This window comes from Tetrao urogallus (genome assembly GCF_951394365.1).
Source record: "Tetrao urogallus genome assembly, chromosome: 7".
Classification (NCBI taxonomy): Eukaryota; Metazoa; Chordata; class Aves; order Galliformes; family Phasianidae; genus Tetrao; species Tetrao urogallus.
Window position 1 is genome coordinate 15,616,009 of NC_136820.1, and position 576,716 is coordinate 16,192,724.

The following is a 576,716-nucleotide window of genomic DNA, read 5'->3' on the forward strand; positions in this document are numbered from 1 at the left end:
TGCTTAGGAGTAATTATAATACTTATTTGAATAACCTTAGTTTATACTATACTTACAAGAGGATATTATATGGAACAAGAATGGCTTAGATGTTCAAACTGTATGTAATTAACTGATTTTGAATGCTACCTTGAGATGAAGGTTTGATGATCCCTGTGTTTGATATGTAAACATCCTATTGTTTATGTTATGTTGTTGGGAAAGAAATAATAAGAGACAGCATATGAATTTTTGGCTGATACTAGACTTTGTGTTTCACCACTTTTTGAAGTAATCTTGTTTTTTGAATGTGTTACTTGCAGCAAAATATTCTATTAATACATGGAAAAATTCTAGACCTGCTGGGAATTTAGGGATCTGAAAATGACACTGGAACTTGGCTGATCAAGAAGCATGGAGTAAAATTTTGGCTGTTAGATGGAACAGATTTTAGAGGACCTTGGAGACATGTTTGGGCTTTGAAAAACTAGTGGCCTTTCTCAAGAAGAGAATTAGTTGAACCTTTGCTTTTGGAGACCAAGAGAAGGAAAAAAATCTAAATATTCTACTACATGCTGAAAAGATTCAGCCTATACTGAAAGATTTAGAACAGAAAATTTGTGTCAAGTAGAAATAACAAAAACTGATAATTAAAAGGAAGTTGAGTGTTTTTTCTTGTGTAATTCAGTTCAAAGTCATGGATCAAGAGAGGCATCTGATCAATAAAGTCTTGCCCTGTTTAACTATAGTAGAATGACTTGATTAACATCTGAGCCAATTTCCCCACGGTACCTCAGACTTGGAGTAGGCAGAAAAGGAGTTGAGTCTCCAGACTGATTTAATGCATAGCAAAAATGAGTAGCAAGAAATGGAAGGAGAAATGTGGAACAGTTACATCAAAAAGCTTAATACAGTGAAACAAGCAAGTATAATCTACTTCTAAATGTTGAGAAAATTTTCAACAATGGGTTTGCTTAAAGGATATATTGAAATTGTAGGAGATATGTACCTAACCTACTTGTGCAAACTGCACTTAGGTGCCTTGCTGTCTTTGCATATCTGAGGAAGATTGAACTTGTGTCAGGTCCCTAAGTGTGTTAATATGACTTAATGACCCTGACCAACCTCATATGGAACTTTGGAACTCATTTGGAACACCCTGTCTACTGCTCAGAAGTATGAAGGTCAGCCCTTGCATCTTTTGCCCTTTGCTCTGGTCTACCTTGGAGAAGTGCTGGCCTGTAGAATAGTCACAGCCAGTTCTTTGCTTGTCTATAGACAAACTTGATCAAAACCCCAGTCTGTAGACATACTTCCTGACTTTATCTTAGACTGTTTTATCTTGGACCTCCTCACCTCCATGGAGTCGCATTATGATCTGGACTCTTGCTTGTCCACCACCTCAGGGTGTGCCTTTGGGAAGCTGAGGGTGATGGGTTAGACCCTGCTGGCCTCTCTGGGGATCACCAGCCACTACTGTCTCAATTTCCATTAGAAAGCAGACCTACTCTTATTACTTCCTCATGGCTTCTGGGTTTACTTATTTATTTCTATCGCCTCTCCCCTCCTGTTTTTTTTTCTTGTTGTGATAAAGTAAATCGTATTCTGAAGACTTCTGTTTCTGTCCACTGGCTTCACAGAAATGCCTAAATTGGATCTGATTCCTAACCTGTAATCAAAAAATTAGTGTTAAATGAGCAAAAGCACACCCATAGTAAATTTAGAATTCCCTTTCATCTCTGGAATTAAACATATATATATATTTTTAACCTAATTCCTACTTCCTTGAGCTTGGCTGTTTCAAAGATTCTCTTGCAGGTCTCCTCCATTATAGATCTCCATATCTCCATTAGCCATTCCCTAAAGACCAGATATAATCCTTTCATCTCTCATGTGTAGTTATTACCGCCTGCTGTAATGAATCAGCAAAGCTTTAGCAGCTTTAGATAGATATCTACGTAATCTCTTCTTGGGCTGGTCAGCAGAATCTCACTACAAACCTGTACAGTGATTCTTTACATTTATCACATAAGCATTCAAGTACTTAGGATTTTACTAATGGGAATACCCTGGAGAGAAGATAATAAGCTTCTAGAAAGACAAATATTAATCTTTGGTGTTATGAATTTTGTTGAAAGTGTTTAAAATTGTGTGTCTGTATATTTTGCAGGTTGAGCATGTTTGGCTATTAACATTAGTTGAAGAGCACAGTAAATTAAGTAGGTCTTATGCAAGGCAAATTTCAGTAGGAGTTAATTATGGATAAGCAAGGAATAGACAAAGTATGAAATAATGAATCTCCACATCACAAAGTTGATGAGAGCTTTGTCATTGATTTCACAGTGGGCTAGATTTCACGAAAGTCCTTACTGAGTGGAAGAAGGGAATTTTTCCTAATGGATAAACTAGTTTCGTGTTAACAACTGTTTGATGAAATAATTTTAATCATTATGAAACGAGCATGTGAAAATTTAGATATGTATGCAGATAATTCAAAAATACAAAGTAAATAAAATGACTAAGTTAATTACTTACTTTGAATTGTTGTTTTTTCTACTTTGCCACTAACTGCTGGCAACAGTAGTTAGCATCACTAGTTTGTTCTGACTGGAAAAGTTAACCAGTGATACAGGGATTTGGGAACTGTTAGGTCACAGCCTGAATTGGTGATTGAGCACCTGATGAAAGGGCATAGCCAGCCCAAGGAGCACAGATGGAAGCAATTCACCTGTGCAACCCGAAAGGGTGGACGCTGGTTCCACCTTTTTCAAACCTCATTTAGGGGCTGGCAGCCACAAGGGCAGTGCTTGTACTTGGAGATTACTTCCTTTGGAGCACTTGGTGAGCTTAATTCTCAAAAAGAGGTAAGCAATTCCTTCTTTTTTTTACTGTACTGTGACTGCTAAATTTTTGGGGTGATCTGAAAATGGTTTAAGGTAACTATATCTGGTGTTGCCAGTCCTTACATAGTAGTTTGCCATTAGTTCAGCAAAATCTACTGCCAAAAACTGCTCATGATGCTATTAAAACAAATAAAGAGAGAGAAGAATGAATATACTAAGTTTAGTATTTGTAAGTGGAATATCCATTAGAGTGCCTGCTACTTTAGAAGAATCTGTAGTTTTTGTAATGATGCTTTTCATTCTAAGTGATAGTTTCAAACAAATGCAAAGAACAGAAAGTCTTAAGGTTGAGTTGTTGCAAAGTTGACTGTGAAGCACGCTCCATTAATATTCCCTGTTTCTATTGCATAAGAGAATTTTTCCATGGTGTTTTGGGGTTTTGTGTCTCTTCATTTTTGGTGAGTTTAAGACATTTGGTTCTGGCAAAGTGAGAACTTGAGAGAATGCTATAAGGAAGGCACACTGCATGAACTAGGCAGCAAAGGGACTTCCTCTCTCTCTTGTGTGGAGAGATCCTAGCCTTACCTCTATGGAATTAAACAGGTTTTTGTGCATTACTTGATTGCTGGATGTTATACTGAGTTTAACAAAACCTTGAGGTTTCTTAAACATGACTCCTAACTGAGGTTGGGGTTCTGTGCTTGTGGTTATTGGTGACTGTATCTAGTATGGTCACATCCAGGGATGAATCAAAATCAAATGAACGTGGGTGTTTACACACATAAACTATAGTCTAGTTGGGATTTATTTTCCAGTTTCTAACAAAAAAAACATATGTTCTATTCCACCAGAGGAAGTTGGTTGGATGCTGTGGTGGGAAAATTAGTTCCAGGCATCACCTGTAGCAGTATTTACATTTGCTAGATAAATAAAACCCACATTACCTTCCAAATAAAAATCATTATCATATATATATATATATATGTATGTATGTATGTATGTATGTATGTATATAGTGAGTTCCTATTATGATTGCTCAGACTCTTGCGTTTGGAGTGTACGTGCTGTGAAGTGCCCTGCAGGTGAATGGTGGTGGCTTTGTGCTAATGCAGGGCAGGATCGATGTGTGGGACAGTCGTATCTCCGCTGTATCTAGTCACTTTTGAAACTACCGCTGTCATTCAACATCCTCCCTGCAAGGCATTCCTTGTACTTAAAAATCATTTGTACTGGTTGTTTCACCCTGTGGGTCTTCCTTGAGCAATTTAATTCATAAAATAAACAAAACTTACTGTAGCTTCTTAAAATTTTCAGAACTGCTTTCCTACCTTTTAGCTAGTCATATTTCTTTTATGTTCTACATTCATGTCCATACAATGGGGAACAGTACAATTGTGAAGGCTGGAGGGCAGTCAGAAGAATTTTTTTAATGCAATTTAAAAAAAATGTTTGCAGTTCATATTCCCAAATAAAAGGTCTTAGTTTATTTTATTTTTAATATTAAAAACAGTTCATAATGCTTAGGTAGGTGCTAGTGTCTGGCATAATCCAACTTGTGATGTCATAATTACATGATAATTTTTACATCATTTATTTGTAATGACTACTTAGGAATGATGTTAAGTAATAAAACCATACCAGTGCCAGAATGTGAAAAGATGTCTGAAGTATCTCCCCTCGTGAATTTAAAATGGATTCCTTATTTATTTTTTTCCTGGATTGCTGGGAAAGAAAAATAATAAAGTTCAGTGTGAAGAAAAGCAAGTTCTGGGATTGAGCAATCTGTGTTTGTCCTATTTCACAAGCAGAGCAATGCCAGATGGACCCATTTTTTTTTTTCTGCCAGCTGTAGCTCCCTTGATTATTCTGTCAAACAGAAAGCCAGCAAACATTAGATGTAATAGTAATAATGGGAGATGATAGTGCATAACTGGATTGTACTTTTGCTGCTGAATTGCTATTGATTTTAGAGAATGTAAAATCTCATTGTGAGACAGCCATCTCTAGCTCTTGGGTAAGCTCTGCCACCTTGCTTGCAAGAAGCAGGGCAGTACCTTGCAAATGGCTCTCTTTTTTTTTTTCCAAGAAGATGCATTGTACGAAGCAGAATTGCATGCTATGAGCCTGGCTGCTGTCGTTTGTCTCTCTGAAAATTAGTTCTTTTCTTATGGAAATCATTAAAGAGCATTACACTGACTTGAGTTGTACAGAGCTGAGTTACTGGTGATCACTGAAGATGGCTTTGTATTGTGTGATGCTGTAGTAACTAATTATGTGGCAACAGACAAATAAGATACGTGTGGAACCCAATGAAACTGGGAATTGCTTGAGTCTGAAACGCATTTTAAAAGTAGTTGGGCTGTAATGCACATAATTACATGTTTAATATGATTATTTTATTACCTTTTTCCTGTAGATTTTTTTTTTCCAAGGGAGTTATATCCTGCTTTCTTTATCTTGATTTGCATGTGAAGAAGGAACTTAAGAGATTATTTTTGTCTATGTTTTTCTTTTGTTCCCTTATATATGTATAATTTTAGAGGAAAAATAAAAATTTTATTTCATTATTTGCTGATGAGGTACAGCATATTTACTGTTATACAGCTATTATAGAATATCTGTAGTGTTCAGTTGCAGCAAATAATATTAGTAAATTTGGATTTTGTTATGGCTTTGTTCTTTCAAAGTTCACAGAAAAAAGGAGATGTTATATTTAGTTTAACTTTTATATCACTGTATAAAAGAAATGTATGCAGTTGTAAATTATATGTCTCTTTGTCTCCCTCTTACCAGTCGATCTTTCATTTAAGTCACTGTTTTTTGGATAGCCTATAAGCATCTCACAAGCATATTCATGTTCTTCATTATTGAGAGAATATTTGTTTTCAGGCTGTATTAACACAAATTGTTTCTCTGTGTAGTGTACATATCTACATAATTATGGAAACGTCACAAATAATTCTGCAGTGTGTAGCTTTCATTTTCTTCTATACTGATATCAAACAGCAGTGTAATTATGGGGAACAATATGCAGTGATATCTTTAACTTGCAGAGACAAGATGTCACATCTAATACAGTGTATGTGTAATAGGGTAATATAGCCTGACAGCAGTAAGTTCAGACTGCACACTCAGGTATACATTGGCATGCTGGAGCAAAGGAGGATATAGAGTTCAGAAAGCAGCACTCTCATGAAATACATAAAACTAGAAGTATAAAAATCATACTCTTCTTTCCTTTTCTATAATAAACTTCTGATGGCTTAATTTTTTTTTGTCAGGCTTTCTTGCTGCATTATTATTGGAAAGCATTATAAGAGAAAGCACAGCACTGATATTTAAAACATAGGTTTCTTTCTTTCCTCCTTTTTTTTTTTTTTTTCTTAATTGCTTTCTTGATTTCTCTCTAATTTATGTAATTCAATACCACATTGTGTTGACTATATGTATAGTGCCACACCTTATCTCTACTTGTGTTGTGTATATTGCACTTCATGTAATAAAAAGTGGATCTGTTCCAGGTTTAATTTTCCTTATCACAACAAAAAACAAAGATGGCTGATCTGAGTTCAAGATATGGCTTGGACCACTTTCAGAAAAATAACGTGCGATAAGGCTGAGCTGCTGTCTCTGGCAGAGTTCAGGAACTCAGTTATAGGTTTAAAGGGTTTCTGCTCCTGTGAAGATTTTAAGGATGCCAAGGCTGAAATAATCGGTTGTACTGCTGTTAGCAGAAATGAATGGGGGGATATGTGAATCAAATATTTACTAGGGTAAGGAAACCATAACAAACTGGCTGGCTGAGGAGTCCTTACATTGGTTCAGTGCAGTGGCAGTTGGACTCCCTGTACTTGAGTACAAACTTCATGCAATTAAACTTGATTAGATATATGGAGGATGAGTCATTTTTAAACAATATGTATAATTTGTTAAGGGTGAAAATGTGTCTGATTTTTTTTCAGACAGTGATATCTCTTAAATACCTTATCATTCAAATATTTTTCTTTTGTATCTCATGTTTCCAGTCTAGGTAGACAGTTCTGGCAAAATGGGAAAGGCATCCCAAGTGAGACTGCTAACAGTATTTTGGGAGTCTTAGCAAATGAAAGGCTCTGTGTGTGAAGGCATTTCAGTAATAAACATTGGCACAAAGGGAGCAAGGGAGTAATTTTTACACATTAAAAAGTGTATGTGCCAGCACTTGATAGCAGAGTCCAACTCCACTGCTAGTAAATTGTTCTTCCTTACTAGAAAAGAAACATGATCTGCACTGAGAGCTTTATAGATCCTACATACCACCTGAGGCAGGAATTCCAAATTTTTACCAGGCAGGAGCAAATAATAAGAGTTTATTTAGGGGGGGAATAAAGTTCCGCAGTCCAGTTTCTTGTCTGAACAGCAGTGTTATTGCTTTTCTTTCTGAGTCCTCTCAGAAACAGAAACTCACTCTTTAAATGGTGACATAAGTACTCCTGGAATTGGATCTTGAAACAGATTCTCATTGCCAAGCTTAGTAATGGGTGTAGCTGGAAGAGTATATGGGATCTGGATGTATGGCTAAGGCACTGTCCAGACAGTTCTGGGATGACTCTTCCATGTGTCAGTGTTGACTTTGGCTGGAGGCGTTACTTCCTGGAGCACTCAGATGTGAGTTTTCATTTTAGTGTTGTGGACGCTGACCTTTTAATTGGTGTAGTCCTATGTCTCTCAGAAGTAGCTACTTTCAAAAGTTCCATTTTGGACCATGCAGCAGTGATTCATGGGCTGCATTTCTGGAACTCTGCTCTGAAAATACTGTTTCTGCCAGAAAAATAGAATGGCTTGGGTTGAAGGGGACTCTAAAGATCATCCAGTTTCAACCCTGCTACCATATGTAGAGCTGCCAGCCACTAGATCAGGCTGTCCAGGATCCTATCCAACCCAGCTTTCGGTGCCTCCAGGGATGGGGCATCTGCAACTTCTTTGGGCAGGATGTTCTGGTGCCTCACCAACTTAGGAAGAAATCTTTTACTCATAACATCTAACCTAAATCTCTTCTCAGTTCAAAAATGTTCGCCAGAAGATGTCGCTTTCCAGAAAACTCATCTGTAAGTAATTGCTGTATCTGAGGCCACTTGTAAACAAGACTGTTTCTGGAAGTCTTTCTTGGTATATACTTACTTTCTCATTGTGTTATCTTGGCTGCTTTCCCTCCTCCTTGATTTGTCACTTGAGAATCCACATGAAATGAAGAATGCAGCACATTCAAAGGCAAGTTCCAGGAACTAAAGTGTTGCAGCTGTTCTGTAACTGAACATAATAGAAACTGAAGATACAGTTTCTATTGCTTTTACTGATGAAGGATGAAAGACATTTAAAACAGTCATTGGTGGCAATTGTGGTAGAGGATACCACCACATAGCAATGCAAGAAGGGGGTATGATGCTCTTGAGAGCTGAAAGCCTCATGGCTTTTATCAGTGTGAGCAAACATATCTTTCCACAAGACTGGATGAGCTAGCTTGAGGTCTACAACGTAAAGACCACTTTCTGGACAGTTAAGCAAGTATTTTAACTAAATGAAGGCTTCTGGGCTGTATAGAACAGCAGAATCCTCTATGGTTTTGCTGCTGAAAGATATGCCAACTTGTAAACTCCGCAATGGTCTGTGATTCAAAATGGTTCTTTCATGGAACATTTAATATACTGCTCTCTTGGAAAGAGGTATGTTATCACTTTTACATAAAGATTAACAGAATTCATAGAAATCTTTCCCTATACACCAATTAGGCACTGCAGCAGGGTACAGTTTGGAGAAATGGGAAATGGAACAAATTTTTTTAGTGGAGTTGCTGTTTGTCATGAGCTTTGATGGTTGTGATTCTGGCAGCATTTGAAAGATGGAATGTTGATGCACCTTTTATTCATTTGCATGTAGCTGTTTATAAAGCAAAATGGCTCCCCTTACTACTATACTTAAGTCGTCTTTCACCTGTCATGCAATTGGTTTACAGACAGCAGTCCACATCTGAGAATGTCCTTTTTGTGCCTTGTCTTTGAGCAGGCAGGACATGAAAACTCTCACATCATGGTAGTTGAGCAGCCAAACATCTTTAGATGCTTTCAGGAGAATGGATCTAACTGTGCCTTGGATTTCACAACAAATATGAAATGTGCAGGAGAGGCTCTTGTTCTGTTCCTCATATACACTGATTAGAAAGGAATCTGTTGGAGGTTAAGAAAAGGAAAATGAGCCCAGTTTATGACAGGTCAGGCTGGAAAGGACTTGAGTTGACATCTGTCAAATTTAAAGAACAAACCAGGCAAAAATGAGTGCAGTTTGTGTTTAAGGACTCATAATGTTAGCTTCTTTCTTTTTTATTTTTGCATTTGTTTTTTAATTGATTACAATTATTTTGTTTTACTAATTGAACATAGTGAGTTTATTTAGGAAAATAAACTGGAAATCTGATGTCTTTACTGCATCAGGCTTGACATCTACTTCAGAGATATCCCTGTTGCAGATTGGCTTCTTAGGGTCTGACTTAGGGTAATGTTACAGCTCCTGTCTGAGCTAGAACTGCTGTGTGTCAGAAGATCAGTGTATAATAGTGAAAATCTGCAGCCTGGAATAATCCAATCTGACGCAGGCAATTTAAACCTATGTTATAATCCGTATGCTGGGATTTTATTCCTTGCTAAACATGCTGCTTCTCTCACGTGAGAATGTAGAAGTGCTTATAATGCCAATTAAAATTCTTGTTTGAAAGGACAACTCACTTGGATACTTAATCTTGTGTTGTTTTTTTTGTTTGTTTTTGTTTGTTTTTTTGTTTGTTTTTTCAACCTTTCTCCAAAATGAGAAGATCTATTTAAGTAGGTAGGAATATATTGATAACAGCACATTGTATGATAACATAACCAGAGAACCAACTCGTGAAATTACTTTACAAGGCTGATGTCTTTATGGTGGCCAGTCTTAATTTTCTGACTTGAGAAATAAGCTCTCTTTCAGTACTCTTTGCTGAAACACTGTCGTTGACCCTGCAAGTTTCTCCTAAGCTAGCACCAGCATAGGGTGATATCCTTGCTCTTGGTAGCAAACATAGATTTGCCTTTTACTCAGCAGAAATTTCAAATCTTTAGCCCATCTCTTATTCCCGAACACTTGCAAAAAGAGCCAGTAAAGTGACAACATGCAGGGAAGAAGTCCAAACATGAAAAATGTTCTTGGATGCAAATACTAACATGGCAGAAAATGATAGTCTTCTGCAGCTCAGTTTTCTCCTTCTCTGCACTTTCTTCTTTCTTTTTAAGTGTCTCATTTACTTTCTTCAGCTCATTGACAATGAGCTTAAAATGACACCTCAGAAAGGTCAGTTGGCTACAAACTGAAGACAGTTGGAGAGAAGAATTTATGACTGGGGACAGATATAAAGATGTATTAAAAGATGAGGAGCTTTTTCTTTAGCAGTTGTACCTTATGCTTGAAAGGGTCATAATGGCATTGCTGCTTTGCTCTTATATAAAGTGTTTTGTCATAAGATCTCAAAAGATTTTATGGGATGAGTTTAGTATAATCTTTTCCTTTGCAAGGATGGAACAGGAGGAAAGTCGGGGGAGGGCATTTACAAAATCCACTACATGCTCTCCAATTTAGGCTGGTATGGGTCTCCAGCAAATGATACACTGTTACCTAGACCTCATCGTGCAGCTGTACCACCTACAAGATCATAGTGCTGCCAGAAATTATGCAAGAGAAAGTATAAGTGCTACTGTTAAAACTACTGAGGCTGACTGGTCACCACACTACAATTCAAGTATCTGGGATGTTAATGGTTATCTGGAATTGTAACTGTTTAGTTGTTTAGAGTCTCCCCTGTAAATTAATGGATGAGAAGAGACACTTCTAGCATACAGTTCAGCTGACTGTTTTTTAGGCATTCCTCTTAATATCATTAACTAAAAAAGATAAGTGTTCAAATACTTCCTGTCCCAAAAGAAAGCACTTTGTATAATTTACAGCCAGACTGAGAAGTTTTGATTTTTAGATCTGTTGATTTCTGGGTGAAGACTCTAGTGAATAGAGTTCTGAAGTAATTATGATTTTAATGAAGTTTCCCTAACTGTTGTGCTTAGTGTTGGACTGCAGGTGGTTTTTATGTAGGGGGCATGCTGTGAGTTATGTTAAACAATTAGATCCTACAGAGACCGAGGTGGGGGAGTAATGTTTTTGTCTAATGTTTTGACCACAACAGATAAATATTCAGGTCCCTGAAGAGTCATGGTGTTTTGAGTGTAAGCAATTTTATCAAACTGTCTCAGAGACTGTACAGTCCATGATGTAGTTGCCTATGCAATTAAGTAGCTTCAGGAATGTGGCTCTTTTGATTGCCTGAGAGACAGGGGATTACCAAAAGTCCTGTTTTCTTTGTCGAAAGGAGTTCAAGACTTAAATTAACTTGCACTATATGACATCAAAAAGACTTGTCTGGAAATGGTGATGGCAAATTTAATACTGATAATAAGAAATACGGTGTTGAGTACACCATACATGCTTCTTCACAATAGATACAACCACTGAACTAACATGACTGTCTCAACACTTGTTGCACACCAAATGTTAAGGGGAATTAGATGGGCAATACTACGGACTGGCTTCCTTCAGTTGGCAAGATTTAGTGAAAAGCTACTGCTGGAATATTTCTGGAAGCTGGAGGGAACTGAAGAACTATCTCATACAGGAAAGCTACTCCTCAAAAGTGCCTCCTTTTTTCTCCTATAGAACAGAGGTTTTCGATCATTATCAGCAATGAGGAACATATAGAAAAAGAACTGGCTCAAGTTTATACAGTCCTATTCAGGTAGCCTAAAGGTGTATTGCTTGAAACCTAGCGTAATAAATGCTATTTTCCTTTCAATAACTTTTTTGCATTACATTAAGGTTGTTATTTTTTTTTTAAACAGCCTGCACAGTGTCCTAAGCAAACTTCTAAAATTTGAAATCTTACATGTATTTGCAGAAGAAGCAGGTGCCAAAGAAATGATAGTTGTAGTGCTGCCACCAATTTCAGTGGCACAGAAGACATGGTCTTTAAGAGTCAAGCCAGACTTGCAAGTGCTCCATGTTCTTGGGGAATATTCCTTATTGCAAAACATAACTTCTTTCTTAGACTTTAGGCAAAGAGGTGTCTTGACAAGTTACTACTCTTGGGTGCTGGTCTCATTAGAGCTTTGAGGAAAAACCCTACTTAAACATGGGGAGAGTTGTGTGGTTCTAAGTGAATATTTTGTAGAGAATGACTAAGCTGTGTCATGGCCAATCCCACTCTTGGAAACTGCAAAACTTTTGCTAAAGTGAGGAATTCAACAGCTCCCTAGGTTCTCTCTCCCCTTTTATTCAAGGCTCTTTGATGTATTTATATATATATATGACTTTGGGGAAGATCACATGGCTATGACATGGAGTATCCTAACTTTTGGAATAGTTATTAATCCAGTGAATAACAAACTCACTTTCAAAAGGAGCCAAGGGAGTATATGGCAGTACATTAAATGCATAACGTTTTTCTGAGTTATTCTGAATGACATACATCAATGTGAAAACTTTTTTTTTTTAATATTTCTGCTATAACTTTCTGGTTTCTTTCTGTGATTTTCTGTAAGTGATTTCAGCTAAGGCTGTACACATTTTTAATAATATGCTATGAATATTTTCTTTCTCTCTGTTCTTCAGACTGAACAATGCTTTTGTGGGCTTCCCTGGAGCTTCAGCAATATCATTCTCTTGTTTTTGCTGCTCCATCTCAGCTGTAAATTACACTTTCTAGCTGTAGGCTGAGTTGTTCTTGTCTTCCTGCTAGGAGTCTGACTTCTTCTAGATAATTTAATAACTTTTCCATTGGAAACAGTTTATCAGTTTCTTAAGCATGGTTATATTTTATTGGCCTTATTGTCTGTATCACTATTCAATGAGTATGGTACAATGCCTTCCCAATAGATTTTCTATGCCTCCTTTGTGCACAGATCTTTCAGCAGTTTGAGTGTTTTCTTGCTGGTTTTATTTTGTTTGGGCTGATGGGTTTTATCCTGCCATTTGACTGGCAAATTGCAATGTCATCTCCGTTGCTATTCTCTAATCTTATTATTGATTTGGTTGTCATCTCCTCACAGGGCTTTGAGTATTTTCTAAATATTAGTCTTGAAATTCTTCCAGTCTTGTTTTCTTGCTAGTTTTCTCATGTGGATGCAAAGTAATTTTTTCCTCAGGGTTTACTGAATCTAAAGGTCTCTAGCCACACATACATATTTATTACCTAAGCCCTATGGTGTCAGAGACAACTTGATTGGTTGTGACAGGGTGATGTCAGTAGTCTCACTGCTCTGCTGCTGTAGCTAACGAATAAATGGATGCTGAGATAGGTACATAAAGGACAGTCGCAACCTAAGATAGGCTTCAGTGCTATACAGTGGCACGCAGTGTGAGCATGCTTGTGACAGTTGGTCCCTGTGTACACTTAAACATGGTGTTACAGATCCACCTTAAAATTGACTGGGGGTGTCCTCCACCCCCAAAAAAGAAGGACTAGTTTCCATGTAGTGAAAACAGAAATAGTATTCAAGCAAACAAAATCTTACCCAGCACTGAAATGTAATATCATAATCCTGAAGATTTTGTATATCTGCATTTCCCACCAGGAAAGCTGAAGGACATGCACAGATACTTCTTATGTTCTCTGAAACCCTTAGCAGAATTGTTTGAAATGTGTAGTGCATCAGATAAGGTTTGTATAGACCTGCAGTTCAAATGTTCTAGACTAAATTTTCATCATTCCTGTCCAGGTTCTGTCTGCTACCAATGTCCTCAAATTGTTATTTTGTGAATATCTCCATGGAAGAGGAAAGGATAAGTCACAGGGGGGAGGAATGCAGTGTGTAGGGTAGGTCACTAAATTTCCTGCAAGCTGATATGAGTCTTAGCTGGGTGTGCTCTTTGTGCAGGGAGTTTATTATTATAAGCTATGCTTTGTATGTTGATGTTGAAGCTTTAACAGAGTTCAGTGTTGTATATGGAAGAGCAGAAGAGCAGTTTGCAGGATGGAGTATCCATAAATTACTGTCTTTTCAGGACTTTCATGTTAGCTAATAAACAAACGAAACTTCTCTGAGCAGTTTCTCTCCTGGGCTGACATATTGTTGTGATTTTATAAGCCTTTGCATTTCTTGATCCTCATTTAAGTTTCTAAACACCTCACTTTAATTTGTTCATGTAACCATCCTAGAAAATAAAGTTTCTGAGAAGACTTTAATAGCTTCTCTAAGCAGCCTGTGAGAAGACAGGGATAGAATTTAGGGTTTCAGAGTCTTGGCACCAGCACCACTACTGTTACTATTCCAGTTGTGTGGGAGGCCCCTGGAGATTTGTTTTATCTGTCTTTCAGGCACTTGAACATGAGCTTGACCTTGTGCAGAGACACTATTTCAAGATGTCTTTTAGACTTTCCATTGCTGGCAGCCAGGTGTTTCACAACTGGAAGCTGCCACTGGCCCTTCCTCTAGATAGGCTACATAGTATCTTTTGACTTCTCCCCTTCCTTATCTTACGTGGATTTCACTTTCTCTATATACAGTGTTATTTCTATGAGAATATAATCTATCGTATTAGTGAAATTATCCTTGTCTTTTGTGTCTGCAAAGTAAACAAAATAAAACCAAAAAGCTTAATAGCCAGGATCTCCCTGAACAATTTTGTGGGAAATAACATTTTTCAGAGAGCCTGGAATGGTATTAGTACAAGCTGGAGGATGTAGGGCACAGCCCTGCCAAAAAGGACTTGGAGGTACTGGTGGATGGCAAGCTGGACATGAGCCAGCAATGTGCCTTGCAGCCCAGAAATTCAACCATATCTTGAGCTGCATTGAAGGAAGTGTGGCCAGCAGGTCAAGGGAGGTGATCCTGCCCCCCCTACTCTGCACTGGTAAGGCCTCTCCTGGAGCACTGCATCCAGATGTGGAATTTTCAGTATGGGAGAAATATTAACCTGTTGGAACATGTCCAGAAGGCCACAGAAATTATCCCAGGCATGGAGCTCCTCTCCAGGAAGGACAAACTGAAAGAACTGGAGCTGTTCTGCCTGGAGAAGAGAAGGCTCTGGGGATACCTGTATGCAGCCTTTCAGTATCTAAAGGGAGTTATAAGAAAGAAGGGGAAATACATATTTTTATAGCAGAATCTATTGTGATAGCACAAGGGAAAAGGGTTTGTAATTATTCTCTATCCTAGATTGATTGGACTTAAAGAAGAAGGGTTTTTACAGTAAGGGTGATAGGGCAGAGGAAAATGTTGCCTGGAGAATTGGTGGAAGAACCATGCCTGTATAGACACTGTGCACTTTTTATCATGGGCCAGCTGGATTCCAAAAAAAAAAATCTCTGGTAATAGAAGAAAATCACCAGGGATTTCCTGAAGTCACAACTTAGAAGGTTTCAGTATACATTTAGGGTGAAGGCTTTCGTATTGTTTTTAAACTGTCTACTCATCTGTGCACCCGTGGAGCAATGTAGTCTCCCGTGGTTTTATCTCTATTGTGCACTGCAAGTCAAAGGATCAGGAAAAAGAAGATACTTGTATCCTGTTCTTATTTTAGCATCCAATTTATTTCTTGATTTGTTCTTCTTTGTTTGTTTGTTTTTGTAGTTTATATGGTTATATCTCCAGTGCTTGGTTTGCTTGTCTGTAAAATACAAGATAACCCCTCTATGAAGCTTGTTTGGCAGTAGATAGGATAGTACTTGCAAAGTGATATCACTGAAGTGTGGTGGATGTAAATTAGGAAATAGCTTTCCAAAACTGACTGGTGTGTGTCCAAAGGACTTGTATAGGAGATGTTTACAGCAGTACTGATGAGTCGGGGCTTCTTGTTATATAGAGGTTTTGACTTATTTTTCTGCAGCTCTTTCCTCCAGTATTGTATTTGCAAGATTTTGACTCACTATTAGTACTCTGTCCAGATTTCTATAACAAATAACTTACATACAAGCATGAAAGGCCTGCTTTAAGAAAGGCAACAAATATAAAATCTTTTATGATATGTTATTCACTACATGTATCTTAAACTTAAGCATGGTATAGATAGCCTGTTTATATTGCTTTGCGATTTCTATCCTTGTTTTAATATTTTATGTTGTGCTAACAATTGCACCCAGCCCTAATAAATGTTTTATAAAAATAAAAATTTTTTAAGGGCACTCGGGATAAAATATAAGGGGGTTGTAAGATGACATTTATGCTGCATTTTTTTCTATTTCTTGTAAGAATTGTTATTTTTAGTTCTAAGAATACATTTCCAAAGCCCTATTAGGTTTGAAATAATTTAGTGTGTTAAATTCAAATACGAAATTTCTTTGACGTGAAAGAGTGAGAAGTTTAGAGAAGAGAGAGCATTCCTAACAAATATAAGTACTGAAACATTTTAGAATGCAGTAAGTAAATTCTTTTAACCTTACTAGTGCAGATTCAAGAACACAAAAACTACTTATATGCTGCCTTGACTGAATGCTTTACACAGGACAGCTTTGAAATATAACTTTCTGAGAGTTTAGGTGATTTATTAAGTGATTTTCATTCAGAGTGGTGAAAAACTTTCTGTATCCAAACCTTGGCATTGTAAGAAGGTCTTTCTTGACACTTCCTGTTGTCTCAGTGTGTTCCTGAAATATTAAAAAGAGCTTGCCTTGTACAACAAGAATATTGCAGTCTTATTTGCGTAGACCTTAAAGATTCATTTTTGATTAATCATTTACTGTGTTAATAAAAAACACAGCCTGTAGTCATAGGTATATTCACTATATGCTATATTCTTAAAATAAATATCTATGTATTATATATAACATGAAGCAAATCTTGGTCTCTATGAAAACTCTCTCTCTCTCTAAGGCTCCCAACTGAAACCGAGCATGAAGATTAGTACTTCTTCATAAGTGGAAGATTGTCCAAGTTACCCATTAAATTTCAAATGAAGTGCAGGTTCAGAAATGGGAGGCATTGTCTGGACACTTCTCGGAGGATAGAGCAAAAACTTCTGTCAGGTGATGCAGGACTTCATTAGTGATTAGAATTTCCTATTGAAAAACTGCTGTAGAAGGTAGATTTTAAGGCATGTGGGTCCATGGCAGATTCAAGCAGGAGGGAAATTTGAAGAGTGCTAGTTGCTAGTCCCACTTGATCACACCCTAAGGACTGGCTGTTCTCATGCATGCCCTTGTGTCTAATATTCTCCAATGGTAGCCCAGCATTGGGAATGTTTTTACACATCTCTGTTGGTATCATAGGAAAAGTTCCAATATTGCCAAATAGACTTGTTAGAATATATTGACTTTTTTTTTTTTTTTTTAACCACAACTAACATTTCTAGTTTCAGTTTCTAATCAAGACTTGGATTTGGGTTTTAAGTGTTGTTTGAGTTGCTTGCATTCGAAATTGCTTGTATGTTGATAGAAGTAGCCTGATTTGTAGTGTGGTTTCCAGCCACGTTTTCTCTCTTATGTCTTTCTAGTTTTTGAGAAATTCAGTATTTTGTCTTCCACTTAACTGTATGAGAAGGATTATCAAGGTTTCAGATTTCTACATGGGAGCTCTGGATTTCAAATCTTGTACCATGGTCAAAAAAAAAAAAAAAAGACAAATCTTTCTAACCCTCTTGCCTTCATTTCAGCTTCTGCTCTCAAGAATTGGAAAGGTACAGTACTTGACTCTGTGTATGAAATATACAAATATGAATATAATAATTTACATATTCTTTAATACGGGTGAGTGAGGTGTAAAAATGAGTATTCTATTGCATTTTTCTGTAACAGAGTTCACCAATTTACAAAGGAAGAGGACAGTTTAAAACTTGCATGCTTTAGTTACCTTTCTCTAATCTCCTCATAATTTTACTGTGTGTGTGTGTATTAATACTTCATTGCATCTTGCTAAGATGCTGAAAATTTAGCTTGGCATGAGATGCATGAACTGTATTATTAATATCCCATTATTTTATGGTTATACAAGAGCAGATTTGAATTGTCGCTTTAAATCAGACCATAAGTCAAAATGAAAATTTTAATAGGCTGCCCAGATCTGTATCTGCACTGAATTAAACAGTAATTTGGCAGTCTCTTCTGCTAAATGTAGTGAGATAGCTAGTTAGTGTGATATGCCCAGGCAAATATATTGTGTTGCAATGATAGAGACAATTCCCTGAGGTGATTGTACTGGCAGTTGAGTTGATTTTTTTTGATACACGAATTCAGTGTGCTCTTTAAACTGAAGAAAAAAAGTGTTAGAGAAGCTTGTAACTAGGCTGTTAATATTCAACCCAATTCCTAGAATTACTTTATCACTCAAGGTACTCTTTCAGTATTCTTGTGATTCTTCATAGTCTATAAAAATGCTTTTACTGCAGAATATATCTAATTATAAACTAAATCTAAACTGTATACTTCTGATCAAAACACTTAATATCTGTACATAACTCCATATACGTTATAGGCAATAGACCCCGACTGTGGAGCTTATAAAGACATCCAAACCCTGTTACTTGCACTGCTGTCTTTGATAACCAAACATGTTTCCATATACTTCACTATCAGCACTTCTGTACATCCAGAAGGCATCTGCCATGCCTGCACTGAAATAGTGAGCATGCTTACTATGCATGTGGTATAGTGCACAGCACTCAAGTGAACAATGTCCAAATGAGATTCACCTGACTCGTAATACAGAATCACACCAGATTCTGCACGTCCAGGATTTTGGAGACTAAGAGCCTGCAACGTTTTGGAGATGCCCTTTTTATTTCAAGTGTTTTATGTAACATTCATATTTTAAATCTATCTTCTAAAAGGAAAAAAATATTTATGAATTACCAATGAAGAGACCGTGTTACTTATATTTCTAATTATATTAAAGCATTTATTTTGATGTTACTAAAATAAAAAAATACTACCACTGGTCTTCCATGAACTGCTAAAAGAGGCTCTCTACCACTTCTCTACACCCTTTAGTAGCTATTTATAAAGTCTAATTATTGACAGATGAAAATAGAAGGTAAGAAGGAAATAGTTTTTTTTTTTTTATAACTATAAGCCAGTGGGATAACAGTTATAAGAACTAAGTACTTTTTGCTCAATATTTTTGTTTTATTGACTTAAAAACATATGCAGTATGACTCTAAAAGTTCCTGTTTAAAACTATGTTCAATGCACATTTTAATTAGTATTTTAAATCAGAAGTGCAAATCTGCCAATAATATTAAGGAGTTTCTTTAATTCCGTTGACTAGCTGTGCTTTCACACAAAATTACTTCAAATTTTCCAAATTTGCTCACTGCTACAGACTTGCTGTCATATTAGGACAACAGCAAGGCAAGAAAAAATTATCATTAAAGAGTTTCCTATTAAAAAGAGAAACAGAAGCAGCCAGATGGTTTTACTTCTGTAGTCTCAGGATCTCTGTTTTGGACTTAAACAGCCTTTATTTTGCTGTAGTGTAATATCATAATTACTCAAAAATGAACGTTGGCTTAATTTAAGGTGAAAATCTTCAATGATATTGTCGAACACAGTAATTGCATTTCATGGTGACAGTGATGTCACTGTTTTTAACTGCCTTTGAGATTGTGTTTGAAGGTCTCTTCTTTTGAGCAAAAAGCACTTCTTGCTAATACTTCTGTACGTTACCATCGTTCCATAATTTGTTCTCTACAAAATGGAGACCTTTGTGTCCCACTTCAAGGTAGTGGTCATCCATAAAGCCGTTTGGCTTTTAAACATAATTTAGACTCCTTCACCCATGGTAACAGTGAGTCGCATTCCCGCATTTCATTCTTGAGGACTTTTCCCTGTTGACAAACTTCTCCAGAAGACTACATTAAAAAAGAAAGGACAAAAGAACAAAAAGAGCACCCTCCCCTTGCACAGTAATTGAACTCATTTACCTCCAGCTATGTCTCTCCCTATACCCGTAGATGAGGCAGGGTGATAGATCATTTGTGTAGCTGTTTCTCTGTCCCTAAAATGCTGTTCTTTAAATTCTGGCCAAGGATCTCCATGCAACAGCATTGCTTTACTGTAGCCCCAAGGGACAGAGAGAAGATACAGCCACAGAGGTCAGCTGGAGCACAGGGGCCTCATGTAGCTGGAGCTCTTTCAGGTAACCTGGAGAGGCTCATGACAAGAAAATCAGTGTCTCTTACTTAGCTTGACAGGATTATTTTGAAGAGTGTATTTCTGATCTTACTAATTAAATTTGGTTCAATTGGAAGGTAGCAGTTACGCAGGCAAGTTCAAATGAGAAACACTGTTAGAGTGGAAAGACAATCAAGATTTGGTAGATTTTCGTGTAAACCAAGTACTCTTTAAGTTTTATAATGCTAAAGATCTGGATTAGTAGAGGAGGAAAGCTGCTAGCCTGATAACAAGTAGAAAATGTACTTATAATCTGGTGTGTAGTCATGATACCAGTGAGTGTACTCAATAAGAATTCAGTGTCTGTGAGGAATGCCAGTGTGTTCCTTTCCTATTAAATAAAACTTTAAAGAAATCACTATTTTTCTTCTGGTGGTACCCTGGCTATTAAATACATTTAATTTATTTATAGCTCTGATAGTGTGTTAGAAGATGTGTAAATAATCTATTGACTGCTGTGCATTTTAGCTTATCTCATATATTTTGCCTAGGGGTGGGGTATTTTAAATATTTAAATGTTTTTTCTTAATAAGATATGCTTTTTCATAAGTTGCATTTTAAGTATTAGGGTATATTATTTTGAACATCTAGATCTAATTCCTAGCAATGAAAATCAAATGCTCATACGTATCTGAAGTATTCAGTACAGAACACTGGGTTTTTTATGAGTTCACTTACTCATAATCAAACAGTTCTGATCACCCTTTTTTAACTGCAAATATAAGAAATATGAATGCATGTACATAAGCAACAGAGGAAGTTTTCTTAAGAGTGCTTGCATATAATTTGTCAATGTAGTGGAAAATCAAATTTAGTCTATTTATAATAAATTGAGCTGACATTCCCCAAACGAAGCTTATTGCTCAAGAGTGGCAAAATGCTGGCTGTGTTACTGAATTCAGTGCTGACTCATTACAAGAATGGCTTGGTGCCCATTGCCAATTTTCATCTGCAAAGAGCCTTCAGAATCTGTTCCTTTACTTGGAATCACCACTTGTTTGGCCTGAGTGTATTGAGTACATTTGTCTTGCTTCCTTATCTTTTCTTGGCGTGATTAAAGTTTCTTCCCCCTTCATGCACAAGGGGGACAGTTCATATGCAAAGTTAATGTTAGTTAAGTTGTGATTATTTTTTTTTCTTTTTTCCCTTCTTCTACCCTGTTTCTCCTTGGAGATCCAGAGCTGAATTTTTAATGGCTCCAGGGCATGTCACATTGCAACCTTACATTCAGATCCCCAGTACTGAAGACTCAGTCCTATTTGAGCAAATGTCATGTATAAAAACTACAAAGCCATCTCCAAGATTGCATTAGGCATGTAAACTGTAAAAAGCCACTATATGAATCTGCTTTTGACATACATTAGCTGAAAGATCATCTTGGTGATTTAGCTACAGGACTACAGACAGCTTTTCCTCACTCTGTTTTAATGGTGTGCTGTTTTTCTGCAGAAAAGCTATCTAAGGACAGTGTTTGCAAAAACTGTTTTATTTGCCTGTTGTTTGTTTTTTTCATTATGAGTCAGCAGTGCTTTCTATTTCTGAAAAATGAGGCTCAATTCAATGCAAATTTCAATTAAAAAATATTGGCCACAGTTGAATTACTGGCTTTTCTTGTTGGGTCTCAGAGTTCAGATTTCTAACTGCTTAACATGAATGAGAAAGATACTTCATTCATTCATTTTGTGGTAGATTTTAGAATGCTTGTGATGCCACCAGCTTGTTGGGATGCATTGAAGATCTTTGAGGATCTCTACAAATTTCAGTGTTTTTATACTTCAGCCATTGTGGTTTAGTCATGAGTCCTTCCTAAAGTTAACTGACTTTATTACTAAAAAGCATGTCAGAAGACAGAACTTTGTTTATAGCTTCCATACCAGTGAGAAAACAAAAAGTGTAGCAAATGCACAGAAGTGGGCAAGCTTTTTTTTCCAGTTAGGATTTCAGGGAGACATTCTGTGTGGTATTTCTGGTAGACAATTTTAATGTGGCATGATATGGCATTGCAGAACATAACTTTAAATAGCTGTGGTGAATGACATGATAAATTTTAAATGACTTCTTCATAATTCAATTTCTTAGTGTGGGGTATAATTTTCTTCAATATGCATGTTGTTCATATGTACTAATTGTTTCAAGGAACTATAATTTTCTTTATGAACTGAATAACAAGTAAGTAAAAATTAGTGTTTAGAATTCTGTCCGTACTCCTCATCTACTATCAGTTAGATTGTGTTATTCTCACTTTCTGAATGAATGTGCATTGCTCTGTATTGCTTTTTCTCTTCTACTTCTTCCGGAGACCTCACATAGTAAATCCACACTTATATTCTCCTTTTGATGTGCTGCCTTATTGCCTTTGTGGTCTCTGGTAAAGAATTTAGGAAGTAAGGTCATCCTGTGAGAGACCATGTCCTACAACACGTAAAATAGTATGAGCCAGATATGATTTATTGGGTATAAGGTGCTCTAAAACTTCTGTGAGTGGGTCATATTTTCTCTTGTATAGAATTTTGGAAATCTTTCTCACTTGCAGTGTAAAGCATGATCCTGTACTAAGCCTGCTGTGCTATATAATTTACTGCTATGTATGGATGTAATTAACTGAAGTTCCTTGCAGAAATACTTACCCTGAGCAGTTGTACTAATGCCCATAAAATGAACATATGCCCTTGTATATCTTGTTTTCTATGGGATTAAAAGACATTGAATGGTTGAGACTGAATATTTCAGAAATCTGTTGAACAAGACTTGAACTTCTTTACAATGTTGATATGTACATGTGCATGTTAAATTACAGCAACTTTAGTAATATATGATTATATTATGTGATTATGATTATAATATATAATTTTTTTTTGCTTTATTTTCTTATTCATTTCTCACAATCCAATGACTTTGTCTTCAGAACACTGCCTCTTCAGGAGCTCTCCTGAAATGATTCTTGAAATATCATTCTTTGTAAATATTGTGTTTGTGATCACAGGCCCCTGTTTCTGAGAAAGATCTTTTTTGCACAGACTCATTGAAATCCTAAGAGGAAAGAACTCAAGAAGAGTTGGTTACAATCACTCTCTCCATTGTGTAATCAGTGCTGATGTTAATTCAAGTTAAAATTCAAATGAACACTTGCAGAAACGTTCTCCTATCTTGCACATCTTATATAAATATGAGATGCATGTTATTTATATACATGATGTAAATAGCATCAGACTCTTGGCTCTTTTAAAATGGCTTGAAGAAATGGAGTAATAGCTTCAGCTGATGAGGCACTGCAACATGTAATTTACTATGAGCCCCATCACTTTTGAATGTGTTAGATTGTTTGATGTATTACTGAAAATTTAACTCCATTTGAAATTCTCTGCTTGCAAGCAAGTAATGAGAACAGTTGCAATAAAAAAAAGGGTGGGGAAAAGAGGTGGAATGAATGTTTGTCAGAATAGCCATGTTATAAGCATTCTTGTAAGAGTATTTGGATAATCTAGAACTGTCCTCTTTTTGTGTTTTGAGTATTTTGTGTTTTGACCTTTGCTATACATTTCTAGAGGGATGTGCCTTTGTATTTTGTATTACTGTTGAACTAATAAAACTGCTCAGCTATATGGAGAGTTAGAATGTTGTCTTTTTTTCTTTGCTCCTACCATTGGATATCCACTGTGCAGTTATCCTTTAAATATTCTCTATTGATACTCCAAATTCTTGGGAGCGGGGAGATAGCTTGCACAGGGAAGGATGAGTCTCTACTGCTTCTCTATTTTTTTTTTTTTTCCAGGGATTAAAGAGGGAAAACTGGACTGAGTACTTTGAACTAATCTCTACGGGAGCCAATCTCATTTCTGTGATCACAGAGAGAGGAAGAGAATGAGTCTACTGTGTTGACTGCTTTCTTTTATCCCCTCTTATCACTTTGTTGAACAAAGTCACTACTGTTAAGTTACTCCTTTGATAACAATGTGAGGACGATATCAAGAGTTGGTTTGGGGGAGTGTTAGGATTGAGTGTGGTTTTTTGCTGGGGAGTTCTTTGAAGGATGTAGAGATGGGCAATAGTGAGATGCTACAGCCTATGGCAAGACTGGCAAAAATACCGTTGATTTCAGGAGCAATAGCATTTCTCCAGCAGCCCGGCAGTTGCTTGCAGTTATTTCACAACCTTATTTCCATTTGTTTAGTTTGTTCTTATTGCCTCTAACTGATATGAAGCTCCATTTGTTCCTCCATGCTACATTGTTGTAAATAATCTGGAAAAGCTAACAGATTTTACACTACTGTGCTAATTCATTTCATGCTGTTATCATGAGCAACAACTACGGCAAAAACCCATAAAGGAACATTTGAAAAGAAATGAACACAAAGGAAGGTTCAGAGATAAAATTTTAAAGGGAGCTTGAAGAAAAAATGATTTCCCTTTCAATACCTCATTGATAGGCTGTTAACAACCTAGCAATGCATAGCAGAAGTATGGTTTTGTGAAGGATTACAGCTCTTCTTTTGTTTTAACTTTATTTGTGGAACAAAACTAAGAATGGTAAGGGATAATCCCAAAGGGAATACAAGTCTCTTTTTTTTTTTTTTTTTTTTTCCCTGAAAATAAACAAAGCCTCAAAGCATATGTTGATTACAGACTAAGCAGTTGTTTTGCTTCAGTATAAGATTAAATATTTTCATTTTCAGTCTTATTTAACAGTGTTAAAGTAGGTGGAATGTCAAAGCAAAGCATGTGAAGAGAACTGTGTACTACATAAAAGCTTGTTTGTTGCCAGCTACAAAGAAGATAAGTTCCAACCAAAGTCTAAAGAACTTGACTTTTCTAGCAAACGTGGTTTAGTGTGATTGAGCAGAAACAGAATACTTACTTTCTACACATGCTCAAGATCTGCAGAGTTAAAATATTTTAACATTTTTGTGTAAAAGATTTTAAAATGGTGTTCTTTAAACTCTGAAAATTACATTAAGGCTTTAAGAGCATTTTATTGAGGCAAAAAGAGTCTTGAAATATTTTTGAGGTCTACTGAGGGTATTGTAAATATTTCTTGTCCGTTATCTATGCTAATGGAAGAATAAAGAGAAGAAGCAATGCATGTTCTATGTAGAATAGCATCTGGATTGAACTTTTTTCTTCTAAATGCAACCCAGTCAAACACAATTCTACCAATCTGAAAGAGGTTTCAATCTCATTAAGAAACTGAATGAATAGTGATGAGCAAAATGAGTGCATGCATATCAATAAGACTTATGTACTAAGGTGTTTTTTTTGGTTTTTTTTTTGTTTTTTTTTGTTTTTTTTCTGGAGAAAAGTATGTCTGATGTCAGCAAGGGCCTGCTGTGGAAATGTACAAGCAATATAGAAACAGGCCAGAGGCAAAATCAGATGGGATAAGTAGTGACTAAAGTGTGCGTGTGTTTTTGCTTTTGGAAATGGTAGCTTGATTGGAACTAGATGCTTGCAGGGAAGGACTTGAGTGGGGAAAACTGCATCCAGATTGAAGCAGTTAGTGAAATACAGTTGTAGAGACCTTGATGATGCATCCTGGACTATTTTGGGAGAAATAGCAAGATTTAGGTCTGATATGGATGGATGAATCCAGGGATTATTCATAGATCTTGTTTAAAATAGAATTGGAATGTGCCCACTCTTTTTCTGTAACATATCACAAAGTGTGAAGGCAATCTACATTTTTCAGAACAACTGAAGCCAAAATCAAACATCTTGGTTATGCAAATTATGTTGAAGGTTGAAGTGTTTTTGCATTTAGTGTTATTTGCCTTTGTTCATAGTAGTTCAGCAAACAGCTTTTTGATTTTTAAAGAATCAGTTTTTAAAAATATTGTTAATGTTTGTTTTACTTACGTATAAAGAACTGAAAGTTTTTGCGGATAATCCTTTCCATATGGATTCAGATTTTACTTTTAATGCTCTGTTCGAGACACCTTTAGAAGGAATTGTGACATATAGGTGAACGTCTTCATAAGAATATACATGCTCTAAGTTACCTGAAACCCTCTCCCCTTATGCATAAAATAGAAAGAAAAGATTAAGTTAGATATCAGCTGTGTATGTTAAGGTAGCCTGGAATCTGAATGCAAAAGGAGATTTCCAAACATTTTCTAAAGGCTCAAGCTATAGATGAATGAACTTTTTTTACTAAAATAAGTGTTATTAGACAAATTTTCTGTTGATTTTTGCAGTCTGTATGTATTTGTGTAAATGAATACATACATATATAAGCATGTACATAACACACATGATTGTTTAATGAATGGACTAGTACATGAAGTATACAAGTAAGACACATTTATTTACCATGATCTTTATTAAGCCTTCCTATTCTAAGGAAAATGCTAAATAGGTCACAGTATAAAAATAGTATAGGGCAACCTATGGACTAGATTCTGTGCTCAGAATCCTACCTTACTCAATTAATTTCAGTAGTTTAAACTAGATTAAACTGTGTTGTTGATGAGCATGTATCTACTGTGGACAAGATATTAATTCCTCCAAAGTCTTAACAGCAAGGAATAGTCTTTATCTGGCAAAACATTAAGTAGAAGGGAGCATCTATTTTCTTTTATTCCAGCTGCAGATTCTAGACTGAATCCTATACTGCAAGAGTGTCTGACAGTTCAGATCAACTAATGCCAAGTCTCATAAAGGCATACACAAGATACTTCAGCTTTCCTCTTCTGGGTAAGCTCCTTGCAGAGCTTGAGCTACCCACCATTCCATGAATGATATTTAGCCACCATACTTTCATGAGGGTACAGGCACACGTTCCTGCTGCTCTATGATATGTAAATCTGTACACAAGGCAGCAGAGGTGTTTGTGAACCGTTGAAGAAGTGAGTGATGGAACACTTCAAATTCTATATGCCTTGTTTTTTACTTTTGTTTTGAGGGTCCATGGAAGTTAGCAAGGAACTTGGTTATGTAGTATACGAAATAAAAGTAGGCAAGGAATCAAACTGATAAACAATGGTAGAAGCTGGATGGTTACAGCCAGAGGGTTGTAGTCAATGAATCTATGTACAGGTAGAAGCTGGTCATGAGCGGTATCCTCCAGGGTCCCTCTTGGGACCAATACTCTTCAACATCTTTATCAAAGGCATAGATAGTGGAATTGAGTGTACCTTCAGCAAGTTTGCTGATTACACGAAGTGAAGTGGTGCATCTGACACGACAGAAGGAAGGGATGTCGTCCAGAGGGGCCTCGACAGGCTTGAAAAGTGGACCCATATGATCGGAATGAGGTTCAACAAGTTCAAGTGCAATGTGTTGCACTTGAGTTGGAGCAACTTCCATATGGAATGAAATGGAGAAGAACATCTTGAGAGCATGCCTGTAGAGGATTTGAGAATCCTAGAGGATGAAGAGCTGAGCATGTCAACAGTGTGCACTTGCAGCCCAGAAGGCTAACAGTATCCCAGGCTGCACCAAAAGAAGAGCAGCCAGAAGGGTGAGAGAGGGGATTGCACCCTTTGTGAGGCCCCATTCAGAGTACTGTGTCCAGATCTGGGGACAACAGCACAAGAAAGACATGAAGATATTGGAGTGGATACAGAAGAGGGCCATGAAGATGATCAAAGGACTGGGGCAACTCTCTTATAAGGAAAGGTTGAGGGAGCAGAGCTTCTCCAGTTTAGAGAAGAGGAGGCTTAGAGGAGACCTCACTGAAGCCTTCCTGTACTTGAAAGCTTATACGCAGGAGGATTTTTGCATGGGCAGATAGTGATAGGACAAGGGGGAATGGCTTTAAATTAAAAGGAGGAGTGTTTTAAGTTAAATGCTAGTCAGAAATTCTTTATTCAGAGGGTGGTGAGGCATTGGAACAGGTTGTCCAGGGAAGCTGTGGATGCCCCATCCCTGTGGGTGTTTAAGGCAAGGTTTGATGGGGCCTTGGGCAGCCTGATCTATGGAGGATTGGAACTGAATCATCCTTATGGTCCCTTTCAAGCCAAGCCATTCTATTGTCATGTTAACATTCTATTCAAGTGATTCTATGAAGTTATTCGTTTCTTCAGTGTAAAGGCTGATGTGCTTCAAGTACTCCTTGTCCACATTAGGTAGCTATGTCCTGGAGCATAACTCTTCAAGAGCACTTACTTGTTAATTACATTGTACTAGATTTTTGCCAATAAATAAATTAAAAAAAAAAAAAAAATAATAAAAAAAATCCTTTATAACTCACTTGGTTTGGGACAGCTGAAGCAAAATTTTCTCCCATATTTTTCCAAAGTGTTATCTATTATTTTGAAAACTTTTCTCCTTGGTAAAGCAAGATATTCAAGACTTATATGTTTAGTGTGCCTTTAGATTAGGAAAATAAGTTCTCTATCAGATTAATCTAATTTCCTTGAAAACCTGCCTGGCTATGAAAATCCTTGGGGGCAGCATTTGCTTTTCCTTCACTGGACACAAACATTGTCTGTTGCAGGACGCTTTCACCATGCTTCATCACCATTGCCCATGTGTTTGTCATCAGAAAACTTTCAATCTTAATTTTATGTGACATCACAGAATTTGATTTGACTTTATTGGCATGTAACAGTTAAGAATCAAGTGTATCTCACAACTAGTAAGGTATGTATTGTTGAGGAACCCCTGTCAGTAGTAACATTAATGCAAATATGTAACTTCAAATGAACTGTAAAACCTTCCCGTTACTAATTCTAGAGCTCATGAGGAGGCAGTGAAGGCAGTAAGAGGATGCATTTCAAACTATGCAAAGCATTCTGAATATGTCTAAGAAAAGAAGCAAAATTATCATTACATAAAAAATGCCCAAATGTCTGAGAGATTTTTATGATGGGGAGGAATGCAGAAGAATGTAATAGTTAAAATAAGTTTCTTTTATTTTATGATTAGAAAATCCTCCCTGGTGTCTGCCTTCATTTATCCCTTTATTCTCTTAGTGTGTGTTTTAATGGGCTCTTTGTTGCTGCAATGCTGGTTGATTGAAATTCTCAATTTGTAGGTCTCCTTGAACATATTTATTCAGGGGATGGGACTTGCACAGAACAATGCACTTGTATGAGGCAATCCCATCACATCAGCCTTTATTATCATCTGTCTAACTGGGATACATGTCAGTGACTGCTGTAGTTCCCCTGCACCTACAAAAGAGCTTTGATTACTGTGTGCTGATCCTTGATACAGCACTGGCCTTAGCTTCACCATGATGTCTGAATTAGATGAGCATCCAAAATGCCACAACTGCAACTCTTTTCCACCAATACAATGGACAGCTCTGAGTACAGAAGATGAGATCTTTCTTCACATGAGTATGCAATACAACTGTTTGTACTTCTTTTCTCTCTCTTTTTTTTTTTTTTAAACATTGAAAACCTTGGTTTTCCATTTCAAGTTCCTGACTTTATGCATGTGATACAGCTTACTGCACTGGTCTTTTACCAAATAGGATGCAGTGTCCAGATCAGTTTCCTATTTTCTACAGCTGGATGATGTGTCTATCTGTTTCTCTCTATGCCTTTTTGTGTGTCTTTAAATCTATCACAAGTAATTTTTCTTATGTGAAAACTAATTAACATGTTGGGAGCAGATTGCCTGCATTGTCTTGATATTTTTTGAAGCAACCAGATGCTGTAATTACTCTGCAGTTATTTTTGCCTGTAGGTTGTCAGAGAGCACTCCCTGTCACTTTAACTAAGAACATAAAGTTCATTTAAATAGTGAAAGGTAAGACAAATTTGTTTAGGAGTCTTTGAATGTAATAGGAAGAAGGATCTGTTTTGAGGGCACAAAACCAAAAACAACAAAAACTTAATTCCTTAATTAGTGCCAGAATAGGTAAATCCTTTCCTTCTTAGTGTTGTTGTTCTTTGCTTTAAATTCTCTTATGTTTCATTGTATTCCATTTATTTAATTTTTTCATATGTGGACTGGTTCTCAGTGTTAGTTTGCTGCAAAATAGGTCTTGATCTTCAATAATTAAATTCCTGATGAAACTTGTATTTATTGGTCCTTGTTCTCTATACCACTGTCTACCTTAATTAGATTGTTAGTGATGCCTCATTTCTTCTGATATTTCCCAACAAGCTGAACAAACTGGGTTGCTGTTAAGAAATAAGATGCTTACTGTTAATTTCTCTTTAGAAGCAATAAAAGTTCTCTCAAATCAGCTTAAAAAGGATCAGTATGCAGGAGAAAAACAGAAACAAATCATCAAAACATGAAGCCATCTATAAGGAGTCAGTTAAATCAGTAGGCTCTTCTTCTAGCCACTGCCAGTTATTTTTTCCCAAGATAGATTTACTTTGAGTATGTCATCCTGACAGTATTTTTATTATTCCTATACACTGTAGTCTCTGTAGTGCAACACACCACCTGTTTGACAAGAAAAAAGATAAGACTTTTATCAGAGTTTTTCTGACAGCCATGCACATTGCTTCATAGAATGACAGAAAAGATCTACTAGGTCATCACGCTTTAATCATCAGTCTTGGCTATTGCAAGTTAGAAATACATAAGGGCAAATTTTCTGATGAGAGAGACTGAAGAAACATAAGTAAGAGAATTCAGTGGAACATGTCATCAGTTAAAACACTAGATATGTGCAATAAAAGTGCTTGATTTGAGGATGGTACTCACTTCAAATCCAATAACAAGATTGTAGTCTTAATTCATGTAAAGTTAGTGTTCATTAAATGATATTTCCTTACGCCTTTTTGTCTCATCATTGCCTGTGACTATTCAAATTAGTTTTTTTCCTGTTTGGGCAAGTTATTTTCAGTTGCATAGTGATAGATAGAGTAATCTTCTGTCTTAACTTTCAGCTCTGCATGCAGTACGTTCCATAGCTGTGACTGAACTTGTAAAATACAAAGCTATTTTCTGCAAAGTATGGCTTCTCTTCCCCCCCCCCCACTACACTTTCACTATTTCTGGTGGATCAGTAATAAATAACAGTATCAGTGACCTTTGAGTACTGTGTAAAATGTTACTGTCAGGGAAACATGTAAAAAATGCATATTTTTTTTATCCTTTCTCTGAAACTGGGAAAACGTGCACCATTACTGTAACACAGGAAACAATGAAACAGGCAAATTGGCAAGCAGAGCCAACTCTGAGTTCATTAGCAATCCAGGTGTGAATATCAGGAAGATATATGTGCCAGCTGAAAAAGATCCCATGCCTTGTTTTGTGTAATTGTTTTTTGTTTTTTAAGACTTGAAATGAAGAGCTAAAAACTTATTTGTTTCCTTTATAGTCAGACTTTTCTCAGATGAGTAGCATCTCAGTACCCATGATATACTGGGAGTGTTAAAGGGATAGTGGGAAAGCAGTTCCAAGAGCAGCCTCCACTACGGAGGTCGGTTAAGATAATTCAAAGGGTTTCTGTTTGTTTGTTTGTAATTGTTGATGAACTCATCTGGTTTCTACACCAGAGCTGTGGTTGCCAGACTACATTAGTGGTCTGTAAACTAAACACCTGATGCTAAAGGTATCAGTGCTAAGTTAGAGAAGATGGTAATGTAAGATTTGATAACATACATTAATAGCTGATGGTACACAAAACAGCATGCTTATTGCTGTGCATGGGGGGAAAAAGTGGGGCAGAGTAATAATGCAGCAGAAAAGAATAGTCGAGGACAGAGCAGCCCATGGAAGCAGCTAGAATGAAGAATCAACTGGGAAATGTGAGAAAGCATCAGAAACCAGGGCTGAAAAGCTGGAGAGATGTGGAAAAAATGACCAGAATAAGTGCAGATTTTTCAGGCAAAGGAAATTATCCAGTTAAGACAGGAATGATGAGAGGAGCCAGAGGCAAAGACCATAAACAGTTTGAGTAGTCTGTGTTGCCAAGATACTTCTTGCCAGGTCTCAGTACAGTTGTACAAAATGGTAATTAGAAAGAAAAGGACTTACATCCCAGCTTTGGTCTTGTCTGTTACTTACTCATGCTGAGTCATCATACAGCTCATTTTATCTCCTGAACTAGCACAAGCTTAAAAGTCACTAAAAGGCTGTATGGGTTCAATTTGATGGTATCATGTGATATCAATAAGCAAAAACACAACCCTATAGAGCATTTTTATGTGCTTCAGTTTCATTAAAATTTTGATTTTTATTTTTTTTTTTTATTTTTTTTTTTTATTATTTTTTTACCATGAAAAAGGCAGGATATGCCATCTAGAAAGCAGTCAGCTGGACACCCTGAATATCCCCAGATACAAAATACTCTGACCTGCTGCTAAGGACCTGAGCAGGAATGGTGGATACAAATAGAAGTGTTTGAAATCTGCCTCAGTCCCAAGGAAGCTCTATAGGAATCTTTCAGTGTTTATAAAGAAGTTTTGTTGAATTGGCAATCATCAGAGAACAGTAATCAGCCTCCCATCCTCTAAAACCACAGATTAACATTAGAAGCAATTCTGCATTCTACTGGGTTTAAGTTGGTATCAGTCAAAATGCTGATGGACTTCAATTAATTAGTGCTATTGCTGGCAGCCAGCACTGACTGAAGTGGAAATCCAAACTACTGTAATGTATTGCTGGAGAGTGTTCTGAGGACGATGAGATTATTTGTCTTCTGCTTTACTGACAATCTAGTTGAGTGCAATTTGATCAGTTTGAATGGTACCTCGCTCACGATAAAAATCCAGTATTTCTTATAAAACACAGTGCTCTGAGTGGTGACTGCCCTGTATCTTATTCACAGTATTGTATGAATTTCAGAGGTTGAGATGACTGTTCTGAATGAACAAAATAAAAATGCTCTTATCTAATATTTATACTGTGAAAGGCAGATAGATGAATGACCATCACTCATAGAGCATAGCTTATTTCCCTGTTGAGAAAACAGGATAGCATGGGAAACCTTGTATTGCATTGCTTTTTCCCGTATTGCTTTCTTGCCTTCTTTTTTATCATTACTGATTTTATTTTATTTTTTTTTTAATCAGTACTTCAGCAATCACACATATGTGCATAACTGTATGTTTATAAGTATATATGCATTTAAAAAGGGTAGTATGCCTTGGTAGAAGTTATTGCTGAACTACAAGGAAATATTTCATAAAGTAATTAATCTTTCTGGTGGTTTAGAAATTAAAAACTAAAAAAGGGATTGAGGAAAGTAGACAGACTAGATTTCTTTGTTAGTCCATTATCTTTCTAACAAGGCAGTAGCTAGAAATTCTAGTTTGCTGGGACTTAAACATTTTTAATAGAGGTAAAAGAAGTACTTTGTTTCTTTACCAATTTTTTTCAATGTCTGAAGACTGCTGTGATACATATGCAATCACAAGAACTACCAAATGTCAACAGGAGAAACAAGATAATCATTGTGCTTTTTTGCAGAGCTGTTGTGCTCTGTCCTTCATGTGCCACAGCTAGCAGTCACAGCTATGCATATTCCCATTATGTTTTCAGCAGGGTTTAGAAAATAAACTACAAAATGTAAGAAAAGAAATGTTCACTTTGAGATTCCTCACTTACAATCCATTTGATATAGTGTCAGTGATAACTACCAATGAATTTCCCTCTGCATTTCAGTTGAATATAATATATATTTCTCTTTTATCCAGTATGAAGCTGTTGCTGTTGCTAGACAGTTGTAAATAACTACTTTGGTCCATATGGGATGCAACTGTCTTGACTGGTGGGTAAAGGGCTTGTTATATAAAGCAAATTTGATCCCACTGGTGTTGAAAGATATCAGTGTCAAATGTGGGTCAGAAATTTCTAAAAGAAAAATTGAGGGAGACCTGAAACCTTCTAGTGGCTTTCCAGTACAAAAGTAGGCCTACAAAAAAGCTGGAGAGGAGCTCTTTATCAAGGAGTGCAGTGACAGAAGGAGGGCTAATGTCTTTCAAGTAAAAGACTGTAGATTTAGATTAGACATTAGGAAGAAATTCTTCACTATGAGGGTGATGAATCATTGGAACAGGTTACCCAGAGAAGTTACAGATGTCCCGTCCCCAGAAGTGTTCAAGATCAGGTTGGACAACTCTTTGGAAATGCTGATCTAGTGGGAGATGTCCCTGCACGTAACTGGGGTCGGAACTAGGTAGTCTTCCAGGTCCCTTCCAACCCAAATTATTCTACAATTCTATGCTTGGTTCCAATCTGTAATTTCCTTTTTGTCCTTTTCTCCAATGAGCATGGGGTCTTCAGTACCTCAGATGCCATGATCCTCGGTGATCTCTAAAAAGAGATGTTATGTGCTGTATTGAAGCACTGCAGACTTTCCTATGATGGACTGTACGCCATCACTGACCTAACAGTGGGCTTATAGAATAGGGCTGTAATTCTGGAGTGCAGATTACCACGTATCACATTGTCTGAAATGGTGACTTTTTGCCTATGAACATCCACCACCTGCCTCTTCTCTGTGCTGTGCATTTTTTGTTTTTTAAAGTGGTCTATGGAAAAGTTAGTATATCTGTCATCTTGTTCTCAGTGAGATTTGTATCTTGTCTTTCAGCATTCTCTTCAGTAATGTAGTTCACATTTTATGGTTTTGATTCTCTCATATTGTAGATTTAGTTTTATTTTTCTGTAGATTTTCCCTGGAGCCAAAACAGAAGGAAGGGGAAATCTCCACTGTAAGAGTCTTATATTTATGAGGTTTATGATGACAAGGAAAAGGAAGGTCCTTAAAAAATAGCTCCATTTGTTTTTAAACTTTTGTACACATTTTAAAATTACATGTGGAACACAGTTTTGTGCCTGTAAAATAAACTAAAGATATCTTGTGATGTTGTTTTTAATAAAGCAGGTGGCTCATCTTTCAAAATCCCATTTTAGCCAGGCTGTGATTTTCAATGAAACCTGACATGTTCATTTTTGCCAGACTTAGCCCCCAAGGCTTGCTGAAAGTCATTTGAAAAAACCTTCTTAATAGATCAGTTTTCTTTGCTGAAGCTGTAGCATCTCCTGTATTTATAGAGATTTGATTCCTTTGAATCTGTATTAGCTGAGTAGCAAGCTAACTCCAGTGACATATTTAACGAAGTAGGCTAGTTATACAACATTAAAGAACTATATATCCTGGAAAATATTTAGTGAGCTCCTCTATATATTGACAACTATATCTTCATTTTTTCATGTATTGTAGAGATTAATCCTCAGGAATTTATTGGCATAATTGATGACAGCTGGGTAATTGGAGCCAGACTTGCAAATATGTTAATTATTGTTGCAAATGATAGAGAGCACTGGGACTTATCCAGATCTTGTTTGAATCCATTGACTTCTCTGAGCTTGTAGAAGATTTTGTATGTTAATTGCATGATTTTTTTTCAAAAAAGCCTTCCAGTCTCTTGTTCCACATTTTATTAAAAAAAAAAAAAAAAAAAAACAAAAAAAAAAAAAAAAAAAAAAAACAAAAAAAACAGCAAACCAACAAAACAACAGCAGTCTGCTAGCTGCTCATAAAGATACTCTGCGTAACAGAGTGGATAATCAGTCTTGTTTTCTGAATAAGCTGGGCTGTTTACTTATAACAGTGTGAGCAGAATAACAATGACATAAGAAATGAGAGATGTTTCTTTTGTAGTCTTGCTTCTACAGAATAAGAAAAGGAAACTTTTCTTTCCGCCCCGCTATGTTTTTTATTATCAAAAATGTACGTGCATCTTTCTTTGTTCTTACCATCCTCAATATCATTTTTGTAAGTTTAATGTTTTTAAACACTATACCAGCTTGTGGCATACCCATCTCACTACAGACTTCTTAAAAATTCCATGAATTAAGTTGGAACTTGTATCTCTTCCCTATGCGCTGCTCAAACAGAAGTTTGCACTTTGAATATAGCACTGGTGTCTGCAGATCGCTTTCCCTGCATCATTTCATGTTGAAGGTACAATTTGAAAGGATGAGAAGAGAGACAGCACACACAACCTTAGCTCCGTACAGGATGACAGTCCCAGCTCTCATGTTAAATGTGGCACCTGGGATTGTCCTCAAACACTTAGTACTGCTGAAGTGAATCTTTTATGTATCCTAGATGATGAGTGGGAGACAGCAATTTGCTGATGTTCTCCCAGTCAACTTGCTACTTGTAAGAGATGCTTACCAAGCCAGAAGATGAGTATTGATTGATCCTGTGAATAGCTTCCTCAATAAGAACTGGTCTCAATAAAAGATGCTCGGATGTTTGAAGTTTCATATATTTTCCACAGAGAGAAAACAACATTCATTTTTCAGACACCAGTGTCTGAGTTTCACATCACAGGAGAAGACTGAGGACTTCCCACTTACATGACTCACGTGCTCCCACATCAAGAATAGATCTAGAAAACAGTGAAGGTGCCTATTATCTGAATTTAAGCATCTCTAAATAAATAAAACAGCACTAAATGGAGTGGTATATTCAGGTATGTGACATAAGGAGAGAATATAACATGAGGAACAGAAAGGTAGAAAAAATTTGGAAATTTTATTCTGAAGGAAAAATGAAACTGCATCTTTCCACTTGCTTGAATTTACAACTCACTTGTGTATCCAACATAGAAAAAAAATTTAAAAGTAGCACTGTTTCTGCATCTGTCTTCTGAATTTCCTCCTTTCACACCTAAGAATATATACCGAGTGCAGTGTACTTTTAGTATTTTCCTGCATATTAGAATAATCATCATAATTGATTTGGTAACTCCCTCTTAAAAACTTTAATGTGAATACTATTCTTTCTCTGACCATAACAGAACATTGAAAATTAATCTGAGTTGAGTTATTTTTGGTATGTTAGCATTGCAAGAGAGGGCCTACCTTACATAAGGCATACCTCATGTTCTTGGGAGTTTTGAAATGAAGAGGTAAAAGATGATGGAGCTAGTATGCTAGTTGAAGGTGAAACTATTTTGTAGTAAAATGTCAGTATAATGACAAAATAATTTGTTCTTGCATAAATGAACTGTTTGCCACAAAGTTATTTAGCCTGTGCTTTGTTGTTTGCTCTGCAAATGGTTGTTGGCTTTTCTTTCCAATATACAAAGGTTATTTGTTTTGATATTTCAGCTCTCCACGATGAACAACCCATACAAGGTATGCATTTGAACTAGCAGAGATCACAGCTAGACAACTTTCTTTTTTCTTTTTTTTCTCTTTCTTTACATTATGTGCCAGCATTTTAATAAAACAATAGATTCTCCTTTTTCTTGTTGGTTTTAAAGGTAGTGCTTAAAAACCTTCCATATGTAGAGTTGTAAATTATGAAGAAAGACCCTTCCTACTATATGTATATTTCATAGTATATCTAAGAACCCTGTACTCAAAACCTGTGAAGCCACACCAATACAGTGTTCAGTTCTTGGCTCCCCAAGAATTACAGAATTACCAGAGACGGGGCTCTGATGAGTCCTGTCTCCTCTGCCATAACTGATCAGATGTCTTTGGTATCAGAAGATGTTTCAAATGATGTCAGATGCTTATGCGTAGGAAACTGAATTGATGGAAAAATGACTGTTTAGAAATGAAGCCTCACTGGCCATCTGACATCATTGGAACCTTGCAGATTTTTACTGTTTTTTCACCCTCTAATTTCTTGGGGCATGTAAGTCTACCTAGCTAAAAATCCTGGCATTTTACACAGTTTGCTTTATACTATTCTGCTCTTCATCCAAAATAGTTTTGAACAGGATAAAGACACAGGGCTATTGAAGGTAGATGTGGATTTACCAGAAAGAGAAGGAGCTACAGCATTGTCCCTTTTGGGGAGACAGAGAGTACACTTTGCCCTTTATTTGGGGCTTCTCTGCTGCTCCCAAATCCAAACTTCATCTTGATCTACATCTTTACTTATGTTTATCTTTCTGATCACCCCATGTGCTGTCAGACACCTACAAATTGCTATTTCTTTATTTATTTTGTTTTACACTAATTGCACAAGGAAATGCTGTTCTTATGTCAGGCTCTTAGCTGATTATAGGTCCTGTTTACTCACAGAAAGGTAATTTACTGCCTGCAGGGCACAACTCAGACATACGCAGGCTTCCTGGGTAGCTAAATGGATCATTCCATTCCAGTGCTCATTCACTTACTGGCCTCTCTCAGATTGCTTGCAAAAGCACTTATCCTGCAAATGCTTACTCATGTAAGTAATAATACTCTAATTAGAAAGTAAGTGGGGTTTGGAGACATTAGGATTTTTTAAGTGAGTAAGCACTTGCAGGGCAAAACCCAAGGGCACCAGAAAAGATGATAATTTTCTGCATAGTACATTGTCTATTTTTATCTTTAAGTCTGGATCTTTACATAACCTTCTATGAAACTGTTTGAGATCTTTCCTAGACTAGCCAGGAAATCCAATGGACAGACATTCTTATGCTTCAAAGCATTTTCTAATGACTCCCTTTTCAAATGAAATGGAACATTAGCCTGAATTATAGCTGTGATATGTTTCTAAGTTCCTTTCTAAGCACTAAATTATACCATTTCAGTGACTGTCCTTTCTTCTGTCCCTCTGAATCTTAGTTCAAGCTTATCAAATAACTACTGTAACAGAAGTTGAGATCCAGGTTCATTACTTATCCTTTTAAAATTAGATTGTTTGCAAATTTCTTCCCAACTCATAATGACTCTCATGTGAACGTACTTTTTCATCTGCAAGGATGAAATAGTAGGGAATGGAGATGTGTCCGTGCAGGGGTAGTTTGCCACAAAGACTGAAAAATAGTCATCAAAGCATTACTTTCAGTTATTCTGTATGTGGAGAACTGAGCTACCCAGCCAGGCATTAACTGGTATGTATATGCTTGACTTGCTGCTGCTGCCATTGCCACTCTTTTTAATAGTACTCTGATTGCCTTTAAAAGCACATCCCTTGCAAGTATGCGTTCTTATCTCCAACTGTTACTGTGATATTAGTCTTCAGCTATTTTATTCCATCTGCAGTTTGTAAAGACTCTCTTAACTCAAACTCCAGAAACACTGAAGAAAAGGGTGATGTTTTGCCAGACCATATGTTCTTAAATGGTATATTTTATGCAGCTGATAATAAATATTTTAAGATATAGTAGCAAAAAAAAAGCACAAATGAACCTAATATAAGCAGGCATATTTCCAGTGATTTCAGCACTTACATTAGAGATGAATTTAACTGTCTGTTTACAGTTAGGCTTGAGCATGGTATTCAAATTGTGTAGTGGCATTGACATTTGGTGTTGGGTTGGGATCTAGAGTAAAAGAGATTTTTTCAACTCTGCTCAGATTCAGAATTTCTTCACTTTGTTTCCAGTTTTATTGCTTTGCGGAAGCATTAAAACACTGATATAAAATGTTCACTAAAGTTTAAATGTCTTGCCCAGCATATGATGCTTTTCCTACATCAACAGCTTATTAAAGACGTTGTTCACCCACAAATATTTTAATCCTCTTAATGAAAGATACAAACCTCTTGTACGTTCACTATTCTACATAAAAATACAACTATAGGCTATAAAATATATATCCCATTAACTCACAATGTGTAATGCAAGAGTTAATCTACAAGTCAACAAAGCTTTTAGTTCTGCCTACTTCATATGCCAGGGAAACATAAGTTATAGATTACCTCAGATAGTAAAAGCAGCAATGTTTCCATTATACTTGCGAAAAAAACCCTGTACTGGAGTTTATCTAAGGCTTGGTGAGAAGAGAAGAGATAGCTTGGAATGCCAGGCTCATAGTTCATCCTATTGTGCCAACACTTGCTTTCACTCCCTCTAGAAAGGCTCTTTCTGGGCTCTCTGCTTTCTCTTTTCTTACATGAAAAACTTGTGATTAATATTGACAGAGCCTACATTTTCAAAAATTTATTTTGATATTATTTCTTTACTAGGTATATTTATTTCCTTTATTTCCTATCCAGCTTCTACTCTGCCCTTTGCTCTATTTTTTTTTATGGCTATCAGAGATAAGAGATGGCTATTCTTGGCATTTTGTTTTTTAAAATTATTCCATATTAAATGGGATAATGTGTTAAAATGTCGTAAGCAGGCAAACAACTCATTGATCAAAGGATGTATATTAATGAATAGAGAAGAATTTACAGCATATCTGTCATTTTAAAAGCATAGAAGATATTTCAGAATCACAAAATCTATTAGTGATTTCTTAAAAAAAAAATATATATATATATATATTTTCACCCTAGATTCTTAAAGAAGAGAGATTATGAACACACCACACAACACACCACACAACTGGTGATTGATCGTCATTTGGTAAGCTATGATCATCCTCCGTTGTCTGTGTAACATTTATGTTTCTTGTCTGATTGCAGAGCTTATGTCTATGCGTTAGTCTATGCCAAGTCATTTTGTGATACCAGGAATTTTAATAATGGAATTATGAAAGGTTTCTGGAAATAGAGATTGTCCTTAATATTACAGCCCTATCTTTGTTCTTCTCCAGCACCGATTAGGGGATCCATAGAAACAGTTTTGATTTAATTCTGTCATTGATGTAGAATTGAACAGGGTTATTAAGGAAATAGCTTGCTGATATCTGTATACAGAAAGTACTTCCAGAGGAGCTAAAAATTGTTAATGCTACTCACAACAGTAGCTAACTATTACTTCTTTAACTAATCAAAAACTTTGATGAACTTTCACTATGTTTAGAGATATATAAATATTATCACAATTTGGTTTATTGAACAATGAAATACAGGGAAGTTTCCGTTTCTTAAATTTTCTTTATTCACACTGGGATTCCTGTGTGCCTCCAAAACCATGCTGCTTGGAGCACTGGGCTGAAAAGACTTGTATTTGAAAAGAGAAATGTGAAAAGAAAAATAAATAAGAAAACCAAGGTAGAGATGAGCTGAGTAGTACTCAGAAAATGCAAAATTTTTCAGAAAGATAAAAAAACCCTGAAACATGTCAGTTGCAGTCGGTACTAGCAATATTAATCCAGGGTCTTTGGTTATGCAGACATAAGAAATGAAATCTTGGTCCTTGCTTGGTGAGTCACAAAAATCCTATTGACACTGGTAGGGACATTTCACTCAATGTCTTTCTGATGCAAATGTGATATAAAAACCAACCAACTTACATCGCACCCAGTGGGAGTTCTACCACTGCTATCACTGGCAACAGCACTGGAATTTTTGCCTTTGGGCCATGAGTCTGAAATCAATGAGATTTCAGCTTTAAATTAGGCCATGTATTCCATACTCAGTCCTAGAGCAAATTTGCTACTATATAGGTTTGTGGGGTTTTTCTTTGATTTTATGACTACAGCAGGGTCAGATCCATACCTTGACACAATAGTGAAACAATCAGTTTGTAGTGTGCACATTAAGACATGCATAGATCTTGTCTTAAGGATTTCATCAGTCTGAACTCAGTTTGCCTGTGATGTAATTTGCTTTGGTCTCAGGGAAATGAAGATAGAGACAGACCTGGACAATTTTTTTTTTTTTTTTTTTTTTTTTTTTTACGTAAGAGAAGAAGTAGGATTTTCTAAGTTAAGAAAAATTCAAAGAATTTGCTTGATAAGGGTTTTCAAATTTACTTTGAAAATATTAAACTAACACAGATTTGTATTCTGTAGCCAGAACTGAAGTTAACAAAGTTGAACATGTTGTTTTCTGTCTAAAATATTGAAATAAAAATGCTAGGGGCCCATCTTTTAACATAGATGTAATTTATCTAAGCATAATAGTCTTGTTTTGAAGTGAAAACTTCAGTGTTATTGAGCTTTTATTCAAAGGAGAATATAGCCTAAAGGGTGTGCATCATACATCATTTCAAAAGCCCTAGCAGAATTTCTCACTGAGCGCCTTACAAATTATGCTCATTCTATTTAGAATACATAAATGGAAAAGTACAAAAAGGTTAGTATCTAAAGAAATTGCCAGCATTTCAAATTATTTTTTTGTGAATGTGTATATATGTGCACAGTCATTGTGACATTCAGCAGCATATTTTTATACAATGGAAATTTCATATATATTCATTTATCTAGTCATAAGATGACTATTCTTTACAGAAGTAGGTAGCGTTTTAGTATTTCCACTTTACTTTCAGTGTACTAATTTTCATTACCATGTATGCATTATCAAGTACTTCAGTTGTGTAGTTTGGCATAGTATATTAAAAGTATCATATTTTATCACTGCTGTGATAAAATTCCAATTCCAGCCTTTTTCTAGTCCATACATTGCTATGCTGTGTCTCACACTGCTTACTGCTACTGGTTAGTGTGTGTGAAAGCCAGCTCAGCTCAGTTGTAGCTCATCTACATACACAGGGTATTTAAAACAAGTAGAAAAGTACCCAAACCATATAGAATCTCATTTTCTGTTGAAATAAGCCACTTCCAATATATGCCTTCTATATTCTGCAGCAAAATTATGATTTGCAGAAGGATATCTGTACCAACTTCACTGTGCAATGTACTGTATATCAAAAACACGCTTGTGACGTATAGATCTTATATAAGCCTATAAACACTACATCATGTATATTTCTCTAAATCTATTCATGAAAAGATTATTTGTCTCTGCTAAAATATCATATAGCAGTCTTTTCTTTGATGAAAAGTCCTTTGGCTTAAAGGTAATAGCAGAGTTAGCTGAGCCAAGGCTAAACAGAATTACCTTTCCAACAGAAAAAATAACATATAGCCATACTTAAGTAAAGGTTTGCTACCCAACAGTGGAGGAGAATTTATAAATTACAAATTTTATCTAGGTTATTTCACTACCTTCCAGTGTATGTTATCTCACGAATCCCAAGAGATGTGGCAGGCAAAGTAAATAAATGCTTGGGCAATTGAAAGTGTTAGTAAAAATCCGCAGTTGTGAGCTCCTATGACTCTATGGAAAACACGAGAAGCAACCCTACTTTGCAACTTAAATGTGTACTCCTGGATGCCTTGTGTGTGTTCTATGCAAACGTTTAAACCTCAAAAAAACTGTCATATAGCTCTTGGGTGTGCGTGAACATGGCAGAATGTGGTAGTGGAGTGTATTTGTACCACATAGCTGAAAAGATGAAGCAGTCTTGTATTTGGCTAAGATGGGAGCTTGATCGTTCTAAGTCAGGTGTCAGAAGATATCAATTTCTGCAGAGACATTAGGTTGTGTCAATGGAAGATGAAGACAAACTTTATTCTAGGGGAAACTGTGGGCATTGCTACTATTTCCCGGGCTGGAAAGTGCACAGTTGGTTGTAAGACAAGTGCAGTAAAAAATGCCTTATCTGCCCAAGGGAAATTTATGGAGAAATGTGTTAATGTAATGAGATTCATCTGTAATTGACATATCAAAGATAAATGTCAACTTATCTATTTGTTAATGGATCTATTAAAAGCTTTGTTTGTACTCTGTCTTCTCTTTTTTTCCTTGAATGCTTATACACAGATGGATTGTGCAAATAAATACTTTATTAAATGTAGGTCTGAGAGCCAATGGACGCTTTGAGTCCAGAATAATGTCAATTAACCCAATTTAATTGCTTTCTTGATCCAACTCTTATTTTTTATTTCAACTTTTTTTTTTTTTTTTTTTTTTTTTTTTAATATAAGACATAAGGGGCAGCCAGTAATTCTATGACTGAATTACTTTATACATCTTATTTTATTAACAAAAATACAATGTGTGCTCTCAAAATGGCACAGTACCATGGAATATAAAACACATAAAACTTGGTTAGAATGAGTCACTGAAGCCAAACAGTCAGGAACAGCCTAAGGTTTCCAAGCTCAAGTGAGCTGGTGAGGGGAGAAATAATCCAAAAAATCCTATTAAATTAAAATGATTTTGCTTAGGGTAAGTTACCAGAAACATTTTTCCTGCTGCTAAAAACCTACATTTCATTATCAGTAATTTGCAGATACTTGGCTTTTGTAGGACTACTGATTTATTTTGCTTCAAGTTGCAGCATATACACTTAGTTTTGTCACTTTGACACAAAAAACACTTCGGTTAGACAGAGCTCTAGAGTACATAATAAGGAACTGGGTTTTCTCCACAACTCTTTAACACAGCAATGATTAATTTGTAATTAGATATAACATATGCAGTAAAAATGATCCGTTTAATTTTGGGGAAAACAAAATGTTACTTCCATCGACCAGGAACCAAGTGCTGGAAGCTGCCACCAACTGGATCTTTTGTTACTTGGTGACTAAGAATAACAGATTGAATCTTCAATTTGTTCTTGCAAGATCTTCTCAACAGATGAAAGATCCAGCAGTTTCAAAAGATGCATCTAATCCAATTATTTTGAGAGCTATGTTATTAGTTTGTGATTTGAAAGAAATCCTGTGCAATATTCTCACAAGTTTCAAGCTGTTATATATATTATATTTCAGTACCCAGAATTGTGACTTTTTCTCACTCACATATATCTCATTGCCTTTTGCAGGTGTATGTGATATTTTAAGCAATTGGATGAAACCCTGTACATGGAGTTGCAGGATGAGGTAGAGGATTGATCATGTGATGCTATATTCCACTGTATATGGAGAACTGATTTTTAATTTTTCCCCCAGGATGAAAAGTAGAAGCCATACTTTAAACAATAGTTGCCAAATTTTAGTATGAATCTGTGAAAATTTTAGGACCCAAACCATTATTTATCTGTTCTTTCAGGGTCTTAAATACTCCTAAGTAATGAAGAGAATTTAAATTGCCAAAAATGAAAGGTGAAATGCTTTGTCATGGAGGCTTTTTCTGGTTGTTGTTTTTTTTTTTTTCTTTTTTTTCTTTTTTTTTTTTTCATTTCAACTTTGTGAGATCTTCAACAGCTTCCAATAAATCCATATCATTTGAACACTTTCAATATCTGTGAAGATCCAGCATTTTCCATTAGGCAAATAGAAGCCTCCTCTACTGAAAAACTGTGATTTATTTAGCACTATATCTCCAATGCCTCTCTCTAAAGATTTGTTTAATTATTCAGTTCATCAGAAAAACGTTAAAATAATAGCTTAAAGAAACATAAATCCTCACTTGGTTTTCCCATGCTCATTGAAGTTAATGGGACTACATGCTTAAGCATATGCTCTATGTCTTTCCTTTATATTTTGCAGGTCAGAAAGGCAGGGGGATAATATTTAACCAAGGAAGTGAGTTCTATTTCAAACTTCCACTGCAATATTATGTCTAATATTGAAGGAAATTGTTTAAAAACTGTTGGCACTAAATCTGCATTAAGCATAATTTCTAAGCCACAGAATAGTCTGTAAAATTTTTTGGCACATTAAACTCAGAGTATGAAAACTTAAGGGACTGTTCCCGCAAATCCCTTGCCTGCAGGAATAAGTACTTGGAGGGCTGAACTGAAAATCCTGAAATTCTTCTGAGTTTTCATTGGAAGGCAGGCAAAATAAAGAACTTAGAGAGCAGGCACTCAGGTTTTCACATGGTTCATACCTAAACAGCTCAGACTCAGACCCAGTTAGTACCTCTGTTTAAATCCCCTGAGTAAAACAGTTTAGCAGTAACTTCTAGATGGATGTCTAATGAGCCATAAAGAAGTGGCTGCCACATAAATGTAGCTTGAGCCACTATTTTTAGTTTAATTTCAAATTAAAATAAGACTGAAAAAGTAACTTCCCCCCTTCAGATGGTAGCCTCGTGGATGAAGTGCTTGTTTAGAAATTGACAAATCCTAATCCTAGTCCCTTTTCTGCTGTTTCAGAATTAAATCAGTATTTCTTTCAGGAGTGGCCAGTAGCTATTGGCCCTATAGACTCTTCTGGGGAAAGAACATTTTTGTGGTATTCTATCTTGCAAGTATTACAAGACATACAAATATGTTACATAGTCAACATATTTATGTTATAGAAGGAATAAGAGACAGCATTACTTCAATTCTTGTGGGAATTTTTCATTCTGCTCTCTGAAGTATTCCTATATTTTAATTTTAGCAATGTCTAGATGGCTTTGTGGACTGCTAGTTTTTCTGATTCTCAAAGAACTCCTTGGTATCTACCTCTGAGACTGATCTTCCCATAGACACGTAACATTACATTATTGATTCTCTTTCAGGAATGAAATACTTCAAATTTAGACTTTTTATTTCCCAGTTTTAGGTGATTATGATGATAGATTTGTGTTATTAGATTTCATTCTTTGTTTTCAAGTCACGTTTTTCATTCACAGACACAAGAATGGAAATCAAATGAGGTATTATGAGCTTTGATCCAAACTGAGCTTCTCTGTCTTCCTTTGATGTTTGGATATAGAAAATATGAATCCACTAAAAGCATGGGAGCTACCCAATATTTCATGTAGTGGGTTTAGCCTATTTTTACTAGGCTTTTTATATTACCTAAGATTTCAACCAGTTGTTATACAGAAAATATAATTATAGTAAAAATGTTAAGAAAGTTCTTTTTTCTGAAGCAATGATAGTCATCATTAAATTGAATTCTAGTGTTTGGAAGCACTTTTGGTGTTCTTCCATCTTATCAGAACAAATAACACTTCTAGTTAGGCATTATTCTGCATCCGCATTTCACACAATATTTACTACAATCAGTCTCAATCAACATTTAAGATGAAAAGTTTTCAGAACAGAATTCAGTATTTTTGGAACTTTAATCTAATGAAGACCTAAACTTAATATTGGATATCTAAAATGTTTTTGAAAATCTGGGTCCTGGAAGTCCTAGTCCATAGTCCATTGACTTTATTGGCTGTAGAGGTTCACACCTCTACATAATCTTATTTTCCAATGCACATGAGGTAACTGTAGAGCAAAACAAGAAGAAACATTTTATAAAATGCTTCCTTTTGAGTGAATGAATACTTAATATTGATGATTAAATATAATGAGAGGGCTTGACTGTAGTGCCAGATGCACCTAAGAATGACAAGGTTGCTGCATTGTTCTAATGAACTGATGTGCTGTTTATTATTCAAGCACTTTGTCTCTTACAGCAGCTCTGTACAGAGTGATTTGAGAAGTGAAGGAGGACTCTAAGTACATAGACTTGAATACCAATATTTATCTCATGTTTTTGTGCAGCTGTACCCAAATTTGTATTGAGTTTGAGTTCTGAAAACAAATGGATAGCCTTGTATTCAGAAATAAAATCTCCTGTGTGTGCTTTACATCTTCGGCTTTGGCAACTTTCTGCTGAAATCATTACTTCACTTTTCATTCCTTTACTGTATTTTGAAGTCTGGAGTAACCTTACATTATCTTTTCTGCTACTAAAACAAACTCACACCACAGGTATCCTGTGAGATATCACCATATCAAGAATAACTGCCTTACAAGTTTTAATTACCTGATTATTGATAGGAATCATTGCATTTTTTTTAATATTACCATTAAATGACTAATAACTGAAAGGGAGATGAAATATCAAGTATGTAAAAACAAATTTTACCCATATAGAGAATGTTCCTGAGAGGTAGAAGATTCCTGAAGAAGAATCCTGAAAAATCCAACATACTTATGCAGAAAAATAAGAAGTGGAAATAGACTTTGCAGAGATAGATCTGGAGCAGTTGTGTGTGGTTTAGTTTGACTATAGCTATGGGAGAAAAAAATAGAAAGACAGGTATCATTATTAACAGCTCTGTTTGTTTTGTCAATTTTAGAAGCTTCCAGACTGCGTATCTCTTACACAGTAACATGTTCATATCCATATTCTGTGTATGTAGAGCTGTGAGTATTAAAGCTTGGCTTGAAAAATCAGTATTGGAACCTCAAGAAACATATTAAATTGTATTTTTATCTCTAGTCTATAGGAATGGCAGAGTCTGGTTGTAACAAGCCTAAATAACATTGCTGCTTTCCCGTGGTCAGCAACGCAGATCACTTCTGAGAGTGTTATGTTATGTAGTTCAGCTCTGCATTGGGTAATGAAGAAGCTACTTTTTGTTTCCTATCCCCGTTGCCCACACAGGCCACAAACACTGTTTTCCTTTTCCCTGTTCCTGCAGTTCTATAGCAATGCTTAACCACCAAGACTGAAAGATCACATACATATGGCTGAAATGCAGCCATCAGAATGGTGTCTAGTTGTACAGCCCCACTGCTGCAAATGCAGCAGCGGTGAAGAAGTGCTGACAGCAGATGTGACATGCTGATGCTGACAGATGTGGGATGTGACAATGAGCCAGGCAACAATCACCCTGCATGCATTGTTACTGAACGTTTCTTCCGTCTGTTTCTCACTCCAGCAGGACATTATGTTTCTGTTCTCTGTAATAGCAGAAGAGTTTTCATAAGGAAAAAGGACACATTGCTTTGCTGCTTGCTAACGTCTCAACTCTCTCAGTCACAGGCCAAAGGAGCAAAACTGCAAAAAATTCTGTTATTCAGTGTAAATGGGTTTCAAAGGGGTTAAGCACTGTGGGCCATTGAATTGTCATAATTCTCTCAAAGGAGGAAGGAGTGAGATAAGTGTGTGAAGCAGTAATACTGCAGTAAACCACAAACACACCAGTGTTCTCTGCAAGGAGGTGCCTCATCTGTGGCAATCTGCTAGAATTTAGCCACTGACTCTGGCCATCCCCTTGGCTCTCAGCAATCCCTGAACTCTCTATAGATACAAAAATAAAAGGAATAGAGATTAAAAACTGAACAGAAGTGATTCCTGTAGAGACCAGGAAGACACCACAGAAACTTCAGGGAGGATGAAGACAATTTAGGATTTAAAGAAATTTTGTTATATGGTGACTAGGAACCAGCCAAAGGAAAAAGAACTCATGTTAATGATCAGGGATTTCCTGTACACCTAATTCCAGAGGAATTTCCTTATTTTGTTTCAGGCAGCTTTGGTTTCATATTCTTCACTGATTTATATAGACACACCGAGAATTATTTCATAAAATCATACCAGAGTGGTTGTTAGGTACTTGTTTATATTCACTTTGAATACAAATGTAATACTTCTGCCAATAATGAGATGTTTGTTGACGTTGAAGAAAGAAAAAAAAAATAAAGAAGCAGACAAAATTATGTAATTTGGAGACATATAATTAACAATTGCAACCATATCTTACTCCTCATAGCTTCACACCAGTGCATTTTATCAATAACATCTAGGGCAACAGTTTTTGACAAAAAGCCAAAGAAAAATCATATAACGCAGTTGTAGAGGATTTAATAGGTGATTAGATCTCTGTAACTGTATGAGTTCAACTACATTACTGTGCTAGTGAGTAAGAATGTTGCATAGCTTGTATCTGATGGGCTTTTAGTGGCTACAGTTAGGGCCCGATCCCAGCTGCCATCTTGTATCCCAACTCCACTGGAACAGAGAGCCCCGACTTACAAAACAAAACAAATAAACCGTCTGCAGCCAGTGGTACCATGGAGCCTGCGTGAGGGTTTCAGCATGCTGCTGCAGCCTACCTTGTGCCGGAGGGCCGCTACAGATGTAGCAGCTGTTGGCAGAGAAATGCACAGCCAGGGGAGGTAATAGCTCGTTCAGTGCGCTCCTTTTGCAGCCCCTGGCAATAGGTTTTCTGCAGCTTCCTGTAGAGCTGCAAATAGAAATGAAGGCTGTGTCTGACTTGCTGAACCCTGAAGAAGGTGATGGGTGGAAATGAACTTGCAGGTTCTTTTTTGCAGAGTGAATTCCTGCCGCAGTATTTTATTCTAGCTGAGGTATAAAACTTACATTTCTGTTCACAAGTGTAAAAACGGAATTTTTGATCTAAATTCTATCACTTGAGCCATGTTAAATTGATTTTAATTTATATTACTACTGATTTTTTAATATAAATCACAGCAAATTAATCTTTGACACAGTAACAGGGAAGCAAATTTAACAGAGATTGACTTGAACTAAGAAAGATCAGTAACTAGCACAGGAAGCAACCTGGTTTGCAGATCACACAAAACATGTAAAAAATATTGTTTGCTAAGGGATTCAGAAGCTTCAAGGAAAATCTACTTAGTTTTGAAAGAGAGAAGGAGAAAGGAAGAACTGCTTGAACTTTCTCATCGCAGCTATTTTGTTCTTATTTCCTGTGGCTGGAGTAATAATAAACCGAATGTAGCCCTTTGTGACTGACCTTCTAATTCTTCTTTCAAAAATCCCTGTGCATGCATTTGCTCTATATTTATCTAAAATCCCATTTCTCTAAGATATTCAAAGCAGAAGCTCTGGTAAATACCTGAGAGCAGCATGCCCTCTTGGGATCCCCGCTCATGCAAATCCTAAAGGCAGTGTGTCTTTTGATTCAGCTCTTGAGCAGCACTTCATTTCATCAGGGACTATGAGGCACCCATTCAATAACTTCACAATTTTGAAAACTAGAATTTCTTTTACGCTAGTTTTGGTTTCTGTCATCAGAACTTACCTGACCAGAAAGAACAGTTAATCCTCTTTATACCTGTTTTTACAACAATTACTTCATTCAGAAACCTCCTCGTTTATCTATGAGCTAACAAATGGTGGTGAACTTCTGTCCCTCAGCAACATCTCAGCACCAGGACTGGGATTCAAGTAGTTCCCTCTGATCAGATTTTGAGTACAGTTTGGATAAAATGGACTTTTGACATTCAACGTAATAGGATCATGTCAAACTTCCAGAATAGTAACTGAAATGCTCAAAAGTCAAAGCTGTCTTCTATGGGCTTTTGAAATATCCACATCTATGTGAATTATCAGTTCTGCCTCTACCCAGTACCCTGGACTTCTGGGGCAGACCCTTGCTTTCTTTTCACTGGATCAAACTCTGTGTGATATGAAAATGTAGGTGCAGCAGATTTGAATTTTCTGTCCTCTCCATTGGAAATGCATCCCTTTGCTCTCCTAGCAGAAAAACAAGTTTCCCGCTCTTGGGCATAATAACTGAAGGAACAGACACAAAGGCACAGAGAACAGAAATGTTGCTTCTGTGCATCATTATCTCCCAGTTACATTTTCTTTTCCGTAGTTTTTAGGAGTAGGAGAAGAAGGAAGATTCTGGGAAGTCTAGTGTAATTTGAATTTTGCAAATATATAGCCTAAAAATTAAACTTTGTAGATAAAAAAGTTACTATTTCTGCTTTATTGAGAATAGAATTATAGTGGCTGCATTTTCAGTCAAACTTTCAGTATTACACCCTGACTCTGTTATACATTCCCTTTTATGATGGGTATCTTACCCTCTAAACCCACCTGCAGCTTCATGAAGCAGTTATGAGCACAGGATGTGTGGGATACGACTTGATTGAGATTGGGCTTGAAGCCGTCTTCAAACAGCCAGAGCCAGTAGTGGCTCTCATGCTTTGGAGCTGGTGTGGATCATGGCTGCCTTTGCTGGACTTGATGCCAGGGTGTGCACTGCTGCTCTGTGCATGTAAAAGATTCAAGACTCAGGAGGATTGTACTGAGCAACATACAGTTGTGGTTGCACACTGCTGTCCCCAAGGCAAAAGATATTATAGCCTGGTCCTTGCTCTATGTCTTGCCTTCCTAGAATCATAGAATGTGGGTTGTAAGGAACCTCAAGGATCACCAAGCTCCAGCCCACTGCCATAGGCAGGGTTGCCAACCATCAGATCAAATATTGGATCAGATTGCCCAGGGTCCCATCCGACCTGGACTTAAAAACCTCTAGGAATGGGACAATTGCAATGTCTCTGGGCAACCTGTTTCAACTTGTCTCTGCTTTCTCAGTAAAAAACTTCCCCCTGACATCCAATCTAAATCTCCTTTTCTTTAGTTTAAAACCATCCTCCCTGGTCCTATCACTATCTACTGTGTGAAAAGTTGATCCTCCTCATGTTTATGCCTATCCCTATCTACTGGTGTGAAAAGTTGATCCTCCTCATGTTTATGAACTCCATCCTTGGGCAGATACCAAAGCTAATGACTGCCTTTCTGATTTCTGCAGCATGGGGACGAGGAGAAGAGAGCAAGCACACAGGCTGATCCATAGCAATGCCTTATTCCAGCACTGGCACTAAGGTGTGGAGAGTGACTGCAAGCAGGTAAGTTAGCCCAGCAAATTGCTGCCTGTGGTTATTCCTCTTTCTATCAGGATTGTATAAAATCACCAGCATATAACCTGGAGGCACCTCCTGGAAGGGCATAGATTCCCTACAGATGTGAAGCAGTGCTTTATGAGCAATTGGTATCATTATAGGAACTGCTTTTCTGCCCCATCTAGCTCTTCTCTGTTTGGATGCATAAGGAGAACATACTTATCTTCAGTACAAAAAGGCAGCAAGAAGGAATTCTTGTTAATGGCAAACTTATAAGCATGTTGCCAGCAAGTTTGGGGCTGGAAGATGAGCTGGGGCAGAACTGTGGTGGGTTTCCCAGGTTAGAGCTGGGTTGCTACTGCTGACCAAGGTGACACCTTACTGCTCTCAGATATGGGGTCATGGCCTCAGACTGAAAGAAGATGCAAGAGATACTTGCTATTCTCCTTCCCAAAGGAAACAAATGGAGTAATTTCAGCAATGAGAAACAGCACCGTAGGGAACTCTTCCATATTATTCTTAGATGAAACAACAAATGGCTCAGCAGAAAAGTGAGCATGGTAATACTCCTTTTTGTGAAGGTCTGTGCAAGCCAGCTCAATGTAAGCAATGTTTAGAATATGTGTTCAAATCTCCAGTCTGTTTAATGCATCTTTGCAACGAATACATTTAACAGAGAGGTATGGCATCCAAACACTTTTTTCACCAGTGGGAAAACAAACCCACGTTAATACAAAGAAATGGTTGTACATCTTCAACAAAATGGTTGTACATCTTCAACAGTAGATGAGCTGGGAACACAAGGACAAACAAACATTAGCATGCAATTTATGATGCTACCCTCGGGGACTGAAAGTATGAGCCATAGAGGTATCATACAACATTTCAGTATTATCATTTTATGATTTCTGTACCTTTCCCTTTCAACAGATGCTGCTGCTTATGTTCTCTATTGTGCCTTTAGTTGCCTATGATGAATAAGTGTGACAGTCGTTTAAATCACAGCTGCTACACTGTGCAGTATTTAAGAAGGCCTTTGTGATTTTCATGTTTCCGTGATAAAAATAAATTAATAAGGAAAGTTATTAAATGTTGAACACGGAAAAAAAAAATGGTCTTCCAGGAAGGGACTGTGAATATCTTTTGTTTGTTTGTTTGTTTTTCATTTGTGGAAGTTTCTGCAAAAAAAAATCTCTGCACAAAACCCAAAAACTGGATGATCTTTAAGGTCCTTTCCAACCCAAATCATTCTGTGATTCTGTGATTCTAAATGTAAGCAGGTCGGGGTTTTTTATTTCTTCTACTTATTAAACCCGTTCTGGAATACTAATTCTGCTTCCAACTACTGTGGAGTTTTTCAAATTACTTCTGTGTTTTATATGCTATATATATTTTATATCATGTTAGAAGAGTACTCTCTACAGAATATTTTATACCCCATTCTTAATTTGCATCTTATCGCTGTAGGAGTTTCACACTCTTTGTGTAAGGAGATGTATTTTCTTCTGTTTTTCTCTCCCCCTCCCCTGTGTAAATACATTTATAGAAGTACATCTAACAAAAGATATTTGCTGTAAAAACCACCCTGATGTTCAGCAGCAGTGAGACAATGCCCACTTGTGTAATCATTATCAATAATAACAGAAACTGAATCAAGTGATAGAAATATATTTGATTAAAATCAATTGTTTGGGGAGTGTATTTATTCCAGAGCCTTCAGACAGAGAAGAATAGCAGTTTTCTAAATGTGATATTATGAGGGCAAGCAAATGAGTTATTACTTGTGTTACAACACAACAGAACTGAGCAAGAACAGCCTTATGAGAAGGAGTAAGCACTCATATCCAGTCATTTATTCTGTTACATTCATCACCACAGGCTGCATGTGTACACATCAGGTCAAGGTCAGCGTTCCTTGCTCGCATGAATCACTCTTGGCACTGATGGAAACCTCTGTATTGCAGTGTGCACTTGCTCTGACTTTGACCCATGTCAGGGCTGTAGCCTGCAGGTGGGGCAGAGGGCAAGAAGGGCAGCTGGTGGGCATAAGGCAGACAGTTTAACTTCAGGCTGGAGGACAAAACCGTGTTCTTACCGCGTAGACTATGGCTCCTTTACACTTTGGCTGGTGGAGTTGCAAAGCTGAAGAGGAGGTCTCTATTTTTTCAGTTTTTAATAGTGATTTAATTTGATTGAGTCTCCAAAGAATAAATTTTAAGTTACAATACTGATGAATCATAGAATCATAAAATGGCTGGGGTAGAAAAAGACCTCAAAGATCAGCTATTTTCAACCCCTCTGCCACAGGCAGGGTTGCTAACCACTAGACCAGGCTATCAGAATCCTTGTTGTTTTTCTCCATAAGCTTCTTATGGGGGGTTGGACTCGATGATCTCTGGAGGTCCCTTCCAACCCCTACAATTCTGTCATTCTGTGATTCTTGACGTTAGGGGAGCAAAGATGAGATACAGGATGGAGGCTCTTCTCTTTCCAATAGAAGAATCAGTGCAAATCCCGCATGCCAGCTCTCTGCCTTTCAAAGCATCCCTACAGACAGAGTGCCATGCCTCATGGGGTGATGATGACATATAGGTATGTGTGAATGAAAAATCAAAAAGTGGCTGTGGAATACCTTTCTGTATTCTGTAGCAGTAGCTGCAATAACTTGACACATGGGTGGATTTATTAGCAAGATTGCAAGCATGAGTTGCACGCATCATTTGTACTTATGGAACTCTGCACTGCACTGCCAGACCCTCGGGACTTAAAGCAGCATTCTAAACTACTTTTTCTTGCCTGTAAAATTGTTAATATTTCAACACTGTGCCCGCAACTTTTGAATCATTTCGACTGACTGTGAGAACAGAGAGCACTGTGCCCCCGCACTGCGCTCAGCCCCTTATGGAAGGGCCGCGAGTGCCTCGTCGGGGTGAGGGGAGGGTGATTCCCTCCGGAATCCCCGGAACCGAGGAGTTGCACGCGGGGCGGGAGGCTGCCGCCTCATCCCACATAGGCGTGTGGGAGGTGGGAATCTCAGGTTGAGTTACTCATCGTGCCGGAGTCGAGAGAGTGCGGAACCAGTGATTTTGATGGCAGGAGGTAACGTACACATGTTTTTCGGGGAAGGTGCTGTGGGAGGACTGCCGGCGGGCAGAGCTGGGGAGGTGGGGGTGGGTTGCGATGAGCGCCGTCATTCCCAAAGCCTGGAAAGCCGCCCAGCCCCGGCAGCCCCGCCGCCCCCGCGGGCGGAGCGGGGCGGGGGGCGCGGGCGGCGCTGCCCCTAGCCGCTGCCTGACGCCGGGCCGGGGGAGGCGGGACCGCTGGCCCCGCGCTGCTCCGGCCCCGCGCTGCTCCCGCCCCGCTCCGCCGCGTCCCGCGCCCCATCTCCGCCCCGCGCTGTCCCCGCCGGGCCCGGCGCTGCGCGGGGCCGCCCCGCCCGCGGCATGGCCGGCGCGCTGGGCAGAGGGGCGGCGTGCTGGCGGATGCGGAGCGGCAGGAAGGAGAAGGCGCCGGGCGGCAAGCCCCGGCAGCAGCACGGTAAGGGTCTCTGCGGGGCGGGATGGGAGCGTCTGGCAGGGGACTCGCGCTGCCCGCTGGTGGCGTTCAGGACGGGGGCTGCTGCTCCTCCTGCCTCGCCGCGGTGCGAGGGCAGCGAGCGCCCCGAACTCCACGACGCGTCCCGGGCTCGGCGGGCGTTGGGGGGTGAGGAACGCTGTTTGCGTGCGTTTCCACATGTCGCTGTGACAGCGGCTTCTTTAATTGTTGCGGAAGGCGCTTTCAGGCTGCCAAGCGGTAGCGAACCTGGGAAGAGTCCTAGAAATCTTTCTTGGCATGCCCGTGTTTTGTCTTAATGCTCGGGAGGCGCTGTGAAAAACACTTGCCCTGCCTGCTCCCGTCCCCCGTCAGTTCCTCGGAGAGTGAGATGCTCATCGCCGGGTCTGAGCAGCACCGACATAGCTCTCCCGACCCTGAAAGGCTGTGCCCGCCGTGCTGGCCGTTACACTACCGCAGGAACTTCGTGCCCTTCGCAACGCGCACGGCTCCGCCAGGAGCGCTGCGGGGAGCGCGGAGTCCCGGCGCCTGGAGGTGACACCGTCGGAGCAGAGCTGGTGCGAAGACGAACCCCGGGGTGTCCATGGGGGCCGCCCAGCGCCGGGAGTTGCCGAACTGCTCCTCTTTCAAAAAGAAACAGTCTAAAAGTCCGAGCAGAGGTTTTGTCGGTGGGTATCACCAGAACTCTGAAGGAAATGACTGTGCAGGAGAGGAGGTGCTATCCAGCTAGGGAATAAAAATAGCGGCCTGTGGTTGTAAATCTTTATGCTGCTCTTTCTGAGCGTAGTGGGGAATCACAAAAAGAAAAGAGTTGGTGGCACCTCTGAGAGCCGTTATCGTGGGTACTGCAGAGACTGAAACGTGATGTCCTGGAGCCAACGGGAGCTCTGGCACTGAGCTGGGGAGAGCCGGAGTGCACCCTGCAAACAGAGCGGTGCAGGCATTAGGCCAAATGGAAACTCTTCCTACCAGAAACTTTGCCTTCATAGCTAAGTTCTAGCAGATGGTGTGCTGTCCTGATGAGAACATCAAAGTAGCTGTACTGTAAATTAGTTTGGTTGGGGAGATTTGTAAGTCAGTTCTGATTCAGAGTAACAAAAAGGTGTGGTGTGCTTTAGTCTGTTGCTTTGTTAAAGTGTTTTTGTAAAGTATCATAAATTCTCATTGAAGTAATGACTGTAACACCGTGGAATGCAAAATGACTCTGAAGCACGTGTATTTTGCATCCTAGTTATTTTTGGAAAGTATTTAAGGATAATCGCTCTTTCTGCTGTTCTATCTTTGCAAGGTAGACTTTTTTGAAGGATCATTTGCTATCTGTTAAGAGCTGCACATGTAAGGTAGAAACAAAACTAGCCTGTATGTCCTTACTGCTGACTGTGTGTACAGCAGTGAGATCTTTTGGAGAAGCGAAGGCAGGGAAGTGAAGTATTACTTTGATATGGTTCTTAAAATTTCAAAGTTTTAGAAATGCTTTATTTTCCAAGAATGGATTCCAGGCATTTATTTATTTATTTGCATATTATTTATTTATCAGGTAATAATAGAACACTTTGCATTGGAGTGGAAAATTTACTTAATGTTTAAGCTGAAGATTGGAGGAGTTGTAGGATATACCCAAAAGTAAAACTATGGTATGTGAGCTGTAAGCAGTTTTAACTGTGTCCTGTCATTCATTCTTACATGTACGCAATTATCAGAATGACCAAGAAATATTCATATTTTTGTGACAGAACAGGGAGGCAGCAGGAATATGAAATAATTCAATTTCTAGGGGAGGGGGATGTGGGGGGAAAGCTGTTCTTTCCTGTTCTTTTTGCTGCAAAACTCATTTCAGTTGGCTGCCAACCCGCATTGGTAAAATGTGGCATAGCTCTGTGGATCTCAACGATGCTGTTATGGTTGACACGAACTGAAGACCAAGCACAACATTTCAGTGTATTAAGATTAGGGTTAAGGATTAAGATATGTTTACTCAGTCATCACCTAGAGCTGGCTGGCTGCTTCAGACACACTGAGCTGTGAACATACGAGCAAGCCTGCCTTTGACTGCATCGAGTTACAAGTATTAACCAGCTCTGATGTTCTTCTCACCTTTGGTGAGAGTAAATATAGCTGTTGATTTATTTTGATGTAGAGCTATTTGAGATCAAGTGTGCTTATTGAATGCTTTACTAATTACAACTTTATCTTAGCAGTTGCAAGTAAATCAATGCTTTTTCATGATCAAATCATAAATTTACAGCATCGTGACCTGAGACTTTTCTGTACTTTTTAAAAACACAAAATACAAACATGAAATTTTCTTTATGATTGCATGTACAGAATATCTTGTTTTACGTGGTATGACACTATGGAAAATGCAAAGCAATGTAAAGTAGGACTTGTCTAGACAGCAAAAAAAAAAAAAAAAAAAAGTCAACACAAAAAGTTCAAGATCATGGTAAGATGACATACATTAGTGATCTTGTAAAAAGCCTGTTTTAAAATTATTTGGTGTTTGATTAACAATAGCCTCTTACCTGTAAAATCTCCCAAGAGCTTGAAAACCCAGATGGATGGCTACAGCCAGAGTTCTACAGATCCTCTCTAAGCAGAAGATGTTAAATAGTAGCATAGTGAAAACCACAGTTTACATTAAATAGTGTTTTTCTGTACTACTCAACAAAACTTTGATATGTATTGGGTGTCTCATCCCTTGAAGAGAAGGTATGGAAGTCTTGTGACTAAAAACTGTGAAAGAGAAAGGTGTCTACATTATCTGACACCACCAAAAATAACTGCTGAGAAGCAAGCAATACTTTACATACATATTTAAAGCTATGTGAAAGTTCTGTAGTAAGCCAGTAGTTCTGCGTCCTTAGTACTAAAACAATTACGACAGCGAAAAGTAAATAAATAGTGCTGAATGTGTGTGTACGACTATGCGTATAGTGAGGTCTTAGACAGCAATTACTTCATAAAAGATATATTTTTAATTGCTAACAACATGTGCCAAGTCTAGGGAATGGAAGTTTTCTGTGTTTAAATCAGCACAACATGATCATTTGGTGTTGTGCCAATATGTTCAATCATGCCCAGGTAGGCTCAGTAAAAAAATGTGATCTGTATTAAAACAAAACCATTTTTTACCCACCTGTTTCATCTAGTTGTTGCCTTAACCTATCTAGAGTTGTCACAAAACAAGTCATAAACTGTTGTTGCCCCTTATGTTTGGTGTCATTTCCTTCTGAGAGTGACAGAAATGTTGTAGCGAGGTAAGAATCATAGAATGGCTTAGGTTGGAAACGACCTTAAAGTTCAGCCAGTTTTAACCCCCTTGCCATAAGCAGGGCTGCCACGCACTAGATCAGGCTGCCCAAGGCCACATCCAACCTGGCCTTGAATGTCTCCAGCATATTATTGCTCTAGAGAACTAGACTTCTCTGTGTTGAACCAGTGAAAGATAGGGAGGATGAAGGTACAAGAGGAAGAAAGCTACAAGTCATGGTTTCTCCAATGGATGTCCTTGGATATATACACATATGCTAACAGCTTCTGATTGTGACTGCACTGGACAGGACTAATTCTACAATTGATAGCAGAGAAATGAGTCTTACAAGCTTTCCAATTTCAGGTGGTCTTATTTTCACATATTTTTCCTGAAATATTCACAACGTGCTGTCAGCTTTCTTCTTTCTTCCTTCTCTGTCTCCTGGGAAATAATGTTCTTGGTTGTATTCAGGCAGTCATAACCAAATGTTCTGTTGTGCTGGAGGCGTAGCTCTCTACACTTTGCTTTTTGCCTGTGGCTTATTGTAGTATTTGTAAAAGTAAATGTCTGAAATTCATGTAGGCGTTATATGCCTGCTTAACATAACAGAAGTTCTTAAATCAAGTAAGCCTGTTTTTTTGTGCCTAGCTGGAAAAATCTGCAGGTAAACTTTAAATTTTAAACCATTTTTACTCACATATTCATAAAATATGAACATTGACATTTATTTCTGTTTGGATCTACTAACACTCAGATGCCATAGCTGCTTCTGGAATCTTGTTACATTAGTCAGGGAGCATGTAAAGATTCTGCAAGACCGTGAAGCAGATCCTCCTGGAAACTATGCTGAGGCACCTAGAAAATAAAGAAGTGGTTGGTGACAAGCAAAACTACACTAAGGGCAAATTCTATCTGACAAATATGGGGGCCTTCAACAGGGTTGCAGGATTGGCAGATGAGGGAAGAGCAAATGACATAATCCACCTGGACTTGTGCAAAGCATTTGACAGTATCCCGTATAATGTTCTTGTCCTACATGACATTCTTCTCTCTAAGCTGGAAAGACATGAATTTGATGGATGGACCACTTGGTGGATAAGTAATTGGCTGGATGATTGCACTCAAAAGATCTGATGTCCAGTGCTGAGTGGGACTGGCGGGACTGATACTATCTAACAGCTTTGTCATCAACATGGACAGTAGGCTTGAGTGCACTTTCATCAGTTTTGCAGATGACACTAAGCTGTATGGTGTGGTCAACATGCTGGAAGGAAGGGATCCCATCCAGAGGGTCCTTGACAAACTTGAAAGGTGAGCTTGTATGAACCTTAGGAATTCAACAAGGACAAGTGCAAGGTTTTGCATCTGTGTCAGGGACATTCCAAACACAAATACCAGCCGGGTGGAAAATGGAATTAAGAACATCCCCAAGGAAGATGACTTGAATGTGTTGTCTGATGGGAAGAGACTTTTTACAAGGGCATGTAATGATATGACAAGGGGTAATATCATTAGATTTAAAGAGAATAGATTCAGATCTGATTTAGGGAGGAAATTCTTTACTGTGAGGGTGTGAAGCAATAGAACAGATTACCCAGGGAAGCTGTGGATGTCTCCATCCCTGAGAATGTTCAAGGCCAGGTTGGATTGGGCTTTGGGCAACCTGATCTAGTGGGAGGTGTCCCTGCCCACAGCAGGGCATTTGCAACTAGGTGGTCTTTAAGGCTCCTTCCAACCCAAAATATTCAATGCAATGTTTTTTTCCATTGTTTGTTTTCCTTTTCTTCAATGAAGCTTGGGGTCCTCAGTAACTCAAATGCCATATTTTGATACTTGAAAAATATTTTTGCTTCTGCAGTATTTTTCAAATTAGTTCACTCTGACATTGTATTAAAAAAAAAAAAAAGAAAGAGGCAATATTCTTCTTGCCAGAAATGTGCATGATAAAATCTGTAAATACCTGTTACGTGACTGTATGTACCATTTTTTCCCCTTATTCGTGGAAGAATTTGTTTATGATGCTAATAAAACCTTAACACTGCAACTTATACAATTATAAATAAGAAACCATAACTACAAAGCCATAGATTATTCAAAATCTGAGCTTACAATAGAATGACAAGCTTGCTGTCTAGAATCTAGAGGAGTGAAAATACAATTTTATGATGATCATTTAAGTCTGATTTTTGTGCAGAAAATATAGTTAAGAAACCCAAGACTTCCTCTCCATCCATAACTAGTTTTTCTTTTTTTTTTTTTTTTTTTTCCTGAGCTCTCTTTAAAGAAGATTTGGAGAGTTTTAATCAGACAGAGGTCACAAATCACTTTACTGGGAAATACGAAGTGTGCTTTAAAATGGGAAAGAAATCACTCACGTGATAATTTGAATCTCATAGTTTAAATTGTGAGCTAGATGAAATGATTACTCTGACAGAACTATAGAATCTATCTCGTTTTAGTACATTCTGAAGTATTTCATATTTTGAGTAACCCTGGCTCAGGGGCATTTTATACTCACATCTGGAAGTTTCCAGTCTTAGTCCTCAGTTTAGTGTCTCTGCCTTTGTCTTTCCATTTAGCTTTGCCATATTATAACAATGAATCATCTTGTCCGTTAACTAAAGTTGGAATGTCTGTTTATGCACTGAATTTGTTTCATTACCTTGCCATAATGATTGGAACCATAGCAACTCCCGACTGCTTTCCCATATGTATTTGGGCTGGACTTGACCCAGTGCTGTTCTGAGCAGCAGCAGGATAAGCCATCACAAAACCTGGAATATCTTTATTCTCCTAGGATTCCACTTCTTTCTCATGAAACTCCAAGGTAGCATTTTCATATTCTGTCTCCTTATATGTGAAATTGCAGTATTTCCATTCATACAAAATCATAGCAGAGCTGTAATACATATACATATATGACATCTCTTGCCACAGGAGTGGACTTGCAGGTAGCACTGTGGCTGCTACTGCAGTAGAGTACTTTGCAAATAAATGCCCTTTTATTAAAAAAGTATTCAACTGGTTGTACCTTAACTCATTTTATAGAATGTAATCTTAATGCTGTGTTGTGGTTGTTTATATTATTCTCATTATTTCCATGAAAAAAGTTGTAAATACTGAAGCATGTGCTTAGTAAATGAAACTTACATAATTTGTAAAATGTAAGGGGTTCTATTTGAGATGGTTTTGGGATTTTGTCATGTGTGCTGTCTGTTTGTTGATGCTGTACTCCTAAGTAGTATTGAAAAGCAGAAAAAAGGAAGAGAAATTAGTGAGCAGAACCTTCTCCTGAGGACAGATTAAAGCAGAACTGTTAGCTTGTGATAATGAGCCCAAGAGCCTGTGGAAAAAAGTGAGGAAAAAAAGACTTGTTATTGTCAATGACTGCATTGAGCTTGGCTCTATAAACCATTCCAGTATTTAGATCAATTCTTACTGCTCTGAAACTCTGAAACTAGAGCTGTCTAAACAGCTGGCATTTGTAGTGAGGGGGAGGAATAGGAAGCTGAGAACAGATTCTCCTCTCCAGAGGCTGGATTGAGAAAAGTCACATGAAGTATATTGGGCTTCTTCACCAATTTCTAAAGGCTGGATGTTGTGTTGAGGGACATGGTTTAGTGGAAGCTATTGGGAATAGGTGAACGGTTGGACTGGATGATCTTTTAGGTCTTTTCCAATGTTGGTGATTCTATGATTCTATGATTCTATGATTCTTCTTTATGGCTGGTAGTTGCTGTTGCTTCATGTGAGAGGTTGTAGTTGTTGCTGGCCAAAAAATGGGCATGAGAATAATTATTTGGAGGCAATTGAGAGGAGGTTGTGTGATCTGAAGCTGTATTCAGAAAGATCAAGGCATCCTTGTGATGCATTCACATCAACCAGGATCACAGAACAGATAGATGGCTGTGCCGGGCAGAATCTTTCCAGGCTTCTGCATTATTTCTGAGCATAAGACGTCCCGGTAATCTGGAGTTGGCTTCATTAATATATGGTTTATTACCAAGCTTGAGTTAAAGGGTATTGGAATGCAATTTTTTTAAATTTCAATTTTAATTTTCTTTTCAAGTTAGAGGGTATGCATTTTTGGCCTCCTAGCTATTTTGCATTTCAAGAGACACTTAGAAAATCCATTTTAGAGCTGGATGAAAGTGATCTTTAGAGCACAATAAATGCTTTAGGGAAACACGGTCTTTCCCTTTTTCAGTCTGGATGACGTTGGAGTTCTGTAGGTTCTCTATGCCATTCTGCTCCCAGGTATTGATTTCAGTTAACATTGAAGTAGCCCGAGGGGCTGGTCAGTTGTTTATGGTAACAGTACAGCTGGATGCAGCCTCAATTGCTCCAGACCTTTGGCTTACCAAGATAAGTTCAAACAAAGCAAAAAAGAACTTATCAGTGCTTTTAGTAATAGTGCAATAGGAATCTGATTATTGTCCACTGAGATATAGTGACTGTATGATCACAATAGGAGCATGTTTTGGGTTTTATTCTGAATAGTTTTTGTTTTCTTTCCTAGTCTCTAGACTGAGATTAATCTCACTTCAGTCACTTGACTTTTTCATTTTTTACTTTACAAATATGAAGGCAGGAAAAGAATTACCCTGCAGAAACCGTGGCCACCAGAGTGAGTTTCTGATCTTTGAATGACTTGAGCTTGTGGGATGTGGCCACTTGCTGTATGCTACATAGCAGTTGGTGACCTTGTTTTCTGGATTTTTTTTTTTTTTTTTTTAATTTTGCGTATTGTTCTGAGGGCTGACACAGATAAATGATTTTAACAGAAGTGGTGACTAAATGACACCTGATAAATTTTCAGAGTTCTTAATAACTCTCAGCAATTCTATTGCAGGAAAAGATAAATCTGAAGATGAACTCTGAAGTGTAGATGGCTTTTTTGCTGTATCTTATTCCTGTAGCACCACAAAGTTGATTTGGTGGTAGATGTACACTTTTAATCATCGTCTGAAAAGAGGAATGTTGCAAAACTCTTTACTGGTATGATGTCACAATGCTGTGCAGCTTTTTTTTTTTTTTATCAAGTTAAAATTTTTGCATCCATTTTACTCTGATTCTACTCAGAGTATCGACTGGAAACTGATGAATGCATAGGGTAATTCAAATCGGAAGTACACTAGTGAAGTTTCAGGGTCAACCATGGCATCAGAACAAGTTGCTCAGGGCTTTCTCCAGTCTTGAAAACATCTAAGGAAGAAGAATGTACAGAATCTGACATTTGTTACTTTTTTCACAAGCCCAAATTCAAAATCAAGTCTGGAAACTGTAAAAGAGGGAGTTGTACGTGGTAGCTATGTGTTTGTAGAAATTGGGCCAAGAGGAAGTGGTGCTAAAAAGATACTATAGCTGATCTGAAGCATAATTTGCAAAACGTAATAGAAACTGGCTTGTTCTGGGATGCTTCAGAAAGGATGGAAAACAATAAATTTGCTTATATGCTTTCTGCATAAGAACAACAGTAGCTATTCTTAAGCTTGCAGTCCCATGCTAGAGTACACCTAGAAACACATTAACTTTTTCATAAATACAGAGGAGTGTGCCAGTTATCTGGCCTTGAGGCATTCCATTGCATAAATAAGAATTGCAGGTAAAATTCTGTGACAAGAAAGGTCTTGACAGTTTGAGTAATTGAAGTGTCGCTGTGCAGTTACAGCACAGAAGTCCTTGGTCATTAAGGAAAGAGCCTGAAACTTAATGCTCTGCTACATTGTTTTTGTGGTTGCTTTGTTTTGTTTTGTTTTGTTTTTGACAGGAACAGAGGTTTCAGTTTCTACACTGCTCAGTTTTTCTTCATCTCTTCCTTAAATATGTTGAAAATTGGTCCTGAATGCATTTGGTTTGATTTAAAGCTTCAGGTTCAATATTCATTTTCATCTTTTATTCTCTTCTAGAGTAAGATAACCAATTTCTGATGTGTGCAGCTTTCTTCAGCAATGTTAAAGAAAAAGAACTAGTGTTGTATCTAATTAAGTATTGTCTAACTGCATTCCTGCACTGTCCTCTGTAACCAACGCCATTTCTTGGATTCTGTTAGTAGAAGTCCTGTGTGAGTCTTGGTCCTAGGCTTACTGGTGTTTACCCACAAATCTGTGGAAGTCCAGTGTATTCCTGAATCATCACACTTTCTGGCCCAAATCAGATTATAAATAAATGAATAAATAATTCATGAATCAAACATCCTGTATTTCAATGTTCTGACTGCACTTATTGTACTCTCACGCCAAGATTAAGAAAGATGTAGCCTGATGGCGACCCTAGAGCGCAGTGCTCATTGAGTACCTCTGAATATCAGGAATCTTTCACAGGCTTTTTGGAGCCTGCTTCTGGTTTCTTTTATGAGGATCTAGGAACATGATGGTTCACAGAGTGGACCACCAATGACCACCTGTCCCAGGAGACATTCAAGGTCAGGCTGGACGAGGCTGTAAGCAACCCCATGTAGCGTAGGCATCCCTGTTCATTTGGACTAGGTGACCTTTAAAGGTCCCTTTCAACTTGAACATTTTTATGATTCTGTTGAATTTAAGTTGGTAGTTCTCTTCCCCAGCTTTGGGGAAGCCCCCTGCACAGGGGCTCCATGTGCTACTTTGCCTGCTGTATTTGGTGGCTTTATCCAACTATGTCTGACTTGATGAGTCTGCTTAAAGAATTGCAGCTCCACTTCATCTTAATGTTCCACTATTTTCTTTCACCAGCCAGTGAATTTCAGTTCCCAATGGCACTGTCATGCAGCAGTCTGCATGTAATGATGATGACTTTGTGGGAATGCATTTTCTTGGAATAGGAAGTATTATTTTTTTCTTTCCACTGAAATATTTTCTATTTTCTGGTGTTAACAGTCATTGTCTTGCTTGTTTAAATAACTGAATTTATAAGGATAATGTAACTAATTAGTTAACACTGCTGTAGCTATGTATAGGTTATGTTGCACTATGGGCACTCACGAAGCACTTATGTTGAAAGATTGTTTAGAGAATAACTTTTTATGCCTAACAAGATTTTAAAATGATATGATTGAATTCTAAGGCCATTAAAGTCTCATTTTTATTTTTTTTCCTCCTGTTTGCGTTAATGTTTTTATTTGACACCTGATTTTAACATTATCCCACTGCTCTTTGTGTATTTTTGTTTTTAACATGCAGCTAAGTACATGTTACAGTTCAGTAGTTCAGTACAGTTTTGATTTGATTCAGAAACCTTTGTGGCTTTCCTTGGACCTTGACATTCAATTAACTTGGAATTACATCTTGACCTGCACTAAACTGTGTTCCAGGAAAAAAATAATCAAATGTGGAAGGTATATGTGCCTTTCTAGTTTCTTTGATTTGTCATCTGCTCTAATGCTCTTCATACATGGATGTTAAGAGTACAAGGAGCCTACATGCCTACATGCTTCCAGTAGTGCTTCAGGTGTCAATGTTAGGGGCAAGGTTTGAAACTAATTCACTTAATATCAATCATTTCTGTTTTTCCTAATGTAGGCCAAAATTAAGGATTGTTTCTGCCACCAAGGTTGTGAAAATTGGACAGTGTCTGCCTCTGTGGTGCAAATGCCAAGGCAGATTTCTTCTATTTCTAATATGTAACACGTTTCTTGAGAATTAGCACCTGTACTTGAACAGTTGTATTTTTAAGTGTGTGTATGTTAGAGAAGATGTATATGAAACTAATCCTTGTAGCAGGAGGAATTAGGATGAACTAATAGCTTTTTCTGGAATCTATGTTCTCTAGTCATAACTCATTCTGAGTCTGGAATCTGGCATAGAGAAACATACTGTGTGCAGGATAATGTTAAGCATTTTTGTGGTTGGAGTACAGCGACAGTCTATGCTACCACAGTTTGTTGTTTGCATGTTTCTGCTGCAGAAGATAGCAATTGCAGCAGGCACTACTGAAGAGTACAGTTAGGACTCTGCTGCCATCTGTGCTAGCACTGTCTGTTCATGCTTTATGCTTGTTTCCATATGTATACTTAAGCACTTTATCTCCAAAGCTATTATATTAACATATCTGAAACAGTTGTGATAATGAAAGTCGATAGAAAACAGTCGTTTATGAGTTAATGTGCTTGCTTCCAATGTACATACTGTATTTTTTTAATATCTACTACTACTTTAAGCAGGTTTAGTGAGATGCCGCTCTTCATTCCAATTTGTAACCCATCCCTTTTGGCTTTGTACATCATAATCACCTCCACAGCAACCACTGTGATGCCATAAACAGAGGGTTTGACTTCAGGAGAAGAATTTAGGCCATAAAAGCAGAAATACTCGTAAAAGAAAAGGTGGGAGGATGGGAAGGATGTGGAAAGTGATTATTCTGACTTTTCATGTGGTGATTTTTTTTCCAAAATATATCTTTAATGATAGCTGAAAGAAAAGAAATTATTTGAAAATGTCAGTGAATCCTCCATTTTAGACAGTATAATTGGGGAAAAAAAAGTATAAGCAGTAGAGTTTTATTCTGCATATTATTTCTTTTTCTCTCTTTTCCATTCCTTAAAAAAAAAAATTAAAAAAAATCATCACTTTAGTAAATCCACAGTGGGAGGATAGTCTTCCTGCTGTACTTTTCCTAGGATGCACCAAGAGAAATTACATTTGCAGTTCATGGAGAATGAAATTAAACTTGCTTAGTCCCAATGATCCACTACTCCTACACACAGCATGTTTCTGGGAGAGTCACTTGCACGCTGTCAGAAGCAGTGTCCTGAATGCGCTTGGCGCTTGGTCTTTCTCTTGTTTGTGAAAGAAACAGGTACAGATTTGGGTTCATGTAACTCCCAAATTAGCATTAGGTACTGCATGGGGTGCCTGTGTGTGTCAACCTCTTCTCTAAGAGGTTGCCCCTGTAGGGAGGGGAGACTTAGGAAGCATCACTTTGTTTGCTTATAGAAGTGGAGATGACTTGTTGCTCTGTGATGTATTTACAGGTGTTTAGAAAGGTTTTACAGAGCATCAGGCAATTGAAGGACACCCATTCCTAGCTTGCATCACTTTATGTTCAAAATATATCAGCATGATAAATAGTAAAGTTGGTAAAAAGTATCTGGTGAAATAAATCACATTGTGGCAACTGAAAAAGAAGAATGCCATTTATTTTGTTTAGTTAAGTGATGGTAGGAAAGACAAATTTGGAGGAAAAAAAAGTAAGCGAACAAAAAAGCACTCTAGCTCTTCAGTTGTATATCTGATATAGATTATGTATACAAACATCCTTTTCCAGTTTTTCTTGCTGCTTGTAGAGCTGGCATGGTCACTTCTTCCTTTTTGAGCTGTGGCTTCTCTAAAGACTGTAGATAAGTGCTCAATGGACTGTAGTGTTCGTGCAATGTCTTAAGTACATAACAGAACATGCAGCAACAATAACTTCCTTTTCTTCTGGAATAAAAATTGATGCCTAAATTGCACATGAAGAAAAAAATCTCTAGAATGAACAGGAAAAAAAAACCAAAAAAACCCCAAAAAAACAAAAACGAAACAAAAAAAACAAAACAAAAACAGAAAAAAAAACAAAAAAAAACAACCAACAAGGATTAGCAAGGATCTCAGTTTAATATAATGCTGATCTTGTGCTCCACAAATCCTGTTAACAGGAGAAGATGCCCACTATATATAAAAAGGTTAGCACTTGCTGTTCAACAATTCCAGCAGCTTTCATTTGCATTTCAAAGCCAGAGTGAGAATGAGAACTCTCATATCTTTAATTCCAATAGTCTGTCAATCTGCTGTTTCTGTAAAACTGACACAATTTGGGCAGTTCTCATCAATTTCATTTGTTGCATATACTCAGATGAGCTTTTAATCTCCTGCCTGCTGATCCCTGGTTTATAATCAGATTTGACAGAGATAGGATGGCTGTAATTATCTTGATGTGAAAGTCAAGATAGAACTGTCATTTCTCTCCTTATTCCTCTGCTGAGGTAAAATTTTATTTGATAAGTGTGAATAACTAAAGCTTAAAACTGCCTAGTTTCAGGCTGTTTCAGGTGCATCTCTCACAAGTAAGGCTTTTTTTTTTTTTTTTTTTTTTCTCCTGGAAAAGACAAGAACTTTTGCAAGAACCTTCCTTGCTTATTTGTTGACCTACTTCTAAACGTTTTGGAAAGCAGTTTTATGTCAACTTGATTAATCATTTTCTTTTCCCAAAGGCTGATAACATCCTAATTTCAAGGAAGACCTTGAGTAATGGATATCTGCGGTGTGAATCCTCGTTCTGATTCCTGAATAAGGCCATTCCTCAATGACTATAGTGCTGTCAATAAAAACTCTATAGTTTAATGAATGAAAATATGTGTAGTAGCTATGTTTATCAGAAGTCTATTCATGATTTTTTTCACTGTTTTGTATACATGATATTTTAACTGTGTAACTTCTAAATCACTTTTGCTTTCCAAAAAAATGGAAAAATCTTTGTTTTTTAAGGCATCCTCTGGATAATTTTAAGACTCAAAAATTGTGCTACATATATCACAAATATTCAAAAAGGCTGTGGTCATATACAAACTTAAGTATGTGCCTAGGTTACATTAAGTTAATCTGAGACTATTAATTAAGCAGTTATGTCCAAATGGTAAAATATTATAATTCCTTTTCCATTTAATAAAGGTGTTTTTTTTTGTTTTTTTTTTTTTTTTTTTGTGACTCTTGAAAGCATTTGTATTGTCATGTCTCTTTCATCTTTACATTTGAATTCTGATGCTACTTCACCTTAACCTGTTTGCCACAAATCCTTCTGTTATGAATAATGGGGAGAAAAATCCAAGCTTCACTGTGAAAGGCAAGAATTTATATGTAGTGTTTAATCTCCTGCGTCTTCTTTCTTGGATGTGGCATTCTGTCATGTGCCTATTCAGATTTTCTCTGGCATACTAAGGATTTCTGTACTTACATAAATTATCTGCTATTAAAATATAGTCCTAAAGCTGATTTTCTTAACAAAATTCTTTTTTTTTTTTTTTCATGTGCATATCATAGCACCATAATTTTTATTTTTGTTTTCTCTGCTTTCTGTTGTGTTCCTATAACTTCAGGAAAATATAGATCATAGGAACATTGTAAACTTTATTGGTAAAACTACATAGAAGAAGAAGAAGAATTCTAAATAATCCATCTCCCCAGCTATGCCAATCAAAACCAAACTTGAATCGTATGATATAAATACAAGTGCTAGTAATGACTGACGTCTTCTGAAGCTGCTGATTGGCATGTGAGTAGATGTCCTTTTCTGGTTCTAAAAACGTGATCTAGAGAGCTCTACAGAAATTGCTAGTAGAAAGGGAGAATCTGATCTGTGAGGTGATTGCAGACTGCACGAGGAAGTGACAGTCTACATTACTGCTTTCCTCATGTGGGAGGTTAGTGCTGGTGGACCAGTAGCTGTGGCAGACTTACTTCAAAATCGTGCCCTGAATGGGAACAATTCACTGCCCCAGTACTGAGTCTTTTATGCTCAAAAAAGGTAATAATCCTTTTCTTATGTGTCAAGCCCTGATTGTTACATTCTTCTTCCCTTTGGGTTATCACTGTAATTACTGAACTTTGAGAAAGATACTGAAAAGTTTCTTGCAGTAAATAAGTGTTAAGATTTCCTTATTAATGCTACTTTTCCATTTTGCAAGCTTTTCAGCTTGAGAACATATTAATTTTATATGCCTTGACAGCCAACTTGCGTGAAGTAGGAGTAGAACAACACATATGGTGCTTATTGAAGGTGAATACTTGGACTGAACTGCTCCTGTGAGTATACAGTAATGTCCAACTGACAATGAGCCAAAAGAGAACCTTCTGCTAGGAGGGAATTGCAGCGTATCTGACCATAATCATGGAATCACAGGAGTTTGAAGAGACCTCTGGGGATCATGCAGTCCAACACCCTTACTAAAGCACATTCCCTAGGACAGGTTACACAGGAAAGTGTCCAGGTGGTTACTGAGTATTTCCAGAGAAGATAACTTCACAGCTTCTCTAGGCAGCCTGTTCCAGTATTTTGTTACTCTAAAGTACAGAAAATTTTCCTCATGTTCAGATGGAAATTCTTGCATTCCAGTTTGTGTGCCTGTTGCCCCTTGCTGTGTCACTGGGCACCACTGAAAATAGCCTGGATCTATCCACTTGGTTCCTGCCCATTAGATATTTATAAGCATTGGTAAGATCCCTCCTCAGTCTCCTCTTCTCCAGGCTGAAGATTTCCAGGTCTCTCTGCCTTTCCTCATGGAGATGCTCCAGAACCCTCTTCATCTTTGTGGCTCTCTGCTGGACTCTCTAGAACTTTTCTATCTTTCTTGCAATTGGGGAGCCCAGAACTCTACACACAAGAGCAGAGTAGAGGTGGAGGATCACCTCCCTCAACCTGCTGGCCCAGCTCTTTTTAATGAACCCCAGAATACCATTGGCCTTGGTCAAAAGGACATAGGCTGGCTCATGGCCAGCTTGTTGTCCCCCAGGACGTGCAGATCCTTCTCTACAGAGAAAATAACTGACCTCCAACTGGTCAGCCCCTAACCTGCACAGAGATACATATGTTTATTCCTCTTCTGGTGCAGGACTCTATGCATGCCCAGTGGAACGTCATCAGGTTCCTCCCTGCTCAACTCTCCAGCCTGCCCAGGTCTTGCTAAATAGCAGCACAAACTTACGGTGCTTCAGACACCTCTCCCAGCTTTGTATTATCAGGAAACTTTCTGAGGGTGCACTCCATCCATTCATTCAGGTTACTGATGAAGATGATGAATGAGACCAGTCTCAGTATAACCCCTTGGGGACACCAGTAGGTACAGGCCACCAACTAGACTGTGCCAATGATTATAACCCTCTGAGCTGTGCCAGTCATCCAAAAAGGACAAAGTTAAAATGGTTTTCAACAAATGAGATTGAGTTGCAAATTGTTTAATGTTCAGGCCAAAGTGATGACCACCATTCCTTGTGAATTTGCCTTTCATTGTCTTTGAATTTGAAATTTTACAATTTCAGGTGAAAAATGGTAAAGACTGTGTAAACTAAATTGAATTGCCTTAGGTTTCTGGGACATTTTTGCTGTGGAAAAGACTATGCAGAACTCCGTGCTAGGGGATGTAGCCTGAGTTTTTTGACCAGTTAAATGTGCCTTTCTGGCAGTGAGTCATGAGCTGGATTTTATACATTAAACATGTAGGAATATGTAGGCAATCTCTGCAGAATGGCTGTCTGCATTTGGGAAAATGGAATAGGTACCAAGGGATTTCCTTAGTGAAGTTTGTAGGTTTTTGAGTGTAGGGAGTATGCATACATTGAGGAAAGGTAGCATTTGACCAAATGTGCATGCATACATTTTGACAGTTTGCAAAATTGCTCATCAGTATGAGTCATGTTTAAACAATTTAATTTTACAAATGTTGAATATTTTTTAATTACAAAATATGAAATAATACAGCATCAATAAGGAGGGCTATAGCAATGAATGTGATTAAGACAGAGACAAAACAGTAGGGGAAGGTTTGATTTTCAGATAAGCAAAGTTTTACTTCAAGTTGAAGGGCATTCTATAGCTGAGTCTGCATGAAATTGAGCACAGTGAATTTAAAAGGAGATGAGAAGAAGATGAAATATTTAACTGGTGAAAGAAAGCAGGGGAAGGGGTCAACAATAACCATCAATCCAGTTCAACAGCTGAAAGAACTATTTGACAAATGTCCTAATGACAGACGGAGTAAAGCAGTAGAGAGATGCTGTTTTAATTTTCCCTTTATTGAAACCAAGAAACAAATGAGAATCCTGACTTCTAGTACCTGTGATCTGCTATGGAAACTCTAAATAGAAATATGATTCTCCAAATAGAAATATGATTGATTTGTGAGATATATAATTCAAACTTGTTACAAGTTTGTGTATGGCATTTATCTAATTTATATTTATTTGGAGGAAAACAGTGAGGGCACCTTTACCTTTCCAAGGTAAAGATCAAATAATTAGTTGAGTTATTAAAATAACGATATGAGCTATCTCTTACAGACGGATCTATTAGGGGACATAAAATTTTAGATATGCAGCCAGTTGACACAAAACTAGTAATAAGTGGACAGGGAGTCCTTTCTCTCATCAAAGACAAGGACAAAAGGATATAGCAACTGATCAGTCCAAGCTGAAAGGTGAAAGGTTTTTTTTCTTTCCCATCCCTTCCTTCCTTCCTTCCTGCCTTCCTTCCTTCCTTCACTCCCTCCCTCTGTGTCTGTGAATACAAGAATATGATTCTAGCATAATGTTTGCTAAGCAGGCATGAAAACTTTTTGTTATTTCTTAGAAGATACCAGTAAATAAGAATGTCTTTGGAGCTAGCCTGGCTTTTGGGATGCTTCAGAGGAAATTGGAACAGGCACTAAGAGAGCTCTTAGATGTTGAATTGTTGCTGGTCATGTTCATGTTGCAAGAAAAGGGAAACCCAGTGAAGAGGCAGTAAGGCACAGTAATATCAGACTGCAGTAGATCTTTGGGAATGCCAGACAGCACATGTGTCTAAACCAAAGGAAAAAAAGATAAGGTAGCATTTGTGGTAGTGAAATGACAGTACAGCATAGCCATGGTTGGGAAACCAAAGAAAGATCAAAGAGAATCTCAAGGGAATTAGTAGTTCTGACACTTTGAGGAAACAGAACTATGTTAGCTACACTGTGATACTTCAGGTGATTCTCTTAGACTCTGGTGTGAATATTACACACTGTAGTGTCTGTTAGCATCCTGTGTCTCCAAAGAGCATTGTGAAACTGGTAGCGGGCTACCTATGATATCAATGGGCAGTATTTAAAAGATCAGTTCTGTAAGTGACAGTGTAGCTACTCACACTACTTGAAAGCTGGATGTTAGCACAGCATGGGGACTGGCAGTTGGTTAGAGGAACTGATTTATTTTTCTGCCTGCCTTAGCCTTTTGCAGTTCACGCCACTGCTTTACAATTCACGACACATGGAAGTAATCAAGTGGAACAAAGATAATCAGCTGCTAGCAGTCAGCCACATGCCTCCCCTGAAAGCAGCTTCTGCACTTTGCAGGCGTGTAAAGTACCTCTGCCTCTGGGACAGCAGTGGAGAAGGAAGAAGTTGCCAACAGCTGTCAGGAGAGGGAGATGTTATTAAACCTTCTTGAGTCTTGTGTATGGGCCTTCTAGAACCATGTCCTTAACCTGTTTCTTTCAACTTTGGCTCCTATTTGCCTGCTTAGCCCAAATTCCTGTTCTCTTCTTCATTGTGTTAATCTCTGTCACTCCTCTGGCTATGGTATGCATTATATTCCTTTCTTAACCATGTGAATTTCAACTCTTTATTTAAAAGAAAAATCACCCTGCAAAAAAATAATAATAAAAGAGACCAATTAAGCAATTGTCTCCCATTGTTACTCCTCATTCCAATTTTTCATAGCTATGTCCTCACTCTTAGTTCTGCTTTTCCTGGTTTCAAGCCTGAGTTTCCTTCTATGGCAGTTCCAGGCTCCTTAATACTGTACTTTTCAGGTGTGCTATTTTTTTTTTAATACCTCTGTCTACAGAGTTATTAACATCCAGTGATTTTTTTCCAGGTTCATGGGCAAACTATAGATTTTCTTAGCATAATTCTTTCCAAAGGCTTTAGCCCTGTTTCAAGGGCTAAATAATATCTGAGACAGACATTGAACAATGTAAAGCATAATTGCAATTAAATTTTGGCAAAGTTCTAAGCAACTGCAAATGGGATCTTCCTGTGAAGGCCTTGCAGTAAATCTGATGGAGTGAATGGGCATTTATAGTCTTCAGGCAGCACGAATTTGCTGCCTGTTCTATGTCAGAGTTTATTTAAGGTCCAGGCTAAAGTGTAGACTTGCCTATGAAGAGTTTGAAAGCTATTTGTGTGGATCAGGTTGCATTCACTATGCAGTTTTGTTTTATTTGCATTTACAAAGCAGATGATGATCAAAGCAATAGCTTGGGTTAGAATAACTTACAAAGTTTGGAGCAGGTGGAAACAAAACTGAAAATACGCAAGATGAGCCTGGCCAGGATTATGGCAACCTTGGCTGGTATTCGCTATTTCTCAAAAGGGTTGAATGGAGACTTGATGAAACTGCAGAATAAGATACTCTTAGGAAGTAAAGTGTCCAATTTTTCTGCTAGTTCATGAAGGTATTGGAGAGGGAATGGGGATGAATGATTGAGAAGCAAATACAGGACAGGCAACTAGAAGGTCAGTTCACTTGTGCTGCTTCAGATATACAGCACTGTGTGTATAATGATGACTCCTGGACCATTAGGCAGTGTTTATGTTTTATTTTTCTTTCCTAGATTTTTTTGCAAATAACTGTCTTTTGAAGGTGTACCTCAATGTAACATGCTGATGTTCTGTGGAGTTGAGTCTGTGACTTTGCTACCTACTCATTCTGTCAAGAGCGTGTCAGTAATTGCACAAGCACAGTGTGAGCAAAGGCTTTGTGATCATCCATGTGCAAGTAATATGAGATAGTAATGTCATTCAGGTACCATTTGGGAGGATGAAAACCTTCACAGTTTATTGATGTTTTTATGGAGATTTTTATTGAAACTATGGTTCTGTATCTTTAAAAAGTTCCACATAACATAGCCATTATGGAGAGAATTCTTAAAAAGTTGCTGAGGATTTGTGGCATCTCTGAAAAGGAAGGAGAACAGATGGATGGGGTTTGATCTCTAGAGTAAAAGCCAGCATAAAGCCAAGAAAGAAGGTAGGCAGAGATAGGTACCTGGAAAAAGAAAGATCATGAAGTGGGACAAACACAGAAATAAGCACCTCTTTAGGAGAGGGTTGTCTTGATAGTGAAGATCCCCAGAAAACCAAACACTTTGCTTTGAGATGAGGTCAGGCTGCCAGTTAGAGACCACAGAATGCTCACAGATGTCCTGCAACATTTTACCAGATAGGAAATAGAGGATGGTTTCTGCCCCTTAACTTCATGATTTATTAACTTAGCTACACTGTATGAGAAGTTACAACTTCAGCTGCATTGTTGTTTTAAATTTTCTTGTTTACATCCAATTAAGATTTTTTTAATGTGAAAAAGTTCTCTCTGACATCCAGCTTCCTCCTAACAACATCCCTTCCTAATAATTTCCTTGTACAAAGACAAAATAGCCATCTTCTTACTTACTGGAAGGAATCATTTTTCTATCCTCTAGCTTCCAACAGAGAACATATGATGCAATGCTGACCCAGATTCACCTGCCATCTGGACACCCCTCCACAAACACCCTTTTTGGTTGTTTGTAGCATCCATAAAATAAATTCAACCCCTTGCCTCCAATCCTTGAATTAAAAGGGATTTCAGATATATTCAGGCATGAATTACAGAAACAGCTCTCGCTCATAACGTCCAGCCTTGTCACTTCCAGTTTGCATTTAGTTTTACTGGTTAGTTCTCTTTCAGTGGAGTGAGCTGAATTTTCACAGGCTGGCCGAGATGAACCCAACAGTGCTCTCTGTTCCTTCATGTTAGTGTATGGTATTTAGCTAGGCTGTGATGTGCGGAAGACCAGGATTTCCTTTCTCTTGGCTCAAGTTTACAGAATAGGCTAATGAATACTCTCAGTGTTTAAACACAACTGGAAAACATAAGCAGGTGGCTGTTGTCTCTGTGAGATCAGCTATGGGAACAGACTCACAAAAAAACACCATTTAGCAGCATATCAATAGGAATGGAATACCACAAAGTTAAGAAAGAGCTCTCATGTTGATGGACGGAAGTAAAAATTGTTTCAAATGAAGGCATTTTCTCTGTGAGGTTTAAGCTGTGTTTTCAATGATGGTAACAGATTTAGAATGTTAATTTGACCAGTAGACTCCTTTCTGCTGATCAGCCTCTAAGTATTGTCAACAGATGAAGTTGGTCTTAGAAAATTTTGGAAGATAACCTTTTTTGATTCTTAGTTCTCTTGTTCTCATAAATGTTTCATAGATCATAAAACATAATAAATCAGCATAACAGTGAAGAATACAAGCTACTTAACTGCATTAATGATGGCCAATAATGGGCTGTACATTGGAATGGTACTACTTTGCAAGAACTTGAGATTACCAGTGGAGTGCCATGCAAAAGTAAGTCCTAAGGCTCAGCATTTCATTTGAGTGCCACAGTGCTGGGTGATAAAGGCTTTCTGTTGTTGCAGGCTGTCTTGAAAATTGTACAATAATCTGATTTTGAAGAAGTATATATTGTAAGAAAAAAGCAAAATGTTTTGTGGACGTATATAACCTGTGTACCTGGATTTCTCACATGCATTTTGTACTCCTTTTGGTTTTTTTTTGCCACATACCTGAGATGTATATGTACACATATAAATTTTCAAGTTAAAAATATCCTTTTAATTATTAATGAACATATGGTAACAGCTTCTTCAAAAGCTGATAAATCTGAAGCATCTATGAATTAGAATTAGGTCACTGAACAGAAAGCAAGAAATTAAATTCATCATTTCTTGAAATGAAACTTGATTTGAACCTTAAGGTAAATCTCCCACCTTTAGCAATTACCAGGCTTTCTTGGGCTCATAAGTTAGTAATTTCTGTATTTTCCTTTCCTATTCTAAATGGCACAGTTCATATGTTTATGACATAGAAGAATACACATTTAATATATGAGAACATCTGAAATGATGTAAAGATTCTGTGATTCGTGCCTGAAGTCATTAAAATGTTTATGCTTCCAGAGTAGGGCAACAGTATGTACCTAATTCTGGTCCATCTGGGGAAATGTATTTTGATGAACTTTCTGTCAGTGTTATTTAGCTCAAAATTGTATAAGAGAACAACCTAACTGGGTGTTGCTGCTATCTGTTTGAATTTACTCAGGCTGTTAAATATATACTGCTGTAATTACACCAGTGGTGCTCTGTATAAGTGCTGAAACAAAAAGGCTAAAACCTGTTATTTTTCTCTTTAGTACGAAGCTCTAAGTCACCTTGGAATTGTAGTGTGTTGTAGGCAAAATTATCCAGACTAGGACATCTTAGCTGAATTTAATTTTTAATCAACCAGCAGACACTTCTGATCATGGATTTGGGTGTTGATGAGAAAACCAAGTCGACACCTTTCTCTAGCCTCAATTTAAGCCTTCTATGTGGGCCGGGCCACTGTGGCTGATGGAAATACTCAGTGGTGGGTGGTTTCTGCTGTTTCTGCAGCACTGCAGCCCCCTGCTACTGAAACCGTGCGGTTTGTGCCCACTGTGCAGCTATTTTGAAGTTTTCCTCAGCAAAACCAGTGCAAAAACAAACAGACAGACAACAAAAACAAACAGGCTAGAGTCTGAATTTTGAGTACTGAATTTTGGCTTGTCTCTCTTGTGTATGTATGGCCTACAATAATCACATGGTGTCTGTAATCTGAGATTTAAGCAAGGGTGCATTCATCAGAGTCTTCTATTAGAGAAATTGTCCAGGGTATATTTTATTCAAAATGGGCTAGCAGCTTTATATAAGCTCAAAAAATATCTTTTTTCAAAGCACACTGAAAATCAGTAGACCAAATATTTTTTAAAAAGAGTTTTGTGTTTCTATATAAAACAATCTTGAGAATCAAGGAGAAAAGGAGAGGCTCTTCCATGCTGCAATTTATGATGTGGACAGAGGTAATTTTGGTGTAATGCTTTGTTACTTTTTGGAAAATTAGGTTTCATTAAAATCAGCATTCAGCTAAGAATATCAGAGCTGTCATTCACATTAATAGATCACTAGGCATGAAAATGTGAGAAAGATACTTAGGGACACGGTTTAGTGGGCAACATTGGTGGTAAGTGAACAGATGGATTGGATGATCCTGGAGATCTTTCCCAACCTTAATGGTTCTATGATTCTATAAAAGATTGTAGATGCATGGCCTGCATGTTTATAGCTTCTGTGAAATTAATATCATAGTTTTTGATTTGAGAATATAAAAATATTTCATTTAGTTGGTGTATGGGAACTGTTGAGTCAGGGTTTGAACCACTGATTGATCACCTGAGGGAAGGACTGAGTCAGCCATGGGAGCACAGGTGAAGGTGATTCAGCTGTGTGACTGGAAGGAGTGGAGCCTGGCTGCACCTCTCCTAGACCCCATTTAAGGGCTGACTGTGGCTGGGGGAAGGGTCTCTTTAGGGAGCTCCCTCCTTTTGGAATTTTCTACTGTGAGCCTAGGTCACGGGTGAGCATTTCATTTTTGATTGTCTCTTTCCACCATGATAATCTTTGTAACTATCAGCCTGTAAAATACCATCCTAACCGCGCTACTCTTCTAACTGTGCATTTGTTAGTTGTACAGTTGAAGAAGTGGAAGCAATTAATCTCTGCTTTAAGATCATTGGCGGTGGGTGGGTTTTCTAACTTTATTTGGTGTTTGGTGAAAGCTTGGATATTATAATTTTTCTGCTTTGTTTTTCATCTATACTGTAGTTGGTTTCCAGTATGATGTGTGTGCAACTTTGGACATAATGTTATGGAAAATTCATGGCTTGGCAGAATGTTTGCCCTGATGAGGTTGGGAGGTTAGCTGTATGTTTCTACCTCAAGAGTTTCTCAGCAGTAAAACAATATGATCATTTTCATTAAAATAACTGTAACTGCCAAAACACTTGTATTTCTTGTATGTTATTAAAGTAGGAGAGCATATTATCCAGCGTGATATTGTTTTGAAAAAAAAGTGTATTTCATGTCACTATTGTTTTCCACATCATTTAAATAGAAAAACTTTCTAGGATTGTGGCATACCAGGAATCTAATTAATAGAATAAGGTGTAATGTACAATAATTCTTTTCATTTTTTGACTATTTTTTTTTTTTTAAATTGCTAGGCATTGTAATCATATTTGTTTGAATAAAAGGTTATTGAAATTGTTATTAGTTTATAGAAGATGAAAAATACAAACAGAACATTTTTGTTGCTTGTGTATACTTGATACGTGGCATTTCTGGTGTGTGCGTATATAAAACAATTGCCACTTACTCATACCATTTTCTATGCTATGCTGTGAAAACTGTTCTGGCTGGGAGTAGTTTAATATCCACTTAATGTGATGATACAATTAGGGTTTAGCTTTGAGGGTTTTTGTGCTAGTTGTGTTCTTTGTCTCATTTTATTACACATTTTTAGACCAGTGGAGGCCTCCAGAAAGTGGAGGCAGTCACATCTACCTGTATGTTATCTGAGGAGAAATAGCGTCTGTGTCAACCATCTAAGGGTGAACTTCAGGAAACAAAGGTTGTGTCTTCAAGAGAGGAACACGATCAAAATATGCTTTGTGGTTACAAGAAAGAAACTGCTTGGTATGATTTTTGTTTGTGTTCTGAGGGCATTGTGATGTGCTGTTTACACATATGATATACTGTTGACTACCAGGTCTTCTAAGACAGATTATTTCTTTCCTCATTTTTTTTTCTTATAGTTCCATTAATCAGCATCCCATTCCCCAGTTTCTACAAACTAACATAAGATGAAAACTTTTTTTTTTTTTTTTTTTGGACTAACAATTGTAGTATGTTTTTGCATCTGCAGTTTTACACAGGATCTTGCAGTAGATGTTTTTTGTCAATTCTACACGTGCAAATGTCAGCACTTAATGTACTTTATCCAGCACAAGTGCTGTTGCTGTGGGAGAGGTCAAATAGAGTGAGTAGTCTACACCAGAATAAATGTGCACAGGTGATTATTAATGGGCATCGTAACTGAGAAGGGGAATGTCTTTATTTTGTAATGTAAGAGCTTAAAGTAAAATTCCTTTAGATACTAACTGCCAATGAGACATTGTCGTCACAGCAGATTATCATTTTTCCTGGCAAATATGACTTTATAACTCTTAACTGTTCTCTAGGTGCTAAATATTTACTTCTCCTGCTTGGGAAATGTATTATGGCTTCCTGATTCTTTTCCCTCTAAAAAGTATTCTTTTGGCTCCCCTTTTCTTAAGATTTTCTAATCGTTCTGAAACTGACCTAATTATATTAATCAATTATTTTCGGAGTCTTACTTAGCTTGATGTTTTATCAAGTCTGATAGAGGGTCTGAGTGTCAAAGAACTTCAGCTTCCCCGAGAATTTATGTATCTGCTGATTTAAGGAAAGATAGTATCTCTGCAAATGCTGCTTCAGCTCTTAGTATACTTCTATGGCTTGTCCTTGTCTCACCTGTTCAATAGTTGGTGATTGTAAAGGTTTCTGAAGGTTTTAAAGACATGTGAGTTACAGAGAGGACATTTTACCCGTGTTTTTGACAGTTCAGGGTCAAGTCAACCATGTAGGCTTCCTCTGTTGTGGAGGGAAGTGGACACAAGCAAAAAATAATGATGTTCTTATTCTATTGTAGGCAAATATAAAGAAAACAAGGGAAGAAAGAACATGCTTTAACCCTGTTAAAATCCTTATAATTTCTTTTCCTGCTTTTCCTTTGAAAAATGGCTGATTCTGAAGCACTATTTATATTCAGTCTTCTGGGATGCAGTTGGGGAATGGTGGCTTGCAAAAAAAAAAAAATAAATAAATAAATAAAAAAAAAATTAAAAAACACTGGGGCAAGGCTCACTGATTTCAGTGATGCTATTAAGGTGAATAAATTTAAGTGTAAAAAAGAGATGTTGAGAAAACTGGTTATTCTCAGGGATTCAAGATTAGGACACTAATGTTTGACAACGTGTATCAAACGAAATGCTACTGAAGTATCAATTTTACTGTCTGAATTAGCTGTGCTTTTTAGCTGACTCTTTAATATTCCATTACAGTGGGCTTCACGTAGCAATATTGTTTGCTTTATGTGGCTGACATGTTGTGTGGAGTGAAAAATGGTACCCTTAACCTCTCGTTATAAATCTTTTGAGACTTTCATATGTTTTCTGAAACTGAATTACATTTTAATGTCTGTTGTGGAATAGTGGAGTGTTTTAACTAATCTCTTTGTGGTATGACATTTAAACATGACAGACCTCTTTTTTTTCTTCTGATTCTTTTTATTTTTAATATATATTTTTGCTTTTGTCTGTAACATTAAAATGAAGTTCAAAGATTGTTTATGCATGCTGTAATATTGACAGATTTCTATGGAAGTTGGTAGACATTTTTAAAAATGGCAGTACTCGAGGATACCTCTGACCTCAAATAAGTGTACTGAAGTGCTGTTTAGACAGGTTACAAAGCGACATCTCTCTGTGTACAATGTTTTTACCTGAAGCCTCTTGAAGGCATGCACGCATCAAAGTTAAGGTAAGTTAATTTTAAAAGAGAAAATATTAAGATATATGATGTTAATACATTTATTAAATTTTGCTGAACTTTGGTACTACAAATTAACATTTTCCTGTGAGATGCTATGCATTTAAGTTGTTTTATTTTGAAAAAAGATGAAGTACTTTTTTTTTTTTTCTTGTTATGCTTGGAACGTGTGTTCTTGAAGTAACAAACCTAAAACTAAATACGTGGTAGAAAAATAGTATCACAGAGAGGGAGACAAGCAATAAATCAAAATACACATTGTGCTTTTGTCTCCTATGAAGGTCTTTTTAAATACTGAAAAAGCAAATATAAAAGTTTATTTCCAAGGTCTTTCTGAATTTTCAGCCTCATAAGGTTCATCTGGTAGATTTTTAAGATTTATAAGTATAATGACTAAAATGTCTAAATACCTTTTCTATTAAGTGTATGTATTTTACACTGCAGTCTCAGCCTCATGTTAAACAGATCTCTAAAATAATTTTGTTTATTCTTTAGAGAGCAATAGTAATCCAATGAAAAACAGTAACCATACTGAATATTTGTGGGATTACTGTCTCCCCTGAGATTAGATTATATTTTATACATCACTGTAAATGGATACTAAAAACCTTTTAATGCCATAAAATTGTGCACAGTTCACATTGTGTATGTTCAAGAATAAAAATGATTTTGGAAATCTATTTAGAGATTGAAGATTTTTTTTTTTATTATAAATTATTGTACTTGTAAGCTTGCATCACTAATATTGCAAAATACATCCAGAAAGTAATTATCAGAGTCAGGGATTATAACTGTTTTAAATGAGTTAGAAATTCTAAGAGTGCTGTAAAAAAAAAAAAAAATTTTTATACCTTTTCTCAAAATGATATCTGAGCTACATATACTTAAGAAATTGCTTTGAATATGTAAGGGTTCATACAGTTTTTAAGTATGGAAATTGAAATGCTTTGTTCTCCAAGCATGCATCCTATGTGTGTGCGATTATGTACGTACTCTAGACCTGATAAGTTATACAAATTGATCTGACAATTTAGTCCCAGCCAGAAATCTGTGTGATTTAGGAGGAAAGCTGTGATTTTTGTTCTATTCTTGGCAATGGATGGAAAAGACTTAACCAATAAATGTCTATACAATTTTAGCTGGTAATCTTTTAAAAATGTTTGAGATTTTAATCTCAGAGGCAATGTACTTGAACTTCATGAAAAGAGAGATCATAAATTCTATTTCCAGTGAATCTACATTTTAACATAGTGTTGTTAACACTGTTTGTTCAGCATATTTTTCTTTTTCTGTTATTTTCAACAATGTATTGTTTTGTACCTCTATACTTTTCTTTGAATTTAGTTATTGTTACATGTTTAATTTGTGAGATAGGAAAATGTTGTCACAAATGCCTTTTGTTCATCTGCTTTTCTTATACACCTGTGCAATAGGTGCTATAGCTTAAGTTGCTGCTAGTTTCTAAAAACTCTTGAGGATAGAGGACTTAAATCTTATGATCTCATTCAATATTTCATAGAAATAAAAGTTTATTGTTTAAATGGTCTGTTTCTCATCATAATGTGTAACCTGAATGGTCTAGAAAATATTCATATTGAAGATATAGTGGCCAGAGACAGCGTAGCTTGTCAGTCTTTAAAAAAAATCCTTCCATTTTCATTTATTTACTTCTCTACTTCTCTCAGCAAGATTAAGCAAGATGGACCGTCTTTGAGTTAGTAAACACACTAGAAAGAAGCTCGTTCATGACAGTTTCTCCATGTAGAATGTAGCTGACTTTCAATCTATTAACATACTACACTGCATAAAAGCATTTCATGCTAACTGAAGAGCTGACCATACATTTGTTCAGAAATTTAGTTTGATGTGCAGTTAGAAAGGATGTGCAGTTAGAAAGGACGCCTCTCAGCCTGTCCGTATATAGGGGAAAAGTGCTCCAGTCCTGTGATCAACTTCATGGCAGTTGGGTGTATTTTTTTAGCTGCATGTTCTGAAAGTAATGCTTCCTATCTTATTATGTTGCTCTACGTCAGAGGTGGATGGTGGTGGTAGGCCAGAAGAGGTTGAATCTTTCCACTGACATTCAATTTTTTGTTGCCATATGGCAGATGGCAACAGAGGGGCAGTGTGACTAAATTTTTGTCTGACATGGAGATGCATGTGAAGAAAAGATGTGGAATTGAATTCCTTCATGCAGAAAAAATGGCACCCATTGGCATTTATCAATGCTTACTGAACATTTATGGAGACCAAACAGTGGATGTGAGCACAGTGAGGCAGTGGGTGGCGAGTTTTCAGCTGCAGCCACAGAGGGTCACCTCCACTAGTGCAGAAATTTATGAGCATGGCCTGCAAATTTTTGCTCATTGCTGACAAAAATGTGTAGCTAATGGTGGTGACTGTATTGAAAAACTGTGTTTGTAGCTGAGAGTTTTCTCTGTCAAACAGTGTTACTGTGCTCTTTATATCTGTTGTAGTTTCCATAGGAATTAATAGGAGCCACTGCTTTCAGAAATAATGTAGTTTGTTAATGTCTGTTCTTCCTCTAAAAAAAAAATATATATATATATATATATATTACTGTATGGTCATATGATTAATAAATGATCAGGGGAATTACACTTTGATGGATTCATTGCATAAAATTAGTCAAATATGAACCCGCTAGCACACAAGTTGATCTATCTCTGCAGTCTTTTAACTGTGTATGAATGAGTAGTGGAAAGTAACCATATTTAAAGATATCTGAAATCAAAAGAAAAATTAACTTACAATAATGGGAGTTACTTGGATGAGTGCTAAAGGAAAAAGTCTGGGACTAATGCAGACCTTGCTCAGCTCTCTTGAAAATGTTTTCCAAGTCAGTTAGTTGGGCAATCTTTGCTGCCTCATGCTTTCAGTTCTGTGTGATGTTCTGCTGTGCTCTCATTTCTGCTTACATTCTATTAGCATTTCTGTAAAGCACAAAAATGGAAACTTTATTTAAATAAGCACTCAAATCTATAGTCACAGTTTAGATTAATCATAGTTAGTCACATAACGTGACCTTGAGTTGATAGCCGGGCTTTGTTTGGTCTATTAAATTAGTGGCTTTCTTATAAAACACTTGAAAGTTTTAAGTGTTTTTAAATGATGTGCAAAATGGATGACTAATTAAGGTTGCTAATGTCCTTGTGGCAATTCCACGGACCAGAGAAAAGGAGGAAGAATTTGCCTTTCATGTCCATGCACAGAGAAAATTGGGTATGCTCCAAGTTCCTGTTCTAGGTAGTTGTGGACCAAATGTTTCTTGTGTCTCCTCTGTGTACAGCTTGACCTCCAGCACAGTGTTGCCTCTGTGTGGCACATGGTCCACTGGGGAAGCATGACGTGAGCATCTCACTGCTTATTTTCTCTTGGCATAGTACTGCTATGATCTCACCGCATCCAATGGTACTTCAAAAGGATAAATAAGTTTGCCTGATTGTTTCATTTATTATAACAGATAATATCATCTCTTCGTTTTCTCCTGGAACAGTGAACATTTTCCCCAATTTTATTCTTCTAAGCATCCTTTACAAAGATTTCTAGGCATGTTCTTTTTTCTATTCCTTGTTTTGTCTTTCATTTCAAACTGGATTTACTGGAAGCCTGCTGCCATATAGTGAGTCTGTACTGTGGTTTTCCAACTGATTCTAGCTGCAAAGAATCATTGCAAAGTTTCAGTGTTCACATAGCTGTTTGTGCCACTTTGTCCTGTAGGTCTTAATTCTGGATGAGATTCCTGTGTACGTTGTTGCCAGTAGGCACATTCTCCACTTCTTGGCATCTGTTAGTGTGTGAGTTTACTTTACTAGAAAGCTTTGGCAGTACTATGCCATGGTGATTGTAGGAACTTAGCAAGAGACTTTGTACATGAAAGCTACACATTGGGGGAGTGGGGGAGAGGGAGGGAGGGGACAGTAACTTCTCAGATGCTGTTTTTAATAATACCTTAATAAAGTTTATTTCACCCAATAAATTGAAAACAACCAAACAAATTTCAGCAGTGTTCTGAAGCAGATAAAGAACAGAATCTAATAATCTTCAATGATACAATGTGAGCCCTGCCTTCTTCCTTTCAGACTGCAAGTCTACGCTTTCAATGACATCCAGATGACCTGGCAATCTTTGATTTACCCAAGAGGTGCAGGTTTCAGTGTTCTTAAGATAACAACCTAATGAAAAATAGATTTTAAGTAAATATTAAATGGAGTCAGAAATTTTGTAGTTCTCAGCATTTTTTTTTTTTTCTCCTGACTGGGCAGAATGATGCCTTCTGTATATTTATGGTAGAGTGTCATTGGTTTCTAATCTTTTTTTCTGAGGAGGGGGGGATTGTTTTAGTTTGAGTTAATTGAATAACTCAAAGAACTAGGAATTCTTTGTGATTTACTTCCAGGCAGATATGCTTAATTATGTTTTGTGGCCAATTTAATGTTTTTCTTTTTTCTTAATGTTGTTGAAATGCATTGATAAATCATCAGGATTGAACCAGAAATAAAGCTGGTAGTATAAGAGGAGGCAGCTGGAGTTCATTCTCCTACTGAAGCCACTTTTGCCTTTCTTATTCCTTAGTGATTTCTTTCAGCCTATCAGGCCCTGGTATAAATTATCACTTCACTGAATAACAGTTGGGGGTTAATCTCATAAAGAGAATACTTGAACTTTCTGTCTCAGCATTGTACTTTCAAGCTGAGTGTCATTTAAGACACAATTTGAAGTTCTTTTGATGGTGAGTACAGATATATATATACATTTATAATTAGGCTGGTGGTGAGCAAGGCTATACGAACATGGAGAAACAATGTGGTAACTTCTTATGGGAGGCTTAGGCAACAAAAGCGGACAGCCTTAGAGAGATCTTACAGTATGAGAAAATTCTAATAAAACATTAAGTACATGTGGAGTCAGCTGTTCCACCAATAAACACACAAATAAAGCCAAATTTATGTTCTGTAGTGTAATTCTGATGATAACATATGGACTCGAAGCTTTTAAGATTTTGTTTCCGGAAACATTTATGCATCGTTAATATTTAGCCCTTCTGGTAGGGAATAAAGCATTATTTAGGAGCATTCCCTTAGCTGCTGCCTTTGCTAGAAGTCTCAGTGCGTAGACACATTGTTGGTTAAAACAGCATGAAAAGCAAGCCAGAATTATTTAGAACACCCATTTCAAATATGCTCCATCCATTCTATTATGCATTTTTCCTAGTATACAATGTCACTTCTAATCACGATTCAGTGATATGCTGATACACAGTAAATGTGTATGAGTTTGCAAATCACCCAAATTTTCCCAGTGCATAATACTAATCTACAAAGATGGTTCTTCTGTATTAAATAGTCTGCGTATTGAACTCCTGATGCATCAAAACACATGTCTGTATCTAGAGAAATAGGTATATTGCAGTGACGTGGTGATGTGTAAACAAAATGCCAGTTTTGTATGTATGTAGTTTATTTTATTTATGTTAGGAAACTCTTTGTGAAGATAAAATTAAGGTGAAGAAAGCATTATAGTCTTCTGTTTCTCAGTTTTGGTCTAAAACTTTTTTTTTTCTCTCTCTCTGATTTTACAGCTTAGGAAATTCAGTTTTCTTACAAATTTTGTCTTGAGAGCCTTGTTTGCTAGGCTTACTTCCACCTGACGAAGGGATGTATATGTGGAACAGAGGAAAATGCCAGTTGAGGCTGTTCAGGCCATTTACTACTAATATGGGTATCCCTAAGGGGTCACCCAAGAGCATGTAACAGCAGAGATCTGCCTGCAACCTGTTGCTCAGTGAGGACCACAGAAGGATTTTTTTCTTTTACATAGGTACTAATTTCCTTATTATGTTATATTACAAATGCAACAAGTACTTTTTTTTGATCCTTTGGTACTTCAGTACTCTGAGTGTAGGTAAAATCTCATTGGATTGAGGGTACATGCAAAAATTCAATTGTGCAGCATCTTGCTTGTCCGAGTAGAAATTCTATTGCAACTTTATTTACTTAATTGTATGTTTTTATTTAAATAATCAAAAGGAGTATAAAATCAGACATTAATACTGTCACCTATTGTGAAATTGAAGCTTGTTTTATATTCCCCATTCATATTCAGGCTTTACGTTATTGAAGGGCTTTCTGTTGACAGTACCTCAGTGTGACATAGGCACTGGCAGGAGTGACAGTTTAGAGCTTTTGGAAGAAAACAATTGCAGTTTCTGGCACCTAGGGAGTGTTAAAACACTTCTGGAGTGGTTGAGTAAGCCTATTAGCTGGATGTTGCTGCAGAAATGATGGGCAATTAAAATTAACAGGGCTGACGCTTACATTGTTATCTTTGTTTTAGATTAAGGTACTAAAAAAATTGAAAGAATTTTAAGATGTAGCTGTTTGAGTGCATGTAAGACTACGTTGCAGTGGCTTTTCTTCCAAGTGTGGAAGCTGGAAACCTGCTTCTATTCCTCTTGAAAAGAATGAATAGAAAGGTAGCATGGCAGTGAGGACTGTGGAGTGAAAGAAGCCAATTCTATGTCTCAAGGAATAGTAGAAATAGTTATGGGAATGATGCTTGCTTGTGTTTCTCTGAATGAATTTCCAAGGGCAGATTGTGCGAAGAATTAATGGTGCTTTAATCAACGTTTTCCCCCTTCATGTCACTGTATCTCTTTGTTAAATATTTAGGATGAAATCTGAGATTGTCTGTTCTATTGGAATTTACCATGGGACTTGATGCTGTAAGCTGCAGGAGTTATCAGCCTGGATGCTTTAATTGCTGTGAGTTCAACAAATTTTGTTTATTAGAGGAGAAAGGTGAGGAAATAGGAGGCAGCTTCTTCTCCTCACGTGTATATTGCCCTCCACTGGGAAGGGAGGAAAAGACTCAACCTTACTCAAAACTTGTCCTGTTCAAAATTCCTGTGTAAAAGCTCTTAAGTTTGGATTGCTATCAGGAGGCGCAGTAATCTCTTTTCTTACTGAAATGTTCTTAAGGTAGCTTGAAATAACATAAACTAAGTCTTTTGTAAGACTTCTAAGTATGTAGTAGTAATTGTTTGTACCCTCACTCCCTCTCTCTCTTTCTCTTTTTGGGAGGTCAGTAAAAGCTTGCTTTTTGTGTCATAGTTAGATACCAAGGCCTGCTCTGGTCTCTCAGTTTTCTTCTGGAGCTGAGAAACATGCACTGCTATGAAACGAGATGTATTTATTTAAAATCTTCCCTAAGGAGTAGCCTCGTGAAGTGGAAAACTTGTTTTCCTGTGAGCCGTGGTGGGGTAGCCATCCAGTGTTTCTTGTGAATCCTTCATCTTAACATGCAGTACACTGAAGTCTGTTCAACAACAACAAAGACACAGTTATGAATGTGAACCATATTTGGATTACTTCATGCAATCGGGAATTTAGTTTACAGATGCAGGAGTCAACAGTTTTAAAAGGACATCTGGGAGACAGGGCCAACTATTTTAAGTGTTCAGGGAAGTATCAGAAAATGTGTAACCTGCTGTGGGTTGTCTTAGAGAGAGCACTAAGTGGAGATGCTCTTGTGTTTTATGAGAGCAGATACTGAAGTTTCATTTAAGTGTTTGTAATATAAGAAGATAGTGGAGAAATCTTGCATTTGTTGCTCCCCATGAGCTTCTTTATGTCTCTGGTTAATTTGGCTTGCAGTAGCTCACCAGCTGTTCTAGTAGTCTTCAGAATTTCTAGATGCAGCAGTTCCACAGTACTTTGCTTTAGAATGAAACCAGGCAAATTTCAGAAGGCAAAATGCAAAATTTGCTATTTCCTGCTTATGTAAAATAAAGATAGTTGCAGTATGTATGTGAAAATAACCATATTTGAAGAGTTCCGTATTTGTCTCTCTATAGAGTAGTGTATCACTGATGATAAAATATATGAATGGAGACTACATATTCTTATTTGTCACTCCTGGCTGATGAGTTATTTACTCTGCCCTTGCAGTGAGGATCTCAGTATTTTGGTACTGAAAATTGCAGCTTCTATCCTTGAGTCAGTGCACAGCTGGTGTATATGGAGCTATAGATTTTGGTGCTGCATGTGTGACATGTTTAAAAGTGGTAGACACCATTTGGATGGCATTTTTTTTCCTTTTATAACACTTTCCAACTTCTGCTTCTTTCAAAAGCAAAATGTAACAATTTCATGCCTGCAGAAATACCCCAATAGTCAAAGACTATGTAAAAATATGCTATTCTGATAATTTCAGTGATTTTTGAATGATATTTTATGCCTTACGTATAAAATAACTTATTAAACATAATGCCTAAGAATATCATTTATAATTCAACAGATTTGTGTTCAGATGTTGATGTTATTGTCAAAGCTGAATACAAATGCAGTAATTTTAGTTACAGTGAATCACTTCCTGGTGAATCCTCTATTTTTGTCATCCAAGACGGAAAAGACTTTACCACCCTCAACTTAACAATCCTGTCAAGATATATTTTATAAAGATTCTCACAGTAATGCTTTGAGCCATTCAGGAAATAATGCACTGATGCCACTGTACCAGAAGGCTGATGAGTGATCACATATTGCCATGTTAACATTTTCCTGTCATAAAGGGAAAAGCAGAGAGCAGCTGGAGAAGAAAATAGTGCAGTCAAGATTATAATCTTGATAATAAGTGTAGGAACCAACAGTTGTTTTCTTGGATAGCTCAGCCCATTAAATGGGGCTTAAAATGAATCCCTTTGGGTCTTTTTGGTGGGAGGCACATAGCAATGTGTGATGCACACGTTAACAGTGGCTAATGTGTTTCATCCGGTAGCTGATACAGAGCATGATAATGGTAGTCAAAATACATTGCCTGAATGTAGACAAATAATTTTTTTTTCAAGTCTTACCTGAGTATAAATTTATACCTTGGAATTTATACCATGGTATAATTTGTACTAAGTTGTCATATGACTTTTTCTGAAGAAAAATATAGTTAAGCAAGAAAAAAAGTATAGTATACTTTATATATTCAGTCTAGACTGTATTGGTGCTACTCTGGATAGAATGTATTTTAAATTGGTTATTGATTAATCTAACTGGTAAAACAGCTTGAGATAATTCCCATGACTGTGACCACTCTTTAATTATGAGGGCACAGCTAATCAGTTGAAAGCTGTCCTCTTGCTGAGTTCTGCCAAGAATTTGACTTGACTTCAACAGATGCTTTTTTCTCAGTCCTGGTGAGACAGTGTGAGTGACTTGCTGATGCTAAGATCAGTAAGGCAGTCAGCAGCTGTTGGAATGGAATTTTGTAGTTGTGGATCATCTGACAGAATAAGATACTTGCTGGCTGAAGGATTGGTGACAGAGCAGCCTGTATTGAGCATAAATGTGTCAGACCCACTTTATTAAATACAGTGTGTTTGAAGATTTGTTGTATAATTACCTTGATTAGATGGAAAAAGTGTGTGGAACTAATCAAAGAGTTTCAGTTGATTATTAAAACCAATGATTATTTTTCCCCCTATGAAATGCAGGTGCTTGGTTTGAGTGCGAGGATGGCAGTGCTTATCTTCTTACAAGCTTTGATTAATATCTAATTCTTTGCATTATGGAAGGAGCTAATCAGATATTCAATTTGCTAATCAGTTTTTCAATTTGATTAGTTACATACTAATCACTTAAGAAAATATAATGTGGCATATTAAGATTTTTGAGGTTTTTAGAGTGTGTTTTTAGAGGGTGGAAAGGCAAGAAGATCTGCTTACTACCTCCACTTTCATGCAGCCTCTCCAAAAGTGAGTGAGAGGAGAAAATGCTCAGAAGCAGATGGTGCAGGACCTGCTGTTATGGGCTGCTGCTGAACTTCTGTCACTGGTGCCTGATAAGCTCTTTACTAAGCCAAGAGTGAAAGTGGGAAAGCAGTGTCCCTACTGCTCATCTGATCACTTGTATTCTCACCTTTGGGATTTGAGTGGGTTTTCCCCTGCCATTTCAGTGGGCTTTCCCTTTTGGTGTGTGTGTGTGTGTGTGTGAATACATTCTGACTTTGACAAAATCTTATTTCCATAAGTTTTGTGTCTGAAAGCTTTATGTGATCCATACCTTCCATTACTGTTCTAAGTGATTTCTGTTTGTCTGTATGAAATACTGTCACCTAGAGAGTGGCCACATGTGAAGTCTTGTCGCTGGTGACATAAGCTTTTTCTTTGTATTGTTGATGGACTCTGCTGCATGCAGCAATGGGGCTGGTTTTTCCTACCCCACCCCCATCTCTCCCATCTCCTCAGGGAGCACTGCTGGCTGTCTCACATTTCCTTTTATCATTGATTCTCAAGTTGTTTCTCCTAATGAAGTTGCAAAAATTTGGTTGTTTTTTTTTTTTTCTTTTTTTTTCCCTCCTCACCTTAACCTCTCTTTTCCTAATGGTATCTGAACATTGCTTTGTGTGGATTACACCTAAATTTCATTCATGTTTGTTTGTTTGCTGAATGAAGCTCAAGGCCTGGACTCAACTAAAATGAATGGTAAGAAAAGATGTATTTGAGTTCTTGTGCTAATAGCTAGAGACTGTAGTGCTTATATGTAGCTTTATTCATAGTAACGCTTGCTGTGTGTCACAAATCTGTAGGGGTATCTTTGTCAGGCCCTGATGGCTCTGTTTAAATCCGGAGAGGGAAATAAGCTAGAGAATAAGCTCTGCTGTCTACATGCTTCCATTTATAATGGTTTAGATGTTAATGAAATGAAAGTCAGATGAGCAGTCTATTGATGGGAAAGGAACCAGATTTGCCTTTGTCAGAGAAGTTAGTAAAATAGAGGGTAGAACGGACTCAATTATAGTTTTTGCTTCTACTTTAAAAATATAAAGCAGTATTTTAATTATTATTTGATCAATACTTAATTTTCACCTTAGTAATCGTGTGTCTTCAGCTCTTACCTGGCCTCCATCTCTTCACTTATCTTCTGCTTGACAATGTTTTTTGGTAACTAGCTAAACATTGGTCTAAATATGAACAGGATGTTTGTGGATGGAGAATGAAGGCATGATCAGGATGGTGTGTGTTCCCTTTTGTTTAACTCTATATAATGGTTAGGGAAATGAATGTATTCCTATCTGCTTCAGGTAGTCTTAATATTAACAATAGTAAAAAATGTGCATTTGACTAAAACGCAACACACACTGACTGTGTACTTATCAAAAGCGTGAAAAGCCTGGTAGCAGAGTGCTGAATGTTGTGACTTATGCTTTTTGTGTGCTTTCTTCTAGCTGCCAGTATGACCTTGACCTGCAGATATTAGGGAGGGAAAAAGCAAACAAAAAACACTTCAAAATGCAAGAGCTTTAATTTTAAAGTTGTGGGCATTTCAGCTGCCTTTGCCCAAAGTAGTTCAAATTCTATATTGTGCTGTTCACAGGCCTTTTTCAGTGAATGGGCTGGTAGAACATAAGGATGCCTTGCAATACTTGGTGAGCTTAGATTTTATGCCATCTTTTTATACGATGTGATCCTAGGTAGAAGGGTGATTTGAACTTGATATTGTGAAACTCAGATTAGAGTACAAGGACTACTTGTATTTCTGTCTAACTGAGAGTTGAGTGATTCTGTGATGAAAAAACTTCATGAATTTCTGTTAGGCACCTGCTTTTCTTCTGCTCAGTAAGTGATAAACCCTTTTACATTGGATTCATGAACTTTCATTGCTTTTTGTCGCAATGTCTGTGAAGGGTTACATTGGAGCAAAATTTGTCTACTTAAGTTTTGTGGAAGATTTAAAACAAAGGACTTCAGGGGTCAGTCTGCAGAAAGGCAAATGTAGAGGAAAATGGGGAGAGAGATTGTGTCTCTGCTGAATCAAAGCCTATCTAAGCAGTGTTTTATTTGCAGAAATTGTACACTACCAGGCACTGAATGCAAACTGAGCTTTGCTATAAATCTATGTAAGGATATTCCTCTGGGAGCATTTGTTTGATTCCATGACAATTTAGTTTGCAATATGGCTTGAATGCATTGTTAAAATATTTCCATCTTAAATACTGTCATTAGAGAGAGAAAAAACAGGATGGGATCAGCAACACAGGGAAGTGCGTGTCTTTATATATGCTCAATTAGCACTGGAAACTACTAACACAGGGCCAGATTGTAGTGCTAATACTCACAGATGGAGTAAGACATTGTGGAAAATACACTGCCAAAATGGCTGAGGCTGCAGGCACTCTCCTTAGAAGGAAAGACTCAGCATGGGTATTCCCAGTATGATTCAGTAGTGCCTGTAGTGTGGCATGTTCTGTACATTTTAACTTCATTGTCGCTAACCGTGGGAAAACAAACTGTATTTCTTCATATTTCTTCCATCTCTTCTGCCTGTTAGTAAAAGCATACTTTTTTAAGAGCATACTCTTTGTAGTTAATATGCATGGTTATCTACTGGTGCACAAATGATATGTTCCCATTAAAAAAAAGGAATATCTTAACCTCTTAGTAAGGGAGTAGCTTTTAATGATACTAATATGCTATTAGTTTTCTAGAGTAATCAAGATATTCCCTGTTGGGTCATGCCCAAAGAAATGTGAGACTTTCACCAGACTGGAAATAAATTCTTCCAAAGGACAAGGTCTAGATATAAGCTTTCTTCGGAGACGGTAATAATTGCATTCAAAATGATGCTGACATCAGCCCAGTGGATCTTGTCACCACTGAAAAAACAAATAGTTACCATTTAATTCTAATGCAGCAAGGTAGCCTGGAGCTAACTAAAACATTTTTGTTAGTAATTATTTAGCGTGATCTCAATCTACAAAATGAACTTACCTATGACTTGTCTTTTGTAGAATGACTTACTTAGAAGGCATGTGGGAACTCAGGAAGGGAAATGACTGCAGGAGGATGGTCTGTTTGCATTGTTTCAACTTGTAGCAGCATCAGAAGCCTTTAAATAAAAATGGTATATAAATAAGTTATGGATTTTTAAACTTTAAGGACTCCTGCATGCAGTATTTAATAATATTCCAGCAAAGATATTACCTTCTTATGTGAAGAATATATAAATAAGAAAAAACTTTCCTCGGTTCTTAGGTATGGAACTGCTGTGTAGAGATGATTTATAGATATTCTGGAGGTCTGTAGGCAGTGATTTGAGCTATGTTGTTAGTGCTGAATTGTGTTCTTCTGGAGGAGCAGGACATTGCTGGGAGGGCTTGGAGTGTAGTTGATGCTCAGCCATCATCAGTCCTTGTATAGTCCTTGGTGAACTACTGACTCAGCTGCTGTTGGCAAAATGGCAGTCTGCTGGAGAGTGGAACACAGTGTAGCTCCAGTAAAGCCTGAAAATGACTGTACTGACTAGCAAAGAGTAATGTAGAAACTGGAGAGCATTTTCAGTTTGTATAGAGTCAGACTTGCTATATAACTTAAGAACTGGGGGCAAACCACATTATATTCCTTTTATAAAATTTGATTTCTCAGTGATTTTTTTCCAATGGAAAGTGCTATTCTTATTTTACCACATTACAATTTTTACTTTATTCTTACAACTCAGTAGTTTGATTTCTGCAAACTAGACCTGCACTGTGATATCTCCTGATGTTTCATCGTCACAGTCCCAGGTTGCCCTGCATTTGATTCCCCACAATACTGCAAGGCTGCTTTTTATCAGGCGCCTTTCTCTGACTCTGACTTTTTCTACTGTGTAACAAGAAGCTCCTCAATCTGGTTTGTGATAGATTTTGCGTAACACTATGAGAGCAGCTTTGAAATTTGTCTCATATTTTACTGTGTAGACTAGCAATATCAGAGGTGGGTGTTGGTGGGATGGCAGTAGAAGTTGAATCTTCCTACCAATATTCCATTATATTTTGTTGCTATGTGACAGAGCAGCAGCAGGGCAGTCTGACAGAATGGTGCCTGACACAAGAGAGCATATGAAGCAAAGGTAAGGAACTGAATCCCTCCGTGCAGAAGAAATGGCACCCATAGATATTATCAGTACTTGCTGGACTTTTATGGATACCAAACAATAGATGTGAGGTAGTGGGTGATGGAACACTGTGAAACAGTCAGTGGGCATGATGACCTCAGCATACAGGCTCTTTTTTACTGCTGGCTGCAGTGCATAGCTAATAATGGTGACTGTTGGAAAAACATACTGTTTTGTAGCTGAGAATTTGCTCTATCAGATTTCATTATTGTGCTCTTTGTATCTATTCTCATTACTGTGGAAATAAATAAAAAGCATTGCTTTGAGTGACCTACGTAATTTTTCAATTGCATTTTAGTTTTCAGGGAAAAGAAGTGACATTAAAACACACATAGCAGGCTTTGTTTAAACAGATGGGTAGGGAAAGAAGGAAAGAACAGCCCTCTGGTATAGCTGGAGTGGTAGATCTTAACTCTCTGAAGGCAGGCAGTAAGTTAAATCTGGGGCTGACAAAGCGGCATATGGCCTTACTTGCCTGATCTAAGAATACCTTGCTGTTAAACCTCATCCAGTTCCTCCCTGTCCAGATCTCCAGTCTGTCTCAGTCTTGTCGTTCATTGGTAATGAAGGAGTTGAACAAGGAGGCAAAGTGAGAATAAGTAAATACCTGATTATCATTGAGAGCTGCTGAAACTGCTGCGGTCACTGCAGCTCCCACTAAACACGTGCTGGAGTGTCATTGTGTGCATTGCTGTCTTATCCTCCTGAGACATGAATCAGTTCAGACTGCTCCCCCACAGCACTGTGTTGGCCAAGGACAAGATATATTTCAGCTTCAAAAGACCTTCACATTTTGTTGGCATGCTGCTGATGTATACGTATACTGTTTCAGCAGGAGGATTTGCCTTTCTGGTGCTGATGCCCAGATACACAGCTGTGCTCCCATCTCAGCTGTCTTGTGGCAGAGCTGTTGTCCTTTCTCAGCTCCTCCACACACCTGCTAGTGGAGTGAGATATCTCCTTCCTGCTGGCTTTCAGCATCTTTACAGAGAACTGAGAACACTCATTGTCTGTAGATAAGTGGGGACACTAGTTATGGTTGTGTATTTTTGTGTGTGGAGATAATGAAAAAAGTGAAAAGCCCAAGACAGTTCATCAGTAGAAAAAGATATGTGGAGAAATCTGCTGAAAATGTCCTTTCTGATGCCACAGGTTTTAGTGATTACAGGCCAGGATAGAAATAGAATGCTGTGTGCTTGGATAGGTCTTTTTAGGCTAATAGGTATATAGCAGGGGCTCTATTGATTTGTATCCTTACAGAGCTATGCGAAAGTCTGAGAGTTCATTACACAGCTCAGTCAAAAGCTGCAGGAATTTGTGCCTGAGGCAGCTGCCTGTGATAATTTCTCTTCAAATCAAGTTCTATCTATTTAAAGAGAAATCACATAGTAGTTTTTCTGAGATAAAGACAGCATTTTTTATAGTAGGCTGCTCTGTATCTATTTGGAGTGCATGTCATAGGTCCCACCACTTCTGTCCTCTTCTGCAATCAGGCTGCCTGATGTGACCAGGCAGATAGTTCTTGGATTTGAAGCAGAGTCTATATGAATGTTTTCTACACTGCCTGGTTTCAGCATATAATATATAGTCTCTTTTTTTAAGAGACCTTTTTGTCTTCTTGGGTGCCTAACAATGTAATGTTGGTTGCTCTGTTCTTCTTTGGGAGAGGTGATGAGAATGCTTTCATTTTTATTTATTTATTTTTTTTTTAAAGGAAAAGCAGATGGGGGCAAGGATGGCAGCCACAACAAACGTCATTTGATAACCAAAATTGTTACTGACAGTGCTTAAAATATGTGCAAGATAATGCTTTTGTGCTTTTTGTGTTTAAAACTTTTAAAGTTGAGTTTCATTTAGAGTATTTTATACTGGGGAGAGAGACAGTTGTTAATGTGCATTTACTAATTGGTAGTGAAGTGAAGAGCAGAATTAAAACATTCTGTTTATAGTGGTAAGTGAGTGAAAATGAGGTTCTAAAGGTTGCCAAGTTGAATATTTTGTTTTAAAATATTAATTTGGAGTGGCTTGTTGTGTATCAGAGGGAGATGGTAGATTCAACCACAAATTGAATGCAGTCCTGAACTGTGAATCAAAGTAATTAGATTATTAACATTTACTATTAAAGTAGATACCATTCTATTCAGCTGCATGCATGCTTAAGATGACCCATTAGCAAGCAGGCAGACCTCAAATTTCTCCTGGGACTTTCTGAAAAAAGCTGACTTTTTATTATAACACAGAGGAAAGCAGAAGCACAGCACAGTTCAGGCAACTGTATCATCACAGGAATTAAAGACTTATTCTAATTGGCTAGTCTGATTTGACTTGCCTTTTCAAGAGAGTCCTAGTTGAGGAATAAGGGAGCTTGGTATTCCCTAGGCTGTGACCCTCAGCACGGGGGGGAAACCTGGAGCTATTCTCTGCGTCATTGGAAAGAAGGTAGACATGTAGGTTAAAACTGACAGAGCCTGAAGGCTGTGTCGTCATTGCTTCACCAGTCAGTCAAGAACTTGGGGGAAAGGCAATTTTTTGCATTTGAAACAACTTAATCTTTCAACTGAACAAAGATGAAAAACATTTTGTTCTGCTTTCCTCTTTTGTTGTGAGGCTGTGCTATCACTGATGTGGTAATGTGAACTTACTGATGCTGGGCAATTACAGAATAAAATATTTTAGTCATCAGTTTGATCACTACCAGAAAACAAGAAGATGAGAAAGTGAGTGTTCTTGTTATGGCTAAATTATACATTGATAAAGGATTCCTTGTATGGAATACAAGAAATTTATGGCTTTATATATTTTGATTGCTGCTTAAATTGTAGCCACTTAATACCCTGAGATAGACTTAATTCATAGACTCATACTTTTATTTATTTTTCTTTTTTTTTTTCTCCTCTCAGTTGGCATGTTACTGGATTATCATCTAAATGTGTACTTGTAAACTGCATTATATGGGGAGAATCATGTTTCTTCTGAATAATTACCTTCCTGCATACTATAATGACATCACAATTAAAGCAAATGAATTGTGTAAGATTTCATTATGTAGTAAATACTGATGCTATAGCATTAAGGTTGTCTTGTACTAAAGCTGTTAAACTTCTCTAAGGATGTGGAGCAAAGAGCTAAAATGCTGAGATGTTGAGTGAGATGTAACTTGAGAAACAACTCTGGAAAATAGGAGTGGCTTAACATAATTGTGAATGTTACTCGTGTCACTCTGCTGTAAGCCAAGGGCCCACAAAAAAAAAAAAAAAGAAACCATAAAAACCTATCTTCTGTGTATTGGCCTTTTCCCAAGCTTTTCCTTTGAGTGCCTTTGGTTAGCCTTCTGCACTTAGGCTGCAAGTAACTGAATGGAAGCCCCTAGAAGTCAACACCAGATGTAGAAAAATGACACTTGTCACACATTGTACAAAGGCTATTTTTGGTAGGACAGTGGCTGGTTGCCTTCTCTGGTTCATAGAATCACAGAATCATAGAATTGCTCTAGTTGGAAAAGACTTTCAAGATCATCAAGTCCAACCACAACCCAACTGCACTACCCTAATTCTAACAACCTTCCACTAAATCACGTCCCCAAGCATCACACCCAAATATTTTTTTAAACACATCCGGGGATGGTGACTCGATCACCTCCCTGGGGAGTCTATTCCAGTGCTTAACCACCCTTTCTATAAAGAAGTGATATCAACCTAGGCTTAAACTGGTGCAAGTTAAGACTATTTCCCCCTGTCCTGTCACCTCTGAGAAGAGACTAACCCTGCTCTAGCTGTAAGCACCTTTCAAATATTTGAAGAGAGCAATGAGGTCTCCCCTCAGCCTCCGTTTCACAGGCTAAACAGCCCCAGTTTCTTCAGTCTCTTCTTGTAGGGTATATTCTCCAAGTCCTTCACCAGCCTTGTTGCCCTTTGGATGGAGAGTGTACCACACCTGCCCCACTTATATGAAATTTTATTTGTCTGTTCCAAGAGGTTGACCTAAGTGATGTCAGGTCTGCATTTCAATGTGCACATCTAATCTCTTAATCTCCTACTAGAGGAAGGGGATGATTCCTCCAAACTTATATCCAGAGCTGGTTTCAGGTGGTGACAAAGTTATTAAAGGTATTACTATGGATTTATATCATTCATAAATGTAGTGACTGTTTGCAGTGTGTTTCCATTTTAAAAAGTTGCATTAGAAACTTCTGGCACTTCTAGAAGCTCTGTCATCTTGCCACTGCGTATGTGAAAATATCATGGTTACACAGCTGAATTCTTGTTGATTGCTTATTTCTAACTGAAGCAAAAAAGCCAGGAGAGCTGCATGCCCCCTGGAGACTTACTTCAAGGGGGTGACTTGAAGTGGACATTCATGTAGTGCGTGTCCTCTTGTGTCTCTCATCACCTTGCAGTACAGGCCCTGAAATGGGAAGTCTGGAAGTGTTCTTTAACATGACTTGAACCAGGACTGTTGTGGTAGGGACTTATTTCAACTGTTTCCTCCAACACCAGTCATTGTTAAATACGTCATTAAAATGCTGTTGGGATGCCTAGAGATTTCTTGGTAATTTCATTTTCTGCTGTAGTTAGCCCCAAATTTCATTTTGCTTTACTTTATTAAATAACTTTCTTGTCTCCTCCTGGTATTTGTAAATCGTTCTCCTTTTTTCTTGTTTTTTTTTTTTTTGTTTTTAATTTTAGGTTTTATTTCCTGACTTGCAGTTATTTCTCTGCTAGTTGATGTTTTAAGCACACGTACTCTATCAGTGTTTCCCTTTATACATTCATTTTTGTGCTGAAAGTTCTTTTAGACTTCTCTTGACTATTGCTGGTCTAGAAGATTTATAAGTTCATTTGGTAAAACCGATGCAGTTGGTTTTTAAAGCACAACTATGAGTTTGTGTGATCAGCTCACTGGAAGGTGTCTAATCATCATGAATAGCACCTTCGTATAATTTAGCCTTCAACATTTATTCAAGACTCTTAGACAGTTCAAAGCTCAGTTTGCCTATAGTTAATTGTAAAATTAAGAAAGTGAAAATTTTATGCCTGATTGCAACCTTGAATTTTCTAACTCTTCTGTGAATCTAAAATTTCTTGAGCAGTTGTGGTGAAAATGACAAGCCATGATAAAATTAAAAAATATTCTTCAGGTAACCAGTTGATGTGGGATGTTCTAATGGCTATTTGACAGTGGGCCCTTTTTTCATGTGTGTATATATAAAAACTTAAGAGGTTCATGCATAGGAAGGAAGGTGAAATTTTAACCTAATAGTGGGGAAATACCTTTTTGAAATGAATCTAATGGTTGCTATGCAAGTCTCTTTGTTTTGTATGAGAAACATTTTGTTTGAGCAAGAAGCAAAACACTTTTATTTTTTCTCTCTTCTCTTAGCTATTACAATATGACCTGCTTTCAAGAGCATCTATCCTATTCAATAACTTTTTCATTTTTTTTTTTCACACTATACTCGGGGACAATATTAGATGTTAAATCAGATAGGAGGTGAGACAGTATTTTTGTCTTTGTATTCATTAAAAATAAATGTTTTAATACCATGAATAAAAGAGTGGAAAGATGCAGAAAATGGGAAGAAGGAGGAATGTTAGCAGTAATGGAAACATCAATGCATAGACCAGAAATAAAATTAGATTTGAGAAGCAAGTTTGACTGTCCATAACATAGAGAGCTGAACCTATGCTGTTTATAGGAGTTATATTTAGAATTTGACATTTCCATGTTCCTGTATGATGTCATACCATCTTGGTATCCCTCACTTGTCTACTCATCATTCTGAAATGCTGTCATCCTTTTTTAAATACTAGTCTACTGTCATTCTTACCTTGTTTTTTCTTTACCATCCTATGGAAAGCTTTTCTCCTTACAGTGCAAATGTAACAACTAAGAATACAAGGATAGTAAGCTATAGTGCAAAATCTTATTTCTTGAATATTACTCGTACAAACACCGCAGAAAACTTCTTCACTGATTGTTGCACAGCATCCTGTTCTGTCTTTTTGCATCCATACTGCCAGGATATTCTGTGTTTAGGTAGAGTTGCTGGGATGTGAATCAAAAAGACTTTATTGCGGTATGTTCCCCCTGTGTGTAAAAACTGCAGTATTTCCTGCATGTATACAGCTCCTCCATTAATTAAAAAAAAAAAAAATAAATTTATATATATATATAAAATATATATGTATATAAAATATATATATGTATATAGGTATCTGTTAAACATTTAACTGTTGGACTTTTCAAGAAATTGTCTCGGGATACTCTTGTATATATATTTTACAAAATATCTATAGACTTTGCATTAGTGATCTTTATCACATTATTGCCTTAAACTGGGGGGAAAAAAAATTCTAATCTGCTATTTACAAATATAGTGAAATTAATAAAGAAGATTCATTTAAATAAAAAAAGAGAATTTTTGATCTATTACTATGTTAGACAGTAACAAACAATGAGCTGTCAAATTTTTAGTATTTTCTTTAAAAATGTGTAAGGCTCATTCTTATGATATTCCCTACAGCTTCAGTAGGTCTGAACTGAAAACCTCAAGCCTGAGTCAGATATTACTATGAGAGACTGGACAAGGGGAAATGGACAAAAACTGGAATACAGGAAGCTCCGTAAAAATATGAGGAAGAATGTCTTTGCTTTGATTTTGGCAGAGCACTGGAACGAACTGCCCAGAAGTGTTGCAGGGTCACCTCTGGAGATAGTCAAGACATACCTGGATTTTTTTTTCCTGTGCAGCCTACTCTAGGAAACCTGCTTTAGCAGGGTGTTGGATTAGATAGTCACCCTGTGAAATCACTTTGAACCCTACAATTCCGTGGTTCTGTAACATCATTGGTACATGAGTGATTCCATGGTGTGCATGTTCAGGATATGTTCCAATTCTGGCCTCTATCTCTCAAACTATGTAGCAGACATGGAGCAGGTTTGAAAAAGGCAGCACATGATCAAGAATGTACAATGACTTCTGAGCAAGGATTACAGCTCTGTCCCCAACAGGAAGGAACTTATTTTCTTACTGTACTAAAGTTGTACGAGACATGAAGAAAATGAATAGGGAAGAAATGTTCAGTTTCTCTCCTATGCAATCAACAAAGGGAAATAAATAAAGCTACCAAGAATGATGGCTGTCCTGAAAATAATGCTTTCTATTCTATTACGTTGGCTCACAGCCCGGAGTGGATGACAGTGGAGATTGAACTTTCACACCAGTATTCTGTTAAATTTTGTTGCTGTATGATTGCCCATCTTCTGCTATCAGACAGAATGGCATCTAACATGAAAGTACATGCAAATCAAAGGCGTGGAATTTAATTTCTTCATATATAAAAAAAAAAAAATTGCACCCATTGGTATTCATCAGTACTGGATGTTTGTGGAGTTGATGTGAGCGCAATGAAGTGGGGGGTGGCATATTTCACCAGTGGCAACAGTGACAGTGGGTCTCCTCTGCTGGTGCAGATTTTGATGATTGCCAGTGAAAATGCATAGCTAATGGTTATGACTATGTTTAGTAGCTGAGAATTTGCTCTATCAAATAGTGCTATAGTGTTCTTTGCATCTGTTGTGGCTTCTGTTTGAATAAATAGGAAGTGTTACTTTTGCAGTGATCTATGTAGCTAGCTTAAACAAAAAGAACTGCAGTTCAGTGTATGAACTCCCTGCAGCAGGAACCTGGAGGTACTAAAAGTTAGTACAGGCTTAAGGAGTGATTGAAGGCTTTCAAGGGAAAGAAATCCACAAAGTACTGTTTAAAAAAAAAAAAAGTGCTCTTTTTTTTTTTCCTTTTTTTCCCACATTTTATTTTAAAATACTTTGTTTGTGAAATGTTTATGTATATATGTTTAAGGTGTCTAAAAAATATATCCATCACAGCCAATAACAATTCAAAGTGGTTCAGTTTAAAATAGCATGCTATGATAGGAAGCTGGTTTGCTCAATTCTGCCTTTGTGGTAGCGATAACATTTCAGCTACTCATTTGAATATATGAAGAAATATATTTTAGGTTCATAAAATCACTGAGTGTCTTGGGTTGGGTGAGACCTAGAGTTCACTCAATTCCAACCCTCTGATGTGGGCAGGGCTGCCGTCCACAAGCTCAGGCTACCCAGGGCCCCATCCAACCTGGCCTTGAGTGCCTGCAGGGATGAGGCATCCACAGCTTCTCTGAGCTACCTGTGCCAGGACCTCAGCACCCCCTGAGTGAAAAATTTCTTTCTGGTATCTAATCTAAATTCTCACCTCTTACAGTTTAAAACTATTCCCCTTTGACCTTTCAAGCCTAAAAAAAAAATCAATGTCCCCTCTATTTATAAGCCCCCTTTTAAATACTGGAAGCTCCCTTTAAGTACTGGGTTCTATGGCTTTTGTGTTTTAAAAATTTATGGTTTATTATTTTATATATATGTGTGTGTGTGTATATTTGGAGTCTAAGCTACACATTTGATGGCAAATAGAAATTCATTTCAAAGAGTATGGCTGCTTTTTTTTTTTCTTGAACGCAGGTGTTTCCACCTATTCCATTTCTATAATCCCTGCTTTTGAGTGATGCTTAGTTGAAGAGTTTAATGGTCTTTTTTTTTTTTTCTTCTTTTTCCTCTGACATTCTCTGCCCAGTTATATTACTGCCTTGCCCTTCAATTTTACCCAGCAAAATCATACAAGCAGTAGGAAGGAAGTCCTTAAGATCTTATGGATGCTTTCTTAAGCATGTCTAGAAATCCATTCTGGCTGTGCAGCAAATATGCAGGTATGAGCAGCACAGTGCCTGGGGCTATTGATACTAATCTGTTTGCAGAGTTCCAGTACAAGGGCTATTTGTCAGTTAGGCAGCCCAGCAGATTGTATCTGGGTGATTGTATCTTTTGCATGTTCTAGTGATACTAAAAAGACATAAGGGCATTTAGAACTATGCCTGTGTGATTTATTGAAGCTGTTTATCTAAATCACTGTTTTTTTTTTAACAGTATTTCCTTTTAGTTTGAAGATGAATATTCAATGGTTTCTGCTTTTATTTTTTAGTTATTTATGGATTTCCACTGAATGTCTTGAGCAATATACAGAGAAATCCTCTTTGCTATAAAAAGAACCAACAAATTTCTTGCCAGAAGTCTTCTGATTGGTGCGGGGCAAAAAATGTTTTTCTCTGTAGTGCACATCTGTGATATTGTGTAACTTCAAATTCTCCTGCTGCTTAACATTTACTTACCCAGAGCGTATCTCAGAGAATGGGTTTGTATTTGTACAATCATTGTAGTGACGTTCTATTTTTTTTTTTTTTTTTTTTTTTGAATAAACATGGGTGTATTAACTGTAAAGAACTACATGAATTTATTGCTGAAATTTTCCCAGAAAGAAGTCAGGAAATTCAGAATAATGATTCCCATAACTGTCATAACTTGTCCCCTTTCTTACATGAGGTGTATTATTTTCTGTTACTAATGTAAGTGCTTGTCTTACTAAACATAGAAGGTTCTTTTCTCTGGTTGGGTGACTGCCTGTCTCGCTCAGCTTTGAATTTGCAAATGTTGTGTCATAACTTTCCCAGCAGTAGTTAAATGTAAGTTCAGTGAAGTAAGTATGGGAGAAATGAATACCATTCAGTTAGAAATCCTCTTTCCTCAAGTATTATTTTAACCTGGATGAAGAAAATGTCAGGGACTGAAATTGTTCAGGAGCCCTGGCCAGGCTGGACCAGCCATTGGATCTTCAGTGCCAACCAAGCAGAATGAAGCAACTTTTTTTTCCCCCCCCCCACGGAGTATGTTTTCTTTTCACATAGTTCACCTCATGTATAATTATAAAATTTCTGTCTTAAGTATTCTGTATCTCTGCAGTGTAGCTGCAGCAGCAGTGGTTTTTCACCTGGCATAATGGCATTTTTTTTTTTTCTAGGTGAGATTAATTAACAGAACACACAGAAATGCCGGCTAATTTAATTGAATATAAAGCAGCAGACATGCTAGATTATCTAGGCTGGTGAAATGGTATGACATTTTTCCTCAGGAAATGCATATAAAAAAATCTTTTCAGCCAGTGTTACTGCATAAATGTGGAAATACAGTCTGTGCCTTGGCTTTCTTGAGGGAGCACTGCAGGTTCAGGAAGACATCTGCAGATCCAAATCACTTTTTGGAACAAAGCAAACTATTTGGATGTTCACTTAGCTAGAGTAGGAGCAAAAATGCATTAAATGCAAGAAGCACAGTGCATTCTCAGAGCTTGTTGTATTTCACAAATAAACATCCTTTTGATTGGCATAGGACACAGTACGGCTTCAGAACAACCATGTCCTTCTAAGGGCAGGCCACGTATACAAAAAATCCTTTAGTGCTATTATTATCAAGGCTTTTAGTGGGCAGCAGGAGGAAGGATCATCAGGCAGTTGATAAGAGCCCACTCATAGCTGGCAAGAATAGTTAAGTTCAGTGCAATGCCCTGCAGTGTTTTGGTTGATCTTCCCATTCAAGATGGTATCTCTACAGGCTCCTCTGCAGGTCAGCTGGCAAGGAAAAGTTTTGATTTCACTTGAAACAAAATTAGGCATCCTTCATTTTTTGATTTCAAGCTTTTTTTTTTTTTTTTTTTTTTGAACTACTGTGTATAGGAAATTATAGGTTTATACATCGGCTGCAGCTGAAGTCAAAGTTTGCTCAATTAATCTCTGTTTTGCAATTCCACATGGTGTTCAGTTTGTCTGAGAGTTATCAAAAACTGACAGGTTTTTCTTTTGCAGTGTCTATTTGGAGTTATCTGTGTACAGAAGTTCGTAAAAATAATCCAGTATATGGTGAATAGTGTTCTATAACCATACATACCAAATTCAAATGAAAATGAGCTTTATCAAGTGTCCTCCAAGTAAATTCGTTCTTGAGCTAAAATGTCCTCAGGGTAATTTCTTTTAATAATTTACAGAAGTGACTCATCTGAAAGTTCTTTCACCTAATGACTTCTGCTGGTGGCACAAAGCTCCAGTGTCATCAGCATTCTGCACCTAAACCTGCCATGTGCTGTGAAGCTGCCAGGTACATTAACTCTTGTCAACTTAACAGAGATTTGTTGTAAGTGAAGCTGCCTCTTTCGTAAGAAGTTGAGACTGAGACTTGACACTTAATCTAAATACTGAAGCTAGAGAGATTTTTCCTGGAGGTAATTTTGAATGATTATTAGCTGATTAAAGTGGTTCTCTGTGTCAGTTTCAATCATGAATTAGCCTTATATGTGTCAGAGTCAAAGTTTATTGTTCTGATTGATATTGGTATGCAACTGAGTGATTTTCACATAAATTAGAAAGAACAGTCTGGTAATCCCCTTTTACAGGCTGTAACAAAATCCCTCAGAAGAATTCTGTGAACAGTCTAATGCACTAACACTAAGCAGCTAGAAGTTAAATATGCTTTCTAGCTTTTATTTTTATAAGGTAGACTGTCAAGTGTGCCAAATCTGGAGTGTGCTATGCAACCTCATTTAAATATAAATAGGTATTCTCCAATAGTGAAATTTTAAGTGTCAGAAATCTAATATGACTACGTTGGACATTCATCCTACTGACTGCAAATGGAACTGATTGTAGCAAATACTGAGTTGTTCTGAATTTGCTGGACTGAAATCAGAAGTATGTTTTATTTTAAACCTATAGTCACAGCAGTAATGAGTTCTTGTGCCGTGCTGGAGGGATGTTGTACTTAAATTTGTAGCAAAAGACAGATATGACTATAGGTTTCTGCCTGCTTTGCCTATTTTTGCTGTAAGCTGTTCTGCTAGATCATCTGAATGGTTTACCCTGAAAGGCCAGGGATCAGAGCTTTGCTGAATTTGAGTGTCTTAGCTATGTTTCTGAGAAACTAATCTGTTTTTCTTAGATAAATAAGTATTTTACGATTTTAATACAAAACTAGAGAAGGAGTTTGGAAATAACGTCCTTGCTGTACTTTCCTAAAATTAGCAATATTATTATGATGAAATATTTGTTTTAAGTGAAAGTGGAATTATTTCATTTATGGAATTTTCTTCAATTTCAAGACTTAAAATAGGAATTCTAATTTCTAGTTATTGTGATGCTGTCTTCAGGTTTCTTTTGAAAGCATTAATACAGAATCTGGAAGATTGATTGTGTAGTAATAGGATTCACATCTGCATTAACTTTGTCAACCCAATTATCTGCCAATTCTTGTACAGGGCTATTGAGAATTCCATATAGGCTGGTGTGGTTTAGCTGACATGATGTTGGATCAATTGCAAGTTTGTATTTTTAATATCAGAATGCTTGGAAAAACATTTTTTGGAGGGTGTATAAGAATATGGATCTACAATTTACTTTTTTCAACATATTATTTTTGTTAATTTTTTGCCATGTTATTTTTGAAAGTGAATATAAATTTTATTTCAGTAGTTTTTCTTCAGCTATTTTTTCATGCAAAATTTATATCTTATTTTGCAAGTTACTGTTGGCTTCTGAACCTCTCCATGCAGCAAACAGGCTACATGAAATTGCCATTGATGCTCTAACATAGCATGAGGCAGCTCTGCTGTATGAGACCATCTTGTCTGTGAAACCTTCTGTGAGAATGAAGGAGAGCTGACCTGCTGGAGACCACTGTCTACCATATTGATTTGGGCTCCTCTGTTTGCCATCCCAAGGTGCAAAGATAAAGATACTGAAAAGCCATGGTTGACTACTGCCTCTTCCATGAGTTTATCATTTTCCAGACCTTCCGGGAATGTGGTGTTTGCCTTGTGTTTGTGTAGTTGTGTGTGAGTTCTGATCACAGGCTATTGAACCAGGAAGGAAGAATAACCATAGATAACACTGACACACCATCTGTATGCTCTGATTTCTCAGTACTGACCTTCTCCAAATTCGTTTGCTGTTGTTTCCCAGTGTTTTCTATAAATTCCAAGCAACTGTATTGATAACTCCAGAGATACGATCTTAAAATTCTGTTCATTACATAAAAATGAAAAATGAAAGCATTCAATTCTCTTTGCAATTTTGGAGTAATGCATAATTCTGTACTTCTGTATTATATTAATGATCACATCAATTCTCTTTTTTACTGTTTGTGTTTTTATTTTCCTGTCACTCTTCTCTGTACATTCTGTCACTTATAATGCTTTAAACTTTCATGAAAATTTTATCCTACCATTTCTCTGGGAGTGAGTGACAGATAGATTATTCTAGTTTTTATACTAGAATCAGCTAAATATTGGGTGTTGGGTAAATGCTGCTTTTCCATTTCCACATTCTCTATTTTATTTCTTCATATATGAATGATCTCTTCCAGTCTTCATTGAGGGGCAAAAGGAAGGCTTTGCTGAAAATTTCAGAAGTAACAAAATCTTACTTCTAGATTTAAAGCTGCTGGTGTTTGAGCTGCTATTAACAAGCACCGTGTAGGAACTTGGTGGTGGAGGGTGAGAAGAAGATTCTTATGATGGAGACTTTAATCTGATTCTTCTGCAGTATTTGATATATTTTGACACATTGCTTAGTAAGAACTGGCAAATCATACTTATGGTGTTACGCGTGGTTCTATAAACTTCTAAGGTATTATAGATCTGAATACTAATTACATTTTTTTAATACCCACCCCCTTTAGTAAATATTGGAGAAAATTCAGATTTGAGTGTATTGATTTCTAGATAAGCACATGCTGAATTTTCAAAAATTGGTTTCCCTTGAATTATATATTAATTCCTTTTGGAAATTTAGGCATTACAATCAGTGCTAGCTACACTAGATTTTTCTTCTTCTGTATATAGTGGCCAATCTATAGTTCAGACAAAGGAAGAAAATATAAGGCACAGAGACATGTTTACTGGTTAAAATGCATAATATAGTGTGTGTGTGTATATATATATATATATATAATAATAATTTATATAATAATAGTTTAATATTATTATATATAGTAATAGTTTATTTTTTTATGTATATATATATATATTTCTTTCCCTGCCTATCTCTTCCACAATCCTGGCAGCAACAGAGGGCAGTATTGTTGAGTAATACTGGATTATTATTTTTTTGATTAGTGGTGTTTATATATGGAGAAAATGCTGTGTGTATGTGTGTGTGTATATATATATATGTGTATATATATATGTGTGTGTGTGTGTGTGTGTGTGTGTGTGTATGTGTGTGTGTGTATATAAAGTATTGGTTGTCTTTATTTAAGAAAAAATTGTAATGGGGATGCATGAGGTGCCTTTGAAGGACCTGTACTTTATGTCAGTGCTGATTCCACTGCGTGACAACTTTAAGGTCACAGACCACTGAAGAACACTATCGTCATTCTGAATCTTTGAAATTATGATTATTTCAAATAGGATTAGGAAGAGGAAGAGAAGGGTCAAATTGGAAACCACATCAATTTCTGTAGCTTGATTCTTAAAGTAAAATAAATGGAACATGATCTCATGTTGTGTGCATGAGTAATATTTATCTCTTTCCACTATTCTGTTCTGGCAATGTTGATTTCCCCTTGGAGCAGTAATCTGTGGCTGTCACATGACTACACTTAGCAGTTTCATGTTGAGAAGAGAACTGGATACAAAGCTATGCTTAAGCATTAAGGGTATTTCAAAAATGCGCTGAAAATTCAACCAAATTGAAGGAGTTATTGTAATGATTAGCTGTAAATGAAGCTGCTTTAATAAACTGTTTCTCTTTTATTTTCTGACCCCCTTACCTCCCCAATATCTCTTACAATTTATTCATTTGGTTTATTTATTACATAGTTTACTTTGAGATTTACTTTACCAAATATGTTAGTTTATCCCAAAAATCAGTGTTGGCATGCTCAACACAAGGTAATTCTCCCAGTTTGAGTGCTGCCATATAGAATACTGATATTTTGTGTGGCAGGAGATTTGAGCTGTTAGCCAAAGAAAGGGTTATAGAGTCAGGGACTACCTTACATACAGTATTCTTGAAAGCTGTTGCAGCTACCTTAGTGTACTTATCCCCTGCCCCCCCAAATTCTGAAAGGATGTGCAGAAATAATTAGAAATACTAAGCCTTGAAAGATTGGACCCAATTTTGGTTATATTTGTAACACCTAGTTTAAAATTTAATTATCTTATTATTTTTTGAACATAATAACACAATAGTGCACGATTAATGTATAAATAGACAAACATCTTCCGAAGAACCAATAGCATTTTTCTACCAGATTGACAGGATTTCCTTTTTTTTTTTCTTTTCTTGTGAAGAGGGCAAGTAACAAAACAGCTAGAATCCAAATACACGTATTTGTTATCTGAGTTTGCATAATTAGTCCTAGATCTCAAGGGCTTCATAGATAATTTGGCCTTCTTAAAAACTCATTGATTTAACTAAAGATGTATAAAATGCAATAACACTATGGATACTTTTTTTTTTTTTTTTTATCCTCTGTGAAGATAAAGTAACAGTTTCTTCCAGGCTCTTTTGCTATTCTAATTAATAAGATTTCCAAAACCAATAGTTGGCTCCTTTTTCTTAATGCTAAAGGGATCTGACCTGATCCATTTTGACTCTTCTAATGCTATATTCAGTACTTTATGTGAAATAACAATAATTGGAACAGGTGTTGATGCTTATCTCCTACACGAGACTTCTAAAGACAGCTGTTCGGTTTGTATGTTACTCAGTTTAGATGAAGCCTTCATGGCAAATAACACATGTACTTGTGAGCATTTGCATATTTTCTTTATTTCTTTCTTATAAATTCTCAAGGGAAACTTTAGGAATATGTAGGTTGTATCAATTTTTCTGAAATCAGTGAAGAACGAGGGTATAGACACTTGCACGTTGTTCTGTTTTGTCATATTTGTGAATGGAAGAAGCAGAGCCAAATAAAGGGTTAATTTTGTTATTCTGACTGGATGTAGTAACATGCAAGTAACATGGCTAATGGTGCTAATAATTAACTACTTTATCAGTTTTATTAGCATTAGTTTTTTTTTTTTTTTATTAAAAAAAAAAAAAAGGCAGATACCAAGAAGTTGGGTGCTTTGAACATCAAGGAGATTCTGGAAGAGCAGCAGTATGTATTAGGGTAAAAAGCATTTAACTTTTTGGGTCTACACTATTGAAATCTTTAAGAATTAGTTTGTGTAGAGACCTCATTAAAAATTAATTACTGATTCTTTTTTTTTCTTCAGTTTGACTTTGTACATTCTTGAGGAAATGATGGTAAAACATCAGACTTCAATGTATGAACATCTATAAGAAAGTAGAAAAACAGATTTGCGAAGTGCAAATAGACATTTAAATTAAGCTAGCTAGGAATTAAGGGAGATTCTACTATTGCTAAACTTGTTCACAATACTGAGTAAGATTGGTGATGTTTGAATGAGTGTGTTGGAGAGGTCATTCTTTTCTTTGCCTTTTATTCAGTCATGGTTGTTCATGATTGTACATGATTTACTGCTTGAAGTTTGTTTGTTTGTTTTTTAATACTAGATTAGGAATTGGGAGAAGGAAGGCACATATACAAGCTTGAAGATTAAATTTCCTAGACCTTGAAGGTCATAGAACTTGATCACCTTTAACTATCTAAGCTATTTTTGCATAATGCTAAGTAAGGCTATTTTATCGATGTATTTCATTCAAATGTATTTATTAAAGTTAATTATTTTCTATATTTTTTCCATTAAATTTAATGAAGGACAACAGCAGTCATAGTAATGTTCTCCTGAGAAAATAGCAGTATTCAGCGTTTTCAAACATAATACTTTCAAACTGAAAATCTTAAATACGTGTTGAAAGTTAAATTCTTCTTGAGGAAGCCTTCAGATGAATTGCATGTTCATAATGAAAAAGAAGTTTTAGATTTAATATAGTGGTTTTATTTTGTGGCGAACAAATGTTTTGTTCAATACAAACTCAGCAATATTAGCTTCTCTTTAAGAAAATAAGAAAAATAAGGCTGTATTTAATATTTTCATCAAACACTGATTTTGTTAATTTAATCTGGTAACAATTAATATTCTAGGCTTTTTAATTGATACTGTTCTAGCTGTTCAGAGAAACATTTTGACAGGAATTGTACTCAAGAGTTATTCATCATTCTTATTAGAAAAGTTCTGTCTGCGTTAGGCACACTCAGCTTTCCAATGATTATGTTGTTGCAAATGGATTCTTGTTAATGGCCAAAATACCTATAATTACTGTATCTAGCTGTTTAAAAAGAAAAAAAAAAAAAAAAAAAAAAGAGAGAGAGAGAAAAAAGCTTTATGTATTCTGTAAATTTTCCTCAAAGTGGTGGCTGGATTTATTAAAATGTACCAGTACCTAAAAGCAGAGTTGGAAGTACATTTTACTCCACTTTCAAAATGCCTTATTTCCTTGTTGTCCAACTAGAGTCATATTCTGTGACAAGTCTTTCATGAAAAGAGCGGGAGCAGAAGCAATTTTGCTTCTATGCACTCTGGAAACGGGTCCTGTTTTTCCGTGTTCTGTTTTTGGTGCAATGCTCTTTGTATTGCCTGCCTTAATGTAATTGGGAAGGTAAGAGGAATAGTTTGAATGAAAAATGTGTACCTCTTGAGTGACCTAACATCAAGATAAAAGGCAAGTAAATCTGTTTTTCCATTCTAGAAGATGGAACCACTGCTCTAGCAGTATGTCAGGAAGCATTTGTTACTGAGTATACATTCAAGATACAGCCTGTGATACAATCTAATTCTAGTTATCTTTGACAGAAGTATGAAGATAGGAGGTTTAAGTGACCCTTAGGTGGAACAGAAATAGATGAAAAATCTGTTGTGCTGTGATGTAAGGAATTTCTTAAGTTATATTCATTCTTCTACAGAGAAGAACAAATGTTGTTTTGCAGGAGATAAGTATATTAAAAAAAAAAAAAAAAAAGAGAAAGGCACCAAGACAAAAACACCACAAAACAAAAAAACCTCCGTTTCTGACTATATTTTTGTGCCTGTCATCTTGGATTGATAGTCTTTCAGTCAGTACCAATAATTTATTTTATCTATTCTAACATTTGTGTCCTTTACATGAAAACTGTAGATTAATCTTTTTTTTTTTTTTTTTTTTTTCCTATTTTCTAAGTGTTTATTGCTATTCCTGCTTTATGGGATCTTTTATAATGGGGCTTTTCTCCACATTGTCAATTCAGTTTTGAATTTAATCTTGGCCTGTTATGTTGTTTCTGTCTCTTCCTGCTTGATATCATCAGCCAGTTTGGTATGTATATTCTACATTCTGTCATCTCACTCTTAGTGAAACTTGGGCAGAGAATGCATTCCAGCAGGGCTTGTTAAAGCATCTTTCTTATTTGGATAGATCAGAGGCAGTTATTACTTCTTCACTGTTATCTTGTAACATTAATGTTCATTCATATCATGGTATTTCATCTAGATATTTTTTTTTCTGAACTTTCCTCAGGAAAATGATGGAAAACTGTGTCAAAAAAAGCTTTCTAAACTCAGTTCTTAGTGACCACAAGGCATTTTACACTGTCACAAGATGTGTTGAAATTGTTTGAGCATGATGTTTTTTGACACTGTCTTGCTGGCTGTTTCTCAATTTCTTGATATTTTTAGGTGTAAAATCTGATTATTTGCTCAGCTATTTTTCTGCACATTGAAATTAATCTTGACCGTCTGTAACTCCTTAGTTTTTCTTCTTTTCCACTCTACCTTTCATAGAGTGTATTTGCATTTTTCTAGCTTTTTTCACTGTTCTAGAGCTTCATTGCCAGCAGCCAACAGTCTCGTAACACTTCCACCCTAAAAGTGCTATATATTCTTTGACTCTGTTATGAACATGTAATGAATCCCAATATTCTTCCCCCCACCCTCCACTGTTAATGGATGCAGAGCAAAGAATTAACCATAGTTTATTTTCTTTGTTAAAGGAATTGATAATGGTGTCAGGGTTGAAGGATTATAGACAAGTTTCTGTTGGAAGAGCTTAGCCCCTAAAAATGCTTTTGTAGTCAGATAGCATGTGAAGAAATATTTTTTTTGTACTCTAGGAGTTCTCAAAACAAAGCACAGACACTAGTCTGTTACAGTATTATGAGTCTTACTAATTCTTTTTCCATTGAATAAATACAGGCTGAGGCTGATTGAAGCTTGTTCGTGCATCCAAGGCAACAGCAATGTTTATTATTATGGAGGGCTCCTCATAGATCTGTTTATTCCCGTTCAAACTTCTCCCTCTTTTGTTAGTGCGTGGATGTGCTGAAGTTCCTTGATAGCAATGTGGTAGCTTGACTCGTCTCTACAGTTCTTTCCGAACGCTGAGTCTATCAGGGCTTCGAGCAACCAATAGAATTGTCGTAAATAGGCTACAGTGAGAATGTAGGCTGATTTGGGTACCTCTGTGCTGCATAACTGTGAATTTTTTACTTGGCCTGGAGTGGTCGCTTTAAGAAGCTGGAAGGGATTGCATGTTTCATTCTGGAACCTATTTTAACTGTTTTGTCATAAATTTCTTAGTCTGCTGACAAAATGATCTTGGGACAAACCCTGTTCTTCCCAAAGTTTGTCTTGAGAATATCCAGTAGTAGAAAGAAAATTTGAAATTCATCTTGCAAAGCATGTTATGTTACTCCTTTGTTTCCAGTTGCTATTTTGTCTATGCAAATTAGGTTAATTATTTAAAAAAAAAATAAAGTGAGCAGTGTTTGTTAATTGGGTTAATTCTTTTGGTGTCTAGTGTAATTCCTTAGTTCTTTTTGTTTCTCTTTTTAAATTCTGCTTTTATTAGCTTCCATAGAAGTGTACAATTATGCTTAATATTTGGTATTTTTGTTAAATTTGGAAGAATCAATTCTAATTCTTGTAAGATAAAGTTGAAATACCAAATTGAGGTATTAAACCTCTATGATTGGATCCAATTTGTTAGATAAACTACATCAAGCACATGAATACAGGAATCTGCTGTCAGGCAAAGCCAAAGACCAGCGTGAACTACAGCAGCAAATGTGTTCTCTACTTCAAATATCATTAGTTCTATATATCAATACTTTTTAAAAACAAGTGCGTTGTGCTGTTCGCTATAGATGGTAATGTGACAGCTGGAATGTTGTTTATGCTGTTGAAAGTATTTTGTGAATCTCTCATTTTTATCTAAAAATATTGGTATGACTGTATTAGATGTATGGATCGCAGAAAATTTTTTTATTAATAAAAAATAGAGATTATATGAAAATCTTGTTAGAAATTTTCATCAAAATTATGCATTTATATGTAGATCATTTGAATAAAGCAGTAGATTTTAAAGTCACTGTTATTTATCCTAAATGTCACATTTCTTCTAGTATGTATAATTGTTTTTGGTCCATTTATTGATTGCACAAAATAGCAGCAGTAACAAAAACCTTCCGTGTTGAAAAGTGGCATATATGAGGGTATGCATATAAATGTTTTATGTATATATCAGGTGATGAATAAATATTCATCATTTTGTACCTTAAACCTTCTATCCTGCGAAAATTAAAAAAGGCTTGAGGTACTCCATTGTTGGATGATTTTACTTGATTTTGGGCAAAGAACTTAAAAATGCCTCTAAATCACAGTTAGTAGTTTTTCTGTATTTCATTCCTATTCTGGACTCAGCATAAAATCTGATGTATAAATTGTTTTAATATAGTATATATAAAGCATAGAAAGCTATTCTCAGACACATATTAAATTGCAGACTATATTTTGCTTATATTTTCCTCGCAGTTTTGGTTTAATGACTGCATTTTCTTATCTGTGTAGTAATTCTTGTCTTTCCTTTTCTTTAGAGATGTGAAAATTTCTCTATGAGCTGCTGTCGCAGAAAGTATGACAGGACTGTATTATATTCATTGAGAAATCATTACAGATAGAAATGAAGGAAACTAGGAGATTGTGGTAATTTATATTCACTTCACAAGTAAGAATAGGCATGAAAAAGAAGCTTCTTTTTCTGATAGAAGTTCAACTAAGTAGCCCTTAGAGAGGCCAAGTTATTAACATGCTAATGATTTTTTTTCTCATTATTCTAACCAAGTTGTAGCCAGCAAAAGAAAAATTGTCATCAGTTGATAGTCAAAAGAGTTTTTGAATTATTAAGTGGAAAATTGAAGACAAATTGCAGTTTTACAGTAGAGTGGGTCTTTGATTTAATGTTATATGCAATCACTGTTTTTCCCAAACAGATACTGAGTATGATACACTGCAGAAAGTATTGCACTAATACAAATGTTATGCTCCTTTTTCAAATGCGTCTCCTAGCAAGATGCCATCATTGTATTCTGTGGATCACTTTAATAAAAAAGGACCAATAAGAGGGGTGAATGATGCAACCTGCATCTGAAATGACTCAATGACTCTCTCTTTCAGTAGAATAAGGAGGAATCTAAGCAGTGGATCAACAAACCAAACTTGGTTGCAGGACAACTCATATTACATTTGTATCTGCAAGATCTTCATCTAATGTTTAGTTGAATATTCTTACAATTTGTCGTTTATGGTAGGTCTTCATTTTCCCCATAATTAACTTCACTTGATTTGAAAAAAAGAACTTGGAATTACTGGGGAAATGACTGTGGGAATATCTTCTGAAAAGGCAAGAAAGGATCCCTTACTGTTTGGGATATTTAACTTTGCAGTACCAAAGCACAGGATGAAATGTCTGTCCTTGAAACTTTTTGCTAGAATACACTGTGTTCAGTAAAATGCATAGAAGTGTTGTGATTGTTAAGTGCTGATTTTGAAGAAATGTTGTTTACTGTGCTATTGAATGTCTATAAAATTAGAAGAATATAACTTGAATTTTTTTTGATCCTTTTTTTGTCACCTATTTAAAGTATTTAAATCAATTTTGTTCATTCAGAGGAAGCTTCTTGAAGAGTTTGATAATGTTAAAACAAATGAGTTGCAATATGACACAAAGCCATACAGAGTTCACTAACGTTTGTGAACCTGAACTGAGATTCTTGCACTCTTCCTATCTTCTCTTTTAAATTTGTTTTTACTTTGGAGAAAATTTGTAAATTACACAAAAACTCTGAAGACATGAACCCATAGAAATTAAAGCTAAATGAATACTGGAACCATATAAGCTCAACACTACAAAGTTTGGACTTCTGCAGATGGTTCATGTTTACCAATTCAGAAGTTTTTCTCATTGATTTGGAGACTTCCAAGAATTTAGTAAAATTTGCTGAATTTTGGTGAAGAACTAAATAAACTTTTAGAGTGAGTTAATCTTTAGAAAAGCACCCTGCATACCAGTCCTTGTTTCTGACCTATATCTCTACTTATTTAAAAAAAAAATAAAAGCGTGACAGTAGCTTCCTAATCAGAGCTAATGCAAATGCATCTCTCTTTCTCTCTTCTCTTCATACCAATTTTAACAAAACTGTTCACTGTCCTCTTCTGTAAAGCAACCATATTTGAACTAGTGTGTCTAGAAGTAGAAAGCTGCTATTTCTGTAGAAGATGATATTAAGCTCAATGGTGGTATTGATTTATGCAGAGCCCAGGCAGCACATGCTGGAAATACAGTTGAGTCTAGTTCAAATTCTTAATTGGAGAAGGAATAAAAGGCAATATTTACAAAAATAACTTTCTGCTGACTGCTGGAAGTAGTTCACATTGTTGATAGTGTTGTTAATACTAGGAAGAAGGTTGTTTGGAGGTAGTGTTGTCTTGGTTTTTGATAGATGGTATTGATGTAATTGGAAGCTGAGTTTAATGTACAATGGAAATGACTGAGAGTAGGTCAGGGAATGATTCATCTACAAACCCATCTGCTTTTAGCTGTGTGCCTAGGGCAGAACACTACATGGTGAGTGAGGGGTGAGTAGTGGGTAAGCATATGGGCATAGCACATTACTAGTCCTTTTACGTGGCTCATCACCTCTTTGTTCCTGCAGTACTTTGACTTCCCTAATGCTAGCATTACTGTCCTTTTCATTAGGACTACCTGAGCTGAAATAAATTGTGTTCTTAATCTGTGCCTATGAAGGCTGCTCATTTTTTTTTATACTTTTTCTACACTTGCACAGAAAGGGTACAGTAGCCCTCAGCTAGGTTCAGGGACAGGTTTTAAGAATCTAGGATACGGACAAGTGCATTCAGAGCAGGTGCTAAGATACGTTCTTTGATTTAACCCCATAGGGAAAACAGGGAGACAGAGTAGAAGAAATAAATAGATGAGGGAAAAGAATGGCTACAAAATTTTGGACCATATTTCTCATGGAAAAATACTTCCTGTCAAGTACCTATACTCTCTATTACCCATCTATAACTAATTTTTCAGTTGTGCAATACATCTTTGGAGGTGTTTAATGTATATCTGCAAAATACAACAATTTGTCCCACACTGCTTTGGTCACAGTCCTTAGCTGTTCTGGAGAATGGTACATGTTCAAAGAACTTGAATATTAGCTAATAAATTGATTAAACTAAAGAATAAAGTAATCTTCCAGCAATGTTTAGAACACAGTATAATACCAATAAATGGATTCCATACTCTTTAATGGAGTTAGAAGAAATACTGTAATGTTGTCTGATAGATATACTTGAATAAAGTGTCTCAATCTAATTACTTCACATTTATGATGACAAAGTTTTATGTCACAAAATGGTCAAATATAACATTTCTAAAGATTCATGTAAATACTGAGATGGGTTTGCATGTTTTCTTTATGTAATGATGTAATGAAGCTTTAATGATAAAATGGTTTATCTAGTCGTTATATAGTGATTGCTTTAAAAGAAGTTGGAGAAATGCCCATGTTAGATGGACCAAATAAATAAGTAGCTTTTAGTAGTTACAGATTGTCTTTTTTTTTTTTTTTTTTTAGTTCTCAATTTAGGCAATATCTTGAAAATTTTATTCCTTTATAAGAAAAAAAAAAAGTAGGAATGTTATACTATACTATATTATTAGAACTTAATAAATAGCCTGAAATTTCCAGTAGATCATAGATGTAGGTATTGCACTGAATAATAGTGGTCATAGAACTTATTTTGCAATTTTTTTCTGAATTTCTTTTCAGACAGGAGTTTTCACCTGTCTCTACCTAGAATATAATTCATAAAATTAGGACATTAACCTCTACCAAAGCTTTTCTAGATTTATTGTTCTTCCTGAATACAAATCACTAGATTGGAATGATCGTGTTGTGAGATACTCATGATATTGTGCTCTAATTAATTTCCAAGTGATAGAAAACAGACTAGTCTTCTAACATTTTCCCTAAGCTCCAAACAAAATACTGTTAAACTTCTATCCAGGCTGCTGTCTGCTTTCTTTTACTTCATATATTGCCAATAAGACACTTCTGCGTCTGGTAGGTTTGCTTTCAGAAAATCCACTGACCTTCTGATTTCTCTTCTCATGGCTGATGGTTGACAGTATGAAGAGTATTAGCTGATTTGTCTCCCACCCTAAACCCGTGACAATGTTGAACTTGTTGATGATGTGGGTAGGTTATTTTGCTGCATAAGTGCACTCTGTACATGTTATCTGGAATATGAATATTTAATGTTGTATGGGCTAAAGAACAAAGAGGCTTTCATTCTTCTTTCTCAGAATATTTCAGTTGATGTGAGACAAGCTGGAAGACTGTTGCTATATTGCTTACACAAAGAAAGTTTGGAAGAATTTCCAGTGGTTTTGACCCAAAATAATTTTCCTCAAATGACCTGTCTCAAGTTGTTGGAGGAGATAATTTGATATTTTTACTTTGACATAAAGGCACAAATAAGGTCAAATATTGTCCAACAAGTTTATTACAAGTTCTAAGCAGTTAAGGAATTTGAGGAAAACGGGGGAGTTAGCAGTAGAACAGAGAGGAATTCTAGTGAATTGTAGAGTGAGGGTAGTCACCACCATGAATCCAGTGGCAACCCATTGGTCATCAGGGAGCTGCAGGTTAGACAGCGACATTTCATTGATCCCTGTGGCTGCAGTTCAGTGGGGGAGCTTTACCTCTGAACACTTGGGGTTTTTATCCTCTTCACATGCTTACATACTGTTTTGGTTGTCAGGGGCAATGGCATGTCTGCAGTCATGTGATTGCCATGTGGCAGTCTCTCAGGTGTGCATACTGTTTCCATGGTGGTCATCATCTGCTTTGAGATTCCCCCTTCCAGCCCCCCCACCCCTATAGGTCTGCTTGATCTGCCCTGAGAACTCAGTAAACAATAGCCCAAAGGTTTCTCAACCACACAAGTAACTGCTGACCACTCAGCTTTCATAAGCAGCATATGTCTGGTATGGGTGCTGCTGTACAAACGTCCAGACAAGAATATTCCATGTAAGTTTCTTACATGACCCTATTGATAACTCTTTCAAAAAGCCTCAACTTATGTATTTGTAAGTATATGCATATCTCTCTCTATATATACATAGCTTATATAAACATAAATACATGAATTAAATGAAACCTTCCTGTCATTTTTTTAACTTTTTACATGCAAGAATTGCTGTTAGTTGATAGGACAGAAATAGTAATTTTTTTTTTTTTTTTTTTTTTTTTTTTTGCAAATAATGTTATAAATACATCCTGGTAGTCTCCCCAGTGATTGGCAGCCATTTCTTATCCCACAAAAAAACAATTACTTTTCCCAAAGACGTGTAATTATTTGTATTATAGATTTTTGAATTCTTCAGTGGTGAAAAAAGTATCTCTTAAAATAATTTAGTTAGAAACTATGCTGTGTTACAAGAGGAAAACCAAACCCTCTCATTGCCCATTCCTGGGTGAAGAATTTGAAACTGACAGGCAGTTATTTTTTTCTTTAATGAATGAAGGTAACTGCAAAAGGTTTGATACAGTAAGAAATAACCAGTTTGAAGGACCACTGCCTTAGTTTAAATGTGAATTCTCATTGCAATAGAAGTTTCAGAATTTGCTGAAGCAGCAGGAGAGCAGTAATGTGAAATGAGGTTCAGTCAATGAAGAGCGATAAGCATAGTGATCAATAATCAAGTAATTTGTGAGCAGCAGCTGATGGCACTGAGTGAGTATTGGTTCCAGATGTGTACTGTAGGAGAAATGCATGTTGAAGTGGATAACACTGCTATATTGCAAGGTAAGCCATTCACATTTGCTTCCCAACAGTGAGTGTTAATTACAAATGACATTACTGGGTCTGATTTAAATAATAACAAGTAAAATGATGATTTTATCTAAATGAGGGAGATGAGAGAGAGGATGGGGTAGTCTCTTATGTGCAGTGGCTTTGGGGAAGGTCACATTTTAGTTTTTTTTTTTTGTCATTGCTTATGTTCACTGTTTACTTTTCTTGCACTTCTGTGACAAGCAAAATAAAATATAACAGATTTCAAATGGACTGACACTAAACTGAGCTACATACAAATAAATATGAATAGCGAAATGTATTTTTTGTCTTAGCTGTTCATAACTTTGCACTTTTTTCTTCTATTAGATTTTTTTTTTTTTAGGAAAGAAACCAATTTTACAATATCAAAAATTACAGTAGAAATAGTCACACCTTATCTCAAATTATTATTTTTTTCATTCTTGCCCTACATGCTTTTTCAGAAAAAAACCCAGTTGATTTGTCAGAAATCTGTTAAATTATTAGTAAATATATTACAACCTTGAGTCATACAGTTAAAACTGAAGTTTTAACTACTATAATCTGCCTGCTTTTTCATTATTTAATATTTCCCTTTTCTGATGCGAACGCAGACCTTCAAATCTTTTGTCATGTAAGTTCTTACTCATGTAGGTAATCTCAAGAAAATTCCCTGAGACTGTTACTGTGAATAGTTTAGTAGTACAGATCTAAATTAATAAAAGAGAACTCATTTCTGTTCTTCTTAAGTACAGGTATGTCAAACACTAAATGTGCTTTAAGTGTTCTTTAACCCATGCTGTAAAAGGCACAATAAATTTTGAAAGTGACGCATTCTATAATGCATAGCAAGAGCAGCAGAAATTACGAGGACTGCTGAGATGCTGAAATTACTGTATGAATTGCTAATTGGATGGAAAGCAGTTATCTGATTCGGCTTTTCTGCAAGCATTTTTATGCCAGCTGTTCCACTGCCTTCAGGTACCCTGGCTTGCACCTATACAGAAATATGTTTATATTGCTGTTTTTTAATGAAACAAGCACCATATTGCAAAGTTCAAAGTTATTGGCTAAGGGTCATTGATATTTAGCACTTCTCTTAAAAAGGTCATTTAAATTGAAATCTTATGTGTATATCCAGAAAGATGCAATTTTTTAGATGATGACTTTAATTGGAGAAGATAATTTTTAAATTAAACACTGTAAGATATTGAGATAATGAATATTTTGTGAAGACTTCTAATCTTTCATCATAAAATGATGTTTGAGTACGAGTTAATTCTAGGAATTTCATATGTATTTTATCCTGTAGTCTTAAATGATCTCCAATGGAAAAGAATACTTTATTGCAAATTTGAGCTACTATTAGGAAAAAAAAAATAGTTGAGTGAGTCCTGGGGATTTTATAAACTTGTCCTGAGGCTTAATAGAATTTATAAACTGCTTCATCTGAATCAGCACAGCTGAAGGAAGAAACTTTGTAATTCTTACAAAGCTTTAAATTTTGCCATGCATGACTTCTCAGAAGTTTTCAACTACCTCAGCACTCCTAGACAGGTCAAGAGAGATTGCAGATGGCCAGCAGTGCTAGACGAGATGGAAGTATTTTACAAACTCAGCAGTAGTAGCTTTTGCAAATCACAGTGGCTAAGCAAAGTGCTCAGGCTTACCATGAGCAGCAGTTCTGGGTCTGTTGTGAGCATCTGCTGTGGATTGCAATAAGAGATATATTGCTGTGAAGGACTCCCAGAGAAGGCTGGAAAGCATAATCTCTCCTATTTTCTATCTGTATGTGGTTATGCCCATACTACTCATTATTTGTTCTAAGAAATGTCTTTTGGGAAAAAATGTATTTTCCAATTGTTGTGGAGGTGTTTTGAAGGTATGCACTGATGCCTTTTAATTATTAGCATTTCATAATATGGAAAGTGAAAATGTTTTTAAAAACTAAATCCTGAAACTGGAAAATAGGAAATATTTTACACATCTATTTAGCAATAGTAAGGCACCTGTTCAATAAGTTCCTGCACTTCTCTGGTAATATTCTACCTTTTGAAAAATGCAGAATACCTTGTAAAATCAGAGATATTATACAGGACTTTTACAAGTAATTCCCCAGCTGCATATCTGAAGCCCTGAGCTGGCCTTGTGTGTTTGTAATGGAAGACTACAGCTGCTTCGGTAGAGCACTCTGTTAGGGAAATATAAAAAGGCCAGATGTTCCATTTTGTCTTAAGACACATCAAAGGTAGTCTAGTTTACTAGATGTTTATCTCTGTCCCTAGCATTGATGAAGATCTTGAGGTAGAAATGTAACTGACAGGAAAGAATATTATACTAGTCAAGAATACTTCAAAGAGGACGTTAGTTTTCAAGATACTATGAAGAGAATATGCTTTTTAGGGTATAGCTTATATTTTATACTTCTCAACCAAATCGTACAGAATCTGCCCCAAAAAAACAAATCTTGTGAATAGATATTCTGTCCTTTTTGCCATGGATGCTATACTAAATGCATCCTTTTTGCTAAAGATAATGCAGTCCAAAGACAGAAGGATAAGATAAATTGCTGTAATTTCCAGTTGCACTTGCAAAAGCATTTGCTAACCTTTCTAAACAAAGCAGATGTTCACCTTGATATGTTTGCATAGCTTGGAAAATAATCGAATCTTCATTAAACTCAACTTTAAATGGCCCAGTGAGTGTAGTGAGGCTGTAAAAATTAAAATAATAACAATAATAAAAGTCCTTGCATTTATAAATGCTACTAGAGCATTTATAATGCTTTATAACATACAGATAATCTGGAAAAATGACTACTTTTATGAAAGTATAAATGATAATCTTCAGATATAAGCCCAAACTTATCATTCATTAAGGCTGCTATTTGTGTAAGTCCCCTTCCTGAGAGACAAAATTTATCATATTTTGTTGGATCTAGAGATTAAAGTCTAATTGATTGAGGTATTAAAAGTTCTGTCTTGCTCTTCTCTGATTCTTTTTGTTTTAAAGGCCTCTTGTTTATAATGCATCCACAAAAATATCACTAAAAGAAGAGTACAACAAAAAAGCTGGGATATAGACTTCTAACTTCTATAAACTGGCTGTTTGTATTTGGGGTAAACATTTAGATTTCCTAGGTTGTAAGAAGGTCTGAGAGTTCTAACCATAGCAGCAGAAATGTGGCAATTTTGAGAAGTTATCCTGCTAAATAAATAAATGAATCTTTACTTCTTTATTGATTTGTTTTTTATAAGCAAGTACAAGCCATGAACTTCTGACATTGCTCTTAAGTGAGTTGCTCATCAGCAGTATGTACACTCTCTTACTGCTGACATAAGAATATTTGACTTGGCATTTAGGTACTAGAAAAATTAAATAACTTTTAAGTGGCATATAATATTTATTACAGTACATGGACCATCCATGTATCCTGTATGATTTCACAGCAGGAAATTTATCCAGCAGGACTGAAGGAAGTTATTTTACTGTGAAATTAAAAATAATCCCAGTACCTACAAAATGTCTGTGGTTCAGTAGACAAAGATTTGTTGTACGTATTTCAATTTTTACATCTGTCTCTGGACATTGCTGAATGATCTAACTTGTGTTGTTCAGATTTGATAATCTGAAAAACTGACACTTTTCCCCTTGAAATCTAACATCTGTACATACTACCAATCTTATTAGAAATAATGACAAAACTAACTTTTAGTCCAGTAAAGACAGTTTGAGTTGCAATTGGAGCCTTCTGTCCTTTCTTTTTGATCCTGGTCAGCTTAGAGTGATGTTGACAGGAGTTGGAGACTGCAGGTGGAATTTCCAAATGTAGGAATCCAGAATATGGGAAAAAGTACCCATAGCATAACAACAGCAGGCTTTCTTGGTGGGCAGAGGCCCTTGTAACTTTCCTAGATATGCATTTTGCTATATTAATTTCTGCCTTCTACATAAAATCTGAGCATGAAATCCCAATATTGGAAAGGGAGATAAGGCAATGCTTGCAGCTTGTTTTACCTGCTTGGGAGGAGACTCCCTGTACTGCCTGGGTTCCAGCTGCATCACTGGGCCAGTCTTTATTTGTCCTCATTTTAGACAGAAGTCTTTTTCAGAAATGATCATTGTGGAAACAAAGGCTTGAGTAAAAACCAAATGAGAAAGTTTAACGGCTTGACTCTGGCTATAGAGATGTAAGTAAGTCACCACAGTAGCACTTCTCAGCTTTTTAGGAGCTGATGTTTGCAAATTAATTACTTGGCCTTCAAGTAGTTCCAAACCATCCAAAGTCCTCCATTATGTTAGCACAGGCTTGAGAAATAGATACGTATTACTAGCTAATTGAATAACATATGGTGTTGATTAGTGCTTAGCTCTTTTTATAGAACTCGATTAAAAAAATGACTGCAGTATATTTTGAGGCTATGAGAGGTCTGTTGGTTGTTTCTGGCATGAGGGAACTGCTGAACCAAGAAATGAAGTTTTTTTTTCTGATTAGTTCATATATGAGTTCCTTTTGGAACTCATAGTACACATGACTGTGACCGGAGATAGGCTGCAGCCGGTTAATTTGCTGCAGTATTGAAATGCAGCCTTTCCTGAAAGATTTAAGTGCTCTGCCGACAAAACAGAACAAAAGCCTAGGCTTTTATTTTCTGCGCTGTTGCTCAAGATACTTCAGATGGATAAAAATCTGCTCTTCCAGGTTCCAGTTTTCAGATGCATTTCTTGAGAGGAGTCCCATGACATAGACATTGAAGTGTAAAGCCCTCCAAGCCTAAAATAAACTGTCTTCTTCCATCTCATCTTCCCTTCTTGCTATAAGTAATAAACACACAGGTGAAAACAGCTTTTATTTCTTTTACTGATGCAGTTCTTGCCCAAGTGATTCTTTTCATCTTAAACTTTGCAAAAATCATCTGAGATGATGACGATGATGATTTTATTCTTCACATGGATCACTGAAGTCATATAACAATGGTAGTGATTGGATTTGGAGGAGCAGAGTGCATAAGGAGAAATAACAAATGGAAAAAACAAGGTTTTTCTCTCCATGATGCTTTTTTTAAAAAAAAAATTCTTAAGCTGCCTCCTGTACTTTATTTTGTGTGAACATTTAAAGAGGAAATTTGGTGAGTAGTGGCTTCAATTGTGATGAAGATGGTAAGAGACAGAGAGTAATGATAAATATTAACTTCTGTCCCAAGTTCTATTAGTGATACACAATTTAGCTTTTTGATGTATGACCCAACAAAGTCCTCCTCCTTTTTTAGAAGGTGGTGCTTGTTCTTGCAGTCTTAAAACTCTTACAGGAATATTTACCAATAGTGAAAGATTTCTTAATGTATGTTTTCCACGTTTTCAAATCATCTCTTGTTGTATTGTATACTATTGGAATTTAGTGTTCGTCTGAAAGACTCTCAAAACAAAGGAGATCCTGAAAAATCAACTATTTTAGAAAAGCCTTTCCAGTCTTAATGAGTTTCCATTTCCCAGCAGCTCTTCCACTGTAATGACGTTCATTCATCCATCCGGAGAAAACAGATGAGTCCTGCAGCATATTCTGAAGGTTACTTGGGTCATTTGGGAGGGAGCTGTGTTGCAAATGGGCTGTGCTTTCACCGTGAGTGCTCTTTCACCATTTTCTCATTGTTTGTCCTCTTATGTTCAAAACTGCCACTGTAGAGGCATGTAATATAATATAGACCATGACCTAAATCACCCTGGACCCTAAAATCCAGGAGCAGATGCAGATCTGATCTGAATCAGATAACTGCAGTGTCAGGAGTGCATCATTCAGTGATAGTAGAGGTGAAAGAAGCAAAAGCTTTTTTTATGTTCCTGTTCCTGAGCCTTTTGCCAGGCTGTAGGTTTGGTGTAGGCAGTATGTTCATTTCATGCTTCTCCCAGTAATAAACATCCAGGGTAAATTTAAGCATTTTTGTTCAGCGAGTTTAATCTAGAAGTTGCAAAAACTAATTAATTACTACTGGCCTCTTGGTACAGGAATCTCAGGTACCCAGTGCGGCAGGGATTTTTGAGTAACAGTTGGGAGTGCAGCTTATGGATCCAGATTTGGGAAGTGTCCTATCACATGTATTGACTCATTGCATGGATGAGAGTTTGAAGATCTGGAAGTTAGATTTGAAACTATTTGACACAGATGCGACCCTGCTACCATGACTGCCATCAGACAGTAGCACCCCATTCTCTGAGAGATCTTGGGTCACATTTGTGATGTTTGAAAAGGTGTGAAGATTCCAGTTGTTACTGCGGATATGAGGTGATCTGTAGTGAGCTGGTGACATTGGCTAGATTATCCACGTTTTCTTATTACCTGTGGAACTTCAATCCTTTTAAAAATCTGAGAAGGCTACATTGGCAGCTTCTGGGAGTAAACCAGGGAGAGATTTTTTTTAGAATGTATCATGTCATTATTCAGTGGCAAGTGGTCAGTGTTGAGTAAAACTGCTTTACCTGCATAGCAGTCTCCTAGTAACATTCTTGCTCTGGGATCCATATTTTATGTTGGTCCCTTAATAGTCAAATACATTGGGTTCATTTACGTACACAGTCATAGTGACAAGGTGGTTCAGGAAATAAACAATCATTTTTTAAAACAAGTGGGTAGAGTTTTCCTTCTGTATCCTTGAGTAGAAAGTGTGATTTTTGTATTACAGTTAAGAAGGTAAAGATAGCTTTATGGGAAGGCTATAATTTCTAATCCTTTACATTTAAGTACACTCTGGAAATCTCCAGACAGTAGCTATCTTAGTGAAGCTAGTAAACATCACACAATGTAGTTGTGCTGGTTTTCCACAAGGGACAGTTTTCTACTTCACAAAGCTATAATGTCATGCAAAGTTCATTTTACTGGTAAGCATCACTGAGCCAAAATTGAGTTCAGAACTCTGGGGAAAATAAATCTAAGCATTTATCTGCAGTACTATTTAAATTGTCTTGAAATTTTGAGTTCTTGGTTGTCTTGCTCATTCATGTCTTGTTTGCTGTTGTCTGTTGTAGGGCTCCTAAAGGTTGAGAAGTTAGCCTTCTCAGTGGGAGGCGGGTGGGAAATCTTAGCTGCAAAACTGATGAGTATTTATGTAATATCTAACCATTGCAGTCAAGAGAAACATAATGGCAGGGAATGTTTTGTTTTGTTTTTTTCAGAATTTTTGTCTTTCTGTTTGTGAGTATTTTGCTCAAAACCATTTGTGATCAATCAGTACGCTAAATACTGCTATGTTATGCTGGTTTATAGCATCAGTTCAAGAGGCTTTCAAAAGCATGCAATATTTCTCCTTAGTATTTCTGAAAATCCTGATTGCCTAATTGTTGCCTAGGCTGCAGTTAGAAATTTTTTCATTCTTCCACCATACTGAAGAGAAATGGCAATAGTCAAAAAGTATGTTACACCTGTAATGCCATCATGGGTTTTAATGAATACACACATCAAATGGTAGATGCTGGACTCATTTATTTCAAAGGTGTAATCTCCCATTATTTCAGTATGCCTAGTGTGTATTTTGTAGTGTGTTTTTCTTTTTCTTTTTTTCCTGGAAGGAAATCAGAATTGAAGAATTCTTCTCTAATAAAAAATAAAGGTTTTCTGATTAGGCTGTGTGTGTTGAAGTATTAGAATTAAGTTAAAAAGTGCTAATAAGACTTACTAGGCTGCTTATCTGTTAGTCTTTCAAAAGGAATTACATGTGTACGTACAGCGTTTGTTTAACTTACTAGATTATACTTACTTTGAAGTTTACATCTTGCTTAGAATATCTTTTTATTGTAGTAATCTCAATCCTATATGATTAGCACTATAGGACTAGAGATACATTGAAATTTTAAATTCATACTGCTCTCTAGTGGGGAATACTTTCAATGCAAAAAGATGTATATTAATGCACAGAATGTATATAAACTAGGATGCCTGGGAAGTTTTTTAGAATAATTCATTAGAAGTAGTGCTATCATTAATATTTTAATCCTTGCAACACTTTCATTAAAGATTTAATTTCTTAATTTATTTTTTGTGGATGAATTATTGACTCCCTCTGGAGTGAACAATATCCCCAGAAGGCATGGATGTTGATGGGATGTTGATGTATTGTTGCTACTTTCTCAGAAGTAGGATACTTTTCCTACTAGGAGAAACATGTTATAGATCTGCTACAGAATTATCTTGGCTTTTCTCCTAAGCTTCCCCAGTTGCATAACTTCTTATGGGTGACTGAGGTTATAAAAATTACTGTAATTACTGTTAACATAATAACTTTGGTTTAATAACTACTTCCACGTTGTTTTTCTCTCGAATTTTGCTTTAGAATGAACTGTTTAGTCTGCTTTCTGTTGTTTTACACAGCTAAAATTCTCAATAATAAAGTTGGCTATGATTAAAAGCAGAAATAATAATGCTAATTGAAATGATTTCAATTTGCAGCTGATGCAGACCTCTTCTCAGTGCCCAGTCTGTACTTTTTATTACTCTAGTGTTAAGTGAAAATGATTCTAGTTAGCTCAAAAAAACATGATATTAATTCATTAGTAATAAAATCCAAAAACTTGTTTTTATATCAGTATGTTTTCAGATTTGTATCTGTAGATAGGTTTGCCTCTACTGTTTGATTCCAATTCTGTAAATGTGTTTTAATTCATCAGAGAATAGCAAAAGTTTTGAGTTACTATTAATCACGTGAAAATTCCAACATATGAATCTCACTCAAGAATGATTTGCACTGTTCTTCTACAATCAGATCTAAATCTGAGGGCTTGTTTAAACTTATTTTTAGATGCTGAACCTTATCTGGAGCTGAGATTAAAGAAATCTGTAGCCCATTTCTTGTGAAAGGATCTTTATTATCTCTAAATTATTTGTCAGTTAGAGACCATTGTGTTGTATTTAAGTTTGCATCATTTTTTTTTTTTTTTCATGCAAAATACATATTAGATTATTTGGCTAGATCTTCATTTATTCATTAAGTCTGAGAGAACAAAGTAGTTTAAATATTTATATGCTATATAAAGATCTCATCAAGATGCTAAGTTGTTATAGCACTTGGTAATCCTTGAATAGTAAATCAGTTTTTCAGAGCACAGTGCACTTCTGTGCAGTTTCTGCTCACCTTTCATCATGGAAGCTCATGTTTATGTTGACCTCACTTGAAGTTCTGCAGATGGGATTTTCGTCTCATCTTTGTACTAGTTTCAAATTGGTACTTGCTGAATCTAAATTCTTCAATTTATCCTTAGCTTGCAGTTAAGATAAGAAAGAAATATAGCATGTTTATTATTTATCTTCAGATGTTTTTGAAGCAGTCAAGTTATACTGTTATTAGAGTTTGTCTTGAGATCATTCAAAGGAAGCGGAGAGAGAATGCTCAGAACTTGCTAAATACCTAAGCTAATTAATAAATTCAAGAGTGAAATCTGTGCAATTAGCTTACTAAAATGTAGGGATTTTATTTTTTCTTCTACTAATTAAACACATCAAAATATAAAAACATAGGAAGCAGAAACTGTATCTCCCCCACCCTGTTTAGCAAATTAGGCAAATTAAAAAATGTCTTGCATTTCTAAGTGCTATCACTAAAAAAAAAAAAAAATTTTTACAGTATTTGAATGTAGAAGCGTATGTAATGAGCATAACCATAGGTTGTCAGACTCACAGCATTTAACTGTCCATATTTATTGTTTATATTTTAAAAAAAAAATCAAAGTATTATACTTCTTGACGTAGTTGTAGATAAAGGCATAAACTCTTTCTGCTATAATAACTCTTGTGTTTCTGCGGTAGCAGCTGTGTCCCCACCCCACTATTCATTCACTCAATGTCCTGGAGAGGACAGAGAAAGTAAGATGGAAAAATCTTGAAGGTTGACATAAAGATAGGGAGATCATACTACTGATCATCTACTGTCAGTAATATGCCTGATACTGTTACAGAAAATAGAGTTGGTGAAAATTAATTTAATTTATTCATGATTAAACCAGAGTAGTGTAGTGAGAAATGAGGATGAGGAACATTAAAATAGCTTCTCCCTTCCTCATCTTTTCCCACATGTTCAGTCCTTCATTCTCGCCTCCTCAAAGCCTCCCCACAGCAACAGAGGGAGAAGGAAAATGAGGGTTGTCTTCAGTTAGTTATTAGAACTTTGTCTTTGCTGCTACTTGCTCCTCAGACTCTCTTCCTGATATAATGTGAGGTCTCTCCCATAAAGTCTTTAGACTGATGCAGTGTGCATACTTCCCATACGTTGCAACTGTCCAAGCATTGCTCTGACATGGCTCCATATTACACGTTCATTTGAGTAGCTCTGAAGTTTCTCAAGTTACGTAGCAGAACTATGAAACATAAACAAAAAGTAAAATAAATAAGCAGAAATTTAATATTAAACCAGAAAAAAAAGTTTTTGGCCTTTTACAAATTTGCAAATGTAGAAATACTTTTTTACATTAGTTTGCATTACTTTATTAATAATTATTTCAATTATGCTCTTCCTCCCCAGAAAACATGAAGAAACCCTGGAGCCCTGACTTACTGGCTTCTAATCACTCGTACAATTTGGCTTTTGCATCCATCCCAGATGTCCCAGGCAGGGATAGTGAGAAAGAATTAGCAACTGATAGCACTGAAGAAAAGAAGGAGAGAGAAAAGAAGCAGACCAATTTCACTTTGTGCAATGTTTGTAATATTCAGCTGAACTCTGCTGCTCAGGCACAAATCCACTACAATGGTAAATCCCATCAGAAGAGGTTGAAACAGCTCAGCAATGGAAATCTCAAAAGTGATAATGGTAAGCATTAACCTCTATATATCTTTGGCCTATGTAAGCTGTGTATATTTGTCCTTTTTTTAATTTTTTTTTTTTTATATGAGGCATGTGAACAGTTACATATACTCCTTGTAACACTGGCTATTTGGGAACTGTTGAGTCATGGCCTGAACCACTGATTGACCACCTGAGGCAAGCCCTGAGTCAGCTATGGGAGCACAGGTGAAGGCGATTCAGCTGTGTGATGGAAGGGATGGAGCCTGGCTGTGCCTCCCCTAGACCCCATTTAAGGTCTGACTGCCGCTAGGGAAGGATCTCTTTCTGGAGATTCTTCCTTTGTGGAATCTTTCCTGCAAACCTAGATTTTTGGATACAGGTGAGCATTCCTTGTCTGTTTATATCTTTACTTTTTTTCACCACGATAGTCTTTTCAGCTGTAACATTAACTGTAACAATGGCTTTGTTCTTACAAACACCAAATAGGAAATATCCTTGACTTCATTATTTTTCAGTGGTGCATACCTTTCTTTTTCAGTTCTTAGAGCAGGTAAATAGAAATAGATCAGGTGCAAGAAAGCTGATGAACTTGGATACAAAGGGCTGAGCCTTAAATATTAAATCTTTAATAATAAAAATATACCTTAAATATATCACACATATCTTTAAGCTATATATCTTTTTTTTTTTTTCATTTTTAAAAACAGGGTTAAAACCAAGTACTCAGAACTACTTTTAGAGAATGGATTTAGTTGTACCCTTGTGACCTTGTACTACAGATAACCTTGTCTCTGTGTGTGTAACGCTGTTAAAAAGAAACTCTTATTATTGTTGATTTGAGATAACAGCAATGTAAACAACGTATAAGTGTAAACCTTTCTTTTATTTAACCAAATCCTTTAATATTAACGTAAAGACTGACAGCGACTGACCTCTGAGTACTTGGGATCATCACTAACGTGAATGTATGGCAAATAGCTAATCAATATACTCTGGTTTGTTCTAAGTATTTTGATTCTAGATTTTGTGTATGTGGTAACGTTGTGTAAGATTCTTTGTCATTCTGTTTGCATTTTGATGATTTCATCTGTGATATTCCATATTTCATTGTTTACTAGAAAAGATACTCTCGGTAGGGGTGTGTTTGATTTTGATTAAAAGCAGTTGCCAAATTAACTGTGAGGAAAAACAAACAAAACAAAAAACTAAAAATTACATAAAACAAATATATTCTCAAAGTTGTTTAATTTTGTCTTTCGGTTTTCACTCCGTACCTACCATGAGTCTGTTTAAACCATGTCTACCATAAATCTGCTTAAATATCATAGTTAAAGTCAAAGGGAAATGGAGCAAAACTTGTTTTATTTGAATCTATTTTGTTGATGGCTTTGGGAAGAGTATTTTGTAGTGTGTGGTATGTTTTCCATCATCAGAGTGAGGTTTTATGCCTCAAAGAAAATCATTTGTTTGAGTCTTTATGTACAGAATTAGATCAGATCACTTGGCTTCTGACAAGAAAGGAAAAGATTTAATATTAAGTTTCGTTCCCAATTTCTAACTTGTAGTGCTTACCTTCGCTGAAGTATGGGTGGTTTTGCACAGTCATGGTTTGTGTTCTTATGTGCCATGTCATAGAAATGAGAGCCTTAATAGGATGTACTCAGGACTTACAGACCTTTTCCTCAGATCTGCACACACATTCACTTTGTGCGACAATTTTTTTCTTGCTCATTTGCAGTAGCACATCCTTAGCAGTGATCCTTAGATAGGACTTAAGAAGTATTTTAAATTTTCTGTGCTTTGTCCTGACTTTAAGAATATGAGTTTGTTGAGAATAGTACGGATACACTGCCGAAATACATTGCACGTGGATGCTTTGCTTTGAGAAAGATATTGCTTGCTTCCTCAAAACAAATCAATAAAACAAAACTGAACAAACAAAAAAGCTAGGACACTGAACAAAATACATAATTTTGCATTTAAGTGACAGGACTACAGAGTCCTGTCACATAAATATGTTTATTTATGTTCATAGTTCAAGCTTAGAAGGAATACCACTATCATTAATAGGAGCTGTGCAAGTGAATAAGAAAGATTGATTTCCTAGATGCTTAAAGGTAAAATATGGTTATCCACAAATGTGTTTTTTTTCTAAAACCAAATAAACAGTCTAGTGTTATTACTATCTTCAGGTAAGGTAAAATTATATTATCTTTGTTACTCGCACAGCAATTGTGGTAACGATAAACTATTGTTTTTCTGCAATTCATTTTTCTCCTTTATTCTGTGGCATTGAAAAAACTAGCAACTAAGTAATACTGAAATTAGTGTCAAAGGGTTTCGATAATGAGACAACATTTCTATTTAGGGAATATCAAAGCAATAGCATAGCAGCATGTTTCTTCTTTCCTTCTTAGAAAGTGTCCCTAACTCATGCAGGGCTGCGTGTGCTTGAAATAAGAACAAAATTGACATTTTCAAAGTCTTTTTCAAACACAATTTTGTTTCTAAGTGCAGTTATTTGTGGGTGGTTATCCAAAATCTGGCAAACCTTTGAGTATTGCCAAAAGTAGCACTGTATTGAGAGAAGTATAAAAGGAAGTGAATGAAGAAGTGATTTTCCCATATCACTAAACTTTGAGACTTCATAGTCTTTAAACTGAAAATTACAAATGAAATAGAGACAAATATTTATATATATCTTCCTGAAAACTAAGCTGAATGTTTGAACTGAACTGCTAATTATTTGAATAGAAATTCACTGCTTATCTCTTATTTTAAGTCAAGTAGGAATCAGGATCTGATAAGCCTTCTGTAGTAACAGGCTCTGTCAAAATCAGTGTATGTAAAATATGAGTACTGTTTTTCAGATTTTGTTGATGAGACCCTAGCAAGCTTGAGCGACGTGACTCTGCCTGAAATAATTATGAATTGACCCTTTGAGTTTATCATGTGTACATAAATGAAGAAAGCTTTTGCTTTATTAGATTGTTTTAAAATCCTCATTGTCAGTAGTGTATCTTGTGTAGAATGACAGAAGTGCTTACACTGCACAAGAAGGCTCATCTTCAACTACAGTGGTTCATGGACTATACTATGGACTGTATGTGTCTTTGCAAAGTTGGGTGCTCTCAGGGATAGTTCCATATTTGAAAAAGTTGGGGGAAAATATGTGTGGCTGTTTCAGGCTTTATACCATCACTGAATGACTCCCACAAAGATGGAAGGGTAATAGAAATGGAGGATTGATTTATATGAATCAACAGTCTGTGTTTTGTTCCCAAACTATGAACTGCTAATGGGAGGTAATATTCATCTCTATTAGCATCTGACAGCGTAAATACAACTATCATGCTATAGTCATCATCTTCAAACTGTGTGAAGTAACTTTTATCTGCTGGCTGTAAATGATAGAACAGTTCTGTGTAGTTTCGTAAAGTAAATTGCTCAAGCAAAATGTCTGTTAACATATACAAATATGCATTTAATAAAGAGCATTTATTATGGATCTAAAAGCAGCATCACCGTGGTGCTATTTTGTTATCAATATTGAATTTGAAAAACCAGATACACTCTAAAAAGTTTTGGTAGCAAATTTGTTTTTCAGCTTGACTGATTTGCAATTTGAGACCCACTCAGTGCCTTTTTGTGGCACTGCAACTTCAGAACAGCACATCATGAAGAGTCATAAAAATGAAATGGTGTAGTAATAGGGGTTTCCTGTGTTATGACTCGATGCGGTGATTTAGGATAACTTGATAGGGTATGATGAAACCTCAGCCTGCTACTGAACTCTATGTATTTGAGAGTAAAACAATTTCTTGGTGTTCCTTTCTTTTAATTACTGCCTTATATGACACTTAAAAATGTATTTCACGCTTTGTTCAGTACATCAGCCAAAGTATTTGTTATTCCTGGTTATTTTTATTTTTCCTTGTGAATTCTCCTATACTTATTAGAAAGGTGACAGGCAATTTGGTATCAAATTTGAGTAGGTTTTAGGATTAAAAGTGGGTAAAATGTATTTCCAATCTAAGCCACCAAAGTTGTTTCACTTCTTATAAAACCAGTCTGGACATTCTGGGAGGAGGTAAGCTTCTGTGGGAAATAATTTTTCCTGACCAGCAGGACTCAAGACTCAGTGTTCTATTGATGGGATAGGACTAACTGTGGGTGCAAACCTACAGCAGTGCCAATGAAGAAGCTGATATTTGTAAAATTTCATGTAAACCATAATTTTCACTGTGCTTCCTGTAGTGTAAATTACTGAATAATTGTGAATGAATGAGGCTTGGTTAGGAAAAAAGCAGAAACAGTTGTTACATTATATATGAAGTAAAAACACAGTGAAAGAAACAAGAAATGCCACAGAATTCATAAAATTCTATTAACTTGGAAAAATGTTCTCTGAAACACAGTCCTGTTAAATATTTCTTTAATAGTTTCTTTAAATAGTTTCTTTATCTAGGTCTGTGGTTATTTACTATTTTATTTCACAACCCTGACAAACAACTATCCAGTTTTAGTAACTTTCAATTATGTCGTCTTAAATGAAAGCTGCCTACAGCTTATTTCAATGAAACTTTACCTTAATAGAATTATATTGTATTGAGAACAAGAACAGTGAGTGCACAAAATAAAGGGAAAAGATCAGATTAAATAATGAAATACTCTTTATACTTTACCAATTACAAAAAGAAAATGTTTCATTTCAATGCTAGATGTTACTTAAGAATGAATAGTAATTTGACTTTCACACTTACACTAATGTATACACTGCGAGTAAAATGTGCTTATCAGACTTCATTTTCAACCACATTCATTTGTTGAGATAATTCTGTAATATCAGTTCAGTAGATATTTATACTCAGGTCAAGGAAAATATTTGATCTTTCACAACAGTTTTTGCATCCTAAAACCTGATAGGATATCTAGAAGGTCCACCTGAACTGCTTGCAGTGCCTCCTTCCTAGCACTTTCCTGTTTCCAGTTGTTTTCTAGTTCTGTAATGCTGCTACCTTTTGTGTATCATGTCTCTTTATCAATTATGAGAAGTGGCAGATTTTCGGAAGGTAGAATATTACTTTGTTTAAGGTGGTAAAGTACCAAGCTACATATTTCTGAGAAATGATGCCACCTTCTCTGTCCATTGCATTAGTCTTTCTTTCAGAGAAAAGAGACTGGGTAAAGTGTGAGGAAGAGAGTAAATCTTCAGAAAAATTATATCACCCTTCAGAGGAAGAGATTTTCCACTAACTTGCTGGGAAACAAGTTTTGTCAGATCAATGTAAGAAGCTACTGGAAGTCATGAGACAAGTTATGCTGAAGATAAAAACAAGAAGTGGCACCATAGCAGGCAGTTTCATTTTCTGTGGTTACAGATATTTGAAAACTATTTTTTATAATTCTATATCATATTCCAATTCAGAGCCCCATTGCCAGTTATGCAATATGAATTATCCCCAGGTTTTGAGTCTGTAGTTTCTGGGTCTGAGATGACAGTGTAGTGAAGAAAAACAGCAAGCTTGCTCTGGGAGCTTCAATGCCTCCCAAATACTAGAAACCTCCAGAAAATTAGGACTGATTGTGGGCAGTGCATAGGTACATGCTAACTACTTCTTCTCCTAGATGAAAATCTTTCTTCTTATTTTGATGCACTTGTCTGTTTTCGTCATATTTCTATTCCAGTTAATATTAATACAGCTCCTACTTTAAAAGCATTTTTGTTAGCAAGATGTGCTTTTATAGCATCTTTTATTTTGTTTGTAGAATTTGTTTTGTTATTGTTTAATTAAAAAGAAAATCAGGTGTGACATCATAGTTCATCATAAGATTGTATCAAACAGTACTGGTGTATTGCTGTATTAATTTTAGGAAAGTGTCTGCTCACACCAGCCACTTGTTTGTACTTCCCCTGATAAGCTTACTAGGATCCATTTGACTTTGAATATCACAGAATCATAGGTATTGGAAGGGACCTCTGGGAGTTACCTATTCCCACTCCCCTACTAACACAGACTAAGTTACAAAGAAAAGCATGTAGGTAGGTTCTGAATATCTCTAGAGGAGACTACTACACAGCCTCTCTGGACAGCCTGCTCCAATTATTCAAAATCCAGCAGAATAGTAGAAATAGATTGCTAATTATTTGAAGTATTTTTTTGAAATTCCCTTTTGTTCTGCAAGTGTACTTAAGCATGTGCTTTTGTCCTTCGGTGTAGTATGACCTCAAATGATATTCCTTTCCATTTCTGGTTACATCTGAATGAAACCTGATGTGACATTTTATTATGAATCAATCTATTTAAGGTATATGAAGAATCTCAACTATGAAAACATCTGCCCAGGGTCTTAACAAGTTCACAAATAGAGACTGATGTTTATGAATAAGTGGATTGGGTTCTGCTTTTCCTTCTTGTTGTAAGATTACACACAGTCTCTGTTAATATATCCCCATCTGTTTGGCATGCCCTCTTTTTGGGTCCAAACTAAGATGCTTAGCAAACTGCCTCTATACTTAGGACTGCTTATTGCACTGTCTGTGAGAACTCTAATGTCAGACAGCTGAAACAAGTTCTTCAGTAGCTCTTTACTTTTCTGGCATTAAGCAAACCTGGGTAGGATTTCTAATTGCTATGCTAAAGCAGTGAGGGCTGAGATACTTTAAAGGCATTTTTAATTCTGCACAGAGGTTGTTGCTGTATGTAGGTTACTGACTAAAAATCATGGAAACTGTTCTTTATCCTGTGAGTGGCTGTTTGCTCTGCTGTGCTATACTCATAGTTCTCATTCTGTATGTTCCCAGACTTGTTCTCTCACAGTTAGTTCACTCTTCTTAGTCGTTCATGGTCTCGTACTCTGGGCTTCGTGTTACCTCCTATATTACATCCTAGGAGTACAACACTTGTTCTTATATTTTGTAAAATAACTGCACTGTTACTTCTCAAACTTGTGCTTAAAATACATATTAGTCAAAAGCAGGAGCACTATCATCTTTTTTTTGCATCTCTGCTTAAGATCAATATAGTCTCCTTCTGCTCTCTCTTTTTTTTTTTTACATTTTATTATTTTTTTTTTAAAGTTTTTGCAGTGTGACTTCATGCTTGATTCTACTACATACCTCATTTATTTGAACTGCTTTGTCTCCTTATTTGCAAGTCTTGTGCTGTTTTAGGTAAGTGTTGTGTCAATTTATTTTATGCTATAGCAAGAATAGCAGTAATACTAAATTATCTCTATAAAGCTCAGTTTCTCCAGTAATGACCTCCTGGTCCATTTGTGTTGTTTCTGAACTGTATCGAGATGCTGGTCTGCCATTCTTCTCCCTGAGTGTGGCACCAGTCTCATTTCTGAAATTGCTGGCATTTATCTCTGTTTACTAACTACAGCTAACAAACTGTTAAATTCAGATTTGCAAGGTGTCCAATTATTGATGCTTGTACCACTAAGTCCAATATAGGTTATGATGACCATGGCTTCCTTCCAGACCTTCTCAGTAGCTTGTCTTCTTTTAATACAGTGTTGTTTCTTTTCTTTTTCTGCACTGGCATCTGGTAGGCAACAAATCTGTTGAGTCATGACAACCCAATTTATCAATTTTTCCTGCTATTAGTTTCTCCATAGCTAACCTTCCCCCTATTCAATTCTTTTTCCAAACAAATAAAAATATGTACTTCTCACTAAGGCTGTAAAAGTGTAATTTTGCAGTTTTCAGGTGTAACTTTTTTCTTTTTTTCTTCTTTAGGATAGAAAAGAATTTAACCAGAATTCGGTAGTTTTCTTTAGCATCATTGCAAGGAAAATCATTAATCGAGCGGGACAGGCATTTTTACTAATGTTAACTTTTTGTTATTTATTCCTCTGATTCAAAAATATATGGTCTTATTGGTATCCGTGTCCCTCTGACATATTTCACAGTAGAGGGAGTGTCAAGACCAGAATTTTAAAGCTAGCTCCTGTTAAAAGAATGACCTTTTCCTATCAAGTTCCTGAGAATAAGGCAAGTTCCTCGCACTGTTGAGAAACAGTGTTAGCATATATTTGCAGCATTTCAGTTAATGTTGTTGAGTAAACACTAATTCTAATCTACTGTTCACACTGCTGCTGTGAGTGTTAATCTGTAACAACTTGTCTTTCTTTCTTGCATTAGTGCTTATAGGTTATCCTGTTGGAGTGTCCAAGCAGCCAAAATATACCAATATTGTCAGTATTTTTCTCTTAGTTTATTGTATATGAAAGTAGAGAACTAGGAATATACGTTGATTTTAAACAACAGAAAGTAAGCAGCTCATTTAATAAACAAAATCTTTGCTTTGTAATAAAAATTGAAGTTTTTAAAATTCTTCTGTAGATACTTTATTTCAGGGTAACATGCTGTAGATGAAAGCCTCCTGAATAGATAGCATGTAGCATATGGAATATAATATTAGAGAGTGAATTTTTTACTGATAAAGTCATTTTTAGTGGAGTGTTTGGTTTTGAAAGCTCTAGCAGAATGAAGTCTATTAGACTTAGAAACTGGCATTCTCCATTTGCACTGGATAACACAGTGCTCTAGAGGAAAGAAAAAGTACAGAAGTTTTGTGATCACATACTCTGCAAGCTTTAAACGGTTTTGTTGGATAGATACAGCTAAATACAGGGGAATTAAAATTGGAAATGTCAAAATAATTTTCCCAGCATTTGAGTGCAGCTGTTTAGTCATTTTGTCACATTATTCCAAAATGGAGTGCTATTAATTTTCTTCTGTTGAATCTGTTCCAAGATATAATATTGGGAAAAATTAATAGCTTATCTCTCCTTCTTGCTAGGAGAGTCCCATCCCTAGCCCATCCATAAGATATGATTTTTTCACAATTATTACATCTTTTGATTTCATTACCAAACTGAAAAAATCAATGACTTTGTAGCCCTAATCCTGACTGCCTTTAATTCTACTCCCGTCAATTTTTTTTCAATCATGTTTCTAGTAAAAAGAAAAACTTTTGCACAGTAGAACATGGATGAGTTCACATACGTATCTGATTCCAATTTCAATGCTACCTCTTTCTCTTCTTGCCATTGAGAAAAATATATACTATATTTATTATTTTTTTTTTTTCCCTATAAGAAAAAAGAGCTCAAATGATAAAATGACAGCTTTATTTTCACTGAGTTAAATAAGAAGACAAGAACCATAGGTAAATGTTATCGAGATTGAAATACTACCAGAAATATCCCTCAGCTCAGTAGTGATATCTGATACTCTGAAGTGGCTCTGGTATGTGAAGTATTAAAAAAAAAAAAAAAGTCTTTAAAAGAAGCAGTTCAACTTCTTGGTGTAATCTCTGACTTCACATCTGTAGGGCGCTAAGGTCAAACCTGAAGAAATTTTTTTGTAGAATACTATGCTGACAAAATTTTCAGTGATAAGCTAGGTAATGCATTTTAAGGATTGTTATAGAAGAAATGTGGAATAGTGATGCCTGGAAAGAAGTAAATGGTGCTCCTGGCTCATGCTGTTTTTTCGTCTACCCGAGACATGGAAATCCTTCTTGTCTGTGGAAAAAAAAAAAATGATCAGAACACCACCATTAAAGTGAGGAAGAATTGGAATTAATTGCCCAAAGAGGCTGTGGAAATTTATTCTCTGGAGGCTGTAAAGCTCAACCTGATCTAATCTTGAAGTTCTGCTTTGAGTAGAAGGCTGGAAGAAGCATAAGATACTCTTTCTACCTGAATTATAAGAAGTCTATTTAGAGCCAACATAGGGAAAACTTCAGTTTGAATGTCTGAGGGGCCTACTTGCTTAAATGACATGAAAAGCAAGGTCTATATTGCCAAAGACTTGGATATTTCTTCGTAAAAGTGTGTTTAAAAAGTGCTGAGAAAGCTCTGCTCCAATTGTCCCTGATATTATTTGAAGAAATGTAACAAAGTAACATCGATGTTCTGAGAAAGGCTTTGAGCTGTAGAAAAATCTATTGAAGCCTTTTGCAATATTTTTGTTTTCTGTCAAATTGCCTCTAGCATAAAGTCAGAACTGCTGGTAATGTATGTTACAGCCTATCTAGCTAAAAAAAAAAAAAAGCTAAACAAAATTCTTGTTAGCTAAAAGATGAAAACTAGGAACAAAGTTGCTATTATATATAGACCTCTTAAAAAAATCTTTCTTCTGTCTTTCCTGGTGACAGGGGGAGCAACAGATGCTGCAGGGTGCAATATCAGCAGATACCATGTTGTTCAGTGATGTAGGACAGATATTCTTCATGGCAGGTCAATTATTAATAGCCATTCCAACTTATTTTCTTGTAAGAACCTTTAACACAAATCATTGAAGATGTGAACTGTACATGTAACTGATACTGATATGTAATCACTGAAGTGATTTTAAAAAAAAAAAAAGTTAAAAAAGAAAAAATGAGATTGAGTTTATTTGGTTATTTTTTCTCACAACAGTATCTTAACATGATGAAATTAACTGATGATAAATTTTGTACATTAAGGAAAATACATAGATCTCAAATTGACATTGTCATCTAGTGACAAAAGTAGTACATATAACAAATTAGTCTCAAGTGACAAGTTTGAAATGTCAAGGAAACAAAAAGTATTGCCGTTATCATTAACTGCATTTATTTGATGAAATATGCTTGAGAAAGGGAAAGAGAAGATGATGGAACTAATAAGCTTTGAAGAATATATGTTATCCAACCTGGCAGCATTGCCATTTAAAGTCTTATTACTCCAAAATACTCCAAAATAAATTGTTTCAAGAACTCTGGTCATACAAATATAGCCAAATAAAGATTGTGTAACTTTAGATGGAAATAAGCAGCATTCTATAGCGAAGTAAAGAAGAGTTAATTAGGTTTATAGCTGGCACAGAAGTCATATACATACATGCTCACAATCTGTGTGGAAATATTGTACTATTTTGAATGAGAAATCCTGCTTAGCACACTTGTGTGTGCTTAGAGTAATTCTATATGATAGTCAGCGGCTGTTAGTTGGTATTCTTTTAAAATTGCTGTGGATTTCTGAAGAGCTCCAAAAATTTCTTCTTGAAAGCAATTTTTCCTAACTGCATGTGTTTATTTTCTTTAGTCAGAAGTCATGCTAATTATATTTTCAAATAGAAATGTGTCTTCCAAGTCCTTAATGGCTCAGGAAAGCTGAATTGTATTCCTTCTAATTTATTTTTTGTTCTCAGATGCTGCAGTTTTTCTAGTCTTGATAACCTCTTTTAAACAGTACAATTTAAATTTGTCTCCTTCTTTATCTTTAATCTTCCTATTCGGTTCACTCCAGAAAATATCTTGCACTTCAGTATGCATTTACGTTATGCTGATGGAAACCTATGCTTGACAACAGTAAGCATTACTACTTTTGACAGCTGTCTGAGTTGTTGACAAGATTACTAAAACATAACGTACTTATATTCCCACTGAAAAAACTACTGTATGATACTGTTTTGTGCTATCAAAATGTCTAGTATATTTTAGTAAAACATATATTCATATTCATATGTATTCATATATTTCTATATTCACTGTTCTTTTTTATTTACTTTGCAGAGCTACCTTCAAACTACCACTTTTCTTTTTCTAATGAAATGTGGGAATTTTGTTAAGCTTCAGTGTAGAGATCTGGGATAATCAAGCTTAGCTTCTCCCCAGAGTTCCCTCTAAAGAGAGTTGTCACCATGGCTTACTGTTTCTGGATGTGCAAAAGGGTTCCTATTTAATTTCTTCTGATAGAGCTTTCCCTGCTCTGTAGTTTGCCTAAAATAAATGAGATGCCACTGAAATACAGTGGCTGAAGTGTCATCTACAAACACATCATGGCAGGAATGGTAAGCATACAGTGCAGTGTCTGAAAATGAGAAAAAGAACAATTGAATTGTATGTGCTTCATAAAGCATTTCACAACGTTGTTGAGATCGAAGCAGACAGGAATATGTATGGAAAGAACAACATAGGTTTTGAAACGCGTGCGACTTTGTGTACAAAATGAAATGACGAAGGCTTCTTTTCTCTTGACGTTGTGCCGGGTCGAACACCACCCACTGTGATACAAAGAAACCCTAAGGCAAAACTGGGATATTACCCGTGCTGAGGGCAGCAATCAGGCCAACAGTAGTTTCCTACTAGCCCGCTTTACAATATGTGAGGTTAGACTCATGAAAATCTCGTGGAGATTTCCCATGTAGAAGCTGTCTTTGATAATAAAATGCCCTTGACAGACCCCTGTGAACAGTAGCGTGAACTTCTGAAGAAGCATACTTTTATGCAAGATAAAAGGAGATCGATGCTGAGGCAAGAGGAGACTAACAAGACTGTAGTAGGATTCAGATAGGGCTAGTTCACTGCTTTTTCATGATTTGTTGGGAAAATCGGGCATGAAAATTCATTTTCATAAGATAGGATCAACTAGTAGAGGTAAATAGAAATGCAGAGAATTATTAGAATGAGCAACTGTGGAGAAGTAATTGGAAGTGATTTAAAACCTGACAGAATATAAAATATTTTTTGATGCCTGACCATCTTGAAGCTTTTAAGGACGTTATAGATTTTCATAGAATTCATACTTTGTATTCACTTGAATGACTGGGGCACATAGTTAATACATGCATGTTGGGCTCCTCCAGTCAGGAATTGTCAGGTTGATGTGAATTATGCAGCAAAACATAGAATTTTCTTTTGTTGCAAACTAGTAAAGTAAAAGTGAAACACTCCTATGCAACTTCCACATTTTTTCTTCTTTAAGAAACCATAGGACTAACTAAGAAACTACAGTGAGATGTTTATCTGAGAGCTGCTTGATTTTTTTTTTTTTTTTTTTTTTTTTTTGAGCAAGTAAGGACTTTGAAGTTAAACTGTGGCATTTCTCAACTTTTTGAGACCACATGGTATTTTGGTGTTCCGCATTATTTTTAATCCAGAGATTAAGAATAGTGCTCCCACACTGCAAAACTTAAAAATAAAGCAAGATCTTAATATGCAGAAGTAAATTTCAAGGAACTCCATTTCTCCTTCATAATTTTGATATTGCTAGCATAAAAAATTAAAATGTAGGATTTATTTATTTTTGTGGTGTGGAAGGTGTTATATGGAAGAGGAAAAAAAATTATTGATTTCATTTTGTAGAAGTTAATGCTTCATTGGGAATCTTTCTCTCCTGCTTTTTTGAATACTGTTATGTGGAGCTGTTATGATATTGCCATCTTTATCTTGACTTTACCACTTAAATGCCTGTATTTTAATAATATTGCTGAGTATACAATGTGGTAACTATAAGGCTTACTTGAGAGGCTTTCTTTGACATTAGCAAAAATTGGCCGAGCTATTGGTGTATATTTTGTCTTCCAAAACCATGAATTGATCTGAGATATACCTTTCTAATGCATCTTACTTTTTAAAACCCAAATATTTAAATAGTTACTGTGGAATGAAGACAGAATATCAAACAGTTTCCCCTTAACTTGCATGCAAGTCATGCTGCAAGTGAAAGGTCTTTATATTCCAGCTCTGTTCTTCCATGTATATGTGTAGCAATATTGGTGATTTCACTGTGTACCACAGCAATTTTATGAAAGAATAAGAAAAATATTGCCTGTAGTTGAAACCATTTTTTTTTCTCCTTTTTTCTTTATTGGTGATGCTAGTTATGGGACAATATTTTGTAACAAATTGAATTGCAAAAAGGTAATTCTCTCAGAAGCTCCTTTTCAGCTCCTTTTCTAATTAGCTGATTTATACTGAAAGTGTTTGCAGTCCCCTTTTCAAGATGTTTACAGAATTGCTCAGAAGCGTATAGCTTCTTTGTGAAGACCAAGTAAGAAAGATTTTTTTTTTTTTAATTTTTCAACAGTTGTTAATGCATCAAACCTGATCTTCCCACATTTATTTTGGATCCTAAAATCCTTTGCTTTTTTACAACTAGAAAAAAGTCATGCCTCTTTTATTTATATGGCAATTGTTAGATGTCTGAAGTTGTTACTGCCAGGCTCAGGAAGAGTCTGTCCTGAGTAAATGCTTTGGGACTTCATCTGTGATTTCTGAAATGCCTTTGTATTGTGAGATCAGATGCATAAGAATGTTATTGTGTTTATTTTTTACATGAATCCCACTGGTAGAATCCTTAGGGATTTGCTGTATCAAAGGTATTTATAAGAATATTGCCCTTGGCTGCAGTTTGAAAGAGATCACTGTGTGACAGGGACAGATGAAGTTATGCAAAGTGATGACGCTTATAGGAGAAAATGGCAAGAGTCTCATACTTCTGGATACCATTTCTGATAACAGCACTCAAGATCAAGGAAAGGTTAAAAACAAAACAAAAACAACAAATCTGCACCATCAGATTTCTACTTTGAAGATCTGTGAAGTAGTTCTTCAGTGTTCATCACTCAAACAAAGCATGAGCAGAAGGATTAGTCATGCAATAAATGGACGTAGTATGTGCTGTTGTCTCTGCATGCCATGGGCTTATTTGAAGAACAGGATCTTCAGGCATATGACATTTTATATTTGGCCTTCAGAGTGAGACAGATGTTTGTTGTTTGTAAATTTGAATACTTCTTTGTTCTTGCAGGCTTCCTGCAATAAAAGGAAGAATTGTACAAGAAGATGGTAAATAAAATTTAGTGGGTTTGTCATAGAAGTTCCTCACCATGTCTAGATTTATAGTTCCCATGCATTACAAATAATTGAAATGACAGAGCAAGGGGGAAAAGAGGAGAGAGTTATCAAATTGTGTATGAAATCTTTATTGATGATGTGGTGTTCTTGTAAAAAGTAGGTGCTATTTACTCTCAGTCAGAAAGAGATCTGAAGCAATAAATACAAAGAACTAGCAAAAGATCCTTTAAAAAAAAAAAAGACATCTAACTTTTAAATTAATCTATAATAAGAATACTCTACTAAGAATAGATAGTTGCTGATTTATAAAAAGTATGCATATGCACAAGAGCACACCCATGAAAGACTTGTAATTACTGAAGTAATGTATAAAATTCTGTCCCTTTAAATTTACTGATTGAAAAATGAAAAAATCCTGCTCTTTAAATTTTCAGCTTTGACAGAGGTTACATTAAATCTCTTAATCTCCCAAGCACTTACTGTCCTCTAGGTTTTTCACAGGCATTTATCCACAGGAAGTTCATTTCCAATCTGTATTTAAATCCAGGAGTAAGGAGCCCTAATGGGTTTTACCACAGGAACTTTGGATGAACTGGAAGAAAATAGATTCAAGTCCAGTAATATTCGGTTTCGATTTCAGCTTGAGCTAAGGCTCTACTTATTCTTGTTGAAGACAAAATATAGGAAAGCATTTATTTGGGGTAAGGGAAAGGAAAGAAACATCCACAGTAAAAGATTTTTTTCTAGCTTGAGAACACCAACGTGTCTTAGATTTTTCAGACTTCTAGTGGGTCATATTTGAATACATCTCTGGTATGGGAGTGTGATGATTTGGAATGTAGCCTGGATTTTCTTCAAATTTCCTCAGCACTTTTTCATGTTCCTAGTAGAAACTGTAGATCAGATTCTTAGATCCTCGGATCACCAAGGTTGAAAAAGATGTACAAGGTCATCTAATCCAACTGTCCATTTACCACCAGTATTTCCCTTCTAATCCATGTCCCTTCATGGAACATCTAAATATTGCTCGAACACCTCTAGGGATGGTCACTCCACCACTCCCTTGAGCAGTCTGTTCCAGTGTCTGACCATACTTCTGGAAAAGAAATTTTTTCCTAATATCCAACCTGAACCACCCCTTGAGGCAACTTGAGGCTATTCCCTCTAGTCCTATCACTATATGGGACAAGAGGCTGGTCCTCACCTTGCAACAGCCTCCTTTCAGGTAGTTGTTGAAAGCTACGAGGTGTCCCCTGAGCCTTCTCTTCTCCAGACTAAACATTCCCAGCTCCCTCAGGCACTCCTCATAAGACTTCTTCAGACTCTTCATCAGCTTCATTGCCTTCCTCTGGACATACCTTTAGGGCCTTGATGCCTTTCTTGCAGAGCAGGGCCCGAAACTGAGTACTTGAGGTGCTCAGTACAGAATGATCACATCCACAGTCCTTTTGGCTGCACTATTTCTGATAAAAGCCAGAATGCCGTTGGCCTTCTTGGCCACTTGAGCACATTGCTTGCTCATGGTTAGCTGAGCATCAACCAGCCCCCTCAAAGTCTGTTTTTTCCACTGTCTTCCAGCCTCTCTGTCCCCACATTGCCTGGGATTGTTGTAGCCAAAGTGCAGGATCTAGCACTTGCTGAATGGTCATAGCTTCCCATTGTCCTGTGAGTGCACAATAAGACAAATTAGCATATTTCTGCATTGCTTAGTAGATGCTTTGCAGGATTTTTTTTTTTTTTTTTTTTTGCTAAATGGACAATTTTTATAAGAGAGATGTAGTAATAAGTTATTAACATAACATGAAAGAAGACTTGGAGCTTTTTCAAATAGTTATAATGAATCTGTATCTTCACTTTCTGTCATTCTCTTTTGTGCATCTCAAAATTAATTTCCATTTCATTGAGAGAAAAAAAACAAAAAAAAACAAAAAAACAAAACAAAACAAAAAACCCAAAAAAACTGATGGTAGGCCTCAAAGTATTGCAAGAGAAAGAGGTGGATAAATGTCTTGGTAACTTACAGTAGCACAAACAGGAAAATGGAAATGAAATGCTGATTTGTGAGTTTGACTTCTTAGTTTGTTTATATGTATGACGTAGAAGGTGACTCAAATATTTAGTAAATTTTTTCCTCAGCAAATTTACAGGAGATTCTGGTGCTTGGCAGAGGATAGTGATGAGCCCGATAACTTGCTTTTTATTTGTATATTTATTTTTTCTTTGTAAGGAATCAAAGCTCTGACTTTGTTCTGAATATGTTTCTGAGTCTGTAAACTTACGTATAGTGGATTGTCCAACTTTGTTCTCTTATAAAGTTGGATAATCATTTGTAAGAGGATCCACAATGTTTCTGAAACAAGGAAAGTATTATTTAAGATCACTTCACTGATTAAGCTGTAAATTATTTAAACAAGGCAGTCTTATGTTGACTTGTGTGCAATGAGAGTTTTTCAAAGTTAGAAATCTGCTCTTTAATAAATTTGTTTAATGATGACACTTTTAAAACCAGTGAGTTATTTGGTCACATCAAGTTCTTGTTTGCTACAGATTGCTGCATATTGCCTTAATGGTTATGCATGTAACAGCAGAGATGATCAAATGGATAAATAAAATCAAGAGATAAAGGCCTGTGAAAGAGCTTTTAACTTGCAAGTTATAGAGGTTTATGCTGCGTGATAGTATTTTTCTCGATCACATGTTTTTTCGTTCATGATCTCATGGATGGTAGCCCAGAAGATTCTTCTCCTCATCTGACTGCGTTTTTCTTAATTTTCTAGGCTCTCTGACATTAGTCTTTTCTTTGTTTATATCTAAAATTAAATTGTTGATTATTATGAATTTGTATAATTGTAGTAATTGTAATAAAAATAGGATTATTTCATGTTTTTCTTCATCCGCATGTCTATGATCAAATTAAAAGGTATACTTGATCTTAGCAGACATGAGATTTATAAATTATGAGGAGAATTGTGATTATATTGATGTATTTTAGGACAGATAGTGGAAAATTAAGCTCTGTTCTTTCTTCAAGCCTTGACTTAGGTATGGTTTCTGAAGTGACCTGCATGTCTGTAGAAGCTTATTTTCTGCAGGTTTTATTTCATTCTTATTTTCTTTTTCATATGTTAAAAACATACAAACTATTTCCTCCGCTCAACAATTTCAAGATACTTTTTTAGCTGAGGTGGTTTAGCTTAGATGATTCATTTCAGTCCTCACAGTACAACAGAATAACCTAAACATTAATGTTATGTTATAGTATGTATATTATTTAAGCATCACAACATAATATAACAAATAGGTCCACAGAGATCAAGGATGGAAATTTACAGCTGCATCATTTCTCATAATGCTTAATTTATAAGATGTAAAGATAGGGTTATGAACTAGAAGTTACACAAAATTGCAGTACCTGCCAAATTCATAAATTACTTTTGTCATTTTAAATAGAGTTGAACTTATTAGGCACTGAAGGGTACAAGCCAAGAAATTATGGTCAAATGCTCAGGCTCATGTCACTAAGCTGCAGTTCCTCTCATTTCTATCAGCCACACTGAGCTTTGGTCTCCATGGATTTTTTTGTTATTGCACATAAGCTTTTGTGACTATCAGTGTCTTTTAGAGTTCTTCTTATCGTCACTTTTGTCTGGCCCATTTAACTGTAACGGATGGATGGATTTAAAAACCATCTGCAGCTACTATTAATATCATTCTTCAGTAGATGCATTTCCATAAGCATCTGATAACAGCTGTCGGAGCATAACAATTTCATTTACTTCCTTTGTATCTAATTTTACAGCATCATTTTTTTCTTCCATTAATAAATATTTCTTTATCAGAAAATGCTATTCATAAAATTCTAAGTGACTTCATTCTAAATGTCCACTGAAGTGTTTGAAAATAAGAATGAAGTATTTAGTGTATGTTCTGTTTTAGGATTTTAAAATTAACACAATTTTTAGTGGTATTTCTGGCAATAGCTTAACAAAAAATGTGTAAATACAAATTTCTCTTACTTTAATTTCATTATATGTGTTATGGCAAATTAAAGAAACTATTTTCTGCAAATATCCGCAGATATTTACTTTCCTCATGTGTAGTTCCCGGTGTTTACCGTAGCCGAAGAATGATTCACTTACTTTGTTACATGTAAAAGCAGTAAAAAAAAAAAAAAAAAAAAAAAAAAACCCATAAGTTGGTAATGATTCTGTATGTGCGTTTAGATCTTGATGTTCCAAACAGAGTTGATGCCGAGTTCAGGTATTTAGTAATAAATGTAATGAATAAATAATCCCGTCTTTTCTCAACACTGTAAGCAGATGTAGAAGATGTACAAGTAGAGTTATTGATCCTTTTTCATTTGTGTCTAGTCACTTGGCCAGACTATTGTTTACAAAATGATCTGATCATCAGACTATTTTTTTGGCATTCCTCTGGAAAGGAAAAGAATTGTGACAAGATCACTTTCTGAATAAACTTTACAAGTATGTAGAATCATAGAATCCTTAGAGTTGGAAGGGACCTTGGAAGGTCAACATTTTTCTTGGTCTAATTGCAGTTACAACTAGTGAATGCAAACACTGAACAGTGCTTGATTTTTTTTTTTTTTTTAATTGTGTTTTTGTAGACTTCTTGTATTAAATGCTGACTTATAGTGTTGTTTCTGGCCTGAGCTAAATTTCCTGTCTGTGGGTTTACAGACGTATTGTATGAAGACATCAGCCAGACTACTTTAAAATGAAAAACAAGTCTAGCATTTTTTGACAGCTAAAGTGCTTAATGTTCTGTTTTCTAGTACTATCGTTTGAAAGGATCAAAAGAAGCTTGATAGTCTGGAATTCAGCACTATCTTGCTTTGAAGATGAAGTTATGCTGTTGTGTTACCTAAATCCAACAAATCTATGAAAAAAAAAAATGTGGGAAATCCTGCTTTTTTCCTTTTTTTTTTTCTCTCCCAGAAAATACAGATGAAATGAAGAAGGAATGTTTAAGTGCTATTATTTGAATTTAAATGTATTTAAGTAATTTAAAGCTGTTTACCAATGCAAATAAACAGGAAAAAAAACAACCAACAATTAATTAGTTCCACTAATTACAGCAGCAGTCTAATTGCAGAAATGTGAATGCATTTCTAGGGTTAAAGGTAGCATCTTGAAAGAGCTATCTTGGCTTTAGTTTTATATTTGAAAAGCTAGAATGTTAAACTCCTAAAAATCTTTGATGACCCATATGCTAATAATTCTTGGCCAATATTACTCCTGATTACAAGGAAATGTTTCCTGGTCAAATCTGCTGTCATCTAGGATCACCAGTGGCTTGTTATTGGCAGTTTTGAGTGCATGATTTCATGGTAGTCCATGTATTTTTTGCACCGTTCCTCAGAGGTCTGCCTTGGATTATTTCTTTCAGAATATGTTTTTGAGGATATGATGCTATTTCTTTCCTCACCAAATGTCAAGGATGATGTAAGACTGAATATAGCAGTTGGAGAAGTGTTATATTTTGTTTTCTAGCATTAACTTTGATGTAGTAACTGCCGCAAGTTTTGTAGAAATGGATGCATTGGCATATATGAGAATTTCTCATTCTGCAGGCATTTTTATCTTCCAGCAAGTTTGATACCATGCTCATAGTTTGTTGTTCCTGTCATATTGGTATGACTGCTTATTAATATTCTTGTATCATCATTGTTTTAAGAAAGGACTCTTATGAAACATAGGGTACGTTTCAGTTTTGCTATGTTATACCTCTGGATTTTGGATCTACCTTCTCAAAAGTATGCATTCAATAATTGCTTTTTTTGTGTGTGTGTAGCTACAGAAATCGTGTCAAAATTCCCAGAGGCAGTATAAACTGGAGCAGTAAGAGTTCCTTATTTGGGGAGTTAAACTTGTTATCTGCAAAAGTTTCCAGAACATTTCTTAATCTACCACAGCAATCTATGTAAGATGCATTGCAGAAAAGAGGCTAAGAATTGAACTTGAAGACTAATTTTGAGAGTAAGAAGAACTGCCTGTTGAACTTCCCTGGTTTGTTTTTCATAACATCTTCAGTATGAGCAACATGTAAAGGCTAGGTCATGGTTTACAAGAAGTCATTTGTCACCTGATACTTTCTTTCCATGGAATACTTTAAAGGTTTTGCCAAGATGTCACATGCTCTGTGTGCCTAAATGTGTTCTCAAAGTTGCTCTTTAGGCAGAATCATGTTTACCATAAGTGGTACCATTATTTGAAGACAGTAGTTCTGGGGGAGTACAGTTTTCTATGAAGTTCAATTTTGAAGAGACACCAATAAGGGAATCAATATTAAATCTGAAGAATTGTACAAATTGTTTGCGTTCTCCTAATATATCTGATGTGTGTGTGTGTGTGTGTGTGTATATATATATATATATACACGATATTTTGTTACCTAGAATTAAAGTTCGTTTGAATTTATTAAAAAAAATCAACACTTAATGCAGACTGACAAATGTTTTAAAGAAATAGTACCGCTCTCTTTAGCTTTATCTCCTGAATTAATTAAATGCAGAGGCAAGACATAGAAATAACTGTAATGCTTTGTTCCTGCAGAACAAACCCCTATGTCACTTACAAGACATTTGATGTCTTCTACAGTTTCCTGTCTGTTTGTGGGAAATGTTTTCATTAGAAATTCATGTCTTGTGGAGAACCAGCTGAGCTCCAGGATCTGCAGCAGGTTGCAATCTGTTGGCCAGAATTAGAAATCTGACCTCCAACATCAAAAGGCCAAAGTCTGTCTGTGTGTGCTGCTTCTGAGAAAATACTTTGAGGCAGATTCTTAAAAAGAAGAATTCGCACCTGCTTGAGCTAATATGTTCTTTACTCTTTCCCTTTGCTTTTCTAGCTGCTTCTTCCTCTGCCCCCAGTCTACAGTCTTGTAAATTGGATTAAAATTCTTTATGTACTTTTCACTAAATTGATACGGTTTGTTTTAATCCATGTGAATTTATGGCAGATTAGGACAAGAGGAAATTGCTTCAAACTAAAAGAAGAGGGATTTAGACTAGATATAAGGAAGAAGTTTTTTATCGTAATGATAGTGAAGCCATGAAAGAGGTTGCCCAGAGAGGTGATGAATGCCTTCATCTATGGAGATGTTCAAGGTGGGGCTGGATTGGGGTCTGAGCACCCTGTTGTAGCTGTAGGTGTCCCTTTTCATTGCAGGGGAGTTGGACTGTTTGGCCCTTCCAATGCAAATGATTCTATGATTCCAGGTTATCTGAGCCTGTTTCCAAGAGTGATTGGTTTACTTCATGAGAGGTTGAAAGACTTTGTAATTTAGTCTGATTTTGGCTGCTGAACTTAGAATTACATGGAAGTCTTAAATTTTCACTACCTTTTACTTATTTTACATTTAATTGCTTGCTGCAGGGTTTTGTATTTAAGTGTAGAAAATAAAATCATAAAATATTAAAAAACATAGGTGAACATTAATTATATTTTCTTCATTTCAAGTTTGAGACAATAAATTCTTTGCTGCCAGCTGGGTAAGGGAAGGGATTGTCCTGCTGTGTTCTGTAATCTCACCTCACTGGGTGCAGGTTTGGGCACTACAATATGAGAAGGACATAAAAATATTAAAATATCTGAAGGAAGGATACAATGGCAGTGAATGGTCTAGAAAGGAATATGTATGAGAAGTAGCTGAGTTCCCTGGGTTTGCCCAGACCAGAGCAGAGGAGCTGAGGGAAGGCATTACGGTGGCTGCAGCTCTCACAGGGAGCTGAGGAGCAGAGCTGAGTTCTGCTCTCTGTGACAGCAACAGGGCCCAAGGGTAATATGAAAATAAAAAAAAAAAAAAAAGGTGGAAATTAGCACAATGAAAAGCTTTCCCTAAATTTGCGGGGTTACATGTTTACAGTGATGAACCCAAAATGTCCTGTACCTTTGCAGCTGCTTGTTGTTTCACAACCAACTCAAATGGCTTAAAATTAGTACAATCTCATATTTTTTCTTCTTAAACAGCAGAGTAATTAGATCTATTTCTGTTATCATGTTAGAAAGTTTTAATTTCCAAAAGTAGGAAAACAATTTTGAAAATACATCCAATTTTGTATGTAATGAGGGTTGCTTAAAGTACTGAGTATAGATAATGTGATCCAAGTAATTTTCTTCTAATTGAAAAGCAAACCACTTTTTTTCTATCTTCGGTACCCTCAATTTTTCATAATAAAAAAGTACTGCAATGGCTGCAAATTATAGGAAAGCACTTTATCATCCATGCCTTTACTGATGGTTTACTGTTTTGATCAAGTCTGTAAGGATTCATGAAGCATTTTGCTTGATTTTAGGCATTATTCAGAAGTTGTCAGAGCTTTCCTTTATTGTGTTAAATGTTTTGGCATCTTCGAACGCTTTCTTACCAAAATAAGGTCAGTAGAAAACAACTAATTTAAAATTCCTATGGTGTTTGTCTTCTAACAAATCTACTACAATACAGCTGAAACTGCACTTAAAAAGTTCTATTGGATGTTTTTTGAAAGTGATCTCACTCTGCGGATATTTGTGGTTGATGAATACAATGTATGCAGTCTAGGAAAGGGGCCAAACCAGTGTTAATCTTCTAATTATTCCAGATTTGAAATCTCTTATATGACTATAGGTTTTTGGTTGCTGCTGTTGTAGAAATATTAGGCATTACATTTAACACAAAGGTATTTGTCCATTACATGAATATTTTATATTTGGTCATTTGGTCATTGTTGCTAATTTTTTCTCATACAGGTTTCTAAAAAATTCTACTTGGAGTTTTTTTTTCTCTGAATAGAATAATATTTAATCACTTGAATACATTACTTGTCTATCGCTACTGTTCTCTCAGTTTTGATAAAAACAGTCTGTTTTCTCATTGGGATTATTATTTCTTCCAATACTTTAAGAATTTGATTTTTCAAAAGACAAATTCCGTCTTTTATCCAAAGTAACTGTAGCTGTATGTTTCTGGAAGAGTCACTGGAACATCTTCCAGTGAAGAATGGCCACTTGGGTGTTCTGTGTTTTGTTACACTGCTCTCATGAATGTGAAATAAAAGAGACAGTAGAATAGCTGGGACTTGATTTGAAGACAGCTTGATAGAACAGCTTAAGAATTCTGATGATGAATTTGATACTGATGTCATAGATCACTTTTGAGTACTTCGTTTTTCTAAAATTCTGCAAGTTCAGTGATGAATGTGGATGCAAGTAATGAATGATTACTATCAACTGCTTTCCTGAAACCTTTTGTCTTAGCTTTTTAGTTAACTCTTTAGAATCAGATGAAATGATGTGATGACACAGATTTGGTAGTCACTCTTGTTCTTGTTAAGTGTTTTGCATCCATGAGAGGGCACTCTAGCATGTATTACAGATGTTGAGATGAGTTGCATAAACAGGCTAAAAAAGCATACTTTTAGAAGTGTATCTTATGCTTATTTCATTTCAAAACTGAGGTAAGCTACTTTTACTTCTTTAGAGATATGAACAAATCTTAGTATGCAGAGAGTTTTAAGCAATTTAGTATTGATACAGGTTGTGCATTAATAAAATGATAAAATAATATAAGAACGACTGAAATATTTCCTGTTTTGTGTTGCTGGACATTGAAATTATTTAAGTGCATATATTTAACTAGATTATCTTAAAATGCTGAGATGAGGAGGGAATTTACGTTCACTGGAAAGAAAGGGATGAAAAGAAGACTTTAAATCCCTCTTTGTTTTCCAAGTTTAGTTAACAAATTAAAATAGTGATTTTTACCTTTTCGAGTTCTCTCTGAACACAGCCAAATAGTGTTAAAATGCAGAAACTATAATCTGCCCACCCTAAGTTTAAATTGTAATAATAGGTGCAGTAGGTTTTCTACATGGGCAAATTAAACCTAATAACATGCCCCTAAACCCCTGAGTAGCTGCTGAAACAGTACCAAGTGCAAGCAATTTTTATCCTGTGGGGCTTGAAAGAGTTTTGCTGAGAAGCAATTGAAGTTAGCACCAGTTTTTTCCTGGTGATTTCATGTATTGAGTCTCTAGAGAATAAGTTAAAGTGCTGAAGCTTAAAAGCTTCCATGTTTTTGTGAGCTGGGAGGCTATCTAACATCAGAGTGTTATTTGTGCACCAACCCAACTGTTTCAATTACCAATTTATCGCTGGGGAGTAGTAATAGATTTTTAAAGTTTGAAGATAGATTTGAGCTCTGGCTGTCTACAAGAAAATTCATGATCCCATTGAGAAGATAGTGTAGATGCTGACGTGTTACAGGATTTAACCCTACTGTTACAGAGTTGTGTTTATTCGTATGCTTTTATAAATTCTATTTGAGCACAATTTTACTCATTGTGTTCTACACTGTAAGATGAAAATGAAATCTGTAATTAATACTGGAAGTTGTGTTATTTGTACTATCAAATTCCTAGTCAGTTTGCAGACTAAAACTGTCACGAAAGTACAAGGATCATCTCTCAGGAGATGACACGCAACATCTGTGTTTGTAGTGCATAGCGTCACACTTTGCTCTTTTCTACAATAGTATCTGGGTAGCTAGTTAGTTTCATGAAAGTACTTAAGCTAATTTTGGTAGAGAAGGAAATATTTAAGGTAATTGTTTGAAAAACCTAAAATATGCTACTGCATGTTTGTATGTTAGGATATTATTTTGGTATTTTTGTAGAGTAGCTGATTTTTTTTTTTAAGTGACATTTTAATTGCATTTAATTACATTGCATTCTTCCGTTTTTCTGACCCTGACTAATGCAAATTCATAGCCTGTGTTAAAGCCATCTGAAATAAGCCAGTGAGAGAAGGGTTAGCATATTGTTTAGAAAACTGAAATCTTATAATTACACATGGAGTGAACAGGGCAAGATGTGGGTTTACACCTGGCACGGTGTGCCTGCAGCTGGGTACTCCCAAGTTGGGAAAAGTCCAGATTCCCAGTGGGCAAAAGGCTGTGAGACTGTTGCCAGGTCAAACCCAGCATGAGTGGCTGGGAACCGTTGCAGGAAATGCTGGAGGAACCCAGCATAGGTAATGCCTGCCTTGCCAGAACTCCTTGGAGTTCTGTGGATTTACCTTATTGGAGGTTTAAACTACTTGTTAATCTTTATGATTCTAGGTATAATTAAGTGAGGGCTGGGGATGTGGTTTTTTGTTTATTTTGTGGCATCTGATTCTTTGCTTGTTTTTCCTCCCGAGACCCCACATACAACTTTTTCTTCTCATTTCTGTGGTTCTGTTATTACACAGGGAATATGTGGAACTGGCTTGAGGAAGAATTGCATTTCTGACTTGCCTACCATATGTCTCTGTTGAGACAGGATACCCAAGAGGTTTTTTGTTAGAGCTACTACAGAGGCATTTAAATCATAGGAGAATGATGTCAGGATAGCTGATGAATTTCAGTGACAACTTCAGCAAATCAGATGTGTCAGTGAGAACTTAAGCAAATCAGACAGGACATTTTCAACTGTCCTTTTAAATTTGATGTCTTATTCTTTGTGGATTTTGGACATACTATCTTTCCCTTTAAAAGTGTACTTTGTATGACCACTGTTCCACAACTTACAACCTTAAAATCTTTAAACAAAGTCTCTAGACTTTGTATCTGTACTTAATGTATTTTGAGAAAACAGATTAGAACAGTTCAGAAAGCTATCAATCCTAGTATGTCAGTAATTAGTTGCAGGGAAGTAGGATGAATTGTTCATTGTATCTGTAAGACTCATCATGGATCACTTTCTAACGTGTCATTCAGAAAGAACAGCCTGTAGAGAATGGTTTGTGTGTAGAGCTGTGTGGCTTAGCAGTATTTGCCAGAGAGGAACTAGAGAGGTGAAGGATGTTTTGTGTGTATTTAAGCATGAAGGGATTTAATGTCACAACTGCTTTATTCTACTTAAAAGAAAACAGAGTGAGTTCCTGTAATAGGAAAGTGAGAATTTATGGTATGGTGTTGAAACCCAGATCGTGACTAGCAGCGCTTCACACCATGTCTGTGGAAGCAGTTATGTTTTCAGAAAGGATGTTATGCAGAAGGTCACATCTTTGTCTTCTGTCAAGATTCCTGTGCAGTGCAGAAAGTCATCTATATTTTTACAATTAGTGTAAACTGTTGACTGTAGTTAGAATGTGGCAGCTGCTTCAAAAATTTATTCTTTTTGAAACAATTTATTCCATCGTTTCAGAGCCTCTGAATTGTACTACTCAAATGTAAGATAGTTTTCACCTCAACAGCTGGAGGTATATATGTAAATATGTCATACTATACAACACTTCTGTTTCATACAAGTAATCTTGTTTACCTCTCCTGGTCTGCTGGACGCTTCTTTATTTCATCTGACTACAAGGAGATACTGGTAAAATAATTTTCTGGAACTGGTATCATATCTATTTAGTGTGCGACATATCAAAGCTACTAATTGCCTCCAGTTAAATGGCTTCCTAATGATTTGGATGAAAAAAAACCCCAAAACAAAACTCAAAGCAAATCAAAATAACAAAAAACAATTAAGGATAAAATACTGTTTCTGTTATTCAAAGTTTTTCACTTCATACAAATTTGAGTTCTTGCACCCATGTCTAGATGGGATAATTTTTTTTTTTGTTTGTTTCATATGCCAGCAGAGCCCCTTTGTTTTCATTGGGTTTGGGGGAGTTTTATAAATTCTTTGAATTTCACAAATAAAATTGGAGTAATTTTTAAGACCTTTAATGTTTTAACATCAAATTCTGGCATGTATAGGTAAACAGGCTTTATTTCAGTGGGTGCATTTCTTGCTGTCAGACGACTGAAGACCTTTCCATTCCCAAGTCTAAATTCAGGAAATCTGCAACTGTAAGAGTTTAGACTTTCTCACTTATACCAAAGAGAAAGGACGCATAATAGCTTTGATATTACTGCAGAATAAAAAGTGGTATGGGGAGACTTATATCCTTTCCTGTCCTCCTCATATTTTCTATTTTGGTATGCATTAATATATCAACACATGATAACAGTTTTATTTCTATGTAATCTATGTAGATTCTATATTATGAGAAGGCTTTCAGAGTGCCTTCAGCACAACCACAAATTACATGTAGTAAAACAGTTTTTCTGAGATAACCATTTAATTAAGTTTAGGGATTTCTTAGTACAAGTAATATTTTTTTAAGCATTTTTTTATTTCTTTCATGGCCTTTGCACTAACATTTGGCAAGTAGAATACAACTGTGAAGTCTTTCTGTAACCAAATATCAGCATAAATAAGAATTACAGTTTAGTTGTATTTCTAAGCAGAAAATATTCATCCATTTTAATCTAGTGATAAAGGAATCTACTCAAAAATTGGAAGAATCTTACCAGTAAGATACCTTCAAGAGGGTATCTCAATTTTGAATTCTCTTATTGGCTTGTGAAAAGGTACAGGATCAATATTAAATAAACATTGAATTCAAATATTTCTGTGGGTTGTTTTTTTTTGTTTTTTTTTTTTTGTTTTTTTTTACATCATTATTGCTTATTCAGTGATTATAGTGACAGATAGCTGTGCCCTGGATGATCTTATGTCACGAAAATTGTACGTCCATTTGTTTTTAAATTGCTCTGTGATTTTACATTTTGTTAGTGTAGGTGGTTATATCTACTAACTATTCCATGAATACCATCTGTAGAATACTAAAAGATTTGTGTTGGGAGTGACAGTGTACATTAATATTTTGACAGTTTTCATGACTTTTAGGATATCATTGTTGATATATAATGCTGAAATAATAGTTTAGTAAAGGTATAAGAATGCTTTCAAGTAATGTATTCTGCCTTTTTACTTGCTTTGATGATGATATTCATAGTGTGTTTAGGAAAGAAGGAATGCTTAATATTTTTTTCCAGTTTAATATACATAACACTCTAGTTTGAAGCCTGCTTTTATTGCTTATAGTGACTTATAAGAGTGTAATAATCTTTTCACTTAACTGTAATACCAGGAATAATGATCGGTTTAAGTCAGACATAAATTCTCCCGTCTAATTTTAGTTTTGGTTCTAGTATTTCATTTTAACTCACTGTATGCCTGTCCATAAACAACAATTAAAGCTTCCTAACAATGTAAAATTCCAAGAAGCCTGTCAATGTGCCCTGGGAATTAATCATTATAAAACCATACTGGCTGATCTATTATAAAAATATTTCCAAAGTTATCACTTATATTTTGAATTTGCATAAGTTTTTTGAGGAGGAGCTAGCAATAAAGTAGAAAAAGGGTGACTTACTATTACTATTGATGTGCTGGTTGTAGCTCCCTTTTACATGGAGTCTTAGTGTAAATGTGAATACAGATTCTTGGGACCCTGTGTGAATATGTGCTGTAAGGGTGGGAAGCAAGTAGAGGGCTCCAGTGTCACTCCATCATTGTATGAAGAAGTATTTGGCAATATTTAAAGCTTTTACTGTCTACAGGTCTTTGACATGCTGAAAAATAACTAAAAAAAAAAAAAATTTGAAATGTATTAACCTGAAATGTTCATGAAGGCCAGCTGCTGACAAGTGGTATCTTGCACTTGTCATGGCACCATCCAATACTACCACTTAATTTCATAAGCCCATTTCGTCTTGTTTTTCCACAGGGCCTTTGCCTTATTCAAAGGCATAAAAACAGGGTAACAGTGATCATATTTTAACATGAGCTAGAACCCTCAATTTTTGTCTTCTGACATCACAGTACTTTATGATGGATACATTTAGACATTTTGAAGTCTACACTCAGTGAGAATGTCAAGATCAAAACACAAAGTTTTTACCCTTATCTGATTCCAACACATATTGTAATATATATATATTACATATATATATATTACATATATATATATTACATATATATATATTACATATATATATATTACATATATATATATTACATATATATATTACATATATATATATTACATATATATATATTACATATATATATATTACATATATATATATTACATATATATATATTACATATATATATATTACATATATATATATTACATATATATATATTACATATATATATATTACATATATATATATTACATATATATATATTACATATATATATATTACATATATATATATTACATATATATATATTACATATATATATATTACATATATATATATTACATATATATATATTACATATATATATATTACATATATATATATTACATGTAATATATATACATATATGTACATAATATATACATATATGTATTACATATGTAAGTACATATGTAATATATATATATATGTAATATATATATATATGTAATATATATATATATATTTTCCATGTGGAATTTTACAGTAGAAAAAAAGACATTTTGAATTACAGGCTCATTAGCTCCTGAAAAACAAATCACATTTTACCATGCTCAATTTGCAGCATGAAAATATTTAACTGGATCTTTGATTTTTCAACTATTATGACAACAGAATTGTTCCAGTATTAACGCAGACCCAGATCCAGCTTAAAAATAGGTGATGTCACAAAGAAGGTGTAGTGTGCTTGACTGGGAACCAGGTACCCTTCTATTTGATTTTCCTAGGCTTTGGCACCGTTTGTGTTTGCAGTTGATAAGGCAACAGGTAATCTGTGACTGGTTATCTTTAAGGAGCAGGTAAGAGCACCACTAGAAATCAGGATGGGTTTAAAGGAAAATGTTTAGATACTTATAGCACTTTGTACTACATTTCTGTGTGGCTGTAGAGGTGATCACAAGATCTTGAGTCTTCCTCCCCATATGCTGAAGCTGCAGGGAGCTGCTGAGAGTTAAGTTCTTCTGTGGGGAATGGGAGACAGATGAGGATGCTCCAGGCACATCTGTGTTTGTTACTGGACTCTGCTGATTGCTATCGTACTTTGGTTGTTGCTTTTGCTTACTCTTTCATATTGACTGACTTCTATCTCCCATGCTGTTAAGGGGACACAAAGCTGTAATGTTCTTAAAGAAAGAGGTGGCAGAAGACTGAACACATCTTCTGGAATTGCTAGGCTCTTCTATCCTTTTCACCGCTGCCATGTCTTCAGCATGACTACTTACATTTTCTTTAAAGTATGACAATTCTGCAGAAATAAGAAAAACAGACGGTTCTTAAAATATTATAATACAATGCAAAATAGTTAATGGTTTTTAAAAACAAATCCAAATAATTTCGCAAGGAAATCAATGTTAGTTATTTCCCATGGGTTGCATTTTCCCTTTGGGAAGAAATGTGAAAAAATAAATGTAATTTGTAGAATTACAATGGCAAGGGAATACAATAATAGACTACATTTCAGTTCTGACTATTCACGTATCCACAAGGTTATTCTCACTTCGAGTATAAGAGTTAAAATTCTAGTTTCATAACTAGCTATCTGATAGCAGCTTAGTGGATGAACAAGAGAAGCCAAAAACTTGGATGATTGATTTAGTGTCTGATCATATTACATTTGTTACAACTTTCCTAAAAAAATAAATTTAATGCTGGCAAGAGGTGCCAGGCTGACTGCTCTGGAATCTTATTTATCTACTGTAAGAGAACTACTCTGACAGCAGGAGTTTGAAATCTCTCTTACTGCCTGAAAAGTAAGCTTAGTGATATTCAGTGCAGAATATAAGGAAGAATTTGGTGCTCAAACCATTATACGTTTCTCTGCAGAGGTTACCAAGCTCTTGCACTGTGAAGGTTAGTCACAACCCTGTGGAAATGGTTGAAGCCATGTAATGAAAGAGCTTTGGATTATTCTTGCTGACATGGCAACTGTGAATGACAGTAGGAGACCAACTAGGCAAGGCTCTGGAGATGCTCTGCTTTTCCTATCTCTTGTGGAAGCAGATCATTCAGCTCCTTATTTCCAGAAGGATTTCCTATGTGGGATCATAGAATGGCCTTGGTTGACCTTGATCATAATCTAGTTTCAACCCCCTTGCTGTGGGCAGGGTTGCCAACCCCTAGACCAGGCTGCCCAAAGCCACATCCAGCCTTGCCTTGAATGCCTTCAGACACAAAGCATTCATAACCTGTCTGGGCAACCTGTTCCAGTGTATCACCATGTAGTGTCATTATGCTTTGGAGAGGGGAGAATGAGTGGGAAGGAGTAAGGAGATAAGTTCCTTGTGGTTTTCCTGGGCATGTTGATATATCTGCTTCTGCAGTGCAGAGAGGAGGGCAAAATTCTTCTCAAATCACTCACTGTGATTTTTGCTGGGCTTGCTTTGGCTTTAAAATAAATGTTTGTGTTCTTACATGTTGGTGTTAGAATGTAATTTTTTTTTAATGCTATTGTATTTTTTATACTCTATTTCTTTAATGATAGAAAACTGTTACCAATTTTACCAAAGAATCTTTGACTAATTTTAACTGCCTTCTAGTGATTTGCTTTGGGACTGCATTTCAACTCAAGCTCTTGAACTTCAGTTTTGTATGCAACTTTTTGGCTTGACTTTCATCCTGAATAGCACAATAGCACAACAGCTGTGATACACTGTGCAAATGTTGCAGGGGTGCAGTCTTTGTCTTAGTTGGCTCCTGACCCCTTAGTAGTATTGTAGATAAAGATTGTTTACAAAGACAGAGATTGTCTTGACTTCATAGTGTCTGTGGAGCAGCTGGGATTTGCATTTAGATTAGCCTGCGCGTAGCTTTCTGTGGTACGCCTGGAGCTGAGGAATGGCTTTGAATTTTCTATCTTTTCTAAATAGAATGATATGGAAAAGTGAAGTAAGGAGATAATATTTCAGTTGGTGATTTGATCTGAGCAGTGTAAGTTCTTTTTGAAAGAAGTTCAGAAGAACCTTTAACACTATACTTCTAACCATGAGTGACTGAGATGTGCAGATAATGTAGACTCTGATAATACTGAAATGTACTTAGTTTTGTGATGGAAATAGAGGAAACTGACATAAAATTCTCTTTAGAGCAGAATTGGATAATGCTTTGGAAAATATCTTAAAGCGTTCATTCTAAATCAACTGATTTGGAATAAGTGGCCACCTCTGATTGTTTATTAGATGGATGTCTAATATGCAAAGAAAGTGTCATATAGTTTAATTTTGCATTTTTTTTTTTTTTTGTTTGATTTGAAATGAATGCTACTTCTCACTGGCTTATTGCACATCTAGCTTCACCAGTACTATAGAAATACCTACTGGTTATTTGTATTAAAAATCTGTTTTCTGGGAAAGTAGAGAAGAACCAGCAGATTCAAATCAGAAATTAATTTTCTAATTTGGCTCCAATTAAGAAAAAAAAGTCCTTTTTCTTTTTTTCCTCTGAAATGCTGGCTTTTCTATAAAGGCAGTCTGTTTCTCCCAGAGCTGTAGCAACTTCAAAGGGTCTGTCATCACTAGCACAGCTTGAGTAGAAACAGCCAACAGGAGGCTGAATGTTTGTACAGCCTTTCTAATTCCGCAAGGGACTAAACACATTTGCTGTTTTATATGCAAATACAAGAGATGGTGATATAATGTGAAAAGAAAAAATAACACAAGATGCATTCTTTGTGTGTTTTGCACTGAATATGTCAAAACATGGCTAGTCATGATTAAATGAAAATGCAAGATTGGAAACAAGATTGTTGAGTTCAAAGTTGAATGGAAGCAAATCAGACTTCTTCAACTTTGTTGTTTTTAGTTTTTTTATTACAATGCAGCCTACATTGTTGTAATGCAATACAGAAATCGTTAAAATTGCTTTCAATTTATTAGAATTATATGTATAAATGAAATTCAGGCTGAGATTTCTCTTACCTGTCCTAGGAATTGTGAGCAATTTCGGGATCATTCCAGAAGAGAAAACATGACTATTGAGATTTGAATGTCTCCATAGTAGGAATATATGAGAGTAAAAAAGAAATCCTGTCAGAGGAAATATTGTTTCTGAGGAGAAGCAATTTGAGGTGGTTCAGAGAATATTCTTTTCTTCATATTCCACTGTTAAATCCTTACCGCTCTCTTGCTGTTAAAGTGGTACAACTAACATAAAGTTACCTCTTGCACTTTCACTTTACTATGTACAGCTTCACTTTTAGGTGAATTTGTCAAGTATTTGTGGAATTATAAGGGAGGCAGAAGGGTAGGGGTGTAGTGCAGGCACAATGGCAAAGGAGATTATCATATATACCAGCATAATTGTTAGAAAGCAAAGGAATGGCATTGACTTTGTAGTGCATAGTCGTCACTGCTTTGACCTCTCAATTTTATGACCTTGTGTTAAGGTTTTACCTGCAAGTTTCAGTGTATTCCAAGAGGAACTCACTACTGCAGGTAAAGGGAATCAAAACTATGAGCATCTATCTGAATGTACTCACAACATTAACATTGAAGAAATCCAGATATTACTATTTTGCTTAAAGAAGGAAGCTTAACTTCATGAAAAACTGAAACAGTAACGAGTAAAAATGTAATTTTTCTGTGCTTTTTTTCAGAAATGGTGGAGGAAAACATATAGCTTGTGTAGCATGAAGTTAAGACTAAGGACATTTAGTGTGTGAACCAAACAGGCAGTGTAGCAGTTACTTGAATGGATTTTCGAAAGGGAAAAGACCATACAGCCCTTCACTACAAGAAAGAATACAGGCCCTGAAATGTGTCCAGAGAAGGACAGTGAAGTTGGTGAGGGCTCTGGAGCACAAGCCTGATGAGGAGTGGCTGAGGGAATGGGGATTGTTTAGTCTGGAGCAGAGGAGGATCAGGGCAAACCTTATTGCTCTCTGCAGCACCTGCAAGGAGATTGTGATGAGGTGGGAAACAGTCTCTTCTCCCATGTAACTAGTGAATAGGACTAGAGGGAACAGACTCAAGTTGCTTCAAGGGGTGATTCAGGTTGGATATTAGGAATTTCTTCAATTTCTTCCCCGAAAGGGTGATGAAACACTGGAACAGGCTGCCCGGGGAGGTGGTGGAGTCACCATTCTTGGAGGTGTTCAAGCAATGTTTAGTTGTTCTACTAAGGGGCATGGTTTTGGAGGGGAAATACTGGTGGTAGGTAGACGGTTGGACTGGGTAATCTTAGAATCTTAGAGATCTTTTCCAACCTTCTTGATTATATGCAGGAAACTGCTTATTTGTTGTTGTTTGTCTGATTTTTTATTTTTTATTTTTTTACTCTTAATGAATACTGCTAAACATCACTAATAACTGGCATTTTTTTTCACAAAATTATGAGCAGAATAAAAATGAAACATTTTTCCAAAGCAAAAAAGGAAAGCAATTGCCTGGTTTTCATCGATTTCTGTGGAGAAGCCCTCAATGTGCAAAAATCTGTATGGTTTGAGTTCTAAGACCTTTCATTTCTGCTCAGATATTTTTTTTCCTTATGCTCATATATTTGAGGAGAAATCACACAGTACAATGATTTCTTTATTATGTAGCTAATTTTTTTGTGTGTAAAAGATGGAAGATCTGATTCAGCAGAAATTCTGTTGGGACTTTGTCAGATCTGTAGTGTGTATGTGGAGAAGAAAAGTGATATCTCTTTTTTTACAGGTAGGGAAGTGAGGCACAGAGAAAAGGAGAAGTAGCTCCTCAAAGGAATCCTGCTACCCAGATCTCATTGATTTCACAGGGAGAATAGGCACTTAAATATCTTTCTGGATCTGCCCCTGAGAAGATCACTAAGGAACTCATAAGAGGTCTATGATACACTACCGTTATGAACCTCAGTCTTCCAAATCTTGACCTATTTCCCTGACTACTGCCTTGTCTTTCTCATAGGGAAGTTTTACCATCTTTCTTCCGTCTCATCTTTCTTTGAAACGAAGACGAAAGGAAGGCTTTAGTGGTATTTCTAGCACAAATAGTTTCAGGGAGTGAGAGGCACAAGAAGAGCAAGGAGCTCTTGTATATTCCATTCTCTCTTTGATTTTTTTTTTAATTTTCACACAATAATCAAAATGTTTTTTTTTTTCTGCTGGTGTGTGTGTCTGAATATTGCAGACCCATTTTTGACAGTTCATTTGACCTAAAGCATCAGGGCAAAGCTTTGCCAGTGGTTAATATACTTAGTATTTCTGTGACCATGAAGCAACCGTCTATAAATATGTTAGAGCAGTTGTACATGGCTGTCTGAAGTAGTCTGTCTGTAAAGATTTATTTCCAAATGTTCTTTTACCGTTTTTTAACAAGCAGCTTTCAAAGGCTGTTTATGTTTTTGGCAGAACTGTGAGCTTTCTCTCAAGGCTACTCACATTTCAGGGAACAGGTGACTCTCATACTTCGTTGTTTATAAATTACGACTAAACTACTTTGTCAGTCCAATGTATTTTTAGAGCAATCATAGTTGAGTGTATTGCTAACAATTTCCAGTTACTATTTAGCATGCCTAGAAAGTTTGTTTTTTTTTTATTTGTCTTTAAGCATACAAACCTCAAGAGTAATCTTAGTATGTTTAAAATGTTTTCTGGGTTAGTTAGAGAGAGAGTTTGGGAAGTTGTGTAATGATCTGCACTGGTTTGTGGCTCAGTGATGGAAAGAACTTGGCACGTGGTACCCATAGTTTCTCTGTTAGAGTCATCTGCTTGTCTTCGTTGAAGTTGTGCCAGTGGATAATTTGGCCCCTGGTATTCCAGGAAACAGAAAAATGGGTGCTGAAACCTGCTTGTATCACTAAGCTGTAACCAAATATCTTTTACTATGGGGGAGAGGAATGATTTCCTTTTTAAGGAGTGATGTATCGAGCTCCAAGGTCTGGCAGAATGTTTCCTTATATTCATGTATCAATAAAAAAAAAATTTCATTATTTCTATAGCTAAGTATTAGAAATTAGAAAATAAAATCAGTGCAGTTAAATAAAAAACTTCTAAAGCAAGATGGCATTTCAGATAATCACCCATGAAATTAGATGCTTGCTGTAGGGTTGTCCAGCTCCAGAATGTCTGCTTTCTCCTTTAGCTGTCCAGCAGTACTTTGATTTTTTTCCTTGCTCAGCCACTGACCTCTCTCATATGTGTTGGCTTGTCTCCTTTCTGTGATTAATGGCACTGCTTTTGATTTGATCTGACAAGTCACACTCTACCCAGGCAAAGTGGCAAGGCCTGTGGCGAAAATGCTACCTCTGCATAGCAAGGATGACCAGGAGAAAGCTCTCTATCATAACTACTTCTTTCCAGGTTTGGGGAACCAGGTGGAGCTCCTTGTCTCCTTTGCCCTTTATTGTGGCAGAAGCAAAAGTAGTCAAAATAGATGGGAGCAGATCAGTAGCCTTGGCATTTTCCTCTCTGGATGGCAGTGAATCTTGCTCAACAGATACCTCTGCCTGAGGGGTTCTAACCAACTCTCAGGCTTGTTTTATATTTCTTCTCCCTTTCTACAGTTTCATGGGATGAGAGGCAGTGGGAACATGAATTGCGTCTGAGAGTGTCACAAGGGTACAGAGTGCTCAGGCCACATAGTGACATTCAGGAATATAATTTTAAAACAGAAACACGTATTGGTTCTATGTATGCTAATACTAGTTGCTCTCTCATTATGAGAGATCAGTGTTGCAGAGATGTTTGGAACTAGACATCCTTATGATCATAGTAATTGTTATCTTGCTATTCGTCCCATAGCTGAGATTAGAATATCTGAAGGAAAACAGCATGCTAGCAGCATTGCATTTTAAGATGTCCATAATATACTATTGAAGCCTTCAATAAAAAAGAAAATTATCTGTTGAGGAAGTTTTTCTTTTCTAGACAAAATACCTAAAGCAGCCTCAGCGTTTTCACAATATGACACAGTTTAGATATATCTCTGAGTGTCTTATAGATAAATGTAGAAAGTCTCTGAGTAGCCACCAACCATGCACATCATAATGGTTTGGGGATTTTAGAATTGCATTTGTCAATAATACACAAACAGATAAGGTAGAAAGGGATAGTTCTCAAAGGTTTTGTGTAGAGAAACATGAATAAGCTATGTTAACAGTATACGGTCTGAAAAGATAAGCCACAGTGATGGGAAAAGTACTTTTCAAATGTCCCCAGATGCTCACAGTAAATAAGTAAATTCATCAAACTGATTAATAGGTAACAAATCTCAGTACTGGTAGACAAATCCAGCTGTCACCAAAGTCTGTTTAGAATTTTGTTTTTACACAAGTGAGATGGAGAGTTACTCATAGATAACTGCATAAGAAGGTTTAAAACAAATCTGACAAGTCTGATATTTTGTCCTATCCCTCAAGCACATATATGCCTGCTTCCTTCTGAGCGTTAATCCTGGAAAATCCTTTGCAGCATGTTTGCAAGTTCTTTATCTTTGTCTCACTGAGGTCACATCCAATAATTGATTGGTGAGCAACTGTAAAGCATGGTGTGGCTTTCTTTGCTATTATCATAAGTAAATCTCACATTTCTTTTATCTGTGTTCCCTTATAGGAACACAGGACAACTCAAATTACCTTCAGTCTATAACTCATTTTTTTTTTTTTCTGCTGTTTGATTTATATTTTTTTTGTTATCAGTTAGGTCAGTCTTTTAGACTGTTAGTTCCTTGAAGCATGCACCACCATATTGGGTTGAGAACTGGCTGACTGGCAGAGCGCAGAGGGTCGTTGTTGGTGGTGCAGAGTCCGGTTGGAGGCCTGTAACTAGCGGTGTTCCTCAGGGGTCTGTGCTGGGTCCGGTCTTGTTCAACATCTTCATCAATGATCTTGATGAGGGGATAATGGCCACCCTCAGCAAGTTTGCTGATGATACGAAGTTGGGAGGATTGGCTGACACGCCTGAAGGCTGTGTTGCCATTCAGCAAGACCTGGATAGGCTGGAGAGCTGGGCAGAAAAAAACCGGATGAGGTTTAACAAAAGCAAGTGTAGAGTCTTGCATCTGGGGAGGAATAATTGCATGCACCAGTACAGGCTGGGGGATGACCTGCTGGAGGGGAGCTCTGCGGAAAGGGACCTGGGTGTCCTGGTGGATGACAGGTTGGCCATGAGCCAGCAGTGTGCCCTTGTAGCCAAAAAGGCCAATGGCTTACTGGGGTGCATTAAAAAGAGCGTGTCCAGCAGGTCGAGGGAGGTGATCCTCCCCCTCTACTCTGCCCTGGTGAGGCCTCATCTGGAGTACTGCGTCCAGTTCTGGGCTCCCCAGTACAAAAAAGACAAGGATCTCTTGGAAAGAGTCCAGCGGAGGGCCACGAAGATGGTGAAGGGCCTGGAGCATCTCTCCTATGAGGAAAGGCTGAGTGAACTGGGTCTGTTCAGCCTTGGGAAGAGAAGACTGAGAGGGGACCTGATCCAGGTCTATAAATATCTAAGGTGTGGGGGGCAGAATGGCGAGGCCAGACTGTTTTCAGTGGTGAGTGGAGACAGGACAAGGGGAAACGGCTGGAAACTGCAGCATAGGAAGTTCCGCACAAACATGCGCAAGAACTTCTTTACAGTGAGGGTGACGGAGCACTGGGACAGGCTGCCCAGGGAGGTGGTGGAGTCTCCTTCTCTGGAGATGTTCAAGACCTGCCTGGATGCCTACCTGTGTGACCTGGTGTAGGGAACCTGCTTTGGCAGGGGGTTGGACTTGATGATCTCTGGAGGTCCCTTCCAACCTTTAAAATTCTGTGCTTCTGTGATATTTTGTGATGTGTGTATGTATTTTTAGTGCAAAGGCACCTTGACCTAGCTGTGATCTGTGGTGTAGGTAGCTATTATGCAAATTTTAGCATTTAATATCCTTGAAGAATTGCTTTTCAGAAATACTGATTGGCAGCAGTTATCTGTGACATAATGAGAAGAGGAAGAGAGTAACATTTGAGGCGTATCCTTGAAAGCAACCTTTTAATTTTGGAGATGCAAATGACAAATCCAACATATCACAGAAATTAAGCAATAAATATATGCAGCTTTTTGGGCTTCTTGTCATCCTAGCTTTGCTGTTAGCTTGGCAATGGCTTGAGTTCTAAATTATCCTGATTGGTTGTTTTTACAGGCCTTATTTTAGCCTGTAGTATAGTTTAGAACACATTATACTTACGTTGGCCCACAATGTCAAGGTGGATAGTGGTGGTATGACAGTAATGTCTGAACCCTCCTGACAACATTTTGTTACGTTTTGTTGCTATTATGACTCAAATGGCAGCAGAGGGGGAGTCTGAGAAAATGGTGTTTAACACGGAAGTGCATCTGAAGCAAAGGTGTGTCAGTGAATTCCTCCATGCAGAAAAATTCATCAGTGCTTGCTGAATACTTATGAAGAACAAGGAGTGAGGCAGTGGGTTCTGCATTTCAGCACCTGTGACAGCAACATTGGGTTATTTCTGCTGGTGCAGATTTTTATGAGTGTAGCATGCAGGCTTTTGTTCATCACTAGCGAAAATGTGACTTTGTTGAGAAGTGCTGTTTTTTTAGCTGAGAATGTGCTGTATGAGTGTCATTGTGCTCTTTCTATCCGTTGTAGATCCTGCAGAAGCAAATAGGAGGCATTACTTTTGGAGCAATCTACGTGAGCTTCAAATCCTATAAAAATATTTTTTTCACTTGAATCTACTGAGGTCCTCTTATGCTGGCTTGTGCTGAGCTCTCTTATGCCACTGCTCAACTTCCTTGCTCAGTGTATTTTCAACACTAACATGGTGTACAAATAAGCTGTTGAAAAAACAAAAGCTTTCTGAAAGCTTTCAAGGAGGTGAATGCAGACTGTGCTACTTTCCAGTTACTTAGTTCAGCACTGGCTTTAACTTAGCCTCCAAGGATGTCCCTGAGCCACAAACCAGCATCAAACTGAAAAGCAGCCTGGTCAGATTCACATACAGTTTTGCACAGCTTCTGAACACTTTCAACTTTTTCTTCTTTCCTATTGTTCACATCTCTTAAGGAAATTTAAAATAAAAAACAACAAACATGCTAAAATGTTTAATGATGTTAATAGAAACAGCGCATAAGAGGTGTTGAAATAACTGCTTGTGAAATCATCACCTTTGGCTTTCTTTCAGTAACTACCCTCAGATAAAAACAGTAAACAGTGTATTTAAAATTGTATGATGATTTTAGTTGTTTTACAAGACAGATTTCTGTCAGTCTGTTCCCATACAGGCTGTAAACAGTCTTAGAGAGTAAACAGTTCTTAGTTTTGTTGCTGAAGAAAACATTTTAAATGTCAATACCTTGTTTGATTTCTATTTTGAGCAGAGACACAATAAATAGGCTGCTTTTAAAAGTTTTCACTTGTTTATGAGCCTTATCAGAAACCACTGTTGCCTTCAGTAGTGGCTGCTGTGTAAACTTTTTGAAAATCATGTTATGGTAAAGAAGTTTTATGTATTAAAGACAAATCTTGTTCATGTTTGCATAGGTGACTGGATCCTCTAGATAAAATGAATTTAGGCTTAACTTGCTTATGCATGCAAGAATGCTCTTGATGAGGTAAGGATGGAGCACACTAACAGTTCCCAAGGAAGGAGCGTTCTGTGTTACTGTGTCACTGATGGTCACTGACTCTTTAAAAGAAGAACTGAGCATACAATTTTCATTTCAGTTTGTTGCAAAAAGAGAGGTATTATGTACGTACAGTATATAGAAAGCTGAAATCAAAGGGAAGGGAATTTCAGAATTTATCTCCCAAAGGCTAACACTGCAGTTTTGAGGGTTGTTGAAGTGTGAATTTTCCGAGATTAAGGAAGACATCTCTAACTGAGAGATCAGAGGAAGAATACAGAAACCAGGTCTGCGGCTATGACCCACGGCAATTTGAATTTGCAGAACAAACACTTCTTCATGCTCGCAAAGGCACACTTGACATAAAAATGAGAAGGTGTAGAGAAGGGAATCATTTGTGGACATAGCCTCAGTTACTTTTTCTTAGTGTGTTTTTGTGAAGAGAACAAGATAGATGCGTTTTTTAATAAATGCTAAGACATTGAGAGAGGCAGTATTTAACTGCATCTGAACTGTTTTAATCCTCTATTTGTGTGGGTAACGTTAGGTATTTGATCGTATCCTTGGTCTTCAGCAGTCTAAAGGCATAAAAATCAGGAGATAGTTTTCTCTGACAACTATAGCACAAATGCTTTTCTTCTCTCCCTCCAAGGCATTTCAGTCTCTGTGACTGGTCTTTCAAACTCAGTTTCTGTAATTTGTCAGTGTGCTGCTGAAAGAAAATGTCAGCTACATTCTCTGTTGAGTTTTCTGACTGTCATCAAATATTAAATTTTCAACAGTATATGAGGATGTTGCACTTGAAATTCAGGAATAATCATTTCTGTGTGACATCCTTCTGCTTTAGTCAACAAATCTCAATGTGTGGAAAGTCTTTTTTTCTTTCATTAGATTAGGAAATGACCAGGGATTTCCTTGATGGGTGAGTTGGTGCATTAAGTGCCATAAAGATGCAAGGCTCTGTGTTGTATTGTAGAAGCAAGATGCTACTGATCTACACATTTTAAAATTGGTGTTTACAGGGTATTCCCCCCTATTTATTTTTTTTTTTCCAAATTAAGTTCATAATGTCAAGCTTCAAACTTTGGACAGTTATGTAAAAGTTTTGTCATATGGCCTTATGTTTTCTCAACAACAGTAAGCATCAAGTCATGCTGGAGTATTTTGCCTAATTCTGTTTTGTTTGCAGATGTGTGAGATCATAGAAAAGCTTGTCATCAAGTCAAACCAACATCTTTGTCACACTTTGGCCATGTTTGACTTAGTTCTGTGACAGGGACTGGGTAAGGGGACCCACAGACAGGTCCCTGGGAAGGTGATGATGTGAAGGGAAAAGCTAGGAAGATGGGCCTAGATGAGGAAAACAGCAGCAATGAGCTAAGGGAAAGAACTTAATTTACTTAATATAATATCTGAATGTGAGATAATACAATGTTATTGGAATTGAAGCTAATAAAGGAAATGAAATGAGTGTCCAAAACTGAAGTCCTAAAACTAATGCTATAGGCAAGATATCCAGGTAGGAAACAGGGCAAAGTGGGGAAAAAAAGAGAGACAGTTTGACAATTTTAAAAAGGTTATTTCAATGTTTTGGTCTGTATGGAGTTCCTCTTTCACAGCACATTACAGTTCTGTGGTCATGGAACTCCTCTGTTAATCTAGATTAACTACACTACATTAGGATTTGCTTGAACTAAAGTTTCTGACATTTTCTAACAGTGCCATGTGTTTTCAGAGATGCTTCTGTGCAAGAGCCATCAGGTGTGGTCATTATACCTTCTGAGTGTGGGGTATTCACAATTCAGACAAGCTCAATTGGAGATCATTGACTTCTGTGTTTTGTTTTATTTTCCACATACAGCACTAATGTACATTGTTACACTGGAAGCCTTTGATGACCTTTCAAAAACCAAAGGACATATGTATGGTGAAAATCTAATTTAAAAGCAAATTCCTAAACTTAATGCTTGCTAGAGTTTCATTTATACGTATAAGGAGAATGAAAGCACGGTGTGGTCTTGTAAAGCCTTAAAGGTTTGTAAACCAGCTCTGGTAGTGCTAGGAATTCTGAAACTTTGACTAAGCAGACAGAACATGGTATTAGCTTTCCTATACTATTGCTCAGCAGAGCTAAAATAAACTGTCGTATTATGTGACCTATAAGTGGTATTAGGTATTATTACCTTCTTGTTATCCACTTGAGCTCTAGACCTTTACTAAAGATTGTTTACAGAAGTTATTGAATGCCACTGGTTTTAATTTAAAGTATTGACAGGATGGCATTTATGTCCCTAAACATGAAAGGATGGAATGAGATAAATTTTAAGATGACTATCTAAATTAATATGATAAATACAGAACAAATTTGTATGCTCTTACTTGCCATGAGTGTCTTTGTATGCTGATGTGTCTGCCATTACTTTAACAGCTTCTACCATAGTAAATTGAAAAGAAAAATACATTAAAAGAGTAATTCACTGCAGAAAAATCTTTATAATGGTAAATTTGTCTGTAATGAAGAAGACAATAGGTTATGAAATATAGATTATCTTAATTTAACAACAGATTTGAGTTTGCTTACTCAACAGCTTTCTCTTATCATTATTTTTTTTCTTAACAGTTTCTGGAAATTTGTTTCCTTACAATTTATTTTATTAATAGGCCAACGTTTTCCTCTGAACCTTAAATAAATTTGACTATTTTTTGTGACTGTACAACTTGGTGAAGCCTCTTAGCCTGTCTTTTCTACAGCTGCTATGAAAATACCGGATTAATCAAAAGATTTCCATGCCCTTGGGTGCAATATGTCATGAATTGTCTTTCATTACTAATGTATGCTATTTCTGTGGTCGGAACATCTGCTGTTTATTTGGAAAGGTGTAGAAATATTCATTATATGGTAACTGGATAATAAAGCTATTGAGCTTGAGATAGTTGCTTGGGCTAAAATCTAAACTTCTTGTGCAGAAGGCCAAACCCTCTTTGAAATCCTTGATCCATCTTTCTGATTAATTAAATCTGTTTTACCTTAGCAGCAGTTTACTGCACTTAGGTAACTGTTGCTTGTTCATAATTGTTTGGTACTTTAAATATGCCTTGTTGGTTATTATTTGCTATCAAAATCTAACTATATATGTGTTTTCTAGAAATAGTCAATACTCCCATATGTATGCCTCTGTGTGTAAAATGATTGTTTGGTCTTCAGCTGTTTTCATATATGAATCTTGCATACAGATGTTGTTTCTCTAATATGATATTTATTCCTAGAATCGCAGAATCATGGCTTAGATTGGAAAGAAACCTTAAGGATCCCTGAGCTTGAATCCCCCTGCCATGGGCAGGGCTGCCAAACACTCCCTCAATCTGTCCAAGGTCCCATCCAAACTGAGCTTGAACCTTTACTGCTCATACGAGTTCAGTAATTTTTTTATGAACAGTATTAGATTACAATTCATTAGTAAAACATTTGTTTTCCTTGCACTTGAGTAAAAAAATTTTATGGCACCTGAAATATTTTTTGGAACAAAAACTAATTTAAAATCAGTGATAAAATTAGTAGTTATTTATGTTCTAGTCATCCTAAATATTTCAAGGAATACCAAGCAACATTATGACTGATTGTGACTGAAGAATATCGTAAACCCCTGTGGAGCAAATTCAGTTCAACAGATTGATTTTGGTGGAGGATTTATTATTATTTTACTAAATGGTCTGCTCTGACAATGAATGCTGTATTCAAAGAAAGTTTTCAAGACAAGAATTGGTTTTAAGAAGACCTCAGTGTTAATTCCAGCTTTGAAGAAAGGGAGAGCAGAGCAATTCTGTGGAAGAGAGTAAGTTTTGCTTAGAAAAAAAGTGAGCATTGTTAGAAAAGAACTCCTGGTAACCCACAGCAGTATTACTCATGTCCTCATTCACTGGAATATTGAATTGTTTTGAATGTTTTCATTGCTGATTATTCCCTGGGGTGTCTAACTGACTTATTCCATTTTCATGAGAATTGTCTATCCCTGGAAGCTGCAACACTTTCATTTGCTGTCTCACTGACCGTTTCACAGATTTCCCCATTTTATCTGCCAACGCTGATAATTATTTTAGTAATAAGTGCTAGCACAATAATGCTTAGTCACTCAGGCGTCCTCTCTCATTATTTTTTCTCCCCTGGGGGCAACTGATCTGAAAACTATCTCTGTTCTTACCTGGGGCTTAAAGATATGAAAATTCGTTCAGATAACAATTATTTTTCCTGCTCTCTTCCATGATTAATAATATGCTGAGCAGTTGGTATAAATTGCTTGCTCACTTGCAGTCTGCTTTGAATCCAGCTTGTTATCCCAATTGCACAAGGCAAATAGAAAAGTTGAGTGGGATGTTAATTGTACATTTACACTTGAATATCATACTGCAAATATTATTAGTAGATTACTTGCTTACCTTTTTCTAAGGAACCTGCTGCCAGAACTGTTCACCTGTTTGTTTTCGTTTTTTTTCTCGGCTCTCAGCAGGAGTCTGCCCACAGCTGAGCCTAGGAGCCTTAGCATGCAGAGGGTATTCCCAGTTGGTGATTATTACTGTCACAGCTGTTAAGAGCTATAGCTATGGGCAATATTAGTCTTTGCCTCAAGAAGTTTATGGAAAAGTAGTGAAGTTATCTTAGTGAAGCTATCTAGTGAAAGCTCAAAAGATAGGGGAAAAAGGGCTGCTCAAGATCTGCACTGTCACTCTTAGTAAACCAAATGGGCTGTTGTATTCAGAGTCAAGTAATCTGATCATTTAAGCATCACAGACACTCAACAATATGTAGCTAGCAATCAGTGGCTTAGAAAAGGGACACTTTCTTATGTAACTTTATTATGTAGTATTTAAGTTTGCAGCCATTCAATCTACTTTTCTTGAATGCATGCTACACTGATAGGTATAGCCCTGATCAGTGTGGTCAGTAAAGTTAAAGGCATTATTCACCTCTTTTATGACATAGTGTTAGAAAGTAAATTGGATTAATAAGCTTATCCATTGGCTATGAAAGGAACTTATGGTTACTGCCATGTACACATGCATTTTAGATGTCTGAAGTTAATGAAACCACCACAAAAGCTATAGAAAGAGAAAATAGCATTCTGTATTGCCATTTGGCAAGAAATTAAGAAATAAATTAGGGAGGAAGTAGAAAGTTAAATATGAAGTTGAACTGCACGGATCACACATGCCTGTTTTCCCTCACACAACCATATTTTGTGATATCATCAGTGTAAACTTCTGCTTGACTTTGTAGTTAGAGGAAAAAAAAATTCTGTTGTCAGAGGAAATGAGTGGCAGAAATGTTGCTTGTCAGACACAAGGTGCCTGTGGCAGGTGAGTCATATTCTGTTTTAACTTACAGCAGTGCCAGCTAAATAAAGCCACAAAACTTCATTCAGTGTGTTTGTCAAAACTACTTCCTTTATACAGGTATATTGACACAAAGTTTTTGGAGATGCATGTTCTATACAGAACATTGCTCTCTGGATAAGCTTTTGTATGAGGCGCCAAATGTTTCCCTGGAAATACCTGTTTTGTAGTTATTAGTATAGTACTGAAAATCATGATATTGTGAACTCTAGGCTGCTTGGATACTTGTACATGCTATTGTATTTAAAATGCTTTCTTCATGAGCAAAGTTAAGCTTGTGTCTGCATGCTTGTACCATTGCAAATAACCCTAATTTTCCTGATTTTCTTTTGGTAGTGTTCTTCTTCTTGCTGTAATCTACCTCTGTCCTATTGTTCAGTCTTTTTCAGGGTGAGTTGTCTCACACAGTTTACTTTCTATGTACTGCTCTGTCAGTATCTCCTGATTCTTTCAAAAATCCTTAAACACATGACCGTACTGTTTTAATGTATTTTCCCGGGCCAAATATTTTTAGGTTGTTAACCTCTTTAACCTTCTTCAACCTGTACACCTTCAGAAATGTTACACGTGAGCATCAAAAATGTTTGCTTCCTGGTAGTGTGGAATGCATAAAAATGCATACTTCAATGTTCAAGAGATGCAAACCAGAAACTATAAATTGATTTTTAAAAAATGTAATGCATTGGCATTTTTCCCAGAGACTTCTCTTTTGTTAGGCAGTGAAAAAATATTCCACTTCTATTGTCTAATAAGTCTTTCTAAGCATCTGCAGAAGCAAAATGTTCTATTGTCTGAGAACTTTTGAATCATGGCCTGAACCACTGATTGATCACCTGGGGCAAGCACTGAGTCAGCCATGGGAGCACAGGTGAAGGCAATTCAGCTGTGTGACCAGAACAGATGGAGCCTGGCTGCACCTCCCCTAGACCTCATTTAAGGCTGACTGCTACTAGGGAACGATCTGTTTCTGGAGATGGCTCCCTTCGGAGTTTCCCTGTGAGTCCAGGACATGGGTGAGCATTGTCATTTATTTTCGATTATTCCTTTCCACCATGATAATCTTTCTAGCTATACGCTTTGTAGATATCAGCCTAACCTCTCTGTATATTTGTTGATTATACATCCATGTTTTCTCAGTGTCAGTGTTCGTCTGTCATGTTGCCATTGTTATAAGAAATCTAGAGAAATTAAACTTTTCTAGGTTCAAAATTGTTAAGCTGTCAGCTATGTTCTGAGTTAGAGACTTAATTTTTTGACAGAGCCAACACCTGTTGCAGTTTGAAAGCTGTAGGATAAGAATGGAATTCTCACTCTAAAGTTAAGACACAAGCCAGATTTTATAGTAGTATCTCTAGATCCTTCATCAGAAGTTTTGTTGATTCCCTCTAATGTGTAGGCCCAATGATTTAATATAGTTATGTCTAAGTGTGGAGACTTTACTCTCCCTAAAAAGTTAAATATTTATACTTGGTTATTTTGCCATTCACTTGATTCACCTATGCCTTTTTGGGAGGAAAAAAATAATAATTTTCCTTCTACATTGTATAATTTACCATTTTAATATCACTGTTTACAACACTATGTTGATTTGAATCTCTGTGACAAAAATAGAAGTTCATTTTCATTTTGGTTGATAGAACTACATATCTGTTACTACAGTATTTTTCATTATTTCTATGAGGAATTTGAGTATGTTGTGCTGTTGTTAGCCTTTGTCTGCAGTTTGTTAATAGAAATCCAGTTGAGCGTTTAATTCTTTAATTCTGTTAGGAATTGTTTCATCTGAAGTAACTTTTCACGGCATGAGCAACTTCACCATGTGCTTGGCCTGCTTGTTAAGCTGGATGACATTTTTTTCCCAGCTCCCCTTTCTAGAAGTATTTCGACTTTTATATCTCTCCTTATTTTTCTTCTGCAGTACTGTCTACTTCATGGTACTGGATATTTAGCATGGATTATTTGATCTTGTTTGTTTGGTGAGCTTGAATGACTAGTTTGAGGTCTTTCAGTGATTTTTTTTTTTTTTCTGATATTTTTTCTTCAAAAAATTACAGTAAGATTATCTAGCTTAGATCAGATAAATACTATTAAGTTTCACCAGGTCTTTCCATTTCAATAAAATATATATTTATCACTTGTTTCATTTTCATGTGATTTTAATTCTGCATTCAAAGTATATTCTTCTGTAATAATTGTGGTTGGGTTCCTCTGGCTTTAATGAAAAATGAAAGGAAATGGAAAAAATGGCTTTCTGGTGATCAAAATAACAGACTTAGAACACTGTGCTTCTAAACTAGCTGTTCAAAATTAAGATTATTTTTGACTGTGTCCCATTGTTGGCCATTGCAGAGTAAATTTTGTTTCAAGTTTCTTTGGTTGTCCTCAGTGTTTTTGGAGCTGAAGTAATGTTGAAAATTTTAAGTTTATATTTATGCTCTTAGTTATGTATATATATGTTTACATTTAATGAATAAAGCATTCAAAGTTCAAGTTCTTTCTTCATTTAGATGTTGTGTAATACATGAGAATATTTTGATCAAAATTGTTTGAATATCAGCTATTTTTAGTCTTCAAGTTCAGACGCCAAGGCCAGAGAAAGAAGTCATCTCAGTACAAGTAAGCTGAGCCCAGGGAGATCCTCCAGAACCCTTTTAAAAGTATGTTAATGTACAAGAACAAGAGGAATTGGTACATCATGAGGAAATAATGCAGAATCTTATAAGTGAAATTTAAGGAAGGGTGATAATGATCATTTTGAGTCTCAGCATACCAGCATTCTGTCTATGATCAAGTCATTTCCTATTTTAGGTATTAAAGCAGAGTTCAAGTAGGAATTTGAAAGGTCATTGTCTTAGGTGAGTGTTTCTAGTTTAATGCAATACATCATGGAAACAAGTATCAACTGCTGATCAGGAACAGGACTTTATCTTGCAACGTTAAATAAGAAATGATAAAATATGTAGAGCCATAAAGTTAAAAAAGAAAAAAAAAATAAAAGCACGTATTCACATTTTATGTGATAGGAGTATAAGGAATAGTATATGGACATGAAGTTATTGTGCAGTTAATTTGGGCAGACAAGCTGAGTTTTGCATGACTTGAGCAGTTTTCAACTGAGTTCTGGCCAGGAACATGCTCATTTTAATCAGACTTTAGGTGGAACTCTACAGACATTATAAAGAAGTAAAACAAATGCTCTTAACTTCTGCATAGGAGTAGAACAATGTTTGTGTGAAGATGAGTGACCAAGATGTACGTTTTAGAATGTAAATTTTGTATCTGAACTATTTATGTGGATACATATGCATGTAAATGTATATAAATGTGTGCACAAAGACATGAAAAACATATATATGTAGAATGTATATGTGTATATATATATAGTGAGTGTGTGTATATATATATTTATATGTTGGTTACTTTGAAAGTAGTGCCTCTTAATTATTTCCACGGAAACTACAACAAATACAAAGAGCACAATAACTGTATTTGATAGAGCAAATTCTCAGCTACAAAATGTTATTTTCTAACAGTCACCACCATTAGCTGATTTGTGTGGATGAGCTAATTGAGACACTCTTTTATTGTGTGATGACGCTGCATGGCTATCCAGAACATAGCTTGTCTTTTATGTCACTGTCTCTGCTGCTGAAACACACCTTCCACCAGCTCACTGTGCTCACATCCATTGTTTGGTATCCATAAAAGCTTAGCAAGCTTCAATAAATGTCAATGGGTGCAATTTTTTTTTTCACATGGGGGGATGACACACCTGTGCTTCATAAGCATGTCCATGTCAGAAACCATGTTGCCAGTCTGTCCCTCTGCTGCCACCTGTCACATGGCAACACAATGTAATGGAATATGGGCAGGAATGTTCAACCTCTGTTGTAGTACCAGCATCTACCTCTGACACTGTGGGCTAACATAGTAAAATAGGAGGCATAAATCTTCAAATAGCTCTCATATCATATGCATTTCATTTTAAAATGTAATAGCAATTCCAAAACTACATTTCCTTATACTGGCTATCTCTAGAAATGAAGGTCTTCAGAACTGAAATAATCGATTGTCTGGTTTTAGGTTTCTTGGCTGAATGATGCGCTATGTTCCTTTATTGACTATCATCATGGAAATCAGCAAGGTTTTATAGCGCTTGCAATGATGATCTTATGTGGCTTTCAGCAAAATAAAACAGCAAGCAGATTGTAGAAAGATTAAGGTAACCTGAAATGCTTTGATTGTACTGTTCTTAATACAAGGCTTATTTTATGACTCAAGAGTCTATTCAACAATACAGAAAACACATTGATTTTACATCGGACAAAGCCAGATTAGAGACAATCAATTTAACAAATGTTTTCATAGTGTACAAATTACTTGTAAATGTCCTGTGCATATGGTGTATGTGCACAATTTTTTTTACTGTGGAAGATTGTATCACAGATGCATATAACATGAGAACATGCTTGTAGTAGAGCCCTGAGGAAGTTAAATTGTTCTTGATGTTCTCTTCCTTATGATCTATTCATACAGTACTCATTGCGTTTTGTGATTATGATAATACATTTTTTCATTTTATTTTTAACCATATGATTTTTAACTTTATCCTGGGTTGCATCAAGAGATATGTGACCAACAGGTCTAGGGAGTGAATTCTGTTCCTCTACTCTGCTCTTGTGAGACCCCACCTGATGTATTGGGTCCAGTTCTGGAGTCCCCAATACAGAAGGACATGGATTTATTGGACCTGGTCCAGAGGAGGGCCACAAAGATGATCAGTGGGCTAGAACACTTCCCCAATAGGGACAGGCTGAGTGAGCTGGGGCTTTTCAGCGCAGAAGGCTACGAGACCTTATAGCAGCCTTCCAGTACCTGAAGGCAGCCTACAGAAAAGCTGGGGAAGGACTTCTTATGGGGGCAGATAGCAACGGGATGAGGGGAAATGCTTTTAAATTGAAAGAGGGTAGGTTTAGAGTAGATAACAGGAAGAAATTCTTCACTTTGAGGGTGGTAAAGGGTGGTAAGACACTGGAGCAGGTTGCCCAGTGAGATTATAAATACCCCTTACCTGGAAGCATTCAAGGCCAGGCTGGATGGGGCTTTGAGCAAGCTGCTCTAGAGGGAGGTGTCCCTGTGTATAGCAGTGTGTGTGGAACTAGGTTATCTTAAAGGTCTCTTTCAACCCAAACCATTCTGTAATTCTATAAAATGTTTGAAACTTTAAATATTTGAAAAGGTGAATCATGCCAGCTGCATGAACAAATAATTTTTCATATTATCAGACTTTTAAAAATAATATTGCTATAATGTATTTATTTTTTTCCAGTCTTCCTTGAGTATGGAATGTAATGTATTTGGAAGTGTAATCTGTGTATTGCTTTTGAATTACTGCATGTGTCATCTTTGACATGTTATTTATCGGTGACTTGATAGATAAATAATGTCATGAAGCTGTGACGGGAAATTTCTGTTGGAAATCAGGAGAAAATTCTTCAGCGGGTGCTGGGCATGGTACAAGCTCCTCAGGGCAGTGGTCACAGCCCCAAGCTGTCAGAATTCAAGAAGTTTTTGGACAGTGCTCTCAGACAAATTGTCTGATTCTTGTCTGGTCCTATGTGGAGACAAGAGTTGGTCTTGATGATCCTTAAGGGTGCATTCTAGCGCAGGATATTCTAAGAAATGACTAAATGTTGTGTCATATGCATGCACATATTTATAATTCTGTTTAATAAATTCTAATTAATTGTTTTATCTTAAAATTGACTGGAATAAAAGTGACTCATTCTTATGTTCTGAGCTAGCAGCCAAAGAAAAATACTGGGAACAGGGTACACAAACCAGTTTTTCAAAATATCTGACACAAAGCTTTTTGACCCACTTAAAAGTGTATAGGTTTTTGTCATGGCATGAGAAAAGGCTACTTAAAATGTTGTGGTCCTCTCAAAGCTCTATATTCGGAATGGTACGATGCGTTATACGATTTCCTCTTTTTCTTCTGTTGCTTCAGAGACCACACCTCTGATCAAGGGAGGGCAGATTTCGTGGAAGAAATTGAGGGCAGTCTGCTTTGTATCTCATATTCATAGAGGGAGGGGAGATAATCTATTTTTCTTCTAGCAGGAATATATTTCTATATTTTGTTTTCTTTTACTACAGGCATCTATATTGTGATGTTATGTTCCAGATCAAATAGGTAATCTGATCTGAAACACTTCTTAAAATTTATTCTGATAAATTCTTTATATACTTAAAAACAGAACAGAGGGTGTTCCACCCCACCACTCCCCCCACAATTTAGATAATTACATGCTTATAATAGTGTATAGCTGGTGTTTCCTCTGCTGCTACAGTATGTTCTCCTTCCTGGATCCCCATAAATATTATGTAGAGTAATTAATCATTTTTTCCCTGATAGTCCATTTCTTGATTTTTATCTGACTATCAGTGTTGTGCTTGATTTAGTCCATTTGTTGTGCTCTAGGTCTCTGTCAGAAGATAGCAAGAAAAATAGAAAAAACTTTAAGAGAAATCACTCAGGGCTATCGAGCCATGATATTGCTTCATCTAAGTTTTTTAGGATCATCTTAAGATTAAAATGAATTTTTCTCTAAGGTTTACTTCAAGTTAATTCTTTCAAATAAGAGGTACAATGGATCTTGCAGATTTCCTTTTCGAGACATGAACTTACTGATTTCTAAAGTAAAAATACTGATGTATTCTAAATAATATTTCTTCTTACAACTTCTCAAGGTACTCCTTGTGAAATTTTTACTAGTAAGCCTATTGCTTACCTGTTCCCTAAGGAACAGGAAAAAGCTGACACTGTTAGAAATCCAATGAGTCTATTTGAATCATTTCTTGTTGAAATGGCTCTGTATGATAGTTTCAGAGGTATGTTTTTATTTTCAGTTTAATAAAATATAGCTGAACAGAAGTTGTGATTAGGATTATAAAAGCAAAATTCAAAAAATCACCACAACAAAATTATTGCTTACAATAAAACACATTCTGGTAATTTAAATAAATGTCAAAAATCTGAAAGGCATAAGTAGTTGTCTGAATGTCTTTCCCCAGACAAAACTGTAAATGTTCAACTGGTGCAGTACTGAAGGAAAACAAATTCTTAAAATTACAATGTAATAAATGGAAATATGAAGTGCAATTTGTCATCTAAATTCACTTCTGAAGAATGCTTCAGATTTTAGTGTTATGTTTACGATCAGAATCAAAATCTTTGTTGGTGGGATATTTTCTATTGACAAAAGACTGCATTGGGAAACAGTGGTGTATTCTATACAGTTTGACAGTTTGCTTGCAGTGGAATCTCTAATGACAGGCTTCAACAACACTGATTGATTGAACCATGCTAGTTACTGTTTGCCGGGTGCTTTGGGCAATGTATGCATCAGCATGAAAGGTTAAATATTAAAAACCATTAACCTTTTCCTCTTTTTGGTGTAAACATTTTAAACCAATCTTTCTTCAGTAAGAGAGGTACTCTGTGTATAAAAAGCACCTATCAATATTTAATGTATATGAGTGTATTTATAGATGTATATGTAGAACTGTGAGCTGTTTCCCATTTACAGTAGTTTGGAATGTTATTTATTTTATTTTCCTAAATATGAACCCCATATAGTGGATTTTCTATTGTAATATTTTTGCTTTTGTGGCCACTAAGGGAGGTTTATGAAGTTACTGATATGTACATTGTTTGTATTATGTCCAGGGAACACAATTTTAACTTGCTTTCTTCCCCTTAGGATTGAGATCCCCAAAAGTCTTAATATAGCTTCTAACCTTCAAAGACAAAAGGTCAGATATTGGCTAGTGTGCTATCTGTAATATCAATTACTTCCCTTGGAATCAAAGGAATTAAGATAATTTGCAACCATGAAGAATATGTCATAAAAAACATGTGGCGTGGATGTCTGTAATGAAAGACCGCTACTGATGTTGAAAAAGAAACACTCAAAGACTAGGAAATGACTGAATTAAATCACCTTGAAGTTGCTGAAGCAGCATTTGAATTCCTGCTTTAAGTTAAGGGATGTGCTTAAGAATGGTCCAGAGTAAGTAACCTTTTATTGAGTCATGAACTTTGTATTTCTCTTTTTGAGCTAGACATGAGAAAAATATTGTTAGCTGCAATTCAGAATGGTACATACATGTGTTCTTTTTGTTAAAGAGACAGTACTTTTATAGGTGGACTGCTGAGGCAAAAGGAGTGAATTAGAATTTACATGCCTTCAGTTATATTTCTCATAGGTTTAAAAAAAAAAAAAAAGAGAGAGAACAGACATGACAAGTGATTTTAACTTCATGCCATTGATTAAAATTCATACTGGACTTGCATTTTAAACCATTATGCCTACCTTTACCAGTGCTTACACTGAATTATTCATTGATTTTCTTTCCAATAGTACTTCCATGATTTTGTTTAAGAGATGTCTAATGAAAAAATGAAGACTATAATGGTTCCAAATATTAGTATTTTAGAAATATTGCTAAATCTTATGTTTACTTCCCTGTTTTGCTGATACTATCTCAGGCTGTCACTGTTGGGTATTCAGAAATAATTGTAGGCACCTGATTTATGTACATACAGTGTTGAAAGAGCGGCTCTTTCTATATGATATTTTTTGATACCTAAAATACCTTACAAAAGGACATGAGCAGTTCTCCAAAGACAAAATGATAATACATTATTATTTTTTTTTTAACAAAGATTATGCTTTAAGGAACGATTTGTTTGAATTATAATGACGTATAAAAATTATACGTATTTGACTTGAAAGAAATGTGAGAGCCCTTGATAAGCATAATACAGAGTTTACTGACAAGAATTAAACAGGTTCGCAAGCAAGCTCAGTGAGGTGTTTGGCAAAGCCATGTGATAACCGCAGTAGTGTGATGCTTTGGGATACCATGAGGTCAGCATGCAAAAAAATGCAGCTATCCATGCACAAAGCATCCTCCTACACTTTACATAAAATTTTTTCTTCATTTTCAGTCCAATTTTTAGAAAAAATGGAAGTTTGCCAGTAAATCAATCTGAGCTACAAAACATAGCTAGTTATTTGTCTGAAAACCCTGACTATTCCATGTTCAAGCAAAGTCTGAGCCCTGCTCTGGAGGTCAGGGCATTGGTGGAGTTGATAACAAGTCACCTTTTGAAGAGTTATATAACCATTTAAAAATATGGAACACTAAAACTAAATTAGTGTCAGTGAATAATATAATCTCAAATATGGGGAAAACAACTTTCTCTTTGCTTGCTGATGTCACTATTAGGCATTTTTATAATTCATATTCCAGCAATAAACATGGCTCGAAAGCCATGTTTCAGAATAAATGAATAAATTGTCATTTGAAGCTGGCACTCATTGGAGCACATTGAGAAACGATAAAAATAAGTTCTCACACAAGGTAAGGGCTATGTTTTCATTTCTGATGAGGAAAGATCTGAGCAATCCTGTTAGCATGTCGCTGAAATTTGTCTGGAGCTTCTCATGTCAGTGCTGGGTGAGCTGTCAAGATTGTACAAAGAATGCAGAGTGTTTTGGTTTTGTTTTTTTTTTTGTGGCTAGTGAATGACAAAAACTTTATATGAACAGCTGGGTGTTTTGATCACCAAAATTATTTTAAAAACAGTTGATATTCAGAAGTAATAATTTCCACCATAATTAAGAGATTGTTTTTCTTTCCTTTACATTTTAAAATGTAGAGAATAATCTTAAAATTGTGGAAATACAGAAAAGTTTGGGTTGGAATTGACCTTGAAGACATCTTGTTCTATCTCCTCCACTATAGACGCCTTCCACTAGACGAAGTTGCTCAAATCCCATCCAATCTATCCTTTAATGCTTCAAGGAATGGGGTATCCATGACTTCTATAGGCATCCTGTTTCAGTGTCTCAGCACCATCAAAGTGAAAAATTTCTTCATAATATCTAATCAAAATCTATCCTCTTTTAATATAAAGACATTACCACTTGTCCAGTCACTACCCCTAACAAAGAATTCCTTTGGAGCTTTCCTGTAGACCCCCATTAGGTAATGAAAGACCCCAGCAAGAGCTCCCTGTAGCCACTTTCTCCAGGTTGAATAACTCCACTTCTCTTAGTCTGTCTTTGTAGGAGAGGTGCTTCAGCCCTCTGATCATCTTGCTGTCCTTCCTTTGGATTGGCTTCAGCAGTCCTATGAAATTATTGGCATGCTAAATCAAAACAAGGATATTTCCTTATAATCACATTACCATATAATCAGTGAAACTGTACTGATTAGTGGAGTACATGTCATTAGCTTTTTGGATGTTTAACATTTAAGAAAAAGTAAAAAGTAAGCAAAAAAAAAAGCAAAACAAAACAAAACAAAAAAAACCACCAAAAAAAGCTCACAAAATTCTCAGCTGTGTGACAGACAGGGAAAATTGAGCTGAAAGAGAATAAATGCACTATTTTTAGAAACAGACTGAAAGAGATCCTAGTTATGATGTGATAGCAGTGAAGAAGTTTAACTTTTCTTTGAGCTGTGCTGCTACTTTAGGCAGAATACTGTTTATTTTCTTGCTCTGCCTCTTGATGCAGAGGTTATGCTCTGATCTCATTAAAAACTGTAGAACCTGGGGAAAATGTAGGAGGAAAACACAACAAGAAAACCAGGGATGAGAAACCCTTGGCAACTTTTTCAGGAAGGGATTTTGATATGATAGAATGAATATCAAGCTAAGCTGTGTAAGTTTTTTTTTTTTTTTTTTTTTTTTTTTTTTTTTTTATCTGTTAGAAGTTACAATCTATTGAATTTGAAAAGATTAAACTAAAGCTTTGTTGTAACAATTTTAGCCTTAATATTCTCAGAATTGCAAATTATTTTACTTGCAATTCTTGGTAAAATAACATAAGAAGTGCAAATACAGTTTAGTAAGCAAGACACATCGCGAGTCGTGATTAGCATAATTAAGAGAATAAGCCATGAGAGAAGAAGTTGCTCAAAGATGTGGGAAATCTCTATAAGACTGCATCAAACAAATGATGTTTAAAGTCTCTGAGCAACATGGGCTGATGCTTTTTTACTCATGTATCTTGACAGTTTCAGAACTTGTGTCAGTACAGTATTACAATGGATACGTTGACAATAATATTGTACGTTAAAATACTTAGTAAAGTTAAAAGAATTCTTCAGCATTTCTGCTGAAATTATTATAGCCGTTTCACTGTCATTCTTTGGTGGGAGAAATATAATGTTTATTGTAATTAGAATGGCACATTTAACCATAAAAATCGTTTACATTTTTTAAAATGTGGGAAATAATTTCTTTCAAAAAGTAGGGTTGATATAATTTTCCTTGAAATGTTTTCAAAAATTATATTGATGCTGAAGCCCTCTACAACCTCAAATCATAGAGTCAATTTGAGTAATGGAAGGCAAAGGAGGTCCCATGTGGTCATAAGCAGAAATGCATGGTGTAGTTCCTTCAGAAAGAAAAAAAAAGTTACAAACCAGCTCATAATTTAAAACATTAAGAAGCCCATACTCAGAAATGAAATCACTTGAAAAGTGTTGTTTTTCTTTTTTTTTTTTTTTTTTTTTGGTCAAATAAAATATATGTTAATGAAAACGAATTTAGATTTTTTTTGAATTAGAATTGTCCAGACTGACCCATCTGGACACTTTCTTGTGTGACCTACTGTAAGGAACCTTCTTTACTAGATGGTTAGACTCAATGATCTCTAGGGGTCCATTTCAACCCCTCCAATTTGGTGAAAGTGTGATTTTCCAACTTAAACATTCTTGCTCAAATTAAAACTTTATTTTTTATAGAAATTCTCTTTGGTAATATCAAAAACAAAAGATTTTTTTTTTTTAATTGCAAGGAAATGAACCAGTCATCAAATGTACCTTACAAGTGGCTCTAAATATGATATTTTAATTTGTGTTCCAGTGAAAATGTTATTTTACTTTAAATAGTAGCTAGCCAAAAACACTGCTGTTATAGAAGTATGTGTTCCATGAGCTTCTCTGTCTCTTCTAAAGCTGAATACCTTGCATAAATGAGGAGGCACTGCAAAATAACCCATTAGTATGATACTATTTATAGCATGATAATTGAGAATCTATGTATAAACACTCTTTTGCATATAATTAAGTCATCTTTATAGCTGCAAGTAAGTACAAGTTCAACCAAAAAACAGTCAAATTCAAGAATGGCATATATTTTAAATAGTTTATGCAAAGGCTGATAATTCAAGCTGCAAAGGAGGCAGATGACATTTATATACTTATATATGTTCTTAAAATAGTCATAGGTTAGAGACATTAATATCTTCCTCCAACATAATTGGCACTTGAGGATTAATTATAACCACAGTAGTGAAAATTAGGGATGGTTAACTCGTCTTGTGTAATGAAGCATACAGAGTAATTTATAATTGTATTTACTTTGCTTGTGATATAATTAGATTGATTTGCCATAGTCTTTTCCAAATCAGTGCTGTCACTTACAGGAAGATGAACTCCTACATCCTATAATGTTTAATGTGTTTTTCCAACTAAATAAGCTCAATAAATAATACACTCTATAAATAAATTCTGCTTTGCCTAATAAGTTTGTATGGAAAGGATTGTATCTACCATGGATGTGTGCAGAAAGCATTGAGGAATAAAGTCTATTTCAGTGTATAACTTATAAAACAGGGTGTACTTACATTTTCATAATAATTGAGTTGGTTTTTTTTGTTTTTACTATTGTTCATTATTTGTTGTACTATTTTTGACTGTTCTACATTTTGATTGAAAATTGTAACAATGTAATATGAGTGTTGGGATGCTTCATTCTATGTCGTAAACCCAACTTTTTAACAGCTTACCTGTAAGCCTAGATTGAGTAAATAATAAACTATTTTTTTCCACAAGTTAAACTATTGAATAATTCTGTGATATGGGACATGATATAGAGCTTTGAAATGGAAGCTCAGGAACTTATCTTGTACGTCTTGTTTAAACATGATGAAAATCAAAGCATCTCACTGGCTTAATTAGTTGGGGACAGAAATGTTTGTTAAATACATACATGTACCACGCATGCACAGCTGAAAATTATTAGTGAAAACAATGTTGCAGTGAAAGAGAGACACATACTGATACAAAAGTTATGAAGTTCCTGCTGAAAACAAATTTTGCAATAATCAGCAGAATGCTTGTAACTTCATTCTTTGCATATGCTAGTGTTCTAAATGGTCTTAGCTCTATGATGAAAAACTTATTCACCTTATTACAAAGACATTACATATTAAAGCTGGTGTTTCCAGAAGAGCTGAAAGTTGCAGAAAATAAAAGCACTAAATCATGAGCCATATAAGCTCTATGGTCCAAAGCTGTTATTGTCTGTTGAGACTCTGAATGAATAATTCATTGCGTGAAGAAAAAGTACTGGACTTTGAAAAGAGCTGAGAGGAATGTTCTCAGATATCCAAGGAGAAATTACCCCTGTGACAAATGCATTGCATCCTTATTTTTTTTTTTTTTTTTTAAAGTAAGGATCTGGGGCATTTCATGCAGTAGTTAAGTATGAAATTTTGGCTTATTCCATAAGTTCATGAAAAATGCATTGATCTGTTGTCCTTCTATACTCTCCTGCATTAAATGGAGCCTAATTAATCTCTCTAATGGAACTGCATGAGAACATATATGCTGCCTGGAAATCTCTTTTCTCATTTCCATCATTTCCAGCTTTGAAGTTTCTGATTCTTGGCCTTTAGTTCTGCCCCCACACGTATTCCTAGTTATGTTTTTATTTAGTGCTGCAACACTTTCTTCTTCAGTTGAAGTATTCGTATCATTTCTTTTAACCTTTGGATGTCACTTTAGTAATGAATCTGCTTTCCTGTTCTCACTCCTGCTCAAGTCCTTTGTCTTCATTTTTGAAATTTTTTTTTTCTAAGTGTGATTATTTAGTATCTGCTCCTATTTCTCATTTGCATAGGAACTCAACTTGGATGTTGGTGCTTTCTTTAACATGTTGTTACATAAGCTTCTTCAACTTGAACTGTCATCTCAAAAGTTACCCCATAAGACAGTTTCTTTGTCCTTTCTGATCTTTCTCCTCAGCAACTTTTGAATTTTGGAAGAAGATGACTGACAATGGGATGTATGAAATGAATGTCCTACTGAAGATAGGCAGGCTTGTTTCTAGTAAGTTTTTGAGAAGAATAGTTGAGTTTATTCTACAAAATATTTGCAGGCTATTGATATGAACATGTATCTATGCTACAGTGCAATCTGGGCATGTTCAAACCAGTTCTTTCCACTTCCCATTCTATCGTAGTGGTCCTTCTCAGCTTCTCTTGATGCTTTGTCTCGAATTATAGTATATGTTATTCAGAACAGAGACTGTATTTGCAGATTTGCTTCTGTGGACCCACAGACTTGCCTTAAGACTTTGAATTGTACAACACTACAGATAATAACTGCAATTAATGTGAAGATTCTAACCCAGCTTCCTCAAGGGAAGGATTTACTGCCCTGTAAATTCCTCCTTTATCAATTCATAGATTTAATCCTGCAAAAAATATGAGCTTTCTGCAGCCAATTGGATTTCTGATTACAATTTGTGAAACTTCACACCCCAGGAAGGGACAGATGAGTCTTGTTTTTGTTTTTCTTTACAGATGGTCTAAAAAACATATTTCATAGATTTTTTTATTTTTATTTTATTTTATTTTATTTTGCTTAAGAGGTTTTTGAATCTTTGTAGCACCAATGGTAGGGAATAACAATTACCTTTTCTTAAAAAAATACTTTCATGCAAACTCCAAGGGAGTAATTTTTAGATGCCATAGGTGCAAATAGAATTACACCATAGTGTGGAGTGATAGACTACAGTGCATCTTGTTAATGTTTCAGTACTTAATCTTTGTGAGTCATTTTAAATTGGAACTGAAAATGAAAACATAAAAATCAAAATATTTCATTAAATACTAGAAAGATCATTTGTGATGTTCTAACTAAATAAGTAAACGCTTTTCCTGGTATCAGTAGTAGCAGAAAGAAAAACACATTTCACCTTAATAGTTCGACAGATTTTTATCAAAAGAAACAACAGCAGCAGAGACAGAAAATGGGAAGGCACTCTTTGTTGTTTAAACAAGAACAGTGAAGGCAATACAGCATAGCTAAAGGAAGGAAAGCACTTTAATTTATAATAAATTTGAAAACATGCCTTTTTTTTGCCAACTTGGCAGAGAATACTACCTGCTTTTTGGAAGAAAAAACTAACATACTGTTGTAGTTTAAATACTCTTTAAGACAGACAAGTTTTGAAATCTAGCAAAGCTGTTTTGGCACTCAATTGAATAATTCTAGGTTTTTCTAAATAAGGAATACGTTATTATAGCATCATAAAAACATAAAAAATCTGAAATTATGCCTTTTATAAAAAGGTGTATCAAGAGGAAGGATAAAAATACAAAATGGCTTAATGTTTCCAGTTACTTACTGAGTGCTAGAAGACCGTGATAGTCCTGTTGACAAAATTCCTACTTAATTCCTAGTTTATGTTGCTTTTCAGAATGCATATAATATTTATATTAAAAACATAATTATACACATGAATTCAAGTTCTGATTTAATCTGACTGGGGGATGCAGTAAGATGGATTAAATAGACTGCCACTGACTTAGGCAGGTTAGATGAAGTTATGGAACTATGCAGTGATCACAGATAATGTGAGAATGTGAAGGACGTCTGGTGTGATTCTATGTTTTTTCATAACCGTAAAAGGAATCATAGAATCACAAGGTTGGAAACAATCTAGTCAACCGTCTTTTCATTCTATTCATTCTATGGGCAGAGTTTGAAGACTTTTTCAGACACTTGTGTACAGAAATAAAGATATCACTCACCTCTATTAACTTGTCATGTACTGCATAGTTAATGCATGCATTTCAAAGATTTTTATATTTGTAAGTGTTGCAAAGTATAATTTTACATAAATATTGAAAAGATGTGAAAGCAACTGACCTGTCTCTTTCTTGCTGTATGTGAAGTGTATGCACTACAATATTTCAGTGCTGAGTTACTTCCTGTCCTTTTATGAAGTAGTAGAATTTCATCCTGAGAGATTTCTACAGAACTGTTCTCACATTTTCTTCCTTAAATAGTTTTAATAAGTATAATCTTGCCAAAAACATAATTTGTCTTGTCTATGAGTTTTTAATTGTACCAGTGTTGTTATTGAATATCTAAAAATGATTTTAACTGTGATATTATTCAGCCTCTGACCCTGTATGCCAAATGAAGTTTAGCCAAACATAACATTTTTTTCTTTTTCTAAGTAGTAGTAAACGTCAGAATCATTGCTGAGATGTTATTTCTTATATAACATAGTATACTTAATAAAAGAGTTTGAGGCATTGGAAATATTTTTTTTTTCTTTTTCCGTTGAATGTTACACGGTCTTTGGTAAATCATATTTTCACTAGAAGACTGGATGGTGCTTAAGATAAAGTTGCTAACTTGCAATTTAATGTGCATTGTTGCATTGCCAAAACTTGAAGAGTTTGAACCCCAGAGCAATTTTGCAACTAAAGTAAGTGTCATACTGGAGGTGTCCTTGGTTAGCTGTGATATCCTCACAAAGCTACCATAGATTACTGGTGTCCCTGTGAATCAGCAGTTGGATTATACCCTGGAGCAAAACAAATTTTTCTAGATGCTTGCACGTTCATTTAATGTGATTTCTTGTGATTTCAGGGAGAGATTTGAAAATGTCACTATATGCCAATATTCCACAATCCCTAAAATAATAAATCATGAAGGTTTCCTCCAAGAAATCGACTGGTTCCTATTTTCCATTTGGAAAGTTTTTCAGAAAACATGTGCTAGAAGCATTTGAGAGAGAATGTTATAGATAAAGGTAGCAGATAAGTAAGGCTAGGACAGTATTGTTTTTTATATCAGTCCTGTTTTACCTTTTTCTCCTTATACATTTGTTAGAAAGTTTCCTCTTCTTCTTCATTCCCACCTCTACCTCCTCATCTGTGATTGAATGTAGCTTCTATATGCCTAAGAAACACTTTCTGTCTGAAATTGTTTCACATTGAGATAAACAATTTTTACGCTAGGACGTTGGTATCCCAAGCAAAATTATAGTCATTGTGCCCAGGTGTGTAAAAGCTATGATGTATATTGCAGAACCTCTGCAAAAATGGTGTTTTATTTATGTTTACCAGGGGTGGTAAATAATTCCTTTTTCTTTTCTTGAACCTATTTGTTACAGAGAAACTTAAGACTTGACAAATCGTAACTGCACTTTTTGTGTAATGAAGCTGTTAAAAAGGTTTTGTGTTTTAAAAAAAAACAACCAAAAAACAAATTTTTGTGTGTTTTAAATCCAAATGAATAATTATTTTATCAAGTTAAAAATGCCAGTTAAACTTGACTTTTAGGTTCACCACTCTTCCAAAATGAGAAGTGTTGTTCCGGGCAGTTCAAATTTGATTGAAATTGGATTCTAAAATACCATTGTTGGAAAATAAATGAACTTTGTGTTTCTCCTGTTGTCATAAGTTTTAGTAATGCTTCTGTTAGAGAAGGGATGCTTATAACTTCTGGATGTAATGTCTTTTGATGGTCCCATTCTGCATATAGGTCAGAAATTTTTGCCGTCAGTTGCAGTGGAAGTTTGGGTGCAGGGTGTTTATTAAATGCAATTGACTATCTTGGAAACCAGCTAAAGGTTTTTTTTTTTTTTTAAATGAAGATTCCCGTAAATAATTATTTTTTAATTAATCAATCTACTTATATAATGACCTATCATGACGTGCTCCTGGGCACATCTCTGCTCTCCTAAGAGAGAGCATGTGTTTGCTGTAAGGCTGATATGTAAATTCCACTTCTGTGTTCATATTCAGAAAAACTTTGAATTTGATCTCAATCATTTTCTCACCAACAGACGAGGCAGAGGGATCTTGTTGGTATTTCACCTGGATTTACTGCTCAGCATGACTATAACCTGATACATTTTGTGCTGTTAGTATAGAAGAATGTTCATGTTGTGACACTAAGCTGAAATGCTCTCTCAGATTTTTGTGTCACTGTCCGTGGCTGTGTAGAAAAAATAGATTATGCTTGTTCTTAGATCTGAAATCGGGATATCTCATACAACTGAGAATATGCTTATCATTACATGTATCTTACAAGTATTTCCATTTTAGAAGCTGTTGATACTCAGTAACATAATTACCATGTTCGGAACATTATTGCTGCATGCAAGATTGTTGCAATTTTTCCATATGTGTAGCACTCCACATACTTATAGATTGGTAAGAAAATGCCCAGATTCACACACTTTCAACTGTTAATGTTGTTGATATACTAGGAGTTGGCTGTAAAAGAGGTCTAGAGTTGTTAATCCTAATGGCTTATCAGCTTTTTCACTGTGGACATCAGCACTGGCATTAATATTCAGGGTTTCCTATCTATTTCCTCTACCACTAACTCAATCCAACTGAAAAAATGTTTAGGGCAATAACGGACTAAACACTGTACGTGAATTTGATGTTATTTATGATTTAATTATTTGAAATCATGATAATAGAAATTTAGTAAAATATATGTGACAACTTAATAATGATGCTTTTAACTACTTCTTGTCTATGTCCACATTCAGGACAATTACTTGCAATTGCTGACTGAACAGCATTAGGAACATAGTTTTTATTAAATAGAAATACCAAGTACTGCTGTCTTTAAACATTCTATTAAATTTAGAATGATAACACAATTTGACTGTTGCTCTGTGCCATTTAGGTAAGTGATTTGTGGAAAGTAAGGGGGTGAAAGAATACAAGCCTCCTTCTGAAGTCATTGGCAAAGCCTGTGTACATTTTGGACCTGAAGGATACCTCAGATGTTTTTAAAGTATGTTTTTCTGTAAAAAGAAATTTTAGAATGTCATTTTCTTATTGATTAGACATAGTCCAATTTAATATTAAGGATTTTACTTCCTTTTTGAAACAGGTAATAGTTCGTTGTTTTTTTTGTTGTTGTTGTTGTTGTTGCTCATAAGAAGAGTCAGCATTAGGATGATGCAAGACACATAGTATTCTTTCATGTGCACCAATGGCTGTTGTGCAAGCATTATGTTTGTTATTTATCTGTTGTGAAGAAGACCCTGATTGTGTCCACAGAATTTTCTAACATTTTACTATGGAAACCCTTGTTGTTCTTCTTTTTTCTTTTTTTTTCTTTATTTCTTTTTTAGTTTCCTTTTATTTTTACCTTTTCTTATCCCATGTTTCTCATTCTAGAACTTATACTTACTGAGTAATATGTAATTTTGCATGGTATCATGGATAAGAGCTTTAAAATTCTGAACAACAGATCCAATCAGAACCTTAGGAATATGTCTGTGAAATTTGAATAGTGAAGGAAAAATAAATATTCATAGAGCAGTTACTGAAAAATACCTCAAAGTGATTATGCAGATTCTCATTCTTTGATTGACTAATGATAGGTTTCAGGCAATCACAAAAAGGGAATGGTACATTATGTGTTTATTTCAAAACTAACTTGTGCAAATCAGAGAACTACAGTTAATCAAAATGCAAGAAATGTAGGTAAGTTTTGAGAAAAAATAATTTGAGATTATTTCAGTAATGTAACAACACTTGTGATCTGAAACTGAAGTAAAATCTTCCAAGAGTGAGAAAGAATGGAGAAGATATAGGTAAATATTGGGCCAAACTTTGCATGTAAGTCTTAGTGATTTAGAAAAACACATGGCATCTTCATCAGCTTCACCTGCCTGGCTATTTTAACAGCTGCTCTAGTTCAAGGTTGCTAAAACCCAGGAGAACTTATTTAGTCTTCTACTAGAAGACAGGCTGTTTTATTCAACAATCTTACCTGTCATAATAGTTTAATTAGTGAGTGCATTTGAAAAATAATATAAGGTATTAGTTTAATACTAGTGACTAGAAATTTTGTTTATTCATTTAATGATTATTGCTTGGAAGATGATTAAGAATTCCAAATAGATGCCATTCATTGTTTCCTTGAAATCTTCACTGGAGAGCTATGGTTTATCTATCTACTGATAGATTTTTATTTTTTTTTTTATCTTTATTTTCATTTTCAATATTAAAAAAAATATGACTGTTCTGCACATACAGAAAGATTTAATTCATCCCCTATGAGGTTCATCTTATAAAATGATCTTCCAGCTTAAGTTATTTGCATTTTTAAAGCAGATCTTTTTACACTAACTTCCTCTAGTACAGGCTGTGAGGGGTTTTTTGGGTTACTTCAGATAAATGTGCTTAAGAAGAATAGGAGCTTTCATCACTTTCATACTTTCCACCTATTTGATACAGTTCAATATTTGGCCTTCTTTGCCTTTGTTCAATTATTTTGTTAAATATATATATTTCAATATACAGGCCTACTAAAAAATTTGGTCAAAACATGAATGTATCGTAAGTAATGGGGAAATAATGGAGAATTGTCAATGCAGAACAAGGACAGTGTGTGTCACCATTTTAATAACTGCACTATTCTCAAATGGTTTTTACCATGCCAGAGTTCAGTGCAGACTGAAGAAGAGAAGGCTCCAGGGAGACCTGATAGTGGCCTATCAGTGTCTAAAGGCAGGCTATAAGAAAGGGGAAGATTGTTTAGTGGGGTTTGTTGCAATAGAACAAAGGGAGGAGAGATTTAGGTTGGCTTTAAGGAGAAGTTTTTAGAAATAATTGTACTTAAGCACTGAAACAGGTTGCCTGGAGAGGTAGAGGATGCCTGGTCCCTGGAGAGATTTAAGATCAGGCTCTGAGCAATCTGATCTGTTCATTGCAGGGGAGTTGCACTGGATGACCTTTAAAGGTCCCTTCCAACTAGAAACATTCTATGGTTCTATGTGATAAAATCTGTAGACTAGAATTATGAATTTGCTATAAATAGAGTTAAGTGAAATAAATTTGGCATGTTTATAATTCAAGAATCATTAACAGAAAATGATAATGGACATGCAAATAAAAGTAGTAGGTAAACAACCATTACTTTTAGCATACTACAGACATCTTACAAAATAAGTTTTCTAGATATATTGAGAATACAGCAGCAAATTTGTTGGCACAATAGTTAGCATGCCAATAGAATTTAGCATATATCAGGTACAGAAAATATCAGAGTTCCTTCAGTATGGATTGTTACTGTCTCATGGTTTACTGTGAGTCTCAGACAGTGTACTTACTACCTTTGCTAAGTTTCAGTTGCTGAACTATGGATTTGTATCCTTTGAATTACAGCAAAAATACTGCTAAACAGTAAGTTTTAGTTCTCTACTGTGCATAGAAAATGTTAAAAATGTGAATGCAATGCTAGGAAGGTGAATGGAAAGAGCATTAGGTAATCTTTGCTGTTTATTGGTATTTTTGTTTGTTTGTTTGTTTTTTGGAAGAATGAGTCCCTTTTGCACTCCTTTTGGAAAACTATAATGTGCTGGAAACAGTACAGAAAATCTCCCTGAATGTTTTTAGGATTGTGTTAGGAAAACTGTAATTTCTAGGCTCTTTTTTTTTTTTTTTTTTTTTCCCTATTCACATTCACTTCTTTTTGGGAAATGTCAAGAGGAGAGAATCCTAAAGATTTTTGCAACTTTTTGTTTCAATCCCTGTTAAATTAATTAAAATATTCTTGAAGGAATTTAACAGATCCTATGAATACATTCCATGCTGTTTTTGGTTACATCAAAACAGAAGAGTAAGGTCTAAAGCTTCTTTTACAATCTACATCCAGATTAATTACAGCTCAGCCGAATAAATTAGTATCAGAGTATGTATTCTTGAATATTCTTTTTCTGTACCTTAAATTAATATTTTATCCACATAAAACCACTTAGAGTACAAAGTATTTTGGATTTAATTACATTTGGTATGTCAAGCTACCTTGATTTACTTTTTTCTGTTCTCTTCAATGTTTTTATTAGCAAATGTCTCCTGTGAATATGCATTCTATAGATAGATTTTTCAGCATGAACACTGCAGAAAGTAGAACAAAGGACAGTTTGTATTACTGTACCTCCACTGAAATATAATTCCAAGTGACTACTTTAAAGGCCTTAAGTGACTGGGATAGCTTAAAGTAAATTGTTATTTTAACAGTGCAAAGGTGTTGGAATTTTGTCCTTTGTGTAATATACAGTAGTAACATAGTTCAACTTCCTTTGCAATGAGCTCTGTCACTCATCTGTTATGAAGATATTAAACAAGGACTGAAACTTAATTACTCAAATGACTCTGATTTATGATGACAGGCTTTCTTATTTGCAATCCTGAAGTTGTCATCAGAAAGTATTCTTGAGCTAACTGTTATTTTGACCAGCATTTGGATAAGTATTCAGTCTGTAGTCCGCTCTTTCTACTTGGCTAGGAACTAGGTAATGCTTTTGTTCTTGAAAACTGGAAGAACTGTCATTTATTTCTACTTTTGAGCTTTGTCATATGCAACACAATTGTCTGAAAATGAAAAATTCAGGAATGACATCGGAATTTTACATGAGAATACTTGTAAAGATTCCCACAGAGAGATCAATGATAGATTAGAAAAGAATACTTGCCTTGCTTGACTCAATTACTTCTCGTGTTCCTTTTCTGTAAATGCATAAAACGATGACAAGGCAGTGTGGCAGATAAAGGCACAGGCCTGCTATATAGAAATAACAAAGAATGAATAGAAATGGAGTGTTGTGAAAAGTTGTATGAATATTTGCACAAGCAGTCATAGAATATCAATAGAAGGGAATGTGAGTGTTACAGGAATAGCTTAGAGTTATGTAACAGGAGAGAGAAGCATGAGAAGAAAGGAAAAGCATATAGAGTAAAACTAGGAAGTTTTTAGTACATTTTATGATAAATTGAAAAAAAAAAACTACTTCAGAGTATCGTCTTTGGTCCAGATCACTTAATGCTAGCCAAGTTTCTATACATTCTGCTTAACTTCCCAGCTTAAAATTGCTTGGACTGGCAAGGTCACAACTCATCATTGGTATTGGGTTCAAAAGTGGGAATACGAGGAAGCATAAGCATCTCTGAAAAGAAAGTGGATGGAATGGGGTTATTAACATCATTTACAAGTTAAGACTATATACATAGCATATACATTCATATTTACAGTTACTTATTTAGTTTTTGAGTACATAGCCTTTATTTTGATGGATAGCAAGTAAAGTCCTCTTAATAAAGGAAGTCCTCATGCACTACAATGAATATTTCAGGTTTTTTTTTTAAATTATCATTGATTTAAAGGTGTAGCTCGAGGACATAAAAAAAAAAGCTCATATTTCCATACTAAAAAATGCTGAAGACAAATGGCAATTCCACATTAACATTTTTTTTATCACTGTCTTCAGAGAATGCAAGGTTATGGAAAAAAATACAGATTCACCACAATTTCTTCTACTTATCTCCTGAAGCAGCCATTAAAATCAAATGTTGTCTAGTTCTTGACAAGCTCTCTCCCTTCTGTTTGTGATAGCTTTAGAGAATACCTTCTGTATTTTATCATTTTAGACCTCCTTTCCATTAAGTGTAGCTATAACAAAGGCACTGTGCAATAGTAGATGCCAATTGTATCTTATAATAAAGCTTGGGAAAAACGCAATTTGCTATGCGGTTTTCTAGATGCCAAACGTACATTTTAATGTGAAAGGGGAGAGTGGAGAGCTCTCGCGTTTTCAAGCGGCACTGAACTCACAGGCTGCAGTGTGCTGCAGCTGAATTCCTCTTAGATCACAACGTGAAAAGCAGCAGATTAACTGTGTTTAGATGCATGAGTTTGATGTAACATCAGCTTGCTTGAATTAATGTCCTGTGACAAGCCCTCATTTGCAAACCTTGAGAAGCAAACTGCTCCTTTGTCTACATGTTTAAGCTTGGCTACAGCTTCTTGTAGATTCTGCATTATTCCTCACATACTGTTTTTTGGACAAAGTCGAGCCATCGTCTATGAAGGACTAACTACCCAAAGGGTATAAACCAAATTGCTAGTGGTTTATTTGGCTTTGACACTTCTCAGTGTGATCTTAACTGCCTTTTGTAAAACAAGCAGGCAAGGGAAAGGCTCCAGAGACTTTCTTCTATTCATTTCTGTAATAGTTTTCTTGCCACGGGAGGCTTAAGAAGATTTGTACTGCCTGCTTTCTTTTCATTAGCAGTGAGTGCAATGCTGTTGGGTAAGTTAATGTGTGAGACTATAAAAAGAAAAGCACAAGAATTTTTTTTAAAAAAGAAAGTGTCATTTTTGATTAATCAATTTTTAATGTTATTTTTAATTTATTCTGTATGGTGTGTGAGAAAAATGAATATTGTGTACCAGTTTAGATATTTCCATTTGTTCTCAACCGGACAGAATTAGAATCTAGCTTTAGTCTGTTTGCTGAATGGAATACTATGCTTCACTGTATTTCAGCAGGAAGATGTTAAAATTCTCATTATTAGACTGAGAAAGAAACCTGATTGAATTTTCAATATAACCATATCTCCTGTCATAAAATGTAATGACATTTAATTATTTCTTTTTACTTCTCTATACAACAAAATCTATCAGTCTTTGAGACTTTGACCACTATATTGCACTAACCTTCTCTGCTTAAATTATCATTAAATGCATTTCCTTTGTGTTTCTTTCTGACTATTTACTTGAATGAAAGCTAAGCACATTTGTTGAGAAAATCCCAAAGTTTTGTAAATGACTTTAGCACAATAACACACACACAATATCCTTAGCATAATAGCAAACATGTTTGCTTCAGGTTTTAATTTGAGTGTATATGCAGGCGCTTTCTATAGTTAGTTTTGTGTGGCAGTTAATGTGTGCATTTATTCAATATGTATACAGGATTACAGGATAGCTCTTTTTTTTTTCTTTTCTTTTTTTTTTTTTGCTTCTTTAAATTAGTACTGTGCCATTGTTAGAATTTTCTCCAAATCTCTCATCTCATAAAAAATTGTTATGGATAATGCAGAATGGATAATGAATGTATATTTGTCTTAGAGAATGATCCTTCTAGAGGGTGAATCGTACAGTCTAAAGTCTGTGTCCGAAAGATGATACACATGCATGACATACATAAAGAAGAATGAACATGGTTATAAATGTTAATAATCATTAAAGGATTACTGGGTGCTATATATCTGAACTTCTAATCATGCTGTTCATCAGCAGCAAATGTAATCTTTAATATTTTTGTTATTTAGATAGAGATTTAAAAAAAAAAAAAAAGACTGGTAACTCAACAGCTACAATTCTGTAATTCTGTAGAAATTCTCTTTTTAGAGAGGGTAAGCAGGGCAATGCTTCTCTACTTATTAGACCTGTAGTATAATATGCACAAAGTAGTTCTTAGTGTAATATATGGTGGTATTTGGTTTAGTGTTTTTTTGTTGTTGTTGCTTTGTGGAGCTTTTTCTTTTTAAATGAAGAGTTTCATTGTTTTTTGTTTGTTTTCTGCACAGTTATTAGTATACTCCTGGACATTTTGAAATATCCAAGCAGAGATTACTGCTGATAGATGTAGCTCAGCACTATTTCATATTTATAGAAATCACATTGCCTCCAGTCACACTTGTCAGCAACTCTGCTCTTTTGAATCCCAGTTGCCCAAGAGCTGTAGCTTAAAGCATTGGCAGTATGTGATCTCATTAATCAAGGAACAAATTATACTCTATATTATTTTTGTTTGCATGCACATGACTAGAAATTACCAGCTGCAGTTTTTCTGCTCTCAGAAGACTGTAGTAGCTGCTTGATGCTTTACTTGTATTCTATTTGTGTCATTTTAATAAGAAAGATAAATGATTCACGGTAATCTAGCATAGATCATAATCTAAAAATGGCCCTTACTCATAAGAAGTTGTATAGGGAAGTAAAGCTCCTTACTTAAATCTTAAATTAGTTGTGGAAGAATTTAAGTCTCAAAAGGAATTTATAACTTCATGAAGTTCTGTGTGTGGATTTTTTTTTTTTTCTTTTTGGTCTAGGAAGTAATATCCTCTTCCATATTGGATATGGTAATTTATTTTTGTTGGCTACAATAGCTCAGCATTGATTTGGAAAATAGAGCTGCTTAGCAAATCTGAAAGTCCATTCAGTCCTTCTGCAGGAGGTCAAGGTTAGATTGACTGAATTCGGGTACCTAAAATTTGGTTCTCTGACATAATTAGAACACTTCTGAATAGTATGTGTGCACAAACATACATGAACATAGTTTTTGAAATGTAATATGATTAATTTTTTAGTCTCTCTTGAAGCATTAATGCTCTTTACGTGATAGATATTCCTGTAATTTCCTGAAAAATTTTATCCAGTGCTAACCATGGCATAAAATTATTTATCACTAATGTCAGTAACAAATTTTAAATATGTGAATAGTGAATTTATAATATTATCTTAGTTCAGTACTCCATTTAGAATGTATAAACTAAAAAAAAAAAAAAAATTGCTACAGTAGTCCAGGATTGAACTTTTGGAGCCATATTCTGTGGAGTAAGTAGAAGCATAGAGTTGCTTCTACTCAAAAAAGATTCAGTGTTATTCTGATTTGTTCCACCTTCTTCTAACTTTCAAACAGTTTGGAAGGCTTGCAAGTTAAAAAGTAAATAAATAAATAAATACAGTGTACTGCCTTAAAAATGGTGTTTTAAAATAAAAAAATGTGTCCATGCTTTTTTTTTCTGTTACAAGTAATTATGCGGGCTTTTGTTTCCTTTTGAAGGTTTTTGCTATGTACACTTGTTTGTAAGACATTTTACATTTTATAATTATAGAAAAATCTTTTCATTTAGCTTTTCAGCAGAGCATAACCTGTAATAATTCTTTGTAGAGACTATTTTTTTATGGTCTCCGAGGAGTGTGATCAGCAATCTTTATTCACTCTAACTCCCATTGAGTTTGATAGGCATTTTTATGATTAAAAGAACAAATAAGGAATGCCGAATGAAGTTAGCTTATTTAAATCCAAGCAAATATTTTAGACTATATTTTCATAGGAGAATTAAGAGTCTAGTTACATACAGAAGAAGCCAAGCTCTCCTGCAGAATTTGAGTGCCAAAAAGATGGCATCTACTATTTTGAAACTATTTGTTATTTTGACAGCATAGCTGCAAGCTACATTGCATCGGATAAACCCTTAATTTTACATAACAAATAATGAAGTTTTGCTGCTTCATTTACTCTATTTAAATGATTAAAAGAGATTAATTTTGCTTTACATCACTCTAAATTAATTCCAGATGCTATAGCTTCTATTGAGACCTACTGTTAATTTTTGAAATATTTGTATGGGATTTTTCTTCTCCCTATATAACATGGTACTCATCATAGTGTGTGCTAAGACACCTTCTCATTATATGACACGCTTTAAGGAAAAAACATTGACAAGTAACTTGGGAGTTTCTAATGTTTCTTGTGCTATTCAGGTGGGACTCTGGATAGGACAGTTAGAGGGTCACAGAAAGTCCTGCAGAAGAAATGAGTATTAATCACAGTATAAATCAGGAGAGGAATGAGAAGGAGTTGAAGGAGTCTTGTTGAAGGAGTCTTAGTGAGGTGGGAAGCCTGCCTGATCCCTTGCACAGATACTGGAGATGGATTTCCTTAGAGTTTCTTAAGATGGATTGTAAAGTTCCTTTATAAAAATCTTTTTTTTTAAAAAAGATCATTCATATCCTGAAGGAGAGGCATTCTAGTGAGATGAAATGGATCTTTCAAAGGTAAGACTTGGCTCAGAAGAAACTAAAATGGAGTTAGGAATCCAAATACATTGAAAGGGTAAGGGCTTAGTTCCATATTAGAAAAAGGCCTATTATGCAATGACCCAGGAAAATGTTTTGTACTGTGATTTGAAAATTCTTTGGGATCTTTAGCATCAGCTAAAAGTATAGGCAGCATCTGCAGACCATCTATGCCATAAGAGGATATTTCAGGGTGGAAGGATACAGATGAACTCTAGTTCTATCTGCTTTGCAGACTAACCAGAATTGAGGCCTCTTTGGTCTGAAACTGATGCACTGATGTTACTGCATGCTGTGACCAGCCAACTTTTTTGCATCTCACCATGACAAACCAACTATGCAGGTTCTGGATTTGAACAGCAGCCAGATTGGAGAAAACACAGAGGGTAGATCTTTCCTATGTTACCTACTATGTGCTGGACCACATGTGTGCAGTGTGATGTTTCTGTGTAACAAGTGTAAACAAAACTGTCTAGATTAATGGACCATGGAAGAGAAGCATAGTGTATTAGAATGCTTTCAAAGTTGAGCATTTTTCCAGCTTAAAACATGAGCATGCTGAGATTTCAATGTTACATTTGTCAAGAGTTGTCTATCCAGCTTTTTGAATACTCTTGCGAGAGCTGCTTTTCTTGAGTTGCATACTCTAATTAGGGAGTTGGCTTGTAAGGAGTAGATAATAAACGGTGATCAGAAGATTTCTCTGATCAGAAGATTTTTCTGTCAATGCAGAGACAACAAGGATTACTGAAAGAGCAGTACTGAAGAGAAATGGTGGTAACATTTACATTGTTCAAAACCATAGAATTTGCCGGTTAAGAAAACTTGAAAAAGTTTTCTTCATGAAGTGAAAAGTTTTGCTTTTTACTATCTTCGGAGGTGTCAGGTATACGATTGAAACTTGGTGAATAACAAAATGTTTAAATGAGGAGTATATTTTACATACTATATGAGAGAGATGTAGTAGAAACGTCAATAACTGAAGCTATATGCCTAATGATTTGATGAGTTGTGCAGTGTTGTGCAGAGCTGTACAATGTTGAGTTTTCTCAGTTGTATTCCTTTGGGGGATTTCGCCCTATTGTGATGGGAAGAGAATGTTGCAAAAAAAGTTTTCTAGCATGTTATTGGGATGTTATCTCCATTGTTAGGAGTAAGAAATTTCTTTCTACAGCTCTGATTTATGTAACTTCTGATGTTCCCAATAATAGTGTAATCAGTTGATTTGCACTGATGTTTCTGATATGGAGACCCTCCTGGACTTTTTCTGCTAGTAGTTTAGGGCAAAGAACGTTTATGTATGTTTTCAATAAGCACACTTTTTCCAGAATTTATTTTGAAGTCCAGTTAAAGACTGCTCTTCCCATATGTATTTTCTATTTCTCCTTCTCTGTTCGTCTTTCCAGATGTTCCATCAAACGTTTATTCTCCAGAGAGTTTACCTGCCATTCTCTTCTTTTCCTTCTCAAGGAAACTACTTTTAAGTGCAGTTGCTGTTTCATGTTTACTGCTGCTGACTCTGGGATAGCACTAATAGCTTATAGACATACCTTATACTGAACATTTCCGATCAGGTTACTTTCACTTCCTTTAGTGAAACAGTATAAATGAGTGCGTAAAAAGATCAGTATTGCAAAAATGAAAATGCTTTCCACAAAATCAACGCTTTAACACATCTCCCTCATGGATCTCAGTCCTTTTCATAGATGATGAGATTATATATAGTGAATATCTGTCTCTCTATATATCTATTTATGTACTTCCTGTGAAGATTATGCAACTCATGTGATTTAGATGTACATTAACTAAGAAACAGTTGCTGGCTAAGAGTAAATGTTTTCATGTGGGTGAGGTTGCACAAGAAACCTTTCTTTGTAGAAAAATACAGTTATGCGTGACACGTCTTGTTAGTTGGTTTCATGGGAATGGTTGAGAACTTTAATTCAAAGCAATGTGACGTCAGGATGTATTACAGCTGTAGATGCATTCCCAGATCAACAATTGCTTCTCTCACAGGCTTACTTGAAAGATTTTATCTAGGTGTTTATCTGTGATAAGTCTTTACTGCTTCTCATATGGGAGGTCCTTTGTGTCCAGGCAGAGAGTCTGTATCTAAGTCATTCGACCTATTCAAGAATCTTTCAAAAATACTCTGAACTAAGCAGATTTATATTGTTCAGTCTTGATAAGATTGATCAGTTATCTCTCTATGAAGAAAGGATGCAGTAGAAGAGGGCAATTTATGCTATTTTTACTTATGCTGACTGAGAGTAATACAATATAATGCAATGATTTTTTGTGAAGTTGCTCCAGGCTAGTGCCCTGAAGGAACTGAATTTTATGGTCAATTTGTCATGCTCTTTATATCTGTTCATACTAGAACAGATAACTCTTTTATCAAAGTCCATCTTTCATGTCATCATATAGTTATATTCTATGGTTCTTAGCATAGAAATGGTATCATTTCTATTAACAAAAAAAGTTGCTTTAGTCTCCATGCCATTAGAATGACTTTGTTCAGCACTTCTTAGACAAATCATCTGTGTAAATCTCTAACCTTTTTTGAAGTACCCTTGCATCAATAAGAGTAAATGAAAAAGAATTAATGTATTGAAATAATTTGTGAATGCTTCTGTTCATGTAGTTGGCAAGTGTCTATGACCACTCCAGTGGTTAACAAACATCTGTGGCAATTCATGTATTTAATAGACATGTTGTTGATTTTCACTAGTCTCTTTTCATTGACTTTTCAACAGAAAAATTTACCTGCTCCATGAGGTACCAGAAATTTCTTACACTTACATAGGTTGGCCTTTTACAAGCTGAGTGAGCTGTACCTCATCTGAAAACTTATGCAAGGTATGGGCAGATGATTAAAATTAATAGCACTCCTATATGCTTTTTGAGTTACTGCCTATTAGCTGAGGTTTAGTAAGCGATGATGCGCATGTTCTCAATTAAAGTGTACACTAAAATTTAGTATCTTAAAAAATGTTAATGTATTTGGCCAAGAGTGAAAGGGGATTTTTTGTCAGCCATCTTAGTACCTATCTTTACGTAATGCAGAATAGATATCTATTAGTGGGTTCTGGATTCCAGATCAGGTTCAAGAAATTGAATCCTGTTACTATATACATCTTAGCTTTAAAAAATGATGTGCTCTGGGAAAGAATCTCTTAGTTAGTATCAAACTGTTTCATTACCAAAGATACTCAGAGCTACAGAGGATAAGGATGGTAACCTGAAGGCAAGGTTCTTACCATTTCGTGGTTCTGAGATAGCTAAAGCTCATCAATACAAATACAATATCAAAACAGCTGTATAAGGTATCTCAAAAATTTCTTTGTAGATTCTGATATTTTACTTTCTAAGATAAATCTATGCCCTGTAAAAAAAGGTGAAAAAGAAAAAGAGAGAACTTTTTATCTGGGAGGAGAAGAGCATGACCTTTTTATATGATTAAGTGGTAGCTTACTGGGGTTAGAACTAAGAGCTGGAAAATCTGCTCTAAAGAAAACTAAACCAGTAGCTAGCTTGCCACTGGGCCAGATTTTGGGTAGTTATCAGTCTTGAATCTACCTGTTTTCTGAATTAGCTTCTAGATATACTAATTAGTACATATTTGTTCTTTAATCAACCATTTTCTTTCTAAAACTGCAGAAGTACATTTGTCAGCTAGACATTTAGAGTCTCCAGGCAACAGAGATTTTTCATAAGCTGACATTTTTTGTCTCAAGAGATATATGCCCAAATTATTTTGAATAGCCTTAATTTTCCATAGAGTTTCTAAAATTTAATCAATTTCATCTTTTGTTAGTTTGATTTTCTAACAAAAGCATGTGATTAAATTATTCCCTGAGCTTTGGTTTCAGTGCCATTCCAAATGTGAACATTTCAGATGAAAGAAGAAAAAACACCAAACATTTCAACCCATTTTGCTTACATTCAGAATGAGGTGGATTGTTAAGATAGATCGTTTCTCAAGAATCCTCGAAATCAGTGACTCTAAAGAGAACTTCTGTGATTATTTTATTATTTTAACTGATACAGAGCTCTGAAGTTACTGTTAGTCAAAGCCATTGATTATCATAAAAAAAAAAATTTGTACCAGATAGTCTCACAGTTTAATGTTCGGAAGTGGCAGTGGAATAAAAGTTGAAATTATCTGTCTGAATATTTCTGTGGTCTCTGTGGTGAGTACTCTTCTTAACATCTAAGTAGATAAATTCATAGGGAAAATTTAGGAGCAGAAAATCTTTATTTATGGAAAACCAGTGCTTATCTGTGGAGAATGGTGGTAACTACTTATCCAGTTTTGATAGTTCATTTTTTGAAGTAAACCGGGAGCTGGGTATCTGTGCAAGTCGAAATTTGAAAACCATCTGGTTATAATAGGCCAAATAGTTAAACAACTACTAGCTTAGGGAGACATAAGCCCTGCAGTGGGTTACTATGGAGGCGTGAAAGGGAATATATAAGTATGTAAGAAGCCAGATGGATTGCCAGTGCTGTAGGCAATTTTGATGTTGTCTTGTGGAACAATTTCATTTTAGCAGCTTTGAATTGTGGCCTTATTCAAGATACTTCTATTTTGGTATTTCTTTGACTTCTATTTATTGTCTTCAAAATTCACCTCCTCTGCTGGTTTTTTTTTTTTTTTTTTTTTTTTTTTTAGTGGAAAACTGAAACATGTTTAGCGAATGCAAAACTGTAATTTTTAGTTTTTGCTTTACATGCTTTAAAGCACATGAGTTTACATCTGCTTTTTTAAAGCTGTTATTTTTCTCCAGTGTCTGGGCTAGAGCTAGAGTCCCTTAGAAATTAAGTGTATTTTTGACATGTGGGAAAGCCTGCACAATTTTTTGGAGTTTCTTCAAACCCATGTTTTATAACCTTCTTGGAAGGAAAAGAGTAGAAATGGTCTGTAAGCAGAATTTATTTCTGCATAGGAGAAAGTGTCAAGAAGGAAAGATGAAGCTCATATTCCTTTGGAGATCAGAAGCTTTGAATTCTTTTGTAATTCATAAATTTTGTGGTTCTTAACTAAGGAAGCTTAGCTTAATAAATAAATGTTTAATAAGGGGATAGCATTTTATGGATAAGTGGAGGAAATATTACAACAGTTTGGTCTGTGAACCAGCTCCTTGGCTAACTTCTGACTCACAACCTATCGTACTTTATTGTAACCTTCAGCACTTCTGCTCTCGAAAGTATCTTTCTCTCCAACTTAATGACTAATTAACTTCTAATTGATTTTGAGTAAATCGCATTAGGTTACTTGCCAAACTTTCCAAGGATTAACTGCATTCCTGATAACTTCCAGATATGGACAGATCACTGACAGATCCTCTCTAAAGTACTAAGTAGCTCCATGCTTCTGAGGCCAAATTGTTTACCTGTATTGATTGTTTTTGCCTTTATGTTGTTAAATCACATAGCAATAATTGCAATATCCTCAAGACACACCCAGTCATCCTCAGGCCTCTTCAAAAATACCTTGGTATAAGCAGGATACTCAGTTTCATTTATGAGGTTGACCTGAGGAAATGCTAAGTTCTTGAGCTGGAAAGGATGAAGTTTGCTGCCACAGCCAGATGCAGTCTTCTGTGCTCTGAGACTGATGAACAGCAAGTCACGAGAATAGGTACTTTATTCTGTGTGTTCTGCAACAGCATGGAAAATTATTTAAATCTCTGCTTAAGGGGGAACAAAGAAGTGAATACATTCTTCACATAAACAAATTAGGTAGAGCGTAGAGCTTTCTTCCTATTTTGCTTTCAAGGCAGAGGAGACTTCCATTTATTTTCAAAATTGAAGTTTTTTCTGTATCCTCAGAACACTATGCATGTGACTAGTTTGTGCAAGCATAACTCCTGATTAAAATGATCAAAAGACGGAAAAATATAAATGCTTCTACAGTGAGAGATCAGCCATCATTTAAGGTGACTTTCAGGCTTTCAGTGACTTCAATAATCTTTCTCCTAAAAGATTAGACCCAGGAATGACAGTCTGCTCTTAAAAATAAATAAATAAATAAAAATCTGCAAAAAACTCTACGCTTGTAGCATAAGCAAATACTTAGTTTCATGTCAAATAGATCCAAGTGTCACAATAGATCAAATAAATATCTGTAATACTCTCCTTTGAATGTCAAACTGCACTAAAATGTTGAATGTTAAGAACAGGTGACACAACAGGAGGCTGTGAATTGTATGTCATTGATAATTGATGTATCTTGATTTTTCTGAAGTCTTTCATTTCAATGTATGTTATAATTAATATACTTATTACATTGTTTTTTGAGGACTAGTTCTTGAGTGTAAAGTCATCCAAAACATACCAGACCTATAGACTATCAAAGCAGCAGAAGAAGTTTGGAGGTCCCATATAACATTTGAGTTACCTTTCTTTTAATTTTGTCTGTTTTTTCTTTTGTGGAACATATGAATCTTCTTTTGTGACTCTCCTCAGTAATTCTGCAGATGTTCCTAGCATTTAGAATTTATTATAGTTTTATCTCTTGGGACTGATATGTTTATTTATTTTCTCTTTTTTTCTTTTTCTTTTTTTTTTTTCTTTTTGTATTGATTATAGAGAATCCAGTAATACTAATTTGACAATTTTCCATTTGGAAAAATTTCTTCTACAGAGCTTTAAGACCATAGAATTGCTCATGTTTGAAAAGACCTTAAAGATGATCGAGTCCAACTGCAACCCAACCATACTACCCTAATTCTAACAACCCTCTGCTAAATCATGTCCCTGAGCACCACATCCAAACAATTTTTAAATACATCTATGGGTGGTGACTCAACCACCTCCTTGGGGAGCCTATCGCAGTGCTATACCTATAGATCCAAACCTATAGAAATATGGTAAAAGACACAAATGGATCTTAGATAAATTCAGGAAAAAAAAAAAACAAACAAAAAAACAGTTACATAAATATTGAGAATTGTATTTAAATATTGAAAAAGATTTTGGTTTGTGATCCAGATGTATTTTTTATTTGTCATATTTTTTGTATAATTCACAAAGTGTTTTTGTATTACTGTCTATGTGAGGAATATTAATGAAGTCAAACAAGCAAAACTCTTATTCTTTATGCTCTTAAAAAAATTAAGATTTCTAAACAATGATCTTAGAATGCATATTAAAGCTTCTGGAAAGAAATATCAAACAAACTCACCTGATGAAATCCTGTTAGTTACTAAAATATATGATTATTTTCTCACTTTGTACCTGGCTTCTCTTTTTTATCAAATACCCTACTTCTTTCTTAAGCCATAGAAAGAAAGAATAATTCTGACTTTTCCCTATCTCTGTCTCTTCCTATTCCCAATGCATTCATAGTGATAATGCGCATTAACAGTTCATGCTTTAACTACCAATTATTCAGGTCCAAACAGGTGTTTTATATGCTTGATATGTTATTTATGTTAAAAGCAAGTTAGCAAACAGCACTGTCAATCTGAACCTGCTTTTAGAATTAATAAGATTGAATCAAATATCCATAATAATAAGCAATAACAGACTTTCTCTTTAAATATTTACCCTAATTATTATTTACAATTTATATAGATAATTTCAGATAATTTAAAATAATTGCAAAAGTTAGTTGTGATGTTGCTTTTTATATTAAAGTTGATCACTAGTACCTTGCAACTGGAAAAAGCACAGTGTAGCACCTATTTTAAAGAAAGGTAGAAAGGATGAGCCAGGGAATTAACAACCTGTCAGTCTCCCTTTTGTGCTAGGGAAGATCACAGAACAAATCCTTCCTGGAAGATTTGCTAAGGCATGTGGAAGAGGGGAAGGTGATATGGATAAATAGCATGGCTTCGTCAAGGGCAGGTCATGCCTGACCAATCTTGTCATTTTTATGATGACATGACTGTGTCAGTGAACAAGGGAAGAACCACTGATGTCATCTATCTGGACTTAAGACCTTTGACATGGGTTTCCATGACATGCTTTTCTCCAAATTGGAAATATATGGGTTTGAAAAGTGGACTGCGTGATGGGAGAAGTTGCGAGATTGTACCTAGTGTGTGGTGATCATTGGCTCAGTGTCCAGGTGGAGATCAGTGACAAGTGGTGTCCCTCAATGGTCAGTACTGAGACCAGTGCTCTTTAACATCTTTGTCAATTACATTGACAGTGGGATTGTGCCTGGGTCATGGCGATCCCCACTATCAATACAAGCTGGGGAATGTAAGGATGAAGCAGAGCTGTGGTGAAAAGGGCTTGGTGGTACTAAAGGATGGTAAGCTGGACGCGAGCCAGCAATGTCCCTTGCACTCCAGAAGGACAGCTGCATTCTGGGCTGCATTCAAAGAAGCGTGGCCAGCAGGGTGAGAGAGGTGATGCTGTCCCTCTTCTCTGCACAGGTGTGGCCTTACCTGGAGTACTACTTCCAAACATGGAGTCCTCAGTACAGGGCAGATGTGGACCTGTTAGAGCTCATTCAGAAGAGGGCCACAGGAATGATTCAAGGGATGGGGCACCTCCCCTATGAGGACAGGTTGAGAGAGCTGGGGTTGTTCAACTTGGAGAACAGGCAGTTCCAAGGAAACCTGAGAGCTACCTTTCAGTATCTAAAGGGGAGCTATAAGGAAGAAAGGGATAGACTCTTTAGCAGGGTCTGCTGTGATAGAACAAAGCAAAATGGTTTCAAACTAAAAGAGGGGAGATTTAGATTGAATGTAAGGAAGAAATTTTTAACAGTAAGATTAACGGAACACTGAAACCGGTTTCTTAGAGAGGTGATGGGTTCCCTGTTTCTGGAGGCATGCAAGGTGAGGCTGGATGGGGCTCTGAGGAGCCTGATCGAACTGTAAGTGTCCTGTTCATTGCAGGGCAGTTGCACTAGATAACATTTAAAAGTCCTTTTCAACTCAAACTATTTTATGATTCTATATTAAACTTATGTGAATTGAGAAGTACCACTTTAAGTTAGAGTTAAGAAAAAAAATTAGCCCTGGGTTGAAGGAAAAATCAGAATTCTCTATTCTAGTATTGAAAAATTAAGGCTCTACTCCAGAGTTATAAATAGAGCAATAACTATGGCTTTGTGAATAATCCTACTGATTTCAACAGGTTGTTTCTTGGAAATAAGTATAAATAAATTCTAATACATACATTTTTAATAAGCTTTTACGTATGACATACATTCCTATATGGCATATAGGGTAAAGTAATGCTTGAATAGCTGCCAGTGAAAACTCTCTTATGATATACTTTAACATATTATTTGGAATTCTTTAAAGTAGCAATACAATTGAGTCTGTATGCAAAGCATATCCAAAAATAACATCACTATTGGGTTTCTGAGTGATGTAGGAACTCGCATGATAACAATCTTAATTTTGATTGAGTAACTCATTTGGTTAGACTGTTATAAGATTTTTCCTTCAATTTTATTTTATTTTGGGGGGGATGGTGTAGGGAAGGAGTTAACCAATTCAGTAAGTCAGAATATGGTATTCGTTTATTTGCTTCGTAATGTTTGAAGAGCATATTTTTTCTCCCTGAGTAAGTAAATTCTGGCCCATACAGCAAAGAGTGTGACTACTTTTAATTGATCCAGGTTTGGCACAGTGAAGACATCACAGAGCTGCTGACTGCATTCTGTGGTGCAAAATGTAAAACTGTGGAAAGCAGTGACATTAATCATTTATGACATGACATTATCAGATGTTGCTGATGAAAAGTAACAGCCTCAATATCTCCTTTTCATAATACTATAATTGATTATCAACTTGTCAAAAGATGGGTAAGGCTACTCTGAATGCATAAAATCCCACTGTCTTTTGAATCAAATATTTTAAAATGGAAATCTCCTTTTTGAAGCTCTAATAATGATACCCAGACCTGGAAGAGCTGTAATTTATTTTCTTTGGATGTGAATCACCAAGTCTTATGTCATTTTTTGAATTGATCTTCTTATGTGGCTCTTCATACTAAGATTTTGTCTTTCTGTTTGTAGAGATTATCCTATTATTCGGTTCAACAAAAAGGTAAGAAGCTGGAAAGCTTAAAAATACCAAGGAGTAGTCATAATTAAAACTGTGGAAGCTGAGGAAGATATTCTCAGGAAACATGAATGTTGTATTTTATCTCCTCTTTTAAATATGCAGTTCCTTGTCCTAACTAGGAAAGCTTTGTCTAACTTACTATGGAGAATGCCATGCCAAAATAAATCTTCAGTTTTTGTGGAATATGATTTTAAAGGTAGACATTACCCTACAACTTTTTGAGAATCCATACTGAGTCAATTGCTTTGACACTTCCTGTATAATAAAAATATCACAGTAATTAATAATGTAAGCTATATTTGTAGAACTGTGATATTACTATCATGCCTTCTATGAAATAAGAAGTTGGGACAAAAGGGGTGCTCTCAAAACACCTTTTTATGTACCTGTCAGCTATGTATCTGTTCCTACTTACATGAACAACAACCCAAATGCTGCTGCTTGCCAAAACCAGGCAAGCATATAGTCACAGTTTATTTCTTAGAATTAATCCTGATTACCTACATAAATGCAATTAGAATAGTAAACTGATAATTTAATATGTCAGTATATCCTCATTTAACTAGAACATTACAAACTGGAACACAGGAAGTTCCATACCAATACAAGGAAGAACTTCTTCACTGTCAGAATAACAGAGCACTGGAACAGGTTGCCAGAGAGGTTGTGGAGTCTCCTCTTGAGATATTCGAGACATTCCCAGATGTCTACTTATGCAACATGCTGTAATGAACCTGCTTTCACTGGAAGTTGGATTTAATTCTCTCTAAAGGTCCCTTCCAACCCATACAGTTCTGTGATTCTGTGATTCCTGTGTTCTTACAGGTGTTGTCCTTCTGAATTTACAATTTTTTTAAACAGTCACACACTTAAAACTTCATGTTGACTTAATGAAAATGATCTACAGTCATGGAAGAAAAAGTGCTTCTAATTTAGGGGTTTTGAAATAAAAAGATTGTCACAATCAGAATACAATCAGAATTTTATTGTATTTTGTAAAACAGGATTTTACTACGCTTCATTTGTATTAGCACTGGTTACTTATATCTACAGAAAAGATTCTTCATGAGAGTATAAATACAAAATTCCAATTTATATACAAGAAAATTGTTCTTTAATGAAAAAAATGTATTGTGCTTTCATATTTTTCTGTTGTATTTGAAATATGTGGTTAGTATTCCTTCTGTTGTTACTGGTAGGTATATGTTTTGCTAATGAAGTAGAAGTGTTCTTTTTCTCTTGTGATAGCATCAAAACTTTATATAGCTTTTCAAACACAAAAGCATATGATTTATTTTAATTTGGTGCTCTGAATTTTGCATTCTACTCATTAAGCTACAGACCTACAATTATCTGACAGAGGCTGTCTTGACATTTTCCAGCTTATTTTTTATCCTCAAGTACAGCTGTGTATTTTGCATAAGCTTTAAGTAATCATATAAATGAGTTGCATGACCAAAGTACAGTTATTTCAATTTGAATACTCTGTGGATTGCGTATATGAGCTTAAAATAATTTTTGTGCATCTCATATAATATCTTTATCTGATTTAAATTGTTCTTGAATCTCTTTCCCTCATCTTCTCTATTGAAGCAAAATCTATTTAAATTTAAATATTTAAAAATAATTTGAGCCACTTAGTATACACTTATTCAAGATAACTACTGACTTGATCTATGATATTTAACCCAAACATTCTCTTGTTCACTTCCCATTGCAGCCTCACTTCCATTTTATTTTCAGCCTGAGGTGGAAATTTTGTGATCAGTTTTGCAACAGCAGAGCAATGTGATTCTTCCATAGATTTAGTTCATTATTTCTGTTTGTTGGAAGTTTTATGTCCTTGGTGATAATAGTTTCTGAGACAGTTTTCTCTGCAAATGCCCAGTGTACTCTAAAATGAATTACAGTCTTTCCTAAGGGTTAATGCTGACCACTATCGAATAACTGTTTTTCTCCAGATCCTGGTGAATAGCAAAAGTGCTATTGGTTTTCTTACAGTACAAAAATACAGATTTACTCAACTGTCAGAATAAATGCTAGCTGTAAAACACACTATTCAGCTCAGGCCAAAGCATTTGATGTATAGTGTAGTACTACAGGTTGTGCATACACAGAACATTTTATATACAAATATTTGTCTCTCTTCTTCAGCTGTCAGCAGAGATGCATCATTTATCATTGTTATTTCTAGAAATGACACTGGAACATCTTGAGCAGTGTACTCACTGTGAACATAGACATATTATATATGATTGTTGTGACTACAGAGTGTTCCAAAGACCAAGCCACCTTGTTTAAAAATTGAAATAACTTCCTTCTTATGTCATATGCAAGCCAAACTTTTGTTGGTGCTTGTCTTTTTCAACTCATGTAATCTCCTTGCTGAGAGAAAAGAGTACAAATGTCTCCTTTTATTGCACTGCATGTTAGAAGTATCCTTTTCATGTAAATATCCTTTAAAAAAAAAAAAGTGTTAGATTAGCAACAGGGAAAATATGTACCCAAGGAACACAGATTCTCAGATTAAGTTAATTTTATACCTCACAAACCAACAAAAAGTAAAAATTTCATCTAAATTGCATGCTTCCTAATTTTCTGAAAGAATATTAGAAACTGAAAACCAGATTTTGGAAGGTATTCTTATGCCAAAAGATACAAATAGCTATTGGCAGGATTTGAAGGACACCTAAATGCTTTGACAGTTACAAAAGAAAGAGATGCTTTTCCATTTATTATTGTCATCTACTTAGCTCCTTTTGTTAATTATGAGAAGAGTTTATCTCCACATTGTAGCACCAACTGAAATAAAAGTAGGTGTTAAGTATTTTACTTTCAATTTCCCACTAAGAAGCACCTGACTTGCTAATGTGTTATGTAATATATATAGTCCTTGAACTGCTGGAAAAATAGCATTCCATTCGCTACAGAGTAATAGTGTACTCCAATGTCCTCCAAGCATAGTTTTTGTCACTTGAACTGTCTTTGTGCTCTTGTCATTTTTAACAAATTTCTAGATTTTGAAAAGATTGGTGCTAATTCTTGATAGTATAGGAAAAGGAGTTTGTTAGAGCAGATAAAGCTGTCATTAGAAGTGTGAACTTTCCATATCTTGACAGTTGCCAGTCACTGCCAGTTGAAGAGAGAAGTTTGGTTTGGTTTAGAGATGATATAGCTGTAATGGATACTAAAGTTTAGTAGATACTAAATTTAATCAAATTAACTTCATTTGAAATAAGGAGTAGTTGTTAGACAGCAAGGACTTTGTAATAGTCTAACATTGCCTAACAAAAAGTAAGATTATTTTTCAGTGATGCATAAAGATTTAATAAAACAAAAGGCATATGTGTTAATTGTAATCATGCAAATATTAATAAGCAGAGGTCATAATCTTAATCCCTCCCACCCTCACCCCTTTTTTTAAGTGGAAACACTTCTGAATAAAACTTGATAACTTGCAAATATTTTAGAAACAAGAAGTTCTATAATTTTTAGTAAAACGTGAGCTTTTTTTCCTATAATATCCTCTCTTATTCATAGATGAATTCCTAAGGACTGTATGATCATTTGGGCAAGAGAGAATAAGAGAGAAGTCCAACACATTGGTCTAAAAATGTGTTTACCTAGTTGTCTATAAATTTACTCAGTCAAAGAGTAAAGATTGGAACCAGTAAATTGGCTTCCTAAATATAATTGGAAATAAAGGAAGAAAGAAAATAAAGAAAAAATAGTTCACTTTTAAGATAGCATAGAAACTATGTATATTTTATATGCTTATATAAACTATAAGCGTATAAGGTAAGTATAGTAACTCTTAAAATGTATCTTATTAACAATCTACTTTCTCAGTGATTTTACAAAGTCTTTCACTGATCCTATGAAAACTCACAAGAATGTAATCAATGAAATCTTTTCCCTGCCATGACCAAAGTTGAGTTGGATTTTCAAACCTGCGTTAAATAATGTAAAATCATTCTTCGGGGTCAGGAAGAGTTACGGCAATGGTATCTTGAAAGGAGGAGGAAGAACTCCATCTTTTGCTTGTAATAATTTAAAAGCCAAGATCTACAAAGAGAAATGTAGGACTGTCACCCAGGTGTCACCCAGGTGTCACCTCAAGCAGGCAATCGGAACTGGTGCACTTGCAAAGTGGCAGCAGTTAATCAGCTGTTTCAAGGAGCTCTCTCTTAGTTTGATGCTGAGTAACAAATTTGATTGACTGAAATAATTTTATTGTTTCTGTGCAATTTAAAAGATACAGTGGAGAGAGATTGAAGTTCGGTTGAATGGCATCCCTTTGTCTATTCAACTCAACTTTTAACATTGATGTCACAGGCTCTCAGCTGTTTTAAACTTTTAATCAGTTAAAAAGGACAAATAAAACTAAGATTAAATGTTTTTAGTGGTTAGAATAATAATCATGGTGGTCTACTTTGAAAGTAGTATTGGTTTCTTCACTTCATTTGATATTTGCCCAGATGCAGCAGCGAAAGTTTGTAAATAACAAACTAGTACAAACAACACCCAGCTGATCTAAGAATGCTGTGTAATACTGCAAAGCAGCTGAACTGCAAACTGCAGGGAAATAAGAACAGAGTGGAAAGCTTTCTTTATTTTTCTAGGTGAATTCTTGCTTATTTGGTGTTTAGTTTACTTTGTCACATCTTGTATTTCACTGAATCCTTCTTTTTGCGGATGGAAAGTATACTCTTTTTAATCTCTGAGAATTCCAGGACAGATGGATGAACAGAGAACAGCACTGACTTGTGTTCTTTGAATGCCATCTGGTTAGCAAATAATAGCAGGACAGAATGAGCATATGTTACTTAGTTGGCCCTGTGTCTTGCCAGGAAGCACATTAGACTCTCATGGTCCAACGATAGATAGATCCAGTGACAATCTTCACAGGTGTAAGAAAGTCACCCTAGTAGAGGAGGCAGGTAGAGGAATATTTAGCAGTCCTGCTGAAAACCTGGTCAGCTGCTGATCTGTGAAGCTGATGAATGCAAGATGGTAGGGAGTATGCATCCTGAATTTGTTTCACCAACACAGAGTGTAGCCTGACTCTTTTTAAGCTGTCTCAAGGTGAATTATTTTTCTGAACTGAATTTGAAGTAGGAAAAAGGCTTGGCCTGGATTTTTAGGAGGAAAAAAAACATGAGATAGATTGCAAGACAAACTTCATTCTAGGCTACTGCTGCCCTTTGCATCAGAGAGTCTTATTCCCTTAAAAACTGGAAGTGAAACCAAATAAAGCATATCTCTGCAGGGAGGTGAGGAGAGAGACTAATGCTCATGGTTTATTTCCTGTGTTACCCCATCCTTTAGGTGTTTTTCCATGGGTCAAATCTGTGCAGATGCACATGGATGCCAGTGGATGTCCAGCATCCTACCACATTGTGGAAGTGATGCACTGACTTGCACTGATGGCACAAATGTGTTAAAATTGTCTTCTCTCTTTCTCTGTGGTCAATGTTAAATTCATGTCTGAAAGAAGTAAATAAGTCTTAGCAAGTCTGAGGTGGTGAGAGAACAATATTAGCCTTTACTATGCACGTTAGTAAAAATTAGTAAAGATGTATGGGGTCAATTCAACATAACTACTTCATAACTGTGATTTGGTTAAAGCCAGGCTATGGCAAAGCTAGTTTGGGTAAGACATGCCAGCAATTTAAGAGGGATCAAAATTTTCTATTGGCCTGTAGACTTTATCAATTACAGGTTGTGATTTTATTACTAATGTGAGCTCTTTGTTGAAGGTCAGAGGTAGAATTTCTATTGATTATCATATAGCTAATAATTTATCTTGGCCTATTGTTTAAATATAAGCTTGTTTATTATCTGCCAAGCTGCCCTGCATTCAGGTATATAAATAGCATTAGGGAAAACACATTTAATTTATAAAAACCTAAATTCACTTCCCACATGAAAATAGACATGTTGGAGATTGTTAATGTTCAGCAGATTAAGGTGTTACATTTTTGTCAGGCTTTCACTTTACTACCTTTTTAACAGCAAGATAAAATATCAATTTCTGCTGAAAGTAAAATCATAATGAAATAGCACAATATAAATAGATGACTTTCATCATAATGCACTGTTTTTAGAAATGCTCATAATTTAAACAATTATGTTCCTTGATTTCTTGCCAATTAAGTTTAGTCATCTAGAGACTGTGAATTTTAATGAGAAAGCTGAATGGTCTTTTGTTGACACGATCAGTTGGCAGGAGCACAATCAAACAAGGAAACATTTAATCTTCTCTTGTTTCTTTAAGTATCATAAAAAAGAAGATAAGAGAAAAAATAAGTGGCAGAAAAAACAAAACCACTGTGCAGGAAGCATCTTCTATCTTTATGTAGATTTAATACATAAAAAAAAATCTTTGCTTACCAACCCCTGAAATCTGCATGATAGGCTTAAAAGCTATGAAATGTTAAACATAGCCATGAGGAAATTAAATTTAGAACCAAACAGTAGCCAATAGCTGTTATACTCTGATTATTTAGACAATTTTAATGAACATTTTCCAATAAATTCTGGATCCTGAATCACAAAGGAAAAAAAAAGGGGGAATGACATAAGTACTTAAGATGGTAAACTGGGGTCCATGCATCTACCTTTCAGTGGACAAATAAGAATTCCCGCAGGGATTACAATTAGATTAGCTAAATGCCTAACAGCTGTCTCACAGGCATGAGACTAGATAAAGCAACCAAGCTGTAAATCTGTGCAAACTGCATAAATGGCTACATAATGCAAACTGATTAGTTTAGGACTCACATTAATGTGGCTGTGAATAAAAATAACCTACCCATAAATCCTCTCTTAATTTTAAGAGCTACTGAGGAGAAGATCTTAACGGATGGATCATTATGAGGTATGAGTCTACAGTGAATTTACATTGTGATCAAAGAAAAAAACTGAAATAGTAATCCTTGTCAAGTGAGAATTCTCATCTCTGTAGAAAGCCAAATATTTGAGGTTTAAACTTGAATTGACAGGCAGCTTTCATAGATTACCAATGTCATTTGCATTTTTTTAGATGAAAATGCTAACACCTACTCATTTACATTCAAAGAGGGAGCTTGTGGTGTAGCACACACCTCATTAGACAGAGCACGAACTATTGAAATAAAAGCAGCAATAACTATTAGGGCTGACTATTTTTTGCAATTTCAAGACTATGACGTCAAATTAAAAATGATAGAAGTATTGACTTAAGTTGATTAAGCCTGCAGAACATAATTGTAAATCTGTTTCAGAATATTTCTTGTGTATTTAAAAATATACATCTTTTTGTCAGAAAAGAAAATATCACAGAAAAAAATAAATATCTTTTAATGAGTGGTCATATAAATAAATTACAATTTATGTGAGCTGTAAAATTTTATGCTCCAACTAGTGAAAAGGTAACAAGCATGAGATGATAAAAACACAGTAAAATCAGTGACCTAGAAGTCCTCTCAAAATGCTATCCCTTCATATCATCTTGCTCTGTAAGTACAGTGTGCTGCTTTACAGTTGATGAAGATTTGTGCTGAGCAGTATGCCACTGCAAAGTTTGTTAATGCAGAAAAATAGAAATTTGTTCTTATTTTTAGAGTCAGCCAAAAGTCACATAGGCATAGTTTATATAGCAGTAAAGCCCAAGGTAACATGTGAGATGTACTGAATCAGGTTATAATGCAGTCGCATAACTTCTAACCAGGTAGAGCACAGACAAAATGAACTCATATATAGGAACTTTTTCTACACTTTACCCCCAGTGTCCACAGCTGCAGAATAAATATAAGCATACCTCGCACGCATGCTCTGAGAATTCAGCATCTAGTTGTTTCACTGCTATGCCTGCTGGGAGGCCTATATAATAAGTTTTGTGTATTTTTAGAAAGGCACCTCTGACTGAGCTTCTGAAAAACATGGTTCTTTAAATTACTTGCTAAACCTGCACTTAGATCATTTACCACAGAAACGCTTATTTAGTTCATAGGAACTTGAATTTGAGAGGAGCATCCCAATCCTTAAAAGCACAGTACTGTTTGTAGTAGAGTACCTCTAATCCCAGTTCAAAAGCCAATCCATTATGGATATGACTCTTAAAAGCTCGTTTGACTTGAATTAGATTTCCCTTGGTGATAACAGTAATCACATTCTGTATGGAGTTCTTTCTGATCTAAAAGAAATTCGTGCAGTATGTCAGTAGTTTTAATATGAAGAACAAAGTACAGAATTGTTTTGGAACTTTCAGTGTTTTACAGAACCAAAAACAAAAATAGAAAAATAGTTTCAGTTACTTTTGATTTTTCTCTGGAGTTCTGTGACATAGTAAGAAGTTGTTAAATTTGGATTGTAATTCATGAACAAAAAGAAGTTACAAACTCAGTAATCCTTATTGGAGAAGAAAGTTAGTGTTACACCAAAACATCCTCTAATGTGTTGATGTCTGTAATTTTGGTTAGCTGTTTGTGCGCAATTTATTTCTACTGAGGAGGAAATGTAGTCTTCCAGTACTCCTGTACTGCTTGAACCATCAGAATGTTAGGTAATGATTGAATATTTTGGTTCTAGTTCACTGTGTTTTAGGAAGTAACTGAAGCAATTCAAAAATGCAATACAAATTCATGAAGATATTTCATCTAGGTAAAACTGAATTGTGGTACAGAGTTCATTTAGTGTGACGTTCATTTCAAAAGAACGACCCCAAAATCCTGCCAAGAAAACATGTATGGAATTTGTATAAATGGTTATTTTTTTTTTTCCTGAAGCATACATAGTGCATTTGTTATTCTTTTCAGCATATACAACAAATAATGCTAGAGCCTATAAAATGCTTTAGCCTTTTGGAATTTTACATTACTTGATGGGTGATTTTCTATAGCAATGAATTAAAAGGTGAATGTATCTCATAGAGTGTTTTTTCCCTATCTTTTCCTAGGATTCTGTGATTTTTTTAATTTTTTTTTTCCCCTGGTGTAGTAGAAATGCTAAGTCACAGCTTGAACCAGTGATTGAGCACCTTGTAGGAAGGCAGGGCCAACCCAGGAGAGCTCAGGTACATGCAATACACCTGAGTGACTGAAAGGCGTGGAGCCAGGATCCACCCCTTCCCAGGGGCTGTGGCACCTCTCCTGTGAAGAAAGGTTGAGGGTACTGGTTGAGGCTTGTTTAGCTTAGAGAAAGCTCTAGAGAGACCTCATTGTAGCCTTCCAATACTTGAAGGAAGTGTATAAACAAGAGAGAAAATGGCTGCTTATGAGGGTGGATAGTGATAGGACAAGGGGGGAATGGTTTTAAACCAAGACAGGAAAGGTATATAGGTTAGATATTAGGAGGAAATTTTTTACACTGAGGATGGTGATGCACTGGAACAGGTTGCGCAGGGAGGCTGTGGATGCCCTGTCCCTGGATGCATTCAAAGCCAGGCTGGATGTGGCTCTGGGCAGCCTGGTCTGGTGGTAGGCGACCCTGCAAGGGGGGGGGTTGAAACTAGGTGATTATTATCCTTTTCAACCCAGGCCATTCTGTGATTCGTAAGTGATGAATTAAAATGTCTGTGCCCTTATTGAATCTTTTATTTTGCTGAAGTTTAGTCTGACTAAAGTTCATTGTCTTACTGGGGAATCAATCAACTTATCATGGAGGAAGGTTGAAAAAAAATTGACACATTCATATACGCTGCTTTTTAAAGGTATAATTTACTTATTTTGCTATAGCACTGTGTCATGTTATTAGTGACTACCAAGCTGCAGAGACAGTGTGATGAGTGGCAAGTGAAAAAGCAGAATATATCCACTGCTAAATGATGTCAGAAGTTCAATAATCAGACATGGTGTTTTTAGTGGAGAAGATAAGGTTGGAGTAATTCCTCCCTTTCTGTTCTTCCTTTGTTCCTGCTCTTGTACATTATGTGAGTGTATTGTAGTGTCTTGTTATTTTAACGTGTGAGATGTATTAGGTATGTCATATACAAATTGTTTGTTCCCTTTGTTTTGTCCTTCTTTGTTCTGTCCTAAAACCAATTCTAGCCAGCTGCCAAGGTTGCATTCCCTTAGTGATCCTTAATGGACTGTTTGTGATTTATAGTCTCGGGCCTTCTGTATAATCTTGTGCCAGAATTTTGCTACTGTCTTGTGTTTGTTATGTTAAAGGTCCTTGCTACACTTTAATCTCAAGTGTGTTTTCCATAATATGTGGGAGCAATGTAACTGTATTTTCTGTTTGTTGCTAATACCAAGTTTTGTATTTCCTGAGGCTTTCTGAAGCTTCCACTTGCTTGTCCTGAGAAAAGGTGGAAAACAACCTATAGCCATGGTAGACTGTCTTGTTGAAACTGCTGGAGTTTCTGGGGATCTTCACTTTTCTACTTCACTGTTGCTTGTGTAGCTGATAACATATTCTATTAAAAACGTTTTCAAATTAGATCTTACAGATCTTACAAAGGATTGTTTGGTTATATTTGCTGATGTCAGTCTCTATAATTAGCTTTGTGTTCATGACAAAGTTTGAGAGCATCATCCAGTAAATGCCAGCTCTTGAATCTGGCTCCTTACTCAGAGTCAGTTTGATATGTGTTAATGTGAATGATATTCTAGCACTGACTTCAAAGGGTGATGAGTTTGTTTCTAGATAAACTCTAGTAGGCAAAGGACTAGAGAAAAACCCTAGTGAAAAGAGGGCATCATAACAAAGTTTCTTCTGGCAGCTTAATACATTCATTCAATGCATGCAGATAGCTTAAAACAGCTGCTTCTGCATCTCAACTGCCTGTTTAGCAAACTGCTAACACTCCCAAGTCAAACATACTGATTTAAGGCCGATGAAACTGTGCTTATGGGGCCTCTGAGATGCCTCCCGTCGATGGTTTTATGTTCCCTGTTAGGATGACTATGAATTCATTCTTGTGAGTCATGTTCCATATCTGAGTACAGAAGAAGAAAAACATTTTAGCTGCAATTTTGATGTTCTGCTGAATGTTTGGAAGTGTGATCTTGTGAAATAACAAATAGGAAACAAGTTGTGAATAAATGGCAGGTTTTGTTCCATTTCAAAATGCGTATCATATGTTGATAGAAGAATTAATGTAAGTATTTATATTGAAATATGACAGTTGTGTTGAAATATGATAGTATTTGAATTGTTTCACTGTTTAGCTAGATTCAACACACATCTTTTTCAGAGTAGAGAATGCCTATTTTTTCTTCCCCTTTAGAATTTTTTTTTTTTTTTTTTCCTCCCCCTTCCAAATAATTTGGTAAAAGAAGTCACAATTTGGATGACATTATCTCCCAAGGAATGCTATAATTCCTGAATGGATGATTCCTGAGATTTTGATGAGATCAGCTCTAAATGCATCTTGCTTTCCATATAGCTGATTTTCTTCTCTCTCTTCTATAGCTACTGCACTGTCCTTGATTATTATTATTATTTAAGTTGGTGATTTGATGAAGAGAGGAGAAAATGCCCTTTTGTGTGTGTGTTTGAGTATGTGAAAGGAGAGTTAAAATATTTTTGTGTTCATTCTGCCTGTTACCTTGTATAAAAAGAGAAATCCCTGTGTGAGATCTTTTCCAAGGATAGAGTTCCCTGGAGAGCCAACAGAATCCCAACAGATGAATATTACTTTTTATGACTTAGTGATTCACTTATATTGGAGTCTTAATATGAGTTTTAATTATCTGCTCCAATTCTTTCTTTATATAAAAATCTAGTGCCTCTTATGAGCAGATGTTATCTTCAAGCAAAATGTAGTTCCACAAGAAGAAAACTAAACAACATGTTTAAAATTAATCATATGCATAAGTGATTTGCTGGTTTGTGAGTTAACTACTTCGTGGTTCCCAGTGGTCGTATGTTCAACAAGATGGTTTCATTCAGTCACTCTTTGATCATTTGCTACATTATGCAGTATAGGGAGAACAATAAATAATATAAAATAAAGTGGAAAGCAAAATATAGCTGTGTTGCTGTGGAGCTGGTAAATGGGAGCATTTCATAGTGATAGTACTGATGACAGAGTTAGCAGTGTTCATCTAAGCTACATTGTTTCTGATGTTAGAGCCAAGAATACTTATGTAAATTAATTGTAATACCTTTAGCTCATATAGCACAAAGCACGAAATAGTATCTTGCATTCTGGGATGGGCCGGAATAGGGAAAAGCTGGGCTGAAGTTGAGAGATGTTTTCCTCATTCAGAGAAAATTCACTCTGTCAAATCATAGTACATCCATGTGAGTTGCCAATCATACTCTACATTTTGGCGCTGCTTAGTACTTTTTAAAAATGTAGCTGGCTAAATGTAGTGTGTTTTCCAAAGCGTGTATTTTCCTCTTACAAAGTAATAGCTTGAATTAAAGAATTTAAAGAAAGCATTTCTTCCAAAGATTTTAAACTTAAAATATTGGAATGTTTTATTAAGGACCAGTAAATTTTGTATGGCATTTAATAAAGTGTTGACAAATGTTGTCTGTATGTTATACCGTTAGAAAAACAGAAGAAAATAAAGCCGTGTAAATTATAAACAAAAATTCCATCCCAAAAGGGATTTAAACATCATTGAGGTTATGGTATGAGGTTATTCTGTTGAGTAGGCCATGCAATTAAGCACACATACAAGTGTGAAGATTTTTTTAAATGTTAATTTTGCCACTGGAGGGAGCCCATATTCCATGAATGCCTTTGGAAGGAGAAAAAAAAAAAAAAAAAAAAAAAAAAAAAAAAAAAAGATTTTAATTTTCAAAGAAAATAACCTCTGCGGGGTTGACTTTCCTGTTGTTGACTTTGCAGGTGTGCCGAATTTCTGACGTACTTCCTTTAGAGTTTGTATTTATTCCTTCCACATAATGTGGAAAGGAAAGGTCAGAAACTAGGACCTGATTTTCCTTTTTTTTTTTTTTTTTTTTTTTTTTTTTAAATGCTGGATTAAATAGGCTTGTGTAACACTTGGCCAGTAGTGACTTTTTTAAGCCTTCGACTATCATTTTTTGATTTTTCATAACAACAATGTTAATCTTCTAATCTAGACAGACTTTCTAGTACGGCTCTAAATCTTTTGAGACTTCCATGACTTTTTAATATGATCTTGAGTTAGTCTGATGTGATATAAATGTCTAGAAAAGTTACCAGTGCAATGCTGTTTGTCATCATCATATAATAACCAGTCAACAGGCAAGAAGCTATTAAAGCTTTGTTGTCCCTTGTGGGTTATTTGATTTGTCATTCTCCTCTCTGGCAGGCTGTGTACTCAAACAAATTTTTGATAACATGACCAGAAAGCTAAATTCAGTAGAGTTCAGGCTGACGTTATTCCGTGCAGGCAGCCCAATAGGGAGAGATAATTCTATAATTCAGATAACGTGATGAAATGAGAACTGGTATGACATGGACTTTAATGGGTAAAGAAACAGGAACATCTCTTATTTTTTACATGAATTAAAAGATGATGTGGGTTTTTATCAAAATTTATTGAATAGCACCTGCTATTTTTATTTGCCTTTTTTAAAGGACAGTTCAGGTCAACTGATGCACAGAGAGGTGGTTGAATCACAGAATTCACCCAACTCACATTTTAAGAATTTAGATGGACTGTGAGGTAGTTCTGATTTCAAACATTTGAAGTAGGTAAGAATGAAAATATGTAATGAGCTATCCTTTCCACACCAGACACTTTGGAAGATTTCCTAAACATCAAAATAGCAAAATTGTCATAAATTGAAGTTGCTTTATGTATTCTTTGTTTGAGAAGATGAAACAACTCTGAATATCCTTGTTTCAAGCAGTGAGAATATAGAAACTGTTGGATGTTTATGGTAGAAAAGGTCTTTTCCAACTTAATTTTTCAACATTTTAGTTAAAGTATTTTCTATTTTCAATTATTTTTTTGATGTTTTTCATCTTGATAATTAAAATGATGTTCCCCATGAGTTTGTTCTTTGTTCTTGTTGTTGTTTTATATATATATATAGCAAGGCTATTTTATATATAGCCTTTTATATATATATATATATAATAGCCTTGCTAGAACTGAGGGTTGTATTTTTGTATGTATACTGCACACTGGCAACTGAATTTAGTTTACATGTTATATATTTGTGAATGCTCTTCAAAGAAACCTATATTTATATAAAAAAAAAATAATGTGGCAAAGTAAATTCAATGAAAATTAAGGTAGAATTTAGTCTATTAAAGAGCACAGAGAGGAACAATTATCCTGTAAAATCATTTTTGAACTGAGGTCAGGTAAAATTATATTTTGATCATTCTGTAATCTCAAACCCGAGGATTTTATCCTCAAAAAATCTGTTCTGATAAATTATGGGCAAATAATTTTATTCCATCTTATTATTAATTTGTTCTGAAAGGCGTGAACTATTTGAAACCTTTAAAATGAAATTTTGTGATGAAAAGTGGCAAACTGGTAGAAGAAATCAAATTAAAACTTGACTAAATACAAATGAAATACTATGCATATTTCTTTGACAAACCGTAATCAGCAGATGCTGAAATGTAAAGCATATTGTGAAAGACTGAAGAGTCTTCTTTTTATCTTCTACTAGTGCTTCTTTCTCTCAGGCCCAGACAAATATTTCTAGTCCCTGGCATTCTTTGAAGATAAAGCTGTAAACCAGAAAGGTGTCCTTACCCTGTGCAGTCGCTAGTTCTGTATTTCATTTTTGTTGCAACATTCAGAAAACCAAAGTGCAGAACACACAGATTATTTTTCCAACTCAAATTGTTACTAACTACCCTAGACGAAAAAAATACAAAACCACTCAGATTTTCATATTGAAAACAGTGATTTATACATATATTTAAAAAAAAAAAAAATCATTTACACGTGGGCACAGATTGTGTTTGGGTGCATAAGGGAAGGAGCAAAAATGTGTTTATCAAAATTCACCCACTATTTCCATTGCAGTGAGTTCATAAGCCCCAGACAGTTGTGAGCTGTAATAGTTTGAATTGCTTGGGTCAGACACACACGCATATACATGTAGCACATGAAAGTTTTTGGATCATTGTGGATTGCAGCGCTTCATAGGTAAAATGCAGACATGAGCTTAGTTTGTTTCTGAGGCTTTAAAAAAAAAAAGAAAGAAAGAAAGAAAAATACTTAGAAGGGCTGGTTACAGGAAATCTGTATATTAATTGTTGTGAACTGAACTTCTTTTTAACTGTATAGATCCTGTTATAAATGATACGTTATGGCAAACAGGTCTTGAAGGGAAATTTGAGACGGAAGAAAGTCCATTGGGTTGTTTGACATCTAATTGGACTAAGATTATTGCATAAACTGCTTAAGTGGTAGGAAACTTTTTTTAAGTCCTGGCAAAAAAATTCTGTTGTTTGCTGCGAACTGTACTGGAGACTCAACACCAGTCACATCATTACACCTTTTCTGTCTGAGTTTTGTAAAATTATTAAAAATACCCATCTAATTCACACATTGAGATAAATTATTATTATTTGCAAGTGCACTGAAGTCTTCTCAGGGAATTAAAAATAGAAAATATTAAAATACTGTTAGGAAAATGTAGCTATTTAATGGTATTGAGAATGTGTTGATTTGTTTTTGAACTGCAAATGGGGAAAAAAAAAAACAGATTATGTAACAAAGGATCAAAATGGGAACTTAAATTATGCAATCATCTGCAGGACATATTTTAATGAATATCACCGAACTATTTTTGTTGATTTGGAACTCTTTAGAAAGTCATTTCTAAATGTATTTATTTATTTAAAAGTATTTATTTACAAGCAGCCTTTATTAAGTGGCAAGGAATGACTGTGGCTTTGGTATCTGGATGATTAAACAAAACAAAGGCAATGTTGATTGGAGATGAGGAAGTTATATGAGCTGTTCTTTCTGTTAGTGGAGTAAGCATTGTGTAAAGGAAAGCTGAATATAGTTTCCTACTTTGAAGAAGGAAAGCAAGCAAATTAAAGAGTGAAACTGAGGTGTTATTTTTAACTTTGGAAAGAAAACTATTTCAAAGTAAGAGTAAAATACTAGATCTTTTAAGCATATGTAGTTTAAATGACAGCTACAAGGCTTTGTTATTAGCAGACTAACAGAGCCTTTCCCTTTCTTCAAAAATTCTCCATTTAATCATTTTCTTGCCACTGTAATGCATATTTTTTTCAATAATTAAAAACAAAAAATATATTTCTTGAAGCATTCATGTAATATATAATATATATTATTATTTATTATATAATAAGTATTAATAAAACAGCAAAGGTGACTGAATTTCAAAAGCAAAGGAGTTTTTAATTACCATTGAGATACTTAGTCCTGCTTCCCAGTATCTGAAGGCACCTTCTCATCCTTGCGCTTGCCTAAGGCAGTTGTGAAGCCTTGCTGTAATCTGTGCCCTGCAGAAGTAATACAGAAGCATGGAAGCTGAAGAATATCCTGTCCTTTTGTCCACAGATTCCCTTACAATTTAATTTTCATCTTTTTTGTTTGCTGTTGTGTAAAGTAATAATTAAACTCTCAGCTAGGAAGTGGAAGTTGTTGTTAATTTAGAATGCGTAACTCAATTCTGTGACTGGCATGAAAGGTTTATCAGATTCTATAAGGACACGAGGGAATTGGTTTTACAGCATTTTGAGAATGTCTACTTGATTTGAAAACTTCATTTATATTGCAGCACATACTAATCTGGGTCCAACAAAACAGAGACCACAAAGTGTAGCAAATAGCATAGAAACTAATTCTGTTGTGGGCAGAAATTGTCCCACCTTGATCTCGCTTATTTATTCCCTCTGACTATTCCATACTAACATCAGGTTTTGTGCAGTCCTGTTGTGACATGGGCCAGGGAACTGATTGGGTAGAAAATGAACAGATTTTTCTTCTACAGTTTCCACTTTTATAAATTCAGTAATCTATCTTGGTGTAAGATGTGATGAATGTTTGCACCAGAAAAAGAGTAGAGTAGACGTTAGTACTGAGTGGGGAGGTTAGGAAATAGGGGAGTGAGATTTCTGCTTCTTAAAGAAAAGCAGCCTTTTGCTGGATTAATGCAGCAATATTGCCTAGAACCAAAGCAGAAAAAATAAGTGCAGAAAGTAGAAGTAATATATAGAGTTTCTATGTGGAAAAACAATTGTGTTTTTTTTCCCTAGCATTTCTTAAAAAGAAGTAAAGCAACTGATGGTTGTGTGTGTATTTACTTTCATTGCAGTGAAGATCTATTTCAAGCAAAGCTGTTAAATTGGGAAAGTTTCACTGAAACTGAAACAATATTAAAACGCAAACGCTTGAGTTTTTTTATCCTAAACAATTCAAACTTCCCTGCTCTTAAGATATCCATGGTTTATTCTGTTGGATTGAAGATTGTTTTCTCTAGTTCATCTGCATTTTTAAAGCTTTCACCCAGTTATGTGTGTGTGTGTGTATGTGTGTGTGTATATTCGCTTTCCTTAAAGTGAAGTTAGGGTTCCCTCTTGAAAATTCTCATTACTCATTCAAATCTTTTCAAAAAGTACAATATTTTTAACTGTCAAGAAACAATGCATTCAGAAAACAAAAAAAGCTGGAATGTTTGTAGCCAACAGTACTGTGACTGAGGTCTCTTGGCACACTTGTCACAGTGCCAATACCTAGGCTCTTATCACTGGTGTGACACTGCTGGTACTGGGGTTGTCTGATATAGAGACCAATAGCAGCAACAAGAATAAATCTTTTGTGAAAAGTCCTACTGTGTCACTCTTCTGAGATGCAAAGAGAATACATTTTTTGATGCATGTTTTACCTCAGTAGCAACACGATGAGGGAATTTTGTAAACATGAGAAGGAAGAACAAAATTGCCAAATTTTATTTTTTAAAATGCAAAAAAAGGTTTTTTTCACTAAGAAGCATCAGAGAATTTTAAATTGCTATGTTTTTTTGTTTTTGTTTTTGTTTTTTTGTTTTTTTTCCCCATAGGCAAATATTTGCAGTGCCATACCATTAAACAACAAATAATGAAATTATTTGACATATTATAATTTTGAAGAACTGACATAAATCTAACCATATGGATTAGGACATTATCCATTCTACTTAAAGTCTAATCTGATGATATATAGTGTGTTCTGTTGTCATTTCTTCAGTATGTCAGGAGATGAAGAACCAATCAATCGCTTTCAGATTACCTTCAGTAATGTTTTCACAATGCTCTTTTTAATGGGGATAATTTTTAAGAGAAAACAATGGGGAACTGCTAACATGATTGATGGAAGAGCACTGAAGGAAAAAAAAAAAGGCAACTATTTTAACAAGAGTCTACTCACTGATGTTACTCCAGACTCATGCCTATGTCAAGTCCTTAGTCTTTCTTCACATATTTCTGCAGATCAATGGAAGTATCTGAATAGTTATTGATAACAGCTTAAAATACGAAATTTAGCCAGAAGTTCTTATTTGTATATTTGAACAATGTGGCTGCTTAAACAATTTAAAAACGTGACTTGGCAATGAAAGCTGATCATTTGTGTGTTGTGCAGCATTTGATTTTCTACATTTTTCTTTATTTTAGATTTCAAAGGAATATTAACTGGTAGTTACTGCATTATGTGTGATTCCACTTGGCTTTATGCTGCTTTTTACATCTTAAATTTTTTCAGTGTACTGCTACCGCACCATTTTAGTTTTTTTTAATAGAGAGAGTCAACTGTAAAATATACATATTTGGTACATCATTGCTTTTATTACATCTCTAAATACTGAGACAACAAACTATAGAGATGACCTGAGGAGAAAGAGTTTATATTCCTTTCTATAATTCTTCTCATTCCTCTTCTTTTTGGGTCAAGTATTTTGAGATTGTGAACTCCTATTTTCCCTGATGTATTTCATGAAGTAATGGTCTCTTATGAGGTTTAAGAACTGATCATACAGAGGAACAGTTTATTATTTTTGGTACTGCTTAGTACTTGGTGTCATTGCTGTCACATTTACTTAAAACAAACAAACAAACAAAAACTAATGAAGTCAGTCTTATCTGCTTGTTTTTTTATTTTTTTATTTTTTTATTAAAACAGTACTGCATGATAGTAGTGGCTGTTGAAGTATTTTTTGGTTCAGAAGGTAAGACCGAGGGGATTTTTATATAGCCTATAAATCCAACATAGTGGCTGTTTAGAAACAATTCACTTATGTGATAATGGCTAACTAGTCAAGATTCTCAAGGACTACATAAGAATAAAAAAGCAGCCCCTTCCCTTTCAACTTTGTTGTACTATGTTAATAGACAGTTTTCAATGCAAAGCAGCTATATTAACTGTGAGGACAGCAGTAGCTGCAAAGGTAGCAGAGAGCCAGCAACATGATCACAAAGATAGCAGTAAATCGATCACTTGTGTTTTCTCATGAGTATATGTACTGTCACTTAGAAAACTCTACATTCAGTCAGAAATAATTTATGAAAATAATTTTAATGTTTAGAGGACTGCATTCATTGAAGTGATGGGGGGCAAAATGTGTTTTTATATATAAATGTGTGCATCTGTAATGCTTTTTAAAAAATCTGGTGAAGAGCAAATTATCTCATCAAATGACTATCTTGTTAGCATCAATTTTAATGAGCCAAATGTGAATGCTTTGACATGTTTTAAAATACTGATATATTTGCATGTAGAAGTAAAGTAAAAAAAGAGGTACTTCTCAGACAGAACGAAAATCTAGTATCCCAGTTTTCAGAATATATTGCTGGTGTATGTAAATGCAATTGGGAATGGTAGTAGAAATGACTGCACAGAAACTAACTAGTGCAGTTTATCTACTCGTTTTTTTTTTTTTTTTTTTTTTTTTTGTTTGTTTGTTTGTTTTTTTAATTTTCAAAAGGAGATAGAAAAAAGCTGATTTTTGACATTGTGAGATGGGATTTTGGAGATTGGTGTTTTGAAGAGTATGATGGTTGCCTTTTTACATATGGTATAATACAGTTTAACATGTATTATTATATAAGTTTTTCTGAATGAATAAATAAAATGTATTAGCTGATTGGAGATATCCAGATCTACATATCAGTGATGGATTTCCTCTTTTTTTTGTTGTTGTTGCTTTGGAAGAAAGATGATCATGCATACTTCAAAAAAAAATCTGTACTCTATGAATATCATTTTTTCATCCATTATGTTCACATTCATGAAACTGAGTATTGGCATAGTATAAATATTTTGCTAAGAGTTTCATCATATGTAATGAGCTCATCTATGCCTATTGTTAGCTGCCTGAAAAACATCTAAACTTTCAAGGGAAACTTGTTTTCAGTGTGTGCTTGATGCAATATAAGAACTTCAGGATTTCAGATAAGCTCAGGTTTGTGTTAGAAGTCTGTTTTCCTGGCTAATTTGCAGGACTAAGAGATTTGAAATGGTCACAGAGATCCTTGTACTCCTTAATGCCTTGTACTCAAGCTGTCTCATGTTCTTAAGAAGGTATGGTTAAGTAGATTCCTGTAGTTTGCTATGTTTCAGTGTTTAGTTACCATAATAATTGGAAGGACTTTCATGATGTTAAACCTAGATCTATTTGTCACAAAATATTCTGGGTTGCATCAAAAAAGAGGTGGTGATCAGGCCATCAGGGAGATTGTCCTCCTCTTCTCTGCCCTTGTGAGGCTTCATCTGAATTTCTGTGTCCAGGCCAAGGGCGTCCAGCAAAATAAGGATGCAGAGAAGTTGGAATGGGTCTAGAAGGGGGCCATGAGGATGATCAAAGAGCTGGAGCACATCTTCTATGAAGATAGGATGAGAGAGTTGGACTCGTTTAGTTCGGAAAAAAGAAGGCACAGGACAAACCTCATTGAAATCTTCCAATACTTGAAGAGTGCTTAAATACATGAGGGGGATCAACTTTTTACAGTCCGATAGTGATAGGACAAAGCTTTAAACTAAAAGAGGGGAAATTTAGGTTAGATCATAGGAAGAAATTTTTTACTCAAAGGGCAGGGGAACAAGTTGCCTAGAAAAGATGTTGATGCCCTATCCCTGGGAGCATTGAAGGCCAGGCTGGATGGGGCCCTGGGCAGCCTGATCTCACGGCAGGGGGTTGGAACTAGAGGATCTTTCAGATTTCCTCCAAACTAAGCCTTTCTATGATTAAAGGTTTTTTTTTTATTATTCCTTAAGTAGCATGACTTTGACATGAGAACAGAACTGATGACATTCTTCTTAAGATTTTATGAAGAGATGTTAGGTAGTCAGGTTTTCAAAAATAATTTGTTTGCCAGTTATTTTTTCCATGAAATATATTTGTAGAACTATTTTTTTTTTTTCTTCAGATGAAGACCATTAGCAACAAGGAAAATGACGGATTTTATTCTAGTTTTCAGAAATTGCATCTTTGCCTTTTTATAAATAGTGTTGCATTTGGATATTTCTCATTACAGAAGTGAAGGGCTCTTTTATGTTGTATCAATAAATAGTGGATTTATTCCCATTTTGTACTTATGGCATTGAAGTCTTCATTTGACTTTCTCCTCTGCTGAACTTCTAGTAAATGTTTTGTTGGTTTCAGGAGTCGTCTTCAATTTGCCAAAATCATTTGGAATGTTAACCTTATTCTTCAGATACCTATTCTGAAAGACAGCTTGCAGTGTATCTTGAAGTTATCCACTATGTATTTCCTTATTCCCTTGCTTGAACTCCCCACTGGGAGTTATTTCAGGTATCTCTTGTATTTGACTGTCTGACACCCATATTAGCTTTTCAGCACAATATAATTTTTCAAAATTTTGCCCTGATTTAATGTAAATAGTTTTTCCTTAAGCTTGAATAAGCTTATGGTGTAGAATACTGAAACTGAAGTTTCTGATCAGATCCTATAATGTGCAGTCAGTCATTAGAGGCATAGAAGGCTATTGATAAAGTACTATTGATAAAAGCCATTCAGTACCTCTGTCTCTCTAACACTGATCACATGTAGTCTGTGAATTTTGCTGATGAAGTTGTTAGTTGTGATGTCATGGTAGTGTAAAAAGAAAGTTTAATCTGCAAGAATGTTAATTCAGTAGAAGCTTTAGTATTAGGAGAGGTTCTCTGTAATGGGCTGCAATCATTTTATACCATTAATTGTACATTTTCAGCTCTCTCAGGATTTGCCTTGCAGCTTGGGTTATGAATTATATCTCCCTTGCAGATGAGGCTTTTACTTTGGTAGTGAGAGTGATTGCTTGCATGCTCATGTTTTGCAATTTGCTTTTGGCATTGATATGATAACTTATTGCATAAGAACCATTTCTATGATTTGTTATAAACCTAGAAAACTAAATTTAATTGACATCTACATACAGATTATTTTTTTCTTCTGAAGAAGAGCCATGACCTTTACTTAAGACATTAGGGAAAGCTGTTTACTTTAACCATTGCAACAGTTTCATTCTGTTGGCTCTATAAGTGCATAAACCAGATTTCTGAAATGCAAATAATGTTTCTTTTGCTAGCACAATAAAAGGACCGGAGTTTTTGCCAGGAGAACCAGACAATATGCTTCCATTTGGAAGTCAAAAGAGTGAAAACACAGAAAAAAATAATAATGCTGACATTTGCCACGTTGCATTAATTAGGATTTAATTTTAATTAATGTGGTAGAAAGAACAAACTTTTAAAGCTGTCTTGGAAGATGCTGACTCCTTGCAAGCTGCAGACATATGGCAGCCACTTAATCGCTTCTCTAGAGCTCTGCTGTTTCTAGCAACTGGTGAGGATGGCTTTGCAAACGCCTTCTGTGGTTAGAACAGTCCTTCCCAAGAATAGCTTTTACACCTGGAAACATTCTTATCAAAAGAGAATTTTCAGCCGTCATATTTGTATTTTCTTCATTCTTATGGTGTGGATCTTGTTACAATATTTGAGATGCAGGAGTGAGTGTAATATAAAATAATCACAGGATTACTTAGTGCTTTTCTGTACATGATCAGCCATAAGAGGAAATCAGATCTACAGCTGGAAGGATTATTAACCTTTATTGATGGCATATTCTTTAGCGGAGAACACGTACCTGTTCTTGAGCGTTTTTCTTTTTAGTGGAGATAATGATACAATCTGTTTTAAAAGGTGTTATGCATTTATCTTTATTTGCAGTAGAGATAAGGATTCAGGATCAACACAAAGATACTTTTGTGAAAGTGGTTTAGAAAATTGAAAGCTAGAAACTAGGGCTATTTGTTTGACTGTGATTTTGGTAGGGTTTGTTCTCTTTCTGAAACTAGAATTTAACTGAGGAACTAAGGATTTTATTGAATGTGTCACTGGAAATATTAGGCAAAGGATACTAAGACTGGCATGTATTCTGTGGTTTATGTTTGAATGATGTATTTTATTTTATTTTTTTCTGTAACTTCTCAGTAATTTTATTATTGTTATCACTGTTCTTTGGAGATATTTCTTCTGCTTTCCAGGCTGTGATGCAACAACTGTGCTCCTTTAGTGTTGCTTAGATTGCCATGCTGCTTGCTGAATGGGTCTGATCTGTGATTTTTCAGAAGCTCTCCCCAGTACTAGAGAAGACATTGTCTGGAAAAAAAAATAAAAAAATAAAAAAAATCCAATGTACTCTGGTTACCTTTGCTTCCCTTGCTTGTTTCTTCCTTCATCACCATTTTTCATTCACAGTGTCATTCACTTCATCTTTTCAACATCTCCTGATGGAAACACTGAATGTGACAATAAGCAAAATCAGCATTAGAAATCTCCAAATGTGGAAGAAAAAAGCTGGATTCATGGAGAGGGTGTGGGGGGAAAGTGAGTCTAAGAACCAGTGATCAGAGGGAAACCTCCTCAGCTCTTCTGCTTAGCATTTTTCATCCCAGCATCTTTTTAATTTTCCTTTGGTTCATACTGAGAAAGATTTGAGTAAGCAGAGGACAGAATAGCATCTAAGGTCAGAAATCACTGGCATAAGAACTTTGAACCTAAGAACGTAGCATCAAATGTTGGGAATAATGGGGTATTTTCTTCAGCTTCTCATTAGAAAATGAAACATGTTGTGTTAATGTTTGCAAGAGCCTCTGCGTGAAAATATTGTTGGTTTGGAATTTGTAGATTGTGGTTCAGTAGCTATTAAAACTGAGATAAGCACTGGCATCTTAATGAAAATCTTTTAAAACATATATCGTATTTTAATATATTTCCTAAGCATGAAAGGGAGCACCTTAATATGCAACTGTTATAGATAATCATAGATAAACTGTTTTCCAAATGTATTTTGTTAAATATTAAGACAAAATTCTACCTTCAAAGTTTGAAATAGAAACATATAAGCCTCAGTATGACACTAAATATGACATTAATGTCAATGACCTTACAGTAAATTGCCAAAAGCAATAATATATGTCTGTAATCAGATATAGCCACAGAATCTGTGGAATTAAATTTCTGCTTATGAAGAGGGCTCCAGTGAGTTCTTCAAAAAAGTGAGTTTCAAAGCAGAGTGGAATTCTGTCAAGGTGCAAGACCTGGTAAACTTTGTTACTTCAGTAGCATAAAAACTGAATGGCTTTCTTTGTTGATGGATTTAAAGTTCGCTACGCTACCAGGTTTTCCAAGAGAGGTGCTGAAATCTGTCAACTGCATAAAAGAGGGAAATGATTTAAATATTTTCTTTAAAGTACTAATGTGTGTGTGTTAGGTGGATGCCTGTATGCTGTTAGTTATTTGAACTGGCAAGTACTTACTTCTGGGAGTAAGTAAGGTTTTGGTTGTTGTTGCCATTAATGAGGTTTTTAAGTTTATGAATTTTGTGGAAGGGAGGAATGCAGAGGAAACTTCAGAGCTGTCTCTCAGTCTGGAGAGAAATCTGGGAGAGGTGGTTATACATAGAAATGTTTTTTATATTTGTCTAAGAAAGAAACCTCGACAAGAAGCATTCTAAATAAGTCTGTAATCATTGGGATGAGTGCAGGCTTGAGTTGCTCCTCTGTATAAATGTTGTAGAGAGGATCTTGTAGAAGCAAGCAAGCCAGGGCAGGTGAGGTTTCCGATCTTCCAGACTGACCTCCAGTTGTGTGCAAAAAGACAAAACTAGAAGGGTCAGCTCAAAATCTAAAAATATACGTTTATAATCACGTGGTTCAACTTCTGTTGAAGTCAGTAAAGAGGCCATTTTCCCCCATCCATTTCCACCAATCCAAGTGGATTACACGAAATTATGATATGGAATACCGGTAATAAAAATCATAAAGTCATTATGAGGTGGGAGATGGGAAAATGTTGATGCTTTGTTTCTGGGAAAATGGGAGATGGCTTTTTTGGAAGCAGAAATCATTATTGGGGGGAAAAAAAAAAAAAAAGAAAAAAAAAAAGCAGGAGATAAATACTACTGTAGGTTTGTGATATGGCTTTGAGCTCCACATAACTAATTCTATCTTATTAAAAGAATAAACTGTTTCATATTTTCTGAACTAATTTGACAAGCTGTCTGAATTGACTATCATGAATTGTAAATGATTATTTTTTTGAGAAGGGCTGTTTACCTACCGTGTATATATTAAAGTAATGTATACTTTTATGGTAAGAGCATCTGAAGAATGACCTTGCAGAGAACTATGATATTCAAAATCTATTTTGTGGCTGATGTCTTTTAATTCACTGAAACTTATTTTAAAATGGAATTGATGAAGACTTTCTGAAGGTATCTGTCTTTGTTTTGTTTTGTTTTGTTTTGCTGTTTTTGCAATGACCCTAGTTCTTGTAGAAACAGATTACCCACTGGCAGTAGCAAGTCTTCAAATTAAATGGGGTAATCTCTTTTTGTTGCTTTAATCTAGTCTTTATGAGTTTGTATAAATCTGCTTCCTTCATTGTGTATCACACAAAGGGTACTAAAAATAACTGTTTAATTTTTTTAGTGCATACTAAAAAAGATGAAAAGATAAACTATATTTTGCTTTTATGTAACTCCTGCTGAGCTGATATTACTCCTTTTTAGTGTCATGTTCTGTCAACATACCCAGAGAAAGCTGTGGGGCCTTAGATACCATCCCTGCAAATAGTTTGTGATTCCTGCAAGGAGTTATTTTCCTTCAGTATCTATCCAACAGATGGATCACATTTTCCTACTACAATAGAAGCAGTTAAAGTAGGAGAGAACCACAGGAGCATCATAGTAGGATGAGTATCAATTCATTTTACTTGCTACATATGTCTAACTTGCAAAAGATCCTGCAACATTAAAGATCTCTTTTTACTAGCCATGAATATATTCACACTGTGCTTTTGTTTTAGAACTCCTCCCTGTCTTTAAATTTATTTGAAGCACTTTGGTCTGACCAGCTACTCTTCTGGGCTGAATCATTCTTTTGGCAAACAGTTCATGGAAAAAACAGTCATATAAGCTTCACCTTTCAAGATACTAGGATAATAAAGCATGGAAAAATACAGAAAATAATTGCTGCATTTTAATTTTGCTAGATACATGTATGAACAGATACTTCTTTTTATAGCAAAGTTAAAAAATGTATTTTTGTTTGTTTGTTTTGTTGGTGGAGGAATGCTGTTTCTTTGCTGATATTTTTATTTTATTTATCTGTCAGAATACTATATATGCAGGCTACCTGAACAAGCTGCATTTGCTTCTCTTTCTAGGCAGCAGATTTGTAAAGACCCAGTGATGGGAGTGGCTAGTACAGTCTTAAAGAATACATTATGAAATAGGTTTTCCATGGTAGATGGGAGCAAAAACTGAGCTCACAGACACAGCATAGTAAATGAGAAGAATGTCCTGCTTTTTAACTTGATTCATGGCTCTCTAATTCCTCTGTTGTTTTCTTGTCTAAATTCATTGGTGGACTTTGGATTTTCAATGTTTTTCTTCTTTTTGACAAATAAATTATCCCATGCTTTTTGACCAGGATCACTTCCATTGATTGCTGATGGATTGTTAACATAAACTCCTGCAAGTGGCTTGATTATTTCTAATACATTTCAAGATTAGCATAATGGAGGCAGCAGATTTTAGTTTCTACTTCTCCACTGTGTATTAACTCTGTGTTTTTGAAACTGATTGTAGTTAAATGTGATAGTCTACTCTTTGTTACTATGTGTTTTACAAGCTAACATTGAATATACACATTAGTTAGATGTTTTCCAATAGCAGAAAGCTTGTTTCACTAAACAATTGCCAGGGCCTGATACTTTTGTTCTACTGTTGTCTCCTGAGAGGTGGGCCCAAATTCAGATCTCATTCCATTGAGATCCAGTAATGTTATTTGTAATGTCCTCTGTAGAAATTAGACGAGATCTAAGCTCCTAATCTGTGGTATGCAAAGGAGGATAGATTAAATTTTCAAGAAATGCCATACCTGGGAAGACTTAAAGGAAGGAGGACATTAAGGCTGAGTTGCACAGTACCAGAACTGGAACATAGACAGCTGCAGAAAAGAAAGAGGAATAGAGAAGCAAGTGTTACAGCTCTGGAACACAGTCTTATGGGGAAAAAGGATGTAGGGAGACATTGATGGAGAATGATCAAAATGTGGATTAAATTTTACACCTCACATAACTATGTATTAAACAAAAAAGATGAGGATCTGGATCATGGATACCTGGGGTATGCAAGATAGGTGGAGTCACTGCACTAATGAGAGGTTAAGTACTGTTTCATAGTCATCAGAGATGACACGCCACTGAGTGGTCATATTTCAATAGCCTTAATATTTTGAGTAGGGTTAGGAGATCTATTTTCTTCTTTCTTTTTAATTTTTTTCCCCCAAATCTTCTAAAATTGTGCAAGCATCTGGACCTCAGTGCAATTGTTACTTGCTTTCCTTTTGTGGCTAAAGTGAATGATATCCATTTTCTTCAGAAACATATTCATGACAATAGTAACTGTTTCCACAGTCTGTTGATTTTCAGTAATGCTATAGACAGTACATAAACCTCTCTATTCCTGTCACTTGCACTGAGACCTTCCAGAGCCTGTCAGTTCATGACAAAACCTTCATCGTATCTTCTTTTTCATCCTTGTAAAGTTACTCTGGGTCAAGAGCTGTTCTTATGAGTTTGGTTTGCTAACTCTAATATTTATAATGTCTTTTAACATATTTCATACTACCATTTTCTTTTTTTGTTAGCTCCTGATTTCTCTTGGAGCAGAAGATGCAGATACATTGAAGTTGCAGGTGTAAACTACCATAGAATTAAAGAACGGCTTAGATTGGAAGGGACCTTAAAGACCATCCAGTTCCAATGCCCCTGCCCTGGTCAGAGTTGCCAAACACTAGATCAGGCTGCCCAAGGCCCTTTTCAACCTGGTATTTCCACAGATTGGAAAGCCACAGCTTCTTTATTCCTCACCACCCTTCGGGTGAAAAAAACCTTCCTCCTAAAATCTAATCTGAACTTCCTCTCTTTTCATTTTAAGCTATTCCCCTTTCCCTATCACTATAAGACTATGTAAGAAGTCAGACGCTTTTGTGCTTATAAGCTCCCTTCAAGTAATGGAAAGTGTCCCAAGAATCTTCTTTTCTCCAACCTGAACAGTTCCAATTCCCTCAACTATTCTTCACAGCTGGAGCACCTCTCTTCTCTGATCATCCTCATAATCTGATCCTCCTCTGGACCTGCTCTGTATCTTTATTGAGCTGGGGGCCCTAGCTGGACATGGTACTCCAGATGGGTCCTTACAAGGACAGAGTAGAGGGGTACAATTAGCTCGCTCATTCTGCTGGCTGCCCTTCTTTTGATGCAGTCCAGGATACTGTTGGCCTTCCAGGCTGCTAAAACTCACTGCTGGCTCAAGTCCCTGCCTTGAAATTCAGGAATGTGAAAGGCACAGGAGGTCTGACTGCCAGAGAAGTTTGAAGCAAAAAAAAAAAACAAAACTTGAGTACATCAGCCTTTTTCATGTCCACTATTGCAGATTCTCCTTTCTCATTTAGCTGAAGATGTACCTTCTTCTTGGCCTCTCTTCTGGACAATGCGCATGTAGAATCCCTACTTGTTATTTTTCACATCCCTCACCAAGTTCAGTTCCATCTGTACCTTGGCTTTCCCAATCCCATCTCTGGATGGGATCTCCTCAGGCCCCACATCCTTGCTTCCACTGCCTGCATGCTTCATCTTTTTCCTCCATTTTACCAGCAAATCTGTGCTCAACCATGCTCATTTCCTCCCTCGTCTGCCTGATTTCTTGTGCTGGTGGACAGAAAGATCTGATGCTCTCAGAGTGGTGCCCTTAAAGAGCAAGTGGCTCTTTTGGATTCTTCATGTCTAAAGACTGCTTCCTGGGGCATTACATCCAATAATTCTTTTAATAAATGGAAGTTCTCTATCCTGAAATTCAGAGTCCTGACTTTGCTCTTTGCCAGGCCCACATTCCTCGAGGTCACAGACTCAACCATTTACAAATGTAATTCCAGAAAAAGTATGTTTTCTGTTCTTTGATTCTGAATAGAATAATTCCTCCATCTCACTGGCACATGAACTGTGCCCATGCGGTAACTCATTAAGCCATGCATAATGTGTGAATTTTGCCTTAAAAAGTTTACTAGCATCAGAAACCATAAACAATCACATACTACTTCAGATTTTGTTGTATGGGAATGAGGGCAAAGAAAAGAATATATTTACAATAACTTTGTTTCCTAGACTATTTATTCGTAGTGCAAATTTCAATAATTAACAAACGGATTAAAATATTTTGCTTATCTACTTCTTCCAGAAGTAGGGTCAGTACCAATTGCCATACAGAAGGAAGCCAGAAAAGCTTACAGGCAGAAAGCTAAGAACAATTTTTCAGCTGCAACCTTAGCATATGCTGAAAAGCTACATACGTTACTGTACTAATGGGAATGTGTTTGCTTTTCCTGGCCAGATCACAAATATTTTGTTTAGGTTTTTGTACTGAATGCATTTTTTTTTTTTCCTTTGACTTTATAGAATCTGTATGCTGAGATCTTTATGTAGCTTTTAATGTAATAGAAAGAGTTCCAGTTTCCTTCCCTTGTTATAAAACTTTCAGGATTCAGCTGAACTGTTTGTGAACAATATCCATTCTACAGATTTATTGGAATATACTTTATGGAAGATTAAAAACAAACAAACAAAAAACAAAGCAATGTCAACAGGCAGCCTACAGAAGGTGAACTATTTTCAAGTGAACATTTAAATTAGTGCATGATAATTTGTACTTACAATTGCCATTTGCACTCGGTAGGGATTTTAAGCATTAGAGTAATTTAAGAACACTAATTAATCCTGCCACACTACTATGAGAGTGATAACAAATGCAATACCATACAACCATGTTTGAGATGATAAACTGAGGCATAAATCTGCTAAGTTTGTAGTTAAGAATTGTCACCCAGTAGAGCTGAATCCTAGTCATTCATGTGGTTTAACTACCAGCGTTTGTCTGATATGAAAGAATTAGCGAAGAGTTTGCATCTTGGAAAAGAAGAAATTCTTCCTAATGTGAAAGTCTCTGTTAAGAGTTTTTTCTGTTCAGTATATTGATATGAGCCTTATGTTGGGTCAGTCACCTAACATTTTAATGGATATATGTGCATTAAAAGGTAGTTAGAGGTAGGCATAAGACCCTGATGTGTCACATGCAGCTTTTTTTCATTTTATTACAACAGATGCCAAAACGACATGAACTTACACTTGCTTAGTAAGGACTCTGTCCATTAGGCTGTGTGTTTTCAAGACAAAAGAACCATTTTTAAAATTAAAAAGAAAGAAAGGAAGAATAGTGCTGATATTAGGTATGGTGTATGTGGAGCTTTTATGTTTGAGTTCATGACACATCAAAACAATTATGCTCATTACTGTCCATTGCGTATTGTCCAAAAGTACATTTTTGTGCTAAGAGGATATCTGTAAAGCACAGCTTAAATCTTTGTACACTTTTCAGTACAGACAGCAGCTAGAAACTTTTCCGGTCAAAGAAAGCTAATACTAGAAATAATTTTTCTCCAAAGTTAACAAAACACTAGATGTGTATTGTTTTTAATTGTTCATATCAGCATAGTTATTACATGTGAGTAAACTTACTGGATGAGAGATGGTTATATACTATGGGTATAAAGCCATAGAGGATTTTTGATACGCTTGAAGATAACTTTTGTTACAGGATCATATCTTATTTAATGAATAAGTTTTTAGTGGGAGTAACTCTTAAAACTTTCTAGACTTAGAACAGTCAGTTTCATGGTTTTTTCAGGAGAAATGCATAGCTTTTTCAAGTATAATTATGTAAATAAATGTGATTTTGTTGTGAATGAAATCATAATGTACTATGACTTGAAATGTTAGAGTTTACAACTTATTATATATAATTAATGTTGAAAATACGTGCAGGAGATCAATGTGCTGATGAGTTACTCAAGCTTAGTTACTCTCATTAAAAGTTTGGTCTTCCTTGTAGAGGAAAAGAGTCTAGCTCTCATAGGGGTATGCTGCTCTATCTTCCTCTGAAATTACCAGCTCAGCTGTGAGTTTTCATGGCTGTTCTGTCAACCGGTTCCACAGGCATTTGAATAATTTTTTACACCCTAGTGTTAAAAATTGCAAGTGTTAATTCATTTTAGATAGTGATCAAAGGAATGTTAAGAAAATATCTGACTGATAATGCATGTCTTTTCTTGGCTGGAAAAGTAATCGTATTTCTTGGATTTACACTGACGAATATATATAAAACACAATATTCTGATGTTATTTACTGTATTCTATTAAATATTTATTTAAGAAAGGCAAAAAACACTCTTAGTGTTTCATGCTTACTTAAATGCTTTCTTTTTTTCTGTTGAAACTATATGAACTTGCTTGTATCAGCAGGCAATTCATTACTCTTTGAAACCTGAAAGCAGAAGTCTGGAATGACAGAAGAGCCTTTTGAGGAGGGAGGTGGGTAGCGGAGGAGAGGAAATACCTTCATAAAATTTGAAAAGTACATTCCTGTTGTCTGATAATACATGCAATAGCACAGCATGTGCCAGATTTTTATTAAACAGATAAGAAGAGTGGAGCAGGAGAAAAAAGTTAGGAACTCAAATACTCACTATTAATGATTTTATTGGTACATTTGTAAATAGTCTTACAGGAGTTACAGGGTGAAATTCAAATGAGAAAATGAGAATAAGTAGTGAATTGTTTGCGTAAGTGCTGTAATGGCAGATAAATTTAATTGACCTGAAGGTCATTTCACCATTTGAACAGCAAATATTTTCTGCTCAGATGGGCTTGTCATTTAACCCATGATTGAATTTAAGAGAGAAAGTGATCACTGTACAGATTTCCAGTATGTTTACCAGAAAATTTGTTGAAAGGACATATGGTTTTTGCAGTTGGTACATTATAAAGATTAATGGATGGAAGCAATATTTCTTTAAAGATGAAGCAAGAATTCTCCCAACATATTTCACAGGCTTCTAGATAGAAAATAATACATACATGTTCATGTGCATATATGTATGTAAAATAAAATAATTAAATACAAATACACACAGATGTGATTGCCTGTGCCTGGTGCATGATTAGTAACTGGATAATCAAAAAGATTTCTAAGCTTCCAGTTCAGTAAGAATTATCTGTATGATAGCTACTGTTTCTCTTTCGTTTCTTTGAATAAATTTAGTTTTAAATTCCAGGGAAAAAAAGGAGGAGGAGGGGAGAATTTTTCGTGTGAAACTTACAATGCTTTTCAATTTAACTAACCCATATCTGTATGTGTGTGTGTGTGTGTGTATGCCATCAGCAAGTCAAAATGTAGGGGGAAATTAATTAGAAAAAAAGTACTTTAAATATATAAACAATAGGTATACTAATATACTATATTTAGGATGATATGTACAGAATTCCTAGCTTTATGTAAAGCAGTTTTTAAATCTCTTGCTAGGCCAATTGGTACACAATATGGTGAAAGGAGAAAGCTGTATTTTTGAGTCTGCAATCACATTTTAAATTAATAACATTATTACCCTGTCTATCTATACAGGTATAATAAGGTTTATCTTCCTTAGCAATGCATTAAGGACACTGTGAGACTCTGAATTAATAATTGTTATTAACAAGCACACTCCTAAGCAAAAGAAACTATATTAGGGAGACCTAGAAGTGTTTCTAGCTCTTGTGTCCCACTGTAGGTGTTGTCTTCTGAGTCCTTATGGCTGTAACATTGGCACCCACTAATGCCCCCTCTATGTGCACTCATTCCCATGACGGAAATCCATGTGCTTGCCTCAGAGAGATGCTGTAGGCGTGGATTTGATCTTGTTGATCCAGAATCTTGAGCGCTTTTGAGCATACACTTGCCGACAGTTAAGAAACAGCCCAAAAATGTACTGCTCAGGTTAAAATTCTTCCCTAAGTTTACAGTAGTAAAAAACTAGTAAAAACAGTGTGATGCTGTAATAGGATTCTTGATAAAGGAATAAGTACTGTATAAAGCAACACAGACAAAGTTTTATGGTTATTTTTTATTCTATCGTTTTCTTTAGAAAAAAAGAGGCTTACAGAAACAAGATAGAGGGATTACCTTTAGGTGCATGCATTTCTATACTGTTTTGTAACTCAACCAGTTATATACTGTGTGAACACATGAAAACTGAAAATTGAGAGGGAGCAATGCCATTAATCAGGTCGTTAATGTGTTTTACTTATCAGGCTTATGGAAGTGTTAAGAACAAGCAGGTAGCATATATAGTGAAAAAGAGATTAAGTGCCAGATATGCTCTGTGACATAAATCTGTGCCGTGCGGCAGATTTTATTTTTCCTTTTATTTATAGAATTAGAAATTTTATATTGCATATGAAAATATTCTTAACAATATAATGACTTTGTATGTATTTCTGAATCCAATGCATTTGACAACTACCTCAAACTTCCCATATCATCAGTATGGATATGCCTCAGCAGTAATCTGTAATCACTTCAATTCTCAGCCAGTTCATTTCCAATACAAAACATAAAACAATAAATGCAGTATTTCATCCTCCTTGCATGTGTCATCTCATCTGCCTCCAAGCATTTGCAGCTACTTGCTGTATCCAGGAACTTTTTAACGTAACCCTGAAACATTGAGGTCTAGTATGAGAAACCCATTTTCTGTGTGTTTTATCCATTACCTTGACTTGTATGCTATCTTTAAATGCTGCTGAAAAAGAAAGAATAACTGTATTGGTAAAGTTGTCCTATTTATACTGCTCTTTAAGTCAATTTAGTGTTAACAGCTACTTAACTTTGTTTGATAGTTGTATAGTTTTAGGAAATTGTTTTGCATGTAGACATCTTGAGATTTAATTAGGAGGGTCCAATATGATAGGAAAGCTGGGATTTAAGTAGTCACCTTTTATCATATATGTCCTATTCTACTGTGAGATAAGAACTTGATGATGATTGGGATGTGGTACATACAGTGAATGCTTGGCTATAATTGCATTTTTTTGTGTGTCATGCATTGTTAGATATTTGAACAATTAATGCTCTCACTGTAAAATGACAAGTTAACTCCAGGTTTGATGTAGCTCCGTTGAATCTACAAATATAAATTGACTTTCAATAAATGTACAGTGTCCCATAGGGGCACTGATGAGTCCTGTGATTTCTGTTGTAACTGTGCCACAAAGTGAGATAATTTGATTTAGATAATATGTAAGGTATTATTTGCTTCGTTTGCATTTTTTGGAGCATGTTATTTGGAAAGAATTTATCTGTGGATACAAAGCTTTCTGTTATTGTGCTGTTACTGAATTTGGTTTCACATGTTGAGTTTTCTGGTTCACTTCTCGGTTATTATTATTGACTGAGCAAACTGATCTCCTTGGGCCAGAAAATTCATCTTTATACAACAATGCTTGAGTTGATCTCTAGAGAAGGCTTGTTGCAAAAGTGAATTAAACTACACATAGGAACTCTCAATGTACAAAATGCAAGAATAGAGTTGAAAATACTATGATAGTGTCTTTTTTTTTCTCATTTAAATATATTATAGAAATGGGTAAGGATTGTATTTCTGAGTTCATGCTATTTATGATCATCCATGGATGGAGATGGATCCACAACAGCCTTTTAGATTGCATGAACTGAAACCATTTTCACTGCTTATGATGGGCAGGTTATCTTCCCAGATACTGATATGATATGTAGGATGTGTATGTTCCTGTACCTTGTTTAACTACAAAACATAAAAATTAAAGGGGTCTTCTTCTTAAAACAGTTTATTAAGGTGTGCCAAGATAGGGCTCAATTCTATTGAAAGAAAAAGTAATGAGTTGTAAGTACCACACAGTGGCCTTAATAGATTTGATGTAACATTTATCTTGAATTCCTAAAAGTTCTTGAATTTCTTTCCATGAAAACTTATATGTGAATGCTAGAGATTAGAAAGTGCCCCTCTGTTGGAAGCTATAGTTCTATTAGTAATTGTTTTGAACTTGCATAATTTTAGTGCAATTGCTCTATATGTGAATGGAAAACTGTAATAGAACTTGCTAGTCACCCGTGTTGTTGCAAAAAAAAAAGTCAATACTTGTTTTACATTACAAGATAACCTATGCAAGTCTGTTAGAAACTGCAAACATAGTGGTGATGCAAATCTCTTTGAAGATTTGAGCGTCCTTGAGCCAAATGTTCAAACTGCCCAAAGCATTGGGTTTGTTTGTATAAGCTTCTTTCTATTTCATTGAAACCCTGAGGTAAGAATTTCACATTATTTGCTGTTTAGCTTTTGTTGTGCAGAAAAAAATATATAAATGAGTCGTTATCTGCTAGGTCCTGTTGCAGGATGGTGCTGGGAGGATCTCTGACATTCTTTTGTACCTGAGGAATTTCTACTTTGCTGCTGCCAAAGTCAGTGATGTTATAGTTACTGCCTTCAGCTGGAACAAGGTAACCACAGGTGTGAGGGAGAACTTGGCACTATATTCAATATATGGCAAATAATTAGTTATAATCTCCACTCTTGAGTGCAAGCCAGGTGAAAATGGGGAAGGCATGCAAAAAAAAGAGTCTCAGAGCTTATCCCAACAAAGCACACAGTAAAGTTTCCATGCTCTCCCAGTGTTAACAGCTGAGTTATAAGAAATGACGTTGAGTTTAAATCCAGGCTCCCCTATTGATTTCCAGCTTGATTTTTATGTGAATGTTACATCTCTCTCTTATCAGCTTCAAGCAGCTCTAGTTGGTTTGGCACTTTGTGATGTTCTTGATGTTGTTCAGAAAGATGTTGAGTTAAAGCTGAACAGCTACCTAGACTTGAAATTTTAACAAGAATTTGGCAGTCCTAGAATTTCATTTAATGCTTATAAACATGCCTTTAAAGTACTTGAAAATGGCCTTTTAAGAAGCATTTCAGACAAACCTAATGCTAGCAAGTAGCTATTAAATGATTTAGGAGCAAATGTTAGCTGCTCAGTATTTTGATAGACACTGTTCAATTGGAGAACAGGAATGACTTAGGAAGGAGAGTCTGACATTCTTCTGAGGTCCTTGGGCACCTTTTCTTCTCCCCCACAGAAATAAATAAGTTGTTATGGGTACATTTTTGACGTGGTGCTATGAATAAACCTGTAAGCTGCACAGTCACGCTGCCTGGATTAGTATCAGCTGCATGTTTTTGCAGTTGTTCAAAAGAAATAATGAAGATGAGATTAGGAAATACACTGATTTTTGAAAGCGTGATATGATCCTGTTAGATAAAACTATGCTGAAGCAAAAACAGACTCTAAACACTTCTGGACAAAGGGGTTTAAATGGGGACTGGCAGTGGCTGGGGGTACACACAGAGCTGAGAATGGATAATTTTTTTTCTTAATCAGTGCCTTGTTCTAAGTAGTCCCTATTCTAAAATTGCGGTCACCATTATAAATTTGTTTCCAAATTTTGTAAGGAGTTATTGCTTCTTGTCAACTTGACAGCTGAAGTTGGCCTGGAATTGAAAGCTAAAAATAGGAAAATACATCAAGGAAAAGAACATATAAGCTTTTAAAACCTTTGCAATAGCAGCACAGGGAGTTTTCCGAGGAGTGGGCTGGGAAAATGACTAGCATATTAGAAAGAACTGTATTTTATGGTAAAATTAGGATTTACTTACTCTTTTCTCTCTGATCTCTGTTTTGACACTCCTTTACTTCATTGTAGCTTTATTATTTAGGACTTAACTGTTAGGAGAATAAAAAAAGAAATCATAAATCTACCTTTATATGAGTCTTGTAAATTATTGCCTCATGATAATATTTCTTACTGAATAGAGAAGATTTTCCTATTCGGGCTTGAAAGGTATCATACATCAAATGAAGGTGCCTACTGTTTTATTGATTGTACATAATGTTTTACATATATGCAAGGCCACAAAAGCACATCTCTTCTAAATGATGATGAACAATATTTGATGTTTTTTTTTTTTTTTTTTTTTTAGTATTTCCCTTGGAAATGTAAAATTGGATTGCTAACATGCTCAAATAAGAGACAGGCATTACAAACCTGAATTAAATACGTGGAGAATGAGAAAAACCCTCATCTTTCTTTGATGAGCTAATTACTCTTAATTGGCTTGCAGAGAGCATTTGAGGGAGGAATGGATGAAAGTGAAGTAGGGATTTCATGACTGATTACACCAATTTCACACCTTGCTATAATCAGACTCTGACTAATACTAAGAAGTTTTATACCCTGTTACAGTACTGCATGGCTTCCAGGAAAGTCTGTGAAATAGGTATTTGTAAATTAGGTGAATGTGACATGCAGCATAAATACAATCAAGTTATTATCTGTGGAAAACAAGAGAATACATTACAAGATGAAAATAAGAGTGGTATGTCATATATTTTATTATTAGACTGATGTCATTTTTGTGTACGTACTTGATAACAAGGCTGTGGGTCCCACTTCAGTGATGAGAGCTTCATAATAACAATGTTGTATTCTCTTCCTGTGCTGTTGCAGAAGCAGTTAATAATTATGAAATTTTGTGTAGTTTGTTTGTTTTCTAATTTATAGTTGGCCATCTTTTGTATACATAAAATGTATAGTGAAATCTAAATCAAACAATACTGGTTTTTGGTGGTAGTAGTTCTTAAATATTTTTTGTGTCTTATGAGGAAGATTTGCATGGGTACTAAAATCTGTGGCTGTTTTAATCTCTGGGGAGTCTTTGCACAAGTAAGCAGACTGGATTCTTAGCCCAGTAGACAGACCAGCAAGAGATACTCTCAGATGATCCACTTTGTTGTATCCCTGTTGCTAAGCAGACAGTCCCTTTATCAGTTGGAATGCCTTTCAGGCTCTATGGCTGCATTCCTAAATGAGCTTCAATATAAATCTCAAATTCAATTTAAATCTCAAAGTCATGATGCTAGCACTACTTGCCAATTCTAGCATTATGAAAACGGGTAAAACCACCTGATTGGTGCTAGACATAAACAGAAATTTTTTTGATTTACCAGTGCATGCAAAGTCAATAGTAGTATGAATTAAAAACAAAAACAAAAAAAAAAACAAACAACGAAGCCAAAACAAACATAAAAACATTCATTAACTATGAATTGTCTTACCGTTCTAAGAAGAGACAATCTTATTGAAAGAGAATGTCATGGAGGAGGAAATTCCCTTCAAGTGGTTTTCTTTCTACTATTAAGTGTGTCTCTATCTATATCTGTTTGTCTGCAATGATTACAAGGCCTTTCTGAACCTTACTTAGTCTCTGAACTTTGCTAGATGCTGAGCAAATTCTTTTATGTAATAGATAGTACCTAGATTTATCTGTAATTTGTTGGTTTTGTGGTTCATGAACCATAACCTTGTGCATGTCATTTAGATTTGTCTCTATTCACTTTGCAGTGTGGTGGGATGTGTGCATTCTCAGGTGGGCTGTGAGATTTCTTTCCTTGGATGCAGAAAAGAACTGGATTTTGCTTGGGAGGCAGAGTCAGAAAGAGTTGGGGGGCGGAATGCCTGAGTAGCTTAGGTAGAAAGAAGAGCATTGTGAAAATTCAGAAACATACCATCAGGGTATTTGTCCAATACAGCTTTAGAAATGGACAAACATTATGCTCCAAATAGGAACTTTGCATGTGGGATATTGTTAGTAGAAGAGTTACATAAAATTGTGCTGTAAAAAAAATAACAATATTTTGTGTTAGCTCCTCTGTGGGGGAAGGACCTGCCACTGTCTTAATGATCAGTGCAATACAAACAAGTCATGTTTCAGAGATATTTCAGAATTTGGGGAAACTGACACTTAGGTTGGTAAACAAAGGCTGGTGAATAGTTGCTTCATAAAAACGTTTGTGATGAATATTAATCTGCTGTGTAGAGGAGTTTATGACTGGAATTAGATTGCATGCGTGAATTAGGACAAATTTTCTATCTAGGTAATTACAATTATTTGAAGAAAGACTTGATGATAATGAAGAGTAGAAAGAGTGGTTGTAGCTGCCTTAATGATTCTTTCTGATCTTAAAATGGTTAATTTAATTTCCAGGAACATCACCTTATTTATTTGTAATTATTTTCTAATTTCAAGATAAATATTATAGAAGGTGATGATATTTGATTAGCAGTGGAAAAAATCCATTGCATCGATACATTTATAAGGACCATTCATGTTGACAGAGGCCTTAGGAATTCTCTAGTCTAACCTCTGGCTGAAAGCAGGATCAGGCCAGATCAGGTTAGGTCACTCAGGCCGTTATTCAGTCCTTCAGAACCTCCAAGGATGGAGACTGCACACACACACACACACACACGTATTTATTCTTCCATCTTGTTCTGAAACTGGATAAATATTGAAATTAATGTGGGACAAAAGTGAACGAGTTAATAGAATCAAATAATGGCTAAATTTAGAAAGGACATCTGGAGATCATCTGTTCCAACTCTTCTGCTCAAGCAGGGCCACCTAAAGTAGGTTATTCAGAACCGTTTTCAGGAGTGAGATAGTAACTTTGAGACTATGGTCTCACCACAATGTGTAGCAGCCTAAGTCCCAATAAGAAAATGAAGCATTTCCTTTCTGCAGAAGTATGAATCAAAAAGTAATTTATGTTGGCCTTAGTGTATTTTAATTTGGAAGTGTGTTTTCATAGTGCTTCTCAATTGAAGTTAATGTCAGGAGGAGTTAAACTTTTAAAAAATGTATACCAAGTGTTCTCAATTCAAATCTAAGCAAATTTTTCTCCTTTCAATACTTCCACATATAGTAAAAGAATTTAAAGGATTTCTGCACAGAATTGTTGTAGCTTCTTTAAGGTTTTCCTCTATGGTGATATGCCTTTGACCCAATCTATCTGACCATTTTGGTGATAAGAGGTTACTGAGGCTACTAGGGCCAGAAGGACTCGAAAGCTTTGCAGAAAATAGATATTATTAGATTAGACTTCATGTTCTTTTCCCCTTCTAGCTGCACTTCTAGAAAAGTAATTACTTCCTTCAACTGTGGCATGAATGTCAGCAAAGTGAAAAGAAAGTTTTTCTGCCTTTAGGAAAATGGTAGTATAGAGTTTAGGTTAATTTTCATTCCTCTCACTTTGCAAAATCTTCCTCCCATTATAATATCCTTCCCTCCTACAAATGGTGCCCTAGTGGTGAAGTTCCAGTCCTATAAAGTAGTTGATCTGATTTGTTTTGTTACATCCACAACTCAGTCACCAGTAAACTCTGAGAAAATTGTTGTTGTAGAAAATGCACTTCTTCCTCTATTTCCATTACTATGTGGACATATCCCTCCCTAATTTAATTAAATGGTGAGAGAACTCTGATATCTTACAGTGGAACAGTTTTGAGTCTCACAAGGATTAGAAATGTAAGGTGAAAACAACTGGGAAATTAATAGTTATTACTTGCAATTTTTTAAAAAATTACAGTAAGACATCTAAATTTCAAGTGTTATTCTGCATGCACAGCTTTTATTGATTCAAACAAATTTATATATTGTCTAGAGAAAATTGGAAGTAGTGTCTCCCTTGCAAATTAGCAGAATGTTATGCCATCTTTTACTGGACTTTTTTGATCTTGAGTAATTTGAATGCTACTTACAGTTCTAAATTCTCATTCTATTTTTATTTAGTTAGGCAATGATTACTTAGTTTTATTTGTCCTTCTGCATTTCAGTCACAAAGGTTAAGAAAGGGCAAAACATTTTGTATCTAATAAGATAGAAAATCATGTGACATAAATGCAAATTGACCACAGGCAAAACCCATTTGTGTTCAGACGCTATTGTTTTCTCTTACTTATCACTTTTAATTGACTAAATTTTCAGTAATACTTCCTAATATATTATGTACAAAAGCTTGAATCTCCAATCTTTATAATACTACTGTATTATTGATGGTATGAATGTCTGCTTACCTACAGTCAAGAAGAGTGGGGTTTCTACACTGATAGTACTACCTGCTTCTCTGGCAAGATAGTGTGTGAAATACTATTCAAATACAGACTGCTGTGTTTTCTCAGAAGTGACTAAGATATTTTAGCCAATCACCACAATACCTCAAAGATACTACAACAGCTGTTTTATCATAAAACTGGTGCTTATACTAGGCTTTAATTCAATTTAGAGAGATCTTGTGGTTTTGCTTAGAGAGAAATCATTAAAGAGGTTGTGATATCAGCTTAGCTAATCATAAGCACAGGTTAACTAATTCAGTACTAGCCTCATTTTGCCTTCAGTGTTAAATGAAGTAAGCAGTATAACTACCAAAGTGATGAATATTACAAAATGTTGTGTTTAGTTCCATAAGAATAACTTTCATGAGCTATGACCGTAATTTCTTATTTGCTTTATGTGTCTGTACTGCACATGAAATTTAATATATTCTTCAAGTCAAGTCCGACAAGATATATAAACAGTAAGTTATATCTGCCAGCTACACTGGTAGCTCCAAGTGCTTTGCATTATTTATTTGAAATTGTCTGTTGCTTAAACATTGACTTTGACTGCATGCTTTTTAAGTGACAGGAAGTCTACCAGTTTAGATCCATTTAAAATAAAGCCAAAGCTCTTTCTCATAAATTTTGGGCCACAATAGGAAACACTGTCAGAAAAGGTAGTGAATCAAGTTCTATATACAAGTGGTAACTGAATCCTCTAAATAATTGGTTGCATTGCTGCCTGTGCTTTGACTTTCATTTATCATCAATGCCATTTATACAGTGAGCAAGTAATGTGATTATACCATTCTCAGTTGCCTCAGTGATCTAAAAGTCTCATAGGAAAAGGATTAATAGCTAATGTTCATAATTTAAAATGGTTTATTTTCTCTTCTGGATGAAATAGTCTTGAACTTCCAGTATATTATTCTTTATTGTTTAGTGAGGGTCTCCAGATCAGCTGTGGTCCAGATTGCAAATGCCTTAAAGATCCTATGAGTTGACTTTTAGAAGGATTTACTTGGAATTAGGTTTCCTAAGGAGCCCTCCAGAATACAGAGAACTGCAGGAAAAGGAGGAGGCTTCACACAGTTCCTCTTTAGCTCCTGCATTTAGTTCCCCTGACAGTATATGAGATTTCTAGTGATGGTTCCCCATGTTATGCAACTTCTGCAGTGTGGATGTCTATTCTAGCTCTGACAAAAACCATGAAGTGTGAAATATTTCCAAAAAAGGTTGAAGATGTGTTTGTAACATAAAATATGGATGGTCTGGATTTTGCTTAAGCTTTGTGGCAGTAGATACTTTTCCAAGCGCAGATAGTACTATTAATACTATTTAAGAACAGATATTGTGTATATTTTGTTACAGGAACGGAAGATTTCACATTGGGCTCAATATAACGTTGAATTAGAATCTTCCCTGGAGTCCTGTCCTGTTTTCATTTAGACTGATGAATGTCTTCATGTATTTCTCAGTTAAAATAAGCTGAGGGACACTGTATAAATTTGAGAGTACTAGAGTGTTTTTCATCTCTTTAAACTGACTTCCATTGTACCTTAAAATGTCCTTCTTATTTTAATGGTCTTTTTGTACAGAAGCTGCTGATAATAGCTGATAATTTGATAGAGAAGAACGAGTTGAAGTTTAGTTATAATGTGTCAAATATAGGGAGATTTTTGTTTCTATTTTTAATGTTAAGAAAATTCCACTGATGTTGAAAGACAGGTGCCAAGATAAGGAATCGAATGGGGAAAAAATAACTGTAAACAACCTTTGGAATCTAGTTAACTGTCAGAGCCCCATACCATTCACACTGGCAACTATTTTATAGCTTAAATAAAATATTTTTTTCTATTGATTAATATTGGGAGTAATTTATGTAACTTATGTACACTGATGTTGACTTCTTATTTTTTTCTCTTTCAGTTTACTTAATAAGATCTTCAGATGTAGGGATACTCAGTATTCTATGAAAATACTATCTCCAGCTAACACTACAGACATCTACATTTAAAACTCTAAGATTAGACTAAATGAGTCTCAAACCAAATGGTTGTCATGTTAGTTCACTGGATGCGTCAAGCACAAAAATGTGCTTGTGCTACCCAAACTAGCAGACTTGAAAATACTGAGTAGTAAGAAAAAGGCTTTAAAAGTCCTCTAGCCTTTTGTGAGGATGGAAATTGATTAAAAAAGAATTGAATATATTGAATGTTATTTAACTTTTACCTGAGCTTCTCAGCACTACTGTCTGGACTTAGCAATTCCAATTCCTTCTCTGTGAAGTGACTAGTTGCAAACCTGAAAACGAATGTGAAAGTCAAGTATCTTTCATCATGCCTTGAATCCTCATCAAAGCCAGAGGTAAAATCAAAGCACAGCATGTCCGGCATGTTATCTTTAACATAGAGTTCAGAAAAGAGCAAGAGGGGATGTAAAGAGAGGTCAAATGGAAAAAAAAATAAAATTCAAATGTATTTTGGAAGGAATGATAGCAAATCTTGTATTTCTTTCCTCCTGAGGAAGAAAAGCAGAGTATCTGTACTACTACTGGAAGGTTTTTGCAGCATATCTATTTTATCTAATTTTCAAGCAACTAATGGAGTGGAGCAATACCTGATAGCAACAGTTTTAGTCAGATCTTTGATAATTCCATGCTGAAACTAATCCTTGCAGCTTGGCAGGAAACATTTTGACATTCCTGACACTTTTACATTCATTTGCAGTTTTCATGTGAGTTTGTCCCTAGCGCTCTGCATCTCTGAAAGCAAAGGACCCAGGTAATGTTTCTGGTATTTGTTGGTTGAGCAGCATCCATGTTTCATTCTAAATGGATTTTATATTAACATATATTGTAAATTTAGGCAAAGCAGGAGTTTACACTCATCATTGATAAATTTGGAAAAAAGGCTATAAAACAATCATTGTAGTCTTGGTGTGTATCAGAGCCAAAATGATGTTCCTCTTATTGAGGCAAATTGTGGCTAGGAACAAAGGTAGATGATTTGAAAGACTCTTGTTTGTTGGATGCTGTTTCTCATACTTGGAGCTTTAAGTTAGTTTTGTGAGAGAGATGCCTATCTTGTCCCAGGCTGCTCCTAGGGCCAGTTTTGCAGAGAATTTTCCCTCTGTTTATCCGGATGCCTACCTTCACCTCTTGGCACTTGTAAGCTGTCTCATATTACTGATGGGAGATACACAACTATTCTATTGCCCTGACTTCTCTCAAATTATTATTGTATCTCATTAGCCCGTTTTTCTGATTTCCTCCTTGTCAGCTGTCCAATACTGCTGTCAGACTTCTAAAATCAATAAGAGTATTGATTGAACAACAGTTTGCTTAATGTTATGGTCTCTTCAGTGTCCATAGCTTTCCATAGAGATCGTGCAGGATCTGAATAATCTAGGCATCAAAGTTGACATTAAGTATGGAGTTGCAGCTCCATCGGTTCTGAGAGTTCTTGCTGTTGTGTATACACATTATGTTTCATACGACTGTATACAAATATTCATGTTTCTAATGTAAGGGGAGAGTTTGCGATGCTGTTACTTTCCTTGCCCTCATGCCTTTTCATCCTAAGAGCTAACACACAGGAGGCTTGTTCAAAAGGTTCAAATCTGAGTAATGTGGTAGAATTTGGTTTAGAGAAAAAGATTTTATATAATACTTTTTAAAAACAAACAAAAACAAACAAAAAAAAAAAACAAGCAAACAAAAATGAAATTGACTTCCAGTTTTCATAAATGGTAATATCTAAATAAACCTCTTTCAAATGTGTGAAATATGACAGTTTTAAGCCAAACTCAGGCAATCGCAGCCATGATATGTGTGCTATCTGATAAACACAATACCCTGATAGCTACTTTTCTTCCAGTTTCCTGTTCATACATATAGACTCCCTTAGCAATTAATCTACATAATACATTTTCTGTAATGGGGGATAAATTGTTATCCATATTTCTGGGGCTTTATTTCTGATTGCCAGTAAGTTTTTAGATAGATTTGATTGTATACTTAGGCCAAGTTTGGTAATTATGGTATGAAGAACTCTGTATTGCTTGAAGAGCTCTCTTTTACTATTTGTATTTTCCTGTTTCATGGAGGTCTGTTAAGCGTATTTCACACACTCCTAAAGCACTGAGATATTTTGCTGTTTTGAGCGTACTGCTAAATACCAAGTAGCTTGGAAAGATAGAAGACATATATAAATTTGTCCACATGCTTGAGATTATAATATTTATTGTGTGTACGAATATTTGGTTAACAAGTTGTGTGTATTTGCATGAGAATAACCTTTTCGTTGCTTTTTAAAAATAAAAAATACAAAACTCAGTTAAAAACTTTGCTTGTTGTAGATTCATGAATAGTAGTATGTGGACTTCAATTTACATTTTACAGTTGCTCTTAGCTTTAATTTAAAAAATATTAACTAAGTAAACAAAACTTCATCTGAAGGAAAAAAAGAGAGAAATAAGGCTCTTTTCCTGTAATGAATATCAGCAAGGCATAGCCTGATTCCTTGTGATAGGGATAAATATACTTGCACTAATGTGCTTAAAAGGCAACTATTAGTTTTTAATGAATGTAGGAGATTTACTTTCCTAGCAGAGCTACTAAAATAATAATCATACATAAAGGAATACTTCACACAAGCTCAGGAAATTATATTTGGAGATTTAGCTGGGGAATTTGGTTCTGGTTTGAAAGATAACGTTCATTTATGTATACAAAAAAATTGTTTAGTTCATTAGCATACTTTTATTCTGCAGATACTGAAAAGCTTTAATGCCCCCCAAATTACTTAGATGTAACTTAGTTTTATGAGTTATCAAGCACTGAAGATATAGATAGCCTTATTTTTCTGTCACAGCTAGTGTAGCACTGTTCCAGAACATTGCAATTGCACAATAGGTGGCATTTTAAAGGTGTTTTTTTTTTCCTCTGTAGCGTAGATTAGCTTGATTCTGAGATTATATACTAACTGAAAGTGGGCATATGATTTAAAGACATCTGGCAAAAGCAGAGGCTTTCACATTAAAGCCTTAAAATGTGTCTAATGGGCAGGCACTGTGTTTTTTGAAGTGAGACTTCTGATTCATATTCTAATGTACCACCAGCAGGAGATTAGTCAAGTCACTTTAACGAATAACAAAAGTGGTCAGACAAAATTGTGTTAACTTTCCACAAGACAATTTTCACTTGCTCATATCTATGTATAGCTGTGTATATATGTTTGAAAGTATAATGCTATCAGAGATAAAAACTAATGGAGGTAAGAACTGTGGGGGAAAAAATGGTGTAAGAAAGCAGAGTTTGGGGTTCTTATCTTAATTTGTCAGAACAAGGACCTTTGCAGGACAAGGGGAAATCTTCCTAAGTTGAAGGAGAGAAGATTTAGATTGGATATCAGGGAGAAGTTCTTTACCAAGAGAGTGGTGACGTACTGGAACAGGCTTCCCAGAGAGTTTGTGAATGCCCTGTCCCTGGAAGTGTTCAAGGCCAGGTTGGATGGGGCCCTGGGCAGCCTGGTCTAGTATTAGATATGGAGGTTGGTGGCCCTGTCTGCAGCAGGGGGGTTGGAACTTGATGATCCTTGAGATCCCTTCCAACCCAAGCCATTCTATAATTCTGTGAACTCACCTGGGTATCAGTAGTAGGAGTCATGGCTAAAAGATTCACTTCACTTTGAGTATTTTATGTGAATTGAAATTAATCTCTTTCTATTCTCCAAAAAAATGCATCACGTGCCATTATAAATTAATATTTATTGCAATCTAATATTAATACATTACCATCAGCATTGACTATTAATTAATTCCACTAGGAAATGCATAAAGAGGCTGAACTGCATCCGCTGTTAACTTTGTAATATCTACATATCTATTTCTTAAAATTTTATATTAATCACTGAGTGTATCAGATAGAAGAAAAAACTGGAAAAACTGTAGAAAATAATATTTTTTGGAAGGTTGATCCAAGAGAACTTTGTGGCAATTATATTGTTGAGGAATTTGAACTACACTTGAAACTTTTTTTCTTACTTACTGATTGAAAAAAAAAAAAATAAAATGTGGTGCCAAAATATATATTCTAAACATCTGCTAGCTGCTAATAAAGATCTGCTAGCTGTTAATACCAAAACTGTCCAAAGTGATAATATTCGTCTGCCTGACTGATAAGCACCTGCACAAAAACACAGACTGCCAGTTAATTAGTCTGGTACTACTGATAAGTCCATAGTGAAGTCTGCTAGAGGCAAAAATATATTTTGTGAGACTTCTTTGCAACCTATATTTTCAGTCTATACATGCAAATCAAATTATTTCAGGAATGACTTTAGTTTCTCACAGTTGGGCTTCAAAAGTTCTTTTAAATACGTGCTGTCAAATCTAACTTCCAGACGGGTAAAAGATGATGTTTCCTGGATTAAGACTTTAAACATTGATGGGGCATTAATGGTGGGAAGGGAATTTCAAAAAGAGACGTAATTCTCTTTCTAGCCCAATTTGACCATTTTTCCTAAAGAAGGAGTACATTTAAAGCTAGTGATGGTTGTATATAAACAGCAACAGAGGAGTTGCCAGAAATTACTTTGGCTCATAATACAGCAGTAACTTTGGATTATGTTTTTTAATTATTATCACATGATTAAGAGATGCATTCCTAAAGCTGCTATGAAAAGGCTTTCGTAGTCTGATTCAGCAGCATCATGGAGGAATACAAAGGTGACTTTTAAATTAAAACGGCTTACAGATGGTGTAGAGTTATACACATAACTGTGTATTTTTGAATTGAATTCTTGTGGTTTTATGAATAAGAATGGTAAGAATATTGCATATGCAGCTAATGCACTCACAGTGTGCAGTCATGTAGGCAAAACTCATGACTGAATACTGTGTGAAGTGTCCTAGTGTAAGGAGAACTGATTTCTTTTGATAGCCAAACATTTTATTCTCTGTAGCTTTTTTCTGTCTGAATAATATACAGTAAAACAGAGAGAAACACCTTCTCTCAAGCAGAAGGATAAAGACCAGAAAAAATCAGCACGAGTATCAGTGAATGATCAGTGCAATCCTGAGTGCATCTTACCAAATAGCAAGCAAGTGTAACAGAAAGAGGTTCATTTTTCCTGTGTGGTATTTCACTTGCATTTTCCAGGCATTTGAGATTATTATTATTTTTTTTTTTCCCAAATAAACACAAAACAAAAATTCACATTTGTGAAGTAGTTTAAAGAAGAATGGTTATTGACCTGAAAGGAGAGAAAACAAGAATGCACGTTTCCGGTATGATTAACACTAATTGAAGATAATTTGGCAACCAAAGTCCATTGCTTTGCACCATATCATAAAAGAAATTATTTTATCATAGAAATGTAGCCTTTAAGTTGACAAATGTCTTCCTGTGTATGACCTTCTCCCACATTCTCTTCTTCAAAGAGTAAATGGCAAGGTTCTAGGAAGGGTAGTAATTATAAATATGGCGTATGAAGGCCATCTTGTGCTTGTATTTAATAAATTGTATTTTCTTCCTCTACCAAAACAAAATTGAAGTGTTTTATGTGTGTTTTTTTTTTGTTGTTGCTGTCATTGTTTCTCTCTTTTCTATTTTTTTTTTTTTTTTTTTTTTTTTCATGAACCCTATTGCAAGGTACGTTTATAGATTGCTTAGTTGGATCTACATGCTCTGTGGAAGACAGAAATAGATGTTAATCTAACTCTGAGGTCATGTTGAAACAGATGTGTCTTGTAATCAGCAATTTCATTGTTCATTTTCAAGTACTCTTTTTGGATCTGTATTACATTGATTATCACTGTATACTTTTCTGTACATTTTCTATCAGTGACTTCCTGGTGTAAACATCAATCTTTCCATTTTTTTCCTCTTCTGATAGAAGATGGTAAAAATGTTTGCCCATAGAGATAGATAGGAAGGATAAACAGAAGAAAGCCACTAGATCTTGAGGTAACTTGTGCATTTGAGCAAGCTTAATTGAAGGACGTGTTAATTCAAGTTTGCGTTGTCTGGTTTTCATGCACTGGTCCAGTATTCACTGGAGGGGTGAGATGATTTGTAAAGAATCTTAGGCTTCTGTATTTCAGAAGCATACTCTACCAGATTATTTAGTCTTTCTTTAATGTGGGAGGAAAGAAAATCAAACTAGGCACTTCCAAGAAATTTGGCATATTTTAGAACCACTCTAAGCTCAGTTGTCAGGATTTTCTAGTGCCTGTTGCCTCCACTGTCTGTAAAGGAAGTCCAAAGGGTAGCTCAGATGCAAATACTGTGAATGCACAAGGTTGGACATTCTAATGCATTGGATCCTTTTTACCTGGATTTGTGAACCTGAAGGTAAATCCTTCCTTATGTTCGCATTCAATATGTACTTCAGGTAAATCAAATGATTACAGTGAACTGTAAGAAAGCTACATGCATTGTTAGCACCTGTGTCTGTCTGTTTTCACTGAATAATGAAGTAGAAAAAATCCTCGTGCCAAGGCCTAACAAGTTGTGCACTTTGATGTTATGTGGTTTTACAGTGATGTACTTCTCCTTTTGGTTGGGAATGCTTTTAAATGGTTGCCCAAAAGACACTCTGTAGCATATTTGCTTACTACATTCTGACAACAAATTGAAACTCTCTGTCTTTTCAAGTAGTTGCATACTCAGCTGCGTATCTTTCATAAGATGACTTGGTGTGGCAATCAAATCTGTATGCACCTTGTAAGAAAAAAAACAATAAAAATAGTCATTTTTTTCTTCTTTTTAGGGGGGAAGAGGAAGGGAATTGTTTTAGATAAGTTATTTTTATAACCTGGAAAAACAAAGACACTGGTAACAGATCTAGTTTTCCTTTAAATTGATTGAAACCTGTGGAAATGATTTGATCTCTTGAATTGCCAAACATGTAATGAAAGAACTAAAATCTTTAAAAGCATAAAGAATACCGATATGTTTATTCTACATCTGAGAAACCTTCCAAAATGATCTGGCCAGTATTCTAAATGTTGGAAATGTAGCAGTATCCAAAATTATGTAGAAAGTGCCCTTTTTGGGCAATCCCATATTCCTTTTAGGACATGCTTATGCCAGAGCAGCTGTGGTGTGCAGCTGAACACTATTTACAGCAAGGGAACATCCAGCTGATCAAAATTTCTACACTATGACTGTAATAATCTTTCACTTCTGCTCTTTATCTGACATCCGTCCTTCCAGTGGATATGGTAGGATGATTTAGCAAGTGTACTGATTGAGAAAATACTTTAGAAAATAATTCAGAAAAAGTGGCTGAGATACTAGCAGGATTCTGCTATTTGCAGTAATATATTTTTGAACCAATCTTTGACAAATAGGGATGTTATTAAAGATGACTTCTCATGGTAATGTTTTTGCTGTCAGTGTTTACAAAAAAGTTGTCTGTGGATACTACATGCTGGAACAGTTGTCTTACTCATTTGCTAACATTAACCTGTGGTGTGAGATTTTTCACATACTGAACTCGTTTTCTAGAATTTGTATATTAGAAACAGTGAAAATCTGCATGCCTTTCTTAGGTATATACATATATATTATTAGACAGGTAATGAAAATGTATGTAATGCTTATTTACAATCCTCCTAATTAAAATCGTTCTGTCGTGCATTTCAAGAGCTTCATTCAAATGCAGGTGGAAGGCAAGCTTGGCATGATTGAGTGTAAAATGCTTCCACATTTACATTTGTCCTGTGAAATAAATATGAAAGAAAAATTCCTTTGATTATGTCTGAATCAAAATCAGTGTGAGAGAGAAGGGAAAATGAGGGAGTTGCTGGGTAGAAGATTTGGAAGAACAGAGAAATAATTGGATGAGAGACAGAAAAAAGAGCTTCAGAAAAAAAATATTTAAAGTGCAAATACACACAGTGAGTATTTCAAATGAAGTACTAAATGAATCAATCATAATGCAGAAAGAAGAAAACAAAATATGCCTTCACAATACTTTATATGATGGCTACTCCAAAAATGATGTCTCTTATTTTATTATGTTGGCTTATGACAGAAGTGGATGCTAGTGGTATGGTGATAGAGGTTGAACCTTTCTGACAATATTCCATTATGTTTTGCTAGTGTATATGGCAGCAGAGGGGCAGTCTGAAAAAATGGTATTTGATATAAAAGTGTATCTGAAGCAAAAATGTGGAATTGAATTCTTCCACATGTAGAATATAGAATCCATTTGATCTTCACCAACGTTTGCTGAATGTTTATGGAGAACAAACAGTGGATGTGAGCACAGTGAGGCAGTGAGTTGTGCATTTCAGCAGTAGTGACAGTGGATTACCTCTGCTGGTGCAGATTTTTATGAGCATGGCGTGCAGGTTTTTGTTCATCACTGGCAAAAATGCACAGCTAAGTAGAGTCTGTGTTGAAAAAGTGTTTTGTAGCTGAAAACTTGCTATATCAAGTAGTGCTATTCTATTTCTTTGTATCTGTTGTAGTTCATGGAAATCAATAGGAGGCATTCCTTTCAGAGTATCCTATGTATATAACTGCATAAATGTTGTGAAAAAATCAGAACTTATGTCATTTTACTCTATTCCAAGAGATATGTAAGTACTATGTCCAGTGGAAGGAGGGAAAAAAAATAGTATTATCCTATACTACAATTGCTATAAGACAAAGTATTGATATTCTTGGTAAATCTGTTAGTTTATTTTTTGCCTTTAATGCTGTGTAAGAATATGTTCCAGTCAGAGTTTTAGGCAAAACAAAGACAATGCACTATACAGAAATTGGATTCTTTAGAAAGATCAATAAATTCTGTTTGCAGCAGAATAAAGTTATCAAAATGCAAATATTTTAAACAAAACAGAATTAAAACAATTGCCAAGATAAGATATGCCCTCAAAGCGTACTGAAGACATCTTCTAGTTTACATAATGTAATTAAATTCAAGCCTGAAGAATTCAAATTTGTCCCAAAGACATTATTGGCAATGTGATTTAATGTGCTGATAAGGATGGAAATGTAGCATGTTTGAAGATCACAAGAGTATTATAAAATTATGTTTGAAAGCTGACAACAATTGTTTGCAAGTGGTCTTTTGAAAATAATGGCAATAATGAACAGAACTACTTTTTTATGAACTGCCTTCCAGTCTTGGCCAAATTCACCTAAATGTAACTTCCATGGTCTTAATTGGGTCTATACCGGGAGAAAATTACCCTTTTGTGAGGTGTGGGGGGGAAACAACAGCAAACAAACACCAACAAAAAATAATTAAAAAACACCATAAAGATGAATGCAGTATGAGGAAAATGGGAATCTGTGCTTTCTTACAATGAAGTAAGCCATATTGTTCATATTCTTTCAGTAATATGAAAGGTGAGTACAGGTTTTGTTTAAACTGTTTTCTCATGGTTGGTTTATTTGTTTGTAAGATGAAGGACAAAGTGACTAATTTTGCTTGCTCATTTGACATGACTTTCACTTAAAAAAGATAAGAGACCTATCCGGATAGAAATTTTTTATGCAGGAGAAGCTTTAAAGTCAAATTGCCCCTCTTTAAAGTAGTTATTTGCTCTTTAACAACTTTATGGCATGACCCCCAATTGACAGTGAAGTGGTATTTATAGCATTTAGCCAGTCATCACAAATGACTAATTATACTTCCCTCAGAGTGTACATGCTTTGATGACTCATGTAATATGCTCTCATTATCTCACAATTTGCTATCTCTGATACAATTTAAAATATGCATGTACACTGGTGGTACTTGGTATCTATCTTTCTCAACGTTCCATAGATTAAGCGTTTTATTTAATTTTTAAGTGGAAATTATCACACCTTCTGTAGAACCCCTTTCAAAACAATAGGTGTTTCTCATTCAGTAAGTTACTCTTGCGTTTGCCATTTTAGAAATGCTAGAGGCTTAAATGCATGTAAGTCAAAGAAAAAAGATCTGAAGGCTAATCCATTAGTCGCCTCTCAGATCTGACCTTCCCTTAGAAAATATTATATGCAGTGTTTTAAATTACTCTTTATAAAAGGGCAAAAGACTGCAGTAATTATGAAGTAACACATGCAATACCAGGACCAAACCATTTGTTCATCTGCTTCTAAAGTGAAAAATCAGATTAAATAATCACGTTAGACATAAAAATAATGCTTCTTTAAGCTTGCCATTTGTGTATTGCTAAGTAGTACTTCATGTAATTCTCTTCTTAAACAAAAAACAACAAAAAATCCGTGAATAATGAACTCAAAGTGCTACTTGGAACTCTGCACTTCACTGTTTTGCCTCCCTCCATATGGCACATAAGAATATCACACACCTCCTTCTATTATTTGTAAAAAAAATGCCTATCATTAGAGATGTGTGTATCAATGTTATGTTAAAGTTTTCAGTCAAAAATTATGATTTGAACAATGTGCTTTTATCCCAGGAAAAAAAAACAAAATGAAAAACATAGCCCAGGTGTATCTAGAGGTATGTTACTTCTAGATTTTACTAGGATAGTTGTAATTCCTTGTTTGTCTTGAATCAGGTGAACTCATCTCCCTTCAGTCTTTCCTGTGCCTGGTGACTTCCTGATACCAGGGAACTATTCAGAAGTTAGAAGTTTGCTGGTGTTTGTATTTGCTTGTTTGCTTGTTTGTCCTAGGTAGTTTTTGTTTGCTTATCTTTATAGATCTAAATATTTGCAGCATATTACAGGTTTATTAAAGCAGTCATCATATGTCTAGGAGATAGTAATCCCAATTCCTGTCCTGATCCTGAATGGATGAAGACAAATGATTAGAGATGAAGGATACATTATGGATATGTACATACCAATCTTTGTATCAAAGGGAAAAGCTTTGAGTTGCCTGCAAGATGGATGGCTGAATAAATGTTAACATCCAGCTAGGACTGATCTGTTCATCTTTCAGATGGCTGCAATGGACATCTGCCTGATGGGTGCAGTGGAAATTCATTTCCAGAGACATTGACTAAAACCAGAGTTCATTCTTATTTGTTCTCTATGTATTGGTTGAGATATTCAGCAAATATAGAGAACATGGGGGTTTCTATCTGAACTAGAACAGTTGTGAGACCCAGATGATGTAGATGTAACCAAAATTTTAGTGCAAGTCAAGATCAAGAACCCACTCAAATATTACTAAGGACAATTCCTAACAATAATTATACTTTAACTAGCTTAAGTTTTGACCATTAAAATTTAACTCCTTCCTCCTTCTAATTAAATATCTCTTGAGTGTTGAAGAGAAGGTTAATAATAATAATAATAATAATAATAATAATAATAATAATAATACAATAGATTTACAGTTGAAAGTGGTAAAATTTGCAAATTTATGATTAACCACATGTCCAGTGGTGAAAAAGATTTCCTGGTTGAGCTGCAGTGAAAAAGAATGAAGGAGAAATGGTAATCCTGGTTTGGCTATTTACCTGTGGATCAAGTTGATTATACCTCTGAGAAAGCATCTGGCATTGTCAAATTACACTGCATTTGGAGTTGGTCTCTTCTCACTGGTGACAGATGAGAGGACGAGGGCAAATGGCCTCAAGTTGCACCAGGGAAAATTTAGATTGGATATCAGGAAAAATGTCTTTACTGAATGGGTGGTTAAGCACTGGAATAGACTTCCAAGGGAGGTGGTTGATTTACCATCCCTGGATGTGTTTAAAAAACATTTGGGTGTGATGCTCAGGGGTGTGATTTAGTGGAGGGTTGTTAGAGTTAGGATAGTTAGGTTGTGGTTGGCCTTGATGTCTTGAAGGTCTTTTTCAACCTGAACAATTCTATGATTCTACGTATGTGTGTGCATATAGTTTACTATATATTTGTCTTTATATGTGTCTTTTGTACATGCTGTTATCACTCTACTACTCATGCACAGTACTTCCTGCATATGTTCTTAAGGTCAGTGGTTTTAATGGATGTAAATGAAGATGAAACATGGCTTGGTGGATTTTCATCTAAATGTAGTTACTCTTGGTAAGAGCTATTGCTTCTTGAAATGCTCTGGTGGACAGTGATCAAGGAACGAAGTAGTAGATAAGTACTGGGATAATATGTTCTAGTACAAAAAAGTATCAGCTGTTTATAGAACATGATAATAATCTTTAGAAGAATAAAACAGGCACTGCAGACTTCCGGGGGAGTTGCTTTTTTTGAGACCTTCTATTTCTTATTTTCCATGAAATCTTTTCTGTCAGTGGTAGTTTTCTATTGCGCAAAGTTAAACTGCAAACATGGCAACCCATGGAAGTTACTTGTACCTTGCAGTCAACTCTGTGAGCAATCAGAATATATTCAACAATCGCAGTCTCTTTCTTTTTATAAAGAGAAAGCAGGGGTTCAGCAGTTAAAGAGGGTGTAGAAATCCAGAATAACATTATGCATCTTTGTGAAAAACTCATCTTCTGTTCTGCTGTCTACTGATTGTTCCTCAGTTCTGGGTAGAAATACAAACTTGGAAACAGTTCTACAGACTTTTCCTCTTCTAACACCCTTGAGCTGAGATTTCATTTGTTGGTGTAATACAGTCTTACGGGCAGTTGGAACAGTTGTCTCAAGATTTAAAACCTATGGGAAATTCTTTCAGTTAATATATTATAAATCATTGTAGGAACATACAGCTATAATGCATACCTTTATCTTTGGTACACTGTTGATTTATATAATGCACAGAATAAAAAGTTCTGTAAGGACAGTCCAATGGTTTCTGCCTCTACAACCGTATTTAGATGCCTGAAGTAAGTAGTTTTATTTTCAGAAGTGCTGAGTGGCAAAATAATTAAAAATGAAGTCTGTGAATTATATAAAAATAGAAACAGTACTATAGCCATGTCTCTAAGTTATTAATTTCCTAATTATCTTGGCATAAATGCAGTTGAAGAGTATTTGAATTGAGATGGTTGCTGAAAAGCGCATTGGAGAGGGAAAAAGAGTTTGACTTCGGGATAGTCTTTTTGTTCCTCTGTGGGAAATGGATAGGATTAGTTATAGGCTGCTATAATGGCAGGATGTTTCAAAACCTGATAATTAAATTCAGAAGTGTAGCAGATCAAAAGGAAACCATACAGAAAAAGATGTAACAAGAAAGCCAGGAACAGATATAGACAGGAGTTATTTGCTGTAAATGTCTTTCTGAATTAGAATGGCAGGAGGCTCTTTCAATAAGATCAAAAGGTAGAAGCTGAGATGAAAACTCTCCTTTTAGTGTTAATTATTACAAACCAGGTAGGAATGTATTTGAACATCACTGATAGAGTGCTAGAAAACAGTAACTTCCTTTTCCCTTTATTCTTATGGGAGAAGAGTACAAGAACATTTCAAGTTCAAAAGAAATTGATTCTTCCTGGATGATCTCAAAATCTTGAAATTTTCACTGTTAACCCTAAATAGCTATACAACTGTTTTGTGGAAAACTCCCATTTTCTCTCTCCCTTTGTTTCTGATAGTAAGCACAAATAGCATATGTTAATCCACAGGAATTCCAATGGAACATATTTATTATAAGAGATGCCAGCTGTGTCATCTGAGAATGGGACTTTCTGCAGAAATAAAGATATTTTTGATCTTTGAGTTTTTTACTAGATGAAAAATTGAGGCAGATTAATCTCAGGAAATTTTCTCAGGCACTGAAGAAACTAATGATATAGTTAATTCCAAACTGTTAGGAGATAATTTAATTCTTATATAAATTTCATGCTGGTTTCACTTGCAGGTGTTCTTCATGTTCTGTTCTAAATTGCTGCTTAGTGTTGTTGAGCACAGTTGGTAGTTGCAGCAATGAATCCATATGGAGCAGAATTTCAATGGAAGTGACTGATATGCAGGGGTCCCAACGCTTTTAAAAGGTTTGTTGGCTACTTTTCAGCCTGCATATCAGGGCATATAAAGTTAGGCATTTGTCTACAAGAGTCCACAAATGAACTAGGTGTCTAAGCTCCCGTTTAGATCAATGAAACTCTAGTCAATATAACGGATCCTAGACAGCTACTCAGCCAATTGAGTAGATGTAGCTGTGCACTTCTGGTTGAAGTAAATAACTATTTTGTCTTTATTTACTGCATCAATCTGATCTCTATTGAGTGTGACATCCAGCTCACAGGTGGGCACCAGCATGTAGATGTAAAAACCTAGGTGTCAGTCTCTGAGTTGAATACCACTTCATTTGAAAAGTACTACAGAAAAAATAAATATGGCTGATAATTTCACTGCACTATGATGTTTTTTCTTATGTGTTACCATGAAGCTGATATGTTGAACCAAAAAATGCTTACACATATATATGTGAATCAAATTCTACATTGATATGAATAAAACCACTATAATTTTACCAACCTTTTCTCATAACAAATTGAGCACTCTACTGCAACTTGTATTTTTTTAAACCCTAAAATGGTCACCTTTTCTACACTTCAGCTTCCTCTTTTTGCACGGTATATCAGTTTTTGACATACTGCAGATTTCTCATCTTGAACTAGCATTTCCTTTGATAATAGCATGTTTGCCAAAATATTTTTTCCTTAGACATTAACGATGAAGTTGAAGTGAAGTAAAGAAAAAGATATGTAACTTTTTCTATAAGCATAGCTAGGCTGTTTAATAGTTACTGGAGATGATTTTATTTTTTTTTCCTAACTGTAGCTGATTAAAAGTTTGACATTTAATTTAGATTTAATGTTGATACCCCTCTAATACAGAGGAATGAGAGAAGTACCTGCAGAGAGATACCTATAGGAGCAACAAAATACAGATTAAAATATTTTATTTCTTAAAGTAAAATTAGGATCAGAAATATTTGGGAGGAAATTATTGGAAAATGACTTGGGAGGAAAAATGATACTTCTTTAAATAACTACAGGTCATTAGATGATTGAAAAAATAATTTCATGTTCAGAGAATGGAAAACTTTGGCTTAAAGCCTGTTCTGGTTCAGCTGCAATACAAGCTAAGAGCAAGAAATTTTAAAAAATAAAACAAAAATAAACAAAAAGAAACTTGGCAGAATAATAAAAGTGGAAATGGATAAAAATCAATATAAATTAGAAGTAAGAAGTATGGAAAATTTATAGTTTAAGCCAAAAACAGGAAATGAAAAATCTGTTGTTGGCAAGGCTAAAAACAATAAGAAGTTTTCAGAAAGTACTAAGAACAAAATTACTAATAGTATGAGCCACTAGATGGAGATAGTAAGATTGTTAAGAGTGAATTGAAGGATCATAAATGTTAAATATTTTTATTCTGCATTATGAAAAATGCTTGATACAGTCCTCATGTCATGAGTATGCTGAGGTACCAAAATGTCTGGAAGAAAGGAATATATCAAGCAGCAGCTACTTGAACTAAAGACATTTTAAGATCAATAGGTCCGGGTAATTTTTATACTGAACATCTCAACTATTCAGCTGAGATTCCGATTTCATTGATATGCTTTCTTTAAATGAAAAAAGAAGTTTAAAAAAAAAAAAAAAGGACATACTACATGAGATTAGAGAATCAGTAATTATGTGTTGGTATTCAAAACTGCATCTGATATCTTTGCAACATTCACATTGCTATGATTTTTGAGCAAAGCAAATAGATTGAAAATAAGAGTGCAATAAATGTTAGTTATTTTATCTGAAATTAAGCAGGTAATTGAAATAACAATTCACTGTATCCTATCTCGTTTTGCTACTTGAGATTTGTCATTCTATTGATAACTTGAGAAATGATAGGCATACATATTTTTGGCCACTTTTATTTTAAACAAATGCACCTTATAGCATAAGGTATGCACACATCTGACTAAGAAATGGTCAGAATTTACAGAATTGCTAAATTTAAGCAATTCAAGATGGCACAAGCAAGAATGCAAAACGCAGGTCAGGTTTATGAATGGATTGTATCAGGGACCTAAGAAGAATCCAGAGTTCTAAAAGCTGTCTAGAAATTCTCAGTGCACTATCTGGAATTATAAGCTTAAATTTAGGTATTATAAACTTATGAAAGGTGAGCCTTTCATAAAGTGCCTTGTTTTCATGATAAATATTGAGTTATGTTGCAAAACAGTAGAGAGTGTCAATTCTGATTTTCTGTGATTGAAACAAATCTGTGGCTGTTTCTGTTTTGTTGCTATAATTAAAAAGTTATTCAACAAGAATTCAGAAAAACTTTCTGAGCTAATCACTTTTAAGACAATCCTCTTTAAAGTTATTATCAATAACTTTATATCAAAGAACTTTCTGTACTAGCTGTATATCTATTCACAGTCATCATCTTAGGTCTTCTCACATGCTTCTGAGGCATTTAAACATGCAAAGATAGTGCGTAGTGTGTTGGTTTGGTGTTGTTTGTTATATATATATTAATTTATATATGTGTAATTATTCATTTAAGAAAGAAATTCAGCAAAAGAAATTCAGAAAAATATAACCTATCTGCTGCCATGTCATCTTGTGTTCAAATTACAATTTTGTGGTGTAAGTACTAGCTTTGTGCTTGTAAGGAGGAATATTGATTATACTTACATTTTTTTTAGCTTCGTATGTAGGAAATTCTAGTTGCTTAAAAAAAACAGTGCTGAAAGTACCGTTATTGAATTGATAAAGTCTGCACAACAAAGACTATTAAAGACTCTCAGAATCAAAGGTGAGTCTTTGTTTACTTCTCAAAAATGCTTTTGTAAGAGGTTCTGGTTAGCCATTTCCAATAGAGAGTGGAGCAGTTGATCAGATAACAGGTTAAACTAATGAAAAGCATCATGGAAGTGACAGGAAGATTAATTAAGTTCCTCCAGTTGTATTCATGTGTGGCAGTTCAGGGTTCCTTTGGGTACTACTGGAGTTAAATGGTATTTATGGTGACAAATATTTCAGATTTCCAGAACTGACACTTTTGAGTCAAGGATAAAAAACACATTTGCTAGTTTTATCCTGTGCAGAAAGTGCAAAACCAAAGATGAGTCTCAATGGATAGTTTAAAATATACAATCAAAACTTGCTCCTTCCCTTTTTATCCTTTAGCATAACCTCAAGAGATTAATAATGAATCACAAACCTGCATTATTGTGTAGTATGTCTTAAACTACTCCATATGGCTTCAAAATGAAAACCAACCAAATCTCTAGCAGAGGTACTGAGTATATTTGACTTTAGGCACAAAAATATGCACAATTAGAAACCTCTCCAATAACGTTTGAAGCCTAATGAAACTGTGGCTTTTTTGCTGTATTTTATTTCAGAACTGTGATTACTATAGTACTAATAGGAATGAAATATCTGTGGTACATTAATTTCTAAATTATTCAGAAGTTCTAGCCCTATTTTATCTTCAAGAATCCTTTAGATCTGGGGTGTTGTGGGTAAGCATGACTCGGGTTGCTGCTTCCATTTATTTTCAAAGCAAATATTTGCATAAAACACTTTTATTCTTAACAGCAGTCACAGCAGTGTGTGTTCAGTAGATAAAATTTATTTGCAAAAGATCTGGAAGCCTTTCAGGTGCATGAACCTACCATACATGATGCATAAACTTAAAATGTATCACTATTGCATTTTGTTGCCAACTATTATGTTTCTGCCAGCAAAGACTCCCTGGACATACTACTGCATTTGCAAGAATAGGTTTGTGGTCAGCCTCACTAATTGAAATTCTTCAGATTCAGCTGGTAAGAATCTGAGTATAAATTTAATATTAATTGCCCCCTGGGAGAGTTCAAGACTGGAATAGAGTTTTCCAGGAATCCTAGAGAATTAACTGGGTGCATTAATATTAAATATTAATTGGTCTCTGCAATAGACGTGCCTGCTAGTGGTTTTGATACTTGCTAGGGAGGCATTGTGTAAAGTGGATGGATAAAAATCAGAAAGCATAGATAGCGCAGACAGTTCCCCAAGAATATTCTTTTTGGCTCTACTCCAAGTCATGTGCAGGAAGTAACCTATAGGTTTACCATCTCTGGAGAAATGCGGGACACATGTGGCACTTGTATGCACAGAGGTGTATGCTCTCCGTTTGTTTTTTGCTTATTTTCAAGAAGGTAATGAATTTTGGACTAGTCTGCATTTCTGGAAAATTTGCTCTGTACCAAAGAGAGGTTGCCAAAGGACAGCAGAGATGTTATCAGTTGGTGGAAAAAAAAAAAAAAGAAAAAAAAAAATTATGCAAGTATAAACAGCCCATTAGAAATCAGGATGTGGGGTAGTTATTTTAACAGAAAAAAAAATATATATATATTATTGCTGAAATGCAGGGTTTGGAGGTTGGTGGGAGGGGGAGGTTGTTGTCCTTATAGATGAACTATGCATGAAAATATGATAATTCTACACTTGACCTGAGTCTGTAGCAAAGCTAAATGCTGGCTAGCCTGTGCTAGCTTGTTGATGATTGAGAATTTACAGTGTGGGCTGACATTGTGGGTTGATTTGCTCATTCACTCTGCATGATTCTGCATGCCCAGACTGCGTCTACTGACATCTCCAGAGTCATGCAAGTGTTCGCTGCTCCTCACTACGCAGCAATAGCATTCAGCAGAGTTTTGAGTGCTTGGGTTAAAACACTAGCTATTCTGGTATACAGTTACTGAACTAACACTTGCTTTTGCTGAGAGGGACAATATCCCACTCTGGGGATAAATTTATCTGTCCTTTACTTGGAACTGTACTTTTTGCAATTTATCAGTGTTTTATGTATGTAAATGAAAGACGAGTTTGACATGGAATATGTGAACTTGAGCTGTTAAGACTTTCCAGGAGAGACCACCAGTAACTTTCCTTGTTCCACTGCATTTGTTCCATAGCTGAAGTGCAAATAAATTCAACTTCCTTAGTTTTGATTTAACTACTTTGGTTATAGGCTTATGCTTGTTGTAATAAAATGCAATATGGGAAAGGGAGGTGATTCTTTTTCTAGGTTTACATCTTAAAATGGAAAAAATATATATATATAGGTAATATTCACAACCAGGTACCGAAGAATATGTTGGCCTATTTGGGAATCCTGACCATGACAGTGAAGTTGGAGCTGGATGATCTTTAGGGTCCCCCTCCAATCTAAGCCATTCCATGATTTAGTCCTTTGCTGATTTACACTTATTGAGGAGCTGGCCTGCTGTTCAACATTACAGAATTGGTACAGATGCTTTAAGAGAGCAGCCAGCAGCCAGCTCATGAAAGGACACTTAAAAGCAATATGATTGTTGCCTGGTTTTTAATGGTATGTCCATGCAATCATGAGTTGTTTGTACCCAGGCTCTCAGCTGTCCAACTGGCACCACAACTTACTAACATGTGCCAGGTTTTAGGAGCACCTAGGCTAGAGGTAGCCTACTTTTCAGCAGGTCTAACTCCTGGCCAAATAATGTGGAGTCTTTCTGCAACATGGTAAGCAGACTGATAGTTAAACACCTTGTCTGCCTGTCTGGGGTGCTCACGGTATCCTGAAGCACACCATGCAAAAATACTTCACAGCTAAAAGAACTGGAGGGTTGTTTCACAGAGAATTGATTTCCTGAGCTTTTATGCTCTGGGAAGGGAGGGAATATTTGTGCTGCAGAAGGCTCCTAATAGCTTATACTTACTGCTCAGAAGTCTTTGGAGTGGCTCAGCTAAAATGTTTTAAACCAGGCTTGGAAGCTGGTATTTTCTCTTACAGTGAGGTGCACTTGCTTGGTTTATAAGAAGTCAGTGAGCATTTTAATGATGAAATAGCAGAGAGGAAGGTACCCTGAGTAACTGCTGATACCTGCTGTCCCAATGTCTCTAGTCAAAACTGAGAACATTATTTCTATCTAATATTCACTATAATTCACTGTGATTAAAGTCTTAGTCAACTTAATTTGCTATTGTTTGGTCTGAATCATGTGAGAAACCATCTTCTTCCTGCCATATTCACTACAGCCTCTTAGCTTGTTGGTTGTGAAGCAGATTAGACTTTTGAGTTTATCTGGGAAGGGTAGCTCTCTCATTTCAGTCATGCTTCTTCTCAAGGGGGCTGTTGAAATAAGAGGGGAGCATGGGGGGGCAGGAAAAAAAAACAAATATCAGAAATGGAGAACTGTGGAACTGCCAGTGAAGGACATGACTTAAATCCATGCTCCGTTTCATCCAGGTTTTGTTTAATCTTGGTGACTTTTACATAGTTTGCATCAAACCCAGAGAGCACAATGATGTGGGGAGCTGTTGCTGAAGGATGTGTAGCAGTGGTGTGCATTTGTGTTGTTGACTGTTCTGCTGCAACTGGAGCACTCCTTGGCTGCTGTGTTGGTGGGATAATTTTGCCCTAAGTGATTGGACCTCATGAAATTGTAGTTACTGTGTGGAGCTTTTACAAATAATAAATAGAGACTTAAATGAATTATACCTGTCATCCTCTTTCCTGTAGAATGAAAGCATTCATCCCATTAGATCCTATTGTAATGAAATAAACACTTCAGCATACTCTCCATTACTTTTTTTTTTTTTTTTTTACCTTTATTTAGTTTAAGTGTATTATCTGTGATAGATGCCAGACTGACAGCAGGAAACCAGTGTCCTCTACTGATTCATAGACAATGTATAACACATACATAAAAACAGACCACATAGCCTTTGTCACACTGCCATGCAAGTGCATATCAGATCCAGGCCAAAGCACAATGTGTGGATAGTGGAGGGTGTTTTGGTACCCAGGTGTTTGATCTTTCTTCCTCTGTATCTGCCAGCAAATATATCAGTTCTTAAAGCAGCAGGGACTGTGTGGAGACCTTTTTACAAGAAACTTAGGACCGCTCCATTTGTCACAGCACAATAAAATAGCTACCAGCTGCTAATGACTTATCAACCTGGACTGGGAAGGAACTGGAGACCCAGAGGGTGAAAGGTTGTAAACTCCATTACAAATCTTTGCTGCCACATATCTCCTGTTCTCACACTTTGTTATCGAGGCGAAGAAACCTTAGTTTTAAAAATCAGTTTGACTCCACAAAAATCGAACAATGTATTTTTCAGTTCCTTTTTAAAAATAGAAGCAGCCTGGACTTCATCAACACTTGGGTTAAAATCATTTATTGATATGAAACTATTGATTAAATATATATATATAAAGCAAATAAGAAGTCATAGGGAAGGTGACGTTGCAAAGTGCCAAGCATCTTTATTATGCAGTTGGAAAATCAGGGCACCTGGGGCTCTCTTGGAGCCCATCCTTCACAGAAAAATAAGTTAACAACATACACTTTGTCTTTTCCATCTATTATGTAATTGAGCATGTTATGTCACTGAGTGCAATGTCTGGAAAAAAAAAAAAAAAAACAACAAACCCAAACTGTACGATTTTAAAAGGGCTTTTTTTTCCCCTTTTTTTTTTTGTTTTTTTTTTTTCCCTCCCCTAGCCAGCGTTAGGTTAAGCAGGATATTAGAACACCTCATTGCGAGCTCGGTACAGAAAAGATCTGTTTGTAGTACTCCTAGTCCTGATGTCACAGGCACAGCAAGGACATCAGAAGGAGGAGTCAGATTACAGTAAGAATGGGCAGTGCAGCATGCAGCCGGAGTAAATGCTAAATCAGACAGGGATTGTATCAGGGATAAGAAGACTGCCTGCAAAGCACTCATCCTGAGGAGGCACACTGCTCGCTCACGCTTCTTATGCTGGGAAATTTCCACATAATGTAGAATGAAAGAGCTCTGTTTTACATGTCAGCCCTGTGCGGGAGCTAATGCTGAATACACAGCGGTGGGATCCTGACTGCATGATTAATGAGAAACATAATGTATTTTGGTAAGTGTTAACTGTAATGTAATTCTGCTTCTGCTCATATTATCAATAGGAGTGATTATTATAAATTTCTGATTCAAGAACATTTCGTGCCGACGCACACCTAGGACTGACAAGTAGGAAATCATATTGGCTGTGCAGTTTGAAAGGATTCCATTGTCTGGGAAATTTTCTGTTTGAATGGGTTACCGCTTAGTCTGAGAAGCTTTGAAAATAAGCTAAATAGGATGAAATCATCCTCGGTTTGTTTTAAATGAACTTGTGTTTCATCTGCTGAGAGGGGAAGACAAATCACTGGGAGGCATGGGAAGTTTTAGACTAACTTAATGAAATGGGTGAGCTACTGCTGCTCTGATTTTGGTTTGGAGGCACAGTTAGTGTTAGGATTTCATTCAGCTTTTAGTTTGAAGAATTCAAAGACACGGAGAAGAAACAGTGCTTTATGTGCAGTGGTGTGTTTGCTGGCTACTCTGCGTTATGCAGATCACCAGTGTGGAGTTTGCTTCTAGCATAACACAAAATGCATATTATTTTAAGCCTTTAGAGGTCTCAGAGCTGTAAAATATCTGTGCAGAGTTTAGTTTTGTAGCTTGATGGAAATCTTCCTCAGCCTTACAGCTGGGCTGGCTGCGTATCCTAAAAACATGCTGGAGCATAGAGCTATGCTTAAGCAATGTAGTGCTGCAGTACTGGATTGGAATGTACGATTACCATATAATGCTGCAAGTTCTGACTGCTCAATAGCAGAAAATAAAATGAAAAATAAAAAATAAAGTGCCATTCTGGAAAAGATACTACTCCTGGCTGCTTGAAGACTCATCTAGCCTCAGTGTAATTTATAATGGCATAATATATAAAATGAAGGCAGAGCAGAGTTGGTTTTTTTCTGGGACATTCAGCAGCTTACTCAATTTCATTAAATACTGAATCAAGAGTTCACTTCAAGCTGTATGAGAAGCATTTCTATAACATTCTGAGCCTTCTCATGCAAGTATTATGCTCTATGATATGCTAGGCGTTATTTTTCCCTGTTTTCATAAAACTAAAAATAATGGGGGGATCTTTAGTACAGAAACCCATCAGATTGATTTTTGTTGTAAAACGCCCAAACAGCAAAAAACATGAATTGGCTGAGTTCTCAGAACTCTTTCGAGTTCCTTTTGAAGATGAATTTGCAATGTATTAGCTTTACTACATTTTCCAATGTAGAAAGAAGACTGAGGAAGAATATCCAAGTGTTACAGTTTTAGGTCTGAGTTCTCATCAGTGTTGAAAATGTGTGATATTAAGTAATATTTTTTTTGTTTTGGTTTGGTTATTATATTTTATATGTATTTTTTTTTTACCTTTTAATATGATTTTATGGGATGTATTTATTTATTAACAACCTGTTCTACAGTTTCTTGTATGATTAAGACAGAAGTTCCTGTTACCTGAAGTTACATGGGTTAGAGTATTAGTTCTATGTTAGCTGGACAGCATTTAATTTTATCCTTTTCTTTCTTTTTTCAGAGGCACGTAACACCAAAATAAGCTTAATTACTCTTATTTCTTTCAAAGATACAGAATCTTGTTGTGTGCGCATTTATTTTCTCATGTAAAACAAGATTTTAATTGGAACAAACTGGGTTGTGCTCTCCCTGTATTATAGGAAATCTCACTTTTGAGACCAGAGCTAAAAGTTTCTGCTAGGCAGGTTTTCAATGTGCTGTGATCAGTCTGAAGCTAACTTAAATTTTAAATGACTATTCTCTTTTCTGTCTTTTGCATAATGAAGCATGATTTAATAGGGATAATAATTACCTGTGGTTGTTCTTGATGTTTTCCTGGTATGCCTGTGAGAAATCGGAGTGTCTGTAACCTCACCTGTCTCTGTTCTAACAGTGGTTGCACAAAGCAGCATTGCACAAATCCAAGCGAAAGCTAGACTGCGTAAATCACGCGTCCATACTGACTTGAAATTACTATAGCCATCATCTTGGCAATATCATATTTTTATTTTTACTGGAGGGAAAAAAATCCTTTCAATTAGTAAAGAATTCTGGGATATTTGAGCATGCTGATATTGAGCCACCTAAAGAATAGGAAGGGGAAAAAAAATTGATTTGTTTTTATGCATCTTGTTTTTCTGGGTTTTCTTGTCTAATTGGTACTGATGTAATGTAGTGTTGTGGTTAACATGCATGCAAGGCTGAAGTAAGTACAGAAATGGAAAGTAAACCTAGGCCTTTAAAAAATATTATTCATACGTAGCAAGGGTTAGTGGATGAAGTGAGTTTCGGAAGCATCAGAGAAAAGTTACTAAATTCTGAAATCAATCATGGGGTCTCTTGCTTTCTTTAAATGCGTAGCTTGGAAGATGTGAGACTGAAGTAATGTGTATTCTATTATTTGTGCAGAGCCTTCAAATAATTAAACTAATGGTGATCCATCTAATTACATATGCCTTTTCTGTTGCACTGGAATTTTGATGGAGTGGCTTCAGTAATTTCTAGCTTTCACTCCCTGTGTTGTGCTTTAGAGCCTGCTGTTTGGTCACCGTGGATACATTTGTTACTTATTCTTTTGGTTTTGCATTCATCTTCTCGAGTTGAACAGAAATGTGGAATTTTAATAATAATAAAAATCCTACAAAATGATGTAATGTGTTTATAGGGTAAGCCAAAAGCCAATGAAAATAATAAATATATGTTACATGCTTCAGTAGGTAAACATTTTACACTTAAAAGCATAAATACTTCCCCGCAAAGCAACTTCTGCATGCATTTGTCATTGAGCTGGTAATTTAGAGTAAGGTATAAATCACCTGTGACTGTTCTTAGACCGGAGAGGAGTAACAGTGGGTTGCTGTCAGTACAAAGTGACAACCTCTGCTCACATGAAGGCTCTGCTGTGGCCGCTTGGTGTATATAACTGTACGCTTCCACCTCTACCATAAAAGGTCCCATGGCCACCACTGCCTCAGCTCAGCCGCTTTGCCAGTGCAATGTGTTGCTCCCATTCCTGGATGGGGTGAGCGTATCTGCAAGTGTGGTAGACCCTCTGCTGGGGCAAGGCTGGGTGAAAAGTGCCATCTCTTTTCCCAAGCTGGATGGGGATGGGGGGAGAGCTTTTGGTGTGTGCTGTACATCATCGTGGTATGCAGTGGTCATCCACTGAAGGAGACACTGCGGTGATATTGCAGTTATGGGACAGCGAGCACTGCTCTTGAAAGCTCAGTAAACCCTTAATGGAGTTGGAAATAAAGCCAATCCTGTAAACCACCAGGCTACCTGCCCCCACATCCCAATACCTTGTTCTTAACGAAGAAGCAAACAAACAAAAACAAAAAACAAAAAAGCAACCAATAAAAAGGGGAGAATGGAACCTTGTAGAGTGTCTGTGAGCCTGTCTTCTTTTTTTTTTTTTTTTTTTTTTGTGTTGCTTTTCCCTGCCACTTGTGGACAAATTACTGTCTTAAGTAACTTCTTTTCTCAATGTTTTCGTTCAGATTATACATGAAATCTAACATATTAGGGTAGAAATGAGTATTGTATGGGATAATATACAACCCATAACACAATCAAATTTTGCCTGAAAATGCCATTATATTTCTGTTTGCATGTTAGCTGATTTGATTTTCAGTGTTGCTTTTTTTTCCAGCTAATATTGTAGAGTGTAGTAATTCATCTGCATACATGCTACTATTCTGAGTATCACTTTTTATTTCTGGAACACTTTCTTGTAGAAGACATTCATGATGGATGAGTCATGGAAGAAAAAATACCCCCCACACCCAAATCTCACCACCTCTTTAAAGAAAACACACATTGTGTAAATCAAACAACCAAAACAACCCATTTCAGCAGTTTTAGTGAAATTATTTAGTCACCAGTTTGTTTTTTAGGAGGTTATACTCTTCTTCAGATAGACAACGCAGAGGCATTTCACTGCATTTCTGTTTGTCTTCATTTAACGCAGGGTGAATCAGTGATGATAAGGCTATGCTTTTAAAGTGTTTTGAGAAATGCAGATACTGGATTATGAACTGTACTCTGTTTTATCACCAGACATCTGCAATAAGAAAGTGTAGTAAATATGGAATGGATGTTGAAAGTGACAGAAGAATTCAGCTGAGCAAGCTAATATAGAGGAGCTAAAAATCTGCGTGAGCCTTACGTTTATACTTGGAATTTTATGGTTTTCTGGGCAGTTTTCATCTTGAAACACTGAATAATGATTAATGCAAATATATAAATGACAGCAACAATTGAAAAAAATCCTGTTGATTATACGAACTGCTCTGCGATAGGTTATATTCCTTTAGCTTCTGTTGTGGAAACTGCATTTAAAATATCTCTAACTAGTAAGTTGCCATACATTAAAGGTGATTTCAACATATTACAAAAAAAAAAAAATCTGACTGCCAAAGTTACCCTTTTTATGAGTGACATAACTGCTACAAAACCAAAATCACAACTGATGGTTTATGGCTTCAGTAGTGAAGAATAGGTCACAGTTGCTTCAACTGAAGATCTTTTAACAAAAATATGTGTGTGCATATGAGCATATGAAAGTGCATCCATGCTTTAACTGAGGTGATGAAGGAATGCCTTCTACCGCCTTTTCTCAGCACACATCTTACTTCTGTTAAGAAATGAAACGTTAAGTTGAAACTATATGCTTTAAAATTCTTTGCAACATCATGCTTCCATCCTTTTTCAACTTTTTTTGTCCTAAATGATAGCTTACACCATCTTTTTCTATGTACATTTTTAAAATAATGAGATTGAGTGCAGAATTATCTCTGAGTTCTATGGCTTCTATCTCTTGGTGTCTGTGTGCAAATATCCTTCCATGTAATCTGGATTTTATTTCATAATCTGATGGCAGTCTTAGAAATTCTTGCAATTACTAAAACATTAATCAGGTTCCAGGAATACTTTTTTAAAAACTTTATAAAGTTCATTAAGCTAAACATAATAATAGCTCTTTAAAAACAGGCAATAAATTTGAACATAGTAAAGGAAATATTTCAATTTGGTATTAGATTATGAAAAGTTCTTGAAATGCAATGAAGACCATAAGAGCTTTAGTTTTCAAAAGTGGTTATTGCATATAATATACTGCAAAGATTAGTTTTGCAGCTGAAATTGCGTGAAGGATTGGTAATATTCAAAGAAAGTGCAGCAAAAGAGATTGGATAGAAATATCAAAGCCTGAAATATCTGAGCTTTTACTTAAACTTAATTTCTGGGGTCTGTTTGTGAGTGAGAAGTGAGAAGAATGTTTTCTCTGCTTCATTATTACGGAATTTGGCGTGAAGGTGTTATGGTGTAAGTCGGTCTATGTTCTCTCTGCTTTTAGCGGCAGTCCCTGCAGAGCCCCGTGTAGAGGTGAAAAATCTTTTCCGTAAAGTTGCATTATGAGTGTATTCCTATATATTTAGACCTCTTTGTGTGTTTTGTTGATCACTTCTTTCAATTCATTAGCCCAGTGCTAATGAACACGTTCACTTTGAAGTTTTTTTTGTTTTGTTTTGTTTTTTTGTACATATGCATAGTGATCTCAGTTACAAGCATGGTATGACAGCATAAAGAAGTTGGCAGAGGTCTGAATGAAATATGAAATAAGAAAATGTAACTGTAATTTGAAGTAGGAATTGTAAGGAAGGCTTTTATGAAAGCTCAATTATTAAATACTTTTGCCTCATGTTAACATCTCTGTTCATATGGTTCTCTCTCTTTTAATGCTTTGAAATTATATCCATTTAATACTTTAAGTTTGAAAAAATAGTAAGATATTTTGAGTCCTTATCTAGAGTATTTAAACAAATGTTCTCTCTCTCTTTTTCTGCATTGATAAAGGCTGCAAATAATTTTTAAAAGTTGGGGTTAGATAAATTTTATTTATTAAAAATGTGACTATCTGGTGGAACCAGTTGTTCAGAGATCACAGGAAATTCTCTCATCACTACGGGATCAGCTTTAATATCCATCCAACTTATTTGCTATATTTTATAATCTCTGCTGATGTAAAACCATAATGTACCACTTCTTTTTCAAGTGAAGCTTGAAAAGCTCCTGAGATATGGTAGTGTCTCTTCATCTCTGAAAGAGTTACAAGAAATACAAAAATGAGATTAACTTGAAGTGTCTGACCATTTGAAATTTTAGTATATGCTTAAGATCTCAGACTACAGCTTTTTTTTTTTTTGTGTGTGTGTGTGTGGTCTATATTATTATGGTGTTGTTATGTTTTATTTCTTATAATGCAAACTGACAGCTTCTTCCCTGGTTATCTACTTCAGAAAACAAGTTAGTCTAAAAAGTAGGGTTATGCTAGAAGAATGTATCTGAGTAATAAAAATTGCTTTCTGAAGAGCGAAGGAAAAACAAACAAAAAACACCTGGGCTTCATTTCTTCTTTGATTATTACTTCATAGTGGTTATTTTGTTTACCTTTGTACTGTAATTGAAAAAGTAGGTGGACAGTCCAGTTCATTCAAAATTAAAGCCAGGAATTTTTTTATAGCTTATTTTGTTCCTGTTGACCTTGTTTACTCAGTTTGTTTACTATAGAGTATAGTAACTGATGAAGATGGAGAGATAATGGCTGTGTTTTCCAATACATTTACCCGTCATTGAATTAGGGATCAATATTGAATGGAGGGGTAAAAAAGAGACAAAAAAAAAAAAAAAAAAAAAAAAAGAACCTTGGCAATATTTGCAATTGTTAAATGCACAAGGAAGGAGGAGATGAGGAAGAAGCGATTCTTGGCTCTGCAAGCAATATTAATGCTCTTCTTGTAGAGCCAAGTCATATTTTAGTAGCAACCTGGGACTCTATTCTTTCTATAGTGTAATGTTTAGCAAATTAGTTTGTTGTTTTTTTTTTTTTTTTTGTATTTTTACTGGTATTTACTTGTGAAAAACAATTCACTCACCTGCTGTCAAAATCAGCCAGATATCAGGAGTATTTTGTTTACCAGATATATAACTATGGCATGGCAAGTACACTGCTCTTTTGTTATTCAGTTGTTTCTAGTACACGATGCTGCTGTAGGCAGCAAATTTTTCAAAAGTGGAGGTTAAATGAGCTTGCCTGCTTCTAGGTAGCACAGGAAAAAAGGAAAACAAACAAACAAAAGAAACCAACAAAACCAAACCTTTGCTTCAAACCTTCATCTATTATTTTCAGTAGCCATTTTTATTTCTTTAAGGAGTAAAAATGAACAGGCGTACATGAAGGTTAACCTACTTAAGTTTGCTGTGCTTGTGAAGCTTATATTCTAGTAAGCCAAGCAGGCTATACATTTGTTTGTATGATGGTATATATTAAAGCCTTTTCCTTTTTGTCTCTTTCTCTGTCTAAGGGCATAGCAGCCACTACAATATTGGTTCTTTGTTTCAATGTTTTGTTGTGTTGTTTTTTTTTTTTTTTTTTTTTTTTCCTAGTATACTTATGTGCTTTTAGCATTCAAGACATTATGTAATCATTTACAAACATTTGTCTCGCCAATCCTGGCCACAGTCTGCCTACCTTTTAAAATTGCTTATTTAGTCCTCCACTGCACACGCAGTGCTAGGGCATTTACGTTACTCTCCTAATAATATTTTAATTTCTATAGGCTTAGTTTTTAGTAGCATTGATCCACACAGTATGATCATTCCCTTTCTTTCTTTACTAAGAAAGATCCTGAATTAATTTTTTCATTTCAGCTGAGTGGGAGTAACAATTTTCTGTACATTTGTCGATGCCTGGTACTTTTCTATTTTTTTTTTAAATCATTAATTCTTTGTAATATTCTTATTAAATATCAAACATAGCCTTTTGGTTAGGTGTATCTGACAAATCTACTTAATGATAATTAACAGCCCACCGTTTGGGTTCCTGGAAGTTCAGTAGCAGCTGGACATCTGCATCTCTTTAGATATAATGGATAGAATGGGTAGAAAGCACATTGCCTTGCAGAAATGCCTGTCTATCATCAGATCAATGTTCATGTGATGAATAACCCTTCATATTAGCATTTTGACATTTAGTTCTATGTTCTCTACCAGTGCATTCAGCAGATTACCTTCCAAATATAAACAGATTTTCAAGGTAAAAAAAAGTCAGTCAAACAAGGACACTGATACAAAATAAATAACCCTGCAGGTATGTGCATTCACATAAATGAGCTTACTCATTTATACATGTGGTAAAACAAACAGTGAAAGACTGAAAACACAAGCGAAAAACCACAAAGTAACATTTGAAATCTCTTTAGCAATATAGATATAATTAAAATGTGGCTATGGAAAGTCTTGGAGAAGTATATATAAACTCTGCAGCTGGAGGAATGTAAGCAGGGAACAGGTAAACTTTTGTGGCATGCTGGTGTTGCAGCAGAATGGTACTAACTGTATCATCCCACATGAGCACCCTTAGATGACCAAACAAGGCTGCTTGATTTGCCCTTGGTGACTAACTTAAAGCAAAATTGTTATAATATAACATCAGCATGTAGAAAAGAAAATTTATGTAGATAGCCTGTGAAGGAAATGAACAGTGACACACATTGCTGTGGACATGTAGACAACTGTAGAATTTAGGTAAGTAGTACATGTGTAGAATAAAATTCTTATTTCTCATTGTCCTGTGTACTGATTTTAGTTATTTGAAGTCAAATATGCCTAAAGCTGTCCACATAAGCAAGCAAAAGCGTCACGGAATTCTCTCAGATTGGCATATAATGCTTAGCATTAAAAGAACAATAACAATTCATGCTTCTAATACATTCTTCCACTTGTTCTGTGTTTGTGTGATTTGTTCTAGTAGGAAGACTTCTTCACAAGTATGTTCACAAAAAAAAAAAAAAAAAAAACACAACCAAAAACCACCCAAACAATTACATGATGTTTCACAGTAATTTATTAAATGAGTTTTTATATTAAAAGCTAAGGCAGCATATTTTCAGCAATACAAAGCTCACTTTAGATTCATCCAGCCAGGAAGCAGAAATATTGCCATTTGACCTTACTGTGCCGTCAAATGAATTACAAATGTTCTATATGAAATATCTGTTCAAGAGATTCCCGCTGAGCTAATATCTGCAAATTCATGAAGATAAAAAGATGTAATGTTAATTCTAAATTATTCGACCATTTTAGGAAGATCATAGTAATAATTTGCCAATGTTAGTAGAGAACATTTACAATAGTAGATGAGTTAATCTTTACAGGAATCTTTCCAAGCTGTCTGTGATAGGCAGAGCTCCAGTTTTGCCGGTTTTTCCATCTGTGTAGCCAACTTAGAGTAAACAACGTATGGAACCTGAGGTAATATTGCTACTTTCTCTGGAAGAAGTTGGGCTGTTTTTAAATTTATTGATATGTATATATGGCAGCTGTTAGCAGTTCCAAAAAATATCTCTTAGAAGTTGAAGAATTTTTCAGCAAAAATTGAGCTTTCCTCACTGATGTTATTTTACTGAGACAGATTTGTTCTTCACAGTGAAGGAGGAAGTATTTGGAAAGTAATTATTATTTGTAATGAACTGTGGAAAGTGTTGGACTGTGTTAATAGATTTGCTAGAACTCGATTTCAGTTACTGGATGTAATGCGCTGAGAAACTTCCATGGCCCCCAGTAAAGTAAGAGTTTCAACTGTGCTGGAAATATTAAGTTAGACCTGGTCTAATTAAGTCAACTGACAAATCATTTGTAACAGTTCTGTTTAATATCTCCTATAACTTCAAATGTGAATTAAGCACTCTTTATAAATCTTAAGTTGATATCATAAGCGTAGTCAGATTTTGGCAGATGCTTGGACAACGTATCTGGGGTGGAGAACTGTGGCATTCCCAGCAGCCATACATTTCTTCCTGATCAGGCTGGAAATACAGGAGGGGGGGGTCTTACTTGATTATATCTACTCAAACAATCCTGTCTCCTTGTGAGAAGAGATACTGAATATAGTGGGAACACATGCTGACATGACTGGACAATTTGAATTTTCCTGACAAGTTGTACAAGTAGCCACACTTACGGGAAGATGCTCCTGCAGAGGAAAATGCACTGATGCTTGTGAGGAGTTGGTGTATGTATATGAGGTGAGGCCCATTTACAGTAGTAGATTTCTAGTTTTGTTAGGTGCTTACAAACATATGTTGCCTTACATTTTGCTTTGGTATGATGTAACCCCCCTGTGAAATGTCTCATATTTCTTCTGTAGGGCTGAAGACCAAATTAGATCTTGTTTGGAATAAAAAAAAGACAGAATTTGGCTTTTTCCTTCTAGTATGATATTTGGCAGCACAATAAATTAAAAAAGCAGTATGTAAAGATAAGCCTTCTTATCAAAAATTAGCAGAAGAGAGGGTTAAGGGACATAGCTGTAGTGTCTGTCTCATACTCCCTTGAAGAGAGGTTGGCTCACTTGTATTTTAACCTGTTAGAATATTTTTGTATTGGAATTTTGTATTGGAATTGCATATGTATTTATATTACATATTTTTATATATTATTAAATGTATTTGTGTGTATGTTTAATATTCAAAGAATTTACAATCTTTGAATTTTCTGTTTTGCAACTTCAAAAATAAAAAAATAATTATGTGGCTAAAGTGACAGGAGCTTATTTTAATTGTATTCCTTTGCAAATGGAGATGCCTTCCAGGTGCCTAAGCTGCGGCTGACAATTTCTGGAAACAGGTGGAAGCATTTCTATTAGGTTAATATAAAAGAGATGTCTAGCATATTCTGGTTTAGCTTTTTTAAGCTCCAACTTTCTTACATTGAATTACAACAGTTATAACTACTAACTTGCTCAGTCTCTTCTTGCTGTTCTTGGATCTTCACCAACCTTGGTACTCTGAGTCTACATAGACTTAGTAGCATGACTGGTCTTAGTCTTGGTAATCAGTGTCAGACAATGCACAATGAAGCAAGGTAAACGTGAAGTTGTTCCCTTGTTCTGTGTCCCCACTTCAGTTGCAGCTTTAAGCACTTAATAATGTTGCTGTTAATGCTGTTGGTGTTTGATCGTACGTGCAGACATCAGTTTTACTGCTTTTGAAATAGCATATGTTAAGGCAGCTGAACACGTGCGTCTCTCAGCTGTCCTATGTGAACTGAAGCGATAATTTAAGTGAGAAATAAAATGTAGATGTTTAATTATTATTTTTTTTTACATATGGTAGTAATAGAATTTATATAGTAACAACAAAAAGCTCTGTGGTCTTTTTTAACCCATTCTGAGTACAATTTTGCTGTCTGAAGAGTATAATGAAGAAATTCTGACACTCCCTATTTAAATGCTATCTTTGTCCAGACAAGATTACCACATATTCTCCAGGAGTATATGTGAAACAGAGAAGCCAGAAATACAGGTTTTTAAAATATTTTTTTTAGGTGCTATTTTTTTAAATTGCATAATGAAGGCAATCCCACTGTGAAGCTATACATACTCAGTGTTTGAGGTTGAAGAGCAGAAAGTAGTGCCAGTCTTACGCAGATATGTTGACACAAGAACTGTGTGAGCATCAGTGCTTTGGGCCTGAAGAAGGATGTACAGATCTTAACTTAAATTTTATCATGGCTTGGTCTGCACCTGCTAAAATTTTCGCAAGAGTTTCAGGTTAACACGCCCAAAACACTCTACTATGAATCAGGTGATTTATGTTTAGTTGCAATTCCAGATCTGCAAAACTGGCATGAGTATAGGCTTTGGAATGCAACCCTTATACAGGCAAGCTGTCTTTGGTTTCAGGTTTCTTAGAGACTTACATGTGAAATTGTTTGATTGCATGAATTGATGCCTCTAACAGATTCAGCAGCAGTGATAGATGTTCTTTAGTATTACAGCACAAACTAATGTCCACTGTAACTCTGTTTTAGTCACCAGAGTTATATTAGGTTGGAGCTGGGCCTCTTTTCCTCAGTGTTGTCTCAGTATGTTTATTCTTCCTTTAATGCCATGCCTAGATCCAACAAGGATATTTTTGTCTGTGGAATAATCCGATTATTTTTTTAAAAGATGTGACATCATAAAGAAAATATAGAAGCCTCGGTACATCTTTGGTAATATACTTAGAGTTATTTCATTTTCATTTTAGATTAACTGCTTCATGATGCATTTCTTTTCTTATGCTTGGTGTTATATTGTTTTATTTTGCTTTATAAAAAAAAAATGTACCAAATTCTCAATTATGCAAATAATTGTAAATAAATCGTCTTCTGTATATTGTCATGTGGTTCAAGTACTTGAAGCTTTGATTTATCCTTCAAATTGAGCATCTTTGGTAAAAAAATTTAACGGAATAGCATTTTTTCTTTGTTTAAAACTCATTGTTATTGAATCTTGAATTTTTATTCAGATGGAGTCATGCAAGTAAGAAAGACTCTACTTCTGTCCTCATGAATTAAGAAAGCATTTACTCTTCTGATGCCATAACTCTGATGGGCGGGATTTGTATAGTTAAATATATGCTGAATTATTTTCAGCATAAAGGTTAATCTGTGGCTTTTTGAATCCTTGCATTTTTGTAGTAATGTAGGAACTGGTTTATCACTTCACTGGTTTAATATTCAATTTTCTTGGAAATGTGTTATAATGTTAACTCTTATGGACATCGAGATGATTGGAGTATATTAGGCTCTCTCCACTGTTTAACAGTGGGAAAATAGGGGGTGGATCCAACTTGTCTGCACATAGCTCCATTGTAGGCTCTTCATGCCCTGCCCTATTAACTTCCCAGATAATGTAAGGTTCTTTTGATCAGACTAACATATAAAATTTATTAAAAATCAAAGGCACTAGTGTTTTGAGGGTACTGACTTTCTCATCTCCTGTAATAAAATCATAATGAGTAATCACTTGAACTATTTGATATACAATTCAATTAAATAAACGTCTGTTGCCTAAATTGAGTGTTTTACTATTCTGCTTTAATTTCGGAAAAAAAAAAAATTATAGAGTGTTAGGAACATGAAGCATTATGTAATGTAAAGAAGTCAAATGTTTTTATCTTCAACCCAAATCACCAAAGAAAGCAATACAGAAACATTAAAAGGATCAGAGCAAATACTTCCTTATACAACTTAGTCAATAACATCTGGAATTAAAATATCAAGAGTGCAGATTATGAAACTGCATCACTGTGATCCTTCTGATCTATATGATATATCAGAAAAGCAGGCACATAATTTTTCTATTCTTGATATTGTATTTTATGGTACGTTGTTTCAAGGCCTGGTAGCAGTGCCTTAGAAAAAAATACATTTCACTTTAGTATCTCTCAAATAAGTGATACTTAGGAGAACCAGAGATAGTTTTCTGTTTTGTTTCCTCTTTGTGGCAGAGGGAGACATAAAAATAAACTAAAATATGTCAACTAAGAACTTTTTTTTTTCCCCTTTGGAAAGACAGTTTTAGTGTTGTATGCCCAAGGCTTGATTTTTTTTTTTCCTCAAGCTCTTTAGTAGGAAGGTAGATGAAGGATAACCTTTGAATTAAATGAGCTGAAATGTTTGAGAGAGCTTGTTCTAGTATTAGGCTTGTTTCTAGATATATTTATATACTTGTTCCAAGAAATGCTGAGTTTTAGGCTGAATAAATGTGAATGAAAAATTGGTGAATGTCTAACTTAAGTTTTAGGCTTGCAAAAAGTAAAATTTTCATAGCTTAGAACTTCAAATAAATATTCTAAACAGTGTGATTGCGTGAGGAGAAAAGATGTTCTCTAGAAAGTTATTGAAATATTTTTCTCCTACACTTAGTTCCCAAGACAGGATCTATAGTATTACATAATGCCTTGACAAGACCAGAATGTAGCTAGGCTGACTGAAGAGCAGAACAGGCATGATATTATTACTTGAGGTCTTTTCATATATATCTTTCTTTAGAAGTTTTAGACCATGGGTGTCAACCATTTTTGGTTTGCCTAGGCTGGGTTGGGTAAAGAGGAATTGTCTTGGGCTGCATAAAAAATATATAGTTAATGTACATAAGTAATAAAGCTTAATTATTATATTTTATATTAAAATGTAAAAAAATAAAAAAGAGAGAGAGAGTAACAAATGTAGGATATTTTAAACTTGTTTTTTCTGAAACTAGGTTCTGGTTTGATGTAAATGGTCAACATTCTTGGTGAGGTCTCAAGGAATTCATGAGAGATTTCTGATTAAATTTTACTCTCTTATTCAATGAATGCTCAGGACATGAGCAAAGTGTGACTGTGAAGCGGGGGATATTTATCTCTGGTAAGGCTAAGCTTATCAAAGTCTAGTAGAGACATGATCACGTTTTTGAGTGGAATATCTGATTGCAACTCTATACATTCCATTTGAAAATTTATAGGTTGTGTTTTTATATCGACTGAAAGTGCAGTCAAAAATATAGCAAAAGAAACGATGATTTTTTCTTGGCAATCTTGAAACCTATTGAATTCCTTTATCAGAATGGAAAGCAAGGCTGTATATTTTTAATGACTCACATGTTTAGGCAATATATCAAAATGCATAAAATTATTTACTACAACCTGACCTTATCATAATTTAATTTCAAACACTATGCTTTAAAGCATAGCACAGATAAGTTGATTTTCACCTAGAAGATGCAAATGTAACTCATATAAATGAGCAGTCAAATCCACCAAAAATGCTAAATCTGTGGCACAAATTTTATTTCCATAAATAACTTGATTTCATTTTGCAAATCATAAATTCCTCTTAGCATTTTACCCTAACTTAGTCGCCTTACTTCAGAAAATAAATGAAGTCCCAAAAATTATCAGTCATACTTTTAAGGAACAGCAGTATTTTCATCTATTGCCGAAGTAGTATAAAATTTGAAATAATAGTTTTACTCTCCAAACTTTTTCAATAAATTTTCCTGTTTCTTCAGTTAACCTGGCTATAGCCTGGTTAGTCAAATTGATTGTAGAAAGATAAGTTTTTAACCAAGACAAATTTCCATGCATTGCTTAATAAACTTACCACCAGTAAATGTTTTGGTATTTTTGAAATGAGATTTGCTATCACTTAATTAACCTTTGTAGTAGAGTTCTTCTGACTTGTAATAAAAAAAAAAATAAATTGAGGTGACAGACGTTTTTCAGTTCTGCTATTCTGTCTTTATGAAGCATTCTTTGATATGCATCAAACTTGGCAATGTATTTTTGCATATAATGTCTTACTGAATTTTAATTTTTGAAAACTGACATATTTCCTTGCAAATTAAGCCTAGTGCCATATTTGTCTCGAGAAAAAATGCTCATCTGTCCATTTTTCATCAGAAAACCTTCATCCACTATTTTCCTTTTTTAAAAATTGTTTTCTTTTAGGATGGCATTAGGTAGATTGAAAGATTATTCTCAATAATCACTATGTTTTACTCACAAAGAGGCACACTGTATGTAGCCTCAAGTACTGTGTTCAGTTTTGGGCCCCTCACTACAAGAAAGACATTGAGGCCAAGGAGCGTGTCCAGAGAAGGGCAACGAAACTGGTGAGGGGTCTGGAGCACAAGTCTTATGAGGAGCAGCTGAGGGAGCTGGGATTGTTTAGTCTGGAGAAGAGGAGGCTCAGGGGAGACCTCATTGCACTCTACAACTTCCTGAAGGGAGGTTGTGGTGCAAAAGGGTCTGGCCTCTTCTCCCAGCCAAATAGTAGGACCCGAGGAAATGGCCAGAAGTTATACCAGAGGAAGTTTAGGTTGGATATTAGGAGAAACTTTTTCTTTCAAAGGGTGGTCAGGCACTGGAATGGCTGCCCAGGGAGTTGGTGGAGTCGCCGTCCCTGGTGGTGTTCAAGAGGCGCCTGGATGAGGAGCTACGAGAGATGGTTTAGTGCTTGTGGTATTAATAGGAATGGGAGGGTGGTTGGGCTAGATGATCTTGCAGGTCGTTTCCAACTTTGTGATTCTGTGATTCTGTGATTAGCGCGTAGTTCCACATGGGTTTTGGCTCAGTATAAATATGGTAGGGAGGTGTGAAAGGTGGAGTTAGCACTGCATTGTGCCTTCCCCTTGTCCTGGTTTCAGTGTTAACAGCACAAAGATTATTTGACTGTTGCTGAGTGATGAGTGCATACTTGGAGTTGGGGAAGAGCCACCACCATGTTGGCATAGGGCTGTGGGCAGATTGCTTACTCACTCTTCTGGGCTGCATGAGGCCCTTGGGATGCAGGTTTTGGATATGCCTGTTTAAAGCAGTTCCTGGCCTATATAAAAATACAGATAAATAGTGTTTGTCCCTTCCACTATGGTTTGCCATACCTAACCATCAGTGATATAAATACATCAGAATGATAAATGTGGAGGACAGAACATTCCTTTCTGCCTTTTATAATAAGTGCCAACTTATTTATTCTTATTTTTAGAAGTTCTCCCCTATAAAATAGTTTGTGAAGATATGCAAGTTACTATCTTACAGACTTCTCTTCATGGACATCAGCTGTGTGGTCAACTCTGAAATGGATGACAAAATCTCTGTCAGAACCTACAAAAATAATTTTCTTTCTGGATAAGGAAAATGTTCTGAATAATAATGTGAATTTTTCATGAAGGGATTTTTTGTGACAAGATAAAAAATGTTCCTAAATTCTCCTAAGATAAAAAAGATAGATAAAATAGAGAAAAATCATAAAAAAACAACCTCAAAGAAATATAAACTGTTATTAGGTTATGCCTGGCTCTTGGTGAATAATTTATGCTACTAAACTGAAACCTTGTGTGTAAATATAAGTGGATTATAATCAATAGAATCACCCACCAATGAGCACAATTTTTGTTAGCCAGGGGCAGGGATTCCCATTCATTAAATCTGCGGAGTCCATGCCTTTATCTATTTCCACGGATGCAGCCTGGAGCATCCAGCATGTCATGGATTAGATAAATTGGGCCTGTCATGTCTGTGATTCTGGAAAATAGGACAAAAATTTATTTTATCCTTTGTGTCTTGTTGGCAAAAGCAGTGGTACTTTCCTTCCATCTATGGAGAATGACAGGAGAAAATTTTCCTTTCTTGTTAAGTTTTATGAAATTCCAGGCACACACAGTGCAAAACCAGAGTCTGTCAGCATTTTCACAGGTATCAAAACCATAGTTGGTTTACTAACTTCCACATATTCTAGTTCTCAAACCTATTGCCTGAATCAACTCTCAGATGTAGGATTGCCAAAGAAATTTCCATAGCCTTTATTTATAAATAGACATTTTATTAGAACTTCTTGACAAAAAAAAATCTGTTCACTTTCTCAGAAAGACACTAGCCCTATGGTTGACAGATTTATGTAGGATGCTGGAAATGCAAGCTAAGTTCTTTTCTGAAGTTAATAGACATTTACACAAATATAAGTCACTCTGAAAAGAGATCATTGTGCGATTGCCTCAGTTAGTCAACAGCCCAAGCTCTGGGATGCTTCCCTGAGGCCTTGGGAATTTATAGGGCAGACTTAAATATGGGCACTTGATTAAAATATGGTCCTTAATTTCTTGCCATTTTTTAAAACTTTTATAAGGGTTTGCAACCATAATAACTAGGCATAATAGTGCAGTTTACATACAGATCTGTAGAGAAGATGAATTCTGAAGAACTTTATCACAGATGAAGATTCAATATGTTTTTTGTCCCTCTTCTGTTTACAGTCAGTGGCATCCTGAAGAAAAGCATCAGCAAATATTTCAACTTCTTGCCCTTAATATCATCTTGAAGGCTTTATAATTTATCAGCACCTGCACTCCTTTCATGGTTTCCCCCTTGCTAAACCCAATGCTCAGAACTGCAATCTAGAATTTCTAATCACTTGTATCTCCAGCTTTTGTCAAACAAATAGGGAATGACCAATGTACTGCTCAAAAAAGCAAATATAATAAGAAAGTCAGCGATAATTTGCAGTTTGTGGTGAATTAAATGACTCATCTCTTCATGCTGGAAGGCCAGTATTCTGTTAGTGTGTATCTTTTTGTGTTTCATGTGTGCCTGACATTTGTTACTGTACTTAACCTTCAATTTGTGGCAGTAAGGTAACAAAGCAATGTCTGATTTTACATCTCTGTGAGATGATATAAGTTAAAGTGAGCTCAACTACTTAATGCTGAGGGGAGTAATTCTAATCAAATTGCCAGGTATTCAGGTAATACTAAGCAGAAGGTAGGAAGATATTTCTGCCCTTAGACTGCAATTGGCCAGTTTATTAATTTATTTAATTATTGCCTGCTGAAGAATACCCAGAAATTAGTCACTGTTGACACAGTGCACCTGTGATTCGAAGAGGGCATAAAAGGTCCGTTCCAGTAAGGCTCAAGCTTAACAGTTAAATACACTTTTTATCCTTTCCTTTCCTCATTTTTGCAGGAACAACAGACTGCAAAGCACTGTTTTTTGCTTTCCCTCTCAACACAAAGCAAGGATTGCCTGCTAGAATAACTTCAATTTTTCATCAGCTTCTTTTTCCAGAAAGTTATGGTCACAGAGCCTCAGGCTCTTATGTTTTTGTTTTTTGTTGTTGTTGTTTTGTCTTGTTTTGTTTTTGCACAAACAGCTCTGTCTCCTGAGGGCTGAACTGGTTTAGTTTCATTAAAGTCTAGAGGAGGTTTTATGAAAAGTAATGGGTTGGGGTTTAGAGACAATCAGGCCATGTGATCTACTAATTTGTTCTGATCTTATTCTCTGAGAAAGAATACTGTCAAATATATTTGTATTTTCTCGTTTGATTTACTTTTCTTTTAGAACTTCAGATATTTCAAGTGGGAATTTTATTGGTGAGAAAAGTACCTAAGTCAAATAACTTGAAGTATTTTTAGTTTAGGAATGCATGTGTGAAAAAAATAAAATTTTGTATATATTTTTTAAAATATTTTTCAAGCTGCCATGAACTGAACGGTGCTTTTTGCCTCTCCTTTAAAACATGCTTTGATCTGGTGTATCTGTTACTGTATTTCATTATCCGTTCATAAATCCTGTGCAGCTGATCCTCTCTTTCTCCTCATTAATGTTCAGTAAGAATTGATACCATTTATCCTTTTGTCTACATGTGAAAGACCATAAACATAATCATTTTAAGGATTTATGTGGGCTAGTTGTGTGAATCAAAATTCTGAGGCTGTAAAAGTTCCTGATGTATAAGCATTTTTATTTATGCATGGCAAAGACTAATGAAAAATATGTATCCTAGTAGCTGTTCATATATTTTTATGCACAAATACATAGGCTGGCATATACTTATGCACGTGTACTTGTGCTGTGAAGTCAGTTTACGGGGTAATCTTGCCCCAGTCTGTGCAACAGTGGCATATATTCATTCACTGGGTCACAATTCCTATTGAGTATTATCTGTAAGGACAATGCGAAGCGAATGTATAGAACTGCAGATGACTCTTTTCTCAACACCTTTCCCTGCTTCCCTCCCTCTCTATCCGTGAATCAAACTTTGACCTGGGCAGACTTCACTTCTTTGACTGCAGTTCTGCCATCCTTCTCCTAACCTGGCAACATCCCAAGTCTATTTACCTATTTTCAATGAAACAACATTAGTTTGACAACTAACAGAACAAAGTGATGCTCCTCAAGCATGCAAGGGGTATTGACATGTTCACTTATGATTGCACTATGCAGTTAAAATGTGTAAAAATCTACTTCAAGTGAATTATTAATAAAACTTGGCTATATTAAGCTTTTCCAAGGCTAAATCAAAGAGGCATTGCTGCACAGCACTATCCTCATATCCACTGTGCTACTACTATGTGTCCATTTCATGAGATTAGTTATTTATTTGTCTCAATTGTATGCCTGTTTCATTTGATGCATAGACATCAGAAGTTAATCATTATTTCTTTCTTAAGCATACTTTTGAAAATGACACTGCAAAATTTGCAAATATATTCATCATAAAAATGAAAAAAATATTTGAAAATCTGTTTGCAAAATTGTATCCTGTTTGGTAACCATTGGAAATCTGTGCTTATTATACAATAAAAGTGACTTGCATATAAATATTAGAAAAATCTAACTGGAGAATATACTGAGTCAAAGATTTTTTTTAATGTCAGAAAGTGTAAAGCTTTAAAATTATTGTGCTTTTTATAATATTTAGATCAGGCTTGTATTTTTAATTCATTTATTTACTGTGATTTTTTTCTTTTGTTATGGTTAGGATCTGTTAGGACTCTGACTCTAGAGAACTCAGCCTGACTATGAATGTACAGGCTGGAAATCACATTATGAGTTGCTGCTTTACGTGGAATTAGCTAGCCAAGAGGAAGATCTTATAGTCAGAAGAAAAAAAAAAAAAAAAAAAAAAAAAAAAAAAAAAAAAAAACGGGAAAGCTGGTGTTCTCTGATATCCAGACAAAGTTCTCTTTTCTGGCATTACTGCTTAGTGATAAGAATGTTGAGATAATGCTGTGCATGTCTAGCCCACTTCAGGCATGGCAGGCTTTTAATTTCTTTGGACTCACCTGCTTACTAAAGAAAGAGTAAAGTTGCACAACACATGTGCAGCCAGGGAGGAACTTTGGAACAGATTTCTTGAATCTGGGTGAAAGTGTGTTCTTTTCATTACGAGACTAATCTGCTGAAGTGGTCATAGCACAAGATTTAGGACCTATGGCTCATTTTCTTGGTCTTCCACATTGGTAGGTGATTTATGCCGTCTTGGTTTTATAGCTGAAAAATGTAGTTACTTTCTTAATAAATTGGAGTATCTTGACAATTGATAACAGAATTGTACGGAGAAAAATAATGTTTCTTCACGTTACTGGGCATTTTCCACTTTATTTTATTCTTTAAGACAAATGCAAATCCAAAGTTTTTGCATGCTCAAGAAGATAAGAGCTGAAGGCCTTGAACGTTTTGCTTGTTGGTCTCTAAAGCCATGATGCTAGCACTCTTGGTCTATTTCCCTGTTAGCTATTGTGGTTGGTGCTTGCTATGGATGGCTGATAATGAGCAATGTGGCTAAGCTGGCAGATTTCTTCTTGTTTCCTTCTAAGTGAAGTGAAGAACTTAAGAGAAAGTGGAACACTTGTTTGGGATCATTTAATTTTCAGTGATTTAATGGCTTCCAAATGGGGGGAATAGTTGCGCGTGCACACACACACACTTATCTTACCAACTGCAATAAAACCTCAAAGGATTCTGAAGAGCTCAATTATATAGGTCATGTCCCCCTTGCTAAAATAAAAAGCTTGATTGATGCTTTCATGTAATTTATAATCCATAGAAGATGTTGCCTGTAGAGCATTAGTAGAATTCATTGCTAGGTAGTGTTAAATATTGAAATTAAGGTCATGCTTTTTTAGTATATTTTGTTTAACAGAAGTAATTTGATTTATTAAAATGTTTCCTGTGGGCCATACTATATTCTAGATATAGAATTTGAGTGTGACTTCAAGTTCAGAGAGGCTTTGACATGAGCTTCCTTCTTCCTTGAGAGGATATGGTCTACACAATTCTGCTTGCTTTGTTCCTATTCAGACAAGCGAGGCCATATTGTCTGTAGATCAGGCACAACTTTCCATATTGCATTGGATAATGGCAGTGGAACAGGGGGGAATAAAATCACAAGTAGGGAGTGGGAACCTGAGCTTCTTTATCAAAAGGGCAATAATTAAAGGAGTATTCACGCGAATTCATGTCTTTATTTTCCCTGTTCTCCATTGTTAATAACAGTTTTATGGTATTCTACACAACTTAAAAAAATAATTAAAGAATATACTCCTTTAGGTAGATTACATTTGGGTACATTTTCAGTCAAAAATCTTGTGTTAGCACATACAATTTTGAATTTTTAAAAATGCTATGATTGTAAATAATAAAAAAAAAAAAGATGCATAGCTGGAGGCTTCTAAAGCTAATAGAAGCTAATAATAAAAATAAAGAGTTCTTTTCATAAGCTAGCTCACTTTGCAAGAATCACAGAACAAATATTGTCTCTAGACAAAATAATACTTTGAATAGCAGCAAGTGACCAGAGCTGAATCAAATTTTCCAGGTGAATAGTGTGTGTGCAGAAAAAAATGCACTCTATAAATAAATAGTGGGTACTGAGTTGTGCCAAGCTGCAAGGGTTTTAGGAACCATGAACATACTTTTGTGGTGAGTCGTACTGAATTGGTGTAGTTTGGATTTTTGTAATTTGCCAAAATATAAATAATAAAAAAAAAGGGTTAAGTATCTAAGCAAGAAGTAAAGAACTTCATTTGAGGTGCAAGAAATACTGTAGCAAGATAGAAATACTTCACTTACATAGGGATTTCATTTCTTTTTTTTTTTTTCTCCTCTAAATATTGAGGGGGGCTTTTCAGCTTTGGCCAGTGAACTGAAAAAACTATTAATCATGGATCTCCATAGCTGAAACAATGTTGCATTCATTCTCTTCAAAGTGACTCCCTACTGCTACGTTTGCTAACATCAAAACCTCTGAAAGAAGGGCTTATATTGCCACACAGTGTATCTGATCATCAGGTTGTCTCAGAAAAGCCAGCAGGAGAGAAGCTGATGCAACTTCATTCTGAGAGCTCTTCCTTTCCAGTGAGTGTCAAGTGCTTAATGCTGTCCTCTTCTCTTCTCTTCTCTTCTCTTCTCTTCTCTTCTCTTCTCTTCTCTTCTCTTCTCTTCTCTTCTCTTCTCTTCTCTTCTCTTCTCTTCTCTTCTCTTCTCTTCTCTTCTCTTCTCTTCTCTTCTCTTCTCTTCTCTTCTCTTCTCTTCTCTTCTCTTCTCTTCTCTTCTCTCTTTTTTTTTTTTTTTCCTCATGAAACTAAGTGGAATCACATGAAACAGTATTGTGTTTAAAGGGGTAGATATTATAATGCTTCAAGTACATTTGAGTGCATTTTATGGTGCAAATGCTCTCAGAAAAAAGTCCTCTTAACAATGTAGCAGTTGAAATCACTTTAAGATCCTCATCCTCTCTTCTGAAAAAAAGAAACAAAGCATGCAAAATAAATAAATAAAAATGGATTAAAAAAAAACAAAACAAAACAAAAACAAAAACAAAAAACAAACCACCACCACCAACAACAAAGAAAAACTCAGAAGAAACTGAGTTCTGAAACTATGAGTGGGAGTGGTCAGAACATAAATTTCATGATCAATAAATTCTCAACAGACATCGTGTTATTAGGTAGCACATTATGTCATTTTCATCCATTTACAGTAATATGGGGATAAGTATAAGCTATTAAAATCAAAGATTCAAGATTAAAATATGTATCCATACATGTAGATAAAACACACCGGTTGTATGTGAGCTTTCTGTATTATGAGTTCATATTTTAATCACTTGAATATAATAAGTACTCATAAGTAACGTGGTATTTAGGTAAACCCTGCTCTACCTGATTTAGATGGCACTGCTTGTAATGGAACTGAATTTACCTTAAAAATGGCAATCTAGCAGTTCTTTAGCAGATCTTACTAAATTAAGCTGTTCCAAAATTGGAAACCATTCTACTGCAATGGAAGGGATACCCTGATGACAGTGGGTTATAACAAAATTACAAATTACATTAAGCTAGAATATTCCTCAAAGCCAGATTTGCAATTCATATCACATTGCCTGTATTACATTCTGAAGGTTATTCTTTTGTATTTGAATGTCTTTAAATTTCCCAGCTTAGCAGATTGTGTGAAGACATAAATGGTGTGTCTACTGTTTTTGAGATAGAAAACTCATTATCTTTCATGTCTAGCCTACCATTCTTAATTGGTTACATTTTTATTTTGATTAGGAAGAAAATTCATTCATGCCCACTCTGCCTTTTCTTTGACCCACAGGCAAATTAAATTTGTAAAGATTTTAAAGTTCTAGCTGGAACTCAGTTAACCAATTGTAAACTTCTTAGCTTTTATCAGAATATAAACTCCCCCATGCCCCTTTTCTTTAAAGTAGTCTGAGCAAATAATCCTCTTCTGGCTCAAGCTCTCTAAAATATATTTTAATCCTTACTGTGTGTATACTGACAGATAGTAGGATCCTGCATTAAAAATAAGTTGTTTTTACCCTTTAAGTTACATGAAAATTACCTTTTAAGCTAGAAATCGATACATTCCCATCTATTTGCACTGAATCATGTGAATTTGAAAGGTACTCTGAGCTTCTATCAAGGCAGAGTGTGTACATTTTTTTTCACCTTCAGTAAGCTTTCATAGAAATATTTGGAGAGGCGGGTGATGAAGAGAAAACCTTGGGAATATCCATGTGCTGCAGAAATGACATTATGTTACTGGAAACAAATAGACTCCAGGATAAATGGGAAGTTGAATATTGGTTTAGGATGCTTCTGTTGTATGGAAGGTGACTGTACCCTTGGCAGTGAAGGGACATAAAAATGAAAATGGAATTCTGGAGAGATTTTTTTTTTTTCCCACTTGTTTTTTTGGTGCTAATAATGATAGAACTACAAAAAAATTTAGATTAATGAGGCATGAATTTAGAGCTCCTGCCTGGTTTGCATAAAACCTTCACATTCCAAATGCATTATAAAAATTATCTAGACTATCTGTGTCTACAAAATTTTAACTGGATATTTCCTTAGATCTGATTGTTTTTTCTGGAACCTAAACTTAAAGTACAGCTTAAGAGATCTGCGAATGACAGCATGCAGAAAGAGAGGTTATGCAGGAAAAGATGTTGCATTTCTTTCTCAATAACTAAGTCACAAAATGTTGCTGTATGCAGTTGCCAGTTTGTTAAGCAGTACATTAGGGCCTGTGAGAGACAGGATTCTGGATGTCCTTCCCCAGAAACTTCCTGAAAATGTTATTTGTTATTCCTTACATATATATATATAAATAATAATAATAATAAAAGCCTTATAATGTCCGTCAATCTTAGGTTTTTCTTTTGTTTCCTTGTGTATATTTTGTCTTTGTGCTTTTCTTAATTCAGATGTTCTGAGGCCCTACAGCTATGTATATGATTCTGAATATCTGAGGGATTTTCCAAGTGAACTGAGCAGAAGAATTTGCATTAGAGACTTTCTTATCAGAAAGTTATTTCAGCAAAGCATTTTTTTTCCCCTCAGAACTACTTCTGTTATTGTTTGGATTTCTTTCTTTCTTTTTTGTTCTGACAATATTAGAACTTAGTATTTTTAAAGAAATTTGTTTCTTCTTTTTGGATGACTTCTCATTTTGAAATCTATTTTTAGTTCCATAGTGAAACAATGTTTCTAAAGTCAAATACTAACCATAACCCTAACCCTAACATTTTCCAAATGTCTTGAATCTTCAGGATCCTTGGACTCCGAATGGGTTGGAAAGACTTGTTTTCTTTACAAAGGTCTTAGACTATGACTTGCAAGACTGAATTTGTAAATTCACACTGTATATTTCTATTTCAAGGAATTTTAGCATGCTATTAATCAAATGCAATTTTAGACTGTATTGCCTTGCATTTTGGGGGGATTGTATTTCTTGGGTCATGCCCTGAATGCATGTCACTTCAGGCAGTGATGTCTTAGTGAAAATCAGGACACTAAGATTTTCATCTTAGTGAAAATCAAACACAGTCTATGGACAAAGACAGCATGATTTGGGATGGTACCAGTGCTTTTATATTCCCACTGTTGCTGACAGGAAGTTTGTGAAGAGGTTGGCATTGAGCCGTCCATTGTTGTGATCAGCAGCATTTCAGCTGCACAAGGAAAGTTGTGGAAGTTCTTCTGTACAAGCTTATCATACTCTACACCAGAAGAGTCATAAGCAATCTTTATATTTCCTCACCTCAAACTGATGTTCATCAACATTCTATAATGAAGAAAGCACACAATACGTGCCCAAAAGTTACTTTCTAAGCATGCTGTTGTCCCGCATGGCACCTCCTAGTTATAAAGTGAATTCTCTTTGGAGTTTTACAGCACACCTACTTTTTTCCTCTCTGATTTGTTTTCTTGGCTCTCTTATTTTTCTTCTGTTGACATTTCTTCCCTTCATACTTCTGTCTATACAATGAGAATTTTTCCACATTTGTTGTCCAAAAACTCATCTCACTGGGATTCTATTCCTCCTTATTTCTATTCTAATGAATTCAAAGGGAAGTATTTAGGATTGATATTCCCAAAAGTTGTGAAAAGGTTTTTCAGTTAAGTTGACTCACAAAAGTGGCTGCCATTGATTCGGGTTTTTTCTTGCTGTTAAATGTGCTCTTGTTACATGGAAAGAGAATCTAATTTCTGGCGCCATAAAAATTACTGTTACTTTTAAGTGAAAGGTCAAATATATCTGTCACATGTTCTATCATTAAAGGACAGTACTGAGAAATCAGAGAGCAGCTGTGCTCCTGAACTTGCTCATTTTCTGTGCCACCGTAACCAGGACTGGGGTAGACTTTAAACTGTTCCAGAGGCTCTGAGCCCCAGCCAAGCTCTTGAAAAGCTGGCTGAATTATTCCTTTTAAATTGTGTTCTCGTCCCCAGATGACTTTTCGCAGTGTTGGCTGGCAGTGGCAGGTGGGTGAGTGCCTAATCATGCAGCAGGGAAGAATCACAGGAAGAACTTTTCCATCTTTCATAGGCTGATATCTGAGAGTATGGCATAGCTGTTCCATTGCTTTAGGTAATCTGAATCTGGAAGGCTGGAACACTCTCCTTCGTAGCAACGAGATAACACATCCAAAGTGCGGTTTCCCCAAGCATAGGTGATATTTCTTAACCTAGTTTGCATTTACATCTGTGAGTTGGAGGATATTTAATCAGCTTCAATTTCCTTGCTATTGTCAGGCAAATGCTCACCTTGGCAATTCTTCGTGTTTCTGTACAATCTCAGGTACAACCTAGAGACTTCTTTGTAAATTTTGTAGGAGCAACAGTTTCATTTTGTGATATGTAAATGCTTTAAATGAGAAAAAATATATTTTTTTTTTTCCAGCAACTGAAAAAAGTCTTTATGGGGCTTTTCTTGTACAGAGGGAGTAAGACTGGACTGTTCAACATCACTTTATCATCTTTCTGGCCTGTTTATTTTTATGCCATTTTTGTAATAATTCAACGGGAATTTAGCGTTTGCCAAAACAGTGATGTTCTTGAAATACCTGATGCTTCTATGTTAGTTAGCCATGGAAAATAACAGTGTTTTCTTTCTGCTTTTCTGTTGTCTATATTCTTTATCAACTGTACTCAAAAGGTTTGCCTTAACACTCTTACACTGAGGTAAGTAGACAAATGATTTCAGAAATGACAGTAATTCTTGAGGAAGAAACAGCATGAGTTTGGAGTGAACCTTAAACTAATGCCTTTGGTTTACTTGTAATGCTTTCCTTTCAATAGTCGGTAGTGAAATACTTTACAGATATGTTGAAAGTTGGAAAAAAATATCACACAGACAAAAAAATAAACAACAACAACAAAACCAACCAACCAAACAAAAAAGAAACAACTACAATTGTCTGTGAAAACTTGGCTTCTTGACTCCCATTGAATTTATACCTAGAAGTAGATCTGTGGTGGTCTGCTACAACTGATTCACTAAATCTTGTGCTGTTAGTCCTCAAATAGAAGCAAGAAATTGCAACTCTTCTTAGCAGATTTTCTGACCAAATATGGAGAGATTCTGTATATCACTCTGAGTACTTTAAGTTTGTGCTCTTAAAGAATGTATGCAGTTCATCTGATAGGCTGCCTGTATGCTTGAAAGAAAAAAAGAGAAAGGGTTTGCTGATCTTTCTCTCTGATGGCATATCTGCCTGTGTCTGTGTTCAGTGAGTAGGGCAAAACTCCCTTTATGTTTTCTTTAATGTTTTTTATATACTTACCAGCAGGTTTTTACAGTCTGCTTCCTGCCTTTCAGATTAAAAGAACACTGGCATATTTTAACAGTTTCATTGGATCCATTCATTAACAGTCTTTAATTAAAAGGGAATTAATGTTTTGGAGTGCAACCAAAACATAGAAAGTACTGAAAGCAGAGGACAGGCTTGAACCATTTTGGCTTTCAGATGCAAGGGGCAAATAAATAAGTAAAACAGTCTCAAACAAACAAGTAGTGGCTTATTGGTATGCAAGAGTATCTCTTTAGGTTTTTTTTTGCATTTCAGGGGTATTTCTGTGCAATCTGAACCTACTCCAGCTTTTATGAGAGTAGAATGTGTATGTCAGGAGCATTCAAAACCCCAAATTTTGGTGGCAGCTCAACTTATTTGTGTTTTAGGTTTGTATTGATCAACTGTTAAGGCAGCAAGTAGGTTGTGCTTGACAAGGTTAAGCTTATTTGCCAAGGGTTTAATTAAATAAATCAAAAGTCTGCAAATGACAGCTTTTGCTGAGCAAAACAACCTGTTGTTGTCCTTTTTCTTCTGTAGTAGTTTGGCTGAGGAGGGTTGAATAATGGTTATGGGGTAAAGCACTGAAATTGTAAGTGAATGAGACTAGTTGAGTTCTAAAATGAAGTCAGATGTATTGAGCTATTGTTTCAGATAGTTGAGGGAGATAAATGGTTTAATGGCTAATTTTAAACAATAAAAAATGGATACCTGCAGTTCCTGGCAAAAAATTATGAACTACAGTCACTGAGTCAGCTGCACTCTTTCACAATAACACAGTGATTTTTGTGGACAAATAAAAATGTATGTTTAATATTATTTATATTAATGTACCATAAATGCATGGTTAATATTATTTTTGTTTATTTTACTCTTGTATTTTTACTTAGTTATTATTATCATGTTACTTGCTGAATGCCTTCTGTCTCTTTCTACATATAGGTGGTACATGCCAGAGTCCTGCTCTTCCAGCCCTAGTGCGTCCTCCTGCTCCACCTTTGCAGCCATCGCTGGATATTAAACCATTTCTCCCATTTCCTCTGGACACTGCAGCAGCAGTCAATCTCTTCCCCAACTTCAATGCAGTAAGTACAGTCCTAACAGTTACTGTCCACTTTCACTGAGCCATGGTTTCCATAGAAGGCTCAAAAGGGCACAAAGTGGAGTTTTATGTACTCAGTTAAACCTGGAATATTCTCTCCCAGTACTGAGGGCCAAATAGCTCTTCCAGATACACTGGTAGACCATAAATTAGAACCTAGCTGAGTGTTAGCCAGAAATAATGTGGAAGGAAAAAATGATATGATCCCAAGTGACATGCAGTAAACTTGCAGGCTATATCCAGTCCCAGGCCTTGTGTTTCCCTCTCTATTTTAAGATGTGCAGTTTCCCTAGCACACACTTTGCTGTAAGTGTAAAATTGTAAGTGACTCTACATTCCATCTCCAACACGTTTCCCAAGAAATACCTAAAATTTGCACCTCAGAAGAGAAAAATTTACTTTTTTTTTATAACAGATAAAACTGATTGGGCAATTCAAGCATGCTTAGATAGCAGTAGCTGGTATAATAGCTATTTCATTGGCATACAATCTAGTGCATTTATTTTCAGATTAGAATATGTGGTTTTCGTTCCCTTTAAGTTAATGCAAGGTTAGACTATTCTTCAAGAATTTCTTAACTTAGTCATACTTGCTGTGAATATACATGGAGTGCTCTGAAAGTCACGTCTCCTATTTATTTCCATAGAAACTATAACAGATACAAAGAGCATAACAACACTTGGATAGAGCAAATTCTCAGCTACAAAACAATATTTTTCAGCATATTTACTCCTGTTAGCCTATTAGCGTATCTGAGCTGAATGAGAGACTTTCCATTTAATGGTGTGACAGCTGTTCATAGCCATGTAGAAAGTAGCTTGTCTTCCACTTCACTGTTACCACTACTGATACCACAGCTTCACTGTGCTCACGTGCACAGTTAGATCACCATAAACATTCACCAAATGTCAGTGAATGTCAATAGGTGCTGCTTTCTCTACATGTAAAAATTTAGTTTCACATCTTTGCTTCATAAATGCTTCCATGTCAGATATCATTCTGTCAGAGTGCCCCTCTGCTGCTATCTGTCACATGGCAACAAAATGTAATGGAATATTGGTGGGAAGGCTCAACCTCTAATGCCATACCACCCACATCTGCCCCTGATGATGTGGGCTGACATAATAGAATAGGAGGCACTACTTTTGGAGAAGCTCTTGGCAAAATCTGATTATTACTTCAAACGATTCTTTAATTAATTTTGTCTTTACAAAATTGCTACTTTTTAACTTCAAAATGCTGTAGGATTACCTTTTTTTCATTTACCTGTACTTTTTAGGGAAAAAAGAATAGGAATGTGTTTGCTTAACTGCTCTGAGAGAGGGGAGGAAATTGCTATACCAAAACAATTCTAATTAACATATGAAAGCATCATAATTAAGAGTAGTGAAAGAACACACCCATCCTAGAAATAAAAAGAAGAATTAAATGTTAATTTTTTTACCTTTTTTGGATGCACATTTTGTAATTGATCTAATTGTGAAAAATTTTCTGCAAGCAATTGACAGTACTATTAAGAATGAGAACCTATAAACTCTGAGTTCTGAAATGTTCGGAAGGAATGCGTTGAAGAATTACTATTACAACGAAAATATTTCCAATTTTAAAATGAAGATAGGCATGAAGTCATTTATTAAAAAAAAAACAAACTAAGTTAAAACATTGATAACATTACAAATTAGAATTTTTTAGTATGCTTTAGATATTTTTCTTACCAATTTTGATTTGTGATAATTGCCTATATTTAATGCCATAATCCAACTGAATTTTTATGGATACTATACTAGAAATTCTTTTCTTTTCCAGGAGTTTCAGATGGCCCTGTGGTATGTTTAGTTCTGCATAATTAAAATGCAATTTTAATAATGAATTTAAGTGAATAATTGTTAATCTTGTGCTGTTCCAAAAAGTTACAGTTTCTTCACAGAATCACAGAATCACAGAATTGTAGGGGTTGGAAGGGGTTGGATCCATAGATCATCGAGTCCAACCCCCCTGCCAAAGCAGGTTCCCTACACCAGGTCGCACAGGTAGGCATCCAGGCAGGTCTTGAACATCTCCAGAGAAGGAGACTCCACCACCTCCCTGGGCAGCCTGTTCCAGTGCTCCATCACCCTCACTGTAAAGAAGTTCTTGCGCATGTTTGTGCGGAACTTCCTATGCTGCAGTTTCCAGCCGTTTCCCCTTGTCCTGTCTCCACTCACCACTGAAAACAGTCTGGCCTCGCCGTTCTGCCCCCCACACCTCAGATATTTATAGACCTGGATCAGGTCCCCTCTCAGTCTTCTCTTCCCAAGGCTGAACAGACCCAGTTCACTCAGCCTTTCCTCATAGGAGAGATGCTCCAGGCCCTTCACCATCTTCGTGGCCCTCCGCTGGACTCTTTCCAAGAGATCCTTGTCTTTTTTGTACTGGGGAGCCCAGAACTGGACGCAGTACTCCAGATGAGGCCTCACCAGGGCAGAGTAGAGGGGGAGGATCACCTCCCTCGACCTGCTGGACACGCTCTTTTTAATGCACCCCAGTAAGCCATTGGCCTTTTTGGCTACAAGGGCACACTGCTGGCTCATGGCCAACCTGTCATCCACCAGGACACCCAGGTCCCTTTCCGCAGAGCTCCCCTCCAGCAGGTCATCCCCCAGCCTGTACTGGTGCATGCAATTATTCCTCCCCAGATGCAAGACTCTACACTTGCTTTTGTTAAACCTCATCCGGTTTTTTTCTGCCCAGCTCTCCAGCCTATCCAGGTCTTGCTGAATGGCAACACAGCCTTCAGGCGTGTCAGCCAATCCTCCCAACTTCGTATCATCAGCAAACTTGCTGAGGGTGGCCATTATCCCCTCATCAAGATCATTGATGAAGATGTTGAACAAGACCGGACCCAGCACAGACCCCTGAAGAACACCGCTAGTTACAGGCCTCCAACCGGACTCTGCACCACCAACAATGACCCTCTGCGCTCTGCCAGTCAGCCAGTTCTCAACCCACCTCACTGTCCACTCATCTATCCCACACTTCCTCAGCTTTGTTATAAGGATGTCGTGGGGGACAGTATCAAATGCCTTGCTGAAATCAAGGTAGACTACATCCACTGCTCTCCCCCTGTCCACCCAGCCAGAGACAACATCATAGAAGGCTACCAGGTTGGTCAAGCACGACCTCCCCCTTGTGAACCCGTGCTGACTATTCCTGATAACCTCCTCTTCTTCCAGTTGTCTGGAGATGACATCCAGTACAAGCTGTTCCATCACCTTTCCAGGGACAGAGGTGAGGCTGACTGGCCTATAATTGCCTGGGTCTTCCTTCCTGCCTTTTTTGAAGACCGGGGTGATGTTGGCTATCTTCCAGTCCTCAGGCACCTCCCCCGTCCTCCAAGACTTCTTCTTATCAAGTTTGATATTCTATTATTAGTACATTTGGGAAGAAGGAAAATGGGGTGTAATGTGTTCTGATATTGCTTTAGAAATACAAAGGTAAAAACTGTCTCCTATCAAAACCCTGTTATACTTGAACATCATCTTAGAAGTATCTCCTTAGGTATAAGTGCTGTAGTTAGACTTCAGAGGCTCCTCATCTCTTAAATTTTTCAGTAACCTGAGCCTAAGTTTCAAGGATAAGACTAGCAGCATTTTTAAAGAATGTTCTGAAGTGCATTCCCATGTGAAGCACTGCTTCCTGTGCTTTGTGGCCATCTGCCAAATTCACCTTTGCTGAGTATGTCTGTCCCAAGTGTGAGGATGCTGTCATCTGAGCTGCTGTCATCTGCTCAGATTCTTTGCCTTGCAATGTGACCTTTGCCTTCTCATCATGTATGCTGACATGCAGCATCACCCTCAGTGTTCCCATTTTCCTGTTGAACAGTACATTATTGAATGCTGCTATGTTTAGCTCATGTGCCAGAGCTGGTTAACAGCATCCTCCAAACATGTAGGCTAGTTAAGAAGTTCTGCATATTTCCAGAAATTCTTTCCAGGCTGATGAATCATGGGGATGCATCAGCTGCTGCTGGGCATTATCAACCTAAGGAGAAGGTAACCCACGGGCCATATTAGACTTTAAACAGAATGTCTGGCAATATCTTTAAGTATGTGAGTGTGAGACAGAAAAATGTTTAACCAAGAAGTGATCTGTCCTTGAACAGTTGTAGCTGTTAATAATATTCTTTATTCATTGACTTCACAGCTAAGTGGAGAAACTTTTGTATTTTTTTTGCTAAATCAGATTAAACAGGTGGTCAGTAAATGACCAGAAATCCAGAAACCTGAACTGGATGTTCTCTCTCATGTTGTGGATAAATGAGCTTTAGCCTTGGTTTGAGACATCAAGGCCATAGATAGTATGTTAGGAAATTGATTTCCTCTTTATTTTTCTGTATTTGTGCATAAGCTGATCTATTTGGTAGCATGGTTGAGCTATTTGCAAAGAAGCTAGAAGGAATTCCAGAGTTCAGGCTATTTGCAGACCAAGCACACTTTTTAACAACTTTCCCTGGAGAAAAGCACTGATCAAAGAGAAACTGTAGTAAAAATGCAGTCATATTTCAGAGAAAAGAAGTTGTCCCTAGTTGTGGCAATTCTAACTCAACTTGGAAGTTCAGTTGTAGTTAGCATTGACATCTGGGCTAATCAGCCCAAGTTTCTTTGGAAAAGGTAACAGAGAAAGACAATTTCTCCATTTATTCAAGTGGACAAAAATGCACAGAATGCATCCACTCTGCGTCTCTACGTTTGGATGAGGGAAGTAAACTTAGAAAGTTCCCATTCATTGCTGTAAACTATGAGGGGCTAGCTCAGCTGCATCTATATTTGGTTAGTTGAATCTGATATTAGGGACAGGCCATAAGATATTCACATGTGATAAATTTCACTCTGAAATTATGTGATAGAAGTGCTGACATTGTATGTTTACAGAGAAATGTTCCTATTTATCAAGCATTTATACTAGCTTCTAATTATATACTGTTAAACGACTTTGAGTATTCAGATGAGCTGGGAGTAGATATTAGGAGAGGTGAAAGCATATAATTTACTTACTCAACTTTTCATATCAGTGGAGATTCTCTTAGGGCATATATGCAAGACCTAATACAAAAAAATACTTCTTTAAGTGCATCACCAAAAATAATAATAAAGTGTTAAGTTTCATAACGTTTTTCATTCTGGTTCAGCTTATTACAAATATAAGGTTATTTTGTTTTTTTACTAATGACTTTTAGTCTAGAGCAAGTTCTGTTTTTGGTGACTGTCTCTGAGGAAAATGTTCAGCATTTCTGAAGAGGGCAAAAACTTGCATCTAGGCAGAGAATAGAAGTGATAAAATGGGCTTTGAAATCTTTCCAAATAATGTCTCTGGGCACCAAGGAGGGGGGAAAGTAAAAAGTGAATAGCTTGAGAAATGCAGTGATAACCTGTGAAGTTTGAACCATTCAGTTTCATGAGGGACATTATCTATTTATACAGGAAATCTTAAAGCAAGCATACTCATTAACAATCTGGTTAGCTGAGCATTTGTAGATGCTACATTCTTAATTATGAAGCAAATGGTTACCCTTAAGTCCTATGTAAAAAGAAATTTTAACAACAGAGCTGTTCAAATTGAAAACAGCAAGCTGTTGTGCAGACCCTGAAGAATCACAAGTTCATTGCGAGTTTATCTGATATAAAAAGATGAATTAAGTGTATGAGATGTAAATAGATATGAATGAAAGAGTCTGACTAAAAACAATCTTTACTTAGCTTTCTAAGATGTACTCTGAAGGTCAGAGGACTAGAAAATTATTTTCCTATTCTGACAAATGTTTGAGATCATCTAGCAAACATGGAATTTAAATCTACCTTTTCAACTGCAGAGAGAGAAGTTTTAAGTCCATTGTATGAACCAGTTTTTAGAGGTATGAAACTTTCGCAATTATACTGAATATGTATTTGTGTGTGTGTGAATGTGAATGTGGTATTCTTGCTTGCAAGTCAAAGATTGGCTGCAAAAAATTCACAAAGCATCAAAGTCCAGAAGCTAATTAAGTTATAGGAAAACACTGATCTGAGTAGCTGGACTAAGAGAAAATATTTCATCCTACTAAATGCTAGTATCAGTTCTGTCTAACTTACCTTCCTGCAGAAAAATAACTCACTCAATAAGATCTCAATTGTACCTCTTACTCTCCAAAGTCCATCATTCTCAAAGCACAGATGCATCATCAAATAGGTTTTACTTCAGCTATTAAGCTCTCAGAATTATATATTTCAGCACCTTGACAGGCAGAATTTATAGCTTACAAATCCAGGATGTTACCAGCTGGAAAACTTGGCAGTGCATTGCTCTCCTTACTTGTTTGTCCTTTGAAGGATATGCTAACCATTTTCCTGGAAAAAAATCTAGAAATATTATGTCATGCATAGTAGATTATAACGACAGCAAGATCTGTAGTGGAAGAGGACAATAATGTAGAAGCTCTGAGTAAACACTTGTAAGTAGAAATAGTGACATTGCTTTAAAAGCCTCATACAAACTTCAGAATAAGGCCTGATCTCCTCTTTTTGCCAGCGGAAAACTTTACAAAGCAATCTCCTTAGAACAGAAACATAATTGAATTCTTGACTATCAACTTATGACTTGGAAGAGCAGTAGTAAGGCCAGAATTCTACGAAATGTTGATTGGAAAGTAATTGTTTCTGTACAGGCTGTAGGAATCCTTGTTCAGTCTCCTGATTTTTCTTGATGTTGTAAATCACTAGTCTCAGGTGCAATACTCCATGTATCACTTTTCTCTAATAGTGCTTTGCCATATGGGAAAAGAGGAGAGAACAGTGGATGTTGACTCTAGATTGGAGCTCCTAAGGTAGTGCAGCTTGGGTTAGGATGCCGAAGTAGTTCGCTTTGCTTCCTGAAAACCAGCTTGTGAAACATCCTAGCAACCTCCAGGGCAGCACAAAGGCTGTGCTCTCTATTTGTAGAGGTGATGCTTGTATTTGTACCTATCAGTAGGGAGCAATTACGGCTGGTTTGTTTCACTGGGAGCTACTTTTCTACATGCTCTGGCCTTGGTGTCAGGCTGTTCCTGTCATGCTGTTAACTGCTGTTACCTCATATGGAGCAGAGCTCCCCAGTTTTCTGGAAATGCAGTTTTGTCCTCTTGTGGCCAACAACTAATTGAAGTGGACAATATAGAAAACCTGCTTACTGACATTTATTTCTGGGAAGAGTTATGCCAAGAATAGTGGATAAAACCTGTCAAAAATCTACCAGAAACTGTTTTTGAGATCTTTTCCTAAGGCTCTTACCCTGTGTAGGTTTTTATCTAGAAGAAAGATATTTTTTTTACAGAGCTGACAAGCCAATTTTCTGGATATTTTGAAAAGATGTACCTTCTGATACTGAGGAATGGAGAAGAAATATGAAACATGTTATATTTTTTGAAAAAATTATCAGTGTGAAATTTATAAAACACGCACCCCACTCTTTCTTTTTATTGTCTCTACATAAGGACTTTAAGTTTTCTAGCTTAATTGGAGGAATTTAATGAGACTTTTTTTTTTCCTAATAGCATATAAAATCCTTTCAAGTTCAGTAGTGACGGCATGCTGTCAGAATGCAGTATTTCCAGAAAGGAATAATCGGGACAATGCAGTGGACTCAGTTTCATGTGAGTCAAAATGGAATATTGTCTCTGTAGAAAAACTTGGCAGTAAAAATACAGTCTGTGCTGCTGATGAATTTAATGTTATTTCAGTGAAAAGGACCTTCATCAGGTGGAGAATTGTACTGCATCAAATTGTTAATTTGTCAGACAAACAGAGGGGATTATTGCTTCTGAGGATATTCTTTGCATGGCTGCTCATTTACAGGTGTCAACAAACAAGGTTTTTGGCTTGCTCTTTTCCTTTCCATAGCACTGCAATTGAGCTGCAAGCTAGCTATACTCTTCTTTATATCTCTATTGTTGTTTAGTCAAATATTTTTCAAAATATTAAAAAAAAAAAATTAGGTTGATTGCAAAAATAGTGTTTGGGTTCAGAAATTCTTTATTACAATAACATTTCCATCATTGGTCAAGCCATTTAATTAAAAATTCTGCAGGGGAAGAAGAAGGAGTGAACACACTAAATTCTGGCAATTCAAAGATTTTATCCGGTGCTGGCAAAAGAGGAATGAGTCAACATCAGTATGAAATATTCAGTTATTTGAATTAGCTAGATTTATTTACTGTACTTTTAAATCCTTAACCTATGCCCTGAAATTAAAGTTCTGATTCTCTGATGTAGAAGAAATGTTCACAGCTTGGGCAACATGGTGAAATTAAGCTCTTTTTCTTTTCTCTTATTCTTTTTTCCATTTTTGAGTCAATTTAGGGTGCTGCCAGATCTCCAAGAGCACCCTATCTTTCTTTTCCTCTATACAGCCTATACTCTACGTGATAAACAGGGAACAGAGCTCATATTCTGGCTTTGCATAAATGAATGTTCCTGCGGTCCTCAGGTAATGGTTGTCTGTGATTGCATGGCTGTGATTTCCCACTGCACTTCAGAGTGGCTGGAAAATCATGTCTCAGCTATCTAGCAGTGTGATTCCTCTTATTTTCTTCAGACTTGGTGCATGGGTAAGGAGCATCCTACTAAGTCTAACCTTAGACTAAATCTAACCTTAATCCTTTTGCAAACTTCTGGAGATATTTATGGCTTCTTCTTGCAACTATCATTTGAGACTCCTACAACTTTGAACCAAAGCATCAAAAAAGGTTTTGTTCTCTTTTTCTTAGGGTTATCTTACATTTTAGAAGCACTCCAGGCTTTGTTTTTCAGATTGCTTGCATTTCTTCACATCTTATTTGAAAAGCTTCAGGATTATCTTCCAGTTAGAGAATTAGTAGCTTCCTATGATTATGATGAGCAGCTGCCACCTGTTGCCACACAGACAAAGCAATGTTGAGAGCTTACAGGAGTTTGCTCATGGGTATAAATGGATAGATACTATTAAAAAAATCCATTAAATCTTTTATTTTTATTTAAATTAAATTTGTATCAAGTGTGCTACAACCTTCTGTGATTGCTTTCAGTGGAAATCCAGGTTTCTAGGATGTGCATTCTCCTGGGAAAGCAAATTTTAAGATTACCTTAAAATAACCTGTGTTTTATGTAACCTCCCCTTGCTGAACATTATTATACCTATATTGGAACTCATCTCTGTAACCGTAATGTGGACATAAGTCATCTGACCATAGGAATTTCTGGATTGCTGTCCAGTTTTTGTGTCAGTCAGCCATCTATGCCTCTGGTAAATCTATTAATTTACCCAGTTTACTTACTTCCAGCATGCTAGTATCACCTGTGTTTGGCCATCTGATGTTGTCTCAGCTGGCATTCAGTTATTTGGCTTCATTCAAGACTTGGTGTCTCAAGGGTGGTGTATAAGCATGTGACCATACTGTATCCATACACTTCATACAGGATGTTATGGAGAGCCAACTAGAAGACTTTTCATGAGCATTGCTGTAGGCTTGTAATGGTCTGGATAAAGGGCTGTGTACTATTTACTATTCCACATTTTCTAGAAACGACATTTCTGTTTCATTTCCCTTTGTTTTTGTTTGTTTTGTTTTGGTGTGGTTTTACTTATTTACAAAGCAGTTTCTTGTTATTGTTAAATCAATCAAGAACATCTAAATATCTCACATATTTGTTTATTTAAATTATGATTAGTAATATGAAAAAATAGACTAGTTTATCTCATCCCTTACACATTTGCTAGAGGGAACAGCACAGTGGACTGAGGGACAACTTCTTGACAGAAAGTCATGCTATCCAAGGCAAAGGCAGTGGCAAAGCCTTTACTTGGGACTAAGAGTCCCTCAGGCTTTTCCTTTGCATGCAAAATATTCTTGTAAAGGAAATTACATGAAATGATCTTCAGATTTGTCAAGTCTTGATGAGTAGAAATACTTAAATTTTATGAAGAATTTTGTAAACTCTTTAAAATAATGTTGATCTGTTGATCAAAACCCTTTGTTATACCCTAGCACTTAGATGAAAAAGATCAGGGATTATTTTATTCTGCAAATACTATAAAACTTGAATGGATTATATAATAATTCATAAAATCTACAGATTAAATATGAATATTATCCTGTTTTTAAATAGTTGCAATTAATGTGAAAATGAATTACCGAAAGACATGATTAGATTACTGTAGTCTGAGGAGGACTGAGGTGATAACTTTCTAAACAGTTATTACTATTGATAGACATTTGCTAAGATGTAAAATAAAATGTGTATCTTTCTTGCCTTGGAAATGTTTGTGTAGCTAACCTAGAAACCCAGCTGAAAAAGTATTTACTGATTTTAAGTTTTTACTGGTTGAGCAACCTGCAGTTTCTTTCTCTTAGAACTTCCAAAGATATCTGTTGAAAAAAGAATGAGCTTGCAAAACAGGTAAATTAACATGTTGTAAGCGTTCCTAAGCACAAATACCTCATTAATTCCATATTCATAGCATGCAATAACATTTCTGCTGTTATTCAAGAATTTGTCAATTTGTCTTAGAACACACCTACTTTTATTCTTTATGATAATTGAAATCTTGGAGGCTCTTTCCCACTCGTAATCACAGTGGCTTAGGCTAGTAAATGACACATGCTGAATTACACATCCATCTATCTGGAGTCATCTTATGATGCACTCTCTGATGGAGTATTTCTGTTATGTTTTGCATAATTTATTTTACCCCTCCCTCCCCCCCCCCCCCCCCCCAACACATTTTTGTTGTTGTTGTTTGTTTTTGGTTTTTTTTTTTTGAAAAGAAAGAAAATCTCAAAACGTTTGGTGTTGGACCTGTGCAATAGAATTGGAATATAGCACATCAAATCCTAATGCAACTATTGTTTTTTCTCACATCTTTCCTTTGGTTGTACAGAATGCTTACAGTAATTCTGTGTAAACATCTGCATAGATTAAATTAGTGATCAAAACAATTCATAAATATTGTTCAGAAGCCCATATCTCTCAAAAAGGCAGTGTTTGTCTTTTAAGTACATTGTTTTCCATTTAAAAGAATGGATTTCTGTCATATTTTGTCAAATGTTAAGTGTTTTCTGATGTCATGAGTAAAAAGTTTTGGATGACATATTACACGTTATTTTTTATCTCAAAGAATCAGAACTTTAAAATAAATTATTTAAATAAATTCTAAAATAATCGTGTTTAGAGTGCACTGTAAAAGCTATGTTAATGACTCACAAAAGTAGTCTGTATCTGAATGAAAAATTGCAGATAAGAAAAAGATATATAGGAAGTAAACATTTGAAATTACAGTTGGAGGTGGTATAGAGCCTGCCAAAAAGCTGACCAGAAGCAATTTCTTTCACTAGTTTGCTACTGTGAAATTCCTAGGATGTTTGAATGGCAGAGACAGTGATCCTAACAAATAGAGGTCATGGCAAGAGCTTCTGCAGTCAAACAAAATAATTTTGTGAAGGAAATATTTGAAGGAAATTTTATAAAGGTCAGACACAAACCCAGCCATTCCTCGGACATTTGTTGAGAAGCTAGAAAAGACATAAACCTTCAGCCTTAATTTCCTTTTCTCCTAGACATATTTCGCCAAGCTTATCATTAGTCCATCATGGCGATGCTGTATTAAAAATCCAGTGAATCATATCCACCATGCAAAGATATAAAATTGGTATTTTGAAAATAGCAAAGGAAAATGATTAGGTTTTTTTTTTGTTCTTAAGCTAATCAGGTAAGTCAAGTAGTTGATCTGATTCATGAATTATCTTTTGATTTCAACACATAAAACTGCTACTGATATCTGCATATGATTCAATGAGGTAACAAAAAGGCAGGAGGAGTCGAAAGGATTCTCTTTCCCTTTATCTATCTGACAACTTCAGGAAGAACAGAATAACTGAGAATGCCTATACCTACACTTTCCAGACTCTGCCTTTACAGGGGTGTATTTTAGAAAGTTCTTGAGCCAAATGTTTTGCCTTGGCATATGATAGCCCTCCATTAGCTAACATGCTGAAGTAGGTTGAATCAGCAGGAAAGTTTGTTAATTTTAACTTTGAATGAAGTGACTTGAGTTTCCTCATTCACTTCTCTATATGGTGCCTAGTATACTCAGAGAGAGAGAGAGGAAAATTTCCTTGGGCAACCTGAGTAGTAGTAAGCAATAGGAGTATGTGAACTATGGCTTGCTATAAACAGTAGAAGTCTGAGTGATTTATACAGTGCTTTTCTTGTGGGAGCTGGAAGTGGATGAAGTCCACTTTATTCGTATTTCGTTTAAAATTTACTGATTTGCTAATTGATTCAACCGATTACAGTATTGGTGTTGCTAGGACTCAGATGACAAATATTAATCATAGGGATGATGCCTGAGTTAATTATAGCAGTGCACTCCTAAACAGCACTATTAGGTCTGGGGAGCAATAAAAGCTGTTGTTGGAGTTAGGAAGTAACATGAGAGAGCAGTGTCTAGGAGAGGATAAACTGTGCACAGATGACTGCTGGTGGAAGGATTGGAAAATGTTAAGACGTATGCTGTTGGGTATGAAAGTGAGTTGGGAGGAAGAACAGAAGGCTTCCAAAGGGACTTAAAAACCATTTCAGAACTGGTATTTAAAAGATGCATTTGCCTCATACATACTGACTCACTAATTGGAGAAACATTGCAAAACAACCTTGAAGTATCCAGTTTTGACTTGGAGTCCTTATGTCTTCATTTCTGTCAGGAACTATTCTTACCACTTTTAGTTCCCGCTTTTTGTAGGAAATTAGTATTTCATGATACCTGTTGAAGCAAATTTACTATCTCAAAATCTATCATATTTATTTTTAATTTATTGGAGCAGCACTTGTTTGAAACCTAATTTTATTTTTCATTCTAAATTTGAAAGAAGAGAGAGAAATTACCTTGGTATTTAATGAAAATGTTTCAAACTAAACTAAGCCAGCATGAAATTAGTGAGTCTGTGCTTCTGAAATCAGGGAAATCCTTCTCTAAGGACAAACCCTCAGATATTTAAAATGTCATAGTTTCACAGCTGTTTACTGTCTGCTCCTCAGTAAGGATTCCCTGATTATGAGGAATTGTTCTTAAATTGCCGTGCTCATTTTTGTTTTTAAGTGCCTTTCATTTCTGTTAAGCAAAGCTAGAAATAGAGGTAAAGTCTACCTCAGCAAATGCAGAGTGTGCATGTATCCTGTGTTGTGTCATAAAGAAATGTTTCCTCTCTTTTCAAATAGGCTGTTTCTAGAATGCTCTTATCTTATTCAAATGACCCTAATTTCACAAAATATGGATCTGAAAATTAACTTTTATTTTATTTGCTAGGATCCCAACATTCAGTAGACTGGGAAAAGCTATATTTCATTTAGAATTATGTCCTTTAGCTGTTTCTTCACAAACCAGTGTAACTTTTTCAAAAATCCTTCATTTTCTTTGTTAGAAGAAGTTTCTTTGTTGTGATACAGCAACAATTTGGCACTTAAATTGATGCTGACCCTGAGAGTAAATAATTCTCTCTGGGAGTTGCTAAGTTTAGTGTCTTGAGAAGCTCGGGTGAAAGTACAAACAAGCAAAATTCTATGGCTGATGGCATTTGTACTGATACAAATTAACTATTAATTTTCAATGTAAAGAAGTAAGAGAATGCAATGTGCAATTTTGCAAAAATTTAAGTTTTTTTTTTTTTTTTTAATTTAGTGAGAAAACAACATAACCTTAACCAAATCTGAACCTGAAAATACGTAATACAATGTGTAAAATGCATTAGGATTCTTATCCTTGCTTATTCATTCCTCTGATTTGATTAGTATCTCTGCTTCACACTAACTGGACCTAGAATAGAGTACTGTAGGGTTTTATCTACATTTTTTAAAACAGCATTTCTATGGAATAGAAATCATCAAGAGGAAGGTTGTGAAGAACAACTTGAACTTAGGTAATTAAACATCTCAAAAATTTGTTAGACACAAGAATAATCAGTAACACACACACAAAAAGCTACTTTGCACTGCAATAAATATATCTTACTGTGCAACATCTCTTAAATATGAGGAGGATTAACAATCATCTGCTTTGGTCTTAAGCTATCATTAGAAAACATTTAAGTCTTCAACCTACTCAGAGATTTAAGATGATTATGTAACCAGCAGGTTTTTAGACAGCTACTGCTGTCAGTAAGTATGCACTATTCCGGAATTCAGAGCTATGTTAGAAAATGATTGCCTTAGTAGGCTTTCTACATGATAGTATCAAAAGTCATTGATTTTGACTAGTTTTTCCTGTCTATTCGTAGTGCAGAATGAGAAAGAGACTCCAAATTTTTAACTATTTTTTTTTGAGGAAGAACATTCTTGCTTATAGAGATGATTCTTAAATGGCTTGGCAATCTTATTGGATAAAAATTACCCATCTTACAGGTAGTAATATCCAGGCAGTTTTTGAACAAGGAAGTTCTGTATGGCAACAGGAGATTGTGGGTCACACTGGGGCCTTGGGGATTTAATTTGAATGCTGTTCACAAGCAGCACAAAGCTCAAGATTATGCACAAGCCATGCATTTGTGGGTTTGTTTGTTTGTTTGTTTGTTTGTTTTGTCCTGTAATTAGCTTTTTTTTAAGTATTTCTTCATCAAACTGGTAATACAAATGCATGAAGAACAAAAGAATATCTATCTGTTCAAGTTTGTCTGATGATCTTAAACCTCAAAGGTTCTGGTTTAAATAAGTTTTAAGACACAAACTTAGGGCTTATTTTAGTTCAACTCACCCATCATTAATTTTACATACGAGATGTCAATTCTGAGTAACTTAAATTTGGTCTTAATGTCCATCTATTTTGTTACAAAGTAATTGCCACAAGCCCTTTATTCATATCTGTCCATTAAAATGGTTGCTTTCAGGATCTTAATTTTAGATCTGCCTGAATAATTTTTTAGAGGAAATACCATTAAAATATTGGTATGTTACCTTCCGTTTGAACAGCTATGTGGCAACATTAGAGTATGCTTAGACCATGACTATGATCCAGTAATCCATGGACGTCCAACCTTTTGGCTTGCCTGGACTACATTTAGTGAATAGAAATTGTCTTGGAACATATACACAGAAACACATATACAGAAAGTCCAGAGATGTAATCAGATTTTTAAGTTAAATATCTGATTACAACTCTATACATCCCTTTTGAAAATTTGCAGTTCATGTATTTATGTCAACTGAAATGGTCTCACAAACATAAACTGATGATTTTTTTTTTTTTAATCTCTTTTTTTCAATCTTGAAACCCCAAGCTGGGGGTGCAGTAGACACTTGAAAAGGAGGGGATGCCAGAGAGACATAGACAGGCTTGAGCAGTGGGCCAAGAAAACCTCATGAGGTTCAGCAAAGCCAAGTGCAAGGTCTTGCACGTAAGTTGAGGCAACTCCCACTACCAGTACAAGCTGAGAAATGAGAGGATAGAGCACAGCCCTGCTGAAAAAGACTTGGGGGTAATGGTGGATGGCAAGCTAGCAGTGTGGCCTTGCAGCCCAGAAAGACAAACATATCCTGGGCTGTATCTGAAGAAAGGTCTGGCTCTAGATGAACACTTGAAAATATTGGCTTTCTAATCAATTGTAAGTGATTTAAACAAAGAATACAATTGAATATTTTGATTTGTGAAGATAAACGTCCTAATCAAACTGCATACATACTAGACCTCAGATTGACATTTGTGTAAGGATTTAAAAGGCAAGATAGTAAACTCCCCTATACTTAGTAGTAGATAGAAAAGCAAAAAGGCTGGTGTAGACTTTCCTTAATACTGGCTGGAAAAAACCTAGAGTTATGGTGCAGACTAAGGAAAATGAATGTTGAAATAAATCACAGTTTTGGGTTTTTTTACATCAAGTTAGAAACTTAGTCATTAAACAGACTTATTTACTATAGTAATAATGCCAGTTAAAAGATCTGTGTTGAAAATTATGGTATTTGAATATCATCAGCTAAGTGGCAAGTACTTATCTATATACAAACATATAACGGCAATTTTTTTTTCTCTCCTTTCCTTTTCAATCATATTAAATAATTTTTATTTCAATCCATAAGTTCTATTTTGTTTCCAGTTCTCTCTCTCATCCTGCTAGTAGGGGAGAGTGAGTGAATGACAGTGGTGTTTAGCTGTATGAAACACAAAGAGGTAATCAAAACTTCATTGAGTAGAACCCTGAATATGGGCCTGGCATGCTGCCTGTAGGTGCTGCGTTTCAAACTCGGGAGCTTCAGTAGATGATATTTGGAAGCATATTTCAAACTAAATTATTGTGCAAATTCTAAAGGCATACAGTAAAGCAAAGCGATGAAGACTACTGTGTCTACAGGAAATAAGAACCTACTAAAGGGCACTGGTGAAGAAACAAAGCAGGAAAAATTCTGTTTAGACGTCAAGGGCAAAGTTGGTAACAGAAAGTTATATATTGGACCAACAAGTTAGCTTTCTCATACTCAACTACTTTTCTCTTACTTTTCTACTCAGTCCCATTCAATTTTTTCCAGAACACATAAATGAAAAAGAATGAATAAAGGGTGGGATTAGTAGTGGGAAAAGGAATATGAAATATAGTGATATGGTAAGGCAAATACCTTGGTAAGACATGCTTTTGCTAAAATTTTGAATCATTGCATTACTGCAGCTTTACTCTAGAGAGCCTTAAAATCATTTTAAGTGCTCACAGTTTTGGTGGATCTCTGGCTGAGTATAAATGAATCTTGGAGGATAGGAAATAAAAGTAAAGCAAGATACTAAAAACAATCTGAACTATATGAGATCATACTGCCTCCTGTCCAAATGATGACTCTCAGATAAAGATAAGAGCCTGAGGATGAGGATCTAGAAGCATGGACTAGATTCTGTTTAGGTCACTGGCTTAGACGTATGTGGGATTTAGTGTTGGAGCTTCTACAAAATAATTTTATATCTGTCTGTGTAATAATAGAACAGAAGAGGTAGAGACCTACAGACAGAAATTGGTGATTTTTAATTAAACAGTGGTATTGTTCTCTATTGGATATTTCCAAATTGTCTTTCCATCAAGAGGAGAGCATTTTTTAATTCATTGATGTTTTATTTTTGCAGAAATTAAGGAATAGTTGTTTCCAAGTATTTTGTGCTTTAAAAATGAAAAATGCTAATACTGCTTGTAAATAGCATTTTAGATTTCATGCAGTTGCTTGAGCAAAACATAAGCTGGTTGAGTGCTTCAGTTAGTAAGATGTTCAGTTTGAAAATTCACACAGTGAGGAAGAAGCTCACAACTAGAGCTTAGGTTTGATCTGCATCCCACTTGCCAAAACATCTGCTGTGAGAAAATGTGTTCTTTTGACATGCCATGAAATAAAATGCTTTTTATTAACTTTTATCTGCAGTTTAATTACATTGCTGTTGAAATTCAGGAGGTTATACATACGTGTTTGGCTATGCGTTCATATTATTTTTTTTTCAGGATGTGATATGGTGAGCAGTCATAGACTATTCTAGTATGATGGTGTTATCTACTCACTGTAAAGTACTACCATGTTTATATTGGTCCAGTCCTACTAGGTGTTTTCGTACCTAGCTCTGGGTTATTTAAAGACTGATGTACAGGGCAAGGAGTAGAATCCACTGCACTGGACAGTGTATAGATTCTTGTTTTTCAGATATCCATACACACAGAAGGTTTAAATTTACCGTGATGTGAGTTTGGTCTGCTACGTAAATTCAGGAAGTAAACTGTTTTCAGTGCTTTGATAGATTTGCAGTTTATATTTTTATTTTCTTTGTCCTAAGTACAATGGCAGCTAGAAATTTACAAAGGACTACAGGAAAATCACATTATTTTTATATTTTCTTCTGCAAACAGAAGGGGATATACTGCTCTGTGCTTATCTGAAAAAACAACTTGTTGCAAACAAGGGTAGATCCTAGCTTCTAAGCAACTCATATTGGTTTTATTTAATGATGTTATTCTGTGGCATCCCATGTACCTCAATTGTATTTTGATGGCTTAATGGTGACACAGAGTTGCTCGTATTTAAATCAAGTTCCACAGAAGGAACGTGACAGATTGACTTGAATTTTTCTGAACTGTGTAGTGTCTGCTTATTGAAGATTTGGTCTTGGCACCAGTCTTGGCAGAACGTGAAACATTCTTTTCAGTGTTTCATAAAAATGAAGTTAAACATCAGGTCAGATGCTTGAATTAATCATGAGGTCAGACTCTCAAATGTAACACCTATTATTTCAGCTGATATAAGCTAATTATCTCCATTGTTCTGAGGTAGTGAATTTTTGTACATAGTTTGGGGATGACATAATGATTTGGATGTATAAACTGTCTTTCAGTGATTTTCAAGTAATAATATTGTATGTAACTAGATTTTGCTTGCTGCATTTTCAATTTTAAAAGATCAGCAGAATTTTAAACTCATAGTGTATTCGCGAGTACTCTCGTGGGTCTGGACATTAAAGTAAGGTATGATAACATTTGACTGCAAAAATTTGCCTTAGTCTGTATTGGTTATAACAGTACTTTACCTCTGTATCAGCTGTAACATCTCAGTATTGCTGTTGCCTCAAATAGAAGTGATGTGACTTTTTTAAAACTAGGCTTTGTTGAATAGTTAGGCAAAGTAGGAATAGATATAGTGAAAACAATCAAGTAATTTATCAGTCCATTTTTTCTTTCAGAAATAGTAAATTCTGTAAGAACTAAGAAACTATTGTTTTCTAAAAAACTTCTGCTGAACTCCTGCTTAAAATTATTATTATCCAGAAATAATGCTGTATGTGTTGGGGTGAGGTCATGATGGAGTGACAAAGGGAGGAAATTATATTGACAGTACAGTGTTATTAGAATTTCATTTCAGTGCTGTCAGAACATGTAGAATTCTTACCAATTTAAAACACATTTTCATAGCAATGCGATTAATTTTACAAGGGGTCAGGGGCTTTTTTTTCTCTCTGTGGTAAATTATGCTAAGTCTTTGTGAGTTAATTAAAAGTCTTATCTGTTAATTATCTTCAGTGTGAGCAAAATAGCTATTCATGTAAGTTAGGAATTTTATATATTCTTATTGTTGGCATCTTACTGGCTGTCTGAAAAAATGTGTTACTATACTAAATTTTTATTTACAACTTTAATTAGAAGGTAATAAATGACAATTAGTGTCAATTGTCCTTTCTATTAGAAACAAAATTCATTGTGACTGATGTCAGAAATAAGTATGAAATGTAGGGAATGCCTTCTTATTTAATGAATCTCATATAAACACCAGCAATAGCATTATTACCATTTTTGGTAGTGATATATCATGTGGCAGATATATACCATTTTTGGGCAGGAACTGGGGAGATTAAAATCATTCTTGTTCTATGTTGTCTTGGGATAACACTGTTATCAGTGATCCAAGGATGATCTAAATAGGCTTTTTGTTTCTGAATTATTAGCATTCACAGAATCACAGAATTGTAGGGGTTGGAAGGGACCTCCAGAGATCATCGAGTCTAACCCCCCTGCCAAAGCAGGTTCCCTACATCAGGTTGCACAACTAGGTGTCCAGGTGGGTCTTGAATATCTCCAGAGAAGGAGACTCCACAACCCCTCTGGGCAGCCTGTTCCAGTGCTCCGTCACCTCACTGTAAAGAAGTTCTTGCACACATTTGTGCAGAAATTCCTACGCTGCAGCTTGTGTCCGTTTCCCCTTGTCCTGTCTCCACGTACCACTGAAAAGAGATTGGCTTCCACCACTATGGCCCCCACACCTCAGATATTTATAAACCTGGATTAGATTCCCCTCTCAGTCATCTTTTCTCAAGGCTAAATAGACCCAGTTCACTTAGCCTTTCCTCACAGGGGAGATGCTCCAGGCCCTTCACCATCTTGTGGCCCTCTGCTGGACTCTTTCCAAGAGATCCTTGTCTTTTTTGTACTGGGGAGCCCAGAACTGGACACAGTACTCCAGATGAGGCCTCACCAGGGCAGAGTAGAGGGGGAGGATCACCTCCCTCGACCTGCTGGACGCGCTCTTTTTAATGCATTCCAGGATGCCATTGGCCCTCTTAGCCACAAGGGCACACTGCTGGCTCATGGCCAACCTGTCGTTCACCAGGACACCCAGGTCCCTTTCCGCAGAGCTCCTCTCCAGCAGGTCATCCCCCAACCTGTACTGGTGCATGCAATTATTCCTCCCCAGATGCAAGACGCTATACTTGCTTTTGTTAAACCTCATCTAGTTTCTTACTGCCCAGCTCTCCAGCCTATCCAGGTCTCGCTGAATGGCAGCACGGCCTTCAGGCATGTCAGCCAATCCTCCCAGCTTTGTATCATCAGCAAATTTGCTGAGGGTGGCCGTTATCCCCTCATCAAGATCATTGATGAAGATGTTGAACAAGACTGGACCTAGCACTGACCCCTGAAGAACACCACTAGTTACAGGTCTCCAACCAGACTCTGCACCGCCAACGACAACCCTCTGTGCTCTGCCAGTCAGCCAACTCTCAACCCACCTCACTGTCCACTCATCTATCCCATACTTCCTCAGCTTCGTTATAAGGATGTCATGAGAACAGTATCAGACACCTTGCTGAAATCAAGGTAGATTACATCCACTGCTCTCTCCCCATCTACCCAGCCAGTGACAACATCATAGAAGGCTATCAGGTTGGTCAAGCATTGGTCACCAGGGTTTTTCCTGGTGAACCCATGCTGACTACTCCTGATAACCTCCTTTTCTTCCAGTTGTTTGGAGATGGCATCAAGCACAAGCTGTTCCATCACCTTTTCAGGGACAGAAGTGAAGCTGACTGCCCTGTAATTACCTAGATCTTCCTTCTTGCCCTTTTTGAAGACCAGAGTGACACTGGCTAACCTCCAGTCTTCAGAGACCTCCCCCATTATCCAAGACCTCTCAAAGATGACAGAGAGCAGTTCAGCAATCACCTCCGCCAGCTCCCTCAGCTCCCGTGGATGCATCCCATGGATTTATGAACACTGGTGTTGCCTAGGCACTCTTGGACTGCCTGTTCCCTGACTAAAGGGAAGCCTTCTATTCCCCAGACCCTCTCACTAACCTCCAGGGTCTGGGATTCCCGAGGGAGAGCTTTTTCACTGAAGACAGAAGCAAAGAAGGCATTCAGTATCTCTGCCTTCTCAGCATTCCCCGTTACCAGAACCTACCTCATTCAGTAGGGGAGCCACTTTCTCCCTAGTCTTCCTTTTTTTCTAATGCTGTAAGTAAACCTAAATATTTTTATAATGTTTCTGAACAATTAGCTACCATTGCCTTTATTGAGAGTATTTTTCAGAGGCAACAATCACCGTTTGATTTTGATTCATGCCACACAGATCACTTATTTGTCTGTTTCTGCTTGTTCTCTCTCTTCCAAAAGAAGTGAGGCACATAATGTGTCCAGAAAAGGGCAGTTATAATGTTCACTCTCAGATTTATTTTCTACTGTTAGTTCATGGCTTGTGAAGTGACTGTGCACAGATGTACAGGCAAGAAGATAAGGACGATTTTAAAAGGTGCCTTAAATGATAGTGCACCTTTATTCATGTCATAAAGCTGAAAACAAAAGAGAGACAAATTAAGGTTGTGGTGAAGGCTTGACAAAAATACTTTTATGCAACAAATACAAGTATTGAATGCATAAAATTAGTAATCAATCTGGGACTCGTATGTTGGAAGTGCTACATCATCTACAAAGATAACACAGTGTTCATTATTTTTAGTATGTAATTTAACTATTGGTATTTTATTGCTTCCTCTTTGCAGTCCTTCCATTGTTAGCCGAAGTCAACATCTCCCCCAGAAATTCATACTTGGTAGTAATAATTTGCTGTCATATAAAATAAATGACTTAACATAAAATATTTTGCTTAGTGCAGTGCCAGTTGGTTCTTTCTTGTTCTCTGTTGAAAAGAACACAACATATTGTCTATTACAGCTGCACAGCTACTCTGTGACCACAGTGCATGTTGCAAGTTTTAACGTTATTGCTTCTCTATGTATTTTTTCCTCATAAATTACTCTTTACAGAAGAATGTTAATTAGTAACTGATAGATATAAAGATTGCCAGGGACAGGCCATTAATTCCATTTACCTTAATGGCACTTAGATCTTAGCTTGCTGTACAGCTGCATTCAGACTGGATTATAAATGTAATTTTTTGCTTCATTAACTACCCTGATTAATCTTAGACAGCAAAAGTATAATTTTAGAAACAGAACTCACAATGTGCCACTTTAAAGTTGCAGCTTTGATCTTATATATTTACATCGTTGTAAACAACATAGTTTTGAAAATTTTGACAGAACAATTTTACTTCCTTTCTTAATAATTCTGCCTTGTACTAGTCATTTCTGATTTCTGTATGTATTTGTTATTGTTGTTGGTTTTGTGTGTATTTTTTTTCTTTGTTTTATTCTTTTTTTTTAATTGCATTTTGTCCTATGTTTTATTGTGACTGGTGGAATTACTAAATATTTGCATGTTTACTGACCACTGTTAGCAAAATATTCATTCTTCTTAAAGAGTTTTGAGAAAATAACAAATAGGCCGTATCTGATTTCTATGGAAGCTCCAGAGATTAGAAACTTACTGCCTGACGATTGTGATATTAATGTTACAGACATCATGAATGCACTGGTGAAAGTATGACAACCAATTGGACTTGTTTGGGATCTAACAAGTATACAAATTCAGATACCAACTTCATCCAGGAGCAGGTTTGATGAAATACATGTCTTCCAAACAACAGCCAGGAAGTGACATTTTCTAGCAGAGTTCATGATTAACAGTTGAGAAATGTGACCTGCCTGATAACATAAAAGGTTTTGCCAGGCGGAGTTTTCTGATTTGTTTTACTGATTTTGGTCAGGGAAAGACAATAAAACCCTTCATTAGAGGTAGTATTGTTTTATCAATGTAAAAGTTATGTTACGAATCCCCACCTTGAGAACTGCATAAGATGTTAGAATTCCACATCTTAATTCTACTTAAGAATTAAGTAGAATTCTTAATTCTACTTAACATCTACTTAAGATGTTAGAATTCCAGTTGTGGTTAACAATAAGAAAAACAGGAAGTGACAGAAAAAAAAAGGAAAAGAAAAAGAAAAAAAAAGCGAACATTTGCACTGGTGATAATCATTCATCTGAATGGATAACTAAAAGCAGGTACTTGAGAGGTGATATGAAGTGCCATTTGTAAGCACTGAATGGCTACGATTCTGAAGAATTGTTCACAGCATGAGTCCCAGGTTTTCAGGGTCAGCCAGTACTTTGTGCTGTGAGTATCCTTTGCTTCTCCTTGTGTGGAGTATGAACGGAATATTTTTTGAAGGAAAGAACAAAAAAGAAAATCTTCAAAATGTTTAGTTCAAATGGATGATTGCATAGATGCCTTATTTCAGAGCAAGGATTTCTCATCTGCGGAAGGATCTGAGCAGATACAAGTCCATTTTGTTATAACAGACCAAAACAGAATTGTTTTTAATTTTGTATTTGAATTTCTGGGCTTCCTTTTCTTCAGACTGTGGGCACAACCATTGCAGAAGCAATCAGCTTCAAAAATTACAAGGAGATTACAATAAATACAGTTTTCTAAATAGTGCCTGAAGACACTGCTAAATTTATAAAAGGACACAGGAAAAGAAGAAGACTAGAAGTTTAGAACATTGAAGTCTGCAGTTGCTCCTGAAGGAAATATGTTTTTTAGTTATCCTATCCCATACAAGAACTTTTTGTGTTTGCAGCTGCTCTTAAGAGCTGCCAGGTAAAAGCTTCGCTCCCATTAGGTGAGACTGTAATTCAATACAAGAACCAAGAGCCTCATGGTGTGTAGTGAGGAGTTTGCTAAGGAGTTTGTTGCTCTATTCTGGGAAGGTGTGAGCGGAATAAGTGATGGGTTTAAATCCATGTTGAGGCACAGACTACTATGGTGACCTTAAACCATTGCTTGCTCTCAGTTTCTGTACGTAATAGGAGGATAATATTTCTTGGCCTATTAAGCACGTCACTAAGATCCTGATCATCACTAATGATTAATTTTGGCATTAATGTGTACATTAATGTAAGTATTAAGATCTGATATAATTTTGAAACAGGTCCAAGATCAAATCTTGGTTGCAACTCTTTCTATGTGTGTTAAGATAAACAGAAATAAGTGCTGCTGGATAGGGGTTGTTGCTAATACTATTTCATTATAAAGCTAAAAGAGCTCTATAGTAGCAGGGGAAAAGATGATTTTTTTCAATGATGATGTTATTTGTATAATTATAGTTAATTCAATGGGTAGAAAATAAAAACAATCTCAGTGCTGAGAGAGCCCTGCAGGTATCCAACAAGGCAAACAGAAACAAACCATTTGGGGTTTGCACTGCTCTTTTAGTTTCTCCCTTTTTTTTTTCCTCTTTATTTTTCCCCAGTTCCTACCATCTAGTCAGGATCTTACTTATTCTGTGTTGTAGATATCTGTGGTGTACGGCTTTTAACATAAAAGCAAGAATGAGCCATCTATAGGCATAAAATTATGCATTATAAAATGAATCCTTCAAAATAACCAGAACTGGACCAGTATAATGGATTTTCTTTTCTGAAAAGATAAACTAGCAGTGAAGATGCATATTAAATACTTGACTTTCAGGCAACAGCTAGGCAGTTCACAGGCAATAAAATTGTCTTCATCTGTAGGTGTTTATGTGAGATACCCCAGACGCAGATGATTTTGAATCAATTATACTTCTATTGTCTAGTGCTAAAGTGCAAGTGGATTTGCCAAAAGTTCTAGTATAACTCAGTTTTAATATGTTAATTACCTTTGTGTAAGTGGTCTTTGTAAAGTGAGATACTTAGATGAGACTCCCTACTTTAAGTTCATAATACACATGAAACTCTTTTCACTCTGTTGAATTCACAATACATATTATGTTATAGATATGTTGTTACTGTTATGGATACGGTATTCTGGTTGGGGCTACTGTAACAAGATGTAAGAATTACGGAGTCTACTTCTTTACAATAGCTCAGTGTATAGGTGTTTCATCTTTTCAGTTTTCCTCTACGTCTGATTCCCAACAGCACTTATTTGCCCATTTGGGCTTCGACCCACAGTGGACGCAGTCCTTCTAATAAGCTAGACTATAATTTGCACTACAGTCCTCAGCTGTGACTACCTTGTGTGTTAAAGATCCTACACGACCTGTATGGACCTATGGATGTAGCTGGGGTTGATTTTGAGATAAGGGCATCCATTTTGAGTGTACTTGATCTAAAATCATTGAGAGATCGGTGTCTGGTAACTATTAAGAGAACTTATAGAAAAGAAGTGAACTAGGTCCAAGTCAAATCACTAGTATTAAAATAGACTGTGTCGTGAACTGTCATGATGGTGAAGTGAATGGATTTTTCACTGTTATATTGTACTTTTACAATGACATAGGGAAGCAAAGTAATGAAACAGTTCCAGAAACTGAACTGAAGGCCTCTAGTATCTCCACATATTGATATTTGGACTTGATGTTCTTCAATATATTCTCCAACTTAGGTGATTCTGTGATGATTCTTTGATGTTTCTATGATGTTCGACTTCGTATACATATTAGTATTTATTTGTGGAAAGATGGAAGAAGTGTCATATTAATCCTCTATATCTTGAGTATTTCAACTAAACTTCTGAATGCACACAATGAACAAGTGTTTTTCCTTCCTTTCTTTCATTTAGTTCTAGTGTGATCTACACAAATCTGAGAAGTCAGAGTCAGAATAATTGCCGTGGCAATAATTTTATTTAAATTTTAATTTTGATATATCATTCAGATAAATATTTAAGGTAAAATTGCATTGAAATGTACACTGCTAATATTTCATCTTGTCCCAAATGAATAAAAAACACACTGAGATTTACTTAATGCGTCACATTTCAGAGATGGCTAGGAAGAAATTAAAGCACTTCAAGTAATGAATGAGCTATAACTATATTCTCCACAGCTGTTTAGTGCTGGATTGCACTAGTGATTCAGTCATTAAAACTAATAGTAGGCAGAATGAACCTCAGTGGCGATTTGTAGAGAATCACTGGAAAAGTTACAGTATGGATACCTAATATAGGAATAAGTTGGTCCTTTTTACCTCTAGGAAGTATAACTTTGATTTTGTACCATCATTTATTTTAAGAGAATATGAGACTTTTCAATTGGCAGAGAGTAGAGTCAATAGTATTATAATCTCTATTTGTTCTAAACTCTTCTGACTTTGTCTACTATTTCTTCCTACAGAGACTGAAGCAGAAATCAAACTGATCTTAATTTTACAGTTTCCAATACCTTATTAAACTGCAAGCCAGAAAACAATCAGACCTTCTGACCACATTTTTCTCATGTTTCTCAGAGACCAATTTAGTACTGAAGTCTAATGGTTTTATGTATGCAGTTATGAAGCACAGCAAGTCATACATTGATTGGTATATAAGCTTTCAAATATTAAATATTAAAATAATTTACTACATATTTCATTTTCCTATTTATTTCATATTTTTCTCTCTCTCTTAGTGGAAGTGAGTTTCCTGAGTATACAACAATCTCTCAACCTGTTTCAAAAATTCAGGCAAGACTTAGAGCTGACAATATCAAGCACGCTGGTGACTTCTTCTGTGGATCATAACCTACAAGCTGAGCAAAATCAAAATCTTTTTCCATGCAAGGAGATATAATGCTCTTAGTGATACATATAAGGGCTGTGAATAAAGCAATGCACAGCAATTCTTATAGCTATTTTTATACTGAATCATTACTGCTTATAAAGGTATATTCAGCTGTATCACATGTGCAGCTGAATATACCTTTAGCACTCTAGCACTGCAGTTCCAAGGTGAGAAACTGGGAGAAAAGTATTTTTCTTTATTGATGACAATTACTGACAATTTAAATAAAATTGTCTTGAGTCACAAATTTAGTGTGCTTGAATTTCCTGAAGAGAGACAGCAGAATATTTCTTCTGAGAGAAGGAATTGGAGTGTTTTATGAAATTTTTTCAATACTGACCTAAAAGGGGAAAAAATAAAAGCACTGGTGATTAAATAACTATACCAAAAAATTTTCTGCACTTGCACCTGAAGTTAAATGCACCTACAAGATTTTGAGAGAAGGCTGACATTCGATTATAAGAAACAGGAGAGAAATTCAAAAATTTTCTAATTATTCTGTAGTAAAGATCTGTCAGAGATTTAGTAGCTAAGCAAGCAGAACATCTTTGGTAACAGTTTCAACTGAAATGTTGTTTTCTCTGAGACAATTATAAAATGAGAATCTGAACAAATTTTGTGTCCAAGATTCAACTGCTGTGTTTTACCTATTACTTCATGACAATATTTAATCACTTCCCTACACTCTCCCTCTCTCCAAAAATCCAAGATAAAATGACCTGCTCTCCATAACATTTTTAGCTTGTATGGTGTAAGATACAAATGAAATAGTGTGTTGGAGTCCCTTTTATTCTCATATTCTATGGGTCTATAAGTAGGGCTTAGGATTTACAACTTCTAGTGCTAAAATTTACAAGGATAGATTTTAAAATCATCTGAAATGTTGCAAAAATAAAGAATTGGAAGAATATTTTAATTATGCTTGAAATATCACTTGGGTCTTTTGGAACTTTATGGTTTTTTTTGAGGTCATTAGAATGACCGTGATAAAAAAATAAATAAATAATATACTTTAGAAACGGTCTAAATAAATGTAGTAGACCATATTACAGAATTAAGAGGGCTGCTCCAAAACTAATGTCTCCTATTTTATTATGGTCTACAAAATCAGAGGCGGATATCAGTGGTATGGCAGTAGAGGTTGAATCTTCCTGCTCACATTCCTTTACATTTTTGTAGCCATGGAGCAGATGGCAGCAGAGGGGCAATCTGACAAAATGGCATCTGACATGGAAATGCATATGATGCAAAGGTGTGGAATTGAATTCCTCCGTGTGGAAAAAAAAAATGGCACCCATTGACATTCATCAATGCTTGTTGAATGATTATGGAGACCAAACTGTGGATGTGAGGCAGTGGTTGGTGAATTTTCAGCAGTGGCAACAGCAGAGTGAACTGTAAGCTATGTTCTGGATGACCATGCATATTTTTATGAGTATGGCATGCAGGTTCTTATTCATTCCTGATGAAAATGCATATTAATGGTGCTGACTATGTTGAAAAATAATGTTTTGTAGCTGAAAATCCACTCTACCAAATAGTGTTATTGTGCTCTTTGTATCCGTTGTAATTCCCATGGAAATAAATAGGAGACATTAGTGACCTTTGTATTTTTTCCGCTCCTTAAATACATCTTTATACAGTCACTACTTTGAAAAACCTAATTATTTGCAGTGGGTTGCTTTGGACTCTCTTGTGAGGAATTTCTTCTTTCAAGGCCCAATTTTGTAGAAGTGAATCAAATGCTTCTCTGCCAGTTCTTGTCTGGCAAACATCTTGCTTTTGTTTTTGTTGTGATTAGAAAGACCCACTATTATTAAATACCAATTATAACATTTGGTCCAGTTTTCTGAAATTCATTCACATGTGAATGATCCTATTGGGAATTTGTTGTGTAACCTCATTATGCCTGCCAACCTTTTGTTCCGTGCTCTTTTCTTAAGCACAAAAGGGGAAAATGCCTTTTGCTTTTTATTGTGTGTGTGTTCTTTTTCTCATGAGCTTGTTTTTGCTTTGTTGTTAGATGAGGCTTAGAAAACAAATGGCTTTTGTGAACCATAGTTTTTCATGTTTATTTGTATCTTTAGAGAGTGTAAAATATTTTTCTTCATGTTTCAAGAAACTGTTTTGGTTTTAATCATATTTTTACAGTCTGCCAGTACTCATTTTAGTAAACTACTGGAAAGAAACAAGTTACCCCATCTTTTCTTACCACTTTTAAGATGTTTGTCAGGAATGCTGCAAATTATTCTCTCAATTTCAAGGTGGTCTATTTCATGTTAGTCTGTTCTTTTGCTGCAATCATACTATTGAGCATTGTCCACTGGATAATTGAGAAATATGACAAACATGCCACGTTTAGTTCCCTTTCATTTTCTCTCTTTTGGGAGAACTTTTTAGGCCTGGTAGAATTTTGTGCGTCCTTTGGAAGAACACTTGGGAACAATCATGGTTTTGTAATTCAGAATACCAATATCTATTATAATCTTGATTTGTTTGTTAAAGAAACTGGAAAAATATCTGGATGAGATGGGACAGAAGAAAAAGAAAGGCTATTCCAGTTGAATACTACCACAGAGAATTGTTCTGAGAGATGGAAGGGAAGTCACTTAATCCAAAATTTTCTTGGATGAGTCTTTGAGTCCAACATATAAGGCTGTATTTAGACTTGTGTAGCACCTCCGCAGATGAATCTGAGTTAAGGAACTGTGTGGTGAACATATGAAAAATAATACAATAATAAGTACTATAAGATTTACTAAATTGGATAACTGGAACTTGAACACAGTTTTGTCCTTTATTTCTGGGAAATATCATCTTTCAACTTATTTTCAAAATTTCTTCATTAGTACTTCACTCCTTTGTGAAGTACTCAAATCCCATGTCCTTGAAAAAAACTGTAGGAGTGCAAATGAAAAGACTGATAATTCCCAATGAGAGCAGGATTTCAGCTCTGCAGTAAATGTCTAGGGCCATTCATTGAACCACTCCAAGAAAACAAAACATTGAACAGTTGCTCATTAAGTGAATGTTGTCCATCTTGTGAACAGAACAAACACAGAGTCTTTCAGAAAAAATAAGTGATCATATTTTAAAAATGTGTATCCTTAAATATGTTAAATTCAGGTATTTCCTGTTTTTAAGGGCTTGATCTACAATTTTGATGTTCTTTTAGCACTGGATATTTCTGTATTTAGCACATACATACAGAGATTTGTTCCAGTTTGACAGTACTTCACATGTTGTTTAGTGGTTGATTAGCATAATCACTGTGTGATTATTTCTCACTAGCCTTAGCATATGCAAATTCTTCTCTTTTGACTGACAACCACTATTAGAGTATACAGATTTGCATAATTGCTATGTGGTTACAGTATTTCTGCACAATACCACTGTGAATGCAAATCCTTTTGCTCTGACTGGTTTCTCTATATTAAAGCAGTATGCCAGAAATGCTGCTGCTGCCTCAGCACCTCACTGCCAAGTGAAAATGTCCACAAGAAGAAAAAAAAAATGAAGCCAGAGAAAAGTGCTAGACTTGCATCAGAACGGTGACTACACAACTGCTACAATTAAATAGCTTCATATAAGAAAGAATAAAATGGTTAGACACTTAAAAGCTTTCAACAAGAGAATAAAAAAGCGGTCTTTGGGAATTCGTTCTGAAGTACTATTCAAATTACATAGGCATGTTACAATGGGAAATGTTTACAGGGATTTGTTTGTTTGTTTTTGAAAATATCTTTTCTTAAATATTGTACATTATTACAATTGCTGCAGGTAATTTCCATGAATTATTTTACATTTAACTGGGTTGAGTAATATTTCTGTTTTATATCCATCAAAAACATCGGGTTGCTTCTAACATTGGTAAGAGGGGAAATAGTAGACAGTAAGATGTACAGTGCTGATTCCAATTCAGTACATAATTATTCATGTAAGACAGTACTGAATAAATTAGTTACAAATGGATAAACCATCCATGGTAGAACATCCAGAACAAGTATTTTAATCATTTGATATCATATTATTGTACTTTCTCATGATACCAAAATATTGTTGAACATCCATTTTTGTACTTAATTATTTTCATTAAGCTGCTCCCATCCTTCTTTTTGTGTTGTGATCTTTGGTTCGTTTATAAAATTATTATTCACAGAGTAAAGTGATGGTCAGAATATAAAATTATTATTCACAGAGTAAAGTGATGGTCAGAATAAGATAGGCTGCAATTCTTATGAAAATACAGAATGCCAAATATACATAAGATCAAATAATTGAGCTGTTCTCTTTCTGATTTGGATACCAGTATATTAAGAATGCATGATATAGATTGTAAGTTAAAATGGAAAGAATCAGATATACTTAATGTGTGCTACATGGTTGTTTTTTTTTTTGTTTTTGTTTTTTTTTAATATGTACAATAAAGAAATACTGTCAGGAGATCTGAGATGGATGCACATGGAAAAATCATCTGTACTGTGTGACACTGAGTCAAATGCTTCCTGGAAGTTTGATTCTAGAAGAAGATCTATGGCACATTCTTTGTCCACCCTATATGTGTGGCTGTTGTAAATCTTGAACATGTCCTGGAGAACGTGGTGGCACTATTAGTTGAACAGTATGCATAATATAGGCACTATATATGGGTGGTGTAAGGCTGAATCTGAAGCAGATCTCCAAACGATCAATTTCTTCATTAAAAAAATTATATAATAGTATAATATAAAGTGATGTCATATAACAGCGTGACATTGGTATAATTGATCAGAAATTATCTCTATACTTAATGCTACTGGGATCAGAGGGAAGAAAGTGCTCAGTTGTTATTGGGAAGTAGTCAAATTATGCCCAGAGTACTTCCATACAAAAATATCCTCCAGCTATAAATGACAGTGGCATTACATGGCTGATGGAAGATACTATAGCTAGTCAACTACTAAGCCACATATCTGTAACTTTAGTACAAACACAAAAAAGCAGTTACTAATATATCAAAATTATAAGGCAGGAGGCAGTTTTGCATTTGAACAGTTTGCTACTAAAAAATGCAATAATCATGCAGTCCTAAGAATGGGTTAAGTTCAGAAGATGATGTAGTGAAAAGTAAATGATATACTACATGTAAGAATTGTGTTCTATTTTACTTAGTAAGGCATTGTGTGGATTCTCCTAAGTATCTCTACACATGCTGATTATCTCAGTTACATTATATTATTTCCCTCTTTATGCATCCATGAAATCCTTGCTCTCTATTTTCCTCACAATCAGCTATTTCTTTTTGTTCCTCTGACCGTCAGCAGGGCTCCTCTCTGTCTTCCAGAGTCTCTGAGATCTTAGTGCTTATCATAATGCACCTTTTACTTTTCTCAAATTTCGTGCATAAAACTTCTGAAAGCCTATCTGGTGCTTTTGGATGTTTATTTGAAATTTATGGATTGGTAGTATTTCCCAAATGAGCTCTCCAGGAAAAAAATAACAATGTCAAATAGCACTCCAGTATTCTCCCCCAGCTTTTATTAGAGTCTGTTCTGTTTGAAAGTTAGTTCTGCTCTGCAGTATCAAAGAACAATTGGCAGAGAAGGGTTTTGTGTTTTTTTTTTTTCTTTTTTTGAAGTAGCTTTTCTTAATCATCTTGGAGGCTGTCCAGAACACTTCTTCTTATAGAGCTGCAAACACAAATCACCCAGTTCACAATAAGGCCATGTAGCTGTATATCTAGAAGTCTGCATCTTTAGAAAGAGAAATGAAAATGTGCAGATGGATTTCTGTATCAGTAGATAAACTAGAGAAAATGTGTGGAGCATTAAGAAAGAAATTCCACGTTTTTTCTTAAGATCAAAATAAATACAGAAAAAACTACCCTACATATTCACTTTTTTTCCCAACTCTGAAAAGTTATTTGTCTTGTTCTCAACCTCTGAGCATTAATTCCACAAGAAATTCAATTTCATTTGAACCCAGAATTCTTTCTGTGAACATAGTTAAATCCAACTGTAGATTTATTTGTTGCAGCTTATTAGCTATGGTAATATTTATTCTACCTATGTTTAAATACAGTTTTGTTGACTAATTTTAAATGACAGTGTGGCATTTCTGTAGGTTGTTGTTGTTGGCATCTTGACATAAGTCATCCTCCATTAAGTAGTAGATAATTCTTTAAAATATGTGGTGAATATTTTTCTTTTCTATCATATAGAACCAAAAGACCGATGCATCAATGGAAAAAGAATAGCAGGAAAGGATTACCTCTAAGGAATTTAGTTGTAGAAAGATGAGTGATTAAAACTGGGTCAAACATGCTGGGTCAAGAAAAAATTTGGACCTATTTTGTTCAAAACCTTCATTTTATACCACAGAAACATAAGTTTAAAAAAAAAAAAATAAATCCATAAGGTTACATTGCTACCTGTCAACACATGAGGTATTTGAAATGACAGACAGGTGCCACTTTAGAAAATTACTTGATGATAAAGGATAGAATTGTGTTACAACAACATAAGGTAGGTGCTACATCTTCCTCGTAATCAGAACCTAATTATATATCATCCTGGACAAGGTGACCCAGTTGAGTTAAGAAGTTAATGTTTAAAGTTATCTAGGCCTCAGTGTAACTGAACTGAGATCTTCTAGAGTGCTCAGGAGGAATTATGATATTAGAGGTCAGATGTTTATAAACTGTCTTTTAGCATTTGTGAGATAATGTGTCAGAGTTTAACATGTTAAACTAAGGCTGAACTAATAGTATTGTGGAACAGCAGTTAAGAAGGTGAAAGTAAGCAGATACACTGGATCAAAGAATGTGCAATGTGCTGCTGCTGCCATATATTGATTTCATCAAGTATCTTAGCTTGAGGTTTCCTTCTATGTTTTATACCTATAAAGACACAATGCAAAAATTTCTTAAAAATGTAAGCTTACTTTCTTGAAATTCTGGTAGCTATAAAATACTGTTGATTGTGACCAGGTTATGTTTTAGTGTTGAAAATGCCAAAGTGAAGGTAATAATACTACTGGTATAAGAAGTCACCTCTTAAATAACGGAGCAGTTGAAAAAAAAAGAAAAGATGTTTCTGTCTATTTACTTTTGTCTTTTGGGCCCCTGCAATAGTGTTTTTTGAACCATAGGGTTTTTAAAGATTGGGTTACTAAGTAAAATGAGTGCTCTAAGCACATGGTCTGCTCTCAGCAGAAAGTCTTCACATTATCTTAAGCCGCATGTCAGTGTTCTAGAACTCAGTATTCTCTGATTTTAGTCATTGTTTTGGTTTTTGGTTGTATTATTGAGGCATACTTATTTTTATTACTATTATTTTTATTCCTATAAAACTCTGCAGTTTAAATTGATTTTTTTATTTGATCTGAATTTCTTTTCAACAGTAATTAGTTTAAGCCCATGACCTACTTCATATCTGACTCTGAACAGCTGTCAGATGACACACTGCTTCTCTAGTGAGCTGTTTTGGATTCACTGCAATAAAGGCCATGGCTGTCTACCATTACAGCTTCCATGAATCATTGATTACTCCGAGAGAAAGCTGTGATTCTTTATTGAATAGCCCTTTGCTAACTGACTCAAAAAAGTGAATAATGGGAACATGGATATAGAAAAGGTGTTTTGTTCTGAAGGCACATGCAAATTAAGCTGTCTGATACTGCCAGACAATTGGTTAGTTGTATTTGCTTCATTTAAAAAAAAAATAGAAAAAAATTCAAAGATAAAATATAGTGGCTTTACAAAATTGCTGTAAAGCTCTTATTAGATTTTAAAAATAGTTCTGCAGAGCTTGTGAAAAAAAGACAAATTATTTTGGCCAATAAATCTGGGGAAGCTGATCTCATTCATCAAAGTAAAATTTTCTGAGTAGAAATAGTGAAGATCTGCCAAAATTCCAAAATTGTCTTTTTTTTTTTTTTTTTTTTTTTTTAACAGAACCCTGACTCGCATATACTGCCAGGTCAGCTTTCTGATGGAGGTCTTTTTTAGAATAATGCCTTTCATCAAAGTCAAATTGCATCCTTAAAGCATGGCTTATTTGGAAGATGTAGTTTCATCCAAAATGCTGTGAAATTATCTTCGGAGAATTTGAATTTTTCATTGGCTTTATAGAATTTCCTTTATTGAAATGGATCATTTATTGGTTCCTGGTGTGTATTTTTTTCATAATACTGAGTTATTTGGGAATTATTTCTACCTACTATTCCTTCACAGTTCCATTGATCATTTTCTTAGTAATTTTATATGGAATATTTTTATTTTATTTAGATAACATTTCTATGGCTTAAAAATATGTTATACTGTTGATAAATTAGTTTTTTTAATGTCTTCAACTCAGATTTTGTCAGCAAAGGGAGACTGGTGCATGTAGAACAGAACTAAGGATATGCATTATAATATAATCTAACTCCATTTTTCTTTGTTCCTCTCTGCATTACCTTTTCATAAAACTACACTTAAAATAAATATTATTAAAAAATAATTTTCTTTAGTATGGAAGATGATTTGGAATGACATGGTGTCTGTTTTACAAATATAGTTAATGTAAAATATGATGAAACAGCAAAAGCTTTTATATTTCCTTGTATTCTTTCTTTACAGATGGACCCAATTCAGAAAGCTGTAATAAATCATACATTTGGGGTCCCTCTTCCTCATCGAAGAAAGCAAATCATATCATGCAACATTTGCCAGCTGAGATTTAATTCTGATGTAAGTCAATCATTTTGTATCAGATTAGAAATATGTACTTATCTTCTTGGATGTGTCATAATTTGCATAAATTGAACCTAAATGAAATGTGATGATTTCAGTTTGTGGTTCAGCAGATGAAAAGACTATAGGATGCTTCAAATAAACACAATTATTTGATAGTGTTTATACACCAGGCCAGATTTTCCCTGCGGATATATCTCTGCGAGCTCATCAATTTCAGTTTTGCTGCATGGGCTGAAAATAGGAAAACTGATTGATCCATTACTGCTAATAACTCTGAAATATTTGCTGGGTGCTAATTCTTCTACCAGCCCTGGATGTAGTTGCCTTTTCTTCCTCAGAATATTAGAAGTTATTCAGATGTGCACCCCTGTGATTTTACCTTCTGTTTGCTATGCTTACAAAGACCTTTCCAGCCAGAATTGTGTTTTAGTATTCCTGTCTTGACAGTATGATCTTAATAGCAATAACAATAATAATAGATGCAGGTAATTTTTGTCTGTTGGCTACTACCTTGCTTTCTCTCATTCCTCCAACAATTAAATATAACAGTCTGAATTGGAAATGGTCTCTAATATACAGAGAACATTCTAACTACTTTATTTTCTTCTCCAGCAACACTGTATGTGCAGAAACAACCTGACATGGTGCAATATATTGTCTTCTGCTATTCTAATCTTCTAATGTATGGGCATTGCTGGTGGCAATTTATATTCCCCTTCCAAATGTCTTTCAGTTATTACCTGTTATATATGGAATTCACATTTGTCAAAACAAAAATGTTTGAATTTAAAGCATTGTCCAACCCAAATATATTCACAAGGCTCCTTCCTCATGCTAGTTGTAAAAGAATTGAAAGAGCTCTTTTGTGCAGCTTTTTCTTTGTAGGCAAATATCTGTGATCAGTTAATCATTTTTAGTTTATCAATTATTTATCAAAGCCACAAACTTGTCAAAAATTTAAGTTGGGCCTTGAAGCATTCTGTAACAAATTGACTACCCAAAAGTAATGCAGTTCTCTTCATTCCCCTCAGCTTTTAATGCTTAGAAAGAATTTTAACAAGATCTCAGTCATGACTTTCAGACCAGTGCGAATTCCATATTTAACCTTCATTCAAGACTCCAGATATTTTAGTTCATGGACTGAATGTTCACCTTTCTCTTACAAAATTGACAATAGTCTCAAACAGGGATTGCAAACAATAATAGAGTATCTGTAGCTGTTGCAATTCTCACAGACAAAAATAGGAGAGTCAGATTGCACTCTTCCATTTAGAAGCCAAATGCTAGAATTATGACTGCAAATACTGAGCCATTCACAATAGGTCTCTCACAAACAGCAATTTTAAGGGATATTGGAGATTTCTGGACCACAGCAGATCCCACTGACTGGGAGTAGCTGACTGCTACTGAGTAGCAGACTGAGTAGCCTGGCTTATTGCTCATGGTTTTCAGCTTCATCTTTGGAAAGAGCATGTCAGGCTGAATCATACATTGCGTATATCCTCAAAAGTCATCAAACACCTCAGTGATACCAAAATCTTCTTTCATAGAAGGAATACCATTTCTTAGTTTGAAAAAGATGCAGGCAAAAGTGAGGTTGAACATGTCGTTAAGCTGACTTAGTCACTAGCGGATACACAAGTTAGACTAATACATGGAGTAAAACATTTTCCAGCCAACAGGATGCAGGCATTTTCCAGAAGAAGATGAAATAAGCAATTTTCTACGCAGAAGGAAACACAATGTCAGTGAACACTGACACTTCTGACTCAGAGGACTGGTATGCCCTCATGCTGGTCTTCTCTTAAAAAGGATTCCAAAGTGGAGAGGGGAGAGAGGCAGTGGCCATTTTCAGGGATCTCTACAATACCTAGAAAAAAAACAGCTACAACAAAACACAGTTTCAGGAGAAATATCTTCATTTAGACTATTTGCAGTAAAAAAAAAAAAAAATCCTGGAAAAATAGCTGTGAAGCAGATATTTAGTTGTCTTTTCACACATTCAATCCAAGAGGTTTGAACTCTGCTTTGCCAGAGCTGTTCAGAGGAAGTTTGTTCTAACTAAATTTTTAAAGCATCCTCAGTGTTTCTGTTGGATAGAGCGGCTAGAATTCTAAATATTGCCTAGTGATTAACGTGGGAAGATATCTGTCCCTCTTAAACACCCAGAAGAGATTTGCAGATGTCTTTATGGTTCTCTCTTCAAATTCCAGTGTGTATAGTTATTACAAATGACATTCACAAAGTGCTCTGCTGAGACTTTTCAAGAAATAATATATAGTCAGTGTTACTGCAGGTTTAGAATTGTTGTTTTTTTTTTTCTGCAATGTGAGTGGAATAGGCAGAGCTAAGTACCTCAGTTGCTTGAGTAACTCTGCATGACCAACAGGTTTTTTTTTTTGTAGAAAAACAAAAGTGCAGATTCAGTGTGAAGACTTAAAGAAAAGATTGCCCTGGAAAAAAAGTTATTAGCTATCAATTTTTGGTTGTTAAATAATATGAATGGCAGTCACACATTGTAGATTTTTTCTTAGTATTATGAAAAACTTTTAATTTACTGAATGTCTGCACCTTTCATTGTAATCATACTTCACTGAACATTATTTAAAACACTAAGAAAAATGAATAGCTTTCCTGTTTAGAAACCTAAGGGCTTGTGGCTGTTCTACAGATGCATCTCTATATTTTTAGGTGCTGTTGATAGAATTTATCAGAGAATAATGAATAGAAATTCTATTTACCTACGTCACAACAGTATTATGGAAATGTTTACAATAAAACTGGTCTGTGAAATTTTTCATTTTGGTAGAGAATACTGAATTTTCTCCCCTTTGATACAGATTTCTTTCAGTACAAAAGAGCTTTTTTCCTGGTTACACAGAATCAAAATTACATTTCAGAGCAAAATGAGAAAGGCACTACAGTAGTCTAAAATCATTTAGTTTCTTTCTAAAGGCGTTATCTGTAAATCTTCATGACAGCTGTGTGTTCGGTATTTCTTTTCAAATAAATCTTCTCATATGAGGAAAGGGAGGAATGAGCAAGTAACCAAAGCTTCTCTGTGCTGAGAAGAAAAAAAATAACATAACACTGGCATAGCAGTTGTAGATTCAGTGGAATCTGTTTCAAGCAGTGACTCTTTAATTATTTTTTATTTATTTTTCATTGAGGGAGATCTGTGTATTGCTTTTACCTTTATATTATGCATCCACTAAAGGGAAAACCATTTAAGTATGTTCTTAGCAGGAAGTGTGTGTGTTGCCTGTTAGATTTTTCTATCTGTTCATTGCTATTTTGCCTTGTTGAGAAGGACTGTTAAATGCATGCTTTTGAATAAATATAAAATATCTGTTGTAAGCATCCTGAAAACAAATTCCAGCTAACTTGAGTAGGACAATTCAAGAGGTTTCCCTGCAGGTAGATGTTGGAGTAAATACTCTGCTAATGCAAGAACTCACTAATCACTACCAGGTTTTGGGGGGGGGGAACACGACTTACTAAATTTTCACCATTTTTTATTGTAGGGAATGTCAGTATCTACTAATCAGGTCGAATCTTGCAAAGAGAGTCTCTCTTACTTTTTTGCACAAAGTAGATACCTGAGTGATAATTCAGCCTGTTTTTAGAGGAAGGCTGGGCAGCATTTTGATGTATTTACAGGTCTTGAATTCCATTATGATAATCTATAAAAGTATTTCCAGATGTTAGCCAGAAATAATTATTTGAGTTAAATAGAAGCTGAAGTAATGTTCTCCTGAAAGTCGAGCAGGATGCTCATCCTGGAATCACTGTTTGTTGTTTTCTTTTAAACCTTGTTTTCCTACACCTCTTTAAAGTAAAGGTAATCTCCAACTCAATGCGCAGTTCTGCTGTATGAAGTTATCATGTGCTGCTTCAGTAAAAAACTGAATATTGTGGAAGATAAGGATGCAATATAGCTCCATAGCATTTTATGACAGTTCTGACTATCCTGGGGAAAAAAGCAGAAACTGAGGACTCTATCCTGTTTAGGTTATGCTAAGTATCTAGAGCAAAGTACCAATTTGTGAGCACCTAGAGTACAATAAGGTGATAAGAAACAGCCAACATGAATTTGTTAAGAACAGATCACATCAAACCAATATAATTATCTCCTTTGACAGGGTAATTGATCGAATTGATAATGGGGAATAAATAGGTGTGATATATTTTGGCTTTTATAAGTGTTGATATAAGATTATCACAGAGAACCATAAGGTAAGTAAGGAAATATGGTCCAAGTAAAATTGTTAAAAGCTAGTTGTACAACAGATTGAAAAATTGTTCTGAGAGTAGTTGTTGATTGCTTCCCGTCAAAACAAAAGAACTGTACAAGTCAGGATCTGCAGGAGTCTGCTCCATACTTGCTGCTAGTCCACATTTTCAATATCTGTATGTCTGAAAGAATAGAGAGTACACATACTGGGATTGTGAATGACATCAAAATGTAATGTGACTGGTACCTGATGAAAGATGGCAAGTTCAGGATTGTAGTACAAAATTTTCCTGATTTGTAGAAAATAATTTAAAATTCCAAAGAATACAGTAAATGCAAGTACAAATTATTGTGCTTAGATTGGAAAAAATTAAATACACAAGTAGTGAAATGAGAAACGTATGGCTTATTGGGCAAAAGGGACTCACAATCTGAGTATACGTCATCAAGAACTAACTGGTAAAAAGGTTTTGCATTTATCAGTAGGTGGGTAAATATGAAAAAAAGTTATTAGCTATCAATTTTTGTACAAATACTGGCAATATTTAATATAAATCAATAAGTATGACAAGTGAAAAAATATCTCCTGGCTGTGGAAAGAAGAAAGGACTGAATGAATATAAAGTCAAAAAGACATGGAATGATAGCAGGTTTGGAATATATGGAAGGGTATTACAAAGAGCTGTGGCCAACTGAAATTTCATTTCCTGGTTTTAGTAAAAGATATTCAGCTTAATTTGCTTTTTTAATTATTTTATTATTTATTATAATAAGTATATTAAGTGAAACAATTCTAGTTAAAATGGTCAAATTCAGAAATGAAAGAAGTAGGAATAGTTGTGGGTTTCCTGTCAGTGGAGGATCTTAGCAAGTTTGACAGCCTGTTCTGAGGATGGACAGGGAATGTTCAGTGATATCCCAGAACTGAGGGAGAGGTTAGATGGCCTTATGCTCATCTAACTGCAAAACAGTTTCTGTGGTTTGACGGAGTTAGCAGAGATTTCATTTCTTCTCCGTGACAGGAAATGGACACACTGTCTGAGTTTCTGTTGGCAAAGACAGAGGAACTTTCAAAGCTAACCCCAAAGGTTCTAACTGCTTAAAATTATTTAGCAATTCCCCTTCCTAATCTGAAATCTGTTATTATTCAACTTTCAGAGATACCCTTAAAGAGTATTTAAAACCATGTGTAGCATTTACCTCGATCACTGCGTGTGTAGCTGTAACCATTTCTCGTTCTCTACAGGTTTTATCTGTACCTCTGATCCTGAATTAGATTTTGTTTTAGATTACAACTTAACGTGAAGATTTATAACACTACTTTGGTATTTTTTTAAAAAAAAAAGTAATCTCCTTGAATTGTAACATACAGTTTTCTTAATCAAAATCAAGTACTGCCAGCTACCAAGGACTGTGTATTATCTCAGGACAATTTTACTTCTGGTTGTTCGAAACCAGTCCCCCCTGTTCTGTGAAGCTGTTAGCCTGAATCTTTAGGGAGATGCTTCTTGTGCAAACACATACAGATGTGCAATTCCCTTTGAGTCAGTGTTGCATTATGAGGGTACAGAACAGTTAATCACCGAGAACTTCCTATCCCCCAGCCAATTCCTCACAGCTTTATAGCCTTCTGCATGATGTCACGTGGCATAAAACATCCCCCTTGGCCAATCCAAGCCAGTTCCAGCCCCTGTTGCTGTGCCATTATGACATTGGCTCTTCTGCTGTAACATACCCAGCCCAAGGAGTGCACCCATCACTCAGCAACAACCAAACTTTGGTGTGTTATTTACACTGTCTCAGCTAAAACTAAGGCACTTTCTAATATTGCTAATATTTCTAGTATCTTTCCTGCACTGCAGAATCCAGTGTTAGGAGAAACAAATACTGATTTCAGTGGTGGAATTGCACATGCCATTCAATTGAGTTCAGAATGTGAGTCAGAATTGAGCTTTTCCATAGTTGCTAGTTTCTTCTATTCACTGGAAAAAAGTAGCAAGTAATCATAGAAAGTGATGAGTGCTAAGATTTTAATAGGATATCCAGAATTTATTATGGAAATTCTAAAGAATTGCTTAAAAAAATATTCGAGATGTTTTTGGCATTTGAAAAGTCTAGTGAAACAGCATGGAATGTTTTACTCATGCACTACATACATAACAAATTAATAAAAAAAAAAAAAAAAAAGCAACAACAAAAAACCCCAAATCACTAGTATTATATTGTCCAGTTGGATATTCATTAGATTGTGGTTTTATATGCCTAGATCACACATTTTAGATGCATTACCTCCTCTCCTCCTCTTTCCTAGAACACAGTTCTAAACGCTGTGGCAGCAATATGAATTGCAGTCAGGACCCGTGCAAGCCTAATCTTTCCTATGCTAGAGAATTTGGATTTTTTTTTCTTTTGTAGTTTGAAAGAAAATACGATATCTTTTCTTAAATTCTGTCTACTCTTAGACGATGTCACCTCTTAAGGTGTTGAACTTAGTCCCCTGACTGATATCTTAAGGATTTGGATTTTTCTTTGTCTGTTAGTCATTGCATACAAACCAAATATGCACTGTGAATACTCATTCAGTATTCCACAAACTACAGAGCTTTCAGCACAAATTCTCCACTAATCCTGGTACCTGTCTCCTCTTTTGTAATGAAAGCAATTTTTTCTGTGTAAGAAATCTCTCTGTTTCTGCAGAACATGGACCAGTGCACAGGTATCTAGCCCCCAGAGTATTGCCTCAGGATAGAAAGAATAGTTTTAAGTTATCAGTCTTTTAAATAAACCTACAAAATATGCTCTGATCTATGAATGTTAGCTGATTGGTGCTGATGGGAAGAGATGGAGTCACTTCGCATCCACTATGTTCATACTACAAGATACGCTTTTCTTCCAAAATTCACTCTCCAGTCACATTTAGCAGTGGTAGTTGAAAGGGAAATCTCTAAATTCATGAAAAAAGCAATGTTATGTTTACAGTTCCCATGTCCCTCCACAAGCACAGGGTATTGAGAAATGTCCAATATCTATGCCAGCTGCACATCAGTCATTATAGGAACATGATCCTGGAGAGGATAAATCGTTCAGTTGATGAGAAGCTATTGCTGTGTTAGGACTTAATGATGATGCAGACCCATCACTTTATACTGTTTTTTATTCAGTTTTGTCAAATCTCTATCTTTACCTCTGCTCATCCTTCCAGGTTATTTCATTTTCAAAGCAATCACTTGCTTTGGTAAAATAAATCAGTTGTGTATAAAATCTGACATCTCTTGGAAATTATTTGAGTTTGCAAGAAATGTTCCTTAAATAAATAGGTAACAGCTCTCTTTGATTGTCCTCTTAATAATTTGCAAAAGACTAATGACCGGTGCTCTGACTGTGTTCTGACAAACTGGTTTAGAAGGTTTCTGCTTCTAGCACTGAAGTTAATATTTGCCCTTTGGGGCCAACTTTTAACTTACGCTTGGGCTTAGATGATTTTAGAACTGCAAAGAGTAGCAGTGAGAGAACTTAAGAGAAAAATTGTTTGAACAAACACATCCATGCGTGTTACTGTCAGAAGCTTTCCTTTCCTAAGAAATGATTAAATTAGGATATCAGAATATATCTGAAAAACAAGTATTGAGGGGAGATGGGAGGAGGGGAGGAAGAGCAAAAATGATATATTTGATCCTAGATTTTCCAAAATCTGCTTTTGATGTCATAATCGTGTATGTAGATTCTAAGATGAGTTGCAGGCAAATAATACATATGTTACTAGTGATTATTTTTTTTAATTGGGCTCTGTAGCTACATTGTCTGATTTACACTAGCAACAGAAAGATTTCATGCCTGCTGAAAAATGAGGGGGTCTCCATGTGAATGAGCTTCACATAACACCATTGGGAAGCATATTGAAATATTTTCAACTATAAATTGAAAAATACCATTATGTAAATGAGGAAATTAGAACAGACAGACAAACGTATAAAAGTGCTAAAATGCTCTTTGTCTCTTTCAATTTTCTCATGTGCTCCACTCATACAAAAGACTGCCCATTTCAGCTGCAAGGAGAGAAACCTCAGCTTTATCTCTTATTGCCATACACATTTGTATTTAAAATATTTTTTCATGTCATCTTCCTCAGTCCAAATGTGAAATAAATCAGTTAACTTTAATACACCTTAAATTTAAAAACAACTGTAATGGGAATTCTTTACAGAAACCTCTTTCTATAAGAAAGCCGTTTACCAAGAAGGAAAGATAGGTTGTACACTCTCTTCTGAACCATCTTCACCTAGCTTTGTTTGGTCTGTTCTAATTTCTTGCTTACAGGTTTATTTAAACAGGCTAAAAATTTATACAGTTGAGCATCTGAGATTCTTGGTTATTAATAATAGGTGCGAAAAACTTTAACAGTAAAAATGACAAAATATTTTGTTTTCATTCACCTATCAATGATTCTTTGAGAAATTGCTCTGCTCACTTTATTAGGCACTGGTAAGGACAGGAGAGAGAAAGGAGCAGACAAGGTTATATGTCAAAATCTATAGTGAGAAAATGTGCAATTTTTTTGTGATGTGGAATGATCTCCACCAAAATGAGATAACTGAAATGTGAGGATTTTTGTTTTTTTTTTTTTTGTTGTTGTTGTTTTGTTTTGTTTTTTGTTGTTGTTTTTGTTTGTTTGTTGTTTTTTTACTCTATAAAATTATTAAATAATTCTGAACATATCAGCAAAATGTTTTTTTCCCGTCTTTTGTTTTTTGTACTCTTCCAAGAGTGGTAAAATATTTTTAAATAATAGACTAATTCTGGAGATTTTTTTTCTTTGTTGTCAGTAAAATTGCATGCCCTGGAATAGCTTCAGTACAGTCTTCTTTATGTATCTGTGCAGCCAACTCTTGTAGCGAAAATATTTCATTTTGTCACAATACCTTTAAACATAATGGCCCCTGATGTGAACAAATTCCACTTCAGAAACTACAGGCCTGACTTTTTCAACTTCTTGTTTCTTTTATCACTCTTCACATGTCGTTTACAGTCTCTGGAGATATTCCTATTCTATGTGCTTATTCATACCTCAGCTAACAGCTGAGAGTCCGATCCAATGAATGAGTGGAAGCACAACCCAATATCTGCTTTTAAAAGCTTTATATTGGAGTAGAAAAGAACACTTTTGAACTGTACCTTCGAGCGTGTATTGCCCCTACTCATGCATTTTTTTAATCTCAATTAAAAATGAAGCCTTTAAAGGTTTAATATGGCTAAAGGGGACTGACTTCTTTTCAGGAAAGAATCCAGTATGGCACTTATACTGAACTTCCCCATGGCCTTTAAAATCCTTACTATGAATTTAAAACATGTATTGAATCAGAGGAAGTGCTTTACTGGTAAAGCATACAGCTACTTTTTTTATATGTAATCGTCTGATGAGTTGATCTAAAATTATGATTTTAAAAATAAAAAGTTTTACTCTGTTTGAGATTTATATAGATCATGTCGTGGTGGAACAACGTAGATATACATACATAGTGAATTTACCAAATTCATTTATGGTAGTTGTTTTTGGATGGGCATAAATGTTTCTTTTTATCTTTTATAAAGATTTTAGAAGGTATTCTCCGAACAGGTTTCATCCTTTCCGAGCAAAGCCTATTTTCTCTGCATCAGTGGACTTGTCATGATAATCAACTTTTTTGTCCCAACCATCAATCACTCTTGATTACAGATGGGGAGAAGTTCTGTTCTGTTGATCAGCCCATCAGTGCACATAATGTTATACCTAGAGACAAGTGAAAATCATCCCTCGATGGGAGAATCGCTTGCCTTCTAGCCTTTTATCTGAGGTATTTTAATTTGCATTTAAAATATTGTTGCAATTGTCAGTGCTTGCTTTGATTTTACTACTTCTTGACAAAAATAATAAATTCTGTTGATATTTCCCTGCTTTTCTGTTTCAAATAACATTTTGAATTTTAACTTTTCATTCATTGTACAAATATTATGGTAATTATTACTATATAAATTAGAAATTAAATGGTTATGCAGTATTAGGAGGAACATAGTATACTTTAGCCCAGAATTTCTGGAAAAACGCTGTTTTGTTGTCTAATGATATACTACTTAGCTAGGATTATAGTTATTTTTAGAATTCAATTTATTTGCACTGTTTGTTAAACAAACTTCACAGCAAGGGAATTACTAAAAATTAAAGGCATCTTTCCTTTCTTTAAAGGAAGTATGGTTTATATTGTTGTGATTGTACTGAAAAAAACACACTTCTGTCACTTAATGCATTCAAGCGTATTTGCTTCCTTTTAATAAAAATGTGAGCTGTCACAAGTGTAAGTTCATCTAGAGAAAATATATTTTGCAGAGAGCTTAAATATGACTTTAAAATAGCTATCAGAATAACGAGATGTAGTTTACTTGAACCACAGTCACTTCTTTTTATTTTTAGCATATTTTCCTAAAAATAAAGACAGAAGAAATCACAACAGTATATAAGAAGCCTATAAATCTGCTTCAGAATCTATAGGACAAAGTGCAAATGAAAAAGACAGAGCATAAGAGTATGGAGTATATAAATTTGATTAGCAATTGCATTTATATGTAAAAGATTTAATTAGGAGTTGATCATTTTCTTATTCCTATTGGCCATTTTCTGGACAGTGATATATAATTTTTTATGTTGCACTATGCCAATAGGAAGTGTTTTCATCAGATGCAGACACTTCAATACTATTATCTCTTACCTCAGTCTACACAGTGATGCAAGCATGTCCAAATGTCACAATTTAATAGGCCTATGATAAATACAGTGAACAAACAAACAAACAAAAAAACAACAGCAAGCCTGTGGCATGTTTGCAAAGAAGTTTTATTTTGTGTATTCTGATGATAATAACACTAATTGCCATTGGAATCACTCAAACAAGTTCATTCTTTATCCTCTGTCTGCCTGAATACCTTGTTTGCCAAATACAGACTTTAATCACTTGTACAGTAGTAGCTCCTCTATATTGACATTTTGTTTATTTTTATGGTTTAGTAACTAATATAAGTATATTGAAGGTTTTTTATCAATTTAACAGAGTGCATCAGTTTACCTTTTCAAAGATGCTCATCATTTGTTATTGTAATGACATAACAGAAAAATTTCTTTTGTTAATGAATAGAGATGTTAGGTGGAACTTCATTAGTGCAGTTCTAGTCAAATAGCCTGCCAGTAGGCACCTGTCACTACTTGTCAATTCCTTCTCTAACATGATTTTCATACCAGAGTTTTCTTAGTAATAAATAGCAAAAATAAAGTCAATTTCTAAGATGAGCATATTCCTAGAAGCAGCAGTAAGTGAGCAATAATATCTGGATGCTGGAAAACACAGTATGCAATTAACACCTTGGGCATTGGTGGAATTAAAAATCGTACTGCGTTTAATTGTGTTTTATTGTAGGTAATTACAGTGCCTAAGAACTATTATTTTCTAAAATTGCATGACTACTTCATATTTCTTTAGAGCCTGAAAAAGCCTTCAGAATGAAACTTCACATAACACTAAGAAATTCAGTTTACATCATGTAGCAAAAGTATGCAAGAATTTTCAGTGAAATACACTATAAACGGCACAGCATCATTTTGGCTATTCTTCTGAGTGTGAGTCCCATGTCTTTATTACTGAGACAGCCTTACTAGCAAGGTGAGCCAAAGTGACATGTGATTCAGAGAAATGCCTTCAATCTTTGTAGGCTTACTAGCTGTCCTAGTGCTGTTAGAGTTGCTACTGCCAAAACAACTGGCAAGAAGTAAGGAGAGAACAGACATTTTGGAGAAGGAGTAGATGCAATGACATTCAGCAGCAGAGTTGACAAGGAATGAGGACTGCATCAAGAAAATAAAAGGTCTGGTACTCCCTCTTTGACAAAATTGAGCTGTGGCAATGATCACCACATATTCATTTCTGTCTTGCAGGGATAATTGTGTTTGTATAAGTAAAGAGTCTTTCAACCCAAGCTACAAAATCTTTCTATAAAAGATCTGATTTTTTTTTTAAATTGTGCATGTTTTGTACTAATATGAAGAATTATAAAGTAAGAGGAATTTCTGTGGACTGGAAGATATGCATTTCATGCTTCTGTTACAGCATTGTCTAGGATAAATAGGTTAGAAATGTGACTTGGAGTCAAATGATGGGAGAAAATCAATGCAGGGATTTTACTGATTTTTCACTGATGTGTGTGGATGTGCTTGTTGTTTAGAGATATTTAAAAAAAAAAAAAAAAAAAAAAGTATAGTTTCTGGTGTTGGGAAGCTGAATTTTGTGCAACTTATGCAGATGCTGCACAGACTTTGAATTGACAGCACTTACAGCCTGAAAGGATCTTGCCTAACTATGACAGAAAATCCTGAACTTACTTTATTATCTCTGTTAACGCAAAAGCAAATGACTGAAAGTAACTGAGGGTAAATTGATATTTTTTAAAAGTTAGCATTAAGAAAAGTAGGCATGTTTGCTCTTATTAACTGATTTTTCCGTCACGTGTAAACTTATTTTAAGATGAATATTCACTGTGGCAGTGATGGATGTTTACTTATAGGCATCAATCCATACTACTTCACTAAGAAAGGAAAACCATGTCTCAAGAGAAAATAGGCTCGGAATTTTTGTTTGCATTTCTTGTTGAGTGCTTATTGATATACACAGATAAATATTAACCACAAAACACTTTGGAAATCATAGCCTGGTAATTATGTTATTGGAATAGCCTGAATTATTCTGCAATAATTATTTTAAAAATTGAGGTGTTATATTTTAATCAGTAATCTACTTAGAACTTGGAGAATACTATGGCTTGTTTACACAAGGAACCTACAGCTAAATATCTGTGCAACATACACTGCTTTACTAATGTGTAGGATTCGATTTTTTTCTTTGGAGAGCTTATTTTCTAATAAATCAGAAAAGAGGTAAGAATATAAGGTAAGGAAAGAAGCAGAGTGAACGAATAAATGGAAAAATACTTTCTGAAATTCATTTTTAAGAGTTTTCTTGAAGGAGAAACGTTTTGCCATCTTATTTTTGACAACATCTGAGAACATTTGACGTAAAACTGGAAAAACTGTCTAAGTACATTTTCAACATTACCAGTTTATGCAATAGTTTACTGCAGTAGGTGAATTGCTCTAAGTCATGAGAGGGAGAAAGAGAAGAGACAAAAATAAACAGTATTGAAAAGCAAGTGTGATGATGCAGAATAGGAGATTGCTACATAGAAATAAATGAAACTGAATGTCATAGTTCATTATTAAAATCTGAGATATGATGGTATGTACAGGGACAAAAAAAGTGACTTGAGAAATGTGACAGTCTATAGTAGGATTGAAATGGACTTATCTAGGAGCTCAAACTCAATGATCATGAAGATATTGGTTGAATTAAAATAGATGGACGAAGTCCTGAAAAATGTATCCAAGTCCAGAGGAGTGGAAAGGCTTGAGGGCAGACTCCTGAAATATGTTAGTCTGGCCAGCATAAGGCTTTTTTTGTGAATGGGAAGAGGAATTTTTTTATTGGACATCCTCTAGTTGGTGCATCTTAGGATTCAAACCTTCTCTAAAGTCACTCAATTAATATTTTTTTCCTCTCCATACTACTTACAACTACATAAAAACAAAGATGGCTGTAGTCTATCAATTAGCTCTTTTCTGATATTTGTGGTAAGGAATAAAGATGGAAGCATTTGTAGAATAGTTTAAATGGGTCGTTGCTTTAAATTTAGATTTTTTAAAATAACATATATTGCATATTTTCTCTCTCAGAAAACATACATATATGAAAAATATGCTGATTTGAATATTACTTGAAGAAGAACACAAAGACTAAAAATATCCATTTACTTTTCCACTCAATGTGCTATTCTCCATTTTTTCACCTCCTCACTGCCATATTATTATAAAATTACTTTGGCAATTCACTGTTGCTGCTCCTGACATGAAACAGGTAACAAAGTGCTAAGAAACTGATTCATAGTGAGGAATATAGACACTTACAGCAATTGGATTATGAATTTTAATTCATAGCTTGAAACCATTTGTTGTTACTGTTACAACAATCTGTTGGTTTTGTAGGCATAACTCCTATTTTTCTACTAAAAGGGGTTCCACCAATTATTAAACATACATTTTAAATGGAGAGCTTAAATATAAAAAAAGGATGGATTTGGACTGTAAGTAAAAAGCCAGGAATTTACTTGGTTGGGATGCTAACAGGGGCTCATCACATTTCAGAAAATAGAAACATGAATTATAGAAGCATGAATTGTTTGTAGGACAAGACATAGACCATTAGTGTTTCACTGCATTTTCAAACACTTTTCCAGGTGGTGAGTGATGGGATGGCCCTTGAAACCTTCTGGATGAGGAGCAGCATAATTCTCTTTTATCAGCACCACAAATGATCAGTAGGATGGTGATTTTATCATAAACATCAAATCTGAAGTCATTTCCTAAAATTCCTTTCTTTCTTCATAGTAGAGGTGCTTTGGCTCTCTGATCATCCTATTAGATCCATTCCAATAGCTCCACATCTTTCTTGTGCTGGGAACCCTGGCCTGAATGGGTCCTCACAAGATCTGACTACAGGGGGACAATCAACTCCCTGTCCCTGCTGGCAACTCTTCTTTTGATGCAGCCCAGGATACAGTTGGCCTTCCCACTGCAAGTACTCATTGACTCATGCCAAGCTTATTTGTCCACCAGAACCCCTGAATCCTTTTCTGTGGGCTTGTTTGTTCATTTCTGTTTGTTTAATGAAAAGAAAGAGACTCCACCACTTTTTAGAGATTTGATTGGTTTAAATGGGGATAAGGAGAAAGGACTGTGTCAGCACCCATGCTGGATAGTGCTTCAGGGCAGGACAGAAGGGCATTAAAAAAAACAAAACATGGCTAACTCTTTTGAAGGTGGAGGCTGCCTATGTCATTACTCTGGTGTTCAAATTCCTGCCTAGTTTAGCCTGTAGATCTCAGCATTTAATATCTTATTAAAGGTTTGTGCACAGCTGGAACAAAGATTCCCATAGACAATAAATTCTGTTGCTGGCTCCTGCAGTAATAAGCTGTGAAATCAAAAGACTAGCAGGGCCAATGCTGTGGTCTGTCTGATAGAGTGTTTCTCCTATAAAACATCAGGGGGCTTTGGACCCAGATACTCAAACCTGCAGAAGTCATAGACTTACATTTGGCTGACTGAAAACATGTTCATGCTCGACCAAATAAATACTTTGACTGTACATTTAATCTGTTCTTTAGCATAAGTCTCATCATCCTGCTACCATATTCAAACTAAAATAACTCTTCGGTTTAGCTTGAAACCTCTTGTACTTCTGGCCAGCTGTCTGCCAGAGGAAGCCAATTTGATTTACCGTGTATAAGCCTGAAGGTGCTTAAAACTGAGCTCGAAGTAAATAACTAGTTTGTATTTGGAATGCAGTACGGTTTATTTTTTTCAGAGACTGATGGGCAAAAACAGTGAAGCTGAAATTACATCTGTAAAGTGAAATTGAAGAAGCACTGAATTAAAGATTAAACCCTCTATAATGAGAAAGTGTTGGAAAGAATTTGAACTTAAATCTTATCTGGACTTGGTAGGACCCTTGGTGTTAAAGCCAGCTGTCCTGAGCTTCACCTGCATGTTCTGTTCCTCTGTAAATGTGACAGTGCTACAAGTTGTCAGATGTCACACATTGTGCATATCATTCACGCATCTGCCTTGTCTGCCTTAGTGATCTTGTTTGGAGGGTGTGACTTTTTGAAGGGTCCTCATCAGTAGAGCCTTTCATGGTACCTGAGATTGTAATCTCACTTCTTCTTTGGAGTTAAGTTGTGAGTATGGCTGTATGGTGCTGTATGGCTCGAAATTCTTATTACTCAGTAAATCTCTTTAAGAGGTGACCATTTCTCCTTTTTGCTTTGAAGGCAGAGTAAGCGATACACAAGGGCACGTCAGTCAGAGTTGAAAGTGGGTTGTTCATGAGATTCTGAGGACAATAGCATGTGTAGGTCCAGGTGCAATACAATTCCAGCTACCAGGGCCATCCTGAACTCTGAGAGCCAGGAAAATGCCCTGAAATTTTAATAGTTCCTCTCTTGTCTCAGGCAGACTTATGTGACCCACTGGTAAAATTTATCGTGATCCAGTAGACAATAGCAAATAGTTGTTTTTACAAACACAATATTTAATACCTGCTTTTGCTATTTCATATCTACTGCTTGAACCAGCAATGGTAATATTCTTACAAGGTAATATTTTTGGGTTTTTTTTTTTGTCTAAGGTTTATTTATGTTGGAATAGCTATTATTTTTTGAGAGATGAATTGAATTATTCTATATATTTTTATTACATTACAGGAAGGACTTTATATATTTTGTGTTGGATCTATGGAGTAATCTGGATAGGCTGGATTAGCGTGCTGAGACCAACTATGAGCTTAGTCAAGATGTAGTTCTGGGTACTGCTTTTTGATCAAAACAATCCCATGCATTGCTATAGGCTTGGGGCTGAGGAGCTGAAAAACTGCATAGAGAAAAAGAATCTAGGGGTATGAGTGCACTACCAGCTGAACACAAGCCAGCAATATGCTCAGGTGGCCAAGAAGGCCAGTGGCAGCCTGGCTTCTGTCAGAATTAACACAGTCTGCAGGAACAGGGAGATGATCTTCCTCTGTACTTGGCACCAGTGAGGCTGCACCTTGAGTGTTGTGTTTAGTTTGGCCCTTCACTACAAGGAAAACATTGAGGAAAGGTTGAGGTTGGCTTCTTCTCCCATGTCACCAGTGGTAAGATGAGAGGGAATGGCCTTAAGTTATGCCAGGAGAGGTTCAGGTTTGATATTTGGAAAAAAAAAAAATTCTTTGATAGAGTGTTCAGGCACTGGAATGGCTGCCCAGAGAGGTGATTGAGTCACCATCCCTGTAGGTGTTCAAGTAATGTATAGATGTGGCACTGAGGGACATGACTAATGGGCATGGTGGTGATGGACTGATGGCTGGATTAGATGATAGAGGTTTTTTGCAACCTTAATGACTCTATAATTCTATGATTTTAGGTGCAGGATTACAAATAGGAAATTACTCTAAAATAGAAAGACAGTCATACAGATTCAGCCTAGAGTGAGAGTTCTAAGTGTTATCTGCTTTTTTTCTGATGTTTTACTACCTAGATACTATTATATAGTTTAGCTGATATATTTTGTGGCTTTATAACTGTCCATAAACTGCGGCACTGATTATTTGCAACCCGGTTAAAAAAGCAGGGCAACAGATTATATCTCTTTAACAAAAATGTGAGAGTCTTTGTTAACTTTATAGCTGGATGTCTGCAGGACATATGTGTATTTATCAAGAGTACTCAGCATTGGAAACCTTCTAGCATAATGGAAGCCTTCTAGTATAATGTTTTTGGTGAGATGACAGTGTCTTGCGATCTGTGTACAGCCATGCATATATATACATAATTTTCACAAACACTTTTTGTTTTAATGCAAAAGAAGCAGAAAAATATTCCTATGTGGATCAATCAGTGTGGTTGTCTCTAGCAGAATCAGACAGAACTGACAGAGAATGTGCAGAGAAAGAAAACAAGTTATCTCCATTTCAGTTAAGTTGTTTTGGATATTCTCAACTTCTCATTTTGTCACTGTTTTGTAGGCTGTATTTATGCGTGACAAAAAAATAGAAGCAGGATATCAGTACATAGCACCAACCTAGGTGATATAGATCTGCCTACCCAAATGCTACTATAGCAAAAGTGATAAAGAAGCATATTCAAAGTTGAATGTAAGTTTTTTTGTGGTGAAAGCATGACTTTTGCTTGTTCAACTGATGTGTTTCTGTGATGCTATACATTTTGTTTTCACGGCTTAGATTTAAAATCTTTAAATTTTTTTTCATTAGGATAAAATGATCCATGTGGGACATCACAGTTGCTTTCAGTCACCAGTTCAAAGTGAAATAAATGTCAAAATACTTGCCAACTGAAATGTAGCTAGGGCTTCACTCACACAATCTGACTTAACATGCTTGATTTTTTTTTTTTAATTTTCTCTCGGCAACAAGGTCCTTACAAGGTCCAAAGGGCAATGAAAGTCAATGGTTCATAGTTTGTAGATCTTGGTGTTTAATGAATTCTTAGAAGTGAATACTGATGCAGTTGTAAAGCTGCTGCAAAGATTTGCCCAAATGTCCTTTCTTTATGAGAAAAGCAATGAACTGTATTAGTGAAGATGAAAAAATAGCTTCCAAATCAACAGGCTAGAATCAATAATATGCATGTAGAGAGGGTGAAAGAACATGTTCTGTATTTGCATGAATGAACTAAACAAAGTTATTCTTTTGCAGCAAAGCTTCTTGAGTAATTTGTTAACTTCCTATCATGGTTGATTTCAACATAGATTTCAACGGAGCTTGGGCTATTGAAGTAAATAGCTTATTCTTTAAGATCTTTTGTTGTTTTTAACGCATTGAATTAGCTCATTACTGCTGAATATGTAGTGGAAAATAGCATCTGTTTACACTGCAATAATATAAAAATTAGTTACCAGTAACAGAATAAGGAGCAATCTGCAAAAGCTAATCATATCTGTGCACTTGTCTGCAAAAAGTAAATTGTTAATACATACTCATGGGAAAAAGCACTGGTTTGTGCAATTAAATAGCAATGTTAAATACAATATATCAAATAATTTGTTTTTAAGATTCAGTTTTAAAAGTCATAAGAGTATGAATGTAAAAATTACATCTCTCCCATATTGCTGCTTCACCTTTACTAAGTGATGATAGCAAAAATCTAGAAAGTATCTTGAAGTTTGTTTTCCCCACATCACTGTCAAACTGTACATATGCTTCATGTACAACACTAGCATAGAAATCGACCAGTGCAGGAAACCAGATTTGTGAGAGTTTTGTACCAGTTAGCAGGAGGTTTTTAAGAGGATCTATCTTGCTAAGTTTGTTAAGTTTAACTCTATCATGTTAAGTTTGAGGTTTTGCAAGGCATACTGAGAATTAAGAGCAGTGAGACATCACAGGTATAAGCCTTAGAGCTTTCAATAATCTCAGTGCATTATTTGTGATCAAATTAAAGATCCTTATTTTCATTTTATTCACAAGATTCAGGAATCTTTGAATCACAGAATGGCCCAGGTTGGAAGGGACATCAAGGATCATGAATCTTCAACCCCCCTGCCACAGGCAGGGCCACCAACCTCCCCACTTAACACTAAACCAGCTTGCCCAGGACCCCATCCAATCTCTACAGCTTTTTACAGAAAATGAATTCTCCCAGAAATAATTATGTATAGCCTGGGGTAGACACATTAACTTTCTCTTAGTACTGCGTGGTACTCATTCTTTCATTCTTTCATTTTTTTTCTTTCCTTTTTCTCTTTTTTATGTAATGCGTATTTCCTCCCAAAGAGATGTCCTGTGAATAACCCTGAAGTAGGATTTTTTGAGTAAACTACTGTGCAGGTCCTTTCATAGATCTAACATTGGTCAAAATGAGCTAGGAACTAGTAGATTGAGATTTATTGTAAGAAAACAGATTGCCTCTTCTTGGAGTTCCTTAAACCTGAGAAGCTTGGCTTCCCTTTGGAATTAGAGAATTGAAGAATCTGTACAAATTTCAGTCTTAGTTCCTATCGTAAAGTATCAATCTCTGTGTAGCTGTGATGAGATCTCACAGTGGGCAACTTCACATATTTGATGTATCTTATTGCCTTCTGCAAGCAGGATGGAGATTGGACCTGGAGAGCACCTAACTACAGCCATGTCCAAATAAAACAGTGCTGGAATGATTCTTGCCTGGTTTTTACTTTCTTCTTATGTGTAGAGGCTGATCTAAAGGATTCAAGGAATATTAAAATATAAAATTAAAAATTAACTATATTTGAGAAGAAAAAGAAACAAAGTTGAATCAACATTTTTTCTGAAAACAACTTTGAATTTTGGAAAACTTCTATGAACTATACTACTGAAACGAGTAATTTCACTAACAGTATGAAGACTGTATATTAAGAACACAGTGAAAATATCTCCATGTACTCTTTAGTGATTTTATACATGCAGGCTGTATTAGCTTGTTGATAATTTCAAATATAAAATTCAAATGGTACCAAATTAATGGGAATTTAAATATGCACTTTTACATTTTTCCTACCCTTTGTAAAATCTCTTCTAGTACTTTTATCTTGTTTATCTCTATTCTCTGAAGTTTTAATTCAGTCAAAAAAATCTGAAACTCAGAATTCAATGAGATTACTATTCTGACAATAAGCATTCAAAAGTGGTTGATAACAGAAAACAGGTGAAAACATTTAAAGAAGTTATGCTAAATCCACTGCTCAAATTTCTTTAGTTAATGGTTCACCAACTGAATGCGGGAAAAGTGTTTTATGCCCATTCAGTGTAAGATTTCTAAATGAACTGAGGGCAGGTAAGGGTATATCTACAGTCTTGACTCCCATTAACTATTGTGAATTGTGACAAACAGAGTCATAAGGGTGTTGGTTATGTATCCATCACTGTTACTTCTCTTAAAGACTGAACTTTTCAATGCTATTAAGAAAATTGCTTTGAAGTAGTTATTTTAAATCCAACAGCATCTGCTGTCTTTAGATGAATATCATTTGTGTATAACCTGAATACTGAGTTAAATTTACATTATTAAATTCATCATTAAGTAAATTGCAAACATATTATATCATGGTATATTACTTTCTTTGTTGTTTCATAGGTGCATTTTATGTCAACTTCTAATTTTAGGATTTCTGCTATCACCATAACATTCAAAAGGTTTTAATTAACACAGTGAGTAAAATGTGCAAGTGTCTACTGCTAAGGGAGGTAAGGTGGGGTAAATTTCTACAAAATTATTTTGGTATACATCATTTGATCAAGTTCTCAGTTCTGAGTATGTTAGTTCCAGATTTAGAATTGGAAACATTCACATTATATTTACTGAGCTGAATAAATATCTTGTTTATTTTATCTTGAATAACTCAAAGTGGTGTATATATAGACTACTCATCTTCTTCATTCTAAAATTAATCAATCATCTGGTTAATCTGAATAAAAAAATCAAACAAGTTCAATATTGTCTTGAAACTCTCCCTACAAGATTTACCATGTTGAAAATAAATGGTTCTTAAATGTCTTCCAAGTAATAAAGATCAGATTAAATGTTAATTTCATTGATTAATAGTTAAGACTAGTTTTCAAAAGAGCTTTTTTTTCATCTCCCCATCAAAAAATCTCCTCCAAAAGCAACTATTACTAATATGAAAATCAGCATATAGGAACTTCCATGGACAAGAACTTGAAAGCCATGCTAAAAAATGAGTCTAAACTTTATCTTTCTTAGCAATAAGAACAGAATAGATGGTAAAGCAACTAATAATTTTATTAAGCTTCAACTTGAGATGAACTTTTATTGAGCCGCATGACCAAATACTGTTGTCCTTAAAAGAAACAGGACATAGAAGGGAATTCATTACTTGAGCAGCCTTCCCTTTATAATTATGATTTTGTACATGTTCTGTTGTATATGTTCCATGAATTGAGAAGTGTCTTGTATCTATGCAGTCTTTTGTACCTTGCCTAGATAGTAGCATTCTACAGCATGCATGGTCTGCTAGAGTACTATGAGACAAGGGATATTAAGTAGGGAATTTTGATTTCTTGTATTTGACCAAGATAAATAAGGTTTTCCTTTCAAAATTGAGAATGTTTGATTTTTTTTTATTTGATGTTAAAATATGATGCGGAGTATTGTCAGGAGTGGTCTCACACCATTACTGAGAAGAGACCAAGCAGATTGAGATGGAACAGCTTTGTTAATGTGAAGGAGCTAGTGCGCTCAGTAAGCTCCCATCTTCTCTGATCCTTGAGTGTCAACGTGCATTCAAGGATGTATTAAAATAATGCCTTACAAAATAAAAGAGAGAATAGGGGTTTTCTGTTGTTTTTGTTTGGTTGATTTTTTTTTTTTTTTTTTTTTTTTTTGTTTTGTTTTCTTTTTTTCCATAAAGAGATAAAATTAAGTTCTTGGGAATTAACATTTATTTTCCTCTGCCATGGTAATGGAGGACTGTTTTGTGGTTTTTTTTCCTACATCAATGTCCTTTTCAATACTTGCTCTATCAGTGTATATTTGGCTATAGGAAGAGAGGCAAATTGATCAGTGAATGTTTATGGTGCAAAACCATATTCTCAAAGCATATCACAAAGAGTGAACATCCTTGGTGTTTCATACCATGGTTAAATCTTAGTTCATAACGTAATTAAGTCTGTGGCTTCGTATTACAGACTGATGTAGATAATAGAGTGCAAAAAATTTGAAATGACACAATTCAGAAGATAAAGGTAAGCTTAGCAGAAAGAAGAAATGATGACAGGCAACATTTATCTGTATTATAATTGACTGCAGATTCAGTTTGCACATATCAGGTAGGCATCAGAGCACTCTTCTTGTTCAATATAGAACATGTCATTGTACTGACATCACCTTAAAGAATTACATTACATATCTTTACTTAATCGTTTATTCTGCAAAGGCTTGCATAGGTGCTTGGCTTTCTTGTCTCTTGTAGGGAGAATCTGCAAAGCTCTGAATTCTACGAAGTTCCACTGTGTTCTAGAAAGTGAGAATAGGCCTCATTAGTAGTCGTGAATTTCCTGTCTGTACTCAATGGGCAAACAAAACAGTATACCTCGAAAGGCATGTAAATTTGAAATATTAAAATATCTTCAAATGAAGACTTATCTTTAATTAGATCAAATACATCTCAGTGCCAAAGACTGTACAATTCTTGTATTGTTATATCAGATATTCACAGTGGTCCTAATTGTTGGGAGTCTCAAGGTTGCTAGACTTTCTGTAACCTTCTCTGGTTTATTCACTGTTCCGTAGAATTCAGCCCTGATTATATAGCATGTATATAGTAGTAAAGAAATGTCTCAGTTGCACAGTATGACTTTATTTGAACACAGTGATGTCATCAGATTATCAGGATTGGATTCACCAAGGGGAAATCATGCTTGAACAACCTAGTAGCCCTCTGTGATGTCATCACTAGCTGAGTAGATCAGGACAGAGAAGTGGATGTTGTGTACCTTGACTTCAGCAAGGCTTTTGGTACTGCCTCCCACAGTATCCATGTAATGAATCTTAGAAAGTGTGGATAGATGAGTAAACAGTGAGGTGGATTGGCAACTGTCTGACTGGCAGATAATTGTAATCAGTGGTCCAGAATCTAGCTAGAACCTTGTAATTAGCCATATTCCCCAGTTGGTGCTGAGTCTGGTCTTGCTGAACATCTCCTGCAATGGCTTAGATGAAAGGATAGAATCCACTCTCAACAAGTTTGAGCAAGTTTGCTGATGATACAAAGCTGAGATGAGTGGCTGATACAACAGAAGTTTATGCTGCCCTTGGACAGACTGGAGAGTTGGGTAGAGAGGAACCTTAGGAGGTTCGATAAGAACAAATGCAGAGTCCTACCCCTGGGGGGGGGGGGGGGAGGGAAAGGGGAATAACTGCATTCATAAGTACAGGTTAGGGCCTGACATGCTTTAGAGGAGGTCTGCAGAAAGGAACCTGGATGTCCTGGTAGACAGCAGGTTGACCATGAGCCATCAGTGTGCCCTTGTGACCATGAAGGACAGTGGTATCCTGGGGTGCATTAAAAAGAGTGTGGCCAGCAAGTCAAGGAAAGTGATCATCCCCTTCTACTCTTGTGAGACCGTATCTCGAATACTATGTCCAGTTCTGGGCTCCTCAGATCAGAAAAGATAGGGAACTTCTAGAGATAATCCTGTGGAGGGTGACAAAGTTGAGTAAGGGCCTGGAGCATCTTAGGTATGAGGAAAAGCGAGACACCTGGGACTCTTCAATCTGGAGAAGAGTAGGCTGAGGGGGATCTCAACAGTGTTTTTAAATACCTAAAGTGTGGAAGTCAAGTTGATGGTGGCGGACTCTGGTGGTGTGCAAAAATGAAAGAGACAATGGGCAGAAACTGGAATGCAGGAAATTCCATGTTAACACAAGGAAGAGCTTCTTTACTGTCAGAGTGAGAGGAGCAAGCTGCTCAAATTGTTTGTGGAGTCTTTTTCTCTGGAGATATCCAAGATCTGCTTGGTCTCCTTCCTGTGCTATCTGCTATGGGGAACCTGCTGTAGCAGGGGGTTGGACTTGATGATCTCCAGAGGTCCCTTCCAACTCCTACAATTCTGTGATTTTTTGATCACTGACTAGCCAGACTGGCAGTCAACCTGGCGACTTTGGATCCATTAAAAAAGTACTTATATCAGTATGATGCCTGCTCAAAATTAAAGGTCTTTTTGTTTCAGATCAATTTCTTTTGTGATTAGAGCATCTATCATATTATATTTAAAGTATTTATTGACAGACCAACTTCAAGAAGATTACATGTACACGATGATTAAGATAACGTGTTGCACAGGCATCTCTTAAACAATTTCCCTTGTTACACCAAAGAGCAGAAACTCTCTTCTTGCCATATGCATCTGGCTCACTGCTTTTCCTGTGTGGGTAGCTCAGTATCAACACTGGTTTGAACAGTGAACAGTTTGGCAGCTATAGTCTGTGCTTTACTCTGGGAGATCCTGACATCAATATGTTAGCCAGAATTGATTCTGTTGTATTGGGAGTGACAGCAGAAGTGATTGTAGCATCCAGTGGCTGGTAAAAACAGAGACATGATGTGAGCAACTAAAATCTCAAACAAAAAAGACTTTCCACCCCGTCTAGAGCTTTCTAATAGTAGTAATTGGCCACCTAAAAATATGGAATATAATGATCTACTTGATGGACAGCTTTCACAATATATTTTGAGATGACAATGTAAGATACTTGGGTTAAATTTAAGCAACGAAGAATCAGTGGAGTGTACCAATTACACTTTTAAAAATTTTCATTTATTTGAGCTTGCTTTTATTAGAAAGGTACTGCCTTGAAGGAATGAAAGAGGCAGGAAACCAATCTGTAAGATGATATGAGGTAGAACTAGATGGATATTAAAAATATAGAAGATGCAGTGCTGCTAATTTGAAAATTCTCTGAAAATCCTTTTGTACCTCAACACTCAAAATTAAGTGGGATGTTTTTCTTGATCCAGTGCCTAAGAAATATAAGTAAGAATTGTATGATTCACTGGAGTAAATTAGTCAGACTGGCAAACTTATTTTGAGGACTTTTGTATAGATGTGATGTCTGTTATTGTAAGAGAGTACTCTGGATTTTTTAAAACATCTCATATATTTCTCATTGTACTTTACTCATTACAATTTGCTTAGTAATATGATGTCCTTATAGCAATTGTAGTACAATTTCACTTAGGCAAAAAAGAATATAATGCAGCTGAGTTTTGACACCGGCTGTTATTTCTTACTGCTGTCTTATGCAACTATACAAACTGCAAATACAGTGGTTATTCTTTTGTGGTATGTATGTGTCTGTGAATTGATAATAAATATATTTTTTATGTAGGTCAATACAGTTTTATATTCTTGACATTTGTGAAGTCTGGAAAACATATAGATTAGAAAGGTTGCTAATAAATCATCATATGTGCATAGAAGCAGAAGAAATTCTCTGCTTTGCAAAAGAGATGCTTAAACTGAACTGTATCACTGAAATAGGTATATGACTTCTTTACATATAACCTTTGAAGTGAATTGCCATTTAGACATCTTGCCATTTCCTTGGTTTGAAATAATTCATGTAATACAAATTTTATCCACATGTGATTTGCAGGATTGGAGCCCTCAGAATGTAGTTAAGCATCAGTGGGTCCTCAAATTCAAATTCAAATTAGTAACATACATTTTACTTTCTTCTTAGACATCTTTTCAAGAGTAGATATAGTTTCTTAAAGTACTGAAGTGTTTCAGAATGAGACCCCCTGCTCACCTTTGTGAAAGGCTATAGTCACCACTCATTATGTTTTCCCTATCCCACTCTTGCAAGGAAATATGACAGACTCTTATTTAGGATTCCAGTTAATTTGTAGAAGTTGAGTTTACGTTAATTTTGAGTGGGTTAAATGCTTAGGGATTATTATTTTCTTGCACAGAACTACTGTTAACCTAACAACTGCTGTTATCAAGTTCAGATGGCTTCATATTCCCTCAGAGAAGGGGGATTTTAACTTTGAAATATAAAAGACATCTTATCTAAGTAGAAGCTGCACAAACTGGCAACACTCTCTGGGAAGTGAGTAATGGACAACTCTATATAGCAGGAATGTGTTTCTACTTCGGAACAATCATGTTCATATGTTTCAGAACACAGGAATGTTTATGAATTTCTACATAAAGCTTTATTTTTTATTCCATATGCATCCAGCACTTCGAGTAGGGGTTTGTAGAGATGTAGCTGTGAGAATTTGGAGTAAATTCTGTGGATACAGGACACAAAAATCTGGGGTGTTTTTCCCGTAATTCTGTGAAGAAAATTGAGCTGTGTCTCAAACGAAAGTCAGTGTTCAGATTCCAGTATTTAGGATCATATTCTAACTACCTTTCTGTTATTTGAAAAATGACACTGTCAGTTTGGGAAAACAAGCACACTCAGTAACTGAAGCTGTCTGATAATTAAATTTGACTCTAGAAACAATAAATATAGTTGATACAATCTCATCATAAGGCTGTACTTTTTAATGTCATTTTTAATGCATCATCATAAGCTGACACTGGTTTTTCAGTTTAACAGCAATTAACATCTCTTGATTGTTTGTATTTGGCTTACAGTATGTCTTGATGTTATGTGTTCTGAATTGTAAAAGGTGCATGATTGTGCTGTTTCTGTTCAAGTTGTTTCTAATTAATGACTTCACTGTCCAGTGTTCTTTCAATAAGGGTACCTACTACAATATTTACAATATTACAATTGTAATTTGTTTTTTTTTTTAAAAAAAAAAAATTACAATATATACAAAATACTTGCATTATTTTAGATACAGAGAAACTGGCATTTCAACCAAGTGGAATGATGCATCTTAATATACAACGAGAGCATATATTTATGTGTATATACACATACATGTATATGTGGTTAATGTTTTAAATCAATTCTCTCACTTCTCATCTCCCCACCTTGAACTTCCCAAAACTCAGGCTTCTGGAAAGAATCAGGACTTTTCAGGAATGCTGAAAACCATAAATCTTGAGATAATTAATATATACTTGTTACATTTACTAGAAATTGCTCTATTCCCAAAATTCAGCACAGGCAGCATTAAATAAAGGTCTGATGATTAACAGATGCCAGAAAATACAGTTCTCTACCTAGTAAAAGTGGTTTAGTGAGTGAAACAACTGTGTCATTTTATCCCTTTGATCCCTGAGTTAGCAGGTACTAAGTGATGTGTTTTTTTCCTCTTGTGATTACACAATAAAGTGCATTTACTTTATATATTCATGCTAAGCATCTGTTATTTTTTTATCTCAGAAACAAAATACTGACCTTTATGTCTCCTTGGGCTAACCCAGCCTAGTTGCTTTTCATTTCTTTGATTCTGTGGTAGTTAAATTTTGAAGATTATCTGAGATTCTCAATAAACTTCTTCAAGTAAGAAACGAGTTGCTTTCAATTAAATTAGAATTTCAGCAGTAAAATTATAAGGAATTTATCTAATTATTATTTTAGTAACAATAAGACTATCTTTCTTATAAAAATTTAAATATAAGAGAAAATAAAAAGCTCTGAATATTCTTATTAGTTCCAGTGTTTGGGGTGTTTTTGCTAAAACTTAATCTTATTCTTCAAATACTACTCTTAAAATATACATACAACATGAATTAAATGATTTTTTGTATTAAATTATGGAATAATTAATATTGTTTCAGTATTGTACATAAATCTCAATAGCAATGCACATTCAAATCTGTTTTAGCTTAATGATGTCAGGTAGCCAAAACAAATTTGGCACTCTGACAAGACTTGGGTAAGGTTTCTAAGGTTTCTCCTTTGGATGCTCCTGGCTTTGAATTTCAAATGCTACCATTTGTGGCAGGTGGACTAAAATTGCTTATTTATTTATTTATTAAAGACAGATAATTGCACATCTGCCTTAGATTCAGTTAGCTCTTTGGTGATGGGCTTTGAAAAGGATAACTTATGTGATTTATGTTTTGTTTTGTTTTTTTTTTTTGAGCATGGTAGCTTTTGCTTTGAGATTTTTGGAATTTTTTTGTTTGCTCTGAACTGTCAGTCTTTACTTTCCATTTGAGAAGCTCCTGATAGCACTGCTAAGTGTAAACTCTTCTTTGAAAGACAGAAAGAAACTTTAGCTAAATATCTAGTTTTTCATAGGAATTGGGATAGTGAAAAGTGCTTTCTTCCCCATTGCCTGAGAAATATTTTTTTTAATGCAAAAGCAAAATTTTTCTTGATAGAAAAACCAATGAATATACGTGTTTCAAGCATGTGAGACTAAAACATCTTTATTTTTGGTCTGGAAGTAATATATCGTTATACAGAAATATACTGTATTCATCCAGTAGGGGTTGTTTGGGTAATTTTTCCATTGTTTTCCAAGCATCATTCTAAATATGATTTTCCATTTGGATAATGTGAATGGTACCCATTATTGAAAGGTAGTCTGTATTTGTACTAATACAGAGAATGCCAGTTTAGAAATGAGCCTGATTGCATGGTTCATTTTGTTCTCCTTTGTAGAGCCAGGCTGCGGCCCACTACAAAGGCACTAAACATGCCAAGAAGCTCAAAGCACTGGAAGCCATGAAAAATAAGCAGAAATCTGTTACTACCAAGGACAGCGCAAAGACTACCTTCACTTCCATCACTACCAATACCATCAATACCAGCTCTGACAAACCAGGTTAAGCGACAATCTTTGTTGTGGGTTGTTGGTTGTTTTTTTTTGTTTTTCTTTTCTGTTATTGTTGTTGCTTTGTTTTTGTTTTGTTCTGTTTTGTTTTTTCCTTAATTCCATGTCTGTTTGGTTATGTGCTTGCCACATTGATTCATGCTTAATCCATTTTTCTGTGTGGTACTGATTTCTTTTAGTACTTTTAGTATGCTGGTGAGAATATGACAGCCATGCAACTGATTTCACTTTATGAAAAGAGGCTTGTCATTCTTTTAGGATAGAGTGCAGTACTTACATTTTGATTTTTTTTTATAACAGCTAAACTGTTACATATCAACTGACCTAACCCTCATAGCCTAAACACAGTACCTATCTATAAATCATTACTTACAGCATGTTTCTTTTAACCACAAATAAAGCGGCAAATTGCACTAACTCTTTCTAGAAGCCTCTTGCTAGAGCATTGTTAGCTTAAACCTAGTTTCCATAAATTCCAAACATTGCATTTTTTTAAAGTGGCTATTGCATGGTTTTGAACTGGAAAATAACAGTATAACCTCTATTCCACATAATCAGGTAAGTGTTGTTGATTACAATTATTCTGCTTAAATGAGTCTTCAGAACAAAATCATATCTTTTAAATTGTTGAGTGGCTAAAAGGCACTCCTTTGCAAATAAAATCTATGTGAATATTCGGTGAAGTCAACAGCTTGCATTTTAAATGCAATATTATTCTACTGGAAATTTCAAAGGAAAGCTGCAAGACCATTGAAGGGTATCTTGGTATCTCACAAGGTATGACTGCTTTTCTCTTCATGAAGAGTTCAAATAGTTAATCATATTCAAACCCCCTTTACCAAACAAGCCAAAAACAGAAACAACAAAGAAGTTAAAGGTGTGAAAAATCAAAGAACTTTCTACTAGTGCTAGAAGCTGTTCATTTCCAACCATTTCTGATTCACATCTTGCACTGTAAATAGTTGTGCACTAACCAATTATTGCAAAAATGAACAAAAAAATTCCTTGCAGATCTGTAATTCTTTTGGTTATATTTTTGTTGTATTTGTTGTAGAAAGATACCAATAACTCTCTCTCTTAATCTTTCTCTCTCTCTCCCTTTCCTTCTCTCTTGCATATATATCTATTATAAACAGCATATGTTTTTTTGGAAATTGATATAATAACAATGGTATTATTGCTTTAAAGAACAATGGTTACAATATTGTTGTGTTTATTACAATTATGCATATTCCTGAAAATATTCTAAGTGCTTTTGCTTCTCAGATGAAAGAAATGAAGCATAGCAGAATGATATCAAAGATGGGAAATGTCATAAGTTTTATATATATATATATTTATATATATATAAAAGATGTTTCTAAGCATACCAATATCTTTTGAAGTTTCTCCTGGTGCTACCTCTTATAGCAGTTGAAGTCTCATAACAGTTTGAGAAATGTTGTATGGAAAGAGTGAGTTAATGTTTACAAAAAATGATTACTATTTTCAGAGAATGAGAAAAAAGAGATTTTTCAGCTTTGATTTGCACTATTAAAAAGCTTTTTTTTCTTGTGCTATGTAAGTTTAGAGGATTATTCAAGGTTTCCTAAAAACAGCCAGTGTCTTTCCACCAGGCTTTGAATTAGATCCCTGACAAGAAATATAAACTGTCTGGCATCCAAGGTCAGTAGTACAAATCAATATTTGTATCAGCATAAATAAGAAAACATCAAAAAACTGGCAAAAAACTTGTTGTCCACAAAAGCAGTGACCTATGCAGGAATTTCTTCAGTTTTATGAAGAAGTTATACTGTGTGTAACTTCTTGAATTAATTAGAATTAGAATATGTGTATACATATGTGTACGTACACATACACATATGTATTCTGTACTAGTGATACTGACCTCAGTGGCATTCTATAAGGAAAAGAAATAATACTTGTCAAACAGTCTAAAATCTGACTTTGACAAAACACTGAGAGCAGTGACTTGTGGCAAAAGTCTTATTCAGTCATTGGCATTAAAATAAAAAAGGTAGCCAATTCAATCCAAACAGAAATATGGGTGTTGCAGGCCAGTATTGATGTGACTGGTGGTCACAGTGACTGGCATCCTTGGTACAAGTTATTCTCTGCAGAACCAAGCATGCAACCACAGCATTAAAACAAACAAACAATAAATATATATATATATTCAATTTTGGTAGCCAAAAGGCTGAATTTTTCTGCCAAATATAGCAAGTTAAAAAAAAAAAAAAACACCTTATAAATCAGGTTTTCTTTCCTTCCCTGAATTTTATGTTTATTCTATAGTACTTTTAAGAGCAAAGTGTTTTCTAAAAGCCAGAATGGCATTAGAATATGCTGCACTGTATGCACTATTTTCAAGGATCACAGTAAAAGACAAATGTTCTGATAGGGAATAATGAGCTAATTAAAACATCTCATGAATTGATCATTCATAACTGGAAATAAGTTCTATTGCCTTCACTTGTGATGATTTGCAGTAAAAGCTTTCCCTACAGTATTTTAGAACTCTGTGCAGAAGGCTAATACTTGATCCCAAAAATGCCAAGGATGAGGTCATGTTCATATCACCTTCAATACATCATGTACAGCAGTGGTTAAGTGGTGAATTACATGTCAGTCACAGCACATTGGTCAGGATTTCACTTCACTGGTTTTGCGCATACTTAACAGCCCCAGCAAATGAAATACCTTCAGGAAATCTATGCAATGCTGTGCAATGCTATGTAGTGCTGTGCAATGAAGATTGAGAAAAAAAAACAATAATTATTGGAGGCTATGCAATCCACTATGTAAGCAGACTCCTTAAAACCTTTAATAAATAATTCCTGACTATTACATTGTATGTGTAAAGGAGAAAACAGGAGTTATGGGGTCATTTTTCTTATTCCGTGAAAGTCAAAATTCTTTTCCCTTTTTTGTCTCCCTTACATAACCTTTACAACCATTAGAAGGCTAGAACTTGAGAAATCTTTGGAAGTAATTAAAAACAAAGGGTTATATTACCAGTTACATAATGAATGATCACATTTTTAACACATGACAACTTTGGTACGTGTTCTATTATTTCATATCCTCCTTTCACCTGTGCTTATCTGTGCTTGTTTAGAACAGAAAAACAGAAAACATGACCATTCCAAATGGAAACTCACATTGTGATAGTATACAAGCCAGATTACAATATTTCTTGATTCCCTAATTCAAGGTGTGACAATAAAAAATGGTATTTTCACTGTATGTTAACATACATGTATACATATCTCCATGTATAAAGTTGTTAATTGATCTAGATAACTTTAAAAATTGCTCCTGCTTTCAGCCAATGTGTATTTTCCTCATTAAAATCCTTCACATGTCCACTTTGGCTGTAAGGATTTATACCGTAGGTAAGCCTTTCAGAATATATCTAGGTGGATTTCCATCGGTATAACTATGTGTCCTGTGCAGTAAAATCATACTAGACTTATGTCTTGTCCTGTGCTTGGATTTTTGGATCAAGAGTGACTGTCCAAGTTTATGTTCATGTAAAATTATATCTTTGTAGTCATTTTATATGTCTGAATATACATGGATTCTCCATGAGCACATTATAGATTAGTTTCTGAAGATTTTTATATTTTCTTTTTGTTAACAGAGAATTCAGAGTGAATTAGATATTTTTTTGGTCAGTGAGGAACGACAAATAGATCTGTCCAAGAAGGCAGCCATCATTACAGCAAAGTCTTCAAAGTATCTTCTGAATTTTATATATTATGTCTTAAATCTAAAGTATTAAATCCAGTGAGCAGCCCTTGAATACACAGCAAAATGTTATGAATGTGCCTGAATGTGACTATGAGACCTCTGTGTTCCAAGAGAACAACAGAGAACTTACTCCAAGTGTGTTCATGTCTCTGTTACATGAAGTAGTCCAGACCTAAGTACTGCAGATGTTTCTCACGCAGTGCTGAGTACAGATAAAGGATAATCTCCTTTGGCCTGCTGGCAATGCTCTTCCTAACGCAGCCCGGGATGCCACTGGCCTTCTTTGTCACAAGGGCATGTTACTAGTTGATGTCCAGCTTGATGCACTTCTGGACCCTGAGTCCTTCTCCACAAATCTTCTTTCCAGCCTACAACCCAGAATGATGCCTGGGATTATTCCTGCTCAGTTGAAGGACTTTTCATTTTCCTTTGTTGAGCTTCAAGGGACTCCTGTTGTCCCATTTCTCCAGACTATCAAGATCTCTGAATAGCAACACATCCATCTGGTATATCAGGCAGTCATCCCAGTTTTGTGTTGTCTGCAAACTTGCTCACGCTATCTCAGCAACTGGGTCATTAATGAAGATTTAAATAGTATTGGCACTGATATCAGTCCCTGATGGCCACTAGTGACTGGCCTCCAGCTGGACTTTTTGCTGCTAACCAGGAGCCTGCCAGCTCATACAGCGTGTTTTCTATTATCTTTTGTATCTTTATGTAAAACTGGGAACTAAGAAACTGTCAGGAAGAAAAAGATGGAAAAAAAAAAAAAAAAAAAAAAGGAAAAAGAATGAACTGAAAGCAAAATAAGAGGACTAAAATGGGAATGTATAATCTTATACGGATCACTAAATTCTCCTAATGCATGGCTTTAATAGGTTTGCACTAGTTTCCCATTAGGCAAATCACATTGAATTTATCTAATATACATTACTGTTATAAAATGTATTCTACATGCAATTAAAATAAGGAAAAGATCACTGATGGGACCTGACTGAAGCACAAAGCTTTCCATTGCATTTTAAATTGTATCTTTATATCTTTCTGCTTGGAATAGATGACAAAATTAGAGTTTTTATTTTCAGAGCTGTTATTTTCAGAGTCATTTTACTCTTTTTACACCTGTTTTGTGCCATGTTGCACATGGTTGCAATACTGCATTTTTCTTCCTGTATTGTATCTTTTCTAATAATTTCATAGCATATTTTATCACTCTTCTGCAACCTTTAACTGTACTTCTGGGGACTGACTCAACAGTCTACAGATAATGGGAATAAAAGCTGAAAAAGGCCTGTTTCCTAATATCAGTCTACGCTGGAGCTGAAGTTGGTCTATAGATATGTAGGTAGTGTTGATAACAAGTTGCACAGTATGCAGCATATCCTATGCTGTTACTGCAAGCGTGAAATAATAAATGTAGAGTAATTGCTTGGTGCTTAACATGGTGCAGACAGATTTCAGAGCCAGCTTTAGAACAGCATAATATAGTTCTCAATCATCCAATTCTGAAAACTGGTCTCTTCTAATTTGATTTGAATGAAAACATTAAATGAAAATTTTAGCCTGGGAAAGGTGTTTGTATTTTTGATGTTCTTGTCATTTGCTTGGGAATTAGAGATTACTGATTCATCGCTATCAGTTCTCTTAATTGTGTGCTCAGAAAATTAAACACAGTCATATTCAGCCATGTTACAATGTCTTTCACTTTAAATCACCTATGCTTTGACTTTTCCACACTTCAGGCAATCTGTAGCTAACAGCAGCACAAAATGTTATCAGCCTTGCACAGGCTGTTGTACCAATTTTGCATTAAAGCTCAATGGTAATTTGGAAGACAATAGATTCTCTTTTGATCTTTATGTAGAACTAGGGCTTTTTCTTTCTTTCCAAGTGTAGCTAAATGGTGATATTAAAAGTGCAGTAATTTATATGTGCCTCAATTGATCATTAATGTGCAATAAAATCTTTCTTTGCTTGCATCTATGTACTGAGACCTTTGTTGTATGAACAACATTTGTTTTCTGTGGACCCAGCTGCTTTTGTTTTGGATTGCCTTGACAACAATTTTGTGCTTGAATAATCCTGTAGCTAAAAACTGCTGTCAGTCACAACATCTGTATCAGTGTACTGAATCAGTTTGAAAGTTTTGTATTAACAATGCTATTGCTTATAGAAATGAAAAGCATGTTCTATTCATAGTGTCTTAGTGAAATATAATCTTGTTTGCTTTCGCCCATAGTTGTAACTAAAATCTGGTGAATAATCTTCTGTTTATAAGATACCTGTTCATCAGTTATTCATAATCACTGCTCTAAAAACTGGATCAAGTACTGCAGCATGTTTCTGCTTAATGGCTCATTCTTCATGTTGTGTTTACTTGTTGTTATTAATTAAATTGACACAAGTTAGCCTTTGGGATTTCAGAAAAATCAAGGTATTTCAGTCCGTGGTTCTCTATTACATCTTTGTAAACCATTAGATTCAAAAGCCTTTTACAGTTGTGTACATGTTTATTTTGTTAGTTTATAAACTGATTTGGAATGCAGTGGACACTTCTTGATCAAATACTCTTGGATAAGTGGTAAATTTTTCAAGTTGGATTTTTTTCAGATGATGAGATTTTCAAGGAAATGAAAAGAGTACATCTTTGTGTAAGTGATCAATTTTTTTTCAAGCTGACATGTTAAATGAGCAATGTAGAAAAAAATGTTTAGACTTAATTTTTTTTCGTATTTCCTTTTTCTTCTTCTTTTTTTTTTTTTTGTTTGTTTCTATCATATTTCTACCATGCCTAAACCAAAGAAAGTAGGAGAGTGTGTTTGAGAGAATGAGTAATTGTACTGTGCTAAACATTTGGTGCCATTACTGTACAATGGCCTTACAGCACCATTCAGAGTGGTCTACTGACCACGAGAGAGGAATAGAAGTTTTAATAAATATGGAGGTGTCTGTACCTGGCTCATATTCAGCCAATTGTCCATAATGTACTGATGATGGTCTGATGAGCAGGACTAGGGAAGTAATCCTGGTCCTGTACTTGGTGAGACCCCACCTCGAGTAATGCGTTCAGTTTTGGGCATCTCTGTACAGAAAGGTCATTGAGATGCCAGAGCAGATCCAAAGAAGGGCAGCAAGGCTTGTGAAAAGGTTGGAGAATATGCCCTATGAGGAGTGACTGAAGGAACTGGGGCTTCTTAGTCTGGGGAAGAGGAGGCTAAGGAGAGAACTTACTGCTCTTTTCAAATACCTGAATGGTGATTGCAACAAGAGTAGGGTTGGTCTCTTCTCGCTGGTGACAGGTGACAGGACAAGAGGAATCCACCTCAGGGTGTGCCAGGAGAGGTTTAGGTTGGATATCAGGAAGATCAAGTTACCTTGCGATAAAGCATAGTTGTAGATTAGACATCTGTTTGAGAAGGAACACAAACATGTAATTGGTTTTCATGCACCTGAATTCTGTGCTGCTTAAACTTCATTTAGCTTTCCATGTAATAGATGCCTGAGCTAAACCACAACTGTATCTTCAGGATACATTTGCATTAAGATCTTATTCTCAAAATTATTTTAGGATATCAGACATCTTGAGGAACTGTTGTGTATTTCTCATTTCATCTTTCCACATTCCGTATTTCACCTTGATAAATAAAATAGCAGTCTCCCAGTATTAGAACTCTTGTATTATGGCATCTTCATAGCCGTATTAATGTCAAAACGGTTCATGTAACTTTGAAAGTAAAACCTACTGAGTATTATTATAGGAAATAGATGAATCCACTCTTAAAGGAAATAAAAAGACTCTCTTAAAAGTTACTAGAACCAAGGAACCATACATGACAAATTCAGAATGAGAATAAAACAGGCTACCAATTTCAAATTGATGACAATGTTAATGTTTAAATGCCTTCTTTGCTAATGGCAACATTAAATGTATTTAAACACAAGTATTTGATCAGATAGCAATTCCAGAGTTACATCTGAAAGTTTTAAAAGAAGCAGATTAAGAACTTCTTGCATAACTGTCAGTTTTCTATATAATATAGACACTGGAAAACCCAGAGGACTAGAAGAAAATAAACATTGTGTCAGTATTCAAAAAAGGTAAAAGGTAAACAGGATAAATCAAGTAACTATTGATCTATCACTATGACACCGATTTTGGGAGAAATAAAGCAACAGCTGTCAGGGAAATTGAATAATGAATTAAATGTGATCAATTAATTAATGAAAATTAACATGAATTGAAAGAAAATCATTCTCTCCTACCGAAAATTGTTTTCATGAGAGTCAATACTTAATTGATAAAAAAGAAAACATGCGGATGCTTTGTGTTTGCATGGTTCTAGAATATACAGAGGTTAAAAATTATGTAAAATACTGGAATGATGCAGAAAAATGTGGAACATATTGAGTGCATGTAGACCTGCTAATTTAAGGTCTTGGAATGCAATCAAAATGCATGATTTTTTATAGATGTATCCTAGTGAAGTAATTTTGGAATTGTTTCTTATCTCCATCGTCAGATACCTGCAGGAATGTGTAAAACTCTCACAAATTGGAAATAGCACAAATTCTAGGTATCTGGGAAATTAATAAGTGTACGTAAATAAAGTGAAGTGAATCAAGTGAAAAGTAGGCAGCTTGATTCCACAAGCAAAGCAATGTGGTTTTAGCACTGAGCACTGAAAAGGATTGTATCACATACCAAATGTCATGTGGGATTCTTACAGTCATTTGACCAAAGTTACGAGACTTGACTCAGAAATTAATATTAATTCCATTAGGAAGTCTTCTGGGCAATGCTCAATCATAAGTTAGAGAAAAGTGTGGATATAATAATTTTTTTTCCAGCGTGTGTATATATATATACATATATATACATATATATATACATATATATATACATATATATATATACACACATATATTCAGGCTTCACATAAATAATTTGTCTTCCTGACTCTCCCAATAAAAAATTCTTTGATGCTAGTAGACTGTATGTGTTCATCATGTATATTTAGATGTTCTGTGCTGAAGTCCTTTATGTGTCACATGTGAAAGTTCTTATTAGTACACGAGACTGATCCAGTTGACTTCAGTAGAATAATATGTGATCAAAACAAGAACTGTCTCTTGAGGTAGTTCCTCCGCAGATCATAATATTTTATCTTTCTATGTTTTGCACGAGATTGGATAATAAATTCTTAGAAAATTTTAGTTGCTCATAAAGATTTGTCTGGGTAGACCATGTCTTTATAGTGCAAAGCATGTCCTTTATTGTGTCAGAAAAATTTACTCTAGATAATTAAACATGCTTTATGTCACTGGAAGTCTAATATTTTTTCTACTCTTACACTTGGTTTAGTATTTTTTCTGTCATTATTAGAATTTGAATTAATTGAGACAATTGAAATTCATGTTTTAATTCCCAAATTCTATACTTCTTAGCATTCTTCTCATGTCTTTCAATCAGAACTTACTACTGTCTTCTTTTCCTTGCTTCAACTCTGATTAGTTTTAAGCAATAAATAAAATCAGAAGGATTTCTTAATTTAATCCAGTAGATCTTCACTTATTAAAATATAGGCAGCCTACATTAAAATCAGATATTTTCATCACGCTTTTCAAATTATCTTATTTCTGCTTGTAAATAGCCATTTTCTTATAACAGAGTCCTCAAATGAGCTCTTTAGTTCACTCACCTTATCAAGGGAGTCCTGAGATAGCTATCATACAGTTTTAATCCCTTCTGTTGTTACATTTTGTTTTTTACTATTTCTGCTTCAGTTTCTGCTCTGGTGGCTTAATAGCTGAAGTTTTGTCTTAGCAGATCCATCTGCAAGGTGTATCAACATATTACCTACTTCAGCCATTCACTGGAATTCACTTGAAGTAGTTACCCTGCAATTACTGATATTTTCAATAGGGAATGATACCCAATTTTTTCCTGGCTTTAATTGTAACAAAACATCAGCGGCTATTGATGGTGATACAAAAAGTACTTCAAATAAGTGGTGAATCTTCTCATTTATCCTGTATGTGATTCCTATTTCCTTGTTATTCCATCAGAGTGAGAGAATGGTTTGGAGAAGTTAGTGCGTTCTATCTCCTATAGAATACATGTGTAAATTAGCTTCAACAGTATAATTGGATTGATCACTGGAGGGAACATCTCATGTGCACACACAGAAGTGACAGTGCTCACAGCAGCTGTGAGCATGCTATTAGAGGAAAGCTTTTATGCTCGCAGTATTTCACAATGTAAATGAACTTTTTTACTTCTGAATTTTAAACCCAATAAAATTTCTTATTATGGCAGTGAGCTTGTAACTGAAACTCATGAAAATTCACACAAGTTAATCCATGTTTAGCTTTCATTTTATATATTTTTATTTATTTATTTATTTATTTATTTATTTATTTATATTTTCTGGAAACACAATGGTCAGGTCATGTTTTTGTTTAAATTGAGACAAGTTCATACACAGCACCTGCATAGTCAGAAACTAATTTACTGAGGTGAAGAGGGAAACTAAGAGGCTTTTCCGTTCCCTTGCTGTTTGCTCACTAGTTTTCCAGGCTGAGGTGCATATTATGCTATGGATTCTGCAGCTTCCCTGCTCAAGGTATCAACAGTGAGCACAAGAACTTCACTACCAAGCAGAGAAGGTGAATTACACCTGTGATAAGTGAGTGGAAGTCCATTTGGAAACTAATAGAGTAGGTGTGCACTGTTGCTGTCAGTTTGCACTGACAAAACCTCTGAACCAGAGGCATTGCTGTGTTTGTAGGGCCAACACCCACTTGCACAGGGACAGCATCTCCTTGTCATGTTTTCATCAGATACCCAAATATCTTCATGAGATGAAGTTAGCGGAGATATTTGAGCTCAACCTAACTTTTTAAAAGGCCAGGAGCAATTCACACAATTGCACTTAACTACTGTGTTAGGATAAATCTAAAGGAAAGTCACCCTGCCTGCAACAGAAAATTTAAACTGTTAATCATCACTTTTTTTGTCATAGACGATGATTCGAGTGTTCTCTGACTATACAGAAATGTGAAATTAATCTTAATAGTTCTGTTTTTCCTAGGTTAGAATATTCTTCAAGTTGTCCATTGTAATAGCTGTTGAGAAATGATGGATTTTTTTGCTCTGCCTTTTAATGTCAAAAAAGTTTGTCCAGCTCCAAGTCAAGATCCCTCTTATCTTCTACCATAACTGTGAAGCAAGCTTCATGACTTCCTTCCAATTTTATTTTAATTAAAGATTTTAACTTATTTAAAGATTTTTAAAGATAATCCTGGCTAAAATTAAACCAAAGAAGAAAATAAGTAGAAATATGAACTAGCCCACTCCAACATTCTAATAACAGTGCTGCTGTAAACATATATTCTGTGCAACCTTTTGGTTGATCAGTAAGTCTAGAAGAACAACCTGTGACGAGATCTTTGTCTCCTCAGTTCTTTCAGGTAATGATCTATCTAGTATTTTAAAAAGATTTTCAAAAATTCCCAATTTTGCTTTCTGGAAGGCTTCAAAATCAGCCTTTGAAATGAGAAAACTGAGGGAAAACTGCAAAGGAATATAGAAAAAAGTCCAAGTGTTGTGGATACTGTGCTTATTGATCCAGAGCAGGTCGATGTATTTTGTAATAACTTGTATGTACCTGTACTGTTTTATTCAGTTTGCTACCTGATGCTGTTTACACATGATAAATATTGACAAAATGTTAGAGAAAAAAATATTTCTCATTTTTCTGATCTTTCATGAAGCTGTATTACACTAAACTTAGTGCCTTTACCTTCCTCAAATACTGTGGACACTGTATCTAATCAAGATGGCTGTCATTACTTAACTCATGAGATATATTGCTGACATTGCAGCCTTAAATATTTGGGAGTGCATTTATCTTCTTTTGATAGTGTGTCATCATTCTTCAAGCAACACCATCGTATGCTTGCTAGCTTTATGTTTGACAAAGAATGCTTTCCAGTGACTGAGCCCACCCTTCTTATCTACTGACTCTTTTACTGACAGTTTGAAGAACTTGCTTATTTTTTTCAAGGTCATTACTACACACTTGGGCAGTCTCTGAATAGAGAGACAAGATTTGATATTTTGTCAAAGGAGAAGGCTCTGTGATGCATTTGATGCTGTTATTTATTTGTAAATTTATACCCTATTAAGTATCTGAGAAAAGACTTATTTATTTTCAGTGCTAACAGAAACTAATGTGTTACTAATTGCTCCAAGTCTTTGTTTAAAGCATTAATTATAATTTATTTTAAAGGGTTTTGTTTTTTTTTTAATTCCACATTCTGACCTGAATATCTAAAAAAGCTGTATTGGCAATTGTGTTTATGTTTTGACCAGAAGTAGGTCCTAGGAAACTTAAATGTTTGATCATTTAGCATCCAGTTTAAGACATTTCTTTATTTAATTTAAATTCACTTGTGGTTATCATGCAAGAGACCATGCATCCAGAAATTGAAACTGGTTTGTAGTTGCACAGAGTAGTTGTGAGAAGATGTATTTGCATGGTACTTTACAGTTGATATAAAAATGAAACTGATACCCCCCCCCCCCCCCCCCCCCCCAAATGCTGTATTTTGGCAAGTTACAGTATTCTCTCCAAAAGAAAATATTTCTTATGAAATATATCTTTCAAATATATTTCAAAATTTATAATTTGCAATATTTCTTTAACTTACCTTGGCTACAAGCTAGTGAAGCAAAAGTGCAATATATAAAGATTCCTCTTTTGAATCTCTAAAGAAACGAATTGTTCTAATTGAGATGGATTTTATTAGCAGGACAGTTATATGCAGCCTCTTTTACTGTTTTTCCACTGTAATTACTGCAAAAACTTGCATCTTTTCCAGATAAGACATACTCACGTGTATCAGGCACGCAGTTTCCAGCCATTAAAGAAGTGCTAAAACTCATTGTATAAATCATAGTATGATTTATATTCATTATTTGTAAAGTTTTATAAATATAGAGAACATACATCTTGAAGAAGAATCTTTGAAGACTTAGTAGTGAAATTTATTTCAGCTAGAGGTTCTGTACTAGTAACATGTGTTTAAGTACATGGAAAGATTTGTATTAATATTAAGTATATTAAGTATATATTAAATATATTAAGTATAATTTTGCAAAGAACCAGTGAGAGATTTAAATAAATGTTTCCTCACTGCCTATTTTACATATTCATATTTACTGGAAAGTATTAGTTAACATAGTGTTATAAAGTGAATAAATAAAGTCTCAAAAGATGGGTTATTCAATTTAAATTCATGTGAATAATGTTGCTATTATATTGACTGTCACTGGAATTATCAAAAGTAGGAAAAAAAATAGCAAAAAGTAGAAGAACGGCATTAAAGTTCAGTGGAAGTGACTGAGGAATTCCTCAAGCTCCAGCTGTGAGTTAGGTTGTCTGTTTGGTAGATATGATACCATGTGCCCCATAAGATTCTTAGCAAAAAAAGGGAGATACTTCAGGTTTTAGCTCAAGTACTTTATCTACCTGTCTACAAAATATTCCTATGTTCTATTCTCTATGTTGCGTATTCCCCAATGACATTTATTCCAAGAGGGAATAAATCTTCACATTCTTCCCTCTGCCAAGCATAGCAATGGGCATCTTTCACTCCAAAGGGGAAGAGACTCTTTCCTCTCTGTGGAGGAGAGCTGATGTACCAGACCTAACAGATCCCAACCATAGAAATTGCTATATAAACAAAACAAAAGTGGTATGATGCAATATAGCAAAAGGAATTATTTGCTTTAAAATAAGTCTAACAAAGCATAGTTGTTTTCTTCTACTCAACCTATACGTGAAATTTTGCATAAGTCTTTGAATGTTCTTATCTGAAAACTGAGAAGTTGCTATTTCTACAGTAGTTATACCTCCTGCATTTCAAACACTGGACTACCAGTAGTTAAAAATTTATTATTTGAGTTAAATATCTGTTTCCCACTAATATCAAGAATGAGAAATGTTTTCCCTGAGTGTTTGTCTTGGGGATTATCTTCAAAAAGCGTGAATTTAGACTTTACCTATTTTTTAAGCGTGTGCATGACAAACATATCTCTGGAAAACACTGACATGTCATTTGGACTATGAAAATAAATTGTATCAACATTAGAGAAGACACAAGAAATGGAGAAAGTGTGGTTGATATTGAATTTTATTTAGCTCTTTGCTCGAGGACAAAATATTATAGCAAAACAAACAAACAAATCTGACAGCAACTATTTCAGGTCAACTTGTTTTTCAATACTTCTCAAATGAATTAACTTACATATTTATGAAGCTGAGCTATGATTGTGGTGTAATTGTAGGGTCATGGATTCTACCCTGTTTGCATCAGGGTTCAGCAAATTTTTGGTTATAGTAGGTCTTTCCCATGTACCTATGGCAATATGGACTCATTTTGTTGTTGCAAAATTTAAACGTATTTTATGAAAGTATCTTGCTTTTATGTATACTCTGAAACCTAAAAGCCTATTTCTCCACTCACATCCTACTACAACTGAGTAGAGATGTTGTAAACCTGACTGCTAGGTTTCTTCTGCTTTATGCTTGTAAAAATTCTGGCTGTGATCTCAGATTACACATGGATAAAAAACATTCATCTGCAAGTCATCTCCTAAGGAGAAAGAAGGAATTTGTTTATCATAAAATAAGATCACAGATAAGGAAAGTGATTTGCTTCCACTTTAAAACATATATTTTAAATTGAAAACCTCATATCTGTATCTAAATGTTTCTGAAAGGAATTAATCCAGTTCAGTTTTTCGTGTGGTCTAGTAACACAAACTCAGCTTAGAGAGATTCTAACTGGTGTATAGTTGTTATCAAGCTTGTATTACTGAGGGGCCGGAACAAGAAAGGAAAGGGTAAATTCAAATAAAAAGGAAAATCTTTGCATTTAAGTAAGCAATTATCAGAGGTTCTGCTTGTATTAATATTGTCTGAGCACATTATAAAGCATTTGTCATAGCTAATGCATTCCTGTCAAATCAAGCAATATTAGAAAAGGACTTTTATAATGAATATTAATATAAGAGACAGCCATAAGTGAAGTAAATTATAGAGGCATGTAAATGTGGTATTAGCTGCTACTTCCAAGTACTCTACCACTGTAAATCAATTTCTCCCTATAATGTAACTAAAAATTAGGCCACTTGGTACTTGTCTGCAAGCTGCTGAGCATTGATATGAGTTTTCAGGTACTTTGCTCATGTGTCTAGTTCTAAATTAAAAATCATATTCATGAAAATGGGTTTACAGCCTGAGCACTCAACTTTTTAAATGTGCTATATTTTTGACACAGTTCTCAAATTCTTTTTCACACATCAGAATACCTATCTTCCATCCAGGCATGTATGATAATTTACGCAAGGCAAAGCACAAGTACAAGAATTTTGCTACTACATCAGAAATAAAGCGCATGAGTGCAAATTTTGAGTGTCTCTTTTGATCCAGCTCTTGGATTATGCTGGTGTTCTGTTTGTTATTGTTTAATTAGGTTTCTTTGATTTTGATTTTTATTGTGAAAATATGCATCTGGATTTTGCAGGGGGCATTTTTGCTATGATCTCAATTTTTATATGTTCTATTTTTGATTAGGAAGTGAAGTCAGGGCTTTGCCACGTGGGAATTTTGTGCATAAAATAGGCTTTATAATTTTACTATTTAAAATTATTTTACAGTGAAATTGTGGTTGTTATCTATGGTTGTTGTTTGGAACTTCTTTCCCTATTGCTGAAAATGTTATTCAGATTCTTAATAAGTATATAATCACTACAAAAACTGTTTTAAGTAAGGTACAATGAAGATAAAGACTCATTCCCCATTTTTAGTGTTTTAAATAGGAAAACAAAGGTACTTTTCATGTTGACTCTTGATAGGTAATCAGATTAAAAGTTCTTGTGGTTTTGAAGACAGATGCCACATTAATGCTGTTGGTGGTGTTGACATTGTCATCGTAATGCCTTGATGACTAACATTGCCCCATCTGTAATAAAAGCAAGGGTTTCCCATGTAAATCTTAGCGTGTTGAGAACCAGCCTTTCTCTTTCTGTTTTTCATAGAAATAAGAAATTAGGGATTCAATACATCAAAAATTAAGTCATTAAACAGTCAAGGTATATAATTTTAACAGAGAGATGAAAGATACACAGATGCCAGTCTCAACACCAAGGACTGTTGATACATTTTGCGTAAAACCATTATTAACAGAATACATAAAATGGCTCGTATCAAACATTGTATGCAGATCTTCACCAAAGGAATGATCCTACTCAATGAAAATGAGAGTGCATGGCCTATGTTTTCAAAAGTGAGTGATCTTTTCAGATGTCTAGTTCAGGTGGTCACTCTCAGGATCTCTGAGTATATAAAACCTTAAGGTCAGCTCTATAAAAATCAGAACTCTTAAAAGTAATATTGAAATAATCTTTCGTATTGTGTCAGAAATTTGGCTAACATGATGTTATTCAGTGTGTAACACTGAGATAACCTGCCAGGGAATAAGTCAACAACCACTTAACTTTTTTGTTTTTCTATACATTCAAATGCCAATAAACAATTTAGATTACTTTCATCCATGTATCATTGTCCCTAATACCTGCATATGTGTCTGAAATTTTAGCAAAGCTGAAGAAAAATGTTTTTTGACAACATGCTCTTTGTACCTTTCAATCCTTCCAACATATAAATCTTCAATGTAACCATGGACATAAAGCTGGGAGCTATAAAGGTGGTAGCTGTAAATGAGGTAAAAAGACAATAAACAAGGGATATGTTTTGCAAACAGAAAGTCATGCTACATATGCAAGTAGCTATACTTCACGTTATTTATCAAAACACCATGGTTATTTAATAATTTCCATACTATGAAATATGAAAAAAAAATCAGAAAAAAAAAATCTTCTTGTTCCTATGGAAATACTGATTTAAATGAAGTCAAGATTTAATGTTTTTTACTGTTTTCAAGTTTTAAGATTTTTCAGTTTTAAAGGGAAGTTAATAAAAGGATGACAATTCGGCCCTACAGATAGGTAACTATGGTTGTTGAAAATGCTGCTTTTGAATAACTGTCAAAGGTTTTATACCATAAATGTAAAAGAGGGAGAATGAATGTCAAGATTTTAAAATTATAGGTGTGAGCTTACATATTTTTGTTTGGGTCTGAAGAATGCTAAGCAAAAAATTGTAAAAAAATAGTTCAGAATTTCCTAGGTAAGATTTAATTCTCTCTCATCTTTTAAGTAACTAACTACATAAGAGTAAGCCTACTGCCTATTAAGAGCATATCCACTGGTAACATAACAAATCATAGTCTCCTCTTTGAGGCATTTTGGACCATAGTGGGTTGCATGGAAAAATGGAAAATATTTATTCTGTGAATGAAATAATTTATATTAAACTGCTCTTTAGCCAATGTTTCATCAAGTACACCATGAATTTTCACTTAAAGTAAATTTAGTAGTTGTTTAAATCAAAAAAAGTTGATTATGTTGATTGCATCTGAACAGTTTATTTTTGGAGAAATGTGTATAAGTTTCCTACATTGTTAAAATATGAACTGTACTTTATGGCTGGAAGTAGAAGAAGAAATGAAAGGCAAATAATGGTCAAATGGTCATTTGATATCCTGGTCAGCTGAAGTCCATTTAAGTTGAAACTTAAACATTTAATGCTCTTCTAAGTCCTATATAGTGATTCAGTGATCTTTTCAGAAACTAAGAGGGAGATGTATAACTGGGAACAAATACATTGAGTCATATACTTCAGTTTGAATTTATATCACTCAGGATTAGGTAATTTGAGTTAATTTTATGGAAATATATTTTGTTTATTGGATGGAATGAAGTCAGCTTTTCTAGAGGACATTTGATCTCATTATTAGTCTTCTATTTTTCAGAGCTTAGGGTGAATTGATCAGCTGTTAGAATGACATCTGAAGCAGGACTAGTCTTATTTCCCAGTTAATATACATTATATGTATATTTATATATATATAATTTCAAGGAACATTTATGGTTTTGTAGCACTCTTCTGTACTTTTGTTTAAATCTATCTGTCCTGATTTCAGCTGGAACAGAATTGACTTTCATTGTAGTGTCTGGTAAAATGTTCTGTTTTGGCTTTAGGAGAAGAGTAATATTGATAATGCACTGATGTTTTAGTTGTTGCTGAGCAGTGCTGCAGAGAACCAAGGACATTTCAACTTCTGATACTGCCCAGCCAGTGAAGGAGCTGGGGGGCACAAGAAGCTGGGAAGAGACAAAATGAGGACAGCTGACCTAAACTGCCAAAGGGATATTCCCTACTGTGTGACATCATGCAATAACTATAAAACTGAGGGAATTTGGCCAGGGCAGGCTGCTTGCTGCTCAGGGATTGGCTGGGCATCATTTCATGGTTGGTGGGTATCATTTGTTTTGAATCATTACTATTTTTTTCTATCTTTCTATCTTTTCTTTTTTTTTTTTTAAATCTCAACCTGTGATTTGTTTTTTCCCCCAATTCTCTCTCCCATCCCAGTGGAAGGGAGGGGAATTGAGTGAATATCTGTGTCGTACTTAGCTGCCCTCTGTGTTAAACCACACTATCCTACATTATTTCTGACATTAGTAACTATTTCTTTAGGTTGAAGTACCAGTAAGAGCTTCTATCAGTAGTGATAGAATTCTTATTCCTGAAATACATAATTGATTTCATACATCTACACCTTTTAGCCTTTTGTTAAAAGAACATGCTTCTGAAACTACAATGCCAGTCAAGTTCTGGCTCTGCTATGCCTCATATGTTTCACAGCTGTGATAGGCTATTTCTAGCTTGCTATATAGTGCATTATTGTGGGATGTTTTCTAGACGTGTTTTATTAACAAAGGATCTGCAAATGTTTGCCCTAAATGAATCTCCAAACGAGATAGTCCTTAACAGGTCTCTGTTTCCTTCAAACTAGTGATAGTAAAAGTAATATAATGACTATGTTTTAATAGCATATTCCCCATCTGTGCACTCAGTGCTTCACAGAGGCCAATTTAAAACATCTGTTTCCCTCCCAAGCTACTCATATACATATGCAGCATTTTCATCTATCTTTAGCTTGACTGGGATTAGCTAAGCCAAAAGCAACAGTTTTTCTTGCAGTCTCTCTTCACTGTACGAGAGTAATCTTTGAATAGCTGTGGGAACTTTCAGACTCTTAATCCGATATGCACTGTTTATGTTTAGCTTTTGGTGGCTTGTAAAGTTAAAAGTAGGTGGGCTGTTCCAAAAGTAATGCCTCCTATTTATTTCCATGGAAACAATAGCAGATACAAACAACACAATAACATTATTTGATAAAGAGCAAATGCTGAGCTATGAAACATGATTTTTCAGCATAGTGACCATGATTAGCTATGCATTTTTGCCAAAGATGAACAAGAGCCTACATGCAGCATTTATAAAAATCTGCAGCAGAAGTGATTCATTGTTTCACAGTTGCTCTGATGGCATCATTGCTAGGGAAATGTTGCCCATGCAGTTCATCTGTTATTGGCCCAAACATATTGAAGTCAGAAGATGCCAATTCTGGACTATGCAGTGGGTGTAGTAGAACAGTCCATCCAAGATTATCAATGAGTTTCATGCTTCAAACTGGGATGGGGCCTGGCATTATCATGCTGTAAGAGAAAGGTTATCTTCTTCTCTGGCCTAACTCTGGAAGTTTGATACTTCAGTTTAATCAGTGTCGAGATGTGGTGGTCAGAGTTCATGGTTTGTCCAGGTTCCAGGAAGTCTATAGGGATCACCTCTTCCCTATCCCAAAAGACAGTGCGCACCAATTTATCTACTGAGAGATGCATATTGAACTTTGTCTTCGATGAAGAAGTCACATGCACTACTATTTTGATTCTGGGTTGCAGTGGTAATGCAGTGTTTTGTCACTGGTAATGTTATGGATCCAGGAAACTTGTCATCTTCAGACTCGCACTGAAGGTTCAACAAACTTGACAAAGTTGCTTATGGTGATCTTTCTGTTCTTGTGTGAGCATTTGTAGGAATCAAATGCTGCAAACTTTGTGATATTCCAATATGGCTACCACTGTTTCCAAAACATTGAAGCTAATATTCAGCTCCATGCACAGTTCTCATAATCTGCCGATTTATGTAGACAAGCTGATCAAGGTGCTCTGCATTTTGTAGTGTGACAGCTGTGCATGGCCATCTGGAACATGGCTTGTCTTCATGTCAGTGTCATGAATGCTGTCACGAGGCAATGGGCACCACCCACTCATTGTGCTCACATCCACTGTTTGGTTTCTATAAACATTCAGCAGGAGACAATGAATGCCAATGGGTGCCATTTTTTCCACATGAAGGAATTCAGTTCACATCTTTCCTTCATCCACATTTTTGTGTCAGATACCGTTTTATCAGACTGCCTCTCTGCTGCCATCTATCACACAGCAACAAAGTTTAACATAATATTGTCAGGAATTCCTTGAGAATGTATATTAATGTTTTTTTCTTACTGAAGAGGTATCTGTGCAGTGGTTGGACTTAACCATGTGTTATTTACAAGGAAAATGATTATGATTGCTGTCATTCCTCACAGCATAATTTTGTTGTTAACATGAAAAAATGAGATTGCTTTAATATATTGTTCAGCATTAGAAAGTCTTTTTTTTTTTTTTTTTTTTTTTTTTATGAGATATGTAAATAATGAGTCCTAAAATGCCTTTCTTTTCTCTATCTCATTTTTTTTTTTCTTTGCCCATCTCTTGGTGTAGTTCCATATGTTCTGTGATTGTTTAAACAGTTCAATATTAAACATGTCAATTAGTTCATGAATGGTTAAAGTTATTTCTTATTGTGGCTTTCATTTTCTTTTTAACTTTTTTTTTAATATAAATAATTATATATTCTTATGTTTCTTGCCTTTTTTCAGAAAGGGGGGGAAAAAAGGGAGAATGTAAATGATCTGTCTGACAAATAGAGCTTATATCTTTTCATCATCAGGAAATGATGAGTTTACTTCAGTGAAATGAAAACTGTTTTTAACAAAATGCTCTTAGGAGTGGAAGTAAATAGATTCTGACAAGTGTTTCTTCCTTAGTTCAGTGAAATTAGAAACATTTAAAAATAGTGGTTTCTGTCTTTCTCTTTTTGTAAGGGAAGTTAGTCCACTTGGATCCAAGGTTTGGGACTTCTGCTGTTACAAATACATTCATCAGTGCTATCCTAATTACGTCTTATAAGGTTGAAATCTCATTAATTATATCAGTTTACTATTCTTTCTGAGTATTGTCAGTGTATTGTAAGGAAATAAATCAATTTTTCCATACTTAATATTTCATAAACATAATTTGGTCCACATTTCAGTGACGTAATTCCAGAAAGCCAAGGTGCTCCATTACAGTATTCTTCTATAATCCAGTACAGCAAGGAAATTTATTTTAGAAAATATTTAGAAAATATATATTTTTAGAAAATATATATATGTATATATTTTAAAAAATGTAATAATAACTTTGAAATTATGATAGTTTCTTGAAAATGAAAATTTTGAGGCAGTGTTTTATTTTCACTAAAACAATATCAAAGCAGTTTTCCATGGGGTCATAACTGGAATTTCCAATTTATGTTTTATCCTAAGAGAAGAGTGAAACTTCAATGTCTCTCACACTCCCATGTCTGCTTCCATCAAATAACTTTTCTAAAAGTCACTACCACAACTGATCAGAATTTTATTTAAGATATTTAACAGACCTAAGTTTTACAGACTGAGAAGAATAGGACTTCTCATTAATGTACTTGTGAAATTAACTACTCTCAGCTACTCTTCTTTCTATGGTGTTCCTTTCGCTGAAGAATGTTTTGTCTAGGATATCATCAGCTGAAAACGTCTTCACTTAGATTTACTTAAGCTCCTCATGTTTGTGTGCTGCAGTCCATGGAGGCTGTCATAAATACTCACGTAGGTGTATAATTTATGTACATAATCAATGTAAAGGAATGAAGAAAAAGAATAAAGATTGAAATATGAATTTTATCAAATCTCAACTATTGACATCTAAACAGTTACATCTTGTACTAAATATCCTTGTTGCAGAAACTTGTAAGTGAAAGGCTGTACCTACCACTGACCTGAAGCTTTTTTTAGCTTGTTTTTCTTATCAAGATACATTAGTAAGATATCTTTCCCATTTGGAATTTATTTCACGTAGCTTTGCGTATTGGCTGTAACATTCTAAACTATTAGTGCTCATTTAGAGAACAGTACAATTCAAAATGTCACCCATAAAGGATAGTTTTGACATTCATAACTTCTTTTTCCTAAAATGGATCAAAAATGACTTGACAAATTGAAATCGTTTTCCCTGTGCATTTGCATTTGATAAATAAAGCATTTAGAATATTGTCTGATAATGACTCATCTTTGATCTCTTAGCCAAGGGGGAAAGAACATTCCTAGCAAGTACTAATTGAGTACTCTTCTATCTCTATTATTTTCATGTGAAATTTTTCTAGCAGGCCATATAAATATTGCCGAGGCAAGTTATTTCACTAATTTAATCAATACTACTAGCCTGAGGGAAATGTAGCCATGTAGATTTTGGAAAATTCTTCTAATATTAATTAAAGCCCTTGATGTTTGAACTTGTATGGTGGGGGAAAAAAACAAAAACTATCAGTATTGTTTGAGAGGTCTCTAGTCCATTACAAATCAATGTAAATATTGACAGTGGAGGTTATTCAGGAAAGTTATAATGACCCACCATCGGGAGTGAGAAAAATGAAATCAAATAAATTCCAAGGAAAAGACTTAGGAATAAGTTATACATGTAGTCCCTTGGCTTTATGCCTGTCAAAAGATAATTATAGAGATGTAATAATAAATGTTTAACTTCTAATTGTAATTTAATGTATTATATGTTTCAGGTATATAACTTGTAAACTCTCTGTTCAAGGTTGAACAGAGGTTCTGTACAACTTTACAAAAAGTCAATTTTGTTTTTAACTAAATATTTATAAATTTAACTCCTGATTTTGTCTTAGAACAGCACGCAATCACTTCAGTCTGAAGTTGAATTGGTACACAGACAAAAAAAAAAAGTCTTCAACTGAGATACAACTAGTAAAACTGAAGTCTAGATCTTGACTCTTTAATTGAAGGAAACGTGTTCTTTTGATAGCAAGTCAGAATTCTTGAGCATGCTTTACATTGTACTTATGCTATATTCACTTTTTATCTCCTAAGGTATCGGTTTTAATCTGAATAATTGTTTAATTGAAACACGAGGGTAGCAGTCCCTTTCAGTCATTTTTATTTGTTCTTTGTTTTCTTTCTTTATTGAAAGCTGCAAAGTTGATGTCATTAATGGTATAGCATCTCTTAAACTTCTGGCAAGGCACTCGAGGGATTTCTGTAATTTAACTGTAACTGAAAGAAGATAATGCAACAATAAAATAGAAAACCTATTTCAGCTACTTATGTAGTCAGTTGTGGTTCTAGGATACAGATAGGATTTTTAGGGTGCTTAGATCTTTCTTTTATACTTTCTCTTCCTGCTTTTATCTTGATCTGATATTATTTATGGTCTCGTTTACATCGAAGTAACTTCATTGTCTGTCACTGGGCTATTGAAAATCCTTTCTGGAAAAGGATGTTAATAATGATGACTGACTGGAAACTTTCCTTTCAACTATCACAAAGCAATGTGCAGTGAACCATGATTCTCCTCCTTTTAAAGGTATTTCTGGACCAAAGTGTCAAAGAAAGGCTAAAAAATATGTATCAAAGCTTATGTTAAGTGTGCTCTGCTCTTCTATTTTCTCATGTATGTGTGTTATATCCTATCTTCCTTTTGTATTCTCTGCTGCAGCTCTATGTTTTTCCACTGCCATCATCCCTTATTCTTCTTGTCCTCAATCTGTCAGTCAAAAACAGATCTCCTTGGACTGCTACACTATTAAATCTGGATAGCTACAAATGAACTTTTTAAAATTACAAAAACTGTGAAAAGTTCTTTATTATTTTAAAATTAAAATCCACTGCTATCTTCTATAAACCTCTAGAAACCTTTATCCAGATAGAAAATTTACAGATATACATTTTACATGCTGTCTTTTATTTTATACATACATATGTGTTACAAGATTTGGCTTCTTCTAGTTCCACAGGAAATTGAAGTAAAATGAAGTTTTCCACATTTCCATTTATGAAGTAGGAATTAATTTTACCAGACAACAGGAATTTATTCCTTGATATAACAATAAGTTTCAATTAACAATGTTATAATTTATTGATTTACTTGGTTTTCATGAAAAAAAAAAAAAAACCAAAAAAAAACAACAAAACAGGTGATCTCTTCAGTCTGACATGAGGCAGTAATTATTAGTCCTAATTTTTTTCAACTCCTACATTTAAACTAAACAGATCATTTAGATTAAGCTTTGTATCACCTAGTTCATTCATTCACAAGAGTACTGCTAATATTTTTCACAATATCTGTTTAAGTAATAGAATTTTCAATCTTCAAACAAAATAGTCCCATTTAGGTTTTGTGACCTAGTTCCAAAATTAAACTGCGTGGCAGCTTTGAAAACCAATCTTCACTCAAATCTATAACACTTCTTTGCCATTTTAGGTGCAAAAATTACCTTATTAGTTATACTTGGAAAAAAAATTATTTGCGCCATCATTTTATTGATTAATTGAGTTCATTGTGCCAAAATCTTATGTCAGTAGCATAGCCAAAAATAACAATTGTCAGCGTGAAAGAATGAATTTGTTACCGGCTTCAGGAAGGTAGTTGTAGATTAATTGTGCACCAAAATAATAGTTCTTTGATTTGTAACATCACTTAACATGCAAATGAAACAAAAGGGATAGTTATGGAGAAGCGTATAACATTAAAGAATGACCTCCTTTTATTAAAAAGAATTTGTTATCTCTTTAATATAAAAGAAAATTAATTTGGAAGACTCATTTGGTTATGAAACTATAGTGGGGAAAATATAATTTGTATCTTCTGGCAGGCACATAGAGTGAAACAGTGAATGAGCAGATTTTGAATAGCCAGAATATATATTAAACAGGCATATCTTGTCAGACATGAAGTAGGAGTAATATCTGCATGTGACAGTAGGCAATCAAGGAATCAAATTCAGTATTGTACATAAGTGAAGATAAAAAAGCAAACAGAGGACTAATAATGTTTTAAGAGGGGGATAGAGTGCAATGCTATGAGAATTATTTTAATGCTCTGAGGGATTTTAAGATTGTGTTTGGACAGCTGTATGCAATTTGAAGCACATATATAATCTGAAACGTTAAAAAAAAAAAAATTAAGGTTCATAAAAAGGCAAACTAGGATGAGTTGTGTTCAGAGAACGAACACGTGCCAAAAGACCAGCATAACTGAAACAAAACTAAGAAAGCTCTTTAAACAAAGATATATTTGTTTTTCCAAGATGCAGTGGATTGTAAAGCCTAAAGCACATCAAATCTTAGAGTGCAATTTTTGTAAAAATGTTAAAAGACAGATGAATGTTAGTGCCCGATCAACTTGTGCCATCAGAATGTTATAGATGGAGGTACATATGATTTTGCTTACATGTGGAATATTTCATCCATAAGGCCACATGAATTATTATCCTTTCAGTTTGGATTCAGTTGAGGAAAAATGGTATGAAAATATAAAAATATATCCAAAAATATTTGTTTGTTTGTTTTGTATACATCTACATATGTGAATATACATAAATAACTTATTTATATTTTTCCTAAAAAGATGAAGCAAGACTGATTTATGTGATCATAATTACTCAGTGGGTTAAGTATTGGCTACTCCCACAGTCAGAATCACCATCATGAAAAGTTTATAGTAAATACCATTCTGTATTGTGAATTTGCAGCAGTAAATTTGGCAGATGTGTAGATAAGACAGTGTTGAGGTGTATAGCAAATTTGATTCAGGAAACATGCAGTCAGGACTAAGAAGCTATGCTGATGAACTCAAAGAGGCAATGAGGTGGGATTCTCTCATAATAGTTGGGGTTTTGAAAGGATGTGACTGTTTCTACAATGGAGTGATACCATTGGTGAACAAAGAACAACTGATGTGGTCTAACTGGACTAACGTTAACTTCAAGGCTTCTGGCATCATCCCATACCATCTTCTTATCTCTAAATTGGAGAGGTAGAGATTTGAAGGGTGGACTATTTGGTGAAGAAGGAATTATTTCAAAGGTTGCAACCATTGTATTATGATCACTGGCTTCCAGGTGGAGGTTGGTAACAAGTGGATCCCTAGGAGTTCATCTTAGGGCTGGTGCTCTTCAACATCTTTATCTGTGATGTAAACAGTGGGATCAAATGCATCCTCAGCAAATTTGTGGACAGCACCAAGCTGGGTGATGCAGTTCACAGAACAGAAGGAAGGGATGCTGTCCAAATGGACCTGGACAGGCTTATGAAGAGGGCCCAAGCGAACCTAATGAGATTCAGCAACCAAGTGCAAGGTATTGTACTTAGTCTGGGACAATCCCAGGTTTATATACAGACTGGTAGAAAAACTCACTGAGAACATCCCTGTGAAGAAGGACTCGAGGGTCCTGATGGATAAAAAAACTTGACGTGAGCCAGCAGTGCACTGACTTGGAAGGCCAACAGTATCCTGGGCTGCATCAAAAGGGGGATGGCCAGCAGGGTGAGGGATGAGATTGTCCCTCTCTGCTCTTCCCTCATGAGGCCTCATCTGCAGTATTTATCCAGATCTGGGGCATCCAGTACAAGAATGAAGCAGAGCTGTTGGAGTGGGTCCAGAGGACCGCAGAGAGAACAGTGGTCTCACTGCAAAAGCAGGCAACACTGTGATGTGTAACACCTGAACCCTATTTTCCTAAGTTTTAGCAATCAAATTTTTAATCTGCTGTTGGGAGAAGCTATGTCTATTGTTTTTTGCTTGCTTTGATCAAATTCTATTTGAACTGTAGTTCAGACCCCATTCATCAACATTTTCACATTTATCTGGACCATCCTCAAATGTAAAATAGGTGGATACATGTAGAGCTAGGAGCTTATCTGTTTTGGGATTAGAAGATCTGGACTTTTAGTTATGCTCTGTTCTGTCCTCACAGGCTATCAGTTTTTATTAAGTTGATGGAAAATACCTTCACATTGTGATGTAATAGAACACAACAGCAGTAGCTGAAATAAGTCATTAAATATCAGGAAGAATTCTTCATTTGTTTGGTTAGTATTTTAATGTAAAAATATATATTTTTAATTCAGACAGGGTTGTTCTTGTTTCTGTGTTTCCAGTACTTGTTTCTTCTTGCTCCTTCTCCATCCCTCCCTATGTATCCCGAAATAATAGCATTATGATTGGTATCAGATAAGTTTAAAAGTGTATTTCTTTTGGGCTGCCCTGTTTAATGATCTTTTATTGGTCTTGCTAGTGATGTCAAGATAGGATTATTTGCTTCATTTTCAGTCTGCAGTCCTAACTGGAAATCCTGCATTGAGGGCAGTTTAAAAAGTTTCTGCTCAACATTGATTAGTTAGAAGGTATAGTTCTGAGTTTGTCTGTTTTTCCATTTGAATAACATTTTAAAACATTTATGCAGAGAAATCTTTTTCTTTTTAGAACTGAGTGTACCTCAAGAGAGTCGGGAGAATAAGTAATTTTTCTGTTACACCTATGACTTGATTGAAAGAGCTTTAAGAAGATCAAAAGATCTTTTAAAATGTTTCTCTAAGAATTTTGCTAGATTCAAGGAATAAACTGTGTTTGTTTTGCTCAGCTTCAGGCATATTCAGATTCCAAGCACAATATCATAATATTCTTTAGGGATGCAACCTACTGAAAAGTGGTATTGTTTTGTTGTGTTGGTTTTTTTAGATTTAACTTGGTTTTCCTTTCAAGTTGATAGTCTCAACTACTATTGGAGACAGAATATTGAATTGGATTCACCAGTGATTTTTTTCAAGGGATGTAAAATTTTTTTTTGTATAGCAGCAGAGTGGTAGAAGGATCATGAATGCATTGTTTCTTGCCTAACTTGCAATTCTCCAAAAAAAAATAACCAAACTGAAATTTCATTATTCCACATTTGTTAGAATGCATGTAGAAATCTTTGGCTATGCTTCTTTGGGGGTTTTCTTTTTTGACAAATCATTGCTCTGCAGAATCTGCAGAGCTTTGAATGGTGTACACAGAGAGATGGTGTGTGAGAGAGATAAGCAGACAGAGAAAGGGATGAGATGATCAAAAATGGAAGATAAAAGCTTACTTCTTAAATTTATCATTTGCACACCAATCACGTAGTGGTCTTAATCCTGTCTGAAAAATCTGCTAAAATTACAGAACTTTATTTTGTCTGCTAACTTTATTACTAAAAGCTTAGAAGTTTTTTCATAGCACATTTCCTGTTTATTTCAGTTTGAGCATTTTTATTTATTTATATTAGGTTAAGAGGAAGAGGAAACAGTTGTGGTATTTTTAATTTCAGTATTAATCTAATTGAGAAGATATGGAACAGCCAAGTTTCTCAGCTTCTGAGTTCTAGGAAAGATATTTGGAAACTCAGTCATACACTACAATTCAAGATACTAAAAGGTCTGCTGTGTTTTTCTGTTGTACTTCAAATTTTTCTTTAACTTTTTATTTTTCTTTTCCTTTTTTTGGTATTACTTTTTGTCTTTCCATCTGCTTCATATTCTGCATATTTAAGGACTTAAATTTACATATTTTGATATCTGAGATGCAAACATACATTAGCTTATATTTTATTTTATGTAGATATTTCTGTACACTTTCTATTGAGCATTCTGGTTTGATTTGGTTTTGGGTGTGTGTTTCTGTTCTTGTTTTTGTTTTGATAATAATACAGAACAGAAGTTTCTAAGTAGACTAACTCCTAATTCTTTTTACAGTATTTGTTACTTGTGGAAAGCGTTTTACACAATTGTTGTTTGAGACACATGCTATTTTATCTTAATGTCATTAAAATTATCTGAGAGTTTAATTTGAAAAAATGTAATAGATGTTTCAAATTGATGGGCAAATTTCTCTGTGAATTTGAAAGGAAAGTTGTGCTTTCTCTTTGTGCTGTGAGACCAAATTATCATGCTGTACTTCATGCTCAATGTTGTATTTTGATTTTGGCCATGAAAATACTTCATGGATGAAGATATCTTCTCAGTCAGATGAATTATTCTGGTGCCATGGGAATTATGTGCCCATCTAAAATAATCTAAGAAAATAGTCAGTGTAGTGCCCGACTTTCTAAAGTTTATGAAAAATATAAATGTTTTCAAAATTGAGTCATTCCATTTTACATTTATCAGTGGAAACAATGTTGAGCAGCATTTTGGGCTCTGTCACCGTGCAGTATTCATTTCCTGAACAGTGAAGACAGATATGTGATGCAGAAATCTTTTGTCAATACAAATGTGTGTATATTTTAATTCTGTGATCAAAAGTTTTCCATCAGAAATGGAAAATCATTATTTTTGTCCTTTTTTCCTTGCCTGTGGGACACTGACAGACCTAAGCTTCTGTGCAGATTGCTTTCTAGGTGATTCTTTTGTCTACTTCCATGCCGTTTTGATGTCTGTCTGCTTTTTTGTTTCACTTCTATTCTTAGAACATCTGTCTCTTCACATGTGTTAGATAACCCCTATATCCCTTGTTTCTCAAAATCTCTTTATAAAACTTGTTTCTCTTAAAAAGCCTTCCAGATCTTTCACTCTTCTCCAACAGCACACCTACTTCCATATTTGCTTATCATTCCCAATAAATTAATGGCTAAACCTTTTAGAGCAATGTTTTCTTTTATTTTTCCATGATGCTGCAAACATCTATTGCTACATGAAACATAAGTGTTTTAGCTAGTCTAATTGTATTATGTATATGTGCTAAGAAAATAAGAGTAAAAACAAAAAAATAATAATAAAAAGCTTTATTTCTCTAGCTTTAGAAGTGCTTATTCAGACTATTTTGATGTAAGTTTTGATGGAGAATACTCATCTTTAAGATTAAAAAAAAAAAAAAAGTGATTTTGCTGAGGAAAACAGAAGACAAGCTGATCCATTAAACTAAGAACAGAAAATGCATTCATTTTAAACAACAAAAAATAGTTTATTTTTCATGAAATTGAACAGTTTAATATTTGACAAACTAAGCAGTGAGGTGTGTCCTTTGATTCACAAAGGGAGCTACTGTATGCTACAGTGTCATGCTTTCTTACAAAGTTTAAAGCACCAACACAGTAAATGTTCCAAATATTAAAAGTATACTTTTATCAAGTGGTCGTTGTTAAATGTCTGAAAAGTTCATTCTTTGCATACCGAACTGTAGTGGGAGGGAAGTAAAATAACTTTTGTAATGTTGCAAAGATCACGTGTGTGTGTGTGTAAATATGTGGCTAACTGCAGCATCCTAAACTGTGTAGCTGGAGTGGATATTCTTATGAACAGTGGCTTTGTGATGAGGACTTCATGCTCTTGGTGATGGCAGTTTCCAATAGTGAAATTGTAGGCTATAGAATTTCCTGTGATGTTCTCTGTAAAAATTGTGTTTGGAGCTCTAGTGGTATTTACCACCCAAACCAGGGGCTTTTCACCTTGAAGTTTTTTGAATTGATATTGTGTGGCAGATCTGAATTTCAATCCAGACATATTTATAGGATAAGGAAGAGCTGAGGAAATACTATGGGTTTTTCAGTCTTCCACTAGTGCCATGGCATCCAAAAGGAACAATTTATGTTATCTGGTGTAGGAGTGACTATGCAATCCTTCTTTTACCATCTGGATGTAAGAGGATCAAGTCTGAAGCATTCCTTTAATCTCTGTTCCTCAATTATTGTCGTGGTCTGTTCTGAAATCTCGAAATCTCTTACAGAAACTTAACTTTGATAAGTGGTGAGAAATACTTGTTCTGGTAAGACCTCATCAACTTTTTTTTTTTTTTTTTTTTTGGTCAGGATTAGAACATGTTGCACTGAAAATAATCATTTTTGGTTAAATTCTGTAAGTATATAATTCACAGTATTTTGATATCATCAACTGATCTACTATGATGAATATATTTTCATAGAAGTTGGCGCATTGCACATACAAGCAAATTTATATTCTGTGTATGTATAGTGATAAATTTATTTCCAAAACAGATAAGCATACTATGCATTAATTAATTTGAAATATATCTGCACAATTGTCAGGACTGCTAGCTTTTCATTTAGATATTCCAGATCCAAAGCTGCCTACTACATACGTGAATCAGACTCATGCAACCCAATACTTAAAACATCAACATGCATTTGAATTTTGCTCTGTTCTCCATTTCCTAGTGGAGAGGCAGCTGGTATAAAGAATCATCTGTGCATGGAAATCAAGCTGCTCATCCATTGGTCTCAACAGAACCCTTGTGTAAACAACATAAACAGAAACATGGACAAAAAAAGTGCAAGTCTGACATTAAGGGTAAATTGAGTGAGAATTTTGCAAATTTGACAGGTGATTTAACAGCAGCTGCTGATGCTGGTGATACAAGCCTGTACAGTGCACTGCTTTGGTCATAAAGCAGCAGCCTATGAATTGCTGAGCTGCTAGGCAAGGGGAAAAGAGGGGAATCTGAAAGAACAAAACATTAAAACTTCAAAGTTCAAAGGAGAAAAGACTGTGTGTGTATATGTGTGTGTGTGTGTATGTATATATATGTATACAAGATTATTCGATTATTTTTTTTTAAGTCTGAGAGTATATATTTCTAGTTTGTAAGAACATTGCTCAGATACTTTTCATAATTTTTGAGTATATTTGATTTACTGTTGCTGATGCTAACATTACCTCTTGGAACTTTGAAAGAGAAAAAAAAATCGCAATATTTGCTATTTGTTCCCTTTCATCATGCATGCAGACTGGTTTGTTATTGTATGGATGCTGGCATTATTTATTTTCTTTTTTTAGAAAAAAAACATCATTGAAGGATTTGTTTTTGGGGAAAAAAAAAACACATATAAAGAAGTACATGGACTTTGCTAACAGGTATGAGAAATTATATTTAAGAAAAAGTAGGTCACAATTTAGGCCTAAAGGTATTGTCATTTTCCCTAAAACTCAATTGGTTAGTTCTAGTAATTATAACCTGGCATACAAGAAGATATGGGGGGAAATTTTTATTTATTTATTTATTTATTGGAAGAGCTCTTTTGCAATATCCCATTTAAAGACATATTCATAGACTTTTCTGTTGCAAGGGCAATCTACTTTGTTCCATTTTTCAGTTCTACATGTACAAAAAATCTGAATTGATGTCTCAATCTGCGTTTAAACAAACAGGTAGAATAGGAATCTGGTCCTGCAAGTTTGACCCATTTTAACTGGGGAGTGCAATCATTGCTAGTGATTGCCTCAAGGTGGGCTTGATTTTATGTATTAGACCAGTACTGCCATTGACAAGCTTATCAGAATCACTGAAGTTGCCTACCATACTAAATGACCCAAAAAGACATTGTACAAAGTTCTTTGGAAGTTTAATGATTACTAATGTTATGCAATAATGATTTTTTAGGTTGTATGATGCATTCCAGTGATATAATTGGCTCACAATAGACTTTCATTTCATTTATCTACAGTGGAATGAGGGTCCTGGTTGTTTGGTTTTTTTTTTGTTTATAAACTATATACTTGAGGGAACTATGGGTATGCTCTAGCAGGATTCATTTCAAATACACTTTTAAAGTACTTAAAGAACTTAAGGAACTTTGAGAGAGAGTGGTGAGGTGTTGGAACAGGCTGCCCAGAGAGGTTGCGGATGCCCTGTCCCTAGAAGTGTTCAAGGCCAGATTGGACAGGGTCCTGGGCAGCCTGGTCTAGTATTAAATGGGTTGGTGCCCTGCATGTGGCAGGGGGGTTGAAGATTTGTGATCCTTGAGGTCCTTTCCAACCCTGGCCATGTTGTGATTCTGTGAACACTGATTATATTAGTATTTTTCTAAGACTTTTTCTCGAATGTCAGTTGTCACGTGGCATTTTTTCGGTGTCTCGGCAGAGCAAAGAAGAGATCTTTATCAGATTCGTCTCATTTGGCATGGTAGCAGCTGCACATTTGGAGTGATTAAAAGTATTAATAAATTTTGATAAAAGAACTGATAACCAACTATCCATCTGCAGATTTATACACATTATATAGGTTATATCTGCATTTCCCCTGTCTATTGTCTATCCCTTTTAATTCTGCCCTGTCTGCTGACATTTGAAACAGCTGTTACAGCCTGAAGTCACAATAAGAAAGATGCTACCAAATATGGATGCTTTCCAGTCCAGTCCTATTTATTTTTAAAGAATTAGCTAAAAGCAGCATGTGGAGAGATGCATTGATCATTTGACTAAGCTGTGATTAAAGTATTAGGAGAACTTACTTGCTATGACTCAGGTTCATGTACTGAAAGATTAAATGCTATGGCTATTTTTTTTTATTTTTTATTTTTTTCAGAACAAAAAGATACATTCACAAGCCTTGCTTACATGCTTAGTGTGAACCTAGAAATATAAAATGTAGTACAAACTATACAATATAAGGGGCTGGAGAGCTGAAATCATTATACACAGTTTTTTCAAAAGCCAGACAAGATATCTGAGATTCTGCCGAAGGCAAGGTGCTAGAAGAAATCCTGTGCATAGCCATGTCTTACCTAATACAGGGCTGGAATGTCAGTTTTTGTGGGCGATGTCTTTAGATACAAAAGAGCAAAGAGTAGAAGGCAATTTAACCCACATCATCTTTCCTGGCTCACCTAAGCCCAGTTGTCAGTAAAGTTTAAGAAGTTACAGTCTGATGAAAACAACGATGATGATGAGGTATCAAAATAGACAGTAAGTTAATTTTAAGTGTTTGCTATGGGCAGTTAGCGACTTAATATTTAAAATATAGTCCTAGTAGGGTATGGGCTTAAGAAGCATTTAAGTCCTTGAGATATGCTTGTATTAAGGCAACCTCCATTGCTTTGCTGTCATAGCTAACTGTAGCTTCACTATGCCTCAGTGAATTTTTAGCCTTTCTATGTAAATTGAGAAGTGTGTTTTCCATTGTACCCTATTTCTAGTAGTTTTTTTATTTTCTCAGATCTTAATTTTCTACTGCATTTGAAAGTCCGGAATATCATCTCTACTATATTTTATTAGCAAGTGTAAAAGAGGACGGAAGAAACAAAAGGTTTTTGTTTATTACATGGTTTAACTACTGGAATTTTACCTTAACTTCTTGTTAAAGCTATCTGAGAGCTTTAAGAACAAGTTACAAAAGCATAGCACTGGAGGACTTCTTACCATTTCTGAGTTGTGTTTGTTATGATTGACTTACGTGCTCCCCACTCCTGCAGAATTTTACTGGTCATATGGTGCAATTTTTAGATTTTACCACTACAGTCTTGTCTACGCTTGTCTTAAGATACTTTTTGATGCTACAGTCCCTTTTAGGAGAAGTAGGTATACAAGTGTTTATTGAGAGTATTTTCCTGCTATGGCAATGAAAGGTAGAAGTATATTCTATTCTTTGTATGCAAAAGCCATTACAGATCTTGTCTTCATGAAAGAGATCAGATATGAGTGTGCTATATGTATAATAAATAGACTTGAAGCGTAGTACAGTAACTGCCTGGGAAAATTGGTGGATGGATTATTTTTGAAGCAAAATACTTCCATTTTCCAAATAAGTATTAAAACATTTTAATGTTGTACATTATAAATCTGACTTACTTGGGTTCCATTAATGTATTTTCACACTAATTTCACGTTTCTTAATTTGTGAAGAAGGGCAGATATATATAATATGTAGTCCTTTGAACACAAGATAGACAGCAACATATTTGCTAATGGTTTTACAGTAACTGAAGTCTACATTTATTGCTTCATTTTTTCCAACCTTGTCTTTCATTTCACCAAAAAATCTTTCAGTAGTGAAAGTGTATGTGTTTCTTCATTGTCATAGATCAAGACTTTTGGCACTGATTCTATCGTTTAATCTGTAGTCCAAAGGCTTTGGGAAAGAGGAACCAGTATTCTGTTTTCTTGTCAATTTATGGTCTTTCTCTCCCACTCAAAAAAAAAAAAAAAAAAAAAAAAAAGTTAGTGTGTGTATATTAGCTCAAGTACTGCTGTAATCAGTTGGCTTATAATGTCATAGCTGATGAAGACTTTTCTGAAGAAGAGCTAAGCAAACTCTCTATCTGCTGGCCAAGTGGCTAATGCTCATAGTATGAAAGCAATCAACTTGGGCATTTGTTCACCAAAATCTTTACATTTTGTGTGAATTATTTCAGGCTCTCAAAAATGAAACCACCACAACTGTCCAAAAGGCCCAAATCTATATCTCATGGTATACATGGCAATTTCAGGGACTGTCATAGAGGAAGTTTTGCTTCAGAAGAATGGTGCTGTCATTTTTTTACATCCTGTTTTGACTTTTCTGAAACTTCATGATGTAAAGTGATCCTAGGTAAAGCCACTTGTAATTTATTTATTTTTTTAATATACTTAAGGGATCAACCTAACAATTCTGAGAACATGTCTAATGTGGCATTCCAGTGCTAAGGAGATCCTAAGATATTCTTGTACTGCATGCTGCAGAAACTGAAGGGAATTCCAAAATATGTTTTTGCGGCTGCTGTTATTCTACTAATGCAGTCGTAGTACAACTTCTTTCCAAGACTTTTGAAAACTAATACACAGCTAATAATGCTGTATTTTTCATGCAAATTACTGATGTATTTCTTTATGTACAGCAGGTTTTCCTTGAAAATTTTAAAAATATTTATTATAATGTTTTTCACTATCTGCTAGATATTTGGAAGTAATAAGTCATAGAAGGTAAAATACACTCCTTTCCTCTCTCCTACTTTCCCCATCCCCATGCCCAAAAAAAGCTGCCCCAAAAATATTAACCTAAAAAGCAAGCAACCAAACAACAAACCTCCATCAAGCCCCAAAACACTATGTAAAATTAGTTTTTTTGTTTAAAGTCTTTGTTTCATTTGGTACTATGTGCCCCCATTCTCTGTGTATTCTGTTCCTCTGTAGATCTTAGAATTGGAACTGTTGAGATGAAATTTTTTTGGCACAAGAAAAGTACTGACAATATTACTTTTATGAAGAGAAAGTGGATTTTAAAGAAGTCACTTACGATAAACTGAGTGAAAGTGTGACCATGGAATATGATCTAATTGTTCCAGATATGTGATACTTTAAACTTGTCTTATGATTAACAAATTAAAAATGGCTGAAAGACTTGAGTTATTCGGCCCTTCTGGATGCTGCATAAAATGCATGTGAAAAATGCAGTCAGTTATTCATAAACAGGCTGCTATTCCACATTCTTAAATGAGGGTAATTTTCTGCTTTTGTTACTGGGGCTTCCTGGGACTCAGTCATACATTTTTCTATGTTATATTGCACATGGGAGGAGGATATGGCTGAATGAAAACTAAAATTCTAGCATTATAGGATATTAAGCTCCTATACAGAAAAGTTTATTTTGTTTCTTATCAAAGAGAGAAAGCTGGGTCTGAATGATATTAGACTGAGTGATATCTGAATAACTGTTCTTTGCAAGAAAGGGAAAAAAATAACGGAATTAGGGTATGATCTTGTAAGTGGTGTAATATTTGCAGCCACTTCTAGAAAGGAAGATGAAACGACTTTTGTTGCTACTGTGTTATATTTTAGGAAGAAAAACAAAAAGCCCAGCATATAAAGGAAGGTGTATCACATGTAGAGAACGAAAATATGTGTTTACAAAGGAAATTAATAAAAAAAAAAACAAACCCTGTATTATTATTATTTATATTCTCCCCTATTGAACAAGAAAATGTGAAAAGGCTGACCATTAAAATTATAGCCATTTGAAATTATTAGCAGCACTGTTCATGTTCCATGAGGCTTTTTTATTCAAATGGCCTTTTTTGGCATTTCTTCTGAACAAATTGTAGTTCTCACTTCACCTACAACCAATCGCCAAAGGATTACACCACTTAAAACATAGCTACTGTCACTCAACACAATAGAAACTTTATCCAGTGCAAGCCTTGGGCAACACTGTCCAACAAAATTAACTATGTCACTACTAATATTGATTTATGTCACTCTTGGTTATTTTAAATGAGTGTTTGGTTTTAATATTACAAGACCCTGCATAAAGGAAGGCCAAAACACAGCAAGAATTAAATGCTTAAACTGAGATTCTGCAAATGTTTGCTGAAGCTAATCTTGAGCTGCCATTTGATGCTAATTTTAATTAATATGAAGCTGCTCTCTTCCTCTGTCATTTTTTTTTAAGGACTACTTTGCTACCTTGTTATCACAAACAAAGAAACCTATAGTTATTTTATATCTATGGGTTAAATCAAATAATGTATGTGATTTGGTAAGATTTAAAACTAGGAGTGGTACCTATGATCAGTGCCATTATATTTGTGATTTTTGTTGTTTCTCTTTGTTTGCAAAATAATTCATGTAATTCACCAGAAAAGAAAAACAGAACAGCTTTGTGCTAGTAAAGCCATCTTCTATTTTTGTTTCTGTGTCATTTGCCTGCTAAAATTATGGTACATCCCAGATAGCAGAGTACCAATAATCTTCCTGCTGGAAGTTATTTCAGATTCTTCTTACAAAGAACAAAATTTACATGGTAACTCACCAGAGAACTGAGGGGGGCAGGTTTCTCTCACTCTTTGCTTAGTCCAAGATTCAGGTATCCAACCTCACTGTGGTTTACTTAACATATTGCTTCTGCTGACTAATGCAATTAAGCTAGTAGTTCTCTAAATGATGTTGCTGCATTGATGGCTCAAATGTATCCATAAGCACAGAAGTGATCTGTGATGGTTTGGAGACAGGAATATGTAGATCAGGTGAAGGTAATATAGAGAACATTTAATTTGGGCAATGAAAACTGATGGAGACACAAGGGCAAGTTAAATAAATGGTCATACTAATTGCAAGTGTATGTAGTAAAAGATCCTTTCACAGACTGTCTTGAAATTGGAAGATGTTTTCTTTCTTTGGCACTCACTTTGATACTGCTAGGCTTGAGGTGCACCTGTCAATTAATGAAATATGTTAGCAACAATTATGTGGCCTGCCAAAGGGACATTCCTTGTAAAAGCATCAAACCAAAGATGGCTGCTAAAAATCTAAATGGGATAGCAAAGGAGTCAGAACACTCGTTTACTCTAAAAATAAGGAAAACTAATACTTGCCATTGTGTTCTCTCATCATTTTCTTTTTAAATTTGTTCCTCCAAAATTTAGGCATTTGTGGTCTCAAAATTGTATAGAAGAGCATATGGTTCTAAGAAAGCCATTGCTGTTCAGAACACATCTGCTGCAAGCTTTACTTGCGGTACACCCCAAGATATATGTCTGAAAGAATGTATCTTCTCATTGCTTTCCCTGCCTTCCCTCTACTGAAAGAAATTACAGTTACAACAGATGTTTCTGACAATCCCTGCTTTAGATACAACATTAGTTTATTGCCAAAAACAGATTTACTAGCTCAGTGCTCTCCAGTAAAGGAAGTAAGCTGCTGTAAAGGGAATAGCTTTAATTATTCCTGGATTTGAGACAGGAGAAAGCCATGAGGTATTATACTTATGAGGGCAGTCAGAAGTCAGAGTTCTCAGAAATTCTGTGTTAGATTCCAGTTATTTAAATTTACTTTTAGGTTCTAGGAATATAAATCTGATTTGAAACTTAAAGTTTAGATGGAGGCTTTAAATTGCTTCAAATAGTAATAAAATAAAAGCCCCAAAAAAACAATGCCGCAAAACAAAATGAAACAAAACTTTGCTTAAAATGGAGAGCAGTTGATGCAATCTGCTGTGCAGTTCACTCATTCTTTCCTTGTTTCATTTCATCAATGAAAGCAATATATTTTCTCTCCTTAATAACTTCTTTATACTTCTCTGTGCTTCTTTGTTTCTGGTGACAGAACGTTGAGAGAATGATTCCACAGTAAATTGTTTCTGATATAAAATTTTAAATAGACTTTGCCAGTCTGCTTGTTATGTGAAAAATTATCCTTAATCTCTGATAGATTAAGAAAGACTGTGTCTGATTTTTGTATCTGTTGCAGAAATTGAGAATTTAGGAAATGCCCCCTTTAAAGGTCACTTCTGTCACTGTAGCTCATAGTGCCAGTTGAAAAACAACATCATCATTGCTTCTTCCTTTTCTAGGTCTGCCACATAGACATGTGAGGGCAGAAGGAGTAGTAGGCATGAGTCTAGATCATGACTGCATACTGATCTTGGTAACCACAGCATGTTCTTCCAAGTACATGGCTTGAGGTAAAGCCCTAAGGGGTCTTTGGGTAGAGAGATAATAGCCATTGGAAGTTATCGGTGCAGACAAAAGTTCCTCCCTGGATTCTCACTGAAGAAACGCTGCATCCAGAGTCTATTTTAAAATGTATTTTAGACTTCTGCCTGCACTAGTGATTCTCACTGGTGCCAGGGATGTTCCTGGACACAGTCACAGTAAAACAACCATCCATAAATTCCACTGGTATAGCTGTCTCTAGATGACTTCTGGCCAAAGCTAAATCCCTCAGATATCCCTGGAGTTCAATATTTGCCAAGGAACAACAGGCAGCTTGTGTGCAACCGTCTGATTTGGGAAGATAAGAGATTTTAACAGTATGGATGGGCATGGCTGTGCTAATGTTAGTCTCCATGCTGCAAAAAGGTATATTCAAGGCAAATTCATCTGACCGGTATGTCTTACAGACCTTTTTCTTCAGTGGGTTTTTAGCTTATAAAAAGTGTTTTTCAAGTCCTTGTTTTCTAGTGGTAACACACAATCACTGCACAATTTTTGCTTATGGATTAAGATTTGCTACAGATATATTTTTTTATTTGTTTTGCTTTTACTTAAAAGTTGGGAAATGCTTACTGAAGCATGTGCAGATATAAAATTGATGGCAGTTTGCCAGTATTGCCTTTGATGTTGCCTAACGGGGGGAATCTATATGTAGGATAATGCAGCTTTCCTTCAATATGTGATCAAACGACCATGTGCATGTTTTATTTGTTGTCTTAAAAATAGTGTTTTACATTGCAGTCTCCAGTATAAAATCTTAGCTATTAAAATGAAATCTTTCACTCCACTTTATGTTTAACCTTCAAGTTAGTGTCTAAACAGAAAATATGTTATTTTAGCAGGGTTGCTGAGACACCAGTCCACACAATCTTCTGAATTTGGCTCTAAGCTCCACCCTTTGAGAAAACACTTTGTCCTGATTTAAAATTGAATTTTTCACTACATGAGTCTCATTAATTAAATGACAACAATAGCTTCAGTGAGCAACATGATTTCTCCCCCTAAAGCTCCTTGTGCAAGGACCCTTTTACTCGTACTGGTGAAGGCCATTATTCTTCTGCCTCACTGAGGAGAAAATCAATGCAATAGACCTGAAAGGACAGCTCAGCTCCCAAATCCAGACATAACCAATAGTTGCTTAAAATAGTCCAAGAATAGTTTCTGCTCATTGTCTCCTTTCCTTCCAGACACATTTTTGTCAGCTACATTTACCCAAAGTCCAAAACCCAGGCACAGCGTGACATTTCCCTACCTTTTTCCTTCCTTTTCCATAGGCCTTTTACCCCCAGCTGTTATTGCTGCTGCCAGCTCTGCGCAATTAACCTGACTAGGAATGCAGTTGTCCTCTGCGGTTAATCCTGTTCAGGATTAATGAACTGTGCTCTAAACCAAGGGAGCTGCTAGGAAAAAATGAGGTATAATTTTGTTAGAAGATTGTGTACTGCTAATTAATGAAGAAGGGTCACTTTAGGACTCAGCTGACTCAAGCTTAGCTGGAGAAAAAAAATCCAAAGAGTAATTATATGAAGTTTGCTACTTTCTATTCACTCTTGCTCTCTCTGAGGACATCTTTTGTCACAAAACATGCAATTTTCTGATTCACTCCCATCAGATCTGCACCGAAGCATGCCATGGGGAAGCATGGAGTAGAGGTCTCAGTAAAATGAAACCACTTGTTTTAGGGCCACTTGTTTTTCATCCTTCATTTCTAAGCAATGAATACTGTGTATAATGTGATTTATTTAAGTGTTAGAAAACATGCAATGGTCAAAACAGTGAGGTCATTGCTTCTTCAGTTACAAACCAGGAAAATTCTGAGTATTTGGCTTTCATGCTGATCCTGGGAAAGCTTTACAGTCCTCCTTGTTCTGTTTGTTTGAAGAAATGCTTGGGCACTACATCTGAAACACTAGGCCTTTCATTTTTGAGTATCAAGAGCAGTCATGATGAAGACCTAGACTAATCAAAATAACAAGGAACTTTAGCAAGATACTGGCTAACTAAGCTAAGGCAGTGAAAGGGGAAAGAAGAGAAAATAGATGAATACCTGATGTTTAAGAAACAAGAGGCCCCCCATCAAAAATGTTTGTGTTCTATTCCTGTTTAGTCATGTACTGCTTTGTTCACTATTTCAGAGATTTCACCCCTTCCATTGTGGTCCATTAAGTAGTAAAATATCAGACCAATATCATGAATTCCAATATTTAGTGTTGTTTCACTGATGGAAATGTTGCCATGAAGTAAAGAAATAAACAGGTGTTGTTCAGATATTAGAACTTATATGTAAAAACAAAACAACAACAAAACAAAACAAAACAAAAGAAAAACCCACACTGTATTTAAGAAGAAATTGTGTGGATTTTCTGAATTAAAAACAAAACAAAACAAAACAGTTCTAACTCTCTAAGTAAAAGATAACCATTTGGGTCAGAATAGATCTTTAAAAATAAATTGAATCAGGATTTTGAATGTGAAACTAAGTATAATGAACGGAATCTTCATAGTATGATACTGAAAGAATTTTCTGTACAATGTATTTTAGTGAGCCAAATATCAATAAACCACAAAATATGCAATTTGTATTCTTTACATATAAAAGAGGAAGAGCTGTTACATTTGAGTCAATGTTCCCTAAAGTGTTTTGATTAAGTGCCAGATCCAACCAGTGTGCTAGCACACATGCTTATGTTTAAGAACAGGAATTCAGAAAGTCAGCCAAGCACAAAGAAGTTTGATTGCGTAGTTATTTTTGAGTTGGTACTCTGTTTATAATATAGCCCACTGTTATAGTTTCAAAAGAAATAATATCCTATCTCCAGATGTAATTAACAGAGAGGACATGAAGCATGGAATTTTCAACAAAGTCCAAGAAGCTAGAGATTTGGTCCTTAGCAAGCAGGATAATAAAACGTTGAGACTCTTGAACATGTCAGCGTCAAGCACCCGTACTTGAGTGGTCTTTTACTTGACGAACGTTGCAACAAGTAATCCAGATGGCGATGCTTTAGCGATCGTAAGAGATCTTATAGTACAATGAAATACATCATATCAAGTTCTCTTTGGCATAAGAAACAGCATACTTCATGGCTTTTTTTTTTTTTTTTTTAATTTAATTTTATTTTGTTTTCGTTTGCGTCATGGGCAGCATTATGGGCCAAATTGTCCATCCTTTTATGCTAAGGGCAACACTGATTGAAATGAGACCAGAATGTATGAGTTAAGTGCTAAGTCAGATATTTTTAAATGCATGCCACTTGAGATTGTGGAATCAAAAATAAGCTCATAAATAGTTGTGATTTGTTTGAAGTCAATGCACTTTTCTCTCTGTAGGTCTATTTATAGTCTTAGGATAAGAAATTCTTAGTAGTAGGAACTGACAAGTGGGACTTTCACATACTCAGAAGAAAAACACGAGTTGGTGTAATTTTGTGTTTCTCCAGCCTAAAGAAATATCATGAGTTTTGTAGATAGATATAAAATTAATCTTGCTTACTTAAAAGCACCTTAATCACATACTTGCAGTTTTCCTCTGGAACTATGGTATCTGTACAACCCAAAGGAGACAATTCTCACTAAATGTTTTACTTCTGGTTTTATCTTCTTGTCAAAATAAATATTTGATTGTTTTCTAGTGAGTCAGATTAGTTTTTAATGATTTTTTAAAATTATTTTTAATGTTTAGTCTGTTTTATATTAAGAACTGGAGCATAAATGGATTCTTATTCATCCTGAAATCTTTTTTCTTTTTTTTTTTTTCTTTTTGCTGCTGGAATTCAGTTCCACGCATTATTAGCAATATGCTTCTATGCCAAAGTCACACAGTGACAGTTGCAATAGTGAATATTTGCTGGAGGCTCCTGTTATGAAAATAGCACAGTTCTGTAAGCTTGCATCACCAGAAACAAATTTCCACTTGAATTTCCAGCATGGTTTTAGATAATTTATTACTGAAGTAGCACTTAAAGCACTGTCATAATGCAATGCTAAAAAATGCTGATTCAGTCTTCAAAGCATCAGTTCCAATGCCTTCCTACTTCCCCCCTCCCCCCCTGCTTTATCCCTTATACCTTTAATGCTGCTCTCTGTATTTAGGATGCTAAACTATGTATAGATGGCAATAGAATAATATATACAAAGATACACTGGTTAGATTAGAAGAATTTCCTCTTTTTAAGAATTTCCTCTTTTTAAGCTTACTTGACAGTTTTTAGAATGTATTCCCTGTAACTTCTGTAGTTTATATGAGGAGGTAGAGCTTTACATCTTTAAATGTGTCATAGCTTTTACAAGGCAAACATGGATGGTTTTCCTTTATGTTTTGATGTCATTCATGTCTTTGCATTACTGACGTATATGATGTATTTATAAAGGGTGTATTTTGGAAGGCTTATGAGCAGGATATATGCTCTGAATAATTATGGTTTTGATAGTTGGAGAATATGATGATGACAATTACCACTTGTAGTTTAATTTTTGTATAAAATAATGCTTTTACACATATCAAAATAATGATTGTATTTTCTTTTCACTTTAATTGTGAAGTATACAATCAACACACATACAGAAGGACGTATATTTGAAGCAGAACAAAAACTGCAACTATTTAAGCTTTTTTTTTTTTTTGGCTGTTGCCTCAGGTTCTCCTAAGTGAAATAAAGAAATGATTATTTATATTTTGCATAAGGCATGCTAACTTTTGCACTGAAAAGCTGATAATGCTGATTGACGTATGTATCTAATTTCCTGCAAGATTAGGATGAGCACCAACCTTGCCATCAATTTTTAGAGAATGTTAATGCCTTCTTTCACTCTTCCTTCCTTCTCTCTACTTCTACCTTCCTTCTGCCTTCCTTTTCAAAGGAAAGTGCGTAGCTAGACTTGCTACTGTACAGTAGTCCTAGGACGGAGAAACAGAAATTTAGAAAGCAATGTTATGCACTGCTGAAAGTGGGGTTTTGATACACTTGCTGCATCTTTCAACTCAAGGAACGCAAGCGTTAGCACATATTTTCTGAAATGGAGAAGGAGTGACTAGTTAAATTAATTTTCTGGACAGACATACAAAGGCTTCATTTACTCATCACTTTCCCAACAAAAGGCTTAATATTTCAAGAACAGAATGCTCTGCAACAGTATTTGTCTCAGTACATTCAGAATAGAACCACATCCAGACTCAGGCTCAGGAAAAAAGCCACTTTCATTAACGAGTGACAAGGAACTTTTGCTCTATGCTTTAATGCCTGGCAGACTATTCACATCACAAATGCAGCCTTTGGGTTTTATAAACAATAATTTCTAAAACATTTTGGGAGCATACATAGAAACATCACAAAATACACAGATTATAGAAACTGACAGGACTAGAAGTTTCCTCAGAGGTAAATTATTCCTGCTAACTGGGTTGTTTTCTCAGACGTTTGCTCAACCATTTCCAAATCCTCCAACAGGCAATATTTCAGTATCTCTGTAGATAGGATATTCTAAGGCTTTACAGGCTTTAATATTAGAAAGAATTTCCTGATGTCTAATCTAAGTCTCCCTCTCTGTAATCCAATAGTCCATGTCCTATTAGGAGGGATCAGGGAGAAGAGTTTATTCTCTTATTTTTAGTTGCCTTCTGCAGATCTGAAAAAATGTTGTCATTGTTTACCCTTCACGTTCTATATTAGTAGGCCATGTTTTGTAAGCTTCTAGTTTGTTTTGGCTTCCTCTCTTACAACCCTCCTTGTGTTGGTTTATATTTGTATTGCTGCTGAATTGAAAACAGAGCAAGTCATTGTTAATGTGACATTTGCAGTCCCCAGATTGGATGCAGGGCCTCCAGTTCTGATTAAAGGAGGAAAAAAAACCTTCACACATCTCTCACTTTGCACTTTCAGTATGACAGGTACCTTATTCATAACACCATAGTTTGTGTGGTATGTGTTTGTCTTGTTATCCCCTATTGAAAACTTTTTCTTAAAAAATAAACAAACAGAACAAACAGGAGAAAAACAAAAACAAAAACAAAGAAAAAAATCCTCCAAATACCATTACTGGGCTGTTGATCTTCATCCTGTTTTAATAGGTGGCATTAATCCTGCTGAGTGTGGATTCCTGCAGTTGTCTTTACTGAAAAGTATCTAATTTTCTGGACTGTTTTTCCAATGTGTTAAAATTGTTTTGAATTTTGTCTCCTATTGTGTTTGCTTTTCCTCCCGGTTTGCTATTGTCTGGTAAATTAATAGGCATGCTCTTCATTAATGAAATTGTTGAACAGTATTAATCTGAAACATACCTCTGCGGGCATCAGTTAATGTGTCCCTCCTGCATCACAAAGCATACTGAGATCTATAATCCAAAGAATAGTTATTTTGTTTATTGTAATAGATGGCAATAAATAAAGCATATTACAGACAGAGCACCACTAACAGCAAAGGATGTGTGAGCTGTCTGTTTTGGAAAGTACCTAACCACAGGAGTGTCTCAGTAAAGTAAATAAGATTTCTTACGAGGTAAGCTGCTACTCAGTAGGCTAGTATGACAAAACAAAGCACTGCAAATCTTGGTCTTTCTTAAAGGGCAGAATGGCTCCGTCACTTCTCTCCTCTTGTAATTTACTTGCTATCTTCTGCACTGATTCAGTGATTAGTCTTACTGTCCTATACCCTGCTAAGTACCTAGCTACCAAATTATTTTACCCTGCCTTTTCTTCTCTCTCCCTTTGTGAAACTCTGGAACAGGCTGCCCAGGTTTGTGGAGTCTCTTTCTCTGGAGATAGTCAAGACCCATCTGGACACTATCCTGTGTAGCCTGTTGTAGGGAACTGGTTTAGCGGGGAGGTTGGACTAAATGATCTCCAGGAGTTCCTTCCAGTTCTTGTGATTCTGTAATTCTGTGATTTTGTGATTCCATTTTTCAGTGAGAGAGATCTGTGTCCCCAGTACTTGGGCTCTAAAATGGGATGGAAAGAGGTTTGTGAGAATCCTGTAAAAGTTTAAGCTATAAGCTTCTTGGTGAATTCAGGATTTGTATAGCTGTTTTTGTGTCCTTGGCAAGGATGGAGCCCCTTGTACAACTTATCTAGTGGAAACCAAACTCATCTGAAGGCTTGAAGAGCTTGCTGGGGTAACTGATAATATTGAGTATGGATGTTTAGGACTCGCACCAAATGTCATTTATATGTTATTCAAACCACAATATTGTGCGTTTTCTCTCTTCCAGAATAGAAAGCTACAGAAAAACCATGTGTTCTCAAATGCAGCCACGAGATTTCTGAAGTTTTAGATATCTCACATTTACAGTTTTTCTAAACATACCACCAACACAGTTGTTTTTAGTGTTCCTGGAGGTATTAGATACAGAATGTTTTGTTTTGGTTTAATTACTGTTATTATTACATAGTACTGGCATGTAATAATAGGGATGCATGGATAAATGTATACTGTGTATTAATAATTACTTTAGTTCATTTGATAATAGTTTTGGTTGATACTAAGTGAAGTTTTTTGTTGTTTTTTTTTTTTTTTTAATTTTATCAGATAACAAGAACATTATTTTAATTCCAGTTTTATTAGTACAGAATATTAAAAAATTTAGCTTGGCCTATCGATCAGTGTAAGTACTATACAGTATTGTGGCAGTTTATGTGCCTGAAGTGCTGCATTTAAATGTTTACTACTATTATGCTGGTAATTTATACAGCCACTTTTGGTGAATTATCTCTCAGTGGTACAGTACAGTCTCAACAACCTATCTTTTCAGTTTATGAATTCTGCATTTACTGTGTCTTAGCAGAATGGAGGAGACAGTATGTGGCATTTTGGTACACGGGAGTAATCATATAAAATGAAAGAATAAGTTCAGATTTAGTTCATTACTTTTAGTTATACTATCACCAGCATCTGGCTTTCTGGGAAGTTACAGTGCTGTGATGCAAGTAAGCAAACATCAGAGGTCACAACCTCTTATTTTGTTTCCTTCCATCTTTTCCCTCTGCACACAGATGTTACCGCAGGGACACCAGCAATATCAACGACGACAACCGTGGAAATCCGGAAGAGCAGTGTTATGACAACAGAGATCACCTCTAAAGTGGAGAAAATCCCCACGACAGCCACTAGCAGCACGACATGCCCTTCTGTTGAGACTGAGGAAGAAAAAGCAAAAAGACTGCTGTACTGTTCACTATGCAAAGTCGCTGTCAACTCTGCCTCGCAACTGGAGGCGCACAACAGTGGTGAGATGGAGCAATGCTTGCTTTCTTCTTTTTTTTTTCCCTTCTGTCTCAAGAGCTCTGCAATTATCTTTCCCTGAATAGTTTAGATCTCTTGCAGCAGGGGACAAAGAGGTGGCAGAAAGCTGGCAATTACATGGAATTCATTAACTATTAAAGAATAAAAAAGACTTTAAAAAAGGCTTTTCTAAAGGGGGAAAGAGGGCTTTTTTTTTTTTTTTTTTTTTTTTTTGCATGCATGCATGCAAGCTACCCATTTTCTTACATTTTAGCTTTTGCAGATTCCAAGCCTTATAGAGCTAAATGACAGCTCATGCTTCATTACCTTTGGTGTTCAGAGTTTGCATACTTTTGTTTGTGCCAGCTAGCAAACTGAATATGAATGCCATTAGTTTTGTTTGAAATCTAACAAATTAAGGCTGAAAGAGGCAGAGTCAGTCAGAGTTCAATGATAGAATTTTTGGCCCCATATTGTCTGTCAACAACTTGGTAGTATATTTTTCCTCTGTCTTCATAAACTGGTAGTAGCTGGTGCATGAGAGTTGAATGGGTAGTTGCTTAATTCTGCCTTTCTTAATTTTTAAACCTTTTCTTGTTGTTAGAGTTAGTAACATCAGTAAGTTCCAGCAGTAGTCAGCTGTGATCCATAGTCACTATTTTAAGCATTTTATTGATTGACTTTGTGGTAGACAGAGTTAAAATATCTTGTAATTTAATATGGTGGCAGTGAGCATTTATAACAGTTCTACGGAAAAAGTCCAGATTTTGGATGTCAGTGCTTGCCTGACAGCAGGATGAACAGAGTTCAGAGATAGAGGGTTTCAAGTTTGAAATTTGGAGACTGCTAATATACCTGCATAAAAATGATAAATGGTCTCATGATGTAATAAAAATAATTTTAATCAAAAATGAAGGAAGTTTATATGCCTATAGAATACATTTAAATTAAAAAGGAAATGATAATTTGTTGGTATTGATGAAAATCAAAGCCTAGTCTGTTTTGAATGCTGCGTTTGCTGTATACTAGATCTTCGACAGATGAAAATTAAAAGCTCATCAAGTTGTACTTATTTTACCTGTATGTCTTCCTTCCTATTAAGGTTAGACCCTAAACATTTTTCTGATCCACTTGAGAGACAAAACTTTATTGTAACAGTTACAAACCTCCAAGCTTTAATTTCTATGCTGTTAAACTGTGTGTGGTCACACACATGCATACTTGGAAAAGGGTAGAAGGTGATTCATATACAGATTATCACTGGAAGACTAAATCTGCAATTTGTAGTAGTCCATTATCATCACAGACAAACTACATAGAAGTCTACAGTGTAAGAAATTGTTTGGTCTGATTAAAGGTACAGCAATAGACACAAATGTTTTCTGTCCAACCTTTATTTTAATAAGAAATGCAAGTGCATTTTTCTCACCTCCATGTTTCTCACATGTTTTTGTTCAGGTCCAGGTTTCTGCCAGGAACCTCAGCCCCTTTGCGGTTTGACAACTAATTACTTAATTACAGATTTAAGTGTAAGCTACCTAATGCATACTTTTTATCAATCCATTCAGAAGGACTACAAATCAAAGGCAACTGCACCTTTAATCACTAAATTATTCTTCCTTTGCAACTACAGTTCAGGTCTTATTAGCAGCAGGAGTTAATGAGAAAAGTCACACCCATTTAACTTCACATCAGGACACCTAATTGTGCCAGTACTTATTGGTGTGGCTGCTTTGTTCTACCTACAGAACTGTAATCTAATAATTAAATATCAGATTTGAAATACCATTACATAAGTATTAATCTGATACTGACAAACACAGGCACATTCCAAGGATAGCATGTAGCACCAAGCTGAGGTTCATATGATTTTCTTCTAGAAAGAAAACAAAACAATGAATGCAACCAAATTGCCAAAGTTGTTTCTGTTTCCCATTTCTAATGTCTCCAGGGACTAAGCACAAAACTATGCTGGAAGCTCGGAATGGAAGTGGAACCATAAAAGCCTTTCCCCGGGCAGGCGTAAAAGGCAAAGGACCTGTGAATAAAGGAAACACAGGCCTTCAGAACAAAACATTTCACTGTGAAATATGCGATGTGCACGTAAACTCTGAGACACAACTGAAACAGGTACTCAGCTACCTTGCTACCTTGCAAAGTGTGAATCCTTGGCTATTCTTTATTTTCATGGTAATAAAGTACCAACACAATCAACATGTGTCAGTCTAACACTTCACATCCAAATGGAGCTTGTAGAATTTTCCCTTTGTATTCGGTTCTTATGCTGTATGTTTAATTTTGGGTATGATTTTCTCCTTCATACAATGTGTTTTCTCAAAAGTTATATTTATTTATATGACTTACATACATACATGCAGCTGTAAGCTGCAATGTGTGCAATTATGTTTTGGCTTTTACAGTTGTCAAGAGCTAATAAAAACTTCCATTTAGTATACTGCATGATATTTGCTTTGTAGTTGTAGGCAGTATTTCCCTGAACATTGAATAGCCTACTTAGAAACGTGGGATGGTGAGGATTTGATTTTTTTTTTTTTTATCAGAACTGAGAAGTGTGACCTTGAAATTGCAATTATACTAGGTTATGTTCAGTTATTCATCAGATGAGCAAAACATTTGCTCTGTTCAATTCCATATACCTTTTGGAATTCAATACTTGTTAAGGAGCTTTACAGGAAGGAAGATAAATTCTGTAATGGACAATGGCAAAGCTTGTCTTTTTTTAGAAAAAAAGTCCAATACTTTGTCTTTTTTTGTAAGAACTCTCTTGAGAATGAAAATCAAAGTGAAAGTACAGCTCTGAAAAGGGGCTTTTACATCCAATACAGCAGTGAAGTTTGTGTGGAGTCATTCTTGTAAAATCTAATAGATTTTATGAAGAAGATAATGGATTGTGTGATTTTACTTCACTATCACTTAGTTTGATATGTAACCATCTTTCAACTGAAATCTTAAGAGGATCTCTAGACTTCTTGGGGATTTAAACAATTTTGTGCTTTTTTTTTTTTTTTTTTTTTTTCTTTTTTAATAGAGAATGTGGTACTAACATTCTTCCAAAACTCTCAATCACTTGCAGATTGAATTTGATGGGTGCTTTATAGAGATTATTTTAAAGGTTTCTTGCTTTGACCTAATTCAAGTCCTGTTGAAGTTAACAAAGGTGAGAAATTCAGTGACACGGTGGAAGCAGATTTGAACTGAACACTGCTGAAAATCAGTCTTAATGCGTGGTGTACAAAGGAGTTCCTCAACCTGGAACAGGCCCTATTCTCGATCATTATTGAATTAATCATATAATGCTGTTGTGGAGAGCATTCAGGAAGAACTCAAAATGATCTCTTAAGGAAATATCACTTTTTTCCCTCCCCCCCCCCCCTTATGTATTTTAACAGCACATAAGCAGTAGAAGGCACAAAGATAGAGCTGCTGGGAAGCCGCCTAAACCTAAATACAGCCCATACAACAAACTCCAAAAGGGAACACATCCTCTAGGGGTAAGCCAATCACTTTGTTATTCACAGAATCCTGCTGAGTACCGAGAGTTTAGAAAATGAGAGTGGAAGAATCTTTAAAATAAGTAAGTGTAAGCAATGGAAATATGTGTCTGAAGAAGTGCATGAAAGCTCACAGGAAACAATTTATTTCCTTTGAAGGGTATGAACCCATGGGTTCTTGTTTCTGTAGCTCCGCTGAATAACCTTAGAAAAGAAGCCTCTTTTAAAGGTCATTAGAGAGCAAGTGAGGAGAGAAACATGCAAATGTCAAGCATTTTTCCACTGTTCACTAAGTGCAATAGTGTTGAAATAACTATAAAATTCTATAAAACATTAAAACTTCATTCTATCCTCATTTATAAAATATTCAGATAACAATTGAAACAGTAAAAACAAAAATCCATCTCTCATTTTATTACTCTTAGTTTCAGGATGGTTCTGGTCACATTTCAAACCAACAGGATAAACTTTGTGAAACAGAGTTCTTGCTAGCTTCAAAAGCTGAAAATAATATTTACTTTCTAATAAAAACCCTGCTAAGTTCCTGCCATTAATCAAGAAACAGTTTATATCATGGGATGGATAGTGGAGCATCTGATTTTTATCTCTGTTAGATCAACTGTGTGATTGTTTTATGTGACACGGTGCTTTGTAAGGATTTATAGATGATTTTGGCAGGGTGAGGGTGTTGATTCATTGACCTTATACAGATTCACTCCTTAATCACTGTCCATCTTCTCTAACGCATGCAGCATACAGAACTTTCTTCTTTGAGAGTACAGTTCTCTGTTAGCTGAACATAAATTCTTTTCTTGACAGATAGAATTTGTCCTTGTTGGGGCAGACCTTTTTTGTAGTATATCCATGCACTGTTAGTTGCATTGGAGATTTCATAGATGTTATGGAATAATACACTGCATCATTTTGGTGAACTCACTAGTAGGGAAATAGTCTCACAGGGGTTTTTCTAATTCACCTGGGAGACCAACAGCTCCGCTACAAATAAGATATACTGAAAGAAATAGAAAAGTTATAATTAGAAAAGTAGGATACAGAATCACTAGAGTTTCTTTCAGAATTTATATTCCTTTAGGAAATTGTTTCCCCGGGGATGAAAATAACTATTTTGTTACTGTTGTTGTAAACAGTTGCCTATTTAACAATTTATGTAATGGTGATTTCTGAGAACTCCAGCCAAGGCCATTCAATTGGTGACTAGATAAAATCAGTGTGTCCTTTTCTTACTGCCTCACTCTAAAGTGCTCATAGTTCACAAGTCAGACCAGAGATGAGCAAAAAGACCAAATGATTTTAAAGGGAAGAAAATGAGTTTGCAGTAAGCAAGCTGATATCCATAGTAGAACATTTAGTCCTTTTTGATTTTGAATTTAAAAAAACAAAACAAAACAAAACACCAAAATAACTGTCACTTGACGTATGGATTTGCATGGCAACAGGCCAAAGATTTCTTTTAATGTAAGTATTTTTTATGAACTCTAGAGTTTAACTTCGCTTTTCATTACATTTTTCAAGTCATTTACTTGACCTTATTTTACTTCACGGTAAAATAAGAGTTCAGTAAGTTTTACTTATTTAATCTTGATCTGTATGTTAATTACTACTTGTAGGAGATTTGAAATGACTGTGCATTATACTGTATATATTGTGACAGTTATTACAGCTATCTTGAAATGAGAACCATGTTGATAAATAAAGTGAAAGTCTGTTCAACTTCGTTAGAAGTTTCTGATTTCTCTTAAGAATGGCAATATTGTTCTAGCCTTTTAACATGAAGTCACCTAGGATCTTTGTTCTTTATGACAACAAATGAATGAGCACCACCTGTTTTTCTTCCTATGGAAGTTAAGAAAAAGACATACTACATTTTCTTAGCATTTCTAGACCAACAGCTCTGCAATGCCATATTTTCAATATCATTTATACTGCTTCAGAGAAGAAAGCTTTATGAATTCCCACAGCACTATCTCACAGTTCAAAAAAATCTTGTAATGTTGAGACTTAGTTCATATTTCTTCAAATTACAAATGTCAAGTAAGTACAAAATGTAACACTAGAAAGAAAGAAGCTACCAGGCATTTGACAGTCCAAACTTTCTGCAATAAGATAGTTCTTAGGGAAAACACCCTTGAATGGAATTCTAGACAACAATCATAACCCTAGTCTTTGGGTTGTTTTTTCTCGTACTTTGTACTCAGTTATTTTATTTATTTCTTTATTAACTCATTTATTTAGTTTCTAAATGAGGCTGAAAAGAAATGCACTAAAGAAAATGGAAGGAGGAAAAAGTCAGACATTAAGCAAGAGAAGACAGCTTGTGTATAACACTGATCAAGGAGTTAAGATCATTGACTTTTGTAGGATCTAGTGCCTATTTTATTCTCTGTTAAGAGGATGTTAAACTCTGAATATCTTTTTCAGAGCTTTAAAGGACCTTAAGATCTGAAAAGTTGCGAATGCATGTTAGGAAAAGTAAAAATTCTGTATCAATCTGATTGATAAAGAACCAACAGATATATAATTTTTCCATACAGTGATAATATAGTGACAAAACTTGCTGATGGTACATGTCAGATGATTCTTGTCCTTCCTTTCTGACTAGTCTCTCATAATGGCAGTGTTGAGTATTGAGTATTAGACTGATATAGTGCAAGTTAATTATTTGAAAATCTCTTTCAATCCAAGGATGAGAAACTTTTCCTCCATGAGTGAAGAGTGTTGGTACTAGACTGAGATGCATCACAGAATGGTACATATATTCAATTTCTATATGCAACTTCATATATTCAGGTATATATTCTAAGCAAAGGACATCAAGTCCTCCAAGGACTCAAACGTACCCAGAATTCATCAGAGTTGATGGGATTTTTGTCAGTTGATGAGTTCTCTATCCTCATCTCAGAGTTATAAAATCAAAACAAAAATATTCAGGCTTCTGGCTTCTCATTAGAAGCTTAAAATCCCATTAAAATCTGCAGAAATCTATAGACTACTCTGATATTCATTTGTATGAATATCAAGCATAAATTCTTATGTAATCAAATAATAATGAACCTGTATTTTCATTTAATTTGGGAAAATCTTGAGCTTATTTATTTCCTTTTTGGAAACTAAGAATTTTCTAAACTGTATTTGGTATTGAGTAAGAGTCGTGATTTATATATATTCAAAGCGAAAGCCTCAGTGACAGTAACAAAAACACCCCATAGTTTAGCACTACATTAACTGATATAAGAAAGAGTTTTTCATTACAGTACTGTTTAAATATTTCACAATATGCACAATATGTTAGTGAAAAGTTATTTCTGACATTTCCTTCTGAAGACAGTATTCTGAATACACAATAAGATGATACGTGACAGAAGGCAGTACATCCATAGAGTCCATCACCTGTTTTAACAAAGGAAATGCATTTAAGAGATTTTCATAACTGGTACAAGATGAGCTTTGTTTATTTGTCTGTTGTTAGTGTTTGCACTTAATAAAAAGAATCTAGATGTTCATCGTGTTTTTAAGTAGAACTTTGATTGTAATGTTGAAAACAACTGTAGCTTTTTAGTGTTTCTCACACTAGGGAGAATGATATGTATTGGTTCTGCTCTGGTCTCTGTCACAAAACCGTCCAGATGGAAATCTCTTAATTGATGGCTAATTCTTTCTTATTTAGTTTCATAGTGTACATGTGGGTTAATTTATCTGAAGATTGCCCAACACTCTTTTAGTTTTCTTTTGTTTTCTCAGCTCATATAAAATTAAATGTTTCAGAGGTAAGGCATGAGCCCACAACCAAGGGAACGCTGGAACTATTTGTCCCTTACCAAATTCTTCCCTTGTTGAATGTGTGAGATTGCGACTCATCACAACCCTACAGCTCAAGGAATCAATAACCAGAACAAAACCTTTCTTAATTGATTTTCCTCTTATAATCTTAAGTCAAGCTTCCTGTCATGCAGCTAATATGAACAAATTATGTCTTTCTCTGTTTGTTTGTTTCTCTCTTCCTCACAGGTAAAATTAGTATTTTCAAAGGAACCTTCAAAGCCAATGGCTCCAAGAATCTTACCAAATCCACTAGCAGCTGCAGCAGCAGCTGCTGCTGTGGCTGTGAATTCCCCCTTCAGTCTTCGAACCGCCCCAGCAGCCACCCTTTTCCAGACTTCAGCACTTCCTCCAGCACTCCTACGACCAGCTCCGGGGCCTATACGGACCACCCATACTCCTGTGCTGTTTGCTCCTTACTGAACTCCAAACAGGAAATAATTGTACTGCAATAATTTTTCAAATCAAAACAAACAAAAAAGAAAACCAAGAACATTGAACTATGCAGTGTTTATTTATAGTTTAAAGCATATATGAAGAGCCAGGACTTTTGATAGAGAACTGAACAAATTCTAAATGGGGGAATGGGCAGTATTTTCTCCAGATGAGAGCATTCCTCTTAAGTATTGATCGTTTTAGAACTGATCTCCAGCATTGATATAGTGATATATAAAACTTATGAAGCCTTTTGACTGTGCTTTTTGGCACATATTTCCCTGCAATGTCTTTCCTGCTTTATGAAACAACTTACAAATTTGTCTGAAGGGCATTAACTGGTTCCAATGTACATAAAATACTTTATTCTGTAGATTAAAGAAGAAGGAAAAGAAAAGAAACACTGTGAATAGTAGTACCTTACCAATCCTCCTGCCAAATCAGCGGTTACTGGGTATTTATCTGAACAAAAGTAGATACAATAGATGTCTTGTAAAACAGTAGTATTGTGTCTCTATCTATGCCACTAGGTTTCTAACTGCATTGCAAAAGTTAAAATGAACAAAATATGTCACAAAAAACAAAAAAAAAAAACAAAAAACAAAAAACACACACACACAAAAAAAGACAATAATGTGGAGTGGTGAGAAAAAAAATGTTTTCCTCACCTGCTGAAGAATGGGCATGAAGGTAATTTATGGTTAAGACAAGATAAATGATCAAGAAAATTTAGTGGGAAAAAAAAATAAATCAAATGCTGTACACAGAATAGGTCAAACTTCTATTTAAATGAGATCATATGTGTACAGTTCCAAACTGTAATACTTACAGTACTGTTCAAAGTTTAAGGCCAGTGGATAGCAAAAAATACAGTCTTGTTATGAAACAGGCCTGACACTTCAGTGTTGAGCAGAGGGAAGACACAAGTGGGTTATGCATAGTCATACCTAGCAAATTAATATCAAGAGAGAGATCCTGGCTTCATTTAAGTCAGTATAAAATTCCTCCTGACTGCAGTGTAGCCAGAATTTCATCCTGAGAATGGCACATATTCTTTTTATATCATACCAGTGGGAGTGTCTGTAGATACAGGTAATATTTTTTTTTTGCAGTAGGCTTAGTTTTAGAAACAGATTTATTCTCTTGTTTTATTTCCTACTGATGTGATATAAAATGTTTTAGTATACCTATAAAATGCAAACAGCAACACAAGATACATATTATGAGATAACTGCACATTGTGGGTTTGGAACAAATACAACCTTTAGGAGCTGAAGGGACCCTTGAATTCTGTAGCTGACCATTATGTATGGACAGCGTAAAGCCTTATATGTCTACTGTGAGGCTTAAAGGGGTTGACTGTGTCCCTTTAAAATAACATTTATCAGGGTTATATATAGATATATTGTATATATGTTAGAGTAAGAAAAATAACTTATAAACAGAAAATCTACTATATAAAATAATTATATAACCATTGAGTTTCACATGTGGATCATTATGTGATAAGTAACAAACAGCAGAGAAAAAAAATAGTTGTCTTGAATCTGATTCTTGCTGCCTGCTTTTTCCCATAGAGAGCTGAAAAGTATCTATTAATATTACAGAGTGTGTTGCTGAATCACTTGTGACCACTCTGATGTGTAGCTAAGTGAAATGCCTACCATACATTTAGATGGAATAAAAATTAAAAACATAATTTAAGTTTAGATTCGGAAATGATTTAAAAAATTCTGTTAAATGGTAGTAATGCAAAATATTGACCACGCGGTTGCTATATAATACTGCCTGTGGTTAATATGGACAGGTGGGAGATATAGAGGATGGGAATATACAGCACTTTTGACTTGCAGTTCATCAGTGAGCCTTCCATATATGTTGGTATTTGCCATTTTTTAAACCTCTCTGCATATAGATTTTATAAATATATATATATAAAGAGAGAAAGAGGTTCCATGGATGTCTGTGTCCAAAGAATTCCAAAGAGATGCATTTATTTATCTAGAATTATTAAAATAATTTCTATATTATGTATATGTTTTTCATCAAGTTTATTTGCAAATGTTTGTGCCTTGAAATGAAGTAGGCTTTTGGTTATATTTAATTCACTCCAATGTAGCCATGACATAGATGTGAAATAGATGCGTTAGGGCTGGTTATTAGCTGGATTATTTTGCCCAGTTTCCAAAAAAGAGAAGAGAATGAGTAAAGTTTAGGCACCGAAATAACTGGGGGCTGACATCTAAAAGGGCTCCCTACTCTACAGCTCCCAGTAAAGAGGCAGACCAGCTTTCAAAACCTGTGCTAATCACTCAGAATTTAGAAAATCTTCCCACTTATATGGGTACATAAACATTTTGTTGTCAGGTGAAACTTCTCTTTAAAAACTCTTAGGCTTGGTCTTTAAAACTAGTTTCAACCTTCCTTTTTTTTTTTTTTTTTTTTTTTTTTTTCAGAAGATGTAGTGCAATTGCCAGTTGTGTGCAGATTCTTCCTCAAGTAGGGCACTGGTTTTCCAAATGTGCTCCTTCAGCCACCGTGTATCTGCAGAGCTTTCTGTAACAGCCTATGTAATAAAACATTTGCAGAACAAGCAGAGGAGGGCTGGGGTGGGAGAGGCCTGAGCAGAAAATCTTTTCCCCAGGAAATGCAGACAGGAGAAAGGGAGACCTACTAATATCCTATAGGCTTTTACGTACAGCCTTATGGTACGTGGGCACCTGCTGTATATCCTACCATGTTGTCATGATGCCACCAAAATCAACAGGCTGATCCTTTCATAATGTGGCCTGTGGCATGTATGGAGGCACAGTACTAAATGCAGAATTAATAAAAGTTTTGGTAGAAATAAAAAGAGTGTCATTCCAACTACTTACATGAGCTAATTCCCAATGACACCTTAAGTTTTCTTGGACCTCTTTTGTCACAGTGCTCTATGGAACAAGTTTTTGTTCACACAAGTCTCTTTTAAATTTCAGCTGTAAACAGACTCAGTTCTTTTTATGTCTCTTACTCACTACCTAATAAAAGATAAAGACTAAATGTTAGAATGTATAGTGGATTTTCTGTGCCTTGCTGTTCCACTCCCTTTTGGTCAGTACAAAATCAATGACCCTGGAATGTTAGCACAAAGATATTATACTAAATATATGTCAGAGAAAACACTGGCACAGCAATGTGATTGGGCAAGGGTATATCCACAGTAGCTGAAAAAGGAGCTAGCAAATAGAAGACACTTTACACTTACCTATCAATACATTCACTGTGGAAAGCACTATAAAAACAAAATATGTCACTATATTTCATAATACAGTAACACTCCAGGGCTGGGAAGAAACCTAAAGCACAAGGAAACAGATAATTTCACTGAAAATACAGTCACTCACTGGAATAACAGTGTGAAATCAGCCTGCAGGGAAATGGTTGGGTATGAACTCAGAAAAACAAATAGGTTCAGGGATATTTTCTTAAATTCTATATTAAATGTTAAAGAATGACTATTCTATTCTGACCCAGAGAGATGGTATTTTTGTGGGAGGGATATATATTTATATTTTTACACTATCTGCATTTTTCCAACTATCTCTGGCTTTAAACCTTTGTTCTGAAGGTTCATCATTGCTCTGAAACATGAAATCGGTTACCTTCTTGAAAGCTGCTGTAAAAGCTGATGTGAGAGGTTGGTAAGCAAATGGTATGAATATAGTGATCTGAAATGAACTGGAAGAAAAAAAAAGAAATGGCCATGTCAAGGAATATTGTATTTGAAAAGTATACATCTTTATTTTAAAATAAAAATATATGAAATTAAAAATAGCTAAATAAAGTTAATATAACTAGAAGAATTACATCTGTCATTTTAGTACTGGGATATCACAATTGGCGCTGTATTTTAAAAGATGAAAAAGTCTTTAGCTGTTAAGCAACAGAAGGATGCTATGGGAAAAATTAATGTCTCGCACTCATTATCTTCCAGTTATGCCAGGAATGCTGTGACTGAATGAACTTGCTTATAATCACTTATACTCTAGGCCCCAATTATAGCTAAGAGTATTGGTTCAATATTCCCTGAAAGCTGAAATTATATTTCTTAGGTCTCTCTGCATCTGCCTTCTGCTCCCTGTAAATGCATAGCTTTTAGATTCTCTCTGAAGCATCTTGAAGAACTTCTACCATAATATCTCCCTTTTTTTTGCAAAAATAAATATGATTTATGAAAATAAGACAAATATTGAGGAGCAAGACTTGAAAAGGTTTTACTACATACACATAATTTTTTACCAGCAAATATGAAATGTAGCTACCCAAATTGTTTGGATGCATAAATCTTTGAAAACAAGGTGAGTTTTAAAGTCTGTAGCACATTTTGGTCTTTGGTTTGGACTGGGTGATCCTGTGGGTCTTTTTCCTTGGTGATTCTATGATTCTATGATTTTAAGGATCTATAATTTTTATTAACATGAATGTCTGAATTTCCACTGTTAAAAGTAACTTCAGCACAGTTCAGGTTTCAATGATCTAAGCAGCTAAAGCTCTCAGGGAAACAACTGTGGTATTCCTATTAACCTAGACTTACTTAAAAGCATTAGCTTATAATTTATAAAATGCTACAGAAATTTTTTTACAACACATCTTCCCATTCTCTTTATCTGAAAGCACCATTACTTCAGTCCTAGTGGATCATAGAAAAGCTTCTCTGCTGAGATTCTGTGCTTGACAAAAGAAATAGCAATGCTGATAGATCCTATCTTAAACTAGTAGAAATCTCAAACATACAGTTAAGGGTTTAACCAGGGCTGAGAGCTTCATACCCTTCCCCCACCTATAAGATTTATTACAATTTGGAACCATTTTGGATTAAATGTGACTACCTTCAGGATAACAGTTACACAGCCTGATCTGAAATGTCAAAGGCTGAGACACTCTATGCTCCAGACCAAAATTAAGGATAGTATGAAAACCATACGCTCTTAAACCTGGGATTCCTGAAAGTGGTTGCAAAGGTTTTTAACTGTGGTAGAGGCAATGTTTTTTTCCTCCATGCTTGAGTTTTTTCGCAGTCATGCTGCATCGTGCAATTAAGTATCATTCCACTCAGATGCAGAATTGATATATTGATAAAGAAACTTGACTGAACCTGAAATATGACTTAGTGGTGGCCTATTTTTTGTGTTCAGCTTCATGCTGAGATGGTGGAAAAGTAAGGAGAGTCAAAGGACTTAGTGTAATGAACTTGGCAAAATAATTTGGTTCTTTTTACTTGTGCACTGTGAAGCATTACAAGCTAACACATGCATGAATGTTTGGGTAAAATAAGCACCTTGAATGTCATAAGACTGTAAATTGGAAAACAATTAACTTGCTGATGAGAACGATCACAGAAGATTTTGGCTTAGTGCTGTTGTTTTGTTGCAATGGTCTTCACACTATTTACACTGCTAGCACACTAAAATCTATGCTATTTGCTATGGAAAATAAATATTTGACACTCATAACTAGAAGCAAGTATATATATTAGTATTTTTTACATAAATATTGGACACTCAGTCATGGGAGACAAGGCTTTTCCTGTGAAATTCATGCATTTGTGTCTTGTCACACAAGCCAAGATATCACTGCATCGTGTCAATGCCTTGGTCTCCATAAAGGATAGCCATATTTCACATTTGTTTTTTTATTACTAGTTGATTTTTTCTTCTATGTTACTTTATTTGTATTTCCAATGTCTCATAAGAACAAAGAGAAGCCATCAGTTTAAATATTCCCTTCAGAAGCTGGTATTCATCAAGCCCATTGAGGTTCATTTGATCAGTCAATAAATTGAATAAAAAATTGAAAACAACAGTGCTAAAATTATAGTAGTATATTATGAATAGAGAACATACATACACTATAGTACTCTTTACCTACGCTTGTCAGTGTTTTATGTCATAGACAACGCTTTAGTCTTTCAGAATTTCCTGAAGCCTTTCCCTTTTGGGATTCTTCAAAGATTTAATTAAATATAAATGTTATTTCTTATGTTCACTAAAAAATAACTATGCTATTTCTGAGCACAAATGCAATAGAAAAAAAGCATAAAAATCATAAAATATTTTCTCACTGTAAATGCCTGCAGCATTTTTTAACAGCTCCAGCCTTTTGTCTGCTTGTGGCTGATGGCTGTCATTTACCATGGGAACAATTCTCATCCACACATGTATCAGGTGAAAGTTGTTCTGCTCAAAACAGTCTGACAAGTGTAGGTGTTCTTCTGGGGCACAACAAAGTGGGAGATGATAGCATGTGGGCAAAAATATTATGCTTTTATAGTATCCTGCTTAACACATTCAAAACTGGTTGATGGCTTGAAGGGAAAGGGCAGCACCCACTGAACAACATTACAAGATGTCCCCTCCCCACATGTTCCTGATGTGTTTGTATCAAAGAGGAGAACAATTTGAAGAAAATTATGATTTGAGGAATTAGCTTGCATTCTACTGCAAGTGTTTGAGTTTGAAGGACAATCCTCTCCAATAACACCCCTATCTTCTGCTAAAATGATTTTTAATTTCAGACATATTTTGGATGTAGTCTTGGTCCATAGCATTACCAGCTAAATTGCTGTCTGAATCTGTTCTTCAGAATTAATCTGTGAAGACAATTTTTGGAGCAGAAGGAAAAAGAATGTGATGAGCCTTACATTGGACCCATTTTTTTTACCTACTACACTTGTCTAAGTCCTACCAGCTCACTGAAATGTAGGTGTCAAATTAGGAAAAAAAAATTATTTCTTATACTCTTTTTATAGTTTTAGAAAGGAGATGCAAACAGATGTCACTCGTTATCCACTCATTCAAACAGCAAAATCTCCATGTACTTGTGCACACCCGATCCCTTCCCTACATATACACTGCTCTTATTTCCCTCCTATCCCTCTCTTCTCACCTGTTTGGTGACTCCCCATAAGAATGGAACACAACAACGAGTATTAAAAGGAAAAAGAAATAAAACACCTGTGAATAGATGTATAATGCAGATATGTAATAATGGGAATGTAAAGTCCTATATCATTTCAGTCATATAATATAATCTAGCATATGGCTCAATTTTGTGCTAACAAGCACTACATTCAGCCCCTCGTTACAGTGGTCACAGAAATCAACATTTTTAGCTGTGCTTCAGTTAAACCTTCTCCCTGTATGCTCTGTTCTCCTCTTGGGTATTTTGCATGGCAAATAAATACTTGGAAGAAAAGCTAGAGCTATTTTCATTTCCTTCACAAAGCTAAGGAAAGCAGTAGGAAAAAAAGAATCTGGCCTTTCATGTTTTATTGATGTCTGTATTCCAGTTAATTGTCAGAAACTTCACTGCTGCAGTAGATACTTAAGAAGCTTTTCAGTTCTGCTCCATAAGACAGGATGTGGTGATGTGGTGGATCACTATTCATGCCACAGACATTTAATCCAGAGCAGCGTACAAATCATCTGCACTACACCACTGACATACTTAAAACATAAGCTTCAGTAAAGGCATTTGAATCCTCAAAACCTGCCAGGGCCCTCTGAAAGCTTGGTGATGAAGAGCACACGTTACGTAATGCGGTGTCAAAGAGCTGCTAGAAGGACATCCAGGTGAGTCCAACAGCTGTGTTGCATTTGGGCAAGAAAGTATAATGATTCCTGGCAATTTAATGTAGGAACTTTCCTTCTGTACCCAAATGTGGGAATGTTTTCAATGCTGGTCAGTGTATTGAAGCAACTGGAAAATCAAGAAGTCTGTCAGCAATATTGAACATATCTCCAGCTATAGATGATCTCCAATGCTGCAATAACAAACCTCAAAACTGAAGCCAAATAATTCATCAGAGTAACAAAAAAAACTCTTCCTAGGCCTGGCAGAAAATCAGCATGGGCCCTTCTTTCTTAACAGAATGCATATTTATATATAGGGTACTGAGAGTACTGAGGACATCACCAAAAATTGACCCTGATCCATACATGCTCAGAAATGCTAAATTTCAATGACGTTTTTGTAAGTTCAGTGGTAAAGTTTCATGGTTTGGCAGAGTGTAATAGTAATTTTGATTGATAAATAGTCAATATAATGTCTCTAATTAAAGAAGAGTGGAGAGAAGTGACTGGGACAATTCTATCTTGCTATTTAACCCCCTTGATGCTTCACTTAGATCTTTTTAAAGGTCGGAGTTATTAACTGTGTGGAAAGGGCAGTGGGTTAAGAAACAATTGTGGCTTCTCAAAGGTAGATTAAATGAGACAGAATTAGCAGTGTTTGAGCAAGTTCTTTATTTGGCAAGGGTAGAATCATTGTTACAGAATAAATTATTTGCCATAGTGCTCTATTATGAGGATTCAGACAACAATTTGAGAAGGAATTGACTGAAGTGAAGATGTTATAGACTAATAGTATAAAGTTATTAAAGTGAAGAGAAAGGCTAGAACTCTATTCCTCACGAGCAATTCAAGTTTGTAACTGGAAAGATCATGTACTCTTTGCGTTTTCTGATAACACATGTGAAGAGCTATCATCAATAGACAGAAGAAGAAGATATTTTTCTGAAAAAATAGAATGTCTTTGAGAACTGATGTAACAAAAAGGAGCTGAAAACAATAGGAAAGAAAGGGCTGATCATGCATTTAGAAATTAATAATAAGTAACTCTAAGAACTCAACTCTTAAAAATAGGTGGAGAAGGTAACAACCTTGGTATATTATGGCGATGAGCTATAAATTTGATACACATGTTCTTAAAAATGGAAATCCTTTCATCGAAATATGTTCCATGTTATGCCACTGTAGACTAAAAACTCCATAGTTTGCTAGTTTCAGAGAGTCATGATCAAGAATAATTAAGTTTTTAGAAAAGATTTAGAGAAAAAAAAAAAAAAATGAGGTGAAAAGAGAAACTGGTAGATGAGAGAAAATATAACACTTATATGCCTAGAATAAGATAAGGAAGGACTTGATGCTTTACAGGAGGGAAATGCAGACACTTGTATGATTCAAGCATTTCTGGAGCTAGAGAAGGATTTTTCTTGGATCAAAATACTTAGTTAAGTGTTGCCAAACTTCTTCAAATCTCTTCAAATCTCATGTTAAATATTTAGCCCCTTTTCTTTTTGGATCCCACTGTCATGGCCTAGAGTGCCTGGCATGCATGAATCAATAATTCATCTCTGCTGCTGAAAGTGTGTGCAGAGGCAAAGAAAAGAATGGAGAACTCTTATCCTAGTTTGCTCACAAATCACTTTAATTCAACTAAAACAGTTAGCAGCATGTAGATTCAAAAGATAATCAAGATAGCAAATGATTTAATACAGATGAAACAAACTCAAGGAAATGTATGTGTAGTGGCTTGGGAAACTTAGCCTTGCAACTTCCCCAATTATTCAAGTGAATCTGTTTCTTCCCATTACTGATCTACTGTACTAACCACATCAGATGTTGGTGGCAGTCTCCCTGGAATTAATACATTTCCTTAGTTTTATTTCCTCGTGATTTATTTTTCATTCCTCATTCTATATTCTTCAGTTTAATTTCATTGTGGCAAACTTGTCTAGTTCCACTTCTTTCTGCAAAATGGAGTTGGTCCATTGCTCAAAACAGATCTATGGTACCTTCCTTAACTTTTGGAAATCCCATGGAGGAGAAAGATATTTGGATATTTGGTCAGGTACTAGGTCCATAGAACAGTCATGGTTTTGTGTTTTCACATAGTAGACTGTGATCAGTACGTTTTCAAGGAGCTTATGAGATAACAACTTAAAAACCTCATAACCTTCATGAACTTGGTTTAAGGTACCTCAGACTAGTGCAGCTGTATTCACAGTAAACATATGAGGCAGCACAACTGCTGTTTAACATAGGGATTGAAGAATGAAAACTGGGACTACAGACTGAACATAAATAGACCTTATTTTCTACTATAACCACTGCAATCTCAAATCCCAATTCCATTACCACTTAACTAAAGATGCCAAAACCCTATCTATACTGCAGTTGACAATACTACATCACTAAACTGTAGAATAATTTAAGTTGGACCACTGGAGGTCATGAAGTCCAAACTCAAATCAGGGTTATTTTCCAAGTTAGGTAAGGTTGTTCATTCAATGCTTTGTCCAATTGAGTTTTTAAAATCTCCAGAGTTGGAAAGTACACAGAAACTCTAGGCAGCTTGGTTCAGAGCTTAACTGGTGTAAAACTTTTATTTATAAATCTCTAGCTGATGAAGTTTTGTCTCCTTGCATTTGATTTTTGCTGAACTTCATGAAGTAGCTGGCAGTTTATTTTTCTTGTCAGTGAATGTCCTTTAGAAAGACTAACTTACTCTCCAATTTAACAGCCACTGCCCCCTCTTCCACCCTGCAAGCTTGATTTATTTGTAATTATCTATACCACTACTGAAGGTAATAACTGATACCTTGTACTGTCTCAGTACCAGTTCCTGAGGAATATATTTGCTAGCAGCCTGTTAGTTAGATTTTTGAAACACTGACTCCGGACATATCAGTCCATCCAGCTTTCCACCTCCCTTGTACTTCTCCTATCCAAAATACATCTGTCAAGTCTGATTAAAAGATCTTATTTAAAAGTGTGTATAAAGCCTTATAAAGTCAGTTAATCAGCTTGCCTTGCTCAGAGCCACTCATTTAATGATGAAAACATTCAGGCTGGTCAAGTAAAATTTGTCCCAGACTAAGTCATGCTGACTGTTCTCAATTACCTCATTCGTAGGAGTCTGTAAGACTCACCCCATTTTTTTTTTTCATCAGTCAGGTTCCTCAGGTATACCCTGACTAGTTTTGTGCATTGCGTGTGTCTACTTTATTAATTTTTCCTCACTATCCAAATAGGATAAAGCACCTCTCTTTATCCAAATTCCACTGCTAGGACTACTACAAGTTTTTCCATCTCCTTTGTTTCTGCATTTATTTGTCCCTTTCAATAATGTTGTTTGGGGGGTATTTTCCATGTTTTTGTTGTTTGTGTTTCTTTTCTGCTGATGTACCTGCAGAAAACTTACATGTTGCCATTTACATCTCTCAATTTCAACTCCACCTTTGGCCTTCACAATTTCTTCTCCTCATGATTGGGCAATGCTTTCATAATCAAAGGAAATTCAGACTCGCTTCTGGCTCCTGCACAGATCTTTGATTTTATTCTTTTTGTAGGCCCTAAGCTGATGAAAATCAGGTACTGTTCATCATGCAGGCAGCTGGTGGAAATCTGTTTTCAGAGTCAGGAAATCACTGACTAGTATCTTCTCGCAGGCTGAAATGATGCTCCATCCATTTGTTCTCATTATTCCTGGCTTAGAAAATCTGGTTATGACTTTTTTTTCTTCTTCTCCTCTACATATTATTATACTGGAAAAACAAAAACAACAAAAACAACAACAACAACAAAAAAAAAACACACACATCAGAAATGTACAGAGACAGTAATGAACACATTGGAAGATTTTGGAAATACATTGATGTCAGCATATAAAGATAAACTAAAATGAATCAGAAGTTACTGATTCAGGTAGAATAAGATTCATCCAACAGGTAACATCACTTTAGGAAGAAATGTCATCACTGAGATTTTATTAGTATATAATATAGTATATGCATTTATATTAGTACATAAATGACTGCTTTTAAATATTTAGTCTGGAATTGATTTTAGAATGGTTGCTGGAAGGTGCTTCACATAGTACAGTAACTCACAACCATGCTATGAAATAAAAGTATTCCATGGTGAACAGCATAAGTCTGATACTATAGTTATCATGTCAGTAATGTGGCCATTAAGTTTTCACATTAACATTTATTATGGTGTCATTAGAACACTCTTCCTTTTTGATGTATCCAAGCTCTACTACAATATGTATTTGTTGACATCACATCTGTTTTAGGAGGCCAAATGATTACAAGTTACCACGGAAACTAATAAGCAGTATGCAAGGAATGGGTTGCACAATTGGTTTTGCTAGATAGCAAGTCATTGCTGTTTTAATTTCAATTAAATTGCATCTACTTCTCATGTCAGTAACATAAAAACAACAAACCATGTACTATTTCAAGAAGAATTCACATAGCTATATTCATTTAATAAATAGAAATCAACATATTTTTGCAGCTCATACAAATGGAAGTTATAGAGGAATGTAATTTGTTGGTGGTTTTGTGTACTTTACGTATGAAATGGTGTATTTTATGAGTTTGCAGAAAACCTTTTCCATTAAGTCCACCAGCCTACATGAACACACCCTAGCATCTGAAGGAGTTATAAAAACTGGGTTATTTAAATTTGTTTTTGTAGTTTGGCTTGTCTACTCAATTTGATATAAATGCTTATGAAGTTATTGTTGCTGTGCTGCTCTATGGAAAGAAAAGTTTAGAGTAAAGCAAGTAAGTGGTGTTGAAACTGATTTAGATAAGAGGCTTTTGTAAAATGTATCACTCATCCCTAACTCCTGAGTAGATTACACTGATGAGCTGCACCAAGCCAAGAATGAAAATCAAATAGCTTAACTGTTTTGAAAGCAGGAGATGATCCTCAATGAACCGTATCTTTTTGGGGCTTTAATTATCATTGTTGGAAATAATTGTTACTTACTGTGCAGGAAAAAAAATACGGATTATCTGTAGCCCTAAAGAGCATAAGTGGAGTAATATTTGGGTAATAGATTATTAATTTTTAAAGCATTATTGTACACAATTATTATCTTTTGTCATGTTTGGAGCCAGATGTCTTTGTGACAGTTTTGTTCATTGAGTTGTACCACTGCTCCAAACCTTTGTCATGTTTGTAATCTTCCACTCTTCAGAAACCCACCAAAATATCTTCAAGGCAGCTGAAGAATGCAGCAAATGCTGCTGCTGCATGCACTAAATGGGACGGACAGAGAGCATGGCAGGCTGGGAGGGTGCACTTCTGAGCCTTTAGGGAGACAGGGAGCCAAGGGGACATTCCTGCAGCTGGAAAAAAATGCCAGGCATTCGAGGAGATAATACAGGGAAGCACTGCCATTATGATGATGTGTTTGGTGGCTGTTATTTTCTTGCTTGCTAGATTTGTTGCCCAGTAACAGTAGGACTGCTTTCATTATAATGTTTCCTCATTGTTTCCTTATGCAGAGCAGATACATGTGTGCTATAACTAAGACCAGACCATCCCACAGCTTTCCTCATGTGTGTCATAAAAGGCCTATTCTTAACTGTTCATATTAGGAAAGCTGAAATGAAAGTAAAACATGAGTGTTCTTTTTTGATATGAGTAAGCTTCAAGATTGACTAGACAGCATACCCAATGCCTGCATTAGAACAGTCAGACAAAATTATATGAGTCTATAGAATCTCTGAAACTGTGAAGATGTGGGGGATCTACTGACAACATTTTTACCTTCTTTCTATTTTTGGATAGCATTTCTCCAAAACAATTATTTTCAGTGATGTGTGTTGACCAGTTCTATAATGACATTCAGGGACTGCCTGTGGCAAAACTAGATCAACAAAACATATAAACTATTGCTGAAAATGATGAGTTATTTGTTCCTTATCAGCAGCTAGTAATAATTACTGATAAAAATGCACCATGGTAATTCAGACTACTGTTTATGTAAATAGTATTTTGTTTTCCCAATCATTCTGGCTGCACACATGCTAAAATTAATTTCTGATGATCATATTGCAAGCAACACAATAACAATTAGACACACAAATGTATCTCAGGTCTTGTGTCCAGACAAGGGATAAAAACATGGGCCAAAGCATAAGCACAGGTCATAGAGCCAATGTAAATGTAGCTCTGTACGTCAAAGCAGTAATTGACACACAGAAGAATATTTAATGTTACATTTGGAACATGAATGTTTGGGAAAAAAATGCTCTGACAGGTTCCAAGTATACATACATGTATAAATATATATGTGCATGTATGTGTATATATACCATATAAAATTTTTCGTGACAGAAAATCTCTTGTATTAGTATGAGCGAAGCAGTGCAGCTGGCTATCAGTGGATATCTGGATAAACTGAATAAAGAGGAAAGGAAAAAGTAGAAATGGTATGCTCAAAGCTGCATAGGGATAGCAGGAAAGGGGAAGCTTCATCCGTACAATGTATAACATACCTCCTTCAAAAGTTGTAAACCTGCTGAAAATTAGCTGCAGAGAAAAATTAAAATACTCCTCTTTCAAGAGACTACTCAATACAACAATAAAATTTTTACTGGAATATACAGTCACAAAACTTTTATTTTGCTTTTTTTAGAAAAATACTGAAAATGTAAATAGATGTTGGAATTATTTATCAAATATTATTCCACAGTTCTGGAAGGAATGTTACAACCACACTTAATCTATCATATTATTTAGCAGTTGGCAACTCTGTCAACAGCAGGGAGGATTGGAACCTGGGGATCTTCGAGGTCTCTTCCATCCCAAGCCATCAGACATTCACACATATCAGCTTGGTGTGCTAGTTAGTATAATACACAAATGAACTAATATTATGAATGTATATACTGAATGATTTACAAATGTTGCACAGGTGTGAAAATCAGAAGACTGTTCCCTGATTCTCTGATAAAAAATACGAAACTGTTGCAACAAATACAATTTTTTTGCATAATTAAAGAATTAAAGTTGAAGTAGATGAGACTGCAAACAACAAAAAATGACCAATTCTGTAGCATCTTAGTGTTTCTTTGTTGTAGTTTTTAATGGTATTAAAATTGCAATACATTCAGAAAACAAATATGAATAGACAAAACAAAAATAGATTCTCTTGAAGTATTAATCAAAGACAATAGTTACAGGATGATATGCTAGTCAATCAAACTTTAGATAAAGGAAGCATTATGTTTAGATTTAAATAAAGAAATTAAACTGTATAGTAACTCATACAACTATTTCTGGGTTTGAATAAGTAGAATCCAGTCCATAATTTTTCCCTGGGGAATAAAGATGAGAATTTCAAAGGATTTCTCCTAGCTAAATGCATTTTACATACATGCATAATGCAAAAGTATAAGCTGCAGGGAGAAATATTATGGTTATATACAAAGTTAAAATTATGTGACATTTAAAGTATATATTAGAATCCGCATACATGGAACAGCGACTGTGTTTATTTCTTGGCCTTGGATCAACAATAAATGCTTTCATGGCAGCTGTTTCACAGAAGTGCCTTAAGGGTCAAGTGTGTGAGGGGTACGCCCTGGTGGAGTCAAACTATTCTCTAGCTGTCAAAACCACATGCTGGTCAATTAAAAGGTAAAGAATATACACAGGCAACTAAATGAAAATGGAAATGGTGATCAGAGGCATGAAACTTCAGTATGCAAAGAGAATGGGAATGGAAATCACATTAAGTGACTGGATTGGACAGTATTTGGAGCAGAACTGGTGATCTGCTCCACATGAGTTTCTACTGTACTTCCGGAAAAGTGATAAGGTCATGCTGAGGAGAATAAATGAAATATTCATGTTTTCCTAATGAGCATCAAGGGTTCCTCTATCTTCTGTTTGATATTATTCTGTTCAGGCTACTTGAAATTAAATCACAAGTGGGAAAGCCAAGGGGAATAACAACGGTGAAGATAAGGTGATATCACAGACTGGCAGAAGCCTTTGAGAGCTGGCAGGGAAGCTATTATCTGACAGGCTAGTTACCAATGACAGGCCATGCTGGTAATGTTTACTCTGCCAGTCTGGAGCATAGGATAAAAAAGGATACTAAAATTTGAAATATTCTAGTTTTTACAGGATAGGACTGAAGGGTTTATAGCAGTTGCTGGTGTGGTGGTAGAAAATGATACATTCAGACATGCTGAAGGATGAAGAAAAAAAGGCAGCTAGGTAGTTTGTTTTCCATCCTTGAAGTTAGGGCAACTGCATCTCAAAACTCATGGAATATATTAACATTCAGGAAAAAAACAAATACAACGTTAGATACTTAGGGATAAACCTTTAAAGACTGCAGATAAACTGAACTGGAAATTCCATTGTGGCATCAAAGAGACAACTTTGGGTTAACAGAACCTCACTCTGGACTCCAGAAGCAATACTCACCCTGCACATGGATCTGCTGGGATATGCAAGATCAAAAGCTCTGTAAACCAAACCGAAGATGTAGAGCCCTCTTCCCACTGCTATAGGCACAGGTTTGTTGCATCTAGCTGCTATTATTTCTCTGAATGTGAAGGAACAGAGACTTGGGAAACTGGTATGCACAAAGGAATGTACAAACAATTAGAACAAAATTGCTTAAGAAATATTATGCTGTCATGAAGTTATCCTGTATATCCTTGAAACAGTGCTAGTTGTACATGCTGTCTTAAAGAGTCAGCTCTTCGAGCTAAATTCATTAACATGTATTTGAGTGTCAGACTATTTTTAAATAATGAAAGGCTAGAGATAAATCACAATCATTAGTACAGAAGGTGAGCTCTGGTGTGGACCATGCATTTGATCCTCACACATTACAAAGTTAATAATCTCTCTCAGAGTTTTCTACATTCAGCTTTATTAATCTAGACAAGGTTTACGTGCAGTTGTGTCAGAATGAATAATTTAAAATCAAATCCCTGAAACAGAAGGAAAAGGATCAGCGCACTAGCTGGTTCTCATTGACCCTTGGAAAAAATATACAGTTTAAAATATACTTTGGTTTGAATTTCAATGCTTGTAAAAGGTTGAGATATACAGATTAAGACGCTGACCTTTCCTTTTCTTCCTTAGGTGAAATAGAACACAAGCAATGTCCATGCAATCGTCCAGAAAAAAAAAAAAAAAAAAAAAGGTGAAGAATATGAGTTATGAGTGTTTCAGTAATGTGAGGATAAAAGTCAACCTTGTGATTCTCTGAGAAGAGGTCATGTTTTGGACTTTGGTCAAACCATCCTGGGAGTTTTCTAAAAGAACGTGAATTACTCTTTTTGACAAACCTATTAAAATATGAAAAGCAGAGGAAGTCATCCAGTGCATACTGAAATTTATAGAGAATGGAATGCACTTTGACCCTGCCAATATGATTGAGAACTGAACAATATCCTCCCAAAATGACCTGCAGCAGAAAGAGCCTCAAAATAGTATTTAATGAGGCTTTTCCAATACAGTACAGCACTAGCCCAATACTGGTACTTCATGTTGCGACTGCAGTGCTGGCAGCAAGAGTAAATCCCCAGGTCATCCCTCCAGCCTGATGTTCTGCCCAAGATATCAGTGATGCTTATCTCTGTCTGACTTAATCTCGCACCTAGAGAGCAATCACAAAGGTCTCATGCCTGTTGATTTAAGTATTTAAATGACAGGTTTGCACCTCATTAGCCTAAAGGATTTGCCTTTTCTCTCCTTGCTTATGCCCTAAGAAAGATATGAAAAAGGCCAGAGTGGTAAGAAATCACATCCCAGATGTATTTTAACAGATTATAGATATCTGTGTCTTTATTGGGATCATGTCTGGTTATGCCAGCATGCACTGTTATCTGTGAGTGAACAAAGCCCTGAAATAGTAAGCAAGAGAACATCCAGGCTCTGTATTGTGATTAAGCTTTTGGGAGTGAACTGCTTCAGTGTGCTTGGATTGATGCCTCCCAAAGTCAGAAACTGGGCTGTGGCTCTGGAGGGTCTCTGGAGGCAGGTTAAGATGCCTCTGAAGGAAAAGGGCAACTGAATCAGCAGTGTTTAGAGATCAGAATACACGTTAGACTTTACATGTATGAATGTTACCCAAGCTCATCTTCAGAACAGCTGAATAGTAAATGTAGGTGATTTAACAGCTTTTTAATGGATATAGGAATTTGAGCTGAATTACATCCTTCTCAGTCATAATTGGTTATGACCAACAAGGCAGGCAGTTCCAGTGCCTATTCACAAGATCCCTTTAAGTCCTGACAACATATGGAGTTACAATGACACAAGAATTACGCACACATACAGATGGGTAATTCAATCACCCAAAATATATGTTTATAAAATATGTTCTCACCACCCCCATAAATAACAGCATTCAGCATTTAGTGACAGGCTAATAGAAATGTTGCCATGCTCATTTTTGGCCATGAGCAAAACATTCAGTATATTAGATGCTGCTAATTTCTTTGTTTTAAATATGCTATCCTTTTTAAATCTCTTGCATTTTTCCTTCAATTTTCTCATGTGCTATTCTTTATCTCTGAGATTCAGACAGCTGTCTGGCAGGAGCATGGCAGAATGCCTGGTCAGGGAGTGACCACATTAGCCTTGGAAAGCCTTGGAACTGGCTGACAGGATAGTGCTGGGGTAGCCAGCCTGGAGATTTGTGGATGTTGTACTCAGGGGGATGAGGGAATTGGTACTATTAAGTAACAGTTGGTCTTAATAATCTTGATGGTCTTTTTCAACTTAAATGATCCTCTGTGGCTAACAACGCCCAATCCTGCAGGCCTTGAAATGGGTGCACACATTACTGCCCCACTACATCAAAGGCAGACAAAGCCTTGCAAACCTGAGAGGCACAATTTCGTGTATGCATGTGTGTGTGTATGGAGAGTGAAAGATACACCTCCACTTCTGTTGAGCACAATTGGTGTTTCAGAAAGAAATGTAATCTTAGCAGATCTAATTGTACATCCAGGACAGATATAGCAAACAACTGTGGCTTAAAATTCAACAAACTATTAATTAGGATAATTCAAGATAGGTTAGACTAGGAACAGCCAACCTCAGAGCTCCCAAAAGGCCTGCCAAGTGCTAGATGTCCAGACCCAAACAGATATGCAGCTGTGCATGTGCCACAAGCTCTACCAGTTGCCTGCATGGTGCCCTGGTCTCAACTGCACTACGAAGCAGTCAGCAGGTGCTTATGAACGATCAGGAGGCAGCCTTAATGGTGCAGTCCTTCAGGGCCATTTTTTGGTTCCCACTGGGCTCAGTGCAATGCGAAACACATGTTTCTCAATTAATTAAGGCACTTCAATATGTTCTTAATATTTTTTTGGGTTTTTTTGGACTTTTCATGAGTAAGAACTGTATAAATTTAAGATGCGATCAGAAATGAAATCCAGTACGAATAGCTGAAGTCAATCAGTTTCAGTAAACCCAATAAGCTATTGCAAATGCATAATTTTATCCAAGAATTTGGCTAGCACTATTGGGATAGTTTTAGATGCATTTGCTGAACTGTCCTATAATTATAGAGAAGCTTTTGGAAATGCTTTCCTCCCACTTTTTTTTTTTTTTTTTTTTTTTTTTTTAAAGTGTCATAAAAAAACAGAGACAAATGAGCCAAACTGCCATTGGCCAGAGAACTGGATCCGTCTTTGTACTGACAGACTTTACAGGATTGCAAAGATTTGTTGTCTTTTTGACAACTAGCAAGAGAATGCGTAGGTTTAGTTTTGAGGCTGTCCTGACAAGGGAGTTTCTGAGAAATGATTCTCTCGTGAGAATTCTGACATGTAATTTAAACCATCCCTACAGCACATATCCTGGGCTCTGATGTACTGTATCCCAGTGAGTGGGTTTGGAGAAAGAAACAGCTGCTGGAAGAAGAGCAGGTGTCATTTCCTCAGCAGGGATAAAAATGACTGAAAGAGAAATCTTTTTGGCTGATGAGGTATAACAGCTTATGTACTTTCATTATGGAGGGAGGACAGGAGAATTCTGCTTAAATCAGTCATAAGGAAGTACTCAGCTTGAAAGAGAAAATCTCTTTAAGCTACAGCTTAGGCTGAAAATGTTGAGAATGAAGTACGAAAGAATTTCTATGATGTTTGAAACAAATCTTGATTACTGAATAAAGTATTTGGGAGAGTGATGCTCTGAGGATCTAAATGTGGTCCTAAATTGCTTATGACACTTGAGAGCTGCTCTGCAATATACGGAGAAATTAGACCGAGTGTCTAACTTGGAGTGTTACAGAAGTATTTGTTTAAGAATTTGTATCAGTTAGGACCAGTTTGTGCTTTGTTCAAAACTTGAAGTTAGATAAAATCCTGAAGTAGATCTCTGTCAGATGCTCTGAGTGATTCTGAATAACACAGGAGCCACCCAAGAAGTGTATACGAGTCTTTTTCCATCACTCTCTGAATGATGCAGTTATCACAGGAATCTTTTCCTAAGGATTCTTGCCAGAGCAAAAAATGTTAATAACTGATCTATTCAAGAAGAAGTAAAACAAAATAGGGAAGAGAAAGGATTTTTTTTTTTTTTTTAATGTTCCTAGTAGCTCCCAGTTTGGTTTAGATATGTTTGCACAACAGGAAGGCCTTTCATGCGTTTTATATGCATTAAAATGTCTGTATTAATGTAGGACATGCCTTGGTGCCTTGCTTAAAAAAAGCTACTAAACACAGGGATTATATGCTGAAAACAAGCTACGTTATACATCAGTGACAATAAATGTTGATCTTAACTAACTAGTTATATCTCTCATGCCTTTGGATGCATAATTTACCTGTTTGTAGATAATATTTAGATTGAGTTCTGGGCTTTACCTACCAATTCGTACAATTCATACAATTACCAATTGTATTGATATACTTAGTCTACAAGCAAATGGACTTATGTAAAAAACACCTAACCAGGCTTCATGTCCACCAGCTGCGCTCTTCAAATGTTCCGTCAATATCTCAGTAGAAGCTCTCTTTGGAGGTTGTCTTTTTATTCTTTAGTCTAGAATAGAGTTTGCATCAAAATAATTGAAAATTTGTTCTTTTCCAAAATTGCGTTTGTTTTCAAGCATGTGATATTTTCTCTCAGATAAACCAATTCCTTAAGTTGATAGCATGAGAGAAGATATTCCACTTCAAGCCTTTTTCTTTTGCGTCTCACTGAATTCCATTAATAACAAATGTCAAGTACTGCTTGTCTTGGTTGCATTTCAGAGAAAAATTAGAAGAAAGCTGGTGAAAAATCCTGCATCCGATCAAATGTTTGAAAATCCCTGAAGAATGAATTATGAAGAGTTGTATGTGAACTGTCAGTAGAGTGAGGTATAATGGAAAATCATCTATCCCTTTGAGCATGTCATGGCAAGGACCCTGGGGAGCATTATAGAGCAAAATATGATTGATAGTCTACCCATGTTGTTTTCTGATGTATTCTTATGGATTTTTTTAATGGAAATTGACTTTGATGTTTATATATTTTATATATGCACTGATTAACAAAATTACTTTTGAAGAAATTAATCTGAATTGTATATTTGAATTTATGTAATGAGTAATTAATCTGAGTTCCTGCCATTCTTCTCATATGGAGATGAGCTGAAGAAAGCAATGTCATTAAAAGCTCTTTTAAGAATGGTACCTGTTTATTTTACCTGTCTCATGTAACATTTCAGTTCTATGAAGCCTAAAAAGGGACACTGCAAGTGCAAGTTATTTCCCCACTAACTACACCTAGCAAGCAATAATTTTATAACAACCAACTGCAGGAATCTATAGTGCTGACTATACGAAATTACGCTCTTTTGATGTCAGGAATTTTTTTCTCTTTATGTCATCATAAGAATTGGAAGAGAGGAAAGACATGGTGCAGCACTATGGAGAGTCAACTCTCCAAAATAGGACCATACTGAAATGGATGAAAACACCAATTTCAAAGAGAGAATGTTCTGAGTACAAAATTTAGGATAAATTATTATGTGTTTATACAAAAAGTTTTATTACTTGGCCTACTTTATGGAGAAAAATAAAAACAATACAGGAAGTTATTACTACAGAGGAAGTAATCTGCAGCAGAAGCATCTTACATGGGTCATGTGAAAGCTTGTGCTATGTGAGCTATTTTCATGTAGACTTTATTTTCATGGATGCTCACTGGCAGAAAGATGAGAGAGATAGTATCCCTGACGTAATCTTCATTAATGTCTCATCTCAGAAATAATTACAAAATAAAGCTGAATGGATGGAAAAAGCTAGTAGGTTATTGCAGTAAAAGCTGACAGAATATTAATATCTTTGTCTAGAAGTGATCAAAGCAGATTTATAGTGGTCAGTGGAATTTGTGAACTATAGATAAACCAGCAGGGAAACTAAGGCAAATCAGAAAGTAATTAAGAATAATTCAGGAAAATTACACTGACATTTGGTGGATTTCATTCATTACATTTAGTGAAGAAGTTAAAAAGAGAAATCAAGGAAGTAGTAATAGTAGTATCAGCAAATCTTTAAAACCACCCACAGAACACAAAGAACAGAAAAACAGGTTCAAAGCAATGCTACCATAACAGGTGCTCTCACAAGTGAAAGCAGCATCTTTTTTTAATTTTTGAAGGACTGAAACCCAGAGTAAAGATTTACAATGTGTTTCAGTGTTGTTATTAGGCAGAATATCAACATTTATTTATAAGGTGGGTAGATTGTATTTATACTCAGTAAGATGATTCACTTACCTTCTAGAGAGGTACAACTAATTAATTCTTCTTCTAATGTTACCCTTTCACTCTATTTGTAAAATCTTTTCTGTAAACTACAGAAGACAGAGTTCTGAAAAGGTCACCAGCTTTCTTTGGGATAGGTACAGTAGATTTATGGCATTAATAAATTTGTATACCTTAGCCCATACTGAATTAGAATTTTAAATGGAAATATAACACTGAATGTTGTGAATGGTCAGCTTATTATCAAAAGCAAATCATGATATTACAGATGGGTAGTAAATACTGAAGAGAAAAAAGGTTCCTCTCATAAGAAAATGGCTGTGCAACTAAAAAATAAATAGACAAAACGAAAAAAAAAGAAATATTTTCCTGTAGATCTAAGGCAAAGACTGATCTCTTGGAACAGATGACAAATAGCACAGACTTGATCTCAGAATTACCCTATTCATCCTTTCAGTCAATTATATAAATTTAAAAAGATCGTTTTCACAATCAGAATGCAAAATCTGCAAGGACAGAAAAAGCATTACAATCTCAGATTTAGTTAGGTTTGATCATGGCCTTTGTCTGAATGCTGGCAATATGGCTCATTCATATGACCCTCTGTTCCAGACTAGATCATAGAAGGGACCTTAAAATCATTTAGTACTAAGATTTTTTACATTATTTAAGGACAGATTTTACTGTTGTTCTTTAATTCTAGCCTTCATCAGTGATTACAGAAGTCTACTTTTATTCCTAAAATATCTTTAGGCAATATATTGGCTGCTAATATCATCTTTAAAGATGATAAAAAAATAAAAGATATATTTTTAAATCTAGCCGACTTTATTAAATTTCACCGAAGCAACAGAAACAGAAACCTTCTTTAGTAAATTCTTCATAGACATACCTAAAGTTAAGTCACTGTTGCAGTGAACTTACTGAATAGACATCAGGAAGAGATATCTGCAGGTACAGACAGTAAAAGAAAAGTAAAGGATCAATATTTGCTTGTTGTGATAAGAGGTGGGCTCTGATTTTAAGTTTAGCGGCCATCAATACTTGTGTAAATGTTCTAATGGGGAGTGTTTTTAAAAACTGGAAGGAGAAATATTTAGATGTGTGTACAGGGAGTTCCTCCTGCACCCCAGGAGAAGCCTGGGTTTTTCTGATTTCTATTATTTTTCCTCCTAATTTCAGTGTGGTTGGTGACTGAACAAAGTCAATGTGTGAAATTGAAGGCACAATAATACTATATATTATTTGAATTTGGAAATATTTTATCTATCTGTGCCATTGTACTTTTTTTTTTTTTTCACCCAGATACGTTTAAAGTACATTTTATAGCACAAGAATCAAGCAGTTATGAACAAAGTAACATACTATTCCAACTGTGTGAGAGGAGGTAAATATAGGAAGGGAATTAAGTAAATATGAATGTTTATAAAAAATTTTTCAGCAATATTAGCTGGCAGGATTTCTTTGAAGTCTGTGACAACCCTGGGAATAGAAAAACAAGACCAAAGACAAAGTTCAGCTTTAAATATTTCCGCTAGTATATTTTCAGTGTTTTATTTTTTTCCTTAGTACCTTTTAATTGAGACCTCAAGGGAGGGAAGTATATTATAATTTATGGTAACGAGTTTCAGTCCCTGGCCTCATTTCCTCTCTTCCGATGTAACAGTAGCAAGAGTTATTTTGCTAGGTTATGAAGAACAGAAAAAGGCCTACTAAAACTGCTGTGCTAGGAAGAAACAGCAACAACTAAAAGAAATTTTTTTTTTTTTGCAGAGTGTGAAATGCATGACGAGATAGTGACTTGCCGAAGACTTTTTCAACATTTCAATCAATACCTATCAGAGGAACTAGGACTCTTCAAATAATCTGAAAGTAAGTCAACAATATGGCTGGAAAGTGAGGTGATACATCTTGCAATGTCTTAGTACTCCCAAGCAGCTAGGGTGTGGGGGATACTGACCTTGGTACAAGACAAACTGGGGAGAGGTCCAAGGCTTTTTTTTTAAATCAGAAATAGCACTGAGTCTTTTCTGACACAGGTACTGCCAAACTAAAGGTAAAGAGGCTTTTGGACTTAATGGAATGTTGTTTAAAAGTAGGACTGAAAACTGTTCATTGAAAATATGCTTTTATTTTCCTTAATACTTACGGATTTAAGGGTTTCATTTTTCATCTGACTATTACAATTAAATTATTACTTTAATTTCTTACTCTATATACATTCAACAGTGATTTTCAATCTGCAGCTCACAAAGCCTTGAACTTCCATTGGTTACTTCTGAGCATGCTGTGAAAGGGAAATTAAAAGCAACAAAACAATTCTCACCATTACATTAATTTAAATTTGTTGTGTAAATTTTGCACCCTCCTAGAATTACTCTAAGGATTCATTAGCATAAATAAAAAAATGTTCAAAATTCCTCCCCTACAGTAAAAAGCAAGAGTAGATGTCAGATCAGATTTGTTGGCTTTGAATTTTTCTTGCTTTACAATCTTAGAATCATAGGAAAAGAATAACTCCTTGCTAGCCAACGATGTATCATCACACATCATCACATCAAGGTTAAAACTCTTCAGCATACAAAACAATAATCTACATATTTTTTGCAGGAATTACAAATTGATGTTGCAGCCTTAGCAACTTAGTCTGTCCTTTGCAGGACAGAAGCTATATAAAGAATCCAAAAAAGGATTATGCTGATCTTCCATTTTTGTAAAAAAATATTAGGAAAAAGCATGCTTTATATCCATGATATGCCTGTCTTTTTTTTTTTTTTTTTTTTTTTTCACATAAAATATGTATATCAGTAACTGAATGCCATGACTTTCATGGTGAAATAAAAAAAAAAGTTTTATGTAATGCTCAGTTCTGGATTCACTTGTGGGTATGAATTCTTGATATGTGAAAACAGTTACAAAAGTAAATATTTTGTCTGCTAGAATATTCATTGCAGGCACTAATACTTTATTTTACATTTAGGCCTGTGTTTATGGTCAGTATTACATAAATACAATTTTAAAAGCCTTTGTGTGTGACTTCAAATATCTTTAATTCAGTTATCTAATGTGGACGAGTCAGTATTTTATTCACTTTGATGATTAATGGGAAATGTGTTTCAACCATTTTAATTCTGATTTTACTGAATACTTAACAGTTTCTACTGCCCAGTGCTACTTAGAAAAGTCAGGTCTTGTTCTGATTTATATAGTGCTTTTCGTTCTCATGTTCCAGAGCCGTAACATTTGTTTTAATATTTAATTTAAAAAAACAGCAAAGTCAACTGATTATTAAGTACTAATTATAATTAGTAGTACAAGCATATCTTATCAGGCCCAAGCAGTGAAGTCAAGTTACTTACCTCAGATCTGGGTATGGTGGATAAGAATGACATAGCTACTAGTCAGTTCATATAAAACAAAATTGTTTTTCTGAAGAAGAAACCATAAGAGATAGCAAATACCTGATTTACAACTTTGTGTTTGCCGCAAACTTGAATTTGAATCCCTAGATGGTTTTAAATAAATGCATGTGAACTTTTGTAATATCACAAAGCTATTATTATAAATATTTAATATACATATCTTTCTTGCAACCTGTTTTGCTTCTCTTTGACTACATAATCTTTTTAACTGGCACGTTTGTCATTTTCAAGCAGCAGTATCTGAGCGCTGCATAGAGAGCAACACTTAAAAGCCAGGGTCTGTGGAAGCATTTCCCCCATCTTACAGCATTTCTCAGTTCTGCTGTGTGCACTGATGACTATACTACTACTTCTTAAGGAAGTCTAAGGTTTGATGTTTTCTATATCTCTACAGGTCCTTTGCAGTAGCAACCTCTCCCCTTGGAAGAACAGAGTGCCCAGGGAGAATAGAATTTGCATTTTTTTTTGACAAAATCAATGTCTGTCAGATTCTTACAGAGCTATTTGGTTGACTTGATGGTCCACAGCTAATGTAGGATTCACAAAACCTGCATGAGATCTTCAGCAGATGTTTCTTGAACATGTGCTTGAAACAGTGCAAATCCAATTCCCATAAATATTCCTAAGTTACTACTAAAGTGAATAACTTGAGTTCTTGTAGTTAGTTTAAGACTAGAAGGTAAAATCTTTCTGTATTGAATGCTCAGAAGTGGAGGGATTTACTAATTAGATTTAATTGTGTCAGCCTGCAGTGCTTGATAAAATTCAAATCAAATACTTTGTTGGCATGATAAGCTCTGTAAAGCAGTGCCAAAGAAGAAAAAAAATAAATGGAAAAAGACCCTCAGATACCCTGCTTCTAGCTCTAGTTACTGCCTGCCCAACATTTGTCTATCTTGTAGCTGGGGATTTTATTCTCTGTCTCCATTTATCTCTACTGTTACATCCTCATTTGATTCCAAGTAGCTTCACAGCAGATTGCTCCTGCTCTTTTGTGTGCCCATCTCAGAGAAGGCGGCTGTTTCTACAAGGAACAATGTTCCTGGCTGTACGTGGTTGGAATTGGATAAAGGAAAGATCCTAGGACTGACGGGAGATGGTGACAGGAGAAATGTGTCCGAAGCAGGCATGCATATGAGATGAGAAGAGAGCAGATACTACCTGCTATTAGGAACAGAAGTGATTTTTTTTTTTTCTTTGTGATTAAAAAGAATAGATTGACAATTTAAATTGTCTTGGGCAGAAGAAAACAGTTTTCATTAGAGAGGAAGCAAGGAAGCAGAGGGGCTAGTGACAATAAGACAGCATGCAGTGATGAAGTGAACTCTTTGTGAAAAGGAAGGTATTCTACATAACGGATACACCTCTCAAAATATTAGCACTGCAGATGATTGGTGTAGAATTGCTGGAGATCAGCCTGCTGCAGAGAAGTGAGGTAATGCAAGGAGTCCAAGGAATGTCAAATTACCTGTTTGAAAAACCATATGAGTGTTCTGTTCGTGAATATTCTCGTGTATAACCAAAGCAGGTACTAAGTTGTGTTTTCCTGAGAAAGATGATGAGTCCTTCTTTTCCCTGACATGATTTCCTAACCAGGAAATGATGCTGGCCTTATCACTATAACACAGATCTATTACCTATGAGTGTCTCCTTCACATGAGCTCTGTCTATATCAAGGCCTGAGCCAGGATGCTAGACAGTTGGGAGGTATACATGTGGCTGTGACATGAACTTACAGCTTGGCTTTGAGAACATCACAGGTTTGTGCTTCTTCCTCCCTTTATCAGCTTCTTCTGAAAGTATCCCAAGGCATAGGCAATCCTCTCCCATTTCTAGTCAGTCTGGCACAATGTGCATAGACTTAGCTAGGGCTTTACTCAGGTGCTCTACTTAGCTATTATATATATATTTATATATATATATTTATTATATATATATATATTTATATTTATATATTTATAATAATAAATATAATATACATATAATAATAAATAATATAATATACATATTTATATATATATATTTATTATATATATATATATATATATATAAATACTTAGCTATTTACTTAGGTGCTCTACTATACTCAGCATATTTTAGTTGTTTTTTTTTTTTTTTTTTTTTGCTAGATTTTAGTTGAGAAATAATGGGATTTTGGATTAAACTATATGTTTGATGTGATTTCCTCTTCCCTTTAAGGATTGAAATATGCAGTCAGGTGCATGCCTATAACAGTTGTATGTTGAGTGTCGGCCTGAACCACTGATTGACCACCTGAGTCAAGCACTGAGTCAGCCATGGGAGCACAGGTGAAGGCGATTCAGCTGTGTGATGGAAGGGGTGGAGCCTGGCTGCACCTCTCTTAGACCCTATTTAAGGGCTGACTGCTGCTGGGGAAGGATCCTTTTCTGGAGATCCTTCTTCTGTGGGGTTTTTCCTGTGAACCTAGATCTTTGGATACAGGTGAGCATTTCTTCCCTGTTAGTTTCTTTTCTGGTTGTCGCCATGATAATCTTTCCAGCTGTAATGTTGGCTGTAACAACAGTGCATGTAGAAGATGAAAAAGAAGCAGAGAAGACCTTGAGATGTATGGTTCTGACATTCTGAATTACTGTGATGTCAGCAGGTTGTGTGCATTGGTGACTGTCTTGAGTTCTTGCCTACTAAGAACAGACAGAAAGGCAAAACTTTTTAGCTTCAAGCCTCTCATAGTGTGGTAACACTGTTGTGCATCTGAGCCTCTTGCTGTTTTTCAATTAAAGATTTGTTTTTCATTCCTCCTTTAGAAGAAAATAAAATGTCTCAGAGTTTCCTGCTGGCCTACGTATTCTATAAATGAACCATCCTTTTCATTGGTCTGCTTGTTACTGGAATTACTCTCAGCAAAAGCGTTTAGCTTTTATGTGTTGGCACGCTGTGTGCTAGGGAGAGATGAGAAAAGAATCATTATGAAGGAAAAAAAAAGGCAAATCCAAGGAGGTAAAGAGAGTTTGCTGTGAGGAAGTAAGATTGCCAACAGCTGAAAGAATTCTTGTTAGTAGTGATGACGAGGAAATAGAGTCCTCAGGGCAAGGAAACTGCTGAGAGAGGCCAAAGGACTTTGTAGGGAAAGGAGACTAGGGCTGGAGAATGGAAAATAAAATTGTCTATGTCGTAGCAAGGATAAAGTGTTTTTCACTTTGATTTTCCAATAGCAGAAGATAGGAATGTGAAGACCACAATGCAGGTCTTTACAGCTTGAAGGGACTTCATGGCAAGGTGTGATGCTCAAAATATATTGCTTATAATTAATAGCATAACAGATTCCTCCAGTCTCTTGTACTAATAACTACATAATTATGACACAAAATATTTATGGGCTTCTTTGCAAAACCTGTGATAGCTAGATATATATTAACCCTTGAACCAGCTAATGTAAAGCTCTGTGAGAGCAAAATAGACAAACTACTGGCTTTCATGGCATCCATATATGCTTTTTTTTTTTTTTTTTAATTTTAGAATGTGTACATAAACTTCTAAGCCATTTAAGTGCTTTCATAAACATACTTGTTGTGCTGTGAAGCAATGAATGGGAAGATGAGGTTATACAGGCTAAAGCCTTTGGCAATGTTCACTATAGCAGTAAAAGTTCAATGAGGAAGTGTTGAAATTGTGTCGAAGGAGATTGTTCCAGGAGAGAACTCAGGACTATAAAAATAAATACATATTGCAGCTTTATGAAATGTTAAAGGACAATTTGAAAAAGGACCTTCAGCCTTTTTGTCCAGATGTTTAAAAAACAAAAATAAAAATTGCAGAATGTCATGTGAATTTTTCCTCTTGATAAACTTGAGGATTAGACAGAAAACTTGGGATTCATTCAGTCCCTCTAATCTTGAAATGACTTGAATCAGTCTCTGTGTAGAGGATAATGTTTACTCACGAGGTTCACCCAGATCTTTTTTTTTTATTTTTAATTTACTAGAAATTTAAGGACATTGAAGTATGGAAGGAAGACATAAGCAAGTCTTAAATGTAGCATCATTCAGGAAAGTAGTGCTAAAAGAGACTCTTGGAATTATCCTACATTGAAATTAAAATATACATGTTTTAGAAATAGTACGTGTTAAAACAGTTCAGTGGTAAGTTTCCTCTAACCTAGCTTCCGAGTTCTGCAAAAATGAATAGCTTTTACACAAAGGAGAGCTGTTCCATTAACCAGTTATTATTTATTTGTCAAGCAGTGTCTCACAAATGTACTGAAAAGGTGAAGCACAGCCCAATACAAATGTTTCCTTTCACTTGATTCATTTTGATGTTAATTGTACAGACCTGTAGCTCTCCTTGGATGAGATTTCTTTCTCAGCAGAGTAGAAACACTTATGTTACAATTAAAAGCCTATTTTCCATGCTCAAGTGGGACTTCCATGGTGCAGGGACCAAGTAATTTTCATGTTATTACTTTCTTAGTATTTTCTGTCTACAGTAGGTTTTACTATATTCTCAGCAAGAATTTCTGTGCAGAACGTGACTTAAGGCAGCATGTTTTCAAAAAAGCCAGAGATATAAGAAAAGGGTATTGTGATATTTTCATGTGATTGTTGTTACATCCTTGCTATCTAGTTCACTGTGACAAGGCAGTTGAATTACATTTATGTTCTACTAACAACATTTCTTTTTTACTTTTATTTTTTTTCCAAGTAGCATTTTCCAAATCAGAACAAGGGTAGGTTAGTAAGTTTAAGTGCATCAGAAGGGTTAATCTGGAATTGCTTCTTCTGGATAATCTTTTGTGTTGCCTGCTGTTTTCTTTAAATACTTCCAGCTGCATAACTACTGTAATAGCTATCCTAATTTTCATCCAATGGCCAAGACGACAGGAAATTTCACTCTGTGCCAGTTTGATTCTTAGTTTTGCATTTGACATCCACAGAAGTGAAAGAACACACTTAAAGCTCTAGTAGAATGCACGGCTTTCTAATAAGCCAATGCAGTATAAATTTATGATCTCCACATTTTTTTGTGTTTTTCTGGTAAGCACCACCAATGAATATTTCTTACAAATCATTTTGGGTTTTACATATGTGACAAACAGAAAGAGATGGAAAGCCTTTAGAAATAATAATATAATTTAGTGGCTGACAAGCTAAACACCACGTATTTGGTTCAGGGAGTGCATCCATTTTGAAATTAAGTTTGTTCTTAGTCGTTACAGGAGACAGTGAAAGGGAAACCACCTCACTTTTTAAGTGAGGCTGACATAACAGATCAGAATCAGTTGCGCTGAGACTAATGGAGTGAGACTACCCACATCATTACCCTGCAGGCATTTCTTTGTCCAAGTCCTCCCTGCACTCACAGGATCTGATTTTGGTAGTTCATCCCTTTTGTCACCTCTTTGGAAAGATGATTTTGAAAAAAAATTTTTCTCCCCAAGTGTGCTGTTGCAAAGTTTCCTTTAAAGGAATTGGAGGGTATTAGTGAAAACTAACAGCTCAGAAACAAACAAACAAAAAAATTCTAATTATTAATTTTTTAGGCTAAGGTGATAGTGGCAGCAGTGTTTAATAGTTTAGGAATTGGGTGCCCCAAGCTCTGTTCCTATCTCTAACAAGGCTCTGCTCATGCTTCTTTTCTTTTTGTACATTTCAGTTCTTTGGTTTACCTGGACTGTAAATCACATCTGCCCTGTTTGCGCAGTGAACATTGTGCACAGTGTAAAGAGGCCATCAGTCCATCTGCCATGGAGGTCCTAAGGTCAGAGGATGCTGTTGCTATGACTTAATGTGACCTGCATGAGAAGAGCCCTGCATCTAATTACTATTATACCTACTCTAATTGTAATGTATTTTAGAAATAAAAATAATATAGTCTTTTGTTGATGACAGTTTCAGTTGTAAAAAGAGATTAAGTGAATGGCTAGCATAAGTGATGAAGTTACAGGCCTAGCTTCCCTCCAAGACATGTCGTCTACCTTTACAGTGGCCCATTCAGGCTGTGATGCATTTTTTCTGAGATACCCTTCCATACAGAGTCAGGACTGTTTAAAGAGTCCATCAGTATCAGGCGCTTTGGCACGTGTTATGAGTTTTATGGTACAAGGAAAGCTTTGTAACTATGCCTGAACCATGACAGTCCATGGGTCTGATTGCAGGCTATATTTGTACTGCTAAGTGCCTTGGGAGCAGCAGCCCAATTTTTGTTCCATATCATAACAGGAGAGAGAATGTGTTTATTCAAAAAAAAAAAAAAAAAGTCACAAAATATTATTTGGAACAAATGAATGTCAAAGGAAATCTCTGAATAGTGCAGTGTAGCCAGAGTTGGTATTCTAAAGTGGCCAGTTCATTCCAAAATAGCTAAACTGGTAGCAAGGGAATTATTGAGTTCAGTTATTTTCAGTAGTTTTTCATTAGACTTAGGTATTGATTTTTAACTAATTATCACTTACTACAGGTCACTGCAAATCCAAAGTTATGAATTTGGAAAAGGAATTTAAGCATGGCCAGGGAATCATGACTTATAATCGAGGCTCAATTAGGAAAAGAACGTGGATTTTACAGGTGTAAAAATTCTAATGTTTTGTCACTGTTAGAAGCTTTTAATGATGTAAATAAAGAGAAATCAATTATTTTCAATTCTAACAGACATACAAGGAAAAAATGTTTTACCAGCAGAATAGTTCAATTCTGAAGAAGTGGACAATTAAAAAGTCTTTGGTTTCTGTTACGTTTAGTGGTATGTGGATTCCAGGTTATGTATTTTAAATGGATAATTAATTGCAGAGAAAGGGAGGGAGGCCTCATCCTGATTGCACAGCTATGTCATTGATCTTATGTGGTTTTGGATTCTATTTCTTTCTCTTAAAAGATGTGTGACCCTGTCCATGAAGTCAGGAGAAAACAACCAAGAGAGGTCCAATGGGACTCTATTAAAGACAAAGTCTTCTCACAGAACAAACAAGAAACAACTAAAATAAAGACTATTAGACTATTTTATGGAACTTCCACTGCCAAAGCTAGCAGCAGTCTGAGGTGAGAAGTGATGAAGTGGAAGGCTTTCTTGTTCAGCATCAATCAAGAAGTGCTGAAGAGCAAATTCATTGCATACAGAACATAAAGAACCCAAGCTGATGAACTCTCTGTATCTGTACTTCTTCTAAGAGCGTAGATGAAAACTGTAAGAGCTCCAGAAACACCAGTATATAATGCTTCCAGTTTTGTCAGTGCTCAGACAAAGGTGACTAGGGTCAGATGGTCTAGATTGTGGAAAATCCTGAGCTGAATTTTTCCATGGTGATCTCTCACCCACCAGTGCCATACATTTGAGATAAGTGAAATATTGGTTTCTGATTGCATTCTTGTGTGTAAATCATGTAGAGGATGTAAAAGACCAACAAAATATTTTCTGACTTTCCATGGTATGCTTCTCATTTAGACTGTGTTAAATTCTCATTAAAGTTGATGATTGTGTGTGGACCTTTGCACATCATTTACCTTATTGTAATCAGGGATATTTGTGAATCTGATTGCCCCTTCCTTTTTCTTACAGGCAAGATGTGACAGGAGGTCATTCTGAAAAATTTCAACTGGAGATGACCTCAAGTCAGTCACTAACCATGGGGTCTGGAGCTTTTTGGATAAGTTTGGCATCACTGTTCTAGCTGTGGGATCTAGAACCCTGTCTGTGTGATCTAAACTTCTGGCTAAAGACTCAAAGTGAGTTTGAACTGGCTATAGGAAGAAACAGCCTCAAGATCATTCCCAGTACTGTTTTCCTTATAACACCCTGTACTGAGTGGCTTCTTTTCACAGACTTCGTGTGGACTCAAATTCTGTTATATTTTAAAATAAGAGTGATCCATATTAAAGAAGCCAGTAAAGCCTTTCTATAGTTTTGTCAACAGCATGTTTCATTTTTTCAAAAGCTTTCTGACTCCAGTGGCATCAATCATCAAAGCAACTCAAACTGTTTAGACTGCTTCTGGACCTTGCTTGAACTATCCATCAGGGGGGCTTTGGGAATAGAAGAGCAGCAATTTTTTAGAGAAGATGGAACAGTAAGGAAAAAGCTAAGCCATGTCCTTTGTTTGATTTCTCTTGTGAAATGAAACAAAAGAAAAAGATACTGAGCTGTCTGGACTAGTAGAATGAGCAGTTCAAAACACTACATTTTCAATTTGTTTCACTGGAAAGAAGTTCTTTGCTGCTACCATTTCTTCTGTTGTATAAAATACCTGTTTGCTCTTTAAAATGTTCTAAAAATATATAAGAAAATGCGCACTCTATGAACTGAGTTACTTCTGCCTCCTCACTTGCTCCTGTCAGCTCTCCTACTTATCTTTATCTGTCTTCAGATTTTCCTAATGTCCTGATTTTTCTGCTGCTGCTGCCAGCACTTTGAGAGATAGACACATCACAGAAGTGAGAAAAGGAAGAATCCAATAAAATTGGAGTTAAATTCATGGATTTGTGCTGCAGTTTGTTTTGTTAGAGATCTCATGGACAACCTGCATTTATTTTACTTTTCTGAATTTTTATATAGAATATAAATAAGGATGGCAGTAACTCTCTGTTTTTCAGAGATCACGTGAGGCTAAACAAGAGCGTGTGCAGTTCATACTTTGAGAATTGGAGTTATACGAGTACTTTAGGTAGATGTGTTAATTGTGCTCCTCTGAATGCTTCCCTTGAATTACCTGTCTCACCAGGACAATTGTGATATGAAGTAGCTTCTAACATCCATCGCAGTAAATACAAAAGCCAAGAACCATGGAAATGTCTTTAAGACATTTTTGAGCAAGGAATTATTTACCTCAAGTTTAGGATAAATCAAAATGAGATATTTTATCATCCACAAAAATTAGGTGTGTCCAACATAAGAATATTTGGTCTTGATAACAAAATAATAAATACAAGGTTATGGATCTAAATATGAGAAAATGAGTCTCTGTTGTAAGTGGGCAGACAGATAGGGTTGCTTTCTATTTCTATCACTTTAGTCTAGCAGTTTGCTTGTTTAGCTACCATCATCATTATTTTCTGAGACCTTATGTTATCAGGTGAGTTTAGCACTGTACTTAATTTACTGAATGCTGCACTAACAAACAGTTTTGTTTACCCTTTAAAAATGGTCTTGTAATTTCTTTTCATTTGCATCCTATTGTACACAAGCATAGATGTTATGTACACAATACACTTTAATTAACAGAGAGAAGTCTGAGGAAGGCTAATCACATTCTTACTACCAAAATCTATCCTGACTGCCTCTCTGAGGGAAAATGTGGGAAGTGATGTGCTCCTTGGGGGGGGTGGAGGGGGTGGGTGGAAAGAAACAAACACAAAAATATTTTCTTTGATTAGCTTTATTGGTCACTGAAGGTCATTTTTCTTCTAATGAGGTATAGCTGCAGGTGTCTTTTATCTCTATATAAATAAGGAGCTTGTGAATACTGAAAACTCCTGAGGGACTGGTTTGTGTGTTTAATGTTTCTCTTTGATATCTGAAGAAATAGTAAATAGTTCTTATATACTATATGCAAGGCTAGGTCAGAACATCTGCACTCACTGAATATATCTGACATAAGTTTCTGTGTTGAAAATGTCTCTTCTGCATCTATTTAACATGGTCTAGTTCAATTCAAGTTCCAAACTTCACCTATTTTTAAAGGCTTGTTATGTAATTTAAGTCCCTGTGGTATTTTTTTCCAGAGGTGTCTCATGCAAACCAGGGGAACTCCATTTTGAACTGATTAAAACAAACTGCTTCATATCCAAGGACTGGAAATAACTGCTGTTCCTGCACCTACTTTTATGTCCTTTGTACACAGTAAAACTAAGTTGATTCACTTGGAAGTTTACATATTGATTTTGGTTTTTTTTTTTGTTTTTTTTCTTTTAATGAAGATTTCAGGGAAAAAAGGCTATAAACTGTTAATGGACACAGAGTGCTGATCATTGGCCCATTGTCCAGGTGGAGATCAGTAATGCATGGTATCCCTTAGTGGTCAGTACTGGGACTGGTGCTTTTTAAGATCTTCATCAAATACATCAACAGTAGGATCAGCTGTACTTTCCTCAAGTTTGTGATGACATCAAGCTGTGTGGTGCAATTGATGCACTGAGGGATGGAATGCCATTCAGAGAGACCTAGACAAGTTCAAGCAGTATGCTCTGGTGAAACTCATGAGGTTCAACAAATCCAAGCGCAAGGTCTTGCACATGGGTTGAGGCAGCCCTCACTACCAGTACAAGCTGGGAGATGAAAGGACTAAGCACAGCCCTGCTGGAAGGGACTTGGAAGTACTAGCAGATGGTAAGCCGGATGCGAGTCAGTAATGTCCCTCACAGGCTACAACAAAAGTGTGACCAGAAGGCTGAGGGAGGTGATTGTGTTCCTCTGCTCTGGTGAGACTTCACCTGGAATACTCTGTCCAGATGTGGAGTCCTCAGTACAAGAGAGATGTGGTCCTGTTGGAGCACATTCAGAGGAGGGCTCCAGAGAGTGCCTTTTCAATATTGAAGGCTGGGGTACAGCAAACCAGGATCTGTGGTGACAGTACAAGGGGAAATTATTTCAAACTAAAAGAGGGGAGATTTGTATTTGTTATAAGGAAGAAGGTTTTTTACAAAGAGTGGTAAGGCACTGGAACAGCTGTCCAGAGGAGATGATGGGTGTCCTGTTGCTTGAAGCATTCAAAGTCAGGCTGAACAGGGGTCCAAGCAGCCTGATCTAGCTGTGGGTGACCCTGTTCATTGCAGGGGAGTTGGACTAGGTGAACTTTTAAGGTCCCTTCCAACTCAAGCAGTTCTATGATTCTATGGAAGAGTGAATTTGACTTTTTCCTTTGAAAGACTCACCTTGTATACTTTGTTTCATTCTTCCACAGTGAATTTCTTTTTAGTAAAACTTTTCTGGTATTCTAAAAAATCTGGAAGTGTTAAGAAACTGAAAATGGAAAAATGTTAGCAATCCCTTTATAGTTTCGGTGTCTTGAAAAAATTGCCAAATAATTTGAAACCCTGATTCATTACTAAGTGCAACTGATTCAGTACTTTCCTTTGAGATATAAGGGAAATCTTCTGGACTGGTTTTGATATGAACACCTATCAGGTAAGTATAAATTATTCCCATAAAACATAGCTTTAGAGCATAATGTAAGTCATATGTATATATACTCCTTGGTTGGAGGAGAACAGGAATCACTATTTTTCATAGTCTTCCAAATTAACTAGAACATCTCCTTACCAAAATGCTGTACATGTCTGCTAAACTGGTTCCATCTAAATCAGTAAATATTCTATGTTTAATTGTAAATATGATTTAAGTTCTTCTGTTTTAATGACAGTTAAGCATATTTCTGACATTCTTTTCCATAGCTATTTTCCCACACTAATGTTATGATGTATGGAATAGACTCTCTGTGGGAAAACACCCAAAATCCAGAACTGTTCTCTTTGTCCTTAGTCTTCTGATTTAATCTCTTTTAAGCCAACCCAAACTAGTAATGCTATCACTCCAACATCAACCATATCTTTACACTGAAGAAGGTAATTGAAAATGTTTTGAACAAGTTGAATTTCATCAGTGACAAACACTGTCTCCTTAAACACAGGTCTACTTCGAGAAATGTTTAAGTGGCGTTTTCATGTTCCTGTGTACTTTCAAATCATAAGGAACAGAGATAAATCAACTGCTGTTTATTTCAGCTAGCATTGCAGAGTCAATACAGTCAAGAATAGTAAGAGCTTATTCTTTTTTTCTTCTCACACATTGTGAAAAGAACTTTTAACATGGCTGCAGAGGCTGCAGGGTCGTGAACCCTTCTACTTCCATGTGCCTAAGGCCCTAATTCTTGCTTCAGAGTATCTATCAGGTTCAAGGGAAGGATGAGAAATTACAATACGGATTTGAAAATATGATGGTAATCCTCCATGCTAACAAATGGAAGGCAACAATTTACTGTAAATCTACAGAGGAAGAGCATTTCTACTAGGTATCCATGTAATATGTGAATGGCAGTACTGTGGTGATATTTGAATTTCACAAATTTTATTTTACCCAAAAGTTACTTTACTCCAATTCTGTGATTAAATAAAACTGAAAAACAGATGAATTTTGCAAGTATATTTTATAATTTTATAGTGTTAAAGTCTCAATTACACTTTTGGACATGGATGATGTTTCCCCTTTGACCACCTGACTTGAAATCTATCAGATCTTGATATTTCTAATTTTGTTTTATGTTATTCAAGCTCTTGCACTTCTTAACTGAATTACAACTAAAATTCATTCAGGCATCACTTTCTCCATGCTTCTGTCATCATACGATCCATTACAAGGTATGCTGATCTAGGATTTCAATTTTTTTTTAAAGCCTTTATAAAATTGCATTTAACAAGACCCAAATTCCGGAAAATACTTTAAAAAGCTGAAGAAAAGTAATTGAGTAATTATGGAAATGAGCTGCTAAGTGTCATATATGTGATTTAATCATATTTACTGTAATGACAGTGTGGGAAATTGATGCCCAGGAAATCTTATTTTATTTCTAGAAAGGGCAGGGTGCAGCACTGAATGTTTCAGTATTCAAAACCTTTTACATGGGGAGGTGATTCTCATACAGATGTAAGAAAATCCTTTGAGGAAAAAAAAAATATATATATATATACATATATATACATATACTTTTTTTGGTGTAGGTTCTGTGTTTCAAAGAGGGGACCTGAAGACAATGTCTATTTCATCCTTCTACTCCAAAGCACCATCATCTACGTCTACTCTTCTATTTATCGCTCTTTACCAAACCCATTCTTTGTGACCTGCAATAATGAAGTCACCATACTTTTCCCAAGCAGAGTGTTTCAGGAATTTACTGTCCCCTTACCATTTAGAAAGTGTATGATAATGACTAACCTGGACTTTCCTTGATGCAATTTAAGTCCATTACTACTCTTTTATCTGTGAAGAGCAAATTATTACCAGATTGTCGAAGAAGCTTTTAAAGTATCTGAAGGCTGTTCACTGAGTCTTCTCTTTTCTAAACTAAATATTCTCAATTTAAAAGACTGAGATGAATTAGTACTAAAATCAACTATCAAAAATAATAATCCATTGAGAACATAAAAATCTATTTATAAAGTTACCTTCTATCATAATAGGAACTGATTATAGGCTATTTAAAAATAATTTTTTAGTGTTTTGCCTGGCATGAAAGCCAGTCAGGAACGTTCATATGAAATGTTATTTTTATTCTTCAAACTTAAAATTTTTCTTTCAAAACGTGTCTAGTTTGCTCATATTTGGAAAGGAGATGCAGCTGTAGTGGGAAAACGTATGTAATCCAGCTCTGAGACACGGAGAGTGCAATGCTTAACTATTAGCTCGGTTAATATTCAGCTGAGGTTGTGACCCATGCTGTGAACAATTTGGGATGTGAACTTCAGCACCTCATACCGCAGGTGAGTTTTCTAACCTTTTTTTCCTGGTCTGGGGAAAGGTTCCTTTGTGACTTTTCACTTTCACAGGGCTTTGTTTCATATTGGCTACAGCATTTGAAATGTTAAATATTTTCTGGATGAGAGCATCCCCTTTCTGTTTCAAACTGAAGTTCAACTACACATAGGTCAAGGAAGAATATTCTGTCGAGTCACAAAGTGAAATCAGAGAAGAAGCATAAAACTGTTGTGTATTTCTGACATTCTGGATATAACAGAGGAAGGACAGATACTGTGCTGCACCAGGGAAGTAAAAACTTGTGTAACTTTGTCTTGCAGGACACTGTTGTACTGCTGAGAATTGTCTCCTTAAGCAGCAACCCATTAGCAGTGAGGTGGTGGCTTCCATGGAGACCATGAAACCTTCTGTGGCATGGCAGAGACTTTAATAGTCACAGATATATCCAGAGATCAACTGGGAACTTAGATGCATAGTTGGATTCACATCCGTGGTTTGCATGGCCCAGCACATAGCTGCCTTGCACACTTCAAGAACCAAGAGGAAATTCTGAGCTGAAATGCACAGCCCAAGTGAAGAAGGATCCTGAGAAGATGCGGTCAGACAACCATATAGAGCAGCCACAAAAATCTGCTTTTTTGCAAGCTCGACAAGGAGGCATCTACTTATAGTAAGTATTTCAAATTCTCATTTGTTTTGCCAAAAACTGGATTTATTATTAGAGAAATTAGCTGCAAGTGAGATTTCTAAGAAACCATACATCCAAATAATAAAACCAAGTAAATAACTATAATATTGACTTGTTCAAGAACTATATTCATAGCTCTGTTTTCTACCAAGAAATTTAACTGAATGCTCAAAATTTGCTGGTATCTTAAATTTCACAGAATCACAAAGTTCTTTTCAACTTTCCCTTACGGTACTTGTTGGCTATCAGTCTCGTGCCAGTATTTAGCATCTCTGCTAACATACCTATCACCCATAGCAGTAGATCATAGAAACATTGAAAGAGATGCACATAGTGACAATTTTAAGCTGGTTAAACTTTCTGTCCACTACTAATACGATGCTTCTCTAAAGTGAACTTCCTCTTTTTTTTTTTTTTTTTTTTTTTTAAATAATACAGCTGTAATTCAGATTATCTCACACCTACAATATGAGACTGAGGTGTTTGTGAACAAAAATTTCTATTTTGGTGGTAGAAGGTGAATAGACATGTCACAGCCAGCCATATTTTATTTAAAAAAAAAGTCTCTTTAAGCCATCCTTGTTGAAAGAAAGAGGTTTATCTTTTAAAGTTGACAAATATTTAGACACTTTTCCCATGACAGTCTCCTTTCCTACATAACATAATGAAGATTTGATGCAACCCAAGCAGGTTTTACCAAGTAAAAGCAAACCACGGCGAGAAGGAAGCCATACGTCAATGTTTCATTCTCTTCTCTGCCCTAATTACAACTCATCTGTTTCAGCATGACTTTATGATTTAGACCCCTCACACTTCTCACTTCAAGACAAAAAAAATGTGCTTTTAATTTCAAAAGTGTTCCTCATTTTCCTACTTAATTTATGCTGTTACATATGACATACGTATACATATAGAGAAATATAGAATTTCCTGGCACTAAATCTATTGCTTGCTGCAGTGTGAACTAAATCATACATAAATATAGTACCAGAAAAAAAAAAACAAAAAAAAACCACTAATCCTATATCTAAGTTGGAGTAGATATAAAAACAAGTGATAAGAGAAGATTCACCTGTCATTTGTTACTATAGAAAAGAAGGACCGTGATTTTTTACATGGTGCTATGCAAAGTAGACAACTCAAACATTTTCTTCTATAGCAAGAGCAAAAAAAATTGTCATTCAAAATCATTGCAATAAACCAGCTGATCTGGTGTTATACTGTGCCTCTAGCAATAGACTGCGTTGAACTGGAAAAACAACCAACCAACATTGTCAGTTCTGCAGCATATTACACATTAGCCCGTGAGGATTTTCTCCTGTAAGAACCAGCTGATGCATTATTTGTTGCTGCTGTTACTCTACCGCAGTTATGGGTGCATCGAGATTGTATAATCAATGAATATTAAGATGCTATAATTACAAAATAAATGAGAGAGTTTGGCAAAGTAGATTATGATAACAAAAAGAGAATAAATAGAAAGCTTACCCCTATCCTGGGCTCACTTACAAAACTCCAGCAGAGTAGATCTCCAGAACAGATCCTTCCCCACTGGTAGCCAGCTCTTAAATATGTTGAGGAGCTCCACCCTTTCCAGCAGTACAGGTGAACTGCCTTCACCTGTGCTCCTCTGGCTGATTCATTGCTCAACTCAGGTGATCAATCAGAGGTTCAGGCTGTGACTCAGCAGTTCCCATATACTCCAACCCTTCACAGCGTGAACCAATGATCAGGTTGACTAAAGGGTAAGCTTTCCCTAATACAGAGATCTGCTATATCACAATGCTTATACAATTTTCATCGCGACGCATGTTGGTACAATTCGAGTGATGATCAGTGAATGTCCATATTCTTTTATGGGCCAGTGCTCAATGATGTTACTGGAGGCATGCAGCCGTGAGATGCAGGTCTGTTCTATGTTCCATCAGTCCCGTGTAGACCATCACCGGGTGTTGCACATGATCTGACAGTAGCACTGGAACGCTTTGTTGGCATTTCATTCCTTCCAGTGATCCTGAAGGCTCACAGACTCACGGGGAGTAATACAGATGTTTCAGAGGTACCAAGAGGGGAAGGTCTGCTCTCCAGGGCAAGATACAAGCAGTATTCCTATCCTAGGTCAACACTTCCACTTGTGTGGGGCACATCCTGGCTGCCTGAACCACACCTTCTGGCCAGATGTCTGCAGCTGCATAATTATATCAGGCACCAAAGGATCTGCCACAGGGACATGATGGAGGTCCCTTTAGCAATGAAAATTGGAGTGTTGACCACAATATCAGTAGGCCATGTACTTATTACTGGAGGGACTACTAAGCCTCCCACCTCCAACAATCTCCCCCAAGGTGCAAGTAGGCCACACCATTTGGGTCCTACCTGCACCTTCCAGGGCCATTTTATTCTATGGGTACCCAGATCTAAATTCTCAGGGGCAGGGAGCTGAAGATTATTTTTGTTACCAATCTGGGGTCTTACCTGATGATCAGTGCCTGTAATTTGGATCCTAAGCGGGGTGGCCCATGTTGTCTGCAACATTCTCAGGACACTGGGTCTGCCGTCTCAGGGTCTTTCATTCAGGTCCCACATGGTTTCATGCAGTCTTTTGTCCATCCCTGCAGGGACTGGGAGTCTGTCTTCAGGGCAGCCTTAAGAATACCGTTATAACGTTCAATGAGGCCTGCCCTCATTGGATTATATGGCAGGTGAAATCACCATTCGATGTTATTTTCTTCTGCCCAGCACTGTATTGTTGCACCAGTAAAATGAGTTCCTTGGTCGCTTTCGATGACTTGAGGTGTCCCATAGGCAGACATCAGTTTAGTGAGTGCCTTGATGGTATATGCCTGGTTTGCTTTCAGTACTAGATAGGCCTGCAGTAGCCCACTTGCAATGTTGACACAGGTCAGGGCATATCTTGCCCCCTCAGACCGAGAAAGAGGCCTAATGTAATCGACCTGCCATCACTGGAGAGGATTGGGTCCTCTAGCAAGATGGGCTGTTGTTTTGAGCAACGATCTCAGTCTCATCTTGGAGCAAGAGTCACAATCCTGACAGGCCTGGATGATAGCAGGTAGTTGTATGGGCAGTCCCCACGCTTTAGCAGCTGCCCACATTGTCTTTTGTCCAGCATGTCACAGAATCACAGAATCACCCGGGTTGGAAGGGACCTCAAGGATCATGTAGTTCCAACCCCCCTGCCTAGCAGGGCCACCAAACATACACATTTAGATCAGGTTGCCCAGGACCCCGTCCAACCTGGCCTTGAACATGTCCAAGGACGGGGCATCCACAACCTCCCTGGGCAGCCCGTTCCAGGGCCTAACCACTCTCCTTGTAAAGAACTTCCCCCTAACATCCAACCTAAATCTTCCCTCCTTCAACTTGGATCCATTTCCCCTAGTCCTGCTATTGTCAGCCCTTTTGAAGAGTTTACTCCCCTCCTGGGTGTAGGTTCCCTTCAGGTATTGATAGGCTGCAATGAGGTCACCCCGCAGCCTTCTCTTCTCCAGGCTGAACAAGCCCAACTCCCTCAGCCTGTCCTCATAGGGGAGGTGCTCCAGCCCCCTGATCATCTTAGTCACCCTCCTCTGGACCCTTTCCAAAATCTCTATGTCTTTCTTGTACTGAGGGCTCCACACCTGGACACAGTACTCCAGATGGGGCCTCACAAGAGCCGAGTAGAGAGGGACAATCACCTCCCTGTCCCTGCTGACCACCCCTCTCCTGATGGAGCCCAGGATCCCATTTGCCTTTCGAGCTGCCAGAGCGCACTGCTGGCTCATGTTAAGTCTCTCGTCCATCAGGACCCCCAGGTCCTTCTCTGCTGAGCTGCTCTCAAGGACCACTCCTCCCAGCCTGTACAGGTGCCTGGGGTTCTTCCAGCCCAAATGCAAAACCTTGCACTTTGCCGTGTTGAACCTCATTAGGTTCACCCAAGCCCAGCTTTCCAGCCTGTCGAGGTCCCTCTGAATGGCATCCCTTCCTTCCACCGTATCAACCGCACCACTCAGCTTGGTGTCGTCAGCAAACTTGCTGAGGGTGCACTCAATTCCCTCATCGATGTCATTAATAAAGATGTTAAAGAGCACCGGTCCCAAGACAGACCCTTGGGGGACACCACTTGTTACCGGCCTCCACCTGGACATAGAGCCATTGACCACCACCCTCTGTCTGCAGCCTTTCAACCAATTGCTTATCCATCGGGTCGTCCACCCATCAAATCCACTTCCCTCTAATTTGGAGATGAGGATGTCGTAGCTTCTGATGTAACCAATGGGCGATGTTCTCAGATGGTGAATTCTCAATCCATCGAACTTGGGCCATATTATATTCAGGATTCATAGGATATTCAGGATACCATCACTGGGTTCCTTGGTTATAACCATCCACACGGCTCTCAGTTCTGCCCATTGGCTGCTCTGACCATCCCCCTCATCAAACCAGATTTTCTTGGTGGAAGGATGGTAAGCTATTGCTCTCCACTTGCTCGGGTTGCCCTTGCTGGACCCATCTGTGTACCAGGCATCTTCAGGGATAGGATATTTTCCCTCCCGAACTGGACTCTTCTCTGGTGGAGCGACCAGTATTTCTTTTGGTGCATCACTGTGATATGTCACTGGGCCTAGGATTCTCTGGAGCTCTTCTTTCAAGGGTGATGAAGACAGGCTGCTCCTCTGGCTGAGGTAGGCGATCCATTATGCCACTGTTTGTGCTTGGGCCACCCCTGTCTTAGGAAGGTAGGTCAGATCTTTCACCCACCCCTGAATCGGCAGAGTGGTCTCGACTATAACTTCAGCCGTTTGAATTATTGGTTCTACTGCCTGTAATGCCGAATAGGCAGCCAATAACTGTTTTTCAATCATACTGTATCTTTCTTCTGCTCCATGCCAAACCTGAGACAGAAACCAATGGGGGTCTGAACAGAACTCTGGCGTTGCCACAGGCCCCAACCAAAGCAGTCTTGAGTAACATGAACGTCCAACTCAGCTGGGAGGGTAGGATTAAATATACCCAATGCCTGGGCTTGTTTAACTGCAAGTTTTGCTTGTTGGAAAGCATCTTGTTCTGTTTTCCCCCCAGTCCCATAGCTGCCCCTTTTTTGTGAGTCTGTATAGTGGCCTTAGCAGCTGCGCTAGGTGAGGTATAAAGGAACACAAATAAACCAATATACCTAGAAACTCTTGCAGCTGCTTTGATCTGTAGGGACCGGGAACGCCTGAACCTTATCTATGACAGCACTGGGTAGTACTTTGATCTTTCCTGACCAAGCCACCCCCAGGAATTTTACGGACAGGCCCGGACCTTGCACCTTCTGGGGATTGATAGCCCATCCCCTCTATTGTAAATAGGTGGTTAATGAATCTGCCACCTGTCCTACTGCCTCCAGTGAGTCAGATGTCAGCAGATCATCAATATAATGATATAGGTTAGCATCATCAGGTTTTCTCCAATCAGCCAGGTCACACGCCACTAGATTATGATAATATGCTGGTGAATGCACGTACCCCTGTGGCACCTGAAAGCTCCACTGCCTGCCTCCCCACATAAACGCAAACTGATCTTGCAATTCCTCAGCAATTGGGATACCGAAGAACGCATTTGCTAGATCTAGGACACAATGATAGGGTTTTTATCTCCCTACTTCATGTGTCCATTAGGGAGGCAATATTGGGTACGGCAGCATGAATAGGAGGCATGACCTTATTTAATTCTCTGTAATCTACTGACATTCTCCACATGCCATCCGACTTCCACACTGGCCATATGGGGGAGTTATATGGGCTGTGTGCAGGTCTTATAATGCCAGCTTTTTCTAATTCCTGCACCGTTCTCAATATTTCATCTTGCCCACCCAGGAGTCTATGCTGTCTCACATTAGTAATCTGGTACAGTTTCGGCAGGCAAACAGGCCCATGTTTCACAGGGCCTCTTAATATTGCCTGCACCGCCCAGACACTGATACACCTCTGTTGAAGTCTGAGCTCTCCCACGGTTGTCTGGAGAGCCAGACCCCATAGAATATCTATGCCTAGGATGTATTCTTGGACTGGGGCAATAGACACCTTGTACTCCCAGGGTGGAAAATGCCCAACCCCCAATTTTAACCATGTTTGGGTGACAGGAATAGTCTGTTCCCCAAGACCACCAATCATCACTCTGTCCCCATCAAATTTGGTCGGATCTCCGTAGATAATTGATGTTTTTGCTCCGGTGTCCACTAATGCCATAACTCTCTGAATATTTTTTCAGGACCAATAAATTGTTAATTCTATATAGGGCCTCTGGTCCCATCTGGAGGCCCTAGAGGGACTAACATCCCTTGTCACGCCATGAATTGTGCTAGGGCCAGTTCTTTTGCTTCCAGTGGCTCAGGCATTGTGGCCCGAGACACCTGAGGCAGCTTTTTTTTTTTCCTATTAGGAGCAATGAAATCTTCTAGGTTCTATGTCATTGTTGGTATCCTTTCTATAACCCTTACCCTGGATTTCTGTCCCAGAATCCCACAGTCTCAATAACCAAGCCGGCACACTTTCTCCAGGCTTCTGCCAAAATCGCTGTACTAAATCCATTAATTCTGTTGCTGTGTATGGCCGGGCTGTTACATGTAAATGAGTCTGGGCAGGGGGCCACTGATCAGGTGGCACCCCTGCCAGTCTGCCCTGTACTTTTTTTGTTTTCTGAGTTATGACAGGACGGACTTCTAATGGATCTGTCGAAATCGGATATTTGAGATCTAATTTGGATTTTTTATTTTCCTGATCAACGAAGCCTGTTGATTCAGGAGTCTGATCATTGTTTATTGAGGTGTTATGAACTTGACCTATTGGAAGATGCAGAATTGGTTTCTTCCCTGTTAATATGCCAAGTTCCTGCTCTAATTTTTCAATACGGTCTTTCAAAAGATGATTTTCATTCTCTAAAGTATTATCTCTTATTTCAGCACAATTTAAGGCACTTAATAGTGGCCATGCCACTGTGGAGGCAGCCAATTGTCTTTCTTTAGTGATCAGTACATCCTTGCTAAGTCCCTGAAAGTAATCTGCCATGCAATATGGGGAGATATTTCCCATAACATATAAGGGATCCCATTTTTCAATGATAACCACTAGTTCATAATAGGGAGATCCCACAAATCCTGGGATCTGCCCTAGAATCATTTTCTCTAGAGGAGTATTACTCTCCCCCTTGACCCATTTATAGAAATTCCAAAGAAAAGACATGATGTAAATTTCAGTATATTTGGCCTGCCTGGCTCATCAAGTGCACAATCAATGAATATTAAGATGTTATAATTACAAAATAAATGAGAGAATTTGCAAAGCAGATTATGATAACAAAAAGAGAATAGATAAAAAGCTTACCCCTATCCTGGGCTCACTTAGAAAATTCCAGCAGAGCAGACTCCAGGAGAGATCCTTCCTCACTGGTAGCCAGCTCTTCAATAGGTTAAGGAGGACTGGAGCCTGGCTTCAAACCCCTTCTGGCAACACAGGTGAATTGCCTTCACAGGTGAATTGCCTTCACCTGTGCTCCTCTGGCTGACTCATTGCTTGCCTCAGGTGATAAGTCAGAGGTTCAGCAGTTCCCATACAAAGATTAAACAAAGATTAAACCCCATTTTATTTTTTTGACCTGTGCAAATCCTTACGAAATTCTAATCAAAGTATTTTGTCTTGTTTTTGCATGAAATATATCACTTTTTCTTTTTTTTTTTTTTCTTTCTGATGAGAGATTTGTTAGCATATTGAAATAATTATGCTTTTGGGGGCAGAGTAGAGCAAAGTTGATTCATGAATGTGTTGGCATCTAATATATAGTTAGCTTTTGAATTAGTTTATCTTCATCTAAATCATAATATTATAAATGCACAGGTGCTTCCTGTTACAATTCATTGTTTTTGAACTTTTATGGAAATGGAGGCAAAAATAGAAGAAACATTACAGTTAAATACTGACTTAAGATTGCCTCCAGTAATTTGTCTTTGAATGCTAAATTAGCTGTACTCCTCAAAGACACAGCAATGAATTTGATGAAAACAAAAGATATTTTAGCTGCTATATATATTTTTAGGACTTTTTTTTTTTTTTTTTTTTTTTTTTTTTTTACTACATGTACTTGCTGTTAGTTCTAAGTGGAAGACCTTAGAAATGTCACAAACAATAGTTTTCTATTCTCCCTGTAACAGCCCTTCTCCTCTTTAACTTGTGGAAAAAGTAAGTTTTTGTTGTGCTCTGTTGAAAACCCAGACTAAGCACACGGGAAAAAAAAGGGGATCTTGTAATAACAGAGGAAAATTTTCTTTATTTTCTTTCTATTGGTTTAAAAAACTACTGTAAAGCACAAGCCTCTATAGATTTTTCTGCATTTGAAGAGAGAGTTGTTGAGTGCAGTTCTACACTTGACATTGGAACAGTAGTAATAACACCCAGTGAAAGAGCAGACTTCAGTTGTCAGCTGCTCATTTTATTTTTTTCTTTCTCAGAGCTACATGATTTGCCTTTAAAGATTTTTTTTTTTCCCAATGAAACCTCATTTCTCTGAAGTGTACAAGGCATTTTTTGTAAGCGCATTAATAACTTTCCAACTATACAACAGCTACATCACTTAGAAATGAAGATCAGAGAGTAGAAAGAACAAAGGTTACACATTCCTCTTCAAACCCAATTTATTGTAAGGTCCCCATTGAAATTTCTTGGCCATGCTATACGTTTTTTTCTCCAATATAAAATGCTATATACTAAGCAAAAGCTTTGAAAACTAATTTTGTTTGTACTTCTGTTTTTATGGAAAACAATAGGGTCTACACCAATAGTTTTACATGCATTAGAACTAATTTTTTTTTTTTTTTTTTTTTTTTATCTTACCCTCTAAATTCTGAGCCTTTCCAAATAAAAGAAACAAGTAATAGGCCAAGAATAATAAATGGTCATATTGAAACAAAATCTTTCTGTGATTTATGGGTCTTGGCTCTGACTTTGAGCTGTCATCACTACAAGTACTTGTGTTAAAAAGATGAGATATAAACTGCTGGGTCCAATTGAAGACTTCAAAGCTAATAAACAGGTTCCTGGGTAAATTGCCAAATCTCTGGAAATAAACTTTCATTAGATCTTTGAAGGGAGAAGAATAGAAAAGGGATAAGAAAAATAATATTGTATGTTTGCAGAGATAGAGTAGAGATGCAGGACAAAGAGAAGGGGACTTGCTGTGTTTTCATGTTTTGCTTTTCTAACAATCTCTGAGTACAAATCATACAGAACACAACTGTTCTCTCCAGTTGCAACATTAGGCTTCATCTCCATAGAATCTGTGTCTGCTGTGCTGTACAGACCTACTACTATAAATAAAATATGCTCTGAGTTGAAACGTAAGTTCTTGACGAGTAAGAACTGAGGAGATCAGGAATTTTAGTTGGGATGTTTACATCAGGCACTGGCAGAAATGAATAATTCTTAAGGGAATCAGTGTGTTTTATTTTCCCTTCAAACTTTTATGTTATTGAAGACTTATTAAAGGTAACAAGTAACTCTGCCTAAGAGTGTGTTAATTGTTGAAGCAATAAAGGAAATTTTGCTTGATTGACCATTGAAAATAGTGAATGCTGGAAAGCTTTTGGGAATAAGTGGAATATGAGAGCTAGGTCTCATAAAATCAGATTTAAAAGTAGTACAGGATTGGCGCACAACTGTATTTCTCTATTCTGCCCTGATGTTACCCCCCTCTCACTTCCTGACCTCTCGTTTGTGCATTAATTGTCCCTGAAAATAATCATGTTTGAAAGGTGTATACAGATTTCTCCACTTGCTCCTTCTCAAATGCACCTAAGCTTTTTTTAACATTCTCCTTTCCTTTGCTTCTCATGGAGACAATAATAAATTTTGGTCAAAATTTCATTGTGGTGTTATTACATTTTGCATAAAATCAGCAAATTAAACTACATTCTTTTGCACAAATGATTGGAGGACTGATTCTCGCAAACCTTCAGAAGTCTTCCCTTCTGTTTAAGAGAAAAAAAATACACTCTTACTGGCTGTGATGGCTATTCAAAACCATGTCAAAAGTTGCTGCAAATGTCTGGCAGTATTTGCAAAGTCTGAAATGCTGTGCCTGGGTGCAAACTATTGCAATGGTTCCAAGATGCCAGTGATACTGCTTTAAATATTTACACTATTGTGACAAATTTGAAGCTGCCTGTAAATATTTTATGAATGCTGTGGCTTAACAGGATTGTTGTGGTGTTGACTGCGTGAATATACAGAGCACATTCGTCAGGAAATTGGCTTAGTAAACAGCGTATACTCTAATCCTGATATGAATTTCTTAGGAATGTTTCAGTATATATCAGCTCCCTCAGTCTTGAAATGAACTTGTGACATTCTTGCAGGCTGACTCATGGTTTAGGCTGGATCAGAAAACAGAGCAGATAACAGAAAACTTGGATTAAAATAAAAAGAGAAGCCTTCAATGACAAAAGCTAAAGGGCAAATTTGGGGGTGTAGAATGGAATCCAGCCTCCTTAGATAAGCTAGAGTTGTAACTTTGGGATTAATTTAATGTATTGTTGACATTTACAGTGTCAGTATTTGTAGCTAAAATAATCAGCCTTGGCTGCATTTCTTTTTATATAATCAATGGAGAGTTATAGACTACTTCAGTACGCAATGTATAAGACCTATGCTAGACTTCTGCTTCTAAAGTTCCCATAATTATAAAAATACTTTGGGTACATTATCTCTGTTGTATACAATGCGGACGCTCACATGTCATAAACTGATTCTCACCTATACAAACTGCTATAATTTGGTAAAATTATGTTTTGCTCTGCTTTCTTCATACTGTTGAAAATTAAGTAATATATTGCTTCAAAAATACTTTTTGAATTTCTGAATCTACCTTTGCTCAAAACTCCCATAAGGAAGATCTTCAGGTAGTAATTATAGTCAGGCCTGCTGAGTGATTAAGGCTTGTAATCAGGCACTTGGAATAAGATTAAGCAAATTGCCTCTTTCTTGCTGAGAGGTGAACATGTCAGATGTAACACATTGTTATCCAGAAGACAGATAAGAAAGACTTCAAAGGAATGACTTGCTCTGTAGCTTCAAGTATATAACTATTTTATTTCTCAGTAACCCACTGCAGGTGCTTGTGTTCATTTACACAGAATAATTTAGATAGTGATGAACCAGCCCCATGCCAGCTAGGAGCAAGTTCCTAGCCTTGTCCAGTTTGATTGTGAAAGTTCCCAGATAAAGGGCACTATTCATCCTCTCTGGGCAGCTATTGCAATATTTTGTCATCCTCATGGTGAAAAATAATTATTGTGCTAATCAGAATTTTCTTTTCTGCAGATGTATTGTATTGTCTGTCATTCCAATACTGTGCAACTCCAGTTAATCTGACTGCTAATTCTCACTTTAGGTGAAAAGAAGAGTAAAACTCTCCCCTTAACTATCTACTCCTGAGAGTAAAACTCTCCCCTTAACTATCTACTTTTGAGACTGAGCACACTTTGATGTGATCTGACAAGATGTAGTCTGACAAGCGACATGTGAAGGGGAAGGATTACTTCACAGGACCTGCTGGAAACATTCTTGCTAATGGAGATCAGGATGTGATTGGCCCTTTTTGCAGCAAGGGCATACTGCTACTCTACCAAGACTACCAAGGTCCTACATACCAGCTGGTCAGCCTCCAGCCTATACCACTGTAGAGCTATTCAATTCAGATGTTGGATTTGACATTTGTTTTGTTGAAATTTATGAGATTCCTGACAGCCCATATTTCCAGTTTGTAAGGTTCCTCATATATTCCAGGAGATCAGAGGAGACCCTCTGATTTAGTATTGATTACAAAATTGTTGAATCCACTCTATCCTGTCATGTAGGTCGCATCAATTATTATTGGTGTAAGTATTAAACCTTGAGAGGTGCCATGAGTAACCTGGCACTATCTGAGCACTGCAGAGCCTGTGTATCCTGCCAGCCACATGTCCACCTAATTTATGTTTCAGTTACCCAAACTCTATATTTTTGGTTTGGCTTCACAATGCTGAAAGGCATATTAAAATCAAGGGAGCTATAGCAGGAACTTGTTAAGATGTTACTTGGTATCTCCTCTGATCCTTGCTCATGAAGGCACCTCACCAGTTCCCAGGCAAATCTCCACGCGTTTAACCAGCTTCTTTGTCTCAAGTACAGCTTTTCCTCCTTTCCTGTCCTTTTGGAAGAGCTCTTATAAATTCACTGCTGCTTTTCTACTGTACAAGCTATTCCACTACATCTGTGTGGCCTCAATGAGCTCATAGCTCTGCAGCTGTGCATAGACTTTTTATTTTTTTCTGTTCATTTCCCATGCTGTATGCATGTCTACAGGTATTTGAGGAGATCCCCAGAGAAACTGCTTTCACATGGGAAGCTGTCCATCAAACGCTTCCTCACTTTAACCCCTGTATCACTTTTTAAAAACAGCCTGTAGTTACCATCACCAACTTAACCTCATTTGCCGATCTAATTGTTAGATTAGAAAACATTTTAGTAGGGTTGCTTTTGTTCTACTTTGTCACATGGATCCTATCACACCCTGGCTGTACTTACCTTAGAGGAAAATCAGTTATAAAGATCTACACTAGATTTCCTGAAGTAATGGGTGAATAACTGTGTATTATGGGGAAACTAGAAACACGAATTGGTGAACACTTATCAATACATGGCTAGATATTATTTTTCTTGGAGAGACTGATGAGTTGTATAAAATTTAGGAGATGCTTGCCTAAGATACAGTCAGTTAGTACCAGGAACTAATACTCTCAGAAATCTTGCAAAGCTGTATTCTGTTCTTTTCTGTTTTCCATGTTCTGCCACTTTTCATGGTTCACTTTTTTTCTATGTCATTCTCACACAAATGTAGCAGACAAACTATATCTAAACCTAGTGGGATTTGAAAATGTCCAATACGTCTACTTCTGATTCAAAATGAGATCGCTACAGGAACCTAGAGTGTTTTGTGGATAAGTGCTATGCTGAAATAAATCGATATACAAGCTTTCTCTCTGTCTTATCAAACGTCCAACTATCTGGTGACAAAGATTACTTCTGTGAAAAGATTTTTCACAGACAACTCCATGTTGTCAGTCTTGAGCAAAGCTGACCAGAATGATACTTATTTTTTATTCTAGTTGAAACTCCCTATGTATATAATGAAACTAAGCATCTTCATCAAATTAAATAAAATGGGGAGATCTGTGTCTGGATCTCTTTCCTTCTGCAGAAAACAACACAGTGGAAAATGTACTTGCCTCCACATATTAGATGAGGAGGGCAGACATCTTCACAGGAAATGCTGTTTCTCCACTATCTGTTGACTTTGGGGATGAACCATCAGCAAGTGCTGGAATTTGTGCAGAATGACTGCAACATTTTATACAGTCTAACACATATTTGGTATTGAAGAGACCAGATGATTATTACACAACTTTAGGCAAACACGGCTTTGTATATCTGTCAGTGTCTCATGAGGCAGTTGTTTTCCTGTTCACTTCCTAGAAACACCATGATAAAAGTGACAGACCAGTAATGAAAGGACACCATGTGAGTAAGTAGACTAGTTCTATTCAGCACTGCTTTTCATTCCTGGGTAAGGTAATAGCTTTTTGTATTGTTGCTATTGAGCAGCTGCCAAATAATTCTAGCTGTAAGCTGTGAGTACTGTACAGGAAGTAAACAGAAATGAAGATGAAGAAGCTAAATGACCTCCTCTGTTACATTTCACTGTTTTAAAATCTAGTATACGCAGCATCTAAGGCAAAAGAGACCAGAACTGCCATGCAGTGAGAGAAAGATGCACTAACTTGTCTCTGGGACATATAATGCCGACATGTTCTTAAAAAGCAAGAAGTAAAAGTTTTATAGGGAAAGAAAGTCTCAATGACCAAATCCTAATTAGACTATATGAGCTGTAAAAAATGTGTATTTGTACTTTATAGAAATATATTTCTCTAACTCTTTTCACAAAAATCCCAACACAAATTACATGGCTTACATTTACAGAATTACATTTAACTGGAAGATTGTTTCCAGAAGTTTGCTTATAATCCCTCAAAATACACGAGATAATAGGAAATTATATTTGCCTTCCTCATGAAAAATCAAACCAACGCTATCAGTCCAGCCTGATGAAGAAAGCAATCAAATAGCCCTAAACTCTGAAATTGTTGATATGTGTTGTTCTGTATCAGCCAGACCCATTTCATCACTTATTTTCCTTCTCTTTTTTGTTTTGTCCAGAATAGGTAGACTTAGATACACAAAAGTCAGAGGAAATCAATGAGAGTTGAAGAAAAATCAATTGCTGAGACCAGGATGAGTATAGATGAAGTCCAATCTTCAAAAATCTTTTAGAAATATTTGGCTAGTGGAATTATTATTTCAAAGTATTTCTGTACTCATCTTCTGTTATCAATCTATTGCAGACTGTGAAAACCTTAAAGTGGAGATCTCAGAATTAATGTCCAGGAAAACAGAACTGAAATCTGACAATGTCCTCTGGATGCCAATAGAGGATAAGAAAAATTATTATGCAACTTCTTCACGGGTTCTTTGAGTTTAGAAAACAGTGACATGAGGAAATATGAAAAATATTCCTCTGAAATTTCTCTGAGAAAGTACACCTAACTAAAGAGGGATTTTGATGCAATCTGGTTTCTGGTTTGACTGGTGTGACTCAAAGCTTTTTGCTCCTTTTTCAAATGTCCACCTAATTAAGCACAGCTGTGTAGCGGCACATAACTAACCAAGAAATGAGCATTTTGATAATTTCATAATTCTAAAAGATCTCTTAAGCATCTCGTGTGAAAATAGCAGCCACAGTACTTTTAAAGATCAACAGTGAATCATATGTATCATACTGTGCTGTCTCCAGGAGGCATTTATAAAAACACACTTTCAAGAGAAATCAGTAAAGGTTCCCTCAACTGTAACTGTCTTGTAAGATAAACAAAATGTGTTTGGAATAGAGACAAACTTTTCCAAGCTGTTCCAAAAACGAGTTCTTGTATTTTCACTAGTCTACTGCCAATGAAGACTTCATATTTTTCTATTTCATAACAATAATCTCTACATCAGTTTTCCATTTGGGAATCTGGCCAGTGGAAAAGTATATCAGCTTATGAAATACTGTGAAGTAATTCAGTAATACTCTGAACTACTTCACAGTATTTCAGCTTTTTATGAACATCCTGTTTGCGATTTCAGTCTTCATCTTTACATGTTAAGAGGGCTGATTCTTCACTGATCCATATCCTCAGAGGGTATTTAATTGACTGATAAATGCATTGATATAAGTCTGTTGAGTCACCCTTTTCTAAAAAAAGGATTCAATTAGAGATTGGTTTTCTTTTTGATTCAGATTCAAAACTAAATGGGAAGTCACAAATTCTTGTGTGCAAGTTTTAAGCAGGATCAGAAATCTGACCAGTATTGCTCAAATGGGCCCAAACTTTGGCATTCTTGATTCTTGAACGAACTAAAATCCTAACCTCAACCCCAGCTATCTGAAACCTTGTTCTAGCATTTGAATTTAATTTTTATGTGAACAGTCTCCTCAAACATCTCAATTGATTCTATATCAATTTTGTAGTTCAGAAGTGTTTCTCACATACCTCTAATATTCTGTCACAAAAAATGGGCGCTTTTTGTAGCTTCCACAGAAATATATGGAAGGCATTACTTTTGGAGCGACCTGCATATTTTCATCTATTTTATTTACTTTGTGTGAAGTTTTGCGAACAAAAATGTGGTTATTTAGGCATTCTGGACTTGTTCTGAAAATATAAACCAGACCAAGAGGTCCTTCAGCTACCCACTGCCACAAGCATTGCCCTGGGTAGGGCACTAAATGCACTCTTACCTTTTAAATCTATTTATTCCAAAAATAAATACAGATCTCCAATTTGAATATACTCTTTCATATACAGCATCCAAGAAATGAGAATGATGTCACTAGTTTGGAAAGGAATGTATTTGCAGTATAGTATGTTTTATCTAATTTCTCTGTATGTCTATCCACAATTACTGTTTTTTGAGTAGTATTTGTGCATGGTGTCTTGCCCTCTGGACACTTCCCTATCTTTGCAGCCCTCCTTTGGGCACTTTTAGTAGTTCCATGTTTTTTATTTTAAATGCTGTGGCACCAAAACCTACACAAAGTACTTGAGGTGAGGTTTCACAATCATTTCTCAGAACAAAACCAAAACATAAGTAGATAAAAAGTAAATAGGGCTATGTAAGAATTTAAAAAATAAAGTATCATTGCCATAGTTGATGCTTCTCAAGAAAAGCAATTTTTTTTTTGTTTTGTTTTTGAGTGAATCATTCGTACAGAATGATAACTAATAATCAAAATACTGAAACTTTCATTTCTTTTGCTGACTGTGAGGTCACAATAAAGGCTTCCTCAGTAAGAAAACTGCAAAAAAAAAATTCTTAATAAGTACATCTGTATTTTACTCATGTATTCCTCTGAACTCGCTGAAAACATTAGGCTTTTCATTATGACCTTTCTTACGCTCACTTTAGATTGATCTCAGAAATAACTTTCCCTGTTGCAGGCCTTTAATACCTTTTAGCAGCTTTTAATACCTGAGCAGCAACTAGCAGTATTTTGTCTGGATATTTCAAAACTCATCATGTTTTCCAACTTCAGTTAATAAATCTAATTAATATACAGCAGTTTGAATTTCTTGTGTTTCCTGTAATCTTGTGCATGGGATATCTTAAAAACTTGTTGCTTGGACCTGAGAGGGATCCCTTGCAGAGGGGTTATGACATCAAATGAAAAATTACGGTCATGGCAGGTTCTAAGCATTTTTCAAGTCAAAATCCAAATTAATTATTATCTTTGAATACAGTTTCTCTTCTGCTGTAAATATTTTATAATGCAGTTAAGTCCCATGATGCTTACAGTTGAAGGATTAGAAGACATCCTTGTTCAAATTTTTTTCCACATAGATGTCTTAATTAGTCTATTAACAGTCTTTTTCTTTATAGCTAGACTGGCACTTGCCATTTTTTTTTTTTAATTTTAAATAATACTTTTTACCTCCTTCTGTTGCACACTGATCTAAATGCTGTAACAAAGAATTCTCACGCTTTAAACTTTGAGAATATTATGCACTACATTGACCACCAAATAAACAGAATAAAAGTAGGATAATAAAATGAAATTTTAAAGATTTTTTAAATTGTTTTTGGAGAATAGAGTAAGAAGTTGAGTGATTACAAGATATTTATTAAAGTAGGAAGGACAGATTAAGAAGTGATTTTTAATTATTAAAGAGTTTGTGCCTATGGCTCTGGAATAATTAAACAAGTCAGAGGAGGGGTAGCAGTTGAATTAATGATTTTTAACATTAGTACAGCACTTCAAAGCTCTTTAAAAAAATGAATTAATTGAATTTAGTGTGTAACTCCCAGGAAATGATTTCCTCAGTATTTATAACCTTCCCTTTCTGTGCTTAGATGATCTGTAGGCAAATTTATGACTCTGAATGCATTTCTTGCTCATTCTCTTATGATAAATCTTGTACCAGTGATATTAAAATATATTTACATATCGAATACCCCAGAACAGACTTTGAGTGGTGTTACCATGGGGGTAGTGTCTGTATGCTATAACTGATAGCCACAGATAGACACAGATAGAAGTAATTGTTGCCGCTTTGAATTCTAGAGGAAGAAATAGCATGTATGCAGGACTAAATTCTTATAAACCAGGTCATATTTCTGGACTATGTTGTTTTATTCATTGTTCTATTCTTCTTTTTTCCCTTATGATGAGTTTTTTAATCATTAATTATAATTTGAGTGTTGCTGGGTGATGGAGATGTATGTTTACTTTGATCAAATTGCACATATATTTAATAGCATTTTGAATAGAAGGTACCAAATTAAGGTAATTAATGTTAATCATACAGATGATAGTGTCTTTTTTCTGCTGTAGGTATGTGGTCAGGACTCCTACTGTCCTGTAACAAACCCTCTGCTCTTTTATGCTGGTGTAGTCTGAGATACCACCCATATGACTTCTAAGAAATGACAGGAGTGCTGCTCCAACTTTTCTTTATGAAGTCAGCTACAATCTCAGCTAACAGCCTTATAAAAACTATGTTTTTGTGCCTCTTCCTGGTCAGCCTACCATTACGGCTGAAATAGCAGCAGGCCTCTCCAGGGCAACAGCAGTGATATAGCAGGATGCACAAGCAGAGAAGTGGCCATATTAGGACTCCTTTAGCTTGGAAGGAATTTGCAGATTCAGCACAAGTTACATAAAGTCAGGAGTGGAGTGAGAGACAGGGAGGTGAAAAAAAGCTACATATGTTGTTTGCAAATCTAGGTGATGAATGACTCCTCACAATAATTCTTACTAAGTAAGAGGTATCTCTGTTGTTGAAAATGTGACAGGATTGCCAACAAAGGCTTTCATAACAGAAAGATGATGTTGATGGAGATCTGTACTAAGAAGTAAAGCTAGTTTCAGTTTGTCTTCTTACTGAACAGACGACTAAAAAAGCTAGAGTAAGGGTGTCTTTGAAGAAAGACACACTAGGAAGCCCGATCTTTTCTTAGCTTACAACACTCACAGCACAGCAGGATCAGGCCAAAGAATAGAAGGCAATATCAAAGTGCCTTTCATACCTGGATGCTGCAGTAGTGCACAAACTGCTGGCAAAGGATAAAGTCTGCTCTGCTCTGTGCTGAGACAGAGTGATATTTTACCATATTTGGAGCAGGGAAATCAAAGTCTCTTTGAATCATTCATAATAGCTCCCCTTCAGGCTGGGGACACAACAGCTCTGTTAGGTCATAATATTCCTGCTTAAATGGTCAGCCCAAGGTCCTACAAAGAGTCAAAGGCAAAAGTATTATAGGAAAGAGTGAAGGCCCTCATTCTGCTGCATAGCTTAAAAAATCTTGTTTGTCAGTGAAGGGCAAAGCTGCTAAACTAGTCATCATACTTTTCTCCTTTAAACTGTTCTAGCGCTAGGAGGGGAACAGAGTTTGCAGTTTGTATAAGGTTAAAGTATAAAGTATAAAGGTTTTCAAAACACCACTTGTGGAAGTGACAGTGACAGTCCCTAAATGTGGCAAAGTAATCCTCAGCACAGGCAGCAGAATTGTGAGAAGTAAAATTGGAAGGTTTTGTAGAGAAGATTCCAAAACAGTGGGGTGTGAACATAGTGAGGGAATGTGTGGAAAATATAAGGGTTGTAGTTATCCTAAGGATAGGTGATTCAGTTACCCGTTACACTGACAGGCAAACTTCTACCCTTCCATAATGTTTAAATATAAGGCTAAGAACAAAAATTCACTGCATATCTTTCAATAAAACATATTTCTTTTTTATTCTGTTCACTGAACTAATGAATTATTTACAGCACTGGGGCCTTTAACTTTGTCCTGTGCCCACAATTGCAAGAATACTATCCTACACCTATACTCCTCTACAGCACATTATTATTCTGGAGTCAAAGATAGTCCTTTGTGTACTGCATAACTACTCGTTATTGCTACCTATTAGTTACAAAAATATATAAGAGTTATTATAGCAATAGACAGAACAGTAAACAATCATACAAAGATAGATCAAAGTTAAAGAAAAATGTTAGTAGTTACTACTGGCTAGAAAATTACTGCTAGCTAACAAGCTAAAACAAAGATTCAGAAAGCCGAGAGAAATCAAGCCTGACAAGTCATACTTCCAAGAATTTGTAACACTAATACAAAACCTGTCACTAGCTATGGTAATAATGTGTTACTTGGATCATGAGTCTGCAACACACAAACACATATAAAAGCACAGATGTAAACACACAGACATATATTTGCACCTCAAATGTAGGAAATAAGTAAAGGTATGAAGCAGACAGTCCCTATTACCAGAGGACTGCAACCAGTAAATAAAGCACACTGATTTTTACCAAGTCAGAAATATTGGAGAAAAATACACCAATTACTTTTTGTTATATATGTTCAGATTGCAATTAACAATTTGTATTCATGGATCATATTCTCCTGTGTCTAATATGTACTATGCTGGAGTATAACCCTTTAAAATTTAGCTTCAAGTCTTAAGTTAAGCTCAAAATATTTACAGGTTAAAAGTTATTTTTGCCATTTATCCACGGACAAAAAAGTGCATATTTTCTGGTACATCTAAAACCAAATCGTGACTCTGATAATAATGATCTTGAATTGATATGCAATTATATTTTTAAGAGGACAAATTAAACCTCATCTTAAATTTTTAATGTCTATGGATTTTACTGTACAAAGCAGAAAATTCTCATAAAGTGTGCATATCATAAAACAAATTTTATTGGATCTGAACAGGTAATATTTCTCTCTGAAAAAGAACTCACCAAGTTAGTTAAACTTATTATGAATTAGATAGAAGAGGATGGAGGGGAACTTTAGTATTAAACCAATGACAAGAGCAAAACTCACTTGTGAAGACCATATTTAAATAACAATAAAAAAGAACAAATTTATTTTCTATGCTGAAAGAACAGTGCATTAGCATTTTTCAACTTAATTTTCATTGAAAGAGCTACATTTTCAGATCTGATTTTCCTCAGTTTTGTGGGCTATGACTGCTAGAATGACTTCTAGAGCACTTGAACAATTTATCTACAAGGGCTACTCCAAAAGTAATGCCTCCTATTTTATCATATTGGCCCACAACATCAGATGTGGATGTTGGTGGTATGACAGTAGAGGTTGAACCTTCCTGACAGTATTCCATTATGTTTTGTTGCTGTGTGACAGATGGCTGCAGAGGGGCCATCTGTCAAAATGACATCTGACATGGAAGTGCAGATGAAGCAAAAGTGTGGAACTGAACTTCTCCACGCAGAAAAAATATCACCCATTGATACTCACTGAAATTTGCTGAATGTTTACAGAGAGCAAACAGTGGATATGAGCACAGTGAGGAGGTGGATGGTGTATTTTAGCAGTGATGACAACAACACTGAATCAACGCTGCTGGTGAATATTTTTACTAGCATAGTATTCAGGCTCTTTTCATAGCTGGCAAAAATGTTAATAGCGGTGGCTATATTGAAGAACAGCATTTTTTAGCTGAAAAAACTGCTCTATTAAATAGTATTTTTGTGCTCTTTGTATCTGTTGTAGTTTCCATGGAAATAAAAGGGAGGCATTACTTTTGGAGAGACATATGTAAAATTATAAGTTTGGATGATAAAGATGGAGGGATTGGTACAATACAGAGTAAACTATGAGCATAATCCTAGAGAAAAATTCCATTAAAATTACATAAACATACCATCAACCTACTAGATGACTGAAAGTTTATGGTCAGCTTTTAAAATAAAGTGGCAGGTATGGAACCTGAATTCTCTGAGTGCAATTTTTTGAGAGTGTCTTGTTTAACCTGGACCTCGTTACCTGGACCTTTTTTTTTTTTTTTCTTTTTTTTTTAATTTAAAAATCAAGCATAACTTGAAGAAAATGCAGCATAAGCGTAAATGTAAAGACCTAATATAGAAGTGAAAATTATGAAAGTAGAAAAGTGTATAACCTTACACAGATACTGTGGAAGTGGTAAATAATGATAAAGAAAGGTCTTCATGGTTAGCTAAACCAAAGCATTACATGACCGTGAAATGCAAAGTCACACAGAGAAACATAAACTGTACTTGCAGGAGAGAATTATATACTTCAAAGGAGCATGATGAAAAAGATTTGGAAACTGGTGGGTGATAGCAACTCAACAGCTAATCACAAAAGCCTGATGTGATAAAATGTAGTCAATGAGATGAAACAAACCCAGGTCTAGAGAAACTCACACAAGGAGGAAATTATTTCACCATGGTGAAGAGTCCCTCAGTCTGACACCTGAGTAAAAAAGGACTGATAATGCAGGAAAGGATCTAAAAAAAAAAATATCCTGAAGTATTAAAGAGGAGAAAAATATGTCTTATAGAAAAACTCTTCAGGTGCTCCACAGACTTAACATATCAAAGGGAAGGTTAAGGAGTGTCTTTCTCTAAACCTTAAGTGTCTTGAAGTCTAGGAAGTAGAAATCCAGTAGCAGAGACTTTTTCCACCTGAGTAGCAGACAGAATTTAATGACTTGTAGAAAGAAAAAAGAGAAATGCAGTGAAAATAAAATGCACTTTTATAGCAGTAAAGGTAACTCCTTGAACCTGCATGCAAGGATTTCGTAGTTATCATGAGGAATTTTAAACCATACAAAGATATCAGTATAAGGAAAGCATTATGTTACCCAGAACTTGGCCTATGTGATGACTAAGCTTCATTTTGGTCATTTTATATATAAATATTCTATAAATATTATTGCAGAATTGATGTAGAAAAAAGAATGACACGGGATCTTGCACAAATACCTCATAATGTGTCTCATCTACCATCTTGTAACAATGCAATTAATGTATTCTTATACTTTTCAGTGCACTGAAATATATTCATAAGAAATAGTTAAATTTTAAAAGATGGAAAGATGGAGGCAGATAAACTGACAAAACTTTAGACTCTTATAATGAACTAGACTACAGGACAAAAAAGTCTTATATGAATCAAAAATACCAATGTGTAGGGCAAAGGATCTTGGTTACATATGGTTACATATGAAGATTTTATTTTGAAAAACTAGAATCAGTTTAGCTTAACTGCATAATAAATTGGAGATACTTAAAGAGAAATTATATGTTTGAACCTGTAAGAAGTGTAACATAAGGACTCCTCCACATATCCATACAAATTTTGAATCTATAACTTCATATTGGTCATATTGAGACAGAATGAAGTAGCGTAGTTTTTCCTTTATTTGTTATGATCTTCGCTGGAGTTACATTGATCTAGTCGAAAACAGTCTGATAAGAAATTGGAAATGATTTAGAAAAGAACTAGACTGATGCGAGTATTACAAATATCATTAATTGTAGATTAAGCAATAAAAAGTTGAATTCAGCTAGTATGATTAATATAAACTTTTAAATACTTTTAAATTGATCAAAATATAAGAAAATATTCTCAATCCTTTTTTTCAAGACAGAGAATTGAGTAATAGCTAAATAGGAGAGACTGTCATGCTACTAACAGTAATGTCTTGCAAAATTTTTCTTGCACAGCAATATACTGAAATGTTACAAGAATTGTTTGAAACCATAGTTGTTGGGATACTTATGCATGCTTTCAATATGCTGCCCTGACTTATTTTCTACTGAAATATCTTCAAAATATGTACATTAGCACTTGTACCCTATCGTTTAAGTTTCATTGGCTTTGATGTAATTCCTTCAATGTTGGTAACTTAACAGTAATTTCAGGCTAAATTTCTGGAAGTTTTCTATGTGCATATGCTAGTCAAGAGAAATTGGGGTGATGGTACTCCCTTAGTGATCAGCTTTCTGAGTAAATTTATTCATAGTAAGAGATAATGTCTGGACCAAGGTCAGGAAATCTAAATCTCTACAGGAATAGCTGTGTGCACATGGCTAAGGAGATAATTACACCTGAATTTAAATTTAAAAAAAAAAAAAAAAAAAAAAAAGAAAGAAAGAAAGAAAGAAAGGAAGAAAAAAAAGAAAGAAATGGACTCAGGTCAATAATTATTTCAATTCTTTGACCTGAGAGAATTATTGCAAGCCCAAATAATGTTGGAAACTCATTAAAAGCCTAAAGGATTCCAGTCTCATTTGAATTTCTGTTTGAAAATAAGAACAGCCATGCCCTGATGTTTTCCATTCAGCAAACACTAGATCGAAGGATGTTATAATTCTATGGGCAGAAAGATAACAGGGAAGGAAATCATGGAGGATAATCATAGGGATTTGTTGGGCATGGAAAATTTAAGGACTTTTCTTTTGTGGATGCACATGTTTGTGCATGCATATGCACAGCATTTACTACCAAAAGATTTCTGAATTCTTTGCAAAGGCAAAGATTTCCCTGTCAGTTTGTGTGGAGCTCTGGAGCTATGTTTACCAGGCTTGCTAAAGATAGCTTAGGGCTTTGCGGGAGGCCCAGCACTTCCAAGAAAGAGCTTCAGATTACTGCCTCTACTGTTGCAAATCAACCAATAACAGTCCAGACCAAAGCCTAGGAGAAATTTGTTTTGAAATTGTTCAGAGCCATTAATAGTAAGAAAGCAATCAGTACAAATCAAGATAAAAAGGAATTATCATCAGAACACAGGCAACAATGACAAAAAAAAAAAAAAAAGAAAATTCCTGGAACCTCTCTGTTGCAGTTTGAAGAGTTAATCACAAGACATTTCTCCCTCCCCACAGGAGAAGGGAAGGAATATGAAAAAAACACTCAATTGAGATAACAGAACAAATTTATTAAAAGGAATATGAGATAATACGGAATAATTAGGAATAATAAATCAAATGAACAAAAAACAAAGGAGGAGAGAGAGTCCGAGATTTCACTGGCAGGCTCTCATGGCTGGCCTCCTAGAAGGGCAGAGAGCTCTCCCCCCAATTCACCCAGAACTGTAAATCACATGAGGAGTACTGGAGACTTCTGGGAATCTGTCTTTTCAGCAAATCTTCCTCCAAGAGAGCCACAACTGACATTAGAATAGCTGGAACTGCTAGAAGCACAGGACCCAAGGAAGTACTCCTCCCCAGCACTATGCTCCAGCATCAAACAGCTTGCTGCATCATGTCATGATATGAAATACTGATAAAACCAGGGCAGTATCCACCCCTTATTCCATATCGTTACATCATGCTTAGATTGTACAACACAAGTATGTACATTGCAAATTATAACAACAATAATTAAAATTACATACATATGTACATACAACTACTGACAGTTTTCTCCCAGCATCACATTCCCCTGAGGGAACTGAATGTTCCCATTTTCTTGCATTATAAACTCTCCAACAGGATTGTATTTCATGTTATTTTATTAGAGACAACTAGTAGCTCACTTTGTACTACAAATCCCCTAGATTAGATTAGAAGATGAAAAAGTTTTTAATATGTTGAATTCTTCCTTCTCTTAGGGAAAACAGAAACAAAACACGAGAAAAGTAATGATGGGTACAATCTCCAAAAATTTTGTATTAGCTATTTGCTCTCTGCTCACTCACCACTACTTTTCTCTTTTCTCCAGTGTGCTTGCATCTGTACACATAAAATTTCACTTGGAAAACTGGCAAAAGATTATGCTGTGAAAAATTATAAATTCTTATGAGATTTCCCTTACAGCTCTGTTTTCTGCCAATATTCAATAATGAGTGGAGGAACTAGGTAGTCTGAGAAGGAAATAGAAATGAGGACCTTCTAAGTCCTATTAACTAAATCATATCAACTCCCATTTTTTGTTATATCTTTACAACATTAGGTGTTTTCAAAGGCTGTAATCTGCAATGAGAAAGATAGAAATTAGACCACTGTCTTGGATTGAAGTGGTCTTGACTTCTTTTGGCAATGTTTTCTTGCCAATGTGTTATATTATGAAATCAGTAACATATATGCAGTTGTCATGTATTAGTTTCACATAGTAAAATTTCCTGCAGGAACGGTCACTGAAGAGACTAAGGGTTTGTGAACACCCAGGTATCAACATTTGCAGAAAATTTTGCCTAAAGGACAAGTTACCAGTTGTCAGTTATCATTTATCTTAGAAGCCAATGCCAAGACTGTGACTTGGGGAAAATGGAGATGTATGGAAAAGGATGGTTCAAGAATTGTCAGATATCCATTAATTAAATGAAAGGTCTCCGCAGTGTAATAAAAACACCTTGAAACTAATATGAGTTCATATTAACAATGAGACTTGTAGCAGGGCCAGATCTGGTGTTATGAGCTGCAGCTATTAAATGCCAGTTGAGATCAGGCAGGGGATTTTTGCATCAGCTATTAATTGCACATGCAGAATTACTAGTGAGAAACAAATCTCTGCAGTAGCTTAGCCAGGACAAAATGAAGGAATAAGAACCTCTGCATCAACAGAAGTGTGATATCCTCTTACAATGTTACTAAATTTAAGCACAGAAAAAAGGAAATAAATGCCATATGTATTAAGTGGACTGTATGTATTACAATAGCCCTGAAAATGAAAAATAATGAAATCTTGTCTCCTCTAATTCCAAGGCATTATACAGTTCTTCTGTGATGTAAGGGTAAGTAATCTGGAGAAGTAGTTTTTTGTTTAAAAGTACCATATTATATTAGTACAGTGATGGTGAACAAGACCCCTGGCCTCATTATGTTGAAAGCACATGTGCTTTGAGAAGGGAATTGTCTTTCTGATCCCATCTCATCCCTCAGAACTGCTCAGCAGACCTCATCCTTCTCAGGCAAGGGCTGTCTGGGCAGATCCTCTCTGCAGTCGCCAGAGATCGGTGAGGCATAAAGCTTGGCTAAATCATATAACCTCCAGCAGGAGAGATCTGCGAGTGTGTGTAGCCAGGATATTCTTAACATAATCTACACAAAAAATATGTATGCAAAAAAATGACTGTTTTGTTCTTATCAATTGGTAATCTAGGTTTAGACTTGACTAATTATTTGGCAGCTTTTGAAAACACAGATTTCATCCTTGCAATATCTTTCTGAGATAGAATCATAGAATCATAGAACTGTTTGAGTTGGAAGGGAGCCTTAAAGGTCATCTTGCAGTGAACAGGAACACCTAAAGTGAGATCAGGCTTCTCAGAACCCTGTTCAGGCTTACTCTGAATGTCTTCAGGGATGAGGGCATCCACCACATTTCTTGGCAACCTCCAAGTGTGATCCAGTGTCTCACTACCCTTATTGTAAAATATTTTTCCTCATATCCAATCTAAATTTTGTCTCTTTTAATTTGAAGCCATTTCCCTTTGTTCTATCCCCTTATCTCCCAGGTTGTATTGATAGTGGGAGTTGAAGGGATCCAGGAGCAAGACTCTGAAGTTGGATTTGTTGAACCTCAAGATGTTCTCCTGCACCTCAAGTCTGTCTAAGTTTCTCTGGATGGCAACCTGTCCGTTGGGTCTGTCAACCATACCACATAGTTTGGCGTTATCCAGCATAGGCTGGTATCACTATATTGGTCCTTAAGAAGCTCTTCTAGAGTAGGATATCAAGAAAATAATTAGAAATAGCTTTACATTCTCTTTATTCATGCCAGAAACTACAGACACTATTTTCGCTTTTTTAAAAGCAATAGAAGATTTAATTGCCAAAGGTATCCCCAGTTACAACCCTCAGATGTATTAAGCAGCAGTACATCATGCATGTTTTTTTGGCCCTCCTATAGTTCAAGGCTTTGGCAGCAGGAGTGCAATATCTTCATCTGTTCCTGCTCTCCAGAGAACACCCATTCATGTCACCTTTACATGTCACCTCAAATTGATCAAAATTTTATGTATGTGAACCAACACATGAGGAAAGTTAAGAGACGGTGACAATCTCACAGAATTAATTCTTTGTATTGCATATACAGTTTTAATTCTCTACTGTTACTGAACATCTCTGATTCTTTGTGAAGTTGCAAAGAGAATGACTGCAGTGCATGTTTTGCCTAGCTTCCAGAATCATTTTTTAGGAGTAGAAGTACTAAGCAGGAAAAACATACACCAAGAAACAATGCATATAAATAAAAATAGATGTAAATACTATTGTAGCTTCCATGGACTTGACAGTGCATACTGGACATCTGTGCATAGATCTGTACATAATGGGCAACTGAATCTAATCTAAGGTAGCAAATAAGTCCAGCTGCAGAACAAATCCTGCTGTCCTAATAACATGTATAGATATTAATAGAGTTTCCACTAGTGAATTTGCTTTTTCAAAAAGTGTGTGGTTCAGTATGGCTCTACAGCTTTTACTCCTTTAAGTGTCAGCAATTTGCTGAAAATACTATTATTAGTTATAATTTATTTATTACCATCCTCAAAAATTCCCAACAATAATTTTGAACTCTACCATTACACTTAGAAATACTACTGAGCTTAGCAAGCGACAAAACTGTGTTTATAATAAGTTGGATGTAAGCTGCCCATGGTTTTGAAATAGTAGCAATGTCATTACTTTGTCTTACAGACATAAGGGAAAATTGGCCTCCTTGCTAAGTCACAAAGCACATATAGTTATGCAGATAATATGTGTAGAAATTATATTATAAAAGTGTTCACATTGTAGCATCAAATCTGCAAAGGTCAGGAGCTGTCAGAATTAAGCTGTCCAAATGTAGCAATGTGCTGGCAAAGAAAGCTTCGTCTTCTGGTCTAGTCTGATGCTTACACACCAGAAAGAAAATGATCATTTTTTTTCTTGCAGCTTTCTGCTCTGCTTGCTCTGCACCCTAGGCGCTTTTCATGATCACATAGCTAAGGATTGAATAATAATTGAAAATCCAGGAAAAAATTTTGTTCATAATAGAAGATTTTTACTCCAGCACTCCAAACTTTTGAATTAGTTGCCAAAATTGATTCATTTTCTTTTGGGAAAAAAGAGCTTCCTGTGCTAAAATTCTTAGACCCACAGCAGATGTAATGATTCCCTGAACCAAAAGACTAGCTCATCATAGCAGGGACTATTTCCTATGAGGAGGTCTCTGAAGACTAGTTCAGAGTCCCTAGTACTTTGATTGAGTCTTAGGCTGACAGAAAGCTAACATGCTTTCCTCCAGAAACCCTACATCTGTGTGGGAATACTGCTAAGTCCCATTCTGCTCAGCTACCCAGATCAGTCCAAAAGACTCCAGCAGTCACTGGTGCAACACTGCATGTCCTAGGTAGTTCCTGACCCCTGAGAACCCACCAGGAGGAGGCAATCTGCATGTCCAGACAGTGAGGTACACAACCAGGACATAGCTGGCTGCTGAATTGGGGGAATCAGACTTTATGTTCAAATTTTAGCTTTAAGGAAAGCCATTTGAGAATTATACAGGCAGTCAAATCTCACATTTTTCTGACATCAAGTCTAACTATGGTGTAAACCCTATAATGGAAATGATAGAGTTATTATAAAGGAGAAAAGTCATGAGTCTCTTATCTCCTTGTTTTGTATATGATGTGCAATTGGAAGAAAGCAGGCTACTTTGCACATTGCAAAACCTGAATGTAGAGCTGCTTGTCCATCCTGACACGCAGATCTTGCAGCATTAAAGGAGACTGCAGTAAAAGGAGAATCTAACCTTGTCAGCCACAGAAAAGATTGAGCAGGCAGAGAGGATTGAGCAGGCAGGGAGATTGTCCTCTCTGGAAGAGTACCAAAACCCCCCTTTCTCAATGCCTCACCAACTAAAAGCTCTTGTTATAAAAAGGCAAAGAGTTTAACATCTTTTGCAAATCAATCATAATTATAGTGTGTGAAGAAAACAGAGCCACTATACGCTGAATCTGATCTCAGTGTGACTCGGGCTGGGAAAGAGCCCGTTGCAGCTGTTCCACTGCATTAGAGCCATCATCTTCACCTCATTAGGAGAAGCATTCACCTTCCTATGAGATCCCTGCTGCATAACCTCCTGCCCTGCCACGGAGACAGACATGGTGGAGCAGTGTCACTTAACCCATACATTCCCAGCTATGCTCACATGCAGAGAACAGCTAGAAGAAATTTTTTTTGTCAGTGCTGGTGTTCAGGTGCAAGAAAATCATAATGTTATATAATGTAAATATTCTTGATGTGCCATTTTGTGCCTCTCCCTCTGAAAAACCAGCATCTGCTGGAACACCATGTGGCACACTAGCAAGCACTGAGCCATCACTATGACAGAGACAGTGTATTAAGAAAGAACTTATTTAACTATTTACTCACCTTAGAGCACTGTAATGTTGGTTAATATTTTATTCAGATTTAAATCCATTTTGCAGGTTAATAAAAGAGCGATGAATCCCTTTTTCACTGATTTAAATTCCTTTTTAGTCAGTCATGTTTGATTTCCTTTATTGTACAAAGTTCTTTTGTTACCAATTTTTCTTTCCAAAAAAACCCCCAAACAACCATATGAAAATATTAGGAGTATATTATCAATATAAAGCACATGAATTGCTGTGAGCTTTAAAAAAGTTCTATCTAAGCTTTTTAAGAAATATGGTTAGAAATATGTGCAGGCTTATCCAAAGAGCTGGGTTCTGATATATGTTTAAAGATGGTAAAAAGAATCAAACAACAAATAAACACTGTATTCATATATGTCTGGAGGTTGTACAAAAAGAGGCTGGATTACAACTCAGTTTCTTTCTTTCTCCTCTTTCTTTTTCTTTTTTTTTTTTCCATAAGTAATATTTATCCCCTTTCATAAACTGTACTAGGCTAGTACTTACGGACTGGTGGAGCTGCCTTTACTCTCAATTACTTTATTATTTTTAGAATTTTTGTGAAAAAGAGTAATATGACCAGGACCCAACTGTCACATTATTTAAGATCTGCTGGAGAATAACCCCCCTGACTCCAAAGTCATTCTGTTAAGGAAATGAGACTCTTCAAATGGCTCTGAGATTCCCTGGTGTTCAGCTCATACACCATCTCTGAACATGAACATGTTCCAACAAAACAAATGTGTGTTTTGGTATTCTCCCTTCACAAAAGAGCTAAAGCGAAAAGAGTTTTGGAGGAAATTGGGTGATTGAATTATCCAGGCTCTTTTTATCTCTGAATATATGCCAATCACATTAGGTATGAGAGGAACCAGGGTAGAGCTATGCCCTCCTTCTCCACAGGGCATTGCTGGAGCTTTTATCCCTTGCCCATAACTGGCTGGAAGTGGGATTTATACCTCACTAAAACTCTTTGCTGCCAAGTGTTCCCCACAGAAGGAATGAGTGTGCCATTAGAACTGGGATTACTGCAGAATGCAACAATGAATACATTCCACAGCTGTTGGAAAGCAATCACAGAATCACAGAATCACAGAATCACCCGGGTTGGAAGGGACCTCAAGGATCATGTAGTTCCAACCCCCCTGCCTAGCAGGGCCACCAAACATACACATTTAGATCAGGTTGCCCAGGACCCCGTCCAACCTGGCCTTGAACACGTCCAGGGACGGGGCATCCACAACCTCCCTGGGCAGCCCGTTCCAGGGCCTAACCACTCTCCTCGTAAAGAACTTCCCCCTAACATCCAACCTAAATCTTCCCTCCTTCAACTTGGATCCATTTCCCCTAGTCCTGCTATTGTCAGCCCTTATGAAGAGTTTACTCCCCTCCTGGGTGTAGGTTCCCTTCAGGTATTGATAGGCTGCAATGAGGTCGCCCCGCAGCCTTCTCTTCTCCAGGCTGAACAAGCCCAACTCCCTCAGCCTGTCCTCATAGGGGAGGTGCTCTAGCCCCCTGATCATCTTAGTCGCCCTCCTCTGGACCCTTTCCAAAATCTCCATGTCTTTCTTGTACTGAGGGCTCCACACCTGGACACAGTACTCCAGATGGGGCCTCACAAGAGCCGAGTAGAGAGGGACAATCACTTCCCTGTCCCTGCTGACCACCCCTCTCCTGATGGAGCCCAGGATCCCATTTGCCTTTCGAGCTGCCAGAGCGCACTGCTGGCTCATGTTGAGTCTCTCGTCCATCAGGACCCCCAGGTCCTTCTCTGCCGAGCTGCTCTCAAGGACCACTCCTCCCAGCTTGTACGGGTGCCTGGGGTTCTTCCGGCCCAAATGCAAAACCTTGCACTTTGCCGTGTTGAACCTCATTAGGTTCACCCGAGCCCAGCTTTCCAGCCTGTCGAGGTCCCTCTGAATGGCATCCCTTCCTTCCACCGTATCAACCGCACCACTCAGCTTGGTGTCGTCAGCAAACTTGCTGAGGGTGCACTCAATTCCCTCATCGATGTCATTGATAAAGATGTTAAAGAGCACCGGTCCCAAGACAGACCCTTGGGGGACACCACTTGTTACCGGCCTCCACCTGGACATAGAGCCATTGACCATCACCCTCTGTCTGCGGCCTTTCAACCAATTGCTTATCCATCGGGTCGTCCACCCATCAAATCCACTTCCCTCCAATTTGGAGATGAGGATGTGGTGGGGGACCATGTCAAAGGCCTTGCTCAGGTCCAGGAAAATGACATCGGTCGCCTTCCCTTCGTCCACCAATGCCGTCACTCCATCATAGAAGGCCACAAGATTAGTTAGGCATGACCTTCCTTTGGTGAAGCCGTGCTGGCTGTCTCGGATCACATGCTCATTCTTTATGTGATCGAGCATGTTGTCCAGGAGGATCTGTTCCATGATTTTCCCAGGCACGGAGGTGAGACTCACCGGCCTGTAGTTCCCCGGGTCCTCCCTGCTCCCCTTCTTGTATATGGGAGTGACGTGACCCTTCCTCCAGTCGTCCGGGACCTCACCTGACAGCCACGACTTCTCAAATATGATGGAGAGCGGCTCGGCAACCACCTCAGCCAGCTCCTTCAGGACCCTGGGATGCACGCCATCCGGCCCCATAGACTTATATTCATTCAGTCTAAGGAGGCACTGTCGGACTTGCTCTGCCCTTACAGTGGGGAGGGATTTACCTCCTTGGTCCCCACATAGAGGTTTGGGGATGCAGGGCTCAGGGACGTGAAAAAGACTAGAATCCTGGCCACCAGTGAAGACCGAGGTGAAGAATTCATTCAGCACCTCAGCTTTTTCTTCATCTGTTGAAGCCAGTTCTCCTTTTAAATTTACCAAAGTAGGTACACCTGTTTTGGCCTGTCTCTTCTGGCCAATGTACCTGTAGAAGGTTTTCTTATTGTTTTTCACATCCCTTGCCAAGTTCAGTAGGTCAGCAATAGGTCCAAATGGAACCACAACATGGGACTGGATTTGTCCAGGTGCCTAATTCTTAAAGATTCTTTAATGAACTACATAGAAGCATCAGGTATCAGTATGTGTATGCCTTGTAGATGGTGGAAAACAAGGTATTTTTCAGTCCTTGATTTGGAAGTAAATGCTAGAGGAAAAGTAGAAAGAAAAGCAGTTTCAAGCAATCTTACTAGAGGGAAAAATCACATTATCACAGAATCACTTTATATATAATTTGATTTAAACTCTAGTTATTTTTTTTCTGTTGTTATTAGACTTTGGGGGTATATGGGAACTGCTGAATCACGGCCTGAACTTCTCTCTGATTGATCACCTGAGGTGAGCAACGAGTCAGCCCTGGAAGCACAGGTGAAGGCACCAGTTCCAATTCCCCCCGTCATGGAAAGGGTTGCTAGTCACTACATCTGGCTGACTAGGGAGCCATCGAACCTGACTCTGAGCACCTCCAGGAAAGGGGCATTCACAACCTCTTTGGGCAACTTGTTCCAGTGCCTTACTACACTCTGAGTAATGAATTTTCTCCTGATATCTAATCTAAATCTCCCCTCTTTTGATTTGAGACCATTCCCCCTTGTTCTTTCACTATCGGACTGTATAAAAGTCAGTCTCCCTCCTGTTTAAAAGCTCCCCTCAAGTACTAAAAGGCTGCAGTGATGTCTCCCTGGAGTCTTCTCCAAGCTAAACAATCCCAGCTCCCTGAACCTTTCCTCATAGGAGAGGTTCTCCAGCTCTGATTATCTTTATGGATCTCCTTTGGACCCTCTTCAACAGCTCTGTATCCTTCTTGTGCTGAGGTCCCCATGCTTGGATGTAGTACTCTAGATGGAACCTTATGTGGGCAGAGTAAAGAGGGAGACAATCACCTCTCTTACTCTACTGGTCACCTCTCTTTTCATGCAACCCCGGATCCTATTGCCTTTCTTGGCTGGAAGTGAACATTGCTAGCTCATGTCAAGCTTTTGCCCCCAAGTCCCTCCCTGCAGGGCTGCTCTCAGGTTCTTCTCCCAGTCTGTACACATATCTGGAATTGCCTTTACTCTAGTGTAGTACCTTGCATTTGGCCATGTTGAATCTTACTCGATTATGTGGGCCCAATTTTCAAGTTTGTCCAGGTCGCTCTGGACATAACTTCCTTTTTCTATTGTGTCACCTGCACCAGTCAGCTTGGTGTCACCAGCAAGCTTTCTGAAGGTACATTCAATCTCACTGACTATGTTAATGATAAAGATGTTAAAGAGTACTGGTCCCCTGGGGGTACATCACAGTTCATACAGGAAATCCTGGATGAATTCACCACAATTTTCTCTGATCTTTGGCTGCAGATAGACCAGTTCCATTGCCAGTAATCAGTCTGAGAGTAACAGCAGCATGGCTCAAAACAAAAGTGGGACTGCTTTATAAGATTGGTTGAACTTGTCAAATCCTTTCCTTTTCTTTCATTCAATGATGCTATGAAAATCAGACAGTATGCAAAAGTCAGTTTCCATAGTGAAGGAGTGTCTGGTAAGATGCAATGGATCACAAAATGGAGGAGGATTAGTTGAGTGTGAATTTGGATAAAAAGCCTACACCTTCATGCACATTTTGATCTAAAGCAGCAGCATACTAACAAACTAATTCTGTGTTAGTTTCCTTTGTAGTCCAGTTTTTGTACTCACTAGTAAGATTTCTTCTATGTTAACTCAAACAGCATACTCTGCCCTGTGCCAAATGCTTTCAAACCCTTAAAGGTTATTTAATGTGCAAACTAATGGAGGCTAAGACAGTTTCATAGATAAAGGTTGGAAGTTTTTTCCTGCTCTGAAATAAAAATCCAGAACTGCATTGACCACAAATACAGTGGACACAGCACCAACTAGTTCATCTTTGTAAGGCTGAATTTCTTAGTAGTGTAAACACAGTGCTAGTGACCCACCAGCAGTCTTCTCTCATGCAGATCTCCACAGGAGAATTTGATACTATTATGTTTATAACCCCCCTTCTTGCACACATTTTTCCATGGTGATGGCTAATGACAACCAGTCTTGACAGCAAGAATGCATGTGAACATGTTGGAATACAGTGTATGCACTTTATGTTTCACAGGAGGATAGGGAACAAGGTGACATTCTTGGAAACTGAATTTCAAAGGATGTGAGAATAACACAGACCATCTGTGTAGTTGCTTTTTGTTGAAAACATGAAATTTACAAACAGGAAAAAGTCATCTGGCCCAGCATGCCTGCTTTTTTTGGTTTACCTTAATCCTGCTTTCCCGTCTTTTTGCTCTATTACTTGACCCCTTTCATGCTCAAGAAGGAAATGTGAGGCTCTCTTGAACTCACTTACACTTCTCAGGCTCAACCCCCCCTTCAGTTATTTTTTCCACATGTTCAGCAACCTTACTATAGAACACTTCTTCCTGAGTTTTCTCAGTTTAGTTTATGTTGCCATCAGCTTTTAATTTTTTGTCTGTACTAATAATTTTGCAGATCTAAAATGCTTCCTGTTTTGCATTTCATATCAACCAACACAAATGATTTTTTGTTATTGTACCAGAGGAAATAATTATGGTGATAGTGTGGAATCTTAACAGCTTATGTACATGCATATACACATTTATACAATTTTTCTTTTTTCTTTTTTTTTCAAAGGAGGATGTTGAAGAAATAGAAACACAAAGTTCTGACACTTCTACAAATTCATTTTACGTATTATAAAATGATACATTTACCTTCAGTAAATGTAGATATCTAAAAGTTAGATGTCTACATCTGGACTAGATATAGTCATCACCTTTAGGTAATGGAGAGAACAGTTTATAGCACCCATTGTAGGCATATTTCACTAGAAAATAAATTGTTTTATAGATGGTTGCACATCTCCATTTTTTGCCAAAAAGCCTACAGAGTCTTATTCAAACTTTGATACCAATTTCTAGATGAATTAGCTACAGCTTTTGAATTCCAAACCATATGTCCTTTGTGTCACAATAGATAAAAGGTAATTTGATGCAATAGGATTGAGATACACAGGTTCTCATTATCACTCCCATTCATTACCTTATCAAATGGATCACTACGCAGATAATATAATGCTATAAAAGCAAAGCAATAACTAAAGAAAATTCAGTTGCAGTTTCATTAAATATTCCTGAAGAAGTCAGGAATGTGACTTCTCCCTGCTAAGTAACATGGTAAATCTAGATCTGAAGATGTGCAGCCACCAATTGAGAAAAATGGCTGAGAGGAAGAAAAAGCAGCTGTTAGCACATGGAAAATGTGAGGTGAAATAATACGAGTCCTTAGGAAATTGTGCTACTGACTGAGGTTCTCCTTTTGGGTTGAAGGTTTTTGCTAAGAACCTCAATTCCAGAGCAGGACATACATTCAGAAAAAGAAGAAAGTGGGGAAAGCAAAAAGACAGACTGACCTTCCCTATATGCTCATGTATGTAGAGAATCTGGGGACCTGAAATTGCATATGGAGTAACTGTAGAAGTACTGTAGAAATATCATCATATGTCACATAGGGAGTTTTGTTATTGAATTTTCTCCTAGACAGAGAGACCATAGATGCAGGAGAGTAGGAAGAAAATAAACATTTTGAAATCACAGCAATTATTGGTCACTTGTAAGGATCATATCCAATATTTTGCTCTAAATATTTATATGTTTGTCATTATTTGTCATTAATATTACTCTGTCAGTTCTACTACTAATAATAATCATTTATATCTGTATTTTGGGAAAAACTTGATAAATAAAATACTTCTTCATTTCCACTGAGTTCACTAACTTTTGTTACATGAGTTACAAGGATTTAGGAATGTAATTTTTGTGACTGTACACACATACAGATGTGTGGACTATCACATGCATCTGCTGGAGAATGATTTCTTTGTAACGAGCAGTGGGAGGTTGGAGGTAGACCAGCTGGTCAGATTATTGATGTGCTACCTCAGTCACACTGGCAAAACACCTCACTAGGGCAGGATGAGCTTTAGCTCTGGATAATTCTTATCTTTCATTGCATTTTCCACAGTTGCCTTCTGAGAATAAATTTGTTATCTCCTTATGCTCTATACTGTAAACTAAGTCCTAATGAAGAATATCATTCACATAAGTGTGATCCCACACTTCTTTATGCTCTGAAATCTGTCATTTCAGTCCAGAACAAATAGAAATTAAACAGTACAAAGGAAATAATTTCAAACTCAAAACCTATGTATTTTAATATTTAATCTATTTACCATGTAGACCAAGAAATATACAAAAACAAACAAACAAACAAACAAAAAAAAAACGCTCACTCTTGAAGTTTGGCAAAATACAAGTTTATTTTATGGCTTATAGTATGGAGACTCTTGGGGAGTGATGTAAAAGCATAAAAGCACGCAAATCAAAAGGGGAGGCCATTACATCAGTGAGAACAGTGTTATGAAGCACTGTTCATTCAACTGGGAGAATTCTTGGAAGGCATTATTTTTAATAATTATGTTTTCAATTGAAAAATGAATGTTTCAGGCTATTGGCCCTGCACACAACGTCTAGCATAAGTGACATATTTTTAAACTGGATTTCTATTTTGCTGAACTGTAAAATTTTTCAGAAAACTATTCAAATTGAGTATGCTTCCTTTCGCTACTCATGATTAGCTTTAGGCTCATATGCCAGAACAGTCAAGGAGGCCAATCTTTAATGTGCTGTTTTGATACTTTTAGAGAGAGAGGAAACTATATATAACTGTCATGAATTCTCAACTTGTACTGCAAACAGAAAAAAAAAATTAATATATTAAAGAATATATTCTTATCATGGCTTATTTTTTGTGGGTATATTTGCCAGAACGTAGTAATGCATATGTTCTATGGAGAGAAAAACTTCACAGCTTGAAAAATGGCAGCATCTGAGTAGGTTTTCATCCCTACTCAAAAGTAAACATTCACAATTAACCCCACTGCTCTGTTTATATATCAAATAAAATGTGAAGAGTACACATAGTTGTTCTCATTAATGTTTGATAAGCAATATCAGCATTAAAAAAAAAAAATTACTCTATAATCTGTGCATTACCAAGTCTTGAATTAGATGGGAAACATGTGAGAAACAGACTTGCAGTCTTTCTTTATGACAAAAGAAGTGGGAAGCTACGGAATAAATACATTTAGATTTATCTTTTGTATTGGCATTCCTGCCTCTCTGACTTGGTGTTCCTTGGCAATACAGACCCATATAACAGATCATTCTTCCAAGCTGACTCTCTTACTTGATGCTAATCAGCATATGCTCTACAAAGCAGAGAAACCCAGGAGGGAAAAACATGCCTAAAATACTTCATGGCTTCCTTATGGCTCTAGAAATAAACTCTCCCATCATATCCTGACATTCAATATGCTGTTATAAGCGAGGATTTGCAAACATGAAGAATTTTTCCAGGAAATGGCTTGCCCACGACTCCTTGTCGAACATATGTGGCTTAAGACTGAATATTAGGCAATGAAATATTTTTTGTTTTCATCTCAGAAACAGAAGAAACGTATAATTCAGCTACTCTGAACAGGTGACTTAAGGTCGTGAAATTCAAGCTTTGTCTATTTAAGAAGAGATAATGATGTCATAAGGAACTTGGGGTAATGAGGTAATTTGTAGCTAAGAAGCTGGAGCCTGGATCTGTAGTGGTATGCATCTAAAGATAGAAGCTCTTTACATCTTTATGTTATTGCAAAGTAAAATGATTTTCAAAAATAAAACCCTGAGGTACTCAGTGGACATGAAAATCAGACCAATGATTTGCCATGTAGTTGCTCTAAAGATTAGATTTGATTACATATTTCTAAAAATGAGACTTACGGGAAAATCTTAAGTGTCATCTGGAAACTCTGAATTAGGAAGACTGAGAATAATTATCTCTAAACACTCAGTGTTCCAGCATCCACAACACAACACTATGGAATGGAATCTATCAATTTCCAGAAGCTCTTCATTTCATTTTCTTGTCCTTGCTTATTTAGCATCTAACAAGGGTTTATTTGTCCATTCTGCTCCACTGTTTTTCAGGATATACAGAATGTTACCCCAGACAACTTGAACATTTGCCAAAAAAATGCCAAATGCTGTATCAGAGAAACCATCCATAGTTTATTTCACATAGGCTGAGTCTGAACAGAAATATCAAGGAATGACAAGTATTGCTAACAATGTTTTTCCATGAGTACACTAATAAGATCTATCCTTTTATTGTGCTCTCCCTCCTGTGTCTGTTACTATAATCTGCTTTCAATACAGAGTGACTGTACATGCAAGCCTTCCATGGCATTGCCTGTACATCCATTGATTCAACTCACTGATTTGAGAGACAAAAAAGGCATCAACTGAAATGAGACAGTACTAGGATTTTAGTTCATATTTGAAATGTGGTTGATGGAAAGGTGTGTGATGTATCTAAGGAGTTTACTCTCTTTGCCTTGCTTTCTCCCATGTAATGCAGCCAAAATTTCTAGTTGGAAGGGAGCTTCTCCTTTCAGGAGGATTTAGAGTGTGTTAGGTCAAACCACCTAGCACAGAGCTCATGCCATGAAAAGCTGGAGTGAGGAAGGACTGCATAAGAACACAAGGCCTTGAGTGATGGCTGAAATAAATGAACATAAGCAAACAGTATTTTTAGCTTAGTTTTAGCAAAGCTGATGGTTACCAGCCCCTCTGTGAATTAAGTTCTTCAGAAGCATAAAAAAGAAAACTGAGATAAAGACAAAATTAATTGTAATAATGAATAAATTTTTCCAGGAAAAAAAAAAAAAAAAGAAAAAAAGAAAAAAAGAAAAAAAGAAAATTAAGCAGAAGTTTACCTGTTATAATAGTAGGTTCTGAAGTTATAGAAGTTTTTCTTTGCTTCCAATAAACTCAAATGAAAGACACAAGGCTATTGCAGACCCTGGAAGAGTACCGAAGAACGCGCAAAAGAGAAATATGAGTGGTATTTAAACAGAGACTTCAGGAAGATGTGAATATACTGAAGAATTACTGGAACAATGGAAAAAACATCTTACTATTTAAGAAATTGCGTTTCCGATAAGACATCTAAGCAGGATATGAAACCAAAACTTGGATAAAGACTAGACTTTGATGAAGCAAAACTGTGACAGAGTCATTTGCATCAAGACTGATATCTCAGAGGAACTTCCATAGAGACAGAAAATGTTGCATAGATCTGGAAAAACTAATGTATCTGCATCTAGAAGTTGTAAATCATAGATAAGTAAGCTAGAATGTTTCACAAAATGGGGCTCTAACATGGGAGGTGAAATGATACAGAAGAGAAAGGAAATTGATTTGCACTAAAGAAAGATTTATTCAGGCACAGAACATACTTGATTTTTTTTTCTTTTTAATTCCATATAGAGTTATAACACTTGAAAACAGAATTTCAGAAGAGATTTGGAGGCATCAGATGTATGCTGCATGTACAGGGAAGCAAATCTGAAAGAATGTCAATATCAGTCCTATAGAAATCTTGTTTGTTCTCAGATGAAATCTAAATAAAGATTTCTAAAGGTGAAGTAGAATGTCAGAGACTACGGAAAAACCCTGAAGTGGCTAGACTTATATGTCAGGAGCAGTGCATTCTGAAAAACTATTATCACTTTAAGGCGTTGTTCTCAGAACTAGGTGAGATTTTTGTGCAGGAATATCTGAGGTTTTAATAGAAAATATGTAAAAAAAAAAAAAACAAACAAACACATGAAACTTAGATGGAGGTAGAAGAAATGTGAAAGAAGGTACAAAGCTATTTTTTGAGTGTCCTCGGAGTAATGTTAAGGAAACTTTTCAATTGTTCCACATGTCAGGTTAAGTCAAGAGAAGAAGTGACATTTTTGTCATAGATTGGGAATAGAATAATTTGTTTTGCCTGGGAAAAATTATGCTGGACAATGATATTTAATTTTATTACATGATCGTACTAAAAGATAATATATCTCAATACTGCTTATGTGTACCATATTAAATTTTCCTAGGGTGGTAGACTTTATATAATATTTAAAAATATTTAGAGGATTAAAAAATTTACAGTGTAGTATAAATTTAAAATATTTTAACTTCGTAAAATGACTACTGGTAAAAGCTTTCAATTCAGTCTCATACAATGTGCAGTTAAAATACAAAATGGCTCTACTGCAGCTCAGATGATGTGTTCCCATGACATTTAGTCCCAACTCAAAGTGAAAAGAAGAAATGCACTTGTGGACATTGATGTTGCTATCATCAGGAATTTCTGCTAGTTTAAAAAACAACAACAACAACAAGACAGAAAGAAAAAAAATCTGTGTTCTTTGATGTCTCAAGTACTGTCATCTCCACAAAGTGATGTAATGACTCTCTGTGACAGCAAACATTGTTTAAAGACAGTACAGATGTTGCAAGATGTGGCTTATGCTCATTCTGTGATGACTCTCTGTGCAGACAAAGATTCCTGAGCTATTTTAAAATCTCAGACAAGAAGAATATAAAGAACATTATGTGTCACATTTTCCTGGAAAGGCCTGAGGGGGTCAAGAGTTTCAACAGACACAAAGAGATAGTCACCTATCATGACACAGCTTTTAATATGTTCACTACTTTCTGTTGGCAATGGTGTCTATATTTCAGTGGAGATGCACTGCAGCTGCTGCTTTCAACACTGATACCTGGTTGGCCCTAACTTCAGACATTTGAATTTCACTGTGATTTTTAATTTAAATAAAAACCAGTCATGTGCTGCCATCTTGTTATAGCAAGATTTTACATCTTACATTTGATAACGACTCTTCTGTTAAATATACTATATATACTCGTGGGTAGCTCTCTTTCAAGATCCACTTTCTAATTTACTCTGCACTACAGTAATTCAGTCTGATTCTAATGCTTGTCAGTGTACCATTGACAATATTTCCATGTTTGTCAGAACTCTTGATAGTTTACTCACATAATGCCTCACAGATTCACTGTGGCTGCCTTTTCAGTATGCCTTGAATGACTGTTATGACGCTTATACTTGAATCATTGATATGGTATATATTTATGAGTTGGAAGAGAGCCAAATCAAGGTAAGACTCAACAGATATGCCTCTGTCAACTTAGAACAACTGACTGAGGAAAAACTGCAAGTATTATTACCTGAGAATGTCAGCTCACTTGATAACCACATGGTTAAAGAACATGAGCTGATATCAGCAGTTCAATCAGGGATTGCTGTGCAACATGTTGGGAGAGTTTGCTTTCCTTTTCTGAATATTGTGTTTACAGTTTTTTCAGTGACTGCATAGAAGCATTGGTAGTCAAATTATTAGAAGTATTTTTTCCATCCTGGGAGAATTCCTGAGATCTAAACCCAAAATTTTAAGCTGGGACAATTTAAATGTTTTGTTACAAACAAACAAAAATATCATTAAATGTATTATTTTCTTGTGGTATTCATTTTTACATTGTTAAATAATATATATTTTTCAATAGCTACACACAATAATTGACTACAGGGCTTTTAAATCTAGAAATTTAAATTCTAGAAATCTAGAAAATAGATTTAATTTGTTGGCTTTTAAACTTCAGCACTTGTTTTTCTAATTCAGTCTGTTTTAGATATTTCATTAGCATGCTTTCATATAATTAGCAAAAAATTATGAATAAGAAAGTGAAAAGTGAGAGACCATCCAAAGTGGAATTGCAAAATTAACACAGACTTCTACCTTGAGGAAATTTATAAAGTAACTGAAATACTGTAGAATGTTAAAGATCTTGGACCTAGCATAAGCATATACATTTGTAGACATGGATCATTTTAAATGTGGAGTTAATTATGCAAATTATTTAGTAACATATGGAAAACTGAATGGTAATGATAGTTCATTACTATTTACAGCTGCAAAGACTGCAAAGACTGCAAAATTCAGAGTTGGCAATGACCTTGCACACCAGCACGTATGGTGTCTTGCAGCCTAAGCAAACACAAGATTTTATCATTGGCTATAGAACTTCATCAGCTGTAAACTAAGCAGGTGTGCTATCTGAGCCACAACAAGGTGCAGCTGATGCACTCTTTGTAGTTAAGCTTTTAGTATCATCTCAACTGGGTGAGTGAAAACGTTAAACATCAGCAGAGCTGTAGTCAGCCAACTACTATCTAATCTGTACCTAGTCTGATCTCATCATTAATATCACTCATGAAAGCAAATGTAGGTTTCTGTGGTGCAGACACAGTTAACTGGAGAGTAGTGCTCTGCCTACATAGTATACTGTAGACATCAGCTTAAAGATATGATGAATAACTTTTTGGCCACATTGGCTTGGCTACCATTATTAGACAACCTTTGACTGGTTAAAGAACATAAATTGTATGTTTATGATGTCTATGTTTGGTCATTGTACACAGATTTTATACATTTCTCCTGTCACCCTTGATATGAAATAAAACTATGTGACAGTTGAGTCACTATGCTCATTAATAAAAGGGATCTCAGTTCTGACTTGCAGATATATTTGTCATTATCTGGAAACCTGATGGATTTTGCAGATGCAAGAGATATCCATGAGGTATGATCTCTTCTTTGCTGAGGAATACACTTCAAAAAGCATACGGACATGCCTGTTACTAAGGCAGTTTATCTCAGGAACAGAAATGCAAAAAACCCTGATGACAAAAAAAAAAAAAAAAAAAAAAAAAAAAAAGCAAATCAATGGCATATATAGGAAACTACAAGAAAAAAGAAGAGGATTGTCAGCATACTATAGCAAGATATCAACTTGTCTTGACAGTACACTTGTGAAAGATACTTATTCAAGCAGATTATAGCACTAACAGAACTTCAGTATCTTTTAGTCATGCATCAGGAAGAGTTTAGAAGCAAAAGAGAATCAAATTTCAAATCAAATGTAAATGTGTTTTGAAAATTCTGCTCTGTTGGGGTGCATGTAATAGGTCCGCTATCAAAATGTGTGCTTGTTATTGCATATCACCTTTTCCAACTTTGGTCATTCTATGATTCTATGAGGCTGATAGGTCATAGTTCTCTGCGTCATTCCTTCTATCCTTCTTAAAAATGAGTGCTAAATTGCCTTTTTTCTGATCACCAGGGACTTCACCTGGCCGTCATGACTTTTGAAATATCACGTCAGCCATTTACTTCAGGACGCCAGGACGTATTTTATCAGGATCCGGGATCTCCACAAAATTAATGAATAAATAGATAAAAATAAAAACTTAATTGCTGTAAACTCAGTGTGCTTTCCTGTGTTTACAGTACAACAGAAAAAAAAAAGTATATCAGAGATTAATTATTATTTAGATATTACAGAATAAGAGGATTTAATGACAATTTGCCAGAATGAAGACGAAATGGTAATTGTCTTGTAAAGGATTTTGCGCTTATCCTTTGACGGTTTATGTCCATCTCTGAATGCTTCTGGCTAAGCAGTGAATCTCTCACTGCAGTCTGTTGTGAAGGGTGCGCAAAACAGTTGCAGCTGCACTGCATTGATGTTGTTAGTCAAAGTGAATGATCTACAGCAGCATGTTAGATACGATGTCATAAAGTTGTTACGTGTTATAGTGAGTTTGCATGAGTCTGCAGTTCCGTGCAGCTTACAATCTGTGACGTCTGCATATTATCAGAGACAAAGAAAAAAGAAAAGCAATACAAAATTTCAGCAAGGTTTGCAAAGGGGATGAAACTCACAGCTGCCAGTGTATGAAATCCCCTTCCTAGGAAAAATGTAAGTAGAGAGTATTTGAAAATGGGCAGTGAATTCAGCAGTTTCAGTATCCTCTAATCACATATATAGATGATACACCAGGATGCATCAGAAAAGTTTAGGGAATGACATACTGGAAGAGACCTCTACAGAAAAGGACCTGGGTGTCCTGGTGGCAACAGATTGGCCATGAGCCAGCAGTGTGCTCTTGTGGCCAAGATCAGTGGTACTCTGGGGTACATTAAAAAAGAGAGTGGCCAGCAGGTTGAGGGAGGTGATCCTTCCTCTCTACTCTGCCCTGGCGAGGCCACATCTGAAGTATCCAGTTCTGGGCTCCTCAGTACAAAAAGACAGGATGATCGAGAGAGAGTACAGTGGAAGGCCACAATCAAGGGCCTGGAGCATCTGCTGTACAAGAAATCTGGGACTCTTCAGCCTGGAGAAGAGAAAACTGAGAGGGAATTTCATGACTGTTTATAAATACCTAAAGTGTAGGATTCAAATGGGTGGGACCGGGCTCTTCTCAGGGGTGTGCAGTGACAAGACAAGGGGCAATGGGCACAAAGTGGATCACTGGAAGTTGCATGCATATATGAGGAAGAATTTCTTTACTGTGAGGTGACAGAATACTGGAACTGGATGCCCAGAGATGTTGTAGGATCTCCGCTGGAGATGTTCAAGACTTGCCTAGATGCTTTCCTGTGTATCTTTCCCATTTTTCTAGGTAACTTGCTATAGAAAGGTGTTGGACTTGATGATTTCCAGAAGTCCTTTCCAAACTCTACAATTCTGTGATATTAGGAACGCTGCTTTTTATTAATTGGCTTGTTTTAGTCATATATGAAAGCCATGGTAAGGTCATAGCCCTACCAATTATAGCAAATTTTGAAAATAGCAACTTTGGGCTTCACTGAATTCTAATTTTTCAGGGAGGGAAACAGATATTAGAAAAAATTCTGACCTATTCTGTTTCATCAAAGATTTCAACTTCATACATATCCTCTTTTCAAGCATGAGTTTATTTTTTAAAAAAATATCTGCATGTGGTCAGTCTGTTTTATGGATATTAATAACAGATCAGTAATCTCTGGAGCTCAACAATTACCTCAGCCCAGAACATCCACTTTGCCCTTCAAAAGCCATCTTTTCTCTAAATAATAAACATCCAAAATAACAGCATAATTGAATGAAATGCAAAGGAATTATTAATGTAATGGAGACATCTTGTTCTCATAAATTATTGAGTACAAAATAGCTGTCAACCTGTTGAATATTCCTAGGACTGTGTTAACTTTCTCTTCATCAACTTTATCTATAATTTATTAAACTAAAAGCATCAGGGTAATAATGATGAGAATCTGGCTTGCATACTAAAAAAGAATCTTGACTGAGACCAATATTTAGAAGTTTTAAATTAATTCAAGCTATTCTGAGTTTTATTATTGCTGTTTATATTTTCAGGATTTCAAACATAACATTCCAGGTGTTTTTCTTCAGTAAGCACTTCAATTGTTACAAGGAGGTATTTATTTTTTTAAAAAAAGAACAACTGGAAATCAGACTTTTTCCTATACTCCTTTGGTGGTTCAAGATGCAAAGGAGCTAATATTTCCCTTTTACTTCAATTTCTCTCATATTTCCTGGCCAGAAATGATGTCTGTAAGACATCACTGGGCCTTTGAGCCTAAAGCAAAAATATGCTCTCATGTTCCAGCCTAATCAAAAACAAATGTATCTCTCAGAATGTGTTTGGAACTGTTTAAATATAATCTAAAACACTACAATATTAGGAGAGTGGCAAGACCTTTAAAATCTGATATATTTAATATTTATAAACCTTGCACTTCAGTTTTCTGAACACTGTATTTTATTGCATACAGCAATTTTATACTAATATTCTTTCATGTTCTTGCTTATTTGGCTTGTGAGGAAAATTACTGCATGAATACATGAAATAAAATATTGGTATTCAATAGTTCATATGAAAGAAACCAACAATTTTCATGATTTTAAAGCAAGTTCTAAAGGAATTAACAAAAGCCCTCAATTTTAGGAGAAACTTGAAATTTTCTGAGTTTAACTAAGTGATCTCAGACTAATTATTTTCGGCTGATAAAAGTAATTTGGAGGTAAGTGATATTGACTGGCCTTTTCAGTGGTTTCAATAGTATACAAGACCAAATATCATCTGTGTTTGGCTGAGAAAATAAGAGAATAAGTAGCTCATCCTGTTGTTCCATTTATAGGTGGAGTCAAGTAACAATGAGGTTTAGCATGCATAAATCCAAAACCATGGTTATGATCTTGAAGCAAACAAGAGTAGATTAAGATGAATTTGTCAGAGGCCCTTTTAACTGTGAAAATACATGTTACTAATTTCCAGAGCTCACAGCCTAGCTGTGTCATTTGACCATGAATAATATCTTGCTATAACAGCAGAACAGCAGAATAGTTTTCTGTGTGTGTTCACGTCCCAGAGGCTGCAGGTGTTTCTTTTAACCACTCACTGTGATACACGCTATCATTGGATTTAAAAAAAAAAACAACAAAAAGCAACAACACAAAACACAACAATACTAAGCCCAAAGCAGAAGTAGGGTGTTCAGAGGGAAGCAGTTTCTTACCCTGTGCCTCTCAATCAGAGCACCTTGAAGAACGGAGAAGTCATTGGCACAGAATGGTACTGTAGTGCTCAGTGGCCACTTCTGACTGCCCTAAGTATAAAGGCAAGGATCTTTGGACATCAGCCTGTAAAGAAAGTGGCTTTTCTTATTGGTACTGCAGCATTCAATAGAGGTGGAATCCTGTCATGTAGAAAACCAAAGATCTGTGAGCAATCTACTCTCAGTAGAAATCTTTTGGACTCTTTTAATTTTCTCTAACTACAGATTTGATTACATCCTGTGAGCCACAAAGAGTCTGAGGATCCTTAAGGGGAGGAAAGGAATATATTTCCTGTTGTTGATAAAATGCCCTCTTTTTCAAATGTTTGTTAAGTGCACTGGCTTGTTGAGCTTTTAGTGTTTCTGGATGGTCTGCCTGTAAGACGTAAAAAGAATTGCCAAGGCATGATTTAGCAACATTTTTACAGATGACATTTTGGGTTAGCTGTATAGAGAAGTACAAATAAATAAAGTTATTGCAAATGCTACTTGCCACCTCATATTTGATTTGCCACTGAATAATTCCATGCAGGGATGACAGAGTAAATACTGGGAAATTTCAAACTGAATGCATAATTACCTATGTTGAATTCACAGTTGTCTGTACTGCACATGAAATATATATATAGCTTGAAATAGCTTGGATAAAAGGACTCTAAGACACTTAGGTTTTATTTAGTAATAACGATATCTCACAGCTGTTGGAGTCCCCAGTAAATGTAAAAAATGTCTAAGACTTTGAATATAGATATTTTTTATAGAACAAGATAAAAAATATGCTAAATGAATCAAAACCCTAAACACAGTACAGCAACAATGAGGAAAATGGAAATGAAATCTTTTTTTTTTGTGGTGACAAAGAGGAGAGCTCAGTTTTCTATGCACTGGGTTCCCTGTGTTGTTGACTGTATGACATTAGGTAATGCTATCAGGTATCTAGAATATTTCATGATCTTTAATGCTGAGTGGAGTATGATACTGAATATTTACAGTGTCATGGGCAAAGATTAGGAATATTGAAATGCACCCAATGGCTTTACTGAATGAAAAAAATAGTCTTATCCTTGAGAAAATGACCATGTCGTCCAGACAGATGCGCAAAGATCTGTAAAACCGTAATCATAAGATTCTTAATGTAAGATGCAGGATTCTGTCCTTCTTACTTGTGGGAACATAAACTACTAAGAGGCGTGCAACAAAATATTTATTGTACTAAAATGTGCAAAACCTGGGCTAGATATCCAACTTTTAATGAAATTAAATGAAATGAAATCAGTTTCTGTGTAGCTCAGACTGATTGCTGAACAGGAGTGAAAAAGATACCCTGCAGGGAAAAATGGTCACTTCAATAACTTACTATTTTAGTCTAAAGCTTACAGAAAGTAAACAACATCCTTTCATTGAGGTCATACTATGGAGTGAAGATGCTACAAGAAATGAATTTTCTACAGCAAGACATTCTAAATCAGACAAACCCAGAGCTACTTGGCTATGGTTTGCAACCAAGTCAGAAGATGCCAGTATTTGTAAAACAAGCTACCCTGTCTCACTTTGTAGTGGTTTTCAGAGCCCTATAGGAAGTCTCTTCAAGAAAGAACTTCTATGAAGCAAACCTCAGATTAAAGCAATTGTAGAGGATTTGATATACAGTAAGGGAGCAAGAAAGTCCTGCTGGAAATCAGAGAAGTGTTGACCACCTGGATTTACATATCCTGAAAGATGAGCTGGAAAATAACTGAACAAGTGGGCTGTCCAATTGGTTGGGTGTTCAGAATAGCAAGCAGAAGAAACACCCACAATCTCTGAAAAATTTAATAGAGACTCATACATATGTTTACCTGTAGATCCTGCTGTCATTCAGAATCAGTACCCACTTGACCTAACATTACTGTGTATGGGGCAAAATACTATATAGCATAAATAGGGCTTTTCTTTGTAACAGTTGTGAATGGAAATATTAGCAGAGTATTTAATTCTGCTGAGCTTAACACAGCAATCACATGAATAGGCATAGTTCTTCAGTGAAATGTGAATTTGATCAAAGAACTGTTTATTTGGTGACTTGAGCCTAATGGAAAAAAATACCTGTCAATGCAGCATTTCTTAACATTTAATGTTCATTTTTTTTTTTTTTTCCATTTATAATATAATTTTCCTCATGAATGAAATGAGAACATAGGAAGTGCCTCAATAAACATATTTATTTTCTTAGCCCCATATTTTAATTTGCATAGAAAATTCACATATTGGACTGACTGCTAGAGAGAGCCCTTCATAAGCTATAATAACAGTGTAAAAGATAAACCATTTGCAGCGTAATTTTTAGTATATTAGCAATAAATGGTTAGTTGCACTCATCTAATCCTTTATGCTTGTATTGTTTAATTTACTTGTAAGTCAAAGCTGGTAATAAAATACAGTAAGGTACTGCACCGAAGCTAAAGCATGTTGATTTTTAATTAATAATCTCATAAAATATAAATTAGCATGGTTAGCAACTCACTTGAAATCTAATTAACTTGCCTTGGCTATCTTGTTAGATGCCTGAAATACTAAAATATTTTACAAGGCTAACATATTAATAAGACTGTGATTGTGCATTACTGCTCATTTAATTATATTGCAAAACTTAGTTTATCCTTAGATGAGCATTAAACATCAATTCAGTGAGCTGTCCTTTAACAAATCCCTTGATCACTGACATACAAAATCAGATTTATTAATCCCAAATGCATTATTAAGTACTTTTAACTTTCATTCTAGATTGTACTGTCAGCAAATTTAAAGATTTTAAAATACTTTCTACATATTTCTCAAAGAAGCAGGGCTGGTTGAGGAAGACAGGGTGTTTGGTTAGATTTGTCTTCATAGAGTCAAAACTGAGTGAGAAATTAGCTGTTCTAGTTCCTCATTTTGTGAAAACCAAATCTCTACCTACAGATGAAGTCAATCTTTCCTTACAGAAGAAATGCTGGAAGTCTGAGTCTTGAGTCTCAAGCAATCATAGTGCACCTTGTTCTCAAAAATCTTTTCCTATGGCCTTTGTAAGAACCACAAAGCATAATTGTAATGTACTTACCATGCAGATAAAATGATTTTTAAGACATTAAACATAATCTTATGTGATCACCTGGGGTCTTCATTTGAGATATGTGACTATGAAATGGAAAACGAGCAGATGTGTGATCTTCATAAAGTAATCATCTTAAAGAGCTGAATTAAATGAGCAAGCATTGTACTAAGATGATTGTTATCTCCCCTTCCTCGCCCTGTGAGACTTCCTTTCAGATAGATAGATAGAAGATATTCCTTTCAATATGGTCTCACTGAAACTTAGCAGGTTTCACATGGTTCAAAAACCAGAAATTATAGACCTCATAAATCATAATTCAATTTTTCCTTGGAATTTAAACAATATAAAGTACTTCTCATGTTTTCATAATTAGTTGTTTCAGGGGCATCCTGAACATTACTACAGGTAAAAATATAGTCTAGAACATTTATTCTATTTCATTAACTTTTTTCAATGAACAAGAGTAAGAGAAAACTACAAAAACTTCTCTTTATGAGTTAATGGACCTGTACTTAATTTTCCTCAAGAGATGAGAGAATCCTTTTAGTGAGTACTATAACCATCTATTATTGTGTAATAGGTGAAAATGTTCCTCTGACTTACACAGCTTCTTTGATCTCAGTGCCATCTCTGCCAATTTGTATCATGGATCATTAACAACTACTTTTTTGTATTTTTACTTCTCATGATGGTTTTGCCCTTAATCACACAAGGAAAATTTACACATACCAATACGTGCTTACAAACGTAAGCAAATGTTAGCATGTAATGTGACTATGAATAGGAATAAATGAATGAACAAATAATGGAAAGTTATTCCATGAATTCATTTTTCATATGCTGCTTTTAGGTTTTCACTGTGTTAAACCTTTTCTAGTTTAATGAGTGTCAATAAATGACTCCAAGAAACCATTAAATAAAAATGAATTCTCCATTTGAAAAAAAATATTTTTTGAAATAATGATTTTTTTTTTTAGTTTGAGAAGTAATCTCAAACATTTCTGTATGTTTTAAGAAAAATATATAAACATATAAAGAATAATCTTATCCTTAAATTTTACTTTAAATGCAATATAATTAACTATGAGTTGTGAGTAACAAGATAAAACGAAACTCATAACATACAAATCTTCAATAACGTTGCATAATAAAATCACTAAATCACTATACATAAGTCTTGTGAAGCCAATTTAGAAAACCTGATTAAAATATGCTGCAAAATGAAAACGATAATCTAAAAATATATGGGATTGTACGGGGATGAATTAGCTGAATTCCCCTCTATGTTTTTAATTTGGAAAGAGATGAATGCTCACTGACTGTGCCATAGCCATGGTTCTGTGCAGATAGGTTATACATGTTAGCTTTTGTGCTTGCAGTCACATGGTGTAGAAGTAAGGGTGCCAACTTTAATAGAAGAGACACCTGACCATTTGAAATGGAGATTCAGACATTAGAAAGAATATATATGTATATATTTGAAGAAAAGAAAAAAAAAGGGAACCATGAATGAAAATTGGTGAAAAGGCCACAAATGATGAATGCAATAATCTTTGTTATTCAAAAACTACAGTGTGACAGTTCAGCATGGTAGTAACATGTTCATCATATTGATGATCCTAATGATATTATATTAGCAAAGACAGATTGATCTTTTATCCTGTAAAAATACAGTGAGCTCTAAAAATTTCTGAGCTCTAAGGGCTTCTCATCTGCATCTCAGAACAGTAGAAACAGCAAAGACACATCCTTGAGTAATCAGATCATAAATCCCAATTCATTCATATCCAGCATGAGTATATACCAACGTGTTCCTTCAACAGTAGTAAACAAATGTCATGCAGAACATAACCAAGTAAATAAATAGCAGAGATAGAGGCCTAAAATGTAATAAATCTTAGTCCAAGAGAATCTTAATTCCTACCCAAAACTGCAGTTAATTCTGTCTTTGATTATCTAAGAAGAAGCTCAGATCTCTCTTCAAATCAGCAACATATAATTTCCTCTGGCTTCATTTTATTTACTGATGTGCTGCCAGTTGATCTTTGACTTTGTGCAGCAGGTGAGCATGATTATCTCAACATGTTACAATCTTACTGTATGCTCTGAGCTGTATTATGTTTCGCAGAGGGACAGGTATGTTTCAGGGCCAAAAATCATGTAGGATTTCTTTAAGCATGTGCAGGTAGTACAGATATCTTCTGAATCTGACCCTATTTATTAAATATTAATTCAATTTTAAATAGAATTTAAAAATCTAAAAATAATTAAATATGTTTCTAACTAAAGAATTCTAAATATGTACCCATTTTTTCTTAGGTAGTTCTAATAAATTTGAACCTTGTTATGAATTAAGAATGGATATGTACCTCCAATAAAATAATTGGTGATGATATACTATCTGAGCATGAATTTTCCGGTGACAAGAGATTCAATTTTAACGATGATATAAAGGACAACTTATTCTATATTCTTTCAATAAGAGGAGCTAATAGTTATAAGTGATATTATATCTACCTTTCCCCACCTGTTTTTAGTCAGTTCTTCACCTTACACATTTGGTCTCATGGGACATGTCAAGTTTTTCATTCTCTGTTTATTTTCTTTATTAAAGTCCACAAACTAAAGTAGGCAACTTATTTTATTGCTTTCTGGAGATAATTAGGTGATCAGAGTACTTCAGGCTGCAGCAAGTACTTACATTTATGACAAGCAGACTTTCAGGATTATTTTTGGAAAGTAGGAATATAACAATAACAAGATGTGAGATCTCCACCAATCAAAATCCTGTGTGATTAAGGAAGGGAAAAAGCAACTGCTTTGTGAATAGACTTCAGATGTTCCCTTTCTCATTCAAATAATGGTTTGTTTTTGAAATGCACTTCAAAATAAAATTTGTTAAAATCAACAACAACAAAAAAATTACATGTAACCATAAAAATTGTGTAAATTCTTCATTAGGTGATAAATTCTCCTCTATCTTTTCATGAAAATTGCCTTTTACATGGGGCCCTACCTAACTGTAATGAACGAAGCACACATACTATTTTGTATTAATAACAGGGTAAGCATCTTTTCCTAAAATAACACGAGTTCACATATATTTTCAGTTGGAGCTACAGTCTATCCTACCATGCTCATGGGCACCATTTCTGCTAGAAGCCCAATTTAAAAAGTAACTGTTAACTCTTAAGGATAAAGTAGCATGTATAATAATCCAAAAACTATACAGCCTGCCTATTTTTGTGTTGTTGTTTTTTTTTTTTTTTCATCTCCAACTTTGAGTTTTTGCAAATCCTCAAAATTTCCTCTCTGGCAAAATAGCAATGTATTATGACCCTGTTAAAAGTAATGAATTAAAAATGCTACGAATGCTGTGCGTAGGTCCTTTTGGTAAATGATCAACTCTAAAGTTATTTATTAAGTAATCGCTTTGCACAGCCGTTTATCTGAAAAGTGATTCAATTTTAAGTGAAAAAAAGACATTACGGAAGAGGGCTGGTAGTTACTTAACAAAACATACAATTGCATAAACACATGCAACAGCAGAGAGGAATATAGAAATGCATTAGGAGCCCAGCTTGCTTCAGCTGTGAGTTCTTCCCTGACCTCAGCACAAGGTGGAACCAAACAGTAGAAATTAGGCCACATTGTTGAGAGGACTATAAAAGAATAATTCAAGTAAGCAGAGACAAAATCAAAAAGGCCAAATTCAAAAATAGATGCATTTAACAAGATGTATCAGGAATAACAAGGACGGCTTTAGAAGTACATTGATAATAAGAAGTCCAAAGAAAGTGTTGGCCTACTCTTGGTGAAACAAGGAAGCTAATTGCAGGTGATATTGGGAAGAACAGAATGTCACAGTCTTTTCTGAGAAAGCTCTTTCCCAGAAAGGTCAGTTTATGATTAGATGATTACTGCAGCAGATAGAAGGGGAAAAAAATGAGCAAGTAGAACAGGGATGACAAAACTTATTGGAATATTTGCTGCATTGCAATAGTTAGGGGTCTGAGCACAACTCTTTCTCCACAGGAAAAAAAGACTTGGATTTCCCTCAGCCTGACCTACTTCCCATCACTGAACCACTGTGTTCTGTATATTGGAACTGCTAGAGGGACAAGGAAGAACCGAACTAAAAATAAAAGAAACATCAACAACAAAAACAAAAAAAGAGAAGACAGTTTCCTTTGAAGAGAAAGACAGAAAGACAGAGTGGGGGAATCAGTTAGGTTTAAATGCATTCGCCAGAGAAAATTTGAAGCAAAGAACTAAGGTATTTGTAAGCCTGGAAAATAACAAAGAGAGAAATGACATCCAAGATGGTTTTGTTGTGAAAGATCATAAAAAATAATATACTTTTCTTTGTCAGATTAGATCTTGCTGGTGAAAAAAGAGCAGGAAAATTTCAAATTTCTTGAAATTTGTTGCCATCAGAGAGGCTTTGATACCATCTCAATGAACTAGAAAAACAATTTTTAAAAGCCTTTAAAATTCACACAAAACAAGTTGGATAAGCACATGAAAGTAGTGACCTGTGAATTCTCTCTGAAAATAAAGTGAAGTTATCAGGTGATGTGAAGTGCACTCACTTCTATCCAATACTTTCACTAATGAAGTGCATGAGGTAACTGAAAATTGTCTTATTAAGTTTCAAGATGGCATCAGACTGGGACTGTAAGCATAGTGGAGGACAAGATTAGAATCCAAATGTGCAATTCATGATAAATTCAAGAAATAGGCTGAAAATATAGACTGAAAATCAATAATGAAATATGCAACAAAGAATCAACTGCACAATAAAGGCATTAGAACAATCAATTAAGAATGATTTCTGAAAATGATCTAGATTTAGAGAGGAGCACAAGCTGAATCAAGAAGGTATTACTCTTTTAATAAAGGAATTTATCTGCAAGAAACCTGGACAAAGCTACCTCTTTGTTTTACTTTGGGAAGGCTTCAAATAGACGGACATGCATTTTGGGACATTTCATTTCCAAAAACTTGTTCATCAGTAAGAACAAGGCCACCAGAGACTAATGTTCAGATATTTAAAAAATGATCTGTAAAAAAAAATTGAGTATTTGTATTTGAAAGCTGTAAAGAATGAAGATAGAAATGATAGCATAAATATAAAGTGTTTTTTTTTTTTCAACAGCACTTAATGAACAGAAATAATCTATTTCAACTACAGCTTAAAAGACAAAGACAAAGAGTAGGAAAGAGTACAGTAAGGATAGTGGGGGCTGAAATATGTTGCTGAAGGGCTTGTGATGTTTCATTGCTGAAGAACTTTGAGAAATAGGTAGACAGATTCCTGCAAGGAATGACCATGATGAGGAAATCTGCAGCTCCTAACAGCCTCATATGAAATGCTAGGTATAAACTAGGATTTGTTCCTAGTTGTTCCTCCAAAATCTCCATCTTAAACAATATTTGACTCAGTAAGGACAGTGAAACTGCCTGAGGCTTTCAACATTAGCTGCCTAAGGCATTTAATCTCTTTGCATTCTACATACAGTGGGTATTATCTATATACGTACATATATATGTACATACATATAAGCAGCCTGTGCATAAAATAACATATAATGCATATGTGTGTTTGTATTAGTGTGTATACATGTGGTATATATATATGCTGAGGTCAATATGAACATTCAGAGGGTTTTATCCAAAACACCATCTGGAATCCTTAAATTTTCTTTTTCTTCAGTGATTATAAAGTAAATACAAATAAAATAATTTATTTACTTAGGTAGCTATATTTGATGGCGTAACCATTTCCCCACCCCCATTATCTAGAATTAAAACTATCTGTAAGAAGAGTATATTTATGAACATCTGCCTTTATAATCAGTATGTGCATCATTTTCAATATCAACTTTGCAGTGATTTGAATTTTTCTGGATTTTCTTTTCTGGTCATAAAAAGTCATGAACTTTGACTTACTGACCTACTAGTCAATGAAGATTGTAGACTTCATGTGTTATAAAGCTAAGTTATGCAAAATGAATCACCCTCTCTAGAAGTTAAATGTACTTGAAAGAGAGTGGTATGTTAATTAAGTATTTTGAAATAAACAACAGGGAAACAATGACTAGCCTGTGGACCAAGGAGGAATGTACATTCCTTCTTGTAGTGCAGAATTTCCCATTGTGTCTATGTGGTGTGTAAACACATCCAAAAGTCAAATTAGTTGCAAATTACAATTTTTGCAAAGAGAAACAATTGTTGCTAAAACATTTCTTGCCTGCATTATCGAACATTTTCACAGAAACAAACAAACAGAAAACAAACAAATGAACAAAAATAGATATATTTGGAAATGTTGAGAAGTTTATTTTCAAGTCAACTAAAGTTAGTTCATCCTGAACTTTCATCATGTTTCCTCAGAAATGTAATTTAGTGTTAGAAATACAGCCTCTAACCACAATAAAGTAACTCCTAAACCAGAAAAACCACATTGTGGCAGAGAGGATGTCGTTGAGGAGAAGCTGGCTGTAGAAAGAAGGCTTGATCCAACATAACAGTTTAAGAAGGTAGATGTCAAATTCAAACTAACTTAAAATTTAACTTGAAAAACAAACAAACAAATAACTTGAGTATAAAGTTCTTTAGGAAAAAAATCCAGATGTACATTTACTATGCCCAGATGAAAGAAAAATATAATAATTTTATAGTCATTTGATCATATTATGAATTTTAAAAAAGCATTTTAGTAATATAAAGGGGAAAATAATGACAGTAGGATTCACCTACAGTTATCGCGAGGTTGATAATTACTCCTGTACTTTGTCTAAATGCATTACTTAAGAAAGAATCTTTGCAGAGCCCCGCTAAGCTATCTGGAAGCACAGCTCTATATAGTAGGTAGCCACATGCAATAGGTTTAAACATTTGTATGCCTGGATAGATGTTCAGCACAGGAAGCAAAGTTGACCCAGGACTTTTACTAGAACAAAAATACTTTGAGGCATGCTGACATTACTCAGTTTTATTGGTTTACGGTGTGATATATGGAAAGAAGTCACACCCCTCTGTAATCTAGCCATCCATTTTAAGCAAACATTCTAGTAAAAAATAAAGCCTTAAATGATGATTTTACAATTTAAAGTCTTGAAGGTGAAACAAACTAACAAGGTTTTTAGTGAAGTTTTAAATCAAAACAACATTAAAATGACACTAGAAAACTATATGAAGAAATTGGTTCTGAATGAAAAAATAAAGATAAGAATTAATAAATTAAAAAAACGAGAAGATAGTGAAGAATGTCTTTGCCTTCATCTCTTAAATAATTTGTGCTTTTCTTTGTGAATACGAAAGGACTGTCTTCACAGAATGAACAATAAATCTACATCTTGACCATTCCTAAGAAAGTAAGACTTTATTTTTATTTGCAAAATAAACAGGAAAGAATAAAAGACCTTACTTGTGTTTTGTTTTTCACAAACATACTCAAATTCGAAAATGTGAACTGAAGAATTTTCAACAGAGAAGACACAGCATTACATGTCAAGCAGCGTTAAAGGGTAGAAATAATATTTGTGTATGTGTTTTCTTCTAAAGGGAAAAAAGAAAACTTTAAATATTTAAGCACAGACAAACTGTCTTGAAAATATACTCACATCATATCTGCACTGAGACTTGTGTGGCATTTTCCCTAGAAGAAAGCTAATTCAGACTTACTAGTTTTGAGTACGTTTTGGCCACAGAAGTAGTTCTAAGCTGGTACATATACTGCATAGAATGGCTTTTGATTTCCAGCCCTGAAAATGAATCCCTCCGTGTTAAAATCAAACTGTGATAAGATTGTATAGTAATGCTGCTACACCGTAATTAAGATTGCAAAGTGGAAAATAAATTTACCAGTGGAAACTGGAGATTGTTAGAAGCAAAAAATAATTAGCTTAATTGGAATTTGACTAGGACAAATTACAATAAATTTTAAGGAGTCAGTGGCACAAACATGAAATGAAACTTTGTGTAGCCAGAAAATGAAGTCAGAAGACAAGAAAATAAACTACAGATATATATTACAGTCTACAGTCTGAAGGGAAAATGATGCTTAAATCATAAATCTGAAATATAAAATTATTAGTTATGTAATGATTAAATTATAAGTCCTGCAGTGATATTGAAGCCAAGATTTATATTTCTTATAGATCTGAAGATGTTTCAGGAACACACCTTATCCTATGTTTTATTCTCAAAGTGTGCTTTTAAGTTATGTTCTATCCTGGTTCAAATACACCAGTGGGCAGTGTCACCAAATCAGCAACATAAAACAGAAAAATGTTTTTTCTTTTTGCCAAAAGCCAGGTAGATGAAGGTTCTGAAATATTTGCACAGGTTGTTAGAGGCTGCATATACTAATCTGAAGGGACATGTTTGCTGTAGGAACACATTTCTCTGTCTTCAAATTACTCATATTCCATTTCATCCCAGCTCACAATCGTACTGAATATCATACACAGCATGAGTTCAGCTAGATATCAGTCCCAAATTCAGAGGGTTGCATCAATGTATAGATTATGCTTCCTTTAGCATGTACATATGACACTAAGAAGAATATGAAGAGCTGAAAACATTACGAACAGGAAAGATAGGACAGAACGTTTAAAATAAATGGAGGTTATTAAGTTCAGATTGTGTTTTGAATGAGAAGTCTTAAAGCTATATGGATTACCCAGAAAGCTCAATCCACTGTAATTAGAAAGCTGCGAAACTCCCTGACCTTATATAAAATCAAGATATATTGTTGGAACAGCTTTTAATAGTACTTCAAGTACCAAAGTTTGTACAAAGGTCACTTGTAACAATGCCTGTACCATTCCCATGCTTTTGTCAATCACTCCTGCTTTGGTCATAAAATGCTTCTATATTCTCATTTGCAACTCTGGTAATTGGAACATAAATCTGGAGAGAGAGAGTTAAATAAAATGCTATTAAATGATGTGCTCTGTAGCTTGACTGTATCTCAGCAAAGTATTTATTTTCACATTGTCCAATGACAGATGTGCTGTGTAGTCTAACAAAATCAAAAATAGCTTGCACAATAAAGCCTGCTTTTTTAAGATTTTTGATTATTGCCATTGAACTAGATTTGTGACATTCAAGCAATCTTTTTTCTTTCCAAAATGTTGTTCAAAGATGGTGATCTGTTTCAATAAGATTTTTCTTTCTTCATTAGTAAGGATAACTTGCAGTGTCAGTTCAGATACCATAGAACAAAAGAGAATGGAATTCATGTGTCTTGTTTGTATTTTTTGTACAGAGCTTGAATTTAATCTCTCGATCTGCAATTAAAATTTATCAGAGCCTTGCTAATATTAAAGGGAAAAAGACTTCTAGAGGAAAGTTTTACAAATGGAGAATGAGATGTGGGAAGACTCACGGTCACTGGTTTTGTTTTTTACCCGAAGTATCTCATTTGGCAGCTCATTTGGGGCCTACCTGTTGCTCTGTGAACAAAAAACTGAACATATTTTGCCAAAGGTATATAGATCAAGAAAACAAACACTGAAAAAGAAAACAAAAAAATTGTTTTATTCTACTACTACTTCTAAAAATAATGGTAACACCGTTGGTTCATAATCCTGGATAGAACTTCAAATTCTGCCAAAAAAGCAGTATATTGCAGAAGTACTGACTTGTATTTCTAAATAGAGCTATTATTTTCTGAAAACTTGACTGATTATGAACTGGTAGACTATAACAAATCTATAATTCAAATTAAGATTCATGTGCCATGGACCAGGAAGAAGCTTACTCTCAAGTTACTGATTATCACATAATAACATCTATTATTCATCTATTTTACAAGAAGCAAAATGGCTGAAGTATGGCTCAAGAATTAGTTAACAGTGCTGTGGAGAAACCTAAGCCCAGTAGCAGGACAGGAAAAAAACAGTTGTTGTAGTGCCAAAGAATGGACTGAAGACAACCATACACTTTGCCTGTGGGCAAAAACTGCTGTAAGTTTGAGTTCTGTACTTTTGTTCTGTCAGCAAAAAACACAATTTTTTTCCCTTCTGTAAAATGCTCTGTGCCCCAGGCTATCAAGCACTGTAATAATGCGTATCTTAAACTTTCCTAAAAATTGAGATCTTTAGAAGACTGGAACATTAAACATGTGAAAAATGTGGCTTGGGACTGAGGGAACTAAGGTCATGGAAAGAACAGAATTGCACCCTTGAATATAAAGATATGTAGTGAAATGAGTACAGACGATAGACATAATTCCTGAAATGATTACTCTGACTTTATTTCCTTTGGAAAGAAAATTTCTTTACAGGATGAACACAGAAAAGGATTTCAGGGTTGGACTTTAGGTGCGAAAGTGAAGGTATATTTGTATTTGGCAAAATGCTTTATTAGAAAAAAAAGCTAAATGCAGTCACTTACTTTGGAAATATCCAAAATATGAAGAAATCAAGAGTTTACTTTGAACGTGAAATATAAATTTGAGGGACAAACCAGAACAGCTGTAGTGAGTCTGACATATACATTGTCTAATAGTTCCACCATTATAGATTCATGAAACTAACTAAAATAAAATAAACTCAAACATCTTAGTCAAGCTTTAAATCTTAGGAAATCTTTGAATTTTAACAAAGAAAAAAAACTGTAGGAAGTTCAATTTCTTTGTCCTGTCAAGCTCCACCCCATTTTTGCTTTGATAGACCTAACAGAAGTCTGTTCTTTCCATTCCTTACTGCTTCTGAGGAAGCTGATAATTTGCTGGATAATAACTACACAGACTGTGGCTATATTAAAGTTATTTTTGAAGGGCAGTCAGTGCAGACTGCATTGGAAATGCCCAAGAGCTTTCAGTATACTGACAGTGAAGTGGTACAGAAGTGTGGATGGGATTGACTTTTCTCTGACCCTCTGTCCCAGCTTTGCTCACAACCTCCATGTTTGGGTTGTATTTGTAGTAGATTATTAATGATTTTTCTTCTTGTAAAAGAAGTTGCTATTTACAAAATGCCTTCTTAAGCATTATAAATAAATAAGCAAACAAAAAAAACCTCACTAACAAAATATTGCATGCTGACAGAAAACTTAGCTGAAATCACTTGAACTTTAGACTACTGTGACTGTTCATGCAATCTTAATCCATGCCTAATTGATTTTTTTTCTTTTTTAATTATTAGTAATACATTAACATCAGTTTCCACCAGGCAACACAAGGAATTCACTTTTATACAATTTTGTGTGGAACTTTTCAACCCTGGAATATATACATTGCAATTTCACTAAATATTCAGTTTGTTACATTTTGATATATTATTGAATACACAAAATGGCTGGGAAAAGGTGCAGGAGCCAATATAGCTGATTGTCTGTATTTGGCCTCCAGAAGAAAATGAGAAAAGCCATTTTTGCCACTAAAGTTCTTTTGAAACACAGATGTGCAAATTTGTTAGTAAAATTAAGCTATGCCATTTTCTTGCAAAAGGTGATAGAGAGATCATAATGTTTGCTGCTTCAGACTTAAAGAAGTGCTTGTAAGCCCAAGAAATAACCCCCTGCATCACCACTCCCAGCAGATGATCTGAGTTCAAAAAACTTATTACCTTTACCGATGAGCTTTGCATTCTTATTTCCTACAGTTTTCAGAGTACCTGATCTCCAGTAACCATTTCATGTACTGGGGTCTTCCCCAGCATATATCAAAATTTGAATATTCTGTTACTTGCTAATAAAGCTTAAATGAATTCAGATTGACCCACTTTAATTACTGGACAGCTGTTTACTTCCTCAGGGCCTCACAAGAAAACAAAGACAGTATCTACTTCAGTTCAAATTTTTTTTATACAAAAAGACGTATTAAGACTGCGTAAAGTGAATAATTTCCTAGATTCTTTTCCTAGATCACTTGGATTTCCTTATTGTTCTGTCTTTATTATTATATTTTTATTATAATAAAAAATATAGATATTGCACTCTGTCCTCAAGACTATTTGATCCATAATTACAAGCATTTTTTTTCCCCCAGACTTTATCAAAGTTAAACATTATTGTACGCAGAAGTGCTATCTAATTCACTGTATTTTCAGTCCATAGAAGTCACATCACTCTGCCCGAGTGGCCTCTCCATAGGAGTCCACGACTTACGATATTGTTCATAGTAGGAATGGCTTTAGGGTATGTGAAAAATATTGGATCAAGTAGCCTAAATATTTCTACCCAGCCAGTGAGCAGTATAAAATATTGAGTTAACTACAACAATGTTTTTACGAATGTAGTGGGTAAACATCCAATGAATATACATTTCTTTCCACAAATTTTGGCTGACCCACTGGAATCATCTCTAGAGAATTTTATTCACTACACAACCCCTCTCCCAGTCTCTCTACTAAGAATACAAAGACTTCATTAAAAGAATATGCTTTTCTGAAAAAGACAGCCACAGTAGTGTGAAGGCAGATTTGACAGCACTCGTAACAAATTCTGCATTACTGTTTAAATAGGAATGTGATTTTTTGCAGATTACCTACCAAATTTATCTTTATCATCTACTTTATTTTATTTGACCTGTAGCTTTTAAAATCTGTTTCAACAAATTCTGTAAAAAAAAATCATTTTTTCCTCTGACAGCAATGTTTCTCTTCAACTGTTTTCCCTTACACAAGTCTTCCTGAGGAAGATTTGCTGTGGGGCTCTCCCTTCTCCTTAGGACCCTCCATCTCTCTGGAGTTTGCCTTTTAATTAAATAGTTACTTTGTTTTGGTTCCTTTTTTATTATTTGTTTAAATGTTATTCACTGTGCTTTGAATTGACTGCTCCTGTACAATCTAAACTGAGCATTTGCTGTGACACTGAATGAATTTCTTATGCTATTGCCTGAGGATATTGCTACAAACATAGTGTTGCATTTGATAAAGATTCTCACGATAAAAGAATTTACAACAAAGGATGAATTAATTTTTGTAAAGCACAATGGCATCAAGATCAGATACTGTTTCTTCTCACTTCCAATTTTCACTTGCTTAGAAAATAGGTTTCCATTTACTTGGACTAACATGGAAAGAACAAGAGCCTCAAAACTTAGCAAAACAAAGGTGCCTTTGTCATCAGAATTTCTTTTTAGCTACCCTCCCAGCCTTTAACAATAGGCTTAAACCAAGTTCTATTATTTTAGTCTCTGTGCAGTTTTCCTGCAATGAAACACATTTTACTGTTCTGGTTTTTATCTAGAATTTCCTTAGCTCAAACTACAACAGATACAAAGAATACTAAACAGATACAAAAAACACTAAAATAATCACCACCACTTTCTATGCATTTTCATCAGCGACAAACAAGGGGCTGCATGACATACTCATAAAAATCTACACCAATGGAGGTGTCTCACTGTTTCACAGCTGCAGTGATGGCATCACTGCTAGGAAAATGTTTCCCACACAGTCCATCTTTCATTGGCCCAAACAGATGGAAGTCAGACCACAGCAAATCCAGACTATATGGTAGGTGAAGTAGCACAATCCAGCTTTACTTTTGGTTATTGTTTTAGAAAGAAAGGTAGGCTTTAGTTTTGCTTTCTAGAATCTTACACAGACATTTTCTTCTCTGAAACACTAGAGATAGTTTTTGCCTGCAATTGTTTTCCTGTAATGCAAACAGTTTGTTTTTGCCAATCTGCTAGATGTGGAGCAATTATTCATTTAAACATTTTCATTAAGTCTTCAAAGTTGCTGTTGATGTTATTCTAAATATCCTCTTTGGGCATCCAGTTTTGCCTCCAAGATCTGCCAGGGCAGTGCATAAGCCCAACCTCATCTAGAGCTCTCTTACCAGAGTAACATGAGGAGTTTTTATATACCTGTTCAGTTCCTCTTATACCACTCTGGGCTGCAATTCAAATTTCCTTTTCCACACTTTGTTTGCTACTATCCTTTAAACAGTCCTTCAGTTCTAAATCAGAGCAATTTTCATATCTTGGCCCCAAAAGGACTATCCATTTACGACTGAAACCTACACTGTCCTAGGTGCTTGCCATCTGAGATAATGAGGTAAAGAGCCTGTTATCTGAGACTGAAGAATCTATAGACTATTTAAAAGAAAACATCATGGTCTTAGAAGACATGAGCAATGAAGGATTTACTCCAACAGTTTGTAGAATTTGTCTCTCCACACTCAAATGGACATGCTAACTGGCAAGGTTTTAGGCTCTCTGAACTTCCTAAGTTTATTTGGTTCTTTTTCTAGTCGAAAGGATCTTCATCAGTGCGAGGAGAAGCAATGACAATTCACAAGGCGAAATATTCAATTTATGTGTTGTAATCTAGGTATGAAGTTAGTGGTATTTAGATGTCCTCTCTGAACACTCTGCAAATGCATTAAATGTGACTGAATAGAGCTGATCCTACTTGCATCGAAGGATTTCTTAAAGTGAATGTAATACATGTAGGTCTATAAGCACACATTTCAGACACAGCTTGAAAAATATTTATTTCCCAAAGAGAAAAACTTGAAGACAAACATACTATTTCACACCTTCCAAAAATTTTCAATTTAATGACTTATTTCTTGTCCAGATATAAGAATAATGTGACTAATATAGAGAACTTACTTTTTGACCTCTTCTAAAACTGTACAGAGTAAGAAATGAGGGATTCTATCCATTCTACAGAACACAGCCTAAATCTTCTGAAAGAATTGGACAATCTATGATCCAAACATATCATATCATAATATGCATCTCTCAAAATGCTTTTTGAAAAAAGAACAAGAAATAATGATTTCATATCAGTACATTTTCAAAACCTCTCACATATCTCCCCATGCTTAATCTTTTCTTTAATTAGACATTATACATTTAATGTTTACTGCAAGTTATTGAAAATCAATAAGGTTATAAATGTAGGACTGGTAATTACTGCATGACATGTACAATATCTTATTTACATAATTCATTTACTGGCAACTTACATTTTAATTAACCTAGAAATGGTGCTTGAATGAAATTCCAATTTAGTGTGCTAAATTGAAAAAGTTGTCAAATCTTGCACTTAGTCATGGAACTGCAAGTTTCATTGTCTACTCAGAAAGACTAAGAATTGTGCAATTAAGATGAGTTTAATCCTTGAATTCACAATGTATTTCATAAATCTTTGTTTTATTTTACCGAAAATTGTGTTTAAAACATGGTAATGATCAGAAACATTGCCAAGTGAATAGGATTTGCCAATCAAAATATTTTTCCCTTGTTGTATTCTTACTTAGTAGATAACTTAATCATAATATACTATCAGAAAAAAAAGTTGAGGAAGATAAAGCTGTCTTAAAATCTTCCCAAATGCTCCACACTGTCACTGAAAGCATGAGGAGAAGTAACAAAATTTGCTCCTTGTACTGATTTAACAATAAATATCAACTATTTGCTTCTTTTTATTATATAAGTAAAAAGGTTAATTCCAGCCTAAGAAGATAGATCTGGTAAATTCACTGTCAAGATTTTCCATAAATCTACGGATATATGTACTAAAAGTGGACTTTGCTTTTAAAGCAGGAAGAAACTGCAGTTAGACTTTACTGACCTGTATAAGCTGCAGTAGTTCATATATAAAATCACATATGTAAAATTCTCCTTCCAGCTATCTCCTGCTGACAGTCTTTGTACATTGAATGAATTTTCCATTAAATTTGATTTGATATTAACGCCCATGTTCTTGGAAATAATTTTCTTAATGGCTTTTCACAAAAATTTGCATTATAATATTGTTCAGCATACATTTGAAAAATACCAAAAAGCCTATGACATTGTATTCTGGTTATCTGTGCTCCAACATATTCAGTTCTGCCAGAGAAACTATAAAAAGGCAATGGCTTTTAAAAAAAGCAATCACACTGGAAGTCTCATCATGTTATTTATAGCCTTTCTGAGCTTGTGAATATATTGACATAAACAATTAGGTAATGTTAATTAATGGAATTTGCTTTGTAATACATGAGACTGGAGCTTTTCTATCACATGGTCAAAATAGAATTATCTCTTTCTCCTGATTTTCAATGTTGTGGTTGAGATTTAGACAAAAAGATATAATTTTGTTATTTCAAGGCACTTCTATGTCAGCCTATAGACCACAGGATATAATATAATTTGTCTGCTACGCTATTTATGCAGCATTCTGTCTGGCATAACGTTCCCTCTAGACAGAAGGTGATGACATATTAAAGAAGCAAGCAATAAGCATTTGATCTTCTATTTATATTGCTTTTCTAAGAAATACGAGAGATACAATTCAATAGAGATTTGGTTGCCACAGTGTCAGCATAGCTCCTGACCTAAGGGCTAAGCCGGAGTTTCATAGCTTTACTACTTCAATAATTTTAAATATAGTGCAATATTTAAAATAAAAAAAAAATTCAGAAAATATATTTTCATGTTTTTTAGATCAGGTATGTGTCAGTGACGTTGCTTTATATAATTAGCTACAATTTGTGACTTTTTAGTCTAGCAAATTACTAGTTAGAATTTTTCAGAAAAAAAAAGCATTTCCCTATTGGCTTCCTTTTCTACCATCAAGAAAATGCTGCTTGAAGCATTAGCTGAAAGGGAGCTCTTAATATCCAACTAGCTCACTATAAGACTGTATGCTTGAATGTCACAGGCTATGCTGAGAGTGAGAGAGAATATTAAATTTCTGTGCAATAAGCATCATGAAGTTCTATATCCCTTTACCTTACCAGATTTTAGCAAAATGCTGTAGTGAATGACAACGTAATTAATCTATTGCCTCTAGTCTTCAGTCCTTAGGCTGGGAAAGAAAGTATTAAGTAATTTTATTTTCACTGAGATGGAATGGTTATGATGCATTTGATATACTTTACTGAGGTGAGGACCTCAATATTGACCTTAATTATACGAGGTAAAAGAACAGTAAAAATGGAGTAAAAATTTGGGAAAAAAACATGATTAGGTAGTATTTTTGCTATGAAAAGGAGAAGAACACAGCTCTATTTAAAGCTGCAGGCTTTTGTAGTTAAATGATCACTGCGACCTGAAGAAGTTAGTTAGTCCCACATTGAAGACATTTGTGCACTGTTAACAAGAGCTGAAACATTTGGCTTTTTTCTCCCCAGAAATAGCTGCAAAACAAAATTGTATACTACAAGCTCCTATAATCTGTTTTTCCAATGTGTCTTGTGTCATTGCTTGTAATACTGATAGTAAATTCTCAGTTGCTGTTCAACATCTTGCATTTCTGAGAGTCATAAGAGACTACATTTTCACATGAGAAGGCCATCCATTTATCTAAGAAATCCTTCAGATGACAATGTCTTCTGATTGTCTAGGTTGGACACAGATCAGTGGTGTGGTAAAGGGGAAAACCTATTGTAGTCCTCTAACAGGATCCTTACTACAAGTCTTTGTATATATATTCGAGTTAATATAAAATTAGAATTCCTATTTATTTTCCAGGTTAGTACATCTCAAACCATTTACATTATTCTGACTATAGTATAGTGTAGTGTGTGTTCATTAGCCTCTAATTATTTTGTTTCCATTTCTGTTCCATACTTCATTGTTACTTTGTACTGACACATAGAAAATGAAGTTTCAGAGTAAAACGGACTCATCATTCTTTTATTCTAACAATCCTGTTCATAAAGTTTATTTTCTATCTACCACTTTATAGCAACTTATTACTTTTTATATACTGAATGATTACAGTGGAATTTTACAGACTTAAAACAATGGAAAATTATATTCCAAGTTCACATGCATGTTTTGAGTATTCAGTAACATAAGCTTGAATTTATTAATATAATTGAAAGTTGTAGTGGATATGCAAAGATTTACACAGAAAATAAGAAAAATGAGTTAAAAAAATCAAAAATAAAATTTTCAGATGTTTGCTGTATCATACTAAAATAAAAGAAGGTCCAAATAAACATGATGGAAGGAAGAAAAACAGAAGAGTTTTCTTCAAAAGATAGGGACACTGACTCATGGCAATGTAGGGCATTAGCAGACCATTGCCAAATAAGTTGATTTTTTGGCTAAATGGTGTCAGTTATGCTGAGTATTACAGTTCTTTTAAACTCACATCCATTTAAACTAATGGATCAAGCGTACTTCATCAATTTTTTTTAGGTTTTTCAGAAAAATACCTAGGTGCCCATACTATAAAATAAAAAAGAAAGTGAAACCAAAAAGTTTAGTCTTCTGAATATTGTCTTAACTTGAATGAAATGAGTTTCTTTCTCTTCTGCAAACACAACTGCCATGTGAAAGCTCAAAGCCAGTGTTTGCAAAAATATGGTAAAAAGTTCATATAAATTACATTCCTTTTCTGAACAACACTCTTCTGTCATTTGGTATGTTGAATACTAAAACCAGTGTCTGGCACAATTACAAACTTACTGCAGGAAGTAATACTGAAAGAGAGGCATAATAATCTAATTATTCACAGTCCTTGGTTGTGAAGAAACTACTTATCACCAGTGATACAAGACAGGTCAGGCCTGAGTTTTAAGGCTTTCCTGCACCACTGCTCCACAGCTAAAAAAAATTGAAGAGGCTAACTCAGAAATTTACATAGTATAACGCAGGTTACTCTGGGGATTTGAAAACACATCCATCAAAAAAAAAAAAACAACAAACACACACACACACACAAAAAAAACAAAAAACAACAACCTGTGAACTATAAGAATAAATACAGTCTACAGTTACTAGCACTTAAAATCTATATAATCTTTTATAATCTAAGGAACTTGTCTAGGTGAGAGGTGAACGCATTGCTCACAGCTAAGCCCTCTCCATCTCTCAGATAGAAAAAGCAATTTAGAATAGCAACATGGTGGGTAAAGTTTGGTTTATAATTATCTGATTTTATTGGATAGGTTATTAATTTTAGAAAGAGAAAGCCTGTTTTAATGAATGATAACCAGTTTCTGTTGCTTCCTAAAACTAGCCAACTAATTGCTTTTTGGAAAAAAAAAAAAAAAAAAAAAAAAAAAAAAAGTAAAACAACATTTTGGTTTTCAGTTACAGCATTAAAGTGTCCGTGCTATTGAATATGTGTGCTTTTATATAGTTTATCAATATAAATAATACTGGAGGACAACTCTGGATGCTATTCTTGTTCAAAGAGCATTACTCCAGCAATTTTACTGGTCATCCTAGACCTGATATCTGAATAAATCTGAGATGACCTTGATGCTGAACCTGTTTCATTTATGTGTTCTCTTTTCCCTCATAGTCCCTATTGTATCAGGGGCATGTTATTCTGTTCTAGGGAGAGGTAAGAGGATGATTTAGCCTTGAGAATGCTTTAGATAATTTTCAGAGCTTCTCAAAATTATTTCATGGCTACATCTACTCCCTAAATTCAACAGTAATATACAGAATATAACAATGTTTGACTTTTTCTGATTTATTCCAAATGGTTAGAGAAGACTCACCATTACACATAGCCACGACTGATAAAACTTGTAAGAGCCACTCTGCAAGACTCAGATTATGGTGCATTTATGGGTAGTGCAAAATTGTATCTATCATGGACAGAAAACAAACCTGGATGTTCAAAAATGAGTGCTGAAAGAATGAGACCCATTAATTGAGATATATGTTGCATTTGATTGTTTTATTCTAATTAAAACAATTTTACGGAAGTTTTAACTTGAATAAGGAATCATTTAGTAAAATATATCCTTCAAATAATATTGCAAGACTCAAAAAAAAAAAAAAAAAAAAAAAAAAAAAAAGTATCTTCCAGGAAAGATCAGTAACTTTCTGTTTGAAAAAAAATAATATTTGAGGCTACTGAACTAATAGCCTTGCAGATAACTCTCATGAACTTCATTGGATCAACAAGAAATAAAACCAAGTTAAATATTATAAGTGGCATATTCTTTAGATACAATATTTGATACATACGAATTCATCATACTAAATTTAAAACACTATTTTAGTATGTTTTGTTGTGAATAAAACACTGGAGATTTACAATTAACTAAGTTATCTGAATACTACTAGGGGAATTAACATTTAATCTATGGCTACCTTCGTATAAAACATTTACTGTTGCGTACAAACAGTAAATGAGATGGGCTTTCTATCAAAGATGTCTAACCAGTATTTGAGAATTGAATCACTGAGTTTCAAAATTGGTTAAATAAAAGAACATTAGGAAGCAATTTACACTTATATCATTTTTGATAGTAACTTCACCTAAAATGCCTACAAAGAGTATAAAATTGCTGTTCCTATAAGATCCCAAATTATCAGATGGCATTTTCTCTAATTGTGTCAACTCATCTTCAGGGTTTAAATTGAAGGGTCATCTTGCTAGTAATTTAGTTTTCATTTGCAAAGTACATTTGAATGATGAAAATATAAGATAACTTCAAAACACTTTCTACATGTTTTGCAAGTTTTTTTTTCTCCCCTATGTACTTTGTCATTGAAACTTTGTGACATGTTTAGGAGCAGTTCCATAAAAAAATTGAAAATGTCCTTTGCTTTCTAAAATTTTTAAGAACTAAAAATACAGCTTATTCTATAGTGTGGAATGGCGGAATGATGGACATTTTTTATGCACACTGCCTTACCACAGTTTTGAAATGTCTGACAGTTTGAAATGTCACATTGAACAAAGTAGAACCTGCTATCGCTGCTGGAACACGTGGAAGGCAAACATGCAGACCATTCCTACACAATTCTATACACCCTCCTAACTAAATTTCTTGAAAACCTTTCTTGGAGAATCTAGGAGAGATCTGGGTTCTACAGTGCAAAGCCCATCCTTAAGGTCCCAACCACGATCTTGTTGCTCACTAAGGAGAATAGGTTTATTTACTCTTGTTTTTTTTTTTTCCAAAACTATAGTTGAAGTTGTGGGGAGTGTGTTTCTTTTGTGTGTGTCCTAAAATCTTTAAAGGAAATAAATTTTAACAGGGCTAGCCCTGATACTATACAGATGTTCTTCCTAAACGTGTTTTTTCTGCGTTGGCTAGAATATCGAATAAATTCTCCCTACTCTATTTCTCCCAAAAGACAAGTTAGGCAGATGCTTTACTCGTAAAATGCAGAACTCTTTTTACACGACTGCTTAGTAAGGTACCAGCCAATGATACTTAAGAAAATGCAACAAAGTTCTTAAGCTAAGGGTTAGTAAAATGTTTTAGCATGCACTAAAAATACAACAATGTATCGTGGCTTGTTGCTTCTCAGTGTGGTATTACAGGCTTTTGTTTGAGAATCACTGGAAAAATAGATAATTCAGTTGTATCAGCAACCATTGTGAGTAATGTCTCATTTGCTGACCTATTGAAGTGCAAGGGGCAGAGTGTAAGAATGAGTTTCTTTGAGCAGTCAAAATCCTGTTGCCAGATAGGATATCATTGTCTATGAATATAAGACAAAATGGTAAAGCAAGCCAAATGATAATGGGTAGAGGCAGAATCTCTCCTGAGATACACGCTTCCTTGCTTCAGCTAGATGGGCATTGACAGCATGGGCAGAACAAGCAGAGTTACATTCTTAGTGCTCAGAAAATGTTATGTTAGCCAGGTTACAACTCTGACTTTAATAAGATGAAATGCCTTCAATTGGAAGTCACCTGCATATGGGCTAAGGTATATGCAGCTTGCTTAGTTCCCAGCAGGTAATCTGTTCTGTGAAGAGTTCATTTCTTTATAATAGAAAGCCCCCTACAATGCAACTACTGTGAAGCATAGCTAATGTCTCATTCATATACAGTCATAAACACCTTTAAAAGCGCATTGATTCTGTTTATTTTGATGAATGATGCCTATATATTTGAGCACATGGTTATTTTTTGAAATAACAAAGAAATGGCAACCAAGAAAAAGCAGTTGATTAGCAATTTAAAGCAAAGCAAAATGGAAACACTTCTCATACACTGTCAAATTTCATTCCAAGTATCTTCCGTTAATACTGTACTGCTTACAGAAGCAGGATGCAGTGATTTACTGCCATATTAAAATGCACTGTTGAGTGAAATCTATATGCAGTTACATAAGTTTGTGTTTTATTGTTGATGTTTTCTTTGAATATAAGTTTCCTTTGAACATTTGTATTGCTCATGAAATCATAATCCATTTAAACAAGAAACATCTTGACCAATGTTTAAGTCTCTTCCCCAAAGTCAGTGAACTTACACGAGCCAGAAAGAAAATAGAAGAACAAAGCACTTCAGCAACATATTTGGAGGACCCAGACCACTGCATTTTCTCTTGATTATTCACATTCCACACTGAGGCTTATCATTTATGAGACAAAGTATTTTAAAACTCTCATATATGTTATAGTATGTTTACTATAGTACTTACATCCACGAGAAACTGAAATAAAACTGTTATAGGTAGAAATTAAGACATTTAAAAAGTTACGTCACAAAAATTTATTTGCAGAGTTTGGTCTCTGTTTGTTGAACAAATGGCGATTTTTAAAACCTGAGTTTTTTTCCTCAGGAACTCTGTATTCATTCTGTAGGCGTTTATAATTAGCAAGACTAATATTTGTTTGTATAACAAATTGTTCTTATTCTTGAAATTAAAGGTTATTTTTCAGGTGCAATCTCTAGTCATTGTCTCCAGGTAGATACCAATAATCTATGTTGAACTAGATGATACTGTTCCAAAATCTAGGCTCTCTGTTTCCAAAATCTGACACGTACTGCAAAAAGTATTACTGAAGGTGATTTAGGAAGCATCATTCTCAAATCAGAACAAATATTTGCACTCTGGGAATGGTGTGATTTCTTCCATTTCATGAATGATGGATGAAACCCACATTTTGCTCTGTTTACTCATTAAATATTTTTCAGGGTAAATTAAAGTTGGATAGTCTGAACATACTGTTAGATCAATATCTTTTTATTATCTTTGTTTTATGTTGATGAATGCCTTTAAAACTATTCCTTGGAAAGGATTTAGTTCATCTCTATTCTAATTGCAGCCATATTTCACTTTGGAAAAGATTACCATAGATGGACAAAGGATCCCCCCATACAGCTGTTGTATCAGCTGGAATCTAGGCCCTTCACACACACATAAATATTTTGGAACTTTAAACATATAAAATGCTCCACTACATTTTCATTCTTGAAGTTAGCAGAATAATTACATCCTTGCTTTGTAGGAATTATGTAGGATCCTAAAGTGCTTTCTATGATTTGAAATAATATTATAGAATTATTTTTCCGACATCATAGTAGATAATCCAAAAGTAAGAGCCAAAGACATAAAACAGCAAAGACCTAAACCTTGTACCAGTGTATACCACTGCTCTACCAGAGTTTGCTAACTTCAAAGAAAAAAAAAAGAAAAGTCAAATTATACACACTTTCATACTTCATCTTTGCATTCATATTTTGGAGACAAGTAGAAACAGAGAGAGTCATATAAGTGAATTGCATCAAAGCAAATGGTGTCAAATACCAAAACTTACAGCTGTCCTCTTTGTTACACGAGGGTAGAACCTTCTATTCTAGCGTGAACAAAATATTGAAACATTCAATAGCAGAACTTAATAGAACTAATCAACATGTTTTGAAACTGTTTTCTGTCAGATCTTGTTTTCTTCACCTTTATAACAACACATATAAAATACTCTGCATATTCTATGAACTGAAAGAAGCTGTGAAAAAAGCTGACAGTGCCTTAATTCGGCACTAAGGTGTGATCTGGAGTGACTTCCCTTACTGCTGCTTTTTGCTCTGCAATGCTTGTATTTTCCATATTGTAGCCTATGAAGCAGCAAACGTGAAGTCATCTGGTCACATTTACAGCATTTTTTTTTTTAAATATATATTAATGTATTGTGCCTGAAAATCTTAATGTAAAAAGTGACAATAAAAGATGATTCCACCAAAGTTGTTTATGCATGCACTACAGCAAAGAGGTTTCAAAATTGCCTCACACCTTCTCTATGTCACAGGAGGAATAACAATTTTTATTGATATGCTCACCAGGGTATCTTCTGCTATTGACAGGAAAACATTGTCTTGTAAAGACAAACTCAAGAGGGAAATTCTAAAAAAGGCTTTGCAGATGGTTTCACTCATGGGAATCTAATGAGAACTCAGACCATGTGTTCTGAGAAAACTGCTGAGGAGAATGGGATTATCTGGGATTTGGTCCATTGCCACTGGTGGCACTCTATGGTTTGGGTCACTACAGAACATAAATGCAATCTCTCTGAAAAAATAAGATATGTCTCTTCACCCCAAAAATCAGTGCAACTTTCTGGAGAGAATTAGAGAAAAAGGCATTTGCACAATCTGGGATTTAAAGAGCTAAAATCTCCACTAGTGAAAGCAAGTTATTGATTTGCTTTTCTATTTTGTATTATTTTTTTTTTTTTTCCCTGATAAATTTTTCAGTCTGGCTTTGGTCTCTATTTTGGAGGCACTGAGTAGTTTGCTTTAGTGACTTTTTCCAACCATAAGACTGATTCCAGGAAATGCTGAGATCAGTAATGCATTCTCTCCCCTCATCACATAAGGCTCCAGGATTAGGGAGACAGAGTTCTTTAAAGGAATTTGAAATGGTGACTTTCAGGCCAGGCCTACATTTATAAGAAATTCATAAATGCAATAGGAGAACATCAAAACAGTAAAAAGCTTATTTTCAGCTGAAAAGAACACAAATTGTGTGCTCTGACAGTGATGTCAGTGATGTAAACTGAATATAGTAAGTAGGGACAAATAGGAGATATGCTTCAAAAAATAATTTCAGATCAGAGCTAGAGTACTAATGTAGATGCATAGAACTTACACTGAATATCAGAGGAGTGACATATATTAGAGCAAATAGAATCACTCTCTTCTCAGCACCAAATCATATCATTGACTTCTCTTTTAGGCTACATAGGACATTTAGAAAAGAGGAAAAAGACCAGTGATCTACCTTCAGAGTGTCTGTTGAAGCTCCACTCAAATACAATAGATCATTACTCAATGAATCTGCATCTGAAATGCTCATCTTTTTCAGTTCTGTATCCTAAGTGTTTCCAGGTGCTCTTGATGTTAGACAACTGGCACAGAGACTAAAATGTACAACTCTTCATCTCCCATTTAGTCAATATAAACACACAGGAGACTGCAAGATTAAATAAGATAATTTAAGTTAGATTTCTAATGAGAATCCTTTGGAGGATTGTTGTTGATGTGCTGTTGGTGGTTTTGTCTCGTTTTTTTGCCATTTTTTGTTTTGCTTTGTAGTTTGCAGTTTAAATAAAAATCAGTACCTAAACCCTACAAAATAACACCAAAGTTGTGACAATAACATAACAAATATAGATAATTAATTTTTAATACTTTCCCACATTCAGATGGAATTCTGACTGCTGTCAACACTGCCAAAAGGCTAAAGGCCAAAATTCAAAATGGAGATTGAAAAATAGCAGATTTTGAAGAAAGTAAACGGGAACTACAAATTTCTAGCACCTGATAATTCTGTAGAGAAAAAGAGGAATGTTCTGTGGTCCATGCATAAACTATTCCTTCCCTTAGCTGTGCAGATACATTATTATCCACGTATGTTACACCTTCTATAATTTCTACTGCATCTTCTACTCTTCTTCTTTCAGCCTCACCAAATGATTCACTGCTACAAAGATCATTTCTAACAGAAACATACAAAGAACTAGGAGGACAAATACTCTACTAGAATGCACCACTTCTAAAGTATGTGAAATTTTGTTTCTAAACAACTTGACAGTGTCCTTATTTTCCACCTCAGTGATCTTCTTTAATCACTTTTCCTATTTGTGTATCTAGCTTTTGTGTTGTTTTTCTTTCTTTTTTTTTTTTATTTTTTTTTCCTTTATTTCTCTTTCAGCTCCCTCAGTTTGTGACGATGGTGCAGAATGCTGATGAGTAAATCTTGCTTCAACCACATAATCATTTTCAGCACCAAACACTGACTGCATTTCTAAGGGAAATTTGCAGGCTGAGAAAACCTTAAAAGCACAATAAAAGCATTTGATGTGCACTCATTGCAGGTCCATCCACTGTTCATCTTCTCTCTGAGATGAAAACTGTTCAGACAAGGATTTGCTACAGCACTGATTGTGCCAAAATTATATCCTACACTCTTTTTCTACTTTAGCTAGTATTTTGGCCATATCAACTGCCCATTGCAGTCATAAAACAGGCTTTAATGTACATGTGGAACAGTACAGTGGTGATATGCTGAAATGAACAAAGAGCTCTGTTATTACCACATAATGTGAATCTGCGTAACGGGGCAAAATTCTCAGCTGGAGCACATCTATAAAACTCCTGGGAGATCAAGAGATCAGATGCTAGTGGGAATTCAGGCTTACCATTACATATGAAGAAGAATGACTTACAGTTGGCATTTGTTTTTATGAAAAATCACATGCAAGTTTGAATATTTGAGAAGGCTAGGTCTTAAAGTCTTTACTTTTAAAGTCTGATATAGGTGAACAGCTGATTATTCAAGTCTCTAATTATCAGTTTCTTTCTTGCAATCAAGTATACAGAGCTTTTAGTTTGGATTCACATTTGCCAATCAAGAGGGGAAACTGAACTCACAAGAGGCAAACTCGCATATAAAAACATAATCCTGGTTTTGAACGTGCATCTCCTTGCTTAGAGACCAGGAATACCATTATATGATGATTTATAATTGTACTACTCAGCAATTTGAATGGCCTGTAGCTCCCAAGTTAGTCTATTTTGTCATAAGTACATTTGTCTAGTTTTGTTGTTTAATAAATAAAGTAGAAATTTAATTATATCTTTCTGAAATACATAAAATTTCTTATCAGTGCTTGTAGTGGAAATGCTAAGTCACAACCTGAAACAATGACTGAGCATATGGTGGGAAGGCACAGCCAACCCAGGGGAGCTCAGGTGCTCCCCAGCATAAAGTGTTCACTATTCAATGTTGTTCTTCTGTTTTTCCTCATGATTTTGTTATGGCTGGTCTTTTCCATCAATTAATGAGTATGCATGGATGTTTGCAGAGAAGGCATGATGTTGTCAGCTTCTAGGGGGAGATGAAACTGGAACTGCAGAAATTCCTCATATACCTGCCTTCTATTAATTTACCACATCACTTTCTTCCTTATGAAAAAATTATCAAGGCCTACAATACCTAAGGCCTATATTATTTAAGCATCTGGTTCTTCCATTAGTTCAAATTCTAGGAATAAAGATTTTATCTTATTGGCTCAATTCTACAGCTTCACTACATCAGGAACTTGCAGCGTGACTTAGTAGCGAAAGCTTGAAGCAGTTCTCTCACAGATGCCATCTTCTGTCAAATCTTAGTGCTAATTAGATACAGTCATGTGCCAGACAAACACCCACAATCTCTGGCACCCTTGCCTTTGAGAGATGACTGATCTATGACCAAGTAGGATCCCAGAGTTGGCATGTATTTATTTGTTGCTGTTCTTAGTCATGCTTCTTCACCCTCTTTCAAGTTATATGGTCACATTATGAGAACCTCAGGCCTAACAGAACTTTTTTTTTTTCCTTGGACAAGGATCCATGACATGTACCACTTTCCTGCAGAAGCAGACAATAGCACACTTCTCATACCTTTGCTCTTGAGCGTAAAACTCTAGTCTTTTGGGTATGATTTTGTCATTTGATTTCATCTTGACATTCACTTTTTTTTTTTTCTGTAGGAGTTCTGTGTATTTTACTACTTTTAAAGAACAAATAGAGTTTTTCTTGCTTGAACTTAATTTTACTTGTATATGTGGCATCAGTTTCCTTTTCAAGTTGGTACTATTTTTATATCACAAGCAGCTATCTGGAGAGTCTGTTTCAAATTTTTTTGTGTTCTTTAGTTGAATTACTCTACTAGCTGGCATAACTACAAACTGGGAAATCCTCTCTCATCTCCTGTGTTTTTTTTTTTCCCCTCATCTAAAATAATCAACTTGTTTTCATTACCTACTCACATTTAAATATTTCTTAGTTCTCAAGACAGATTTGCTAAATATAAACTAGACTAAATCTGCCACTTACCTCTGGGGATTTGATCAAACTTCACCTAAGTGAAGTTAGAAAGTTCAAGTGCAATTCCAGTTCTGGCAGACTCTGTACCTATGCTAAATGGAGAATGTATAGTGCTTTACCAGGGATTTTTCTGCTTCTGTAGGTGCTTCAAGTACTGCACCATTAATGTGGTTTTAGTACAATGCGCTTTACTACATAATGTGCTGCTTCTACATATTAGGATAGTGCTATACACGTTCCTACTGCTTGACAGTAAAATTACTAATGGCATTCTGGAAGCAAATGGTGATGTAAGTTAACATCACAGAATAACATCTCCAGATATATTCTGAAAGTTCGTATCTACAAGTACAACATCTGAACATTTGCCAAATGGAATTTGGAATAGTTCAATTTCTGTAATAAAACAGTGGCTGTTATAGATGATTGCTATTCTGACTTTTTGGTTATTGGAAAAATATCCCACAGAACACATTATGCTTTTTTTTCCTGAAAAGAAGCAATGAGAATTTTTTTTTTTTTTTTTTTTTTTTTTTTTAATTTTAATCCAGCTTACTGCTGAAGAAGAGAAAAAAAAAAAAAAAAAAAAAAAAATCCTTTCAGGAATTTAGTATAAATTGTCTGCTTAGCTGAGCTACAAATTTTATGAGTCTTTCAAATTTCCAGTCCATTTTATAGTAGAGATCTTTAAGTCTCCCTTGTGATTCTTTCTGATAGCATGGTAAACTATTGATGTGCAGTGATTGAGATTTGTTGTGGTTTTTTGTTTTTGAGATTTGTTGGTTTTAGTTTGCGGTGGTGGTGTTGTTTTATTGCTGTTTTTTTTCCTCCTCACTAAAACAGTCATCTAGAAAGAAAGCCTTTAACAGAAATAATCAAAATATTCATTTTTCAGGAAAAAAAAAAAAAGGCCTTGTCTATTCAGGTATGGAGCATCTTGAATTATTGTCACTTAAAAGGGCTGTAACTTTCCTAGCTTATTAGGAACAGCTGGAAAATATGAGAGGCATCAATGGAATTACTGCTTTGAAGCAGATGTTAAACAGAAAGGGGCAATAACAGCTGTTGCAATTAGAGGCATTGTGGGCACATTTCTGCACATATCTAGCTCAACATGACAACAATTCAACCAAAGACCAGATAATGATTCATTATTTTCTCTAACCATAGAATTAAATTTCACATCACCAATGCTTTAAACACAATTTTTAAGTAACGTCACTTCTAAAGTAGATTAAATACAGAAAAAGCTAAACGAGATCTAAGTGCCAGACATTTTTTTCACTTTAGACTCAGATGAGAAGTCACTCTCAAAAATGACTCAAATATCTCTATCAGCTATTTTTCTGGGTATTGTGTAAGGATGTAAGAAACTTGTTAGGCAAGAGTCACTTTTAGAAAGAAGGACAGCTGAGCCCTTCCTCAAAAATCATATCAAGTAAATAAAAAGAACCTATAGGTGATGAAGTCAAGCAGAGGCAAAGACACATAATCCACGAGTCTACAGGAGAAAATGTTTTCCTCACAGTTTGCACCTGAATTGCAAAGAGAATTCACCCTTATGTAGCATGTCCAATCCTCTAGCAAAAACCTACTAATCCTTCTTGCAGTATATCTATTTTCTGGTTAATCAACATTTTGAATTGATGGAGTCTTGATTCTCAGTCATAATTAAAGAATGAAAGTGCATGACGTTCATTCCTCAGAAGCTCTACAATCTCTTGTGAAGAGGAGATGCTAAAAATCAGCTAGATTTAATTAGCCAATGTTGACTTACGAGACTTATAAAATGTTTATAGCCACCTGTCAAAAACATTATGGAAGTTCACAATACTGATCAAAGAACAGGAAGTGGATATAAAAGACAAATCTGCTTCATCATTGCACATCTATGTGTGCCCTACCCCTAGGGACTTCAGAGTGAAGTGACTGAAGAATTAAATAATAGATGCTGTATTTTTGATCTGTTGAGCAGGAATAGCTGTCGTTTTTATTTACTGTGGCTGTGGGAGGAAGAGAGAATGAAATGAAGACAATGAGGGGAGGGAGACAATAGGCAGCCTGGTCTAGTGGTTGGCAACTCTGCACAGAGCAGGGGGGTTGGAACTAGATGATCACTGTGGACCTTTTCAACCCAGGCCACTCTAGGATTCTATGAGATGACACAAAATAGTGGGTCAAAAAAAAGTCAACTTTAATTTTATTCTTCCTCTCATACTCAACACTAGTACTGATGTTTTCTTGAAGACATGAATGAACTACAGCCTTGTGTTTATTTTTCATAATGTGATCATGAAAGAAGTTATCTTATATTTAGTCTATAATTCATACCTTCGGTGTTTTTAAGCTTTGGTGAATATTAGTGCCTTTATTTTACCCCAAACAGGAAATTTTTGTAATTTAATCAATTCCTTAAATAAGGATTTTTTACTCCAATAGTATCTGACCTTTTTGTCAGATCTACTTAATACCTCTAGATTGAGTATTTCAGCCAGAGCAGACAAGAAAGTGTATTTTTCCACTCTGCACCTCATCAGCTAAGCAGCAGGCACAAAGGGTCAGCCTTCGGGTGCTATGTGAGAACTGTCTGGTGATGGCCCCTGACACTGCTCTGGTACTGATAGCTTCAGGCTTTACAATACACAAGAGAAACAACTTGGACAAATTTTGACCCTTGCATTCTGCCATTGCCAGAATGATGGCTGTTTTCACATAGCTCATGAGGAAAAAAAGGCTGTGTGACTTTTAAGAAATTGACATTCATCAGTATTCTCCAGAGTGAAAGCTGACCAATCCTACATCCTTCTGATAACCTTTCAACATCACCAGACCAGAGTGACAGTGCTGCAGCTTTTTTCCCCCCATATCCACCATATCCTCTTATTTGATCAAGCCTTGTTTAATCCGGCACTTGCTAGACAGCTTTACCTTCTGTTATCTATTGGTCATGTTAGCAGTTATTAATGACATTATGCAATCTTTCTAAGTATATATAAATTAATGCTGTTCAAACTCCTTATTGTTATTACTAACATTACACAGTATCCATAGATCACGTAATTCATGACTTACCACAAATGACCGGTAAAAATGTATATCTGGGTCATGTCTGCCACAGATTGATATATATAATAGAGAATAGAGATATTTTTAGGTAAAGTATCCCCCCTGTTGAACTACCAACTGACTCTGGAAAATCAGTGTGTTCATCCATCTCTAGTAACTGTTCAGACTCTGCCTTGAAACAGTCTCGGCAGGCAATGAACTGCACAGTAGAATAGACACCATCTAAAGGAAAAATAAGCCTGCTTATCTGCAATCTTACACACATATCCACAGCATAAAGGCAGTTTTCTTTCTTGTTTTTCTTTATAAGACACATGAGAAGATAAAGCAACGATGGGAAATTCTGTAAGTGCACAGCACCTTCCTGAACTAATTCTAACCAAAAAGTAGACTCTTCTTTATCACTAGAAGAATTAGATTGAGTTAAAGTTTCTGTTTCAATATCCTTCAGTTCCCAGAGAAACCAACTGCATATGAGAAGAAAACTGTATAAAATATCCTACCTCCTGAATCATAGTCTTTTAAATGGGAATACACAGGAATACCAACAGTTGCTGTACTGTCTTTGCTATGCTAGCAAGTCTTACCAGTAGTAATTTGTTCATAGAATGGATACACATAGTTTTTGTATCTAGCACCCTCATTATAAATCTGCTTCTAAGAATATACTGATACTCTCAAATCTCTCTGCTTTCATTTCATTCGCTACTGTTATTATTAGACTCTGGGAACTAAAGTCGTCCCTGCACTCCTTTTTAAGCACATTGCTTTGGAATGTAAATGTATCTGACGTACAAAAAAGTTGGTAACCACATTAGTACATCTTTAGGACAAAAATAAAGTGAGTAAATTGGGAAAAAAATGGGAAAAGATAGAAAATGTGATCTTCGTCAAGGTAATACTGGTAGCAGGAATGAGAAATAACATGAGACAAGTTCACTGATATCTCAAGATTTTGTAGGAATTAAGTTCCTTGAGTTCATAATCAATTGATTTAGGAAGTACAAAAACAGATCTGTGAGCTCAGATGCAGTTTTATCACAGCTACTAGTATGTATTGATTAGTATCAAGCAGAAAATAATTATATTCTGATGATACATATTGACATATTTTTAAAATAATCTTATAAAGATCTCTCTAGACAGATGAGCTATTTCCACTTTAAATTCATCAGCTGCCTTTCTGTGTTTCAACATAGAAACGCATGGGTTCATTCTAAATGGCGAACCCTTAGTGCCCTCTTTCAATTTCTATTTCTAAGCCTTGAAGAGGGATGCTACCCTTGGCTCTTGTCTCTGCCCCCACATAGCATTGTAGTATTGCACAGAACCCAGAAAAAAGTCCTTAAGAGCCATAGAAAGACAGGGTTCTAAATGCTGGAAGCACCTTAAAAATTTTGGCATAAAGGCCAGTAGTTATGTAAGAGGAATATGTATATTTATAAGAAAATCATTCTGTCTTAAGAGGATTCAAAAGATTATGCAGCTGCTTAATTATTAAGCACTATGAGTACTCCCACTGAAGTCAATACAGCTATTCATAATACAGAAGGTCAAAAGTGTTCATAATTCTTCAGCATATGAGTTTTACTAAAAGAGTTATACTAAAATACTACATTGTGGGAAAATTCAAGTTTTGGTCCGTTGATATTTCTTTGGGTATCCAGCTTATAATATTGTTACATCTTAACAGGGTATTATTTCCTTAAATTGTAATTCTAATTCTGGTGTGTTTTTTTTTTCTCTTACAACATTTGAGTTTGGGACACAATAAAGTATTCCTTGTAATGCATTTTATCTTAAAATATTGATGCGTACTGTCAACCTTAGTTCTATCTTCTACCATGATATCTCTACTGCATGATTATGCAAGTTAATGAAACTCATGAGGAGATGTACTGGAACTTAATCTATACATTTTTATATATATATATATATATATATATATATATATATATATATATATATATATATATATATATATATATATAAAATATGCAGAGGAACATACTACATTGGAGAACTGAAAATTAATATAGAATTCATATAGAAGTTCACGTATCCTATTTTTCAGAAGTATATTAAAGCAAAATAATGTGATGAAAGTAAAAACCACAACTTTTTTTTAAGCAATATTTAAGACACAGTATAAAGCATTTGAAAGATTGGGTATTTTGTTTTAGACTTTTGATATATTACTGTGTATATTACTAGATTGAATGATAGCCTGTCAGAGCAACCAAAGAACATTATTAAATGTTATTATAATAGATATTTTAATCTATTATTTTCATTAGGGCTTCATGAGCACATTCTAGAGAAAACTAACAAATCTCCCTGCTCCCTTTCTGTTTCTTTGCTTTTTCCTTGATTGTTAGGAAAAAGAGCATTGTCACCAATTTGGCTGATTTCAGTCAGCTCCAGAAAAGCATGCATTTCTCAAACCAGCATCATTCAACCTGATTAGAACTACAGCAGTCATTATTTATAAACTCCTCCAGATATAATCCCTACAGAATGTCAATTAATTCACCTGCTTTGCAGTGCTGGTAGTGCAACACAATAATACACCGAGCTGAAACGCTCAGCAGAGTACCTACAGGGCATTCAGATTACAGGCACAAAACAGTCACAATATGCAATCCACTGCAGGGGATGGGTCAGCTAATGGAAACAGACCCAAGTGGGCCTGGCAGTAGAAGAACAAAATCTGCTGTAGGCTCTCTCTTGGAGAAATGACAAACGCAAGGAGCAAATATGCTGGAGGTTATAAGCCATGGCCAATACCACTGTAGCAGAAAACCCTTATAAGACAAGTGGGTATTAATACCTGACAGACTTTTTAAATTTAGCTGCTGCTTTTTCTTCCTCCAAGAACAGAGATGAATAAAAGACTTTTAGGTACATTCCACAGATTTTTGCTTTCAAACCAATGTCATCATCACTGAGATTGCTGAAGCCTCCCCAACAAAATGCTGAATTTAAAACTGGCCACCATTTGCAATCTGTACTGAATACACTGCTAATTAATACTGCTTCCCCATAGAAAATATTAGTTAAGAGATGAATTTTAACTATTATATCACTATCTGACTTATGTTTGTAGCTTATCTTTACCTTTTTGGAGCCTAAATTCATAACAAACGCTGCACAAGATGCCTGAGAACACATCACTTTGTGCAATGCTTCTTTGCACTAGGTGATCACAAAAAAATGCCTGTGGTCTCTGAAGTGCAAATAAAAGCTACCCTTGTGAGCTGAAATATTGCAAGCCTTTTCAGTAAAATTTCATATGTTAAATTCTACAAATGAACTGTTCTTAGACTGCAGCCAAATCCAAAATCTTACATCAGAAAAGCTAATACAGAAGCAAAATCCACCTTGCCTTCAGCTTGCTTTTTAGATAACCTGGTGAGAAATCTGATGAGAAATTCCAAAATAAAATAATTAATAGAGGCAGTTCCACTTAATGAGCAAATAACACTTCTGATTTCATTTCCCTTGTAATATATAATTGCAAATATGACATTAAAATGGAGAGGGTTTCTTCTCAGCTTTTCCTGAACTGCAAAATCCAGAAAGCTTTCCCTTTTTCACACAGCATAACTATCTGAGCAAGCTGATGACCAGATAAATTAAATAACTTCAGATACATGAACTTCGATCCCCTGCATTTATGGGGATTTAAACTTAAAAGCCTACTTGTAACATATTAAATAAATGACACTTCTAGGCTTGCAGACAAAAAAATTGAATTGAATATATTTCATTAAAATCAGTGTCATGAAATCTGGCTGAGGGTATAGAGTCTGACCAAAACCCAACAATTTCTGATCTAAAACTGATTCAAACAAGACAAAAATAAGTCCGCATAGATTTAGCTTAAAAGTCTCAGTGGTGTTCAGGCTTCTCACTCTTACCAATGTGCCATAAAAAGTTGGCATCCAAATACTATGGGGGACTTTAGGCTCTCATGAAAGCTAAAAATTTGCATTTAAAAATCTGACCAGCAACCATCCCTACAATGAGAAACATCTAAATAGAGATGAGATTGGATTGGAGAGTATTTGTTGTCTGATTTTTATTTTTAAGACTATTTACCTCTAAAAATTATTCTGTTTACATTACAGTCAGCCTGATACAAAAAAAAAACAAAAGCAAACAATACTGTATTGAAACATAAGATGCTTGGAGGAGGCCTGGAGATGACTAACTGTTCAATGTCCTACTGTTGGAGCTCCACTGATTCTGGCTCAATTTGACTTACAGCCAGGGTAAAATCAAGTTTACCTGCAATCCACAACACAATAGGTTCATTACATCTTCTGCATAAAAGTAATATGTATCACACAGCAGCTCTGTTAATTACAGCGACATCTTATTTCGCAAAATGGTGTTATAACTTTTTCCTCAAATAGCATACACTATTATTTTGCATACATAAAATCCCAGGCTTTTCAGGACAAGGCCTCATTTACTTCCTGATTGTACACTACTCTCCATAACAACCGTCCTCTATTTGCTATCTGTAACACTACAGTAATGAAAAATTATTCAACAGATACTACCTGAAATACGCTCCTTTTGTGGCATCCCTCATTACCTACCAAAATAATTTTATAAATCATCACTTTGAAATGAAGTCCAAATGCTTCTCATACCAAAGATAAATAATTAAGGATTCACTAGATTAAACTGATTTCCAATGGGACCAGCATTTTGTAAAATGTTTGGGGATGGAATTAACACTAACAGAAAATTATCTGAAAAGCAGAGAGTAGAGTGCTGTCATACACAAAAGCCTTCAACACCTTCCCTGTCAATGAAAATGTTGGCATAATGGTCTGGAGGATAACAGAGAACCCTGAGGAGATTCTTTCATGGATGACCAGGGTATCTCTGACACTTAGAGGAAAATAGATTAAAAAATTAATAGATAGATTACAAAGAAGAGTTGTACAAAACACTTAATGCATAGATTCTTAAACTATATTTCTTTTTTTTAGTGAGAAAGTAGAAAAATAGAAGACAATTTGTAGCTGTAGCTTTTATAAATCCATTTCAGTGTAGATTTTATCAGTACACGAAAGCATGAACTGATTCTCATCTAAAAAAAAAAAAAAAAAAGATAATAAACTGATTAAAATATTTCCAAAGAGAGAAAAAAGAGAGAAATATAGGAGCAAAAAAAAAAAAAAAAAAAGAGAAACGTTGAGATAGATTTTTTGCTGATTTGGCTGTCTTCATTACAGTTTGAAGTAAAATTTTCTAAGTGTGCTGGACAACATGTATAAACTTAGTTTTATTGAATATTAGAAGTCAAGATTCAAAGTTTTCAGATAAATGCTGTTAGATTTGATCTTACTGTTTCAGCATTTTCAAACATAAATCAATAAATGACTTAAGGCATTTGCTTTTGATTAGGAGTTTATCCAGAGGTTGGAGCAAAATCATCAAGTGAATGCATATCATATATTTAATTTTAGTAACTTCCTTTCTCTGTTGTTGAAAATGTCTGTTTGACAATAGCAGCTAGTGGAAGGTGAAGATAAAAAGATAGCGAAACTGGTGACGCTATTACAGCTGCTTCTTTGTGGAGTATGTGGAACGAAGTTTAATGTTAGATTTCCTCCACAATCAGAAAACAGCAAGAGTTCAAATTGTCTTGATACCTGGTTGCAAGGTATTGTGGAAATGCATTCAACATCAGCTGAGTCTCCAACAAATAGATTATCACCCAGGTCCCACCATGAGAAAGCACAGCTCGTTGTGTACCTTGGGGCATGTTATTTTTGGAGAAACTTGGAGCAGCAGTACCTGCATGAAAGGGAGTTCTGCATATCTCCATGGATAGGTATCCATGCCTGAAGCAGTGATACAAAGACACTAAATTTTTTTTTTTTTTTTGTCACTCATACAGCTTTCTGGAAAGATGATATGCTGAGATCCCAGAAACACTGCATAGTGCTTGAAGACAGTACATTGAAACTAACCTCTGTTCTGAGTTATTTCTATGTACTGTGTACATAGATATTTACTAGAGTGCAGAGGCTTATAGCTTCTCTGCAGATTGAGTGGAAAAAAAAGTTGGAGTGTTTACACAAATATAAATTAACTTCACCTGTAATAGTGTGGTTCTAGGAATCAGGTCTATGTCTTCATTACCAAAATCCAATAATCAAAGCCTCCAGAAAGACCATTCTGTATTATTTGATGGATGTTGGAACAAGCATGCCATAAATAGCTTAAACAAAATTCACTTTCAGCTGCCCTATTTGTTAGGGCTTTAGCCTACACTAACTGTACACCCACAGCCTTATTGTCTCTTATTAAGCCTGGAATTCCTATCAGCTTAAACAATATCTTCAGTTTACACAATGAAGGAAGGAGAACTGATTTTGCTGTGGAGTCCAAAATGCTCCTTGTGTGGTGTGGTAGTATCTACAAGAGCTTAGGGTAACAAGGAATAATCCTTAGTGCAGTGCCCTTTCATCTATCCCAAGAGTGGAACACAGGAACACCTATTCCGGTAGCTAGTTGGGCACGAGTCCCCCATTATAATAGAAAAAAAAAAATCCACTTTTTTTTTTTCCTTACAAGTAAGTTACAGAATGTCTGCACCTATTTTGATTTAAGCATTGTCGAGAAGTCATCCCCATCTAGCAGACAGTTTCTATAGGTCACAGAATAATTTATTGAAAGGAGAAAGAATGGTGAGTGCATGGGAACAGATGACAGTATTTTAATCTGATATAGCACTTTATTTCCATGAATATCAAAATGCTTCATGGATATTATCTATTCATATATCTTGACACTCTGAACTTGCTGAATTATTATTTCATTCCCTAGATACAACTGTCATCTACATTCCCATGCCATTTAGATGGGGAGTGCCCTTTTGAAGAAAGATTTCTGTTCATCCTTATTTACTGTGTTACAGTCCACATCGCAGAGTAGATCAAGTGCACCCAGGCTGTGTTGCTCTGAGAGAGGTATTCAGTCCTTTGATCTAGTAGTCCAAAGAAAGTCCACAACAACTGGAAAAAAAAATGAGGGCCAAGGCCTGAGCACTGACTGATCCAATCAGTACCCCACCCTGCAGATCCCTTCTAGCATGCAGCACCACTTGCTTACTCAGCTTGAACTTGCACAGCTGACCCAATTCACTTGTCGCAGCCCAGCTGCTTTGACAACCCTCCTTGCCTCTGGAAGAACACTGCTTCTCTTCACTTGCTTTCAGAGGGAAAAGCTGTTTATCATCATTTTGCTTTCCCCCCCTCCCCCCCAATCTGTTATAATTTTCTCAAAGTAGGTATACACAGTAAAGGACAAATGAGAAGGGAAAGGAAAACACCTCATCTTTTTTACTGTTTAAAATGCTTTATCCTCTGTATTACTTTAATACTAAAACATGAGGTGCAAGGGTACCAGGAACATCAGTGTTTATCTTGAATCTCTGCCTTTGTTTTGGATCAAAAATCCAACACCCAGGCCAAAGATAATACCAAACATCTACTGCTGAGGTCAGTGATCTGCAATTTGTTGTGGTGACAGATCCAATATTGTACTTGGGAAACAGACTGGATGGCTGTTAATGCACTATTATAGGCACAGTTGGGAAATTGGCTGAGCACCAGGTAACAAAGAACTGAAGCTTATTACACAAGTCCAAGAGTGTTTTAACTTGAGAGTTGATTGCTAACATGGGGAGAGCTTTTAAAATGTTAATTGATTTTTTTTTAGTAATAATGCAAACCATCTGTAGCTTTGAACTTAAATTTAACTCCTATAATTAAGTCAGATCCTTCTACTGCAAGAACTGTCATAGATCAATCTTATGTTAATTTTGTTTCGGTTCGTCACATCATTTAAAGCTCTGACCCACCATAGCCAGTTTTAATTAGCAGTAAAATGGTTTGATAGTTTGAGAGGAGACTGTGAATCATGAGGAATTGCATTTGGGCCTGGTCAGTGAAGGAAGATCTGATATAGTACCTTGCATCTTACCAGAGTGTTTGTGGAAGACAAGTTTATCTGCATATTATATATGATTAATTTTTCATCCATAGCTTAAAACTTTTTAAAAAAAACAACTAAATGGAAACTTCTCCCAGCCACACACTGTACTGCAAATGTCAGATCCTGAGAACTGTCGAGACATTGGCAACCCATGCAATGACAGATAAAAATTACTGGGGGCAGGGAGGTGGGGCAAAGAAATACAAGGTGTGAAAGAAATCCACTGACAGGATGACAAATCATTTAGTTCTAAAACAGAAGTAGACTACCAAGAGGAGGAGGAATGTCAAGGGCAAGAAATCAAAGAAGGGCTGTGAACAAAGCTATTACTGTGATCATCATCATATTACCATGTGTGGGCAGAGAATGTCTACAGGGCTAATGGTTGCTATGTAGGAAAAAGAAAAAGGCAAACTTCAAGGAATACCTTTGGCTGAACCCACTAGGTACTTGATTAGGGCTATGCTAATTTTTACTACAATTATGCGTGTTTAAAACTAACATTAACTTGTAAAATTGAGCGGCATAGAAAAAAATTTGCTCTGTTTATCAAAAATGCTACAAACAAAATAACAATACATATATACCTCCTTTCTTTCTTGGATGCTCTGAAGTTCAGTACTGATTGTAAAAAAGGCAGGATCTGTCAACTTGCCCCTGTGTCCCAAGTGATTCCTACACAAGGAAGGCCTTAAGGTTTGAGTGTTCATTCTAAAAATTATGTTGAGATATGAGAACAGTGCAAAACAGATAATCCATCCTTTACCCTCCGTGGTATCTTTTTAAGAAGTTGAGACATCTCCACTGTTCTTATAATTTTCTACTGTGGTCTTCCAAGCCTTCTCACAGGAAGACAGGTAAATCTCATGTTTTATAACCTCATCTAATTCCCCTGCAATTGTAATTTGAATTAAAAGATATGTTAAAGTCAACAGCAACACCGAATTATTTCTCCAAGAACACAACACAGCGAGAGAGAAAAGCGTAGAGGTTTGGAAGAAGTGAAATTGCTGTCACACGCAATTGAGCAAGACTTTAAAGGAACTGCAGTAAAATATTTGTATGGTCAGATGTAGAAGGCCCATAGAAGAACAGTATTTCATTAAGGTAACAAACTAATCAAATCTGCTCATATGCCAAACATCTAAAAACTGAAGCATTCAATACTGGTCAGGCAGAAATGAGAGATTTGTACCTTGGTAAGGAAAAAAAAAAAAAAAAGATTTTAAAGTTTTTTGTCTCAAATCAAGATAATGAAATGATTACTTTCTTTTGTTCTGAGGCTTTTATATTATCTTACTGCAAGTGAAACACAGTGACCTGCTTCCTGCTGGTTGAACATTTGGATCTTAATAAGACAAAGCAAAGGTAAGCATTTTCCATACAAACACATCATATACCCAAGTAATTGGCCTTTTTCTTAATTAAACACTTTTCTTAATTAAAGTTTCACTTGTTTGGTTTGTTGAGCTTATATTTCAAACAAAACAAAAAAATCCGCTTTCTAGCCAGTTCTGCTATATGTTATCTTGAACAGATAAGAACCATTTGAAGAAAAGAGGAAAAATTAGAATACTGGTCAGTCAGAGGGGAAAAGAAGTGATGAACACTTGGTAGAAATCGGTACAACTGATTTTACTTACATTGAGAGACCATATGATAGGAAATTATTTCAGTGATGATTAAAAGGCATTAGCTTTATGAGACATGATGGGAGTTAAAACTATGAAGTCCATCATCTTTCATCAAACTAAAAACATGTTTATTGATATTGTGAAGCTTCCACAAAAAAACACCTAGATCAACACCTTCAGGTGATTCCACAGCATTTTTCTTGTCCAGGTGTAACCAAGAGGGACATCAAAACTCTGAGTACGCAGCTAGATTAAAGAAATTAAAGGGAGCCTCCCAGTTTTACAAGTGCTTTAAGAGTTCGATCAAGGATATGCTCCACTTACCATATGTAAAGTGAATGATTTTATAAATGACATTCTCTAAAACCACAACTGATCTAAAGTCATCCCAAATAGTGGCATTTTCTTCAGAAAACCACTACAAAACATGCTGGGAAAGTGCAATAGAATCATGAACACTTTGAAATAAGTAAACTGGGACCAGGAAGAAAATGCACTTTGTAAACCTCATACAACAGCATGAAATACACTAAAAATGATGTAGCGCTATATAATCAACAAGTATACAGGTGTATAATCAATAAGGATACAGATAAGTTAGGCTGAAAAGATTATTGCGCTAGAGAGAGATAACCAGAAACGAACGGAAAACTTACCCAGATGCTGGGCTCACCAAAGAAGACTCTAAAAGAGGCAATCTCTAGAGAAAAATCCTTCCTCACTCCTAGTCAGCCCCTCAAATGGGGTCTAGGAGCGGTGGAGCCAGGCTCCACCCCCCTCCAATCACAAGGTGCATTGCCTTCACCTGTGTTCCTGTGGCTGACTCATTGCTTGCCTCAGGTGATCAATTAGAGGTTCGTGATTCAATAGTTCCCATACAAGCACTTCACAGGTATTTATTGTAAGGATAATAAATAAGGGATTTGTGTGATCCTGTAAAAGATGGCTGGCAAAATAGTCTAAAAGAAATATGAAACTGGAGACTCCTGTTTCTCAGTTTCACAACAGTGTAATCCCAGCTTACAAAATCCGTGAAGCTAGAGAAAATATTAGTGTTTCCTAAAGCATTCATAGAAGTTCTTCCTCCCTTGTGTGCTAATACATTATAAAAGAGCATAAGACCCTAAAAGTCATGTGCTAAATTTTGATTTTATGAAATGAGTTGTATATTCTCATAAAGAATACCTGGGAGAGATTTGGCTGGTCTGTCCAAGCATACGACTAACTAAAACTCCATCCTCACATAACATTCTGCATTCAAAGATGACCTTACCATCTTACAACACAAAAACAAGAACTGTGCCCAAAGTGGGGAAAAAGTCACACTTTTTGCTAACCTTATCACATCAGTTCTATGATTGCCTGAAATAGATGGAGAACTTAGCATACTGAGGACTCCAGATTTAAAATGTGGTTATTTTTAATAAATTGGATAGTTTTCTTGCCAATACTTTAATGTGGTTGGCCATAATTCTAGTGATTTTAAATTTAACCCAGACTTGACTTCTGGCTACTACTGGCCCTTTTTTAGGGACTATAACATCCATATAACTGTACTTTTAGAGGACATGCTTTGTCATAACCAAACCAGAAATGGAGACTGAAGAATGTAACAGTGGAAGGAACACAGGAAGAAATTTATTTCAGAACAGCATGCCAGTGGTTACTACTGGCTATGGCTACTACTTAGAAAACGTGCAAGAATATGCAAAGTATTTTGGATAGAAGAATAACATGTTTTTACTGAAGCCTACAACAAATAATGATTTAATCACCTCTTTGGTATCATCTCATGGGTTCATCTGAAAACATATTAGGAAAACATATATCTGTCACTGAAGGTTTAAATATATACACTGATCACTGATAAATATGGGAAATAATCTAAATGTATCAAAGATTGAGAGTTTAGTATGTTAATAGAAAGACTGAATTTCCAGATATGCTAACAAAATACCTTTCAATTTATACTAATTTTTGGGTCTTTTCCATTACTTTTTGAGTTTAAAACAGGAAGCTGAGATAAAAGTACGTATTCATTGCTAGACTTGCTACTAGAAACATTAAGAGTACAGGAGTAAATAGGTGATGACTAATTTTTTTTTTAATAAAAGTATATTAAATCTACACTAAAGAGAATTGTCATTAGAGATGAATAGCTATGAGTGTATCAACTTTTACTATAAATTTTGCATGGGAACAACAGCCATCTACGCGTTATGTGTAGCATTGGAAAGACTCCTCACATGGCATTCAGGACATACGTAATCTTAGAATGACACAAAGAGTAGCATGGAACTATAAAAAAAAAAAAGTAAGTTCTATCTCAGGACATATATTTTTGTGACAACAGGATTGATACATCAACAGGTGACATTGAAGCCACTTTATTAAATACAATGCATCTCTAGTATACTTTTTAATCACATTCACTAGCCTGATGGCAGCAATACAGTGCGACACATACTAAACCTTTTACAATTCGAGTCTGTTTGACTGTGTTGATAGCTCATCCTTAAGGACTGCCTTAAGTATTCTGTGAAGTATTTTCTTTTCCTGCTCAATGAGTGGACCCAATCAAGATTGTTTTCAAGGACCAGAGAGTGGAAAAATTGTGCAGTGGCTGAAGCTCCAAGGAATCTACACATGAAGTCCATCAGCTATTTGTCAAAAGTAAAAATATCAAACGTCTCCTTCACTCCTTTCTATTCTTCAGAAAGGAATTAATGGAAAGATTGATTCAGATATTCAACAGTGGCCCCTACTATGACTCCAGCAAAAGATAACTTGCAATGTAGGATTGCAGAATTTCTGTTGGTCTGTACAAAGGCAGCATACACTGCCATAAATTTCATACAAGTGATGTTGTATGTCATAGGGCTTTCAAAGCCTGAGGTACTGGGGAACATTCATAAAGAAGAAGCAAGCCGTGAAAAATTGGCTACAAATATACAAGTACAGCGGAAGCCTTTATCTGATAGAAAATGTCATCACAAGAAACTAAACTGAGAACTCATAGAATTCATTTTAACCTGAAATCACTACTTGGTGGTGACATTAGGCAGAAATACCTGTTTAGAGAGAAGATATTTAAAACATTCTGTGTACGAATTTAGCCTGACACACTAGAATGAGCACACATGTTGAATGTAATTAGCAGTCAGACATTCAGTCTGAACACAATCACTTGTGAAAATCCAAAATTTTTGCTAAAATTAGAGGGCAAAAGATATCGCTGACAAAATTTCAAATACAGTTTAAACAGTTTCATTAAAAGCCATCTCTGTAAGAATTATGTCATTAGCATGTCTCATCTTTACTTAGTAACATTTTGCATATAATTCACTCAAGTTGAAATTCTAGAACAGGAAAAGCATGTAGTGCCTAGGAGCTGAATGTCATTCCAAGTACTTGTAAATCCTCCCTGGGACTTCCTGTCCTGCTTGGGCACCAGCACAATCTCAGCATGTGTAAGAGCTTCCAACTTGTCCAGATATTGCTGGAAATCGTGGGTCACAGAAACTTGCACACAGCTGCCTAGTGACAGTAGCCTTCTTTGAATTTTCCCTAGTAATTTCTACTACTCCCTCTCCTGTTTCCTGATGAAAATTATTTAGTAAGACCCAGAAGCCACTGGATCTCTCCAAGGAGCCCAGACAGTATTCATGGGAGGGGGAAAGAGTTGCAAGAGCTATCTATTGCCTTATTTTTCCTCCTGGATCTGAGATCCGAAGAAGAAAAATGTGAAAGTGCAGAGTTGCTGTTGTTATCTACCACATGTCCCTAAGTTTGAGGGAGGGAGATGGTGATCACCTAGATCTGGGGACACCTCACAGCAGATAAAGTTATGTGTTTGGAGATGACATAACAGGGTGGAAGCTTTCACAGAATCACAGAATGGCCAGGGTTGGAAGGGACCTCAAGGATCATGAACCCCCCTGCCACATGCAGGGCCACCAACCTCCACGTTTAATGCTAAACCAGGCTGCCCAGGGCCCCATCCAACCTGGCCTTGAACACCTCCAAGGACGGGGCATCCACAACCTCTCTGGGCAGCCTGTTCCAGTACCTCACCACTCTCTGGGTAAAGAATTTCCCCCTGCCTTGCTTAAGAGGTTCATAGTAATGCTATAGCCAAAACAGTATGTTAGTGAGCAAAAGGAGAGAAGATCAAAAGATGGACCTAAAACCTCTCAGACCTTGGTCACATTTCAGATGGTGCTGTAATTTTTGAGGACTGTATGCTTGACATAGTATTTTAATTGCTTGTAGGTTCATCTCAGTTGAAATCATCTGTACAGGTGTATCCCATATGCTCAGTGTATTACTGATTATTAAGATTTTACAAGACAAAGGAAAAGGTGAAATTGAAAGCAATAAGAAAGGTCTAATGAAGAAAGATAAGGAATTAAGCAAGGAAAGTGTTCAAAATTTACTGTGAAGCGAAATAATAAAAACTGATATCAGTCATCTAGCTCTGTTTTTACTTCACGGTTCCAAATGAATGCTTCCACCCCCCCCCCCCCCAAGGTTTAAAAATTGCAATGAAAGACCATCTACAAGTTCTCATGTTCTCTAGCCACTTTCTTTTACATTTTTTATTTTTCCCACTTTCCGGGCTGTGACATAACTCGTCCAATATGTGGCATTTTCATAACTTTTCAAAGAGCCACAGAGAACTCTTTGTCCACACTTGGCATGGTTATTTTATATTTTATATTTTATTGTGGGATTTCTTTTTTTCTGTTGTTTTTTGCTGTTGTTTTTTCTATTCCAGCTGTGGACTATGTGTGCCATCCTACTGCATAGCAGAACTATTTATTCTCAGGAATAAATTAGAAATAATTGAAAATCCACACTTCATCACATTGTGTAACACAATTGATTTCTGTTTGCTATTTAATTTTCAGTAAATGTTAGAGTTTTGTTCTTTGTTCTCCAAAGCTTAATGATAAGCAGCAAATACTCTCTTTAGAGAAGGACAGAAAGTAACTATAAAAACCCAAGGACAAGTCACCATTAAAACATACTTTTTCCTATAGCAATATTTTAAATTATTAAATTCTCATGTATTCAGGCATAATAAAAATAACAACTCTATCTCATGTTAGTTTTAACTATGTCAAAATACACACAACTGTGTGGGACAAAGTACGGTAAACATTAATTTTCTCAAAAAACAAACAAACAAACAAACAAAAAACCAACAAAAAACAACAACAATAACAACAAAAACCCACAGAAAAACCTATGCTTCAGAACACGTTCCAGAGAACACGTAGAGCAATCAGTTTGATCTTTTCTTTGAGACTGCTTTGATTTCAAAGCAAACAAGTTATATATTTTTTCCATTCAACTTCAATTATTTTTATTTTTATTTTCCTTAAATCCTCATGCAATGAACACTCTTCTCAGACCAAAAAGATACTAGGCTTCCTACTCTGAAACACAGCAAGAGCTTCATGAGGCAAAATGGAAATAAATGCTTAAATTTAAGATTAAATCTGTGCTTCTCTGATTATGTTTCTACGGAGTTTCAAAAGAAGTTACAGCTGTATATAAGCCCTCTTCTAAGAAAAGTCTTCAAAAAAAAAAAATTCCCACCCATGCTATTATCAATGTAGCTGAGTTGGCACTGGTGACAGTGAGAAAAGGCTTCAACAGCTTGCTTTATTTAAAACCCTGCATCAGTAAAACTTCCTCAGCATGTGATTGATAATTGTTCCCCTCCACTGTTGCAGAGTAGGTCTGATTACCAAGGGGATTAGAATTCCAGAAACTCTCCTAAGAGTGTTTCTGAGGCCTTCACTGCAGTCTTTTGCTGCAAAACTGATACTAACAGTGATGGGATATAAATTTCGCTTTTTTTTTTAGACAATATTTCCTGGCATGGTCAGCAACTAAAGCCTTACTGGAATGCCTTCAGAAAAGTGTCTGACTTCTATCCAAGGCAGTTTGGGAAAGTACCTGAACACATATAGCTCGCTGGCTGCAGCTGGAAGGAAAGTGAATCACAGAGCAATAGATCAGCCTTGTGGACTAAGCATGGGTCTGATTCCGGCTGCCCAAACTACTCCTCTAGCTCTGCATTCTGACACTCTTCTCTGGGCCAAGTCATTTTACCTCCTTGAAATTAAATCAGTTACTTAGGTGATAAAATGGATTTATTTTATTTTATTTTTAATGTCAATCATCTAATATATATGGCTTTTGTATCATGGTCTATATGAGGAGAGGGATGAAAAATCAGCAATGAGTCAAACTGGACCAATCATTTACCTTCTTTAAGCTTGATTATGTCAAAGAAAATTATTAAAAGCAAATATTTTCAACTAGTTATAAATCATATACCCTGTAGAACTGCTTGCTTAAGGTTTGCTAAGATATCCCCACTGGTAAATTAATCAAGCTGGAGATCACTCTTATGTCATTATATAGCTTGTTTACTTTAGAAGCGTAGGCAGAACAACTTCTCGGAAAGAAATAAAATACAAATTCCTTGATTAAATGCCAACTCTCAAAGCTTTTCTTATGCTTGAAGAGAAAAAAAAAACATTTTAAAAATTAACACACTTGCATAATAATAAAATGTTCAGTAGAAACACTATACTTTTGAGCTTATTTCAAGCTATTCTTTAGCCAGAATGCTGTTCACCATAAGTCACCCAAGACAGGTATATGCAGCTGGATGCCTCTGAAAACAGAAGAAATTATTCTGCAGCTAACTGAACATGTGCTGAACTTAACTGCACAACAACAGCATTACACTTGAAATAAATTTTTTTACTATAGTCAACTAGACTCAAAAATGGCATAATGTTCATGATTTAAGCACGCTCTCAGCTTCAGCAGTGTAGAAAAACTTATAATGTAGTCCACATGTATAATGTGAAATTCCCAGGTGCATGCAGACAGTTCACATCTATATATCATAATAAAGCATTTTTATCAGCTGATCTCAAGGTAAGCTGGATCCTAAGGCCAGAGGGTGGCACAGCAGTTATACAAGCACTCAGCCTTTATTGCATTCATCTGACAAATGTAAGATTTGGGAAGACATTTTGTTTGGGACAGATACAGCAGTAAGTTAATCTAGTGAAGTTTCAGAAAAATAAACAAATAAATGAAAAAGATGAATAATTAGCATAGGGATTTATATCAACTCCTTTGAAGTCACAGAGTGTGATACTTCGGGAAACATTTGGAAAAAGAGGCTTTAAAATTGTAGAGAACTATGGAAACCAACCGCTCATATGAACAAATATGATTCTTTTTCTTTCCAGAGGTAACCTGAAGCTTTTAAAAGAAGGAAAATTCAACAGGACATTATTAGCGAAACTGGCAATGACAAATACATTATCCTCTTGGGCATTTTACTTGATACCTATAAAAGTCAAACTGCCAGTGTAAGACAGGAACGTCTTCCCCTCCTAACAACAGATGTCTGAAAAAGTGATGAGGCCTGGAGCAGTAACGGAATAGAAGCAGCACTTCTTGTCAGCTAACACTCTTTAGCACGTCATTACTGAAATAGCTGAAAAAGATTGAGAGCAACTGCTCTGAAACCTCAAGAAAAAGCATTCAATTTGCCATATCAAGAAGTGCCTGTTGTACTGCACAAAACCAAGAATTTCTATGCCCAATTCTGATAAGCATTTGGGGGGGAAAAAAAAAAAAGTAAGAAATAACAAGGGCATCTGGTTAATGTGGGAAGCAAGGAAAGGTTTGTCTCTGCTAGACTGGAGTGTCATGGCCAACAACATCCCAGACACAAAGCCTTAAAATAAAAAACTAAAATAAATGTAAGTGTTGGTCAGTGACTTTTGCATTTGTTTTATATACTACTTGTTTTACCAAATGTGAATGATTCCATTACTGGCTCCAGCCTTTGCAAGGGAGGTCTCCAGACTGATGATTCAATAGACTATGTCCCCAAAGAAAAAAAGAATCTTTAAGATAAGGCACAATCTTCTCCTTTGTATTTAAACTCGCTTTTAAAAGTCTTTTTCACTGAAATTAGGAACAGTTTTTTGAAATTTATTTCTTGCTCACCAGAAATTTATGGGCCTAGACAAATTTGAAATCAATGGGAAACAGTGCAGCTGCAAACATGTTCAGAGCTGTGTGTAGTATACCATCATCTTTATTATTTTTCCCATGCATCTTGACTTAAAGAATAATTACATGTTAATGACATTTCAGAAAATCTTTTTAAATCAGAAAACGTGTTTCCTCCCTTGGAAGTGCTTGCTTTTTTGATCCCAATGTGAATTCAGGGCATAACTTCTGTATCAAAATCATTTTATATCAAGAAGATCCAATGCCCAGCAGTGCTTTTTACCTTCAGAAGGAAGAAATGATAGAGAAAGAGACAGAAAACTCTACAACAGAAGGTGCTGAAATCAGTGAGGGAATGAATGTTTCAATATGGCAACTTAAATCCAATATTTATATTGCAATAAAGCCAATATTTATATTGCAATAAAGCCAATATTGCAATAAAAATGTGTCACTGAGTCATACATCTTTATTTTGCTTCTATATATTTTCCCTCCATTCATTTCCTTTTCTCATTTTTGAAGTCTGGCCTCTTTTCCTTCCTTTATTCCTTCCTTTTCCTTCCTTCCTCTGAAAGCAATCTTAGCCCATTACCTTTTCAGCTGTCACTATGCATTCCTGGATGGAGAATATCTCAGTTTTCCTTGTAACTACCTTGCAGGCACTGGTAGACAGTGGTTATAGCCCATAATTTTTCCTCTTTTCTAGCTGAACAAAGAAAGTTACCTTACTTCACATGTCAAGTTCTTCAATCTTCTAATTACTTAGCAGTTTTCCAGTTTTTCAACATCTCTCCTGAACTGAGGGAAGGAAAACTGGACACCATATCCTTTGTGTGAGCTAATAAATGTCTAGGAGGTAAAAATAAGCACATCCCTTTGACCTGCAGGTTGTACATTTGCTGACCTTGCCCAGAACATTGTTTGTTCACAGCTGCAAGGGCACACTGATGGTTTGTGCTCAACTTGCTACTTCCCAGGACCCTCACAGTGCCTTTCTCTCAGGCTAAACAAATCCCAACATGTTCAACTACTGCAGATTATTCAGTCTCAGGTGCAGTACTTTACATTTATCTTTGCTAAACCTTAAATAATTCCTACTGGCTCAATATTCTAGCTTTCAGGTCTATCTGAACAGTAGCTATTCTTTTGAGAGTAACTCACCTTCCTCTAAGTTTGTAGTAACACACAGATTCACTGAGGGTGCATCTCATCACTCAGATGATAAAGATAGGACTCAGTTGGACCCAATACTGAGGAGCTCCATTTGTGACCAGGTGTCAGTTCAGCATTGAGCAGGTAATCATTCCCTTCATTTCTTTAGTTTAGCAATTTTCCACCTATCTGATGGTTCATATGTTCTTAGCTTGTCAGTGATGGTGTTGTGGTAGACTTTCTAACACCATAGTAAAATCAAGGTTATTTCAAGGATATTAGTGCTGGCTGTGGTTTAACAGCAGATCTTTTATCCTTGCTAGAGTTGTTTTGTCTGCCAAATCAGCAGCAGTGCTGCCTTCAGATTAGCATGTCTACACATTGTGCATTGTCTTACCTATTTTACTGCAATTGTACAGAAAATAAAGCAAAGAAAGAACAGAGAAGATCCCCAGAATTTTTGTATTCCTTTCCAAAATGTGGTCTCTAAGATATCCTGTTTCCCCATTGTTTCATTTTTCAGTGAGCTGCCCCAGGGGCCTCTGGGGAGTCAGAGTCTTCTCTTAGTAGGAAATTGGAATGGAAGCTGTGAGAAAATTCTTACATACAAAGTGAAGTACAGGATTTGGGGATTTGGGTCTTTTGCCAGTTCTGTGTGGGTATAATGACTTCAAGGCAGTTTGCCACGTATTTTGATATAATTATGTAGCAATAAAAATAGCTTTTTTGCATTAAAATATTAAAAACTGATTCAAATAGCTGCTCCAAGACAAGTAAAGACTACATAAGACAGTGCTCACAGCAGCAATTATATCCTCATAGACATTAAGTGCCCTGAATCACCATCTATTTCATTTGGCTGGACCTCCTCAGCTGTGCTTTTTCACTGCTGATTTAGCTGCTCTTCAGGTCTTGCTCTTAACACGCTTTATGCTCACAGACCTCCAAACAAAGAAGCAACTATTAAGTCTTGCAGCATATACAGAAGTACTGGTTTAGTCCATCCTGAAAATTGCCAATGTCTGCAGCAAGAAAAGGCAGTCCCAGACAATATCAAGAACTAGTGAGATAAATTTTCCCTCCCTTCTCTTTTGCAAATTCTGTATTCTCATGCTTTACTAATTTTGTGCCATGAAGCTCGAAAAAGCCAATCATAAAGACATGCTTCTCTTCACTTCAGCTGCTCTTTTACATGAATAAATGTACAATAAAAAGAGGAAACACAGTGATGCACTGTATTTTCCTGGGCTACCAAAAGTAATAGAGTTGCTGCCTCTAGTTCCTCCTGGTCATAAGCAACATATGAAAATACTCAGTAATAATATGGTTTTCAAAGTGAATGAAATCCACACCTCATATAGCTTTTGCACATCATCTCATCAGCTGAGTCCTGAATTCCCAGTTGACTCCTCCCCAGCATCCCAAAGGACTGCAAACAAACCAAGAACACAAACACAAGACAAAACAGTGATTTATGTTTTTTAAAAAAGTATGCTGTTTTGTAACTTTCCATAATCAATTATAACACTAAAATGGTTTAAATACATGGAAAACAGAATATTTGTAAGATGCAACTTTGCTGCCATGGATTGGTTTAGATATGTCTGCTTAACCCAGTGAAGACCATCAAGCTGTGGTCTAACTGGCTAGCGTGCTTTTTCTACTGAATTCACAATGCCTATTGTTACCCCTATTCTTAACATATTTACAGTCACTCAAAGCAAGTACAATCCATACCCGAGGGCAAATAATATCTGGTTATAAAGAGTCAAGAGTGTACACAAAGATTCGTCCTTTGTCCTCTATAAAACCTTTCAAGGATGGATTTCTCTTTGCTTTTATTTGAATGTCAGGATCTATTAAAGTTTGATAACTAATTTTCCTCTCAGTGAGAACTATTCTACAAGGTGTCTATCTTTGTTCCTTTGTAAGTGTCAGAGAAGCAGACCTTGCTAAGTCACTTATATGCCCAGAAAGAGAACAAGACTATACTACTATTCCACTGTTATTCTAATCATCCACTTTTGCACCAGCTTCAGTTAAGTGATTTTTAATTATTCTGTCATTTTCCATGTACAGACAAGAGTTTGAGTCTGTGAAACTTGCTCTTGAGTATTGCCCTAATTTCAGCACAGGCCTGCATGTGCCAAGCATACAAAATGAGGGGAGAAATACTTGTTTCCTGCATCTTTTGCAGCACTACTTTCCATAAAACATATCAGGTTTTCTATCAGTCTATGATTTGTTATTGTGATGGAAATGACATCTTGAGCTTGACACACACTACTTCTAAAATGCAAACAGTAGAAATCACCATATATTACTACTTTGGATACTATTTTTTGTTTCCTTCAGGTGAAGGAATGGGCAAGTTTTGCATATTTCTAAACTCTTCATGACAAAATTAATTTGGGAGTTAGCAGTACCACTCCAGTCCTAGCACAGTTCCAAATCCCAAGTCCACACTCCCATGTCTCTGCACATGCTCATACTGGTGTTTAAGAAATAGAGCTTGGTCATACCTTTATAAAGCAAATGCAGACCAACTTCTGGAGAATGCTGCTGTTCTCCAATGCCTACCCACAGATTTGTATCCTCGCTAGTGCTTTAGAAGCAAAAGATGTATTCTCTTATACAAGACTTAAAATCAGCTCATTTTATACTGAAGACTACAGGATGTGTTCATGCACACCTCAGTGCCTGGGGCCCTGCAGTACTATGAGTGAGGTGCTTCTGTTGCTCCTTAGCACTTGGATAAGGTGCAAGAACCAGCATGAATCTGTCACTTGGTCTAAAAAGTGCAGCTGCACCCAATTCCACAGTCAGTGCTTTTACAACTAGTGGCTGGCTCAGGCACTCCCCCACCCTTCCTCACCTGAGGAGGAAGTGTAGAGAAATTAAGTGTAGAGAAATTGTCAATGATTAAAAAGCATAACACACTTAAATTCTGGCTTTCTAGCTTGTCCCACCTTCCCAGACTTTCCAAAGACTTACTCAAGTACTCCAAAGTCAGTGGAAGGCTGGGTGCTACAACTTGAGTATTTTTTAAAAATTAAGGAAAGGAAAAGGTCTGGAAGAGAAAGAAGGCAAATCTATCAACAATGCAGAGTGAGAGAGTTAAAGGTACTATAAAAATGACCTTTTCATTCCAATCATTGAGAAACAAAATTTTAAAAGCTTATTAAAAGACAAGCAGAATGAGAACAATTGGAACAAGCAAAGAATAGGATGAATGAATAGTAAAATGAATTAGTAGTAATAAAAGCAGGCTGTGTTACTCCATACATTGTTTCTCACATTTTGTCTTTTACTCATTCAAGATATTAGTGTTTTCCTTCCTTCCTGCCTTCCTGCCTTCCTTCCTGCCTTCCTGCCTCCCTCCCTCCCTTCTTTTTCTTTTCTTATTTCTTTTTCTCTGTTCCTTTCTTCTTCCCGTGCTTGGCTTATTAAGTTCCTCTGCCATTGACAATGCTGACAATACACATCCTCTTACACAGTAGAATTGATTGTATTGTTATATCAGTGTCTTTGAAGAAAAATACTATTAAATTTGGTAGGCTTAAAGACTCTACAATGGACAAGAGAATCAGTTCTTCTATGATCAAAATTCTGGTTTAAATTATTTGGTTTGACAACAATTTAGGCTGCTGCTGTGCTGAGTCCTCTGATCAATACTGTCTTGCTGGCCTTTTTCTGCTCTCATTTGCTATTTTTCTCTTTTGCTCTTAGTTTTCCACTCGGATTGTAAAGTCCTTGAATCATGATCATTGCTTTGTTCTTTTTTTGTAAAGTGCTTACAGCAATTGAGTCTCGGCCTGTAACCAGTGTGCCCAAATGGTGTAATAAAATAAATGTGTTGCAATTACTACTGATGCAGCAGTTGTTGTCATATCCATGAAAACACAGGTGACAAATGAATGGCAGTAAAGTTTTAAGTTCTCATTTTTATCACACAACATATTCCACACGTGTGCAGAAGGTATGCTCACTGATGCAGCCAAAACTGCTGGAGAGACCCTGCCAGTAGGCAGAAGGGTAGGTCAAGCCTAATCAAGTCCATGGAGCTTCTACTGCTGCCGTCATAAAGCTTTCTGTTAATCAGGCATTGGTAAAGAAACTTCTCTGATAAATGTAAATATTCATTAAAATATAATGCCAAAACTAGCTACACTTCACTTATTGCCTCATCTTAAAGAAATATGAATACATCTCAGAAAGCCAGAGGGGAAAAGACCAGTTATAAAACAAAGGACTAAGCACCTGCCCTTTTCCTTCCATGAAATGATTTCACCGAAACTCTGCTGTTTACATAAGTATTCCCTCAGCTTAATTAAATTTATTTATTAGGCAACAGTATTATTTTTTCTTCTTCTTCATTCTTTGTAGAAGTCATTTTAGATAAGCATATTTGCCTACCTACTATGAACCACAATTTTTTCACATTTATTTAGTGAAACACCATTACATACATATAGACACTCTACAACACAATCTAGACATACTTCTAGCTTCTACAGTATATACAGTATAGTACCAAACCACGTGCCAGATAGGTCTTATTTGACCTAAACCCCACCAAGCTCCTACCTTCCACAGCAGCCATCTACCACTTTCTCAGGCTGTCTTGCTACATGTTTATTTTCTGTTCTTCAGTGAAGAGGCAGCAGAAGATCACGAATGGATTAGCTATGGGCCTTTAAGAGGTGTTATGGCCTCTAACAGGTATATGGGGAAGGGAGAAAAACTTTCCTCTAAGAGTAATGAAAATGAGCAGCACCCTTTGCACCATCTCAAAACAAACATTAGGTGTTTGGTATCATTCTGCAGAGATCTGTCCTGAACTCCCTTCATTGCTGATTCAGTGTCTGGGTTGAGCAGAGGTTAACAAGATTATTCAAGCTTATTCAGTGCCTTTCAGAGCTCAGCATTTCTTGTGAGGTTGTTAAAAGTTTGTGGGCAGTTTTGTACTGAAAAAGACAATGTCTTGATGAGCCAAAGCAGCTTCCCCGGCTCACTTCAAAAATAACATCAGATAGCTACTTTGTCATTCACCCAGTAATGATGTCAGGTTGACTGGGGAGGCTGGAGAAGAACAATTTAGCCAGGAGAACAAGAGACACCTCGCCAATTATCCACACCTTCCAAAATCCTCTTGTCCCTTGTCCACAAAATGAATAGCCTAGAGACATCTGCTGTTGTTCTAATATTATGTTGGAAGTTTTGTAACTTACTGTAAGGAGCACTATGGCTAAGGGATATACTGGAGGTTAATTGCACCACATTGGACTAATGTTTTTTATCCTTTTTCCATATGTATAAGTGAAAGGTAAGGTGAATGTTGGTCAACACCTATACCTGCAGAGATATTAGACATTTCAGATCTGTGCTTCTGTTATCAAGAGTGGATACACTTATATGTGCCTATAATTTAAGTCCTCCAGGAGGAGTGCAGTGTGTCCTCTGTTCCCTTAGGAAATCCATGCGATGTCCTTTATATAGGAAGCTCTTTTTTTCATTACAGAATGTACAAAAGCTACTAATTGTATCAAAATGAGTTCTTTTATCTTTAGTATAAATGCAATTACTTCCTCATGCAACAAAAGTCTATAGTATTCTCACAGATGGTTTTGTCACTGGAGTCATGTCAATCCCTTATTGCCAAACAGTAAAGCCCTCTTGTGAGTTAATGATGCATTTGGGGTTTTAATACTCTACTGACAGAAGGAACTGTAATGAATCTCACCGAACTTCATTTCAGGGCATGAACCTGATATTCAGTGGGTTGGAAAAAGTCACCTTCAAGGTTGTCAGACTGCTACTCTGTATTTTATTCCTACTGAAGCAACACAATGTCTTTTTATATCTTAGCACCTCAAGATGCAGTTTCACTTAATATTATATCACTGAGGTGTAGCAGCCTATCAAAAGACGAACAACATGCATTGCATTAATTACATTCAGGGTCTAGCTTAGAATATTAGTCTAAAAATATCCTCATGGAAGACTGTCTATAATAAACCATACCTGGTCATGCAATACATTACAGGGTGTCGGGTGTCATGCTTTTATGAACTATATTGGAACTGCAGAAAGATTTAGGGTGAGCCAAGAAATATATTCAAGTATATTTGACTCAGGCTGATCAATCTTATTTGTAGTATCATGGAAAAGGTTTGGAAGCAATGAAAGAAACTGCATTGTTTTTCTGTTCTCTCCC

At 35.7% G+C, this 576,716-nt stretch overlaps 1 protein-coding gene across 1 annotated transcript; it reads left to right on the forward strand.

The window, feature by feature from the left end:
* Positions 1–55,303: 55,303 nt before the first annotated feature.
* On the forward strand, positions 55,304–430,435 carry ZNF385D (zinc finger protein 385D; the record flags this gene model as incomplete). Its single annotated transcript, XM_079538653.1, has 9 exons — positions 55,304–55,397; positions 132,387–132,674; positions 310,555–310,697; positions 346,035–346,145; positions 375,127–375,289; positions 422,435–422,668; positions 424,615–424,793; positions 426,074–426,175; positions 430,202–430,435. 9 exons carry the CDS (start codon positions 55,304–55,306, stop codon positions 430,433–430,435), a joined length of 1,548 nt encoding a protein of 515 aa, XP_079394779.1.
* Positions 430,436–576,716: the final 146,281 nt, after the last annotated feature.